This window comes from Grampus griseus, assembly GCF_964374135.1.
Source record: "Grampus griseus genome assembly, chromosome: 7".
Lineage (NCBI taxonomy): Eukaryota > Metazoa > Chordata > Mammalia > Artiodactyla > Delphinidae > Grampus > Grampus griseus.
The window spans coordinates 7,033,271-7,448,861 of record NC_139001.1 but is presented as its reverse complement, the minus strand read 5'-3'; the positions used below and the strand labels follow the sequence as shown (position 1 = coordinate 7,448,861).

Sequence of the window (415,591 nt, the reverse complement as noted above, 5' to 3'; positions counted from 1 at the left end):
TTATCCCCAACTAGGCAAGGTCCTACCCCTCCAGGCCTGGGCCTCCCTTCCCTTTTACAAGTTCCCTGCAGGCTCCTAAAGGAGGGAAGTCAAGAGAGAAGTGAAGCGTAGCAGCCAATGCTCTAGCGAAAGAAGGGGAGCAGAGCCCACTCCAGCTGGCATCTTCCTACTTTCTTGGGGCTGTACGCACCCAATACTCATGTGCACCAGTGACCTTTCTATTCAGATGCATTTTTTTGCCATCGATCACCAAACATTTTATGAGTTTTATTATCTGTTTTTATTATTAAGAGCTCCTCACAGCATTATGGATAAGCAAGAATCACTATTCCCCCATGTTTAGGATGGGCAAATTGGGGCCTAGAGTAAGAGGGGCGTCCCAGAACAATGATGGCTAAATAAGGGTTGGAGTCCACAATTCCCAACACTGACCCAATCTTAGACACTCTAAGAACGTTCTATGGCCTGGAAAACGGATGCCTCTTCCTTCTCTTCTCAAAGGCCAGGGAATTTGCACTGGTTTCAAGGAAGAGCGAGGCAGGGAGGCAGGGAGGCTGGGAGGAGACCCTGACCAGGCTCCCTTTGCCCCACTTAGGAGACGAGGGCCAGGGTCTTTCAGGGGTGGGGGTGGGGCGGGGAGTAAGGCCATGCTTTGAGAGTGTAACTGGGGCCTGAGTTTTGTTGGTGACAAGACAACTTGGGCAAGTCATTTGTGCTCCCTGAGCCTGTTTCCTCATCTGTAAGTATGGGCACAGATATCAGTACCTACCTCCCCTCATCACAGGATCAAAGGTGCGGGTGAAAGTGATTAAAAAATGTTAAAGTGTCACATAAAGACCTGACAATGGGACATTGTTGGGGGGGAGAGGACCTCCCCCAAGTACAGGGTTGCTGGCTTTGGGGATCAGTCACCAGCAGGTTCATTTCATTTATTCCACTGTGTGTGTGTGTGTGTGTGTGTGTGTGTGTGTGTGTGGCGCCCGCGCTGCTGTGTATTTGGAGTGTCAGGCAATTTAATGACGGTGGGATCATCTCTGGTTCCTGTAAGCCTCTCGACTAGCTTAGTCACCTGGAGTGAGTCTCTCAATCTGACTGCCTTAGAAGGCGGAGATCAGCTCTGTAGCTCCTGGCACAAGTAAGCAAAGATTAACAATAGCCACCACTTATGAAGGGTTACTGTGTATAGCGCCTGAAACTGATTATCTCGTTCAATCCCCACGGCAACCTGAAGAGGCGGGTGCTACAGTATAGTATGGCCAGTACCAAAGAAGAAAGAGCCTCAGGGAGCTTAAGAGAGAGTCCAGGACCGTGCAGCCCCACCGGGGTCGGAGTCGGGAGCCGTGAATCCAGAGTCTGCGCCGTCAGCTACTCGGAGCTGTCTTTCTCGGAGCCAGCCGCGGGAGGGGGTCAGCACGCGCTCCCCTGGGCAGGGCGGGCGGGCGGCGGGCAAGAACAGGGACAGAGCCGAGGCCCGCAGCCCGCGTGGCCACCGAACCTGAGCAGCTCAGCGCAACCGCCCGACTACTGCGTCCTGGCGTACCCGCCCCCTTCCCGGGCAGCTCGCCGACGTTCCGCTGCGCCCCGCGCAACCGGAAGTGGTCGGACCCTAGGCGGAAGGACCTGGCGGAGCGGAAGTCACTCCGTGAGGCAGTGGTGACGGCGGCGGCGAGAGGATGAACAACAAGTTCGACGCGTGAGTGGCGCGTGGCCGCCTCCCGAGGCCCCTTCCCCCAACCGTTCCTCGCGTCCGCCCCCGCCGGGACCGCCGGCGGCGCAAACTGCGGCACCGGCCTTCCTTCCTGGTTAGGGCTGCGGGCCGGCCGGGCCTGGGCGGCCAGCGGGAAGGAGGGGTTTGGGGAGGAGGGATGCAGGGGTCTCAGGGACCCCAGGGTCATATGGACCCAAAGCGAAGTGCGGGGTCCGGGCGGGAGGAGGTGGCCGTGCCGCCTGGAAGGAGATTTTCGGACACCCTGCCGGGCGGGTGCGGGTTGCCAGCTGCGTGGAGTGGCGGAGACCGGAGGTTTAGGTGTTTCCGCAGCCTGGCTGCTCTGCTTCTGCGCCCAGCTTTTCTCACACACTCCCTCTGGCCTAGGCAGGTCATCTCTCCAGAGTCTCAGTTTTCTCATTCGCAAGGTGCGGACGGTAACAGAGCCCATGTCGTAGAGTTGCGAAGATGCAATGAGGTAACGTGGCTGCAGCGCTCAGCGCAGTGGCTGTTCAGTTACGGAATTCTCATCTTCCCGAGACTCCTTCCTGCTTCCGTTCTCTTCCCCCTCCTTTTCCCTTCTTCCAACACACTCTCCAAGAGCTGCTCAGTTTCTTGCCCAACGGGTATACTTGTTATTGCCTCCTCCTGCAGTTCTGTATGTACCCTATCTGTTTGATTTCTAGTTCCAGCATCCAACAATCGGGAGGTGCAGAAAGGAAATGCAAAGTATTTTTGCATATTTCCCTGCAGCGATTGTATCTCGAGGTAGATTATGTTTTGGCTTTCTTCTGGTAGTCCAGTAAATCTGTCTTCTTTTCCGAAGACCTAGATTTCCAGTCTCAGACCCACCAGTTACCAGTTATTTGACATTAGAAAAGTTACCCAGTCTCTGAGCCTCTGTTACCCAAACCGCATTAGTTGTTAGTGCTCTGCTGCCTTAGTGCGTGTGATAAGGATCAAATCACATTCGGCGATGCTTAAAGGTACTTTAAGATATAAAATATCTTTTTAAGATATAAAGTACTACATTTAAGACATAAATGTAAAGTGGAATTACTATTAGTTTAGGTTGTGACCCACTGTTGCCCATGGGAAATTGGAGTTTTTTCCAGTACCTTGAGTGCTGGTATGCAAATTCCAAGGTCCTGGACTCCCGCACTCCTGGCAGCTCCTCAGGAATGCTTCCTGGTTGCTGAGAGGGCTCTGCTACTTGAAAAAAGTCTTTGGGAGTTTGCTCCCGCCCCCCACCCCCCGCCCAGTCGTAAGCCCTGCAACTCCTAACTTAAGATCTAAGTCCTGCCTCAGAGGAGCTTTCTGCCAACCCTGTACCTCCTTCTCCGCCGAACTGAAGAAATCAAAATTTCACTTTAAGGAGGTACTTCATGCGTAATCTGGCCCAGCCCTACCCAGATCATTTGGAGGTTCGCAGTAGCTAATTTAAACGTGGCAGTAATGGCTTCCACGGGCATTTCGCTATTTTTCACATATTATTTCTACTAATTCTAACAACCCTGTAAGGGGGTCATGTTACCTCCTTTTACAGATAAGGAAAATGAGACTCTGAGATTAAATAACTTGCCCACAGCAATGGGAAGGGCCATATGGTGAGATTCGAACCCGGGTTTGTTGTTTAACATTTGTTCAAGCACATCTTGACGAAAATTAACCTGGGCCATTTTTAATTAGTTCTAATTGTTAACTATTCATTATACTGAACATCTGTCTTCTAGCTATGCAGGAAAAAAACAAAGCTGTCTTTCATTCGAAATTAGCAATTGAAGACAGCACTCCAGCCCTTCGTTTTGTTTTTGTTGCCTTTGTTTTTCATGCAAAAAAGTGTGCAGTGTTTAGACCACGGCTGCATATTTGGTCTCTGCGTTCTTCACCACATGGCTTCTAAGGACATGTTCCAGTTTGCCAGAGTCCTAAAAGTCCAGTGCCTGGAGTTGAGTACTGTAGTCTAGGGCTCAGATTGAAGAGGAACTCTAGTCTCCTTTTCTGTGTGGCCTTCTATGGACCTAAACTAATAGCCGCCACCCCACCCCCCCATCAAGTCATTAGCTACCATTGCCATTGATCCTATTCATATGTAAAAGCCTAAGATGCTTTCACTATACTTCAGTCCCTACAGTGTTGAGCTTGGTTTTCAAATCTAGATGCCATATTTGATTTTGTCCCTATTCTTTTTTCTTAGCCTTGGCCCATTCTTAATGATTGTCCGAACCACTTATTCGACATTCATCCTAGTCTGCCTCGTATTGCTTTGATCTTAGAAATCCATTCATTAAACGTGTTTGCTTTCTGCCACTGCCTGATGCTGGACATGTAAGGATGAATTAGACCAAGTTCCTACCTGCAGTGAATCATCTAGTTAGAGTATGAGGACATACCTGGGCAGAAGCTTGGTGAGCTAATTAGGTGCCACTCAGCCTGGACAGCTTCAGATGCTAATTGCCTGCCTAAGTGTATTGAGCACTGATTTTTCTGTCTGGATTGTATCTTTGCTTCACATCCAGCTTCAGGCTGGTAAGAGTAGCCTCCAGAAGACAGGGTGCAAATGCCTTGCCTTAAGTGTAGGCTCAGAGAGCAGAGTGGTTGCTTAGCTCCACCCTCAGGAAATGACAGCATAAGATGAAGGTCCATTAGGGTTTCCATTTACTATCTTAGAAGGGAGTCGGGAGGTGGGGTCCAGGGATCACAGTAGCATTGTTTCTTCTCTGGCATAATTATTTTTGTTATTTTTCTGTTTCCTAGTGGTTAGCAGCAAAAGCACTAAAAAGAAAGGCATTTATATGCTTCGCTTGGGGCTGGAAAAATGTAAGATGCTGAGGTGACTGTGCCCCTCTTTAACCAAGATTGAAGGGAAAGGACCCCAAAGGATATAGTGGGGAGTTGGGAACTGAGAAGAGAGAAATGATGTGAGTCCCTGTGGTATGCCCTAAAGAAGAGAATTAGGAGCTCTCTTGGGCCTGAGCAATTTTTTAAAAACTCATGAAATGTTCCTAATCAGGAGACAAAAAACCGGCCATGACAGTACAGCTGGGACAAGTACAAACGTTTATATGGGGATGTTCAGAAGAGGGAATCCCAACTCAGCCTAGAGAGAGATCAGAAAATATTTTCAAGAGAAAGTGGTCCTGGACTTCCCTGGTGGCTCAGTGGTTAAGAATCTGCCTGCCAATGCAGGGGACACAGGTTTGAGCCCTGGTCCCGGAAGGTCCCACATGCCACGGAGCAACTAAGCCCATGCCCCACAACTACTGAGCCTGCGCTCTAGAGCCTGTGAGCCACAGCTACTGAGCCCGTGTGCCACAACTACTGAAGCCCGTGCGCCTAGAGCTCGTGCTCCGCAACGAGAGAAGCCACTGCAATGAGAAGCCCACGCACCGCAACGAAGAGTAGCCCCCGCTCGCTGCAACTAGAGAAAGCCTGTGGGTAGCAACGGAGACCAAATGCAGCCAAAATATAAATAAATAAATATTTTTAAAAAAGAGAGAAAGTGTCCTTAGTCTGAATCCTGAAGGACAAGTTAAGTAGGGGAAGAGGAGCTCTCTGAGCAGAGACCAGGTGATGAACACAACAGAGGACTGAGGTTGGGGACTGCAAGTAGGCTGACCACTGGAGGGAAAGGAGTTGGTTGCACCATGCTGAGGTCAGACTGCGTGTCAGGTATTCCATAGGTGTTCTTATTTTTTGTTTTATTTTATTTTTGGCTGTGTTGGATCTTCATTGCTGAGCGTGGGCCTTCTCTAGTTGCAGGGAGCGGGGGCCACTTCCTGTTGCGGTGCGCAGGCACCCCATGGCGGCGGCTTCTCTTGCTGCAGAGCACGGGCTCCAGGCATGCAGGCTCAGTAGTTGTGGCACACGGGCTCAGTAGTTGTGACCCGCGGGCTCTAGAGCGCAGGCTCAGTAGTTGTGGCGCACGGGCCCAGCTGCTCCGCGGCATGTGGGATCCCCCAGGACCAGGGCTCAAACCCGTGTCGCCAGCATGGGCAGGCGGACTCTTAACCACTGCACCACCAGGGAAGCCCTCCATAGGTATTGTTAAACACACAGTATGCTTGTAAATGTTGTGGGACTTGCATGCTAGATAGGTTCCTCTTGAAAAGGAAACCAGACCAGCTCAAGTTTAATGAAGGGGAAGGGGCATTGTAAGCACCATTAGGTCTCCCAGGAATCCAGGGAGGGTGAACCAAGCCAAAGAGATGGCAGCATCACAGAACCATTCTCCTTTCCACTCTCTGCTCGTCTGCTCATTCCCTTTGCCCCTCCTGACTTTCTGTGCTCTTGCTTGTTGTCTTTATTCCCTCATGGCTTTTCTTGTATGAGACTCATATGACTCCCTAGTTCCTGAATCCATATGATCTTTCATCTCCTGGATGAAAAGCCGAGGGAGGAATTGGCTCATAATTTTGAGCGAGCCCCTGAGGCATCGTTTATTGGCCAGGCTGGGCTACCCTTTAGTCTGGTGCCCTTCCTTCACAGTCATGTCTTGGCCAGGGTGAGATTGGGGACGGTCGTGGCACCATGCACGAGCTCGGGAGTATATCCTACAGCTAGGGCTATGAAGTGGGCAGAGCAGGCACCCCAGCCCATGCCTAGCCCATCCATTTTAACATTTGAGCACTTTTTATGTGGTAGGCACTGGGGATTCATGGGCAAAAAGAAAAACAGTGCAAAAAACTTGGCAGCATGTTTCTGCATCTATAAGGTAATACAGGCATACCTCTCATTTTACTGTAGTTTGCAAATACCGCTTATTTTCTTTTTCTTTTTTTTTTTTTTTAACAAATGGAAGGTTTATTGCAACCCTGTGTAATTAGTGATGGTTAGCATTTTTTCACAATAAAGTATTTTTAAATTAAGATACATACTTTTTGAAGACATAATGCTATTGCCCTCTTAATAGACTACAGTACAGTGAAAACATAACTTTTATATGCACTGAGAAACCAAATAATTTGCATGACTCAATTTATTGTGATATTTGCTTTATTGCGGAACCAAACCCACAATATCTCTGAGGTATTCCTGTATCTGAGTTACAATTTGACCACTTCTAGTACCTTCCCTGAGAATTGCCAGATTCCATTTGACTGGATACGGCCGGAAAAGTGATTTCAGAAAAGATCTGGAAGTTAATGGTCCAGCTCTAGACTAAACAGCATTCTTACTATCTTTGTGAATTCACCTTCCATTTATCTTTTTGTCTGGATCTAGTGAACTTTAGGTTCACTGAAAGCCTTAGTATTGTGTTTTGGGGGCTGGCAAATTATGCTCAGAGACAGGTTTTCTTTGCCAATAGTTTATTTACAGATTCATTGTGGGAATTACAGTAATTTCATAAGCCAGTAGCATGCAGATGCCCCTTATTAAGCTAATAAAGAAATAACATACCATACTCCAGACCAATGATAGGTTAATCACACTGTTGTTCCACGCAAGGGAAGATGAATAAAGTCCAGATTTAGTTCAGTTGTACCTTTATATGAATTGGTACTGGATGAGATGGCTTTGCCAACCAGCAGCTGAAGTCCAGCTGCCAGCTCAAAAATAAAAGTCACTTGTTGCTGGAGCACATCGCTAGGAAACTACAGCACTGGTGTTGACGGGCAGGCTGATCTCTATGGGGCCGCTACATGGTTTGTCACCACTGCTAAAGGAGTCACCTCGACCACAGGAGGAACTAATGTCCCTTCTTTTCCTGAGACTGCTGCAGGGTTTAACATCACTGCCAACCAGGAGTGAGTGGCTTGAGATCTTCAGAGAGCAGGATCAGCAAAGGATAGCTTTGCCCGGACAGAGACGCTTGGATATTCCTCACACAACTCTCAGTATTTATAGTCTAAGTGTCCCCTCACTGTAGTTCCTTCTTTATTTGTTCCTATTGATAAGGCCCCAGCGGTGCCACTCGGCAAGTGAGCTGCTAGTGCTTAACAATGACAGCAGATGAGATGACATCCTAACACACTTCATTCTTTTATTAAAACAACTTTACTTCTAAAAACAACTTTTTTTTTGTCTTTGTCATAAGCAGGTGGATTAAAATATCTTCATTTAAGTCATAAATAAGTGGATTTGAAATCATAGCAAACCACTACACAACACTTAGGGTGGTTTCACTGCTTCTGAAAGGGTGGCACCTAAAGTACATTTGACTTAAAAGGCAAGAAGACGTTCCTTTCTTTTCTTTTTCTTTTCATTTAACATCAATTCAGCATCTTCTGGTGCTACATGTTAGGGCAGCATCTTCTTGTCCTAGATGCTGAAGATACAAAGATTAATAAGACACTTCTAAGGGCCCCCTCTAGTAGGAAAAACAGATGTGGGAGGAATGGTACCTTAGGCTGAGGGGGTAGTGTTTGCAAATAACACAGATGTGGGAATATAGGTTGCTTGGGGAGGTGGGAGGAGGGAAGGAGGATGCCAGTTGACGGGAGTCAGATTCTAGAGGATCTTATATTTCATTGTACTTTATCCTGCATGGTGGACATCAAAGGGCAAGGGACAGTTGAGAGTTTTAGGCATGGAAGTTAAATGATTAGATTTGCATTTAGAAGGAACATGCTGGTGGCAATGTAATTGAGATGACAGGGGAAGACGGCCTAAACTAAAGCAGTAGCAATGGGGAGGGGTAGGAAAGATGGTTAGAAGGAGTGGCAAGAAAGAAAAGTAAGTTTTTTAACTTCATTTGAAATGCCAAAGCAGTTATTTAATCCAGAAATTCTTCTCATTATTGACTATTTTTGGCAAAGAAAACAATCCCTTTCACCGTTTACCTCTCGCTTCTTTGCACAGCCTTTTAGAAAACTAGAATGTGGAGCTTTCTGGAATTCACAAGTTAGCTGATGGGCAGTTTCATTTTTGTTTAATCCTCCTAATTGCCACTCTGCATTCTTTGCCGTCTCTCATCTCATGTGCACCTCATTGCCTGTATCTTTAAGTGACTTGGGGTTGGTTTCCTGGTAGTTCATTTGACCTGGTGGCTTTGTTAGATAAGCAGGAATCAGCTCAGTCATGGAGTAACGTTGTTTTGCCTTTCCATTTAGATTGAAAGATGACGACAGTGGGGACCACGATCAGAATGAAGAAAACAGCACACAGAAAGATGGTGAGAAGGAAAAAACGGAACGAGACAGGAGTCAGAGCAGCAGCAAGAGGAAGGTGAGTTTTGTGCTGCATAGATGTGGTTGCCTTTGGACTTGAGACTTGGTTATCTTGGGAAATCTGGAAGATGCAGATTAACTTGATGGCATCCTGTTTTGTAATATCTGATTTTGTTCTCAAAAAAGGTTGTTGAATCACTGGAGTTCATTTTGGGACTTAGAACTTTTCCCTTGCCACACGATCTTGAGATGCTGCCTTGCTTTCCAACATTCTCCTAGCCTGAGGTAGGGGAGATAAACCCTGGAGTTTAACAAGGATGTTAATTGCTTCAGAAGCTGCTGCTCAGTATTTCAAATCCTGCACATCACTTAGATTTTTTGACTGTTTAGTTAGTAATAGTGTGAGCTGATTTATCCCACAATATTGAGTACCTTCCAGATGCAGGCATTTTAGGTGCTAAGAGGACACAAAGGTGAATGAGACTGTGGATGAAGGAGTTTACACTTAACAGTACCAGTAATACTAGTAGCTGTCATTTATTGAGTACTTACTCTGTGCCAGGCATGGTGCTAAGCACTTTACATCTGTTAATTAATTTGATCCTCTCAGCAGCCCCATGAGGAGGTGGTTATTATTTTCCCCACTTTGCAGATAAGCAGCTGAGGCACAGACTGGTTAAGCAACTTGCCCAGCGTCATTAGCCAGTAAGTGATAGGGTGTCATAGAGGAGGCCGACTTGGCCTGGGAATATGTTGAGATAAGATACAAACATAAATATCTATGATAGGAATTAGAGAGTTAGGAAAGCATTAAGACCAGAGAAAATGTTAACAGGAACTTAGAATCAGTTAACCACTAACTTAACTGTGTCAGCAGAATCTTGAGCCCACTGTAGGTAATTGAGGATGTATCCTTTTTAAGTGTGGAGGTGGTAAGGGGTGACACTGTAAAATGCTTTCTCAGTCTCAGAGCATGTGAAAAATGCCCAGATTAACACACCTTCTTTAATTCACAGGCTGTTGTCCCTGGGCCAGCAGAGCACCCCCTGCAGTATAACTACACTTTCTGGTACTCCAGGAGAACCCCTGGCCGTCCCACCAGCTCACAGAGCTACGAACAGAATATCAAACAGATTGGCACCTTTGCGTCTGTGAGTACTGGGTGGTTTAATGTAGCGAGCCTTGGTAGTACATTCATGCCTGTGTTTACATCGTTGTGTATATATACCCTCCTGGTAACATACTTAGGATTCTGGTTTCCTTAGTTGACTGACCTGAGTCTCTGAAGTCAAATTGGCTCGTTCGTAGATTTCTCATTACACGTCCATAGGTGACATACGTCAGTATCAGTAAGTATGTGAATTGTGGAACTAGTCAGAAGGGGACAATACAGAAATACAGGCTTGTTTAAGTAGATATTTATTGAGTCCTTACTGTGCACAAAGTGTCATGAGGGATACAAAATTTTATAGTACGTGGTGTCTGTTCTCATGAAGCTTGACAATAAAGTTGAGAATAAAATTAGAGTTTTTGTGTTTAATAATCTCCCATTAGGGTTCCGGATATGTTAGTGATTATGCATAAAGTAGCATCTTTTTTCTGTGTTCAGAAAGAAAAGGAAGTCTATTTTTTGTGGGTACTGTCAGTACAGAGAGCCCACACTCTGTCTTATCTCCCTCACAGGTGGCTAGAGTTGTGTACCCTGAGAAGCTGTCTGCAACTAAAACTAGTCTTGTTCAGTGAAGATTATTATATATTTTGTAGGTGCAGTACAGTCAATCTCTGGGCCGAATCAAATGCAGGATTTGTTATTTTCTTGAAATTATTGAGGTATTTGTCCTGTTTAAAATGCAGACACTGGAAAAGAAAACTATAATAGAAAATAAATTTTACAATAAATTAGTAAAGAGGAAGGACACAATAATAGGCACTTTGTGTGATTTCCTTCGATCGTTATGATAGCCCTATGAGGTCAGTGATGTTATCCATATTTTACAAATAAGAAAAATGAGGCTTGGTTAAGTATCTGATCTGAAGTCTCAAGTCTGTGATAATTTACTTAAGTGAAGGAACCAGTATTGAAACTCAAGTTGGGTAGGCTGTAAAAACCACCTTCCAAAGCCTATACTCTTTTACTCTTCCATATACCAAAATGCATGCCAAGAGGCTCCAGTTTTTTAAAATGTTTGTTTACTAGAAGCAGCTATATTTATCTGTTTATTATTAATCAGATATGCATATATAACTGATAATCGGATCATCTGATTACTATGCTGAGTTGATATAATTTCAGTCAAAAGCAAAGATCTTGTTTTAGTTGGCCTGTGCTCTCTTACCACCAGTAAATTTAGGCTTTTGAATGATTAAAAATAGCTTGCGCACTGGTACATATTTGGTTCAAGAAATGTTGAATGAATTCAAGTTACTAATAGGGTTCTAAAATGAATAAAAAACCTTGCCCTTAGGGAAATAAGACATGCCCAGGAATTTCCAGTACAGGGAGGCAGTGGGAAGTGCTGTAAGAAAGGCATGGCTAGAGTGCACTTGGAGTGCAGAGGGAAGGAATTAATTTCAGCTTGGAGAAAGCCTCTTTGGGAGGAGATGGGTTTGAGATTGAATTTAAAGAATTTGAACGTGTGATAAGAAGAGGAAGGAATTCTTGGCAGAGAAAACAGTAGAATTAAACTTAAAAATATCCATGTAGTCCTTAACATTCCTGAATCCACAGAAATTTTGATGGCTTGCTAGACATTACAGGTTAAATGGCAGCCATTATGTTGTAAACAACTGGTTAAGCACTCAGAGGATCAGAGAAGAAACTGAACTGGGGAGGAAGTTTTCGTTCAGGAATTTGTTCAGTTATTTTAGCATAATTATAACTATTCTAGCATTTTTCTTTCCCTCTTAAGAAAGGTATATATGAATTTACCCAACTTGCTCAAGGAGGGTTTTTGTTTTCTTTTCTTCGGGCGTGTACGCTGAGTTGAACAGTTTGTCATCAGCATCATCTTGGGTTAATGCTTCTTTATACTCACCAATGTCATGTAATTCAAGGCATTGGGAAATGCCTCACAATATTAAATTCCTCACAAAGAAATAATTACATTGTAAAACCAGTGATGCCAAAGCAGTATTTCCCATTTGTCCTCAATCCTAGTGTTTGACAACATTTAAAAAGTTCTTGAAGTTCAGGTAACTAAGAAAGCCGTGTCTTGAAATGGAAAGAGCATTGGACATGGGGATCACAAGTGCCATCTGTTCTACTGCTTGACTTTGTGGGCTAGGGCGAGTTCTGAAACGGTTTCCTCAATTATAAAATGAAGAAGGTAGTTGAGATGATTTCTGAGGTCTTTTCTGCACTTCATATTCTGAGTCTAAATGTTTATTTTTTGGTTTCAGTTGGGAGTTCCAAAAATGAAAATTGCCTTAAGAGAAGGAAAAAAGATAAAAATTTAATGCTATTTCTCGATCTGCTTACTATTTCATCTCTCTTATGGTTTGGATATAGGATTCTGGCTATGAGATTATATAGGATGGCTTTAAGATTTGTGGAGACCAAACGGTTAATAAAGCAGTGCTCAATTGGAGGATTGAGAATGGTTGGTGTACTTTGTCCCCACCACCCCCTCAAGTCCTGATTCACAATGAGCCATCGTTTCTAGTAGGCGTACTTCATTTCTTTGCACTGCCTTAGGGTGGGAAAAGATTATTGCTCATTGTATGCATATGACCACTCACTGTCCCAAATCACTGTGTGTAATTAAGCATGGCAGTGGCTGAGATGAAACACTGCATTGAAGTCCTACAGATGGCATTCATTCCTAATTTCTTTGTAACCTGAGACATTTCCCGTGTTCCTGCTCTCTAGAGGAATGGAAGGCACAGCCATTTCACACAGCCTGAGGTCTGTTTCTCCTCAGTTGCTATCCATATCTGGGAGTATGACCTGAGTCTCTGTCTGCTTGGTACCCATTTTCAGCTGCGCATTATGGAGTCTTGCTTCATGTTTAATTTAGAGCCAGCAGTGTCTTGGCAAATACCAACTGTTTCTTCAGACTGTTCCACATTTTCTCTTTCCTCCTAAAGTGTGCACTTCACTGGCCAGTACTTTGTAGCTATTCTCCATGAATTGCAGAGGAATAGGGAAGTAATCTCTCCTATCAAATCACTAGTGAGAGAAACAGAAATGGCATGCTGAATATAAATAAGCATACATTTTATAGAGAAATATGTCTGATTTTCTAACAGGACTGTGAAGGAGGAGCAAAGAGAAAATCTCTAGCTAAGAAAAGGGACTTAAACCCTAAGTGAGAGGCTAAGTCCTGCTTGGTTTTTGGACCGTCCTGGCCTTAGCAAGGGCACCATGGTATGGAGTAGTGCATGTGGTTGATTCTGTCACTTAATGCTCAGTAACTAAACAAATAAAATGTATTTCATTGTAGCTAATGCTATATTTGATGGTAAACATCTTCGATCAAGAAGTGCAGTTTGGGCTTCCCTGGTGGCGCAGTGGTTGAGAGTCCGCCTGCCGATGCAGGGGACACGGGTTCGTGCCCCGGTCCGGGAGGATCCCACATGCGCTGGACCCGTGGGCCTTGGCCGCTGAGCCTGCGTGCCTAGAGCCCGTGCTCCGCAGCGGGAGAGGCCACAACAGTGAGAGGCCCACATAACGCAAAAAAAAAAAAAAAAAAAAAGAAGTGCAGTTACAGGGCTTCCCTGGTGGCACAGTGGTTGAGAGTCCGCCTGTCGATGCAGGGGACGCGGGTTCATGCCCCGGTCCGGGAAGATCCCACATGCCGCGGAGCGGCTGGGCCCGTGAGCCGTGGCCGCTGAGCCTGCGCGTCCGGAGCCTGTGCTCCACAACGGGAGAGGCCACAGCAGTGAGAGGCCCTCGTACCGCAAAAAAAAAAAAAAAGTGCAGTTATAAATATAAGTCATGAGCATGTAATGTACAGCACAATGACTAGTTAACTCACACAGTTAATAATACTGTTTTTTTTTTTAAGTGATTTGGTTCTAAAGAAATACATTCAGGCTGAGGTTATGTGGCATTTAATCTGTCTCAAGACTTAAGTGGTTTTTATTGTGTAAAAACAAGGTCCTCTTACACCATGTGATGATTATCCTGTGATTTCTGCAGGAGAGTATGTATTGACATTGACCAACTAAGGCTCCTAGCTGAGGCTGGCATTTCTCACCTAAAGAGTTTATTCTTGTATCAACAATATTACATTATTCTTTTATCAAAATATACAGTATGCTTTCCTCTAACATGCCTTCCTTCCCACACAGTCCCCCAAATGAAAACCTAACCTCCAGAAATTAGAGCCTCTAGCAGAGTGTCTTCCATGTTTATGCTCTTCTCTTAAATAAATCTCACATTCATTCAAAGAAGCACAAGAAACATCTTTTCACTCTGCTGTCTTCTCACTGCAGGTGGAGCAGTTCTGGAGGTTTTACAGCCACATGGTACGTCCCGGGGACCTGACAGGCCACAGTGACTTCCATCTCTTCAAAGAAGGAATTAAACCCATGTGGGAGGTGAGGACTGAAAGCCTCAGACTGCTTTTCTGAGCAAGTTTTTTATTTTAGGGGTTTTTTGTTTGGTTTGTTTTTTTTTTAATTTTTAAATTTTTTTTTAAAGCCATGTCAAAATTAAAAGTAGTTTATAGATTTCTCGGGACTTCCCTGGCAGTCCAGTGGTTAAGACTGTGCTCTTCCACTGCAGGGGGTGCAGGTTCGATCCCTGGTCGGGCAACAAAGATCCTGCATGCCTTACGGTGCTGCCAAAAAATTTTAAAAAATTTATTTTAATTCTAAAGAAGTATTTTAAAGTCTTCTCTGAAAGCTGTGTCACTATTTGGTCCGTTGGAAATGGGACCTCTAGGAAAAGGCACTAATTCCATTGTTTGTCTGTGTGGATGGTTTTCAAAGATTGTTTTATCACTAAAATGGTATTATAACAACATTAAAGGATTTTTAAAAATTACTCTTCCCATAGAACTGGTTTTGTGTGTGTGTAATATGTTACCATAGGGTACATATGATTGAAGTGAGTAAAAATAAGCTTATGGGCAGCAACTGGAGACCCAGAGCTGAGCTCTATGATCTCTTTGCTGTAACCCATCTTCTCTATTCCGATGCCAGAGTGTTTTTCTAGAAGACAAACGGGATCACCCACACATACCCCAGTTAAAAATCTTATGCAGCTCTCCATCGCACACACGATCTTGCACCTAATTACCTTTCAGGACTTGTCACCCATCATCTCTAAGTCCTCCCTTCACTGTAGCTAGACCTTCCTCTTTGCGTCTCTGTCTCACAATCAGAGTTTGCACACTGCCGTGTTCTTCCCAATGCCGGCAGAGCCCTTCACCTGCTTTACCTGGCTAACTCCGGTGTCCCTCAAGACCCGGCTTAAATGGTTTCCTCTTCTTGGGTGTTTCTGTCATGTTCTTTCTGAACTTCCTATGCATATCTCTGTTACAGCAGTACTTGTCAAACTGTACTGCTGGAATTAATTTTCTTGTCTATCTTCTTCACTAGACTGGATCTAGGTAGAGACTGTGGCTTCATGTCTGTATTTGGGACATGGTAACTCTTGATAAACTTCTAGCGAATGAAGTAAGGAAATCTGTTTGAAATCTGACATTTCATTTTGATGTAGTTCCGAAAAAGGATGATGATGATTATTATTATCATTTTGGCGTATATTATCATTTTGGCTACGCCGCGGCTTGCGGGATCTTAGTTCCCCCACCAGGGATCAAACCTGGGGCCCCGGCAGTGAAAGTTCCAAGCCCTAACCACTGGACCGCCAGGGAATTCCCAAGAGAGGATTATTTTTAAAGGGTCCGTTTGGCCATTTTTTCCTATAGAGTTGAGTAATTGGGAAGCAACAAGACTTCTTAGTGATCAAGGGATCGTTGGCCCTAAAGCAAAAGAGCTGTGAAACCATATTTTAACTTTAAATGCTTTCTCTCTTTTCACAGGATGATGCAAATAAAAATGGTGGCAAGTGGATTATTCGGCTGCGGAAGGGCTTGGCATCCCGTTGCTGGGAGAATCTCATCCTGGCCATGTTGGGGGAACAGTTCATGGTTGGGGAGGAGATCTGTGGGGCTGTGGTCTCTGTCCGGTTTCAGGTAAGCCACCCCACGGGCAGGTCTGCTCCTCATGTTGCCTTTACTCTTCTCACTGCCTCCGATTTGCTTTGATGATTCCTTCTGTCGTTCCTCCTGTAGGAGGACATTATTTCAATATGGAATAAGACTGCCAGCGACCAAGCCACCACAGCCCGCATCCGGGATACGCTTCGGCGAGTGCTTAACCTACCTCCCAACACCATTATGGAGTACAAAACCCACACCGACAGCATCAAGTATGTGTTGTGGGGGCTTGCGGGGGGCGTGTCCCTAAGTTTAGCAAATGTAGGTCCTTAGTTGGGCCCAGAGGAATGTGGTCGTACAGAGACTGACTTCAGGAGAAGGGACAGACCAGTCTTCCCCTAGTGCTTCTGGCCACCTGTAGCAGTTCTTTGCTGGCAAGGTTCCCTGTCCACCTACACTGTGGGGTGCTTTTTATGAGAGAGAGCCCTTCTGCAGAATCTCAGTTGCACTGCCTGGGCTTGCTTTATTCACACAGGCTGTCTTGTCTTTCATGCACTAACCACTGTCGTAGAATGAAAGACAAAGTGCTCTTCTTTTTCTTGCTGATTTTTAAGATAATTTCACTGAACAGTAAGGCCCTCCTCCCTGTCTGCCCCTCACTCCACTTTTGCATGTCTTTTTAACCTGTTAGCTTCAGTCTGTTTTCTTTGTCCTGGGAAATCGACTTCGTATCAGGAGTGATGACTCCATTTCCTTGTGTGTAGAGCTGAACTCGTAGAGGAAGCAGAGTAGCGTGTTTGTGGGAGTAGAATCTAAGGGGAGCATGGATGCCAAAGAGGAAATTACCTTTGCAGTCTACCTAAGACTCAAGGAAGTGGAGCTGGACGTCCACAAGTGAGAATCACTGGCTAGGGTTGCTCCTTCAGTGATTGAATGTCATAAATAAATCCAGGTTATTATGAAAACGTTGTGGGGAGTGGCTGTTAGATTTTCCTCACAACTGGAGGGAGAGCGAGCCAACTAGGAGTCAGGACTTGGAGGTTTAGTTCTCTCCTTTGACTCTAATATCAGTGTGTGCCTTTGAAAAGTCTCTCTGCCACTCTGCTTCAGTTTCCCCATCGGTAAAATGGATAATAACGCTTTACCCAACAGGGTTGTTCGAGGCTGATTTAATCTTTGTAATTGAAGGTCCTCAGATGGAGAATGCTCTTACAGGGCCAAGTATTATTACTCTCATCATCATCATTAGTAATAATATCATCATCCTGCTTATTAAAAACATTACTAGTAATGAGCCCAGCCATGGTGTTCAGCAGGCAGACCATTTGGGAATCTTTTTCCCCTGAATTTACAGATCGTATTGTGGGTGGAACTGGCTTAAACTAGCTAAGCGCCAGTTTTTAATTGGGAATGCTGCCATAGGAGGTGGTCTGTATCGCATGGCTGGGTGTGGCTCATTGTCGCCACCAACAGTTATTAGCTAGCCATGACCCTGATTGCTTGCCTCCAGTCCCCGGGTCAGCATTGTTTTTCTCTAGGCAGATTTTTCCTATTCTTTGTTCTGGAATACAGGTAGTTTCTGCCCTCCAGCCAGACTCAGTCTAGGCTGGAGAGACCCACACCTACCTTTTCTAGGACTCTTACATTCAAGGTTCCCAAATGCTCCCCACCCCCATCCCCCCCAGAAGCAACCTTTTCACCTGGATAGGAAAGGGAAAGAGGTATTTTTCAGCTCTCCCCTCTCCACTGTTCTCCCGCTCTAATACCCTGAAGCAGTTCTTCCTGACTTTTGTAGAAACACGTACAAGTCCTTAGAGTCTAGGAGAGCCTTGGGGCTTATTGCCTTAGCCTGCTGCTTGCTGCCTTATCCAGAGGCCTGCCTAGTACTCCAGCCCTGCAGCTGCAGGGACCAGAAAGCCCTCCTTGATACCTAGATGCTACTTTTCCTCGCGTCTCCCTCTCTTTCTCTCCCAATGTGCCAACATTTTGCACTTTCACTAGAATGCCAGGCAGGCTGGGCCCCCAAAGGCTCCTTTTTCAAAACCTCTGGAAGCCGCGGTTGAATGTGCCGTGACCCTCTCCCTCTCTGGATGGCACCGTCACTGAAGCTGGCATCGTCGGAGTCTCTTGCTCTGTTGGCGCGCTACCTGGAAGACCCTTCTGTCCCGGACAAGAGGAACCGGAAGAGCATTTTATGTTTTAAGAACAGGCTGACACGCAGCAGCTACAACAACAGCTGAGATCACTTAATAAATGGTGCTAAACTAGCTTGTCTCATGCTCTTGCTCTTTATGGTGCATCAAAGAAGTGGCCTTTCAGACTGACTGTCACCATATTAAGGAATGGCACAGACTTCTCCGCGGAGGGCCATCCGGGGAACGCAGCCTCATTTCCATAAGCCCATTGTATAACGTCACATGGTATTTTGTTCCAGTTCTGCTGAGGTCCGACATAATGAGGTGATATGATATCTAGCTCTCAAAATGAGACCCCATTTTTTTGGTATTTGAATTTTAGTTTCCATCTAGTCATGCCGATGACCAGAACAGAGTGATTTCTGACTTAGAATTCAGCTTGAAAGTCCGTACGGTTGGAAAGGGGGATCCTTGGCCTTTGCTTTGCTGACTTTGTATGTCTTACTTCAAAGAAATCTCTTGCTTGGAGGTAAAGCCCTGCTTCCGTCTGTGTGCGGCTGTACGTATAGAGCTTCCTTGCTTTGTGTTAATGAGGTTTACTCACTGTGCTAAAGCCGCCCAAGCCACAAGCTCTTTGCCAGCCTTCTCCCTTCTGCTGTCACCTTAGAGCCAGATCATCTTCCTCTTTGAGCTCGCCCTGCTTGCACGGTCTCAAGGTTCTAGCCCTTCCCTTCCTCCCAGTCCCCAGGGTTGTTGTGCATCAGGACCTGGGGTGGGGAGATGTCTTTGTCCTGCTTGAGTGTGCTCCTTAGGGCATCTGACCACACATAGCACATACCAGCCCCTCATGTGCTTTGTGGCTTGGCATGTATGTGCTACAGCTTGGCCTTCAGGCCCCTAACCTGCATGTAGAATTTCAGCAAGCCTTACGTTACTTTAGGCTTTCTGAGGAGCTACCACCAAAACCAGAAGTGAAACACTTGCCCGCACTAGGCCAGGTTGCCTGATCGCGCCTGTGAAGGTGGCTGTGGGCGTAACGTGGAGTTTGCCAGAGTGGCTGTGCGCTTCCATTATGGCAGCAGCGCCCTGAGCTATACCATCCTCACTGACCATCGGGCTCCACGTGACCTGGGATCCCACAGAACACACACTGGGACTAGAGCGCCTTGGGCTCAGCATCCTGGAGGTGTTCGTATCGTTGCTTTTTTCTGTTATGTACCCCAAACTGGGTGCAGGACCTAGAAGATGGAGACTTGCTGATGTGTGGAAATGCCTGTTCTCTCCGTTTTCAGCGTTTGTCAAAGCATTACCTTCTATGGCCCTTTCCCTCTTGCCTTCCACTGTAATGTTACATGTATTGACCTTAATTTCAGCTAATGTAACTGGTCCAGGGGATGAGCTTGATGTCACCTTCCAAAGTAAGAGTTGATGAGAAAGCACCAAACTGACCGTGAGACCCCTGTGATCCTTGCCACATCTGAGCAGAAACCGGAACTGTTCTGCTTTGCTCTGCTCCTTGTGGCTCTCCCACAGGTGTGGCTCTGTTTGAGCCAAGGAACTGGAACTGCTTGGACTTGAGAATTCCGGGGAAATGAGGAGGAAAGAGCCGCAGTTCTCTCCCAGCTGCTCTGGAGATTAGGGCTCCTGGAAATGGTGAGGGGAATTTTTTAGGGGTGGCTTAGATTTCTCAGTCAAGCGTACCTCCACCTTGCTCTGTTTCAGTCCAGTCTCCGGTGTCCTTTTTCAACTATCTGGTTTTCCCAGGCTTCCCCTGATCACACTGCTTGTGGCCTTTTCCTGCTGCACTCCCGAGAGGCTGATGCTGCGCACAGGGCGTGACGAGCTGCTTTGCTGCAGAGGGGATGCTGCCTGCTGCCTCGTACCCTTGCTTATTGCCAACAGTTAGCCCCTTAAGGGTGCGTGGGTCCCACTGTGAAACTGGTTCAGTTGAGTGTTAGCTCAGGGGTGTGGCTCTTTCTAATGAGGCCAGTCATAGCTGAGATTACAGAGATTTGGGTCCTTGCGGGCATCAAGTGATTCACTGTATCTGCCACTTTGAGGACAATCTCATAACACAGCCAGACTTGCAACCCAGAATCACGGGACCACAGGATAAGACTTGGGGCGCAGAGCCATATAGAGCAGCAGTGCCTCTTGTGAGGAAATTCCTCTTTGGAGTAGTCTCTTGAGTCCCTTCGTGCCTCTGGCCTGGAATGGGAGAGGGAAGACAGGGCCAGCTGCACTCCGTGGGCCACAGTGTTGGGAAGACTGACCAGGCCCCTCTGCAGAGAGAGCTGAGGGTAGGTGACTTCTCTTTATTCATCTATTCTAGAGGAGAAATGGGTCGAATCACGGGGACTTCACCACATCTAGATTTCATTGTATTTAAACATTGAACTTCGTAGGCAAGAACCAACCATCCCTTCTCTTGCCATGGCTAAATCATAGCCAGGTGGCACTGGGTCATACCAGCATAATTGCTGGACTTTGCATTTGTGAAATGTTCCCCCATGCTGATGTTCAAGGTAAAGCCCAGACTAGCAGGAGGCCAAGTTCGTCCATGAGTATGAGGGCCAGCTGAGTGCAAGGCTGTGAACTGAGATTTGGGCCAGAGTAGGGGCAAGTACAGAGTTACACAGAAATGAGATCTCTGCTCTCAGAGTTTGCTTTCTGGTAAGTGAGCTGGCAAAAGGTGGTCTTTAAAGGACTCATGGTTATCCTGTCATTTGAATCTGTTTAGAATGCCCTGTAGGCTATATTAATCTCATGGTAATTTTAAAAAGAATATTTTTTTAAGAAATTCAATTTACATGACAGTTTTAACATTTAACTTGTTCTTTCTTTACCTTTAAAAGAAACAAGTTTTAATATTACTAATATGCCTGATGGAAAATAGCTAGAACATTCGCACCTAGTTTTAGGCGTTTGATTTGCCTCTTAGTCAAGCATTGGCCTGTGAGAACCAGCGATTGTACCAGTGACTCTGACCAGCTATCTTATCTCCACTGAATCCATATGAGGAAACTTCTTTGCCCACATTCTTCATGTTGAAGTTTTTACATATGAAGAAAATACTGCTGAAGAAAATGGGAGGGCAGTTTAATACTAAACTGGATTAGAGGGGACTCTGACATCCACATTTCTGAAGGTTCTTGACACAGAACTTCTGTTTGGACTAGTGTAGGGCTTTCTGGAAACAAAAGGATAAATGAGGTGAAGCTTCAACACAGCCTTGTAATTTCTTGTTGACACCTAAATTGCTTAAATAGAATTTAAGTCTCACCTTTAGAGCAAGAGAGGGGTTTCCTGGGTCGTTGCCCAAGCGTCAGAGTTTGCTTTCTCCTTATCTCCATTTGTGAAGAGTGAAATGACCTTCTGACATCACTCGTGGACTCTCAGAGTTCATCACGTTACCATCTCTCCAGAAGGAGCTGTGAAGCAGATGTCTTTCTGTGGAAACTGAGTTTGTGAATTGATAAAGACTGGCATGCTTATTGGGTGCTCTTCCATTTTCCTTCAGTTAACGTACCTGTATCAGTATTTTGGCAGTACTCTCTCTGAAGAAACCATTAACTTCAGATCAATCTCTTATTCTGAGAGATACATCATTAACTTATAAATGCTGCTGTTTACAAGAGGGAAATACTAATGAAACTGATGTGAATATTGCCTGGAAGAATGAATTTGTTGTGCCAGGTCTCTGTATTTAATCCCTTCCTACTTAAAAAAAGAAAAGCTATCTGTAGGAGACCTACTGATAAAATATATTTTAGTGGTCATAATATTAAACCTGCAGTGAGCTAATAATTTAGCACATTAAACCCTATATGTTGTCACCATGGGTATATCACCCCTTTAAACCAAGAATGGAATAATTGACAGTAAGGAGTTTTAGATTTAAAGGCACCAAATTACCCATTTTATATCTAATTCCCAGGGAAGTTACCTGACACTTTGTCCCTAAGTGGCTGAAAAATGGTTAAGGCAAACAGGAAGGACATAAGCTCCTCTCAGAAAACTTGAGGTGCGTTAGGGCTTCCAGATACACAGGGCATCTAGCTTTCTCCTGGTTTTTGGCCAGCAGTCACCAAGGCCCTGGTCTTTGTGGAGCATCATTCCAAGAGACTCTACCCTCAGTCACATTTCTTATCCCTTTCTAACTCCAATTTCTAAATTAAGTTAATAAGCATTAAAGTTGTGTTGAGCATTGGCCCTTGGAAATTTTGAGCTGCTGTGACATAATACAACTTAATTTTAAGATAATAGTTACTTGGGTATTATCAGAAACACGTAACCTGATAAGAATTTGGGTCTGAGTTTAGAAGGGTCAGAAGGTTGGAAATACGAAAGCAGATGAAGTGGTGTAATTTCCTCATTGCGTCTTTGGACACTGTAATGCTGTTGGGTACCTGCCTTTACCGTCAGGGTGAGGCCTGATGAAGAAAGATAGTTTCTGCCACCTGTCCTCACGTCCCCAAGGCAGAAAGCACGGCTGCCCTTCGCCTCAGTGAATTGGAGGTGTCTCCCATGGTGGGTGAGCTTAGCTCTGACCTCACTGGTCTCCCCTGTAGACTTGTTGAAGGAGTGGCTAGAAGAACGTGCAAATCTTCTAGGGAGTAGTAAGGGCCAGACTTAGCCAGGAGACGAGCCAGCTGCCCCTGAAAGGTGCCGGCCACCCCGCTAAGCTAAGAGGAAACTCTAGGAGGGGAACCTCACTGCTGTGCTTCCAGGTATCGGTGGGCTCCACTTGACCTTGAGGGTATCTGAAATGGGGTGTGGGTTTATCTTGTCTGTTCTCTCTTTGTTAAAAAGCCTTTGATCTGAATGTACTATTGTGTTTTTTGTCTCTGGTTTGCCAGGGCCTGGGAGGAGTTTCATGGCCTGGTGAACAGCAGCGGCCGCTGATCGGACGCTCCCCCTCTGTCTCTCACACTCAGGGTAGGGCCTTGTCTACCTTTTCTGTAACCTTGTGACATACCTCTCAACCGTAGGACCCTCTTCCCAAGGGAATGCCCTCTCCCCACTTGTCCCCAGGCTTGCCTCTGCCAGCATTGAGCCTGCTTCAGCTCCTCCTCATGGACTGATGCCACAGTCTCAGAGGAAACCGCTGAGTCCAAAGCCACTGACTTATCCTGCCTGGGTCACATGTCTCCTGGTGAAGCCCTGGGCAGGTCGATGAGCCTCGCTACACTTCTGTTTTCTGATTTGGAAAATGAGTTTCCACGGACTGACATGTCTCTGGTGTCTTTGGATGCCAACATTCCATGATTAGAAATGGCCCAGAGATCCATTTTCTTTTGCCTGGACGTGGCCATTTTTAAGCCGTCTGACAGTGTCCTGTGACTAATAGGACAGTTCCACAGGCCACAGTATGGGTTAGGTGAGAGGTATGTCTCGTTTGCTGGTGGTATTTGTCAGTTGTGAGGAAACAAGTGATGGAACTTCTGAGTTTCAGCGGTTAAAGTGAACTGGGGGTAGATGTCAGGGCTGTGTAGGAGGCACGGTTCCAGGTTGTATTGTGGCTAGACCACCACGTGTTTGCTGGCAGAGAGAGACCCTGGGATATCGAAGGCTGGGTCAACTGAAGCATTCACTTTAAGAATATTTGTATTTCAGTTAAGGGAGTTCCAAGTCCATGTGTGTATCTTTAGCAGAAGGAGTTGAATTGGGTAAATTTACTCTGGATGAGAGGAATGGATAAAAGGACGGTATCTCCACGTGCCCGACCCGAGAGCACATTCCTGGACAGTAACTGTCCCCGCCCCAAACCCATCCCTAAGAAATGGAGAATTTCTAAAATGGAAAAGAACATGTCAGCTGTAGTAGCTGCTTCAGAACTCCCCTCTCCCGGGAAGGAAGGGAGGCTTTTTAAGGAATAGGAGACCTACATTCCTCAAATGAGCTAAAGAGATGGCATGACACTGTGAGGGACAGAAGCGGGTGGCCAGGGGTCTGAGTAATAAACAGTCCCAGAATTCCTATACACTCATGCCACTCATATCTGTTTTTTCAATAGTTTAATTCCTTTATTATAAATTCAGCTTCTAGATGATAACATTAGATTTTCAAAATTGCAATTTAAAGAGTTTCTCTGTATAGTCAATATAGAATTCTGAGATGGATGAAAACCATGTATCAGCTCTAATACTGATACATTGATGTGTAGGCTGGAAAGCAGCAGATACTCAAAATAAACCAGTTACATTCCCAGAGGCCTCTGGTGCTATAGTGGACATGTTGTAACAGCACTACCATAGTTAATTCTAAGGTTCCTTTTCTTTTGCTTTTAATGTCCCTAAAATTGGGGTGCTTACAGTGAATGTGATAAGAAAGGTTTTTGTCGTAGTTTAATTGGCAGCATTTACCTCTTAATGGTGGTGCCTTTAAAATTCAACAGCATCTTAGGTTCCATAAAAAAAAAAGCTTTAAAATGAAACTGGAATAGACAGAATGGAAGACGTAAAATTATTCCCTCTCCTCTCAGCTAACACTAAACTCCCCAGGAAAAGATCTTTGAATTGCTTTGAAAAGTCACATAGTTGCGTAAGTTGCATAATTGCTGTTTTGTAGTCTCTTTGTTCTTTTTGTTGCCCCCCGCCCAATATCTTTTTTATAGGGCAGATTGAAGGGAGCGTTCATGGGTTAGGTGTTCTCCTTGAAGCACGGACTTGGGAGGATGAGGGGAGTATTAGAGTCTAAACAAAACCCAGCTCACTTCATTGCGCTGACAGACTTGAGAAAGACTTCATACTTCACCGTTATCGCTTTAACCTTGTAAGCGGTAAGAGGGCTGTTCCAAGGAGATGCGCATACCCAGCTTGTGGGGCTTTGAGCTGCCGTTTTAGAGGCCCCAAACTTTAGCCTTCTTGTCCTCCCTCCCTCTCCTCCCTTCCAAGTAGATCACTGTCTATGAAGAAATTAAAAACTGCTATTTAAATCATTCTTGAACCACAAATACTTTTCCTCAATTTATCTGATGTTCTGTGACGTTACATGTGGCTGCTAATATTTTAGGAGTATGTCATTTGACCTCTATTACCATTACAAATAAACATTGCCCTTTTAACCATGGCTTCGGTAGAAGTCCCAGTTAGCTGCTGGTTTGGGGCGGTTGGGGAGAGGGGTAGATTCTGGGTCCCTGCATGTCTAGGCTGACATGCACAGAAGCAGTGATCTCTCTTGATGGAGAATGAACTTGGTGTGGTCACTCGGTAGAGATGAGAGATTGAAGTTTGCCCTAGTAAACCTAGGGGGTTTGCAATTTTGTTTGCTTTGCAGGGAGGGAGAGAGGAGGAAGCCAGAGCTGGCCTGGGCCGGACAGCTGGATAGCCAGAGAATGATTCCCTGAAGACCGTGATGTAAAGATGTTATCATTTCCTTCTAAACAATCTGTTATATCATTGAAAGCCATTGAGCAAACCCAAACCCAAAAACCTTCCCAATAGTCTGCACATTGCTAGGTGCTTGGAGGGTCTAGCTTTCCGGAGCTCAGTCTAGATTGTCTAAATTTTAGTTTGCTTTTAAAAGAAGAGAAGCCCATCTTTTAAAAAGAAAAAAAAAAAAAAGAAAAATTGATTGTGGCCTCTGCCACTTCCTGTCTACCTTCTCTCTTTCTCCTAATCTCTCTGTGCCCTGCAGCCTGGGGTGAGGGACATAACTGAGGATTAGTTCCCAGCTGGCTTGAGGTGAACACATTCCTCAGACTAAATTTGGCACCAAGCTCTTCTCAACCCACTTTTTTTTTTTTTAGAAAGGCTGGACCTGAGCCGCCAGCTGCCACCCGCCTGCTTCAGCCTGTCATTGTCAGGAGCCTGTTGCCCACCCTCATTGCTCTTTGTTTTTCTTTATATCAGACTCTTTTTGGAAAAACTCAGCTGGATTCTCCTGGCTCTGTTCCTCTGTCACTCCCCATTTCCATTTTACAAATAAACCTTAGAATGATTCTGACTTCTTAGAGATTTCTGACTATGAAGAGATCTGTGGCAACAGAATTAGAATCAATATTACGTATCTTAGTGGGAAGGTGCTATAGAGCCCTTCAGCTTACCTGCCACCGGGAGGGTTTGTTCTGGCCCAGCCCCAGCACAGTGCAGGAGTTCTCCAGAACGTAGGTGGCCTGCGTATGGTGATGATTAATCCTAAAGATTCTCTTCTTTACATCACTAAACAGCAGAAAGGGCTGAGTCCAGATATTTGCCTGCCATCTCTCTTACTCCAGATAAGACAGACAATTCTCCCACAGTCAGAAGATTCTCTGACTCTACCTTCCCGCACACCTGGCTTTCTAGTCTCCCTTCTGGTTGACTTTTGTGATCCAATTGATCTGTAGGGACAGAGATGGCATCAAAGGGGAAGAAGGAAGCAGCAAATCCTTCTTCCTGACCACTCTTTGTTATTAGAGGTGTCCTCCATTGTGCAGACTGTCACAGCACAGCGTCCCTAAGGGGACTCAAATAGCACACCTCAGTTAACGCCTGCTTTTCTCTGTCTTATGATCAGATGCATTCTTATTCTTTGTTAGCTTCTTGCGGCCCCTCAGTGGGGTCTGCCCTTTTGAAAGGCCCTTTAAAAAGATGATTACCCCACTAAGTCCTCTTTGTGTTCAGTCTTCAACTCCTTAGATGGAAATCATTGAAATTCTCAATAGCATTGATCATTGAGCTGCATGGTCATGTATGTCAGTTACAAAAAATACCAGTGGGCTTTTGAGATAACATCAGTTTCTTCCCAGCCAGAGTTCACCCACGCCAGCTCCATCCAGTTTCCCTCTCAGTGTGCTTGTCTGCAGTTATTGTCTGTGTAGTGAGGGCTGTGAGTTACTGTCAGCCTGCCACCATCGTGGAGGAGAATCTGTTAGCCAGCAGCAGGAGAAAACTGCTGTTTGGCTGGGCTGAGCATATTCCTTCGTCAGTATTAATTCATTCTGGACCAATTGCCAGATACCCAATCAATTGTAGCAATTTTAAGACAGGTCAGTTAAAACCAAAGCTTCTAGAATGTTCCATTAAAATTAAATGGAAGAAATCATTCCAAAATCAGGTTAATGAGAATTTTTCTGTCTCAAAATTTCAGACGAGTTTAAGTCTGAAGCGCTGGGCCAGAGCAGTAGATGCAGTGACCTCTAAAGCCCCTTCCAGCCCTGAGATCTGGGGATTAAAGTGGCGACGCGAACTGCCAAGGTGTTGTTGGATTACTAGGCTGCAACAGGAGAGGTACTAGTGGGCGGCCAAACCTGTCTGCATCCAGTAGGAGGCAACTAAGAAGACATCACAAGATCTGTTACACACACACACACGCACACGCACGCGTGTGTGCACGTGCTAAGTTTCTAAAGTAAAGTGTACTCAGGTTTCACCTCTTAAGAATATCCTTTCATAAGCAGCTATAAGTTTTGAACCAAGGGATTTTTGGTTGGTTGGTTGATTTTTTTGAATATGTAATACAATCTGTCGTTCAATTTTTTTTAAAAAATGCATGTGCGTGAGTGTGTGTGTGTGTGTAAGAGAGAAAAAGGTTTGCGTCCCACTCTTTCTCCATCTGCCCAGCTTCCAGTGTCCCTTCCCCTGCCACCACACTGCCCCAGGTAACAGCGTTTTATTACGTATGACTTCCTTGAGGCAGATATGAGCCTTATTTCCTCACTCACACAGGAGGCAGCATATCAAGTCCACACACTGTTCTGCACCTTAACGTTTTCAGTTTCTCTTGGCGATCTTTCTGTATTAGTAGAGAGTTTCTTTTCCTTTCATTTTTTTTAAGCTGCACAGTATCCCTTTAATATTTAGTCCCCTATTAATTTTTAGTCCCCTGTTCACACGCGTTTGGGTTGTTTCTGACCTCTTGTAATTGCAACCAGTTGAGTCCAAGTGGCTGAAGGGACTCGGGAGGCAGGTTGCTGTGTTGCCATTAGATGAGCAAGGAAGGAAGGTCCTGGGGTGTCAGGAGGGCCCGAGAGCTGCCGAGGCCAGGTTTCCGTGTGTGTGTGTGTGTGTGTGTGTGTGTGTGTGTGTGTGTGTGTGTGTGTGTGTGTGTGTGTGTGTGTGTTGCCTAGAGATGACCTGTGTATTGAATGCTCTCTTTTCTCCCATTTTTTTTCTTTCAGGGACAATTCAAGCTTTCGAAATACAAAAATCACATTGTGAAAGTACACAAGCTGGCAATAATCCTTTTCTGTATGTGTGTGTTTGTCTGAAACGGATGGGAGGTCTCCGGCTGGCCCTTCCATCTGCTCACTGAGGGGACGTCCCTGAGCCTCGTGCTCCCCTTTTGCACTCATTCCTGGAGGACGGATTCCGCTAGACACCCTCCAGCATCGCTGACTTTATAAAGCGGAAAAAATGGAAAACGTGACTTTGTAATAGACAAACTTTTTTTTTAATGGGGTTCTGTTGGGGGAGTTCAGCCTTTCCTTTTTCTGTGTGCTGTCCAGATGCCTCCCGGGCACCCTGTCGTGCTCTCCTCTGCTGTACAAAGGGCGTCGTGACCACGTGTACAAGCCAGAGCTGTCAACTGAGCGTGATCAGTATTATGAATGTCTGTGCATCCAGGAAAAGCTTTTTGTTGGAGAGTCCCGGAATAGCTATAAATGCTGTCTTTTAGACCTGCCATTAAATTATTGGGACGTTTTGTTTATTTCACGCCCCTCTTCCCCCAAGCCCACCACTTTCGGAAAATGTGTTACTGATTTTGTATTGTCTCCTGCCTTATGCCCTCCAGTCTTCCCTCCTGTGGGACTCTTTCCTTTTAGGCACTGCTGCACTTAGAAGTTTAATCCAGTGGGCTACACTGGTTTCACTGAGGCGACTTAGAAGGTATGACTTCATAAATTAAACCAGAGCAGAATCCAGTTTAATGAGGAGCTAGGTTATAATAGAGCTTCCAAGTACAGGATGAGGAGCTGAGGGCAGTTTCTGAAACCGTTTTCCCACATATGAGCGGGGCCTGTGTGTCCATCCTGTTTCTGTGGGTTCTTGCATGCCTCTGACTGAGGAAGGGAAGCAAAAGCTGGTTGTTGCCAGGTGTTAACACAATATGGTGAATTCTATGATCTGGAAACTGGGACATCTGAAGAAAAGTTGACCATGATGGATGGCTTTCTTTGCACGGCTCTACCTGTCTGCAGTGGTTGGAGAAACCTACTTTCAGTCCTCATCACCTGGTGTACGTGTTAGCAGATGCGTGCTGATCCAGGATGCCCGGACAGAAACCTTGCAGCTGCTGCCGCCAGGCTCTGAAAATGACCAGGCACACATCAGAGAAGCTGGGTGATCTGACTCCAGAAGGACTGAAATCAGAGAGGTCAAAGAGCACCTAGGGTTGAAATAAGTACCGAGGACCAGTCCTACGGCAGCCTCCAAGGATCACTGGCTTACTTGGCTCTTGTGAGCAGAGATCGCAGTACCTTAAATTAAGGCCTCTCCTAAAACCTGTCCTTGCAGGCCAGGGGGCCTTAGCCACCTGGTCTCAGAGAAATCATATGAGAGTAACAGGCATTTCCTTATTGTATTTATATTACTGTCTTCCTACTTTCCAACTCCTGAACACCCTGGAATTACCACTGTCTTGGGATGTTTTTTCCTGAAAGAACAGGGGAGTGTAGAGCCAAAAGGGAGGTGCTTCCATTACAGGTGAAGTTAGATAGGATCTAGCAGTGACTTAAACTCCAGGAATATGAAGAATAAATTCTAGTGCCCGGACAGTTGTGAAGGGCTCAGACAAATATAGGAGCAACATTGGCTACAATGGGGAGCAAAGGCGGCCTTCTGAGTTTAGACCCAGAGAGGTCTTCACTTTTGCCTAAACTCAGATTTGCCATAAAAATTCCAAAGAGAGCAGATGATTGGATTTGCCCTCCTTTGGGCATCTGCCTGACTATTATTAGTGTGTGAGTGTGGGTGCATATGTGTATAACGTGTTCGTGAGTGAGGGTTTCGTCAGGCCGAGTGCTATGGTATATTGTCCATATTTGTGTTGACTTTTTTTTTTTTTGATCTCATTTGTTCAGATGTTTTAATCACTTGTGTTTCCTAGAGCTGCACATGCCTCCCCCACCAACTTTTTCTTTGCAGTATTCAAAAGTTATTTTTTTCCCATCAAACACATACTGGCTAGAACAAGAGTTATTTCTGCTAGGCAGCATCTTACCCCTAGAGCTCTCCAGGTCTGCCTAACAGCTTTAAATCGGGGATTGAAGAGTCAGTTTTTCCAAACCACCTGTTTTCCACGTTAGCTTGCGAGGTCTTTTCAATTCTTTTTGACTCCATGCGCCTCTGCTACACTGAGATAGGACACGGTTACGGTATCACCAGTTGTAAAGACGAAGGCAAAAAGGTGCGCCAGAGCCAACCTAGCAGACGTATCAGGTTGCTGCTGGGAGGTGGGGCGTCACAGTCCCCTTTGCACAGGCAGGCTGTTTCCAGGACCCCTCAGAAACTGGTCCCCACTCCTCTCCAGGGCTCTTCTCATCTTATCCCTCTATTCACATCCCTGTATTCACATCTTATCCCTCTTATCCCTGTGTGTGTTTCCCTGTGATGTTGGCAGTGACAATAATTTCCCACCCAGAGAGAAGCTTGTGGTCCACGATACTCCAAGAATGAATTTCCAGGTATTAGCCAGTGGAGGCACAGAAGCTGTGACAGGAGTGAGTCAGTGCTGCACTTTCAGAGCAGTTGTGTACTGCAGTAATAAATGGAGAACATGAAGAACCTGGTTGTGGACTCTTGAATGCAGTGGAAATGGGGACACGGGTAGTTTGTTACTACTGCTTCTGCCCTTTGGTGCGTGGGTCTTCATTTTAAACGCGTTCCAGAACAAAATAATGTGGGATAGTCCGGACGCTGCAGTATCATTGACATAAGTGTATCATAAAACTGTCCTCTAATTGACATTAATCGTTGCCATAGCAATTTACATTTTTAATATCAAAATAGTTGTTAATTCTAATTCTTCTAAATTCGGGATGAGGAATATTGGAGTGGAAGGGGGTTCAAAGGAAGGTTTAGATTTGGAAGTAAGAAATCACCCCAGGCCTTAGCTTGGAATGTTTTATTTAGCCCAAGAATGGACATGTGGGGCATTCCAATGACCAGTGCCCATGTGAAACACCACGGGAGAATGAAACTTAATGCAGAGCCTCAGTGACTGTTGATGGAAGATTTAAAACTGTAGTTTTGAGACTTCATTTCAATATATAGAAATTTCCTTTCCGTGTATATCAGTCACAGTCCAAGTGGAGACAGAAAACATGCACGTTATTTTAACAATATGGTAGAATTGTTGACTCAGTCGTTAAAAAGACCTAAAGGAGACACTAAAAAACCAAGGCAGTAGCGACTCCAGGAGGAGGTGCCTCTGAGGATGGAAGCTGCTCACCTGGTGCTGGTGTCTGAGGGCGGAGGGAAGCTGGGCTGAGCTTGCTGGGAGCGGCAGCTGGCTTCAGCTGTGGGAACACGCTGCTGTTGCAGAGCTCCACGAGGCTGGAGCTCGTCCCTTTTCCTTCCTCCAGCGCTGAAGTGCACCCTGTTGGGGGAATCCAATGGTCTGCCAGCTGGCAAAGTAGAATTGTGTCCAGTTCTATACCCAGTATCACAAAAACAGTTAAAAACAGTGAGTGTGAAACAGAGGTAAGGGCTTAATCATTGGTACGGTCCTCCCCTTTAGCCACTCAGCATCCATCCATACCCTTCTACACATATTTGGACTTCAGTAGTATTACAAAAGCAACTCGGTTTCTGCCCAACTTACAGCTAACTAATTGTAAGACGGTCTTAGCCGCTCCCCAAACAGGAAATGTAATGCTTAGCAGTGAGCGTGGGTCTCTGGGCTACGCTGATTCCTCCAGTTCAGTCACAAGCTCGTCTGAATAGAACCTAGAACAATGAAACTAAAGGGGAAAAACTTCCCCCAAACTTGCATGAAATAACGAGGAAAGAGGAAAATTATGTGTGTGTTTACGCATAGCAAGCCAGACTATGTATAGAGTCTGTAACTATCACGAGGCTGGAGCCGATACTTGTTTACAACTTCCTTTGCCACTGCGGAGTCTATTCCCTTCGCTCTCAGCGAGGATCTCAGCTGGTCAGGATTCTTGATTTGGTATGGTTGATCCAAACCTTTATTCCTGAAAGATCTGAGTTAATCATGCAGCCTTTATTTACTACAGTTTTCCATTCGTTTTTGCTATTTCTAAAAGAGGCCCTAGAGGCCTCTCTGGCTTCCGGCCAGTCCTCCCTACCCCTTCTGTGTAGCAGCGCCCAGGTTTCCCTTTGAGGACGCTCCCCAGGCAGTAGAATAATCCCCTTATTCGCTTGTTGGTTCAGTGTCCTGAACAGCCCAAAATAGCCAGGTGAGCGGCAACTTGCAGTCCAATGGAGCCATTTCTGTGTCCCCTGGTAGGCGCAGACCTCCTTGTTGAGGGGACTGGTGAGAGGAACCCCTCCCACCTCTATTCCTTGATTCCTGGGCACGTGGATTCTGGTTATGGGAGAGACTCGTGCAAGCACATACTGCAACCTCTAAGACACCTCTGTCCTTTCAGGACACATGGCGCCGTAACTGAGTCTTCCACGGGCCATTCCAAACCTGTTTACCCAGCTGCTTCTGCCACTGGGTAGTGAAGGATGTAAAGGTAGTGAAGGAGGTAAACCTGTGGGTCATAGGGTCACAAGTCCACTGCCTCACCTCATTTGCTGTGAAATGAGTTTCTCGATTAAAAGTAACATGTGGAATACCATGCTGGTGAATAAGGCATTCCATTAGTCCACAGATGGTCACGATGGGAAAAGCATTATGGGCAGGGAATGCAAATCCACATCCCGAGTATGCATCGACTTTCATGGTTTGCCAAAGGGCAATGGAACGAATCCAGGCCTGTTTCTTTTCTTTGAGCTTTGGCCACCTGGATTTCCCCAATGTTGGTATTTCTCATCTCATATCTCTGCGCATGGGGTCCACTTTCCCTTGGCTACAGTCCTGTTTGGTGTTAAGTGTCACATCCCCCCAAGCTTAGTTCCATGTGACCGTTACACTGAGCTCACCTCCAAGATCATTTTGACTCAAGCTCAAATATCTTGGACACGTAACCCATCTCCGTTCCAACAATTCATAGAAGTACAGCTAGCTGATGTGTCAGCTCCAAGAGAACAGAGCCCACAGGAGGCTTCTGCTGTCCTCAGAATATTCATCCAACAAACACTAACCTCCCGGGGCGGGGGTGGGGGGCAGTGGTTGGGCAGTGTTGCGGCTATGGTGATAGATGAATAGGCAGTCTGGGGCTGTACCCGTGAGGAGCTCAGGCTGGAGGGGAGAAGCTCCAGAACACAGCAAGTGAGGTGTGCAGAGTGTGGTGGGAGAACTGAATGGAGCTCTAGCGTCCTGGGGGGCCAGGGAGGAAGGAAGGCCTCCCGGAGGATCTGCGGTTCAAATGTAGTCAGTGTGGGCCCAGTCCAGTGGGGCTGGTAACCTTCGTGCACCCAGACTTTGAAAATGCAGACGTGAGACGACCGGTGGGCTTTATGCTGGAGGTGTTCCCTCTGGGTGAGATCGGTATCACATGTAGAAAATTGTACCAGTTATTAAACGCTCTCAGTGCCAGGTGCTGTGATAGCTTTATGTGTATAGTTAACTTAGTCTCACAGCAGCCCTATGGGTAGGTTATTATGGTCCCCATTTTACAGATGAAGAAACAGGCAGAAAGACAGTAAGCAACTTGCAGAAAGTCACGCATGTCATGCAAGGGCAGAGATGGGGTTTGCCCTTGGGTCAGTTGAGTCCCGAGCTCCTAAACCTTCTAGGGCAGGGGAGGGAGGGCTCGCCCAGTCTGCAGTTACTTGGATGGATAAGAATGATGGTCTCCAGAGCGCACCCGGGCCCTTTGGCTATCAAATGACCCCTGCTGCTGCAGGGTGGTCCCGAGGGGTGAGAGGCCCCACCCAGCTGGTCAAAGAGACTCAAGAATAAGTGTGCAGGGTAGTTTCCCCTGCGGTCCCTGTGGGGGCAGGAGGGCACAGTGGTTTACTTGTCAGGTGACACTTTATATCCTTTCCTCATCCTGCACCACCCTTCTGACATCAAGAAAGCCTGAGTGGGGCTTCCCTGGCGGCCCAGTGGTTAAGACTCCACGTTTCCAATGCAGGGGGCACGGGTTGGATTCCTGCTTGGGAAACTAAGATCCCACATGCCATAGGGTGCGGCCAAGAAAAAAAAAAGCCCGAGTGCTGGCCTCGCACCAGACCACACCATGTAGGTCCTCAGCATCTCCATTCCCTGTTTCCACAGTCATGAATATTCCTGCAAAGTCACTCTGCCCAAATCATTCTCTCCATGTTAGTCCGCCAGGCCCATTGTCTCATCAGAGCCCCTCCACTAGCCGCCTGGGAAGCAATACTCCCACCCTGAGAGCAAACACCCAATGTTCTACCTAATCCGCCCCCACCCTTCTGCCCCATAAACACAGACAGTGAGGTTTTGTGTCCTGGGACTTGATCTCCACCCTGACCGCCATCTGTGTGGCTGGGGGCTCAGGACACCCCTCACCTGCCACGCACTCAATCAGGAAAGTGAAAGCACAGAGAAACGCGGATTGAACTTGGGCTCTTCTCACGAGTCCCAGAAGGCAGGTGGGTCAATCAGATGTCCCTTGGCCAGTCCATCTTCCCCTGTCACTGACAAGAGGACCCGGAGGCCCATCTCCGCCTTGGCCTCATTCTGCACTCCCTGGGCCCCGCTCACTTCCTGGAAGGTGGTGAGAGTCCTACAAAGGCTGAGCACGTCTGTGGCTGGGCTAGCCTGGCACCACCGAGCACGGGGCTCCTGGGGGTTCTTTCTCAGGTCTGTTCTCCCTGCTCTCGGGCTCGCAGTGCCCCCTCTGGCCATCCGGGCTGCAGGGCCGGCCAGCTCATCCATCGCCAGGCTCCCTGCTCACTAATCCCGCCGCCTATTTGCGTGTGCCCATTCCCCACCCTGCACACGCCCTCTGCCTCCTGACGGCTCCCGCTTTGTCCCTTTGGCCTCCAAGACCCTTCACATAGAGCAGGTAACTGGTCCTTCTTCCTTCCTGCCTGCCTCCTGGTATGCCCTGGCCTCTGGTGACCTGATATCTCGCCTCACCCCACAGCATCTTCCCCTCATCTAATCAGTGTGTTCCTCCCACCTCCCCCTATAACACCCTCTGCTATCCACCCGTGTAGTAGCTCACTCTACTAAGCCTGGTACTGTTGAAGACCTAACTGTATTTCTTTCTTTAATACCCTCCCTGGTAGTATTTTGGCCAGACTGAGTTCCTGGGGTGCCCCGGATATGCCCTTTTTCTTCCTTCTATGCGGCCCCTACACATCTCTCCACACTTTGCCCACCTCTATCACCCTTTGGATGCTACTTCCTCCAGGGAGCCCTCCAGACCCCCTTCTGTCTGAATTACAGGCACTTCCTGTGTTCCCACAGCCCTGGGTCTATGCCAGTGCCCTTGTCCGTCTCTCCTGCTGGGTGTGGGTTCCGTGACAGCAGGAGCCACTCCTTCATCTCTGAACAGGGCTGGCTTGGAGCAGGCATCCAGATGCTGGCTGCCCGGAAAACTTCTGCTGAAAGCAAAGTTACAGAATGCCTTAGTCATTGTGTGGTATCCCACACAGCACTGCTTCTGACAGTACACAGAAAGCATTTTACAGCAAATGCAAGGCAGCAAAGGGCTCGTGCTCCTCGGGTTCTCTGGTCTTGCCGGCAGCCATCATCTTGAAGCAGTGGGTGAGACTGCTGACTACTGCGTTTGAATTTTGTTCGCTGGGAATTAATAAATTGTTGCTCTAGTTTTGCAGATGATTCAAAGGGTGCTGGCAACCAGTAACTGCAATGATTGGCCAACGGGCCTAAGGCCTGCAGGGAAGAAAGTAAATCACGGCAGAGTAACAGGGAGGGCTGGAGGCCTCGGTGAGGCCAAACAGCAGGTGGGGTAGGAGTCAAAGAAGATCAGAAGGGAAGGGCTGCAGGTACAGGATTCCAGAAAGAGAGCGATCCAGATGACGGCAAAGAGAGAGGGGCAGGGAGGTCAAGGAACCACGAAGGAGGGGAGATGCGCATGGGCTTTGATGTCAGAGGAAGATCAAAGCTGGTAGTGAAGCTCGCCCACGTCATCTCTCTTTTCTTTTTTTTAATGCAGTACGCAGGCCTGTCACCGTTGTGGCCTCTCCCGCTGCGGAGCACAGGCTCCGGACGCGCAGGCTCAGCGGCCATGGCTCACGGGCCCAGCCGCTCCGCAGCATGTGAGATCCTCCCGGACCGGGGCACGAACCCGCGTCCCCTGCATCAGCAGGGAGACTCTCAACCACTGCGCCACCAGGGAAGCCCCCACGTCATCTCTTAACTCCGCTCATCTCAGCCCCAATGCTGCACTATACTCACCAGTGTCGCGGCTCAGGCATCAAAGATTCTAACGAATCACCGTCCTAACTTAAGTCCCTATTAATTTACTTTATACTGAAATGGGGGAGCATGAATTAAACAAGACCGAGAGGACCAAGAGACCCTGTCGGGTCATCTTAGGCCTAACCTCATGGGTTTCCCAAACTTTGCCTGATGCCTCAACTATCACAATGCTAACAGGCCCCAGAGCAGGGCCAAACCTAACTCCCTAGTCCTTAGCTGCCAGTATGTGCAGCCTCAGGGTGGATCCAGGCATAAGCTGGGGCTCAAAAGTGTCATTCTGTCAGCATGTCGACTCATCTTGGTGGGTGAGACCAATGTCAGGTAGCTAAGTGTCTGGCAGGTAAAGGGCATGTCGAGATGAAAGACTAAGATGAAGTGACTGGGGTAACTGCAGTTTACTGCAGCCTTCCTGCAGCATCCAGCGTGTATCACTGCCATAAAAATAAAACCTGTGAAAATCAGATGAGATGCTGGAAGGAACCCTGTAGTGCTGGATTAGAGTAGGAAATATCAGGAGGAAATCATGTTTACTGTAATATACACACATACATAGATACAGAACTAAAAATAGATATGTGTCAATATATACATATATATTCCCTGGCTTTATCCTCTGAGAGGGACCAGAAGCAATGACACACCAGTAGCAGCAAACACACCTTGCAGCCAGATCTTAGCATCTAAATACGTGATTCAGTACAGAGAGCCACAATCCTGGGAGGAATAGCCGATTCTAGGGCTGGGGCAGGAAAAATGCGAGATGAATCTGGAGCATTTTGAAGTGCCTGAAAGAAGGAAAGTAGTTTTAAAAAACCACGCAAAACCTCCTATTAATGGAGGTATGTCAAAAGGACAAAGGAGCCGAGTGAAAGAGCTCCCAATGGCCAAAGATGAAACAATTTGAACAACAAAGAAGTCCTACTGGATTATAACCCAAAGTATAAAATAAATATCCATGAATCCATACTGATAGAAATAAATTATTTAATAAATAAATAGATGGAGGACAATAGATAAATCCCCTGTGGAGAAGAATTCCAATTAATTTATGGAATAACTCCTTTCTTCTTAAGTGTAGGCTGTGCATAGTGACTTCCTTCCAAAGAGTACAGTATGGAAAGGGGATAAAAAGAGTACCTTTACAGGAGAGAAGCGTGATAAACATGACGTCAGCCAGGTGATCCAGGTCAACATCGACAGGTATGTCACGTTATAGTGTGTACCCTTGATACGATAGGATGAAAATGGCATTTTCTCCCTGTGGTCTTCCTCCCAAAGACCCAGAACCGCAGTCTAACCCTAAGGAAAAAAATCAGACAAATTCCACTACAGAGGTATCCTGCAATATACCTGACAAGTACTCCTCAAAACTGTCAAGGTCGTCAAAAACAAGGAGAGTCTAGAAACTGCCACAGTCAAGTGGAGCCTAAGGAGACAAGATGACTGACCCTGGTTGGATCCTGGGATAAAAAAAGGAGCATTGACTAGAAATCCAAATACACTGTGAACTGTAGTTAATAACAATGTGTCAATATCGGCTCATTGATTGTAACAAATGTACCACAGGAATGTAAGATGTTAATAATATGGAAAACTGGGGGACTCCCCTGGCTGTCCAGTGGTTAAGACTCTGTGCTTCTCAGGCAGGGGGTGTGGGTTTGATCCCTGGTCAGGGAACTGAGATCCCACATGCTGCATGGTGTGGCCAAAAAAGAAAGGGGGGGAAAAAAAAAAAGAAGGAAAACGAAGTGTAGAGAATATGGGAATTCTCTCTACTATCTTCTCAATTTTTTAATACATCTAAAACTGTTCTAAAAAACATGGTCTATTAAAACAAACAAAAAGGACATACGAGCCAACCTGAAAGAGTTCCTACTAGCCAAAGCTGGAAAAATGGAAGCAACAAAATAAGGTAATATTGCACTATAATGCAAAGAATAAAAGAAGTATTCATGGAGCCATACCAACACAAATAAATGATTGAATTAATAAATAAATGAGGGAGAAGGGACATCCTCCTTATAGAACAATTCCTAATAATGAACATAGAAGGAATGGGGGGAATAGAAGTCACCATTATTTCGCCATAGTGATTCATAGTGATGAATGCTAAAAACTGTGAGCAATTTTAAGGAGAAACAGGATATCACCCCCCCCAAATATTTATTAATTACAGCAGTGGTTTTAACATATGTTCACAAATATTTGATACCTGCTCTCCAGGAGGTAGAGCTTAATTCACCTTCCCATGAGTGTGGATTGAATTTAGTCACTCCCAGGAATTCCCAGCGGTCCAGTGGTTAGGACTCAGCGCTTTCACTGCCAGGGCCTGGGTTCGATCCCTGGTCAGGGAACTAAGACCCCACAAGCCATGAGGTGCAGAAGAAAGAAAGGAAGGAAGGAAGGAAGGAAGGAAGGAAGGAAGGAAGGAAGGGAGGGAGGAAGGAAGACTCCCTTCTAACTAGGGAGTGTGGAAAAGAAAAAACAGTAACTTTGTCGTGGAGAAATCTGGCAGAGACCCTCTTAAGCCAGATGATCAAGGTTAATAGAATCATTGGGTCATGTTGGCATCATGTACCCTGATATGTGATGAGGACACTTCACCTCTGATGTCTTCTTCCCCCAAATCCATAACATATCTACTCATGAGAAAACATCAGACAAACCCACACTGAGGGCTATTCTACAAAATACCAAAATACTTGACCAGTACTATTCAAAAGTGTCAGCATCATGAAAGACAAGGAAAGATCCTGAAACTGTCAGACTGGAAGAAATGAAGGAGACATGATGACCAAATGTAATGTGGGATCCTGGACCAGAAAAAAGGGCACCAGTGGAAAACCTGGGAAAATCTGAAGAAAGCTTGAAGTTTAGTTAAGAGTAATGTACCAATGCTCACTTCTTAGTTCTGATCAATGTACCATGGTTATGTAAGATGCTAATATTAGGCGAAGCCAGGTGAAGGGTATATGGGAACTTTGTGTACTATATTTGCAAGTCTTACCTAAATCTAAAATTATTTCAAAATAAAAAGCCCAAGAACTTGCCCAAGGCGTGATGCTTGATTTCAATGCCCAGATCTCGCTCTAAGGTGGGTCCCGGGTTCCTGCTCTCCAGAGCAGGTTCCGGCAGCTCCATCAGTGGCAGCACCAGGGAGAACGCCCGCAGGCCTGTTACTCAGGTATACCTTGCCTGTTTTCCATGCACAAAGCTCCACCTTCCCCAATGCTAGTCCTATGTCACCACACAGACTGTAAGTGCTTTAGGTTCCCAGACTGACAATAAATGAACGTGAGCCCCGCTTGACACGAGGGAAATATTTCCATGAGCTCAGGTCAGAAAAGGTCGTGCTGGGACTTCCCTGGTGGTGCAGTGGTTAAGAATCCGCCTGCCGATGCAGGGGACACGGGTTTGTGCCCCGGTCCAGGAAGATCCCACATGCCGCGGAGCAACTGGGTCCATGCACCACAACTACTGAGCCTGCGCTCTAGAGCCCGTGAGCCACAACTACTGAAGCCCACGTGCCACAACTACTGAAGCCTGCGCGCCTAGAGTCCGTGCTCTGCAACAAGAGAAGCCACCGCAACGAGAAGCCCGCGCACTGCAATGAAGAGTAGTCCCCACTCTCCACAACTAGAGAAAGCCCACGCACAGCAACAAAGACCCAACACAGCCAACAAAAATAAAATGTCGTGCTTATGAAGATGAATGGGACCCCCTGTCACCAGTAGCAACAGGAGCAGTAAGACCCAGTGTAGCAGGTGGTAAAGAAAGGGGCCCCAGAGAGCAGGTGTGGCTCCTGAAGGACCGGCAGGAAGGGGACAAGGTGGGAGCCCCAGGACGGCATAGCCCACTTTGCCCATCAAGGAGCCCCACCTGACCCCCCCCTTCCTAAGTGGGCTCTGGGTGGTCCACACAAGACAGGGGGCTGGAGTCCAAAATGAAGGGGGCATCCCACCAGCTGGCGGGCCAGTGGTAAGACTGTCTCCTCCCAAGTTAAGGCTTGGTAAGGTGGTCACAGGTCAACCATATCGGGGGGAAAAGGCAGGAAAAGGGCACTATACCAAGACTGGATCTCTAGAACAACCTTTGGTAAGATGGAAGTCCCAAATGAGCGGACGCTTGCCAAAATGACCATGGGCAATAGAAAGGATCTTTTAATTGATGATCAGAGCATAAAAGGAACATGGCGAAACTAGTGTGAGATCAATAGAGGAAGATTGAATTGTCCCCAGCATGGAAACGGTGGGTCCAGCAGCATGGGTGCAGACAAGAGCCCAGGAAATCATGGATCCCCTGGCACTAACCCAGGCAGGAAACAGGAGGTGTGCTCACAACCGAGACAGGGAAACCTAAACTCGATTCCCTGGAAGGAGAGAGGCTTCAGCTGCCTATACACAGGGCTAATCAGTGCAGATGGAGAGTCTGAGGTCGAGGAGGATGGCCACGGAAGTCCTCTAGTCTGGAGAAAGGATCAGTGACAGTTGAATAGCTTCAAATGTCTCATTGACTGTGGAAAATGGCCTTGTGCCATGAAACCAGGGCCTCTGGGTAGACAGAGAGAGATGGTTTACTGTGGAGATCCCAGTGGCACACCCAAGGGTAGACCAGATGGCCTTTAAGGCCACAGTCACCCCTGGATATGAGAGTCTCGGAACTGAGGGGACAGCTACTCTGCCACCTCCCGCAGCTACCCTGGTTCTGGGGATGCAGTGGCATCAGGCTTTCAGGCTGTTGTTGGCTGGTGAATTACACCCTAGCACCAGCGACAACCAACAGCCTGCCAGTCTGGCCACGAAGGTGCTAATGTCCAGGCTGAGCCCCTGGCCTCCTGGGAAATTCTTGCAGCATATTTATAAAACGATGGCTCGGTGATGAGCTTTCCAGAACGCAGCTGCCAGGAAGGGGTGGACAAGTGGTTTGAAAACCACCATGAGCTAGGCAGGAAATTCCTCAATACACAGGTCAACATGCAGCAACATGAGATCCAACCGCTCCTGCACCTGTCATGCCTCCGCCTTCTCTCCCGGGACCCAGAGGCCCAGGGCTCCCGCTGAGTACCTCCTACTGGTGCCCTCCCTTCCGCAGGCCCCTTTCCAGTCCAGGCAACCTGATGCCTGTGCCCTGACATGCCCGCTGTGCTCCGTCCTCACCAGTGCACAGCACTGTCATATGGTGCCTCTCTGAACACACCTTTTTGTTCTCCCTCATCGCCCTCAAATGTGCTTTATACCCCTTTCTAAGGGAAGGGTTTTCTTTCCCCCTTTATTTTAACAAATGCTCATTAGATAAACAAACTGGTACATCTATACAATGGGATGTTATTCAGTGATAAAAAGAAATGAACTATCAAGCTGTGAAAAGACATGAAGGAACCTTAAATGCATATCACTAAGTGGAAGAAGACAAGCTGAAAAGGCCACATACCGTGTGATTCCATGACATTCTGGAAAAGGTAAAACGATGGAGACAGTAAAAAATCATTGGTTGCGGAGGGGATAGGAGGATAAGAGGAGGGGCACGTAGGATTTTTAGGGCAGTGAAACTGCTATTCTGTACGATACTGTAATAGTGGATACACTTATTATACAGTTGTCAAAACCCATAGAATGTACAATGCCAAGAGGCTTTTGTTTAATAATAATGTATCAATATTGGCTTGTCAATTGTAACAAGTGTACTACACTAAATAAGATGTTAAAATATAAGGAAAATTGGGGAGGGTGATAGAGGGGATCTGTCAATTCTCTATAATTTTTGTTCAATTTTTCCTGTAAACCTAAACCTGCTCCATTACAGAAAGTACAAAGAGATGGGGGAAAAAGAAAAAAGGTTCTAGAAAAATCCATCATCTCACTTATTCAGAAAAAGTCTTACTACCAAGGTGTGAAACTTTTACCATATACATGTTAGAGATCTCTAACAAATGGGATTATTCTGTAGGTCCTCTTTTTCTTGTTTTCACATTTTCTTTTGAAATAATTGTAGACTCACAGGGAGTTGCAGAAATAGCACAGAGAGGTGGGGAGCACCCTTCCCCCAGCTTCCCCCGGTGGTAATATTTTATACAAAGATCGCACAGTATCAAAACCAGGAAACTGACATTGGCACAATTGTACTTTTTGTCTTGTAATCGCCTCTGTTTATTTAACAATGTATCATGAACATCTTTCTGTCAATGGTTACATTTCTGCAGTGTTGTGGGCTTTTTGATGGCCATGTAATAATTTGTTGTGTAGTACTCAATAGTCCCTGTGGTTGGATGTTAGTTTATTTCCAACTTTTTGCTGTCACCGAAGGCATTAATTTTATTTTATTCTTTGCATTAATTTTAAAAACAGTTACGTTTAAGTGTATTTACTCGATGTGCCTCCCTGAAGTGGCTTCATAAAACACACTTCCCTCCTCTGTCTCACTTCCAGACTCTCCTACTGGTGTTGCCTTGCACTGAATCCTTGCTCTAGGCCTGCTTCTAGGGAAACCCAAACCAAACAATAGAGGGGATTTATTGACACACAAAGCCAGAAGGTCCAGAGGTAGAGCAGGCTTCAGGGTTGCTGTGATTCACTGGTCCCACAATACCATCATGGACCCAATCCTCTTTTCTCCACTCTGCCTCCCTCAGGACAGCTTCATTCTTGACACCATCCCTCATGGTGGCAAAATGGCTGCAGCACTTCCAGGGTTCTCATTCCATTGGAATGAGAATGCATTCCATTCCTTACAGAAAAGGATGGAGAGCAGAAGTCTAGGAGCTCTTGCTAAAGAACAAGGAATCTTCCATCCCAGTAGCCCCAGCAAATCTTCCTTGAGTCTCTTTGGCATGATTAGGGTAAAGTGGCCAAACCTAAACCAGTTTGGGTTACCTGGCCAATTGCTGTGGCAAGAGGGTGAGATTATCCCAGTTGGATTAAAAAGGATTTCTTCACAGTACAGGGCAGGGATGTCAGGGATATTGGGAATCACAACATGCTCTACATGCCTTTGAATGGTTTTTGACATGCACTGGCAAACTGTGCCCCAGAAAATACCTGTTTTCTTACACACTCCTCTACTCTAGGTCTTACAATTATTTTAAAAAACATTTGCCAATTTAATAAGCAAGAAATGATATTATCCTATTTTGGACATTGCATTTGTTGGGTATTCATATATTTTTTTCTTTTGTAAATTGCCTACTTATGCCCAGAGACAGTTTTTCTACTAAAATATACATTTTTAATTGATTTCTGAAGAGCTCTTTAGAGATTAAAAATACTAACCTCTTTTCATAGGTGTTGCAAATATTTTCCCCAGGCTGTCATTTGCTTTTGAATTTCATTTATGGTAATTTTTACCTGTTAAGTTTATCAGTTTTTTTCTTTACGATGTTAGCTTTTGCTTAGTTCTATTGTAAAGTTATGTAAACTTTAACCTATAATATATTTTCTTCCAGTAAAACTGGTGCTTTTTGTTTTGTTTTGCGTTTAAATTCTTAATAGATCTGACTTCAGATATAAGATAGGCATTTAGCTTTATTTTCAGTCTATGATGTTAGACAGGTTTTTTTTGTTTGTTTGTTTGTTTGTTTTTGCGGTACGTGGGCCTCTCACTGTTGTGGCCTCTCCCGTTGCGGAGCATACGCTCCGGACATGCAGGCTCAGCGGCCATGGCTCATGGGCCCAGCTGCTCCGCGGCACGCGGGATCCTCCCGGACTTGGGCACGAACCCACGTCCCCTTCATCGGCAGGTGGACTCTCAACCACTGCGCCACCAGGGAAGCCCTAGCCAGGTTTTGTAAAACACCATTTGTTAAGCATTCTCCCCAAGAACTTGAAATGCTTCCCTTATCACATATTAAATTATCATATTAGTGTGGGTCCACTTATGGATTTTCTGTTCAGTTCCTTGGATCTGAATGGCTATTTCTATGCCTATAACACACGGTTTTAATAACCATAGTTTAAAAATATGTTTTAGTAACAGTAAGAAAGCCTTCTATCATAAATCTTCTTTTTCAAATATTTCTTGACTATTTTCATACATGTATTGGAATTTATTTTTGTGTAGTGATTAAACGGAGCATGGAATTAAAATCTGAATATTTTAATAACATCATATATTATTTTCAAGGCCATGCTCTGTACTTCTCTCTAATCAAGTCTGTTCTGTCTCTCTGCAAAGTTTTATTGTTTACTTCTATTTTTGTTTACCTTTAAATCTAGGTCCTATACATGTTTGTTAAATTCATTCCAAGGAACTTTATATCTTGTTGTTATTGAGAGTAGATTTTTTTTCATTATATTTTAAACTGATATTATAGTGGAGGGCATGGGTATTGTTTTTGTAAATTTCTCCTTTATAACCACCTTTTACTGAAAACCAGCTTATTAGTTCTAATGTTTTTTGAGTTTGTAAGGCATGTGTGTATGTAGAAGGTGGTTGATTCTTTGGGCTTTTCCAGATAGATAACTGTATCATTTTCATCTCCAGTCTCCCATTTCCCACAGTCCCCAAGACAGAGAAACCCCCTCTCAGCCTGCATGAATTGGACTCAGAAACCTTGGTCCCCCTCTTGGACATGTTGGTTTCCTTGGGCATGTTTCTCACAGCTGCCCTTTCCCCTTGGTGCCCATACATTCTCTTACCAGCACTGACACCAATGTGTAGTTATGCCTTTAATACATAATCTCATTCTATCCTTCCAAACTCTCATAGCCAGACAATTGTGATCCCATTTTACAGATAAGGAAGCTGAGGCTCCAGGAAAGGAAGCAATTTACCAGACTGGGCATCTATTAATTGCAGAGCCTAGGAAGAGGTGGGGACGCACCAGGCACCCCAATGTCCTCAGCAGACCCCTCCCTTCTGGTGTGTCCCAGCTCCCTGGATGTCTCACTGTCCTGCTATTTTTCTCTTGCCCCATTTTCTTACTCAGTTGGTGATGAAGTCAGACACCCAAACACTAAGCTGCAGCCCCCGCCCCCCGCCCAGTCTTGGGGGCATGTTAAAGAATTAGGGACCAAATCCTCAAGACTGTGACGCCCACCCTCGTTTACCACAGGGACGTGACTTTTTTGTCTATGACTCCTGAGTATCTAGAAAAACACCTTCAACACGGAAGTTTAATCCCTGGAAGCGCTTGTGCAGGACAGGTGCGGAGGGTACAACCTGTGGGGTCAGGCCAGCTTTTCTGCTTGCTAGCTGTGTGAACTCAGGCAAGTCACTAGACCGCTCTGAGCCTCGGGTCCTCGTCTGGAAAGGTAACGATTTCCTACGGAGTGAGGTTCCCTTAGCATCAAATAAACTATAAGTCCCGAACAAAGGTTGACGCCAGCGGAAGATCTTCGCTCGAGTCTCGGGCAACCCTCAAGGCGGAATGTAAGGGGCGTGGCAGCGCCCTCTGGCGGTCGCTTTCTGCTTTGCTGCATTTCAGCCCACACCCGGCGCAGGAACAGAATCAGAGCCGGTTGAGGACCAAAGAGACCCCAGCGACGCTTTATCCAGCGGCGCCGGACTCTGCGGGGAGGCTGAGAGGGGACCAGCTGGGCGTGGGCTACATGGGTGTCACCTGGGGTATCCAGGCTCTCGTCTCCTCTTCCCACCTTCTCACTAGACACAGATTTCACTGTCACCCACAATTCAACAGGCTTAGAAGGAGCTCACCCGCTTCCCGCTTTTGCTCTGGACCTCTGGCTCCCACATCCGTGACTCCTCTTCAGCGGAGGAGACATCAATTGACTAACTGCACGATAATTTCTTTCACTTTTCAATGATTCTTCAAGTAGCAACCCCCCCCCCCCACAGACGACCTTAAGGTACCTATTAAAATCTAGTGTACGAGGGCTTCCCTGGTGGTGCAGTGGTTGAGAATCTGCCTGCTAATGCAGGAGACACGGGTTCGAGCCCTGGTCTGGGAAGATCCCACATGTTGCGGAGCAACTAGGCCCGTGCGCCACAACTACTGAGCCTGCGCGTTTGGAGCCTGTGCTCCACAACAAGAGAGGCCGTGATAGTGAGAGGCCCGCGCACCGCGATGAAGAATGGCCTCTGCTTACCACAACTAGAGAAAGCCCTCGCACAGAAACGATAGACCCAACACAGCAAAAATAAATAAATTAATTAATAAACTCCTACCCCCAACATCTAAAAAAAAAAAACTAGTGTATGACATGGCGGGGATAGAAGCAGTGCAGACATGAGAACATCACGGTCTGGCAGCCACCATAGAAGAAGTAATTCCAGCAAGAAACACTCAAGCGTGCTGAGTGGGTGAAAGGGAGTGAGGGTCAGGGTTTTACATGGTCCCAAAGTATCTCCCCACAAAACATTTATTAAATACAAAAGGAAGAAAAGAAACTTTACATTGGAAAAGCCCGGCACATATTGTTTTCATCAAGTGGATTAAGTTATTGCCACCAGCTGTGCAACCAGGCAACCTCAGGCGTCACCCACCAGGTTACAAGAGAGAGAACACAGTGCATGTGATACGCGTTACCTGGGTCCAACCACGAGGAAACATTGGACAGATCCAAAATGAGGTCCGTTCTGCAAAATGACTGGCCTAGACTCTTAAAAATGTAAAGTCCTGGGGCTTCCCTGGTGGCGCAGTGGTTGAGAGTCTGCCTGCCGGTGCAGGGGACGCGGGTTCGTGCCCCGGTCCGGGAGGATCCCACATGCCGCGGAGCGGCTGGGCCCGTGAGCCACGGCAGCTGAGCCTGCGCGTCCGGAGCCTGTGCTACGCAACGGGAGAGGCCACAAGAGTGAGAGGCCCGCGTACCACAAAAAAGTAAAAAAAAAAAAAAAAAAAAAAAAAAAAATGTAAAGTCCTGAAAGTCAAAGAAAGACTGAGGGGCTGACTCAGTTGGAAAGTGACTGCGGAGGCAAGACAGCTGGCTGCCACGTGTGATCCTTTGCTCTAAACGATGCTACTGGGGCAACTGGTGACACGTGAATAGGGTCTCCAGCTGGAGGACATACAGGAGTTCTTTGTCCTGTTCTTGCAACGTTTCTGTAACTTTAAAGCTGTTTTACATTAAAATGTTGAAACAACTAGAGGACAGAACTGCCGGTTCCGGCTCCAGTGAAGAATAGAATCTTCTGCTTCCTGCCTTGAGAGCATCGGACCGTCCTCCCACGCACTCCTGTCAGAAACAACTGGATAACTAGACAAAATGCTCAGTTGGCCTCGAGAAGCAGGCAGCTCAGGAGAAGAGGAAGTAAATGAGGTGAGTCCTACCCTGTCTCAGGCTTTCTGCCTGGAGGTAAAATCCAGATTGGCACAAAGAAGGGAAACCCAAGCAGAGCTCAGTAATCTCTCTGAGTTGAAGAGCCAGAGATGGAAATCTGGGGAGGTCAAGACAGCTAGAACTGACAGGATACAGCAGGCAGGAGGAGGGAGAGCTCTGGAAACCTTCATAGGGTCCCCCGAGTTTTTGGGGGAGCCAGACAATAACACCATCCAGGGAAAGAACAGTTACTGCAGAGCCATAAGCTGAACAATTCCCCAAGCTCATAAGCACTAAGAATTGAGTTCCCATCAGCCAAAGTGAAGAGACTTCATTGAATGCATAGGGTGTTGGGTAGAGAGCCCAGAAGTGCCACACGTTAAAAGCGGGTTAAATTGGCGGTAAAGGAGAGAGTCTTGAAAGAGCTTAAAAACAAGTCTTAAAAGACCAAAGTGATCTGCAAATAAATGAACTGCTTGCCACAAAAACTCCAACACTCTTTAAAGGGACATGACAACACCCATCACCCCAAAACAAAAACCTCACAATGTCTGACATCCAGTAAAAAAATTACTTGACATAAGAATAAGAAGTAAAGGACTTCCATGGTGGCGCAGTGCTTAAGAATCCACCTGCCAGTGCACAGGACACAGTTCGATCCGTGGTCTGGGAAGATCCTACATGCTGCGGAGGAGCTAAGCCCGTGCACCACAACTACTGAGCCTGCACTCTAGAACTTGCGAGCCACAGCTACTGAGCCCGCGTGCCACAACTACTGAAGCCCGCACGCCTAGAGCCCATGCTCTGCAACAAGAGAAGCCACGGCAATGAGAAGCCCGTGCACTGCAACGAAGAGTAGCCCCTGCTCGCCACAACTAGAGAAAGCCTGTGTGCAGCAACGAAGACCCAACGCAGCCATAAATAAATAAATAAATAAATAATAGACTTAATGATTAAAAAAAAAGAATAAGAAGTAAAAGTTTGCCTTTAGCCTGAGGAAAAATCAGATTATATTAACTGACCCAGAAATGACAAAAGATGATAGAACTTTTCAAATTCCCATTCTAAAATGAGCTCCTATTAACAGTCCTTGATGAAACTTGGAAACGGGGTCCTGCTTCTTATCCCTCTTGGGAAACTGTTTCCACCTAACAGTGCACTGAGGTCAGCTTCCCCTGTAGTGACCTTAGCACCAGGCTGGATGGGAGCTCAGTCATTCCACATCAGGCCCTGTTGCCTGACATTTTGTTTAACTCCAAACTTCCACTTCAGGAGTAATGTCACCTTCTACGGGAAGCCCTCCCTAACCTCCCAGGTCAGGTCCCCTGTAATACGTTGTCACCTCCCTGTTCTTTCATCCTGGCTATTTATCACAGCTGGTGTGAATTTATCTGAATTAGTATCTGTCTCCTCCATTAATGCCCTGAGCACAAGAACTGAGGTCGTGTGTTCCTTGAATCTCCAGCACGAAGCACAGTGTCTGCATAGGGTGTCATGATAAACATTTGCTCAATGAATGAACAAATGCTATGGCCATAATGAATTTTATTTGGTCTTCGAAGCAAATTTTAAGAGTGTCGTTGACAAACCATTGGTACCCAGAAGAGGGCGCTTTAAACTCCTGATGAACCGGAACTCGCCGGGTTCAGCCTTAGGTGTGCTTCAGGAAAGCATACCCAGGGCAGGTAAATACTATTCGGGCCCCTGTCTGGCTTCCTTTTGATGATTTAGTCTTAACAGAGGCCTTTCTCCGAAGTGTTATCACTCACTTTCTTCAGGACGACCATGAGAGCATCGTCCTTACAAGTGAGACAGTCCCCAGACAGAAAATGGGCGGGTTGTAGCTGGTGCTCTTTAAAACCCCTTTCAGTTTTGAAAGTCTGTAATTTTCGACGTTAACCAGACAATCTTTTTCTTTTTTAATTTTAGCTTTATTGAGGTATAATTGACATATAAAATAGTAAGACATTTAAAGTGTACATTGTGGTGATCTGATAAATGTGTACATTGTGAAAGCATCCCCCATTTAGTTAATTAACACATCCATCACCTCACATAATTTTCTTTTTTCTTTTCTTTTTTTTTAAGGTCTACTCTCAGCAAATTTCTTGTAGCTTTGTAGGGACGCGGTAATTCCTCGCTTCCGCCACTAGGTGGCACTTTCCGTTTTAAATCCCCTGCCTGGCGAGATTTGAAATCCTCTTCACTTTTAAACGCATACTCGAGTTTATCCTGTAGACGAGAAAATTGGTAACTAAAAGCTTATAAGATCGCGCAGCCCCCTACAACTCTAGCAGGCGGGTGGAGGTGGAGAAGCCCGCAGTCGGACTCACCTGGAACATTAGTGAGAGGGGGACCCACCCTCTCCCTCCTCCTCTGCTCCTGACTCTCTAGCGGTCTCTCCTGAGGGGCGGGTGGAGTGCGGAGACCCACAGGGCTGGAGACGCCCTGAGCAAGTTCTGCACCGCACAGACCCTCATCTTTAAAGTTAGGGTGCACAGGATCCGCCTCCTTGGTAACCCCACGCTGGGGACACCTCAGGAAATAAAATAGAGATTCCCAGTCTCCATCTCCAGAGATTCTGATTCTGGTTAGGGTGAGGGTACTTAGCAGGCTGCTGGGAAGATTAAATAAGATGTATCCTAGCCTGCAGGACTTTTAGGAAATCAAGTGAGGCCATACATGTAAAGATCCTAGTACCATATGCAGCAGGCAGCACAGAGTAAGTGTTGGTTGAACGGAAGCTTTTATTATTAATTAATTAATTTTTTTGCAGCACGCGGGCCTCTCACTGTCGTGGCCTCTCCCGTTGCGGCGCACAGGCTCCGGAGCGCAGGCTCAGCGGCCATGACTCACGGGCCCAGCCGCTCCGCGGTATATGGGATCTTCCCGGACCGGGGCACAAACCCGTGTCCTCTGCATCGGCAGGCGGACTCTCAACCACTGCGCCACCAGGGAAGCCCGCTTTTATTATTTTTACCACTAGCAGTAAGCAGCCCAGGTGCCTATGACTATCTGTGCGTAGTAGATGCCCAGTAAATATTGTCAAATGAATCAACAACCTCCCAGTCAGACCCGGGGGCGGAGGCTCTAGACCCCATCTGTAGGGACAAGGGAACTAGTATGATCAGGACACCCACCCTGTTCACTGGGTTTCCAGGGGCCCCTTGATCCCACATGCATCCTGGAAGTGCAGGGGGGTCCATCCAGAGAAGACAGCTGCCTCGGTGAGCCTGTCCGGAGCCCTAAAGCCAGATGGGGACACCGGCTCTGCAACCTGGCCCACAGTGGCATCTCGGGAGGGCATCTCAGGAGGGCGCCGTCCACTGCCCCCGGACCCACCTCCTCTACCCCCGCATCACACGTATGACCTTCGTGGCAAGATCTTCCATAGCTAGCGGGCTCCAGTCACCTGGGGAATGAAGAAATGGTTGTCAAGGCTAGGCCCCAGCAGCAGACACCCTGTGCCGTCGGGTGGAATGCAGTGGCAAAGAACTGAGGGAGGCGGGTGGGCCAGCCGTGCTCCCAGCTACTCACCGGCTGGTTGGAGCCACTTCTGCATCTGAATCTCCCTTCCTTGGGCAGAGCAGTTCTGTTTGCCCTCCTAAACCTCAGACATTCCAAGAACTAAACCTGAAACCCCTGAGGCAAGAACTGTCCTAGCGACGTACTGCCATCAGGAAGCCTCTGCTGGCATCCGGAGAAGGGGCAGGTAGGAGGCCTCCATGCCCAGGGGGTTCCCACCAACCAGCCAGGTGACTCAGGGAACCATCTGCCATGTGGTTCCCCATGACCTCCAGCAGGGGGCAGCCTGTCTGGGAAATTGGGGGCCGTGCTCTCCCAACCGGGTGCAGGCTTCCTCAGGCCAGCTCCCAGGTGTCCCGAAGAGCAGACGGCAGCGGTCAGTGTCCAGTAAAAAAACAGCCTGCCTGGCCCTTTACCTGCTAGGGCTCCAAATGAGGAAACATTAACACCAGACATGAGTTAGGATGTCAGAGTCCGTGTCATTTCAGCTTTGCTTTATTCTCATTTCTGAGTAATGCCCAAATCAGCTGAGCTTGGAGCGCCACCCCTGCACTGAATTTCTCCCTCTTTTGGACATTTTTTTCTTCCAGTTTTATTGACATATAATTGACGTACAGCACTGTATACGTTTAAAGTGTACAGCATAATGATTTGACTTCCATACCTCGTGAAATGATTACCACAATAAGTTTAGTGAACATCCAGCATCTCATATAGATACAGAATAAAAGAAAAAGAAAAAACCCTTTTCCCTTATGATGAGAACTCTTAGGATTTACTCTTAACAACTTTCATATATAACATACAGCAATGTTAATTATATTTATCACGTTGTACATTACATCCCTAGTACTTATCTTAGAGCTGGTAGTTTGTACCTTTTGACCACCTTCATCCAATTCCCTCGCCCCACGCCTCACCTCGGGTAACCAGAAATCTGATCTCTTTTTCTATGACTTTGTTTGTTTCTTTGTTTGTTTTTGAAGTATAATTGACCAACAATACAATGTTAGTTCCTGGTGGACAACATAGTGATTGGATATTTCTATACATCACAAAATGATCACCACTGGATGTTTTATTGATATAAAAACAAGCATGAGGGACTTCCCTGGTGGCGCAGTGGTTAAGAATCCGCCTGCCAGTGCAGGGGACACAGATTCAAACCCTGGTCCGGGAAGATCCCACATGCCGCGGAGCAACTAAGCCCCTGTGCCACACCTACTGAGCCTGCGCTCTAGAGCCCGCGAGCCAGAACTACTGAGCCCACGTGACACAACTACTGAAACCCACACACCTAGAACCCGTGCTCTGCAACAAGAGAAGCTACCACAGTGAGAAACCCACACACCTCAACGAAGAGTAGCCCCCGCTGGCTGCAACTAGAGAAAGCCCACACACAGCACCAAAGACCCAACGCAGCCAAAAGTAAATAAATAAATAAATTTATTAAAACAACAAACAAACAAGCATGAGCTTCAAAAGACACCAATAAGGAAGTTAAAACGCAAGCCACAGACTGGCAGAAAATATTCACAATACATATATTTGGCAAGGGACTTGTATCCAGAATACATAAATACCCTCAAATACCATCACATTAGGGTCAAGTTTCAACATATGAATTTTGGGGGGACACAGACGTTCAGTCTATAGCATTCATCATGACTGATGCGTACATTGTGGTGTATGCATACAACACACTGCCGCTCAGCAGTAAGAAGAAACCCAGGCTTATTACACACACGAATCTCGAAATCAGTTTGAATGGAAAAAGCCAGACACGAAAAAGTACACACTACACAGCTCCATTTATATAAAATTCTAGAACAGGCAGATGAATGGAAAGTGGCAGAAAACGGGTCCGGATTACCAGGGGCAGGGGTAACTTCCCACCCACCATGAGGGTCTCACTTCTCTGCCTCGTCTGTGCCCTCCTTTGTGGGCACGCCCTCCCATCCTTGCCAAGCTATCAGCTCCAGTGTCTCTCCTCCCTCCGGAGGTCTCCCTGAGCCCCGAGGTGTCAGCACTTCCTTGGGCTGTCTCCATCACAGCACTTTGCCCCGTTGTGACCCAGCGCCTGGCACAGAGGATGCCCTCAATTGTTGTTATTGATGACTGAAAAGCAAAGGATCGTTCTTTCTATCTTAGAGATGAAGCTGAAGCTAGAAGGCCATTTTCGCATGTTCTCCCAAATTAGCAGCTGACTCAGCCCGCTAAGACCTAGCCCTGGACATTCTCCCTGCTCCAGAAGAAGAGAGGGCTTTCCAAGGCTGGGGAAGGGGCTGCCCAGCCTGCAGGGATGGAGTTGGAGGGTTGGAGTCGGGAACAGGCATGAGACACCCTGCGTTTGGGCCCCTCCCGCTGCCAGCTGTGCACCTTCGGGCAGGCACTTACCTTCTCTGAACCTCAGTAAAGTGAGCAAATACCACTAACCTCAGGGTGGTGTGGGCTTGAAGACAGTGCTGTACAGAAAGCCCCTTCCAAACAAATCACCTCTTCTTTGTTGTTGTTGTTGTGTTTGTAATTATTAAAAACAAAACAAACCCAAACCCTGTGTAGTTTGGTAGTAGATACAATGGATTGATCTTCTGATATTTAGAGGAAGAAATTAGCTCTGTCCCAATCCCACCTTCTTCATGTATATATATGTATAACTATATATAAGGTTACATCTGTAATTATATGGCTATAAATAATATGATTATTTACATAATTTTTCTTAAAACCTCCAGGTTTATATCGTACATATTCAACCAAATAACCATGATTCCCCCTCTTCTTTAGTTTCTAGAATAGAGTAGACTTGGTGCTCTCCACCAGACCTTCCTCTATAGCTTTTCCATGCCTAGCCTTGTTTATTTGGATGTATCTCGGGGATGGTGCTGTCCAGCACGGAAGGGTTTTGTTTTTTTCAAGAAGTCACAGGGCTGCATTCCCTGAGCGTCTGCATGTTGCCTAATCCTTGTAAGAATGCTCTGCTGGGTAATACATTTTTAAGTGTAGTCATCTTTAATTATCTTTTTTTTTTAAATACACTTTTATGGAGGCGCAGTGTTGTTGCAGCTCTTTGCTATGGTGTAGCAAACCACCTCAAAACTTAATGGCGGTCATGGCAGCATTATTATTCACAAGAGCCAAAAGGTGGAAGCAACCGGAGTGTCCACTGATGGACGAATGGGTCAGCAAAATGTGGTCTCTACATACAACGGAATACTATTTAGTCTTAATAAGGAAGGAAATTCTGGAACATGCTCCAACATGGGTGAAACTTGAAGATATTGTATTAAGTGAAATAAATCAGTCACAAAAAAACAAATACTGTGTGATTCCACTTAGATGAGGTTTCTGGAGTCATCAGATTCATTGAGACAGAAGGTAGAATGCTGGTTGACAGGAACAGGGGTGAGGGGGAAAGGGGAGTTGTTTAATGGGTGCAGAGTTTCAGTTTCTCAAGATGAAATATTTTGGGATCTGTTGCACATATACTTAACACTGCTGGACCATACACTTAACAATGATTAAGATGATAAATTTTATGTTGTGTGCTTTGTTGGTTTTTTTAACCACAATTTAAAAAAACACAGTGATGTAAAAAAGCCCCCATCATTGTATTATGTTCATGGGCTCTCTGCATCAGGAGTTTGGGCACAGGGAAGGTGGTTCTTCTCTGCTCCAGGATATCTGGGACCTCAGCTGGGGTGACCCCAATGGCTGGGGCTGGAAGAGCTGGGCCAGAGAGTCTGCTTCCAAGATGATTCTTTACTCATATGTGTGGCACATGGGATGGACAAGCTCCTCTGGGCCTGCAGACTATAGCCCTACAGGTGGCACCTCCAGTCTGGCAGCCTCAAAGTAACCAGGCTTCTTGCACAGGGGCTTAGGGTTGCAAGAATGAGTGTTCCCAGCAGGTGAGGTGAAAGCAGCATGGCCTTTCTTGACCTAGTCTCAGAAGCGATGTTGTATCACTTCTACCATATTCTTTTGGTCCACCAGTAACATGAGCCCATCCAAGTTCAAGGGGTAGGGACACAGACCCTCTCAATGGGAGGTGTGTCAAATCATTTGTGGCCACGTTTTTAAACCAACACAGACATAAATACAAAAAATTACAACACATAAATACAAATCATGAGGGTATTGCTTGAGGCAATTTTCCAACATGAACCACTCATATATTATAGTAACCCACAAGATCAGGAAATAGAACAATACCAGAACAATACCCTCTTAGGCTCCCTCCCAGTCACTCCCCCTACCCTCATCCCCAACTTCTGACACTAAAGGTTACTTTTGCTTGATTTGAACTGAACTGAACACTTCAAAATGGTCAGTTGTGTGTTTTGTGAATTTTACCTTAATTTTAAAAAAAGAACAGTCCAGATATACCAGCCAACACGATATCAGAAGGATCTCACTCTAGATGTGGCTAATACAAGTCTTCCTGTTACCCATATCTTGGATCAATAACTGAAGCTTGACTTGCTAATTAGCTAACAACATCAGAAATACTTTTTAAAAAACATTGGTGTGAGAAGCAAGAAGAACTACAATTCTGCAGCCTGTGAAAGGAAAACCACATTCACAGAAAGATAGACAAAATGAAAAGGCAGAGGACTTTGTACCAGATGAAGGGACAAGATAAAACCCCAGAAAAACAACTAAATGAAGTGGAGATAGGCAACCTTCCAGAAAAAGAATTCAGAATAATGACAGTGAAGATGATCCAGGACCTCGGAAAAAGAATGGAGGCAAAGATCGGGAAGATGCAAGAAATGTTTAACAAAGACCTAGAAGAATTAAAGAACAAACACCTAGAAGAATTAAAAACCAAACAAACAGAGATGAACAATACAATAACTGAAATGAAAAATACCTTAGAAGGAATCAATAGCAGAATAACTGAGGCAGAAGAAGGGATAAGCAACCTGGAAGACAGAATGGTGGAATTCATTGCTGCAGAACAGAATAAAGAAAAGAGAATGAAAAGAAATGAAGATAGCCTAAGAGACCTCTGGGACAACATTAAACACAACAGCATTTGCATTATAGGAGTCCCAGAAGGAGAAGAGAGAGAGAAAGGAACTGAGAAAATAAGAGAAGAGAGAGAGAAAGGAACTGAGAAAATATTTGAAGAGATTATAGTCGAAAACTTCCCTAACATGGGAAAGGAAATAGCCACTCAAGTCCAGGAAGTGCAGAGAGTTCCAGGTAGGATAAACCCAAGGAGAAACATTCCAAGACACATAGTAATCAAATTGACAAAAATTAAAGACAAAGAAAAGTTATAGAAAGCAACAAGGGAAAAACGACAAATAACATACAAGGGAACTCCTATAAGGTTAACAGCTGATTTCTCAGCAGAAACTCTACAAGCCAGAAGGGAGTGGCACAATATATTTAAAATGATGAAAGGGAAGAACCTAAAACCAAGATTACTCTACCTGGCAAGGATCTCATTCAGATTCGATGGAGAAATCAAAAGCTTTACAGAGAAGCAAAAGCTAAGAGAATTCAGTACCACCAAACCAGCTCTACAGCAAATGCTAAAAGAACTTCTTTAAGTGGGAAACACAAGAGAAGAAAAGGACCTACAAAACAAACCCATAACAATCAAGAAAATGGTAATAGGAACATACATATTGATAATTACCTTAAACGTGAATGAATTAAATGCTCCAACCAAAAGACACAGGCTCACTGAATGGATACAAAAACAAGACCCGTATATATGCTGTCTACAAGAGACCCACTTCAGACCTACGGACACATACAGACTGAAAGTGAGGGCATGGAAAAAGATATTCCATGCAAATGGAAATCAAAAGAAAGCTGGAGTAGTAATACTTATATCAGATAAAATAGATATTAAAATAAAAAATGTTACAAGAGACAAGGGAGGACACTACATAATGATCAAGAGATCAATCCAAGAAAAAGATATAACAATTATAAATATATATGCAACCAACATAGGAGCACCTCAATACATAAGGCAACTGCAAACAGCTATAAAAGAGGAAATCAACAGTAACACAATAATAGTGGGGGACTTTAACACTTCACTTACATCGATGGACAGATCATCCAAACAGAAAATTAAAAAGGAAACACAAGCTTTAAATGACACAATAGACCAGATAGATTTAATTGATATTTATAGGACATTCCATCCAAAAACAGCAGATTACGCTTCCTTCTCAAGTGCACATGGAACATTATCCAGGACAGATCACATTTTGGGTCACAAATCAAGACTCAGTAAATTTAAGAAAATTGAAATCATATCAAGCATCTTTTCTGACCACAATGATATGAGATTAGAAATCAATTACAGGGGGAAAAAACGTATAAAACACAAACACATGGAGGCTAAACAGTACATTACTAAATAACCAAGAGATCACTGAAGAAATCAAAGAGGAAATCAAAAAATACCTAGAGACAAATTACAACGAAAACACGATGATCCAAAACCTATGGGATGCAGCAAAAGCAGTTCTAAGAGGGAAGTTTATAGCCATACAAGCCTACTTCAAGAAACAAGAAAAATCTCAAATAAACAATCTAACCTTACACCTAAAAAACTAGAGAAAGAAGAACAAACAAAACCCAAAGTTAGTAAAAGGAAAGAAATCATAAAGATCAGAACAGAAATAAATGAAATAGAAACAAAGAAAACAATAGCAAAGATCAATAAAATTAAAAGCTGGTTCTTTGCGAAGATAAACAAAATTGACAAACCTTTAGCCAGACTCATCAAGAAAAAAAGGGAGAGGACTCAAATCAATAAAATTAGAAATGATAAAGGAGAAGTTCCAACGGACACCACAGAAAGACTAAGAGACTACTACAAGCAACTCTATGCCAATAAAATGGACAACCTGAAAGAAATGAACAAACTCTTAGAAAAGCATAACCTTCCCAGACTTAACCAGGAAGAAATAGGAAATATGAACAGGCCAATCACAAGTAATGAAATTGAAACTGTGATTAAAAATCTTTCAACAAACAGAAGTCCAAGACCACATGGCTTCATAGGTGAATCCTATCAAACATTTAGAGAAGAGCTAACACCCATCCTTCTCAAACTCTTCCAAAAAATTGCAGAGGAAGGAACACTCCCAAACTCATTCTATGAGGCCACCATCACCCTGATACCAAAACCAGACAAACATATTACAAAAAAAGAAAATTACAGACCAATGTCACTGACGAATATAGATGCAAAAATCCTCAACAAAATACTAGCAAACAGAATCCAACAACACATTAAAAGAATCATACACCATGATCAAGTGGGATTTATCTCAGGGATGCAAGGATTCTTCAATATATGTAAATCAATCAGTGTGATACACCATATTAACAAACTGAAGAATAAAAACCATATGATCATCTCAATAGATGCAGAAAATGCTTTTGATAAAATTCAACACTCATTTATGATAAAAAGTCTCCAGAAAGTGGGCATAGAGGGAACCTACCTCAACATAATAAAGGCCATATACAACAAACCCACAGCAAACATCATTCTCAATGATGAAAAACTGAAAGCATTTCCTCTAAGATCAAGAACAAGACAAGGATGTCCACTCTCGGAAGTCCTAGCCACAAAAATCAGAGAAGAAAAGGAAATAAAAGGAATACAAACTGGAAAAGAAGTAAAACTGTCACTGTTTGCAGATGACATGATACTATACATAGAGAATCCTAAAGATGCCACCAAAAAGCTACTAGAGCTAATCAATGAATTTGGTAAGGTTGCAGGATACAAAATTAATGCACAGAAATCTGTTGTATCCCTATTCACTAACAACGAAAGGTCAGAAAGAGAAATTAAGGAAACAATCCCATTTACCATTGCAACAAAAAGAATAAAATACCTAGGAATAAACTTACCTAAGGAGGTAAAAGACCTGTACTCAGAAAACTATAAGACACTGATGAAAGAAATCAAAGATGACACAAACAGATGGAGAGATATACCATGTTCTTGGATTGGAAGAATCAATATTGTGAAAATGACTATACTACCAAAAGCAATCTACAAGTTCAGTGCAATCCCTATCAAATTACCAGTGGCATTTTTTACAGAACTAAAACAAGAAATCTTAAAATTTGTGTGGAGACACAAAAGACCCGAAATAGCCAAAGCAGTCTTGCGGGAAAAAAATGGAGCTGGAGGAATCAGACTCCCTGACTTCAGACTATACTACAAAGCTACAGTAATCAAGACAATATGGTACTGTCACAAAAACAGAAATATAGATCAATGGAACAGGATAGAAAGCCCAGAGATAAACCCACGCACCTATGGTCAACTAATCTATGACCAAGGACACAAGGATATACAATGGAGCAAAGACAGTCTCTTCAATAAGTGGTGCTGGGAAAACTGGACAGCTACTTGTAAAAGAATGAAATTAGAACACTCTCTAACACCATACACAAAAATAAACTCAAAATGGATTAGAGACCTAAATGTAAGACTGGACAGTATAAAACTCTTAGAGGAAAACTCAGGAAGAACACTCTTCGACATAAATCACAGCAAGATCTTTTTTGATCCACCTCCTAAAGTAATGGAAATAAAAACAAAAATAAACAAATGGGACCTAATGAAATTTAAAAGCTTTTGCAAAGCAAAGAAAACTACAAACAAGACAAAAAGCCAATCCTCAGAATGGGAGAAAATATTTGCAGATGAATCAATGGACAAAGGATTGATCTCCAAGATATATAAACAGCTCAAGCAGCTCAATATTAAGAAAACAAACAACCCAATCGAAAAATGGACAGAAGACCTAAATAGACATTTCTCCAAAGAAGATATACAGATGACCAAGAAGCACATGAAAAGCTGCTCAACATCGCTAATTATTAGAGAAATGCAAATCAAAACTACAATGAGGTATCACCTCACACCAGTCAGAATGGGCATCACCAGAAAACCTACAAACAACAAATGCTGGAGAGGGTGTGGAGAAAAGGGAACCCTCTTGCACTGTTGGTAGGAATGTAAATTGATACAGCCACTATGGAGAACAGTATGGAGGTTCCTTAAAAAACTAAAAATAGAATTACCATATGACCCAGCAATCCCACTACTGGGCATATACCCTGAGAAAACCATAATTCAAAAAGACACATGCACCCCAATGTTCATTGCAGCACTACTTACAATAGCCAGGTCATGGAAGCAACCTAAATGCCCATCGACAGATGAATGGATAAAGAAGATGGGGTACATATATACAATGGAATATTACTCAGCCATAAAAAGGAATGAAATTGGGTCATTTGTAGAGACGTGGCTGGATCTAGAGACTGTCATACAGAGTGAAGTAAGTCAGAAAGAGAAAAACAAATATAGTATATTAACGCGTATATGTGGAACCTAGAAAAATGGTACAGATGAACCGGTTTGCAGGGCAGAAACAGAGACACAGATGTAGAGAACAAACATATGGACACCAAGGAGGGAAAGTGGCAAGGCGGAGGGGTGGCAGGATGAACTGGTAGATTGGGATTTACATATATACATTAATATGTATAAAATAGATAACTAATAAGAACCTGCTGTATAAAAAAATTAACTAAATTAAAAAAAACACAAACAAAAAACCAAAACAGACTCATAAAAAAAATTGGTGAATATAGGGGCTAATTGACTAAATTGATGAATGTTCAAAACTGGCTCTCACTGGTGAAATGAAAAGTATTGTTTTCAAGATATGTGGATTGCCTTAAAATAGTTTAAAATCCGTCCCCTCCTCCCACCATACTGCATAGGACATAGGAATCCACCAAAATTTGTAACCTGTCCTAAGGCTTGATTTTTTAATTAGCCAGTTTTCAGGCATTGAATTAGGAGGATTTCTGGTTGTTTGATGCTGATTATAAATAAGACAAGGAATCTGGTCTCTAGGATGTGTCTGGTGAAGGGTGTGGCTCGATTTCCTAAAAGGGCCAAGAGCCGGGACTTGAGACTTCAACCAATTTACAGAATAGGTTGTCTGAGCTATTCTATCTATGTCTGCTTGCTGGGAATGTTAGCTTAATAAATATCTTTATGTTTAGCAGAATTTGGTCTAAGGCTGGCTTACCTCACAAAGTGATAACAAGATGTGGGGAGTAGTTAACACCCACCCCAAACTTCTTTGACCAATACGCTAACCCACCAAGTAAAGTCTGAGTTGTACTGGGTCAAACCAGTTTAGGTAAATTTGCTCATACCCATTGCCCAATTTTTCATTGGTTTGTTTTTCTTTTTATTACTACTCTGTAGGAGCTCCCCAGGAGATTCTGGATACTTGGTTGCATTTGTTGATGATATCTTTTTCCAGGTGTTAAATCTTTGAATACTTTTCCTTGCAATGGACCACTCTTAAACTGAAGATATAAATAGGTGATGTTTGTTATGCCAGTGATTCTGGAAGATCAAACCCTCCCTGCTCATCTCAAGATGCACAGGGCCTTTGTCAAAGCCACAGTTCTCAAGCACCAGCCAAATCCTTTGAGATGCAAAGAGAGACTCAGACCCAAATTTGAGGGAGAGGCTGGAGGGGCAGACTTGAAATGCACAAGAATACAGGAGGAGTCTGCAGCCAGGGCAGTGGGGGTTATCTGAGAGAGAGGCAGGAAGCGCTGAGCTGCACGGCTAGCTTGCAGTGGGCAAAGGAGCTGCTAAGAGCAAGGTTTTCAAAAAATCAAAGTAGAAGTCATTGGTGTGGAAGTGATGTGATTCCCTGGTGTCTCCAAATCACGCTGGCCAGTGTAGTCTTTTGAAATCAGGAAGGGCCGAGCTGCTTGTCTGCGTAGCCGGAATGTGGGTGAGGGCTGCAAGATGCTCCCCCGGCCCGCCCCCCCACAAAAACAGGCTTAGTTGGTGCCCTGGTGAAAGCTGGAGGGCCTGGGCCTGCCCTGTGGCTCGGGCTCTTTTCCTTCAACCCCACCGTCAGGCACCACCTGTGCTGCACCTGTAGCAAAAGGGTGACATTAATTCAACACCTGCTAGGTGCTTTACATGCAATCAGTCATCACAACTGCCTTGGATGTCTTGTGGGTAGTATTATAAGCACAACTTGTTTTACTGCGCTTCGCAGATACTGCGTTTTTTACAGATTGAAGGTTTGTGGTAACCCTGCCTTGAACAAGTCTATTCGCACCATTTTTCGAGCAGCATTCCCTCACTTCATGTCTCTGTGTCACATTCTGGCAATTCTCGCGATATGTCAAACCTTTTCATTATTGTTATATTTGTTATGGGGATCTGTGGTCAGTGATCTCGCTGATGGCTCAGATGACGGTTAGCATTTTTTAGCAATAAAGTTTTTGGGGGTTATTTTTGGCCGCGCTGCATGGCTTGCGAGATTTTAGTTCCCCGACCAGGGATTGAACCCGGGCCCTCAGCAGTGAGAGCGTGGAGTCCTAACCACTGGACCGCCAGGGAATTCCCACGATAAAGTATTTTTAAATTAAGGTGTGTACATTGTTTTTTTAGATATAATGCTATTGCACACTTAATAGACTACAGTCTAGTGTAAGTATAACTTTTATATGCTCTGGGAAACCAAAAAATCCATGTGACTCACTTTATTGCAGTGATCTGGAACCAAACCTGCAATATCTCTGACGACGGCTGTATCTTTGTTGTATATATGATAAAACAGAAGTTCAGAGAAGTTAAGTAACTAACTCAAAGTCACACAGCTGCTGAGTGACAGAGCCAGCATTTACACAACTGCTCTCCTCCTTCCACCTCTGCCCCCATGACTGAGGGCTCCTGGTTCTGTGTCTAAACGGAAGAGCCAGAATAGTTTATTATTATTAGATAAGATATAGCCAAAAGCCTATCTTACCCTGTGCTACATGTAAAGACTGTCAGAGAACTTGGGGGAATCAAATGAAGTGTCATATCCCTAAACTCTTTAAGAAATGCTCTTATCATCAGGTGCCTGGCAACCAAGCACACCTTTGAACCTCAGAGGTGTCCCCTCTGCAGGGGGAGGGCAGCCCCACCCACTACCACCAGCTTCCTGCAGCCACTGACAGGGCGCCAGACTGGAACAAATAAGGAGACCGGGAACTGGGACCAGTGGCACAGTTTGGTCTTTAGTTTAGGATATTATTCTCAGGTCCAACATCCATGGAGCACTGGGTCAGATCTGGGTGGATCTGAGTACCTTGTGTTAGGGACAAGTTGAGTGTGTGGGGGGGGTGGGTGTTGGGGGTGTTATTTCAAATCAGAGGGAATAGAGGCCAGAGGTGAGGCCAGACAGGAACTTCTCAGTAGCAGAACTTCTTCACCAGCTGAGGGTCAGAGCCAGGGAGCAGGGACCCCTCTGATTCGCCTTAGTCCTGAGTTATCCGAGATGGTAGCCACCAACCGCAAGTGGCTCTCAACCACTTGAAATATGGCTAGTTTGAATTGAGATGACCTGTAAGTGTAAAATACACCTCAAATTTCAAAGCCTTGGTAGGAAATAATGTAAAATATCTCATTAACATTTTTTACATTGATTACCTGTCGAGATGATAATATTTGGCATATATTGGGTAAAAGAAAATATATTATGAAAATGAATTTCACCTGTTTTCTTTTAGTTTTACCTTTTAAAATGTTGCTACTAGAAAATTTAAAATACCAAATACACATTCTAAAATTAAAGTATGCATTCTATTTCTATTGGACAGCACTGTTTTAGACCAGTTCCTCCTGCCTGGGTGAGCGAATGGAGGACAGATGGGCAGAGGGCAAGTCGGCTTCAGAGGATGGCATTGTTCCCTATCGCCCTTCCAGAGAGAGGAGCTCTGGCTGGATTCAAGGAAGAAGGGGAGAGATCTGAATGGCTTCAGGGGGTGGAACCAAGACTTGATTGACGAGGTGAGCAGGGGGAGGGAAGGCCAGCCCTGATGGGTGTGGTGGGGAGAAGAGAGGGCAGGGTGGGTGATCTGACAGTCACAGCCAGGGGTCCCTAGAGCCATGGGAGGGTCTGGCTTGCCTCTCCTCCAACCCTGTAGAATTCATTTTCGCCCACTCATAGGTCTTTGCTGCTCCATCAGGTGAGAAATAGGAAAATGAATTATTTTCGCTTTCAGCAGCGTCTACTACAGCCCAGTGTCTCTGCTTTCTGAGCAGACAGGGAGCTGAGGCCACCCAGGGAACTTGGGTCTGAGCTCATCGACACCCCTGGGAGCTCCCTGGCCAGTCTTCAAGGCCACAGACGTGGATGCCTGGAGCCACAGGGGCCTGGGGACCAGGCCTCCCCTGAGGGTCGGAGCCTCTAGGTCCACTCAGGGGCCTGAAGTCTGAGGTTTAAAATACTGCCCAGCTTTTCTGCCTGATTCTCTGCCAGGAGTTTCTCCGGCAGCTGTGCAGGGCAAGGAGTGGTTAGGGATTCTTTTTGTACTGCCTGGGCTAGAGAGAAAGGTGAGAAACCCCATTTAGGTAGTGCCTGTGGGCTTTCCCTTGCGGAAGATGCAGCCAGCCTGGGGACAGATAGGTGAGTCACTTTAAGGGTTTCCCAAATAAAAATAAAGACCTGAAACTTGCCCTCAAGGAGACATCCCTGGAGAAAAAGAAGAAGTAATTGAGGGCCTTCTGGAAACAATTGGTAGTATTTGCTATCAATAATAACACTTGAGGGCTTCCCTGGTGGCGCAGTAGTTGAGAGTCCGCCTGCCGATGCAGGGGACGCGGGTTCGTGTCCCGGTCCGGGAAGATCCCACATGTCGCGGAGCGGCTGGGCCTGTGAGCCATGGCCGCTGGCCCTGCGCGGCCGGAGCCTGTGCTCTGCAACAGGAGAGGCCACAACAGTGAGAGGCCCGCGTACCGCAAAAAAAAAAAACAAAACAAAAAAAAAAAGAGGAAAAACAAAACACTTGAGTTCCAAGCAAAAGTTAGAATTTTGGACTTTATCATACAAGTGAAATGTGTCAACATGACCAATGCATAAAGGTACAAAGTTATGCCTAACTCAAGGCCCCATTAAACGTGCAAGGTGGAGTGATGGATTCCAGTGTAACAGAGTCTGGAGAGTCTGGTTTGGATGCTTCCACTTTCCATGTTGCATTTAAACTTCAGGAAACTATCACTTCGCAGTTTTGGTGTAGTAACAAAGAAAAATGATAACCAATTATCTGAAAAGACTGAACAAATACTCCTCCCTTTTCCAATTATATATCCAACTAAATTCCCAGACATCTGCGGAAGCCTGGATTTTCGTCACATACTGCAAACAAAGCAACAAATTGCAGCAAATCAAATGTAGAAGCAGATGTGATATCCAAGTGTCTTCTACTGAGGCAGAGAGTAAAGACATGCAAAAATGGGGCTTCCCTGGTGGCGCAGTGGTTGAGAGTCCACCTGCCGATGCAGGGAACACGGGTTCGTTCCCCGCTCCGGGAAGATCCCACATGCCGCGGAGCGGCTGGGCCCGTGAGCCATGGCCGCTGAGCCTGCGCGTCTGGAGCCTGTGCTCCGCAACGGGAGAGGCTGCAGCAGTGAGAGGCCCGCGTACCGCAAAAAATAAATAAATAAATAAATAATGACATGTAAAACAATGTTTTTCTTCTCAATTATATTATTCATGTTAATAAGTAATGGCTTATTGTCATCATTTAAAAAATAACAGATTTATTTAGATACAAGTCACATGTCATAAAATTCATCTTTATGAAGTGCACAATTTAATGGTTTTTAGTATATTCATGGAGTTGTAAAACCATCATCACTCTCTAATTTTATTTATATTTATTTATTTATTTATTTTTAATAGATCTTTATTGGAGTATAATTACTTCACAATACTGTTAGTTTCTGTTGCACAACAAAGTGAATCAGTCACATGCATACGCATGTCCCCATATCCCCTCCCTCTTGAGCCTCCCTCCCACCCTCCCTATCCCACCCCTCTAGGTCATGGCAAAGCACTGAGCTGATCTCCCTGTTCTACGCTGCTTCTTCCTACCAGCCAACTATTTTACATTTGGTAGTGTATATATGTCGATGCTACTCTCACTTTGCCCCAGCTTCCCCCTCCCACCCCACGTCCTCAAGTCCATTCTCTATGTCTATCTCTTTATTCCAGCCCTGCAACTAGGTTCATCAATACCTTTTTTTTTTTTTTTTAGATTCCATATCTATGTGTTAGCATACAGTATTTGTCTCTCTCTTTCTGACTTACTTCACTCTGTATGACAGACTCTAGGTCCATCCACTTCACTACAAATATCTCAATTTCGTTTCTTTTTATGGCTGAGTAATATTCCACTGTATATATGTGCCACATCTTCTTTATCCATTCATCTGTCGATGGACATTTAGGTTGGTTCCATGTCCTGGTTATTGTAAATAGGGCTGCAATGAACATTGTGGTACATGTCTCTTTTTGAATTACGGTTTTCTCAGGGTATATGCCCAGTAGTGGGATTGCTGGGTCATATGATGGTTGTATTTGTAGTTTTTTAAGGAACCTCCATATTGTTTTCCATAGTGGTTGTATCAGTTTACATTCCCACCAATAGTGCAAGAGGGTTCCCTTTTCTCCACACCCTCTCCAGCATTTATTGTTTCTAGATTTTTTGATAATGGCCATTCTGATCAGCATGAGGTGATACCTCATTGTAATTTTGATTTGCATTTCTCTAGTGATTAGTGATGTTGAGCATCTTTTCATGTGCCTCTTGGCCATCTGTATGTCTTCCTTGGGGAAATGTCTATTTAGGTCTTCCGCCCATTTTTTACCTAGATTGTTTGTTTTTTTGATATTGACTTCCATGAGCTGTTTGTATATTTTGGAGATTAATCCTTTGTCTGTTGTTTTATTTGCAAATATTTTCTCCCATTCTGAGGGTTGTCTTCTTGCCTTGTTTATGGTTTCCTTTGCTGTGCAAAAGCTTTAAAGTTTAATTAAGTCCCATTTGTTTTTTTTGTTTTTATTTCCGTTACTCTAGGAGGTGGGTCAAAAAAGATCTTGCCATGGTTTATGTCAAAGAGTGTTTTTCCTATGTTTTCCTCTACGAGTTTTATAGTGTCTGCTCTTCCATTTAAGTCTTTAATCCATTTGGAGTTTATTTTTGTGTGTGGTGTTATGTAGTGTTCTAATTTCATTAATTTGTGTCTTGTGTTTTTCCTAGGGTTTATCCTGTATGGGACTCTCTGTGCTTCCTGGACTTGGGTGACTATTTCCTTTCCCATGTTAGGGAAGTTTTCAACTACAATCTCTTCAAATATTTTCTCAGACCCTTTCTTTTTCTCTTCTTCTGGGACCCCTATTTGAATGTTGGTGCGTTTAGTGTAGTCCCAGTGTTGTCTCTGAAATTGTCTTTGATTCTTTCTTTCTTTTTTCTTTATTCTGCTCCTCAGCAGTTATTTCCACCATTTTGTCTTCTAGCTCACTTATTCATTCTTCTGCCTCAGTTATTCTGTTATTGATTCCTTCTAGTGTATTTTTCGTTTCAGTTATTATGTTCTTCATCTCTGTTTTTTTTTCTTTAGTTCTTCTAGATCTTTGTTAAACGTTTCTTATATTTTCTCAATCCGTGCCTCCATTCTATTTCCGAGATTCTGGATCATCTTTACTATCATTACTCTGGATTCTTTTTCAGGTAGATTGCCTATTTCCTCTTCATTTATTTGGTCTTGTCGGTGTTTACCTTGCTCCCTCATCTGTGACATATTTTTTTGCCGTCTCATTTTTTATTTATTTTTTTATGAGTGAGATTGTGTTCCTGTCTTATTGGTTATTTGGCCTGAGGCTTCCCACACTGGGGTTTGTAGGCTACTGGGTAGAGCTGGATCTTGGTGCTGAGATGAGGACCTTCGTGAGACCTCACTCCAGTGAATACTCCCTGGGGTCTGAGGTTCTCTGTTAGTCCAGTGGTTTGGACTCAGAGCTCCCACCGCAGGAGCTTTGGCCTGACCCCGGGCTCCTGAACCAAGATCCTGCAAGCTGCCTGGGGTGGCAAAACAACAACAACAACAACAAAATAACAAAGTAAAAAATGAAATTAGACTAGGAAACTAACAGGTATGTTAGGAAGAATATAAAAATAAAAATATAGCTGAATCAACAACCAGAAGGTGCAACAGTACCACAATAGTAAAGAAGAGGAGGAGGGGGAAAAAAAAAAAGGGAAAAAAATAAGAAAAAAAAAGGAGGAGGAAAAGGCCTTGGCTGTGGAGGTCGGGGCCTAAGCAAGGGTGAGGTTTGGGTGGTGGGCGGGGCCAATGCTCAGGACCCACAGGACTTGAAAAGGCCCTGGGGGCCTGGGGGGGTGGGGCTTAGGCTCAAGGAACAGAAGGGGCCCAGGCATGCCCCCCAGCCCTGGTCTCAGAGGGCAGGGGACCTCACCTGGGAGCCCAGCAAGCTTTCTGGGCTCGAGTGGGCGGGGCAATTGCCCTCCACGCCTCTCCCGCTCTGCTCCTCCCGGAGGCCCCCTCCCACCTGCTGGTCTCCCCAGCCTCAGGGATGCCGATCCTGTCTGGCCTCCACTTCTCCTCCCGCCTCAGTCCCTCTACATCCTACCCCTACGTGCACTGTGGGGTTTCTTCCATCTCCTTGGGCGTCAGAGTCCCCCAACAGCGGCCGGCAGGTGCCCTAGTTGTGGGGAGACGCTAACTCCACGTCTTCCCACACCGCCATCTTGATTCTGCCTCCACTCTCTAATTTTAGAATATTCTCAATTCAGTGAGCTAGGGCGTGAAGAGACTTAGAAAGAGCGCCTGGCACTAACATTTACCTCATTTGTAAGGGACAAAACCATTTCCTCTAAAACATATCAAAGCCCTGAGATTTTGCCTCATTAAAGAAGTTGATAATGTGAAGATAAGACTGAATGCCTCCAGAGATGGCCGCAGCCCCAGGTTTCTGCCCTCTTGGAAGGGCTTTTCCCTTTCTGGACTTCATTTCATTCCGACTTCTTTGCGACTTGCAGGTCCGCACTTCTGGAGGGCCCAGAGAATTGTGCCAACACATCCGGGCTGAAGGACATACCTGTTCTTGTCTGGATGCCACAGAACCACAATAGACTCAAGCCTTTAGGGATTTTCAGAGGGAGGACTGGCAAACTGTATTTTCCAAAGATGGCCACAATGGTACACATCCCATCTCACACGCTATTCTTCGATGACGTTGTCACTCCTCCACTGAGAGGTGGAGAATTGTGTTCTCTCCCCTTCACGACTGCTCTGACCAGTAAAGTTGAGCTAAGGGATGTCTGAGCCTACTTCATAAAAGGTGATACGGCTTCTACCTGACTCTCCCTCTTTGCAAGCCCACCCTAGGAACCCAGTGACCATGCTGTGAGGAAGCGCATGACGTATCAAGAGGCCACGTGTAGGTGTTCTAGCCAACAGCTCCAAGCAAGGGCCAAGCATCTGCCAGCATTAATCCCATACCTGGGAGGGAATGAATCTCCAGATGGTTCTCGACCCCAGCCTCAGAGCTGCCCTTGCCTACGCCAAGTGGATCAGAGAAGAGAGTGTCTGCCCAAGTTGCAGATTCACGAGCAAAGTAGATTTGTTGCTTGGGCCATAGGTTTGGGGATGGTTTGTTACACAGCAATAGAGAACTGAAAAAGAAGTCTTGCAGGTAAAACACGTTTGATTTTCCCTATGAAATGCAAAAACTCTTATAGCCATCCCAGAGGAATGTTAGTGAAATAAACATGCTCATGGGCTGACACGGGCAAAAATATTGGGTTGGCCAAAAAGTTCGTTCGGATTTTCTGTACCATCTTATGGAGAAGCCTGAACGAACTTTGTGGCCAACCCGATACTTTCGCCTGCTCTACAGCTAAAATATCCATCCTCTCATACTTCACCATTGCAAGCAATAACATTTGTTTTCTGGTATAATAGTTTTACATAGTCATTGTAGAAAAGTCAGGGAACTGAGAACTAAAATAGTTGATGAAAATTGTTTGACTCCTAGCATTTACAACTGTTAATAATTTAGTCTCTTTCCCTTTAGTTTTTTTTTCTACACATAGAAATGTATTTTATAAAACATGGGTCATATTTGCACAGTAGTACTGATCTTGGCCCATCATTCAGTAATCTTGTTTTGAGCTCTTTGTCAGGCACCCAGCTGAACACTGGAAAAAGGGAGATGGGAAGCAGGGTTTCCAATCTTGGCGTGACTGTACCTCACTTTGGGTCACTAGTGAGATACTGAAATTTTCTCCCTAGGGGTGGCCAGGTGTGGCCTGGTGAGCGTTCTGAGTACCTGCTGCTTTGGTGCCAGGGGTTAGGAGGCATTCCCTCCTCCACTCTTACCTCAGGGAAGAAAGGCTTGGGGATGCCTGGTGGGCACAGCCCCCAAACTCTGCCCCTTGTAGGTGATGTGCCTTTTGAGTGGTGCCTGGGGGATAGCTCGTATTCCACATGTATGTTACTCCAAAGTGCTTCCTTAGAGATCCACTGTGCAACACAGAGCCTGTAGTTAACAATATGGTTTTGTGTCCTTGAAAATTTGTTAAGAGGGTAAACCTTATGTGCAGTGTTCTCATCAAAAAAATCGCCAAAACAAAAACCAAAGGGACACAAGGAAACCTTTGGAGGTGATGGAAATGTTTATTACCTTGATTGTGGTGATAGTATCATGGGTGTTTGCACATGTCCAAGTGCATCAAATTGTGTACATTAAATCTGTGCAGTTTTTTGTATATCAATTGTACCTCAATAAAGCTGTTTTTTTTTTTAAAAAAAAAAGCTCTTTCTCATTTGGAGGCACTTAAATGAAAAAGTCGAATTGCATTCAAAATCCATTCTCATGAACATGAGAATTTTCAACATTATGCTTGAAACATAAATGAAAGAAAAGGAAGAGCTATTAGAGTCTTTAAATTTAATGTGAACTGTGGTCAATTTTAGCATGTAAAACGGTTGCTGACATTTTTTAATACCTATTCATGTAAAGTGTCTTGTTGATGTAGAGTGTTAAGAATTTTAAATCTCTTTTTTTGGTGTATGTGTGTGAAATAATGTCACATAAAGTGCTCACAAATGACAAAAAAAGCAAATCTAGTCACCATCACCAGGTCAGGAAGGGTAGCGTCCTGTGGTGTATTTGAAGGGGTCCATCAGTTGCCATTTCAAGCATTAAATCTGATGTAAAAAGGGCCATTTATAAAACCGAATAAAACTGTTTAGTAGCGATGTTAAAAAGATTCTATTTGATCACTTTATTTAAAAACATAATATTTTCCCTAATTAAAAAAAAAAATATATATATATATATATTTTTTCCACTAGGCCTCTACACATGCTCAGAACCCCTGGCAGGACCTCTGCGGGCCCTACATGCCTGCATGCCAAGGGCTGGTCCTGGGTTTCAGGCACCCACAGCCAGGTGGTGCAGACCTGCCCTGGGTCAGCAGTCCCTGAGGCAGTCAGAACAGAGTGCGTCCCAGTAGGGGCAGATCAGTGTTTATAAGATTCTTCTCAAGGCTTGGCTGACGTAACAGCCATCCTTAGGGCAGTGACGGCTGTACTTGTTTTTACCCTCTTGTTAAAAAGGCTGATTTATTTCTTTATTTTCAAGCTTCTTTTTCTTTTCTTTCTTGTGCTTAACAGAAAAAGCCAGAGCCCCCGAAGTGGCGCTGGTATCTTACCACCAGGAGAGCCACGAGTTTGTCTCCCTTGATTGTTCTTTTTTCGGTTTGCTTATTTGTTTTTAGTATGTTTTGGAAACATTTCTTTTCAGTGAGTGAAATTCAGCTTCCCCTTCCCCGCGCTCCCTGCGGGCGCCTCCCTCACCCAGCCCTTTGCGACCACTGGGTGCCACCCGCAGCCTTGGGGACGCGTAGGTGTCATCCGGAGGCGCTCGGCTCCCCCCACCCCCAGTCTGTCCCCCGCCGCGAGCGGCTCCAGTCTGGGCACTTCTGGGGGACGAGAAAGGAACCGCCAGACGGTACTGAAACTTTTCCCGGTGCCGTTCCCTCGGGGACCACAAGGTCCCTGGGCTCCCTGGGAGCGGGCGGCAAAGTCAGAGTTGATCCGAGGGTCCACTCCTCGTCCCGGGAGGCGCTCAGCTCCCGGTCTTGGAGCCTCGGGTAGTGGAGAGCGGGTCGACGTCCCCGGGACGCACCGACACCTGTGGCCTCTGGCCGGGCGGGCGGTCCCCAAGCCCCAGCGCCTCCTTAAAGCCGCGACTCCGCCCCGCCCGCCGCCCTCCCCCGCCCCCGCCCACGGTTCCACCCAACCTCCGGGTCCCCGCCGTCTTGGCGAAGTGTCGCAGAGTCGCGAGTCGGCGAGCAACGCGCTGTCAGCCCACTCCCCGCGTCCCCGGATCCACCGCGGCCATGGCCAGCGAGAAGCTGGCGAGCAAACTGCAGCAGCGACTGCATTGGGAGGAGGTGGACGGAGGGCTCCAGCCTGCGCCCCGAGCCGCCCCAGTCCCCGAGCCCCAGCCGCAGCCATCCGCCTGGGCGCCCACCACCAGAGCCGACGCCGAGCTGAGCGCGCAGCTGAACCGACGGCTGGTTATCAACGAGGGCGCGGCGCGACCCCGCCGCTGCAAGGTCTTCCATCCCTACTCCGAGTTCCCGGAGTTCAGCCGCCGTCTCATCAAGGACCTGGAGAGCATGTTCAAACTGTAAGCTCTCCGCCGCGTCCTGCGCCGTGCGCCCCCGGGGACCCTGAGCCCGGGAGGGAGGGGGAGGTGGCGGTGGGTTGGTCTTTCTGGCTGGGAGTCCCGGACCCCGCTTGTGGGGGGGGGCACAGGATGGGATAGTGCAGGGATTCCAGGAGTGTCTTTAGCATTTAACCCCACGCCCCCCAGATCCAGCGCGCCCCGACCGATCCCGGCGCGGTGCGGGGGATCCAGCGGGGCTGGGACACCGAGAGCAGGAGCCGCCGTTCTCCGTGACCGAGGTCAGAAGCTCCCCTCGGGCAGCCGAGCCCGAGTCCGGGGCTCCCGGGTCCGGACGGCGGGTCCCGCCCCCTCTGCGGGCCCGCTCCGAGATTTGCCCAGGGCGCAACTTCTAGGAAACGGAGACGCGCCGCGCCTCACCTGCCAACTTTAACTTTATCTCCCGAGGGAGAAATTAGCCTCGTTGTCCTTTATCTTTTAAAACAAAGGAGGAAACTTATCCTTGGCTGCCGCGCGGGGTTGGATGTACCAACAGAGCCTGAGAACTGGGAGTTTGTTAAACTCTTCACGAAAGATCAGTACGTTCCTGGAGCGAGCACGTTCAGGGAGCCTCTTGGGAGCGTCGCCTTGGCTGTTGTCCCCCTTCTTGCCTCTTGGGCAGGAGGCGCCCTTCCGGAACCGGACAAGGCAGGTGGCAGCTGGTCCGGCGGGGGCTCATTCCGGTCCTGCCGTGTCAGCCCCCTCGGGCGGTGGAGGCAGCGTAGAGAGACCCCCGGTAGTCGACCTTGTAGCTTGGCAGCTCCCTGGGCCTCAGTTTCTTCATCTAGAGAGTGGGGGAAGTAATCGTCCCTGCCTTTTAAGGCCATAAAGTATTTTGCACACCGTAAGCTCCTAACTGAGCTATTAATATTAGTTCCAGAATTGGGCCAAGACCGGAAAAATGCCTGGGGGAGCGGAGGCCGCCGGCCAGGTCATGCTTGGGGCGGTTTAAAATGCGCTTGGAATGTGTTTGTCCTCCCGCGTGGAGGTTCTATTTAAAGGCGCTCTGGCCGGCGCTGTGTGGCGGGAGCCTGGGCCCCTTCCTGAGGCTGGGCTGTTGTCCAGCCCCAGCCCCTGCGCGGAGGTCAGCAGAGGCTGGTGCCCGGAGCCTCCGCATCCTCTCCGCTTCCCTGACACCCTGATTTCCGCGTCCCTGGCTTCCAGGCACTGACCTCTGGTGTTAACACCCGATAGGTATAATTTGGGCCATTAAGGAAGGCTGAGTTGAAGCAAAAGAATGCACTGGGGCAGAGACAGAAAAGTGAATGGTGCGTCACAGCCCCTTTGATTTATTTGGGGTTATGCCTTTCCTGGCGTACTGCTCCCCCTCTGGCTGCTCCCAGGTCCCAGCACTTCCTCCCAGTCCAGCTGGCTTCCGAGAGGGCATCTTGGGGACCTTCTTCTTCCAATCACTTCGGGGTGATTCAGGTTTCTTTCATTTATTTTTATTACTATTATTTTTTTCTGCAGAACAATCGTTGAAAGGATGTTTGTTTGTTTGTTTGTTGGCTGCCTAAGAGTAATAAAGGGAGTCCACACAATCAGAGGGCCTTGGGAGACCAAGCAAGGTGGCGTTGGCGAGGAAACAGATACCGGAAGAGGGTCAAGCTAAAGGGAAGGCAGTGTGTGGTCTGGGGTCCCACAGAGCTGGCAGCCCAGCCTGAGCACGAGACTTCTTCCTCCAGAGCTACTGTGTCAGTCACAAGTCTAGGTTGGGTTTTCGGTCACTTGCAACCAAAATTGGCATAAACAAAAAAGGGATTAATGGGTTCATAAAACTAAAAAAGGACTGGTGTCAGGTATGGCTGGATCAGGGAGCTCAAATGATGCCATCAGAGCTTAATTTCTTTTTCTTAAGCCAGCTTCCTCCCTGTGTTGTCCCCATTCTCAGGTGGCTTATCCCTGGTGGTGGCAGTGTGGCCACAGTAGCTCCAGCAAGTCCAGTGGGAAGAGTAACCACAGCAAAGACCTTACTGTGTGTGTCTTTTGTAGCTTTACTATTGCTTCTTATTGGCTCTGAACCAACTGCTGTGGCCAGGGCAGCCCGCTGCTCTGGTTGGCCAGGCCTGAGCCACGTGCCCTACCCCTGCAGAGACTAGCAGGGGGACTGGCAGTGGGGCTCTTGCTGAAGAGGGGGGATCTGTGCTGCTCAATGTGAAGGACCTTCACAGCTCCATCCCGGACCTGACTGTGGGCAGACTCAGGCCTTCAGCCTCCAGTGTCCTGAGGCAGGACTGGCAGCTCCGGTCATCAGGCAGTGGCATCTGAGGCATGAGTAATTGCAAAGAATCCTTCCTGGGGATTTCCCCCCATGTCCTAGAAGGCAGGGGAGGCAAGACTGATCCAGTTACAGTCGGCCAAGTGGTGGCTGGAGACACCAGTGTGGCAGGAGGAGCCTCACAGGCGTAGGGTCAGACAGGGCCTAGGACCTGTGACCCTGGGCAGGCTACATGGTCCCTCGAAGCCTTAGTTTCTTGCTGGTAGGAGTACCACCTTCCCATGAGGGGCAGGTAGCTGCTGTGGCTGCCAGGGGCAGGGGCCACTCGGGGAATGATATTTCCCCCAACAGTGGTTTGGAAAGGCCCCCCCACCCCTTAAACCTAGTATCAAGACCCAATTATTTTGGGACTTCCCTGGTGGGCCAGTGGTTGAGATGCTACGCTTCCACTGCAGGGGACACAGGTTCCATCCGTGGTCAGGGAACTAAGGTCCCACATGCTATACAATGCAGCCAAAAAAAAAAAAAAAAAAAAGAGACCCAATTATCCATCATGAGTTTGAGGAAGGTGGGGCTATAGCCCCCTCATTCCAGGGTCATTAGCTGTGATCAAGGGCAAGTTGCTTAACCACTTCTGTCTTTTCATCTGTAAAACGGGGGCAACCCTTTCTTTCAAGGGTTTGGTGAGAACTGAGTGAGAGGAGGGGGTGGCCAGTGCCAAGTCAGCATGTGACGTGGAACAGGGGCCTTTTGCTGAAGGCTGTCCCCCCCCCCCTTAGCTCCAGGCCCCATGTCCATGTGTAGAACCCTTCCCGCCCTGCCGAGTCTGCAGGCTGCCATGCTACCCACACCCGGTCCCCCCCTGAGCTTCCAGACTCAGCCTCCTCCAGCTGAGCCCGATGGGGTTCCCCTCAGGTGCTTCCACACAGTTTCCTCACCTGGGAGGCAGCTGAAACTTTGCTCTCCCCACCCCACCAGGGTCAGGGACTCCCCAGTCCGGGAGATTTTGTCACTTGGGCATCTCTGACACAACTCTGCTTTTAGTCCTCATCCATCCTTGTTGCCTGGCACGTGGCCGTGACTCTCATCTCATCTCATCTCATGGAGGGCCCCCTATGGTCGCTAAGTCAGACCAGCCCCCCTGCCACCCCCTGGTCTCTCTGCCGTCCTGCTACCCTGAGCTCCCTCCAGGCGGCCAGCTGGCTCCAGGATCCTCTCTGCCGATCTCGCCAGCCCTGGGGGCTGCCTGCACCCACTGCCCTTGCCCAGGCTGCGGTAGGCTGTGGGCCCCCTCCTACCCGGGAAGGCTGCTGTGGGGCTTGGCATTTGGGGATTTGCCACCCGTTGACCTGGCAGTACCACCTGTCCTGTAGCTGGTCCTCCACAGCTGATGAGCTGATGAGGTCCCAGCTTTGCTCACAGCCCAGCCCAGCTTTTCTGCTGGCCCTCTTTCATATTTTCCTCTTCCTGCTGTCCTACTTGACTTTTAAAAAATACGGCATGACTTAAACAAAATTTAAAAAAAAAACCAAAACTACATCTGGGCAGGTCCTCTTGAAAACCTAATTTTTGCTCACATCCCCCTCCCCACGCACACTCTTGCATCGAAACTTTTCTGAGCACGCTTTGGCCACTCTCTGAAGGCTGGGCAAGCGGATCCCTTTGTGGTGCCTCTTCTTCCTGGAGAAGCCCTGGGCATGCCCACCCCTCCCCGACTCGTCTCCCTGCCCTGTGGGTGTGTCACTCTGCCCTCACCCTGTCCGGTCAGCAGCTGCTCGTTGCCACACATCTGCCCCCAACTGAAATGTGTCTTTTTCTTTTTCCTTTGTTTTTTATGCATAAATTTAAAAAAATCATGTGAAAAACCTCAACTTGTTTTTCATGCTTTCCACATTCTATCCATTGCAGAAGCAGTGTGTGAGTCTGTTAAGAGCATGAACTTGGACCCAGGCTTCCTGGGTTCAGACCCCAACTCTACCACTTGCTACTTGGAAGGTTACTTTGGGAAGGTTACTACTGAAAAGCTCTGTGCCTCGGTTTCCCCTTATGTCAAGTGGGGATAGAAAAGTACCTGCCTTGTGAGTTTATTGTGGGGATTAAATAAATTCAGTATATGAAGCAGTTAGCGCAATGCTTGGCCCGTGCGTGGTGAAACCAGTAAGTTTCAGGCACTAATTTTCACAGCCATAATTTTGGTGGATGTGCAAATTGTATGTTGTCCTTTTTGTTAAATAATTTACAAACACTTTGCAATGTCTGGTTTCTCCTTTGAAGCTGATTTCACCTGCAGCTTGAGCTGTGGAGTGGGGATGTGGCCGCTTGGTGGGTAATTGGTCCCCCTGGGACTGCCCCCAGGGCTCTGTTGAGGGGACTTACTCGTTCTACTTCTGGGTGAGTGGATGAGTGTCCTAGGGCTGCTGTAACAAGGAGCACAAGCTGGTGGTTTAAAACAAGAGAGATGTATTCTCTTACCGTTCTGGAGGCTGGACTCTGAAATCAAGGTATCAGAAGGGCCATGCTTGCTCCAAAGCCTCTAGGGAAGAACCCTTCCATGCCTCTTCTAGCTTCTGATGGTTGCCAGCAATTCTCGGCATCCCTGGCTTGCAAACGCGTCACTCTAGTCCCTGTCTTGATAGTCACATGGTGTTCTCCCTGTGTGTGTGTGTGTGTGTTCACATAGCCTTCTTGTAAAGACACTAGTCCTTGGATTTAGGGCCCACCCTAATCCAGTATGACTTCTTTTTTTTGGCCATGCTGCGTGGCTTGCAGGATCTTAGTTCCCTGACGAGGGATTGAACCTGGGCCACGGCAGTGAAAATGCTGAGTCCTGACCACCAGACCGCCAGGGAATTCCACAGAATGACATTTTAATTCAATTTATTATATCTGCAAAGATCCTATTTCCAAATAGGTCACATTCTGAAGTTCTAGATGGCTATGAATTTTTGGGGTGGGGGACCCTCTTCAACCCCCATTCCTGCCCCTGGGCAGAGGTGCTCTGTCTATGTGCATCATGACATGTCAGAATCTTAACCACTTTAGATTGTTTAGGTGATTTAGGAGGTCTGAGATGTAACCAAAGCCAGAATGATTCCTACCCTCAACAGAAGGGGGATCAGTCTTCTCAAAGCCTAACCCTATTTCAAATGGAGTTGCCATCTAACTACAAAAAACAATACCAATAGAAAGCCCCCAGCTTGTGCCAGGAGTGCACTTACTTTCAGCAAGAATTTCACTTTTAATCTGTTTCTAGATCCAGATTCTGATGTCGCCTTAGAGTTCACTCAGAACCTGACTTGACCAGAACAAAGTACGCCTGTTCTTTTTGCCCCGGGGCTATATAGATTTATGCAGACACTGCAAAACGTGCTTTGATCTTTGCAGTTTGATTTTCCTATTTAAAAGTATTTCACTTAGGGATCTCTTACATTTTCAAGGTTTAAAAAACCCTGGATCCTTTCCAGCCTGTGAACACATCAGCTTCTTGGAGCGGGGGGGGGGGGGGGGGGGGGGGGGGGGGTGGGGGGGGTGGGGTGGGGGGGGGGTGGGGGGGGGTGGGGGGGGTCATTTATTTGCCTTTGTATTGTTGGGACCTACTACAAATGAGCCTGGTGTGTTGTAGAAGAGAGAGAATTTTCTAATGAGTGTGGGAAGCCAGAGGCGTCACCAGAGAAAGTTCCCTCTCCGTTTCCAAGAGTGTTACTGGATAGGCTGGGCCAAGAGAATAGTGGCCTGATTTTAAACGAAGAGTGAGAAGGCCCCAGAGAAACTGACTCTACCGTGTGTGTCCAGGGCTGTAATACGAGCTGGTGGAGCGGTGAAGGTTAGACAGGAAATTTTAATTACCTTGGGCTTATCCAGAGGCCCCTTTCAAAGGGAGGTAATGAGGGCAGCCACTTAAGGGTGGACCCAAATACAGCATCTTAAAATGCAGCTGTGATGTTCTTGCAGCATAGTAAAAGCTTGTGTTTCAATGCCCCAGAGAGAGGGTGGGGAGAGGAGCCTTTGGCTGTGGGAAAGTTGTCTTTTTATCAGAATCGGAAATGATGACATCATGGATGCCCTGCCAGGACTTGACTCCCCATCACTGCTGAACCCCGAAAAGGCAGGGCTGCCCTGGAACTCTTCATTTCTCATCTCCCCCACCCCCAGTTTCTTCTTCTCCTCCCTAGACTTTTCTCTGAGGGAGGGAGGAAGGGGTGTGGACTTGGAGGGCTGGGAATTTGCCAAAGGGGTGAAGGGAGCCCCGTTAAGGAGGTTTACTGGGGAGGTGGATCTGTATCTGTATCTTTTGAGTGAATTGCCTTATACACAGGGAAAGGTGGATGGAAGTAACTGGAAGTTAGTTCAGTGATTTTTTCCCCCTTAGAGAAAGGCGAGGGCTTCTGACTCTCCTGATTGTGTCTTTAGTGCACGGTGACCCACCTTAGAGTTGAAATTCCCTCACCTGCACTGGATTTTGCACCTTTGACTGTTCTGCTTGAAGGTGGGGCAGGAGAACCCAGGGCTTGTCTGAATTCCTGGCGGGCAGTCAGCCAGAACCCAGGCCGGCTTCTGTTTGGGGCCTTGGTCTCCGGCAGAAAGACGCTGTAACTGGGAACTATTTCTTAGAGAGGTTTAAGCACTGGTTTTCTTTGCCCAGAGTGTGATGTCGGGGTGGCTGGAAGCAGGTGCCACTGTTTCTGGCAGTTTTATCTTGGCAGACAGTTTCCTTTCTCCTCATTCCTTGTTCCTTACCTCCTTTCTCTGGGAAGCCTCCTCCACTCTCCTTATTACAGAGCATCACATTTTGTGAGAATTCGAGTGACTTATTAAAATCTTACATAACGCAAAAAAAAAAAAAAGTCCTTTTTCCTTTCTCTCTTGCAAAATTAGTTAAGTGCCTAGTTTCAAAGCGTTAAGGTCCAGGGGACTCTAACTTTATTTATACTCTTAGCCCTGTGATACCTCCCCACCCCCCAGACTAACTAGTAAATAGAAATACCATCTTCCATTGAATTTGGGGGGCTTGGTGGACACAGGCTACATCATGTGTGGTTTCACGGCGTGGCTGAACCAGTGATCTCTAAGGATGTATCGAATGAATCAGGTCTCAGGCTCTGGAGCTAGTGGCCGCCAGGCCTGTCCGTGACTTGGGGAAAGAGATACTCCGTGTAGGATCCCAGCACACACGCTAGGTTTTACACAGCTTGCTATTATTAGCTTCCTGCTTCATGAATATCTGTGTATCAGGTGCACTCCTGCAGGCTCACACTCTGCAGCCTCCCCCTGCTTCTGTGTCCCTTCAGTGTTGGTGATTGAAGGGCTCCCCTGATCCTAAATGCTAGATGGTCCTTGGAAGGCCTACATACAGGGATATCTGAGTTGCTGGAGCGTGGACTGTGCCATCCTGCAGGATGAAACTCTACCTGTGCTCAGTGGCCTGCCAAGACGCAGACCCAAGTCCCGCACTGAATCCTTCCTTGGTTCCGAGGCCTCACGGACCTTCTGTGACCCCTTTCCCGGGGCTCCCGCCCCTGGGCTCCCGTGGCCAGCGCGGTGTGCACATTCGCTAATGTCTGCTCCTGGGATTCCATGATGATGAGAAGGATGAGCCTCTTTCTCACCTGCTGTCTATGAGCTGTTCATTCATCAGTTTTTTCATTCATTCGGTGAAGCACATGCCAGGTGCTGGTATTATACAGATTGCTCTGGAGGGGTTTCTGCCCTCGAGAAGCTCTATGAACTCTGAACAATGGGCTGGATTTAACATGATGCTGCTTGACAGGGAAGGATGCAAATCCTGGAAAAGCCGTCCACCACCCATGTATAAGAAACCCCGGGTAGCCTAGCAGACACTGTGAAGATGCTGCATTCAGGGCAGGGGATCGTGGTCTTTCTGGACAAAGCCAGGGAGGAGCAGCCAGCCAGGACTGGGAAGGGGTTCAGGCCCTCGATGGATCAAAGGCCTTGGGGCCGAGGCTCCTGGAGCCAGAGGATGGGGGCTGAGAGTTTGAAGTCTGGTGGGGATCTGCTCGACCTCAGGGGGCAGAAGGTGGGTAATGAGGGTTCAGTGAAAGGAAGCCACAGCCTTGGTTCAGCGTAGAGAAGAAAGAACTTTCTCATGGTTGGAATTGTTGAGAGATAAAAAGAATGGTCTCAAAGGTGGTAAGCCCCTTTCTCTGGAATTCCATTGGAAGGTGTGGTCTGTCTTCGTGGAGTGAGAGTTTTGCAGCAAGGAAGGGTTGGGAGGCTCTTGGAAGGCTGGGGGTTAGGCTGTATGACGGTCAAAGTTCCTTCTGGGCCGGGGTTGGGCCAGCTTGGTCCGTAAAGGGCCAGGTAGTAAATCTATTTTGGCCTTGTGGGCCCTAGGTTCTCTGTTGCCACTGCTCAACTCTGCCACTGTGACCGAAAGTAGCTGCAGACAATACGTCAAGGAACCTAAACTAACTGGCGACTGTGTCCGGGTAAGGCCTGGTGAGCAGGATCTGCCCGCAGGCCATAGTTTGCCGGCCCCTGTTCCAGGCAACTGCTTTGGAATCTTCTGAATCCTGAGCCCTGTGAGTCGTCGGTGGTCTTGCTCACCCCTTTCCTCACTTCTCGGCCTTTCTCCCTGTCAGTGGCCTGTGGCTTCACTGGCTGGGACAGACCTGGAGCCCCCAGGGGAAGAAGAGGCAGAAGCAGAAGTGGATGGCAGAGGGATCCCAGAGCTCTAGGACCCCAGAGTTGCTTCTGGAAGATTATTGCTTAAGTAGGAGCAACATATGTATCTGCTTCTCCTGCCACCTAAGAGGGCCGGGCAGCTGGTGCCCTGCAGCTGGGATCCCTGGGTGACACTCTGCACCCTGGAAGGGCTGCCTTGGTGTTACTTCCTCTGAGAGTTGGTCCAAGGTGTGTTTGAGCCGGGCTGTGGTCAGGAAGGGCTTAGGGACTTCCCTGGCGGTCCAGCGGTTAGGACTCTGTGCTTCCACTGCAGAGGGCACGGGTTTGATCCTTGGTCTGGGAACTAAGATCCCACAAGCTGCGTGGTGAGGCCAAAAACAAAAAACAAAGAACAAAAGCCCTCCAGATGTAAAGGAAAACGAAAACTAACTTGGTTGCACAGAGACCTTGGCCTTGGGTGTCTGCCTCCTTGAGCCCCGTGGCTAAAGCAGGTGTTCTTCATCTCAAGTCTTTGGACCCTCCCCCTTCTCCCTAGCCCCCCTTCCAAACTCCCTTATTCCCTTTATCATCATAAGTCAAGTGCCTCTGATTTCCTCTCCTTTTAGAAGGGTCTCCAGGTGGAGAGGCGGGAGTGCATGTGGCCAGCGCCATCTTTGGTGCACGTCACCTGCACTGATGACTCTCGTTCCTTTCAGTGCCTGCCTGATATTCTGCTGCTAATGGCCCTTCTCTCAGTGTGGAGGCCTTTGTACAAGTCGTGGGTGGGTAGGTGTGTGTGTTGGGGGGTGTCCAGGCCTGGTTTTATTTTCTTTCAGTCTCCGCCTAGTTGCCCCCCGTTTTGCTGAATGAAGGTAAATTCTTTGATTTTGGAGGCGAGGACTGCGTGGTCTGTCTCCACACAAGGCTGCCTCTGGCTGACACTATGTCCTTAGCACTCTGCCAGCTCAGATCAGGTTTGCAGGAAGTAGAAGGATGTCGTTCAGGACTTATAAACTGTCACATGCCTAAGGCCGGCCCTGCTGCCCCTTCCTGGTCAGAATGGCAAGGGACCCCAGGGCTGATTGGGGGTTGATCCTAGCCTTGGGATTAGGCAACTCCCGGGGCCCCCCAGCCCCACCTGGCAATTCTCACTGAACACTGTGCCTGGGACCATGGTCCCCGGTCATCAACCCTCTACCAGCAAGATCTGGCTGCTGACAGGCTCAGCTCTGCGCCCTCAGGGACATGGTGAGCTCTGTCTCAGCCTTGGAGAGGTGCTGGCCCCTGATCCTGTGCAGCTCTGTCCATCTTGGTCTCAGTGACAGGGTCTCTGTCCCCTCCCTAAATGGTTCATACTCCCCCCACCCTTTCCTACAAGGGCCAACTTTATTGAGCACAGCCACTGCTAAGAGCCACTGCGTATAGAGCACCTACTGTGTGCAGGCACCGTTCTTGGCATTTACACATCGTAAGCACTGTGAGATGGTGCTTTCATCATCCCTCATTTTACTGATGGGGACCGTGGGACGAAGTTCAGACTCTTCACGCTGACCCTCAAGGCCGGTCACAGCTGGCTACTGCATTCTTCTCTCTCGCTGGCTGCCCCAGCCCGACCCCATTCTCGCTGGGCTGTTGGCGCTCCACAGTCTCTCTCCCATAACCCCCAATTTCCAGTCTGTCCATTATTGTTGATTCTTAGGAGGTTCCCCTCCCCCTCCTCCCAGGTGTTTGCCCTGGGAAAGCAGGGTCCGCTCTTTAAGGTTGAGTGTGGCTGACTTCTTTCTTCCTTCAGTCCCCAGAGCTGGACCCAGGGCCACAGGCAGGGCAGGGGATCCTTGACCTCTGTAGAGGGGCCTGAGCTTTGCTTCTGGAGCTGCCCTGAGTCCCTAATTACGGCCCCAGTGGAGCTTCCCAGCTCCCAGGGCTGTCAGGAATAGGAGCCTTCGGTGGGGTTGTGCAGTCCCCTCCAGCAGTGCCACCAACCGCGTGACACAGGGCACATGCCTGTAAGTGAGATGCGGAAAAAGGAAAGTGACCACCTTCTCAGGTTGTCCCCAAGATCGCGTGACCACTTGGTGTGCAGTCACAGCCTTAATTAGGTCACTCCAGTTCCAGCCCCAGGTTCTTTCCACTGAGGGAGCTGCAGGTCCAGGCCCCTAGCAGGGCTGCTGGATTTAAGGTGGTACCAGCCCAGAGGAAGGACACTGGAAAAGGGCCACCGGCAGGGAAGCTGTGGGCGGAGGCTCTGAAGACCCAGAGGCTGGCAGCCCAGGTGCTTTTCCTTTCTATGTGGAGGGACGGCTGAGTCCCCTCGACAGTCCACTTCCACTGGGCCTGTAGGCCCTGACCTCCCCCTCCCTCAGGGCCTCCCCCTGGCCATTTCCTTCCCTGGCTTCTGGGCTTGGGAGTCGAGGGAGAATGGGTCACTACCGGGGCTGCACCAGGACTGACTGGGTCTGGGGGTGGAAACCCCGGGTTGTTTGGGGGCACCCGTCCCCCGAGATCCACAGGGTTCCTGGGGATTCCCAGGCAAACTAGGTTTCCAGAGGCACCTCTGGCCCAGTTTCCCAGCCCATCAGGCCTTTTATAGGAGGTGTTGGGAGCCAAGGGGAGACACCCCATTACCACAGCAAAGAACCACCCTTGCTCATTTCGACACCCCTGATCAGAAGAGCCCTATGGCCTCCCCATTGCCTCCATCAGGGTGTGCTCAGGGCGGGCGTCCCCTGGGATGCCCTTCTCCCCCTCCTTCCTGGATGGATAGCCGGTAACTCTAAATTCCCAGATCCACTTGCTCCATCCCCTGTTCCCAAGTGAGTCCCCAGCCGCCTGTACTTATCCAAACCCAGCAAAGGTGCCCCGACTTCAAAAGGACCAAGGGGAGACCCCAGGATTAGGGTCCTTCTCTTAATGAGCCAAAACTAAAAAAGTGAACCCTTACCCATGCGCTTAAGGATAAGCTGAGAGTTTATCTGTCTTCCTGTCATCTTGGCAGCACCTGGACAAAGCCCAGAGAGTAACTCGCCCAAGGACACACAGCACAGGATGTCACCGGGGCCTTGAACCAGGGCAGTCTGACCCCAGGAGCTCACTGCCAGCCCCTGCTGCCCTCCACCTTCCTCAGGAGGAGCCCAGCAAGGCTCCAGTAGACCGAATTGTTCCCTGCTGCATTTGCCAGGGCAGAAGCTTTCCAAGGCTTGTCCCTCTCTACCTGGTCACTCGTGGGCTCTTGGCATCTGTGCCCTCAGTGTGGCTGAAGCCCTTAGCACTCCCGGCCTAGTAACTGGTTGCCACTGGCACGTTCCTTTGGAGGGCGGTCACGGGGCCTGGCTTGCTTTGTTTCCACATTGGGTTCCTGGCATCAGTGGGAGAGTTTGCGTGGAGCTGAAACCTCCCGATCTGAGGTCTTTTCCACTACTGGGCTACGGCAGCCAGTCTGAGAGCGCGAGGCTGGGGGAGCTTGGTGCACCGTCTGCTCTCTCTCCTTCTGAATCCGCGTGGGAGTCCCTGGCAGGTGCAGTGCACTCCCACTGCAGGCATTTGGGACAAAGAGGATTTCCCTGCTCGTCTCAAAAGCCTGGGTAGCAGCTGCCTGACTCTGCATCCCCTCTGCTGTCTTGCGGGACCCTGAGCACACAGTGGGTGCTCTGTAGGGGTGGGGATGGCCCCTCAGCTCTGCCCTGCCGCCTTCCCTTTCTTTATGAACTTCCAGACGCCATGTACAGAACTATTGGAGGTTGTGGTTGGGGAGACCCAACTGGTCTCCTGCAGCCTGTAAAGATGTTGGCCTCTTACCAGAAAAAGAAGGATATTTCCCAGGAGTGAGTCCCCGCAGCACTGGCTGTGCACAGGACAGGTGAAGCTGGCGCTCACCTGCCCCCAGGGCCACTCCCAGCTCACCTTCTCTCTCCCTGCATCTCTCCACAGTGAGGACTGCTGCATGCCCCCCACTGCTCACTCCACTCTCCCCCGCTACTGCCCCCCTAAATCCATCCTGCACATCAAGCCGAGGGGTCTTTCTGAGACAGCCATCTGATGTCACTTCTCTGCTTCACACTCTTTTTGTTTGTTTGTTTGTTTTTGTTTTTGTTTTTGCGGTACGTGGGCCTCTCACTGTTGTGGCCTCTCCCGTTGCGGAGCACAGGCTCCGGACGCGCAGGCTCAGCGGCCACGGCTCACGGGCCCAGCCGCTCCGCGGCATGTGGGATCTTCCCGGACCAGGGCACGAACCCATGTCCCCTGCATCGGCAGGCGGACTCTCAACCACTGCGCCACCAGGGAAGCCCTCTGCTTCACACTCTTTGAGGGTTGCCCCTCTTACCCGTAAGAAGACACAGCTCTCCCAGAATGCCTTGTGGGAGCTGGCCCCCTCCCCCCTTCTGGGACATCCCGGCACCTCTGGACTGCACTGGTGACAGGGGCTCCCTCCCACGGCTCTGCACACTCACTCCTGTTAGAGCCAGCTCTGCCCATGCTCCGGCCTTATCACAGCTCAACTGTCTGTACATCTGCCTCCCCGCTGGGACTGGTCTTTGTGCTTTTCTTCTGCTCTGGAGAGGCCCCAGGTAGATGTGAGCCAGGTGACTCGAAGAGCTAGGCGTTCATCCCACAAAGGCGGCTGGGAGCAGCCTGATTGGAAATCAGACTCTGGGCTCAAAAGCTTTTGTACTTAATTCCTCAGGGTCCCCCTTCCTCGCACCCTGCTTTCTTTTACTTTGCATGTAGTTGTAACACACTTGGAGATGTGGTTTCTCAGTCTGCAGCAAATCAGAAGGAAGGGAGGGAGGGAGGGAGGAGGGGAGGGAGGGAGAAAGAGAGGGAGAAAGGGAGGGAGAGAGGGAGGGAGAGAGAGAGGAAAGAAAGGGCAGATAATTGGACAGCTAAGGGGGACCTACACAAAAGAGGGGAAACCAGGACCTCAGAGAAGGGGCAGGCAGCGAAGCACGGAGGAACGGCAGTCCTATGGGCTCGGGGGCCCTGAGGCTCATCTGGATGGGCACAGCCAGGGTCACCCACGGGAGAAGCAGGAAAGCCCCAGGAAGGGCTGCCTGCTCTGGGGACAGTCTGGCACAGTGCCCTTCTCCTACTTGAAAGAGCCTGGGCCACACGGGGCATCTTGTGAAAATGCAGGTTCTGATTCAGCAGGTCTGGGAGGGGACCTGAAATTCTGCCTTTCGAATAATCCTGGATGACCGTGATGCTGCTGGTCCGGGGACCACACTTTGAGTGGCTGCCAGAGCCAGCCTGTCTGAAAAGGCAGTGCATGTTTCCCATACAAGACCTTTCTGGAGACAAGCCGGTGTGTTCCCATGTTCTGGGTCTCTGGGGTGCAGGCAGTTCCCCCCAGCACTAAGAGTAAGGCATTTTCTGGGGCAATCCTCCTGAGAACCCCCGTACCCCCTGGGGATCCCTGGGGAGTTTCTGATGGCTGAGTTTCAGGCAGACAAAGGCTGCCCTGCTTCTTTCTTCCTTGATAGCAGGATTATTCTGGGCAGGTGAAAACCAAGAAAACCCAGGGGCTCTGCACAGTGGAGCTGAGAGAGCAAGCCATTCACGGACCAGCACGAGGCGGACATTGGAAACCAGCCCCTGAGCCCTTGCTGCTGTCTCCTTACTGGCAGGCCTTCGGTGGGGTGAGGATTTAGGGTCACCTGGGCCCCTCTGGCCAGGCCACGGGCTTTCCCAGGTCATAGACACTCAGGGTGGTGGGCCCAGTGTTCAGGGATCTCAGCCCATCCTGCCTCAATCCACCCCATTCCCCTGACCAGTGATGACCCCAATCAGTTGAGTTGGGAAGCCTTTTCAAGTGAGCCCTTGGAGGACAGATGTGATGCTCTCATACAGGACAGGCGGGGCGATGAGAGTCACTCATCAAGGGCTTCCTGGAAATTCAGCCGAAGGGGTCGCAGCAGCCTGTGGATTCGGGTTTCCCCCAGAATGCTAAAGATGGTAGAGGCTGTTTGAGGCCAGTGGGTGTGGGCAGCTCATCAGAGCAGCAGCCCTGGAAGTTGTCTGCTTCCTCTTCACAGCTGCAGACAGGTCCTACTTTTAAATATAGCTCCCTCCCATTGCTTGCTTACTGGGTGCCGGGGGCCGGTGCTGGCGTGTTATCTCCTGTTGGCCCGTCTACAGCTCTGCAAGGCACAGGCAGCTCAGTTAGAGTCAGCCTGCAGTGGGCTCGGCAGCCCGTCTCTCCCAAATGAATGGCAGGGCTGGCTTTGCACCCAGGCCTGTGTCTGCGGGGCCACGTGCAGTGCCGATGGAACTGGAATCTCCCCCTAACAGATCCTGGAGATTAGGAAGATGAAGGGAATGAGGACATTTTAAAGCAAAAACATGGAAAAAGCTCACCAATTCAGAGGAGGGCTAGAAAGAAGCCCCAGGAAACAAACAAGGATGCGGGGTCTCGGAGTTATGAGTGCGGTTTCTTGTTTTTTGTTTTTTTAATATCCTGAACTGCCTTTAATAAGAAAAATCTTGGTTAAAATTTAAATTATAGAAAAAAACTGGTACAGGGAGCTAAGATGTTGGTAGAGGGAGGAGCCAGGGGCTTAAGGGAGCCCCAGTGAGCCTGCAAGCATTTGAAAGATATAAAGTACTGGGAGGCGGGGAGAGGAAATATTTTGATGGTTTGAAACAGGGGGAGAGTGATGCAGCTTAGGCCGGCTTTGTAGGGAGAAGGAGAGCCCCAGATGAGCCTAGGTCTGGGGCTCCCTCCCCGACTCCCCTGGGTGTGGGTGGCTCTGCCAGCTGAGCAGTGCAGGTGGGCCCGACCTGGGCAGGTTCTTCTAGGTGTTGCTCCCTTTCCATGGGGCTGGATTCCCAGCTGCAAGGAATGTGATGGAATTTTCGTGGAGGGACTGGAAGCAAAGCAGGTTTCCAGAATGAGGAAAACAAATCCGCCTGCATTCATCTCTCCCACAGGCCCAGAAGTTTGGCGTAAGGTCACCTGTTTGCAGATGGCCTTGTCTCAGGGGGTCCTCACACAGCAGTTACTTGAGGAGAGGGGCTCTGAGCAGGTTGAGGGTGAGTGCTTTGCGCCCAGTCCAGCCTTGGGGGCCTCTGCGAGGGGTCCTCGCCTCCGGCTTCCTTCAAGCGCACCCACGGTGGAATGCGTTGCTGAGTTGTCCCACAGCTTTCAGAAGGGCCTTTATCCATTTAACACCTTGCTTCCCCAGGACGCCTCTCTGCCTTAGCTTTGGCTGGCTTGTCTCTGTCAACTGTCACTGGAGGGGCCACGTTGGCATCCTGTAAGGACTGACCTGCTATCAAACCTACATCTGGTGGCGGTGTTGCCCAGCCCTGCGGTCGGGCCGTGGGCTGCGGGCATCAAGTGGCGATAACCGGGGCTAACCTCGCTGGGCCTAGTGACCTTCGGTTGGTTGGTTGACCTAGGTGGGCTTGGTTTCTTCGTCAGCCTGACAGTGTGACGTTCCTTAAAGGAGTGTTGGAGGGTTAAAGCCGATCAAATCTATTTGAAGGGCTGTGTTGGTGAGACTGTTTCTTCAAATGTTTGTGAGACATCGGTATTCTCTCGGGCAAAAATGAATAATTTTGCGTATGTGGGCAGCTGGCGATACCGCACTCCGAGACCAGAATCAGAATCTACACACGTATGGGACTCAGCAACGTGACTCCTATTACTTCTGCCAAAGTCATCAGATATAAATTGTAAAATGTGTGAATCGCACAGTTGACTAGCGGTCTGTTTGTTGGGACATAGTGTGTGCACTCTATCCATCCCCTGGCTCCCCACTGAGTTAAGGGGCACATGGTATAAGCTTAGTTCATGGTCATTCCTGCCTCGCCTGTTCCCACGTGAAGCCAGGCACCCGCCTGAAAGCCCCAGGTTAGTTCTGATCCACAGCAATTGGCTTCACTGCACCCCTCAGCTTTCACGACCTGTCACATGGGGTGACTCGTGACCACCTCACAGCACTGCTGAACTAACTCAGGTGCTTCAGCACAGCACCGGGCACTTAGTGAGCACTCAATAAACAGTAAACAGGCGGCCATTATGAATTCTTCATAGGACTGTCATAAAGATGAAAGGGTTAGTGTATGGGACAATGTGCTGTGAACTGCAAAGCAGGCTAGTTGTAGTTATTAGGGGCTTTGAATCCCATCGTGTGCGCGGAACGCATATGGTAGTCGGATGCTATGAGAGGAGCAGATGAAACAGTAAGTTGATGAGGGGGACCTGGGAGGTTTTTCCTGCCTGTCTGGCATATGCAGGCCCTGAAGGAAGTGGCTGTGGACCAACCCTCGGAGATGGTCACTTTAAAGAGGGAAAGATGCACTTCTGGATTACAAATCCCAGTTCCGTGGGGAGGGGCGAGGACACCACTAATGTGGTCAATTTATGGTCCTCCCAGGACTTAACTATGGGCTTGGCTGGTGCTTCGGGCAGGAACAAAGGGACGCAGTCTTTGCTGAGTCCCTGGGAGTCGAGGCAGCGGCTGAGTGACCCCTTTCTTTCCTGCCCCTCTTGCCTTGGAGACATCCCCTCTCAGTCCACACACTGGCTTTATTCCTGTGCCAAACTGGTGCTCCCGGCAGGATGCCTGGCCCTTTCTTTCTTTTTTTTCTTTTTAAAATTTATTTATTTATTTTTGGCTGCGTTGGGTCTTCGTTGCTGCGAGCGGGCTTTCTCTAGTTGAGGAGAGCGGGGGCTACTCTTTTTTTTTTTTAATAAATTTATTTATTGATTGATTGATTGGCTGTGTTGGGTCTTTGCTGCTGCGCGTGGGCTTTCTCTAGTTGCGGCAAGCAGGGGCTACTCTTCCTTGCCGTGCGCAGGCTTTTCATTGCGGTGGCCTCTCCTGTTGCGGAGCACGGTCTCTAGGTGCACGGGCCTGAGCAGTTGCGGCACACAGACTCAGTAGTTGTGGCTCGTGGGCTCTAAAGCGCAGACTCAGCAGCTGTGGCACACGGGCTTAGCTGCTCCGCGGCACGTGGGATCTTCCCGGACCAGGGCTCGAACCCATGTCCCCTGCATCGGCAGGCGGATTCTTAACCACTGCGCCACCAGGGAAGCCCAGGGGCTACTCTTGGTTGCAGTGCGTGGCCTTATTGCGGTGGCTTCTCTTGTTGCGGAGCATGAGCTCTAGGCACACGGGCTTCAGTAGTTGTGGCTCGTGGGCTCAGTAGTTGTGGCTCGCGGGCTCTAGAGCGCAGGCTCAGTAGTTGGGGTGCACGGGCTTAGTTGCTCCACGGCATGTGGGATCTTCCTGGACCAGGGCTCAAACCCGTGTCCCCTGCGTTGGCAGGCGGATTCTTAACCAGTGTGCCACCATGGAAGTCCCCCGACCCTTTCTTCTGTCTGGGATTTGCCCACCGAGGTGGTGTGCTTTTGCTCCCAGGCACATTACTCACCAAAGTGGTCAAACCAAAATTTCCTGCCTATTGAAAGAAATTGGAATTCCTTTAACCTGTCCCCCAGACTTTGCCAAGGCCCTTTCTCACATATTTGTCCTCTTTCTTAGGCCTGGAGAATGTTTCCGGCTTGAGGGCCTAAAAGAGGTTTTCCAACCCTTCTTGACTCTTCTCAGTTAGAACCCCAGAGAAATGCCAGGGATAAGGTCTCCGAGCCCCTCTCTGCCATGGCCCCATCTCGACTGCCGGTTGTGCTGCGGAGGCTGAGCTAGCTGTGTTCCTGCCCCTGCTGGGTGAGGACGAATTCCTGCCTTGTTCCCTGACCTTTCCTTATCTTGCCCCAATTCACCTCCTGTTCCTGGGGCCCCCTCCCCTCTCTTTACCCCTGAGCTTTTCAGCTGCTCTTGTCCTCCCTTCACTTTCCTTCCTTTCTTCTCTGCGTTCAGACCCCGAACCTCTGCGTTTGCTCGAAAGATCCACATCTTAAATTCATCCCCCTTCGTGGCTTCAGTCTCCTCTGCAGACTTCGCAGGAGCATGCGCTGTGCGCTGAGCAGCAGGCAGAGGACATTCATTCACAATCTCGGCCTGGAGGGGAACATAGGGGCCGTTTAACGACGGGCTGCCTTCCTGAGGTAGAATTGCCTGAGGAGCGCTTCCCAAAGTGTTTTCCTTGGAACACTCGATTGCTTAGACGTGCCTCCTCCAGTGGAAAATCCCTGAACACAGAGGATTGTGTGGTCTGATGAGTCTGGGTGCTGTTTCCCTCCGGTAAGTTTCGGACACGTGACCATATGGAAGGCTCTGGAAAGTTCCACACTAAAGAAGCCTGTTTACTTTGACTAGGACTCCCTGTAACAGAGTCCGTCCCTCCGGCCTGTTTGTAAGAGCTCTTCTCACCTCAGGTCTTGTGTTAGCTGTTTTTGCCAGAAAGGTCTTCCTTGTGCTTGGCTAATACCCGTCTCTGTCATGCCCACACACAGAGCCCAGTCCTGGCCGTCACCAGCTTGCTGAGATCCTTTGGGCCTAGATTCTGTCACAGCTTTGTGTCACCAGCAAATTTGATAGTCAGCACTCTTCCTAGGTGGCCCTACACCTGACAGGCAAGCCGCTGAATTGTATGGGCCTCTACTCCTGCCTGTCGTTCCCCCAGAAGCCTAATAGAGGGGGCTTGCTGATTCGGTAGAGATAATAGGTCAGTCATCACAGTTTTCTGTTGGACCAGCTTGACAACCCTGTTTCAAAAGCCAGTGAGCATATGACCTAGCAATTCCACTCTTGGTTATATGCCCAAGGGGAATGAAAACAAATGTCCACATAAAAACTTGTATCTGAGTATTCATAGCAGCATTATTCATCACAGCCGTAAGTGGAAACAACACAAACATCTATCAGCAGGTGAATGGATAAACAAAATATGGTATATTTATACAATAGAATATTATTCAGCAATGAATAAGAAGAATAAAGTACTGATTGACATGTGCTACAAGCTGGGTGAACTTTGAAAACATTATGCTGAGTGAAAGAAGCCAGACACAGGAGGTCGCATATCGTATGATGCCGTTTATATCAAGTGTCCAGAGTAGGCAAAACCATAGAGACAGAAAGCAAACTGGTAGTTGCTATGGGCCGGGGAGAGGGGCATGAGGAACGACTGCTACAGGGCATGGATTTCTTTTCGGGGTGATGAACATGTTGAGGAGTTAGATAGCGATGATGGCTGCACAACCTTGCAAATATGCTAAAAATCACTGAGTTGTGCAATTTTAAAAGAGTGAATTTTATGGTATTTAAATTATATCTCAATAAAGCTGTTACTTTAAAAAGAAGTGGGGACTTGTCTGACGGTCCACACTTCTACTGCAGGGGGCATGGGTTCGATCCCTGGTCGGGGAACTAAGATCCCTCATGCTGTGCGGCACGGCCAAAAACAAAAAAACCCAAAAAAACCTGTAAAAAGAAGTTAAAAACCAAGTAAATGAGGCCAATCCTCTAATCACTTTTAGGGGGCCCCTGGCAATCATTCCTTTAAGTACCATCCCTTGATGATACTAGAGCCTGGGCTGGTCCATCTGTGATTCATACACTCTGCCCGCTTCCTGGAAACCACACTGGAGCACCTGTCTTGTCCTTCAGCGTCCTCAGAGCTCACCAACAGGACTCCAGGGGTATTGTCTGTGTCCTTTAGCATCTCATCTCCCAGCGTGATCCTTCCAGGCAGGGAGGGAGTGGGAGCCCAGCGGGAGCGCAGACCTGCTTGAAGGAGGTGGCCTCTGCTGAGGCAGAGGGCAGACTGGTGCTGCCAGCGATGAGAGGGAGAAGGGGCGGTTCCCCAGCTCCAGGGGACAGAAAAGGCCACCGAGGAGGGTGGGTGGAGGTACGTTCTGGGTGGGAGGAATGGCATGAGTCGGCCACTGTGGCTGGAGCAGGGCACACTGGGAAGTACTGGGCCTCATCTCCAGCATGACCACATGGGCTTCAAAATACCACCAGCCCACAGGGTTAGATTTCTGGCTGCCCACAGGCTACATTTCTTGGCGGCTGGTACGGTGGTTCCTAACAATGGTGGTTTCTTTTGTGGAGCTGGGGCTGGGGGGGATAGACAGTGAGGAAGCCTGTTTTGTTTGTTTGTTTTTACATTTTACCGTCTTAACCGTGTAAGTGTTGAGATCAGTGTACGTTCACATTTTTGTGTAGCCCTCGCCACCGCCCGTCTCCAAGACCTTTTCCTCATCCCAAACTGAAACTCGAACCCGTGAAATAATAACCCCCTCCACCCCCCGCTTCCCCTGGTCCCTGGTAACTACCTTCTGTCTCTATGAACTCTAGATACCTCATATAAGTGGAATTAGGCAGCGTTTGTCCTTTTGTGTCTGGCCTATTTCAACCTTAGCATAATGTTGACATGTTCATCCACGTTGTAGCATGTATTAGAATTTCATTTTTTAAATGGCGAATAATATTCTATTGTGTAAATATATCATATCCCACTGTATGGATAGATCTCATTTTGTTTATCTGTTCATCTGTCAGTGGACACTCGGGTTGTTTCTGCCTTCGGGCTATTATGAACGGATTTGTTTCTTAAAGCATGATGTTCATACCTGAGCAGCAAGTGATCTCTGGGGAGCAGAAAAGGGGATGGACTTGACGGGAGAAGAGCCAGCGAGTCTGTGAGGAAACTCCACAATAGCCCGAGTGTATAGAGAAGGGCGGGGGTGGTGGAGTGACCGGGGCAGAAGGACAGAAGGCTGAAGAGGGCTCCACGGGACTGACCAGGCACTCGGGAGTAGAGGGCAGGGCCAGGACCCCTGCCATGGGGAGGCTGGGATCGTTTCCTGCAGGTGGCTCGGGGGTGGGGGGACAGCCAGCAGAGGTGCTGGCTCTGTGTCCAAACTTGGCCAGGAGGGCAGAGCCACCACCCCGCTCATCTGTGACACACAGGTGTGACCGGTCAGACCTGGAGACTAGATTGTGAGATGGAGGGCAAAGCGTGAAACCGCAGTGCTGGGGCCAGGCCTGACTCACAGCCCAGCACCAGGGCGGGAAGCAGTTTCCAGAGACAGGAGACCAGAGGACGAGCGGAGGGGTTGGTGGAACTGGGGACGGCGGAGACCCAGGGGCTGGTGACCAAGGGGAGGCTTCCAGAACTGTCAGTTGCTCTACGTAATAGAGTGGGTGCATGGGGCGCCCTGCAGCAGCTATTCTATCGTCTAGCGTCTGGAGGTTCAGTTGATGTTCGTTGACCCAAACTGGGAAAAATCAAGGTAGACGAGCATGTTTTTCATCCTCAAGAAACTTATGGCCTAATTAAGGAGTTGAAAGACATGAAAACACTCCTGCAGTACAGGACCCACTTTGAGTCATATCCCACAGAGCCCCAGAGGTGTTGGAAGAGAGAGAGGGGACCCTTGCAATGCAGTGACCCTGGTGGGCACTGCAAGGCAGGAGTCTTTTGAGTCATTTTTCAGTAAATAAGGCCAAAAGCATTACACATTTGGTAGATTAACAAGTGTCCTTTGGTCCTGGCCATGGCCATCCTTCACCAGCGCCCTGCCTTTGACCTACAGGTATGATGCCGGAAGGGATGGCTTCATTGACCTGATGGAGCTGAAGCTGATGATGGAGAAGCTGGGGGCCCCCCAGACCCACCTGGGCCTGAAGAGCATGATCAAGGAGGTGGACGAGGACTTTGATGGCAAACTCAGCTTCCGTGAGGTACCTGTGTCCTGCTGACCCTGAGCCCCTGGAGGAGGGGGGTGGCCCTGAGAGGACTCGCAGATTTACCATTCCCTGGAGTGCAAATGGCTTTGGCCTCTCTTGAGTGCTGCTTGGATATTTAACCTACAGTTCTGCTTTTTAAAATAAATTTAAGGATCTAGTGAACCGCAGTGCTGGCATGAAAAAATGCTGAGCAAGCAGATTGAAAGTCAGTGTGGGTAGGATAACCTCATTTGGGTAAAATGGTAAGTACTGAGAAATCTGGAGGAATGTTCACCAAAATATTCATTGTGGATGTTTGTGGGTGCAAAGTGTTGGTGGTTTTATAATTTTATACTTAAAAATATATATTTAAACTGTTAATTTTATAACAAGCATTTAAAAATAGTAAAAAAAAGAAAGAAAGAAAGAAAAAAAATTATACAAAGGGTCTTACTCTGTGCCCATGGACTTTCCCCTCCAAACAGGTCCAAGGATGGGTTTTTTTGGTCTTTGAAACCCTGAAATTGTGTTCGTACAGATATCTTCCTGGAAAAGCACATGGAGTCACCTGATCCCCCAATGGATGAAAACCTCAGCCATTTTTATTTTGGGAAATAAATCTCAAGGCCATTGGGTTTCTTCCATGGCAAGGGTGCAGCTCCACAAGGAAGGGAATTCCATGTTTTGTGTGTTTGAGTCTTGCGGAAAGGTGTTTAGATATGTCAGTGACCTGTTATTAGAATAACTTTATAGATATTTGATTTTTATAGATCAAAAGGCTTGGATATTAGCCCAGCTGCTGTGGTCTCATTTTCAGTCGTGTCTCTTCGGGGGCCCTTGGGAGTTGAGAGAAGAGAGGACTGTTCTTGTCTCCTGGTGTTTAACCTTGGTTATTCCAGGAAGAGTGGAGTGCAGGCATTCTGGTTTCTGAGAGTGAGAACTTTAGCCGAATACTGGTCATCTTTCCAGGCTAGATAGGGCCTTTGGATGCTCTTGCTAGGAGTCTCTGCAGCTGACCTAGCAGCCATGAGTCCCTTCCCCAGCTGGCCTTGCCTCTCACTGCCCACAGATCAACTCCAGAATCTCCCATCTCTTCCTTTCCTAAACTGGCACATATGGAGATGGATCACGAAAACCTGTGCTGGACACAGCCCTCAAGATAATCTGGTACCAGACTTCTCATTTCAAGGCTAAGGAGCTAGAAAACCAAAAGGGTCAACACTTGCCTGAAATCAGGTCCCAGCTCAGGGCTGGGCCTGGGTTACAGCCTCCCCCCATCATTCACCACATTCAACTTCCCAGCTGCCTCTCTGTCTCCCTCGCCTCTCATTTGGTTCCTTTGTATCGTTCATACATCATGCTGGGCATTGGCTCTTTCCAATCTGGGTACCCCTGGAGTGTAGAACGTAAAGGATCATGCCTTGGCGAAGCTTTGGAGGCAAGGTTGGGGCAAGAGCTTCTACGGCAAAGTCGTGACCTCTGGAGAACAGAAACTGAGGGTGCTTAGAAAGTCTGTGCAAGTCAGCAACTGAGCTAAGACACAGTCCCTCCCCCTCTTTTACCCAGGAGCCACCCAAATGTGCCCCTCTCTGCGTCCAAGATGCTCAGTTAGCTTTTGGTTAGCTGCTGGCTTGGCCATTTCGCCCAGATGGTGGACATCAGAGGCTTAGACATCTCCAAAGGGTTTTGTTGTGGGTCCTCAACCTGCCTACAGGCCTTCAGTGACATTCACATTATGTCTTTTGTCAGTTCAGAGCCCCACTGTGGTCCCAGCTCTAGGAGTTGTACCCAGAGGTACAGGATTTGGACGTATAGACGCAGTTGCCATTAATACTCCACAGTCTAACCTCCTGCTCTTAGTATTTCACTCTGCTGGTTTCTGCACATGTTGTAAGCCACTAGTGGGCCGATGCTGTGTTTGTGTAACGAAAAGAGGCTTATAGCCCAAACTCCATCTTCCACACAGAGCTGCATAACTGGAGCAAGTTATTTTACTTCTCAACTTCAGTTTTTCTGTCCTTAAAATAGGGCTGTTGGGCTTCCCTGGTGGCGCAGTGGTTGAGAGTACCCCTGCCGATGCAGGGGACATGGGTTCGTGCCCCGGTCCGGGAAGATCCCACATGCCCTGGAGCGGCTGGGCCCATGAGCCATGGCCGCTGAGCCTGCGCGTCCGGAGCCTGTGCTCCGCAACGGGAGAGGCCACAGCAGTGAGAGGCCCGTGTACCGCAAAAAAAAAAAAAAAAAAAAAATAGGGCTGTTAATAGCTTTTGCTCAGGACTCTTTTGAGAACCAAGTTCTCTTTCTATGCCTCCATCAGTTAGAACTCTTGACTGCAAGTGAGGGAAAGAGAATGCTCGCTAATTTAAATAAGAAAAGAACAAACAGCTATTGGCTTACATACCTGGGAGATGAAGAAGTGGAAGTGTTTTAGTCACAAGTAATCCAGGGTCTTCCTCTTGCCGTATCTTGAATGTGTTTTTTCTGTGTCTACCTCATCTTTTCTTTCCAAATAAGGTGTTGTCCCTGGCATATGACAAGATGGCTGCTGGCAGCTCCAGGCTACATTGTCCCAGGGGATAGAGGGCTTCTTTATCCCGGAGTCCCTACCAGTCTCAGGAGAAGGCTTCTGATTGGCCCTAATAAGGATACATGCCCACCTCCTGGACCAGTCATTGCATCCAGGGTACTGTGATTGGCTAGATCCAGGTCATGTGCCACAAGGCACCATAGTCAACAGCTCCACCATCATCACAGGTGTCCTCATGACCTGGCACTTAGTAGGTGCTTGGTGAGTTTGTATTCCCTTTCTTTTTCTTTGGATTAACTCAACTGAAGTGAGTTATATCTAAATAAAAGCTACTTTCCCCCAACATACAAGGAAATCGATCTTTCTTTTAAACCATTTCTCTTCCAATTATGAAAATAATATATGCACACAAGGGGCATTTTAGAAGATGGCATATATGGAACCATTAAAAATGATGATGTATTCAATAGCACAGTGTTTGATGACCAGAGAACACATGATGACAATGTAAAAAGCAGGGAAAAAAGCAGATTTCCAAACTGTATATAAAATATAATTGTTTAGGGCTTCCCTGGTGGCGCGGTGGTTAAGAATCCGCCTGCCAATTCAGGGGACACAGGTTCGAGCCCTGGTCCGGGAAGATCCCACATACCGTGGAGCAACTAAGCCCGTGCACCACAACTACTGAGCCTGCGCTCTAGAGCCCACGAGCCACAACTACTGAAGCCCAATGCCTAGAGTCCGTGGCTCTGCAACAAGAGAAGCCACCACAATGAGAAGCCTGTGCACCGCAACAAAGAGTAGCCTCCGCTCTCTGCAACTAGAGAAGGGTTGCACGCAGCAACGAAGGCCCAATGCAGCCAAAAATAAATAAATAAATACTTTAAAAAAGAAGTAATCATTAAGATAAATAAATTAATTTAAAAAATAAAATATAATTGTTTGCATTTATGGTTTATGTACGTGTACAGACATGTAGAAGAAGTCATAAGGATGGACCAGAGTTAGGAGTTCTACGTCCATAACTGTAGGCATCTAGAATCCTATTCCAGGCACTCACCACCTCATTCTCCTTTGGAGGCAGACAGCGAGGACTTAATATCCTCCCCTCTTTTTTTGTAGTCCTTACTAATTCCATTACACCTGTCTCAAAGCGAATTGCTCCAAGGCCAGATGTGTGGTAGTTTTGTACAAAGGCTGGATAAGGGGTTTACTAGATTCCATGTTAGTACTGAGAACTGTAGGTCCTTTTTTCTCCTCCCACCTTACCCTCTCTGGGGGGGGGGTCCCTGGCAGCCCTGGCTGTAGTGGGTTGCACCCCTGCCTGTTCATGGTTGATAGGACCATGGATGGACCTCTGGCTAGACTAGGTCAGTCGGATTCCCTATCTGGGATTTTGAAACTGGGGCTGAAGTACTGCACGTTGGCTGTGCAGGTGCCTCTTCCCATAAGAGTAACTCAATGTGGGGCAGCCATTTTCTCCCATGTGGTCCAGACACAAGAGCTCAAGAGGGAATGTTGCCTCCAATCCTGAGAACATTGCCTCTCCCTGTTCCAGTCCTCTTCCAGGTCACTGTATTTTACCCTTGGGTTTTTGAGACATCCTTTCTGTATAATGAATACCTCCTTTTTACTTAAGCCAACAAGTGTGTTTCTGTCACTTGCCATCTAAGAGCTCTAACTAATGTGGGGAAGTGTTTGCATCATCAATCAGAGTCATGAAATTTAAAATTTCCTTAAATTTGGGACTTCCCTGGCGGTCCAGTGGTTAAGACTTCGCCTTGCAGTGCAAGGGGTGCAGGTTCGATACCTGGTCGGGGAGCTAAGATCCCACATGACTTGCGGCCCCAAAACACCAAACCATAAAACAGAAGCAATATTGTAACAGATTCAATAAAGACATTAAAAATGGTCCACATCAAAAAAATCTTTAAAAAAATTCAATCAAAAAAAATTTCCTTAAATTTATCAGAAGCATTTGACAGCTTGCGTCTGAAACTGCTTTTTAGTTTTGTTGTTTCTCTCTGTTTCTTTGTTTTCTGCCTCTCCTTCCCTCCCCCCTCTTTGCTCAGAGTCACAGCTAGGACACTTTCCAATTCTCTACAACATACCAGTCTTTGTGGACTATAAATAGGAAGACAAACAAGGCTGGGCAGTTGGAGAAATTGTCATTCAGGGGTTGGGGATTGTAATACACTAAATGGGAAAGTCTGGCGTGCTTTAGGGAAGGCTGAACATTTTCAGGTTGAGCTGGATTTTTTTTTTTTTTTTCTTTAACTGGCTGGGGCTGGGAGGGACCCCTGAGTTAGGACAGAGCTGCTGGCGGTCATCCGCTGAGCTGGCAGAGTGAGAGTGAGCCCACGTGGCCAGGACCCTTGAGGAATACTTTGAGTCCTTCTGTAAACACCAACATTGTCATCTCTGCTGCAGATGTGAGAAAAATGAGTTTCAGAGATGAAGAGACACCCCCTCCCCGTCGGGTCACTTGGACTGCTGCTAGGCTGGGGGCAGTGTTCCATCTTTCCTAAGCTGCCTCCCTGGTATGGAGGGGGTATCTGTTTTGTGTTTACCGTATGGAGCATTGGGGAGGGGGGTGGCTTCTGTAACTAAGTGCTTTAAGGATGGGCAGGGTACTGAGGGATGGATGGGTGTTTTACTCCTTCTCTCTGCCCGAGGCTCACGTTTGCAGTGCTGAAGTCTTGGCTGCTTCAGGCTCTTCCATGAGAGCCTGGCCACCACCGTCCCCCTGCCCCCTTGTCCCCCATCCTACTCTTGGGGGGGGCCTCACCTCCTTCAGTAGGCTTGATTTCCAAGGCTTCTTTGGAGCCAGTGTTCTGGCTCGGTTAGTCTGCAGCAAACTGAGTCTCTGCCGGCCTCTAGTGAGAGAGTTTGAAGCTGCAGGTGGGTGAAAGTGACGTTTCTGTAGAGTGAAGCGGACCATGGTGGCCTTCGTGCAGCTGAAAGTCCTGGAACATCTTGCTTCACCGCTTGCTTTGTATTTGGCGATGTCCACAGTGAAGTTAGGACCCCTGAAGCAAGAATTACAAAGAAGGGCTTGCCGGCAAGGCATTTTGGGGTGGTGGTAGTGGAAGCCAAGACTTTCACTTAATGAAACACGCTTCCCTCTAGGGATTAAGAGCGTTGGCAGTAAAAGACACAAGTTGGAATTTGGAAAAAGCGTGCTGAAGTTGTCTTACCTCTCACTGTGCTTTAGCTAATGTTTCCTCTTGGGGAAGACAATCTTTAGAGGAGACGGTCATGAAAAAACCCCCTGAAAACTGACATTTCACACATATTTTAGGCACTTGAAAACCTGGAGGAGCCTCTTTCTGGGATGAATTGGAATACATCAATTTTTATTCTTTCTAGATGGAAAAATAAATTATGGAAGTTGGACAGATGTCTGATAGACAAATTCATGAAAATTTTTTAAAGAAGAGAAGTAAAAAGCCATAAAACTTCCTTGGGGGTGATGGAAGGACGTGCAGGTGGGGGCGGGGCGGGGCAGGGACAGCTCTTTCAGGTTGGCCTATTTATTTATTTAAAAATTTATTTTGCAGAGGTCTTAGTACAAGTTGGCTTTAAAGACAAATTCATTCAGGTCACATTTTGAATCTGGAGGAAGGGGGTGGATTATTCAATAAATGATGTGGAGATTACTAGCTAACCATTTGGAAGAAAATAAGGTTAATGATAAACTTCACATGACAAATCAGAATAAATTTGAGATTAAATATTTACGCTTTTGAAAAAGTCATAAATGCAGTAGACAAGAACACAGGCAATTGTTTATGTAACCTTGGTGGCAAGGAAGGATTTTCTAAGCATAACATTGGTGAGAGAAAAGGAAAGCTTGATAATTTTTGAAAAAATTTTGCTGTAAACAAAATTGAAAGGGAAGTGACAGAGCTAATGTATTTGAAACATAAAGTATTTGGAACAAGGTTCTATAAAGATGTCTTAGAAAACACCAAAAATGGTAAATAGTCTAATGCCCAAAATGGGACACAAATGGAAAATGGAAATGGTTCAAAACTGTCCGAAATATTGAATTATTTCATTTTAAAAAAATAGTACATACGGGTCTACTGGATTTTTTCTTTCATGACTGTTAACTAGGATGTTGCCAATTTTTTGCTTTTACAGACAATGCTTCTTAAACTATTGTGTAAATGGTTCTAAAGGACAGATTCCCAGCAGTGGAATTAATGATTGGTAGGGTGAAAACATTTTATCTTTTGTAAATATTTCCAAAGTGCCCTCCAAAAATTTTGATTCAAGTTACACTCCCATCAACTCGATAGAAGGGTGCCCATTCCCCTACATCCTTGTGGAAAAATAGGCAGCTTTGGTTTCTGTCTTTCTTTCTTTTTTTTTTATTTTTGGCACGGGTCACGTGGGATCTTAGCTCCCCGAACAGGGATCGAACCCAAGCCCCCCCACAGTGGAAGGGCAGAGTCTTAACCTCTGGACCATCAGGGAATTCCCCATGTTTTCAGCTTTGACAAAATAATTTGTCACACGGACATGTATACACCCCTTTTAATAGGCTTGGCTATAATGACCCTAGCTCAGGCCAGAGGGGAGTGCTGCGAATCTCTCGGTGATGCTGACTTTGACCCGAATCAACCTTCCCCTGTAGTTCCTGCTAATATTCCACAAGGCCGCAGCGGGGGAACTACAGGAGGACAGTGGGCTGATGGCGCTGGCGAAGCTTTCTGAGATCGATGTTGCCCTGGAGGGCGTCAAAGGTGCCAAGGACTTCTTTGAAGCCAAGGTAGGTGCCTCCTTCCTGTGCGGGGCAATCCCTCCCTCTGCGCACCCTGCCCAGCAGGAGCTCCCAGCCAGCGACCAGCTCATCAACTCCCTCAGGACAAGGGAAACAGCAAGCGCTTAATCGTGTGAGCTTGTAGGGAAATGAGAGCGCGTTTGTGTGCCGTCTGAAAATTAAAAGCAAAACAGGAAAACTGCCAGACGGCAAATGCATTCGATCCTGGTTTCAGATTCAAACAGGTTTGCTGGTACAATGCTGCCAGATTGACTCTGAATCCAGACTTTCCTAAAGAATTCCTCCTTACCCCAAACCACACTTGAGTTACTGGAACAGCTACCTGCACGTTTGCATCTTAGACACCTGTGTGTAAACAAGTGAATAATGGGGCCCAAGGAGGGTGCCTTGGTGGCTTGCCCTGAATCAGAAAAAGTATTTGCATCATTGACAATGGCTGGGAGCTGGGAAGGAATCTCCAGTGCCTGGTCGTGGAGCCCTTCTGGGTGCTTCCATTCATTCACGAGTTCATACGGTCGTTGAACGTTTGTGGAGATTTTGCCCCTGCTGGGTGCTGTCGTTTTCCTCTCCGCAGGGCACATCTGCAAAAAGGGCGATCAGGAGAGCCCTCCGAATCCCCCTCCACAGCAGTGGAGTGCAGTGGATAAGGCTACCTGGGTTCAGATTCTGCCTCCTCCCTTACCTGTCACCTGTCTGTGCCTTAGTTTCCTCATCTGTATAATGGGGTTGATAATGGGATGGCCATGAGGATTAAATGCATTCATGTGTATGAAGCGTTTAGCAAGCTCCTGGCTCACCGAGAGCACTCTGTATGTGATATGAGCTGTTGGGACGCCCTTCCACTCCAGGCAGGAGGCAGCCAGCCTCTTGTGGAGTTTTGGCTTATTCCAGGAGTTTGCCCAGAGACAAAGTGTCCTTGGTGATACAGCCCAGCCTGCTCAGGCCCCTAAGCAGCACTCTCTCTTCACTTCTCTGTGACGTTGCCTTGGAGACAAGAGTCCATCATCTTTCTGCCAGTATGTAAACTGTGAATCGTGGTGGCCTCCTTATGCCTGAATCCCCTACTGCTGTCACCTGGCAGTTTCAGGGACAGGCGGACCACTCAGTGCACCTTCAACACCAGCATCGTATATCCAATCTTGAAAGTGGTTTGGCCCTTCCTTCATGACTTAACATTGGTTCAACTCAGTTCCAGAAATGCCAGGCACCAAATCAAGCTCTGGAGAAACTCGCATTGATAATGATGAGTAGAGAGGAGGGATGGTGGGAAGAGTCCTCTCTATTCATTGACTGAATCACCACTTGCAGATCTCCCGAGATGCCTTGGGCAGGGGCCTGGGGTTGAAACCCAAAGTTAACAGGACTCTTGTTTTCAGCACACTGCTGTAGCTCGATATGCCGAGCGCTCAAGTCTGTATGGAGTCTCTGAGAATGTCTTATCTGGGCATTCCCAACCTTTTATAATCTGGCTGTGATCCCAGCTCCACCCTTCTTCACCCCTATGCACAGTTCTTCAAGTACTGCCACGTCTTTTCACAACGGGGCCTCGATACCTGCTGTCTCCTCTGCCTGCAATGTCCCACCCGCATGCCTCTTCCGTGAGAACTCTACTCACTCTATCAAACCCGCCTTAAAGAGCTGCCTCTTCTTGGCGGCTTTTCTGACTCTTGGGGCTGAGACTGTCCGTGCTCTTCCGGGTGCCTCTATTATGCATGGAAGCAGTATTATAATTTATCTGTTCAAGGCATTCTTGGACGCTCTTGGTAAGAGTATAAATTGACCCAACTCTTTGGAGAGCAGCTTGGGGCCAGCTGTTAACATTTCATATCCTTCACCTCTGGAAATCTGCCTCGAGGATTTTATCCTTCAGAGATACTCATGAAAATGCACCTAGATGTATAGACAAGGATTTTCATACAGTGTTGTTATAACAGAGGAAAATTGGAAACAACCAAAACTTCCACTACCGGGTAGTTGAGTCCCCTGTGGCACACCCACACATTTGTACACCCTGCAGCTCTGGAAGAATGAGATGCAGCTGCATTCATGTGTGGACAGATGTCCCGAATGAACTAGGCAAAACAGTATATTTGAAACCCAATTTCATTAAATAGTTAAGTACAACCTGGATAATTATATACTAAAGTATTAGTAATAGTGATGTCAGAGGAACTTATTTTCTATAATTTTGTAAGGTTTTATAATGTGTGTGCATTATTTTTACAACAAGGAGAAAAGATGAAAAGAATAACAATAAAAATTTTTGTGTTTATACGTCTGCCTCCTCGCCCACAGATTCAAAGGCAGGTGTGTTATGTTTGTAATTACAGTGCCTGACTAATAATGGCTCTCAGGAAATGTTTGCATGAATGACGAATGGAAGGAATTATTGCCCAAGTTTGGGAGAAGGCCATAAAGGAGCTGACATTTGCTACAGATGTTCAGAGATGAATGGGGATTCACCTTGTAATCAGGGAAGGGAAGGCGTTCCTGGCGGAAACAGCAAGAGCAAAGGCTCCAAGGCATGGCGGGGGGGTGGGGGGAGGAGTGTCTGGAGGTTGGCCTCTGTCCACACTGGATGCAGTTGGACAGGAGGCTCTGGGCTCCCCTGAGGGCCAGGCCTTCCCCAGACTGCTGATCACCAGAATTATCTGCCAACCGGCTTCCCAGACCTCACCCAACTCTACCTGGGCTCTGCAGGTGGGTCCAGTGCATAGCCAGGCTTGGAGGGCAGGGCCTTGATGTGATCAGCAGTGGGCACGATGGGGACAGACTTGCCCCGGGGGAGGCTGGACTCAGGGAGGCCTCCGTAGATGGCTGGAGAAGAATTGCAGGTCCGATGAAGAGCATGACAAAGGGGCTGGGAAGGAGGTAAGGATGAATTCCCAACTCCCTAGAACTCTCAGTATTTATGACCACTTGATTGGAGGTGGAAATTATAATGTCACGAGGTTATTGGAGTTGTGTGGCCAGGGGTTGATGTTTAAAAAATTCAAGACAGGACCCATGCCTGTGAATGTGAATGGTTTATGGAGGAAAAGTGATAAGCTGGGTTTTACTAAGTCCAAGGTGACTTCAGGCAAGGGAAGGTCTGCCCCTTCGTCGGAAGGGTACCCTGTTGGTTTTTTTTAGCAACCCTCCTACCCAAGCCTCTTTAGATTGGGTATTTTTCTTTCTAGTATTTCTCACTACCTGGCATATATTTATTGATTGTCTGCAAACCCAGTAAAAAAGAAAGACCTTGTGCCTTTTGTGTGCTAATAGTTTCTGCTCATGTTCTGTTGGACAGAATTTGGCCACACCCAGCTAAATGGGAGGCTACAAAATACCTTTTTTTTTTTCTGGGGATCCATGTGCCCAGTTGTAATTCTGCTACTAAGGAAGATGAGCATACTAGATACTGAGAGTCATGGAATAATCTCTTCCACACTTGTCCACACCTGAACCAACCGCTGGCAAGGGCTGGAGTATCTACCCTGATTGGATTTGCTCCTCGAGCCCAGGGGTGAGGTCAGTCTCCCCTAGACCCTTGGGCCATGTGCCAGGGGAGCATCTCATAGAAAGAAAGAAGGAGGAAATGGATGTTTCATGGACACTCAGCCACACAGACCACAGGATCTATCTATCTTCGCAAGATACAAGCTGAAACCCGAGAACTAGAGGGAATTGACCGAGGGCAGAACGTAATGGTGACTGGACTGTGGGAAAGGAAGTAACCAGAGATACAAGGAAACCCTGGAGAAAATGGTATTTTGGAGGCCAGGAGCAGTTTCAAGAAGAGATTGAATCAGATGAGGCCAGAGCAGAGGTCTTGGGTCCAGCAAATGGGTCAGTGGAGATTTTTGAGAGATGAGGTTCACTGTGGAGGGCAGATTGTAGCAGGGTAAGAGGCGGGTGGGAACTGGGGGGAAAGAGCCCTGATGGCTGCTTTTCTGTCTAGAAGGTTGGCAGAGGGGCCTGGACAAAGTGCGGATGGTAGCTTAGGATCAGGAAAGAACTTCTGATTTTTGGGGTTTCTTTTTAAAGCCTAGGGAAGATAGATGTTGGTGTGTTTTTATGTCACAGGGAAGTGATCCAGGGAGAAGAAAACATGAAGATAAAAAAAGGAAAGGGGTGATTTGATGGGACAAGGACTTGGAGATCACGGAATCAAGAGATGAGGCAGACTTTTAATGTGGAGAAGAAGGAGCCCAAGTAAAGTAATTGCAAAGGGCCCCCAACCCTCCTCTGACCTGGCCAGGAATGGACAGGTGGGGTGACTGACAAACACCTGAGTGCTGATGATGATTGGCCAGACCCTCTGCTGAGCGCTTCAGATTCATGTGTTATCTAATGCTCACACAATCACTCTGGAGGTAGGTGTTACTGACCCACTTTGCAGATGAGGAAATTGAAGCTTAGACAGTGGTTTGTTGATAAATGTTAAGCAAATGGCTGTCTGGACAAACTGTATATATATATGCCAAGTTTATTATAAATATATTTTGCAGATATAAAAGATATGCAGCACACATTTTGCAAATAATAAAATATATACTATTTTAATTGTAGATTCCATATAGCCTATTGATTCTTTTTTTAAAAATAAATTTATTTATTTTTGGCTGCTTTGGTTCTTCGTTGCTGTGCGCTGCTCTCTCTAGTTGCAGCGAGCGGGGGCTAGTTCCCCGATAAGGGATCTAACCTGTGCCCCCTGCAGTGGAAGTGCGGAGGAGTCCTAACCACTGGACATAGCAGGAATCCCCCTTTGCTGGACTCTTGCATCTGTAGGCAGCCTATGATTGCAACTGACAAAAGAATGTAGTTCCGGGGACTTCCCTGGCGGTCCAGTGGTTAAGACTCTGTGCTTCCAATGCAGGGGCAACAGGCTCGATCCCTGGTTGGGGAACTAACACATCCCACATGCTGTGTGGTGCAGCCAAAAAAAAAAAAAAAAAAAAAAAATGTAATTCCAACATGAATGTTGGTTGGTATTTTGTTTAAAATTAATTTCTAAGAAAAAAGTGAAAGGACATATATCAGAACTTCATTCAGTCATCAATGACGTGAGCAACATCTTCGCTGAATTTGATAATAGTTTTCAAATATTGGAAGAACATTCTCTCCATCTTGGAGCTATTCACAATGTAAAGGGTACAAACACTACACATGTTTAAGTTTAAACTTAAAACTTAAAAACATTTTTAACATTTTTCCATCACTTTCTTAAGAAAAGATTGTCTAGACAGTCAATGAAACAATAATCAAAACCCTTGTTTGTAGCATAGTTGTTCCAAGATGTAAATACTCCCACTGGGGTTGCTTTCAAGCTACCAACAGGATACTGTTGAACGCAGAGTTGGGAAGATTCAAGGTAGCATGTCATCATATAGGATTTCCACCTTAGAGGTATAACAGACATAGGTAACCTCAAGAACACAAATAATAGTAAAATGTAGTAAAATAATCAGGAAGTGATGACTTTTAAGTATGTATTACTTTTGTTTGTAATATAATTTATTTAATTGTGAAAGTATATAAATCTAATTTTAACAGCAGCTATATATATATATATATATTTTTAGCAGCTATATATTTCTTAAGAATTTTTTGTTATAAACTTTTTTTTTTTTTTTGGCTGCGTTGGGTCTTTCATTGCTGTGAGCGGGCTTTCTCTCACTGCGGTGAGCCGGGGCTACTCTTGGTTGCAGTGCGCAGGGTTCTCACTGCGGTGGCTTCTCTTGTTGCGGAGCACGGGCTCTAGGCGCGCGGGCTTCAGTAGTTGTGGCACACGGGCTCAGTAGTTGTGGCTCACGGGCTCCAGAGCGCAGGCTCAGTAATTGTGGTGCATGGGCTCAGTTGCTTCACAGCATGTGGGATCTTCCCAGACCAGGGTTCGAACCCGTGCCCCCCCTGCATTGGCAGGTGGATTCTTAACCACTGTGCCACCAGGGAAGTCCCTTAAGGTTTTTTTGATATGGACGATTTTTAAAGTCTTTACTGAATTTGTTACAATATTGCTTCTGTTTGTTATGTTTTGGTGTTTTGGCTGTGAGGCATGTGGGATCTTAGCTCCCCAACCAGGGATCAAACCCGCACCCACTGCATTGGAAGCCAAAGTCTTAACCACTGGACCACGGGGGAAGTCCCTAACAATGGCTATATTTAACAACCAGTTCATAAAATTCCTGAAAATCAAACAACTGGCTTGCAAGCAGGCACCAGCCAGTACACCTCTGAGCCTAGAGATGTTCGATGAAGCGCCCAGGGTCTCACTTCCAGAAGCACAGGGAAAGGGGGAAGGATAAAATGGGCGGGAGAGGAGTCCAGAGTGGACGGACTGCGTTCGTCTGTGTTTTCTAAATGAGGGAGGAGGTGGGCTGCTGAGAGTGGCAGGACCCTTAAAGGCTGTGGCTGATCTTCGGATGACCGCTGTGGGGAAAGAGATGGGAGGAGGAGGGCTTTACTGAAGGCCCAGCCCAAACTGGACATCCTCACCTCCCAGTGGGTCCAGACACCGTCCTTGTGAGACTTCTAAGAAAAACACGTTCTCAGCCTGCAAGCAGGAACAAAGTCCTTGGTCCAAGGGCAGCACTTGGCAGACTGGGGGGGGAGAGGTGAAGTGTGTCAGGCAGAAGTTCAGGTCCTAAAAAAAAGAAGTGCAGGTCCTGGGAGTTGGAGGTACTGTGACAGGTGTGTTGCAAAGATTGGTCAGGCATCCTTTTCGGGTTAGAAAGTAAACTAGGGCGAGGCCAACACACTAGAGAATGGGAGTGTGAACCCAGGTTGTAGGGTTCCATGGATGCTTGAGGAGGCTGGGTAGATAGTAAACTCCAACCTGGACTTCTCGCCAGAGTCAAGAAAGAGCAGTCTCTGTTGAAATTTTTGATGACATCAAAATTTAAATATTTGTATGACCCGAGATACCTTGAAGTTAAAAGACAAACAAAAGACTAGAGGAAAGTAACTGAAGAAAAATATATAATGGGGGACTAGACCTAAATTATGTAAAGAATTGCAAATTAAAGGAAAAAACAAAAAACCAACTGAATAGAAAAATGGGCAAAGCATACAAATGGGTAATTCACCAAAGAGGAAATAAAAGAAGGTGCCAATTTTTTTGCCTATCAGATTGGCAAACAGGAAAAAGGTTAATGATAAGCGTTGGTCAGGTTGGGAAATGAGCGCTTGCATTCCGTGATGGTGGGGTGCAAACTGGAGCAGCTGTTTGGAGAGCAGTTTAGCAGTCTTTATTAAAAATAATGTACATGCCCAACATGTTTGCAAATTCTACCAAATTGATGAGACACACAGAGAGGGGAAAAAAAAAAAAGAATCAGTCCTAGAATAGAGGATAAAGATGGATTTATCTGATACTGTATTATTGAAGATGGATTCATATCCCATTCACAATGCCAACAAAAAACATTCAGTATTTGGAAGTAAATTTAGAAGGATTGATTCAGAGAAAGCTGAAAATTTTAGTTGGTAACATTAAAAAAACCCAAAACAACCAGTACTGAATGAAAACTGAGTCATTCAGGGAAAACTGTACATTATAAAGATATCCCTTTGCCGCAGGCAGATTGATGCAATCCTATTCGAGATGCCTGCAGGAAGCTCATTTGGCTTTTGTTTTCCCCTAGAACTAAAGAATATTATTGTGAAATTAAAGGTGGAAAGTAGAAGTGGGCAATAGGCGTGGATGTTAGGGGTATCCTGAAAAAGAAGCTGAGGTGGAAAAGCCAACCCCAGCAGATAGGAAGGGGCATGTGTAACACAGCAGCAAATAAAGTGACGGTGTCCTCGCTGTTAGAAAGCAAACACTGGAAGACCAAGGGGAGGGAGTGTTGGGCGGGGGTCAGGCCCCCAGCAGGACCAGGATCCCAGGTCACGTGGCTGGAAACAAGCGAATTCTGTCTGATGGGCTGCTCCCTCTGCAGGTTTCTCTTTCCTCTCTCACTCTGTTGGTCTGTCCTCACTGTTTCTCTGCAGGTCCAAGCCTTGAACTCTGCCAGTAAGTTTGAAGCGGAGATAAAAGCAGAGCAAGATGAACGGAAGCAGGCGGAAGAGAAGAGGAGGCTCCGCCAGGCAGCCTTCCGGGAACTCAAGGCCGCTTTCAGTACATAGTTGGGCTGACCTTGACCTCTGGCCACAGCTGTGCCTCACAGATGCCCCGGGGAGACCTGGCCGGGCATCCTCACCCCAGCTGACCCTTTGCCCCAACAAGCCTTCACAACCACCACCCAGCGCAAACTCCTTAACCTCATACGGGTGGCAGGGGGCGGCTCTCATCCCCATTTGGGAGCCCCTCCCAGAGGTTCCAGCTGTCCCCCACAAGTCCCTCTCCTGCTTGCCTTCCTCTGCCCTTCTCCGTAGCCGGAATGTGCCTCTACTTGGCAACCTTTACTTTTTCCTTGTCTCTTTCCCACTCCACAGAGTGGTCTGCTGTGTTAATTTGTACAGATACTTCTTTCTTTGATGGTCCTCAGAGGAGATAGTCCCTGGAGGCCTATGATGCTAATGTTGCCCATTTTCTTGGGTAATCCTTTTTCTGTGCCTCTTCCCGTCACGCCCCTCTCTCCTTTGTTTCTCCTCCAACTTCCCTGTTCTCATTCTTAGCCTGATCCTGCCGGGTGCTTTTGCATCTTCTGTCCTCTGATGATGGTGAGGTTTAAGGCAGGCCAGGCTGGACCACTCCCTAACCCCTCTCCAATAGGGGGCACGGCATGCTGCTGAGATGACACAAAATAGTGAAAGGATAGGAGATTCTGTTCCTTCCCATCACCTTTCTCCTGTCCTCTTAGCATCCCCCCATATCTATCCTTTTCATTACGCTTCCCACTTCAGCCTTTTTTTTCCTACCCCTAAATACTGTGCTACTTAACTGTAAGAATGAAAGAATGATTATAAGTAATATTAATGAGTAGAAGAATTCCTGTTAACTCTGACTTTATGCAAATTATAGTACAGTAGACCCCTGACATTCCCAAGTGACAAATCCAGAGCCTTTCCAAATCCCCAAAGTCATGACCATCCTCACCATCTAGCTGGCTTCCAACCTCTGCTCTAAGGTGCTGAGGTGAAGCTGTTCTTCAGCATAATTTTTTATATGTTATGAGTTCTTGGGATTGCTCACAAATATCAGGGGTTTTTTGTATTTTATAAAAGAATTTCTAACATCATATTTATTTCTTCTCTTTTTTACCTGCTGTCTCTACAAAAAAGAAAACATCTGCATTTTTACCTTACCGCTGTTCTTTTTAAATAAACAGTGCAAATGGACTTTGCCATCACATCAATGTGCTTCTAGTCTTCTGGGAATTGGAGGGGAGAGAAGGGTGTTTTCTGTGGGGGCCACATCCAGCCTAGGCTCCTGTTTCACACCAAGTCTCCGAAGTAGAGTTAGAAGTGGTGCTTAGAGGTTTGGCTTTCACTCCGGGGCATTCTGAGTACTGAGGTTGCCTGTCAGCTACTCTTCCCCTTCCCAGCACTGAGGATTCTTTCACCTGCAGGTAAAATCCGCAGCTTAATTTCTCGTGCTTCCTGGATCCCTTGAAACTCTGATGAGGACCAGTGACCCTTCCCTCCCATGTATAATTCCAGGGTATTGAGGGGACCTAGGTAAAGACCCCTGGCCTAAAAGAACACCCTTAGCTCCCCAGGGAGAATAATTTCTGTTTCTGCACAAACCCAAGACCTACAATTCTCAGGCATCCTTCTTCCATGTAGGGTCACCCTAACCTCCCCACCAGAGGAAGTGGATATGAAAAAGGCATGGAGAGGCCCTTGCATATAATCCAGCAATCGTGCTTCTTGGTATTTATCCAAGTGAGCTGAGGTACTTTGTCCGCACAAAAACCTGCACACGAATGTTGACAGCGGCTTCATTCTTAGTTCAAAACTTAGAAGCAACCAAGGTATGCTTCAACAGGTGAATGGATAAACAAACTGTGGTCGATCCATACAGTGGAATATTAATTCAGTGATGAAAAGAAATATTATTCACTGTTGAAAAGAAATGAGCTATCAAGTCACAAAATGACATGGAGGAGACTTAAGTGCATATCGCTAAGTGAAAGAAGCCAATCTGGAAAGGTTGCGTTGTATATGATTCCAACTATATGAAATTCTCGAAAAGGCAAAACTGTGAAGGGAGTGAAAAGATTAGGGTTATCAGGGGTTAGGGCAGGGAGGGAGGGATGAACAGGGGATTTTTAGAGCAGTGAAACATTCCGTATGATGCTATAATGGTCATTATACATTTGTCAAAATCCATATAGAATGTATAACACAAAGAGTGGACCCTAATGGTACTATGGACTTCAGTTAATAAAAATGTGTCAATATGAGCACACCGGTTGTAAGAAATGTACCAACACTAATGCAAGATATTAATAATAGGTGAAACTGGAGGGGGAGGGAGGAGAGGCGTATATGAAACTCTGAACTTTCTGCTGAGTTTTTCTATAACCTAAAACTGCTCCAAAAAATAAAATCTATTAATTAAAAAAAAAAAGAAAAGAAAAAAGAAGGAAGGAAGGAATGGAGACAGCAGTATAATTACTTCAAATGTCCATTTCCCTCTGTGGACAACTAGAGCCATGTAAGAGCTGAAACCTCGTGATTGCAAATGGTAGAAAATGTAACACAAAAGAACTTAAGGGAAAAAAACGGACAAATATTGGGTTATGGAACTACAAAGACGAGAGGCAGCACTTCTTTGCCCCCTCTTGGTCATGAAGTCCTATAGATCGTGTTCCCTTCACACTTCTTACCCACAGTTGCCATCCTCCATCTCCATGGCCATGGCCTTCATTGGTTCTTTCCTGGGTCTCTACAGTGGCCTCCGAACTGGTTTCCCTGCCATCATTTGGCCCTGACTGTCCAAACTGCCGTTAGAATAACCTTAATAAACTGTGGACCATAGCTAACATCTCTCCTTCAGTTTTTGGTTCCCCACCTTCAGGATCTGGGCCCTGCTCACCGCCTGCTGCTTCATCTCTTGGCCTTCCCCCTCCCTTCCAAATGGTACACTCCCGGAATATGCAATACCTAGCAGTTCCTAGAAAGTGCCACTCCTCCAGACTTTTGCACATGCTGTTCCCTGTGCCTGGCACTCCCTCCCTTCCCCTGGCAAACTATTTCTCATTGTTTGTGACTCAGCTAAGAGATTATCTTCAGGAAGCTTTCTTAATGCTTGCAGCCTAGGTGCCCCTTCTCGGGGTTCCCATTTCACCCTAAGTTTTTCTCTATTGTAATCCTTATGACATTATGCAGTATCCTTCTCTTTTCTTCTTTTCTTCCTTCTTTGGACTACGGACTCTTTGAAGGGCAGAAACTGCCTTACTGCTGTAGACCTAGTATGCTGCCTCACATGTGACAAACTCCCACCGCACGTGCATGTTTGTTTCACAAGGACGTACCAAGTTTGTTGGAGCAGACAGAGATGGGCAAGGGAAGACCACTGCCACTGACTCAGGGGCCTTCTAAGCACCTGACATGGGAGCCTAGCCTGAGAGGACAGCTCTGAAAGTGAGGACAGCAGAGATTGCGTGGACATCTGTCTCACTGGAAAGGTGATGAGTCTACTCCCCAAAGGCCCTCCTTTGACTGAGAAATAGGGAACACCAACAAACAAATCAGTTCTGCCTCTGCCCTGGAGACTGTGTGATGTAATAGGACTTGCAATCAGTTACTAGGCTAGTAATGTAGCCTCACTGAGCCTCCGTTTCCTCTTCTGTAAAGTGGGAATGGTGATTGTCTACCTGGCAGATTCCATCCCTGGCATATATTTAGTGCTCAGGACATACGGGTCCCCTCTCTGTCTTCTACCTTGCACTGCTACAATTCTGTCTCCTTCTGAGTCCTGGGTCTTTAAAGTCACATGCGAGGGACTCCAGGCCAGGGTGGCCCAGAAACGCTCAGTCCTGGCTGCTGCCTTAGCCCCAAGCCCAGATGCCCACTCACCTAGCTCCTCTGTTTTTTTTTTTTTTTCGGTACGCAGGCCTCGCACCACTGTGGCCTCTCCCGTTGTGGAGCACAGGCTCTGGACGCACAGGCTCCGGACGCGCAGGCTCAGCGGCCATGGCTCACGGGCCCAGCCGCTCCATGGCATGTGGGATCTTCCCGGACGGGGGCACGAACCCGCGTTCCCTGCATCGGCAGGCGGACTCTCAACCACTGTGCCACCAGGGAAGCCCCTCCTCTGTTTTTTTGAGTCTCCTTTCCCAACCAGCCTGGAGAGATTTCTGCCAATCTGCCCGTTCACCTGCCACGCCCCTGCAGCTGACACTTGCTGAGCCCTCCTGGCCTGGTCGTGTGACCTGACACCTGTGGCCTTGTCCCTGCTCAGATTTCTCCTCGATGACCCTGCTTGTACACCAGGCCAGATTCTGGCCACATCCCTACCCACCAGCCTGACTGGTTGCGGGGGAGGCCAACTGGTTCTAGGGGGCCAACTTACAATTCTACAACTTAGGGAGGCGCTGAAGATGGGACCTTATCGGGGGTCAGTTTCCCCGCTCCCTTCCTCTCCTTTCCAAAACCAGTCGCTTTTGGCACACTACCACTTGGTATTGGTGGGAGTGTACATTGCTGTTGTCCTTTGGAAGGGCAATCTGGTAGACTGTTAAAATTTTAAATTGTATTTGTATTAGTCATTTATTTCTGCTTTAACAAATCATCCCATAACTTAGTGGCTTAAAACAATAATTAACATTTATTATCTTACACAGTTTCTGTGGGTCAGGAATTCAGAAGTGGTTTCGCTGGGTTCTAGCTCAGGGTCTCTCATGAGAAGTCAAAACGCCAATTGGGGCTGCTGCCATCTAAAAGCTTGACTGGGGCTGGAAGATTTCATCCACCACTCATGTGGTTCACAAGTTGGTGTTGCCTGTTGGCCAGAAGCCTCGGTTACTTGCCACGTGGACCTCTCCACTGGACTGCTAGAGTGTCCTCACAGCATAGCAGTTGGTTTCCCTCAAAGTAAGTGATACAAGAAAGGGGTAAGCTGCAATGTCTTTTAAGACCAAGTTTCAGAAATCACTGTCTATTGGGACGTCCCTGGTGGTCCATTGGTTAAGACTCTGCACTCCCAATGCAGGCGGCCTGGGTTCGATCCCTGGTCGGGGAACTAAGATCCTACATACTGCAGCTAGAGAAGTCCGCACGCCGTGACGAAGAGCCTGTGCAGCCAAAATAAATAAATAAGTAAATAAAGCACGTTCCATCATTTCCATAATATCCTACTGGTTATACAGGTCAGTCCGACTGGTCAGAATTATTGGGAGCCATCGTGGAGGCTGGCTACTGCAGAATCAGTCAGGGTTCTTAATTACAAGTAACAGAAGCTAAGCGGACTGATTTCAGCAGGAGAATTGATTGAAAAGACAAGGAGGAACTCGCAGAATCACTAGCAGGGTTGGGGGACCACGCTAAGAAAACAGGCAGGAGGCCAGGTGGCTGGGCACTACAGCCGAAAGCACGCCATGGGAACAAGCCAGGCCTGGTGCCCCTGCCCTGGCTGATAAGAACTTTGGGGTGTCCTGCTTCTTCAGGTGCTTACTCCAGATTCAGAGTCTGAGGCTGAGCCCAGTCACTCGCCCACGTGTTGGAGATGGGAAGGGTTAGGATCTGGACCATTTGTCTTCTGTAAGGGGAGGTGAGCTCTGTCTCCCACCAAGATGCTTATTTCCCCCAAACATGGGAACATACTTCAGATGCAGAACAGTTGTGAAAGAATGGCAGATGTCTGCTGCAGAGATACTCATGAGCTTTGACCCAGGGATTCTTACCTCTGGGAATTTATCCTATAGGTAAATAGAAACATGAACAAGTGTATGTTTAAAGGGATACTTGTTATTGCATTGTTTGTTTTAGCAAAAATAATGGAAACGATCAGGATGTCTATCAGCAGGGGGGCAGTTAAGTGCATTATGATACATCCATGTAAATAATCACTGCTAGGCAGCCAATGAAAAGTATGTGGAGGGCCCCATGACGTATTCTTGAAAAAGGCCAGCAGCAGAGCAGCATGCGCAGTACTGCTCAGGTGTTTTGTTTTGTTTTACATGAGAGATAGAAAGCCATGTCTCTGCGCATGTCAGCTAAGCTGCATGAGGTCAGTGGCCAAGTAGATTTTGGGTCAAACTGCTTGTATCCTCAGCTCTTGGTGGTGCTGAGAACTAAGAAGTACATCATGCTTGTTATTTATACAACATTTTGGAGAAAGCCATACAAGAAACTGTCACCGGTGGGTTACTTGAAAGAGGAGAGAACCTAAGGGTCCTGGGTAGGTCGGGGGGGGATTTAAATTTTTTCCTTTATATGTTTTTGAACTCTAAAAAAATTTCAAACTGTAAACATGCACTGCTTCACCATTGTAAAGCAATTATACTCCAATAAAGATGTTAAAAAAATAAAACAAACAAAAAAAAAACATGCACTGCTTTACTACTGCAGCTGTTAATAACAGTTACTAAAAAAGAGAGGAGACTCTCTGACCAGAAAGAAAGTGAGAAGAGCAGTTGAACACACATGTGGAAACTCTTTAGGACAGTGAAAGTATGAAATCCTAAATATGCAAGACTCAGGAGAAAACGAATAACATTTTGGGACACATCGTGGGGCAGTCACCTGTATTCCAAGATAGTTTTTATGATTTAATTTTCTTGGTATACATCTGGAGGTTGGAAATTAAAAAAAATAATTTAAAATATGCAAGTACTTTTATAATAAAAATGTTTTCAAACACAAAAATGGATCTGTTTCCATAGTTATCATCTGAGCAGCTTTTCCTTGATGTTTGCTGTGCTCTCTGGCTCGCTCTCTTCCCACACTCTCTTCCTTGTGTTTTCTCTTTGCTTTTCAGCTGTGTACCCAACACTATTATTTTGGGTACCAATCTGAGCGGTACTGCCCTCTCCACTGATGAATCCATCCACCTTTTTTATCCACTTTCAAATTTCTGCGTCCTCCCTTCTTCATCACCTACTCTTTCCTAATCTTCTGTTCTCCCTGCTCCATAGACACCTCTGATCCCCAGCCCCAGACTCCTTGATAACTGCAGATTTGGCATTGCCAATCAATCTCTTCCTCCCTCTGTTCTGAGACTGGTTCCTGCTTCTACCGGGTCCTACCTGTAACTTCTCTCTGTCCACCAGCTACACCTTTTCTTCCCAAGAGCCTGCCTTAACTCCATACTTTTCCTCTCTGCAGTTGCTGGTAATCACTGCAGTTGCAGTGATTCCCCAGGATTTCAAAAATCTCCTCTCTATGGGTGACTCTCAGATTTTTAGCTCTGACCCCCTCTAATCTCCTTCATTTCAAACTGCCTCTTTAAATTTTTGGATGACTGTATTAGTTTTCTAGGTCTGCTGTAACAAAGTACCGCCAACGGGGTGGCTTAACAGACATTCATTGTCTCACAGTTCTGGATGATAGAAGCCCAAGATCAAGGTGTTGGCCAGGTTGGTTCCTTCAGAGGGCTGTGAGGAAGAATCTGTTCTATGCCTCTCTCCCAGCCGCTGGTGGTTTGCTGGCACTCTTTGGTGTTCCTTGGGGTGTAGAAATATCACCTGGTTTCCTATCTTCATCTTCACGTGGAGTTCTCTATGCATGTATGTCTGTGTATAAGTATACTCTTTTTATAAGGACATCTGTCATATTGAATTTTGGCCCACGCTAATGACTTCATTTTAGCTTAACTACCTCAAAACCCTATCTACAAATAAGGTCACATCCTGGGGTACATTCTGAGGTTAGCAGGCCAGCATATCTTTTGGGGGGACACAATTCAATCTATAACGATGATGTTCCAGTCACTATTGCTGTGTAACAAATTATCCCAATATTTAGTGGCTTAAAACAACTATTTTATTATACTCATGGATTTGGTGGATCAGGAATTCAGACAAAGCACAGTGAGGATGCTTGTCTCTGCTTCATGATGTCTTGGGCTTGGATGCCTGGGTGTGACTCGACAGCTGGGGCTGGCATCATCTGGTGGCAATTTTCACTCAAGTGTACGACTGTTGATGCTGGGGCTTTAGTTGGGGCTATTGATGGGGCTAGTTACTTGGGCCTCTCCTTGTTGTTTGGGTTTCCTTGCAGGATGGCACCCTCAGGGCATTTGGACTTAACCATACATCAGTTCTTGCTTCAAAAGAGGCTGTGAGCAAACAAGCTCTATAGCCTTTACGGTCTAGCATTGGAGTCATCTCATTTCACTTCCACCACGGTCTATTGGTTATAAGGGCTTGAGGGGAGGGGAATTAGACTACCTCTAGAGAGGGTAGTGGCAAGGTTCTATAGGAGTATGTTGAACAGATGTTGTTGAACAGATGTTGTTGTATTTTCTTTAGAAAAATACATCTGTCACAGTCGATCAACCGGTGTTCCTTACAAATTAAATTTATTTTGAGCTAAACTCTTACTCCTCCCTCCCCGTAATGATCTATTATTTTCAACTTCTCTGCTTCTATCAATGTTACAATAAAGCTGAAACTTTGTTATTATCCCTGACTAGGGCAGGCAGAGTCTACTGCTGTAATTTTACAACTACTATTTGATGAAACATAGGAGAGTCAGAGTGAATAAAAGAAGAAAAGCGCCCTTCCTGAGGAGTAGGTAATCAAGAATTTATTTGATTTTATAGGTATTTTTTGAGTATCTACTGTGTACCTGGAGGATGCCAGCTGCTGAGGATGCAAAGTTGAGTAATGCAGTATGTGTAATGGTTAAAAGCATGGGATTCCGTTAGCTTTTATCATCACCATCATCATCATGCCTTAAATTTGTTTCCTGCTCTCTGAAAGCTTATACTTTAGGGCTAAAATTATGGCTAAGGCACTCTGGAAAATGGTTTGGCACTTTCTGACAAAGTTAAACAAACATTTGCCACATAACCATCCATTTCATTCCTAGGTATTTACCCAAGTGAAATAAAAACCTTTGTTCACACAAATACCAGCATGTGAACATAGCAGCTTTATTCATAATCTCCCCAAATGGAAACAATCCAAATGTTCCTTAACTGGGGAATGGATGAACAAATATAGTGCATACATACAAGGAAATACTACTCAGCAATAAAAAAGAAGAAAGTACTGAAACATGCAACAGTGTGGCTGAATCTCAAATGTATGATGCTAAGTGAAAGCAGCCAGTCTCAACAGGCTATATGCTCTATGGTTTTATCTATATGACATCATGAAGCGAAATTATAAGGAGAGAAAACAGAACAATGTTTTCAGGGGCTGGAAGTAGGTGTAAGGGCTGACTACAAAGGATCGTTGGGGGAACTTTTGTGGGCAATAGGACTATTCTGTACCTTGATTTTAGTAGTAGTTATACACACCTGTATAAATGTGTCAAAAGTTGCAAAGCTGCACACTAAAAATACTAAATTTACTATAGGTAAATTATACCATATATATAATTTTGTATATGTGTATTTTATACATATATAAAATTACCAGCACAGGTGGCATAGCATCAGAGATGTGGCATGTTAAGCCACATCAATAACACATGATTTAGGCTTCTAAAGATGAGCGGGAGTCATGCAGGTTGGTGAGAAATGGCGTAAGTGTTGGGAATGGCATCATGACAAGAGGGAACAGCATGTGCAAAGGCTAAAACAAATTAGCATATTTGAGGACCTTCATACATGGGCATATCCGGAGCATTAAATTAAGGGGACAGAGGAAGGGGAGGGGAGCAATGTGGGTGATTCTAGAGTTCAGGAGAATGGGACTGTGAAGGATCTGTTCAAGATTCTGTGTTTATAAGAAGCTTCCAAGTGAGGCTGATACTGCTGGTCCGTTGATCACTTTGAGCAGCAAGAGACAGCATAAAGGTCAAGGGAGAATGTATTTCTGAAAGTAGGGAGTGGTCAATCACAATGAAGACAGGAAAACACTAAGTCAAGATGAGGACTGAAAAATTCCAGTTATCTACCTGTAGGTTGATGTGTCCTTAGAGCAAGCAATTGGTGGATGGGTCAGTATAGAAGCCACATTAGAACGGTCGATGATTGCTTGCCCGGTGTGGGAATCAGGAAAGTGCTTATACACACCTCTTTTGCGCTGTTTGGCTTTGAAAGGGAACAGAGAGGTAGGGAGGTTGTTGGAGGGGGAATTGGAGTTTTTAACATTAACTTTTAAGATGAAAGACATTTGAGTATTTTTAAAAGCTAATGGGAAGGATCCCATAAATAAGAAAGAGGTTGGAGGCACAAGGAAAGAACGGGATGACCTGAGAAGAGTAGAGCTGCCAGATGTACCAAATAAAAATACAGGGTACCCGGACTTCCCTGGTGGCGCAGTGGTTAAGAATCCATCTGCCAATGTAGGGGACACAGGTTCGAGGCCTGGTCCAGGCAGATCCCACATGCCGCGGAGCAGCTAAACCCGTGCGCCACAACTACTGAAGCCCAGGCGCCTAGAGCCTGTGCTCCACAACAAGAGAAGCCACCGCAGTGAGAAGCCCACGCACCGCAATGAAGAGTAGCCCCTGCTCGCCACAACCAGAGAAAGCCCGCGCGCAGCAACGAAGACCAAACGCAGCCAAAAATAAAGTTAAATAAATAAATAAATTAATATAGAAAAAAAATACAGGGCGCTCACTTAAATTTGAATTTCAGGAAAACGATGAATAATCTTTTAGTGTAAGTTATGTCCCTGATATCGCTGGTGGCCTGTATTTCATTTGGCAACCCCCAATTGGGAGATTTTTAGGTCAAAGAATTATAGTCCCGGATGCACTAGGACGGAGCTGGAGCTCTAAAGTCCTCCCCTGCTGTCACATTCCAAGAATCTAGAATGAATTCTCAGTTTTTCCGGAACCGTTAACAAGCAGACAAACTGCTTTGAACCTCAGCTTTTGTCACTTCCCTATTTTCTCTAGGATGGCAAACGGGCAGGAGAATGCTGGATGAAAACCTGTTTAAAAGTTTTGGTGTGGAAAATCAGCTCCTAAATGATGCAGAGCTTTTTGAACTGCCAATGGGCTCTGGATTGGGCGCAGAAGACGGTGAGTCACACGGCGCTTGGCCCAGCTCCAGCTCTGGACACCAACTCTACTCAACTCAAGGGCAGGCAGGGAGCGCCGGCCAAAGGACTCGTAGGCGCTTGCGCCCTGCCGCGGCCCCGCCCTCCTCCAGCCTGACATCCGGGGCTCGGGCAGGGGCGTGCCCGGGAAAGAAGGGAGGGAGGCTGCGGAAAGGAAGGATGTCGTGGGAGGCTGGAGAAAATGGGAGGGAGGGGAGGCGGGGCGAGGGCAGAGCAGGGGGCGTGGCGGAACGAGCACGCTGTCACGTGACGTGCGTGGGGACGTGTCGGCCATCTTGTGTTGTTGAGGCTGAGGACTGACTTGGGTTCTGAGAGACTCCCTGTCCCGGACCGCAGGTAACCAGAGACTCGGTCTCGCTCCCCAGCCCGGCTCCGCTCCGCGCCCCGGCTCCGCCGTTCCGCCTGGGTCTCCCGGGCCTGCCGCCCGCGCTCGCCTCCCCGCCGCTCTGGCCTGACCCGGCCCAGCCGCATGGACACCCCCAGGCCGCCCGGCAGTCGCCGCGGCCGGCTCGGGCGTCAGGCGAAGGGACAGTTCAGGTGCGGGGTCGGAGTGACTCCCCGGCCGGGGGCAAGCCGGGCCCGGGCGCGTCTCGGCTGCCGAGCTGGAGAGCCCCTTCTTCCGGGGCCCGTTGGCATCGCAGTGGGAGCCGAGGAGGGGAAGAGGGTGGTGGGATGGCCAGTGTCAGGCCGGCTTGCTTAGGGCCAGAGGGCTCGCCTTCTACTACCTGGTCCTCGGGGCCAGCCACCCGCCCAGCCTCGGGGTGCCCGGGGTAACAGCTGCTGCGGCCAGACAGCTGTTCCTGCCCGCGCTCCTCCCCACACCTGGCCTCTGGGAGATGCGCCCTTGCCTTCCTCGCCGAGCATCTGCACTGGGGAGATTCCTTCCGTGGCGAGAGGACTGGGTCTGGACCAGGCCTGAAGCCAGGTGGATCCATGATCGGAACCTGGGACGGAGGTTGGGAAGGTAGAACCCATGGCAGCTTTGGGACCCGAACATTCACATTAGGTTGAAATGGGCATTAGCCTTAAGTGACAGTATTTCCCCACGAAGCACTCAGAATATTTCAGTTTTGTGGCTGAAACATAAACCAAGCGACCAGAGAAGGGGGGGTGTCAAGAAAGCAGGTTGTGTGACTGTGTTTGGGAAGCAGTAACGTTGCTTTGCATTTATCTAGCACTGTTGTTTTTGTTTAAATTTTTTCTTTCCTTGAAAGAGCACTTAAGCACACCTAATTTCTCTGTAAGAAAGGTAAGTATTTCAGTTTAACTTGCAAGAAATTGAGGAAGGGGCCAGAACCTGTGAGCAGATTCTTATCCAGTGTTGTATACCTTGGATTATACTTAGTCAATGTTAAATACCTTGGATTATAGGCAGTTTTGATTCCCAGTTTGTATGCATGGAAGATATCCTTTCCTTACATAGTATTTCCTTTTTAGAATCTAGTGATTTTCTAGATTAAAAAAAAATTGTCATCCTTTCTGAACATTAACTTTCATCTTTCTAATATTTGCAGCTCTGGCCTTTCAGAGTTTGTCTGTTTTGGTTAGAACACAAAGCGTTGTCTCATTTGTTGGTGTTTTTATGTGTTTTAACTAGTGTAGCAGCTTTCAGAGTGCTCAAATTGGAATATGTACTTTCCTGTTACATCAAATGTTACCTCAGTAGAAGACACTAGAAAAAAAAAGTAAAAGTGGTATGTATCTGGAGAAATGTCACACAGTCTTTTTGACATTTACTACTGGGGAATACAATGGTGATGGTGGTGATTCACTAGAAAAGAAAGGACTTTGAACCTTTTCTATACCGGACAAAGCATTTTTGGATTTTGAGACTGAAGAGGGAGAAGGGACTATATGCTTCCATTCATTTATTCTTTCATTTGTGCATTTGTTTGAAGAATATCGAGATCCTACTACACTGGTGGGTGCTGGAAGCAAAACAGACCAAAAATTCCTGTTTCCATGAAGCTCATTCCTAGACAGATAAATACATACTTAGGTAAGATATATAGTGTAGTGATAAGTGATGTGGGAAAAAAATGAGACAGGGTAATAGGATAATAGGGAGCTGGGGGAGGGTTAATTTTAGGAGGAGTGCCCTGGGGACGCCATAGGGAGAAGCTAATATTTGAGGGAAGACCTGACACAGGTAAAGGATCTATTCCTGTGGCTCTCTGGAGGAGAAATGCTCCAGGCTAGGGAAGCGAGGGCAAAGACCCTGAGGCAGAAACTGAAGTGGGAGCAGATCGTGTGTGGCTGGGAAGAGTATGGAGGCTAAGCCTAGCCAGAGAGGCATGATCACTAGGGAACCTAGTAGGAAGTGTGTACCCAGCTCACTGGTTCTAAGATGAGTGGGGTTATTCAGTTGCCCTGGAGTCTTCTTCCACACCTCTTTCCTCCAACATGACACCCTTCCCCTCCCCCAATTTGGAAAATTCAGGATGCTCATATAATGTATTTCAGGAAATTGTCATGAAATAGCTTTCTCAAAAGTAAAAGTTTTTAAATGAGATTGATGATAAAAGGATTTTTCAAAAGAAATTGCTTTCTAAGAAGAGGATCTTTGAATTACTTCAGAATATTTGAAAATGTAGGGAAATGAATTTCCTTTGAAATTTAGACACAGGTCATTAAGGAATATAACCTGGAAGAAGTGTATTAACTCACGTTGTTTTTAATGGTAAAGAATTCCTCTTAATGATTTCTGTGTTGTCCAGCCTAGTTTTAAGTTCCTCAGGGACTGTTCAACTAACTTGTTTGTATATCTTTTATATCATTTTACACGTGTAGAACTTTCTGTGCTGAGTTTTTTATTCCTCAGCTTTGACCTTTCAGACTAGTTCTTCAATTAATTTTATACTAGTAGACTTTTTCTTGGAAAAAATTTTTTTATGATTTTCTTTCAACTTATCTCCATATTCTTATTACTGAGCTTTCATAAATGTCCTCTTTCATTTTAATTCATCTGAGGAATTTAATATTTTGACTTTGAAATGCTTTTGTTGGTGAGTTGCATATATGAAAAAGAATTTGTCTTGGCTTGCCTGAAAATCATGAGAAGTTAGGAATTGCGACTTCAGGGTGTGAGTGGAGCTCCTTGGCCAAGAGGAGGCATAGTGATGCTAGTGAGGAGATAGTGTTTTAACGAATTGCATTTCTCTCTCTTGTTCCTTTGGTGAGTTTTTGAAATCACAGTTCCAAATTATAATGTGTTTGATGTCATATCAGCTCATTTGTTCTCATGACTCTGCGTTTTAGTATTCCATATGTCTATATTTTTGTTGACCTTCACACTGGAAGATGACACTATTGATAGTGATTGCTATCTGGGAGAACCATTTTGGGTGACCAGATTATTACTGTCCTGTTTATCCTTGCCCTTCTAAAGGATCTTTGATTTGTTCCATTTTTTAAGACTGACTTCATTTGCCATTCTCTGTTAGCCCCTGACGACTAAATTTTCAGTACTGTTTTATTCTATTTCTTATAGATTATAGTGGGACCAGTCTCATTAGGTTGAATCTACAGCTTATGTTGGTGTTAATCCAGGTATATTAGAGGCAAGTTCAATGTCTGTTTTCTTCAGCAGTTCTAATAGACTTAACATTATTTGGTGATTGTTGTAAAACTCTGAACCCAAGTTTTTTTTTCGTCCTTAACCCCCACTAGGATTTTATGGTGATTAAGTCCTAATATTTCCATTCATTTTTAATGCCCTGAAGAATTGCATGTCTTTAAAAATATAAGTAGATTTTTATTCCACAGTCAAGTACTTATAGTTAGACTCCTAATATTTCTTGACCAGGATAGCATTTTATCATTTTTTATGCTCTCAGATAACTGAGAAATATATTAGATTAATTATATAGGAATACAGAATGATACCTTTGTTGGATTGACCATAATTTTATTTGAGGTTGATGGAGAAGAGGGGAGAGGTTTGAAAAACAAAAGGATATTCTCTTTTTTAAAAATAAATTTATTTATTTTATTTATTTATTTTTGGCTGAGTTGGGTCTTCGTTGCTGCGCTCATTGTGGTGGCGTTCTCATTGTGTGCGTTCTCTTCGCTGCTGCGTTCTCATTGTGGTGGCTTCTCTTGTTGCGGAGTACGGGCTCTAGGCGCGCGGGCTCTAGGCACGTGGGCTTCAGTGTTTGTGGCACGCAGGCTCGGTAGTTGTGGCTTACGGTCTCTAGAGTGCAGGCTTAGTAGTTGTGGTGTACGGGCTTAGTTGCTCCGCGGCATGTGGGATCTTCCCGGACCAGGGATCCAACCCGTGTCCCCTGCATTGGCAGGCGGATTCACAACCACTGCACCACCAGGGAAGCCCCAAGAATATTCTCTTAAGTGGCCAAAATTAATTTTATAAAAATAGTTTCAAAGTATGACACACTTCCTTACCTCAAGTAATTAAGGAACACAATTTTATATTTTCTTGGTAACTACAGAGTTTCATTGAAATTGAACTTTATTTATAGTTATAATAATAGGAGATACCCTAGAGCTTATTCTCTTGAGTTAGGCCCAGAGAAGAGTTTTTATTACCTAGTTCTCCCCTCTTTTGCTTCTGCTTGCTCTTATAAAAAGTAGAGTGCAGGACTTCCCTGGTGGCATAGTGGTTAGGAATCCGCCTGCCAATGCTTGGGGACGTGGGTTCAAGCCCTGGTCCGGGAAGAGCCCATCTGCTGCAGAGCAGCTAAGCCCACGTGCCACAAGTACTGAGCCTGCGCTCTAGAGCCCACGAGCCTAGAGCCTGTGCTCGCTGCAACTAGAGAAAGCCCACGAGCAACAACGAAGACCCAACGCAGCCAAAAAATAAAAAGTAGAGTGCAGTGGATAAAGTTGGATGACCTTTTGGACATTGTAACATGGCTCCTTTTTTGAAAAATTAAATCAGAGGTGGAAGTGGCTTTTTCAAGTTGCTTTCTTGCTGTTAGTAAAATTGTCAACTTTAATTTTTAGTTACTGTTTTTTGACTTTTTAGTAGCAGCCTTCAAAGCATCATTTGATTTTAGCTGAGAAATCACTTAGAGCTGTTGTTTCAGTCCACTCCTTGTCACTTGAAATGTCACCATCTTGTGGATTTTTAAGATATTGTCTCATCAGAGCATTAAAAGAAGGTTGTGATTTTGCAGCTGAAAGCACATCTGGAGCTTTGCTCCTTGGACGTTTTGGCACTGGTCACACCTTGGGGCTCATTGATTATTTGCATAAGATACATGCTGTATTGCCGTCTTGCTAGCTGTCATTTTTCTATCAGATATGTTAAAAAAGTTAATACCAAATCCCTGTAATGTAGTTTTGGATGAAAACCCTAAATAATCATTTCCTGAAACCCTACGGTGGTGCTCATTTTTTAGTTTCATCAGAATCACTTAGAACTTCGGTTAAAAATATATATTTTTCAGTCCCATTCCAGAGCTACTGAGAGAGACGCTTTAGATGTTAGGACAGGGTATATAGATTATAAGTATATCAGGTGATTCTAATATTTTAACCAGGTTTGGAATCCATTTCTTGTAAAGCATATTCATGATAAAAATTACGTTTCTAACGTTTCCTAAGAGATTGCTGAGTTATTTACTTTAATACTTTTATTATTTGCAGTGTTAAAAGGACCTGAATAAAGTCTGCTCAAACCTCCTGCTGTGAACCAGCAGAACTTTTGAACCAGGTGAGTTTTGAAGGGAAGCACAAAGCCTGAGGGCTTATGCAAACAGATAATTTTTGCTTTTAAGGCTCCGGTTATTTTTGTCCTATTATTTCTCCTGAAGTTATAGATAGAAACAACTTCTCTGGTACCACTCAGATCCCTTATGAACCGTGAGAATAATCATACCCTTTCTGCATTGATCCTGGTGTGAATTTGTGTCTTAAATTGTCATAATGATTTTTTGATGGTATGAAACAGGAAGAGGAGTGCTTTGAGGGGAAGGGTAAGGAGGTACCTGAAGGCACCCAAGAGCAGCTGGCTTCATGAAGGACATGAACCAGAAACCCCATGGGAAGCATTCAGGAGACACGGTGGTCCAGAGAGCACTTTTCTCCTTGCTGGCTAGTAGGTGTCATCTCTTGTCTCTTTATATCTTGCTTTAGTTGTCTTTCCACACTCTGGTCTTTTCTGCTTTAACAAAAACAGAAGAAAATTGCTACTTCATTCTTGGAGCCACATAGAAACTCAAGCTCTAGTGCCACTAGCCAACTGGTTATTAGCTCAGTGTCCCCACTTCAGATTCCTGGGAGGGAAAATTTGATTGGTTGAACTTGGTCCAAATTTCCATTATTGGTCCAATTAGTGTGGCCATGGGGTTGGGGTCTTGAAAGGTCCCACTCCTAAGAGTGGGGGCAGGTCTCAGAGGAGGTGGAATGTAGCCTTTTTGAGGCAGAATCCCACAGAAGCTTCTAGATGTTTTTCCTTTTCCTAGAAAAATGCCTGTATTCTTGTCAGTTTCAATTTCCATGTCCTGAAGAGTTAAAATATATGCGTATCTTTTCGGTGAATGAGGCCTAGTAGGTCTCACCAAGCATTCTTGGAACTTCCTAGTGCAGTGTTTAACAAACCTTCTCGATTTGGGGGTTCAGAGGACCATCTAGGGTAAAGGCTTAGTAAATGAACATAAGCAAATAAGACACTTAGTTTGTGGAAAAATTCATTGTTTATTTATTTTTCATTGATTGCTGTTAAAATTTTAATTTCTGTGTACTTTTTACAGTATTAAGTAACACTTGATTATGAGGAAGCCATAGAGAATTTGAAGGGTAGGACTTCTATATATGAATCTATATTCACATTATTTGAATGGTAGCAGGGACTTTCACTTTTGGGAAAGGATCAGGGAGACAGTATAAACTTTTGTATTACATGTTTTTGTATGCTAGAATTATTAGGTAATATTGAGGCAAACTTTTAAAAAAATTATTTATTTTTGGCTGTGTTGGATCTTCCTTGCTGGGTGCGTGCTTTCTCTAGTGGCGGCCAGCTCCTCATTGCGTTGGCTTTTCTTGTAGCGGAGCATGGGCTCTAGGCACACGGGCTTCTGTAGTTGTGGCTCGCGGGCTCTAGAGCTCAGGCTCAGTAGTTGTGGTGCACAGGCTTTGTTGCTCCACGGCATGTGGGAACTTCCCAGATCAGGGCTTGAACCCTTGTATCCTGCATTGGCAGGCAGATTCTTAACCACTGCGCCACCAGGGAAGCCCTGCAAACTTTTTTTTTTAATGGAGCATTTTGAAGTTCTCTTTATTTTTGTTTGTAGCTTGTATGTACTTGGTAGCATCTAATTGCTTAAGTCATTTTTTATAACTCACATCTTGTTATGTTAGTATATCAGTGTATCCAGATTTTGACGCAAAGCATAGGAATTATTAATCAAAGTGATCTATTATAGAATGATGTGGGGAATGACAGACCACAGATGTGACCTCCTGTGATTTTTTTTTTCCAGCCAAGGTTTCTTTAGCAGATTGCAGCTAAATTGATTTATAAGGTGGAAGAGTCCTTTCTCATGTTGTACGTATTCTTTAATCTGGATGTTGAGGTAAAGCATATGTAGGGCTTTGTGAGGCTTAAAAAGATTTCCACACCATCAGTGTAAAACTTTCACAGGCTCTGGGCATCCCTCTCTGGAAAAGATTGGCTTGTGGTGAGATTATCAAATGATATGGTAATGTTTATGGCATTGTAATTTTTCCTTGAATAGTTAAGTGGTTGCTAATTTTATTCTCCTTTCACCAAAAGGGGGGAAAAAAGAGAAACATTTATATATTGTTCAGAAGCAGTGGGGAGAATGGCAGTAACAGTAATAGCTTTTTCTTGTAGTGATATTGTGGCCAGTATGTTCTTTGGGAACAAAGCTCCTTTTATTCTAGTTGTCCTGAACCTGGAGGAAGTCTTGGGAGCTCTGGCCACTTCAGTATTGGTCCTTTGCTTGCAGAGACTGACAAAGAATTGGCAGAGGTACTGTCTTGGTACTTAATAATTGGCAAATCATGGCTCAGTCCTTGAAGAGATGGTTACATCCAGATTTCATGATTAGCCCCTTGGGAATTGAGATGTTGTTACCCAAATCGTGGCCAGTTGAGTAACTGGATGAAGCCATCTTGCAAGATCAGTGGGTCAGAGAGCCTTAATTCATGTTCTGGAATCTGACACTCTTTATGTAATCTTTCATATTACTTCTGTCATTGTTAATGAAGTTTCTGATAGTGTGTTATGAGAAGATATACTCTTCCTCAACTAGAGAGCTCACTGTATTGCTTAAGTGAGTGATGCAGAGGGGTAGAAGTTGGAGGATAGTGGAAAAGAGAAGGAGATTGGAAAAAGGAGAAAAAGGACTTCCACAAAATGAATTCCCCTGAAAATTGCAAGGAAATGGGGCAAAAAAAAAAAGGTAACCATGCAGTTTTGAGCACTATGTCAGTATGTAGAGAAAAAGCTTGTGGCTATTAAGCAGAGAAATGTAGGTTTAATTTTCTGTCATTTACTACCTGTAACTTTAGATAAATAAGTTAACCTCTTGGAGGCTTATTTTCCTTACTGTAAAGTATATCCCATGGTGATTTGGGAATTAAAAGTAAAATGCCCAATACAATGCCTGGCACATAGTAAATAAATGGTAGCGGTTACGATTGTTATTGCTATGTAAATAGATACATTTTGATTGTAAAGTGTCATCTTTATAATTTGAATAGAGGCCTTGGTGGGTTCTGTTTTTAAGTCTTCTGTCTTTTTTTTTGTTTTCAATCCAGCAAATATTTGAATACCTTCTTCGTTCCAGGTGCTGGGCTAGCCATAGTGGTGAGCAAAACACCTATCTTCATGGGACTTACATCCTAGTGGTAGAGGCAGTCAGAAGTCATATAAGTAAATTTCAAAATGTGGAAAGTTTCTCTGTCCTTGGAAAAGATACATTTTTAAAACCCTAGATATTCTTTGAATAAGTGTCCTATTTGGATCTTGGTGTTCTTGTTGTTAGGGATATTTTATGCCTCTTGATATGCCTTCCAGGGTATGTGTGTTCGTTTTATGTTAATTTATGTATTTCTTTTATTTGTCATTTTTTCCTCTTTCTCTGAGATAGATGTTCGCAACTTTTTATCTTAGGACTCCTTTACCTTCTTAAGAGTTAGAGGACCCCAAAGAGCTTTTGATTTTTCAGTTATATCTATCTTTATGAGATTGAGAAATTTAAAATGGTTTATTAATTTATTTAAAAATAGCAATAGTTTCTTTACATGTTAACATAAATATATTTTTAATGAAAAATACCTATTTTCTAAAACATTTCTAAAAAAATTTGCTGAGAAGAGTGACACTGTTTTACCTTTTCACAAATTGCTTTTTATGACTTGCTTTGTAGAAGGCAGCTGGATTCTCACAGCTGCTTCTGCATTCAACCCGTTGCTGTTTATTGTATTAGTTGAAGTCTGTGCAGGAGATTTATCCTCACAGAGATGTGTATGTAGTTGGAAAAGGGAGGAATATTTTAAGAGCTTTTTCAGATTATTGCAGATTTTCTTTGATATTACACTAAAATTAGACAAGTAGTAGTTTATAAAGGTTAGTTGCAATGTGAAATTTGAATTATATCAGTGCACTTTTATATTACATTACATTAAAATCTGTTGGTTTATCTTGTGCATTAAATGGATATTTTATATTATGCAGTATCAAAAAAACACATTCATTAATATCAACATCCATCAGAAAAGCCGTTACTTATTGGAAAGTATAAGTACTAGAAAAACTCGTCAAGCTCATGGTAATGAATAGAAGTTTTCTAAAATTTTAACTTTTGCTTGAAAGCTCAAGTTTTATAATTGGCAACAAGTACTATCAATTGTTTTCCTTAAAGTGACAGTCTTGTTTCATTCATTTTTGAAAAAAAGGTCTGCTATATACCCAGGTCTGGATAATTTAATTTGTGTGTCAGCTCTTTCAAATCAATATGATGTTTCATGAGCAGAAGCAGTTAGCTGTCACATAAATGCTTTTCTTTGAGACTTTGGTGTGCAGCTGAAGTGCTTTATGTGTACTTCTCATTTCATCACGTTAAGAATATTAGAAAGCTGTGTACACAGGGACCAGGATTAATAAAAATTAATAGTTTTTACTGCTTTATAAAGGGCATTGTTAAGTAAACCTGGCTTTTTTTCCTCTCTTGTGAATATATGGCACATGGCAGTGAAGACTACTGTAGTTTGGTGCCATTAATTTGAATGGTGCTAAGGTGCCAGCAGTTTTACCCGTGATTAGTGCAGTGCCAACATAGTGAAAAATGCGAAGAATATCTTAGTATTAACAGTTTTGCCATCTTGGATATCTTGAAAGTGTTTTGGGGAATTGCTGCTCTGGGGAGTGGAACATTTTTCAGTATTACATTTATATATATTGATATTACGTTGACTTTTTAAAAAGAGTTTTCAAAAAAAAAGGAGTTGTTTGAAATAGAAACTGGAATAAACATATCATTGAGGATTTTTAGATTTCAGTGAGGGTTTTTAATTCTGGGTAGATACAAATTTATTCATAAGTTGCAATCAGTTATAAAATACTCTTCTAAAATGGTCCCATAAAAATAGTCTTCTGCACCAGCGCTGTCCCACAGAATTTTCTGCTGTGATGGAAATGTTCTATAAATCTGCACTGTCAAATACTGCAGCCACTAGCCACACGTGACTGTGGAGCACTTGACGTGTGGTTAGTGTGACTGAGGGAATCGCATTTTTTAAAATGTAAAAAACCTTTACTTTTTTATTACAACTCAAGTCCTCTTATTTTTACAGGTTTTATTTTTAAGAACAGTTTTAGATTCACAGAGAAATTGAGAAGATAGTACAGAGAGCTCCCATGTATACCACACCCAGGTTTTGTATTGTTAACGTCCTATGTTACTGTTGTCCATTTGTTACAATTAGTTAGCCAGTATTGCTTATTAACTAAGTCCATAGTTTATTCAGATTTCCTTAGTTTTCCTGAGTTTATTTTTCTATGTCAGGATCCCATCCAGGACATCCCATTACATTTAGTCAGTTATCCATAGGCTCCTCTTGGCTGTGATAGTTTCTCAGACTTCCCTGTTTTTAACAATCTTGACAGTTTTGAGGAGTATTGATTAAGCGTTCTGTAGAATGCCTCCCTGTTGGAATTTGTGTGATTTTTTTCTCCTGGTTATGGGTCATGGGTTTTTGGGAGGAAGACCACAGAGGCAAAGTGCCATTTTCATCACATCATATCAAGAGCATATACTGATTTATAACTGTTAATATTGATTGATTATCACTGTTAACATTAACTTTGATACTTGGTTGACTTTCATACTTTGTCAGGTTTGTCCACTGTAAAGTTACTCTCTTCCCTCCCCCACAAGGAACTAGATTTTAAATTTTAATTAATTTAACTTGATATAGACCCATACGGTTAATGGGTACTATGTAAGATGGCACAGTTCTAGAGAGTGTTTCTCAGTTTTAAATATTATCCAAAACTTTATTTAACATCAATTTTAATAGATTTAAAGAAAGGCAGTTTAACATAAAAGAAATATAAAATGTTAGTCTTGAAATGCATTGCTTTTTGAGGAAGGCAGTCTGCTTTTAGTAAGCTTAGTCTTTTTAAAAATTAACTTTCTGAGGTTTAATTTATATACAATAAAATACCTTCATTTTAAGTATACTTGTATTAAGTGTACATCTTGATGAGTTTTGACAAGTGTATATACTTATGGGACCAAAACCACAGTCAAGATAGGTAACATTTTCATCACTCCCAGAACTTTCCTCCTTCTTTTTTGCAGTCATTTCCCCTCTCCCACCACTGATTTGTTTTCTGTGACTATAGATAATTTTGCCTCTTCTACAATTTTATATAAATGGAATTATTCAGTATGTATTCTTTTTGGGTCTGGCTTCTTTTGCTCAGCGTAATATTTGTGATACATCCATGTTGCGGCATGTATCAGTAATTAGGTGTGTTTATTGATGAGGATATTCCAAGGTATGGTCATTATAATGGTGTTTATCCATTTATCTTGCTTTGTGGCTGTTAGGAATAAAGTTGACCTTAGTTTCATGGCAATGGGTAGTGATTCAGACTGTTTTGGATTGCAGTGTTTATTTCAACACTGTAAATTAGGAATTTAAATTCTTTTTAGGATGAGGAGAAAAGCCAACAGAGCATCTATAATTTTTTTGAAGATATTCCATGAAAAGGATAATTAACATAGAAATAAATAGTATTTTGCAAAGTTTCACATAAAAATGTGCGATCCAGAGAGATGTAGACAATTCTAGCTTCCTGGGGTGTGAGGGGAGTTCTTTGTCAGTTCTTTTTTTTTTTTTTTTTTTTTTGGCGGTACGTGGGCCTCTCACTGTTGTGACCTCTCCTGTTGCGGAGCACAGGCTCCAGACGCACAGGCCCAGCGGCCATGGCTCACAGGCCCAGCCACTCCGTGGCATGTGGGATCTTCCCAGACCAGGGCACGAACCCATGTCCCCTGCATCGGCAGGTGGACTCTCAACCACTGCGCCACCAGGGAAGTCCTGTCAGTTCTTTAAGATAAATGTTTAGTAATAAAGTGAATAATGGAAGCCTGATTTTGTTCCATGAAGTTTTATCATTAGTAGATATGTTAACAGATCGTATTTTAAAAATTATTTTTAAAAGTTTGCATGTTTAAAAATGAAGACATCTGGTATTGTCATACAGATGGGTGCAGAAGGAAAATGTGTTTTCTGCTATAATAGATGGGAGGAGAATTTCCTTTTATTTTTGTACCTTAAAATTGTTTTTTTAAACCGGGTTAACGTTCCAAAGAAGTTAACTTTCTTTGACATTTATGTTTGGGCTGTAAAAATATTTCAAACGGGAGGTCTTGTGGATGTTAAGATACACATTGTTGTTAAAGTAATTGAAGAATATTACTGCAAATTATGGAAATAGAAAAAAATCATTAATCCCACCTCATGAACATTTCTTTATTTTTATGTTCTCTTTGTCTATTTATGACATAGTTGGCCCTCTGTATCCACGGGTTCCATATTCTTGGATGTGGAAGGCTGAGTGTAAAGGATTTGAGCATCCCTGGATTTTGGTATCCACAGAGGGTCTTGGAACCAGTCTCCCTCGGGTACCAAGGGTTGACTGTATGTATAATTATACTTTTGTGTGCAGACATTATTGTACCTGTAGTCTGTTGAGTGAATGTGCTGTTTTTACAAGATTGCTTACTGTCTTATACAATTATAAGTGATATGCTATATGTGGTTCCCCTCTCATGGTTGGACCTTTTCTTTTCATTGTTTCACTTAGCCTTTTTCTGAAGTTTGAAAAAAATGCATCTGAGACCTACATATTTTAGCCTAGTGACTGAGTCTTGGTTCATTTGAATGTGGACTTGTTTATGGTCTTAAAAGAGTCGACAGATATACAGATTATTTTATCAAGATAGTGGTACAAAAATTTTTTAACGACAGAAATTTAAGTAGGGAGTGAATTTAATATTTATCAGAAGATTTGCATTTAAAATAGTTTTGTTTCATGTCTATTAAAATATTTTTAATCGTACTTGGTTTTTTTCCCTCTAGCTAAATCATTTATGGTTTATTTTAACCTTTTTAAAATTGAGGTATAAGATGTAGTAAATATGTGCACAAATCTGAAGTGTATAGTTGGAAATTTCTTTTTAAAAGATTTATTATTTATTTATTTAATTTATTTTTGGCTGCATCAGATCTTAGTTGTGGTGTGCGGGATCTTCGTTGTGACACGCGGGCTTCTCTCTAGTTGTGGCGTGCGGGTTTTCTCTTCTCTAGTTGTAGTGAGTGGGTTCCAGGGCACGTGGGCTCTGTAGTTTGCAGTGTGCGAGCTCAGTAGTTGTGGCATGTGGGCTTGGTTGCCCTGCAGCACGTGGGATCTTAGTTCCCTGACCAGGGATCAGACCCGCGTCCCTGCATTGTAAGGCACATTCTTTACCACTGGACCACCAGGTAAGTCCTTGGAAAATTTTTTACATGTGCATATAGTTCTGTAGTCACCACCTAAATCAAGATAGTGAGCATTTCTAGCACCCCAAAAGATTCCGTTGTCTTCTTCCCAGTAAGTAGTCCCTACTTCCATGGTGAGCAGTGTTCTGACATATGTCAAAATTCATTATTTTGCCTGTTGAACATTATAGGAATCATATAGTATATATTCTTTGGTGACTGGCTTCTTTTGCTGGATACAGTGTCTGAGATTCATGTAATATTGTTGCAGTTATCAGTAGTTGGTTCTTTTCTTTTTTGTTGGTGAGTATTTTGTTGTGTAAATATACTACAATTAAAAAAATTTATTTTGAGATAATTTCAAACTTACAGAAAAGTTGCAAAAAATTACTTAGACTTTCCATATGCCCTTCACCCAGTTTGGTCACCAGTTCTTTTTTTTGTTTGTTTTTTGTCTTTTTGTGGTATGCGGGCCTCTCACTGCTGTGGCTTCTCCCGCCGTGGAGCACAGGCTCCGGATGTGCAGGCCCAGCAGCCATGGCCCACGGGCCCAGCCGCTCCGCGGCATGTGGGATCCTCCCGGACCGGGGCACGAACCCCCGTCCCCTGCATCGGCAGGCAGACTCTCAACCACTGTGCCACCAGGGAAGCCCACTAGTTTTTTTTTTTTTTTTTTTTGGTTGCGCAGCATGCTGGGTCTTAGTTCCCCGTCCAGGGATTGAACCTGTGCCCCCTAAAGTGGAAGCACAGAGTCCTAACCACTGGGCCGCCAGGGAATTCCCTGGTCACCAGTTTTTAACATTTCCTTTTATTTACTTTATCTTTCATTTTCTTTTTTCTTTCTCCTTATATGCAATATGTATGTATATAATTTTTGATACAATTTTAAATTTATGTAATTTTTTTCTGTTCCATTTGAGAGTTCATTACAGACCTCATGCTCCTTTTCCTCTAAATATTTTAGTGTTACCTTGTAAGAATAAGAACATTCTTGTACATAATCACAGTAAAAATTTCAGAATCATAAAAAAGTAACATTGATACAATACCATTGTCTAATCCATAGCTCCTATTCAAATTATTCTATTTGTCTCTTTAATGTGTCTTATAGCATATTTTTTGCTGGTTCAGGATGGAGTTAAGCATCATACTTGCACTTAGTTTTTATATCTCTGTAGTCTCCCTTAATCTGGGATGGTTCTTCAGCGTTTGTCTTTTATGACATTGGTATTTTTGGTGACTGTGGTTGATTGATTTTATGTCTGTCCATTTGGGCTTACCTGATTTTTTTTCAAGATTAATTTCAGTTTATGCATTATTGTTAGGAATATAACATAAGTGATGCCGTGTTCTCCTTAGTGTATTACATCAGGAAACACATGGTGTCAGTTTGTCTCATTATTAATGATGTTACCTAACTCAGTAGTAGCCAGATGGAAGAGATGCATAGGGCAAGGTATGTGGGAAGGGATGCAGAGCTTCACAGCTCTTTGGTGTGCCATCGTTTCCACACCTTCACCAACCTTGAAGCTCTCCCGTATTTGTTTATTCATTCATCTGTTGATGGACATTTGTGTTGATAAACATAATAGACAAATGTCAGGTTTTGGTAGTTATGAATAAAACTACTATGAATATCTTATACTCTTCTCTTAGTAGAAATTTTCCTTGCATGTATGTCTAGCAGTGGATTGTGCAATCGCTGGATAGGTGTATGTTTAGATGTAATAGATATTACCAAAGTGGTTGAACTAATTTGCAGGAGTGGAGTTATTAATTTTGTGTTATCTTTTTGTTGTTGTTGCGGGGCTGTGCTGCACCCCACGGCTTGTGGGATCTTAGTTCCCCAACCAGGGATTGAACCCTCGTCCTCAACAGTGAAAGAGCAGGGTCCTGACCCCTGGACCGCCAGGGAATTCCCCAGTTTTGTGTTACCTTAATCCAGATTTGGCTAAGATAAAAATGGCTGTTTGTTGGAATGGGCACAGAACTATTTATTTGGTACATGTGAAGAGTGCTAGAGGAGTAGCTCTTTTTTCCGCTTTTGGGAAAATAGAGGTTGGGAAGGTGGAGGCAGATTCAGGTTCCTTGGTGTTCATTCTGTGTTAGTCTTTTTTTTTTTTTTTTTTTGCGGTACGCGGGCCTCTCACTGCTGTGGCCTCTCCCGCCGCGGAGCACAGGCTCCGGACGCACAGGCCCAGCGGCCATGGCTCACGGGCCCAGCGCGCCATGGCTCACGGGCCCAGCGCTTCACGGCATGTGGGATCCTCCCGGACTGGGGCACGAACCCGTGTCCCCTGCATCGGCAGGCGGACCCTCAACCACTGCGCCATTAGGGAAGCCCTCTGTGGTAGTCTTTTGACAGACCACATGCATGGTACCGGTTGGACTTCATTCCAGGTTTGCCATAGTTTTTTTCTGGGTAATTTTTACATACCCATGTAAGGGAGATTTGCAGTAGTAGAGATACTGTTTGTAAGAAAGATTCAGGGGGTTTTCAAAGGAGTATGTGTTTTGAATTGTTAGTATAATAGTGGTAGCTAATCAGTATATCAAGACTTCTCCTGGGAAGCAATATCGGGAACACTTTCAGAGTAAAACTTTCATAATTAGCCATTATGCCGGATTTTGATTCTGCTTTGGCTTCTCCTGGCTCTCTTTGTCCAGACAGAACTTACTACGTAGATCCATAGCTTGCTCATGTTGATAGTGATTGCGTGTGCCCAGAAGACATCTGACTCCTCAACACAGTGCCAGGTTGTGTGAGGCCAGGGTCTCCCTTTTCTTTGTTGCAAACCCAGCAGTAAGAAAAGGCTAGGTTGGTTTCTTCTCTTTCTTCACCCTTGAACATGTACTCATGTACACACAGAGTGATAGATGAGGTCCCAAAGAGGAGCTGAGGATGTCAGGAAAACTAGAAAAATATACAGAAAAAAAGAAAAATACTTATATACTAGTAATCAGAGGTAAAATAATTGCTAGTGAGGAGTGATTTAGCTTAGTTTTTAAAAAGTTGACAAAAAGGCCAGATTAAATAAAGTTCATTGTCAGGCACAGGATGCAGTTTATTGAAGAAGACCAACTTTCTGGTATTAACTGCAGAAGAAATATATTACTTGAATTCACTTATAAGGAATTTTGAATAGTGGACAAGGTCTGAAATAGCAGGTATGTAGAAATATTCTCTCAGCTGTTTTTAAGTCAACTCTATTTAAAATTTGAGGGTAGACCTTTCTCTGAGGTCCTTATCCTTAGAATTGGAGTAGCCAAAGGAGAATAGAGGCCAAAATAGGGAGGTTGAGAGTGTTATTACCTCTCCATGTGTTAAACTATTCAAAGTATGTTTTTCAGTGATGTTAAGGTAACTGAAGCCCATCTTGCCCTGATAATTTTACCTTCCCTTTATCCCTCTTAGGTTATCAGTACTGTTTTCCTGCACAGTGGTAGGTGAATCAGCAGACAGCATCAGGATCTTCATCCTCTTCCATTCACATGCCTGTTCTGTTTCTTTACTCAGATGACCATTCAGCCTGAAATGCTCCTGTTGTCTCTATGTAATTATTAATATCTCTTTCACACATTTTCTAGCTTAGATGATAGATTAGGTATAGTCACTTTAGCCATTGTTTCTCCTCCTTTTTGCAAAATCTCTTTTCCTCTGAAGTTCATGCTGTCTGACAATACAACTATCTGTTCCCCTCGTTATCAGATATAGACCCTGGGGCATCATCCTTCATTTTCTTCTTTATTCTCTCTGCCATTATCTGGAAGTTACTTCAGAGTCCATAGGATGACTGATCCAATCTTCCCAGGCTCCTGGTTCCTTGACTTACCTCCATCTCTAATTTGTCTAGTGCTTTCATTTTTATTCCTGCTATACTTGCTTTTTGACATTACCAACATCTCAAATTTGTAAACTATCTTCTGTTTTTACTTCCTTCCTCACTGTGCTTCAATCACACTTTTGCCAGCATCCTCCACTTTGCCCTCTTTTTCTTCTGTTTACTGTGTTGACAAAATCCTAACCCAGGTTCAGTACTGTTGTCAGCTCTCTCTGCCCTCTACTCAGGCTGCTGAGTTGGAGAAAGAAGCCCACAACCATGCAGATAGGTGCCATCTCCATCTTGATTGGGCCTTCAGAACTAGTGTAGCTAGCTGTAGTGTGGTGTCCTGGATTAGATCCTGGAACAGAACAAGGACATTGTTGGAAAAACTGGTTAAATCCGAGTTTAGTTACTAGTGGTGTACCAATGTTGGTGTCTTAGTTTTGACAAATGTACTGTGGTAATGTAAGTTGTTTATATTAGGGGAAACTGAGGGAACTTTCTGTAATGTCTTTGTAACATTTCTATAAATCCATAATTATTCCTAAATAAAGTTTATTTTTTTAAAAAACAATACTATTGTAGATCACAGCAGCTAACTTTTCTTCATTCTTCTCAAACCTTACCCTGTCATCTGCTCTGTCATTTGCCTACTGCTTTGAGAAAATTGAGGCCATCAATGTGAATTCCCCACAGCTTACTCTTCCTCCCCACCTCCCCAAAGAAAACCCCACAAAAATAAATTTGCACGTATCTTAAGTCATTTGGACATACTTTGCTCTTGTCACAAGTGGATAGGGATAGTTTTTTTCTCCATTTGTTCTCTGAAGCCCCATCCACCCTGCCTTCTCAGAGCTTCATTTCTATCATATTTTTATTAAATTGTTTCTTTACTTTTTAATTCTATTAGTACTTTTCCATTAGGATATTTTCATCTAAAATAAAAGGGGAAATTTTCTTTCTACTCTGCTTCATTTCTCTTCACCTTTTCGCAGCTAAGATTCTAGAAGAAGTTGACTGCATTTGTAGTCTGCCTTTCCTCACCTCCCAACCACTGAAGTCTGGCTCTGTCCCTCACCACACTTCTATAACTGTACTCTTAAGTCAACAATGACTTCACTGTGGGAGTTAATGAAGATTTTTCAGTCTTTCTCTTTTTTGACTTCAATATTTGAAACTTCTGAATTTGTCCATTTTTTTTCTTTGCCAGTGCTATCTTTGTTAACACAAATTAGTAACTTACTAGGAAAAGAATTACTCATAATTCCACCATTCAGAATATGAACATCTGTGGGCATATCTATATGTACCCACTAAGAATGTATTTTAAAATGTGTTTAATATAATTATATTCTCTGTATTCTATAACCTGTCTTGAACACTTAACATATTGTTGACATTTTTTCATGTTAGTGAATATACTTATTAATCATTACTGCTCTCTCTTCTCTACTGGTATGTAGATACATACAATCTGTTGGATTTATAACGCCCCTCCTTTCTCTTTAGCTCTTACTGATTCATTCTCTTCCTGATTCATTCATTCATTCCTGATGCCATTCTCTTCCTGGCATCCTGAATGATCTTTCTACAGTGCACATTTCATCCTGGACACTTTCTTGCATAAATCTTTTCATAGCCTTTCATTGCTCTTGAGATATAAAATACAAAGACTTCTGTGATATGACCATTGCTTTACCAAACTTCACTTTAGTTTTTAGCCTTATTGAGCAAATGGATAATCTCCCCAAAAAGAACCTAGCTTTTTCTGCTTTCTGCTTCAGGTAAGGTGAATGTGGAGAAAGCTAGAGTCAGTGAATTTGATTTTAGGTGAAAGGTTAGGGCTAGAGATACCTAACTACATGGTCTTTTTTTTCCTTCCCGTATCCTCCTGCACAGTGTTTGCAGAGGCTTTGTTCTTGTCTCTTGAGCTTGTCCCTTCTTGATTCCTACTTTGGGATAGTTTCATTGAATTTTTGATTTCAATTCTGTAGATTTACTTCCAAATCTATGTCTCTTATCCTGACTCTACAGTGGAGTTTCAGGTGTATGTATATTATGGTCTTTTGGATGGCTCCTCAGGCACCTCACATTCATTTTGTCCAAAACGGTGTGTCCTTCCTCCCAAATTTGATTCTTTTCCGTCTTCTCTTTCCTTTAAAGCTTTTCTATACAGATTCAAAAAGCACCCCACTGCCAGTATTGCATGCTATAGATTCCATTCCATTTCTGCACCCTTTGTTTAGATTTTCCTTCTTCTACTTTGGGAAATATTTTATGGAGTGTTTATTTGAATGGATCCTTGGTTTTGTATAAGCCACTGTAAAGGAGGGAGGGTGAGCCTTCTGGGGTAAGGGAATGGCATGAGCCAGAACCACAGAAGAAGAATGCAGTAGAGAAGTAGAAAGTTATCATCTGGCTTTGAGTTTGGAGGTGAAACAGTGGGAGATTGAGTTGAGAAGGTGCAGATTGTTAGATTGATGGGAAGCTGAAAATATGAGGATTTTTGACCATACACAGTAGGTTTAGTGACTGTTATAAAGAAGGGTAGGCATGACCAGAGCAGTGCTTTAGAAAGATTGATCTTATTGGATGTAATCAGAGGCTGAGTCAGGGAAGCAGATTAGAATTTAATTGTAATAATCCAGACATGAGTTAACAGATGTTTGGCTATAATGAAAGCAGAATGCAGAAGGAATCTTGAAGGAGGAATTGACCAAATTTCAGGCAAAATGATTGGATATGAGGGATAGAGAAGAGGAATGAATTTCTGATGACTAGCCTTTTGAACCTGGCTGATCAGTGGATGGTGAAAACAGTGGTACCTTGATCAGTTGTTGTTAGATGGATATCTGGGAGGAGCAGGCTGCTGGAAAGCCACGTAGGTCATGGGAGAAAAAAGTCAAATATGTAATTCACAGCAGGGATGGGGGGCAGTTCAGAAATTTGTGGAAGAATTTTTGGTTGCTCTTGCTATGACAGCACCTCCACTGCATGTTCTATGTTAGATCCCCCATGATTCAGCAGGCAGAGTTCTACCCGAAGTGTCGGTAGAGAACGCCATTGTAAGTAAGACTCAAGACAGTATCTACACAGAATTTATAGTTAAATAAACAATGGGTACGCTGAGGGAAGTTAGAAAAGGAGAGAAGCTTTTGGGGAATGGTGACTAAATAGGAAGGAAGTGAAGATAGGAAAAATATATCAGTATATTGCTGGTCGTGGAGGAAAAGGAAGGAAATTGTTTCAAGAAAATGCAGTCTAAAGAGGCAGAAGAGCATGGTGGGAGCACAGCCTCCAGAGTCTGGCTCAAATCCTGATTTGCTATAAAAATTCAGACCTGTTTTCTAATTGGTCACAAGTCTGCGGGGGGTTTGAATTGACAACATTTAGCTTGGTGGGGTTTAAGTGACGGCAAAGCCTATGCTAATTTTGATACCTCACTGCATCCTTAGAAAGGGCAATTGAGAAATAAGTCCCACTTTCCATTCCAAATAATTTATAATTCAAAGACATCGTGTAAGACAATCCCTCCAGTACATATAAATAAATACATTAGAACTGGGCTCATTTAAATTGATTTGGAAGGAGCAATCTGGGGTGGGGAATTCAGGATTAGAAGTTACAGTACTTCAAATGTTTAGATTTCTTCAGTCATAGCTTTTAGATTTCCTGCTTTAATTCATAAAGGAGAATGAGCAGAACACCATTCTGAGTAACGTAGGTCTCTTTAGTTGATAATTAAATTGCTTGGATTATTATTCTAGGTTCTTAAAAGTTCTCCAGAAAACTCTTACCATAGGAAGTAGTAAATGGTGGTTAGGCTCTCAGCTCAAGGCATTAAAACTTCTGAGCTTTTAATGTTTTTGCTGTATGGTATTTTGTCTCTACCTAAAGGTTTATAGGTGGAATGAGTGATAAAGGTTTCCTTGCTCTATGTTCTTTAGGTGCTGCCTGCATCCAGGGCTTCTGTAACACAGAAGCACAACACAACTCTAGGGGCCTGCACAACACAACTCTAGGGGCTCCATTTGCATCCTTTGTGGTAATGGCGCCCCTGGAGTTTGTATTTCCATGACCTGTGTAGCCTTGTAGTAATTAAAAGGGGAAAAGAATATTAAATCTCTAAGAATGATTTTAGTATTTTCACAAATATCACAAATAATTCAGTTTTTAATTGAGACTCACTTGCTTTATAAATGCAGTCTGGTTCAAATCTGGACCTGCTTTATTAATTCAGAGCTGTTTTCCAGTGGTCAAAGTCCAAAGTCCATAGGGGTTTGAATATAAAACATTTGGCTATGTGGAGTTTAAAATGGTGGTTAAAAACACTCCTTCAGGATGTTTTGTGTTACAATAAAATCTTATAGTTGTAGTCTCTACAGGTCTGCTTGTTAGCCAAGTAGGTCCACGTACTTTTTTAAAGCACACTGAATTGATTTATGCTAAATAAGTTTACACAGCTGATTTTTAAGCAGGATACTTGTCCTAATCTACAGTGGGCACCTTACCTGACTTATCACTACTTTGACAAGTGATTTCATTTGGGATGTACCATAATTTAATTGAATCTAACATGCATCAGTTGTGAGCTTCTTCGTTTTATATATTACTTAGAAAGAAATCATACCGCCAAGTAAACGCTGGCACAGTTTTTTAATTACTTAGACTTTTTATTTTACATTTTGAAAAAGAATTCTTTTAAACTTATTTAGCAAATAAGGCTAATAGATTTTTATTATATAGTATATATTTTGTGCATATATAAAAAGGAAAATAAAAGTGAAATAAATTGGTTAAGATATTCTTCAGCTTTCTACACATTAAGTCTGACTCTTCTAAATTGTGAAAAACTTAGGACTGTAGAAGTCTCCTTCTTCTTCCCTCTCCCCACCCGTGTAGTGTCCTGTCATTAAGGGTGTTGGCGATGAAGCATTTCTTAAGAGAGTGCTCCATTATTCTCTCATTGATTTAAAATTCAGTGATTTGGTGCTTGTGAAGTTCTTAAAAGCAGTCTGAACTGTTTAATTTTTCCTCTAAATACTTCAGGGCTGCTGCATGTGGCCACATGGATTGTGCAGTGTCAAGTCTCACTAGCAAACCACAACAAGCTTATCTTCATGTGGTTTTTTTTCCTTTCTCAGGTTCTGCAAAGCACTTGCAATCATTCCTCCAGTGATGAAGAGTTACTTCACTAATATCCTATTGCTGTATTTGCTTTCTTTTCTGTTACACAGTACGTTTCAATTTAGAATCATAGCATGATCTTTTTGAAGGTGTTTTAAGCAGCACTTAAAATCGGGTACAAGGATGACGATAAGGAGCGGCTCTGACCATGTTTCACCCTTGTGCGGACAATGATGGCTGTGACCCAGCTTCCCTTGTGGGCCGGTAGCAGTTGTAGCATGGCACTGATGAAGATGCATTCCAGTTCCAGAGAGTTTAAAGTGTGAAAACCATATGCCTTATGTTTTTTTGGAATCATCAGTATGAGGTGGGGAGGGCACTAGGTTGATCTCAGCTTGGGTCTGGTGTGCACGCTTGTCTGGCCAGGCAAAAGGTAATCAGGGTTAAGTAAGAACATGGGAATCTCCTTGGAACCCACATGGTTGACACGGGGCCAGAAATACTTTCCAGGAAGAGGGCAGATAAATAGCTGATTCTGGACGTTAGCACATTTTTACTTTGCCGTTTCTGTGTTTTAGACCAATTTCTAGTTTATTGTTTTTAGATCTTTTAAACAGCAACAATCAGGGCGATGTGATACATCTTGGACATATTAACAGTATGTTACAATGTTTACAGTATTTTCTGTTTTCTAAACTCTCATGTCATTTTTTTTCAGCTTTATTGAGATATAATTGACATAACATTGTGTTGGTTTAAGGTGTCAGATGTGTTGATTTGCTACATTTATATATTGCAAAATGATTACCACCATAGCATTAGCTAACACCTCCATCCTATCACATAATTACCATTTCGTTTTTTGTGAAAAAGAAACTCTTTTTAGCAACTTAGCAACTTTCAGGTATATAATACAGTATTATTAGCAACTTTCAGGTATACAATACAGTATTATTAGCTATAATCACCACACTGTACATTAATTCCCCAGAACTTGTTAATCTTATAACTGGAGTTTGTACCTTTGACCAATATCTCCCCATTTCCCCCACCCCCCGCCCCTGGTAACCACCACTCTGCTCTCTGTTTCTATGAGTTTGGCTTTTTAAAGATTCCACTTATAAGTAATAAACAGTATTTATCTTTCCCTTTCTGACTTACTTCACTTAAAGATTTGATATCTTGAAATTGCTCTTGATGGATCACTCATGAAATTGGTTAGCTTATTATTTTAACTTGATGGTCCAAGGTAACTTTTAAAGAATCACTAGAGTGTAAAGGGCTAAGCAGACAGTGGGGAGAGGAGAGTTGTGGCGGAAGCTGTGAGATAGGTAAGGAGAATCTTTCATACACCTCATGGTGATGGGAGAGCCATTGCAAGGGAGTAACACAAATTAAAATGTAAATCTGTTACCCTTCATTCCCTCCCCATTGCTCGAAGGCTAAAAAAAGAAATCCTTAATTTGGTCCCCAGTGCCCTGCATGGTCTTCTACCACCTATCTCACCAGCATCATCTCGTACCATGCCTCCTTTCCCCACGTAAACATAAAAAGATGGTGAATTGGGATGTAAAGGTGGATTTATTCATTTTTACTTTGCCTGCTATATTGTTATAAATAGGGATTAAGAGACCTCATTCTGGTGACTGGTTGAGAGGAGCCACAAGCAGAACACACTCCCTAACTATACTTTCTGGGCTGGAATTCTGCATTTAGTCTTGACCAACTGTATGGAGATATTTTTCTCTTTAACAGGTTTCTCCTCAAATAAAAATCTATTGTAAACATACGGAAAAGAATGGCAGCGGAAACGCAGACGCTGAACTTCGGGCCCGAATGGTGAGTTTTCAGAATCTCATCCTGTTCGATATTGGATGACTAGCACAGTAGTAGGTGTTTGTGCCCGTGTTGGGGGGTTTATAAAATGTGCATGTTTTTGAGACTTTGCTTTATGTGCCTGCTTGGAAACAGTATAGCTAGTCTCGGAATAAGTTATGTTTGCTTAGTGACCGCATTTATACTTTATTAAAAAATCTTCCTGTTTTGATTGTGTAATGATAATGGATTTAAAACTCCCCCGAGTCCCACCACCCTAGTAAATTATTTGTGCTTGAGCCCTTATCTAGGTGCATATATAACTTTATATAATTGTAACATTTTTATGTGTGTATGCTTTCTGCTACAATGTTTGTTTGTGAGGGCTATTCATAGACTCATTTGACAAAATAGTTTTTATTAAATTATTATTTGAGTTTTATTTTATTGATGGGCTAGGCAGGTGATCCAGAATTACACTGGCTATTAACATCCCATTTAGGATCGGGTTAGCATTTCCATAATAATTAATTGACCTTTGAGTCTCTTACAGATATGTTTGGACCCCGAATATGGAATTCTCATGGAATTTTGAGATCCATCACCTTGTAGTGTGACTTTTTCCCCCCTTCTTCCTTTCCCCCCAAAGTTGGTGATTGAAGATCCTCTCATCAGTGGAGTGAATAATGATAGTTGCTTTTTCCATTCAAACGTTGAACCAGAGGCAGTATATAAAATAGATAAATTGGAATAGTCTCTTAAATATTCTTGATTGTTTAGGTGGTGGTGGTTTGATAAATGATCCAGACTTCCTGTAGTGACTCCCTATTTGAGGACTCTTATTAACTTACCTTATTATATGCATTTCTTTTTATGTGTATTTCCTAAGTTTTCTTGGCCCTTATAGCTAGCATTTGGAGACTGAGGAGAAATCACTATTTGAAATTCTAAGAACTGATGCAACTTATGTACTTTGGGAGTTTATTTTGGAAATGTTGCCCTAAGTAATTCTGCACCTTTTTTAGTTCTTATTACCAAATCAGTATATACTTCTAGAAAAATTAGAAATTACAAGTAATCCAGAAGAAGATATAATCACCATAATTTCACTGTCCATGGTAACCACTGTAAATAGGTTGGTGTATCTTTCTAGGTAGTTTTGTGTATGCTTATTTGTGTAAATGTACATTTATTTTCACAAAAATGGGATCATACCGTACATTCCGTTTTGTAACCTGCATTTAAAAAAGAACCACATCAGCAATATCTTTTTTTATCAATAAATATTTCCTGTTACTTTAAATGGTTGCATCATTTATTCAACTAGTCTTCTAGATGCAGCACATACAGGCTGCTCTCAGTTCTTCATTATTATAAAAATATTGTTGATGAACATTCTTATAGCTAAAACTTTATTCACATCTTACCAGGTGGCTTTAAATTCGTATAGCCCACTTTGTAAAGCATTTTGTATGCAGCTTCTCTGCCTTCATCTAGAATTTGTAACTGCTGCTCTTTTGTATTTACACACTCTCTTGTCTCTTTCTTTGTAAAAACATGATTAAAATTGTCAGCTAATTTAAGGTAGTTTTTTTTTTTTCTTCCAGTATCCCTCTATTAAGAAATAACAATGAGAGACAGTACCAGGAATTTAGCTAAAACAAAAGGAAAAAAATGCACTCCTGGTGATGTTTTAGAATCATTACACATTTAACTTCATGCTGAATGGGTTGACAAACTACGGCCACGGGACTGTAAAGTTTTGTTGAAACACAGCCACGCTCATTTGTTTCCATAGTATCTGGCTGTTTTCACACTGGTGGCAAGGTTGAGTAGTTACGACAGAGGCCATCTGGCTCAAAAAGCTTAAATATTTACTCTCTGGCCGTTTACAAAAAAAAGTTTGCTGGCCCCTGTCCTAAACCATGGGTTCCCAAAGTCATTTCAGTGAGTCATTGACCCAGTCTATCAGTAGCGTCTTACACATCCTTTTCATCGGTACTCTGAAGTTTTGTTTGATCAGCCCAGTGTTTTACACAAAATTTGAATTGACGTAGCTTTAGCAGAGGAAAGTTACCAGTCCCATGCTTAAGCAGTAGCTTTACCTAACTGTTACCTCTGTTACCCTGCAGGCATTAGAATTTAGGAGGCTTCCCTTAGTCATCTGAAATGCTGATAAACTGAGGAGCAAAGGTCTAAGTAGGCACACTGCCTTCTTTGCACCATCTTTCAAAATTTCTTCTGGCAAAGGGAATATATGAGACCTTGAAGTAACTCAGGTAACCCTGATCTAGAAGTATGAATGGAGACTGCCGCTGTGTTTTTTCTGCATGTAACATTACATTCATTGTGAAACTTGAGGTAAGGAGCTGTGTCCAGAATAACTTGAGAATCAAAGTTTAGAGTGATTACACTGAGTCTGTGTGTAACTGAACCATACAGAAACATTTAGTGATACTATATTCTTTCTACTAAGGTCATCATTTTTATAATGGTGTAAAACATAATGTTCAGTAAGTGATGTATAAAAGGAAGAGATTTATTTGACAGTAGTGAAGATGGGAGAGCATTGAAAATTGTGCTAGGGACAGACCATGAATGACCATAAGCATGGACTTTTTAAGGTAGGTCAGGAAGAATCATTAGGTCTTAGCATATCTTTATATTTAGGATAAAGAAATGTATTACATAATTACCAAAGCAGTTTTTAAAAGAGTGAGATAGATTTAATGGAGGAGTAAATCATTTTTTAGGTATAAAACGAGTCACTTTAAAACTTTACTCAAATATTACCACCTTAGATGTTTTCTGACCACCTGTATAACAACTCCCCTTACTCCCTACCTCCCTTTTCCTGTTTAATTTTTTTCTTCATGGTCTATATCAAAATATAACATGCCAAATATTTTACTTATTTTCTTTATTATTTATATTCCATCCTCCAGCCCCCACTAGACTGTGCGCTCCTTCGAGGGCAAGTACTTTGGTCTCGATTTTGTACTGTTTGTTCATTGCTGTATCTCCAGTGCCTGGCACATAGTAGGTGCTCAATAAATATTTGTTAAATGAATGAGTGAATTGTTGGAAAGGAAAGTTGTTTTTAATATTTTGCTATTGTCAGTATGTATACACATCCTTGAACAGTTCTTTTTGTGTTGCTGATTACTTCCTTTGGAGTAATATCTTAGAAATGGAATTATTAAATCAAAAGTTTAATTGTTAAGGCTTTGGATGATATATGGACAGACTGACCACAAGAAGGATTGTATGAATTTAATTCCCATTCCCTGTCTGTTTACTTCACCCTTGACAGAACACAGAGTACCACCTTGAAGAAAAAATTTTTTTAGTTGTAAATCTAGTAGATTTAGGATTTTAAAGAATTTTTTTGTTGTTAGTCCCAGTAGTAAAATAATTCACGCTCATTCCATAAAACCTTGGAGGAAGCAGTAGTACAAAAGGAGAAAGAAAAGATCTAAATTACCCTTAATCATGCCACCCAAAGGACCATTGTTAATATTTTGGTTTGTATCCTCATATTCTTTCTTGTTTGCAAATAATTGTATACTTCAAGACATTTTTAAAAAGCAAGACAAATTCATTGTAACTTGCTTTATTTTGGGATTTTTACTTATTTATTATTTTTATTTTGAGCATTCAAAATCTACTTCGATAAGTCTGGATAATAAAGGAATTTATTATAGCGGAATGAATAATTGCAGACAGTTACCTGGCTTTATGGGGAAGGAGCCAAGGAACCTCATTTGGTGTCTTTCTGTCTCATCTCCATGGCCTTAAGGAAGTATCCCCAGGTCTTTCCTTGCAAAAATGAATGAGGCACTTTTGTTTTTCCCAAAGCACTTTGTTTAGACCTATGTTAAAGTAGTTATGACCTTGTACTGTGTCTCTTTATATGTGTTTACCTTACTCAGAAAAGAACTAATTCCATTAAGAAAGGCACTGTATTTCTCAATTTTGGTAAACCCATTGTTTAGCTAGTGTAGGTACTTAGTAAATAAATATTGAATGATTCAAGTCTTAGGGTGGGGGATATGGGGGCAAGAGAATTCAAACCTGAGATTGCTAGGTTACTATTCATGATCTTTGTGGAATTGTGGAGAAAATGAGAGATGTTCTAGGGGATGGAATGCATTAATAGTCCCAGTTTGCAAAAAGAGTAAAAGATAACTGCCATCTGAAGGAATGGTAAATTAGATGTTATCCTAGGGTGTATTTTAGAAGAGAATATTAAAAGTTGTTTAGAAAACATTTTATCAAGTGCCTCATATGTTTTATGTCTTGGGTTAGGTGCTGAGGCAACAAGGATAAAGGACATGGTACCTACTTTTGAATTATTTAGTGGGGAAGCTGACACTAAATAATTTCACAGTAATGTCAGTGCTGTAAAGGGAGTATAACGCCAGTACAGGATATTCAGCTGCTCATTTGATGCCTGTAGGCATCTCATCCTTCATAGTTTTCCAAAACTGAGCTTATGAATTTTGCTCTTTTAAATTTCTTCTTTTATTTCATCTTAATACCACAGTGTGCCCCTTTCCTCAAGCCAGAAGTCTTGGAGTTATCCTGGATATTTTCTTTTACTTCTGTATCCCTATGTCTATTCCACCACAATGTTGGGTCAGTTCTACCTCTAAAATATCTCTTGAATCCATTCATTTCTTTCCATCTTCATTGCCTCTACCCTAGTGTAAGCCAGCATCATCTCTGACATAAACTATAAGGAGTGGCCTTCTGATGTTTCCCGACTTCCATTCTTTCTTCTAATTGCTCTCCCCACTGCAGCCAGAGTAATCTTAAAATGTAAATTGGATCAAGTTTTCTCCAGAATCCTTCACTAGCTCTCTATTTGTATGACTGTTTATTAGCTTTTTTTGCCACTAGACAATTAGTTCCATGAACATTGGGCAGATACTTGTGTGTAGATTTCTCTCCTTTCCCTCCTACTGCTCTCTTTCCAACCCCCATCCTCCTCATTGTCTCTGTTGTTTTCCTTTCCTCCTTCCACTTAATCTGTCTGCTTCCAGGCAGTCCCCTCCACACCCCAGGTGAAAAAATACTAGATTAGAAAAAATATTCCAGATAGAAAAGGCATGTGTAAAGACAAGGGGACAGGAAAGTGTAGGTTTAAGAGGGGAATTGCAAGACATTTGCCTTTACTGTAATGTGAAGTGTGGGAGAGAAGAGCTTACAGGTAGCCCTTTCATGTTAAGAAGCTTTGGATTTTATTTGATCATTGTGTACCAGTGAAGAATTGTTGAGCAGGGAGTGTTATTCAGATTTGCATTTGAAATAAATAACTGGTAGTAGTGTGGAGGATGGACTATGACTAATTAAGTTTAGGGTGCCGCTGCAGCAGTCGAGGTAAGAAATGAAAGTGTGAACAATAATAGGTTACTTGATCAGGGGATGGTTTGAGAGATACAGGATTTAAAACTGGTGGGATGTTGTAATTGGTTATGGGAAATGGATAGAAGGTGAGGAGTAAAGGATGATTTCCAGACTCTTAATCCAGTGGCTGAGTAGATGGTGGTATCCTTACTTGCCTTTGGGAATACAGGTGTTGAAGGAGGTTGGGATGAATAAACTGATAAGTAGGGTTTTGGATATGATAAACTTTAAGGGCTGTGAGTGGTTGAATAAGAAAACCCTACTCTAGTGAAGAGTCAGAGCTGGAATTGAGAATTGTGAACTTAAACAGAAGTGCTTTTTGATTCGTGTGTCTTCACACATCTACATTGAAATTCTGAATTACTTTTTTAAGCTGAAGTTTGGATTTTGGACAACAGTTAACAAGTGAGGACTGTGGAGTACCGGGGGGCTTTTAGACAGCCCTGCTGCTGCTACCTATCAGTTACTACTAGTACTACTAGGAGTAGCACTGGGCCTCCTGTGTTAAACAGATCTCCATATGGCTATAGGAAGATGAAGATGGTAAGGGTAGAGAAATTTCACTTGGGCCTGGTGTTGAGGTTACTGAACTTTCTAGAGCAGTAGAGTGGTAGGGGAGAAGCCAGGTTGTGCTGGGTTTTGAAGTGATTGGGAAGTGAGAATGTGGAGATGTCTCTGAAATGAAGAGGAAAGATGACCAGTGCTGCATAGGTAGAGGGGGATCCTACATTAGAGGAGTTTTAAACAAATCACTATTAGATATATTTAGAGATGAGGGGAAAGCCAATAGGGAAGGGATGAATTTCTAAGAGAGCGTTGTATGGCGCAAGATCCTAGGAGAGTTAAAGGTCACTGGTGGATTTTTAGGGAGAGACATTATCCACATATGTTTTAGCTTTTCCAGATATCTGTAGGTGAAGGAAGACTTGGGATAGGGTTTGTTAATTATTTAGTATAGCACAGCCATTACCCTGATTCAGGCTACCATCTTCTCCAAGTTTGAATTACTCTCAGCCTGCCTTGGTCTGTTCTCTTCACAGTAGCTAGAGGAATCTCTTGAGTATGCATTCTGGTCGTGTTACTTTTTAGGTCTGGTGCCTATAAGAAGTGTTCAGTTCACAGGCATGGAAAGCTGGTGGGGTTTGTGGGTGGATTTGAAACCTTGTGAGGAGCAGATGAAATTAGGGATGTTGGGGAGTGAGAGGGAAAGTCTCTGGTGAGATGAAATAACTGCAAATACTGGGATGATTTTCACTTGGAAGAGCGCTTAGATGTGCCCTCTAGTGGTAGAAACTCTTGGGGAGCATATTTATTGACTCAGTATAAGAAAGATATTTTAAAATTTTATATTAATTATATATATGTATATATATTTAAAAATTAATTTTTGGCAGAATAAACCGTGGCTATTTTAAATAAAAATTTGGAAAGATTTTGGTCTTTTTAGTCATAAAAACCTAGTTTTGGACTCTGTTCTGCTGGTGGTGATTGTGGGCAAATTGCTTAACTCCTTGGCTTCATTTTTCTCATCTGTTCTATTGGGGTTGTTGTGGAACTTAAATGGGGTAATGTATGTGTAACGTTCCCAGCTTCAGTTCTTAGTGGATATTAATTCCACTTTCTCAGGAAAGAGCTCAAATGTACATGAATTTGATGCAAACCACTGTACCGGAAGGTCCTTCAGCAGTGGTTGGATCACTCCTTCGTGGGCATGTTGTTTTCTTACTGGTTTGTTTAACCTGTCTTGTAGGAGTTAGACTCAGTGACCTCTGAGTCCAAGAATAATTGGAAAGAAAATTGAAAGACCAACCCAGTAGCAGTGAACACTGCTAGCACCCAGATTGTGCCTTAATATATATATTACTAAAGAGGATCAGACTCTCTGGTGAAATGGTGATTCTAAGTCTGAGGCAAGAAATAAGCTGATTTTGGAACATTTGACATACCAGATAGAAAAGAAGCTGTTAAAGACTACTAGGGTTGGGTCAGAAGGACTTGGGAGCCAACCTGAAGCCTCTCCCACTGGGCAAATATGAGATAGTTTGAGTATTGCTAAGAATAATTGCCGTGAACTGAAATACATTAATAAAAAATAATTTGTTACTACTGGAGGATGTTAGTGAACCAAGTCATTATTTTGAAAATTAATAAGTGAAAAGGAAGAATGAAGGCTTTTTCCTTCCTTTCTTATATGAGCTGTATATCCTCTTAGGTAATACCAAATAGTGTAAGAGGGAAATTTCTCTTTGTAGAACTGTTCAAGCTAGCAAATAAAGAAGAAATGATAAAGTCACTTTGCAACCTTAGTGAACATAAGGATCTAAGCTTTGGTCGTCAGGGACTGCTTAGCCTCGCAGAACCAACCAGGCAGTATGTGTCTCCTGATGGAATAACACACCACCACGTGGAAGTAGTCTTGCCAGGTCTGATCAGGACTCTGCATCCAGTCACCAATTTACATGAAACGCAGAGAACAGAGAAACATGTTAAACTATATCACAGGGATAAAATCAGCAAAATCGAGACTTAAAAGAAAAATCCTTATCTTTTAGAGAGAACATTCTGAAATATTTACAGATGAGATAACTTTTCTTCAAAAGATTTTCTCAAAACTTGAAAATAATTTGCCTCAAAAATCTTGAAAGCCAAAGATTTCCTTCAAAATAGTATTAAAGGATGGTTAGATGGTGCTGCAGAAGGAGCAGTATGGATTGGGGACTGGGCGACGGGTACATGGCAGTTTGCTATATTCTTCTTGGTACTTTTATGTATGTTCAAAATTGTCCATAGTAAAACATTAAAAAATAAGTGGAAAGAGAAGACAGAAACATTGAAATAAAAAACAAAACCCTAGAGTCTCACTTTACTAATGCATACTCCTTTTTTTTTTTTTGGTATTGCTTTCTGCATGTAAGCACATTTTATATATTAACTATGTACATACTGTTTTTTCCTGCCATTTTTGAATAATGTGCAAGTATTTACTATGCTTGGCCTTCACACCTTTTAATGTATAATTTGTAGACCATTCTCCCCTCCCCTTTTTTGTCAATAAAGCTTAGCAGTTTGGGGGATATATTTTAATGCTTCTGTTGAATTTTCCTTTGTGCTAAACTACTGCATTGCAGTACCGTGGTCCCTTTTACCCTTGTTATCTATTACTTTATAGAACTTTGGGCCACTCCCAGATAATCAGCTACTCCTGATGGTAGTTTTCCCACTTGCTAGTTGATGCAGTGCTGCAGTACGATCATACTCTTGCCATTTTTTTGCTGAGGTTCTCCCCCGCACCCCGCTCCTTTTTAAAATAAAAGCATCTTATTATAAAATTAAAATGTTTCTCTTTTCCCAGTTCCATTCCTTAGAGGCAGCTGCTATTATCAGCTCGAAGTATATTTTTACTTTTTTTTCTTAGTAAATATGGCTTTTATATTTTTTCTCCTTGTACTGCACTTTTTTCACTGCATTTTTAAATTCTCTATACTGATCACTAATTGCTTTCATTAAAAGTGAATTATGAAATATTGTGGGCATATATAAAAGTATTATCTTTTTTATAAGCTTCTGTATTTTGCTTTTTCTTTTGTGTAGCATACTTTGTTAAATATTAGCAAATCATTCTTTGAAGTGGCTGTTCTAGTTTATAATCCCACAAATACTACTTGAGAATTTGCATTGTTTTTCATCCTTACCAACAACTGGTATTGTCAGATTTATTAATTTTTATTAATCTAGTGGGTGTAAGGTGATACATGACTTTTGTTTTAATTATATGTTATTTTTATAGTTTGGAAAAAGGTGTCCCCATCTCACCCCCTAAGCTTCTCACAGACATGCCACAATACTTTCTAGTTAAGGAATTTTCAAATGGTTGTCTAGTTATTTCTCAATGAGCTGTTTTCTTAGTGAGCTATTATAGCAGGTTGTATTAGAGCTAAAATCTTGGATACTTTGAGATAATAGGGGTTTTTTTGTTCTTTTTTATTTTATAAAACTTTTATAGTATATGAAAATAAAAAGTCCTTACTGCCAGAATATTTGACACTTCATTTTATATTCTGTCTACTACTTTAGGCTCCGAGCTCTGTCCAGTGGTGGGAGTATTACATCCCCTCCTCTTTCTCCAGCATTGCCGAAGTATAAATTAGCAGACTATCGTTATGGCAGAGAAGAAATGTTAGCACTTTTCCTTAAAGACAACAAGGTAAGAAAGTAGGAAAGAGTTCAGAATTATGAATAAGATTTCAGGTTATGTACAGTTATGTGCTGATATATGAAACAGCCATGGTTTTTCTCTCTACCTTTTTTTTTTCCTGCTTTGAAACCTGCAATAGTTTACAGAGGCTCTTCTAAATGTTACATACTCTATTTTTTTAGAGAAGACCTAACATTTCATTACAGGAGTAGAAAGCTTCATGAAAACAGGAGAGTAGTCAGGACTTAATGCTTTGTCTAACTAGTTTCCTCTGAACCTCTGTTTCTATCCCAGTATGATGGCTGAGAAAGGAAGAATTTTTCTCTTCTCTCTTTATTGCATCTCTTATTCTTCTTTCCAGTTAGAAGTTAGGAGTGAGAAGGGCAGATGCTTCTCTTGTTCTTTTCTTTTGAGTTAAATATAAAATTTTCAGTGGGGACAAAATCTTAAAATGTGACACCACATTTGTGTTACTTATAAATGATCAAAACTCAAACAGTATAAGATACACTTCTTTTTTTTTAAACGTCTTTATTGGAGTATAATTGCTTTACAATGGTGCATTAGTTTCTACTTTATATAAAATACACTTTCATTACCTGACTAGTGAGAAATAACATTTTCTATTTTTTAAGTATACTTTGTTTTTAATTTTATGGATTAAGAATCAAATTTTAATGATGGTTGCTTAGGATAGATACAGTTGCTTGTAAAACTCTCCTTACCACCTTGTGCTTTGAGTTAAATGTGCACTCTGGAATACCAGAGTCAGTGCTGTGTATCAAATCTGAGAGTGGTCGTCTGATGGGAGGACAGGGAGAGTGACTGGGGTTTTTAATGTTTGACCCTTTCAGAATATTAATTGTGTCTGAATAAGCTTTAATCCATATTTTTAATAATCAGCAACAGGTGAATCAAAGAATATTTTGTTTTATCTTCTTGTAATTGGAGGGATAGCATTAATCTCTTGGTCATGTGTTTGGTCAAACAGATACCTTCAGACCTTCTGGATAAAGAATTTCTGCCTATCCTACAGGAGGAACCCCTGCCGCCGTTGGCTCTTGTACCCTTTACAGAAGAAGAACAGGTTTGTGTCTACCTTTGAGCTTCAGTCAAACCCTTGTTCCTTCCCACCGAGGCATGAAAATGTGAAGTTCCTACTGAGGCGCTAAGGAGTGTCCTCCATTCCCCCCAGATCTGCTTCCTTCTTACTCTTTTCTTGGTGTTTGGATGCCTCTCTTAGTTGACTAGATTCTGCTTTAGATCTGAAGCTGTTGAGTGTAAGGAGATGGATTTGAGTAGAGAGAAAGAGTTATTTTTTGAGGGAGAGGGCCGCCTTTTCAGAAACATGTAGTTTTTCAGTTCTGCAAAACATTAATTCTCACCAATGGTTTTACCAGTTCTTACCATTAAAGGAAAATGTAGATCTTCAGCTTACAATGTGCTTAAAAATGTGCTCTTCTGGCACCAATTTTTTCTTTTTTAATAAATTTATTTATTTATTTTTGGCTGCGTTGGGTCTTCATTGCTGCACATGGGCTTTCTCTCGTTGCGGCGAGCAGGGGCTACTCTTCGTTGTGGTGCACAGGCTTCTCTTTGCGGTGGCTTCTCTTTGTTGTGGAGCATGGGCTCTAGGCATGCGGGCTGCAGTAGTTGTGGCCCTGTCACCAATTTTTTAAATGATACTGTGAGAAAGTTAGAGTTTAGGGCTAGAAAGTAGCACATTTTGTGTTTGTCCTTTTATAGTGTACTAAGTGAATACAGCACAGTTGTATGCTACAGAATCAGTACACAAAAGTCAGTTGTATTTCTGTACACTAGCAATGGACAGTTCACAAAGGAAATTAAGAAAACAATTCCATTTACAGTAGTATTAAAAACAAAATACTTGGTTGGACTTCCCTTGGTGGTGCAGTGGTTAAGAATTCACCTGCTGTGCAGGGGATACGGGTTTGATCTCTGGTCAGGGAAGATCCCACAGGCTGCAGGGCACCTAAGCCCTCGAGCCACAACTGCTGAGCCCATGCACCACAACTGCTGAAGCCCGTGCGCCCTAGAGCCCAAGCGCCACAACTAATGAATCCAAATGCCGCAACTACTGAAGCCCGCGTGCTCTAGGGCCTGTGACCCGCAACAAGAGAAGCCACCGCAATGAGAAGCCTGTGCACTGCAACGAAGAGTAGCCTCCGCTGGCCGCAACTAGAGAAAGCCCACGTGCAGCAACGAAGATCCAACGCAGCCAAAAATAAAAATAAAACAAAATACTTAAGAATAAGGAGGTATAAAACTTTCACATAAAAAGTATAAAACACTGTTGAAAGAAATTAAAGCCTAGATAAGTGGAAAGGCATCAGCATTTATTAAGCCATGGAAGACTTAATATTGTTAATCGATCTACTGTCAGTACAATCCCCGTCAAAATCCCAGTGGCTTTTTGGGTAGAAACTGACAAGCTGATCTTAAAATTCGTGTGGAATTGCAAGGGACCCTAAGTAGTTAAAACAATTTTGAAAAAGAAGAACAAAGCTGGGGACCTATACTTCCAGTTTCAGAACTTACTACAAAGCTACAGTAATCAAAACTGTGGCTTAAGGCTAGACATATAGATCAGCTGATTAGAATTGAAAGTTTGGAAATAAAAGCAAATCACTCCATACTGCTAAATTGTTTTCAAGAAACTTTGTATGAGGATATTTGTTTTGTTTCACTGCTGCCATACCAGTAGCATTTTACCATTACTTTTGCCACGTTCAGTATTTTTATTTATTAATTAATTATTTTGAATAAACAGTAAATCATATGGTTTAAAAATCAAAATTTACAGAACAGTAAATAATAATCAGCAACAGGTGAATCTCTCCCATCCTTTCCCCCAGCCACCTGTCTCCTTTTCCGAAAGGCAGCCAGTGTTAGCAGCTTCTTGTGTGTTTTTCCAAGTAAATATGTTTTCCCCCTTTTTGTGCAGGTGATGGTGTATGCTAAGCTTTGTTCTATACTTCAAACATTCTTTTTATTGAAAAAATTCTCTGCGGATTTGGATAAAATATTCTTCCATTGTTTTACTTTGCATTTCTTTCCCTAGTGCAGAGTTTCTCATGTTTGCATTTATATTTCTTTTAATTTTTTGTTCTTGTCTTTGCCAGTTTTTCTTTTGGATAGAAATCTTTTTCTTGAGCTAGCCCTAACCCTAACCTGTTAAATTTTCTAAATTTTTAATTGCATTTGATTTCATTTATGATTTTTTTAATGTAGAAGCTAATTTTTTTTTTTTTTAAGAAGATGTTGGGGGTAGGCGTTTATTAATTAATTATTTTTGCTGTGTTGGCTCTTCGTTTCTGTGCGAGGGCTTTCTCTAGTTGTGGCAAGCGGGGGCCACTCTTCATCGCAGTGCGTGGGCCTCTCACTATCGCGGCCTCTCTTGTTGCGGAGCACACGCTCCAGACGCGCAGGCTCAGTAATTGTGGCTCACGGGCCTACTTGCTCCGTGGCATGTGGGATCCTCCCAGACCAGGGCTCGAACCCATGTCCCCTGCATTAGCAGGCAGATTCTCAGCCACTGCGCCACCAGGGAAGCCCGAGAAGCTAATTTTTATATAGTTCAGTATACCAGTTTCAATCTTTTGTGATTATTTTTCCAACTGTTTATGAATATTTTTAATAATTTCTTTTTATTTTTCCTTAAATGACTGCCTGGATTTCTTAGAGACTACATGGGCCAGAAAAGCTTTTTAATAAGTAGGGAGGAGGACTTGCTACTAGTTACCAAAACGTGATAGACTTTTAATTAAAAAAAAAAAAAGTAATTGAATCATTTAGAAAAATCCTGTTAACATTTGTAAGAAATTGTATTTACTAAGGGCTACACAAATCATTTGAAAAATCAAAAATTATTCAACAAATGCAGCTGGGAACTGTTGGTTAACAATTGAAAAGGAATAAAGTTAGGTATGCAGTACACCTACACACCAAAATTAGTTCTAGCATGACTAAAGGAGTAACTCTTCATTTTGTTTTTATAATGGAAAAGTTTATCTTAAGGTGTTAAGGTCTGGATGCTGTAAACACAGGGGCTTAATGTAAGGATTGGGAAGTTTTCATGGTAATCACAGAAGACCATCGGGGTGCATTTTTGGAAGCATTTAAAAAGGCATCATTGGGCTTTCCTGGTGGCGCAGTGGTTGGGAGTCCGCCTGCTGATGCAGGGGACACGGGTTCGTGCCCCGGTCTGGGAAGATCCCACATGCCGCGGAGCGGCTGGGCCTGTGAGCCGTGGCCGCTGAGCCTGCGCGTCCGGAGCCTGTGCTCCGCAACGGGAGAGGCCGCAGCGGTGAGAAGCCCGCGTACCGCACCAAAAAAAAAAAAAAAGAAAGCATCATTTAGGAATTCCTGACACTTGGTAGCCTTTTTTGTAAAATATGTTGGAGTAGGACAGTACTTAAAGCTGGCAAAAGGTTCATTAACATTTTGAAGTGTATACTTTGGATGGTCAGGTACCTGTTCAGGAATTGCTTAGATCTTCCTAGACTAGAGTTTTGTATACTTATTCACCCTATTACTCTGATTGGGGAGGTAAATAATTCTAATAACCTAAAATAGCTTCTTGCTGCATATCTTGGTTCCTGAAGTTACCTGAAGGGAATATTTTATCTTTAAACTGCAAGGTAATTTTCTGCTTGCGCACATTCCCTCACTGCCCACGCCCCCCCCCACGCCCCAGTACACTCACACACATATATATACACACATATATATACGTGCATGCATGTATAAAATATAACTAGGTAAAAGGTTTTCTTAGAACAAAATTAACACTTAAATAAGATCTCCCAGTTGCTCTTTGTTTTGACATTTCCCTGTATGTCTATCACAGTTTGAAAAGCATGACTCTACACATTACACTTGTAATTTAGGTAGCTGCTACCAGATTGGTGTGTTTTATTTATTTGACATCAAAGAAAATCACTTATGCATCGTTGAATAGATAATACATGTGTATACAAAATTCACAAAGTGCATAGAGCGAAAAGCAAGTTTGTGAGTAAACCAGACTCTCGCTAGCTATTATTCGTCCTCAGGAATAACCACTGTTTGCATTTTCTTGTGTTCCCTTCCTAGGGTATTTAATACATCTGCAACTGTCTATGCATCTATTCCTTTAAACACACATACACATAAATGGTAGCATACTATGCATATAGTTCTACACTTTACTGTTTTCACCGGAGCATCTATTTGGGAAATAATAACAGATACTTATTTAGCTTTTAATATGTATCAGACACTGTTCTAAATACTTGTTGCTTAATGTGTTAAGTGCTTGCAACAACCCACGAAGTAGATTCCTATTCACATTATATAGATGAGGAAAATGAGGCACAGAGAAGTTGAGTAAAGGAGCCAAAATTCACTCTCAGGCAGTCTAGCCTCTCCATGCTCTTAACTCCAGCTATGCTTTATATCTTTGTATTGATATTTTAGGCTGACTGTATGAAATTGTAGCTTTCTGGATCAGAAATGGTTGAATATTAGCCATTTTATGTGGTCCACCCTAATAAATAGAGTTGCCTCATTTTTTTTTTTAACATGATTACCCATTTTATTTATTTATTTATTTATTTATTTAATTTTTATGTTTTGGCTGCGCCGCTTGGCATGTGGGATCTTAATTCCCCAACCGGGGATTGAACCCCTGCCCCCTGTAGTGGAAGCTTGGAGTCTTAACCACTGGACCGCCAGGGAAGTTCCAGCCTCATTTTTTTAAACAGCTGCACAGAATTCCCTGTATAGATGGCCATGATTTTTAAATTAGCTCCTTTTGGTTGATACTTAGCTGGTTGCCATTTTTGCTTTTACAAATAGCACTGCAGTTAAAATCTTTCTGCTTATGTTATTTTTCACATGTGTAAGAAGAGGAATTGTTGTGTCAAAGGGTATGGACATTTAAATATACTTTGAGAAATTGCCTTCCAGAGATTATACCAGTTTGCACTTTCAGCTGCGATGTGTGAGGATGTATGAAAGCGTATGAGAGTTTCCCTGAACGCCGTAGATGGGTGCATTTGAGTTTCATACATGTAATACTTTGGTAATGAGGTGTTCGACAGTGTCAGATCCTGGTATACATAATACAGCTAGCTCTGACCTCTGTTTTTTTAATTTTAGAATATATTAATCTAGATTTTGGGACTTCATAGTCTTGCTTAATTGTGATCCCAGAGGCATTATTCAGTAACTCCACTGGTTACTCTGTGTTAAAAGGTAAATTAATGCATTTGTTTCAACCAGCATTTTTTTTTTTAAGTTTTATTAAAAAATAGTTTGAAATAAGTACTAATCAAGTTTGGTATCTGCCTCTAGTTTTTAGTTATCAGTTACATTTTAAGTCTTCAGTGTTGAAGTTACTTGATTATATGATTATATACCTTTAAAAGTCAAAGGAAAAAACTTCCATTGATAAGTTTCTAAAATTTATCTGAACAAATTGTATTGAATGCAGTTCTGAAAAAGACAAGTAATGACAGGTAATGAGGAGAAAATGAGCCATATATTAAAACAAGAAATTCAGAAATGAAAGTAGAAGTTTTAAAAACCAATTACATATTGATTTCTTCAAAAGAGGTGTAGACATCACATTTCAATTGATCTTGAATCAGAACAGCAAATCAGGACTTCACAGTGGAGAACAATTTGGACTTAAAATATTAGTTGAATTGCAGGATTCTATTTCCCTGTGATTTAGGTAGCTGCTACCAGATTGGTGTGCTCTTAAGCCTCACTTCTTGCCCCTTTGCCAGGAGGGCCCTTGGCTACAGCCATGCTGAAGTTGGATTTGCCACACTGTAACCACACCTGCATTTTTGCACAGATGTCTGTTAGGTTCTAAGTTTATAGAAAGTATTCAGGTAAGGATATATTCCAACATTTTCTGAGTTTAGAACTCTCTTACGAAATTCTCCTTCAAATGCCCAGGATTTTGATATCTTACAGATCATTTTTCAATATTTTTATAATTGCTTCTTGCTTTACCTTTTCCTAAGCTCTGTATATTCCATTTATCCAGAAGTATCAACTAAACATATTTTTGAATCCCAGACCTCCTGTCTTCCTGTATCCCTCTTCATGTTTGAAGGATGCCCACCCGCTGCTGTTGTTGTATTTGACCCTTTTCCAGATTGACTGTGGGCGCAAGTGCAGGCTAAAGACCAAGCGATTGGGATTTTGTTTATTTTTTTCAAGCATTCTCTCCCCCTACCCGTTTAGATGGTTGACCTTATGTAGGTTCTTACTTTGCCCTTCCCCATTCACCCCGATACCTGTCATTCTATTAAATACTAGTTGGAGTTGCTAATTCACAGTGGTGAGCAGAATGAGGCAAAATGATCATTTTTTTCTTTATCATACTGTTGATTCAGACCTTTTGCGACTCCCTGTCATTTCCACCTTTCTGTAGTTAAGGGACCCTTTCAAACCAGATCTCTTTTACCGAGTATTCTGTATGTATTATGATGCATAAATATCCTGTCTGCTTCCGGATACATACAGCATTTAGAGTTTGTCTGCTTAATATTTCCTCACAGAACCTAACATAGTGTAAGGCATTGGTTGTTAATGTTTGTTGATCTGAAATGTTCATTTGAAATTTTCAGCTAAAATCAGGTTTTGGAGCATCTTAGTGGGTCGTGTAGTGATTGTTTCCCATTTCTAGTAGTCATTAAGTGCCATTTTATAGATGCAGTGGGAGATGGCCAGGAACAACATGCAGTTTTATTTGTTTTATTCATTTTTTTCTTTCTCTCTTTTTTGGCAGAGAAACTTTTCCATGTCTGTAAACAGTGCTGCTGTCCTGCGACTGACAGGACGAGGAGGAGGAGGCACAGTGGTGGGGGCTCCTAGAGGTCGGAGTTCTTCAAGAGGGCGAGGTGAGCTTTCACGTGAAGCAAGTAATGGTGGAGATGGTGGAGAGAGAGGATAGGGAGATCGCTTTAAAAATATTTTGATATTTGGTTTTTAAAAGACTGCTCTTTGACATTAATTGCCTAATAAATGTCCTGAACATTTGTTTTCTGAACTGTTTCTCAGCGTATCTATTCCACAACCTCTGATTTGGAGTAGAGGAGGGTAATTCTAGCTTAAGAGATTTGAGTGTGAATGATTCTAGATGGTCCTAGTTATCTTTGGTAAATATCCATTATCCTCATCCCCAGGGGACCTTACACTTTGAGAGCCAGAGCTCCCTGAAGTGCCTTGGCTGCTGGAATGGCACCCAAGTCCCTGCCAGGCCTCTGTGACACAGGGTCTGTGCCATATAAGGCTGTGTGCCAGGAGTGTCCCCAGCCAGAGAGAGGCATTTGTAAAAGCTGTCTCATCAATACTAGACCTATTTTAGGGTGTAGAATAACAACAAAAAAATTATGCAGTAATCCTTTATTTAACCTGTAGTTTCATATTGTGTAGATTTGTGTCTTTTCTTGGAAGAATAATTCTTATTTTGATATACTTGTTCTTTGATATCTGCTCCCTATTTGGGGTTCGTTGATCTTCTGCTACTTAAGGGCATTCTTTTTTTGTTTGTTTGTTTTTAAATAAATTTATTTTGTTTTTGGCTGCATTGGGTCTTTGTTGCTGTGCACAGGCTTTCTCTGGTTGTGGCGCGCGGGGGCTACTCTTCGTTGTGGCGCGCGGGCTTCTCATTGCAGTGGTTTCTCTTGTGGAGCACGGGCTCTAGGGCTTCAGTAGTTGTGGCACTCGGGCTCAGTAGTTGTGGCGCGCAGGCTCTAGAGCGCAGGCTCAGTAGTTATGGTGCACAGGCTTAGTTGCTCCGCGGCATGTGGGATCTTCCTGGACCAGGGCTCGAACCCATGTCCCCTACATTGGCAAGCGGATTCTTAACCACTGCGCCACCAGGGAAGTCCCCTTAAGGGCATTCTTAATGTTTGTAATATAAATATTTACTTGAGCTTTTACTTCTAAGTTGGTTAAATCATAGCAGAAGTGTAAACATACCTTGTAATTTTAAGAGGTGCTTTAGGAAGAATTGGTTGTTGGCAAATACGGAGATTTAAGCATGTGTGTGTTGTGTTTCAGAAGGTCCGCAGGCCGTTTAGACTCCCATATGCATGTGGTTAGGTTCCGTTGGTCCAGAATTCATCTGAGATCTGTGCTTCTCGGTGGTGTGATGATGGTGTTCTGAGGATGGCTGTGGCCTGCTCCTTCTGTGTTTCCTGTGTTTTTCTGCAGTGAGCTGGCAGCGAGGAGAGGTTGCACTTACGCAGCTTTGCCGCTAATGCTTTTCAGGGCATGGCATTGAGAGATCTTATATTAATTAAGAAGTATGGCCCACAAGCAGCTGTTTTTTGTTCCTCAAGCGACCACCAATGTTGTGTATTGCAAATACCAACCAATCTCTAAATAGGCTTTAAAATTATTCCATATCAAGAAACTAATGAAGGGTTGATAAATTTCTTGCTGCCTTCTGGTTTCTTTGAAGTGTGTAGGGTTATCCCCATAGGATAGAACTCTTATATTCAGAATTTAAACGGGGCATGTATAAAAGATACTGTGATAAAAGCAGTGACTTAATCAACATTGATGTGAGTGAATGATGTGAAACTAGTCAAATGAATGAACTGACTTGGTGAAAAATACTTCTAACACACCACTGTCCCAACTGTGATTCTTTTTAATGGTTTCATAAGACCTTTAATCTGTGGTTTTGTTTTCTTCACTTGTTTGCTTTCTTCACTTATTACTTAATTTTAACTTATGGGTTAAATAAATAGTGATTAATGTGGCTTTTTTTTGCACGGGCAGCACTAACATCAGATGATTATCCTGGGCCTTTCCAACTTGAGAAAACTTTGATGTGAAAATCGACTGACTTCCAGACTTCGGAATATCATGAGAACTAGTAAAATTTAAATAAACAAACAGGAAAACAGCATGAATTTGTCATCTTTTTATTTATCTGGTTAAGATGTTCAACAGTAAAGCATATCTACACAACTGTCAGCTACTGTCTTCATCATTATTAAAGGAAGTATATTTTAATCCTCCCAAAGAATAGGGTGAAAACTCAGACAAGAGGACAGTCATTTAAATTTAACTTTATGAAAGATTTACAGTGTTGTATTTACTTGCTCCTCTTCATATGGGGACTACATTTATAGATGATTATGGGCCTTGTACTTTGAAGATTGTTCCTTACATTTTACAAGCTGGAAAGCTCTAGAATCTGATTCTTTTTTTGTGCCCATTTATAAAGCTTTAGGCTCATAAGGAGGACCGGTGCCAGTGCTAGGCGTAACTGGCAGAAAATATTTTGTCTGTGGTTTGCTTATTTTTCTGGCAACTTTGGAAGGCTGTTTTTCGTATTCATCTGTTTCCAGAATAAAACACTTTTCCAGGGTGCTATGTACTTAATGGTTTTCTTGAGAAAATTGTTCTCTAAAAGGACAGGGGACTTTTTTTCTTTCACCCTAAAAATCTCGTTGTAGGGAATCACCCCAGTGTAATATAACAGTTTGTATTACACTGTTTTAGGATCTTAAATAAAATGTATGTATTTCCTGAGGATAGAGGTACGAAACTGGACATTGACTTTAAAATGACTTGAAGTTAAGTTGGTACAACTGGAAGGTAACTGGAAGGTAAGATTATTGTAGTTCAACCCTAGTCCCCACTTCCATTTTACAGATGAAGAAATTGATACTTGGACTAGTTGAGAGGGTATTTATGTACATAAAATTCTATGCATTATTTTTGTATTCCATAATGTCATATAGAAATACAATTGTATTGAGTCAATTCTTGATGAATTATAACCAAGAAGTAGAAATACTGCATGGATATTTGAAACAATTATTTAACTCAATTGTATTTAGCTTTGGAATGCATTCATGCTTTTATTCAAGATTCATCATCATTTTTCTTTGGGTGGTTTTATACCGTGGGAGAAGTTGAGCTAGGGATAATGGCTAAGATTTCATCTAGGTATAAATACATCCCTAGGCACCTCGCTGCCCTCCAGTTTCCTAACCTGTGTGTTGGATGCAAATGGTGTATCCAACACACAGGTTAGTTGGGAAATCCTCACACTATACAGAAAGTATAAAGCTGAAAGTGCATACTGCCTTCTGGCCCCAGATGCAACATTTGGATTTATATCGTTCCTGACCCTAACTATGCAGCCATATCATTTATATGCATGGAATCTTTTTTATATATATTGTTTTGGGGCATACTTCTGTCATTCAGCAGAATAATGTAGATTTCTTTTAATGTCAGTACTTTATCTTCTGTGGCTTCCTGGTGTTCTGCTGAATTGTTTTATCAATTTATTTAGCCAATCCTTTACTGATTAAGTTCTGTTTTTTTAAAAATTGCAGTGAACATCTTCGTATATATGTATTTGCATATTTGTGCGAGTATTTCTATTAGGATAAATTCTAGTTAGAATTGTTGAGTCAAATTTTGATAGATTAATCAAATTGCTTTCAGTAAAGGCCAGTGTACACTTGAGCCACTGGAGCCTCTAAATTCCTACATCCACACATTCTTACTGGCTCTGCAGTTCGAATATTTAGTGCTGCCTGATATTTTTCTTCAAGATTTGAGCAAATGGGAAAGAGTGCCTTTGGTCGCTGTGGAATATCCTTTAAGGAGTTAGTTCACAAAATTGTTAGTTTAGAGTTGACCCAATTAAATTATCCTTTCTCCGGAGTTAAAGAAATTAATTTGACATTTGTGCTTGCCTTTTGTACTTTATCTGCTCTCTTCTCAAACTCTCCACATCTTCCATTTTTGTTGAAAATAATACAATAAAAGGTTTGATTTGTAGTATTGATTTACTGATCTTAGAATTTCACAATTGAATTTTTTATTAAGGAGCTTAATGTTGATACTATTTCTTGTTCAGGACTGGAACTGGGACGCTTACACAGTTTTCTAACTTGTTTTTTTATCCTCCTGTGGTCTAGCTACTTCAGTGCTGTCATTGGTCTCACTGGTAAAGATTCAGTGGCCCTTGCTAAATATTTAAATGTAGACATCCTACTTGGTATATAGACAGAACTTCAGAGATTAATGTTTGATGTTGAACTTGTGCCAGATGTTGACATCTGACTATTATTTTTTTCTGTTTTCTTATTTTCAGGCAGAGGCAGAGGTGAATGTGGTTTCTACCAAAGAAGCTTTGATGAAGTAGAGGGTGTGTTTGGTCGAGGAGGTGGCAGGGAAATGCATAGGTCGCAGAGCTGGGAGGAAAGGTAACTAAAAGGATCCACATCTTGGTATAAAGGTTTCTTGGTGTAAAAAACATTTCTTTTCCGCTTTCTGCAGAGGAGAAGGCTCTTTGTAGAGTTACAAGGTTTCCCTTTTCAAAAAATGCTGTTAATTGAATATCAATTATGTTAGAAATGTTTAAATGATCCTTATTTAAAGGAAGAAGCATTCTAGATAAATACATTCATATTTTTGTCCCAGCATGGATATTTAATAATTAGATTTGCTATTTGATTAGTGCTCAGTGGGAAGCATCTTCATTTTACTGTTCGTTGCTGTTAATCAAAGCATCTTCTCTATACTGTTTGTGACTTTATATGAAGTCTTTCAAGATGAGCAAAGGCAGTTGCACAGAGATACATGTACAAAGATGTCCACTGTGATAATATTTATAATATAAAATAATGCGAAATAAACCAAACAGCTTAATATCAGTGTGGTTTCTTATATAATAGTGTATCCACACAGTAGAATAGTATATAACCATTAAAGTTAGGATAATTTTGAAAATATCTAGTGATATGTAAAAACACATTCTAAAAGCAGTATATAAAGCTCTGTACAGCAGATACCTAAAATAAAACATGTATCTAATTAAAAAATAACATTTCCGGGTCTATAGAAGCTAGCTTTTGGTAGGTGAGATGGTGGATATTTTTGTTTTCATCTTTGTGCTTTTCTGTATTTTCCAAAGGTTAGGCAGTAACAGTGTATTTGTTTTATAATTTGAAAAAGAAAGAAATGCTATTAAGAAAGATAGGAAAATGGGTGTCATAAATGGGAAATCTATGTATTACTCTCAAGATTTGTTTGAAACTTATTTTTACCTTTTCTAGGGGTGATAGACGTTTTGAAAAACCAGGGCGAAAAGATGTAGGTAAGACTTTCTTACTGTTTCGAAGTATTTTTATCTGGATTTCCATGACACTGGTTCTTAACAAGGCTCACACATAAGGATACATTTATTAAAAATTAGTTGCGTCTCTCCAGTAGATGGGGTTGTAGCATTGCTTGCATTTGGAGTTCCATGGTTATTTGAGGGCTTTATTGCATGAAACCAGGGATGATAAATATAACCATTAGGATTTACTTGATTTAACTTTTTAGGTCTGTGTGTTCTCTGCAAGACATGTATTTTTTATTAAGGCTATCTTACGAATTGAAATTTCAAGTTAGGAAGCAGGCTATTAACTCCTTTTCCAGTGCAGGTAGTATGTCACAGGTGAGAAGAAATAGAGAAAATACTAGAATGATCGCTTTTGTATTAGAGAGCGAAGGCTAAAACTGTGAATGTTCTTACTGTGAATGTCGTTTATTCATCTGGTCTTTTTGATGTATATTCTTTCTTTTTTTCAGGGCAGTGTCCACATAGATCTATAAAAATATTTTGTAGTGGCTTTTATTGAATGCTTTTTTAAATAAGATGCTCACTTCAGGTTATTAAATAAACTGTGTTAATGATTCTGAGCTTCTCTTTTTATAAGTAATCCACTTTTGTTGAAAATACTGTAGATTAAAAAAAATTGCTCATACTGTATCTTACTTTCTCCAAGAACAGCAGTACTTAACTAGTTTGTTGGGACACACTGACATATTGATCAATTGTGAGACGTCCTATGACATCAAATTAAGATAATTTGAGTACTGAAGGTTCCAGAATGATTTGTTCTTTTTAAAGTTAGAGATGGTTCTTACCATATATTTGCTTCTTATGTGTAGAGAAATGGGTGGAATTAGAGGCATCTGGGTTAGAATTGTGCATGACCCTTGTGAATACCCGTGGGAGAATGTGGAGGTGGAAAAAGGCCTGTAATATTCAAATTATAATTCCTATTCAATAGAAATTGATTGCTGCATAGGGGGAGGTCAGTTCTGGTGATCATCTTACGGTATGGTTCTGTGAGGATGGAATTAAAGGATCATTAAAAAAAATCCAGGTGATACCGAAAGGTTCAGCTCAGTGCATTTTGGTGTGAAATGCTTTGAAGCAGACATAGCAATTTTGGGTTATTAGGCTGCTGCTGGCAGTTGGTAATATGGGCTTGTACATATATAAAAGTAGGCCTTATGATTTTTAGTATCTCCTTGTCTTCAGTTTGTTGGGACTGTCATGCTATCTGGATTGGGTTCCACAAGCATTTTTTAACTTAGTTCCAACGTGGTCTCCCTGATCATGTGTCCGAGATATCGTCACTGATTTCTCAGGTGGCCCAGGTAAGTGAGCTGTAAAGCCAGGAGTTAGAGCTGCTCTTCCCACTTTCCAGTAAATTTCCCCCTCTTTCAGTCTGTACTCTATTCACCTGAAAGGATAATGGGGCCTTTGCAGAAAACTTAATCCTTAACATAGAAGATGTGATTCTTTAAAGTAAAAGAATCATGAACAGTTCTTTCAGAAGCTTTCAGCCTCCTAGACAAAAGTATTTGATTGCATTTCTTAGTTGTCTATTTATTAAATAGCACTAGTATACCAACGGAGTTCTTTTTGGGGGTGTGTGTGTAGGGAAAGTTATATCTAATTTTCAGGTGCAGAGTTTATGTATAAATAGTACAGTAAGAGACTTCTATGACTTGAATGGAGAATATACTGCATCTATATTGAGACTCAGATCCTAGACAGGTCTTGCTCACTTCCAAATTGCGTGACTTTAGGCAGCCTCTCTGAACTGTTGGAATTGATCTGTGTAAGTGATGTAGAGCTCTTAGGAAAAAATATACCATGTAAATCTTCAGTACTTGTTTTCATCAGGTTAGGTGAATCTTGTTAACTTTATTATAGAAATAAGAATTCTTGCTGATTATATGTGTTACAACAATCTTGGGTTGGAGGAAAACCTGTTGGTCTAGCTAGTACTTAAGAATGCCTAAGGTTTTCAAACAGCAAAAGTTCGCAGTGATTAAGTTTCTGTGTCCTTGATACACTTTGCTATAATTAGTCTTAGACCACTCCAAAGTTCTTTATTTTCTCTTCCTTTTGGTCTAGGAGTAGAAAAATGTGACTTGCTGCTGTTCCCTGCTTTTCACAACTGCTTCCCTTTACTAGCTAGTATTTATTTTAAGAGATGATTCCTGTGTGGGTCATCACCAGTAGGGAGGGTTAATCTTTCACTTTTTTCACATAAACCTGGATAAGGGAAATTTCAGAAAAGAATAACAGCAACAAATCTATTTGAAATCTGATAGGGTGACTTTTTTGGTTCCTGTTTGAGGACAGTTCGATTTTTTTATTGAAATGGCAGATTTACAGAGGATAGTCTTAAGTTAAACTGGAGGTAAGGGAAAGTGTTCATCCTAGTATATGCAAAATTAAAAAAGCAGAGAAAGCATAATTTTCATGGAGTATTAGATTTGGAAAGAAATAATAGAGTTCATCTCGTCCAACCTCCTGCTGGTGAATAAACACTCATTTTGTGTTTATAGAAAAAACTATCTGAAGTTTGAAACAGGAATTTGGGTTTGAAAATACTTCATTGCCTAATTATTTTTTGCTTTTTCTGTTGGAGATTTTTTCCCCTAGTTGAATTATATCTAAACCTTTATACCTACAAAAACGTAAATATATTTGCATCTACGAGGTTCTTATACCATTGAATGGACCCTAAGTAGAAAGGGAATGTTTTTACTTAGGTCGGAAGTTATTCAGATGAATGGTTGGTTATAATTTTTAAATCACTATTTGATTAGTATGCCTGGTAGCTTTAAAGTAGATATAATTTTGCGTCTTATCTTAACTTGCTCTGATCACTTTCTGCCACAAATGTATGAATATGTGCATGTGTTTGGGTGTCATGCTCAAATGCTTTTAGAGTTATGTATAAATCTGTTCTTCGCTGTTTTCTTGTGAGTTTTTGTTCTTAGCTGTTAAAAATTAAGGGGGTAATATTTACCCTAGTTTTGTTTTATAAAGAACCAAAGGACTGATCTTTGTTGCCTTGAAGAAATAACAGTTTTAAAAGAGTGTTCACTAAATATTGTGAAATCATCATTCTACCCAGGGAGCTAGGTTTGAAACTAGGCTGCTGCTTCAACTTGCAGATGAAAATGAGAAATTTATGGCTGATTTTCTTAGAGTTCAGCTGTGTTAAACTTCACTGTCAATTTTACCTTCGTTACTGGTATCATACCACATCCATACAAACTCACCAACAGCATTTCTGTTGTTGTAAATATCTGTTACATTCAGATGCATTGATTTCAGCAGATAACCACAGATACAAACTTTGTATAATGTTATATTTCCACAATGTGTATTGCTAGCCATTTTTTTTTATGGGCGGAGGCTTGATCACCATGATGTAATCAGAAAGATGTAATCAGCATTGGAAAAAAGAAAACATGAGATATGATGAAGGAAAAATAGGTGCATAACTGGCTGAGTATATTTAATACATTAAAAAATAGGGCGCTATGGATATTTCTTACTCTGTCAGTCCTGTTTCAGAGATCTGAAAATTGTCAATGCTTTGTCCATTGATATGGATGTCCAGGTCAGTCCTGTTTGGGCTCTTGGAGACCAGAGGTGTTGGAAGTTCAGGAATAGTCTCATCAAAATTCTCCATCTTGATTTGATATTCACCTTTGGAACCTCGGGTCAGCAGAGATGCAAAACAGTGATGTAACATGATCTCAGAGGGCAGGTAGGATGTCCTCCTTTGGCATATTTCTCCAGTGCCTTCCTGCATTGCTGAAAGGAACACAACTAATTCAAAGTGGGGAGGATTTTCATGCTGGAGCAGAGTAGCCAGGGGACTCGATGGTATAATGGAGTGATAGTAGGTTAGTGGAAAGATAAAGAATGGACATTCCTCAGAACTGATGCCATCAAGGTGGAAGTCCACACTGGTCTGGTAGAGTTCGCCGTTTTCTCTTTCCTGATAGAGTATAGCTGAGACCCGAACACTGGTTAGAGGGCTGGGTCGAGTGTTGGCCACTTGGAAAATAAGATTAGGTTTACCATCTACGTGAGCTACTACTGCTAAGTCAGTAAAGCGAATTGAGAAAGCTCGATTTTTTGGCCGGGCGATCTTCGCCACAAAGGCACCTAAATTAGAAACCATTGAATTTTTTTTAGAATGAACAGATTAAATATCAGTACCTTTTCTGAATGAGAAGGATCTAGCAAATTTTTATACATTTCTTGGTGCCATGCCTTCGAAATGAGTCAGGAATTGAACTTGTTAATTTCTCATTAGCCTGAAGGATTTTGCAAAACGGTACATACATTCTTTATTTTAAACCTGCGATTTCAAAATGGGTAAGCACAATTCATTTTGTTACATAGAAATGTAAAACTTTAGTTTGTTATGAAGTGGAGGAGTGGTCATTTCCTGTATTCCTGTCCCTGCTTTAAAAATAACAGAAAATAAATGCAATTTACTTGCAACCAGATTACTTCAAGTTTAAATAGAGATTAGATTCATAGTAGAATGATTTGGGGTAGGGAGGGGACCTGTAGAACAAGTGACATTGAAGAATTTTTAACTTTGAAATTTATACAAACCTTTTTTCTTTTAAGAATGCTCTGTCTCTAAGGTGGTTTTCAGTGTACCCTTCAAGTGCATCCTCCATGTGCCCCCCAGCAGGTAGATCATGGTTTCTTAACTACTTTTGTGCCACAGATGTTGGCAGGCTGGTGAGGTCTATGAACCTCTTATTAGAATTACACTTTAAATGCATTAAAATAAAGTATATAAACAGGAAACCAAATACACTGAAATCCAGTTGAACATTTAAAAAATTACAATGTGTACCATATGTGCTTTTTTAATGCATTAAATAAAAAAATACAGTGGAGGTTTAGTACTGTAATTTTGAAGTATTATAGTATGATATGAAAATATCTGGGATTTCTGTTTGTAACAAAGTTATGGGTATTGCCAGTGCTTTTGTTTTTTGTTGCCTACATTTATAATCAAAGGAAATACCAAATTTCAGTTGGAGGTTAGTGTAAAAGAAAAAAAAGATGTAAGTTTTTCCTGTCTAAGTTCACATATCCTCTAAATTTTATCGAGTGGCCCAGTGTAAGAACTCTTCTTGTAAAGATTAAGTGATTTGCTACGGGTTGTAAAAGCCAGTTGGTTGCACACTGGGACTTTATTCCATACCACTGTTAATATCGCCCATAGTGTGTTAAAACAAGGTTTTCTCTTTGTTTTGTTTTTTATTTTTTAATTGTATATATCACTAGCCCTACTTTATTAGAGCAAAGAGTGTCATGTGTTGCCAGGTTTATACGCAAAATTTCACAATCATTGTGGCCTATTTCCAGTACATGCTCAGGATATGTATACTTGTTCTCTAATCTGCAGTGCTGACTGGTGTTTTGGGCTCATTAATATTGAGTAAATGTTGAAAAGATGAACTCAGAGGAGAAAATTCTAGCCCAGTAAAGGTTAAAAAAAAAAAATCAAATTCCTCTGTTAGGTAAAATGACTGTCAAAATATGCATTGAACATATTTATTCACTTATTTAACAAAATATTTAGCTTCTCTGAAAAACTCCTTTTAGATTTTTTGTTAATATCTTTTTGGCTGGTAGCATAATGATCCCTTTTTTCTTAAGAAATTTCAGTATGTAAAATTTAAGTATAGAGAGAGGTTTCTTAAAATTTCTCCTATTGTTTGACCCTAGGCTCTTCCTTTCAGTCTCAGGCATTACCTGCCAATGATGCAAATAAATTATTCTGTAATACCGTTGCTTATAACTGACTATACCCATTCCAAAACATTCATACATTTTTTTTTTTTAAGAACAAAAACAATTACCTGTGGGGACTTCCCTGGTGACGCAGTGGTTAAGAATCGGCCTGCCAATGCAGGGGACATGGGATTGATCCCTGTACCGGGAAGGTCCCACATGCAGCGGAACAACTAAGCCCGTGTGCCACAACTACTGAGTCTGCACTCTAGAGCCTGCGTGCCACAACTACTGAAGCCTGCGTGCCGCAACTGCTGAAGCCTGTGCACTCTAGGGCCCACGTGCTGCAACTACTGATGCCCGTGTGCCTAGACCCTGTGCTCCGCGACAAGAGAAGCCACCTCAATGAGAAGCCCGTGCACTGCAATGAAGAGTAGCCCCCACTCGCTGCAACTACAGAAAGCCCGCGCGCAGCAACGAAGACCCACCGCAGCCAAAAATAAAACAAACAAAATACAAAAAACAATTACCTGTGATGAAGGCCTCTAGCATGAGGCCTAGGAGCATTTGTATGGCAAGTAGGGCGATTGCACTAGGACAGTCACCACTGGGGAACATGGTACCGTAACCAATTGTGAGTTGTGTCTCCAGGGAGAAGGAGAATGCAGCTGTGAAACTGGTGATGTACTTGACACAGATAGTGTGGTTTTCAGGTGGGGCATCATGATCTAGTTCCAGATCACCATTCATCTCAGCTAGAACATACCAGAGCACTGCAAAGACAAGCCAGTGGATAACAAAAGAAGCAGAAAAAACCAACATCATCCAGCGCCAGCGCATGTCCATTAGGATTCCCCAAGCGTCTCGAAGATATGCAAGACCTCTTTGAGCGCCATCCATTTGAAGTGTGCTATGGCCATCCTTGGTGACCATCCTCCGGTATCTCTGAGTTAGGAGAGGAGCAATAACTTTGCAATTACTGCCATCCATCTCAGGCTGTAATTCTCTGAAATCAAGAGTAAATTAGTAAACCCTTAACTGTTTTTCAGGTAATATTAATAAATTCTGAGACTTTGTTTTTGGAATTTTTTTGGAATGCTTCCCTGACTGCTGGGCAGGCTTTCCCAGTCTGATAGCTCTTTCTCTTTACATAAGGGAGCATTTACTGACTAAGTCATTCATTTGATAGCTAATCATGGATTGCCTTAGGATATCTATTATTGGTTCCTTTAATGACTGTTAAAATATTGTTTGGCATATTAACGAATCCCCAAGGGTTGGGATTACGATTCATGTCTCTTTTTGATACTCCTGTATCTTTCTTGCACAAGTCGAGGCTTCAAGTATGTATTGATTTGACTAAACATTATGTGTAACAACTTTCCATAATTAATTAATAATTTATAACTATGAATAATTCATAATGAAAAGGAACATTAAATATGTGTTCCTCTGTTTAAATAAATAGAAATCATTTAGAAGTGTAGTGTTGAACTGTCTGAAAATGTTTTGAAGCCACACTTATTGCTAGGATAAGAGTAAGCTTTTAGAGATCCATAGTTCCATTGTATGCTTTATAATTAGCCTGTTGAAAGTTCTATGATTAGGTTTTATTTGTTTTTGTTACTTTGTGGTCATTTTCATGGAGTCTTTCCTTCTATGGCTCATGGATTGCCGCCCTTCTGAATATTCTAGATGCTGATTAGATTGTGGGGTAGACAGAAAATTATTTTCTTGGCAAAATTAAGAAATTCCAGGTAAAGATTCCAAGGTAATATTAATTGTGAAAGTAAATGAACCGGGTACTTCCCTGGTGGTCCAGTGGCTAAGATTCCAGTGGCTGCCAATGCAGGGGGCCAGACCCCACATGCCACAACTGAAAGAGTTCACTTGCTGCAACTAAAGAGTCCACGTGTCGCAACTAAAGATCCTGCATGCCACAACTAAGACCTGATGTAGCCAAATAAGTAAATAAATAATTTTTTTAAAAAAAGGCAATGCCTTAAAAAAGAAAAAAGAGAAGTAAATGAACCAGAAGAAAAAGCTTCGAGTTTAATGAACTAAAATAATCATTAAGACATTAAAGGTCAATTTTAGAAACATTAGTAAAGTTAGTTTTTAGCTATAAACGGTTTTCATCTGTGTTTCTTCTTTTCTCTGTGTGGTGAGTCGAAATCTAATGTGCACTTTCCATGTGACCATCCTTGAATATGACAAAGGTGTCAAAGACTTACGCAGAGGCAAGCAGAAACAGAATGGGAAATGCAACTTTGCTTCCCTTGAATCTGCCTTTCTTCTTTGCCACAATCCAGTACTAGGTGTTTATACATGACTCTTTTCGATGCTTCCTCCTTCAGAAGTAGATGCCCTTGGAAGTGTTGCATATCACCTTCCTACCTTTTGAATGACAATGATGCTTTGCTTGAGTTTGCTGGATGGACCCTCCTATGTCTAGGGACTTTGGGGCTTTGGAGACTGGCTTCCTGTGTTGTTGGAATTGGGCATTGGCCAGCTGGGTATATGCTTTCCCTTTTGTCCTAAGGCTGATTTAACATTTATTGGTGATATTAGAGACATTCTCGTATATTTTCTTCACATATGAGTTGCTGATGGAACACTGGGTTGATTGTTAACTTTATTTAGATTAGATGGTCATTTCTGTTTCATGTTATAAATTTTTAAAAAATCTTAGGGCATTAATGTTTTATAATTTATTATCCTAACAAGTTGTCATTATCATTTTATTTAGTTTTTTTTTCTTGGCACAGTTATTTAGTGATTCATTTTGCTAGACTTTTTGATGTTTTAGAAGACCTGATCTCTGCCCTTTTGGAAATTATTATAATAACAAAATATTCATAGGCATTGTGCTAGGTGCTTTCATTACTGCATTGTCTCTAATTCTTTGGTATCTCAGCAAGATAGACATTCTTTTTTTTTTTTTAAGATAGACATTCTTATCCCATTTTTCAGATGAGATCACTGAGGATCAGGCAGATAAAAGAAGTTTTCACAAGGCGTATGGATTATTTTGCAAGTCCGACTAACTTAACAGTTGGCTATTTTTTTATTTTTATTTTTTTTTAACTACAAGAAGCTATCTATTTAGAGTTTGGTGAGATAAAAGTCTGTCCCAAGATGATTGGTACTGCATTCACAAAATAGTCTTTGACAGCCTGATTTTTAGCACCTTAGAACTCTCCTGTCCCCAGAAGTGTCTCAAATATCCATTTTAAATCATTGTTAATTTTATGCATGATTTTTATGTCAGTAATGATTAATAATATTGGCTAATATATATTATTTATTATGTGCCAGGAATCATACCAAGCACTTCACATGTATTGACTCATGTGAAGCCAATAGCAGTGCCTGGCACAGAGTAACCTCTTGGGCTATTAGTTGCCTTACTGGTATTAATAATGTTTCTTAACTTTCCTAGTAATAAGTACCATTATTAATGCCCATTTTATAGATAATGAAACTGAGCCACAGTGAGTTTCCTAAGATCACAAAGGTAGTAAGTGGTGGTCAGTTCCTGCTTAGTCCGTAGTCCAGAGTCAGTGCTATATTGCCTCAAAAATAGACATTTTGACCCTAGTTAGCTTTTGTGAATAACACGTTACATTTGACTAGTTTTGTCCAAGAGCTCCTACAGAATATTTGTTCTTCAGAAATGCTTAGGCTAAGACCTAGATTTGTAGGCAAGAAGGATATTTTCAGTTAAGGAAGACATCTTGTAAGGTTTGAAGATTAGTACAATCAGAATTATTGTACATAGTCTAGTCTTAGATCCTATAGACCAGCAGAGTTAAAACAAAATGTGGAGAGGAGGGTTCTTATAAAGCATTGCCAAATTTGTATTTTGCCAGGTGAGAAAATAATTTTAAAAATATACTTTCATCATAATTTTATAAAAGAAAAGACATTTTGACACTTGAAGAAGGGTATAGCAATAAAGGGTAGTTGGCTGCCTCCAGTAAGTTTGTGAACCACTGTGTGGTTTTGCATTGTCCATGGCTTTGACCTGTATTGTTTCTTGCTTCCTGCCTATGTGAAAATGCCCATGATGAAGCTGTACACTAGTGCTGTTCCACTTATGGAACCACTGATTGCTAATTGTATCATAGTAATTCGGGGGCGGAAAGGTCCATGATTCTTCTTGATTTTCAGCTTGCTTCATTAAGTTCTAAAATTCATTACCTGAGGAGACAGCCTTTGTATACATACTATAGCTAACAAAATCAGTTATTTTCATTTGGGCCTTTTCAGGATTGTAACTTCTTACCTATAGCTTTTGTAGCACTCTTGCTCTAGGCTTTTACAGTTTTTTTTTTCTCTTGCGACTAAGTAAATACATAAAAAAACCTGTGAACAGGGCAGTCAGAAGGCTAATATCAAAACAGTGAAGCATTATCCTTTTTATATATAAAACTTTCCTAAATCTGGTTTAGATGGTGCTGGAAAGTGGAGTATTTGAGAGAGGTAAGATTTCAGTCCCCACTTAACAGATTACCCTGAATAACTCCATTCTTTGCACTCATGTAGTCAGTGTGGTTTAGCATAACGAAGACGGGGTGGGAAATCTAGCTGACTGGGTTCTGGCTCTGTTGGTTACATAGCTGTGCCAGTTTGGGCGAGCTACCCAATCCCCTTGGCCAGGCTTCCTTATATTAAAAAGAGAAAGAAAGAAAAGAGGGAATTAAATAACATGATCCTTGTAAATCCTACATGTTTGCAAACTTACTACCATTTCCCTCCACTGATAGAGGTTTCCTGTGTGATTTTTTACTATATAATTTTATATATGCTTGTATGGCATTTAAAACATTATTGTTGCCCAATGTATGTAGATTTTCTTTCCATCAAATTTAAAAGTGTCTGATGGACAGACATTATGTTTATACTATTATATTTCCAGGTTATTTTCATATCTACAGGTACACAAGTGCTTTTTGAATGTGTTTTTCCTAGTCTGTATTTATATGATTCTTGTAAATTGATCCCAGTAGAAAGTAGAATTGGGGTGGTTTGCTTGTGTCTCTCTGTGTGGGCTATAAAATATTTGCCCATTTATAAACTGTTTGATGGAAAAAATAGTACTTTATAAAAATGATAGTTTGGATGCTTCATTGGTCATCAAAATAATGGATTCATTTTACTCATTAGGTTGTAGCACTCAAAATTATGTCTTTTATTGTCATGTTGTAATGTAGTAGTATAGTTCATATTAAACAGTTAAGATATAAGTCATAATAACTACAAATGTTAAATGATTGCAGTATTACTGTGTATTTGTTCACTTCTGGTGTAAACAGTTTAAGACTGGAGAGAGTCATAATCATCTCTCCTGCCCTCCATAATTAGGGCAAATAGTGTGAGTTCTAATTCTATTATATAAGCTCAGAGATTCTTTTATGTTTTAATTTCTTATTTGTAGAAGCACCTAATTTCAGCAATAATTTCATGCTTAAGAAATTAGGACACTCATCATTTTTCCTATGGCTTAAAAAAGTAAAAACAAAATGATTTTTTTTTGGGGGGGGTCATTTGTTTTTCTTTGCTCGTTTTGGATTTCTTTAATCCCTTCCAAATGAAAAAGATACATTTTTTAAAAACCCACTGAATTTTTTCCAGGGTCTTTCTCTTCCCATTTCTATATTATAATGGAGAATTAGTATACATTTAGTAAAACAATTAAGAAGAAAATTTCCAATAATGCTTTCAAGAGAACTATTATTCTATTTCCAAAATTTAAGGAAAAAGAATAAAGAACCTTAATGTATGATCCTGTATGTAATGTCTTTGTTTTAAAACTCTATTGGCAATATCAAGCTCCATCCCTATTTGTCAGTCAGTTTTTTTCTCTGTTCTCCTTAAGGAAAGAAATAAGATTGAATATTTTCTCATGTACTCACCAGTTCTTTTGCTGGGCCAGCTTTATACACGGGTAGGTCTGGAGGAAGCTTTCAGAGACTGTCTTTTTGGTGAGGTAATTTTAATCTACAAGTCCAGCTTGTAGGTTCTCTTCTTGGACTGGGTTTACGGTTCACATTGCTCTGTTTATAATGTCGTGGGGGCTGCTTTCAGCTGAAGCTGATGTGATTGGTCACTTAGTCTGCGGGGGGCCAGTTAGCTCTGATCCTGTGGAAAAGAATGCTGGTTTGTTAGGAGGTCTTTCTTTACCCATCACAGACCTTAACAACTCTGGAGAAAGCCTCCAGAACTGACTTGGAGAAGGGGTGCATTTTTTCTCTCTAATCAGGACCGGTCTTTTAGTGAGTTTGCATAATCTCACTTAAGAGTTTATTTACAAGTTCAAAGGGATAAAATTCCCTGCAAGATTTCCTTTCAGCCGTCTTTCCTTATATAGCATGTTTAAGTGTGAGATATTTCCTTTACTAATCTTTTTTTCCTCCATTTCTTTTGGGAATATTTCCTTGGATAAGGACTTTTAGGTAGAAATTAATGAATTGATTTTACTAGTTTTCTTTTCATATCCCATCTCATCAGAATGACTACCACTAATTCTAGAACTAGTAATAGAGGTAATTTAGTTACCTGAAATCTTTTTTTGGGGGGCAAGGAGGCAGACTTTTTTATTTTATTTTTTTAAGGCTATGTACAGAAACCTTGAATAAGAAAACATTTAATTGTTTGGTTCCTTACACCTATCTCTAAAAAACACACCTGTGTGAAAGAACTGAAGAATTTTCTTAAATCATGCTTTAGTGATGTTTAGGGGATGTTTCCCTGAGGAGAAGTATGATGACATGCAATAAATATAGTGTTCAGGGTACAGAAACTTAAACATCTAAATAATGTCTAGCTGGAAAACGTCTGTGATCCAGCGTGTAGCAACCTCAAAATGAGCTGTGGGATAGCTTTGTATAATGCCTTACTGAGCAGGACTTTTCTCCACCTCCATTAGCTGCTGATTTTAAAACTTTGATCAAATGTCACATGTAAGGGGATCTGAGATACAAAGGCTGCGATTGTTCATAGTAAAATCATGGAAGGCCTGCTGGGAAAATTATTAATCTAGACCAATATAATGCTGCTTAGAAAGTGAAATCCGCCTTTGTAGATTCCTTCTCCTCCCCCCACAATTAAAAAATATATTAATTCCTTCTTTGTTTTTATTAATGCCAAACATTTCAATACAAGTTCAGACACAGCACTGCAAACTTTGACCTTCAGAACTAGAGAAGGTAAAAGCATAAAGGAGAGACTTGTGATGTGATGCACCTTCCCTGCATGTTCTGGTAGGAACTGTACTTTATATCAATTGCTAGTTTACTGATTGGGGGCGGAAGAGGGAAGACAGTAAATATAGTGTAACACTGCCTTTCAGAAAGCAGTACTGAAGGTGTACCTGCCATGTGTCTTGAATAGACATTATAGTAAGCAAGATAGTAAAGGATTTTACCAACATTAGAAGCCCCTTTCCATAATACATTCAGACAGAAATCATTTACAAGATGATTGTCAAGAAAGAAATGTCTCAAGTGAAGAAGTATTCTGGTTTCTGGATTTCACAGTTTGAAAGTCTGCTGTGGTCTCTAAACAGTGATTCCTAATTGCTAACTGAATGGATGTCGTAGACCAGTTCTAGAGTGTCTCCTTAGGAGCATAGCACTCCCATTATAATAGCCGGAGCACATAAACTCATTTCTGTTTGAAGTTGCCCGGTTAGCTGAGATGAAACTGATATCGGCACAGATGATAAACCAACTTCACCCTAAAATACATGGGCCCTCCCGTCTAAACAGAATTAATGATTTCAGTTGGAGATGGCTCTAAAACATTCTTCTATAAATGAACATACATGCTGCTAGATATCTGTTCATTGATTGATTTATTTTTTATTCCAAATTATAATGATTAAACAAGATGCCAAGAATCAGGCACATTATTCTTTATTAAATTCAATTCTGTATCCCTAAATTGTTTACTTTTCTTTCTGGCTAAAGCACTCCAGTATAATCCATAATTGTACCACATGGTACCTGAAAACAACAAAACCTTTAGTTGGCGTGCAGTGTCTTGCCTATGTATATACATAATCTCACAATTTTTAACCTTTAGCCCTGGTCTCCAATGCTCTTTCTTACACAGTGTAGTTAGCTTTCTTTAGAAGATGCCTAGTCTCTTTCCAGTTCTGCGTTGAAGCCCACTACTGATCACCTTCCCCCGAGATTTCAGGCAGTGTCTGGGTATATACCAGCAGATGACTGAGCATAAAGGTTATAGGAATATGGGGCATATTTAGACCACATGAGGTGCTTTTTCAGAGTCTGATATACAGCAGCCCCTCCAGTCTCTCCCAGCCAGGAGCTGCTGTGTTTTCGGGACCATATTAACCAGTGGAGCAGATGTGTTACCTCCTCAGGGGTTAGGATGGGAGAAAAGTTGCAAATCTCTGGATATAGAATTTAAACTACTCCATCCTAGTTACCCTGAGTTTTGTTTACAACTGGGGGGAAAAGTAAATATCAATACCTGGATGGGATTCCCTTTCACTGTTTTCTCTGGTATTAGAAAATATTTTTAGTGTTAATCAGAGAATATATATCTGAATAGAGAAATACAAAGTTACTTGCTAGAAAAATTTGCACATAAACAAGCTTCAAAGTCTGTCCCATAATTCCACTTTTGCTTTTGGAGTTTGGGCGCTTCTAAGTTCCAAGTTTCACAGCTGTAGATTTTGTTGGCTGAGTGCCTTTTTGCTCCATCTGAAGTTTTCCATAAACACCATTTCTGGCTGTAAGTCAAACATGCACACAGGTGCCCTTTTACTGCTCTTTCTCCTTAGGAAGTCCACTCAATTACACCAGACTAAAACCAATACTGCATTTTAATTTAATTTTATTTTTAGAAGAGTCCTATTTAGACAATACGTTCAGGCAGAAACAATCAAGTATTTATTGCCGTTGGGGAAAGTATTTATATATGTAGTGCAGTTGTATTTTAGCACCTTTTATACATCTTGAGGGATTGTTGATGTAAGAATATAAAATGTGTTATACAGGTAGTATAGTTTGCTCATAAGACTGCCGCGTTTGCCATATTGAATAGAAAAAAAATATATTTTAAATTTATATTTCTTTACCTTTTAGAGGTCAGAGACACCTTTAAGACCCTGGCAAAAACCTTAGACCCTTTTCCCTGAAAAAAGATAAAAGCATGCCAGCGTGATAGGTGCTTCTAGTTTAAGGATTCATAGCCCCAAGCTCATTTGTTGACTATAGGTTAGAAATATTTAGTTCAGGCATTAATTTGTAAATTATTTAGTTATGTTTACCTTTAAATCATCTTGTTTACATATTAATCTGTTAAGGTTTTTTAAAAAGTCAACTAAAATATTTGGCTACTCAACTTTGTCATATTGCTAATGTTACAGAAAGAGGAAGACTTTGATTTTAAGTGCTGAGAAAGGCCATGTGGGTGTGGGTATCCCTCGTTCATTTTAGCCCTGGTCACTTTGGAGTCATGTAATTTTTAGACATTAAAGGAGCTTTAGATATTATCTTCTGAGTTGCCCATGAACAACTTTATCATTTATTTTAAGTTGTATCAATAATACACAAATATATTTATTTTTTTAACCCTGTAATGAGTTAACTCATTATAAAGTTTTTTGGCACCCTCAATCCCCACCCAAATTTATATACATACAAATCTACTCTAATCATTTAGGTTATAAAGGATTTATTTTAATGTTTTAGAGCAATTCTTGCATACAGTATAATTTATATTGTAAGTTATATTAGTAGTAATTGGAAATGTATACTCTATTAGATTGTACTTGAAGTCATTTTTTTACCCTTCAAAATAATTGTGAGTAAAATTTTTATATTGTTATATAATAAGTTGATCTTAACATTTTTTTCAGGGGTACACATTTTGTTATCGTTTATCTGCTGGAAGCTTAACAAATTTAGTTCCATTTAGACATCTTGGCAGTCTCTATCCCCAAGCTTGTCTATGCATGATATGTCTATTGCTTTTTTAGAGCCCCTTAGAATTAGATCCCGGAACTTCCTTTTTCTACTTTATTTTTGTAGAATTTCTGGCTGCTTCTGATGGGTTTAATTTGTGAGTAAACTCTGGATTAGGAGTTTGAACATCTATGTTCTATTTTTGATTTGGTCACTACTCAGCTGTGTGACCGTGGGAGATCCCCCTACAGGTATCCCTTTCCTCACAGGAACAATAAAGATGGTAAGGTTGAAGGTAAATGAGCTCCCTGCTCCAGTCCAGTCCAGTGGCTGGTCCCAGCACAGAGTGAAGCCCAGGGACCCTGTGAAGTCCTTGGTTCTCACAGTCACTACCCAGGATTAGTTTATATCTAAGATTTTTTCTGCCCTAAAATTCTTTCATGTTATTATTTGTAAGAAGTTATGTGAATGTAATTTTATCATTCTGACCCCTGACTTCAAAGTTCTTAAAGAAGCTCCTAATTTCTTCAATAAATCTTTATCAGGTATCTAACCGTGCCTTGCATCTTGGTCTGATGGCTCTCCCAGCCTTCCCTGGCTTCTTCCCTCCTTCCTTTCATGCAGGCATTTCCCATAATAAAATCTTTGGATGTTTAAAAAAAAAAAAAAAAAAGATGGTAAGGTTGACTCAACCCTTGTGGTTATTATGAGGATCGGATGAGATATATCAATGCATTTTGTCAACTGTAATGTATCAAGTCATTTGTTTACATGTGTGTCCCTCGACTGTGGACCTGGAGGGCAGGTGCTATGTCTAAGTCTCTTCTTTATTTTCAGTCATATGTCTTTAACTGTATTTGTTCATGGAGAAAGCACTCATCTTAATGTGTGCGAGAGGTATGAGTAAACAAACAAAACAAAAAATGGTAAAGTAGTACTGTTTCTCTGGGAAAATATTTGGTAGTACTTACTGAAGTTGAATATACCTTATGGCCCAGCAGTTTCACTCCTAGGTAAATATCAACAGAATTGGAAACATACGCTCACCAAATTTCACATCCAGGAATGTTTATAGCAGCACAGTTTATAATAGCAAAAAACTAGAAACAACCTAAATCAGTAGTAGAGTAATACATTGTGGTCTGTTCATACAATGAGATCCCATACCACAGTGCAAAAGAACAAGCTTCTGTTCTCTGTAACAACGTGGATGAATTTCCCGTAATGTTCAATGGAAGAAGCCACACATACTACAGAATGGGAGAAAATATTTGCAAACAAAGCGACTGACGAGGGCTTAATTTCCAAAATACACAAACAGCTCATACAACTCAATAACAAAAAAACAAACAACTCAATTGAAAAATGGGCAGAAGACCTAAATAGACATTTCTCTAAAGAAGAAATATGAGTGGTCAATAGTACATGAAAAGATGCTTGATGTCTCTTAATTATTAGAGAAATGCAAGTCAAAACTACAACGAGGTACCACCTCACACCAGTCAGAATGGCCATCAATAAAAACTGTACAGGGGCTTCCCTGGTGGCACAGTGATTGAGAATCTGTCTGCCAATGAAGGGGACACGAGTTCGAGACCTGGTCTGGGAAGATCCCACATGCCGCGGGGCAACTGGGCCCATGAGCCGCAACTACTGAGCCTGCGCGTCTGGAGCCTGTGCTCCGCAACAAGAGAGGCCGCAACAGTGAGAGGCCCACGCACCACGATGAAGAGTGGCCCCCACTCTCCACAGCTAGAGAAAGCCCTTGCACAGAAACGAAGACCTAACACAGCCAAAAATAAAAAAACTAAAATAAATAAAATTTATGAAAAAAAATACTGTACAAATAACAGGGAATTCCCTGGTGGTCCAGTGGTTAGGATTCCCAGCGTTCACTGCTGAGGGCCTGGGTTCAGTCCCTGGTTGGGGAACTAAGATCCCGCTAACCATGAGGTGCCGCCAGAAAAAAACAAAACCAAAAAAATCTCTACAAATAACAAATGCTGGAGAGGATGTATGAGAAAAGGAAACCCTCCTACACTGTTGGTGGGAATGTAAGTTGGTACAGCCACTATGGAAAACAATAGGGAGGTTCCTCAGAAGACTAAAAATAGAATTATCATATGATCTAGCGATTCTACTCCTGGGCATATACCCAGACAAAACTCTAGTTCAAAAAGATACATGCACCCCTGTGTTCATAGCAGCACTGTTCACAATAGCAAGACATGGAAGCAACAGATGAATGGATAAAAAAGGTATGGTACATATATACAATGGAATACTACTCAGCCATAAAAAGGAATGAAATAATGCCATTTGCAGCAACACGGATGCAACTAGAGATTATTGAACTAAGTGAAGTAAGAAAGAGACAAATACCATATGATATCACTTATATGTGGAATCTAAAATATGACACAAATGAACCTTTCTATGAAACAGAATCATGGACATAGAGAACAGACTTGTGGTTACCAAGGGAGAGGGGGTTGGGGGAGGGGTGGAGTGGGAGGTTGGGATTAGCAGATGTAAGCTTTTATATATAGAATGGGTAAACAATAGGTCCTACTGTACGACACAGAGAACTATATTCAATACTCTGTGATAAACCATAATGGAAAAGAATATTTAAAAAAGGGTATGTATGTATGTATGTATAACTGAATCACTTTGATGTACAGCAGAAATTAACACAACATTGTTAATTAAACAACTATACTTCAATAAAAAAAAGCCAGACGTAAACTGACATTCCATTTATATAAAAAAGGTCAAAAATAGGCAAAACTAATCTTTGGAGATAGAAGGCAGGATAGCGTTTACCTTGGTAAGGGCCGATTGGGAGGACATGAAGACTTTTGAGAGGTCCTGATAAATTTTTTTTTTAAATCTTAGTAGTTAGGTGGATATATATTGCTTTGTGAAAACTCTGAATTGTACATTTATGATTTGTGTACTTCTTGATATGAATGTTATACTTCAATAATAAGTTTTCATTCATTCATTCTTTTATTTTTGGCTGCATTGGGTCTTCGTTGCTGCATGCGAGCTTTCTCTTGTGGCGAGCTGGTGCTACTCTGTTGCTGTGCGCGGACTTCTCATTGCAGTGGCTTCTCTTGTTGCGGAGCACGGGCTCCAGGCGCGGACTTCAGTAGTTGTGGCTCATGAGCTCTAGAGCGCAGGCTCAGTAGTTGTGGTGCACGGGCTTAGTTGCTCTGTGGCATGTGGGGTCTTCCTGGACCAGGGCTCGAACCCGTGTCCCCTGCATTGACAGGCGGATTCTTACCACTGCACCACCAGGGAAGTCCAATACTGTTTTCTTAAAGGTAGGAGGAGGAGATGAGTATGGTACATTTAAAAGTTCTTGAATCCTTTTCATCCTTCTCTTATGAAAATGACAATGATGCCTGAACGCAAAACTTTCTTTACCTTGCACTTACATGTGGGATATGTTTGGCATGTCAGAATTACATTATTCTGGTTTTCCTTGGTTTACTGGAGAAGTTGTCACCCAGATCTTTCTGTTTCAGTTATTCGTTATGCAACATTTGATATATCAAGAAATATATGGCAGTTTTTAGGAATTATTTTGTAGAAACAAGCACTTGGTAACAAGATCTGAACTCCTTTGTTATAGAATTTTTGAACTGGAATTGGCTAGTGTTTGTGTAAATTCAGATGGCTACCTCAGTAATACACACACACACACACACACACACACACACACACACACACACACACACACACACACACACACACACACACACACACACACACACACACACACACACACACACACACACCCTCTTTCATATTAGGAATGGGATCTTTAGTCAAGGTGTACAGATCAGAATTGGAGACAATTTAAAATCAGGTCTATGACTCCACGATCTTCATTCTTTCTTTAGTACTGTGCTCCTCTATATCTTCAAAATTTCTGTCACAAATCCTTTTTGGAACAAAGAATGGCATAAATAGTCATTTAAACTTTATGAGGTACAGATTTTCCAACAGGTTGAGAATTATGAGATTGCAGTAAGCAGAAAAGCAAGATTTTTTTCTTCCTTTAGTTTCCCTATTTTACCCTATCCTGTCCTTTATATTTTTCTTATTCCTAGGTACCAATATGAAAAGTATACGTAGGACTTGACAGTTATGAAGGTTATAGAAGCTGCTAGTTTAGAAAACAATGCAGACAAATTATTCACATAAAGGGAAATAAAGTCAGCAAACAATCTGAAAAATCTTTGATGTGAAAAATTCATATTCGAGCCACATTAGTATACCATTTTACAACCATTAAAGTAGAAAAGCTTCAAAAGGCTAGCAGCACTTAGTTTTGGTAATCTAAAATGGTCTGGTGGTCTTACCTACCCTTTTTTTGAGGAGGAGAGAAAGGTATGCCAACGTATGAAGTCTGTCATTTGACCTAGTAATTTTACTCTTTGAAGTTTTTTTTCAGAAGTAGTAGTTCAGAAAAACAAAACACATATGCACACAGATATTTCTTCCTTGTTATCTAGTTCTCAAAAAGTTAGTTACGATGCAAATGTCCACTGGGGAATAATCTACTAGATAGTGCAACAGCTGCAAGGTATACCTGCTGTGTATCCATTTATATTATCAGTAAGATGTATAATCACAGAGAATTATTTGCTATTTAGATTACAAAATAGTGGGTACACTGATTGAAACTACATTTTAAAGATGTTATGTAAAAACTAACCACAGATATGTAGAGTTCTATTTCTATGGTTGAGGAATTACTGGTATTTTTATTTTTAATATCTTTAATTTTTTGCATCTTATCATCTGTTAGAAAAAACTGTAATGACCAGTTTTTGATGCGTTAAGCATTTTGCCATTAATGGGTTTCCTTTGCTTATTTTGGTACATTCATTACTTCTCAAAGACGTAGTGTAAAAGTAGATGAAAAAAAATAAAATTAAAAAAAAAAAAAGTAGATGAAAATCAGTGTTTTGACCAGCTCATCCATCAGGTGATTGTATTCTCAATATGCCTGGCACATATTGCTTGTGACTGAATGATTTACATATGTTAAAAGTCATTTGCCATCACTTATCAATTTATATGCATTAGGGATTTCTTTGTTTTAAATTTTTCTTCTGTGAGTATAGCTGTATTTTTCATCAAGTCATATAATGGATGTGGGCTTTGTAAAATGTCTCATCCCTTCTTATTCTGAGCAAGAGAACCTGGAATGTCTTCTGACCCTTCTAACCCAAGGGCAGACATGGAATATATCTATACTTGAATTCATAAAACTTGGCACTTAGTGCAATATGCAGTAAATATTTGTTAAATGAGTCAGAAGGTTAAGATTTGAATCCTGTGTCATGTAAATAGTGGTGTGTGATTTTGGACAATTCTCCTGGGTTGTCTTTTTGAGCCTCAATATTCTCAGCTGTAAAATGGGAAAAATAATTTCTAATACTGAGTATTGTTATGAAGATTAAATCAGTTAAGTGAGTGTTTTTATTAACTGTGGCCATGTAACAAGTTACCCCAAAACTTAGTGGCCGAAAGCAGCAAACATTTATTTTCTCAGTTTCTGTGGGCCAGGATGGAGCAGCCTAAGCTAGGTGGTTCTGGCCTGTGTCTCTCATGAGGCTGCAGTCATCTCAGGGCTCATCTGGGGTTGGATCCGCTTCCAAGCTCACTCACGAGGCTGTTGGCAAGCCTCAGTTCTTTGCCATGTGGGCTTCTCCACAGGGCTGCCTCACAACAGGGCCGCTGGATTCCCTCAGAGAGAGCGTCCAAGATGGAAGTTTTTAACTTAGTATCAGAAGTGACATCTCATCACTTCTGCTGGATTCTGTTAGGAGCAAGCCAGCCCACACTTAAGGTGAGGGAATTACACAGAGGCCAGAAGTCAGGGATTGTTGAGGGCTGTCTTAGAGGCTGCCTGTCATAATAAGGGTATTTTGCCCAGCAAATAATTGTACCCCCCCATTCCAAGATTATTCTGTAATAGAATAATATCTTGTAACAACCTAATAACTGTTTGGGTGAACAGGATATGGAATCTTAATACATGTGAAATTGAATATAAGAGGATGACCAGAAATTAGAATTTCCTCATTTTCAAATGTACAATTTTTTTTTACTTTTAATATGGTTTAATGAAAAGAATTGAGGTTGTTACTGTGAGAATTTGTATATTTTATTGTTATAAACTGAAGGTATCAATGTATGTTTTGGATATTCAGCTACATACTTTAATGTGAGATTTTGGGTAATTTGTTGTGAATTGTAAGTGGCAGCACATGTGGTATGGTGACTGAAGAATTTGCACAGTTCAGAATTATCTTGTCCTTTGAAACCAGTTTAGTTTACTTGGCATAACAGGCTCTCTTTCACTGTTAATGTAGCTCTTGAGTTGCATCAGGTTAGATATAGCTTAGCTTTGAATTCTGTTCCAGAGCAATTTGTTGTACGCCTGTAGTGTACTAGGTGCTAGAGTAAAGGAAAAGTAGAGTGCCTCCACACTCTGGTTTTGAGCTTACAGTCTGTTTTGGAATAAAAGAGAGGTTGAAGTTTACAGATATCCTATTTGGACAGAATCACCAGTAGAAGTTGATTAAATAAATTAAGTTGATTTAGTAAATCATGTAGTTAAAAATATTGTATGACTTAAAAACGGAAAAAAAGAAGTATATGCTGGTAAGGAAGGACTGCCAAGTGAAAACAGCGAGGGTACAAAACAACATATATAACAGCCTGAGGGTAGTGCTATGTGAGTGTGAATGAGAGATCTGTATATATATGCATAAGTATAGCCATGGTCAGTGTTTGGAAGGCTTTATAAGAAACTGTTGATGGTGGTTACTTCTGGGGAGCAAGACTCTGGGAGGCTCTTGTGTAGCGGGAAGGTTGATTCAGTTTTCATTTCATGGCCTTTTAAAAAATGCGCATATTATTTTGTTTAAAAAAATAATTTCCCAGTCTTAGAACATTCAGCTTTGAGAAATGTGTCTAATAATATACACATATATCCACGGTTATTTATACTGCCTGAACGTTGAAATGGACACCTTTGCAGAAAAGCTTGATTTGAGCAATCAAGTCTGTTCAGAATCCTTGCTGGCTGAGGCTTATGTTGACTCATTTTCTTTACAGGGAGACCGAATTTTGAGGAAGGTGGGCCAACATCAGTGGGAAGAAAGCATGAATTTATACGATCAGAAAGTGAAAATTGGCGTATTTTTAGAGAGGAACAGAATGGAGAAGATGAAGATGGAGGTTGGCGACTAGCTGGATCAAGGAGGGATGGAGAGAGGTGGCGACCTCACAGTCCTGGTAAGAATTCTGCTGAGTAAAAGCACACAGGGGCCGAAATAGTGAGGATTTGGTGGGAATTGTTAGGGATAAAGTGGAAAACATAAACCAGCAAAGAAAAACAAGAGGGGTCATGTTTATGTTGTCACACTCAGTCTTGCTCCCACAAAAATTTTTAACGTAAAATATTCCCCACAGCTATTTAATTGATTAAAGTCACTTTTATTTTTCTGGGGCAGTGTGGTTTAATGGGAAGCACCTGCCCTTAACTGCAAAAATGAGAGAGGGTTTCATTCAGTTTTCCTAAATTTTTGAATCTTTTTTCAGTGTGCGTTTTTCTTAGGTGATAATTATATGCTTACTTAGGAATATGGGCTCCCCCTGAAGTGAGTTTTTTTCCTGCATAAGAGAGGATTTATTCTTTTTTTCTCTTTTTGTCCTAAAAATGTGATTTCTGCTCATTTGAAGAATAAACTTTAAACCCAGGTCAAAAACATAATCACAAGTTTATTCTTTTGTCCCTCTAACTTTAGAAAAAGGAGAGAGAATAGTCGTGATTAGTGGTTTTATAAGTTCTTCTGTTTGACTCTTAAGAATGCTTCAAACTGTTCTTCCCCGACATTAGATATGTTGGTAATTGAAGACACTGGTGCTTTGTGTCAAAGAACGTTCCCTACCCAAGTGTTGATTCTATGCCTCATGATCATCAGATGCCACTGTAGTTTAAATCTTGGGGTCATGCAGAACTGAAGCATACAAAGAGTGTGTACATGTCTTTTGAATTTCACATGCGTAACATTGTTTTATCTATTGCCTATATGCCAAGGAAGCTTACTTTAATAGAGGAAGTTATAATAATAATGTAAACTTTTTATTTATTTTTTAAAATTAAGTTATTAACAAACCATTAGTCTCCGTCTGAGTTAACATTATAACAGGCATTCAGGGTGCTTTGTGGCGCTCTGGGTAGGTGGAAACTTAGTGAAGTTAATCTTTGGATAGAGTTATAATGCTTTTACCCCAACTCCTCATTGGCTGCCTCTTGGGTGAGTTTTCTGTTGTTAGTGGGCATTGTTTGCATCACAGTTATTTAGGCAGTTCTCATCAGTCTGTGTCATGGGCAACCGTCTGTTATAGTTCTCTTCAAGGCATCACGGCATTTTGTGCTGAGCTTGCCTGTAAGCAGAAGGGTTTGTAGACTATGTTCCTAACAAGCATTCACTGAAACAATGGACGGGATCTGGGCTGAGCAAGAAGAAAAATTCCAGCTGATCAAAAACAAACAAGGTGAATGTTTTGGAAGATGAACAGTGTTTCTGAGCCCAAACGTCTGATGTTGATTCTGTTAAAGCGAGTTAAAAGTAAAACTTTAGTGTTATATTCTACCACTTACCCTCCTCACCCAAGAGCTTAGATTTTGGATATATATAGTAGTCCTTTTTTTTTTTCCCCATCTTTTCTAAATCTTTCTTTCCAGTATTTGACTTTTCATGTCAGTTTTGTCATCAACTTGACAATTTTCCAAAATTTTTATCCATATATTTTAAAAAGACAGTTTGGGGGACATAAAGATGCATGGGGGCTGAAAAAACACTGTAAATAGGCATTAAAAAAATACCATCTACTTTTTCAACCCAGCATATTAAAAATAAGTCTGATTATATCAGTTGTTATCAGTTACCCTTAACATTTTAGTTAATCCTTTATTAGGCTTTGATTAAAATTTTAAATATCATGATTTTGACTTATGAAAATAGTATCAAACTTTAGTTCTGATACAAGGTCTATAAAGCAGTGGTCTCAGTCTTAATAAACTAGAGATGTGCCTTATCTGCTAAATTTAGTTTCGTGAATAAAATTTTATTAACTATTTATGACAACAAAAATATTATGGTATATAGTTTTATTAAAGTATGGCTCACAGTTGGATATGTATGGAGTTGGGAGCATTAAGGACAGCTAAGCACCCACTCTGGGAGGTGAACTTAGGAAACTTAGTTAAGAGAGAAGAATGAGCCACATGCCTAGAAGGATAGATTTCTATCACAGTGCATACTTAGAAGTGAGAGTAGCAGACAGAGTACTCTGGAATTCAGCTTTTGATCATGAGTACTTCTTTGGGATAATGACTCTAGGTTAACATTTAGGCAGTCTGGGTATAAAATTCCTTCATTTTCATAGAAGATAGTAAATTGTGTTTTGTTGTTGTAAGTAAAGTGTGGGAAGTGGGAGAATAATGTTTTCTTACCTTTTGTAAGTGGCTTATAAGATGCTACCTGTATTTGGTGTTTTAACATTTTGCCCTTCGGATTGCTGGTTTTAGCAAATTGGGCCTCAGTAGTATAGTAACATTTAACTGTGACCTCATTTCTTTTGCTGTCTCCCACAGAGAAAGCAAAGATACAGGTTAAGACATGTGTCTCCTCTTAAGACTCTCTTAGGCTCAGGTTTGTCAGATTTTAACAAGAACCACCCCCCCCCCTTTTTTTTAGAGAGAGAAAATACCTTAACTTGTAGCTTTTGGTCTTAGGCATTCGTTTTTTGTTGGAAAGTAGATGTGCTACATAATATGCAAGGGTGGATTTAGGAATGTCCCTGGGGGTGTTAAATTAAAACTCCCTAGGGAGAGTTAAGAGATGAGAGAAAAGGAAAAGGAGAGTAAGCATGTTATTGTGGAAAAAGCAGTAGAGGATGCAGAATTGGATTCTAGTTCTACTTTTCATTATGCACGTTACTTCTGCTGTCAGAGGTTTTGCTTCTTAAACTATAAAACTAGGATAGTGGGCCAAATATGACATGTCAGTGCTATAATTCCATGACTTTTTTTGGGAATCAGAATTACAAATGGGATCCTAGCGCTGTTAAGTGGACATGATGAGTTTGATATTATGAATTGACATAATATCATAGTATCCTGGATATTATTATATATTATCAAGGGAGCTGGTCTTATCCATAAAGAATGATATTTTCATCAGAAGAAAGAAAATGCTTTAAGACTTGCCAAAGGGAAGGCATGGACCTCAGTATGGAAAGATATCCAGTGCCGTAAGTCTGGGCTAGGAGTGGGCCACGTGAGTGGCCTAGCAGCATTTCAGTCAGATATCTAGAGCTTATTAAAAGTATGTACTTTGCAGAGAACTGTGTTTTAAAAGTGATTTGTTTTAAATTTATCTTTAAAAGCTTTAGAGTATGTTGTGTGACTCAGTAGTTAATGATAACTACTGTTGTCACTTAGTGATGGCGTATCATATATAATACTGAGCTTTGAGCTTCGTTTCATTTGCCTTATTTTCTCTTTAGTAGATTGATCCATTTGAATTTGCCGTCAGTTGTAGTTTTCTCCTTTGTTTCCTATCTATGGTTTTCTTTCTCAAATACTGTCGTAAAACTTTTCTAAGGTTTGTGTCCTCCTCTTCATCCCAGATGGCCCTCGTTCTGCAGGCTGGCGGGAACACATGGAACGACGGCGAAGGTTTGAGTTTGACTTTCGAGATCGGGATGATGAACGGGGTTACCGAAGGGTGCGCTCTGGCAGTGGAAGCATAGATGATGACAGGGATAGCTTGCCTGAATGGTGCTTAGAGGATGCTGAAGAAGAAATGGGCACATTTGACTCATCTGGAGCATTCCTGTCTCTAAAGGTAAGAAATTTGTTTCAAATATTATGACAGGTACTGACCTTCTTCCAAATCCAAATATGCTGTTAATCTTTGGCTTAATTTTCTTGCTACAGAAAGTACAGAAAGAGCCTATCCCAGAAGAGCAGGAGATGGACTTCCGGCCTGTAGAAGAAGGGGAGGAATGCTCTGACTCTGAAGGTAGCCATAATGAAGAAGCCAAAGAACCCGATAAGACAAATAAGAAGGAAGGAGAAAAGACAGACAGAGTAGGAGTTGGTAAGGCTCATTTTTGTCCTTCACTTTAAAAAAAAAAAAAAAATCAAACTAAAAGTTTCCTAAGTTGTTAATTTAAGATTATGTCATGTTACAGAAGCTAGTGAGGAAACCCCCCAAACCTCCACCTCATCTGCTAGACCAGGCACTCCTTCAGACCATCAGCCTCAGGAGGCACCACAGTTTGAGAGGAAAGAGGAACCCAAAACTGAGCAAATGGAAAAAGCTGAAGAAGAGAGTCGGACAGAAAATAGTCTATCAACCAAAGTACCCAGCAGGGGGGACGGTATGTATTTATGAGAGGCAACAAGACAAACTTGGATTTTGCTGGGGCCAGTGATCACCGATAAGAGAGGCTTCTGTTTATGCCTCTCTGAACTGCTTCTAGTGGTAAATTATTGGAATAGATTATTTTACCAGTAAACCTTCTCAAACACTGCTTCCCCTGTGTATCTATCTCAGAATTCATCAAAACAGAGTTAGAAGCAGAAGTATCATTTCCTAGGGTGCTATGATATAGCCACCCTGGTATCAGTCAAACAAACTGAGTTTGGGATCCTCTGTGGTAGTTTGATTCCCATATCAGATTCCTTTTATGTAATGGCTATATGTGCATCCAGATGACACACCAGAATGCCATTGTTTCGAAAGAGGCCAAGATGAATCTGTGCAAGTCCATCACCTTTACTGGAGAATAAGCTTAAAGTGTATCTCCTTCTCCAATGTCATTATATTGATTTTAAGTTGCTCATATACCTTAGTAGGTAATATTAATGTTCATTCCCATGTTTCTTCTTGGACATAAAATGACAGTATAATGCCTGATATTGAAAGGTGAATTGATTTATTCATCATAAAAATTCACCCCCTTTAACATGGCCTAAGAGACCTTGCATGACCTGGCATCTGCCTCCCTCTGTACAGTTTCAGCACCATCTCTCTCTACTTTGTACTCTATTCACCAGCTTCACAGCCTGTTAGGTCCTGAAATGTGCCTTGTTCTCTTGCCTTTGTGCCTTAGCATATGCTTTTCTCTGTGCCTAAAACTCTCCCACCCCAAGTTCCCAAGTTGGTTAGGTGTCTTCTCTTTCTTCTTAAACAACCAGCACTGTTTCTAACATAGCAATACAATATTATAAAGATCTGTTTATTCTCTTTTTTGCCCAATAAATACTATTTTGATAGCTTGAACCAAGGATTTTTTGTTTTTCAGTTTTTTATGTCTATCATAAAGCTGAATGAATGAATTCAAGTATTTGAATCTCTACTGTATATACAAGGCACCATGGGACTTGTATGTTTTGAGACCTCTTTCATTTTTCAATTATGATGTGTCCCCCCACCCCCGCCCCAAATTACTTGTGGTTCATACTGTTAAATGTACATGCCTGGGGCCTTACTCCAGGAGATTTTAGGGTGGGGTCTAGACATGTATATTTTGGGAAAGCTGCATAGGTGGCATTAAAGATGGAAATTCTGGATTTATAGTCTCTGGGGGAAATAAAGCATGTGTATATCAGTAACCTAGGACGAAAAGTAATGATAGGAATTTATGATTGGCAGACTCCTGGAATGCTTCAGGAATCAGGTGTCTTTGAGCTTGTCTTGGAATAGTAAGTAGAATTTGGAGGTAGGTGTAGCTGGATGAATTAGGAGAGGGCATTCCAGTACTAGGTAGCAGTGAAAGCTACAGTGAGGAAGTAGGACTGATCCAGGTATGGGCAGGGAATCAGCTCCTGTTTTTATTTACATGAATTATGAGGTGTGAAAAGGAGGCTGGTGGGAAACACGGTTGGAACATATACTTGACAGCTCTCTGTGTAGGGTAGGTTGTGATGACAGATGGGCTGCTCTGTGACCTGTTGGTGCCCTGAGCAGTCACTGTGGTGTAGGCAGTGCACTTGTAAAGGGAGGTAGTGGCAGATGAGATTTCAAAGTAGAAATTGGCAGGACATGGTTACTGTTGTATATCAGGGCAAAGAAGACGGAAGAGTCAAAGATGAGTGAGGTGCCTGAGAGGATTATGGTATCCTTAGCAGAAAAAGAGTGGAAGTTGAGGAGCACATTTGGGAGAGGAGAGAACAAATTCAGTTATGAACATTGAGTCTGAGGTGTTGATGAGAAATTAGATAGCGATGGCCAGAGAGCATTTCTGAGTGAGGGGACTGTAGCTCAATGGGAAGAGTTTAGGGCCAGAGAGAATGAAAATTTAAAAGATTACACTTGTTAGGGGTGAGACAAATTGGACTGAGAATAGAACATGGATATTTCCTACTTTCAGAGGGTAGGTAGAGAAGCCAGAGAAAAATCTTCAGAGGCAAGAATAGAGTGCAGGAAAATGAAGGAAGGAGAATGTTCCAGTTTAGAATTGGGAAGATAATGTCAGACTAAGGCTAGGTGACGGGGACTAGGAGGAGCTGTTGGATTTGGGGACTTTGGGTCACTGCTTATCTTTGGGAGAGAAGCTTTTCTGGGGGCTTGGGAGTGCAAGTCACGTTGTAGCGTGTGGTTGGTGGTGAGGTAGAGACAGGTTGTATAGGCTGTCCTGTTAAGTTTGGCAAAGAAAGGATAGAGTGAGAGGAACAGGAATTTGCAGAAGCTATCTGTAATTGAACAAACAAGGTTTCAAAGGGGAAACTGCAACTGTATCTAATTACTTCCATCCCCCTTTCCTTCTTAAGAACCTGCATGCTGAGAGGTTAGAAATAGGAAGCAAGACACAACCTCTTTTGCAGTCTTTATTCTTATTGCAGAGAACCTCCTGCACTGTATGGGTAGACTCCGAGAGCTTTTTGTTATCCTACAAAAGGTGTTGCATTGAATTATGTTAATAATAACTTGAAATAGGTACTTAGTCAAAATAATTGCAGATATTTTTAACAAAGGGTTTTATGCTGAGATGTGGCATCTTCGAGGAGATTTGCAGTGCTGTTTAAATTGTCTTTCCTATTCAGAGACATGATGTAAGGAAGGGATTGGACTGATTCTGTTTGTTTTCAGGAGGTAGACCTATAACTATTGGGTAGATGCTCTAGTGATACAGGTTGGCACTGTAAAAGGCCTTTCTGGATACCTTTTAATCTTATTTGTTGTCATCCTATGCAGGTACTTCTGTCATTCTAGGGAAAAATACTACACTTCTCCATAAGAAGTAGCAGCAGTGTTCATGACACGGTTCACGTATCTGTTGAGCCCATTTAGTAAGCTGCCCGACTTGATAGTTATTTTTCATAAGAGTCTCTATATTTTAAAGGATTTTTATCTGTCTACATTTTTTTCCTCTAGAAATGGTTCCTGGTGTCCAGCAGCCCCTGTCACAGATTCCTTCAGATACAGCCTCTCCTCTTCTCATCCTTCCACCTCCTGTTCCCAATCCTAGTCCTGCCCTCCGTCCAGTTGAAACACCGGTCGTAGGTGCTCCTGGTATGGGCAGTGTTTCCACAGAGCCAGATGATGAAGAGGGTCTCAAACATTTGGAGCAGGTACAAATCACGTAATCCTTTTTTTTTCCCTCTCGAACTGCCATAAACATTGAAAAGCATTAAATGAATATTCAGAAATGGAATTTTTGTGCACTAGGTTTTGTGTACTGAAAATGTTGTTTTTATGTCTAGTATTTATTTTTATGAGTAATTGTCTTTCAGATCATTTAATGCTTTTAAGTTTCTGCTGTGTAGAGTCATTATATCAGGTTATTTTTTGCTCTTCTGAGGTTGCCCTTAGCTGTTTGCTTTTCTTTTTTCTTTTTGGAAATTAATGGAATGCCAAAAATGGCGAATACAAGGCAGCTGTGGATAGGCACTGTGTCTTCTATTTTTTGCCTGAAGTGTAACAGGGAAAATAGTTAAACTCTCAGGATATTACCATCGTATTCATGTCTCTAGAGTTCCCTAAGATTTTATATACTATTGTTTATATGTAAAGTAAATGATAACTTGCTTTCTACAAAAGAAATTCTTTTTTCTTCAGGGTGGAGTGGTTGGTGGCAGGAAATGTTGAAGAAAGGAAGAAAGGGAACAGTGTCTTAGTAAAACTTGTAAAAGATTTTATTTGTAATTGTTTTAATTGAACCTTTTGATCTGTTAATGCTCATGTTTTTTATAGGTTTAGTTTGTATAACTTAGGATTGTTTATTTGTCTAAATGGCACTCTTAAAGTGTGTTGATTAGAAGCTTGGGCTTTGATCCATACCAGCTTGTGTTTCAGTCTCATTTGGGTTTGCTCAATAATTTTGAGACCTTGAGCAGGACTTGACACCCTCTGAGCCTTAGTTTCCCCCTCTGTAAAATGGGGATAGTACCTATTTCATGGCATGTTGGACGAATTAAATTGTTGCCTGCTGCGTTATTTGTACAATGCCTCTCACAGATCAGGTAGTCCAAAAAAGGCAGACAATTTTTATATGTACAGGTATTAATTTAGCATCATTTGTTTCCACAATTCATTTTTTAATTTTTCCCTTAGCAAGCTGAGAAGATGGTGGCTTATCTACAAGACAGTGCACTAGATGATGAGAGACTGGCATCAAAACTGCAAGAGCACAGAGCTAAGGGAGTCTCAATTCCATTGATGCATGAAGCAATGCAGAAGTGGTATTACAAAGATCCTCAGGGAGAAATTCAAGGTAGGTTGTTCCATTCTACTTTATGTACAGAAGTATGCCATTACCTCCAGATTCTGTAGGATGGTAATTATTTAACGTTAATTTGTATACTAGTAGAACAAAAGTCAGTGCTACCGGCTTTCTTCATATATAGAAGGCTTGTTTATAGGTTCCCTCCATCGTACTTTACAGTTTCAGTGATGGGAGGGAGTCTAGTGAAAACAATTTGAATACAAGGCAGAATGTGATGACTAATATGATAGGGTTGTAAACAGTATGCTTAAGACATCCTCATTTCTGGCATGTCAGGTATTAACTAGGCAGTTGAGTTTCGTACATTCACTGTATTTCAGTCTCCCAACCATAAAAAAAGATGATGGCAGCCATCTTGGAAAACATTGGTTGAATGTTTCACTGAAGTGGAGTTGATATCATAAATGATGAAGAACTATGTAAAATATCTGAAAAAAGAGTACCATATTATAAACTGATTGCTTAAAATATGTGTATGGTGCATGTTAGATTAGAATGGAGAGAGAATGCTGTGAAGGACATTTGGTTGATTTTTCATTTCTGCTTTTGAAGTTTTTGCTTATAACCTGAAATTCGTTGTTCACTCTGTTAGTGTCAGTTTCATGATAATGTTTTACCAAGTACAGCCTGTGACCTCTCTCTAACATCATTATTCTCTTTCTATCCTCGGTCCCCCTACCCTGCTTTATTCTTCTTCATAGCATCTGTCACTACCTGGCACTGTATATATTTGTTCATGATCTCTTCACATGCCTGTAGAATCTGTTGTAATTAAAACATATACAGGTGTGTGTTTTAATTTAATTTACTCTGAGATAATTATAGCTTCACAAGCAGTTGTAAGAAATAATAGAGATTCCATGTACCCTTTACCCAGTTTCCTCCAGTGGTAACCTCTGACAAAACTGTAACACAATACTACATCCAGGATATTTTGGTTTTTTTTAAATTTTATTTATTTTTGGCTGTGTTGGGTCCCCATTGCTGCACGCGGGCCCTCTCCAGTTGTGGCAAGCGGGGGCCACTGCTTGTCATGGTGCCTGGGCCTCTTATTGCAGTGACCTCTCTCATTGTGGAGCACGGGCTCCAGGCACGCGGGCCTCAGCAGTTGTGGCACACAGGCTCAGTAGTTGTGGCTCATGGGCTCAGTAGTTGTGGCTCACGGGCTCTAGAGCGCAGGCTCAGCAGTTGTGGCGCACAGGCCCAGCTGCTCTGCGGTATGTGGGATCCTCCCGGACCAGGGCTTGAACCCGTGTCCCCTGCATTGGCAGGCAGTTTCCCAACCACTGCACCACCAGGGAAGCCCTAGGATATTGACATATTGATACAGTCAAGATTCAGAACAGACTCTGAACAGTCTTTAACAGAGCAAAAGTTTTAAATTTTGATGAAATGCAATTGATCAGTTTTTTTCTTTTATGGATTGTGCTTTGGGTGTTAAGAACTCTTTGCTGAGCTTCACATCCCAAAGGTTTTTTTCCCCAAAAAATGTATAGCTTTATGTTTTACACTTAAGTTGGTGTTCCATTTTGAGTTAATTTTTATATAAGGTATGGCACTTAGGTCAAGGTTTATTTTTTTTGCCTATGGATGTCCAGTTGTTCTGGGACCTTTTGTTGAAAAGTCTGTCTTTCCTCTCCTGAATTGTTTTTATACTTTTGTCAAAGTTTAGTTGAGCATATTTGTGTTGGTCGATTTCTGGGTTCGTTATTCTTTTTTTTTTTTTTATTTGTGGCCATGCTGCACGGCTTATGGGATCTTAGTTCTCTGACCAGGGATTGCACCCATGCCCCACTGCAGTGGAAGCGCAGAGCCCTAACCACTGGACTGCCAGGAAATTCCCTGGGTTCTTTATTTGATCGTTGTGTCTGTCCCCCCAGCCAATACTATGTAGTCTTGGTTACTGTAGCTATAGAGTAAGTCCTGAAATTGGGTAGACTGGTTCCTCTTATCAAAAGAGCATTTAGTTTTTCTAATTTGCTTTTCCATATAAATTTTTGAATAATCCTGTCTATATTTACCAAAAATCTTGCAGAAATTTTAATAGGGATTATGTTAAACCTCTATATCATTTTGTTTTAATGTATTTTATTTTTGGCTGCGTTGGGTCTTTGTTGGTGCGTGCAGGCTTTTTTCTAGTTGTGGTGAGTGTGGGCTACTCTTTGTTGCAGTGCACAGGCTTCTCATTGCGGTGGCTTCTTGTGTTGCGGAGCATGGGCTCTCGGCGCGCAGGCTCAGTAGTGTGGCACACGGGCTTAGTTGCTCTGTGGCATGTGGGATCTTCCCGGACTAGGGCTCGAACCCGTGTTGCCTGCATTGGCAGGTGGATTCTTAACCACTGCGCCACCAGGGAAGGAAGCCCCCTCTATATAATTTTGAAGAGAATTGACATCTTTACCATGTTGAATCTTCCCATCCATGAACATAGTATGTCTCTCAGTTTATTTAGATCTTTGATTTCTTTCATTAGCACTGTGTGGTTTTCAGCATAGATTCTGTACATGTTTTGATGAATGTATACCTAAGTATATGATTTTTTTGAGCAATAGTATATATTATATTTCAGTATCTGTTCACTGCTACTATATAGAATTGAGTTTTAGATGTTTGTCTATTCTGACATTGCTGAGCTCACTTATTAGTTCTAGGAGTTGTTTCATTAGAGTCCATAGGCTTTTCTGTGTAGACATTATTATTGTCATCTGCAAATAGGGACAGTTTTCTTTTTTCATTTCCAATATGTATGCCTCTTATTTCCTTTTGTTGCCTTACTGTGTGTTCCAACACTGTGTTGAATAAGAGGGGTGAGAGCTGACATACTTGCTTTGTTTATCCTACTTTCCTATCTTAGGGGAAACTTTAATAATAATTAAGTGGTAATGTTAGCTGTTGAGTTTTTGTAGGTACTGTTTATCAAGTTAAGGAAGTAACCTTTATTTTGAGAGCTTTTACCATGATCTGATATTGGATTTTGTCAAATGCCTTTTCAGCCTCTGTTGATATGATCATGTGATTTTTCTTTAACCAGTTAAATATGGTAGATTACATTGACTAGTTTTTGAATTTTGAACCAGTTGCATCCTTGGAATAAACTCCATTTGGTCATGCTGTGTAATTCTTTTTATATATTGCTGAATCTTAGTACTATATTGTTAAGGATTTTTGTGTCTCTGTTCCTAAAGGATATTTTGTAGTTTTTGGGGGTTTTTTTTTTTTGGTATTCTCATTGTCTGGTTTTGGTATCAGGGTAATATTAGTTTCATAAAATGAACTGTCACTTATTTCCTCCCCTTCTATTTTATGGAAAAGATTGTTTAGAATTGGTGTTAATTCTCTGTGTGTGTGTATGTGTGTGTGTGTGGTTCTTTTAAATAGTTTGTACCTCTTACTTACCCCTATATTGCCCCCTCCCCTTCCTTCTTCCCACTGGTAACCACTAATTTGTTCTTTATGTCTGTGAGTCTGTTTCTTTGTGGTTATATTTACTAGTTGTATTTTTTAGATTCCACATGTAAGTGATATCACACAGTATTTGTCTTTCTTTAATTTATTTCACCAGTCCATCCACGTTGTTGCAAATGGCAAAATTTCATTCTTTTTTTTATGGCTGAGTAGCATTCCATTATATATGTATATACCACATTGTCTTTATCCGTTTATTCTAAGTGTTGATGGACACTTAGGTTGCTTCTATATCTTGGCGATTGTACATAATGCTTCTGTAAACATAGAGGAGTGTGTTTCGAATTAGTGTTTTTGTTTTGTTTTGTTTTTTTGATGTATATACCCAGAAATGGAATTGCTAGGTTACATGGTACTTCTGTTTTTAGTTTTTTGAGAAACATCCATACTTTTGTCACAATATGTTAATTCTTTAAATGTTTGGTATAATTCTCCAGGTATTTTGCTATCTTTGGAGTGTTCTGTAAATGTCAGTTAGATCTTATTGGTTGATGTGGTGTTGAATTCTGTAGTCTTTCTGATTATGTCTAGTTGTTCTATCAGTTGTTCTCGTTGAATTCTTCAACTTGTGGATCTGTTCTGTGTCTCTTTTCAGCTATCAGATTTTGCTTCACATATTTTGCAGTTTTGTTGTTTGGTGCATGCATTTTGGTGGATTGACCCTTTATTATTATATAATGTCCCTCTCTGTCTCTGGTAATTTTCTTTGCTCTGAAGCCTACTTTATTAAATACTAATATAACCACTTCAGCTTTCTTTTGATTAATGTTTGTTGGATATATCTTTTTCTATCCTTTCATTTTATACCTGCCTATATTGTTATATTTTAAGTGACTTTCTTGTAGATAGCCTGTAATTGGGTCATGTTTTCAATTGTATTTATTGGGCCATGTTTCTTGTTGCTCACTTCTTCAGCTCCAAATTTGGGAAGTGTGAGGTAAAATGAAAACCCAGGGAATTCACCACCAGCTGGTTCCTCAGGCTCCAAGGCCTCTAGTCAGTCTGCTGCCTTCTCTCTACCTTTAGGAGTCTTTTTGTTTGTTTGTTTTGTATGTAATGTCCAGGGTTTTTAGTTGTATTTGGCAGGAGGAGCAGGGAGAAGTACATCTACTCCACCTTCCCAGAGGTGGAAGTTCCAGGGCTTGGTTTTGTTTACTGCTGTATCTTCCTGCCTGGACCTGTGTGACTGGTGTTCAGTAAATAGCTGCTGAATCAATGGTTATTGATAGTGAGTTTGTTAATTTTATGTATAAAATACTCGGTTATTTCTTATTGTAAAACATCTAGAGATTGTTAGGTTTTTTTTTTCCCTTACCAAGGCCAGATTTAGTCTTACCTAGATAAATAAGTTATGATTTTTCTTAATTTAATTCATTATTGTTTATATTTTGCCTAACCTCCAGTAGACTCTAACAGAAAATGAAAATTAGAGAAGAGGATATTCAACCCTTCATATTTATTTCTCTGTGCTACAAAGTCTAACAAACACTAACTCTTTTTAGTGTTATGCTTTTCTGACAAAAGAACTTCAGAGATTGAGTGAGTTGGAGACAATTATGCTCCTTAAAATAATTAAAACACTGCTGAGAAATTGGGATGTGTAGACATAGGCTTATTTCTAAATTGTTTCTATAGTATTTTATTAGTTTGAGTCCTGTTCACCACATTTTGTGATAAATTAAGATGTTATACAAGATATTTGATAGGTGCCACCTGAAACAGATCGTTACCTCTGGGTGAGGAGCAGACCCCGGAAATATATTTTTCCTCTTGAGCTAGAAAGGATTCTTACTGCCTTTCTGTTTAATTAATGCTGTTGTAGGTCCCTTCAATAATCAGGAGATGGCGGAATGGTTTCAGGCGGGCTATTTCACTATGTCTTTGTTGGTGAAGAGAGCATGTGATGAAAGCTTCCAACCTCTTGGTGATATCATGAAAATGTGGGGAAGGGTTCCTTTCTCTCCTGGACCAGCTCCCCCTCCTCATATGGTAAGTACCTTATGCTTCACCCAGAACACATAGTGGACACAGAAGCACTTGCTCCTCTTTGTAAACAGATGTTACATCTAATGAAGAAACGAGTTCCTTGAAAGTAATTAACTGAAATGGCAATGGGAAGTCTGAGTCAGAGACTACATACCTAGCTATAATGATCTTTTCAAAACTCAAATACCTGTGTACCTGTGTCTGTCCTTCTCTCTCTCTCTCTCTCTCTCTCTCTCTCTCTCTCTCTCTCTCTGTCTCGCGCGCATGCGCGCACACACACACAAACACTCTCCCTCCCTCCCTCCCTCCCTCCCTCTCTCTCTCTCTCTTTCTCTCTTTCTCTCTCTCTTTCTCTCTCAAGAAACAGAATCCTGCAGTAGCTTTCCATCAGGTGTTGAAAGGAGAACATCTTATCCTAGCCTCCCTACCAGGTCATGCATGTTCTGGCTCCTTACCTTTCTAAGTTCATTCCAGAGCTTTGACCTTTATCTGCTGTGCTTCAACACAATTGACTTAGAGTTTCTTGTTGCCTCTAGTTAGAATGCACATTCTCCTCTCCATTTATTTGCCTCTTGCTTTCTGACTTCCGGAGTTCTTAAATTTGAGTTTTGCCTTAAAGCAAATGTTGCTAATATAAAATTCCATTGCTTCAGAATATTTTGAAGACTTTTATTTTTTTAACATTCGTTACTGATATTTTAACTAAAAATTAGATCATAACGTAACCCTCCTAGTATGCTGACCCTGGAGTGCTTTTGAAGGGGAAGTCTTTTTCTGCAGCTGCTCCTGGGCCTCTCCCTGTTTAGTTCCTTTGGGGGGCTTTGGATCTGTGCCTCTCTTTTGCTTCTCCAGGTTGGAGTGTCTGGTTGCTGGCCATAGTCAAAAGTGGCCATAGTCAAAAGTGGCCATAGTCAAAAACCTTTAGTGTGAACACTGGATTTCTACAGTAATATCCATTGATTTACTCACCAATTATATATTGAAGATCTGTGCCAGGGCTGTGTTAGGTTCTTATGTGATGAAGATGAATAAGTCAGTCACAACATCTGTAGCCAAGAGTGTTCGTAAGTGAGAACAATGGCTATCAAACTTCTGATCACAGCCCATAGGGAAAAAAAAAAAAGATTTTTATGTCACTACTCTGTACACTTATTAATGTGCAGGTATATCTGAAACACGTTTCACAAAACATTTGGTGCCATGTACATATTTTCTTTCCGTTTCTTTTCTTTTTTCCCAATATGTAAATGTTGATCTTGACCTAGTAATTGATTTCACAATCCAGTAATTGATTTTACAATCCACTGATGAGTTGAGACCTCCTATAGTTTGGAGAGCAATGAAAATTCCTAGGTGAGGGGAATTATTCCTGGCATTTCTGTTGTAAATCCAAAGAAAAATTGTATTGTGTATTACTGTATATAAATTGTATTTTTACCACCTACTCAGAAATTGGGATGGGTTTTTATCTTGCATGTTTCAGCGCTGAAAGCTCATCACTTGGAGCTTGGCATGCTTGCTCTAATCCATTTCTTGACTTCCAATTATAGGGGCTGAGCCTCAGTCAGACCCACTTAAGGGGAAAATCCATGGGAAGCTCTGCTTCCTGTCAGGTATTGCCTTTGCCCTTAAGTTAATTTTAGACTAACCTAGTGTAGCTTCTATCCATGAATATTTAATAAGAAAGAAAAAGTCCTTTAATTTCAGATGTACCTCACCCCAAGTAAATCATATATCAAATGTTTTTTTCCAAACTATAATCAGTGTGTAATAAGGATATAAACTGTTAACTAATGATTTGTCTAAATTTAGTCTATGTCATCCTTATGCTTTTATTTTTACTATCTTTACTTCACTTTTCATTTTTTTTCCACTATTAGCTTTCCAAAATTTAAATTCCAGCCGTGTTATTTGACATATAAGCTAAAAAACAGGGTTTTACTGCAGCTTACTTAAAATTTTTTTTTTTTTTGGGCTGTGTTGGGTCTCAGCTGCAGTGTGCGGGACTGCAGTGAAGCACGTGGGCTTCTGTCTAGTTGTTGCGGGCTCCAGGGCACGTGGGCTCTGTAGTTTGTGGAACGCGGGCTCTCTCGTTGAGGCGCGTGAGCTCAGTAGTTGTGGCGTGCGGGCTTAGTTGCTCCGCGGCATGTGGGATCTTCCCCGACCAGGGATCGAACCCACGTCCCCTGCATTGGAAGGGAGATTCTTTACCACTGGACCACCAGGGGAGTCCCAACTACAGCTTATTTTTAAACTCATCGTGTATTAATAGCAATAGAAACACCTAATTTTTGGATAGAGTGTTAAAACAGTTTTCAGAGCTCTTTTATGTTCCATTTAATTTTACATTTCTCATCCCCTTTAAGAAGACATACTAAGAAGACATACTTATACACTACCTCCCTGTAATTGTTATGTGTCATTATAAAATCCTACCATAAGATTTAAGTTTACTCCTTTCTGTTTTGTCCTACTTCTCTAATTTCTCCATAATCTCCAAATTTATAAATCACTTTTAAGATTGGGAGAATTATACATTTATTTAGTTACAGTAATAACTCTGGAGTACAGTACAACATTCAGCTTCAAGGGCAGGAGGGGAGAACAGCAGCTAAATAAGGAACCTTTCTCACCTTAGGGAATCTCTTATAATGCTGACACCACCTTCTTCCACTAGATGGCACTAGTTTCTAAAGATGCCTGATTTTTTTTTTTTAAATGAATTTATTTATTTATTTATTTATTTATGGCTGAGCTGGGTCCCCGTTGCTGTGTGCGGGCCCTCTCCAGTTGCGGCGAGTGGGGGCCACGCCCCGTTGCGGTGCGCAGGCCTCTCACTGCGGTGGCCCCTCTTGATGCGGAGCACGGCTCCAGGCACGCAGGCTTCAGCAGTTGTGGCACATGGGCTCAGTAGTTGTGGCTCTCAGGCTCTAGAGCTCAGGCTCAGCAGTTGTGACGCACAGACCCAGTTGCTCTGCGGCATGCGGGATCCTCTCAGACCAGGGCTCGAACCTGCGTCCCCTGCATTGGCAGGCAGATCCTCAACCACTGTGCCTCCAGGGAAGCCCTGATTTGTTTTTTTAATAGGTGTTTTGGGTTTGGGGTGTAAAGGTGGGGCGGGATGTGAAGGTCTAGGATTCATTTTCCTTTCAGATATAAGTACTAAATTGCTTTTAGGCTCTTTCAGTTTATTCAGTGGTATTTCTTTCCTTCACCCCTTTACTCCCAGGGAGAGTTGGACCAGGAACGACTGACCAGGCAGCAGGAACTCACAGCCTTATACCAGATGCAGCACCTCCAGTATCAGCAGTTCTTAATACAGTAAGAGCAGTAATGCGGTTGGGTGCACTGCAGCACCAAAAGGGCCTTTAGATATAATCTGCTCCCAAATTTCACCGTTTACAGCAGAAAACTTAATAGGATACTTCAGTCTTCAAATCCAGCTAGTGGCATGTTACCATTATACATTCTAAGTTTGGTCTTACCTTGTTTCTTAAATACCAGAAGTTTGTAGAAGATGACACATAACTATAATTTTGCAAGATCTTTAGCTCCTAAAGCAACAATCAACAAACATTTTAAGAACTAAGTCTTCTAAATGGCTCAGCTTTGAATGCTGCAGAGAAAAGACAGATGAGGGGGCAGGAAAGAAGTAAAAGTTTATACTATTAGTAGTGGTATGGAATGATGGTAGTCACTTAGGTGTGGGTCCCTTTCATAGAAGAAGTAAGATTTGGTATCATCTGGTGCAGAGGTTGGCAAACTGGCTGGCTACCTGTTTTCATAAGCAGAGTTTTATTGGAACAGAGTCATACCCATTTGTTTGTGTATTATCTATGGCCACTTTTGCACTACAGAGGCAGAATTGAGTAGTTGTGAATGTCCTGCAAAGCCCAAAATATTTACTGTCTGGCTCTTTACAGAAAAAAAATTGTCCACCTCTGATCTAGTGAAAAAAAATCTTACCTAAAATTTTCCAAGCTGAAACGTATAAATTTGAGGATTTTTATACAAGTGATTTTATTTTTGCAAAGAGTTCTTCATGTGGAAATAGCTGTTAGTTTGAATCTGTTTTATTTCTCACTTGTTTTCTAATAAAAGGTTACTGTCATCTTAAGGGAACTTTCCAGTTTTGGGCATTTCATTAATTTTTTTTTTCCTGTTCTCTTTCCACTCAGAAGCATGCCATCTATTAGTTCAGTTCTTTCTAGAATAAAGTACAGAACTGTTTGTGTGGCTGTTATGAAGAATTGTAAAAATATATTTGATAGCTATTTCTAATGGTGTTTTTGTTGGGGGGGCCTGAACTTTGCTTTTAATGTCTCAGTAAAGTGAACTAAATGTGGATAGACAGGTTATACTGTGTTTTACTTTTTGAAGACAACAATATGCACAAGTTCTGGCTCAACAACAGAAAGCAGCACTGTCTTCCCAGCAGCAGCAACAGTTGGCACTTCTTCTCCAACAGTTCCAGGCACTAAAGATGAGGTTGGTGGTCGTTTCCATGATGTGTCACATTGTGTGTGTATGTTTTAAAGAAAGAGAGGAAAGGAAATTTTTTGTGTGTTGTGTGTAAAAATAGAATATAGGTTTTAAAAATAATAATAAGTAAAGCATTTATTTGGTCTTTTTACTCAGAGGATAAATTTTGAATAATAACCAAAGAATACTAAGAGCGCTTGAAAAGCAGTGTAGGCTCATGGAATCAGCAACAACAAAAAAATGTAGTCGAGAAGGTTAATCTCATTTTTACCTGTGATGTCTCAAGAAAGATATTAATGCCACACAGGGTTATAATTTTCCAGACCCAAAAGCCATTAAGGTAGGTCTAAGGAAAAGGAAATTATGCTAAAAGTCTTAAACTCCTGCTGTTTCAAGTTAACATTCAGGGTAGTATGTGTTGTGTCTCCTACAAGGAGATGGGCGAGGTGGTAGGTCTCCTGCACGCCTCCTGCAGCGGTGTCCGTCACTGCTGTTAAAAACTTTACTGTCCACTTTAACCAGAACCTTTTATATTTCTCTTTTGAGCCATAACCCATTCTGCAAGTAGGCAGGTTAGGTGTTCAGGTCTCCATTTTAAAGATGGGCAAACTGGGACTCAGAGTGGCTTGGTTGGACATAATACACAGAACACTTCAGAGACAGAATTAAAATGCAGACCTTTTGACTTAAGGTCTGTGAGTTTTTTCATGATAACATGATGCCTCTGTGACTCTCGTTGAGATATTCTGGATTTTTTAAAGACAGTACGCATATCCATTATTTGGAAATCAAAATTAGCTAATACCTCGAGGGTCCAGAGGTGTGATTACCTTGCCTCTATCCTTTTTCCTTTCCTAAATGTTTTGGTAGTGTTATGTTTTAGTTAAAACAATGAAGTTTTCTGGCCAAATAACCTCAGAAACCTACAAATAATCTGGAAATACCTCTTTATTTTCGTGGATGACAAGAACAAGTTAATTTTCTAATTTCCCTTTTGCAGAATATCTGATCAGAACGTCATTCCCTCAGTAACTAGGTCTGTGTCAGTGCCAGATACTGGTTCTATCTGGGAACTCCAGCCAACAGCCTCACAGCCTACAGGTAAAACCTTAGATTGGCCTTTAGTATAGCTTCAAGGATTTAGACTCGTATAACTTATAATTCCGTTTTTTTAAAAGCATATCAGTTTTTCGACGTGTTTTGTATTGGATATTAATAAAAAGTGAGTTTTTTGTTTTGTTTTGAAAATAGCTGTTAAGGAGTTGCTAGAAATTACTTAGTAGGTAGATTTCTTGAACTTGAGTCAGCCTCTCTTTCTTTATGTTGTTCTAACCACTGTAGAAAAGTCTTTTGAATTGTTTTTATTCTCTTCACCAGAGTGAGAAAAAGAGTAAGTTAAAAACATAAGTAACGATGATCTATTCTTTTGAGTCGAGGGCTGATGAGTAGTTTTAACACTGCAGGTACCCAGGAATTTTGGGAATAGAAAAGTCTACCCTTACCTCATTCGCTCATCTTTTTGCATCAAATGGGAAAATTTAGGGCTGGGATTTTTGAAACATTTTGATATTGGTGCAACGCTTCTGTTTCTTAAGGTGTGATCCATGCAGAGGTGTGGGTAGTTTGAACCATAGATAGTCCTTACAAGAGGTAAGGACCATGGGCTCTGATGGGATTTTCTTTGAACCATTGAGCCATTCATATCATAGTTCTCTTGCTAACATTGACCCTGGGGATTATGGCAGGAGAAGGACTGATTATTATCTCTTATCAGCTCAACTTCCCATGCTGTATGTACCTTATTTTTTCTTGGGAGTCATTTATAGTTGTTAGGATGTTAAAATAGTCTTCACTTTTTAAAAAGCTATAAATACCTTATTAAACGTTTTCTCTCTTCAGGTATGATCAATTAAGGTCCTTTACAAACAGTCCATTGGTTTTATGCAGACAATAATTTATAGTCCATAAATAGACTATAATAGGAATGTAGGAAATAGAGAATGCTGAAAAGTGGTGTCAGCAAACCTTACAGGCAATAGGAAAACAGGCTCAGAAGCCTTTATCTGTTCATTTACTTTGATATCAGACCCTGTGCTGCCTTTCAGGTCAGCAGGACCCAGTGTCATTTGTGAGACCTGCCTAGCCTTTCCAGAGTACTCCCAGCTCCAGCTGTACTTCTCTCTCTCTCTCTCTCTCTCTCTCTCTCTCTCTCATTGAAATGCAATTCATGTAACATAAAATTAACCATTTTAAGATGAACAATTTAGTGGCATTTAATACATTCACAATATTGTGCAACCACTGAGTTCTCTCTAGTTCTACAGCCATACCTCTCTTAACCCTTCTCTCCACTTCATATGCAGTAAGACGTTGTGTGGCTACTGGAAATACCGTTGGCTTTGGGATCTATATACACTGGGATTTAAATCCTGGCATGGCCATATGCTTGCCATGTGTCCTTGGGAATGTTACAAAACTACCTCTGACCCTTATTAGCTTGTTCATCTGTAAAAATGGGGATATGAACAGATATGGGTTGTTTTGAGGATGCAATTAGTTCCCAGTAAATGCCTGGTACTTTCTTCTAGATGTGTTGGAGGGTATTGATATAAACGAGAGCCCACTGGTAGTTCAGTCTCCTTAGAGCAGAACAGATACAGGTGATGGAGCTCATTCAGGGACAAGGAAACAGCTTTTTTCATTATGCTTCTGGATATTTAGCCATGTATGTAAGCTCTGACATGCCTCACTCTTTTCCCCTCCTGTCTTACAGTTTGGGAAGGTGGTAGCGTATGGGATCTTCCCCTGGACACCACCACTCCGGGACCTGCCCTTGAACAGCTTCAGCAGATGGAGAAGGCCAAGGCTGCAAAGGTCTGAAACTCATTCTTCCATAGCAGTGCATGCTTTCCAACCGCAGCTCGTAGACGTTTGTTTATTGATGTCTCTATTTCTCTAGCTACTTATACATGTTTCCTTTTAGTTCACGGCTACGTAGCTGGTTTAAGCACACTCATACTCTGTCATTATTGTGCCGCCTTCTCCCCAAAAAGACCTCACAACAATTTAAAGTAACAAGTTTAAATTAAATCAATTAAAATTGGTTTGTCGACACATTAATGATCATGGTGGTATGTTACGTTATTCATGGTATAAATTCTTGTAAGATCATAAGAAAATATCCACTACATAGCTTATTATAAGACCCTTGGTCTGAGGCTTGAGTTCCCACATTGAATCTTTATGGTGGTGTTTGTTTACGCCTCTTAGTGCCTAAGACATGCAGCTGAAAAGCTCAACATTAATACTACATTCTGTGTTCTATTCACATCTTCTGGAGGAGCTAGGAATCTTGAATTTTGGTTTTAGTACTTGTCAGAAGACGTTGTCTGTGAACCCTTAGTGTTATTGAAATGATTTCTGGGTTCTCATGCCTCCGAGAAAATCTTATTCCTATTTTATGTTTAGTGCATTCTTATCCCGAGGTAGTGACAGTATCCTTAGAGTGCCCAGAATATGAAATGAGTTCAGAGTCAGGATTTGTCTCCATATGAGTGACAGACCATAATTCAAACAATTCTTGAGTTTGTTCTTGTTCCATAGCACTTTGTGCTGGGAACACATAGATGATGAAAGTGTGCATTCTTGTCTGGTGTGTGTGTGTGTTGGGGGCGTTGGGAAGATGATGACACAGGCAAGCAACACAAGGAAGCACATGGGCCAGCTACCTAGCAGGAGAGGTGGGGATCAGGAATCGGGTGACACTTTGGATGGGTGGTAATACCTGAGCCCGTTTCACTTGAAGGGTAGTAGGATTTAGCTCAGTTGAAGGGTTTTGGGTTGACAGAGTAGAAGGAGGTGAAAATTAAACTGCAGTTGGAGGAAACAAGACCTGTAAAGGCTAGAAGTGTATGAGAACATCCTGGCACAGCAAACAGTTAAATAATTTGGTCCAGTCTAGAGCTAGTGTGGCTGAGGAATAAATGATGAGAGAGATTAAAGAAGATGAGGCAGGCCAATCAGGAGGATCCTTACCCGTGTCACGTTAAAGACTTAGGATTTATTTTCAAGGTGAAGGATGGTATTAAATGTAAGCCTGGGAGTGATTTTTTTTGGTGGAGGTTGGATGTTGAACTGGGGACTCTGGGCAAAATAGGATGCTGGGAAACCACGTAAGAGACTGTTAGGAATGTGGATGAGAAAGTAAAGGCCTGAATTATATGTGTGGCAATAGGACTGGAGATTAGGGGCTGGATTTGACTAGTATTGGGGAATTATACATGATAGAGTTTGTTAAGTGGTTGATCTTCAGATTTTAAAGAACTTCTGTAATTTTTCAACAAGGTTGCGGTTGAAACCTTGTTAGACACATTGTTAGATCTTCAATCAGAAAATCCTTTGTAGGGATGAGCAAAGAAACGCCATCCCAAGAGAATTCTGATGTTACTCTCAACACAGGCCACTCTCCCACATATAGGAGATGTGCAGTAGTAGTATGGAGCGAAGAGACAGGTAAAAAGTAGGGGTGAGTGCATCCAGCTTAGAAGAGCATAAAACTTTCTGGTTACTATGACATAGCAGAGCTTAGAGCTCTCACAGAGTTGCTTTCATCAGCCACTTGCGCTACACATTAACTGAGTGAATGGTGGTGTCTCCACCTTCCAGTGTCTGCACTGACCAGCTCCTAACAGTACTGGTCAGTGATGTTGGAGTGTTCTGTGCTTGGCCTCAAGTTTCTAAGAGCACCCTTGTGTAACCACAGCTAGAGCAGGAGAGAAGAGAGGCAGAAATGAGGGCAAAACGGGAAGAGGAGGATCGAAAGAGGCAAGAAGAACTCCGGAGACAACAGGAGGAAATTCTTCGGAGACAGCAGGAGGAAGAAAGGAAAAGGCGCGAGGAAGAAGAGCTTGCCCGAAGGAAACAGGTATGTCTGAGAACTCTGCTTGTACGATTAGCACTGAAGGAGGGCCTGCGGGACATCTTGCTCACTCCCGTCATTTCACAGGTCATAGTTCTCCTGGAGAAGGCTCCCCTAAGGCATCAGGGAGTTAGCAGGATTGGGATTAGAATTTTAGGAGACTCACTTCCCTTTAGGAAAAATGTCTGTCACCCACTAACACCCACTGGAGGGATATTCTTCAGTCCTAGTGACTCATTGGGGTTGATTGCTTCTACATATTTCCTGGGGTTTTATAAACCAGTTAGATTTCAGAAGTAATTAAGTCCTGAAGTATTTATAACCAGTGACACTGAATGTTTTTCATGTTTTGTGGCCACTTGTATTTCTTTTTTGGGAGTTCTTTATTATGTGCTTGGACCTTTTTCTACGGGGATTTTTAACGACCCATCTGAAAGAACCCACTCGGAAACAGCCCCAGTGTCTAGCCTTTGCTTCACATTTCCTTCTTGGTTTTGCCCTGAGAGGAACTCTGCAAAAAGGCGTCCACGTCCATGCTGAGGTTAGCTTAGACCTAGTAGTGTTTCGTAGAGTCACACTCCACATTAGCAATGTAAGGACTTCAAGAAGCATTGCAGTAAAGAGATCTGTTTAATTCTGTGTTGCTAATTATTTCTTCCTAAGTTATTTTGACAGTGAGACCCTTTTCTGTATATTTAATATCCGTGAGACTTTAGTTCTAGCAACGTGTTCTGAGACACGTGGCTTTATTCAATACTTTTGACTGGAAAACTTCTCTACCTCACCAGGCATTTTTGGTGGCTATGTTGGTTTGACTTCTCTATGCCTTAGGTTCTCATTTGATTAAAAAAATAGGGACTAATGGTAGCAACAGAGAAACCGAAGCCTGCGTCCTTTTTAGTGTTAATCAGGAAGTGATGTAGCTAATGTAGAAACCAGGATGGACTTTGCACGTAGTGCTGTTCAACTATTAATATTTTAAATACAAATTATTTTAACTCTTAATATACCTACTCCCCAGCTCACATATATACTTTTTGCCCTAGATCCTGGTTAGATACTTTTTATATATACTGTTAACAGGATCTTAGCAGCACATAGCCTGTTTCTTTCCAGATTATGATGTAATATATTAATTGAGATGCACGCACACGTGCGCACACACACTTGCTTTTTTTTTTAATTTAGGAGGAGGCTCTGCGACGCCAGAGGGAGCAGGAAATTGCATTACGGCGACAACGAGAAGAGGAAGAAAGACAGCAGCAAGAAGAAGCTCTTAGAAGACTGGAGGAAAGGAGAAGAGAAGAGGAAGAAAGGCGGAAGCAGGAAGAATTGTTACGCAAGCAGGTGATCAGATGGTTTGCTCTTCTCATTGCTTCTTTGAAGCTAGGAATTAGTGATTAAGAAAGTATTAGGATATTAGGAGAGCCTGTCTAAAACTTTTTCAGGTTGCTGCAAATTACCAAAAGAGATCTAACTGACTCTTAGTACTTTTGTGATAACCATCCCACATGTAATTATAAAAGCTGAACGAAATGTCAAGGAATCAAAACAAACAAAAAACGAGGGCACCAGAGAAAAATTGAAGGCCTGCTCTTAAAAAACCAAACGTGAGATCTGGAGGTTGACAACTTTTTGCCTTAGGGTACTCCCCAGTTCACACTTTTAGAGTGCACAGTTCCTTGCTGCTTAGTAAATCCATAAGTTGATGGCAGCGATGACCATTATCTGATTCTGCTGTAACCATGCCATTCTGCTGTTACGGGCAGCCAGAATCCCTAAAGCCTTTCATTTTAATGTTTAAGAACAGAGGTAGATTTTTTTTATTAGTAGATTTTCTTTTTAGATCAGTTGGAGATTTTCAGAAAAATTGGGATGATAGTGCAGTTTCCCCTATTATTATTTTACATTAGTATGGCACATTTGTTATAATAAACCAATATTGACACATTAATAAATCAATATTGATGGATTATTATTAACTGAAGACCATAGTTTATTAACGTTTCTTCAGCTTTCCCCCAGTGTCCCTTTTCTGTTCCAGGATCTTATCCAGAATATTTCATTTAGTTGTCATGTCTCCTTAGCTTGTTCTTGGCTGTGACAGTTTCTCAGACTTCCCTTGTTTTTGATGACTTTGGCAGTTTTAAGGAATACTGGTCAGTGGATTGTAGGGTAACACTCTATCGGAGTTTGTTTGAAGATTTTCTCACAATCAGACTGGAGTTATGGGTGTTTCAGAAGAAGATCACAGAAGTTAAGTACCATTTTCATCACATACCAAGGGTACATATTACTAACATGACTTATGGTTATTGATGTTGACATTGATCACCTGGCTGCAGTAGTGCTTGTCAGGTATCTCCACTGTAAAGTTACTCTTTTTCCCCCTTACTGTACTCTTTGGAAGGAAGTCACCATGTACAGCAGTCCACACTTAGGGGTGTAGTAGGTTTTTGTTTGTTGGTTGGATTGACACGAAGCTGGAGATTACCTGCTTTTGCTTAAGTTCTTGATTGAAACTCTTTGAGAAATCTAAATTCTTTAGAGGTAGATAGATAAGTTCCAGGTTAGATTCTTTGGTTTATTCATTTAACAGTTAATAGATTTTGTTAATATACTATATGCCAGTTGTTATGATTGTTTGCTGATAGAGTCCAAAACTTTTAAAGAAATTGTTTCTGTACTCAAGAAGCTCACAGACTATGTAGGTAATGATTTTACAAGAAATAAATGCCACATTTTGGATGCTTTCAGCTGAAAAATCAAAATATTCACCTAAAAATGGCTTAAACATTAGATAACGGTACTGCCTCACACATCAAGGTGTTCTTTGGAAATAAGGCAGTTAAACATGCATTTCAGTGACTCAGTGATATCATTAAGGATCCAGGTCCTTGGCATGCTTCTCCTCTGTCATCTCCTGGTGTGTTGACTTTTCCACCTGATGGTGCACACTCTGCTCTACCATTTCTTGGTATGTTGACCTTTTTTTTTGGCTGCAATGGGTCTTAGTTGTGGCACATGGGATCTTCATTGCAGTGCGTGGGCTCTTTGTTCCGGCACGCGGGCTTCTCTCTAGTTGTGGTGCGTTGGCTCAGTAGTTGCAGCTCGCAGGCTTAGTTGCCGGTGGCACGTGGGATCTTAGGTCCCCGACCAGGGATCAAAACCATGTCCCCTGCATTGGAAGGTGGATTCTTAACCACTGGACCACCAGGGAAATCCCGGTGTATTGACTTTTGAGTTCATATTTTTTGCCTAATGGTTAGGAGTTTTGGATATGATACCATACCCTGTACCCAAAAAGGGAGTGACTCTTCTCTCATGCTTCTTTCCTTTTGTCTGGGAAGAATATCTTTTCTGGAAGCATCCCTTTGGCCTAAATCACATCACATGGCTGTCCCTGTTTACACTGGAAGCTTAAAAAGCAAAATCTGGCATTTTAAACCTCTGATGTGACAGGAGGGTCTGTCTGCAAAGAAGCAACCTGGAAGGAATTTTTGCTGGATAGGTAGTAACAGTTGCTGCCACAGATGGGCTAAGAGCAGACAGAGAGAGGAGGACAAGGTATACTTGGGCATAATCAAAAGGCAGAGGGGAAGTCTACCTCCTGAAGGCTAGGGAAGTACTCGTAGAGTGGCTGGTGTCTGCCCTGAGTTCTGGAGAATGGAGGGGAATGTGCTGTCTGGATAAGCTAGGCAGGGGTCCCCAACCCCCGGGATCTAATGCCTGATGCTCTGAGGTGGAGTGGATATAATAATAACAGAAATAAAGTGCACAATAAATGCAATGAGCTTGAATCATCCCGAAGCCACCTCACCGCCACCCCCAGTCCTTGGAAAAATTATCTTCCACGAAAACGGTCCCTGGTGCCAAAAAGGTTGGGGACCGCTGAGCTCTAGAGCACTGCAGGTGCAGTAATCAGACTGCACGGAGGAAGGCCAAGAAAATTCCACGGGGCACATGGAATGGTTTTGAGGGAGGGAAGCAGAAGGAAAATGAGCCAGGGTACTGCAGAAAGTAGTAGAGGGGTAGAGGATGGGTCAAAGAGAGACCTTCCAAGGGGCCTGTGAGCCATAACGGGTGAGAACCTGGCATGGAATTAAGTGGTTTTGTAAAGTTGCTTTGGGTCCGGAACTGGCTGAGGCTTGCCTGGTAATCTGTATTCTTGCAGGTCCTGACAGCTCTTTGCACTCAGCACCCTGAAAAGCTATCTCTGCCTCAATGTTGGAACAGTTTCCAAGAGACTTGCCTGCAGTTTGTGGTGATCTCTAAGAGATCAGTACTTACACAGATGTTCAAAGTGACATTCCTTTTATGTAGAAATTAGCAAATAAATTAAACATGATAATTATCCTGTAAGCATGCCTCTGACTGAAGCCTTGAAAAGTGATTCAGATTTTTTTTTTAAAACACAGTTAAATTTTATTATCATTTACTTTTCCTTCTGGGAAGGAAGAGGAGGCTGCGAAATGGGCCCGGGAAGAAGAAGAAGCCCAGCGTCGATTAGAGGAGAACCGGCTGCGAATGGAAGAGGAGGCAGCCAGACTCCGGCACGAGGAGGAGGAACGGAAGAGGAAAGAGCTGGAGCTCCAGCGGCAGAAGGAGTTAATGCGCCAGAGGCAGCAGCAGCAAGAGGCTCTCCGGAGGTTGCAGCAGCAACAGCAGCAGCAACAGCTGGCGCAGATGAAGGTAGAGCCTAGACACCAGCTAGACCACGCCAGACCATCCGTAGGAGCTACTTGTTAGCGTTTTTTTTAGTTAAGTAGGTGCTGGCAGTGCAGTAGCAGTGAAACAGTGTACATTTTTTATGTTAAATATTGCTTGCTACCTTCGTTTTTTGATCAAGGAAACAATACGATGCATTGTACTTTGTGTTAGGCATTTTAAACAAGGGAAGAATAAATAAAAGAGGGTAGGACACGAGCAGTGATGCAGGCACAACCAAGTAAGTCTGTATGGTTCATAAATTTAAACATTGGAGTGCCTACTCTGTATCATTTCAGCACTGCTAAGACAAAGATAAATGAGACAAGGCAACTGTCCTCAGAGAGCTCATAGACTTAGGAGGGCAAGAAACATAAACATTTGGATGTGTAAGCGGGAACCATCATACAGGGCTTGAAACATAGCTGACTGTGGGGGTTTATTGAAAGTTGGATTGAGGTGATGTGTGCAAAATGTTGTTTTAGGAGGATTCAAAGCATTATTTGAAATAAGTAGAAAGTGAGACTGGGAGACCAGTAAAGAGAGTGTGATGGTGGTGGTAAGAATGAGTAGGGCCAGAGGATGAGAATTGGCATAATAGCAATCAGCAAGACTTAGTGGTTCTCTGGATCTGAGGGACAAGGGCAGAAGTTGGAATGGCTCTTAGATGGTAAGCCTCCAATGACTGGGAAAGCAGTGGGACTGTTGGTGAACTCTGAGTAATTGGAGAGGGAGAAGCAGGTTTATGGTAGAGTCTGCATAACTTCTCGTGGGGTGTATGGCTAGCCATAAGGCTTAGTGTCTGTCCCCTGTCTTCAGGGAGCTCATGGGATAAAGACATAAACAGAAAATTAGAATACAGGGGGGTGGGTGTAGTAAGAGAGGGGGCATGAAGCAGTAATTCTCAGGGTGTGATCACCTGGGAATTGGTTAGGAATGCGCATTCTTGGGCCCTACCCCAGACCTACTGAATCAGAACCTCTTAGGACTGGGACCCAGCAATCTTGTTTGAATAAGCCCTCCAGGGATTCTGCTGCTCACTAATATGTGAGAACCACTGTCCACCTGAGAAGTTAGGGAAGGCTTCCTGAAAGAAGATAACTTCTAAACCTGAGTCATTAAGGGAGGGAAAAATTAAATTTAAAGAAAAAAAAAAAAGTCAGACAGTTTGGGGAATAGAGGGTGTTTGTGAGAGCAGACTGAAGTTGCTGGAGAGTGAGGTATGAGATAAGTGTGGGCAGGGTTCGTATCACCATGGGCTGTATATACTCTATTAAGAAATTAGGACCTAGAGTGGTAAAAAGAATTTTCAGCTAGGAAATAACACTGCTAGATTTACAGGAGGGAATAAGTCACTTTGAGAGCTAAATAGGAGATGGACTTGAACAAAACTGGAGGTCAGTAGACCAGTTGAGAGGGGGTGATGGAGTTGTCTAGGCAAGGAATAGAAAAGTTTGATCTAAGCCTAGGGGTGGCAAGATTGGAAAGGAGGAGTTGGAGAAGCTGCTAATAACTGAGTGCTTGCTTTGTGTCAGGCACGTACTGACAGTTTTCCATTTTTTTTTCACAACCACCCTTATAAAGCTTAGGTATTAATACCTGGTGTTTTACCAAAGAGGAGAAATGTTAAGAAGCTAAGTCGCTTGCCTTGGGTCCAGCTGAGAGTTGATAGCACTGCCCTGTATTAGAACCCATGAGTCTATGGCTCCAGGGCCTCGAAAAGGCTGTCAAAAGACTTTCTTAAGAGGCCCTACATCCCAGGATGTGGTGACTGATCAGAATATGAGGGTGAGAGAGAAGACAAAGGCAGGGGTAACTTCCAGATCTCTAACTTTTCTGTGTCTTTTGTTTGTCTGGTTTTGCCCTCCTATTCTCCCGTGAAGACTGTAGAGCTACTTTATGGATAAGCATTCTGATTGAAGATAAAGAGCTCAAGATGGTTATGAGGAATTGCTGAAGGCTCTCGTGAGAAAAAAGCTTTTTAAAACGGCTTTGTTTAGATATAATTCACATACCATGCAAGTCAATCAGTTAAAGTATACAATTCAGTGGTTTTTAGCATATTTATAGATAGGTGCAGCCATCAACACAATAGATTTTAGAACATTTTCATTACCACCCCCCAAACCCTCTAACTGTCACACCCCAGCCCCTATTTTCCCCTAACTTAGGGCTAAGTAACCCCTCATCTACTTTCTGTCTTTATTCTGTCTTGCCTATTTCTAGACATCTCAGATCAATGGAATCATATAATATGTGGTCTTTTGTGACTGGCTTCTTTCATTTAGCATAATGTTTTAAGGTTCTTGTAACATATATCAGTACTTTTCCCCCTTTTTTATAGTTGAATAATATTCCATTATGTGGATATGCCAGATTCTGTGTATTCATTCATCAGTTGATGGACATTTGAGCTGTTTCTACCTTTTGGCTTTTATGACTACTGCTGCGTTAAATATTCATGTACAAGTTTTATGTGGATATATACACACACACACATATATATATATATATATTTAGAAGTGTAATTCCTGGGTCATATAATAACAGTGTGTTTACTGGTTTGAGGAACTGCCAGACTGTTTTCCAAAGTGGCTGCACCATTTTACGTTGAGTGTATGAGGGTTCAAGTTTCTCCACATCCTCATCAACCCATATTATCTGACTTTTTGATTATAGCCATCCTAGTAGGTGTGAAGTGAGAACTTGTGATTTTGGTTTGCATTTCCCTGGTGACTTGTGATGTTGAGCATGTTTTTATGTATTTATCGACCATTTGTATATCTTCTTTGAAGAAATGTCTATTTAAATCCTTTGCCTATTTTTTTAAATTAATTAATTAATTTTATTTATTTATTTTTGGCTGCGTTGGGTCTTCCTTGCTGCGTGCATGCTTTCTGTAGTTGGGGTGAGCGGGGGCTACTCTTCGTTGCAGTGCGTGGGCTTCTCATTGCATTGGCTTCTCTTGTGAGGAGCACGGGCTCTAGGCACACGGGCTTCCGTAGTTGTGGCTCACGGGCTCTAGAGCGCAGGCTCAGTAGTTGCAGTGCACGGGCTTAGTTGCTCCGCGGCATGTGGGAACTTCCCGGACCAGGGCTTGAACCCTTGTCCCCTGCTGCATTGGCAGGCGGATTCTTAACCACTGCGCCACCAGGGAAGCCCTCCTTTGCCTATTTTTAAACTGGGTTGTCTTTTTCTTACTGAGTTTTTTAAGAGTTCTTTATATGTTCAATATTTAAGTTCTGTATCAAATGATTTAAAAATACTTTCTATTATTTGTTTTTTTTCACCTCCATATCTATAGTGTCCTTTGATGCACAAAAGTTTTAATTTTTTTTTTTTTTTTTCCGTACGCGGGCCTCTCACTGTTGTGGCCTCTCCCGTTGCGGAGCACAGGCTCCGGACGCGCAGGCTCAGTGGCCATGGCTCACGGGCCCAGCCGCTCCGCGGCATGTGGGATCTTCCTGGACCTGGGCACGAACCCGTGTCCCCTGCATCAGCAGGCGGACTCTCAACCACTGCGCCACCAGGGAAGCCCAAAAGTTTTAAATTTTGATGAAGTCCAAATTACTTACTTTTGTTGTTGTTGCTTGTGCTTTCGTTGTCATATCTAAGAATTGCTAAATCTGAGGTCATAAAGTTTACAGAATCCCATGTTTTCTTCTAAGACTTTGTAGTTTTAGCTCTTTGATCCATTTTGAGTTAATTTTTGTAAATTATGTGAGGTAAGGGTTTGACTTCATTCTTTTGCATGTGATTTATTTGGTTGTCCTAGCACCATTTGTTGAAAAAACTGTTCTTTGTCCACTGAATGGCTGTGGTGCTCGTCTTAAAAATTAGGCATGTGGGTTCATTTCTGCACTCTGAATTCTAGTCAGGTGATCTGTATGATCGCTATGCTAGTAACACACTGCTTTGACATTACTATTGCTTTGTAGTTAAGTTTGAAATCAGTGTGAGTCCTCCAAATTTGTTCTTTTTTTTCCATATTGTTTTGGCTCTCCTGTGTTTCAATTCCATATGAATTTTAGAATGAGTTTGTCAGTTTTCACAAAGAAGCCAACTGGGATTCTGATAGGGATTGCATTAACTCTGTAAGATCAGTTTGGGGAGTTTTGACATCTTAACAATATTAAGTCTTCTAATCCATAAACATGGGATGTTTTTATATTTATTTAGATCTTCTTGAATTTCTTTTCAGTATTTTATAGTTTTTAGAGTATAACTTTTCTACTTCTTTTGTTAAATTTATTCTTAAGTATTTTGCCTTTCTGATGGTATTATAAATGGAATTTTCAAAATTTCATTTTCAGATTGTTCTTTGCAAGTGTATAGATGTACAGTTGATTTTTGTATATTGAGCTTGTATTCTGAAATCTTGCTGGACTGGTTAATTAATAGTGTCTTAGTGGATTCATTAGGATTTTCTGTACACAAGATCATGTTATCTGCAAATAGAGGTAGTTTTACTACTTTTTCCCCCAGTCTTTTATTTCTTTTTCTTGCCTGATTGCCCTGGCTAGAACCCCAGTACAGTGTTTAATAGAAATGGCAAGTGTGAATGTTCTTGTCTTATTTCCGATCTTGGGTTGATGTGGGGGAACACATCCAGTCTCTCACCATTAAATTTAATGTTAGCTGTGTGTTTTTTGTAGATGCCCTTCGTTAGGCTGAAGGAGGTGAGGATTTTTATGTCCATGTTCATAAGAGGTATTTGTCTGTAGTGTGTGTTTGTTTTCCCCTTGTGATTTCTTTGGTTTTGGTGTCAGGGTAATGCTGGCCTTGAAGAATGAGTCAGGAAATGTTCCCTCCAATTTTTTGGAAGTGTTTGTGAAGAATTTGTATTAATTCTTTAAATGCTTGGTAGAGTTCAGTGGTGATGAAACCATTTGTGCTTGGGCTTTTATTTGTGGATAGTTTTTTGATTACTAATTCCATGTCTTTACTTCTAATAGGTCTATTTGGATCATCTGTTTCTTCTTGAGTTAGTTTTGGTTAGTTTATATCTTTATAGAAATCTGTCTTTTTCATCTAGATTATCTAATTGATTGGCAAGCACTTGTTCATAGTATTCCTTTGTATTTCTTTTTGTTCCTGTAAGATCAGTAGTGATGTGCTTCTTTTATTTCTGATTGTAGTAATTTGAGTCTGTTGGGGTTTTTTCCTCATGGACAATCAGGTTAAGTCGGTTTTGTTGATATTTTTAGAGAACTGGTTTTTGGTTTCATTGATTTTTTTCTCTTATCTAGTTCACTAATTTCTTCTTTCATCTTTATTATTTCTTGCCTTCTGCTTGCTGTAAGTTTAGTTTGCTCTTTTTCTCTAGTATCTCAGGGTAGAAGGTTAGTTTTTTATTCATTTGATATCTTTCTTCTTTCTCAATTAGGCATTTGCAGTTATAAATTGCTTTAGCTGCTACCCATAAGTTTTGATTTCTTCTTTGATCCATTGGTTATTTAGGAGTGTTTTAGTTTCACTTATTTGAGAGTTTCCAAAATTTGTTTCTTACTCATTTCTAATTTTGTTCCATTGTGATCAGAGAACATACTTTGTATATTTCTATTCTTTTAAATGAATTATTGAAGTTTAGTTTTATGTCTTAGAATAAAGTTTTATTTCTGGCATAAAGTTTTACCTTCTTTAGGTCTATCCTGAAGAATGTTCCATGTTCACTTGAGAAGAACGTATAGTCTACTCTTGTTGAGTGGAGTGTTCAATAGATGTTTACTAGGTCTAGTCAGTTTATAGCGTTGTTCAAGTCTTCTAGTTCCTCATTGATCTTGTAGTTGTTTTGCCTCTTACTGAACGTGGAGTATTGAAGTCTCGAAGTATTACTGTTGAATTGTATATCTCCTTCTATTTCTGCCATTTCTTGCTTCATGTATTTTGGTGCTCTCTTGTTAGGTGCATATATGTTTATAATTGTTATATATGTTCCTGCTGGATTGACCCTTTTATTATCATAAAATGTTCCTCTTTATCTCTATTAACATTTTTTTTGTTTTAAAGTATGTTTTGTCTGATAATGGTATAGTGATTCCAGCTCTCTTCTGGTTGCTGTTTGCCTGATAAATCTTTGTTTATTCTTTTACTTTTGATCTGTTTATACCTTTGAATATAAATTACGTCTTTTTTAGACAGTATAGTTCAATCTTATTTTCTTATCCAGTCTGATAATCTCTGCCTTTTTATTGGATTCTTTAACCTGTTCACATTTAATGATATTATTGATATAGTTGGATTTATATCTGCCATTTAACTTTCTGTTTTTTACATCCTTTCTGTTTCTCTGTTCTTCTTTTACTGCTTCTTTTTGCGTTAAGTAAATTATTTTCTAATGTAGCATTTTAATATCCTTAATGATTTTCATCACTGTATTTTCCAGTTTGACACAGATATGCTACTCTCTTAAAGCTCTGTTCCTTTTTTCTCCTTTTTGTAGTATTTTTGTTGTATCACATCTTGTAAATGTTACAAATGCAATGATAAAATGTTATATTTATTCCTTTATATTGTCTCTTAAAGACGCTGAGAGAAGGGAAGCAAGTATGTATGTATAGCTTTCATTATATAACCTTATTTATCATTTCTGCTTCTCTTAAATTGTACCTGTGGATTCAAGTTACCATATGGAGTCATTAGCTTACTACAGCTTTGTTTTCACTTAACTCCTTTGTGCCATTTTTGACATATTAGATTTTTGTATGTTATAGGTCCAACTATATATATATACATTGTTTTATACGGTTGCTTTTAAAATCAGTTAAAAGAGGAAGAAATGTACATGTACTACTGTTTTTTATAATTATATAATTAATTTTATTGGTGCTCTTCGCTTTCTCATGCGGATTCAGACTATTTTCTAGGGTCACTTGCTTTTAGCCTGAAGAACTTCCTTTAGTATTTCTTGTAAGGTGAGTCTGCTGGCAACAGATTTTCTAATTTTATCTGGGAATGTCTTTATTTCTCCTTCATTTTTGAAAAGTAGCTTTACTGAATATAGAAATCTTGGTTGACAGTTTTTGTTCATTTGAAGACTTTGAATATCTTATCCCACTGCCTTCTGGCCTTCATTGTTTCTGATGAGAAGTCAGATGTTGATTTTATTGGGATTCCCTAGTAAGTGATAATTTGTTTTTCCTCCTTATTGCTGCTTTCAAGATTTTCTCCTTGTTTTTGGCTTTCAGCGTTTTTACCATGATAATGTCTATTTGTGGATCTCTTTGGGTTTATCCTATTGGGAGTTTGTTCAGCTTCTTGGATATGTAGATTAATGTTTTTTCTATAAATTTGAGATTTAGGTCACAATTTTTCTGCTCCTCTTTCCTCTTCTTCTGATACTTGCATTGTGCACATGTTGGTGCACTCAGTGGTATCTCACATTTCTCTAAGGCTCTCCATTTTTCTTTATTCTTTTTTTCTCTGTTCTTTGGATTGCATAATCTCTGTTGCTCTCTCTTCAAGTTCACTAAATTCTTTTGCCAGTTCAGATATACTTTTGAGCTCCTGCAGTGATTTTTCATTTCAGTTATTACGTTTTTGAACTCCAGAATTTCCTTTTGGTTCTTTTTTTTTTTTTTATGTGGTACGCGGGCCTCACTGTTGTGGCCTCTCCCGTTGCGGAGCACAGGCTCCGGACGCGCAGGCTCAGCGGCCATGGCTCACGGGCCCAGCCGCTCCGCGTCATGTGGGATCCTCCTGGACCGGGGCACGAACCCGTGTCCCCTGCATCGGCAGGCGGACTCTCAACTACTGCGCCACCAGGGAAGCCCTAGTTATCCATTTTATACATATTAGTGTATATATGTCAATCCCAATCTCCCAATTCATCACACCACCACCCCACCCTCCTGCCGCGTACCCCCCCCTTGGTGTCCATACATTTGTTCTCTACATCTGTGTCTCAATTTCAACCCTGCAGATTGGTTCATCTGTACCATTCTAGGTTCCACATATATGTGTTAATATATAATATCTGTTTTTCTCTTTCTGACTTACTTCACTCTGTATGACAGTCTCTAGATTCATCCACATCTCTACAAGTGACCCAGTATCGTTCCTTTTTATGGCTGAATAATATTCCATTGTATATATGTACCCCGTCTTCTTTATCCATTCGTCTGTCGATGGGCATTTAGGTTGCTTCCATGACCTGGCTATTGTAAATAGTGCTGCAGTAAACATTGGGGTGCATGTGTCTTTTTGAATTATGGTTTTCTCAGGGTATATGCCCAGTAGTGGGATTGCTGGGTCATATGGTAATTCTATTTTTCATTTTTTAAGGAACCTCCATACCGTTCTCCATAGTGGCTGTATCAATTTACATTCCCATCAACAGTGCAAGAGGGTTCCCTTTTCTCCACACCCTCTCCAGCATTTGTTGTTTGTAGATTTTCTGATGATGCGCATTCTAACTGGTGTGAGGTGATACCTCATTGTAGTTTTGATTTGCATTTCTCTAATAATTAGCGATGTTGAGCAGCTTTTCATGTGCTTCTTGGCCATCTGTATGTCTTCTTTGGAGAAATGTTTATTTAGGTCTTCTGCCCATTTTTGGATTGGGCTGTTTGTTTTTTTAATATTGAGCTGCATGAGCTGTTTATATATTTTGGACATTAATCCTTTGTCCATTGATTCGTTTGCAAATATTTTCTCCCATTCTGAGGGTTGTCTTTTTGTCTTGTTTCCTTTGCTTTGCAAAAGCTTTTAAGTTTCATTAGGTCCCATTTGTTTATTTTTGTTTTTGTTTCCATTACTCTCGGAGGTGGATCAAAAAAGATCTTGCTGTGATTTATGTCAAAGAGTGTTCCTCCTGTGTTTTCCTCTAATAAGAGTTTTATACTGTCCGGTCTTACATTTAGGTCTCTAATCCATTTTGAGTTTATTTTTGTGTATGGTGTTAGGGAGTGTTCTAATTTCATTCTTTTACAAGTAGCTGTCCAGTTTTCCCAGCACCACTTATTGAAGAGACTGTCTTTTCTCCATTGTATATCCTTGCTTCCTTTGTCATAGGTTAGTTCACCACAGGTGCGTGGGTTTATCTCTGGGCTTTCTATTCTGTTCCATTGATCTATATTTCTGTTTTTGTGACAGTACCATATTGTCTTGATTACTGTAGCCTTGTAGTATAGTCTGAAGTCAGGGAGTCTGATTCCTCCAGCATCATTTTTTTCCCCTCAAGACTGCTTTGGCTATTTGGGGTCTTCTGTGTCTCCATACAAATTTTAAGATTTTTTTTGTTCTAGTTCTGTAAAAAATGCCATTGGTAGTTTGATAGGGATTGCACTGGATCTATAGATTGCTTTGGGTAGTTAGTCATTTTCACAATATTGATTCTTCCAATCCAAGAACATGGTGTATCTCTCCATCTGTTTGTGTCATCTTTAATTTCTTTCATCAGTGTCTTATAGTTTTCTGCATACAGGTCTTTTGTCTCCCTAGGTAGGTTTATTCCTGGGTATTTTATTCTTTTTGTTGCAATGGTAAATGGGAGTGTTTCCTTAATTTCTCTTTCAGATTTTTCGTCATTAGTATATAGGAATACAACAGATTTCTGTGCATTAATTTTGTATCCTGCTAGTCTACCAAATTCATTGATTAGCTCTAGTAGTTTTCTGGTAACATCTTTAGGATTCTCTATGTATAGCATCATGTCATCTACAAACAGTGACAGTTTTACTTCTTCTTTTCTGATTTGGATTCTTTTTATTTCTTTTTATTCTCTGATTGCCATGGCTAAGACTTCCAAAACTATGTTGAATAATAGTGGTGGGAGTAGACATCCTTGTCTTGTTTCTGATCTTAGAGGAAATGCTTTCAGTTTTTCACCGTTGAGAATGATGCTTGCTGTGGGTTTGTTGTATATGTTCTTTATTATGTTGAGGTAGGTTCCCTCTCTGCCCACTTTCTGGAGAGTTTTTATCGTAAGTGGGTGTTGAATTTTGTCAAAAGCGTTTTCTGCATCTATTGAGATGATCATAGGGTTTTTATTCTTCAGTTTGTTAATATGGTGTATCACATTGATTGATTTGCATATATTGAAGAATCCTTGCATCTCTGGGATAAATCCCACTTGATCATGGTGTATGATCCTTTTAATGTGTTGTTGGATTCTGTTTGCTAGTATTTTGTTGAGCATTTTTGCATGTATATTCATGAGTGATATTGGTCTGTGATTTTCTTTTTTTGTAATATCTTTGTCTGGCTTTGGTATCAGGGTGGCCTCATAGAATGAGTTTGGGAGTGTTCCTTCCTCCGCAATTTTTTGGAAGAGTTTGAGAAGGACGGGTGTTAGCTCTTCTCTAAATGTTTGATAGAATTCACCTGTGAACTCATCCAGTCCTGGACTTTTGTTTGTTGGAAGATTTTTTTTTTTTAAATAAATTTATTTTTATTTATTTATTTTTGGCTGTGTTGGGTCTTCGTTGCTGCGCCCGGGCTTTCTCTACTTGTGGCGAGCGGGGGCTGCTCTCCGTTGCGGTGTGCGGGCTTCTCATTGCAATGGCTTCTCTTGTTGTGGAGCACGGGCTCTAGGCGTGCAGGCTTCAGTAGTTGTGGCGCACAGGCTTAGTTGCTCCGCGGCATGTGGGATCTTCCCAGACCAGGGCTCGAACCCGTGTCCTCTGCACTGGCAGACAGATTCTTAACCACTGAGTCACCAGGGAAGCCCTGTCAGAAGATTTTTAATCAGAGTTTCAATTTCCTTACTTGTGATTGGTCTGTTCATATTTTCTGTTTCTTCCTGGTTCAGTCTGGGAAGCTTATACCTTTCTAAGAATTTGTCCATTTCTTCCAGGTTGTCCATTTTATTGGCATAGAGTTGCTTGTAGTAGTCTCTTAGGTTGCTTTGTATTTCTGTGGTGTCTGTTGTAACTTCTCCTGTTTCATTTCTAATTTTATTGATTTGAGTCCTCTCCCTCTTTTTCTTGATGAGTTTGGCTAATGGTTTATCAATTTTGTTTATCTTCTCAAAAGAACCAGCTTTTAGTTTTATTGATCTTTGCTATTGTTTTCTTTGTTTCTGTTTCATTTATTTCTGCTCTGATATTTATGATTTCTTTCCTTCTGCTAACTTTGGGTTTTGTTTGCTCTTCTTTCTCTAGTTCCTTTAGGTGTAAGGTTAGATTGTTTATTTGAGATTTTTCTTGTTTCTTGAGGTAAGCTTGTATTGCTACAAACTTCCCTCTTAGAACTGCTTTTGCTGCATCCCATAGGTTTTGGATCATCGTGTTTTTGTTGTAATTTGTCTCTAGGTATTTTTTGATTTCCTCTTTGATTTCTTCAGTGATCTCTTGGTTATTTAGTAATGTATCGTTTAGCCTCTCTGTGTTTGTGTTTTTTACGTTTTTTCCCCTGTAATTCATTTCTAATCTCATAGATTATTTAAAAAATAGTCTCTGTATCTTTTTTATTATTATTATTATTTTTTTTTTTGCGGTACACGGGTCTCTCACTGTTGTGGCCTATCCCGTTGCGGAGCACAGGCTCCGGACGTGCAGGCTCAGCAGCCACGGCTCACGGGCCCAGCCGCTCCGCGGCATGTGGGATCTTCCCGGACCGGGGCACGAACCCGTGTCCCCTGCATCAGCAGGCGGACTCTCAACCACTGCGCCACCAGGGAAACCCTCTGTATCTTTATTGATATTGTTTATTTGATGTGATATTGTTAACATGTCTACTTTTACTCCTTTAATCATGGTTTCCTTCTCTGAACATATTTATAAGACTTTGATGTCTTTGTTAAATCTGACATCTGATCGTTCACTATCACAGTCAGTTTCTATTGCCAGCTTTTTTCCTGGTATATAGATATACTTTCTTGCTAATGCACTGTAGCAGTTCTGGGTTCTGGTCCTCCCTCCACCCCCACTCATTATTATTATTTGTTTTGTGGCTAGCTAGATTAATTTAGTGAACTTCCCCGCCTCTCCCCCAATAGTGTGAAGCCTCTGCTGGGGCTTCTCTGGGGATGCAGCATTGGGTATGCTCACAGTCACTCTGGGCTGACAGTGGTTTGGGCTGGGCTCTCCTTGACTGTCTTGTTCCACATTTAGGCTGTTAAACTCCACTAGTTGCTAACTGGATTATTCTCTTCTCAGAAGAACCCTTGGGCATAAAATGTTCCAAAAGCCTGATCCAATCAAACTCAAGCTCTTTTGAAGAGGTACTTCCTGAGGTTTATATCTGAGATTTGTTCTGACCCTAGGCAGACTCCTTCTAGCTTGGTTCTCTGAGACAAAGAAGCAGAGTACAGTTTAGCCTGTATCTCCAGTGAATCTACCAGTTAACCCCTTGCCTTTCACTGCAACATCCACTGTTTTTGAAAGTGCCCTTAGGGTTGAACTCCTCACTCTCCACACTCTGTTGCAAATGAAGTCAGTTCCTTTGGGAAGAGGTCTGCAGCTCTCTCTATTCCAATCTGTTCCACCCACCTCTGCTTCAAGACAGAAGTCCCAGAGTCACAGCTCTGGAGCTGGGAACAATGGCGCCTGCTTTATGAATTGAGCCCTTGGGGGAGGGGCAGTAGCCTCAGGTCTTCTTGGCTTGCCTCTCCTGGTGGGGTGGAACCTCTGCCTTTCAAAGTGGCAGCCAGGGCCCTAGTAGTCTCTGTAGCACTGTGTAGTTTCCATCCCAGAAGTCGGGGCTAGGCATAAGAAGGGAGCCACCTCTCCTCTCAGCTGTGTTTGTCCGTAGCTTAGCCTTTGCAACAGGTAGCTGGAGCCAGGATGAGAATTGTTGATATCGTGCACTTCCCGGGAAGGCAGCCCACTGACTGTCAGCTAACGGGGAGAGAGGGAGGCCTGTGTTCTTTGCTGCCTTCATCTGAAGTAGTGTTTCTGTCTGGCTGAGCTAGGAGTTGGGAGAGAGTGGGTCATGGTACTGCAGACTCTCTGTTCTTACTGAGTTTTAGCAGATTTTCTTAAAGAAATGTTATCAAAAATAGTGTTGAAAAAGTAAGGTAGCAATGTCAGGGCAGGAAAAAAAAAAGTAATGTTTTTTAAATCAGCAAAGTATAATTAGACATTCAGGGGGCAGAAAATGTACCAAATTCCCAACTGTTTGCTTCTGACTTGGGAAAGAGTTGTTATGAAAAGCGTGATTGACAAACTTCAGTTCTCTGAGTGGGCAGTACAGGATGTTGGTTGAACTGGAAAATGCCCTGAGGCAATGTTGATGGAGTGATGGGGTATTATTTCTTATGTACAAATAAGATTTAAGGGAAATTGATAGCTATCTGCAGACGTTTGTCTGTCATGTGAAAAAGACTTAGATTTGTTCTGCATTACTCCAGAGAGCAGACTCATGAATCATGAGCAAAAAGTACAGTGAAGTATACTTTGGCACAAAATATAGGAGGATTTCAGAGGTTCTTGAAAGAGGAATAGGCCATTTCAGGAGGCAGTGAATCTGTCCTTGATGCTGGCTGAGTTTCTGCTGAAGAGGACTGGCGATTGGTTTCTGGGTACCGCGGGGTGATACAGCCACTGAGATTTTCGACAGCATCAGTGGTTGCTGGTTCTGACTGCATCAGAATTACAAAAATATGCGAATTGGTTGGCTTTACCTTTGCGTCTTTTGATTCCTTGAGTGTGGGGCTGGGGCATCTACATTTTTACGGGTCCTCCAGGTGATGCCACCAGGTTTGAGATCTGCTGCCAGGTTTGATCTTGATAGTGCTTTCCAAAACGTGTCATTTCCTGTGGAGAAAAAGAGTTCATTTGTGCTCAACTTTGCCTACTTAGTCCCCCATCTTTCTCTCTTAGCTGCCTCCTGTACCCCTCTCCTACCCTAGCACAGGTGCATTTTGAGAGAAATGCCGGTACTACCCATCATTGGGCAAAAAATGTTAAAGGATCTATTATGTTCGGTAGTGTTGAGGGTACTCATTTGGAGAGCTGTCTGGTAACATCAGTGACAGTTTAAACTGTTTTTACTCGTATCGCATCAGTTCCAGTTTTAGAGATTCCTACTGAAGAGCCATTCTTTTTTGGGACTGTTTGGCATTTTGTTTGTTTTGATCCATCCATGCTCATGTATTGTTTCTATTAAACATATTTTAAGTCTGGTTAGATTTGGTTTTTGTTTGCTTTTAAGAGCCTTAAGATGTCTCAAAATTAGAGTGTATCTTTCTTCTGGCCCAGAAAGGCCAAGGGATTCCCCTAGAAATAATCAAGCTTTTGAGAACACTAAAGTATTCAGGACTCATATATTTACACTTTATTTTAGTTGATAATTTTAGGGCATAGGAAAAATAGAATTATTGATTAAAACCAGCTTAGTGCTCACTACTAGAAGGCACAGCCTGGTTAACTCCCTTTCAGGAAAGACTGATAGAAAACTGTGCCTGGCATCTTTCCTCAGCTGCCCACCTCAGCTCTCCCTTCACAAATCTTGCCCTTGCTACTTTCATTGGAAAGTAGCATATCTTGTCCTTTATTACCTCCTTGGATTAAAAACTTAGTGATTCTTTTGTTTACTTCTTTCTCTTTATGGTTGTATATTGGTGTATATGTCAATGCCAGGTGTAACAAATTTGCAGTTTCGTAATGGTAGATCAAATAAAAGTGTATTGATGTACTTAAGTTGTTTTAAAATAATCTTGTGACAAAAAAATTACGTAAAAGCAGACTGACTGGGAGAGTAGTACGTAAAAGGATTGAAGAAGGAAATTTGAATTGAGTGTTATAAATGGAGTTGAAAGAAACATGAATGTTCTGGCTGTACTTCATGCATTATTGCCCCTTTGTTTCCTGTACATGTTTCCTCATGAACTCGTTTGCCTTCCTTTTTTGTTAGCTTCCCTCTTCTTCAACATGGGGCCAGCAGTCCAATACGACAGCATGTCAGTCCCAGGCAACACTATCATTGGCTGAAATCCAAAAACTAGAAGAGGAACGAGAACGGCAACTTCGAGAGGAGGTAAGTTTTAAAAGTAACAGTGATCTAGACAGTCAGTGAATAGCTAGTGTGCATCATGGATGAGTGGCTACTAAAGATAACTATTATTGTCAGAGCTGCTGTGTGTCTGAATTGGATATGTGTTATTCACCTCTTTATCCTGTAATGTGGTCTCTAGCAAGTATGAAGGATCTCATAGGAATAACATTAAGATTGGATACATAAATGTTCAGTTACCTTAAACATTTTAACCATAGCTCTTGAGAGAATAGCTCGTAAATAAAAGTTACTTGGGTGTTTCAAAATTGGGGGTGGGTTTTATGCAGATATCCTTTTATAAATTTGATGCTTAGAATGTAGAATACTTTTTTCCCTAAAGGGTATTGGGTTTTCTGACTAACCTAGAAAAACTTAAAATACGACAGAAATAACGCCTCTCTGCCTGTAAGTCTGTATCCTACAGTTCCTCATTAGGATAGGAAGGATACAGAAGAGTGAAAGGGGTTGGGGAGGGGGCAGCAGAGCACAGTTCTTGATAGAAGAGAGAAAATAAGGAAAATGGTTTGGCTCAGCATGCCATTAGGTGCCATATTCACCCACCCATCCATCCATCTGTCCATCACATAGTTGCTACTCAGTTACAGTTTCAGTCTGGGGATATAGCTGAGTCTAAAACAGACAAAATTCTCTGCCTTCATAAAGCTTACCTTTGGTTGAGGGGACATGGACAATAAAAATTAAGTAAATCATGGAGTTCTAGAGGCAATATGTGTCAGAAAGAACAATAAAGTGAGGAGAGGCATAGAGAGAGGGTTGGGAGTTGGGGCTAGTATTGGTGGTAGTAGTGATTGTCTAGTTTTAGGTAGTGCTGTCTGGGAAGGCCTCTCTCAAAAGGTGGCATGAGGTAGCAGAGTCTTGAAGAAAGTGATTTATGTGGATATAATTTGAGGCAGAGCAGTCAAGTTGTTCGCGAATGCAAGCTGTCATTCTGGTCTCGGTGGTGTGGTTCACTGAAGGCCCCGGGAATTGTCTGTACAAGTTTACCATGTAGTGTGCATGCTGTCATCCAGTAGGTTAGAATGTTGCTTCACCTTAAAAAATTATCTTACTTCCCACCCTCTTAAAATAAAAAAATAGACTGAACTTTCTCTGAAATCATCTCTCTTTTCTAAAAGTTTAACAGCTGAATGCAGAGCAGACTATATCTTCCCCCTTCAAGGCTAGAAATTGTTCCAGTAATTTTGGTCTCTGCTTAAAAATAATAATAGTGGTCATCAGAGTTGAAATCACAGGTCTTTTCTTGTTCCTATTTTTGTCTGTTAGAAGTTAATAATTGCCTTGTGTTTTTATTTGATTAATTTTCTTTGAACTCTTAAGTCTTCCTACACTCTTCAAAAGGTATAAAATGCCACTCCATACATATTTCTCACATAGGGAAAACCTATGACAATTCTGTTTCATTCTTTCCCTGGAGGTGTCCTTTCCAGGACCCTGTAATCTGTTCAGATCTGAACGCACGCTTGGCTTGCTGCACAGGTGCTCTGTTTTTCTCGAATTCTTGTCATCTGCATGTTGCCCTCCTGGACTGATTCTGGTTTTCTCTCCTGCTTTCCATCTCTTGTCTTTTCTGATGGGGTATTTCTTCAGTCCTATCTTTCAGTCCTTCTATTGAACTTCTAATGTATGTTCTCTTATTTTGAAGTTCTGAGTCCATATGTTGTTACTCTAAGTGTTTCTTTTTATAGCCTCTTATTCTTGTTTTACTGACTGCACTACCTTACCTCTAAAGATATTACTTACTGATAGCATTTTAAAAAGCTAGCTCCTATTTTCCCTTGTCTTGTTTCTGTTTCCACAGAATTTTGTTTGATTTGGTCTTTGGCTTTCATCTTAGAAGCTCTGTCAAGTGTTTGTTGATCCTGGGCTATTCATTCATATTTAGGAATAAGGCACAGAAAAGCTGTTTGGAGGTTCTGGTATATACAGCACCTTGCCGGGCTTTTCCGTAGTGGTCTCTGTAATGGTCTGTTCTGTTGGAGTCCCACCATCTGTTGGTATCTGTAGGTGTATTCTCTTGTCCTGGGTCAGCTTTCCTATAGACTAATCCGCTAATCTGGTTCAGCCTCTTTAAAATGGAAAGTTTTAATTTTCTTCTGGGGAGAGAGGGATAGCTGTTAACTGCTTTGGGTTGGGGAGGTAGTCAGGGTCTCCGTGCTGCTTTTTACAGACCTTCAGCCTGTCTTCTTCTATGTGAGATACCCCTACCTCTAATTCCTGAGCTTTTTCTGTGAATTGGCCTGTTTCTGAGCTTCCTTTACTTAGGTTTCAACTTACTGGGTCTGTTATATTGGCTGTCTTTATCTGCCTGCTTTCCAGCTTTTAAAGTCTATTTTATTCTCTTTGTCCTTAAGATTTATGCTTTAGAAAAAAAATTTTTTCTGTCATTTTGGTAGGGCTTTGGAAGTAAACATATATTTTGCCTTTATGCTTAACCAAAAGCCCTACTTAATTTTTAAGAAGTAATTCTTGATTTCTTTTTATTCTCCTGTTAGTACTTCTGGCAGTTTACATCTTTATTTGCAGTAGAGGAGTTAACTCTGTCATGGTGTATAATTTCATATAGCTGCTATGTATTTACATTCCATTTAGTATACTGGACATTTGTAACTATTTTTTTAAACAACGGAATCCTGAGTTGCCTTCTGTTTCTGTGCCTGCAGCAGAGGCGCCAGCAGAGGGAATTGATGAAAGCTCTCCAGCAGCAGCAACAGCAGCAACAGCAGAAACTCTCAGGGTGGGGGAATGTCAGCAAACCCGCAGGTACTGCAAAGTCCCTTCTGGAGATACAACAGGAAGAAGCCAGGCAAATGCAGAAGCAGCAGCAGCAGCAGCAGCAGCACCAGCAACCCAGCAGAGCCCGGAATAATCCGGTGGGTTCATTTTCCTAAGCAGTCACTCTGTGGACTGGTGTTATAAGTTAAGTTATCTTTCCTAACTTTCGTGGACTCCCTTTTTATCTTTTTAATATTGTTAACTGTAATTATTTGTCTCCTTTTCTTTAACAGCATTCCAACCTGCACACCAGCCTTGGGAATTCTGTCTGGGGCTCTATAAATGCTGGTCCCCCTAACCAGTGGGCATCTGACCTAGTCAGTAGTATCTGGAGTAATGCTGACACTAAAAATTCCAACATGGGATTCTGGGATGATGCAGTGAAAGAGGTGGGACCCAGGAATTCAACAAACAAAAATAAAAACGCCAGTCTCAGGTAGGGCTCAAAATGATCAACCTATGCTCTTTGGTGGGTTGGGGGAGGCGGCGTGTGAGGAGTAGGATATGGGGTGGCCAGAGAAAGGTAGTTATTTAGTTTTTACTTATTTTCACCTGTATCCTACCATGTGAGGTCATAGTTTGATGATTGCTTTTCTTCCCTGTGGAAACACATCTATATTATACTAGGAGCTCCTTTGGTTGCTGGACACTTAGTCCATTGCCTGTCACATGGTAACCACTTAATATTTTTGTTATTGCTGTGGAATATTTCACCAAGGTATTCTCTAGATTTTAGCGTTTTTCTCTAAATTTATATTTTTAAGTTACACATACTATGAGTATCATAAACACTAAAACCATTTTATTTTTATGATAAATTAGTTACATTTTACATTCATCTTTCTTTCCTTAGTATACAGTTTTATTGAACGAACATGGGTTTTAATGTTAAATACATCAACTCAAATCCCAGCACTACCACTTATTAGCTGTGTGACCTTGGGCAAGAGGGAACCTCTTTGAGCCTCAGTTCCCTCATCTATAAAATGAAGATAATAACTTCATGGGTATGGTTCTAAAGGTTAAATGAATACATGTGAAGTAGTTAGTAAAGTGCCTGGCACATAGTAACTACTTAATAAATGGTAGTGTTGTCAGAGTATTTCTTCTTGATTGAGGGCTTAATGTGTTATGAATAGGACACTAAATGTCAGTTTATTGAGCATTTTTGCCAGGCACTATGCTCTAGGCCTTTGCATATAGTATCATTATTCCTTTTGATAACCCAAAGAAGTATTAGTACCATTTTACAGATGAGGAAACTGAGGCTTAGCAAAATTTAAAGTCTTACTGAAGGACACATAGGGGAACATTTAATAATTTCTCTGAAAAGAAGCCCTGTATTCACAAACTAGAATGTATTAACTGAGGCTAGATTTTAAGGGGTATTGAGTAACCCACCCCCCCACCCCCAGTATTTCAGTTTTTTTATTTCGGGTTTGTTGTTGTTTGTTTGTTTGTTTTCATTTTTGGAGCCAAGAATTGGATTGCTGGACAGCCATCCGGTGTTGCCAAGACATTGTCTATTTATGGGGTTAGAGTATAATCATATAGTAACAGTTTCTGGGAATATAATATCGCCCTATTGTTTTGCTTTAGTAAATCTGTAGGTGTGTCTAACCGGCAGAATAAGAAAGTAGAAGAAGAAGAAAAATTGCTGAAGCTCTTTCAGGGAGTAAATAAAGCCCAAGATGGATTTACCCAGTGGTGTGAACAGATGCTTCATGCCCTTAATACGGCAAATAACTTGGATGGTAAGAATTGGGGAGGGAAACCCAGCATGTGGAATGGCAGAGCAGGACCCACAAAGAGTTAGAAAATTGGAATGATGATGGGCCAACACTCAGGAGGTGAAATCTGATGGAGGTCAAGTCCTGCACCTACCATAGGAACTTGACTCTTTAATAGTATTATAGAAAAGTTCTATAATACTATGCTGAAATAGGTTATCAGTGGTTACCAAAAAGTAGATGCTATCTTAGGCTGTCTTATAATGTACAGGGAAGAAGAGGTCATAGTTCCATACTGCTCATTTTATGGGGGGCATTGCCAGATGGACAAAGGAGAGTAACTGTTATAGTGGGGACAGAGGTCAGCCTGGGCAAGAGAAGTCTGAGGTGATGTGAGGTTTTTCCCTTCCTGCCTTTGGGGGCAGGGGTGGGAATCATGTGACAGAGCAAGTAGACTTATTTTGTGTAGGATAAAGCTAAGACCCATAATGTATGCAAGTGAAAAGATTTCAGCTCAGTTTGAAGAAAACCTTGCTAATTGTTAGTTGTTCACAAAGAAGAATTATCAGCCTTAGATGGAAGTGAGTCTTTCCCTGACCCTCCAGCTTGGTGTGGAAGGGATTCCCATAACTCATGGGCTTTGTTGAACTAGTCCACCTCTGGTGTCTTTTCTAAAACCAAGAATCTTTTAAAAACAGAGCAGTAAAGGAATTGAAGGGTTCCTTTGTAGCATTGTAACAATAACCAATGGTCCGCTCGAGCCAGAGAAAAGAGTAGTGAAAAATAGCAATGGCTACCATCCATTAAGCACCTACCATGTACTAGGCACTTTATAGGGGTTAACATGTGTTATCCTAGGTATCTAATTTTTGCAGTAATTTTATGACATACGTTTACAATGTAGGTGATGTTATCCCCATTTTATAAATTAGGAAACAGAGGCTCAGAATGGTTAAGTAACTCATCAAGGTCACACAGTCAGCAAATTTCAGAATCAGGTTTTAAACCCATGTCTGTCTAACTCTGATACTTGTGCTTTTCTTCTGCACCACACTGCTTCATGTTCCGTTTTTCTTGTAAACTTAGGATATCTCAGTTAAGTGAAAGGAGGCTATGCCTATATCTTCAGTATCTGTTGTGGTGCCTGCCCACATTATCACACTTAATAAATACTGATTGAATTTAAGGGAAAAAGAAATGAATCCCCAGATGACTTTAGCCTTAGACAAACAGTTGTTTCGATCAACATGATTTAGTTTCTACCAAAATAACGTTTAGTGAAACTAAACATGCATGGTATCTTTGTCTCTGTGCTATTTCACATGATTTGGGGCATTGCAGTGACAGTGGGTCCCCCCCACTACTACTCCAGAGGAGACTGAAGAATATTTAACGTAATAGCTACATGCCTTTCAAGTCTCCATCATTAATGTCTGTATTGGGTGTTAAAATATATTAAAAACTGAAACTGAGCTCTTCTGTGTGATATTTCATTGTTACTCTTCATGTCTTGTTTCCTCTCATATTACAGTTCCCACATTTGTTTCTTTCCTGAAAGAAGTAGAATCTCCTTATGAGGTCCATGATTACATTAGGGCCTATTTAGGAGATACCTCTGAGGCCAAGGAGTTTGCCAAGCAGTTCCTGGAGCGCCGCGCCAAACAGAAAGCCAGCCAGCGGCAGCCGCAGCAGCAACAGCCGCCGCCGCAGCAGCAGGTATGAGGCAGCAGAGTGAGTGCAGTGCCCTTGTGAGTGTTAATGTCTTGAAATGTTGAGCAGCCAGAGAAATGAAAATTAGAACAGTGTTCCCATTTTTGTATATCACGTGACTGGAACCTTTTAAAACATGGTGGACTTGATATTTTCAAATTCAGTGTCCAGAGACCTTTGTGAATTTCCCAATTAGCAAATATAGCCATTCATTCTCTGTTAGGCATATCAGCCCCATTGTTCTTGGTTCATATAAATGCCTCTGTCAAATTGCAAATTCCAACTTGTCATAGACCATAAATTTGGTTTTAAATAGTTAAAACTTACAAATGTTAGCTCTCTGCTGCTCAGGATCCACTGGTACCCAGTACTGACAGTACTATAACCTGTCAGACATTTCACACGTTGTTGATGGGCCCCAGAGAACAAAGGAACCTTCCACTTTGAGTAGGTGAGAGGTGTGGATTACCAAAGAGCCAATTCCGAGTGGATGATACAGAGTCCATGTATATCTGGAGAGGTTTTGACAGCTGTGCTGTCACAGCAGTGTGGACACCTGGAGTTACCAGGACGGGCCTTGTGGAGACAGAGCTCAAGTGGGATGTCTGAATCTAAATGAAGGGAAAGCATGCCTCAGTGGACTGTTCTTAGTTTCGTTATTACCAGAATCCACGGTAGGCTTTCTGTTTTTAAACTCATCCTTGGTAAGGTGAGACCCAGGTCAACCATTTCCTCGGAGTGGGCCAAGCCTGTATCCACCATGTAACCTCAGTTGTGCTATCTCGTTTTACAGGACTCTGTGTGGGGGATGAACCACAGTGCACTCCATTCAGTATTTCAGACCAATCAAAGCAACAACCAACAGTCTAATTTTGAAGCTGTACAAAGTGGCAAGAAGAAGAAAAAGCAGAAGATGGTCCGAGCAGATCCCAGTTTATTAGGTGAGCACAGGCCTAATGTCTTAGCTGGGTGTCGGTGGGAGATTATATGTGAGTCCCATGGTGGAATGTTTTTCATGAAGGGAAATACTTCTTATAAAAAATAAATGTTTTTGACCAGTTCAAAGTTAGTAGTCAGTATTTACTGGGCATCTCAGTGCAGGAGCTATGCCTCATGTGCTACAGGGAGTAAGAAAAGTAATACATTGTGCGGTGCCTTCAGTTTTAAAGTCTTTTTTTCATATCTAACATGAATTTCTTTAAAAAAAACTTTCAGTTTAGTTGGAAAATAATACTAATGGACAACAGAAAAAGTTATTTAAAATGTTGATTTGTGTGGAAGCAGACCATAAATCCAGTCACATGTTCACAGAGAAGAACCAGTATTTGTTGACGTTCACTGTGTGTATAATACAATTCTCATAATTATCCTGCATTATGAGGTGATGTTCCAGCTTTACCAATGAGTAAACCAAGGCCTAGAGGATTTAAGACATTTCCCAGAGTCACACAGCATTTAGCAGTGCAGCTGGGGTTTCAGAGCAGGCCTGTTTTCACTCTTCTGTGTTACCCATGGCTACTCTTATCTAACACTGAGGACCAGTGTCTTCATACAGAGCAGCCTTTTCCTTGGGGAAAAGGTGACACCTGAATTGGGGCTTTGAAAGACAGGAAGGATAGGGAATGGTGTTTCTGGAATAATAAACAGCATAGGCAAAGCTGATGGGCCACCTGTGTTTCTTAAGTTGGCCCTAACAACCTCACAGGCAATGATGAAATTAATATTATTCTCTATTTATGAATGTAGAATAGGCTATTATAAAACTGTGTTGTCTGGAATAGAATGGTTATATTGGCCAAGGTGGCAGATTGGGAAATCAGGCAGAAAAGTTAGGAGGCTGCAGTATAGACCAGATGAAAGGTACTGGTGGCCTGGAATAGGGTTTTGGCAGTGGAGATGGAGAGGAGTTAGATGGATTTTAGAAATTCAGGGGATGGACAAGGAGAATGGAAAGGTGTGGGCAGCCGGATGAAAAGAGTTGCCCTTTTGCTAAAATGATGAGCCCTGGAAAGTGGAGCAGGCTTACGGGGGAATGATGCAGTGTTTAAGTGTTGGGTAGATTGAGTGTGAAGTGACTAGGAGGCATGATACAGAGATGAAAGAGCTGATAGCACAGCAAGAGGTAGATTGCTCTGCCCTTGGTAGTATCCATACTTCAGAGGTTTCCTGCGCTGGAGAAATCAAAATATCAGTAACAGAAACCCAGCTTTGAGGATTGCCCTCGGGAACTGGTGCTCTGCAAGCTGGCTTCGGAAACCTAGAGATCTGGCGAAATTTTGTTTTCTTCTGCATGTCTTGGAAGTTTATGTTAAGGATGGATGGAACAGTCCAAAATTTATCCAGTTTTGACAGAGATAGGTGAATGTAGATTTAAGAGTGTTCCTTCAGTTCTGGTTTTGAGCTCTAGCTAAGAATCCCCCGCTATTTAGCTGTGGTACTTGGTGGGGGGAGGGGGGAAAAGGTTCTCAGGGAAAAGGTTCCTCTGAAAATGAGGTAAAGGTTTTTGGATTAAATATCTGATCTGACCCCATCTCCTCTTATAGACCTAAGAAAGAAAGGGACTTAAAATCCCCCTTCAAGGGAATGAGACATAGGTCATTCTAGGAATAGAGTTTTAAGGAATATGTATCTTGAAAGGGAAGAAAAAAAAATTAAATATAAGGGAAGTAAAACTGTTCAACAAAATACTGAAGAAGCTCACTTGGGTGGGCTCTTGCTTGCACCATTTAATGAGAATTTCTGCTCAACTAAACTTTCCTCTGGAAATTCATCTGATAATTTCTGCCCCTTACCTACTCATATCCATTTATTATTGTTTTTAATTGATATATGCCTTATTGACTTATAGATTAAGAAAAATTAACAAACATCCATCAGTCACAAGTTCCCCATGCACATAATGGGAAAACAGCTTCAAATTTGACCCCAAAGTATCCATTAATTTGACCCCAAAGTATCCATTGAGAAAGTGGTCGTTGATCAAAAGAGAATTTTGCTTCTAAAACAAACCTTCAGAGAGATTCCAGCTTCATTTTAATGATCATGTCCTCCATTGTACTCTTGTGTTTTCTTCTAGTTTTTAGAGCTACCAAGTGCCATTGTGAGCCAGCATCCTGTACTTGGATATGAGAAATACACACACACAATACCATTTTTTCACCAGTCATACTTTCCTTATAGAAACAGTCTCCCAAACCTTACAGAAATTATGTGAGTGGGAGTCTGTTGTTCTGAACCTAATATAGTCTTTAGAGCTGGGCATATTGGGCTTACATCCTCATTTGTATTGCATGGGGTCTCATTATATCCCAGAGCTCCCCCTTCTGTCCAGTGGGGAGGAGACGTGCCCTCCTTACTGGTTTTTTGGACAGGTAAATGAGACCATGTCTGCTAAAAGCCCAGCCCGGTAATCGTCATATTATAGCAGCGAATACTTAACTTTGTTTGGCCCCAGGCTTCTTTTCCCTTCCTGTGTTTGTATGACTAAAATTGATTTAGTTTGTGTTTTTGTTACATTCCCACTTTTATTTCATGTGGCTCATTATTGTTTTTATCACATTTCATTTGTTCTTGAGATATATGTGAAGTCAAAGAAAAACCTGCTTCAGAATAGAGTAATAGTTCATTTCATAAACTGTTTGGTCTTTAGGTTTTTGCACTTACCTAATTAACTGTTATTTTCAAATATGAACACTAAGCCTTTCATTATTTTCAAGGGAAAAAATCTTGCAGGTTATGGGAACACAGTTGAGGGGTAGAACTCAGGTTGGGATTTGGAATCCTAGCCTCTCCCAGTAGGAGGCCTTGTAAGCAGCTTGTACCACAGCTTCCTTGGTTAATAAATAGGCGTGTTTATTTTTTCAAGTCATGATATTTTGGAATCAAGAATGTAATGTAATTAAGCTATTTTTATTATGTAAGGCATTTTTTTGTTTATTATTGGTACATTTAAAATGTGTATTTGAAAACTTGAACATTAAAGAACAAAAAGGAGGGGGCAGAAAACTCAATATTAACAGAACTGCCTTTAGACTGGAGAGCATCGCCTGTTTACTTTTTGATATTCAAATAGCAGCTGAAACAGTTTGGGATTTCATTTAGGGTGGATGAACTGAAAGCTTTCTGAGAATCACTCATTTCAAAGAGGCCTTGTTAATAGTACTTTTTATCAATCTCTGATCATGGAGTTCATTGAAAAATTACACGTGCTGCTGGCATTAGGTTTCCAAACCTCAGTAGTGTTTGTAAGTGCTGCCTGTCGCCTTCAGTGGCTGTGCTAGTACTGCTTTTTCTAAACCAGATTGCATTTCAGTCAGTTAATATTGCTAAATGAAATCCTTCCCTTTGCTGGTCTACTTAGAGTAGATTGAGTCGAATAAAGTAGTTTAATGTTTCTGTGCTGTCTGCTCTGTGATCGGAAGAACATCTGAGGGCTCTAAGGATCTTGTAGTGGGTCTTCCCTGGAGCCTCCTACCACTGAAAGCAAAATCTCTTGACCAGAACTTTGACAAAGTTTTGGACCCAAAGTATTCCCGATAGCGAATGGGGCTGAAGTATTGGGTTGGCCAAAAAGTTCATTTGGGTTTTTCTATAACATCTTATGGAAAAACCCAAACGAAATTTTTGGCCAACCCAATAGTGTTATTCCCACTCACATTTCACAGTCATTTGGTCGAGTGGTTACGAAGTACTTAGTGTGTTACTCCTGCCCTCCCCCTGCCCCATTCTTTTAAGGTACACCTTCTGAATGAACTTCCCCCCTAGCCAACCTGGCCCTTAAAACACACTTAAAACCCAGGCTCTACTCAGGACTCTCAAAGGCAGTGGTTTGCAGTTCTTTTTAAGCAGTGGTGCTGGGTTTATGTGTGTGTGTGTGTTTCCTCCCTAATTAAATTATATCAGAACCTTAAGATAAAACATATAAAAATAGAATGTCTAATTGGAAGGGCAAAAAAACCATTACATTGACTTTTATCCTTTCTTCTCCCTCCTTTTAGTATCCCTATTTGTGTGCTCAAAAACAGGAGACTAAAATTCCAGCTGCCTGCCTAGAATTTGAGCCACATGGTTGTCTGGGTGTGGTCAGTCACTCGTTGCCAATTTTTCCCTGCAGGGTTTTCAGTCAATGCTTCATCGGAGCGACTCAATATGGGTGAAATCGAGACTTTGGATGACTACTGAGCACCTGCCAGAGCGGACTGGCCTTCCCTCTTTCCTCTGCTGACCATGGATTCTGCACCTTTGGACACGACACTTACTCACCATATACTCTTTATCACTGCAACAAATCACAGAACCGATCATCTCAGGCTTTTTCTTCCAGCCCTTTGTGTCCAAGATTCTTTAAACCATTTTTGTTGGTGAGCATCTCAGACTGTGGATAAGTGGACCAGACCCTGTGTCTTGGGGGTGGCAGTTGGGATTACTCCCCAACAAGGCTGATTTTGGGCAGACGTGTTTACTGTGCCGTGATTTCACCTACTGTCTCCCAGAAAGTGTGTTGGGATCTGCCAATAGCAATTTACTTTCTCTTGTCACTTTTTTCCTTCTATTTTGTTTTTCTTCTCCTTCTCCCCTCCCCCCCCCAAAAAAAATGGGCATGGGGTCTGACTGGTGCAATCATGAAGAGAGTTAATGGTAACAGACATTGGCCAGCAACAAAAACGCCCATGGACTGTGATTTGAGTGTCCGACAGAGACACAGTGAGAGCTCTTCCAGTCTGAAGGTTGCATTGCCGCTGCTAACTCTGGGATTGCATCAAAGAGGCCCTGAGTGGGATGGAGTTTAGATTGATTGGTTTGATGTTGCACACCCCTCGCCTCTTCTTTCTGAGCATCCTTTCAGAGAAAGGATTCATGTTTTTTCTTCATTAGATAGTGACTTCCAAGCAAGCTGACTTCTCCCCTGGCATACTCCAACCTGATTGGACAAAGGAAGCCCTGTGGCCTGGGAGAGGGACTTATTTTTAATTTTTCTTTCTTACAAAAACGGATTTTTTCCCATAAATATTTTTACTTCAGAGGACTAGGACCAGTTTGTTTTGGGCCTTTCTGCTGAAAATTTGTCTCGTTTAAGAGGCAGTTAGGATCTTTACCATATGTATGAATATGTGTAATTTCATTTTGGATAGGGATAAACTTCTGCTTCTGATAAAAGCCCGGAATTTCATCTGCTTCCTCAGAGCATTGCGTGTGTGTCTTGCTGTGGCCCCGAAAGGTTTTGTTTAAAGATTCTGGAATGGCAAGTTGCTTGCCTTTTCTGAAAAAAGAACATACAAAACCTGACCATCTTTAAGACCTTCATCCATGGAAACCACTATACAGGAGATTGCAGTGGGCTGGAGGGGATGGGAGAGAACAGGAGAGAGAAGCCTGGTTCTGGTTTCTGGTTGTGGCCTCATAATACCCCTTCACTTCAGATATAAAATGTATTCAAGCCCTATTTATAAACAATACTCTTCCTGCCTCTGCCAACCCCCCACAGAACATCACCTGGAATTGCCAATCACACTTTGGTCTGGAGCCTTTGGACCGTCCGCCCCTGTGCAAGAAGTGCTGTGGTTCGGGTGGCTCCTGGCAGAGCGCCTTTTCTTTCTGTCATCATTGCCCGAAGAAGGCTGGAGTTGCTCTGAGAGCAGTTTGGTTTTGGATGATTATATTTGGGTTTCTGTTTTTATTCTTTTGGATCACCATTCTCCCTGTCCCTTTTTGCCTCCCTCCCTCTTAAACATGTACAATAACTATACAGAGACTGCTACAGACTTGTACATAGTTTTTGGATCAAATAGCATGAGGAGATGGGGAACCATTAAAAATTGGGGCTCCTGCTCTCCTTTGCTTTGTAAATTCAAAAGTGGGGGGTGGGGAAGAGGGATAGTTAAAATGTTTACAAAACTTTAAGCTCCCTCGGAACTTTTGCCAGTGTGGAGGAAAATAAAAAGGAACTTAAATAAAACCTGGTGGTATTTTATCTGAGTACACTTCTTGTACTCACCCTTGTCAAGGCTGAGTTTTCCACCAAACCATCTTCTTGGCACCATGGAAAAGCTCCAGACAAGTGAGCACCCAAGACATGGACGCAGCTGTGGCTTTCTCTGGCAGGCTATGGAACGCTGACTTGGTTCTGTATTTGAGAATGTAGAGGTCAAGGTAAACGTGGGTAAGTTGATTAAATGTCTTTCCTCCTCTGCCCCTTTCTGCTGACGTGCAGATCGTCTCCTGTCCTCACAACACAGACACACACCCCTGAAGGTGCCCCCTCCAGAGCCTGACCACACCTTCCAAGCTAGATTCTATTGTATGCTTGTTCAGGGGAAATTTTAAAATAAAACACAAACATTTGGGGGAGGGGTAGGCAGACTTCAGGGAGCAACGTCGTTTTAGTCATGGAACATTCCATTAGCTTAACCAGGAGCATTGCTTCTACCTGAGGAATTTCCCAGATGGTGGAAAGAAACCACTCTTTCCTAAGAATGTTTGTTTCTGTCTCAGTTCTACCAATTTTCACATTCTCATTTGCTCACTCTTTCACTTCGAGCAACCACGTTCTTAGCTCTTTCTGTGAACTTACTTGCAGATTATCTAAACTCTTCCTGAGTTTTAAAGTATTTGTTTTGTACACTGTTTGCTTCCAGTTGTTTTAAGTCAGAGATTTAAAAAACATACCCAGACAAGGTAGTTTGATTATGGATACTTTCCCTAAGGTAGTCGGTGTTCTGGATACTGTTGCTACATAACAAATTACCCGCAAACTGGCTTACAAGCAACCCTTGCATTTTATTGGTAATTTTATGAGTCAGGACTCTGTGGGGAGGGCTCAGCTGGGCGGTTCTTCCATGGTGTCTCCTCTGGTTATGGTCAGAGGTCAGCTGGGGCTGCGATCTTAGGAAGGTTTGATAGGTTGGGCGGCACGAGGGCTCACTCGTGTGAATGGCAGTTGACGCTGGCTAGTGCCGGGGAGCTCAGCTGGGTTGGTGGCTGGAGGAACTACGTGTGCCCTCTCCAGCATGGCAGCTTCAGGGTAGGTGGACTTCTTTGGCAGTTGGCTTCCCCCAGAGAACCGGGCAGAGGCTGCATCACCTCTTCTGACCTGGACTCAGGAGTCACATAGTGTCACTCCTGTGACACTGTGTGAAAGTAGTCACAAGCTCTTTCAGATTCAGGGGGTTGGGGAACATGGTCACCTCCAACATCTCCCTTGATGGAATGAGTGGTAAGGTCACTTTATAGAAGAGCATGTGGGATGAGAGGTACTGTTGTTGCTGTTGGGGAAATAGCTGCATAGAATTAGTTGATGCATATATATCAAGGAACTTCAGTTCTTCGTTGGCTCTAAATTGAGGGGTTATTTTTTTCTTTTTAATTTCAGGATAATGGGACTTCAGGCTTTATTTTAAATAATACATATATACAAATATATACACATAAATAGTGTGTGTGCCATTTTCTACACCCTATTTTAAATTGATCAGGTGAAGAAATTGAAGTTTGTTTTATACAAAATGTCCTCTTCATATTATTAATGAAAAAGTCTGTGTATGATTCTGATGTGAAATGAACCTAGTTGTCTCCTTTGCTTCCAGTGTGGGAAGTGCAACAGGCATACACGTTCTAAATAGAGTAAGGTGCAGCTGAGAGCACGTTCCAAATGGAAGTTGGCCTCATAGTTAATGGGTTATTTGGGAACAAAAAGAAAAAAGCCCAGCTCTAGAGGATGGCTGTGAGCGCAGGCAATTCCTGATGAAGCCACAGTGCTTGCTGGGACCGTGGAGAGCCTGGGAACCTTGAGGCAGCCAGATGTGTGATCATTTTACAGACATTGTCAGATGCCCTGAGTATGACGGACCCGCATAGCTTTTGGTAGTGTTGGTTCTGGAAGGGCACCTGGAGCCCCTGAGAGAAGAGTTTCCCTCCAGGGATTTGTCAGTGGGAATGTTTTGCAGCTAAAGTAGCAAACACTGCTATGGTTCAGTGTATGGGAGAAACAGCACATAGATGTTGGGAAGCAGGAGAAGAGAACTGGGCTCTTCCCTAATTGCAGCAACTGCCCTGCAGCCTAAAAGCTGCAGTTGCCTCCCCTTTCGTTGCTGGCAAAGTGATGACATCATGGGGATGGAACTCACTGTAGCTTCAACACTCAGTTCAGTCCAGCTGGTCTTAAGCAGAGACATCATTTCTTAAAGATTGTTTACTTGTCCCCCCAAATCTAGGAGTGGGGGATTATTTTCCCTTGGTAGTCAGTTGTTTTCTCCTTTGAATGCCTCCTTTAGCATGAGAAGTAGTCCTGAGGGTCAGTGGGTCATTGTTAGGTTTGGCTGCATATAATAAGATACAAAGTAACAGTGACTTAAACAAGATAGTTTATTTCTCAAGTGAAATCTGGAGGTCATCAGTCCAAGGCTGGTGTGGCTCAGGGACCCAGGTTCTTTCTGTTTTACCCTCCTGGTTGCGGCTTCCATTCTCAAGGTCACTCATGGTCCAAGGTGACTGCTAGAGCACCAACCATCATGCCTGTATTCCAGGCAGGAGGAAGGATTGGGGTGAGGCTCAGGGAGCACACCTCCCTGTTCAGTCAGCCTTCCTTGAGGAGCTCTTTTGGGAGCTCTACCAAACATCCTTAGTCTTTTAAACTGGAACGTGGATACGTAACTATAGTTAGTTCAAGAAAGGCTGGAGAACTTCCCTGGTGGTGCAGTGGTTGAGTGTCCGCCTGCCGATGCAGGGGACACGGGTTCGTGCCCCGGTCCGGGAAGATCCCACATGCCGCGGAGCGGCTGGGCCCGTGAGCCATGGCCGCTGAGCCTGCGCATCCGGAGCCTGTGCTCCGCAACGGGAGAGGCCACAACAGTGAGAGGCCCGCGTGCCGCAAAAAAAAAAAAAAAAGCTGGAAATGGGGGTTTTAGTTGAGTGGTTTGCCACCCCAAATACCATTGGGATTCTGTTTCTAAGAAACACAGGGAATGGATGTTACATCGGCAGCAGCTTCTACCACTGTCATTCTCTTTAGCCTGCTTTGAAGTTGGAAGAGTTTGGGATGGTTGAGTCTGTGCACATCCACCATGGGAAAGGAATCCTAGTGGTTACCCTGACGAGGGGGCTCGGCACAGGCCCTGTTCCATTCTTGTGCAGAGCTGGGAAACGAGTGATTTCCAAGGGCTCAACCTTGCTGTGTCTAGCAACCCCCAATTCTATTCAGAATCTAGGTTTTTGGTGTGTGTGTGAGCGTGTGTGTTTTTAAAGGTACCCTGTGGCATGAACCTATGAGTGGTTTTGTGGATGGGGGCACTAGAGTCAAGCTGTCGGATTTGAAAGTTGATCCTGCTATCTCCTTTAGGCAAGTATTTATTTCCCCATCTGTGAAATGGGAACTGTGAGGTAGCTGTGATCAGTAACTTAAAATGTAGTTGCATAGTGCAATGCCCAGCACATAAATGCTTGATAAATATTTGTAGGCCATTTTGCAAGAGAGAAGGGAGTTTGTGGGCTCACGTGTAGGTGCAATGGGACGTATTAAAAATGGGCAGCCTCCCTCTTAGACATCTGAAAATCAGTGTAAAGAAGTACCCCTCAGGAAGGTAATGTGGCATGAGTTCCAGGAGACTGGATATTAGTACCAGCTTCGTTATTAACCTGTCCTTCCTGTCCTGTCTCTGGGTCTCAGTTTCCTTGCCTGTCAGATGAGGAGGTCGGCCCAGATCAAATGATGAGCTTGAAACAAAAATCAGTCTCTGAGCCCCATGTCCCATGGTTTCTTATTTAGGGTGGGGCCCAGCACTGGAAATTATTTTTTAGGTGCCCTAAGTGATCCTAAACGGACAGCTTGAGTGGGGAACTACTGGCCTAGCTGATCTGTGAGGTTTCCTTCAGCTCTCACCTCCTGAGTGCATATGTGCAAGTGTGATCTGTGTGTGCATCTGTACATCTTTGCAGCATATTGCTGACACTTGGTGTTTGCAGATTTAGCACTTGTGTTTTAGTGTGAGTCTTTGACAAATACCCGTTGTGGTTTTACTAAACCAGACCCAGGTCAAAATGTAAGGCATGGTGAGCCTCAGTTAAGGGAATGAGTCACTGACTTGGATTTTCTGACTTCTTTTGATAACGTCAAGTTAAGCCCTAAGCAGGTCAGGGTCCCATCATGAATCAGAAACCGTCCTAAATATTCAGTCAAAAGAAATGCGGGCGGAGGGCAGGGGAGAAAAAAGAATTGGCGTTGGAAGAGTAGGAAGGTAAGATTACTGAAGGATTAGTAACTAGGGAAATCACTAATACCTTATCTAATGGTCAGTCATCATATCCTTTTCTAGGTGATACTAATATCTCTTCGATTCACTTACAGTCTCACCTGGATAATTAGTATCTTAACGACTAAATTTTATTTTATATATATATATATACACACACACACACACACATATATGAAAAATTGGTGTATATATATATATGTATATATACAGCAAGGAATAAAATATACATCAGTTTTTGTTTCTGTTCTTTGTCATGAGGCTGTGGGTGATATTTGTACAACTTCCTCATTTCCCATTTCATGTTCTTTTTGCCTTCCACCAGCCCTTGAGCTGGTGGGTGACGTAAACCTTCATTCCCAAGGGATTTGAGTCCTTAACAGTACTGAGGTTACTGCAGCTTTCGTCTTTAATTAGCTTTTGCCTGAGTTCAGTTTTTTTCTTATTAATTGAAAAAACTTCAGCATACATTGAAGTAGACTACTGTCTTTAGTCTGGGCTGGGAAGTCCCACGATCTAGGTGCTGACAGATCAAGTGTCTGGTGAGAGTCATCCTGGTTTGCACATGGCCATCTTCTTGTTATGTCCTCACATGGCAGAGAAGGAGATCTCAGGTCTCTTTCTATCCCATCTTTTTATCTCTTAAAAATCGTCTTTTTATCCCATTACAAGGAGGACCCCACCCTCATGACCTAATCTAACCCTAACCACCTCCCCAAGGCCCCACCTCTGAATACCATCCCATTGGGACTAGGGCTTCCAACATAAAAATCTTGGGGGACACAACTTTCAGTCACAGCAGCTAATGTAACGAACTCCTACCGTTTTACCAATTTTGTGTTTTTAATCTCACCTTTTTTCCCTTAGAATATTTTAAAACAAATCCTAGATATCGAGTCACTCGTAAATATTTTAATGTGCATGGTAACAAAGATACCTTTAAAAAAAGAACATGTCAGTACCACATTAAGAATATTAATAATTTCTTAGTATCTAAACCCAGTCTGTATGATTTTTTCAGGTTATCTTAAAAATGTCTTTTTACAAAAGTTTGAATCAGAATCAAAATGAGGTTCACGGATCGCATTTGGTTGCTATGTTTAAGTCTCTTTTAGTCTAACCAGTTTCCCCTCAAAAAAAAAAAAAAATTGAAAAACAAGATCATTTACCCACAGAACATCCCATAATGTGGACTCAGCAAGGAGCGTCCTTACAGTGTCAATTTGTTACTCTCCCCCACATCTGTGAATGAGTAGTCAGGTCTAGAAACTTAATTGGATTCAGATTCTCCCCTCCCCCTCCAAGAATACGTAACTTGCTGTACGTCCTGTTGCATCACAGGCAGCATTGTCTGGTTGTCCCATTTTCACTATGTCAATTCATCAGTCCTGTTGCTATCAGGTTGATTCATCCATTATAAAAGTTCTGTTGATCTTTCATGTAGCAGTTTTAACATTCATTGATGATCATTGCCTAGGTCTATTATTTCATTAGTCACTGAAATACAGTGATTCTTTTTGGGGAGAAGGGGGATTTTAAAAATTTTGAATAATTTCAGACTTAAAACTTGCAAGAACAGTAGAAAAAACTCCCACATATCTTTCATCCAGATTCTCCAATTGCTAACATTTTACCACACCTGCATTATTTTTTTTTTACTCTATAACTACACTCACAATGATGACTCTCAGTAACTATTTTTTATGAATCACTTGAAAGCAAATTGAAGACATTCATGACATTCATGTCCCTTATCCCTAAACATTTCAGGGCGTGTTTCCTTGAGACAAGGACATTTACATAACCACAGTACAATTATTAAAGTTAGGAAATAAAGTATATGATGCTATTAGTTAATATCCAGGCTTCATTCATATTTCACCAATTGTTCCACTAATGTCTTTTATAAGAAAAAACAAAAAGGTGCAGGATGCCATCATGATTGCTTTTTGTATTTGGATGTCATGTTTCTTTGAGTCTTCCCTAATCTGGAACAGTTCCTCTCTTTCATACCTTGAGATTTTTAAAGGACAATTATTTTGTAGAATGCACTCAGTTTGCATTTGTCTGGTATTTTTCTCATGATTTAATTGAGATTATGCAATTGGGCAGGAATACTACAGAAGTGATGTTGTGTCCTTGATGCATCATAGCAGGAGGTTATGATGTCAGTCAGGAGGTACATGATGTCAGTTTGAACCATTACTGGTGATGTTAACTTTAATTACTTAAAGATAGTATCTGCCAGGTTTTTCCACTGTAATGATTTTTCTCTTTATGGGAGATACTTTGAGACTATGTAAATATCCAGCTCTCATCAAACTTTTATCCACTAGTTTTAGCAGTCATTGATGATTCTTGCTTGAACTATTAATGGTTGTCAAGCTTTCCTGTAATTTATTAGTCAGCATTCTACTATAAGGAAGAGCTTTACACACACACACACGCACACACACACACGCATGCATGCACACACTGTAGGTTATAATCAGATACTGTTGTGCACAATTTGTCCATTTGGAGCCCCTCCAAGTTGACATTTGTGTCCTTTTGCCATATCTCTATCGTCCTTTGAGCACTTTCTTAATTTGTCATGAGATATTCTAGGTTCATCATTTACTTTTACTTCTCCAGATTTGGAATTAGCCATTTCTCTAAGGAGCCTGCTGCTTCTGCAAGGGAGGCCTGAGGATTTGTGAGTGGAAGATTCTCAGATTTGTTTGAGTCTGCCCAAATCCCCCCATTCCACATCTCAAGGTCTCACTCCTTCCCATTCAGTGCCATAAATTTCACCTGAAAGAACTGACACAGCTGTGAATTCAGTTTGACTGTAATTTTGCAAGCCACACTTATTCGTTACTGAAGTTGGTGTGGCCAGTGCCGCTGCCGCTGCCAGAGACATTGTCAGAAATCTGAATCAGAAAGAGAGGCACTTCTCTCCCGCCTTTCATCTCCCCCCAGTGCCTCCACTGCAGATGCCAACACGGAGTCAGCTGGCAAGACTCTCTCAGGAGTATGATCTGGGAGGCTGACTCTACATTACATTGAGGGCACAGGAAGGTGAGGACGAGAGAGAGAGCAAACCAGCACCAACAAATGAGTGAACAAGTGAGAAGATGCTCGATGGTAATTCTATCCCAGAAATCCCAACTGATTGAATTCCAGTATTAAGTTCCTATCATGTGCTAGCTTCTAGAAATACATTGGTGAACTAAACACAGCCCCAGCTATCTGGGACTTAGCCACAGAGTAGAGACAGACAACCAATGGACACTTCATTTAAAGGCACCATATCATATATCTGACAAAGAATTTTTATCTGGGTACACACACCGAAAAAATCCTAAAAATAAATTCAATGTGATAGACCACCCTAATATATCAGCAAAAAAATCTGAGCAGACCCTTCACATAGGAGGATATTCCTGTGGTCAATAAATATGAAAAGGTGTTCAACTTTATTAGTCATGGAAGTACAACCACGATGAGACACCACTACATACCTATCAGAACGGCTAGAAATAAAAAAGACTGCCAATGCCAGGTATTGGTGAGGATGTGGAGCAATTGGAACTCTCATACTGCTGACGAGTGTAAACGAGAACAAACACTGTGGAAAGCTGCTCACCAGCATCTACAGAATCTGAACACTGTACTCTGACCTAGCAAGCCTATCTTTAGATGTATAACCAAGAGAACCTAGTGTATATGTTCACCAAAGGCAGGTACAAGAATACCCACAGGAGCTATATTCATAAAAGTTCAGACCTGGAAATAACCCAAATGGACATAAATAAATGGATAAAAGAATGGATAAATTGTGGCATAGTCATACAATTGAATACTATTCAGCAATAGAAAAGAGCCACTGCTACATGCAACAATGTGGATGACTCTCACAGAATGTTGAGCAGAAGCCAGACACGAGAGTTCATGTCATATGATTCAGTTTATTTGACGCTCAAGACTAGAGGAAGCTAATCTATGGTGACAGAAGACGGCTTGGCACCTTGGGGGTACTGACTAGGGAGGGGCAGGAAGAATCCTGCTGGTGTGCTGGAAAAGTTCTATATTGATTTGGGTGGTGTTTACAAATGTATGAAAGTTCATCAAGCGGTAAACGTAAGATTTGTGTACTTCACCATATATAGGTCATCCCTCAAAAAATTAACCACAAAAAAAAAAAGGAAATGAGAGTTTCCTACAAATATAAATGCTAAGAAGAAATTTAAAGCTATGTGATGGGTGAATGGGGGATTGAATGATCAGAGCTGAGACCTGAATGGTGATTAGGAGGTAGCCATGTAATGAGCTGGGAGACTGCTTTCTGGGAGAGGGGACAGCGAGTGAAAAGGCCCTGAGGCAGGATTAAGTTTGGTGTATTGGAGGAACCTCGTCAAGGCCAGCAGACTGAACATAGTGAGCAGGACCAGGGCAAGTCCTTAGTCTGGCTTTTTATTCGAAGAGCAGTGGGAAACCATGAAGGGTTTGAAGTAGGGGGGTGTACTTTCTGAGAGCTTAGACAAGGGAAAGAGAGAGACCTCTGATGAACTTTAATTATGTGGCCACGACATCTGGGAGGTGGGGGACTGGGATTTAACTACTGTGCAGGGCTGGAGAGGCAGTGCAGTCAAGGTTTGTTTTGGACACGTTAAGTTGGAGATGCTCATTAGGTACCCTTGGGGCTGTCCGGGAGGCAGTGGGCGATGGGGCTGAAGTTCTGGGCCGGAACTGGGTTGGAAATGTGTGTCATGAACACACAGGTGGTATTTCAAGTCCCAGGTACCTAGGAGAACAGAGAGCAAGAAGAAGGGACACAGGGCGTTTTATGACATGAGTTTTTCTGCAGAGACTAGAGCTGCCAGAAGGTTTGGATGGAAACTGCTTTAAAAGTGCTGCTTTAGGGCTTCCCTGGTGGCGCAGTGGTTGAGAGTCCGCCTGCTGATGCAGGGGACACGGGTTCGTGCCCCGGTCCGGGAAGATCCCACATGCCGCGGAGCGGCTGGGCCCGTGAGCCGTGGCCGCTGAGCCTGCGCGTCCGGAGCCTGTGCTCCGCAACGGGAGAGGCCACAACAGTGAGAGGCCCGCGTACCGCAAAAAACAAACAAGAAAAATGCTGCTTTAACAAGGGTTGTTGTGTGCCCACTCCCTGCCAGGCATCGAGAGCCCAAACGTGAGCAGAACCTGGCCCTCATCAGTGCTGCCAGCCTAAGGTTGGAGTCTCCCAAGCCTGGGCCTTGAGCACTAAAATGCAGATTCCTGGGCCCATCCACGACCCACTGAAACAAAGTGCCAGGACCATCTGCATTTATCAAGCTCCCTGGGTGAGTCTTGCACATGGAGGTTGAGATTCTCTCACTTTCAGTGGCCCAGGTGTGTGTGTGTGTGTGTGTGTGTGAGAGAGAGAGAGAGAGAGAGAGGAGAGCGGGAAAGAGCAATTTCCTCTTTCCCTCTCTGAGGGTGGGGCTGCTGCAGAGTTCAGGAAAGCAGTCAGTTCTGTAAGCTGTGCTGTGTGTGTGTGTGTGTGTGTGTGTGTGTGTGTGTGTGTGTGTGTGTGTGTGTGTGTTTTCATGTGTGGGGGGCGGGCACGGTGTCCCAGGAGGACAGAGTTTGCATTGATGAAACCCTTCCCAGCCCTTTGATGCCTCTTTCCCTCTGCCCTGAAGTTAACCAGCTCAATCCTCCGTGCATCCCGCTCGCCGGCCGTGCTCACTCACGGGCCAGGATGGCGCTCTGTCTGGCCCTGCGCATGGCACTGCTGCTTCTCTCCGGGGTCCTGGCCCCTGCGGTGCTCACAGGTAAGGGTGCCCCCTGGGCTCTGCTACCACCAGCCTCCCAAGGCTAAGAAGTACCTTAGGCCAGAATCTCTAATGCCCACCGGCAAGGCCATTCACAGGAGATGGGGTGGCAGTTTGGGGGTGATTCTGTGAAGGGCTCCCCCAGGACAGGCTGGCAGCAGCTGCGTCCGAGGCCTCAGGGAATCGTTAGCCATAGAGATGGTGACCTCTGAAGCAGGAGGGTGACTTGGGGAGCAGGGCCAGGGACGTTAGCTGCCTGGGGTATGTGGGGATTACTCCAGCACCCTAAAATCTGAAGGCCTTCAGATCTGGGAGTCAGGAGGGGGCACCAGGCAAGCAGCTGAAGGCCCCTAGATGTAAGAACACAGCCCTACCATTTATTTGTCAAGCCCTGCAAACCCTTCTCTGCTGGTTTTCTGAAATGTCCTCTGAGAGTGAAGACCCAGGTACTGTTTCCATCTTGGGAAAAATTCCAGAGGGAGCACAGGGCCAGAGACCCCTCTGTAAAACCGTGAGGATGCTGGACTGAGGCACTGCACTGAGGCTGAAAATGGCTGGGGCTGGGGTCTGGCGAGAAGGGTCCCACCAGGTTTGGCTTGGCAGGCTCCTGGGACCTGAGCCCCTGTCCTGGGCACAGCTGTGGGGCTTCAAAGCCTGAGCGAGAAAAGGCACAGACGGGTCATGGGTGGTCTTTCTCCTGGAAGAAAGCCATCTCTGATGGCCGTGAGGTGGGCCAAAGGGAGGTGTTTCGGGGCTCCTGAGGGCAGTCCTGGGGCTGGAGAAATGTGCGGGTGGGGGGGCCCCTTGGAGACCCTCCATGGCATGGGTTTCGGGGGAGTGTCTGTGGATCTGAGGGAGGCTGTGACACCATCGTGTGGATGTGGTGCTGGGAGAGCTGCTGGGGGATGCGAGGCCTGGGGGGACCCTTATGGTCACACTCAGGCACGAACACGGGAGGAAACGGGGTGGGGTGGCGAGGAGCCTGTGGGCCTGCCGGCCTCCCTCTAGACGCCCTAGGAAGAAGCTTGCAGGCTGGCTTCGTTTCTGGCCCTGTCCTCCTCGCTGTTTCTCAGCCTCTCTGTGCCTCTCCTCTGCTGTACCATGGCGATAACCAGAGCGCCTCTGCCTCTCTCGCAGGAGCCTGTAGGTCTGCCATGTTCACACACGTGAGCTTTCAGGACGGGCCAGGCAGCTGGTAGCGCTCAGCGCACGTTAGGAGGAAAACATCCCCAGCCGCTCTGCTGGGTGCAGGGTAGTCTCAGGCAGAAGCACCTCCTCATGCGGCTAGGAAAGCATCCAGCCTCCCTTTTGGTGGGAGAGGGGACAGCTGGGCAAGCCAGGGGGCTGGTGTGGTGCCCAGGGAATCGGGGAAGTGATCTAAAGTGGGGTGGCGTCTCCCGTGGCTCCCTTATACCCCACCCACCCCAGTGAAAAGCTTTTCCCGCCTGGTGGTCAAAGTGGGCGGAGGTGAAGGTGCTGGCGTCCGTCTGCCCGGGGTCTGGGGCCGTGTGGGCAGCTTCTGTCGTTCCTTGGTCCCCATGCAGCCAGCCCTCCCAGCCAGGCTGCCGGCCAGAGGCGCTGGACCAGACTGTGCACACACAGCCCGGGTGGGTGGGCTGCGTCTGCCGCCGCAGGAATGCCTGGGGACAGCCTCGTGTCTGGCGGCAGCGGGACCTCACCTGGCCTCACCTCCCGAGTCCCCTCCATGTGTCCTACCAAGGGCAGGCAGGCCAGCCCCACCCCGGAGTCTTTGGGGTTCCAGCTGGCTGTGGTCCGCCCTGCCGCTCTGGGAGGGAGCGGGTTCGGGAGGCTCCTGGCCGCCCCACCCCCGGCTGGAGGCTCAGAGCAGGTGTGCAGCAGGCCCCACAGGCCCCTGGCCCGCTGCTCCTGGGCTGGGGTCCTGAGCAGGCAGGCGGGAAGGGAGCGGCCTGCTGCCCTCCCTGCGGGTCGCCCGTGGCCACAGCTACCGAGGTGGGGGGAGCAGGCCAGGCTGAGCGGGCGGGAGGCCAGGGCAGGGATGAAAAGGCCCTTCACGGCCACACAAAGGCTGTCTGTGAGCTTGGGCGCCTGGCCTCCGGGCCCAGTGGTCAGACTGAGCGTTAAACAAGTTTATTTACCGAAAGGCGGTGGGGCTGGAGGAGAGCCCACGGTGCCCAGGCCCGTGGCAGGGTCACGAGGCGCCCACTTCTCCGGGCCTCTCAGCGCGCGGAGTTGCCGGTTGCTGCTCACTCCGGTCCTTGTCCTCCCTTCTCCGTCCTCGCTTAACGTCTCTGCTCGCCGTCCACGCCTGCCCGCATACCAGTCCCTCTGCCTGGCATTTCTTTCCCCCATCTTTCCCCCTCCTCAGATGGGGCCTCCTGTGGGGAAGCTCCCTGACAACGGCTTCTGCTCATGGCTCCCCGGAAGGATAGATCTGGGGGACAGACTGGCTTCCCCCTCTGACTACAGCAAATTGAGAGAGTACGGAGGCACGTAGACGAGGACAAGAAAATACCTGGCCCTCCTCAGCAGCTGCACCTCCTCTGCCGGAGGGCTGGTGACTGAGCGCAGGCTGTGGCTCTGGCCCACGTGTGCCACTGGGGCACCCGCCTGGGCTGGCAGGGAGCTGCTGGGCCCTGGGCCCTGGCTGCGTGGGTGCAGATGAATCCCTGAAGCCCGGATCCGCCTCTGGGGGTCTCCCGGCGATGGTCAGCTACAGCAGGCGCAAAGCCCGCAGAGGGGCAAGGGCCACGGTGCCCAGGCCAGAAAGGCCCTAGGGCAGAGGCAGCAGCTGACGGTGGCCGTGACAGCACAGTCACCACCTTGTGAGGGCTGTGAGAGGCACGGTCCACCCCCCATTCCACAGGTCGGGAAGTGAAGGCCGGCGGCGAAGGCAGTCCGCGGTGGTCCCAGGGTGAGGCTGTGGTGGAGCCGGGATCTGGACCCAGCCCTCCTGATTGGAAGCCAATCGATTCAGCCCATCAAGCTTCAGAGACTGGCAGAGTCTTGAAGGGGCGGGAGGGGATGCGCACAGCAGGGATGAGGGGGCCTGGGCTGGTGTGTCTGGCAGGGAGGGTCCAGGCTTCTGTGGGAAGGAACAGGGTGAGGCTGGGTCACTGGGGGCAGACAGGGAGAAGGTCTGGGTGGGTCTCCAAGTACCCTGCTCAGAGGGCCCTTCTCCCCGAGAGATGGCTCCCGGGCTCTGGCAAAGGGCAGAGGGTGACCACTAGTTCCTGGGAGTGAGCCCCTGCCCTCCAGGGGGTGTGGAGCCCGGCACTCCTCTTCCTGAGCTTGGGGCTGACTCCTTGGACGCCACCAGGTTGGCTGGCCCTGATACCCAGTAGCCCTGTGCTGCCCTCTCTGGCCAGAGGCCTGGCAGTTGGAGGTGAGCTTTGGCTGGTGGTGGTAGGACAGGGAGGTGCTGGCTGCCACTCTGTCTTGGGCGTGTGGCGAGCAAGTGGGGACCAGTGGTTTGTTCATTTATCTGGAAGACCGGCAGTCTGTGAGCCCTAGACCTCAGGGCCTGCCAAGCGGTGGGTAGACCCAGGCCTTTTTTCTGCTCAGCCCCAGAGAGCCCGAGGCAGGCATGCCTAGGGCCTGGAGCCTTCCATGGCAGCTGCAGGCTGCAGACCCCAGCCCTCCCAGGCAGCGACAAGGGAGGCCTGACCGAGTCGCTTTCCCCTTCCTCACAGGGGGTGGCCCCCACACACCAGCACTGCTTCAGCCTGGGCCCTGGGAGAGGGAGGCTTCCACACAGCGGGTGCAGGGGCCTCCTGCCCCTGAGAGGCCTCCTGCCCCTGAGAGGCCTCCTTGCCAGCGCTGTTTCTGAAAAGGGGCACAGGCCCGGGCAAGCCCTGGGAATATGACAGCGGTCCCTGCCTGTAAGCTGAGCCTCAGAACTGATCCAGCGGAGGTCTGGGAGAGGCACCAGGGGCAGGGCCTGGGAGCTGGGGACCTTGTAAAGTTTTCTCATGAAACGATCTGAAGTTTACACAAAAGTGTAAGGATCATCCAGTGAACTCCAGGAGGCTCTTCGGTTGGATGCGCCGGCCGCCAACATCTTGCCATAGTTGCTCTTCTCACCGTCTTCCTGTCTCTATTTACTCACTTACCTATCTGATTGCTGAACCTTTGACAGTTAAGTTGCAGGCATCATGCCCCTTTGTCCCTAAATACTTCCTAAGGACAAGGACATTCTCTTACATAAGCAGAGTCAGTTATCCAAACCAGGAAGTGAAAACTGACGCAGCACTGTCACCTGAACTACAGTCTTATTCATAGCTCACCAGTGGACTCCATAATGTTCCACCCAGGAACGCACGGTGCGTCGTGTTGTCACAGCCCCTTAGTCCCCAACCTGGAACAACTCCTCACCCTTTCTTTGTCTCTCGTGACCTTAACGTTTGTGAAAGCCTCGTTATTTTAAGGCTGCCCTGGAATTTGGGTTTGGCTGCTTACTCATGATTTGCCTCGGGTGGACACGTTGGCAGAAGAACCCCGGAAGTACCTTTGTGCCTTCCCAGAGCAGGCCCCTCTCCAGGAGCTGGTGAGCCTGGAAGCAGGGTGTGGGTCTGGCTTGTCTGTGCTCTGGGGGAGCTCTCAGGGGTGGAGCCCCCAAGTGTGCAATGTGCCCCAGGGACCGCAGGTGGGCTGGCCAGGGTTGTATTGACGGAACCACAACTTCCCAGGAAGTTTCTCGGGAAGCACGACCTCTTCCGGGGCTTCAATCCCCAGCAGCACCTACCAGCACAGCGCCCACCTCAGCTTAACCTGAGCCTTGGTCTTCTTGGCCGACCACAGAGCGGCTGGTATCAATGAGACGGTGCGCTGTGATGCCCGGCAAGCCCATTCTAGCATCCCTGGCTCACAAGGGAGATCACTCAGGGCTGGGGTGCTGCTGTGAGGCTCCTCAGGCTAGGATCCTTGACGGGGGGGCAAAGTTGGTGTGGGCTGCCTGGGGTTACCACGCAGGCCTCTCAGCCTGTCCCTCTCGTTCTCTGGGGCCCCTGGGTACCCTAAATCCTGCTAACCCCCAACCCATGAGCAGAGAAAGGCTCCTGCAGAAAACGCTGCCCGGAGACTGATGTGCTGACGGAGCCCCAGCTAGTGCCGGGCTGAGGGCTTACCCTTTCCTGGGGCTTCCCTTAACACTGACCACAGACACCCCTGCCCACTCCTCTGGCCCTGTTCTGTCTGGAGGCAGCAACGTGCTGGCATCACAGTTTCTTAGGCTAGAGAGGCCCCTGCGCTCTAAGCCTCAGACACTCGGGGGGCGCGTGGAGGCATGTGCAGGCGCTAGACCCCAGGCCCTGCGGGCTGCTCCACTCTGCCCAGGTTAGGGCCGAGAAGCAGCAGGGCCGGCTGCCCCTGGGGTGTGGGGCCGGCTGCCCCTGGGGTGTGGGGCAGGCCTCTCCTCTCCACCTCCTGCAGCAGTGGGCCATATTTGCTCACCGACCGCGCTGAGCAGGAACCCTGGTTCCTGGAGAAGGCAATGCCTCACCCTCCCGGCGCCTTCTCCAGGGTGAAGGCTGCCCTGGGGCTGCCCTGTGCGGGTGCGGGGAAAGGACCCTTTACAAGTGTCACTTCCCCAGGACCTACAGAGCCCAGAAGTTCAGATGGGGGGCCCCAGGCTCTGCTGGGTGTCGAAGTGCCCTGCCTCCCCCCGCCCCCCTGCCCTGAAGCTCGCTGCCAGCCCGAAGTTCTTCCAGCTTCCTCCCGAGTGGGCCTGTTGGTCCCTCAGTGCCCTCCTCCCCCATCAACCTGTCCTCTCATGGCAGGGGTGGCCTGACCCCAGCGGAGGCTCTGGGGCCACACGTGGGCCACTCGGCCTCCGTTGCCTCACCTGTGAAGCGGCAAGCACCGCGCTGTGCCCCAGAGCCCGGCACTCAGCGCCCCTTCCCAGCCGGTCAACGGCGGGGGCGACGTCCCCGTCGGCCCTGCCGCCCAGGCCCCCACACCTGTCCTTGGCTTTGCAGCCGAGGGCCCGCAGGAGCCCGTGCCCACCCTGTGGAACGAGCCCGCCGAGCTGCCGTCGGGAGAAGGCCCCGTGGAGAGCACCAGCCCCGCCCAGGAGCCGGCGGTCAGCGGCCCGCCCGCGCCCACCGCCGCGCCGAGCCCCGAGGACAGCACCGCGCGGGAGCATCTGGACCAGGGCGGCGGTACGGGCTGGGGCGCGGGGTCCGGGCGGGCCGGAGGAAGGGGTGGGAGGGGGGCCGGGCCTCGGGGCTAACGCGGCCCTCCGTCCTCCGCAGGCTCGCTGGGACCCGGCGCCATCGCGGCCATCGTCATCGCCGCCCTGCTGGCCACTTGCGTGGTGCTGGCGCTCGTGGTCGTCGCGCTGAGAAAGTTTTCCGCCTCCTGAAGCGAATAAAGGGGCCGCGCCGCGGCGCGACTCGGCGCCACCCCCGGTGCGCGCCCCCGTGTCTCCATGTGTCCGCGCGTGAGTGTGTGGGCGAGCGGGGTGGGGGTGTGGGGTCAGGCGACGTGCACTTGCTCGGGGCTCGAGGCGCGCATACGCGCGCACACGCGCGCGTGCGTGAGCGCACGTGCACCGGGGCCCCGCAGGAGCGCGCGTGCGTGCGCGATGCGCGTGCGCCGGAGGCCGCCGGTGTGCGTGAGCGGGGCGTGCGGAGTTCTCTGGCCAGAGTTCTCGGCGAGGCCTTGGGAGCGCGGAGTCGCCGTGCCGCAGCCCCCTGCTCGTCCCGCAAACTGCCCAGGGCCTGACCTCTGCAGACCCCTCAGCTCCGGCCCTGGAGCGCTGCGAGCGCGGACCGGCGTGAGGCCCCGAGGGCAGGAGAGGCAGCGGCCTGCCCTGGGCCCGCCGTCCTGCTTTCTGCGCCTCGCTGGGTGATGGTGGGGTCCGCGGGACCCTGGGCTGTCCCGGCTCCCCAACCAGAGGCCAGTGACTTTGGGGGTGGGGGGCGTCTTCTGACTCTGGCAGCCAGCGCGCTATTTGCAGGCTCTGAGCCACAGACCTGCACCCTCAGGACTCCTGGGGGCCCCTCTTCCTCGGGGAGCCCAAGGCGCGAATGAGCAGAGAGGTGAATCCCGGATGCTGTGGGCCCCTGTCCTGGCTCCCCAACCCACAGCCCCAGACCGCCTCCCTCCCCTGGCTTGTGTAAGCTTGTGCAGGGGGCTTCGCGGAGCCTCGGGCAGAGCGGGCAACCCCACGCAGGACGGCTGTTTGTTTAGAGAAAGAAAACAAAAAGGCTTTTCACGCTCATCTGTTTTCACTTCAACCCTGAAATTATGGCAGCTGAATGAGGGGTGAGGAACCACCCAGCCGTGCCACGCCCCAGCTTGGCCCTGGCACTGAGTCCTTGGTGGTGCCCTCTGTCTTCCATACTTCCCAGGAAGCCTTTTATCATTTAGAGAGAGGGATTTAAATTAGTGGCTTACCTGCTCTGGGTGCAGCAGGAAAGAAGCCAGAACTGCGTCCTGTCCCCATCCTCCAAGGACCCTTGGAGTGAGGACCCTGAGGCCTAGAGGGGGCACTGTCTGCAAACCCCAGTGATGATTTAACACCTGGGCCACAAGAGGATCCTTTTGAGTGAGTGCTGGTGCAGTGAGCTGTTCCTCTTTTTTTTTTCACCGTTGTCTCTAGCAATTGTTTTGGCCTCCTTGGTTTCTCTGAGCTCCTGACTACCTGTTCTGGCTAAGACCAGTTTTCTCCTGGATACGCCAGGTGGCCACACGTGGTACCCACTCACACTCCCCAAAACACATCATGGCTTAAGTTTCTGCTTATAAAAGACTTATGAAACTGACTGGTTTTCATGAAACTGTTTACATTATTACATGTAACCTGCAGTAGCCGAAGCCCTCCTTAGAGCAGGTGACCCAAGTCAGTATGCTGTTTCCCAGCTCCAAAAAGAAAAGCGGGATACGTTGGCCAGGACCGACGGCTCCCCTCCCCAGCCCCACCCTGCCAGGAGCAGTACGGGACTCCGAAATGGTCCCCCTCCCCATCCCCTCACTCCTGGGAAACTCAGGTGCAGGTGCTTCCCCTGGGGTTGCAGCAAGGAGGCCCCAAGAGCATCAGCCCCTCACTGGGACCAGGGGGGTCCCTCTCCAGTTGGACCAGCATGTTGCGTACGTATGCATCTTCCAGGGAGTCATCCAGTTCTCAAAGGGTCTGAGGTCTCAAGAACGCCAAGGGCTGTGCTGTGGCCTGTGGGAAGATGCTACAACGTCCCACTTGATCTAAATCCTGGGCTTCTAAGTGTGTCCTGGCAGGCAGGGCTGGGCGGGGTGGGATTCAAGGCCCTCCACATTCCAGGACAGAGCCGGGTGTCGGGTGGCTCTGAGGGCCAGCTGCAGCCTCCGGTAACTGGCTGCTGCCTCTGGAGGTGGGAAGAAGTGTCCCAGGCCAGTGACTGGCCAGGTGGGAAGCCGCAGTCCCAAACCTGGTGGTCAGATCCCTTATGGGACCACCACCCACTGACATCTCTGTCCCACAGTGTTCAAACCTGCCTTCTCAACCTGCAGAAGGGTGTCCCCCACTGCCTCAGACAGCTTATCCGGTTTCTGGAGTCCCTCCACAAGCAGAGGTCCAAAGCCACTCCCGTCCTGAGGCCCCACCCCCGGCTGTTTCTTCCTCCACCGAAAGCCTCCTTAGCCCTTTCCCTGGGACACACCTCCTCCACTGGGCTTGAAGGGGGCTCTTCTCTCCCTGCCAGACCGAAACACCTCATTCTTGTGTGCACAGGGGTAATAAAAAGTAGACCTTCCTCTTTTATTTTATACATGATGCTTCTTTTAATGCAGCCAAAAATGCCATTTGCTTTTCTCGGAACCATAACCCATACAGGATGCAGTGACCATTTCTTTATAACACCAGGGCTCCGCAAGGGGCCAGAAGATGCGAGTTACATCCAGCCCATCAGGGAGCCAAAGGCGGTGTGGGCCCTCAGCCAAGCTCTGGTGGCTGTGAGGCAGGTCTGGCCGTGCAGCCAGAGACTGGCAGAGGCTTGGGGCGGAGGTGGACAGAGGCGGTTGGGCTCTCAGTCCTTTGAGTCGGAGACCAAAGGACACTCGTCAAGTTCATCAGGCAAGGGTGGTCCATCTGTGCACCTGGCCGATTCTAACAGCTTCCAGGGGAGAGGACACGTGCAGGGGTCATAACATCGTCACCTTTGCACCTGCCCTTGGCCAGGGACACCCTGGGTCTGGGGCCTCTCAGTGCCTGGGAAGGGCCCTGGAGCATGCCCGTCCTCTGTCTGCCCCTCCCAAGAGACAAGAAGAAGAGGTGGTGTAACACTGTTTAAAATACACTTTTTCGTTTACAAATGCAGCAGAGGAGAGACGTGGGCCCCTTTTCTGCAGTTTGTGAGCAAGGGGCCAAGACACATGAGCACTAACCACGTAGCAGGGGTGAGGGGTGGGGGCGACTCCTGCCAAGGCACCCCGGGTCACACCCTGCTGCCTGCGGCAGCGTCCGCCCTTCCCGCTGAGCCCCTCTGCTGTCCGCTGGGGGCTGCCCGCCACGACCTGCTCCCGCCCACCCACATCCCTTGGCCAGGCCGGGGTCAGGGGTCACTGCCGATTTCGGCTGCCCAGCTTCCTGCGGTCCTTATTCTGGCTGCGCTGAGGGTCATCCATCTTGTGGACACGGAAACACTCCTTGAGGTTCTGGGACCGAATCTTCGGATTCAAGATCTCCTCAGTCATGCTGCTGGGGAACCAGCCTCTCTCCTGGTCATGCAGACGCTCGCCAAAGATCCACCCTGCGTAGGGAGGGGAAGGGGAGGGTCAGAAGCTCTCCAAGTGGCGCAGGCTGGGCCTCGCCCTGTCCTGTGTGGGGAGCAGAGGAAAGGGAGACGCAGGGGTCCAGCCGGCCTTTCCAGAGGTCCCCTGCCCTCAGACGCATTGCTGGAAATGCCCAGACCTGGTTAATCCCCGTGAGCTGGGCGCGTGCTGCCCTCCCAGGGGGCGTGGTGTGTGCACAGGGCGGGGGCAGAACCACTGTGTGTCCCGGATGTATTGACTTTGGAACCCATTCCCAAACTCTCAAACCATCCTAGGCTGCCCCAAGTGAGGCCAGGAGACCCCAGGGGCCACCCCCAAAAGCAGGAGGCATTGAGGAGCCGGTGGGGTGGTAGCTGACCGCGTGGTTCCCTGGCCGTGAATGCTACCGTCACCCTCTGGTTGGGCAGCCCCTCCCTGAGCCTCAGCCTCCCGGGAGCTGGGTGGTCAGCCGAGGGTGGCTGTCACGAACTGGCCGAGTGCCCTAGCTCTCTACCCCCCACCCCCCGTTATCACAGTGTCTCTGCTGGGGGCCTGGGACCCGAACCGCAGGTCCTGCTGGCAGGTCCTGGGGCAGGGCTAAGACCTGGGGCCCGAGGGCCAGGGGCACGCCTTCTGCAGGCCATGTGGGAGGGGTGTCAGGCTGTTTATATTTTGCAGGGGGAGGGGGAGGGCAGGAACTACTGTTCTCTCAATGCTGGGTGAGCCCCTAGGATTTGGGAAGGGTGGAAATGGCCTCCTCTGGAGGTCACCAGCCTGAGACTTTCCAGCCAGGGTCTTGAAAAAGAGGAGGAAATGGGGTTGGGTGGAGATGCTTTGTGTATTTTGGGGGATTTAGGTTAGGAACAATTGATGTAGAAATAAGGGATCAATTTTTCAGGGGAGGGGAGTGAACCTCTGGCACTGATGCCAACAGCAGGAGTGGGCGGAAGCCCCGGCGGGCGGCTCTCTGGCCCACGTGGGGCTACAAGCCTGGTGGTCACAGGCTCATCTGGAAGCTTGTTGCAAATACAGGGTCAGGGTCAGGGTGCTCCTGGCCATCACCCCTCCCACTGTGATGGGGGCTGATGCCAGGGCCGGATGAGGGGAAGGGACATAGAGCCAGGCACTCAGCTGGGCCTCATGCTAAGTGGGGGAAGGCGGACCTCACAGCTCCGGGGAAGGAGAGCGGAGGCACTGGGAGAGATGCCTGCTCTTTGCTGAGAAAAGGCCAGCAGAAGCCATGAGGGGCAGAATGGTCTACGGGAGCAGACAGGCAGCACGGCCCTGGGCTCTGCCTGCTCTCAGCCGGCTCTTCTGTCTGCTTCTCCACTGCATCCCGCAGGCTGGGGCAGAGCCCCAGGAGGGGCGGGCAGGGAGCCTCGAGTGCGAGAGGCACCCAGCCCCCGGGCCTCACCATCCTCTGTCTTGTCCAGGATGTTCAGGATGTCGGCCAGATCCAGTGTCAGCTCGTCCGGCTGCTGGGCCATGTACGGGTGCACACATTGGACCTGGGGGCAGTCTGAAGGGAGGAGAGAGGGGGGCGGCATGTCCTTATCACCACGGCACCCGCCCTGGCCCCCCACTTCTGCTCAGCAGTTAGCAGGGGCACGCTGCCTGTCCAAGAGACAACGCAAACTCCCACAGCAACTGAAAGAGGGCTCATTCGAGGGAGGGGTGTGTGGCTCCAAAGAAAAGGCCGTTAAAGCACCAGGAGTTCTGAACAAAAAGTATGTGGATACAGGGATGAACAGGCTTGAGGGGCTCTTATTGAGACTTCAGAAGGAGCTGCTTGGTCCTGGGCTGGGCCCTGGGAGCAGTTTGGGGACAGTCAGGACTCGGTGAGCTCGGTCAGGATGGCAGCGTCTCTATCAGGCAGCTGGACTTGTGCCCTTTTAAATTCTGTAATTTTCAGACAACTGGCCACCCCAGAGAACACTGGCGTTTGCCTTGTGGGCCCGAATTCCTCTTGGTTTCCTTGTGGCATCTGTCACTTATGACCCAGTGGCTTTTATTTCTTCATTAACCATCAAAACGTTTGCAAAGCTCAGGCACACCCGTGTCCTCCGCGGGGTACTAAGCTTGCACTGGGGTGCTAGGGACCCCCGGGCAGGCGAAGCAGTCTTTCCAGCGGCCCCGCAGGCCCTTCAGGCGGAGTGCAGAGGCCCCTGAGGCTGACGCAGCTGTGACAGGCAGGGCCGCCACGAGGCTCCCCGGACCCTCCCCTGCCCCACCCGGCGGGTGCCCCCTCCCCAGTGGGCCACCTACCCAGCAGCCGGGACGTGAAGGAAACAAACTTGGTTCTTCGGTTGGGGGCCAGCGAGGTCATCCAACGCTTCATCTCGCTCCTGGGACAGGGAGGAGGACAAATGCCCCAACCGCAGAGCAACGGACCCCATGTGAGGGGAACCGCTGCACCAGGCATCCAGCAAGCTGGCCACTGGGTCCCGGGCCTGGCACAGAGCAGCGGCAGGACGGCGTGGACAGGGCCGGGAATCCAGTGGCAGGACTGGGGCGGAGCGCTATAGAACCTCCCTGGTACATCTTTAAAGTCAGTGGGTGAGGGTGAGCCCACGACACCCCAAAATTAACCCAGAGGCGAGCCCTCAGCTGCCAGCTGCCCTGAGCCATGTTCCGTGGAATTGGGAGAGGCTGACGCCACCCCTGCCCCAGGCAGTCAGAACTGGACCGCGATGTGCAGGGCGACACCTCTGAGTCCTGGGCTGGGGGTTGCTGGGCACCGCACAGGGGCTGCAGGGCGGCTGGCCTGGCAGCTCAGAAGTGCAGGTGGGCCTGAGGCCACCTTGACAGTGGTTCACTGGTCGGTCGGGCCCAAGGGCTCTACAACAACTCATCCGAACAGAGGGGCCCGCCCAGAGTCTGACGCCCAAGGGAACATGAACACACACACCCAGCAACGTGCTCGCCCCTGCACAGAAACCCTCCCGGCAGAGCCTGGGGGGAGGAAGGACAGGAACAGGGCGGCGGTGTGCTAAGCCTGGAGCCTCGCTCCCCCCGGGCAGGCGACAGGCGCTGGGCACTCACTGAGAGGACGCCTTCAGCATGTAGGTGGCCTCCCGGTCATCCGCATTCTCCAGCAGCCGCAGGATGAAGACGTTGGCCAGCGTCTGGCCCTGGTCCTCCAGCTCCTCCACTCGCAGCAGGCCCCGCGGGGCGGAGTCGAAAACCTGGTACTTGTCTCTGGGGACCGAGGGTGGCAGCAGAGGCACGTCAGTCCCGAGGCGGCGGCGGCTCGGATTTCCAGGAAACGCTCTACCCTGGCCAGCGAGGCCGGCCCCTCTGCTGCCACTCCTCACCTCCTTCTGGAAGCCCCCCACCTGACCGCCTGTCGCCCTCACCCCCAGCCCCCGCCCTCCACGGTGTGGACGGCGGACGAGGGGTCGGCACCCACGACACGGCAGGGGCCGCTCGGCCGAGCCCTCCCCAGGCGTCAGGCACAGAGCTGGACTCTCCACGTCCTTAGGGGTACAGCCCCCGCTAGACGGAGGGGAAACGGAAGCTCAGGGCGTTGAAATACACCTGCCCGAAGGCCCAAGGCTGGACCAGAACGGAGCAGGCCTTCAAAGCGGATCCAGCGCCTGGGCAACATCCCAGCACCACGCCCGCCGCCCCCAGGCCATGGTGACTCCCCATCCCTCCTGCCTGCCGCTCACCCCGGAATCTGCCGGCAGATCACCAGCAGGTCATTGAAGAGGAAGAGGTAAATTTCCCGGAAGAGCTTCTTGGTCCGCAGGGTCCGGGATGTCTTGGGGCCTGACATCTGCTGCAGCTCGCCCTGCTTCAGCAGCCAGCGGGAGTGGGAGATGATGGGCACCGACTGCGTGAGGGGGGACGGCATCAGAAGGGCTGTGCCCCTCCGCGCCCCCCGCTCCAGGCTCCCCTCGCGCTCTGACTGGAGTGATGACCGCGAGCAATGGTGTGTGAGGCCCGCACTGGGCCCAGGACACGCGTGGCGCTGGTGGGAGGGAGGGACGGACGGGTGCTGGGCAAACACGGAAGGGCGTGTGTGTGTGCATGCGCACGTGTGCCTGAGTGGGCATGTGTGTGTCTGTCTGTTGTCTGTGTATCTGCGTGTGCTTTTACGTATGTGTGCTCACGTCTAAATGTGTCCACGTGTCCTGTATGTGTCTGTACTCACGTGTGAGTGTGTACCTGTGGTGCCTCTGTGTGTGTGTGTCATTCTCCTACTACTGTGTGATGCAGGATCAGAGGAGAGGCCAAGTTCACAGGAGAGAGGGGAGAACTGGCTCCCACAGGGTGAGGAGACTGGGCCGGCCGGTCTCCACACTGTGGCTCCGGGGTAGGCACCCAGCACCCAGCACCCCGCATGCGGCCCACAGGTGGAGCTACATGGGGGGCCCGGAGGTCTGCGTCCTCAGCTGGGGCTCAGCTCCCAAACCTAGCATGACCTCAGGGACCCTCGGTAGGTACCGTGTGCTCATGTGCCCAGAACCCCAGAAACCCAAGCCCTCGGGGCCCTTAGGGTCACTAATGCCTGCAGCTTTACACAAAGTTGGGGGAAAGGTCGGTAACTTCCGTCGAATTTTCGAATCGCCCACATTTAAGAATCCCTGGAGCAGTCCATGTCATACTCTTCATGTGAGCTGACTGTACAAGGTCACACAGCCAGTAAGTGAGAGCAGGCAGCTCCTGACTCCCTGTAGGAGACAGTCTAGGCCAGCGGCCCCCAACCGTTTTGGCACCAGGGGCTGGTTCTGTGGAAGACAACTTTTATACAGACAGGGGTGGGGGATGGGGGGATGGTTCAGGCGGTAGTGCGAGCGATGGGGGGCGATGGGGAGCCATGGGGGGCGATGGGGGGTGATGGGGAGCGATGGGGAGCCATGGGGGGCGATGGGGACCCATGGGGGTCGATGGGGGGCGAAGGGGAGTGATGGGGACCCATGGGGAGAGATGCGGGCAATGGGGACCCATGGGGACCCATGGGGAGCGATGGGGAGCGATGGGGGGCGATGGGGAGCGATGGGGAGCGACGGGGGGCGATGGGGAGCGATGAGGGGCGATGGGGGGCGATGGGGGGCGATGGGGAGCGATGGGGAGCGATGGGGGGCGATGGGGGGCGATGGGGGGCGATGGGGGGCGGCTGTAAATACAGATGAAGCTTCGCTCGCTCACACACCGCTCACCTCCTGCTGTGCCGCCCGGTTCCTAACAGACTGCAGACCTTACCGGTCCGCGGCCTGGGGGTTGGGGACCCCTGGTCTAGGCCAATGTGACGGCCCGGTGACTGGGGGCAGGTGGGGCCTTCAGCTAAGGGGTCAGGGAAGGCCTCGGTGGAGGTGGTGCTGTGCTGGGACCCAAGGGCAGCCATTCAGCGAGCCCGGCCAGCGCCCAGTGCTCCAGGACAGCGGGGCTGGGGCGGGGACGCGTGGCTGGGCGCGGGCTCACCTTGATCTTAAACTCCATCTTCTTCTGAATGCTAATCATTTGCTCCGTGCGGCTCATCTTCCTGACGCCCTCGTTGCATGCTTTCACCACCTGGGACGAGAAGGAGGACACATCAGGCCACCCACAGCCAGCTGTCTCTGACCACTTCCTTCGGCCCACTCAGGCCACAGCTGGTCAGTCTCAACTGGGTCTCAGTTCCAGTGTAGAAAATCAGGGCCTTGTCTTTGCTGGGACGTGAACTCCAGAGAACTCATAAATCGATGCCGACCCCTCATGTCACCTAAGAGAGCAAATTTCGACCAGAAGACATCCCTTCTCATCCGTCAGACTGGAAATGCCCCAGGTCTGGGGATCAGGTTCCGTCACACACTGTGGGGGGAGCACAGAGTCCCCCCACCTTCCTGGGAGGCAACCCAGGTACCAAGGGGCCGAATGAAACCACATTTTCTGGGACTTCTGGGGACTCATTCCGAGAGATGATATCTGCACAGGATCCAGAACAGGGGCCGGCACCCAGCAGGCGCGCAGCGTTTAGGAACGAGCCCAAAGACGTGCGTACTAGGATGTCCCCCGCAGTGGCGTTCAGAGCAAGAAAAACTGTCCTCAACCTAAATGTCCATCCACAGGGGTTGAGTAGCGCTCATGAATCCACAGAACCCTGTACTCTGAAACCACGAAGAAGTGCAATAATTTTACAGGCACTAAATGGAGGGAAAAGCCAACTCGTAAAGCACAAGCCCACCTGCAAAGAATACAGCTGTGTGCGCAGGCGTCTGTCTGGAAAGGGCCTGGAGGGGCCGGCACCAGCGTGCCGGCAGTGGGGTGCGGGAGAACTGCTCACCTTTACCGTCTTCTTTCTGCCTATGAACAGTTTGTGGACTTGTTTGTATTCAGCATCATTTTTATAAATTAAGGGAAAAAAACCACCTTTATTAAAAAAGGTAAATAATGAGAAGCAAGTGTATACCTGGGAAATGAAAAGGAGATGAAAGCAGAAAAGAACTTGAAAACAGAAGACACTTGCCGGTGCCCCGAGACCCCCTGGGGCCCAGTGTGGCCGGCTGCCCGGTGGGGGCCGGCATGAAGCCCCCACCTGATCAGGTGTGTGCGTTCCAGGGGTGGGCAGAGGGTCCCGAGAGATGCAGCCTGGCTGGCAGGTCCCTGACCCTCCCTGACCAGCCTGCTCGAGGCTCCAGCCTTTCCCCAGCTAGGCTGGGAGGGGAGTGCTGTGTTTCCCAGGATCCAAAGGGTATAATCGCCAGAAGGATTTTGGAGGCCAACTGGCCTGATTGAGGGATGCGAGGAGAGGCCCCTGGGGGGAAAAGACTGCATTAAGCTACAAAGTCCTCATGGCTCCGTGTGGCTCCATGTGGCTTAGAACCACCACCTGGGGCTATAGTCCTTTTACTAAGCTGCTGCCACTGGTACACTAAGTGGAAAGGACTTCCCAACACCAGGCTCTCGTCCGTTTCAGGGTCACCAGCGCGACAGAGTGGCCCCTGCACGGCTGTCAGGAGTGGGCTCGCAGCTCCAGCGGACACACTGGAGCCAAACATACGGGACAGCGCTGCTTTCAGACAAATACGTGGGAACAGACACATTCACTGACCCCTCCCGCACGGCCCCTGCTCTGCCGGCAGCTTCCAGGAGGATCCTCTTCTCTCCGAGGATCAGGAGAGGAGATGCTTTCTCCATTCCTGGGCAGGAAGAGCCCAGGCTTGGCAGGGCCGGGCAGTCCTCTCGCGGGGATAGGAGGTGCAGCTCGAGGGCCGGGAGAGGCGGGATCGGGGGGCGGGAGAGGCGCACAGGGCAGAGCTGCATCAGGGCCCAAGAAGGGCCAGAGCCGGCCTCAGAGCGCGGCAAGGGAGGCAAGAGCCATGGCTTTTGACACTGGAAACAGGTCAGGACAAGCGTGGGGCCTCCGAGGGCTGCGGAGGGGAGCGCCTGGGCCTGCGAGTGGCCACAGAGCAGGGGCTGGCGGGAGGGTCCATGAACATGTCTGCAGGTCAAGTGCCCGGCCGGCCTGGTCCACCCCGCAAGTCAGCAGCCTTGGGTGAGAAGCAAGCCCACCCGACTTATTCTTTGGACCCAGTGACCTCTCTGGATTGCCAACTACTAAAATGAATTTGCATCTTCCAGAGACGCACAGGCACAGGAGGGGGCAGGACAGGAAGGTGGGTCTAGAGGAGGAAGACAGCTGACCGGGAAATGTGGAAAGAGGAAAGCACAACTCACCAGCTCCAGTTCCTTGTGCGCACCCAAGGCAGTGCCTTCCCGCTCAGACCTCTCCTCCACCCTCTTCAGGATGTTCTGAGCACAGGCAAAGTCTGCATTTAGTTTCCGCACGTATAGCCATTCCTCCCCTCTCCGCCCGCTTTGGCAGTGGCAGCCTCCCTGCCGCACTGGTGCAAACAGCCTCGTGTTGCTGCAACACCCGGAGCAAAGAGCCCCACCAGTTACGGACTGAGGGCAGGAGAACCTTCCACCAGCTGAGGGCCGAGCATCGCACACCAGCCTTGCTCGGCTCTAAGATGATAACCACGAGTCAAGGTCGGCACGAGGACTAACTACGAGGGCCAACCCCGAGCCCCAGTCTCCTTACAGCGAAGACCGAAGCAAAGGAGGCAACCAAGTGCGGTGGGGAAGGGGGCGGGCGAGGCCCGACAGTGAGGGAAGGGTCGCTCAGGGCTGGCTGTCCCCGAGGTGAGCTCGATGTCTGCAGCAGCATCAGTGGGACTGCCGTTTGAAGCCAAGTAGCAACGACCCTGAGGCTTCGTTAAGTCTGGTCTTATTGATAAAATCCGGTAGTTGGATTTTCTTGCGTTTCGCCTATAAATTACAACATTGCATTGGTTTCTGCCTCACAGTTCTCCCCGTGCCCGTATTTCTGATCTGCTCTCATTCCATGAAGAGGTTTGGGTGCGTCTGAGCACAGCTCACCTCCCCCCCAGCTGCCCCATGTGGTGGCACAAACGTCCCCAGCCACCTGCTGCCACCCAGACAGCAGGATGCTGGCATCCTTTCCACTCTCTCCTGAGCCCCAGATCAGACCCAAATCCCTCCCACCTCTGGATGTCCCTCAGCTGCAGGCCCCCAGCCTCCCCTGTGCGGTCACCTGCCCCGCCTCTGCCTGCCAGCCAAGCCAGACACACGCAGTCAGCTCCGATGCCTCCTTACCCTCCCCCCCACCAACGTGGGGTCACCAACCCTGCCTGTAACCATCCCCCGACTCCCAAATCCATCTCCCAGCGAACAGGATGGCTCAGGCTCCACCTTTTCTCATTGGGATAAAACCCCATCTGACCAGGTCCTGCTCCTGGCCTCAGGCAGAGGGTGGTGTGGCTTCTTCAGCCTGGGCACAAGCCCTCCACGCTGGCCTCCTCTCTGGTGGGCCCCTCCCTACCTCCTGCGGTAACTGGCGGGCGTACCCGGAGCACGCCGCCTACATTCACCCCTTGGACGCGCTGCCTCTGAACCTCAGTCCCATTTCCACTCTTGCCCTCCTGCCTGATACCCTCCACACGGCAGCTGCTTTGAGCTCTTACCAGCGTCAACTAGATGGAATGACTCCCCATCACATTGAGGAGAGAACCCAATGTCTTACCCGGCTCCTTAGGCCCCTGATCAGCCTCTGCCCACATTTGCACACCCATTCCCATCATGTTCCCCCAGCTCACCGCTGGCCGCCCCGTCTGTGTACCTTGCTGCCCCAGGGCCTTTGCATAAGCAGCTCCCTGTCAGATGAATGGCTCCTCCCTGTCGGCCAAGTCTTAGCTTAAATGTCACTCATCCGAGTCTTTCCTGATCCCCCAACTGGCAGTGGGCAGGCAGTCACCACCATCATGTCACTCTGTTTCACTGTCCTCAGCCATGACCACTTCCTGGTTGTGTGTGTGTGTGTGTGTGTGTGTGTGTGTGTGTGTGTGTGTGTGTGTGTGTGTGTGTGTGTGTGTGTATCTCCCCACCCTCCCCCAGAATGTGGCTCTGTGGCAGCAGGGGCTGAGTCCCCCACTGCTTGGCACACGGTAGGAGCTTAATTAGGATTTGTGGAACAAATGGACTTCTGGAAACAGAAAGCCAGCCTGGAATGACCAAAGCAAACAGCCCGCAGCAGGAGAAGTGTGTGTCAGGGGAGAGAGGCTGGTACCTGGACCAAAAGCTTGAGGCGCGTGATCCTCTGGAAAGGCAGGATGAGGAAGGAGGAGAGGGGCAGCCCCCTGCACTTGGGGTCCAGCTCCAGCTGCGTGATCAGCTCCCGAAAGGCTGCCTTCTCCTGGCTGGGGACACAGACAAGAGAGTAGGTCTCTGGCTCGTGGGAGGCGCAAATTGGAGGGGGTTCTTCCCCGTCCTCAGACCCCTAAGAACCAGACAGCCCACAAGCACAGAAAACGCGTCGATTTCTTCTCTCCTCTCTCTTTTTTTTTTAATGGAAAATAAACTGTTCGTGTACAAGTCAAATAACAATAGTGACTTCACACGCCAGGCCCATGAAGTCTTAGCAAAATATGCTGTGTGTGGGAGGGCAAGAATTCCTTGCGTGGCCAAGACTATGAATCAGATGCAGAATTCGATGATTTACCCAGCAGGAAACGGTGGCAAGGTAAACCCACGTAATGACAGGAGCAGGCAGCAGGCTGGAGACAGCTGCAGGGAGAACCTGTGCTACTCCTGCCAGGTGGGGATGTCTCGTCTGCAGACGGGCTGGGCAGTGGGAACCACTGCTGGAGATCAGACGCGGGCCCTGGACTGCCCGTCATTAGGGACACGGCGCTCATGCCCAGGGAGTCTGCTCTCACGGGCCACACCAGTGGACCCCTGGGCACTGCAACATCTAGAATCCTATTCTCCTGTGTGATTGTCTTCTCAACGTTCGTCCTCAAAACTGGCATCCCGATTCCCTCAAATCCCAGTTTCAAACCCCAAATGTAAAACACCCAAACCCCTGAATACTCAAACTTTAAAACATCCCCAGTGAACTACACGGCTTGATGGAAAGACCCAACGGAGCATAACGTCCAGAGGTCACTACTCAGAGAGTCCTCTGGTGCCCACGAGTGTGCTAAGAACATAGCACTGGTTAAACTGTGGTTGAAACGTGGTACGGACATGTGAAGAATTCAAAAGAGGCAAGTTAATGAAAAAACTCTCTCATCAACGGAAACCCCAAGAAAGTTTACAAAATGGGCAGATTAGTAAATTCAAGGGCTTTGCTGGAGAACCACCAGAAAGACTCCCTCCCCCTAATCCTTGCCTTGTCTCTAGTTCAAACCACTTTCCTGCCGTCTTGGGCCTCGAGTTGTCCTCTTGGCCTCAAGCTCCCTTTTCTAAAACTCACAGAGCTCTGCACGGCCATCTGGACACGGGTCCGGTGGGCGCCATGGCTGACTGTCCCGGGGTCAACATTTCCCTAGTGACACCGAAAGCCCCAGAACGTGCCGGAGTTGGATGCTGTCCTGGGAAAGCAGAGACCCAGGGACCACAGCTCAGTGTCAGCACAAGAGGAGGGGGCCACCGGGGCCACGCCTGCGTGATGGCCCCGCTGCCCAGCCATACTCACAGCAGCTGCTTGTAGGTCCTCTCCTGGTAGGTCTGGTTGCTGACGTAGGTGATGTAGACGGAGAAGTGGTCGGCGGCGTAGAGGTACACGATGTCGCACACGTCTGAGATGACGATGTTCTCCTCCATCCTGCGCTCCAGCTCCAAGAGAAACCTGCAGCGGGCAGCGGCTGGGTTAGGGGTGGCTGGCTGTGGAGACTTGGGACATGTCTCCACCAAACCAACCAACACGACAGGAGGAGGTCCCAGCGAGGGGGGCACGTTCTGTCACATCACGGAATTACTTGTTCAGTCTTATAGGTGGGTAGTGACATTAGGAGCATTTTTTTTTTTTTTTTGCGGTACGCGGGCCTCTCACTGCTGTGGCCTCTCCCGTTGCAGAGCACAGGCTCCGGACGCGCAGGCTCAGCGGCCATGGCTCACAGGCCCAGCCGCTCCGCGGCATGTGGGATCTTCCCGGGCCGGGGCACGAACCCGTGTCCCCTGCATCGGCAGGCGGACTCTCAACCACTACGCCACCGGGGAAGCCCTAGGAGCATTTTTAAAAGGGAGAGACCTCATCTTTTACGTCTATACTGATGCGTTTACAGTTGAAGTGAGATGACGATGGTGATCTGCTTCAGAACAATCCCGTGGGTGAACCTAATGCTGGAGCGTGGGCTTGCTACACTGGTGTCTCTACTTCTGCATGCTTGGGATTTTCCATAATAAAATATAAATAAATACAAAAATAAATAGATACCCCTCCCCCAGTGGGCGTGAGCAGCAGAGACCGAGGCGTCTCCGAGGCTGCTCTGGTCTCAGTCAGCTCTCGCCTTCCTGAGCCTCCCAGGTGGGGGGCTGCCACGAGGATCTGGGGGCTGCAAATGGAAAGGTGGGGTGTCCATGTGGAGGGGGACCGACTCAGGAGGGTCCATGGAGAGCCACACACGGGTGTGGGTTTGCTGCTGCCTGCATGCTACTTCACATCTGAACGGGCGGGGACGGACCAGCTCATAAAAACTGAGTTCTGCACTTTTAGCTGCAAACCTCCCCAGGCTACAGTGAAAAGGGTAAATGGGTCTTTTATCCTAACGGAATGACGGGAGTTCATTTCTTCTTTGCAATAATCAGTCAATAGATGTCCATTCCTCCTCCACTTAAGCTCATCCCATCCTTCTTTAGGCAAAAGAAGTACAGTCCCAATCGCCACCTCCACACACCCTTGCTAACACCACGCAACCGGAGAAGAGAAAGTGTCAATCCAGGACCGCGCTCCGCGTTGGCCCTTAGAGGGTCTCGGGCCCCACACACACCAAGCCAGGGCCTTGTGAGGTCAGGATAAAGAGCAGCTCGCATGGACACCCCCGGACCAGGTCGTGACGCCCGCCACTGATGTGCCTTATTGTGTGAGACACACGGAGCACCTGCGTGGCCGGGGGGGACCTGCAGGCAGCCATCCTGTCCAGGGGGACGCGACGGGCCTCGTTGCTGGGAGATCTTTGGATTTATGTATTTAGTTACATCTTATTACAGAAAATTCCAAACCTACAAAAGCAGAGAAGCCAGAGTAACAGGCAGTGCCGCCAGCCCCGGACGTGCCCCAGGCGAGGAGGAGGGACAGGAAGGGGCCCCACGAGGACCGGGGCGGAGGCTCACCGCTCACTGACGGCCATGACGTCCAGCACGTTGGAGAAGAGGATGTGTGCCTCGGACGGGTGCAGGATCTTCTTCAGGCGCTCGTTCTCCATGAAGTGGGACACGAGCAGGTTCAGGCTTTTGTAGTAGGAGGCCTCGGAAGTCACCAGCTCGAACATGGCCTGGGACGTGAGGAGGGCCAGCGGTCAGCACCTAGGACTCGTCTCCCCCCGCTCTCAGGTGCAAAGGTTTTATTTTAGTTTCGTTTTTTGGCTGCCATGCACGGCTTGCGGGATCTTAGTTCCCCGACCAGGAATCAAACCTGTGGCCCCTGCAGTGAAAGCACCGAGTCCTAACCCCTGGACCACAAGGGAAAGTCCCCAGATGCAAAGGTTTTAAAAGTGAAGGAAGACTGCTGTCGGGGTCTGCGTTGGCAAGGGCACTGCCATCCGCGGCCAAGACCGCTTGCCCCGCTCACGAGAGTGAAGCCGGAGATAGCCTCGTGTCCGAGTACGGAACAAGGTAAACACGAGGGGCCAGCCATCCGCTGGGTTCCCGACAGCTGCTGAGGGTGACTCAGGACTGTTTCCTGGTGCGGAATGGGTGAGAGAGTCAGCAGTAGAAGGACCCCACTTCTACACGCCCAGAAAAATGTCCGGAAGGAAACAGGCCGTAATGTCAACCACAGGTGTCAGTAGGGGGTGGAGTTTGGGGGTGACTTTTACTCTTTTCTTTTTACCCTTTCAATTGTCTAAAAATTGAAGAATGAGCGTATATTGTTTCTTTCATGGTCTTGTTTTATAATGTAATTGATAAAGCAATTTTCATTTTGAAAAAAGAAAGAGAGAAAGAAGACAGAGAAAGAAATCCATAATCTGATAAGCTTTCTGGAGGCGCCTTCATTCTCTATCACGCTTATCACCTGATTATTGAGTCTATGAAACAGCAAACTCACCGGACCTCTGTTCCCTTACGTGTCATCTGTGAAGCGAGGGCAGTAGTTGCTGGTTCACCCTCCTTCCTTACTCTCAAGCAAACCCATGACCCTTCCTGAGACCACCCTGGGACCACCCTCACCTTCCTCTCCCCCATCTCTCTCTGCTGTTCCTCAGCTCAGGGTGGGTTCAGGTCTGGGCCCACGGTGGCTGCCCAGAAGGGACAGTGTAGTGGGAAGAATTGTGCACCCACCCAGAGCTGTGTCCACATGCCAAGCTCCAGCACCTGTGAACGTGAACCTGTTTGGCAAAAGGGTCTTTGCGGATGTAAGTGAAGGATGTCAAGGTGAGGAGACCATCCTGGATTGAGGGTCTAAATCCAATGACAGGTGTCCTTACAGGAGAGATGCAGAGGGAGATCTGGCAGACACACAGGGAAGAAGGCCATGTGAGGACACAGGAAGAGACTGGAGTGATGCTGCTTCAAGCCAGGGAACGGGAGCCACCGGAAGCGGAAAGAGGCAGAACTGCCAACACGCTGATTTCAGGCTTCTGGCCTCTACAACTGGGGGAGAATAATTACCACCCAGTTTGTGCTAATTTCTTACTGCAGCCCCAGGAAAAAACACAGACAGACAGAGGAGCGCCGGGAGATGGGACAGCGATGAGTGTAGGGGGCCCTGGTCCCTTCCCAGCATCCCGACCACCCCACATTTCACCTCCCTTTGGGGTCCTCCATCCTCCCACTGACCAGAACCCTGACCCAGGCAGGGCTCAAGGCTCTGGCCACGAAAGCTAGTGCTGCCGGGGCTAGGAAGGATGGTGGAAGGAAGGGAGACAGGGAAGGGAAGAGGGAGGGAGGACCAGCATGTGTTCCAGACACACAAGGCGCCTTCTCGTTCCATCCTCACTGGTCCCCCAGGAAGGACGTACAGAAGTTCGCATTTCGCTAAAAGGAAACAGATGCAGAGGTTAAGCAATGCCCCAGAGTTACTGCTGGAGGGTGTGGAAGATTCAACCCAAGGTTCTTCCAAGTTCTGGGCTCTGCCCACCAGTACCCACCCCTGCTGACTTAAGCGCAGGCAGAGCGGGGATTCAATGGCGTCTGCAGGAGGCCTGGCCTGCTGCTTCCCCGCAAAGCTCGGACCCACAGCCAACCTGGCAGAGCACTTTAAAATGAGCGACATATTTGTAAGTTGGGAGCTCACTCCAGGGTGGCCCACAAATGACAGACCGTGGGCCACCATCAGAGGAGAGCCCACCGGTCCCCTAGTGTCTGTGCCTCACTCAAGACAGTGAGAGGAGGCACTGAAATGAGCTGGCGGCCTCTCTAACTGTCCCCGAGTCACAGATGCTTGGTCCGCTTAAAGATACGAAACACACAAAGCACATCCCGCTGGCCTCACTCACGCCAGAGCTGAGGCCTCCGCACGGAAGGCCCCACCCTCTGTTCTGCCAACGCCCAGCCAAGCCCTGCCGGGCAAGGCTGAGACTGCGCTGGGCAGGAAGTTCCTGGAATCATCTCTGTTACAGATGCTGACAACAAAAATCACTTTCCTGCTGCTAAATTTAAGTTTCTTAAGACAACGTCAGGCCATTACAGCTTGCAAGTTCTAAGCAAATGTAACTAAAAGAAGCAAAACAGAACAGCCCAAACCGAGACAGATGAGTGTTGCAGACACCGAGAGAGGAAACCACCACCATGCCCAGGACGCAGCCCCGCAGACAAACGTCTCCCTGAGCGACGCCTGTGACGCACAGCTGTGGGATCACACGTGGGAAAGGTGCCCAGAGCCCTGAGAGCGTCACCATCCTGACCCCCGGGAGGACGAGGGGTCGGGGGCCACCGGGCAGTGCCAGGCGGCCTCTTAGCCGCTGACACGCAGCGGGCATTGGGCCTGAATCACTGCTCCTTGATCCCGGCTGTGCCCATCCGCCACAACCTCACCCCCTCTTTCTCCGTTTATAGGCAACTAGTCACCCGTGGATTTTTGTTTTCCAGGGTGTTTGTCTTTATTTTATATGCCAAACTATTTGCCACATCAATATGGTCGTCCTTTCCTCATCAATATTATTTTTACCCTCAGTCATTCAAGCTTTTGCATGGTGTGTGGAGCTGACAGGGTCCAGGCCCTGCTCACTCGTTCATTCATTCGTTCATTCATTCGTCCGCAAACGCTGACGAGCACTGGTCCGGGCACCTGGGACTCCTCCTCCGTGAACACGGCAAACTCCCTGCTTCCGTCCCAGGGCAGTGAAGGCAGAGCAGACAGGAGTAAAGTGCATCCCGCTGGGTGTGAGGGATGCTACGAGCAGACGGGAAGAGGTGTGTGTGAGCACATGAGAGTGTGTATATACGTGACTGTGTGTGCGTGAGTGCGTGACTGCGTATATGTCAGTGTGTGTGTGTGAGTTACTTACTGCAGAGAATCCCTCCTTGGTGAAAGCAGCCGCGGCCGGGCTGGCTGAGGCCCCACGCTGCCCGCCGTCGGGGTGCAGGGCTCACACAGGACCGTCATCCTCGGGAGCTCGGCTGGACTGACCCGAAGTTTCTGAATCACAGCTTGATCTCCCATCGGTGCTTAGTGCTGGATTATTCCGCTTGGTATCCGCCAACAGTCATGTTACGCTTCCTGGGTTTTTCACAACCCCGCTACTACTAAGCCCAACTCCCTCCTGGGTTCTTTGCCAAGGGTAAGAGCCGGGCAGCTCTGGACCTTTCTTCGAGGGGCCAGTCCAGGTGGTTTTGCAGCTAGTGAGGGCCGTGCTGGGCCTGGTGTCCACCACAGGCCGCCGAGGAGCAGAGCTGTCAAGGCTTCGGCCTTGGAGTTAGCCAGAGAATTGCTTCATCCCACTAAGCCTCAGTTCCCACGTGTGCAGAACGAGGACCACAGTCCCCAGAGGAAAGGCCCAGCTGGGGCCGGCCTGTCTCAAAGCACCTGGCAGATGTCCAGAGTCGTAATCCAGCCGGCATCCGTGTGTCGTCTTCACAGGACCTCAAGTGCTTCACGGATGGAGCTCCAGCCAGAGGGGTCAAGGAGGGCCTGTACCAGGAGGTGCCACTGGGTGTGAGTGCCAAAGTATGACCCGTTCAGAGCAGGGGTGTGGACACCAGGTGGAGGGGGGAGACGGGTGGTGGAGAGGGAGCTGGGGGAGGGGCCTGGCGGCCAGGCCAGTAGAGGAGTCACGTGGGGGCAGAGCAGGCTTCTGCGCACAGTCTTAAGTCCACCCTGCTGGCCGCCGTGTGGGCCAGAACCACACAGCCTTGCGTTCCGGAGTCCCGGGGCTGCTCGACGCTCCTGGGCTCCGCACGTGCTCTTGCCGCTTCCCCCGCCGGCCTGTGGATGAGAAGCCATGCCTGTCTCCCCACAGGCTTTGGAAGAAATGGATTAGATTTTTCTCAGTAAACTTAGACTTTTCTCCAAAAGAAGGAAACAATGTATCAGAGAAATCACCGGAGTTCCAGCTGAGACCATCGCCACAGTCTCATGAGCTGAGAGGGTTCAGCTTTGGTCGGTGAGCATCTCCCCTTCCCCGGGGGAGTCCAGAAACTTCCGAGCCTGCAGACCCCAGGCCAGCCCTGCACCCCACGGAACAGAAGATGCCCCACAGGTGCACAGAACCAGGACCCCTCTTCCGAGGCAGCCCAGGCCTCGGTGCTGTTTGGGTTCAGGGCCCTCAGCAGCCTTGGGACTGGAGTGGCCCTGGGTCAGGCCCACCTGGACCACCCTAGTCAAGCAGTGCATCTGAAGAAACAGGGGAGGCCCCTGACCCATCAGCAAGGGGATGAAAGAGGAAGCCAGGACACCAAGCAAAGGCTGCTTCCGATCAAAAAAGTGAAAAAACCAGCCCCTAACACACAAAGAGCGCTGTCCGTTAAGAACTCAGTTTACCGACCCACAATTTCCTGTGATCTAAGACAGTTCAGCCTGTGGTATCTCATTTTCTGACGCGGGTCCTCACGGTCCGGGCAGGCAGCTCACGTCATCGGCCTCCACGCTCCACCCTGATGTTCCCCTTGGTATGCGGGTCCTTCCTTCCTGCAGCATCAGCGACGCTCAAGGCTGAACAGTCCTTTGCCTTCTTTACCTGCACCGTCTCCACCTTACAATTCAGATTCTCTGTGGACCCCGTGTGTGGTCATTCTATCCCGATTAGGATTGGTTTCGGCTTCCTGGCCTTGGTGTCAATGCTTCACAGCGGTCTTTGACGCCATAACCTTTATTATGATGCTGTGGTGTGGCCTGAGTCACCAGGGGTCAGAGACAAAAGCGGGCTGACCGAGGACAGACGCTACCCACCACCTCCCTTCACTACTGTTGTTGTCTGGTGTGTCACTGGCAGAGCCGGGAAGCAAAAGCATCCCCTTACCCCTAAGGGTCCCAGGAGGCACCTTCACCTCTTCCTGCATCTCAGGTTCCTTCCAGGACAGACTGTCGGCAGTGGCCGGGACTAAGCTCTTGTCTGAGCAGATGTACAGAAAGGATCTTCTCAGGTAGCCTGCGTTTTCCCACCTGTTATGGACTGAATTGTGTCCCCCAAAATTCACATGTTGAAGTCCTAACCCCCAATGTGACTGCATTTGGAGACGGGGCCTTTGAAGAGGTAATTACAGTTAATGCGCTCATGAGGGTGAGCCCCTAATCCAATATGACTGGTGAACTTACAGGAAGAGGGACAGACACCTCACACCTCTGTGTAAGGGATGCACCTATACAGAGGAAAGACCATGTGAGGACACAGTGAGAAGGTGGCCACCTGCAAACCAAGGAGGGAGGCCTCACCAGAAACCAACCCTGCCAGCACCTTGATCTTGGACTTCCAGCCCCCAGAACTATGAGAATAACTGTCTGTGGGTTAGCCACCCAGTCTGAGGTATTCTGTTATGGCAGCCCAGATCATGGGACTGGAGGGTGAGGGCGGGGGGCCCCTCCTGACACAGGACACACATCCCTCAAGGAACAAGGCAACGTTAGACATTATTCCAAACTGCTGTAAATGAGGCCTGGGACCAGAGTCCAGAGAAAGGAGACGTTCTCTGCAGTTGGCTCCCAGGTGACTGGGGAGGGGACCAGGATGATGACTGTTCATCAGTATTCTGTGAAACAGCATGTACTGCTTCCAGAAAATCACACTGGGGAGAAAAAGGCTGTTTTGCAAGATCTGCTGAGCACTCCCCGATGCCCCTTTGCCAGCTTGGGCACCACTCTCTCTCCAAATCGAGGAAACTCTTGGCTCCATTTCTCTCTTAGTCAGTACCTTCCCGTCTGAGACACACTGATGGGTGGGACACTTCATTGGTAAACAGTGGCCGTAAATGTCCCTGTTCTCTCTCTTGTCTACGCAGGGTTATCGGAGATAAATGGCACCAGCGGGCAAGTAATAGTGACAGCTGCCATTTGTCCAGCTCCTAACCCGTGCCTGGTGTGATGCTGAGTACTTCCAACGCGTCACCTCCCTCCGTCCTCGCTGCAATCCTGGAGGTCCCCCAACCGTCCCCACCGTGCGGATGAGAGTGCCGAGGCCACACAGCGAGTGAGTGGCACCCCATCCTTTTGACCTCAGGGCTCTGTGTCTTGACCGCCCTGCTAGAGACGCCCTTCCACAGAAATGCCCAGGCTTTCCCGTGAGCCTGCAGGCCTGCGGTGGCGCCAGGCTGGCAGCCCCTCTCCTTGCAGGTCGGTCTCGGTCTGCTGTTATTTATGCAGAAGCCACTTCCTTCCCACCCTAGGTTCTTTCCAGGTTCTTGATCATCTTTTTAGCTTTACATGGTGCTTGATAATAAGTTTGTTAAGCGAAAACCTAACCCAGTGCTCAAATGCGAACCAGGCCTGGCGTCGGGTCGATGAGTCGTGCCCACGACTCACAACTTCCACCCAAAGGCTCGGCTCCCAGACCCGTCCTCCTCGGGGCCGTCTGTGTCTCTTTACAAGGACACCGTTGGCTGTGCCCGTCGTTCGTCCTCCTTTCCTGGCTCCTGCTGGCCTGAATGTCCGATGCCCCATCTCCTTTACCAGGTGGCTTCCTGAAAGGCCTGGCCTGGGTGCAGCACCCAGGAAACTCCAAATGTTTACTGAGCACCTCCCAAGAGCTGGGGGCTGGGGGCTGCGGGCACTGGGGATTCCCGAGATGACCAAGAGCTGCTCCCTGCCCCTGGGAGGTCGCCGGCTCAGGAGACCGCAGCTGCTGGGGGGCTGGGGTCCGCGATGCTGTCCTGCCCTCCCCATCTCACTCATTCCACAGACATGTGCCCAGAGCCATCTCCAGGTAGTGGCTCAGCTTGATGCTGGGGACACAGACGGACACAGACACACCAGGGAGGAGGCGGCTTGGGCACAGCCAATGACAGCTCTGCAGTGATGCCCACGGTGGAGTGGGAGGGGGCTTTGCCATGGCAGGGGGAGATGGGGAGGCAGGCAGCCAGAGAAGGCTTCCGGAAGGGGCTGTCAGAGTCAAAGAGCCAATAAGACTTAGCCAGGCAAAAAGGAAAAAAATAAAAAACCCCAGTATTTCTCAGCCTGGTCCTGCGACCACAGGTGTCTGCGAAAATGCAGATTCCCAGGAACCTCCCCAGCGCCCAGCATAACTCGTCCTTTAACAAGATCCCCAGGTCGTCCTGAGGCATGGCAGAGTCTGAGGACCCCTGGTGCCAGGGCTGGGGGCCCCCAGCCCCAAAGCCTCCCCGGGTACCTTTCTTTTGCACTTATCACCTTGAGTGCTAAGCGTTAGGGCACCTGCCCGCTGCCAGACTTCGCCATTAGTGCCTGGAGGGTGGGAGGAGATGGACAGAAAGCTGGGTCAGAATGCCAAGGGGTTTGGCGGGGGGTCCCTCCTCGGGCTCAGGCTGCCTTAGAGGCCATGGGACGTCACAGTCCAGGCTCTGTGCCCTTGTGCTGGTGGGAGTTAGGACCACTTTGGTTGGCTGTAGGCTGAGCCCTGCGCTCGAGATGCTCAGCCCCTGTGTAGACCACAGACCCCAAAGGCAAACCCGCGGCCCCCGAGGGCCTGAGGCTGCCCCAGCCACTGAGGCGAGCTGCCTCCCGCTCCTCTGGGGGTGTCAGCTGGAGCCGGGGAGCGGTGTCCTCCGTCAGAGGCTGCGTCTGCTCTCTGCTTTGGGCCTTGAGCCCTTGGGCTGCCAGCAGCGGCCACCCTGGGTGGACCTCTAGTCAGTGCGGGAAATGCAAGAAGTGACAAGACCAGGGGCCTCCGCGGGGGCCACGGGGCCTCAGCGTCACCCAGGGTGACGACAACTAGTCCCGGGGCTGCTGTGAAACTAGGGGTCACACATTAAATGCGAGTTGGCATGCAGGCCCCGGGGGCCCAATGTGCCTCCACACCACCAGCTGCCCAAACCCAAGCCTTGGCCAAGCTCACACACACCACGAGCCAATTGTTACGTTTTCTCAAGATGACCTGGTTAATGAGATAACTTACAAAGAAGTACGCACTAACGTAGACATAAAGTTTAAAAGACACATGCTTGAAAAGATGCCCAGCCGCATTCACAACAGGAGAAATGCAGAGCAAAACCACAACGCAGCATCATTTATGATCTTGCACACGGGTCCAGATAAACTCGCTGGATGCTGTACCACATTGGTGACAGGGAACCAGCACCCTCTCATACGGCTGAAGTGTGAAGACAACTTGGCAATATCTTCTCAAAATTTAAAAAGTATGTAATCTTTAACCCGACAGTTCCACTTAGCAATTCCCATAGTATTCCACTGCACAGATCTGTCTTTTATTACTATAAATAATGCTGCAATGAACATCCTTGATACACAACATTTCTAGTTGCAGTCCATCAACAGGAGACTGGTTAAATAAATTATGGAACATCATAAACGATGGAGGTCCATAAAGCTAGAAAAAAAAAAAAGTAGGAAAAGAAAAGAAAAACAAGAACGGGGAACTCTGTTTGGGCTGATCTGGAAATACTGTCAAAACATTTTGCTAAGTAAAAGAAAAAAAAGCAAGGCACACGGCAGTGTACATAGAGTTTACCACTTGTGTAACACACACAAACACGCACGCACAAGCACACACACACTGGCCCTCAGGGCCAGGGGTTGGTGGGGGGAACTATTTTCGCTGTAATTCTGTTTGCTCTGTTTCAAGTTTATATCAGGTGCATAAATTATTTATCCAAAAGATTTACTTTAAAAATGATAAATGGTAACACTGTCACTTTGCTAAATTAGGTATAGGTGCTTGCTTTCTAAATCAAATAGAAGAGGGGCTATCTGATATTTTGGGTGACGGTTCCTGTCCACCTTAAAGCATGGGGCAAAGATCCCTGCCCCCTCTGAATTTGGCATTAATTTGCTGAATTGTTAGGGTTTATCCTACAGAGAGAAATATATGATTCAATGAAGGTTGGTAAATAAAATAATCACGATTCAATTTTCTGATAGAAGTATATCATGTTAAAAACCGTAAGTAATTTCCTTCTAAAATGGACTGCTTTCTTTTGGAAAAAAAATATAAGTATATTTCAGTTCTAAGTTGTGAAAACAAGTTGAAAAACAACAAAAATACAACTCTGATTTCAGAGGCTGAGCACACTCAGACTGTGAGTTATATCCAAACTTGCTAGCTCCCTGGGAAGTCACTCCCTCCTCGTTCCCAGGGGGATGAGGCTGGAAGTCTAGTTCGGGCACGTAGGGGCGGTGCCACCTCAAGTGCCAGCCTGGGTGGACCGCCCCTCAGGAGTTACATGTAGCCCTGTTTCCATGGAGATGCTCAAAATATCATTCCCGGCTCATTTTTCGAACTGTGCACAGCCAGCCCCCCAAGATCGGGGACCATGTGGAGTCCGTCTTTATCTGATCTGGGGACACCACCCAGGCCAGCGGCAGGAGCGACTGCTCCAGGGACGGTGCTGGGTCAGCACCTCCAGCTTCCCCTTCGTTTCTCACGGTGTCAGCTGTGGCGAGAGTCAAGCGCTGCCTCATGGTTTGTCGGTTTGTCGCAGTGACTGTCCCCACCTCCCCCATTTGAACGCCTGACCCTTCCCCAGCTGCCCCCTTCCTAACTTCGTAATTTGAATATCTGTCTACTTATTTTCTCAAACCATTGTGTCCTGAAACAGTAATTGAGAAACCATTCCAAATAGGAGGGAACCAAGCGCTTCAGAAAAAGTTAAAAAACAAAAAGTAAACCAAGAAAATCCTACACAACATCTAAGACAACGCTTTCCAATTTCAGCTGTCTAATTTTTACTTTAAAAAGGAGGTGGAAAACATACAATTTTATTCTTTTTTTTTTTTTTGCGGTACGCGAGCCTCTCTGTTGTGGCCTCTCCCGTTGCGGAGCACAGGCTCAGCGGCCATGGTTCACGGGCCCAGCTGCTCCACGGCATGTGGGAGCTTCCCGAACCGGGTCACGAACCCGTGTCCCCTGCACTGGCAGGCGGACTCTCAACCACTGCGCCACCAGGGAAGCCCCACAATTTTATTCTTAAATCCTGATTCTTCAGTGACTGATTAAGACTCAGGCCCACCAAAAGGCCATCATTTGGGGGTCTTTTCCTTGTGTGAAAGGTAGTTCATTAGGACCTGCTGCTTTTGTAGCTAAAGAAAGAGGTGTTCCAACAACAGATTGAGCTGCCAGTACAAGCTGCCCGACTTGCTCTGATAAATGAAAAGATGATCTGATGCAGAAGTCACTGATTTGGAACATAAAGTCTGAAGTTCTCAGTGTTGTGTTCATTGCCAGTTATGAACAAAATAGAAAACAGAAACTCACATTAAGCTCTTTAAAATAAATGTGAAAAGTCAGTCTATAAAGACTCAGAGAGAGATGCATTGAAGCCCGTGTGCCCTGTGCTGTTCACTACTGCCTGTGATCGCGGTTATTCTTAGGTCATCCTAACTTACTTACATATCTTGATCTCATCCACTGGAAACGACAAAAATATAATTTATTAAATATCTTTAGTTTCTATGCCCACTCTTCTATACGTGTAATGTTCTATCCTGCATTTTAAAAACAATATGTTATTCTTTCATTCTTTGAAATGAAAAACATTTCATTTCATTCTTTGAAAACACGCTTTTTAACGTTTGTGTCTTTGTATAGTTGTACACTGTCTTACTAAATAAATAATCCCCTATCATTGGGCATTTAGGGCTCTTCCTCCATTCTTCCCCTACTTTTTGCTTGAATGGACAGCCTACTAAGTATTCGTGTACACGTCTGATTATTTTTCAAGCTAAATTTCTAGAAACAGAAACACTAGTCGGTAAATAAACATATTCTTGTAAGGGGGTTAATACAAGCATTGTTATGCTCTTTCCATCAGCTGTGTTCAAGAGAAGTCATTTAAAAATCCCCCCAACGCTAGGTTTTAAATATATTTATATTTAAGAGTCTGCCATTTTGAAATGCCGGTGCCTCAATGTTGTTTTAATTTGTACCTCCTTCATTACCAGTGAGCTTGATTTCTTTCCTTTCTTCATTTAATCACCAGCGACTTTTTCTATGAGAATTGTTTTGCCCATTTTTCTTTAGGGTGCTTATCTTTTTCTTATCCATAGAGCTTTCTAACTGATGGAAACCTGGGTTTTGCTGATGTATACAAAAACAACTAATTCTTGCAGGTTTATTTTATAATCCACCACCTCCCTGCTCTGCCTTATGAGATCCAGTATTTTTTACTCCCCTCAGGATTTTTAAGTAGGCAGCTGTCACTGGCAGGTAAGGGTGGTTTTGATCTTCCTTCTTTATGGGTTTGTCTCTTGTGCCTTTCCTCATTGTTCTGCCCTGGCCATGGCTTCCAGAGCAACCGCAGAGTTACCAAGCACTATCCTCTCACCTTTATTGTCACCAAAGATTCTTGATTAAGTAGGATGCTGGTTATAGAGCTGAGATACTCTCTGTAAATTTCAGAGAGTATCCTTCTGAGTTTTGTTTAGAAATTGATGTTCTACTCCCCTTTTGAACCTCTTTGAAGATCAGGGTATTTTTCTCCTCTGGCCTATTAATATGATAAATTTTGGTTTCAAACATTATACCATCTTTGCAGTAATTTCTGTGCTCAATGTTATTCTTTTAGTGTATCTCCAGATTTGATTTACTTACGTTTTGTGTAAATTTTTGCCTTAATTCAGAGTGAGGCAGATCTATGTTTTATTTTGGGGGAGAGGCCAGGAGAGTACTTAACAAAATGAAGACATCTAACTCTTTTTACAATGCTTTAGTTTTTAAATGAATGTACAGTAAAATTGACTTTTGGGGGCTGTACAGTTCTATGAATTTTGACCCATGTATAGATTCTTGCAACCAGCGCTATAACCAAGACACACAACAGTTCCATCACTCCAAAACACCCCTTGTGCTTTCCCACTCTCGTCACAGCCTACCCCTACCCCTCACCCCTGGCAACCACTGATCTGTTCTCTGTCCCTATAGCTTTGTCATGTTCACAATGTCATATACATGGAATCACGTACTGTGTAACCTTTCTGACCTCTTTCACTCAGCAAAGTGCCTCTGAGATTCATCTGAGCTGTGCGCATCAATAGTTCATTTCTTTTTCTTACTGAGTAGTGCGCCATTGTACAAATGTTCCAGAGTTTGTTTATCTATCTATCTGTTAAAGGACATTTGGGTTGTTACCAGTTTTGGGCAATTATGAACAGACCTACTATAAACATTCATGTACAGGCTTCTGTGGGAACATAGGTTTTTGTTTCCTTGGGGCAGTGGTTCTCAACCACGAACTATTTTTGCTACCTGGGTGATATTCAGCGAGGTCTAGAGACATTTTTGGTTGTCACGACTGGGAGTAGGGGTGCTACAGGCATCTGGTAGCAGAGGCCAAGGATGCTGCTAAACCTATAATGCACAGGAGAGCATCCCCCAACAAAGGATGATCCAGCCCAAATGTCAGCAGTGGTGCCGTGGAGACACTGCTCTAGGTAAGTACCCAGGACTGGGCTTGCTGGGCTGCAGGTAAGTGTACGTTTCACTTTATGAGAAACTGCCAGCAGTTCTCCAGAGCAGCTGTGCCATTTCGTAATCCCACCCGCAACGCATGGGAGCTCCAGTTACTCCACATCCACACCAGCACTTGGTATTGTTTTAAGTTATTTTTAGCCAGTGTGTATTATCATTATTAGTAGTAGTTCTAAGAATTTTTGTAGATTCCTTGAGATTGTCTATGTGCACAGTCATCCATGAAGAGGGGCAGTTTATTTCCAACTTCCCTGGAGACTTTCTCTTTGACTCAGGGATTCCACAGAAATGTGCTGCTTGATTTCCAAGTGCTTGGAGGTTTTCCTGTTATCTTTTTTTTTTTTTTTTTTTTGCGGTACGCGGGCCTCTCACTGCTGTGGCCTCTCCTGTTGCGGGGCACAGGCTCCGGACGCGCAGGCTCAGCGGCCATGGCTCACGGGCCCAGCTGCTCCGCGGCATGTGGGATCTTCCCGGACCGGGGCACGAACCCGTGTCCCCTGCATCGGCAGGCGGACCCTCAACCACTGCGCCACCAGGGAAGCCCTCACATACAGTTTTAAATTTTCTAGTAACCACATTAAAGAAAGGTAAAAAGAAATGGGGAAATCTTAATATATCTTATTTAATCCAATATATCCAGAATATTATGTCAACGTATAATATAAAAATTATTAATAAGATAGTTTACTTTCTTTTTCCTTGTACTAAATCTGCAAAACTTGGTGTGTATTTTACACACACAGTGCACCTCAATTAGGACTAGCCACGTGTCAAGCACTCGAGAGCCACGTGTGGCAGGGGGCTACCAAAGTGGGCAGTGCAGCTTTAGAGTACAAAGATCAGTGAAAAGATTTTAAGTCAACCGCATCATTGTTTTCAGATTCCTTATATCCCTGTTATGTCCCATCCTACAGAAACAGTACAGCGTGTGCCACAGCTTCTGCTCACGTCTCTGACAGACTGTTCTGCTTGGCTTCCGTATCAAGATACTTCATCATAGTTATCTTTTCATTGCAAAGTGCACCTCTTGGGAACGGCCTTCCTAATCGTACAACACAACATCCAGAAGATCAGGTTTAAATAAGTAAAGAGACTGACAGATTTTCTATAAAAATGAGAAAAGATTTTTAGGTGGAAAAAGATACAACTTTCTGTTGAAGACTGTCAGCCTGTTGCCAGCTCTTTATCTGTACTAACTCATTTGATCTTCACAACCCTGTGTATGAGCTCAATTTTACAGATAAGGAAGCAGAGGCACAGAGAAGTCAAGTGACTTGCCCAAAGGCACTCAGCTAAGAAGTAGCAGAACTGGGATTCAAACCCAGGGGGTTGGGCTCCTGTGCCTGTGTGCATAAATTCTGTGCTATATCACCTCCCTATGTTTTTACTGTGGGAGAAAACATTTGAAACATATAAACAAATCATATCCGTAATATGTAAGAAGATGCTATCAAGCAAGAAGACAAACGTAAATAACCTCATAGAAAAATGGGCAAAGGCTAAGAACAGGCAATTCATAGAAAAAGAAATGGAAACAGCCAATAAGCATAGGAAAAGATGCTCAATTTATGTCATCAAGGACAGGCAGGTTAAAACAAGATGTGATTTTTCATCCAACAGATTAGAGCAAAAATCAAGAAGTTTGCCAACGGGGTTAGGAGGGTGTGTGAAAATGGCCTCTCTGGCACTGCCGTAGTGTGAAATTTGAACTGCCTTTTTTTTTTTTTTTTTTTTTTTGCGGTACGCGGGCCTCTCCCGTTGCAGAGCACAGGCTCCAGACACACAGGCTCAGCGGCCATAGCTCACAGGCCCAGCCGCTTCGCGGCATGTGGGATCCTCCCAGACCGGGGCACGAACCCGCGTCCCCTGCATCGGCAGGCGGACTCTCAACCACTGCGCCACCAGGGAAGCCCTGAACTGCCTTTTTGAATGGCGATCTGGTGGTATCCACCACCATTGAAAACGCGCTTCACTCTTCACCGACAATTCCACTTCCGGGCATCTATCCTACGGCTGTGGTCTCCCACGGGCGTGAAGATGCAGGCACACAGAAGCTCTCCTAACCCAGCGCCACATGACCCATGTGCCTGGGGTCACGTGCACTGCTTCCCCGCAAAGCCCTGCAAAGACCTGCTGAGAGCCGGGCACAGGCTGCCCGCCACCTACCACCTGCACCCTTCTCTCCCCACCGGTGAGCCCCGTGTTTGTCCTTAAACTTACGCGAGCCAGTCGTACTTGCTCTGCAATTACGTCCATACTTGATAAAAACTAAAGAATTTTCAGTGCAAAGAGAGTTGTTTTTATGAAAAGTAAGCTGAAAGCTCTAAGAGGTCAGTTAAAGGCAAGTTGCTAAAAACCAAAAGCAATATCAAACTGCTCTTGAATAAACAAGTGTAAAATATGGGGGAAAACATCATAAAGATCTACAAGGATTTTGCACTTGAGTCTTCACAAGCGTCTAAAGTCCAAAATCACACCAGGCTTTATGACTGTAATTCACCAGGAGAGAGAAAGTGAACACAGCCGGTCCGCCAGTGAGACCCCAGGAGCCAAGAAAAGGCCTGCAAACGTGTGCGCTGTTTGCATTTTTTTAAATAATGAAAATGTATTAATGAGTAGCTTATTTAATTTTAAAACTTTAAAAAATAAAGTGATAAACTTAACAATACAAAATGACTCATTGTTCCCTTTGGTAACTTTTCTTGCCCTGAATTGTAATCTGTATGATAATATCATGGGTTTAGTTTTCTAATCAGTTGGATAATTTCTGCCTTTCAGTGGAGGATTTAAGCAATTTACATTTGTGGTTATAACAGATACATTTGCTATGAACTCTGCCACCTTATTTTATTTTTAATATTTATTTATTTAATTTATTTATTTAGCTGCACCGGCTCTTGGTTGTGGCATTTGGGATCTAGTTCCCTGACCAGGGATCAAACCCGGGCCCCCGGCATTGAGAGCTTGGAGTCTTAGCCACTGGACCACCACGGAAGTCCCTGCCACCTTATTTTATGCTATTTGTTTTTTGTGCTTTTTACTGTTTGCTTTCCTTTTATTACAAGATCCCTGCTTTCTCTGCTTTTGGCTTGCTGTTGGAGAAGGTTTATACCATGTTTTAAGTTCTACTGGGGTTTATCTCTAAGCTTTCCAAATTATTTATTTCTCTAATTATCAAGGTAAAAAAATAAACAAGTATTCCTCCAGAAACCAGACACTTCTCCTTATTTTGAGGACTATAAAAAAAGGCCCCATGGTGGAAATATTGCGTGAAAAAAGCCAAGTGCGAAATAGCATTGTATAATCCCTTTTATATGAAAGTCAAAGTTAGGGATAGTACGAGGGAAACAAAAGCAAAAGTAAACAAATGGGACTATATCAAACTAAAAAGCTTTTGCACAAAGAAGGAAGCTATCAACGACATGAAAAGGCCACCTACCGAAAGGGAGAAGATATGTGCAAATGATGTATCTGGTAAGGGGTTAATATCTAAAATATACAAAGAACTCATACAAGTCAATATCAAAAAACGAACTCGATTAAAAAATGGGCAGAGGATCTGAATAGACATTTGTCCAAAGAAGACATACAGCTGACCAACAACACATGAAAAGATGCTCAACATCACTAATCATCAGGGAAATGCAAACCAAAGCCACAATGAGATATCACCTCTCACCTGTCAGAATGGTTACTATCAAAAAGACAACAAATAATAAGTGCTGGTGAGGGCGTGGAGCAAAGGGAACCCTCATGCACTCTTGGTGGGATTGTAAGTTGGTGCAGCCAATATGGAAAACAGTATAGAGATTCCTCAAAAATTAATAATAGAAGTATCATATGATCCAGAAATTCCACTCCTGGGTATTTATCTGAAGAGAATGAAAACACTAAGTCAAAAGATATTTGCGGGCTTCCCTGGTGGCGCAGTGGTTGAGAGTCCGCCTGCCGATGCAGGGGACACGGGCTCGTGCCCTGGTCTGGGAAGATCCCACATGCCACGGAGCGGCTGGGCCCGTGAGCCATGGCCGCTGAGCCTGCGCGTCCGGAGCCTGTGCTCCGCAACGGGAAAGACCACAGCAGTGAGAGGCCCGTGTACCACAAAAAAAAAAAAAAAAAAAAAAAGATATTTGCACCTCTATGTTCACTGCAGCATTATTTACAATAGCCAAGATATGGAAACAACTTACGTGCCCATCAATAGATGAATGGATAAAGAAGATATGGTGTATATATATATACTATGGAATATTACTCATTCATAAAAAAGAATAAAATCTTGCCATTTGAGACAACATGGATGGACCTAGAGGGTATTATGCTAAGTGAAAAAAGTCAGAGAAAGACAAATATTATATTTGCAGGTATAAAAGATTCACTTATATGTGGAATCTAAAAAACAAAACGAACAAACAGAACAGAAATAGATACAGAAAACAAATAGGTGGTTGCTAGAGGGGAGGAGGGGAGGGAAGGAAAGAAATAGGTGAAGGGTCTTAAGAGGCAGAAATTTCCAGTTGCAAAATAACTGAGTCACAGGTATGAAATGCACAGTGTGGGGGTACAGTCAATACCTACGCAATACCTTTGTGTGGTGGCATACTGCAACTAGACTTAATCAAAACGTTTAGGTGACCATTTTGAAATGTACAGAAATACCAAATCACTACGTTGTATGACAGGAACTAACATAGTGCTGTAGGTCAATTATACTTTAAAAACGAAAAGCAAACTCAGAAGAGATCAGGCTGTGGGGCGCAGTGGGGTGGGGAATGGGGAGGGGGAATTAAATGAGGGCAGTTAGAAGGTACAAACTTCCAGTTATAAGATGTAATGTACAACACGATAAATATAATTTAAGATTGCTGGTATACGTATGTGACATATGGAAGAGAGTAAATCCTGAGTTCTCATCATAAGGAAAAAAAAATTCTCCATTTCTTTAATGTTGTATCTATACAAGATGGTGGACATTCACTACACTTCCTGTGGTCATTGCATGATGCATGGAAGTCAAGTCATTACGCTGTACACCTGAAACTTATACAGTGCTGTGTGTCAGTTATATCTTAATAAAACTGGAAGGAAAAAGAGTTAGGGATGATAAAAAAAAAGCAAAAAGTTAGGGGTGATGGCTCTGTCAGTGGCTGGTGGACAGCCACCTGAGGGGGGATTTCTCTGTGGCTTCCGGCACCTTCCACATGGTTGCGTTCAGTGGCATTCCTCAGTCCAGTTCCACCTGCCTCTTGGAGATCCCCCCGACCACGCATCTTCACTTCTGGTGGGGTGCGTGGTTCTTTACCTCCCCTCACCAGTATCTTTGTGAGAAGCTGGGATAAGCCCCATCAGGATGACTAGACACTACTGATACCAGAAGTTTCATAAAAAAACTGTGGCATCCTTTACAAATCACCACTTGCAAGTCACATGTGATGTCAGAGGTTAAACCCATCCCTCCTGAGTCTGCGGGGCAGGACACAGTGAACCTCGGTGGCCCTTCAAAAGTCGAGTGCTATCAAGCCTTCTAGAAGAGCAAAGGTATCGTACCAACCGAGTCAGCGTTAGGTAACCCTCGTCGGGAACTAGTCTCAGTCTTGGTCATTACCTGTGCACACCATCTGCAGTTTTGCCTTTCTATAGAATCTCGTGCAGGAGAACCAAGAGTTAAAGAAGGACAGGACATCTGGAGTCAGGACTGCATAGGAACAAGTTCAAGCATGGCTTGAAGGAACACGTGAGTGGAGGGGAGTGGGGGTTGAGGGCGAGAGGGAGCGTGAGAGGATAGAGAGGATGGAATTGGACTGAACAAGTTAAAAAAAAAAACATCTCTTCACTTTTCCCCTCTGCATCCACCTTTTAACTTTCACAATGACACACATCTGCAGGGTCGCCATTTCTCGCCCCCAGTCTCTCCCCTTGCTATTGACCAACTTGTCTCTCTGTACACAGATTTCCCCTCTATACCCAAACAATCTTGGTTCAACTAAAATGAACACTTAGCTAGACTTCTTAGCTACTCATTTCTATTGCCATTCATGTTTCATTTCTCCTCTCTAGCAACAAACTATTAGGTGACTCCGTGATCTTGCCTCAGCCTAACTGACGGGCAGTCTACCTGGACCATCGGATGAAGTGGGAGAGACACAAGTCCCAGATTCCCACACCGTTTCAGGAGGGGGCCGAGGGCTTTCTTTCAGAGCCCCAGCCAAGCTTCAAGCGACTACAAAATGAAGATGTGGGATAAGACGGTGCGTGAAAAGTAAAGCACAGATGACTAGTTAGTTCACCGTCACAGTGAGTTCAGCATCCCCTACTGCATCAGCGTTCACGCGTACCATGGCAATGCTCCCACGATAACAACTAAAGGTTTAGAGAACGCAATCTTACTATCTGACGCAACAGCAATGTGGAGAACACTAAGTACTGGCGTTGAGCTATCCTAGAAGGTAACTGGGTACTTTTTGTTGCCTGTGAATTTTCCTGCATGTTCTGGATGGATGTACCCTGCAAGTAATTCCTCTGGTGAACCAGCCAGGGAGTCTCACCCCGCAGAAGAAGGCTCTCCCACATTGGTTAAAACCCCTGTACGTTCTGATCGGACGCTCCCACCCTAGGGCAGCCCATTACCTCCTGCAGCCTGATCTCCTCCGGCTGGAGGATGTCCAGCACCCCACTGCTCCGAATCTCCGGGAGATCCTGCCAGAGGTTGAATCTCGAGTGCGGGTTACTGAGCAGGCATATCTGGGGCACAGCCTTCCTCTCTGGTGGGCTTGCAGGCTCCTCCTCTTCCCCTTCATCCTCCTCCGGGGTCTCCGCACTGGCCGGGGACCCATCAGCATTGTCTTGGATTTCTGCGTCCTGTTGCCTCCTGGTTTCAATTTCCTGGAGAGTTGATTTATCTCGGTATTCCTGATACAGGAGCCCTGAAATCAAATGGAATTGTATTGACATGAAAAAGATTTCAGAGGAAGATCTTTTGGAATCACTAAGTCAAAGCTTTGGACTCCTATCAAGGGCTGATGCTCTGCCTGTGAAAATACAAAGAAAGCCAGAACCGCACAGGTCTCAGAAAAGGCTCTATCACTGAACAAACTGTCACTGTCTTCATTTCTTGGGAAGGATCAGCGTGCATGAGTTTGTTTGTTTTTTTTTTCAACAAAGAATAAAGAAATCCCTGAACAGATTCAAAATCCAGTCACAAAAATATATGCTTTTCACACACATACTTAGCAAACAACAAGAATCCCGAATTTGACGTGTTAATAACCAATGTGTGCAGAGTCAGTGGAAATGTCCCAGTTATGTTTCAGTATCCCAACAGGATGCTTCTCAAAGCCTAAATGCTTCAATATTAAAACTCAAGTATATTCATTGGTGAAATGGGAATAGCTGTAAATTCTCATTTTGAAGGAAAAAGCCAATATTTCATCAACCTTATGATTCAAAAGGGAAGCATTCCTTTTTTGCTTTCACACTTTCAGACTTACTTCCCTGACCTGAAATAAATGCAGTCTAAGTCTCCAAGGAGATTTGGGGGTACAGAGGAATCAGCAAAAACGTAGCAACTCCACAGGGAAAAATTCATTTTGGATGTCCTGGCTGCAGGGCAGAGGGTTGGTCTCTCCACACAGGAGCAGCAGAAAAGCTTCAGTGGCAAGGGGGCTCCCAGCCCAGGGAGAGGGGAAGCAGGGCTGGGTGGGGAGAGGAAGGGGGGGTCCTGCTGGCGATGAGGCTGGGAGGAGAGGAGGGTCACCCCAAGGGTTCTGTCTATCCTGTGGGCAAAAGGGAAGCCCCTCAGGCAAACAGCTCTGGTCTTCATCTTAGGAGGCCCGCGGATGGGAAGAAAGAGGCCATGCCAGTTCTCTAAGGGAGTGATGATGGAGGCCTGAACTGCAGTGGTGGTGGAGGGATGGGGCCATGTGCATGATTCAGGGACAGTTATAAGGTAGAAGACAGGTCCTGGCGATTGGCTGGTGCTGGGTCATGAACGATATCTGGGTGACCAGTTGGCAGGGGTGTCCGGTGGCCCTGTTCAAGGAGATGAGGAATATGGGAGGAGGCTCCGACTGGGGAATGGGGTGGTGGTGAGATCCAGGTGCACCTGAAGGGAATGCAGGTGGAGAGAACCAGTGGGCAGCTGGACGGGTCTGGAGCCTGGGAAAGCTGTTGGGCCCCTTGATATATCTGTCTATAAAACAAAGATGACTTTCCCGGGAAAGTTCTAACAGGGATAAGTGTACCACTTGTAAAGCACTTTCTCATGCAATGCAGTACAAACATTAGCTATTATTCCTTCTTTAATTGTTAAATATATCTAAACAGTACAAAAAAGGAAGGAAAAAAGCAGACGATCTTCAAAATTCTGAAAAATGGCTGGATAAATTATATTCACAAATAACAGGAACTCAGGAAATCACCCTGTGGATTAAATTAATTGGCTTCCTTTGTTCCATAACGCTAGATCATAAAGGCTTTATGCTAAGCATAATATTTACTTCAAAAAAAAAAAGATCCTGTGATTTTACGTTACAATCCAGCAGATGACAACACTGAGTTAACCTGACAAAGGAATGAAAAAGAAAATCTAAATCTATGCTAAATGCAACCCAGATCGAAGATCTATAAAGACAGAGGTTTAAAGTCACTACATAAACCGGTTCAGTCATGAGCATAAGATATGATTACTATTGCCAACATCGAACCAATTAATCTCCTGTGATTCCGATACTGTTTTCACGGAGGTTTAAAGAAACCAGGATTCCACGAGTTGACTTGGATTCACTTTTCAAAGCTTAGCACAGTGTCTCCCACAGAGTAGGTACTCACATATTCGTTGAGTTGAACACCTTTAAAAATGCAGTTTCCAAGCTTCTCAAAAATATCTAACCAATTTGGCATCTTTTTGAAAGTTCAAAAATATGGCTTATGCATGCTACACGGCACATCGTGTGTACCATGGGTCAGCATGATGGGTAAATCATGGGTAAATGCTATCTCCAACATCTCACATGATGATGTGATACATATGCTGAAATGAGACAAAAACATCAGCATTGTGGGTAGTTGGGTTGAAAGTAATATTTCTGAAATCACATTGTGGCAGACACTGTGGCTGCCTCTCCTCTATCCCCTCACAGCCCTTCTTCCCAGCTGGCAGGGAGGGCTTTTGTCTGGGTGCTGACCTAGTCTGTGCTCAGGGAAGTGGATGAATGCTGACTGATCAAAGCCTACCATGATGGTTCCCTTCCCCTTGCCACTGCTGGGTTTAGACATGAGCATGTGACATGACCTGGCCAAGGAGACTAAGGGGACATCTTACATCTTTACGAAGGGCTTCTCAAAAAGATGTCCCTCCCCAGGAGACACCTGAAGACAAACTGCTCTTTTTTTTTTTTTTTTGGTTTTTATACATGGTTGCTTGAGGATGTGATGCATGGACCTCTGGCAGCCATCTTGTGATATGAAGCCCAAATGCTGAGAATGGTAGAGGGAAAGGAACTAGGTGGTTGCTTGACTTAATGAACCAAATGCAGAATTTCCTACCTCATTCCTGGAGTCAACTGAGATAGAATACTTTCATTCTTTAAGGTCATTTTTTTGGGAGGGGCGGTGCTGGATATTCTATTACACTCAGCCAAAGACTCCCAATACAAGTAATCTTAGCATTTTCTTAAAACTTCATACTTCTTTCTGAAGTCTTCAGAATATGAATTTAAACACGCATTTTCCTGGAGTTACTATGATTACAAAGAGTTATCTGACACACTGTGTAACCATTTTCATGACCTGTTTATTTGTTTATTTTTTTTTTGGTGGTACGCGGGCCTCTCACTGCTGTGGCCTCTCCCATTGCAGAGCACGGGCTCCGGGCATGCAGGCTCAGCGGCCATGGCTCACAGGCCCAGCCGCTCTGCGGAATGTGGGATCTTCCCGGACCGGGGCACGAACCTGCGTCCCCTGCATCGGCAGGCGGACTCTCAACCACTGCGCCACCAGGAAAGCCCACCTGTTTATTTTTATTAACCTTACCTGAGGAGCTATGTTATCTGATTAAATTTTTGTGGTAGAGATATACCGTTGATATATCATGTTTTTCTATTTTCTCTTTTGTACATTCAGTAAGCAAAATTGATTTTACCTGTAAAAGCTGGCACCTGGTATTATATTCATGCAGAATTAGAAGGCTCAGTTCCCATCTCTCCTAATTAAAATGATCTATATCAGGTTGGCTGAGCTACCCTGCAGAAGGAGGATAAGCTCCTGGAGTCCTTCAAAATCTCACCTTCTGAAGGGAATAATTTTTTTCTTTGAATCCTTCAGATAGAACTTCTAAAGGGCAGAGAATTCATTTATTTTTAGTGAGCACCTTCTATGCACCAAGCAGTTGTTAGGTGCCAGAGACAACCACAGCACACACACACACGTGTGCACACACACACACACACACAATCACAGGGTCTCAGGGTCTATGATCTTCAGGGCCACCACCAACTACAATGACAGCTGTATACCACATCATGCATAGTCCTGGCATCATTTTGTTCTTGCCTGGGTGGGAGCCACTGCAAAATTCAACACAGTGGTCTACAAGATGCCCATATAGCCTTCCCACTTTCCTTCCCCCTTAATGCCACTGTGTCTTTAGGAACGTGTTGTCCTTTCCTGATACCTGGCAAAGAATTCACTTCATTCGGTGAGCTAAAAGCAGCTGGCCTCCTGTAGCAACCTGCTTGGCATAAGCCTCGAGTCTATGATGAAGGATGTGAGAAGAAGGCAGCCTCGGTCCTGTGCTGTCATTCAGCACATCTGTTGAGCACCGACCATGGATCCAGCCCAGGGGCCAGAAACACATAGTCACCATTACACCAGGAGATAGTGGGAGAAAAGCCTCAGAATGTCAGTCTCTACTGTTTACCAAATGAGGAAACCGAGGGCCAGGATGAGCAGGTACCAGAGCTCAGGGCTCCCGACTCCCAGCTTTGAGCTTATGCCACGGGCTCTCCAGGAAGGAGGTCTCCACACGCCCACACTGCAGAAGGGAGCCTCTCTCTCCGTGAGAGGAGGCACGGATCTCCCCACTCCCACCTCGATTTCCTTCCTGGTCCTGACATTGATCTCAGCCAGAGGATCCCTTTCTAGAGGGTGGAATTCGAGGCTTCCAGCACATGCCAAGGCCGAGGTGGCCCTCCTCGCCATAAAGGGCAATGTGGTAGAGGTGGAAGAAAGGGATTTTCGGGTGTGTTTGTCCTCAGATCAGCCCCTCTCCATTTCCGCCAGCAAACAAAGGGAAAAGCCGCCACCACCATCACCACCCAGCCCACACGCAGGGGGCCCACTAGGAACAATACCCCTGGAGTCAGCACTGCTTAACAGAATGCAGTGTGCGCTCCACCCTCAGCTTTGCAAGGGCTCAGCTCCTCCCAGGGTTCAGTCCAGAATAAACCCCAGCCAGGGGAAAGGGAACCTGCCCAAAAAGTCTCCTAAGCATGGGTCTCCTGGGGCAATGGAAGCTCCACTTCCACTGGAGACACTTCATGTCCGTCTGAGTGTTTGGGATGGAGAACAATAATGATGAATTTAGGAAAGAAAATTTTCAAGCCAAAATTTTAATTTAACGAATAAACTTCTGCTCTGACAACCCTGAAGAACAGAAAGATTTCTATGCCGGACCATTCCCGAAGAACCCATGTCACCCACTTGTGGCCACCTCTGGTGATGAAGATGAGAGCTAGTTTGATGTCATCAGCAATCTTTGACTCTTAAATGCGAGCGCTCGGGTTTTGGGGATGCCTTCTCCATCCACTTTCTGCTTTCACAGAGCTTCAACTGCAGCTGTGCAGGAGCTGGACACGCGGGCTATGCCCTGCACTTCTGGCCATGCTCTGGACAGGCAGGTGGAGCCAGGCTTCCCTTCCTAACCCAGGGGCCTCTGGGGCTCCCAGCTTCTCTCTACTTACCTTTCCTTCCCCTGTGCCAAGTCTGCCACTGCCACCCCTTTCTGAATTGCCCCAGTCAGCCTGACTCTCTCCACAAGTCCCCTCTGCAGGGTCCCCTCCCTTTACAGGTCTTCCCCAGGCCCCCGGGTGGGGATGGCGGGGGGACGCATGGAGCGTCCCCTCCTGCATGGCCCATAAGCACCTAACCCCTGGACTTTCTGGCAGAAGACACAAGAGGACAGAGAGCCCTCCCCAGGAAAGAGCTGGGCAAGCACACCTCTCCAAGAGAGCAGGAAAGAAATGCATTTGCTAAAGCCCAATTATACAGCCACTATTAAAACGCGGCAGTTTTGCCTCTGGAACCATTTAGAACCAAATATGTCAGTAACCTTCCTTGTCAGAAACATCTGTCCAGGGGAAATGCAAGGGCATCCCACAAGCAGGGGAGCTCTCAGAGTCCGCCAGGAACCAACGTTTCCCCCAGTGACGCCCCGTCGCCGCTGGGGACACCCACCTATTTGTTCGATGAGGTTCCTCCAGGAGTCGGAGGGAATGGGGTGGATCATCTGCAGGGCCTCGGTGAGCGTGGTGGGGCTGTCGAGGGCCGGGCACTCCTCGGGTGTGGCCTCATTTCCCAGGGTGGAGGACGACTCGCTGCCAGAGAGAGAGGAGAGGCAGGAGCCGGTTATTTTTAAGCAACGACACACCTCTGCCAGCTCGCGAGAGGCGTCCGCACAGGCGGCCCTGGCCAGATGGACCCTGACCAGGATGTCCAGGCCGAGCGGCCGCCGCCGCTCCCTGCCACGCAGGCCCCACAGGCCCTTTTTGTCACCGCATCAGGGCGCGACCGGGTAATTCATTCCCACACCAGCCCACCCAAACCTTCATGTTTTCGGAGCTCGCGGGCAGGCGTCGGAAACTTGGCGCGTCCTGCCCGCTTCGCGGCGCCGCCCCGCCGCCCGGACGGGTCCAGCGGCCAGGGGCCCTGCGCTCGCTGCGCACCCCGCGCCGCTCGCTGTCACACGGCCCCCGGCCCCCTTTGGGTAGCGATCCTCCAGTCCCAGGGCCACGCGGCGCGGAGAGGGGCCACCGAACGGGACGCGTGCGCCCAGGGCGCCCGAGAGAGGGCGCGAGAGGCGGTCCGGGGCAGGGACAGGGGTGTCGGCGGTCCGGCTGGGGAGCATCCCCCGACCTCAGGCGGCGTGCGGGCACGATGGGGGCCGCGGGAGGAGTGAGGGGCTGCGGGGCCCGCAGGGCGGGGGGCGCGGGACAGGCAGTTCGGGTAGGCGTCCCCGACCAGGGACGCAAGCTGGGGCCACAGGCGCGCAGTGGTGGCGCGCAGGGGTCGGGACGGCCGCTCGTCCTCACCTGCCAGGGAGGTGTCCCGCCGCTGAGTCGCGCGCATCGCTCTCCGAGGTGGAGCTGTCGTGGTCCACGGCGCAGGCGGCGCTGAAGGCTGCGGCCAGCAGCTCCATGGGGGCCGGCAGCCAGCCAGGCTCTGGGGCCGGGTCGGGGACCGCGCTGGGGGCCCGGAGCCGGGCGGGGGGCGACGAGCGGGCTCCGGAGCAGGGTCGCAGCGCGCTTAGCTGGAGCCGGAGCTGCCGCTGCCGCCGCCGCTGCCAAGAGCTCCAGTAGGCGCCCCGGCGCGCGCCTGGAGGCTCCCGGGGTTGCCACGGCAACGGGGGAGGCGGGTGGGGCGCGCGCGGCGGGGGCGAGGCCCGGCGGCAGCCGGGCGGGGGAGCCTGGCCTTGGGCGCGACCCAGGGCCCGTGGACGCCGACTGCTGCCCGGGACCGCCGACCAGGTCCGCGCCTCCCTCCTCTGCCGCGGCTCTGCCCCGGCAGGGGAGACGAGGAGGGCAGGATGGGTGGGGGCCGGCGAGCTGCGCCTTCGTCTTCCCGCCCCCTCCTCGCCGTCTGGCCACATCCCGCCAGCTCACGGGGCGAACTTGGAAGGTAGGGGCGAGGTGACCCTCTGCCCGGCGCGCCCTCGAACTTCCGTCTTGCCCACCCCGCGCATCCTATGAGGTCCTTCACAGGGACCCGCCCGGAGACCCCCGCCTCTGTCGCTCCGGGCCCAGCCTCGAGGGACCCTCGAGGATATCCGCTCCTGATCTGACTATGGAGAGGGGGCCAGCGCGGAAGCCTCTCCCGGACGAGTCTGGCTGACCCCGGCTACCCCGAGGCCCTAGCAGCACGGAGTGGGTATAGGGGAGGGAGTGGAGGAGAAACAAAGTGCCCCCAAGCCTCCACTCGGTTTCCCTGCCCGGTCACAATGACGTTCGGAATCTGCACCTTTGTGTTAGCTAGTTCAACTCGCTTCCGGATACAGAGAGCAAGCAAAAATGGGAAACTGGAGTCGAGGGGAGTGTGAGTGGTCCCGTGTGACTTGGAAATCTAGACGGACAACTCCAAAATCCGACTCCAAGTCCAGTAAGAGAACTGGAGCCCTGCCCGGTGGCCTTCTCTGAGGGCAGCCCCTCCGCTCCCTGCTCCCCTGGGCGGTGCCGGGTGCCGGGTGCCGGGACGGCGGCCTGTCTCTGCGGGCCAGAGCCAGTTCCCGCTCTTCGGAGGGTACCTGGCGGGGTGGGTTGTGCAGACCAAAGTCGAAAATCTTCTCGGCACCTTCCCCTGCACAGTCTACCCACGGGGCATTTGTTTAAATTAACAAATTCCTCGTTTTTCGATGCAAATACTCCTGCTGCGAGGGGTTCACTTACTAGTTAGTAGGTTGGCTTTAATGCGTTCCTTAGCCAGTCGTCTAGAGCGCGGCAATTGTAAAGGGAGAGTTGGAGTGGAAAAGGAGAGAAAGCAGCTTAGAAAGGGGCCTTTTTGCCAAGAGGGGAACTCCCTTTACCAGACTTCAGCTGGCGACGCCGGCGGTCCTACGCATTCCATCGGTGCTCAGGTTGACGCAAACCAGTTCCTAAAGCTGCCTCTTAGCCCTCGTTCCCCTCGAGCGGCCAGAACGGACAGGTCTGATCTCCTCTTGCCCTTAAGGCCTCATATTATTTGTGTGACAACCGTCAGGTCTTCTGTCTTTCCAACCCAAGCCACTCCTTTCTTGACTCATTCTGCGTATCTCCGGACAGCCCTCTCTTGAGCCCTACATTTTCATCTGTTCACTGGCAGTCTTCACCTGGATGTCTGCTAAACACTCACATCCCCACCACCACCAGCAGCCAACCAGGAGGCCAGGCAGAACGTGAGGGACAGCCGCTCCTGTACCTCCTGTCACCCCACATGTCAATGCCTCACTGAGCCCCCGGGATCCCCAAAAGCTTTCAAAGCTGTCCCCTCCTTGGTATTTAGACCTCTCCTTCCCTCTGTCCATCCTTCCCTCTGTCCATCCTTCCCTCTGTCCATCCTTCTCTCTGTCTCCTTTTTAACCTATGGGTCGGCTTTTGTCCCTCCCCTGCTTGAAAACCTCTGTTGGAGTCCCATCCCCTGTGGGCGAAGGCCACCTTCTGCCTCTGTAATGGGCTCTTTACCAGGTGTCCCACTCCTTGCCATCTTCCTTGGCTAGAACTGCCCACCTTACCCCCCAAATCCTCACCGTTACTGGTTGAGGCTCCTGGAGCATCCCCACCAGGCCCTTAACCCTGTATAACCAGCGGCATTGCCTGGCACTGTAATTCCCTGTGAAGAGGGCCATCCTTACACTAAGACATGGGCTCCTCTAGGGTGGGCACCCTGGTGTCCCACTCATCTTTCATCGGGGTCCAAGGAGGTGCACTGGCTGGGCAGTCACTAGGACCTGCTGCTCTGCATGGTTTCACCGCCCTTGAAATTCGACGTAACACTAAGTGGAAGCTGTCACTTTCACACTTGGTTGCACTGAGGAGAAAAGACTCATTTTTTTAAAAAATCAGAAGATATTCAAGTGAATTACATGTATTAAGATGAGTATAATAAAACCTTCCAATTGAAAAATAAGCTAAAAATACCCTTCTAATTATGAAATCAGTTTAGAAAGTCACTGCGTTCTGAAGGCATATAACCCTAAGCTAAATTCCCCATGTTCTATTTTCAATCCTACTTAGTGCTTACTGGGCAGGCTATGATTAAAATCTCCATTTAACTGACATTTTGCCCTAAATCTTTCACAAAATAAAGTAGAGGGAAATATTTCAAATATTTATACTTGATTAGTCCATCGTTGGTGCTCTGTAAGCATTTGTTAAGGAATTAATGATATGTTTTAAAAAACATATAGTTATTTTATATATTTTATCTAAAAAAATATTTAGTTATTTTATATATTTTATCTAAAGATTTTCAAATATTTATACTTGATTAGTCCATCGTGCTCTGTAAGCATTTGTTAAGGAATTAATGATATGTTTTAAAAAATATTTAGTTATTTTATATATTTTATCTAAAAAAATTTAGTTATTTTATATATTTTATCTAAAGATTCTTTATTTCTTCCTTTGGGTTATAAAAGGTAAATATTGGAAACAAAGTGGATTCTTATTTATGTAGCAATCTCAGCCTTCAGGTGTTCTCATTTATGTTTATAAAATGTTACTTTATTCTGAGGGAGAATTGCTAGAAGCAGAAGGAAGCTTAGAAATGATCTGGTCCAACTCTTCTTTTACAGAAAAAGAAGCAGAACCAGAGGGTTAAAATGACAAGCCCAAGATAACAAAACTGGCTAATGGCAAATTTTGGAAGCATGTGCTAGTAAGTCAAGACTACCTTGTGTGGATTAAGGAACTGCAAGTTTCTGTTTTCTTATTCTAAATATTTTTAGGGTCATATGGTATGCCACCAGATTATTACAGGTTAAAACACATCTGTATTCTTAAATCTAGTAGGAAAATGACTTTGTAGTGAGACGGTAATCCTCAAATATACATTTTAAAACTTCTAGAAACAGGTGCTTGATAACTTTTAATTAACTATAGCTTTTAAATCCATAAACACAGTTTATTTTTGTCACTCTTAAGAGACTTTTTCAGTTGCTTTGAAAATCAACACATTTAAACCAGAGGGGCAGCACCAACAGTCAGTCCCCAGAAGGCTACAGGCTTGAGGCTAAATGGACCCCCCAGATCCAGGTGAAAGTTAGGAAAAGGACAAGATGTAGCCTCTCTCACTGCAGCTCCAAGAGAAACCATACTCAGTGGATAAAAAGACTTCCCCACGAGGAGACTCTCCGAATTTAGATTCTTCTGTTGTGTGGTTAGAAGTATTTTACTGGTGAGGTGGAGGGGGAGGTCTTTCCTTACTTATTCTCAGAAGGATAATTTGTAAATGTGGGATTGTAACACGTTACAGAAATAAGTTTAAAACACAATCAATTTATCCCTGTTGAGTAAAGAATTAATCTTACCCAAAGAGAGGTCTGACCTTTTCCTTGGGCTGCCGGGAGGTGACCTCTAAGCCATTGGAATGTCTGATAAGAGTGTCTTTGCTTACCTGGGGGCTGGGGCCACATCAGATAAGGTGGAGACTTTGGGCCACGTGACAGTAGCTCAACCTCCAGAGGGGCTAAAGACTGAGGTCAGCCATCTGGGTGGCCAACCAGTTTACCTGATGGAGCCCCAATAAAAACTCTGAGCACCCAGGCTCAGATGAGCTTCCTGGTTGGCAATATTGTCATACGTTGTTACCCGGGAATGTTAGCTCTGTCCACAGTTTCATAGGGACAAGGCAACTGGAAGTTCCGAGTGGAGCCTTTCTGGATTCTGTCCTATGCATCTCTACCCTTGTCTGATTTAAAACTGTAGCCTTTCACTGTAATAAGCCATAACCATCAGTAACAGCTCTGAATCCTTCTCATGAATCTTTGAACTGAGGGTGGTCTTGGGGGTTGTACCCTAACTTTGCAAGCCTTGAATCTGGTTTAGAGTACAGTGACCACGTTCCTCTTACAGCCTTCCTTTCCTTGGTCTCTTTTTCTCTCTGTCAGTCTGCCCCGTACGCCGCTGCCAGGTTAGTTTCTCTCAAGCACATCTGTTTCCGCACGTCTGTTGTTTTCAGTGACTCCCCAGTACCTTGCTGGTACTTCATTGCTAATGGAGTTAATGTGCAGCCTGGACTCGGGCTGCCCGGTTGGGAGCTGGGTCACCCTGAGAGCTCCCATGGCCCTGCCTTTGCTCTGTTAGCTCTGCCCTGTTATCACCCACTTGCATGGTTTCTCTTCCCAGTGACCTGAGATTTGGGGGTGGGGCAGCTCTGAAGATGTCATTTATTTCTGCTTCCCCAGCATCCAGCCCAGCCAGGAGGCATCGGGAAATAGTCAGTGAATAAGTAAATACGGGGAAGTTGGTAGGTGTTACGTGGACATGTCCTTGGTTTCATTCTTTCTTCTACAGTTACTGAGTCTAGCACTAGCCCTCCCTTGGTGTTACATCTTGGCCTTCTTGGGTTAGAAGGTAATTCTTTCATTGCCCTCTTTGGGAACTAGCAGGTTTCTGGGGTTGGTGCCTTAAGCGTGGGGGAGGTAACTGACCTGCTGTGGTGAGTCAAAAAGCCCATTAAAACTGGATTCGTTGTTTTGGTGAAGTGAGGAGCGTTTTGTTTTTGTTTTGTTCTTTTTAGACGTGGTCGCTATGGTGGACAGTTGTTATAGTTTTGGTTAAATAGGGAAAAGCCCAGAGGGATGAAGAGATGCGTACAAATCTTTGTCTGATTTAAGAAGATATGTGAGTGTTGGACAGGTGTCAGTGATCATGGGAAGTAGGCATCGCGGTCCGAGGGCTTAGCTGCCCAAGCTTCGATAGTGCTCCGCTGAATACATTTTCAGAATCAAAAATAGGCAGCCAAGCTTTGCTCCACTTCCAGGCGTGAGAGGCAGCCTGGATGATGTTGTTTGGCTAGTGAAATGTCGGAATTTCCAAAGCAATTTGATGGTTCATGTGTCCTTAGTACTGTCCTTAAAAGGTTGAGACAAATGGTGGCCGTATCGTCAATTATGACATGCAGACAGTTGTATGGCCTGGATAGAAATGTATTTCTCAAAACAGGCTCCCCAAAATAACTCATGGATAAAACACTATCATGTTGTGTGTTTGTCTGAAACTGCGGAAAATGAGAGCGGGCCTGGGATGTGGGTTTCTCTGGAACGTTCCTAACCAAGGAGCTGGGGGCACATACAGCCTGAGGATGTTGGCTATGGGTGATGTCATATACTTTTGACCAATAGGAGCATTTCTGAAATAAGGGGGACCTAAGAGAAAATACTGCTATTTCCAAAATATGTTGAGGATGAAATTTGGAGAAAATGAGATTAGGAGTTGCCTTGGTACATTCCTAATCTAATAATTTACATTTTAAGTTGTGGCCATTAGGGTTTATACACTCTTAGTTGGAACTCAAACTGTAAAGGCATTGATAGCCCTCTTGCTTCCACTCAAACATTTATTCATTTTAAATCACCTTACAAACTATATAGCTAGATCTAATTTAGTGCTATATTAATTAGAGCATTTTGTAAACTATAGTATACTATACAAATAGAAAGTGATATTATTATTATTTAGGAAGCCTACATTAAACGCTAAAATACATTCGCTATTGTAATGGAGAATGCATTGCCTTAACTATTAACCAAATGTAGCAAAACTATTTAAGATATGAAACAAGAAAGAAAAATATGTCCATTCATAAATAAAATATACTTGAAGGAAAAGCATGCAGTTAACAAAATTAATAACTAGACGTTGTTCACACATTGTTCTTTGAAAATTGCGAACAGTTGGATTTTAGAGAAATATTTTCCTTAACAAGAAGTACGTAGCATGACAACTTTTCATTTCCTACCGAAGCAAACCACCTCGCCCTTAACATCCAGTAGAAAGAATGTTTTGTGTTGAGTCACCAGGACTAAATGTTCAGGGATTTAGAGTCTCATAAAAAGACCCATATGTCTTTGGTAGAGACTGGTCACTTTATGACAAGAGCTGTTAGGAGCACAAAGGAGGTGTCCCACCAGACAAAGTGCCTGGTTCCAGGTCCTTGACTGCCTGTCATCATGTTGATGAAAATGCCTTTCTTCCCAGGAATTCAAAGCTTTTGACTACTGTTGGGTATTTTGGAAGGCTCTAAAATAAGGGAACTGGTGACCACAGTGTACAACAAACAAATGAGTGTTATAATAAAGAGAAAGCACGATATTTCAAAAGCACAGCAGATACACGGCAATCAAAGAGTTTAAAAAATGATCAGCCAGTGTTAGCCAAGGCTTGGAAGCTGTCGTTTGCCTCTGGAGGTGGGAGTGTGAATTGGTGCCACCTTTCTAGAGGGCACTCTGACACCCTTATCATAAATCTGCACATGTTCATACTCTTTGGCAAAGAGATTCTAATTCTAGGAATGTATCCTAATGAACTGTAAGAATCCATGTGAAAAATTAGCTACAAAAATATTTATTACAGTGTTATTTATAACAGTGAAATATTCGGAGTAGCCTAAAAGTCCAATAATAGGAAATTGACTGTTTAAATTATGACATGTCTCTAAAATGGAATATCACTAAAATGATTTAGAAAATCTTTAATAATCTGGAAAGATGCCCATAATATATTGACTAGAAAAGCAGATTCCCAAACTGGATGGTAGCACGATCTTATTTTGTTTGTAAATAGAGTTATATATATGGACTTCCAAGCATACAGATGTATTTGAAAAGGACTGGAAGAATGATCACCAAAAACATTTCACAGTACTTGTGGTTGATTGGTCAGATTCTGAGGGAATTTTCATCTCTTTACTCATATGTGTTTAACAAAAAAAATTTTTTTTTGCAATAAATGTGTCACTTATGTAATAAGGGGAAAAAAGTTACTTAAAAAAAATCAATCCCTTAATGCGCATACATCTAGAACATGAGTTTAAAGTGTTCACATAGCCATAGGGAATCCTGATGAATTTGAACAAGGGGGCTTATCTATTTTGTGTTCTCTGGATTTACTTGGGGGAAAACACCTCAATTCATTACATAAACCTAACTTTTAAAAAGCTCTTCAGTTTCCAAAGAAGCACAAATTCAAATTTTGCAGTAGATTACTTCCTGACAATCTCTAAAATTAAAGCACTTACCTGATATTCTAATCTGCCTGGTTGTAAAAATAGTCCCTTTTCCAGAAATTCCCCTTTTCCTTCCATAAACCCACGTGAACAACTCCTAACCAGAATGCTCTTTCCTTTTCCGTTGAAGTCCTTGTCCCATGGAAGGAGTCATCAAAGAAATGACTGCCTCCCATCAAAGGCAGGTCTCCTAACACCACAAGCCTTTACCTGCCCTCCTGCATGGCTATATCTCACCTGGGCTGGCTCAAATGCCACCTCCTCCATGAAGCCCACCCTGCATCCTATCTCATGGCAGGCTGTATTCGCTCACTTAGGGTCTCCTGTAGCACTTCACCAAGGTTGTGTTTAAGGCGTGATCATATTCTTGGAGAATGAATTCTCTGTCCTCCTGGACTGTTCATGGAGAGAGGACTCAGCCTGATTGATGTCCACCCCCTCACTGTGCCTGCAGAGACCTTGTACATCCTGGAAGACATAGTCACCAAATGGAGGTGGAGTGGAGGAGGCTTGAAAGCACAGTCGTTCTTTTGGTCTCATCCCAGCGCTCGGTAAATTACAGTCATAGAAACATTTACAAACCCTTTCCTTTCACCCACTAAATACAAACTTCCTCTCCTTGCTACTGCCTTAACAGGTGAGTGCACTGTTAGTTGAAGTACCATCCCTTCCCCGGGGGAAATGTCAGTTTACCAGCAAAGAAGTGAAATTTCACTTTTGCTTCTTTACCTATTTACTGTTCACCCCTCCCCTGAGCTGACCGGTTGATGCTTCTTTTCCTAATTTTAAACCCATGTCTCATTTTTTCCACGCAGTGAAGGCTGCATGCTAAATTATTGCTATTTCTAAAGTGTTGCTCAGCCCTTGGAGTAGCTTTTATTTGTCACAGTGTCAGTGGGATCTCGAGGCTTGTTTCTCTGTTAGGCTCAGGGTAAAGAGAAGGTCCTTATTAGTCTCCCTTTTCTTCCTAACCATGAGGGTCTTTTCTAAGGGGTCTCAGAGGAGGGTCTTAAGCTCGCCAGAAATACATTCTTCCCTTTGAAATTAGCATTTGTTCTTTAAAAAGAAAGAGGCTCTAACCTGTCATCAGTTGAGTGTTTTCTGTAAGAAGTGAAGGATTTTTACCAGGAGACAGGAAAGCCTCCTAGACACAGTGAGTCAGGGAAACAATAGAACTGAACTGGAAAATTCCTTCCTGTTGGGAGCATCTGAGAATACATGGTGTCCCTTCCATAACCTAAGGCCTTCGTTTCAGCACTTCACATGTTGTGAATCTCCACCAGCTGCGTGCGGGTCTTAAAGATGGAGTGCTCTAAATTTTCTGTGATGACCGAATTGAAAATCTTCAGGACAAACAGGCACTTATGCATTGCTGATGAGAGAGCAGAACTGTCCAACCTCATATGGAAGGGAATTTGACCCTAACTCACAGAACCACATGTGTGCAATGGACTGTTTGTGTCCCCCGCAAATTCGTATGCTGAAATCCTAACCCCCCAAGGTGCCGGAAGTGGGGCTTTTGGAAGATGATTAGGTCAGGAGGGTGGAGTCCTCATCAATGAGATTAGTGCCCTTATAAAAGAGACCCCAGAGAGATCCCTCGTCTTGGTCTTGGCTTTCCCAGCCTCCAGAACTGTGAGAAATAAGTGTTTGCTGTTCACAAGCCACCCAGTCTATGCTATTTTGTTAGAGTGGCCCCGTCGGACTGAAACAACACGCGTTTCCCCTTTGACCCAGCATTTCCATTTCTCAGAATTACCCAGAAGACACGCCCTGAAATACAAAATAAGATGTGCAGAAGGTCATTCTTCATGACATTATGTTTTAGAGCAAAATATTGGAAACAACCTACATAGCCATCCAAAGAAGATTGGTTGACCACACCATGGTATAGTCACCCCGACGAAGTCCTACGTAGCAGAATCGAGAATGAGGAAGGCGTTTCTGAACCGGTAGGGAGTGATTTCCAGTGCTGCGTGAAAGAAGCAAGGTGTGGAAGAGCACATGCAGTCTGTGAACTAAAGAAGAGGAAGTCATACAATTACACACCCCACCCCACCCCATCCCAAACGAGATACACGGGAAGGAAAGAAGAGAAACCAGTAAAGATGGTTATTTCCAGAGCTGGGGTAGAGAGTAAGACCTTTCTGAGTGTACTTTTTATATAGTTTTGAATATATAACCATGTAGATGTTTTACATATTCAAATAATTTTTAAAAATATAAAAGTATGGGGGGGAAATCAAACCCTAGAATTGAAAATAAACTGAAACAAATGAACTTAAGTAATTATCAAGTTGGTAATATAACAACACAAAAAAATTCAAGTAACTTTTTAATGTAGTGCTCTGTCTTTGTGCCATTACTGAGATCTATTCTAGGACTAAAAAAAGCAAAGACATTTTAAATTTTACTTTGTAGGTGTGGCGGGTTGAATTGTGTCCCCTGAAAAGATATGTTGAGGTCCTAATGCCTCGTACCTTGAATGTGACTTGATTTGGAAATAGGGTCTTTGCAGATGTAATGGCGTTAAGATGATATCATACTGATTAGCCCTAATCCAATAACTGGTGTCTTTATAAGAAGAGGGAAATTTGGACACAGAGACACAGACATACAGACAGGAGAACACTGTGTGAAGACGTTGGCAGAGATTGGAGTGATGCATCTACAAGCTAAGGAACGCCAAGTGTTGCCAACAACCACCAGAATCTAGGAGGGAGGCATGGGACAGGTTCTCCCCTGCAGCTTTCAGAGAGAGCGTGGCCCTGCCTTGATTTTGGACTTCTGGCCTCCAAGACTGTGAGAGAACAAAGTTCTGTTATTCTTAAGCCACCCAGTTTGTGGTAGTTTGTCGCAGTGCTTTAGGAAACTAATATAGTAGATTCGTTATTGGTTATGGTATAGGTAGATTAATTGTGAAATTCTTCTTTGAGTATTTGTAGAATAGAGCATTATCCTATAATACATTGATGTTGAGACCCAAGGGCCTCACTGCTAGAAAAAGGAGATGAAAATATGGAATAGGGAGAGAGAGGAGAAATGCTGTATGTCAGGTTGGAATTGAAGGTGTCCCTATGAACACACATGCATGCACACACACATAAGCACAGACACGTTTCCTCGCTCTGTCCACTGAAAAGTCCTAGAAGCGATGGCCTTCCAGTAGGAAGGAGCACATACAGCCTGAAGATCTTGGTTTCTGAGCACATACAGCCTGAATATCTTGGTTTCTAAGTATCATTCTGCACTAAAACTAGGGCTCCTTGGAGAAATGGTTGACTTCAGGTCTGGGATGTAGAAATTATATAAAGTATCTTCCTGTGTCAGAAAGTAAGGAAATACTCAAGGATATGAAGGAATGTGTCAAAGGGACATAATAGCCATCTTAAAGGGGCTCTTACTGGCCAAATTAGTGACAGTAATGGATTCACCCGACACGTTGAATTCAACAACAACCATCAACCACCATGAATCCGTAGTGAAACTCAGAAACAAAGTAGAACAAAAACAAAGGCGAGTCTTCATCACAGAAGAACATCGACTAATACAAGTGGAGGAGTAACAGAACATTCTCGTTTTACAGTTTCCAGTGTCATGGTTGATACAGGAAGGATCATTAATGGACGTTAAAAGCCACTGAGTGAAAGATTAATAGGAAAGAGGATATTTACATGTTCTCAAACTATCACTTTCCAGATAACCTATTAGTTGCGAAAGGAAAAATGGTACCTTTACTTCGGAGCAGTCTGGCAGCTCCTGAATTAACCTAATGATCAAACTTAGCCTCAGGAATAGCAGGCCAGCTGACATTAGTGCCTCTTGATGGGGTGCAGTTTGAAGTACACACCACCTAGATGCATTCTTGCTAAAAATGTTTAACCTGTTTAACCTGAATGTAACCAAGTGTCTAGCCCTAACTTTCAGTTTAAAGAAACTATAGGGGGTAAAGGAACAGGTTAAAAGTCTGCACAAGGAAGCAGTCAGACACACAAGGGGGGCCATCCTGCCATTGATAAGCCTGGATTTTCACAAAGTCAGTCATGGAAAAAAATGGGGAGACTGTTGAGGTTATAGGAGTCTGAAGAGAGCCTCTGACAAATGCAGTGCTCAGGATTTAATTAGACCTTCATTCACAAATCCCAGCTGTAAAAGACATTTTGTGGGGAATTCCCTGGTGGTCCAGTGGTTAGGACTTGGAGCTTTCACTGCCGTGGCCCAGGGTTCAATCCCTGGTCAGGGAACTGAGATCTCGTAAGCCACTCAGCAGAGCCACCAAAAAAGAAAAAAAGAAAAGAAAAGAAAACAGACATATTGGGGACAGTTGCAAGAAAGTTGAATATAGACTGGCTAGTAGGTAGATTATGGAATGATTGTGAATCTTTTTAGGTGTGATGATGGCATTGTGATCATGTCAAAGAATACTGATTCCTAGAAGCTTTGCACTGGATATTTAGGGGTGAAGTGTTTGATGCCTGCAATTTACTTTCCTATGGTTTAGTGGAAACAGAAGAGGGAGAAAGAGAATACACATATGCAAGGTGTTAATCATTTAGGAGGTCTAGGTTGAGGGTATATCTGTAGGTTAAATTTCTTTCTTTATAAGAAGTTGGGGGAAAGGAAAAGAAGTATTTAGAGAAAGGGCACATTTGGTTTAAAAAACTGTATTAACAATCAATTTTAAATGCAGTCGGATGTAAAGTATAGAATATTGAGTTAGGGATGGTATAAAGGCTGAGGGAATGAGGTGGCCTTTGCCAGTCACCTTGCCAAGCGTGGGAGACCCTCCCGGAATGGGAGCCCCAGGAAGGCAGAGCTTTTGGTCTCCTGTGTCCACTACTGACCCCCTGGTACCCAGAGCAAAGCCTGGACCATCGTACGTGCTCAACAGGCATCTGACACAATGAAGTGTAAGTAGCTCAGTGATAAATACCTTTATCTGATTTCTGATCATTTTTTTAGGATAGACTCTTGGTCAAGATTAAGAAGATTTTTATTGCTTTTCACATATTTCATGAAATTACAAAAGGTCATGCCAGTTTACACCCAACCAGTGTTTCTCTCTGTACCCTTTCCGGTATTCAATATTTGAATTTTAAGCAATGTGTCAATTTGGTACATGAAAAATGAAACCTTGTTCTGTTTCGCATTTTTTTCTTTACTAGTGAAGTTGGTTTTTTGTGTGTGTTTATGATGGTTTTGTATTTTTCTTTTGTGAATAATCTTTTTGAAACTGAGTAATTATTAGTCAAATCCATTTCACCTGCCTTCAGTAATTAAGGTCATTTTAAGACTTGCATGTCTTCCAAATGGCACTTAGCCTAAACAGTGAGATGTTTGCCTGAGTTGTTTTCGAGGAACTTGGAGTCAGCTGCCTCTAGTTTGAGCTGAGCTGAAAGTCAGCCGCATCTGGTTAGAGCTGGGCTGGTTAAGACTGGATAGGACCACTGAACCTCCAACTGGGCACGAGCAAGTGGGTGACCCTTTGACGTCAGAGGACTGAAACCCCCCCCCTCAGATCGTGCTAAGAGCCTCCATTGTTGAACGTGTAGAGGCCTGTAGCTTAGTTACACCTGAGCAGGGTGATGACTGCACCTTTTCCCAATTTCCTTTCCCCACTCTCCCACACTCCCCGTGCTTCCCCTGCTCCCCACATGTGTCGGCCCATGATTCTTCTTTATAAACCCTCTCCTTGCTGCAAACCTCGGAGCCTCAGCGTTTTGGCTTGCTGTGTGTGGGGCGAACCCAGCCTGGTTCAGTAATGCTTTTCTTTTGCTTGTTTTTTTTTTTTAATTAATTAATTTAATTTATTTATTTTTGGCTGCATTGTGTCTTTGTTGCTACGCGTGGGCTTTCTCTAGTTGCGGCCAGCAGGGGCTACTCTTCAGTGCTGTGCGGGGGCTCCTCATTGCGGTGGCCTCTCTTGTTGCAGAGCACGGGCTCTAGGTGCACGGGCTTCAGTAGTTGTGGCTCGCGGGCTCTAGAGCGCAGGCTCAGTAGTTGTGGCTCACGGGATTAGTTGCTCTGCGGCATGTGGGATCTTCCCGGACCAGGGTTCAAACCTGTGTCCCCTGCATTGGCAGGTGGATTCTTAATCACTGCGCCACCAGGGAAGCCCTCTTTTGCTTGTCTTAATTTTAGGGTTTCTATGGTTTTCCAATGGATTTGTAAATTCAGTGAGCTGTGTTGTTTGTATACGTTTTTTAAAAAACGTAGCCTGGGAATTCCCTGTCGGTCCAGTGGTTAGGACTCTTGAGCTCTCAGTGCTGAGGGCCCGGGTTCAATCCCTGGTTGGGGAAATAAGATCCCGCAAGCTGCACAGCACGGCCCCAAAAATTAAACAAACAAATTCATTAATTTAAAAAACGTGGCCCATTCTGTAGGAAAAGAACATTTCTATGATACGTGTGAGTGGAAGTATCAGCGGGGCTGCCGGGGCTGCCGAGGGACGGGCAGTGGGGTTGGCCCTGCAGCCACTCTCCCCTGACACGCCACCCCGGGATTCCTGGCTCCACTTTCCTACTGGGGTGTGGGGCAGGGTGTAAGGAGATGAGGGTCTGGGGGAGCAGAGGAAGGCCTGGCTAGAAGAGCTGTATTCCGATTTTGCAGAAAGGACAACCAAGGGGGCAGGACCTCTCTCCATGGACGCGTGCTGTTCCACGGCCAGCAGGGCAAGGAGAGGGTCAGGGGAGGCTCTTAGTCCTGACAGTTGCTGTGACCTCAGGTTACTTCCAGGAGGTCCCCTCACCACTGCCTATCCCCCTGCCCTCCTCTGAGACAGTTTGTTCTGAAACTGTCACCATCAAAACCAGACTTGCCTTGTCTGCTGGTTCAGTCAGTTTCACCAACAGATGATTGATTTCACCACGTGCTTCAGAAAAAAAGGAGGAACAGCTGACAAACGTGTATCCGCTGCCAAGTGTCCAGTAATTGATTCCACGAGTGAGTACTGAGCATCCACACTCTACGCCCCTGCAGAGACCAGGCCGCCACACCCGCCGGAGCGTCCAACACGCAGCTGCTCGTTATTGACTTCATTTTTATTTATTTATTTATTTATTTTTACAAATTACTTGCTATTTATTTCTTTGCAGAGTTAGGCCAAAATACATTGATTTTAAAAATTGTTATCTATATTCTTTCTGTAGAATAGATGGAGCATTAAATATATTTGTTTTTATTTTTACATCTTTATTGGAGTATAATTGCTTTACAATGGTGTGTTAGTTTCTGCTTTATAACAAAGTGAATCAGTTATACATATACTTATGTTCCCATATCTCTTCCCTCTGTGTCTCCCTCCCTCCCACCCTCCCTATCCCACCCCTCTAGGTGGTCACAAAGCACCGAGCTGATCTCCCTCTGCTATGCGGCTGCTTCCCACTAGCTAGCTATTTTACGTTTGGTAGTGTATATATGTCCATGCCTCTCTCTCACTTTGTCACAGCTTACCCTTCCCCATCCCTGTATCCTCAAGTCCATTCTCTATTAGGTCTGTGTCTTTATTCCTGTCTTACCCCTAGGTTCTTCATGACATTTTTTTTCTTAGATTCCATGTATATGTGTTAGCAACAAGACCAAAAGACAACCCTCAGAATGGGGGAAAATATTTGCAAATGAAGCAACTGACAAAGGATTAATCTCCAAAATCTACAAGCAGCTCATGCAGCTCAATAACAAAAAACAAACAACCCAATCCAAAAATGGGCAGAAGACCTAAAGAGACATTTCTCCAAAGAAGATATACAGACTGCCAACAAACACATGAAAGAATGCCCAACATCATTAATCATTAGAGAAATGCAAATCAAAACTACAATGAGATATCATCTCACACCAGTCAGAATGGTCAGCATCAAAAACTCTACAAACAATAAATGCTGGAGAGGATATGGAGAAAAGGGAACACTCTTGCACTGCTGGTGGGAATGTAAATTGATACAGCCACTGTGGAGAACAGTATGGAGATTCCTTAAAAAACTACAAATAGAACTACCATACGACCTAGCAATGCCACTACTGGGCATATACCCTGAGAAAACCATAATTCAAAAAGAGTCATGTACCAAAATGTTCATTGCAGCTCTATTTACAATAGCCAGTACATGGAAGCAACCTAAGTGTCCACTGACAGATGAATGGATAAAGAAGATGTGGCACATATATACAATGGAATATTACTCAGCCATAAAAAGAAACGAAATTGAGTTATTTGTAGTGAGGTGGATGGACCTAGAGTCTGTCATACAGAGTGAAGTAAGTCAGAAAGAGAAAAACAAATACTGTATGTTATTGACTTTAAATGGTCATTATGTGCAAGCCCCAAAACGACAGACAACACCATGCTGATAATATTACACTGATGGTTTCCAAAAAGATGCTCGTTGAGGGCCCATTATTTCATCTATAGTTGCTGAAGGATTTATTTTATTGACTTACCCATCATAGAGGCCTAGTAAATACTTCTTGAAAACTTACTGGATAAATGGTACACTTAAAGTTGTAAACAGATTTTCTTTGTTTAAAAGTTATCTTAATTATGGGAATGGAAGAATTTCTTTAAGAATCTGATAACTTTAAGGGGAAATTTCAATTAAGACTTGGCATCTTTATTTTTCTTTTTTCAAGGAGGCCGGGTTTTAATATGGGGTATCCTAGGTCAGATTCCCTTGAGATAAAGATTCAAGTGCACATGACTCCTTAAGGAGGAGCTCCCAGGAGAAACGAGTGAGGGAGTGGAGAAGCAGGACAGGGAGAAGAAATGCCAAGCAGAGGGTTTCAGGCAGAGTCCCAGTCTCAGCTGCCCCCACAGGGGTGTGGGACGTTAACTGCCCCTCGGTCACAAGGAAGCTGGAATTTTATACTGTGGTGTCAGTCATTGCCTGAGGGCTGTGAGGGCCCTGTGTGTGTGTGTGTGTGTGTGTGTGTGTGTGTGTGTGTGTGTGTAGTGTCCCATGTGGCAGGGGAACAGGAGGAAGGCAGATGGGGTCAGAGGGATATGATGCCAAGCATTCTGCCCAGCATATTGTATATATGGGTAGACTTTACCTTCTAGCGCAGTTTATAGAATGTTCCCAATGTATTAGTTATCTATTGCCGTGTAACAAATGGCCCCATGACTTTGCAGCTTACAGCAACATTTATTCTCTCCTGGGCCAGGAAGCACATATTTCTTTCACGGGGATGCGGTCCAGCTGCTGCCATGTGGGCCTTTCTTGGGCTACCCAGTGTCCTCATGACATGGAAGCTGGTTTCCCCAGAGTGAGTGATCCACAAGAGGGAGAGACTAATGCCTGCTGCCTTTTATGACCTTGACTCTAATTCACATGCCTTTAAGCCTTCCTATCAGTTAGAAGTGGTCATGAAGTCCAGCCCACACTCAATAGGAGGCCATGAATACTGGGCAGTGGGGTCACTGGGTGTCTTGGAGGAGGAATACCCCACATTCCTTCAGCTTTTTGCCAGAAAATTCTGAGGACAACCAGTGTCGCTGTCCCATTGTGTGTTTGACACTCGCCAAAGCAAAGACTGCAAAGTGAACAAAGACACTGGGTCCTTTCTGCCGAAGCTGCTGTCCCTTTAGCCCTCTCTGGTTGACCAGGAGTTACCCTCCGGCAGCACGGGGTTTTCCACGCGTGCATCATCCCAGGCACTTCCTGTGGCCCTCTTTAGATGTAGCAGACTCTGTAAAATGAATTACCTGTGATTTGCTGTTCCGCCTTGAACCCAAATCCAGCATCTCATCTCCTTGGCTCACACACAGGTTCTTACATGTCTCCCCAGGCCAGGTGTGATGGCCTTGTCTTGGCTGGCATGTGACTTTGCAACCTGGAAAGACCTGACTCCCGGCATAGTAATTAAACTTGGCCGAAATAGAGCATGTGATTATCCTACAGTGTGGAGTCAAGATCTTAATCTGGAGGTTTTATAGTTGCATGGCTGGCAGTGTCAGGATTTAGGAGACAGGCAGTGCCAGTTACCCACATCAGAGAGGAGAAAAGCAAAGGGGGAGTTCTGACACTCCCTTCCAGGGCGCTGCGTGCTGCCTGCCCTTGGTGCCACCAGGGTGCCGAGGGCCACATCACTTGCTCTTTTCTCTCTCTAGCCGGCGCACCCCGCCCGTCACCCCCCAATTCCCTTACGTGCAGTGGAAATCCCCATACATTGTTTATAGGCGAAAGAAGTCATTTCTCCCATGGATTCTTTTTTTTTTTTTTTTTTTTTTTTGCGGTACGCGGACCTCTCACTGTTGTGGCCTCTCCCGTTGCGGAGCACAGGCTCCGGACGCGCAGGCTCAGTGGCCATGGCTCACGGGCACAGTCACTCCGCGGCATGTGGGATCTTCCCAGACCAGAACACGAACCCGTGTCCCCTGCATCGGCAGGCGGACTCTCAACCACTGCGCCACCAGGGAAGCCCACTCCCATGGATTCTTGTGTGAAAGATGACTTGCTCAATGGTATTGCTGTAGTCAGTGTGACGGGAAGTTTTGAGTGGCAGTGTTTTATGGTATCTCCTTTTTTAAACTTCAAGTGTAGTTGATTTACAATACTAGTTTCAGGTGTACAACATAGTACTTCAATATTTTTACAGATTATGCTCCATTAAACTCCATTAAAGTTGTTATAAAATATTGGCTATATTCTCTGTGCTGTGCATTACATCCTTGTATCTTATTTATTTTATATCCAGTGGTTTGTGTCTCTTAATCCCTTTCCCCCATCTTGTCCCTCCCCCTCTCCCCACTGGCAACCACTACTTTGCTCTCTGTATCTGTGAGTCTGTTTCTGTTTTGTCCATTTGTTTATTTTTTAGATGTCGCATGAGTGAAAACATACAGTATTTGTCTGTCTGTGGCTGACTTATACCGTAAGCCAGAGGCAGGACATTGAAGTGAGGCTTAGTAGAGGCTTTGCTGCTAGAGCTGAAAGGTGGAGGGAAAGCACAGAGCCCTGTGAGGGCCTGGTGCCATCCAGGGACAAAATCCAGGTTACCAAAGGGTAAAAGGGCCGCAAAACCTTCAGCTGCCACCAGGAGGGTTCTGTTGGTGACAGGCTGGGGCTCACACCTCAGGCAAGGACCTGGAACCTGTGTGTTCTGCATGGTGATTAAGGCAACTCTTTAAAAATAAAGCCAGCGGGACTTCCCTGGTGGCACAGTGGTTAAGAATCCGCCTGCCAATGCAGCGGACACGGGTTCGAGCCCTGGTCTGGGAAGATCCCACATGCCGCAGAGCAACTAAGTCCATGCACCACGACTACTGAGCCTGCGCTCTAGAGCCCACAAGCCACAACTACTGAGCCCACGTGCCACAACTACTGAAGCCTGCACGCCTAGATCCTGTGCTCTGCAATAAGACAAGCCACCAAAATGAGAAGCCTGCGCACCGCAACGAAGAGCAGCCCCTGCTCGCTGCAACTAGAGAAAGCCCACGTGCAGCAACGAAGACCCAACACAGCCAAAAATAAATAAATAAAATAAATAAATTTAAAAGTAAAATAAAATAAAAAATAAAGCCAGAGTAATGCTAATGGAAACTGGAAATATGAATATAAATCCAAGGACAACACCTAAGAACCAAGTAATATAAGAAATGTTAATACGTATAAGAATTGCAGAGGAAATTCAAGCTATTCAAATTCCAGCAGACATTTATCAAGCACCTCCTATGTGGCAAGTACTGTTTTAAATGTTTTCCATACGTTCTTCCATTGATTTAATTGATTCCTCATGAGTCTGTGGAGCAGGGTGATACTTATTACATTTCAGAACCTTTTCTGCTGCTTGGCATTTGCTTCTTTCTTGTACACTGCTTTATCTACTAGCCAACCTAAGAGTTCCAGGATTTCTGGGAGATGATCTATCATTGCATCTAGTACCGTTTTATTGATTATTCTCACAGTGATTACTATGTTTTTCCAATAGTAGATTAGTTAACTTCATGGGTCACTTTCTACAAGGAAATAGTATTATTTGCCAAACAACATGTTGGGGGTTTGTATTTTCTGACTTTGCCATCTTTTTGCTGGAAAACCTTGGCAACGTAATCAATTGCCTTGATCAATCTCCCTTTGAAAAGGGATTGGTGTATCCACCTCTTGGTATTGATGGTTTAAATCTGAGACTGCTACTCCTACGTGACCAATGTGCTCAAAATGAATGAATGAGAAACAAACAGTGATAAATCAGGCCAGAGGATAGTTGACATACATCCTCTTATGAAAATGAAGTGGCACAAACTTCTCAGCGATCTGCCCAGAGCCAGAATCTTCCTTGGAAGAGCCGTTCTGTGGATGCTCCAGGACACGTAGTCAAGGTCACAGTTCTTTCCATGGAGCATGAGTTGAAGTGATTGGGGCCTGGAAACCTTTCCAAGAAGGAATGCGCCAGAACCACACAACTAAAGCCCAACAATAGGCTTCTGGACCATAGGCTTTAGGGCACTGAGGCTTTCTGGGAAGTTTTCAGGGAAGTGGTTGCTAAATGTTTCCCTGAGTCACCAAATAAGGAGTTTTCTGATAGAAATCAGCACTCAGAACAGTGGAGGTGCTCAGTAAATATTCATTAAATGACAGAACACATAAATCAATGGATTCCTCTGGTTTGCAGGGTGAAGCATCTGCCAAAGTAATGATTTCTGTTTTAGAGCAGCTAACCATAAAATGATTCATTCTTCCTACTGGTATATGGGTAACAGAACAGATCATCTATGAAGGCAACTGTTGATTTGTCCTCAGGGCTGCCATGTACAGCAGCTCAGGCTGTGCACTGCCCAACTCCAGGGGTCCCTTTTACATAGATGACAGTGTGAATGGTGCCCTCCAGACTTGGGGCCTGGAATCACATCCTCAAACAAAGGATGCTTCATTCTCAAATCTATGACAGGGGAGGCGTGCAACCAGATCATTCATTCATTCATTCATTAACTATCTTAGGCCTGAGGATATGACCATGAACAAAGATGCCTTGAGCTAAGTATCATCTGATAGAAAAGATAAGTCATCAGGAAATTATAAATTAATACCTATGATGGGGATAGTACACGGTACTATGGGAGCTTGAGAGAGGAGTTTCTAATGCAGCCTGAGGCAGGAAGTGGGACGGAGGGATGGAGGGTCAGGGAGGGCTTTCTGGAAGAAGCTAAGTGAGACCTGAAGGATGAATAGAAAGTATCCAGGCAACAGTGGTTGATGTGGGAGCAGCAGGTGCAAAGGCCTTGAAGTGAGAGCACTTTTAAATCCTTGAGATAAACAGGAAACGCATGTTCGCTATTGATCATTGTTCTCAGCACTTTATAGATATTAACTTAGTTTTCTTCATCATGCCTCCAGTGAGTTAAGCATTGCTATCATCCCCAATTTAAAGATGCGTAAATTGAGGCAAAGCAAGCCTGAGTAACTTGCTTTCACACCTAGTAAACAATGGAGCCAGAGTCAAACTTGCGAATCTATATCAAGAGCCTGCGGCCTTTATTTTCCAAGGCTCAAGATATTTCAAAATTTTTCTTACATTTTGAAAGAATCTCAAAAGTTGTAAGTACAGTACAGTACAAAGTACAGTACAAAGAACGTTTTTCTCTTTTTAACTTTTACTGAACTATTGGAGGGTCAGTTGTTGACTGATGTCCCATCACCCCCAAATACTGTTTAGTCTGTATTTTCTACAACCAAGGACCAGCTCCTATATAACCAAAATATCACCAAAATCAGAAAGTTAACTTGGATACACTATTGCCAACTAATGTTCAGACTCCATTCAGATTTCATCTGTTGTCCCAATAATGTCCTTCACGGCAGAAAGATCCAATCCAGACTCATCCAGTGTGTCTAGCTGTCTAGCTGCTTTGGTTTCCTTCAGGCTGGAATGGTTCCTCAGTCTTTGCCATTTGTAACCTTGACAATGATTTCAGGCCAATTATTCTGTAGACTCTTTCTTGATTTGGGTTTTCTGAGGTTTTCTATGATTAGATTCAGACTTTGCCCACCTTGTTTAGTTTGGCAGGTTTTTGAATTGTACCAAAATGAAATCACACTGTATGTATTCTCTGATCCCTCCCGAAGACAGATGCAGTTTACTGTTTGCTTGTATGTGCTCCACCCTGTCCGCGTGTTTTCTGGTTTCAGACTCGGCTCTTTTCCTCTATAGTATGAGGTGGCTGAGGTTTGGGAGGAGTGAGGATTTATTTACCCCAAACCACATGCTGGTATGAGGACAACCCAGGACTCAAGCCCCGCTCTGAACTTCTCTGATCTCTTGCCTGTATGAGGATCCTTCTGGGCCTCCTAAGGTCAGAGCAGGGCGGGTCTTGAAGGTGAGAGAAACAGGTTTCCTGGATCCCCTGCCCCAGCTTCCACATCCTCCCCAGGGCCAGTCCAGGAGGTAAAATTTTTGAAATTAAGAATCCAAAAGAGGAACTTCCCTGGTGGTCCAGTGGCTAAGACTCCTTGCTCCCAGTGCAGGGAGCCCGGGTTCAATCTCTGGTCAGGGAACTAGATCTCACATGCTGCAACTGAGAGTCCTCATGCTGCGACTAAAGATCCCGCGTGCTGCAACTAAGACCCGAAGCAGCCAAATCAATTAATTCAAAAAAAGAAAAAAGAAAAGAATTCAAGGGCTTCCCTGGTGGTGCAGTGGTTAAGAATCCACCTGCCAATGCAGGGGACGTGAGTTCGAGCCCTGGTCCGGGAAGATCCCACATGCCGAGGAGCAGCTAGACCCGTGTGCCACAACTACCGAGCCTGCACTCTAGAGCCCGCGAGCCACAACTACTGAAGCCCGCACGCCTAGAGCCCGTGCTCCACAACAAGAGAGGCCACCGAAATGGGAGGCCCGTGAACCGCCACGAAGAGGTAGCCCCCGCTGGCCGAAACTAGAGAAAAAGCCCGTGCACAGCAACAAAGACCCAACGCAGCCAAAAATAAATAAATTTTATAAATAAACAAATAAAAGAATTCTAAAGAATTCGAGAAAAATACAACCAATAAGATACAGATTTATGACAAACAAAAGAAACAGAAAAATTAACATTATGCCTAAGGGGTAGAACCAATAAAATAATAATTTAAGAACAAAATTAAGTTATTGAAAAGTTATGGTTGTGAACAGTCAAGCAAACAAAACAAAAGGACATATAAAACATTATAGCTTAAAAAGAAATAAGAAATAAAGCAATAAGTTAAGACCTACAACCCCCCAGAAGCTTAGGGAGTTAAACAGTTAAGTTAAAAACAAAATAAAGTGGCGGGGTTCAGGGGAGGATTTGATACTAGAGCAAAGCCAGAAGCGCTGGATTTTATTAGTGGAAGTAATTATAAAGGTAAAATCTAAAGGAAAACATTTAAAAGGTGATTTAAATAGAGGGAGAATAAGAAGGAAGGTGAAGCCTAAAAATTAAAAGAATGATAGGTAAAATAAACTAGAATAACCCAATTAAGGCAAAAGTAACCTAAAAGGACAACTTAACAAGTCAGAAGATGTCAACAGCTTAAAACACCAAAGGTATAATTACGTAGGTAAAACCCATGCATCAGGGGCTTCACTGGCAGTCCAGTGGTTAAGACTCTGCACTTCCACTGCAGGGGGTGCAGGTTCAATTCCTGGTCAGGGAAATAAGATCCCGAAAGCAGCATGCCATGCAGGCAAGAAAAACAAACAAACACCTACGTGTCAAGCTCTGCCCCATGCCTATTATTATTACTATTATTGTTGTTTCAAATGTTAAAGGAGTTAGCAAGTCCAAGAGACTGTCCACTTAATCCCTTAAGATCTGAGTCGTTTGCAAGTTCCTGAGCCTTTGTCTGGTCACCTCTGGGCAGAACAGGAGGAGGGAGAGCTGGGCGTCATGCCCATCCCAAGGTCACCCTGAAAGAGCCACTTGCCCTGCAGCCCGTGTCAAGGCCTGGTGGGGAGGTGGGGAACACAGTCCTTCAACTTCCCAAAGGGAAGAAAAGTTTAGCACTGCTGAAAGTAAGATAGAGCTGTCAAAAATATATGAAATTAGCTGCATAGTCACAGTTATATTTGTTCTGAGACAGTCTAAGAATAGAAACAATTTCAGAGACAGAACATCTAAACCTCTTCAGTCACCATGTCCAAGTGGCCTGAGATCCTTTGAGCGTGGCAGTGTCCTTAGTTCACGTTGCACAGAAGGGGTGGGCACTCCCGGGCTTAGCCAGTGCCCAGGTAGAGGGATTGCCGGAGAGGAAGTTAACTGATGATGCTCCGTTTGCATTTTTATTGTTGAGGGTACTGGGTCTCCTGTCTCACTGGAGGAGCTGGAGAAGTGGGTTATTTCCAGAAGGCAGCTGGGGCAGGCAAACCCTTCCGCATTAGAGCTGCTGCATTCCTGCCAGGACTGCAGTATTTACCTATCCCGGTGCCACTGTGACCTGGCTTTGTGAGAGCCTTGGTCTGAGCAGTCCTGGGCCACGACTGGACTAGTTTGCACAGGTGTGCCTTCAAAGGGTCGTCAAGTTCCCAGGCTGCAACCTCTGCCCAGGGAGCCTCCCTGCCTCTGCAAATACTGAGCACTCCTGGTGAGTCAGGCGTGTGCTAAGTGCTCAGGGGGAACAAAACTTGGCCTGGTCCTGCCTTCAGGGAGCCTGCAGTCGACGTCCCCTAGACCACCATGATCAGTGGTAGGGGTTGATGATTCTGCCCAACCTCCTGGAAAAGAGGACACAGGCAGGGGGATTGGGGTGGGGCCTGAAGGGCCTCTCTACTTCCACTCCTGCCTGTTTATTTTTGAAAAAATAAGCTCTCAAAAGATATAATAAGTCAACTTTTTATTATGGAAAATTTCAAACATACACTAAAGTAGACAGAAAAGTATAATGAACTACCCAAATACCTATCAGCAGCTCAACAGTTAAAGACTCATGGCTTATCTTCTTTTTTTTTTAATAAATTTATTTATTGATTATTTACTTTTGGCTGGGTTGGCTCTTTGTTGCTGCAAGCAGGCTTTCTCTAGTTGCGGCGAGCGGGGTCTACTCTTTTTTTTTTTTTTAGGGGGCCTACTCTTTGTTGCGGTGCGCGGGCTTCTCGTTGCGGTGGCCTCTCTTGTTGTGGAGCACGGGCTGTAGGCGCTCGGGCTTCAGTAGCTGTGGCACACGGGCTCAGCAGTTGTGGCACTCAGGCTCAGTAGTTGTGGCTCGTGGGGTCCAGAGCACAGGCTCAGTAGTTGTGGCGCACGGGCTTAGTTGCTCTGCGGCATGTGGGATCTTCACGGACCAGGGCTCGAACCCACGTCCCCTGCATTGGCAGGTGGATTCCCAACCACTGCACCACCAGGGAAGTCCCTTTAACTTTTAAAATTTATTTATTTATTTTTGGCTGCGTTGGGTCTTCATTGCTGTGTGTGGGCTTTCTCTAGTTGCAGCAAGCGGGAGCTACTTTTCATTGCAGTGCGCGGGCTTCTCATTGTGGTGGCTTCTCTTTGTCGTGGAGCACAGGCTCTAGGCACACGGGCTTCAGTAGTTATGGCTCACAGGCTCTAGAGCGCAGACTCAGAAGTTGTGGTGCACGGGCTTAGTTGCTCTGCGGCATGTGGGTTCTTCCTGGACCAGAGCTTGAACCCGTGTCCCCTGCATTGGCAGGTGGATTCCTAACCACCTCATGGCTTATCTTCTTTCATCCCTACTCCTACCCACGCCTTCCTGGGCCTGCATTATTTTGAAGCGAATCCCAGACATCATATCCGTTTCATCCAAAATATTTCAGAATGTATCTCTAAAAGAAAAGGACTTTAAAATAGCATAATACCTTTAACATGCCTTAAAAAATTAATAATTTCTTAGTATCATCAAACATCTGATCCATGTTCAAATTTCCCTGATCGTCTTTGAAACGTTCCATTCCAGAAAAGGGACACAGTGTTTGTTTGAATCAGGATTCAAGTAAGGTCTATGTGTTGCAGTGGGTCGATGTTGCTTGAGAACCTTCGAATCGCTCCCTCACTTCCTTGTTTTTTCCTTGAGAACCTTTGAATTGCTACTTCGCTTTCTCGTTTTCTCCTTGTACTATGTTGAGAAATTGCGTCACCGGTCTTGTCTGGATTTTGTTGATTGCGACTGCAGTGTGTTTTACTGGTTCCTCTCGCTCCTGTGTGTCTTATAAACTGGTAGCTCTAGAGGCTGATTAGAGTCAGGCTGCACTTCTTCAGCTCGTGTATTGCCCCAAATGACTGACTAATGGCAAAACCCAAAGCAGCTTCCTTGAATCAAAGAGGCAGCCGCCAATCTGCAGTGACTCACATTTGTTTCTTGTGTTTACGGATTGTAAAGACTGTGAGGCTCTCCTAGTGACAACCCAAACTAGCATTTATGAACATCTGACAAGCTGCCCCCAGGGTTACAATACATGGAACTTGTATATTTCCATGGAAACATATACACTTTCCAATATGGAAACCGGTCCCTCCCTCGTATCAGCCTTCAAAGACTCACAGTGCCATGCACGAGCCTTTAATGGCAGTGAGGGATTTCATGGCAATGATCATTTTGGAGATGGATCCAGGGATAATAGTCACAATAGTTAATAATGAGGAAGGTTTGGCTGGAGCAAGTAGAGCAGAGCTGTTAACACGGAGTGAGGCTGCCCCTGGCTGCCCTGCGAGTGTTAACCCTGGGGTGACTCTAATGCTTAATACAGGCTGACAATCCTTGGAACAATTAGAAACTCCTGCGATTCCCTCAGGGCACTGCCAGGAAAAGACAAAGGCATTTTCAGTCGGAAGATCAGGGGACAAATATTTTAAGAAGCATCAGCCTGCTCATTTCATGCAGAAAAATTGCCCCATGTGAAAATTTATAATGTAGTTTAATTTTATATAGAAATGTCAATTCATCAAAGCACATGTTTGAGTTCTTTTCTCATATGTGTGTATCTATATTTATCAATTTGGTACTTTTATGATATGAAATGATTTCTGGGACATTACATCTATAGTAAAGACCTAACTTATAACATCTTGACTTGAGAGGACCCTTAAGGGACCAATCTGGTGACGGACTGGGAGTGCCTCTGGGCTTTGCCCACTGTGGGCAGCTTAACAGTAACACCCTCCTTCTCACAGCCAGGTTTACCCTGGCAATACCTCCATCCAGGGCAGCCTGGGAAGTGGGAGATGATGGGGTGTGGAGTCTAAGCCTCTGGGTTCCTGGTCTGGCTCTCTTACTGGCTGTGCCACCTCAGGCTACTTACTAACTTTGAGCCTTAGTTTTCCAATCTGTGAGATGGGAATAATGTAAGAGAATTTAAAGCGGTCGTACACATAAAGACCCTCAACAGACGTTAGTTCCCTTCCTGTGCTCCTCTTGCTAGCACATCTGTCTATAGTAATCGTGTTCCCCTCCTGCTGCACTGCCCAGCAGCACCATGAACCCCCTGCTTGTGGGCATATGGAAGAGGACTTGCAGGACACCCTTGGGTGAGCTGCAGACAATCCTAGAACCTCTGGGGATAGGCACTGACCACTAAGAAGAACATCACGTGCTTCATATCAGCACCACCCAAACTTCTAGAAAATGGAGGACTGGTTCCTTGGCCATCTGGGTCTCAGAAGACATTAATCCTCTAATCTAGCCTCCAGCCCCTACTGCTCTAACTTCCATTCTGCTGCTTCTCACCTCAGCCAAGACCCCTTTGGCATTCCCTCATGTGGGAAGCCCGGACTCTAATTACATGAGATACATTTTGGGTGCCTGGCTCTCCTTCACATACTTCTCAAAGATTCTCCCCAACACAGTTTCCTCTGAAGTGGGAATGACCTCATTAATCCTGCCTCCTGTTCTTTTAGCTGATTGGTCCAGAGCTAAACACCTGACCCAAGAATGGCCAACCAGAATTTTTTTCCTTAGAAATTCTGTCTTAGAGACACAAAAATCCACAATGGCTGTGGAGAGCCAAGCTGAAAGGTCATATCGGCTATGGCTGCCATTTTGGGTCATGTGCAATGTGACAAACAGGAGAAGCTGGTCTGAGAAGAGAGCAGGAGAATAAAGCAGTCCACAGAGCAGAGAGGAGTGGGCCCCATGGCCCCTGAGAAAAGGAGAAAGTGGCTCTCCTGATGGCTTTTCCCTTCCTATAGAGTTGAGCTTCATCTCTTTTATTTGGTTTCTTTGGGATTCCAGCATCCTTACCACATGCCTCTTTTACTTGAACAAATTTGAGTAGGCTCTGATCTTTGCAATCAAAGCAACTGTGACCAGGGAATGAGATAAGGATTCCTACTCTCACTACTTCTTTCAATATCATAATGGAAGTCCTCACCAGTGCAATAAGACAAGAAAAAACAAATAGAAGGCATGATGATTGGAAAGAAAGAATTAAAACTATCTTTATTGACAGAAGACAGGATTGTGTGTGTGGAGAATCCAAAGGAATATACAAGCAGAACTACAGTTGAACTCATCAAGGTCACAGGATACTGGGCGAACATGCAGAAATTAATTGTATTTATACATACTACCAATAAACAATTGAAAAATGAAATTACAAAACACAGACATTTAAAACAGGATGAAAACCATTCAATGCATAGGAACAAATATAATGTGTAAATCTTCTATAGTATACTATAAAATTATTGCTGGATTAATTTAAGGAGTATCTAAATAAATGGAAAATTAGGACATGTTCATAGATTGGTCCCTTAAATTGTTCAATCTTCAGGTGTCAATAATCTCCAAATTTGTCTATAGAGATAATGCAATCTTAACCAAAATCCTAGCAGACTTTTTTTCAGAATATAAATTGACAAACTGATTCTAAAATTTATATGGAAATGCAAAGGACTTAAAATAGCCAAGACAGTCTTAAAAAAGAACAAAGTAGGAGGGTTTACGCTACCAGATTTTAAAACTTAGCATAAAGCTACAGTATTTAAGCAGTGTAATATTGGCATAAGGAAAGACAATTAGATCAATGAAACGGAATAGAAGTCCAGAAAAGACCCGTGTGTCTGCAGTCAGTGGATTTTCGGAAAAACAAAATCAAAACCAAACAAAACACCAATGCAGTTCATCGGGGGAAACAGAAGGTCTTTTTAATAAATGATTGCAGAGCAACTGGATATCCATATGGACCATAGACCTACATGTGAAAGCTAAAAGTATAAAACATCCATACAAAAAGCATAGGACACTATCTTTGAAGTAGTCAAATCTTTCTTAGAATGGAAAAGGGCAAACAATAAAAGAAAAAAAAATTGATGTTAGTCTTTGTCAAAATTTCTGCTCTTTAAAAAACAGGAAAATTAAAAGACAAGGCACAGACTGGTAGAACATATTTGCAATTCATTTATCTGACCAAGGATTTGTGGTCAAGATACATAAGGAATCCTACAAATTAAAAAAATAATAATAAATGGGCAAAAGAGTTGAATAAGAACTTCACAGAAGAAGATACATGAATGGCCAACAAACATATGAAAAGGTACTCAACATCATGAGTCATTGGGGAAATGCAGATTAAAATCACAGTGAGAAACCACAATATATTAGAGTGGATACAGTTACAAAGATTGACAATTCCAAGCATTGGTGAGGATCTAGAGCAACCAGAACTTTGATATCTTGCTGATAGGAGTGTAAAGTAGCAGTGTAAAATAGTCAATCATTTTGAGAAATCACTTGACTGTTTCTAATAACATTAAATAAACACCTATCCTAAGACCCAACACTTCCACTCCTGAGTACACACTCTGGAGAAATGAGTACATACATCCACAAAAAGACTTGTCTAAGAACATTCGTAGCAACTTTATATTAGTTGAAACTAGAAATAATCCAAATAGTCATCAACAGAAGGATGGATAAGCAAATTGTGGTCATACTTCTCAGCAATAAAAAGAACAATCTGATAGACACACATTGATGAATCTCAAATATCATGTTGAGCAAAGAGAGACACTATAGATGACACACTGTGTGATCCCATTGTTATGAAGTTCATGAGAGCAAAATTAATCTAACGGTGATAGAAATCAGAAGATAGTTCTGTCTGAGAGGGATGGGTATTAATAGGAAAAGGGTCTTAGCTTCATGGCTAATGTTCTAGATATTGGTCTGGTTGATGGTCAAGTGGGTGTATATGTATGTAAACGTTCATGTCTGTGGAGTGAATTGTATCCACCCACCCCGACCCAAATTCATATGTTGAAGCCCTAACCCCCAGTGTGATGGTATTTGGAGATGGGGTCTTTGGGAGGGTGGGGCCCCACGAAGAGGAAAAGACCAGAGCTCACTTTCCCTCTCCACTGTGTGAAGACACAGCAAGAAGTGGCTGTCTGCGAGCCAGAACCCAACCATGCTGGTACCTTGATCTAGGACTTCTGGCCTCCAGAACTGTGAGAAACAAATTTCTGTTGTCTAAACATCAGTCTATGGTATTTTGTTATGACAGCCCAAGCTGACTAACGCATTCATCAAGCTATATATCCAAGATTTATACATCTTGTTGTAATGTAAAATTTCCTTTAATAAGTACTATTAAAATTGCCTTTATGAAAACATTTACTATAGTGACAATTGCAAAAAAGAGGGGTAAAATATTTGGGGCCCAGCATAACACTCTAGTCCTTCTTCAATTGCTTCCAGTCTTTGTACAATGTAGGGTTCTCTTTTTTTCCTTTTTTTGTGGGGGGTGTGTCAAATTTAGATCAAAATCTTGCATTTATACACACAAATCAGCAAGGAGGTAGAGAATTATTTTCCTGGCTTAGAGCAAAGGGGATTTCAACAGGAATGGATGGCTAACACCATTGGGAAAGTGACCATGGAAACTGAACAAGAGATGCTCAGAGTCAACCGTGGCACTTTACATGAGGCACACAGTATATAAAGATAGGGACACAAGAGATGTGGGCAAGAGCAGAGATTGAATTACTTTATACAAATAAAGATGTGAGCCTCTGCGTGCCACGGTGCTGGTGAAATGAGGAGTAGTGAGTGGAAGGGGATGGATGGCACTCACCAACAGTACCGCAGGTGTCTCATGTCAAGCAAATATGGATGTGGTGGTTCATTAACTGTCGAATGGTAACGTTTCCCAGGAGAAACTCATATTTGGAACTTTACCTATAAAAGCAGTAACTCAAAGCTGTGGGAGCCTGACAGCCCAGCAGGAGGTTTTGACTAGAAAGCTTTTCCATAAGTATGTTGTGACCTGCCTGACCATAGAAATCCAGGTCAGAAAACATAATAGAAACAAGTGTCACATTGGGACTCCTGAGACTGACCTAGATATGCTCCCCCAAACCTCTGTCCTCTCTAAGCCCAAGACGGAAGGAAGCACAGGCGACTTCTGTGAGCCAGACTGACTCAGTGGGGAGCAGACAGAAAGGGCTCTCATCTTCCCCTCGACTCCCCACTTCAGCCTGCTCTGTGAGTTGGTACTGCCTGCCCAGCCTTGGGTGAAATCTCACATGCAAAGTTTTTCCAGTCACTCTTAGCTTATAAACAAATGGCCACTTTTGCTGGGTATAAAAAGTGCACCTGAAAGCTATTTCAAAACTCCAACTCCTTCCCATCCAGGCCTCCCACAGCTGGGAAGCCTCTGCTTCATGCACTGTCTTCTCCCTGTCCCCTTCGCTGCACTTTGGGCCCTCAGAGTGGGGCAATTGTAGGGGCTCCTCGGAGATACCTTGCCAGGGGTCTCTGACTGCAGTTTGGGGCATGTGCAAAGCTCTCAAGCTGGCCACTTATGACGCCCCACGTTTCTGCAGCCACTTTCTGGTCCACCTGGCCCCTAGCAGGAAGTCTTTTGGGTGGAGTTCTTTTTTTCTTTTTTTTTGCGGTACGCAGGCCTCTCACTGTTGTGGCCTCTCCCGTTGCAGAGCACAGGCTCCAGACACGCAGGCTCAGCGGCCGTGGCTCACGGGCCCAGCCGCCCTGCGGCACGTGGGATCTTCCCAGACCGGGGCACGAACCCGTGTCCCCTGCATCAGCAGGCTGACTCTCAACCGCTGCGCCACCAGGGAAGCCCAAACATAACTTTTGTATGCACTGGGAAACCAAAAAATTCATGCTACTTGCTCTGCTGCAAGATTCACTTTACTGTGATGATCTGGAACCAAACCCTCAACATCTCTGAAGTCTGCCTGTATTGTTAAGTAGGTTTCAAGATGGCATGTATATAAGATCCCATTTTATGAAAAGAAAATATGCATAAAACATATAGAAAAAAAGACAAAACATTTACAACACATAAAAACCTCTGGGTGGTGGTGATGCAGTGATTTTTCTTTTCTACTTCTTCATGTGTTTAGTATCTAAAGTTTCCTAGTTTTGTGACAGGAGAGTAAAAGTGGAGCTATTTATTTTTTTTAAGGAAATTGTGGAGTTTTTTTTTTTTTTTTTTTTTTTTAACTGACGCACTACTCAGAGCTTTGAGGGCGATTTATTTATTTATTTTTAATAGATCTTTACTGGAGTATAATTGCTTCACAATACTTGTTAGTTTCTGTTGTACAACAAAGTGAATCAGCCATACGCATACATATATCCCCATATCCCCACCCTCTTGAGCCTCCCTCCCACCCTCCCTATCCCACCTCTCTAGGTCATGTATGCAATGGAATATTAAAAGCCATAAAAAGAAATGAAATAGTTATTTGTAGTGAGGTGGATGGACCTAGAGTCTGTCATACAGAGTGAAGTAGGTCAGAAAGAGAAAAACAAATACCTTATGCTAACGCATATATATGGAATCTAAAAAAAAAAATGGAGTTTTTTAAAACATGAACAACTGAAAATTATTATTATTTTTTAAACACAAGACACCCTTGTAGCCCCGTTAAGACTCTGCAGAACGACCCTTGTGACATTGTTTCATGAACCAACCCCTCATGATTTGTTGTCTCTCACCTTGCTCTCTTGGCTCCTAGGTCTGTCCGTGTCGGTATTCTCCAGGGTCGAGTTCTGCTCTGGGGGAGATTCAAGTTCAGGGGCTCATTTACAGAGTTCCCATTTTCCAGTGAATCTGTGACATGTGAGAAATGTAGGGAGTTAGGAATGTGCATCTCATCTCCCCTTTTCAGGCAATTCTCTCTATGAGACTAGGTCAGTAGCAACTGTCACCCTGAGAGGAGAAGGAAGTGGAGTGAAGAGGGGTGTCCTTCCTCTCATGCCCCCGAAGGGGAATTTGCCACTTTTTGTGCTGTATTCAGTGACCTGCAATGCCATCACAATGAAAATCGTAATTATGGTACAAGAAACTTCATAGCCACACATATATCCGTACACACATCCATCCATACGTGCATGTATAGCGGAAAAAAGAAAATCAGAAACGAGCTTGAAAACTTGGATACAAACCTGGTTGATGTCTTAGAGGACAATAGAACCATAACCACTGGTGTTGTCATTTCTACTGGACGAAAATCATTTGCAACTTATCAGTCTTTTAACATCTAACTTTACAATTTCTGAGTCCTAATAGATATTAAATAATAAGTCACCTGCCCTAGAGTGTCAGATCAACCGTAGGTGGCGTTGTTAGTTAATGTTCTCGTATGACTTTGAAAGGACACCCCTTAGCAGATGAGATGGGGACTGTCCTCACTTTCCAGACCCAGATCACAAACCGTGAACCCAGAGCGCCAGCCTTCTTTCCTTGTGAGGGGTGGACGGGAGAAGCCCGGTGCTGGGTGGCCTCCTCAGCAGAACAGTGTTTTCTCCTTGGACCCTGGATCAGGGGATGCTGGGCTGTCCTGAGAGTTAACTCCAGGGAGCTAAAATAAGGAAGTCACTTTACAAATAAAACTGCGAGTCTGATGAGAGTATTTATGGTCTGAACATAAATGGCATCTTGATAAATGGCTGTGGCAGGACATGCTGTGGCCGTGTGTCTACACTGGCGTCAGCAGCCTCCACTCATCTCGGAGGCAACAAACTTGAGGCTGTCTCCCCATCAACCCCGTTTCTCTCTCCAGCCTCATCTCAGACAGAGCCCCACACCCACCTTTTCTCCTGCTCAGAAAGTCCCCCACCCCGGCTTTGGGCAGCTGATTCTGCTCTTCTCTCTGCTTTCAACGCTGTAACCCTGCAAGGTCCGATGGGGTAGCCGCTAGCCACGTGGGGCTATCACACACTTGAAATGTGGCTCATGTGACTAGAGTGAATTCTTCATTTTTTTAAAACTTAAGTTAATTTAAATGTAAAAACTGATAGTGTCATTATTAGAAATCTTTTGAGGTTATTTGGAGTAATCTGGGGATTGTTTCTACTTTGATTAACTTTTCTGGCTGTACATTCAATAACTTCTTTGGCTGTAAACTACTTCTTTGCACATTTTATGAAGTCTAAATCCAGATCAAGAATTGCCCCTGAAAATTGAGTGTGCAAATTGAGAGAGACTACAAATGTAAAATACCGAACAGATTTCGAAAACAGTACCACAAAAAGACTGTAAAATGTCTTATTAGTAATTTTTATATCGATTACTGACGATAGGATAAAATTATAATATTTTGGATGTATTGGGTTAAATAGAATGCATTGTTAAAATTAAGTTTACTCATTTCTGTTTACTTTTTAATTTAAAAAGTTTTAAACGACGTATGTGGCTTGCATTACATTTCTGCTGGACAGAGCTGCTCTGACCCCCTTCTCCATCAGCACAGGTTCTGGGACTAGAAGAATCTGAACTCTAGATCAAGCCATACCACTCACTAGCTGTGCGATTTGGGGTAAGTGACTCTGTTTCTCAGGGCCTTCGTTATTTTTTTTAATCTGTAAAATGGGTATGGTAAGAACTGCCTTGAAATGCCTGCCTATCTTAGCCAATAAGTACCCACAAGCGCTCAGCCAAGTTAGCTGCTGCTCTTTCTGGCCACGTCCTAATGCATCCTTCAGGGCTCACCTAACATATCATCTTCTTTGGGGGAGTCACTCCTAACCCTTCCAGAGGGTCTAGTTTAAAGCCTTTGCCTCTCTTATAAACCTTGCCGCATTGCTTGCAGTAAAATGACATCATTACAATATTTGGGGTTTCTTAAGGGCAGAGAGTCCCACTTATTCACGTGTGTGTGCTTTTAACTCTTATGGAAAATTTCAAACATACACAGAAGTTGAGAGAGTAATATACTGTACCAACCACCCTGCTCCCATGACTATAGTATTCCCATTGTTGTATTTCTCTGGCTTCGCACGGTACTCAACCCAAAATTCTATGTTTGTGGTAGGTGGCAGACAACCACGCTTTCTTTGCTGCTCCTCGCATCAAGCAGTGGAGTTGATTTCTCCATCTGCTTTTATCTGGACTGGACCTGTGAGCTGCTTGGACAGAGAGAATGTGGTAGAAGTGACTGTGCAGGCTCTGACCCCGGGTCTCAAGACCTGGAGGCTTCTGTTCCTGCTTTCTGGGAGCCCTGCTGCCATGTGAACAAGCCCGAGCTAGCCTCCTGGAGAATGGGCCACACGTGGAGCAGAGACAGACAGTCCAGGTGAGGCCCTCGTGGACCAACCAGCTCACTAGCGGCCAGAGAGGCCGTCCTTGACCTTCCAACCCCAGATCAGCCACCAACTCACTGCAGAGGTCAGACAAAGTGGCCCAGACAGAGGAGCCACCCAATCAACCCCCAGAATCAAGAGAAATAACAAATATTGTTGTCCCGTCTCTATGTTTTAAGGGTGGTTTAACATGTGGCAAAAGACTACTAGATAGAGTTTAATGAAAGTTTTTGAACCAGTTAATGTCTCCCCAGCACACACGGGGCAGCGTGCTATCTGTCCAGTGACAGCTGCCGTACCCCAGGGGCTAAGAAACTGTCACACGGTCCACAACCCCGGCCTGCTGCCCGCTCAGCCATGTGGGCAAGTCACAGGGGAAGGAGACTCAGCTCTGACAACCCCCGTTTGTAAACGTTTCTGGTCCTACTCTGCTCAACAGATGTGCTTTGAGCAGATGAAATGTGCTAGGAACTGGTTTAAAAGATTAAGGGATCCTGCTGCAAAGCTATTGCCACGGTATTAATCTCTCATATTTTCAGGACAACAGAAACTCTAGCTATCATGGTGATGGTGAGAGAACAGGATAGAACCTCATGTTAGGAGAGAAACTCGTGTTCCCAGATATCCTTACACATAGACAACTGCAAGTCTCCCTTCTAGAATGCATGGAATCTGGGGGGTTTGCTGAGCCCTGGAACAAGACGGCTCTTTTAATAGAAGCCAGTCTTACTGTATCACTTGGGTCAACACTTTCTCCTGAAGTATCCACATCATCTTATTGGGGGAATTTGAATTCTTTGGATAAGGGCTTCAAAATGTTCCACCTTATTGAACCTGTCCTTGTTCATTTTCAGTGCCTTTTATTCTCCTTTCATTTAAGTGGGCCTTTCAGCCCCAGTGACTCCAACTGGATGTCAAGGAGCAGCTGTGACAGTCGTCCCCGGTACTGACCTGCCAGGTGTCCGCAGTTCTGTTCGGGAGTGCCTCTGGCTTTGCCTTTGCTTCTGTGTCTCATGGTGCGATTGAAGATGGAGTTTCTCTGGATAGGGATGTAGTAATGGGGTGCTTTGTCTTGCATCTCCTGGTCGTCATGGGGCGTCCCCTCTTCTGAGAGGACCTCAGGTCTCACACTGGCCAGCTCACCAATCTCCCACGAACCACTCACTGATTTCTTCTGGGGCTTTCCCAAATCCGCAGAGTCCCTGGTCTCCATGGAAATAAGTCCAATTGTTTCTCAGCAGAATGACTGGAGAACAATAACCCCTCTCAATCGTCCCTGGTTTTGAGTGCTCTAGAATCGAAAGAGAACAGTTTTCAGTCACTGTCATCAGGCTAAAGATGCCATTCAGAGTATGGAATTCCACTCGCATTCAGATTTGAGGAAATTTGAAATAATCTCTGCATCCTGGCGACCACATCTTTGTCAATGAAAATTAACCACTGCAATTTGGATGCATTCGTGTATCATTTTATAATTGAGGTTTGTTAATTCTATTCAGAGGCAACACTTGTGGGGAAGATGCTGAAAGTGGCTTGTGTAACTAACTTTCAAGTACTGTAAACATTTGCTGAATTAATCAAGAGAGGGTAGCAAAACTGGCGAGGGGAACAGGAAACCAAAGCAAGGGAAAGGAAGGTGTATGGCGACAAAAAGAAGGAGTCGTGGGAAGAATAGGAAGGGCCGTCACAGAGTGACAGGTCCCAGGACAGTAAATTTAGAGACGGGAAGTCTTTTCTTAAGTTATTTATTTTTTAATTGAAGTACAGTTGATTTACAATGTTGTGTTAATTTCTGCTGCACAGAAAGGTGATTCAGTTATACATATATACCTTCTTTTTTTAAATATTCTTTTCCATTCGGTTCATCATAGGATATTGAATATAGTTCCCTGTGGTATACAGCAGGACCTTGTCGTTTATCCATTCCATGTACAATAACTTACATCTGCTGACCCCAACCTCCCACTGCATCCCTCCCCCAACCGCCTCCCCCTTGGCAAACACAAGTCTGTTCTCTGTGACAGTTAAGTCTGTTTCATAGGTAGGTTCATTTGTGTCATATTTTAGATTCCACATATAAGTGACACCATATGGTATTTGTCTTTCTCTTTCTGACTTACTTCACTTAGTATGATAATCTCTAGCTGCATCCATGTTGCTGCAAATGGCATTATTTTGTTCTTTTTTATGGCTGAGTAGTATTCCATTGTGTATATGTACCACATCTTCTTTATCCATTCATCTGTTGGTGGGCATTTAGGTTGTTTCCACGTCTTGGTTATGGTGAATTGTGCTGCTATGAACATACGGGCACATGTATCTTTTTGGATTAGGGTTTTGTCTGCATATATGCCCAGGAGTGGGATTGCTGGATCATATGGTAATGAGGACTGTTTCCATAGTGGCTATACCAACTTGCATTCCCACCAACAGTGTAGGAGGGTTCCCTTTTTAGAAATGGGAGGTCTTAAACCCTGCGAGGACAAACCTCTTGCCGTCCACTGGGGGTCCAGTCTGGTTGGTGGCTGTCCACTGGGGGGTCCAGTCTGGCTGGTGGCTCAGTGGCCTCTCTGATAGGATGGCAGCTGCAGGAAGGACGAGCCCTCCCGCATCCCACAGCTATCCCAGGGACTGGAGTAACAGAATGGTCATCTCCCTCTGGGGTGACCATAGAAGATATAGCATCTGAACCCACGTTTCATAGGAAAAAGGGGTGTATTAGGAACACACCAGGACTGCCAGGCAAATCCCTTTTTCCTCCCAACACAGGCCTTATTCTAGGGTAGGGGTCTTAGAGTGGAGTGAACCATGTGCGTCCTTCGAACGAGGTATAAGCTGGTAGGGGGCTGCCAGACAGGGGAGCCAAGCTAGGAATTCTTTGTGGCTCCCCACCCACTTAGAACCTGGGGTCCCGTGGGTTCTGTGGAGGCTTAGGGGGGATGCAGACTGTGTGCAGAGGCTGTGTGTGTATACGTTTTTCTTGATTACGGGTCCAGAACCGCTATCATGTTCTCAAAGGGCTTAGAGACTCAGGAAAGAGACACATGAAGAACCACGTCTTCTGTCTCTGCTTTCTTGCGCAAAACAGAAAGAATGGGGCCTGGACTTGACAGTACACCCCCCTTTTCCACTGCGCCCCTCTACTTACAGCCAGGTGCCCTGGCTACCCCAAGCCCCGCCTGTGGAGTTCCCCATGGGTGAGTGCTCAAACCCTCCCCTTCCCCCCGACCCCAGGCCCAACACACACCAGGATTTCAGGGCAGTTGGTTAGGTGATCTTAGAATATTCAGGAGGGACGTGGGCTACCCCCACCCCCAGACAGAGAACATCCTTGTTTATCTAAGGCAGGAATTCAGACTTTCTGGTCAGGAGACATTTGAGCCTCCAAGACCATTCTGGTTCCTAGAACCAGCTACGTAAGGACGCAGAGCAGAAGGTTCACCCTGGGACGTTGCCTCCTGTCCTCCCTGCCTGAAGGTCTGGTGACATTCGATTAATGACCTGCCCAAGAATAATCAGCCTAGAGAACCGAGCATTAAGGTGTTAGAGATTGAGAAGCATTAAGACAGGGTCCTGCCCTGAGGCAGCTTGGTTGGGGGCAGGGGCACGGCCAGGCTTCTGGGGGCCTGGGAAGCTCCTTCACTGTCAAGGTCAGTGGTGTGACCCCAGCAAACTCCTGTAGTCCCAGCATCCAGCATCCATGTCCTGACCCATAAATGCTGGGTATGCACTATGGGATCTGTTGGACAGGTCCCATCCCGCTAGCTAAACCAGACTTCCCTTGGAGAGTCAGCCTGCAATTTCTGGTGGCCAGAAAGGAGAGCGCAGTGAATGAGAAGGTCACGTTTAGGTTGCCGGACAATTTAATAGGACGCCCCTCCCAGGAGCACCTGGGAGGACATTGCGTGTTACAAACACGACGAGGAACCCACAGCTAGTGGGCAGGGTGGGCGATTTTCATTGAAAGCAGGTTTAACCTGAGTCAATGAGGAGATGTAACTACAAAAAAAGCTAAACTGTTTTCGGATCACGTTGTGAGACGAGAGAGATTGGGAGGATGCTGTCCTGGCCAGATGAGTGGGGGACCCCTGCTCTATGCTCTGGTGAGAACCTGCCCATCCAAAAGGGGGCTGGGTGGACGGGCAGAGAAGACCCAGGAGTGACGAGGGCAAGGTCGTCACACATACACCCTCTCGGGCACGGGACAGGAGAGTGTGGAATTAGGACCATGGGCGAGGACAGACTTTAGCTTTGGATTCCAGAGCTGTCCGAAGGTAGCGGTGAATTCCCCGTCCCTGGAGATGTCCAGACAGAGACTGTTGGGATTTTAGGATTCAGTGACTCTGACATCTTCTCTTTTCCCTTGCCCTCTGGGTCTCCAAGCTGTGTTCAGACTCTGATACTGAGGCTGCTCTCAGCTTAGAATTGATCTGGGGGCAGTACGTGGGGAGGGATCCCGTGGGCAGGTAATGCAGGAGTTAATTATGTGTTGGGACCAGTCTGAGGAGGTCTCTGAACTGGGTTGGGGAGTTCCTACCGCATCCTTGACGACTGTGAGTGAGGAGGTAGTGGGATCCCGGAAGCTCCAGGCAAGCAGGGCTGGGAGGCGTCACACAGGTGTATCACCCAGGTGTAGCAGATGGGGGTGGGGATGTGGAAGACGTGTGAGAGGAAGGACAGAATCGTTGACTCAAGGTGGTTTGGGGACGAGCAAGGAGGCGGCCGTCCCAGTGGCAGTGGTGGGCCAGGGTGACTGGGTAGGCCGGTGTTGGGTGGGAGTGAAGCCAGCCTGGGATTGGAGCACACTGGTTTCAGGGACGTGCGGTTGGAAAACCTTCCAGGAGGAAAGTCTGCAGTTGGAAATCCTTGACTGTTACAAACAGGGCATCCCCTGCTCTGACCGCGGGGTATCTCGAAGGCCCTACCATGTTGCGGCCCTGAACACGTACTATTTTTTGGCATTCAAGGTTATTATTATGATCATTATCATCACCGTTATTATTTTAGGGTGCTTTAAAGAATTAAGGTGTAATTTACATACAGTAGAACGTGCCTTTGTTAAGTGTATGGTTCTGAGTTTTGATGAAAGCGTACAGATCATGTCACCACAGTTGAGATACAGGACATTCAGTCACCCCAGAGTTCCCTTGTGCCCCACTGTGGTCAGCCCCTCCCCTGCCCCCAGCCCCCGACGACCACCGATCTGTATCTGTCCCTCCAGTTTGCCTTTTCATGACTGTTGTGTAGGTGGAACTACAGCCTTTGGCATCTGGCTTCCTTTGGTTGGCATGAAGAATTTGCCACCCAGCCTGGCTGCAACAGTAATGATCGCCAGTGTTATGAATTCATGGAAGCCAACACAATATATTGTGAAGGGCACTCGTCTGGGAGTCAGGGGACTTGGGTGCAAATCTCCTTTTCCTGCTGCCTGTAATCACCTACTTACACTGGGCAAGGCAGGGCCTCAGTTTCCTGTCCAGGAAACATGGTTTTGGGTGGGTGTTCTTGGGGGCTCCTTCGCGAACTCTCAAATTCTGTGATCTGGGGAGACTCAGAGAGCCCAGAGGGAAGCTCTGAGTGGTGACAAGAACCCTGGGGATTGCTCTGAAATGTCCCTATCATTTTCTTTAACTGAGGCGGCTCTGAAACCTTGAGAAAATGTATTCCATCCTTAAGACACCACACACACACACACACGCACACGCACACGCACATACAATTTGTGAAACCTGGAAAAACAACTCTGATTGCACCTCAATTACTGCCTATTCCAGGCAAATGTGTTCTGCATCTGCAATATGTTTACAATCGCTACAATTCTTCTATATCCATTCATTGCTGGAAAGGCTGACAGCCCTCCCCCACCTTCTAATGTTTTTCTGAAACTCCCAGTAGCTTTAAGCCCCATGTCTTACTGTTTCAGGTGGCTTCAGGGTGGAAGTGCACGGGAGTGGCTTTGTGATTGGAAGGGGGGCTTATGGCAGAACTGCACTTGCACAGTATTCATTCATTCGTTCGTTCATTCACTCATCATCAAGCGTTGCCGCCATGCTGTCCATGTCTGGCACCTGCTGGCACGGTGTACACAGCTTCATTTCCATGCTGCCCACATTCCCCTGTTAGGAAGCTCCAGAGGACAGGAATCGGTCTGTTTTGTTCACTGCTGTTCCTGGTGCAGAGGGCACACAACAGCATTCTGTAGACATGTGCTGCTTACAACAGTGAACGTGCATGAATTACCTCCGTGAGGTCGATGGGGTCATTAGCACCATTCATAGATAAGGAAGCTTCGGTAACTTGTGCAGGATCGCACGGCTGGTATATGGTGCAGCAAATGTCACACCGCATGTGTCTGGCTTGTTTGCTGGGCCAACCTGTGATGTGGTCAAAAGATGCTGTTGTAAAGACCGGCTGAAGGCTGGCCTGGGTGAATGAAGGCAGGAGCTGGGCTCGTAGTCCTCCCTGTCCGTGCTAGCTATGTGGCTTCCGGCACATGAGTCAAGAGCCGCTGTTAGACTTCGCAGCACTGGGCTGAGGGCCAGGGGCCTCCCTGCATGAGTCAGTTGCCTGTGGGAGGTCAGGATCCATGGGAGTAGCTGGTGGGGGAGGGGAGTGGGGAGCTGACTGCAAGCCCGGCTGTGAGCACGCCAGCCAGATGCTGGGGGAGGGGGCGGAGGACAGCATGGTGGGCAGGAGGAAACGCATCCTCTGGACCAGGGCTTCACAGGCACTCATGTGCAGGGGCTCTTAGAATGCAGCTCCTGACTCAGGGGGTCCAGGGTAGGGCCCAGGATTCAGGGCTGTGAGTCCAAGGACCAGCCTTGAGCAAGGTCCTAGTGCAGCAAAACCACTGCACCCGTGACAAGTGTGGGAGGGGGCCCCGGGGCGCTCAGCCCTGTTCTGCTCTTCGCTTTGGCCCGGTCCGCACGGCATCGCCACAGGTCAGAGGCAGACAGAAGTCTGGATGGAGAGCAGGGCTGGGGCAGGAAGAGGGGAGGGGGCCTGAAGCAGGTGCTGTCCTTCCCCTGTCCCCTTCTGGCTCTTACAAGGGAAAGAAGTGGGGGGAGGGAGGGATGGTGGAAAACAAGAGGATGTGAAGGAAGAGCCCTCCCCAGGGACCAGGGGATGAAGCACATCTAGGCTCTAGACGGGAGAGCTGGGCCCCTACTCTGAAGGGTCTCTCTGGGCGCTGGGATGGCCCAGTAAGACCTGGTCCTGCCTTGCTGCAGCGAAAGGTGCTACAGAAGGGAACAAATACTACAGGGCAGAGAGGCAGTGAGCAAGGAGGCCAGTGGAAGGCCCTTTGCGGGGAGGGTTGTGGTGAGCAGCTCACAGGGAACCCTGGGAGGGGGAGCTTCGTTCTCAGGCCAGTCAGAACCTCCTGAAGGGCTGCGCGAGCTCGTGCCTGGAGCCGGGGCTTATGCTTGAGCTTGGGCTCGGCCGAGCAGGGCGTAAGCAGGGGGAGACCCTGGCAGCTCCAGGCAGCAACACTTGGGAAGAAGTCTCAGCAGGACCACACTGAAGACCACCTTCATCTCCAGGGAGGAGCCAGGGCACTGGGACGCTGGTCTGTGCTAGCCGTCCACGCAGGGGGCCGGGGGAATGTGGTTGGCAAATGTGGCCTGAAAGGGGTGGGAGAATGAAGACCCCTTAGCTGTGACGTAACAACAGGAAGGGCCTCAATGCACTGACCCAGGGCCAGGTGAGATGGGGCCCCTAAGAGGGAGGCAGGCCTGGCTCATCCCAGCTCACCTGCGTCATTTCAGTCCTGTCCTGGCATTGGTACTTAGACTCCTCCCTGGTCAATGGCAGTGTCTGCCTTGAGCTATAGACGACAAAGGCTTTTTTTCCCCCTTTCCTTTCCTCCCTCCCTCCCTCCTTTCTTTCCTTCCTTCCTCCCTCCCTCCCTCTCTCCCTCTGTCTCTCTTTCTTTCCCTCTCCTTTCCCTTCCCTTCCCTTCCTTTCCTTTTCTTCCTTTCCCCAGAGCAAAGAAAGAAAGCTAGTGAGGAAGATCTTAGGCAGCAGAGGAACCACATGAAATTTCTGCTTTGGTAGAAAAGCCGTGGCGAGGAAAGGAGCTAGGAAATCTGCCCCAGGAGCTGCTCTGCTGTCAGGACGACTTTCGCTGTGAGAAGCCCAAATGTAACACTTGACGGTCATAGAAAATGTGGAAAACGCTGCCAACCGCGAGGAAGACAGCTGTGGCCCTGCCCCTGGAGATGCCGCTGGGAACGTTTCGGCGTTCTCTGCAGGAACAGAGGAGAGGAAGGGAATGGGAGGCACAAGGAGAGCAGGAGCCTGGGAGAATCTGAAGTGGAAATTCAGAAATTGGGGAACAATGGTGGGGGAGAGGCCAGATCAGAAAGGCAGCAGGAGAAGGGGAGTTGGGAGCAAGTTCCAGCTGTGTGGTGGCCACACTGGGGGGGGGGGGGCTGGCCTTAGGAGATTGCGGGGGGGCAGTCCTTCCAAGACCCAGACCAGGGCGAATGGGGAAGGCGAGTGTATAGCAATAACGGCGGGGGAGGGGACGGGCAGGGCGGGGCAGCAGTGGTTAGGTTCGGTCGGGTGGCCTCTCGGTGGTCGCTGCACGTTTGGGCAGAGGCCTGAGGGAAGCCAGGGAGCGAGCCCGGGGCAATGACGGGATGCAGAGCTTCCGAAGTGGATTTGTTGACTCTCTTTTGGCTCAAGAGGGAGAAAGGCCAAAATGAACCCTGGTTTTCCTTGAAGGCTGTTGAACTGATACACTGGGAAAGGAAGCAGGAGTTCGAGGGAGACATTGGACCTGAGATCAGAGAGAGGGCACACGTGGCAGGAAGCTGGACTTGAAAATGGTCCTTCGTGACAGAGGCTGAGCCAACCAGAAGTTACCTGGAAGGATAAGTACGAATTACAGTAACACCTCACGGAGCACTGACTTAACAATAACAGTTTCTAATCCAAACAACCATCTCTTTAGAGGCAAGAACACTGGAACACCGTGAAATAAAGAGTGTTCTCAAAGCTGCCAGGCTGCTGCATCCCTCTGGGGCCACCCGCTTCCCACTGCGCCACCATCAGCGCTGCTTCCTAGCAGCCCGGGCCACACACACAAGATGGGAAGTGGGTTAGACACAGCGACAAAACTCATGTGCAGGATGAAACGGATAGTGATAGATCAAATGTGAACAGCACTCCTTTTCCCGATGATGCAACAGAAATCAGTGAAATTAAGTTTAAACCTGGGAACTGGACAGTGGTATAGAGAGGGTGAGTGCATTTCTTTTTTACACGGTGGTACTTAAATGTCTGAGAGTAGTGGGGCATGAACACGCATGCAACTCTCTATCTGTCCATCTACCTATTTATTTATCTATTATCTATCTATCTATCTATCATCTATCTACCCATCTATCTAGCCATCCATCCATCTATCTCTCTATCTATCCATCCATCCACCTATCTATCTATCCATCCACCTATCTATCTATCCATCTATCCATCCACCTATCTATCTATCCATCCATCCATCCACACACACACATAAGCTGCAACATGAGGGAGGAAGAAAGAGGCTAAAAAAACAAACTAGGTATCCCTGCTGGCAAAAAGCAGTTAGCAACAAGCATAAGGGAGCAGAGATCTGAGCACAACTGAGCAGCATCCCTGTGGGCAATGGAAGAAAGAATGGGTCAGCTGAAAGGACACCAGGTGGCACCTACAGGTGGTGGAAGGCACAAGGGAAGGCAGAAAAACTTCAGATAATGAAACTTAAAAAAAAAAAAAAACTTTTACTTTAGTTTTACAGAAAAGTTGCTGACAATGGCATTTTAAACTTAGCTCTTCAAGGAACCAAAGAGCTCTGAGTACAGTAGGAAGTAGTTCATTCTTTGGCGGTCCTCACCCCTTCAGTGGGTGTTCCGTGTAAGCGAGCAGCAAGAAATCGGGAAGTGAGAGTCAGGGAGAGCGGATGGCGGAGGCTGAGAAACCCCAGCCGTATCACCACGTGCTGGAGGGGCCCTTGTCGGGGTCTCGGAGCTGGAACAGCCTGGCCTAGAACCTTCCCCCATTGCTTGATGTCTGTTCCACATGCTCTTTCCCACTCTCTTTCCGGCACGTGTTGCGGGGGGGGCGGGGGTTGGGAATTTGTCCTTCATCCTCAGAAGACCGGAACGAACTCTTGGGTAAGATGACAGCTCAAGCTAACCCCAGCTCCCTGCTTCTCACCGGATACCAGTGCAACCCTACAACAGGAAGACAGCCACCCCGCTAGGGAAGCTAAAATGAAGCATTGAGTTTATGCGGGGACTATAGCCGGCTCCTCCGCTAAAGATTCTCAGTAAGATTCTAAGTAAGATTAAGAAGCATCACTGATGGCCGGCTTGAGCTTTACCAGTTTATAAGTCAAAAGGTAAAATTGGGAGGGAAATACGTAGAGGAGAAACATCAAACAAGGTGATGGAAGCAGCACAGGGTGTAGAGCAGGATTTTTCCCGTCACTCTGGAATTGCTGCTAAGGCCAAACAGAGCTTAGTTCTCTTCAAATTTCTGCTGCAGCTTGGGTCAGCCAGCAAACCACCCCGAGGGATTACTGAAGGAGGTACGCCTCCTCCCAGCACCCCACCTTGATAAAGCAAGAAGAGGAAGAGGGGAAGAGTCTGGCCTTTTGGAGCACCACATGCCGTGCAAAGAGGAAAGTGGTTCCCAGGGAGCCTTGGAAAAACCCAGGAAGGGGAGACTCCCAGCCAGGAGTCGCAGAGCTGTGGAACCCATGGGCCTGCTCCAGAGTCTCCTGGAAGAGGGTTCCAAGCGCCTAGGGTGACGACGCCTTGTCTTTTTGTCACCGCAACTGTGCTTCCTGAGGTTTGGGGATACACTGAACACGGGACTGGAGGTAGCTTTGGGCTGGAGGATTTCTGAGGACAGGGGCCTCACACTGTAGGGCTTGAAGGGACCATGACCTGGTGTGTCCTAGAAGGAGACAAAGCATGCCCACTTCGTCCTTGTTCTCCATGGTGTTCGGTGAAGCCCACGCAGAAGATCCCAGAGTTCCCTAAAGTTCCTTAGAGCCCAGAGGTTGGCAAGAGGTAGGGGTAGGGGCTGCCCAGGTGGCCACTTGGCCAAGCAATGAGATGCCCAAGCTGGAGAAAAGGTTGGGAGCATACATGTACCTATAGGATCAGAGGGAGATATGGTGGCCTCTCTGGGAGGGATGGTCTCCAGTAGGGCAGGAAGGGAAAGCGGAAGAGGTACAGCTGAACACTAGCCCCAGACCACCTCGAATACTGCATCAGCAGAGGCATCAGAGCCAGGCTGAACCGGAGGGATGCCTGCTACCATGGACAGGCAGCCAGCCAAAGAAGGAGCCCTCGACTTGCTGATCACTGCTCGCTGCCCAACCCCTGAGGAGGGGAGAAGCGTGTGGAGGTGTCTCCAGGCCAGGTCTCCTACCCACCACGCCCCAAACAGTCTAGCCTGTGCTATAGGGAGGGGAGAGAAACTTTGAATAGCGTGAGGTTGAACTTTGGAAAATTTGAACACGGCTGAAAAGGGCAAAGGATGTGAACAGATAGTTCACAGAAAATACAAATCCCTCTTAAGAACCTGTGAAAGATTTTTCAAACCCATGTCTGTAGGAAGAGAAGAACTCCAAAACATACTGAGATCTTTTTTTTCACTTATTATTTTAGCAAAAAAAAAGAAATCAAAACTTTGAAAAGTGATTGGCAAAGCCTAGGGGCAACAGGCATCCCCTCCCCCCATCACTGCTGGTGGAATTTTACGTTGATTCCGTATCCATGGGGACAGTTTGGCAACCTCTGTCACAGTAAAAAGCAAGTGTGCTTTAGCCCAGCAATCCCACCTGCAGGAATCTGGCCCATGGATCTGCCTGCAGATGCAGGGAGTGGCCCGTGTACAGGTGACCCCCTGCAGCATTGTCTTGGAGAAAGAGATTAAAGATGCTATGGTTTCTTTCAATCAGGAACTGATCACACCAATTAGAAAAGTCTAAACATTTCCATCAGTGGAATAAGATGCAGTTGTACTGATCAAGAAAGAATCCTAAGCTATCTCAAGAAAGCAAAAGGGCACAAGAGTATTATGTTTCCACCAGTGTAAAAAGGGAAAGTATATTCAAATTTATTTGGATGTGCCTAAAAATTTCTGGAAGGAGTTACAAAAAATTAGTGTCAATAGTTACATGTATACATATTTTTATTAGAGGTGGGAGCTTGGGCAGATGGGAAATAGAATTGGGAGGGAGACAGACTTTAAAATACATGCCTTTTAATATATATATATTTTTAATAAATTTATTTATGTACTTATTTTTGGCTACATTGGGTCTTTGTTGCTGCACACGGACTTTCTCTATTTGCGGCAAGCAGGGGCTACTCTTTGTTGTGGTGCACGTGCTCTCATTGCGGTGGCTTCTCTTATTGTGGAGCATGGGCTCTAGTAGTAGTCGTGAGCTTCAGTAGTTGCAGCATGTGGGCTCAGTAGCTGTGGCACACGGGGTCAGTAGTTGTGGCTTGCGGCTCTAGAGCGCAGCCTCGGTAGTTGTGGCACACGGGCTTAGTTGCTTCGCGGCATGTGGGATCTTCCCAGACCAGGGCTCGAACCCATGTCCCCTGCACTGACAGGCAGATTCTTAACCACTGCACCACCAGGGAAGTTCCCTTTTAATATTTTTTGATTTTTAAAGGTTATGTCAATGTATTAACCTATTTGAAAATTAAATAGATAAATCTTTTGAGGAAAAATGAGTAGGACAGACTCTTAAATACAGAAAAAAAAAAAAAAAAAAAAAAAACACTTCTAAAAACTGAAGGAGACAGGGAAGTTACGGGATCTGACCAAGAAGCCACCAAGAGCCCTGCTAGGCAGCAGGGTAGTGAGTGTGGTCAGAAGAAAACTGCTAGCCATAACAGGGAAAAATAAAGCTGTTTTATGTTTATACCTTAAAAAACTGAGATTTCCCCAAAAATCAGATACAGAATAAGAATGAACTGTTAAATGGAATGTTTTAATTAACATTCTCAGAGTAATTTAATAACAGAGGCAATTTCATAATCATTAGGCAGTCTTAATACAATATAGCATATCAGTGCATTAGTGACGCAATTAAACGTGAATCTCCAGGAAAGACCTTTAAAAATGAAACTAGAAGGAAAATTCATCATGAGAAAAAATACTGTGCACGTCTCAAATGCAGCAATGCTGAAAAGTCAGTGCAGGATGCTACTCTCATTGTTAGTAACTTGTTTCTTGGGGGTTTAGCCAAAGTAATGAGACATAAAACAAATGTTGTCGGAAAGGAAGATGAAATAAGTATTATTTGCAGTGATTTGTATGCCTAGAAAGCCCAAAGAACCAATTAAACTATCGGAATTACAAATAATTCAGCCCAGGGCCAGAATAGGATAGATTTACTACATGTCAACAATAACAAGAAAATAGAGAGCTTCCAATCATAGTAGAAACAAAACCAGAAAATGTGGGATAATTGTATATGTAAATACAATCTATATAAAGGAAAAACTTGGGAGATGGAAGGAGCTTACATCTTTAGAGAAGCGCTAAAGCTATGGGTTTTTCTTGGATGGGAAAATGGAAAATTAAAAATACGTGAATTCTCACCGAGTTAATATAGAGTTTTAGTGCCATTCCACTAAAAAATTCCAATTAAAAAAACCCTCATTGGAATGTTTCAATAAAATGATTATGAAGTTCATAGGCAAGATTGGCAGATAGGCAAGATTAGCTCAAACTTTTTGAGAAACATGGGTAATAAAGAGTCTACTTCTCCTAAATATCATAAGATGCTACAATAATAAAAGGAATGTGGCACTGGCACAAGGTAGTCAATCAGTAAAACAGAGTGGCCTCACAAACATAAAAAATGGAGGGTTTACAAAACCGGACAAAAGTGTCACAAGAAAAGAAAAATATAGACCAATGTCTCTTATTAGTATAGATGAAAAAGACCTCAAGACAAGGCTAGCAAACTGATACATAAAGAAGATTATACACCATAACCAAGTAGAATTTATCCCTGGAATGCACAGTTGGTTTAACACACAAAAATCATTTAATGTAATGCACCATACCAATGAAATAAAGGACAAAACAACATGATCATCTCAATAATTTGGCATCAATTAGGACTTGACAAAAATCCGACAATCCTTCATGATAAAAGTATTCAACAAACCGTATAAAGAAGAAAACTTCCTCAACTTGTTAAAGGGCATCTATGAAAACCCCACAGCTAATACTGTACTTAGTTGTGAAAGACTGGATGTTTTCTAATAAATCAGGAGGAAGATAAGGATGCCCACTCTCATCACTACTGTTCACCATGGCAGTGGAGGTTCTAGCCAGGAAAATTAGGCAAGAAAAATAAATAAAAGATACTCAGATCGGAAAGGAAGGAGTAAAACTCTATTTGCAGATGACATGATCTTATATTTAGAAAATCCTAAGGAATTCCTTAAAAAAACTGTTGGAAATAAGTTCAGCAAAGTTTTATGATATAAGATCAATATTATTTTTTTACACGAGGAATGAACACACCAGAAATGAAATTAAGAAAAGAATTCCATTTATAATATCATCAAAAATATTTAGGAATATAAATTTAACAAAACATATATGCTGAAAACTATAAAATATTATTGAAAGAAATTAAGGAAGACTTAAATAAATGGAAAGACATTCCGTTTTCATGGATCAGAAGAATTAATATTGTTAAAGTGGTATTGCTCCCCCAAACTGATCTACATATTCAACACAATCCGAATCAAAATCCCAGCTGGCTTCTCTGCAGACATTAATAAACTGATCATAAAATTCATATGGAAAATTCAAGGACCCATGCCAAAACAATCTTGAAAAAGAATAAAGTTGGACTTACATTTCCTGACTTCAAAACTTACTACAAAGCAACAGTAAAGATGTGGTACATATATACAATGGAACAAAATTGGGTCATTTGTAGAGACGTGGATGGACCTAGAAACTGTCATACAGAGTGAAGTAAGTCAGAAAGAGAAAAACAAATATTGTATATCAACACATATATGTGGAATCTAGAAAAATGGTACAGATGAACCAGTTTGCAAGGCAGAAATAGAGACACAGACGTAGAGAACAAACGTATGGACACCAAGGGGGGAAAGTGGCGGGGGGTGGGGGTGGGATGAATTGTATGTATAAAATAGATAACTAAATAAGAATGTGTGGTATACAATAAAATAAAATAAAATTCAAAAAAAAAGACAGTGTGGTACTGACACAAGGATAAACATATAGATCAATAGAATGGAACTAAGAAGCCATAAATAAACCTATCCATCCATCCATCCATGAACAACTGATTTTTAAAATTTTATTTATTTATTTATTTATTATTTTTGGCTGCTAGGGTCTTCATCGTGGTGTGCGGGCTTCTCATTACAGTGGCTTCTCTTCTCTTGGGCTCTAGGTGCACCGACTTCAGTAGTTGTGGCTTGCAGACCCTAGAGCGCAGGTTCAGTAGTTGTGGCGCAGGGGCTTAGTTGCTCCGTGGCAGGTGGGATCTTCCTGGAGCAGGGCTTGAACCTGCGCCCCCTGCATTGGCAGGCGGATTCTTATCCACCACACGACCAGGGAAGTCCAAGATCAACTGATTTTTGACAAGAGTGCCAAGACCATTCAATGGGCAAACAAGTCTTTTCAACAAATGGTGCTGGGACAACTGAGTATCTACAAGCAAAAGAATGCATTTGTGTCTCTACCTCATGCCATATAAAAAAGTTAACTCAAAATGGGTCAAAGGCCTAAATGTAAAAGCTAAAACTATAAAATTATCAGCAGAAAACATAGGTGTAAATCTTCTTGACATTGGATTAGGCAATGGTTGCTTAGATATGACACCAAAAGCACAAGCAACAAAAGAAAAAAGAAATTAGACATCATTAAAATTAAAAACTTTTGTGCTTCAAAGAACATCATCACGAAAGTGGAAATATAGCTCAAAATAGAAGAAAATTTTTGCAAATCGTATGTCTGATAAGGGTCTTATATCTAGACTATACAACTCAATAATAAAAATAAATAACCCAATTAAAATATGCCAAGGGAATCTAAATAGACATTTCTGCAAAGAAGTTGTACAAATGGCCCATAAGCACATGAAAACTTGCTCAACGTCACTAGTCATCTGGGAAATGCAAATCAAAACCACAACGAGATACTATGTCATAGGATGGCTGTAATGAAAAAACAGGTAATAGCAAGTGTTGGTGAGGGTGTAGAGAACCTGGAACCCTATACACTGCTGAGGGGAATATAAAATGGTGTGGGCATTTTGAAAAATAGTCTGGCAATTCTTCAAAAGATTAAATGTAGAATTACCTAGCAATTGACCTAGCAATTCCATTCCTAAGAATATTCTCAAAAGAAATGCAAACGTATGTCCACACAAAAAGTTGTACATGAATGTTCACAGCAGCATTATTCGTAACAGGCAAAAAGCGGTAACAGCCCAAATGTCTATCAACTGATAAATGGATAAACACAGTGTGGTAATCTATTTAATGGAATAATAGTCAGCTATAAAAAGAAATAGTATTGATATATGCTACAACATGAATGAACTTTGAAAGCCTTTTGCTAAGTGGAAGAAGTCAGTAACACAGGACCACATATTGTCTGATTTCATTTATATGAACCACCCAGTAAAGGCAAATCCATAGAGAAAGTAGATTAGTGGCTGTCAAGGGCTGAAAGGGTTGTAGGGAGTGGGGAGTGAGTGACTGTCAGTGGGGATGGGATTTCTTTGGGGAAGATAATGACAATGTTCTAAAATTGATTGTGGTGATAGTTGAATGACTGCAAACACACTAAAGACCATTGAATTGTATATTCTAAAAGAGTGACTTGTGTGGAATGTGAATTATAGTTCAATAAAATTGTTTTTCAGAAAAGGAGCCTGTCGACAAAGTTTGGAATATTGATTAGCCATTTGGGAAAAGTATCAGTTTAGATCTAAAAACAAATCCCTCAAATAAACTCCAAAGGAACTAAAGCATTAAATATCTTCTTCAAACTATAGAATATTTTTTAAAATTACACATGACATCTTATTACGTTTGCCTCCCATTAACAATGTGTCTAGAGAATATTTTAGCTCAGTGAACTAAGTATATATACATACCCTTTTAACAGTTGCATAATATTCTATGTCATTTATATTTACATCACTTTATTATTGTTTAATTTGTTTCAATTGTCTCTTTTAATATATGTTTAAATTAGGTTCTTTTTTGTAAAAATGAAACAACGCATTCAAGTTACTTGAAGAAAAAGGAGGCTGGGAAAAAATGAACACAAGGCCTAGACGGGGCCGAGGTGTGGTAGGGACTGGCCCCTCCACATCTGTCCGGGGTCAAAAAGTAGAATATTTTGAGAAGGAATTAAATGGTTCCCAAACGGAGGCAGTATAGGTGTTGAGAGCCTCCGTTGAGTGGAGCCGACACAGCATAGCTGTCAATCCTGTTCAGCCCCTCACTGGTTGAACTGGGCGTGTGACTTCCCCTTGGGGCCTCCTGTTCCTTGACTGTCATGTAGGGAGGACGGATGTCACCTAAGTCCTGAGACTAATGCGGGGATGCACAGTGCTGGCAGTCAGTGTGTGGTAGCTGTTTGCTTTATGTGTTATTATGCAAATTAACAGAGATAGTATTTCCCTCTATAAATATAATACATATTTATACCTATGTCTCACTTATCCAACACAGCATAAATTAAAAAGAGGACAAAAGAAAGAAGAATAAAAGGCTAGGGACATAAAACAACGAGGGATAAGGTTAAAAAATTCCTATTACAAAGACTCTTGCTCCGAATGGGCCCAAATTATCCCTAAGCTTCCCAGCAACCGTCATGGAGAAGGAAAATGTGTCAGTGACTCATTCGACCGCATTCAGGGATAAAAACTGACCAGTTGCTCAGAAAAAAGTTGTTAGTACTGAGGGATTTCTCTCAAGGGCTTTTATGGAACAGGGTGATGTAGGATAGTGATTTTCAAACTTTGAAGAGCCTGTTTAACGTAAGAATTCCTGGGGCCCAAGCCCAGATTTTGGACTGACTCGGGCCGAAGTGGGTCTCAGGGATGTGCATGGCATAGACTGTCCTGGCTGATGCATGGGTTTCAGTCCGTTCATTCCAGTAGGTGGGCTTTCTCCTGGGCCCACAAGGTCACACATGCAAACAGCATTCATCAGACACTTCTTCCTCTGTGCCTCCTTCCGTGTAGGCTGATGGCTTCACACAAAACACAACCAAGCAGAAGTGATTCTTCAGGTGACACAGGGCAGGCTTCTGCCTGATTGGAGGATGCACTTGCCATCTTCCCCTTGGAGTTTCGATAAACATTTGGAGGGATCACCCCGAGCTGGAGCTCCTGGGTAAGTGCCTAGACGTGGCACGTCTGGTTGCCTGTTAGCTTCCCGCACAGGATAGACGAGGGGTGGAGGGGACGACACACTTCCCTGGTGGCGCAGTGGTTAGGAATCGCCTGCCAATGCAGGGGACACGGGTTCGAGCCCCGGTCCAGGAAGATCCCACATGCCGCGGAGCAGCTAAGCCCGTGCGCCACAACTACTGAGCCTGCACTCTAGAGCCCGCAAGCCACAACTACTGAGCCCACGTGCCACAACTACTGAGCCCGCCTGCCTAGAGCCCGTACACCACAACAAGAGAAGCCACTGCAAAGAGAAGCTCGTGCACCGCAATGAAGAGTATCCCCTGCTCACCGCAACTAGAGAAAGCCCGCGTGCAGCAGTGAAGACCCAACACAGCCATAAATAAATAAATGTATTTTTTAAAAAAAAAAAGAATAGACAAGAGGGCTGGGGAGAGCTGACATCCTTAAGGAAAACGAGGGGATAGTATCCCTCCAGGAGGGCCAAGAGTATCCTCATAAGGAACACTGTTTTGAATCTACTCTAGCCCACAGGCAGAAGGCCATGGAGCCACAAAGCCGCATTCTGTGGTTGTCAAGGTCCTGAAATGTCTCGCCTGGAAAATTCCTTGGCAGGTGAGGCAAGCTTCTTCTTTCGGCCTCCAACCCCACCCCCCAGAGTCAAGCATCCACAGAATGTCTTTCCTTGTGCAACACTATTTCCTGGTATCTCCTCCAAGATAAACGCATTGTGAAGGTAACTGAATGAGGCAGCTTGTTCTCTGGAAATATTACCTATAAACCAGGGGAAAATGGGAGCAGCAGTGTTGACCGAAGATGGCAGCATTAGTTTGGGACGTTTTGATCTACAGCCCCTTTCTGGTTTTAATTAGCCAGCTTGTCCTGTTGTCTATTGAGGCCACTTTCAGGTTAAATTCATAAAACCTATTGGCCAAGGATAAAAGAATGCCCAGCTTTTTATTTTCTGGAGCCAGGAGAGGACCCCCAGATCATCCCGAAGTGACTTCAGTCAATATTTAGGCTGTACATTGAAGAGGGAGGTGACACTTCTATTTCACCCTGTCGTATAGTTAAAACAAATTTTTAGATCTAAATATATAGTAGAATACAGACAGTGCCCATATTCTAAGTATAGATACCGATTGTTTACACACTGTAACCACACCCAGAGCCAGAAAGAGAACCTCATCACCACTCCTGAAAGCCTGTCTGCCCCTTCCGGCCCAGCCCCCAAGGGTAACCTCTGACTTCTAACACCATGGACTAGCTTTGTCTGTTTTGGTCCTTTGTGTAAATGGAATGGTTCAGAATGTTCTCTCTTGTAAGAACATGTGACATTAGGCCTGGAGACCCATCCACGCTGTTCCATTGACATTAGGCCCAGGAGACCCATCCTATGACATCAGGCCCAGGAGACCCTGTGACATTAGGCCCAGGAGACCCTGTGACATTAGGCCCAGGAGACCCAACCATGCTGTTCCATTGACATTAGGCCCAGGAGACCCTGTGACATTAGGCCCAGGAGACCCTGTGACATTAGGCCCAGGAGACCCATCCACGCTGTTCCACGTTGTGTGGACAGTTTGGCCTCTTGGCTCTGTGGTTCTCATGACGCAGCAGTCTCATGAGCGGAGAGTTAAATGCAGATTCCTGGGTCCCACCCTGGAGTTTCTGATGCAGGAGGCCCGGGGCCAAGAATCTGTGTTTCCAACAAGTTCTCAGCTGCTGCGGCTGCTGGTGTGGGGACCACACCCTGAGAACCACCCCTTTAATCTGGCAAGTCCCCTTTCCCCTGGAAAAGGACATTATTGCTGCCTCCGGAAGTCGTTGAGGGGCGACACGGACCCGCAGGCCTGGGGGCGGGACAGGGTGGAGGCCGGAGCTGGCGTCCTGAGCTGTTGCCAGTGGTCATCCGGGGCGGGAGAGAAGATCCAGCTCCTCCGCTGCCCTGTTCCTGACAGGGGCTGCTGTGGTTGATGACTCTTGGTCTATGAGCTGGACACGCCTGAGCCAGGGCCTCCTGGCTCCTTCAGGAGTGGGTGGAATGCAGTGGAGATCTCCAGACCATAAGCTGGTCCCACACTGGCCAGAGGCCCCAGCATCCGGCCGCACACAGCACCAATCAGCGCCTTCCCTGCCACACTCGTGCTACTGTCGCGGACTGGACACCAGGCCTCCCCAGGCCTCAGAGGGGCCTTAGGTGTGGGCTCCCCTTCCTCCAATGTCTGGCATCCTCCCCGCTGGAGATGCGAGTGGACGAGGGTCCTAGGGCCCTGCCTCCCTCCCTCTTAACTGGTCACATGCACTCCTGTTTCAGCATCCTCCCTGACCTTCTCTTCTCCTGCTGACCCCTCTCTTGGGATCTCAGCCTCCTCCGGGGCCTTAACCGCTGTTCCTCCCAGAGGCAGCCGTGTCTGATGGCCCAAGGCTTTGCCTAGAATCACTGTGGGGCCACCCACACGTGGACGCCACGCAGTCAACACGCGGACCCACACACGGACGCCATGCAGACCCCACGTGGACCCCACGCGGAGCAACACGCGGACCCACACTGCGGACCCCACGTGGACCCCACATGGAGCAAAACGCGGACCCACACTCAGACCACACGCGGACCCCATGCGGACGCCACGCAGACCCAACACAGGCCGCAAGTCCTCCCCTCTGTTCGGGAGCGGCTGTGCTAACAGGAAAGAAAGAGACTCCTGGTCACCCGCAGCCGCCGCCCCACCCAGGTCTCCGACGAGGACAGGACTCAGGCTTGAAGTGCTGAGGAGGACAGCGGCGACCTGGGCCGGGAGGTGGTGACTGAGACAAAGCCCCTGGAGGGGAAATGCCCTGGGCTGCAGACGCCGTGCCGTTGCTTCCCAGAGCGGGTCAAGCACTTTCCCTTTAACTCATTTGATCCTCACACAACCCTGGGGAGGGAAGGTACTATTATCAGTCACATGTTAGAGACTCATGTTAGGATTCTGAAGCTCAGAGAAACTTAGTAACTTGCCCAAGGTCACACAGCTGGTAAGTGGCTGAGGCAGGATTTGAACTCTGGTCTTGCAGGTCCCAGAACCCTGCCACTCCTGAGAGGAGAGGAATGAGCACAGGGGTGGGTGGAGAGACTGCCTTGGGAGGTGCAGCATGGAAGCAAGGAAGAAAGCAAAGACCAGGGGCAGAGAACACAGCAGGGGACAGAACCAGGAGCCAGGACAGACAAGCCCTGTTCTGTCTGAGGGTCAGGCCAGCAGGCTCCCTGGGGACTCACATCTGTTCAGCACCCTCTCCAGCCATGCTGTGTGGAGCCTTCATGGGGAGCCCTGGGCAGTCTGGGGGCAGAGGCTCAAACCAGTTACAGGGCTGTCCTCCCCTAAGTGGGTGGCCCACAGTTACCCATTTGCAGGCTTCTCAGTGAGTGGTGAGAGGGCGGGGTGGGTAGCCCCCACCAGCTCACTTCTTGTGCACCCCAGCTAGTGATGGGTGGTCTCCTTCCTTCCTCCAATGTCTAAGGCTGAAGCTGCAGGGCCCCCGGGTGAAGAGCATGTCCAGGCAGGGCTCCAGGGATGGGTCTCCCTGGGCCCTCGACACACCCTCGACCCTCAGCTCCCCATCTGGAGGATGATGGAACACATCAGGCTCACATGGGCTTGAACTGGTCAGTCGTGTCCTGGGTGGGTTCTGTCAACTCACATGCCAAGCCCCCACCCTGTGCTGGGCTCCAGGTCATGAGACAGAGGTGGCCCCCTCTCGCTCAGGGCCCCAGAGAGCTGGCAGGAGGGAATTTCCTAACATTCTCCCTTCATCCCAAGCATGAGCGTGCCCCTCCTCTGGCTTCTCTTTCCTTCTGGAAGCGTCTCTCATTTGTGCAATGAGAGTGCAAAAGTTAAATTGGATTATGGTCCCTGGCCTCACATCAACACCCACAAACGATACTCCCAGGCATCACATCAACACCCACAAACGATACGCCCAGGCAGCTCTTTTTACTCTTTGCCACGAGATGAATGACCCACTTGTTTAAATTGTTTTTACATTTTGGTGTTAAAAAGACTTCAAGATTATAAAACGTATATAATGTTCAAACTTAAAAACCGGTATAGAGTTTGAAAAAACCAGATCTACAGTCCACGAGAGCCTTGGTTCTGTCCTGGTGAGTGGAATCTATGCCTTGCCTCCGGGAACTGGCTGGTGGCAGCTCCGGAGTGTCCTGTCCCCTTTGGGCACCACAGTGACAGCGGCTGCTCTCAGCTGGGTTGGGGAGGAGAGGGCTCAACCTACTTTCTCCAGGTGAAATGAGAGCCAGCCGCTGCAGTGTTGTCCCGTTGTTAAGAGAACTTTCACCCAATTCATGGACGCTGGCCCTCTGTCACACGCCCCTGTCACCAGACAGGCTGTGAGCAATCGGAGAGAGTGACAAGGGCCATTCCTCCTGGGGTGAGCGGCCTCGGTCGGCCACCACCCTTGGCAAGCTCCCGCCCACCTGTGGGCCAAGGTCTGTGGACCAGCCAGAGGGAGGCGGGCCAGGGCACCCGAGCTCAGTGCAAAACAGACACTGCATAAAAGCGGGCGGTGTCCTCTCTGCAGCCAGACAGGGATCTTTATGTGTGGGAAGCTGCACTCTCTACACTGGGTCTTTGTTGAGTTCTAGCAGTAGGGCCGTTTGCACAGTGGAGCTGCCATGAACTCATCTATCGACCCAAATTCTGCAGGATTTATAAAAAGGCCTGCTAAAAATGACAAGACCAATACTGGTGTCTTAGTCAGCTAGGGCTGCCTTAACAAAATACCACAGTCTCAGGGCTTAAACAACAGAAATTTGTTTTCTGCCAGTTCTGGAAGCTGGAAGTCCAACGTCAAGCATGGTCAGGTTCTGGGGTTCTGATGAGAGCCCTTTTCTTGGCCTGCAGATGGCCACCTTCCTGATATGTCCTCACATGGCCTTTCCTGGGCTGTGTATCAGGAAAAAGAGAGAGAGGAAGGAAGAGGGGGAGAAAGAAAACTGTGTTCTTCCTCTTCTTAGAAAGCTACTAATCCCATCAGAAGGGCCCCACCCTCATGACCTTATTAACCCTACTACCTCCCAAAGGCCTCATCTCCAAATGCCATTACCTTGCAGGTTTGGGCTTTAACGTATGAATTTTGGAGGGACATGAATATTCAGTTCATAACAATTGGCAAAAGAATGAAGAGGGTACTTGCATCTCTGATTGGGAAAATCTCAGTCCCACCCTGATTTCTCAGAATGGTTCTGGGGAACAGGTATTTGTACAGAAGGCAGCCATCCTCCCCTTCTCCTGCTCCAGAACCCCTTCCTATGGTGTTTGCTCCATCCTCAGCCCTGGAGGGGGAGGACCCTGAGTACCACTGACCCCAGCCTCCTGGCCATAGCTGACCAGAACAGAGTGGACCTTTGACCCTGGAGGAGTCAAGCCAGAGGCTGGGCTGACCCAGTCAGATTCCCTCTGCCAGAGATGAGAATCGAGATGGAGATCAGGCCAGTTAGCAGGGGCTCTGGGCTGGATGGCCATGGGGGTGGGGCAGGTATTTTGAATTGGCCACAACAGGCCATGTATATGTGTAGCAGGGGCAGCTGGTGTGGAGACACAGACAGACAGACACAGAGGGAGGGAGAAATAGCTTTCCCACTTCCCATTCCTGGTTAGTCCTCAGCAAGCTGGGGTCTTTGTCTTATTCTACAGTTCCTTGTATTTTTCCAATAAAATCTCTTAAAATTTTTTTCTTGTCGTAGATTGAAGGGGTTCTTGTGCACTTCTCCCCAGTCGTCCAAAGCTGGACTTCCCTATTTGTGTAGATTTAGGTTTTTACACTGATTTAGGACATGAGGTTGAACTGGGCAGCTGTGTCCTTGTGGGTAGCATCCACTCACAAGCTGAGCATGCCTGTGTTCCCCCTGTGCTTGGCTCCCGATCTTGAGACAGACGTAGTCTCCTTGCAGACTTGGGCCCCAAAGGGCCAAGAGGAGGGAATTTCCCGACATCCCTCATCAACCTAAAAGTGCCCTTCCTCTGGCTTCTCTTTCCCTATGGTACCCTCTGTCGTCTATGTAGTGCTAGAAGCATTCCAATGGCCTCTGCCCACCTCCTGGCGAGATCCTGTGATTTCCCACAGCCCTGTAGGTAGCAGGGAGGCGATGAAGGCCCTGAGGAAGTTTTACCCAGGAGGTTAGGTAAACTGAGGCGCACGGAGGCCTGGGCTGTCAGGACCTGTTCTGATCAGGACCCGAAGAGTGTGCCTGAGCCTTCAAGGTGGGCAGAGAAGGGCGTAGGAATAGCCAAAGAGAGCAGAGGGCCGAAGGAGGTGGAAGGCGACAGAGCTGTGGTGGCAGCCGGGGCAGAGGGGCTGAGATTTCTGTGTCCATTTGGGTGAGTGAGTAATTCGAGAAGGAGATATTTTAAAATACAAACAACAGTGACAGAGTCCTTGAGGGACTGTGATTTCTTTGAATTCTCTCTCATCCGAAATAGTCACGGGATTTGGATAAAGCTAGACAGTCTCCTCTGCTCCTTCCAGGTGCGTGGGATTTAAACCAGGGGCTGGTTTTAGGAGGTGCAGCGGTCAAACAAGCACAAAATGTATGGTTCTGTGTTTTACGTGTTTTAGAAGAAATCCAATTAGCACATCAAAGCTGAGATTTCATAGGTATTAATGCTTAGGATGAAATAAACAGAATTTAATGCAAAGCCAATCTAGACGATATTAATAGCACAGGTGGTACATGGATACGTTAAGAATTGTAAATGTGGAAAGTAAATGACTGACATTCCGGAGACACTGAGTTGAAATGACTTGGACGAACCAGACAACACAGTTCATTTCTCTCTGAACTGAAGCTTTCTTGCCTCCCTCTGTGCCCACGGTTCCTAAAATGAGGTCCACTCTGAATAGCAGCAGCAGCATCTGGGAGCTTCTCAGAAATGCAGATTCTTGGCCCCATCACACACCTACCAGAAGCCCCGGCGGGGGAGGGAGGTGCAGCGGGGGAGGAGGCAGTCAGGCTGTAACGAGCCCCCCAGGGGTTGATGAAGCCCTGCTCCACCTCAGGGAGTCTGGCAATCTGGAATCGTGTGCAGGAGTGTGTCTGCAGGGTCCGAGGCTTTCCTCAAGCCCACTGCTCTCGGCCATCCCATTTCTCTGGTACTTACTTGCCGTGTTCACGAATCCATGCATTTCAATCATAAATTACCCAAAGCTTGTCAGGTGGCCGGCAGGGCATACCCAGTGTGTACAGGACAGCTCCGGTGGGTGTTTGGGGCCTCCCCACACCCGGGAGACCTCCCCACACACTGGAGGTCCCAGCTGGGGGCTGCCCCCGACCACAGCAGCACTCTCTCCTATAGCCTGTATCCCTGTGTGTTTCTGGTCCTTCCTGAATCCATGCTCTCTCTCCTGTCGGCCTCTCCTTTCATCTCCTGAATGGGCTCCGGCCACAGCTTTCAGTGTAGCCTGATCCACAGGCTCCTGCCATCAGCCCTGCCTCGTACCAGCCCTGCCTCGCCTGCCTGGTCCTCCGAGCTCTATCCTCTAAGGCTCCTCCCTGGAGGGCTCAGCCCTGTTCGTTCCTGGGGGCCCGAGAAGCCCGTCCACACACAGCCCACCCCCACTGGAGTCCACAGAGACTTCCGTGCATGCGTTGACCCCTCCTCTGTCAGCAAATGCTCACTGAGCACCCACGTCGCACTCCCGGCCCTGGGGATGCAAAGATGCAGGGCTTGGCCCAGGGAGATGGATGGCCACCAGAGTACAATGTGCGCATGACAAGTTGAGGTCTCTCTGGGCTGCAGTGGGCCAGCCCCACCCCAAGCCCCAGCTGTGGGCTTCTTTGACCCCCCAGAACTTGGTACACACCATAGATGCTCAAGTCACGTTTACCGAATATCGGAGGTGAGGCCCCAGGCCGGCTGTACTGCTCCAACTTGGCCACCGCTGTGTTTCTACACCCCACTTCCAACCTGCCCAAGTTTCCTTTTGTTCCAACAGACCCAGGACTTAATATGTGTTGGCGTTTTCTGACTTCACCTGGGCCAGGGCAGACAGATGTCACCATCCATTTCACGGTCACCGTGCAAGACAGGCCAGCGAGCCAACTTGATTTCTCCAGCAGTAGCCCCTTTACTCTCTGCAGTGACAACGTCTACCTTCTCGGGACCTCCAACCTCCCACCTCCCTCTGCCTCTCCCGGCCGTTGTCTCAAACATCAGAGAGGAACTCCCTACCATGCCCCGCTGCAGTCCTGCCTGCCCGGCCTTCTCCTCCTCTTTCTTCCTCGGACTCTGCATCCCCCCAATTTCACCTTGCCGAGGACCGTCCCCTCCTACCCCCTTTCTGCCTGCACTTCCTCATCTCTCCTGGCACCTTCACATCTGAGCATCCGTGTGCAAACCCCCAACTTTCTCCTGTGCCTGCTTCCCTCCATCCTCCTCGAGTCTTGACTCAAGGCTGATCTAGGCAGGGATGTGCCCTTCAGCCCCTGGAAGCGCCCTGTCCTCCAGCGACCAGGGCCCCCTTCTCCTTCTAGATGCTAGTGAAGGGTGCTCACCGGGATCACTAGGGCAGAAAAATGAGGTAATTTCCAGAAAGCCCAGGAAATGCCCAAACCTGGTCCTCTGAAATAAAACTAATTGCATCCCCCTGCTTACAACCCTTAAAGGGCTTTGGATAAAACCTGATTTCTTACCCCAGGCTCATCTCCCCTCCATCTCCCCTTCCCCCTCCCTCTCCCCTCACTGCTATGCTGTTCATGAGGCTGGACTCCACCGTGGTTTCCCTTCCTCAATTCGCTTGGGCGTCTTTCTTTAGGGCTACACGGACCTTTGGCTGAAGCAAAGGCTTTCTCCCAGCCCCTTTCCCAGAGCCTGGAGTCACTCATTAAATGATTTTTATTGACCCCGCCCCCAGGGACCTGGACCTTTATCCAAGCCGCAGTAGCTCTGCCTCTCCCCTGCCACCTTCTCCTGGGACTGGAGCTGCTGCTGCCTCTCACACGCAGCATCTCTCTGGCCAGCTCGCTTGCCTCTAGCTCCAGCTCCCACACCCAAGTGGACGGTCTCCTCCGGGCAGACCAGGGCCCATGAGGGTGAGGATGCAGGCTCAGGACGACACCAGGTGGAAGAACTCCCAGACCCTCTCACCAAGATGGGAGTCATGGGCCAAGGATTGTCTTAGGGCCAGGTCACTCAGACCTCTGCCCCCAAATGAAGGGCTGGGCAATTTGTGACAGGTGACACCCTTCCCATTTGCTGCCCCAACATCCTCTCAGGGAGCTGGAAAGGGCTTCATTGGTTTCTCTCATTTTAAAGATGAGGAAGCCAAGAATCCACCAACAGACGTGCTCAGGGGCATACAGATAAGGCATAGCTTTCCCCCTGGGTTCCCAAGCAGCTATCTGCACGCAAAGCCTTCCTTCCTACTGGAAATGGCAGGTCAGGTGCACACGGGTCACCTTTTCCTGTTCCTTTGCCATGGCATACATTGCTAATCAATCACAGAACTTTCCCTCTGTAAGCCTAGATTTGGCCTTGTCCTCAGTAGATTCCTTGGGCAGCTGATAGCATGGATCAGAGCCAACAAGTGATGGGTCCTGCCTGCCATTTCTGGAATACCAACCTGTAAGCTGGTCAGCTCTTCGACTGCCAGAGCCTCCCCCTGGACTTCCTCATCCTCTCCTGAGGCTGATGGGTAAACCCTGTCAGTCTGGCCTGAACCTTCAAGCTTCCCCTCCCTCATCCCCATGCTGCTCCCTGAAGCGGTCGGTCCTGGGGCTCAGAGTATCCTGTGCTTATAGCAGGACAGCTCCTCTGATGTGTCCCCACGTGGGGGGTGGAGTAAGGCAGCAGTGCCTATGAGGCTATCCCTACGCACCGTAGGCACAGCCCTGAGCACCAGCAGGAAGCAGGCACTCTGCCACGCACTTCCGTCCAGGTTTTTAGTTGCAAGGAAGTCTTTCCTGACCCCCTGGATTTTTCCTCCGAGGTTGGAATAACCATGTGCTTGCACCACAACCCCTTCTCTGAAAGAACTAAACCCTAGAGGTATCACAGAAAGACCTCTTTGGGCCTCAGCCTGCTTGGTATTGGGTAAAAACATGCTCTGGGCATGTTCAGATGTTCAGGGGACAAAGGGTCTCAGACAGAAACACTGGAATTGCCAGAGGGTTTCAACAAAACACAGACAACGGTGATCCTGCATTTGTCAGCCAGTTAAAAAATACAGATCTGTGTAAACATGAACATTATATGAAGTTCACTGCAAACAATCTATATTACATATTATACTTTACTTTTGATAACATGGCTTTAGCAATTAAAAATTTTTCTAAAAGTCATCCATTGTTTCCAAACATGTCAAAGATATATTTAAGAAAACTCCAGTATCTCTTGGTGGTTTGATGAATAATGCCCACTTGCCCACTCCACACCAGAATGTTCATGTTCCAATACCTGAGACCTGTGAATCTGTTACCTTATATAGCAAAAGGGTCTTTGCAGATGTGGTTAAGAAAGTTGAGATGAGGAGATTGTCCTGTATTATTGAGGTGGGTCCAGTGTAATCACAAGGGTCTTTATAAGAGGGGTCAGAGAGATTTGAAGGTGCTGGCTTTGAAGAAGGAGGAAGAGGCCACAAGGCAAGGAATGTGGGCAGCCTCTAAAGATGGAAAAGGCTCCCCTGGAGCTCCCGGAAGGAAAGCAGCCCAGCCCACACCCTGATTTTAGCCCAGTGAGACCCATTTTGGTTTTCTGTCTTCCAGAGCTGTAAGATGATAACACTTGTGTTGTTTTAAGCCACTAAGAGTATGGTCATTTGTTATAGCAGCAGTAGAAAGCTAATATACTCTTCTTACAGATGGTTCATCCACTATTGATTTCCTCAAATTCCTTTCACACCAGCATCTACTAAACCAGTTTTTAAAACTTTTGGAGCATAGGAACATCATACTAAATGGAGAAAAGCTGAAAGCCTTTCCCCTAAGTTCAGGAACAAGACGAGGATGCCTACTCTCACCACTTTTATTCAATATAGTATTGAAACAGCATAAAGAACGTTGACCATCTTAAACTGGTTTTGCTCCCTTGAAACAGGTTGCATAACCCCTGGAGTTATTTTACAGAGACAGGGTTCCTTGCACATGTGCAAGACAGGAACCCATGTCTCCAGGATGACCCCAGAAACAAGAATCTTCGGTCTACAGAAAACAAAGAATAGAAATATTGCCACCAGAACTCTTTACGAAACGAGAAGTCCTTCAATAAGGAAAATCTGGCTTCCAGCAGCATGAGTAGCTTATATGGACTGAGTTAAGACTAGTCAATTAGCTTCCAAATTTGAAATCCCCTAACTTAAATTTTACCCCAAACCCTGGACTGGGGAGAGAGATTTGAGACCTGCCTCCTGTCTCCTTACAGGGACACCTCGCAATAAAGCTCTTTTCTCAAACGCTGGTCCCATAGCATTGGCTTCTGTGTGCGTGGGGCAGCGAGCCCTTGCTTGACAACAGTATTGGAAGTCCCAGCCACAGGAATCAGACGAGAAAAAGAAATAAAAGGAATCCAAATTGGAAAGGAAGAAGTAAAACTATCACTGTTTGCAGATGACATGATACTATACACAGAAAATCCTAAAGACACCACCAAAAAAACCCTACTAGAACTCATCAATGAATTTGGTTAAGTTGCAGGATTCAAAATTAATATACAGAAATCTACTGCCTTTGTATACACAGCAAACTATCAGAGAAATTAAGAAGACAATCCCATTTACAATTGCATCAAAGAGAATAAAGTTCTTAGGGATAAATCTAACTAAGGAGGTAAAAGACCTGTACTTAGAAAACTATAAGACATTGGTGAAAGAAATTGAAGATGACACAAACAGATGCAAAGATAATACTGTGTTCATGGACTGGAAGAATTAATATTGTTAAAATGACCATGCTACCCAAGGCAAGCTACAGATTCAATGCAATCTCTATCAGAATACCAGCTGCATTTTTCACAGAACTAAAACAAATAATTCTAAAATTTGCATGGAAACACAAAACACCCTGAATAGCCAAAACAATCTTGATAAGGAAAAACAAAGCTGGAGGTATCACACTCCCTGATTTCAAACTATAATAAAAGCTGCAGTAGTGAAAACAGTATAGTACTGGCAAAAAAAACAGACATAAATCAATGGAACAGAATGGAGAACCCAGAAATGAACCCACGTGTGTATGGGCAATTAATCTACAACAAAGGAGGCAAGAATATACAATGGGGAAAAGAAAGCCTCTTCAATAAGTGGTTTTGGAAAAACTGGACAACTACATGCAAAAGAATCAAATTGGACTACTCTCTCATACCACACACAAAAATAAATTCCAAATGGATTAAAGACTTAAATCTAAGACCTGAAACCATAAAACTTCTAGAAGAAATCATAGGCAGTAAGTCCTTTGACATTGGTCTTAATTATATATATATAGGATATGTCTCCTCAGGCAAGAGAAACAAAAGCAAAAATAAACAAATGGGACTACGTCAAACTAAAAAGGTTTTGCACAGTGAAGGAAACTATCGACAACATGAAAAGGCCACCTACTGAATGGGAGAAAATATTTGCAAAAAATATATCCTATAAGGGGTTAATATACAAAATATACAAAGAATTCATACAACTCAACATCAAAAAAACAAACAACCTGATTAAAAAATGGGCAGATGATCTGAACAGACATTTGTCCAAAGAAGACATACAGATGGCCAACGACACATGAAAAGATGCTCAACATCACTAACCATTAGGGAAAGGCAAATCAAAACCACAGTGAGGGCTTCCCTGGCGGTGCAGTGGTTGAGAGTCTGCCTGCCGATGCAGGGGACACGGGTTCGCGCCCTGGTCTGGGAAGATCCCACGCACCGCGGAGCGGCTGGGCCCGTGAGCCATGGCCGCTGAGCCTGCGCGTCCGGAGCCTGTGCTCCGCAACGGAAGAGGCCACAACAGTGAGAGGCCCGCGTACCGCAAGAAACAAAAAAAACAAAACAAACAAACAAACAAAAAAAACCACAATGAGACACCACCTGTCAGAATAGCTATCATCAAAAAGACAACAAATAATAAGTGATGGCAAGGATGTGGAGAAAAGGGAACACTTGTGCACTGTTGGTGGGATTTTAAATGGGTGTGACCACTATGGAAGACAGTATGGTGGTTCCTCAAAAAATCAAAAATAGAACTCCGTACAATCCAGCAATTCCACTCCTGGGTATTTATCTGAAGAAAATGAAAACACTAATCCTAATATGCACCCCTATGTTCATGGAAGCAACATAAGTGCCCATCAACAGACGAATGGATAAAGAATATGTGGTATAAATAGATATACATATATATAAATACACACACACACACACACACACACACACACACACACACACAAATGGAATATTACTCAGCCATAAAAAAGAATGAAATCTTGCCATTTGCGACAACATGGATGGGCCTAGAGGTTTTTATTATGCTAAGTGAAATAAGTCAAACAGAGAAAGAACAGTAATTCATGATTTCGCTTATACATGGAATCTATGAAACAAAACAAATGAACAAACATAACAAAACAGAAATGGGGTTATAGATACAGAGAACAAACAGGTGGTTGCCAGAGTGTAGGAGGGTAGGGAAGGAAAGAAATAGGCCAGGGAGATCAAGAGGTCCAAACTTCCAGCTGCAAAATAAATGAGTCATGGGTGTGAAATGTACAGTATGGGGAACACAGCCAGTAACTATAATACCTTTGTATGATGGCGTATTGTAATTAGACTTACCATGGCCATCATGTGGAAATGTAGAGAAACGCCACATTATGTTGCGTGACAGGAAGTAACACAGTATTGTAGCCCAATTATACTTCAAAAACAAACGAACTCATAGAAAAAGAGATCAGATTTGTGGTTACCAGAAGCGGGGGATACGGAAAGGGGGAATTGGACGAGGGCACTGAAAAGGCACAAACTTCCAGTTATGTTATAAGGTGTAACGTACAACATGATAAATATGACACTGCTGCGTGTTATCTATGAAAGTTGCTAAAAGCATAAACCCTAAGAGTCCTCATCACAAAGGAAACTATTTTTTATTCTATTTCTTTAATTCTGTATCTATATGAGGTGATGGGTGATCACTAAACTTATTGTGGTAAACGTTTCACGATCTATGTAAGTCAAATCACTATGCTGTCCACCTTAAGGTTACAGCGTGCTGCCTGTCAGTTACATCTCAATGAAACTGGAAGGAAACAATGTTGGAGCATTAGGTTTTTGCCAGAAACAATGCCTTCGCTTACCAGGAAATATTTACTGAAGGAAAATAATCATCGAATCCAATGTGCTGACTCCTCGAGGGAAACATTGCTGGGTGTGTGGTCTTCTCAGCTGACCACAGGCAGACGTGAGTGGTGCCGCGGAGGAATGGGGCTCCTCAGAGATGGACAAGCTCAGAGCCCTTGAGGCAGATTGGGCCAACTCTTCAAAGGATGCCTGCTCTCTTTACGTTTGAGGGTCCTTGTGTACACACTAGTGTTTTGTGCTCAATTCTCTGACTGTGTGAACTAATAAATTCTCTCCCTGCTGCTTTTATTTATTTATTTTTGGCTGTACCGCATGGTTTGTGGAATCTTAGTTCCCTGACCAGGGATTGAATCTGGGCCCTCAGCAGTGAAAGTACCAAGTCCTAACCACTGGACTGCCACGGTACTCCCTCTCCCTGCTACTTAAAGTCCACTTCTATATTGGAAAAAAAAAAAAAAAAAGGTCCATTTTCTTCCTCAAGACCTATTGGGATAGTAGTAATGAGAACCACATTCTACTCATTGGGTAGTTCATCTTCAATTCATTCATCATCTCATTGAACACTCAGGGCGAGCCTATACGATCATTACTGTCCTTGTGCCATGTCCTCCATGTTCACAGTAGAGAACCTGGAGGTTCAGAGAGGTTAACTGACTCAGCCAAGGTCACACAGCCAGCAGGTGGTGGAGGCAGCCTGGCTCTGGCAAAGTGATAGACACTGACCCAGGCTGGGCCTCTGTTACACAAGTACCACCTTGGCCTCTACAGCCTGTGTCCACTGTTAAAAGGTGCTGCACACCCACCCAGGCTACTTTATTCTGACAATTTCTGTGATATTTCACCAATGGATACACAAATCAGCTATAATAATGTTTTTCCAAGCATAGCTTAGGTGGATCTGTTTACCTTTGATTGAGCAACAAGATGGCTTCATTTTGACCCCAAGCTGGAATCCCTCCCTGTCTTACCCTTGACCTGGAACCCACATTAGCCGACTGCGAGTGACTTTGATCTTGACTCTGAATCAGTGCCAAAGAAGGCAGAAAACTGCAGAAAGTTAGTTCTAGGTGACTGCTCTGATATTTCAGGCACCAGGAAAAACTGTCCATGTGCCAGAGGCCTTTTTAATCCAGAAACAAAGAACCTTAAAATCATTTTTTTTTTCTTGCGGTACGCGGGCCTCTCACTGTTGTGGCCTCTCCCGTTGCAGAGCACAGGCTCCGGATGCGCAGGCTCAGCGGCCATGGCTCATGGGCCCAGCCGCTCCGTGACATGTGGGATCTTCCCGGACTGGGGCACGAACCCACGTCCCCCGCATCGGCAGACAGACTCTCAACCACTGCACCACCAGGGAAGCCCCTAAAATCATTTTTAAGTTCAACGCTAACTTCCTAAAAAGGAACTTGGCGGAAAGGAGGGCTTTCCTCCAGTGTTCAAGAATCCACAAAGGAATGTCGTTGTCACTCAGATGAGAGCAAAAATATCTTTATAGATGTACTCACTTTCATGAACAGATTTACACCTAGAGAGCATCATGTAAAGCCCATTATGCCAAGGTTTTATAAATTTAAAATACTTGGAAGCTTTTTGTCCCATTAGTGGGGTTTAATGCGAATCTGTTTTGGCTCAAGAACGCCAAATGAATCAGCCTGTGAGTAGGAAATTGGGTTTTCTGAATCTACTTATTTGGACAGCAGTAAAGGGGCAGAGGCAGCTGAGGGGCTCGGAAGGAAGGTGGGGAGCTTGGGAGAGGGGCAGGGGCTCTGTCCATCTCATCACATCTTATCATGGTATTTGCGGCACCCTTGCCCTGCTGGTTCAAGGCAAGGGTGCCACAGATACCGACCGGCTGGATGAGGTGTTCTCTGAGGAGACCGTCTGCAAGGAGCACACTGCCGTGGTGGATAGAAACACGGAGATAAGCAGGTCATACAGACTAGCCCGTGGGGTTGCGCAATGCTCCCCGAGTCAGCCACCCGAGACCAACCCTTGCCACTTCCGGACAGAGCCTGGGGGTCAAGGTCCTTAGATCCAGCTTGCATGCCTTCCTCATCCCTGCTGGTCCCTGCCCCAGTGGCTCCCAAGCATCTCTGAGCCTTTTAAGGCATGGTCCAAGCTCTTGTCTATTGGAGAGTCTGTGTTTTGAAGGGTTTATTTCTGATAGGAAACATAGTCATTAAATAATAATGCATCAATGTCCCATTCTAAACTCCTCAAAGACCTGGATAATTGATGGTCAGAGCTCCTAACTGTAGGAGACACCATTGCTGGGGCACAAACCTCCTGCCAAAAGTGAAGGTGATGGAGGCAAAGCCAGCTGGTGCTGGAGTGTGGAAGTGAGGCATGGGTGCCCCTGAGGCATGCTGGCCATGTGGACCCCTGCTGTGATCTCTGGGGACCTTTGGGGTCCAGGCCACATGGGTTGGGGCCACCTCACCACCACCTTCCCTCTGCTCTAGCAAACCTGCTCCATCAGCATCCTTTAAACAGGCCTCCTGCTTCCCCAGGTCCTTGCCTCTGCTTCCGCCATCACCAGGTCCTGTGGGGCTCCTGTTTCACCTTGTTGAAACCCTGCTGTCCTTTCCCTGGGAATGTGCTCTCTGTAAAAGAGTGCTATTTAAAGAACTTGCAACATTCAATTGGGGTTAAGTGTGAAAAAATTAGTACCTTATTTTCCAAGTTAGGGAGACTTACTTCATAATACATAAAACTCTACTCATCAGCTCTTCTCCTCTTGTAAAATAATTAAGAAGTGATGTTAGGTTGTTTAGTGATGCTCAGTTCAAAGGCCACCTCCTCCATGCAGGCCTTCCTGATATCCCTCTGATGATCCTCATTTTTTTTCCATTCCAAAGGTGAGGCCAATTAAGGTAGACACCTTACCTGCCCCAGGTGCTCGGGGATTATTTGTTGAAAGAACAAAGGAAGGACTTTTGTCTTTCTCTGGGGATGCTTGGGTAAGCTTAGAGCAGCAGTGCTGACACCTACTTAGGGTGGCAGTGGGCTCACGGACACGGGGAAAGGACCCGTCCCGGCAGATGGGCTGTCTGATGCAGGACTGGCGGGCTCGCTAACTGCTGAGACAAACAGTGGCTATAGCGTCCACGGTGGAGCAAGCAGGGCGAGGCAGCTAGATCTGGCCTCCTCCTCTGAGCCTCTGGTCTGGTTCGTCCACTAGTGTAAGCTTCCTGGGCTACCCTTGCAGAGGTCAGAGAGGTCTATGGGCAAGTTCTTAAAGCAGTGGTCTTCCTCCATCTCTGGTCACTGTCATTAGCGTGACCCCCTGCCTTTCCCGTGGGGAGCCCTTCCAAGAGAGGGTTTTCAAGACAATTTGGACTCCAGGAAGGGGTGGAATTGAGGGTGGCATCAAGGAAGATGGTCTATTGTTTGTTTTCGTGGACCAGAAAGCTTGAGACATCCCTGGAGACCCCGATTTCTACTGCTGCAGGGTTAAACAATGCCAAGGGCAGCCAGGACAGGAGTGAAAAGGGAAAAGAAAATTTCAGTGCAAAAGCACTGAAGGAGAGGGAGAAGGGGAGGGGAGGACAAAGCTGTGATGGGGGGGGGCGGGGGCGTTGGGACATTCCCACCAGCCATCTTACTGTGTTAACATAAGCATTTTTCCAATTACCATTGTCAGAACTTGGCAGAACTGTCATAAGTATAGGAATCTGCAAGTCCCAGTGCTGTTTAGCCAGGGACTGTGTGAACATCCCAAATTTTATTTTATTTTATTAATTTTTTGTTTTGCTAGTGCAACTGATACAATAGATCTTTTCTAAAAATTGAAGTATAGTTGATTTACAATGTTGTGTTAGTTTCAGGTATACAGCAAAGTGATTCAGTTAAACATACATTTCTTTTTTCAGATTCTTTTCCCTTATAGGTTATTATAAAATATTGAGTATAGTTCCCTGTGCTATACAGTAGGTCCTTGTTGGTTATCGATTTTAAATATAGTAGTTATATATATAACTACTAATATATGTTAATCCCAAGCTCCTAATTTATCCCTCCCCCTCTTCCCCTTTGGTAATCATACGTTTGTTTCCTATGTCTGTGCATCTATTTCTGTTTTGTATATACGTTCATTTATATCATTTTTTTTAAGATTCCACATATAAGTGATATCATATGATAATTGTCTTTCTGTCTGGCTTACTTCGCAAGTATGATAATCTCATGATGCGTCCATATTGCTGCAAATGAACAAACTTTAAATCAAGGTCGAAAAGAACAACCTACCTTTGCCACATCCAAGAAAACTGTGTCCCCAGACATTTGTATCGCACCAGGCTTTGGCTTGAGGCCAGATGGCAGTGCAAGTCCAGAAGGTTGAGAGGGTGGCGCCCTCTGAGACGGGACCCAGAGCAGCAGTGCAGTGGGCTGTCACTTCACCACTGTGACTTCCGTTCCCCAGGGGTGCTTCCTGACCCTAAGATTTGAGCCACAGGCACCTAGTAATCTCAGTTTGTTCAGCACTTCACAGTTTACGTGTACATTTATTTTTTAGGGCTGGAGCCATAGGCATGTGACCTATGCAGTCACACAGGGCCCTGCCCTTAGAAGGACCCCTCACTTAGTTTAACGCTCTGTTGTTGCAGTTCTTAATCATTCTAAAATTCTTCATTCTTGAAATTCTTAATAATTTTTGAACAAGGGGCCTTATTCATTTTGCATGGGGCCCTGCCACTTCTGTAGCCAGTCCTGTTCATTATCTCACTTGCTCCTGGAGCCTTCACGGGAGAGGAGCCTGGAAGGAATCATTACCCCAATTCACAGATGGTGAAACTGAGTCCTGGAGGGGAGAGTGATGAAGCTAAGATGAGTGAGATCCAGGGCTGTTTCCTCTCCTGAATCTCTTTCTCAGTGAAGGGGGGAGTGGGGTTGCCTCTCCCTTCACACACCTGCCTGGGGTCTTCCCTACGCGGCCCGGGCCACACCTTGGACCATTATCTCATTTCATCTCATTTCATTAAAAAAATACTAAAACCATTTGCTCACCTGTCAGTGAAGAGCTCCTGGGGGTTGGAGACCCCTGGAGGGCTCTCGCTGTCCTGTCCTGTGTCCTGTCGGGGTCCTCAGAGCAGGCCGGTGTGCTTGGAAGCCCTCTTTTCCATTCCAGAGACCCGCAGCCAGAGGTTTCGTCCTCTCCTGGAAAAGGCTCCCTGGGAAACATTCCTGACCTTCAGACCCGCCTGGCTCAGCGCTGGCCCCGTGCCCGTGACAATCATTTCCTGGCTGGGTGTTTAGCTTCCTGGATCCCATGAGCCCAGCCAGGGTGGTGGCTGCACACCTGGCCCAGAGGCCATGCAGGAGGAAAAGCGCTGCTCAGAGCGAAGGTGCAGGGTAAGCCCGGCGGCCCCTTGAGACTTGGAAAGGGCTTGTGTCCTCTAGGGTTCCATTCACTTCTTGCACATGACATCGTGACTCAGCTCCATCCCTTCCAGGTATGGGACACTTGCTGCTTTGTGAGGGAACTTGCTCCATTACTACTACTGTTGTGGTTGTTGTTGTTGCTAATAGCTACCTTCTATTCAGTGACAGGTCCTGGGCTAAGTACTTTCCATAATCGTTTTATGTCATCCTTGTGCTATCTCTATGAGCAGAGAATCATGCCCATTTTAAAGACATAGAAACAGAGGCTCATAGGAGTTGATCATTTTGCCCAAAGCCACATAGCTAGTAAGTTGGGAATCCAGGATTCAAACCCTATCTAATCAGTACCAAAACCTGGGCTCTTAACCACTACCGTCGTTTGTCAAGTTTAATTGCCAGGATGTCCATTTTTATATTAAACTCATATCAGCCACTGTATTAGCTATCTGTTGCTGGCAACAAGCTAACCTAAGATGTAGTGGCTTGAAGCAACACACATTTGCTATCTCATAGTTTCTGTGGGTCAGGAATATGGGCTTAGATGAGTTCTCTGCTCAGGGTCCCTCGCAGGCTGCACTCCAGGTGCCAGTGGGATGGGGATCATTTCTCAAAGCTCCACTAGGGAAGGATCTCCCTCCACGTTCACGAGCTTGCTGGCAGCACTCACTTCCTTGTGGACTCTTGGACTGAGGCCCTCAGCTCCTCACTGACTGTTGACCTGAGGCCCCACAAAGGCCTCTTCACTGAGGTAGCTTGTCACCAAGGTGCGCAACAGAGATTCCGGGAAGGTGGAAGTCATCGGCTTTTGTGGTCTCCTCACAGAAGTAACATCCCTTCCCCTTTGCTCTATTCTACTCGTTGGCAGAAAGTCATCAGGTACAGCCTATACTCAGAGGTAGGGGATTACACAGAGGCATGAATCCTAGGACACAGGGATCGCTGAGGGCCAGCTTTGAAAGCTGTCTACCACAGCCCTCTGATGGCCATGAAAATATGGTTTCAGTTTTGCCTCTGAAAGCCAGATAGACTTGGTTTCTTATCCGTCCATCCATCCATCCATCCACCCACCCACCCATCCACTCACCCATCCACCCACCCGTCCTTCCATCCATCCACACACCCCTTCATTCATTCCACAAACATTTGAGCAGGACACTATAAACCAAAGCCCACAGTAGGCTCAGAAGTTACCGGAATAAATGCAATTGTTTCCTCTTCTCCCCACTGCCCCCCGCCTCCAAAGGCCCCCAGTGGAGCTTTCACACGTTCAGGGTTTGGGGGGACCCGCTGAATGCTCTGTTCCTCAGGAGGCTCAGTTCTCTTTGCTTCAACCGCTCCTCATACGCCACATCCCTGAGATTCCTTATCTCCCTGTTCATTCGCCTGCATCGTCTCACGCCTTTAGGAAACCTATTCTAAGCACCTGCGAAGTGCGCATGTTATGGTGGCAGGTGCATGCGTGAGTGTGTATGTGTGTGTAGGGTTATATCTGATTTTTTTGGGCTCACTTTCCCCCTTTCTCATCTGTAGTTTTCCTGTCTCCTCTCAGGTCCCGAGGGAGGCCAGGCCCACGGCTTTTTGGAGACACCACTTTGCTGCCATGTATGCACGGAGCTCAGCTCAGAGGCTGCCTACAGTGTGGCAGGCTGTTGGTGGGGGGGCCTGGTGGGGCGAGGGCGGTTGGGCAGGGCAGGAAGCCGTGCCACACTCCCGGGTGGGCAGGGCAAGAGGGGCACAGGGGACACATGGGCCCTGGCTTCACCTGCCTGTGGACCCCGTCTCCCGACCCTGCTTCCCAGGGCCCCGGGCTGGGTGAGCAAACTCTGAGGAGAGGGTCACGGCGTCTGTGGGATTGGTGTCTTGAGGTGCCCAGCAGATGCCTGTAGGAGCTGGAGTTCTAAGTCTTCTATACAGGAGACCATTCATTTTGTACATTTTGGAGCACCTAGCAGGTATAGGTACTGTGCTGGGCCCTGGGGGTACCACTGGAAGCACCTCAAAAGTGAATCTAATTTCTCTTTTCCTCCCCCACTGCATCTCACTGCTTTAGAACAGGCCCCCATCAATTCCCACCTGTACCATTGCCACGATGTCCTTTAAACAGGTCTCCTGGTTTCAGTCTCTCCCCATTACTTCCAGTCCTCCCCACCCCATCCCACTCAAGATGCCATGTGAGTCGGCTGACACAGTTCTGAACCTGTCACTTTCCTGCTCAGAAACATTTTACATAACCTCTGTTAATAGTTTCATGCGTATCCTTCCAGAAATGTTCTCTCTATGCATAATTTCTCTCTCTCTCTCTCTCTCTCTCTCTCTCTCTCACACACACACACACACACACACACACACACACACACCTATATCCTTTGTTTTACTTAGGCTGGACCACAGCACGTACACACTGTTCTGTATCTATTTCTTGGTAGTTTTCCAATTCAGCACACTTTAAATCCTTCACTCTTTTTAAAGATTGTCTACTATTCTGCTATGGGCATATTTTGGGATGAAACTGAGTGTCATAGACTGAACGTTTGTATCCCCATCCCTCCTGCCCAAATTCATAAGTTGAAAACGATCCCCCAATGTGGTGGTATAGAAGATGGGTCCTCTGGGAGGTGATGAGGTCATGAGGGCTCAGCCTATGAGGGACCTAAATGTCCTTATAAAAGAGACTCCAGAGAGCTCCCTTGCCATTTCCACTATGTAAGATACAGAGAGAAGACATCCATCTCTGAAGCAGGAAGAGGGTTCTCACCAGACACCAAACCTGCCAGCGCCTTGGTCTCGGACTTCCCAGCCTCCAGAACAGTGAGAAGTAAATTTCTGTTGTCTATAAGCCCCTCAGTCTATGGTACGTAGCAGCCTGAATGGACTGAGACACTGAGAAATCCCTTTCAAGAACTGGGATGCCCTTGACCAGAAGCTTTTGTGATATTTTCTGGGTGATAATTTTTGATAGCTCATTCATGGATTTAATAATCTAAGCCATTTATTTTACACTGATTATTATAATTGTGCATTGGCAGAAATTGAATCTTCAAGTGTAGTTAGTTTAATTCACTGTAAGTGAATTTCTTTTAAGATTATCTAATAATTTCCCGTGTTCAGTTTGCTGTTGGGAGTCGGGAGAGGAGAGGAATTTAAAAGCTTAAAGTTAAAAAAATTGTTGTGGTTATTTGAAAAATACATTTGAGGTATATAAAGGTGATGGACCAGGTCTGGTCAAGAAAAAGAACTGAGCAGAAGCAGGAATAATTATCATAACATTTATTGAGCACCTCTGGGCTAGGTTCCATTCTAAGCACTGTACATGAATTAACTTGTTTAATCATCGCTACAGTCTTATGATGAGGAAGCCCGACATACACAGGTTAAATAGCTTTCCCGAGATCACATGAAATTTCCTAAACACACAGAAGTGCTGGAAAAAATATAAAATCATATATATGTGTAGAAATATATATTTTATCTCAAGAGCAAGAAAGATAAATCCCCAGGTGCCATAAATAAATAGATTATTCTTAGGTCATTCTGTGTCTACCCTGGTGTTATCTTTCTTCAGGGACTGTTATGTGGCCAGGAGATGTGTTTATTTTAATTTAACGACTACGGGGGAATAAGAATCAAAGCCTTTAGACCTGAACACAGCAGGAAGTTTAGAGAGAAATTATGGCTCAGAAGTTGTGTGTATATGTCAATTCCAATCTCCCAGTTTACCCCTCCCCCCTTACCCCCTGGTAAACATAAGTGTGTTTTCTACATCTGTGACTCTATTTCTCTTTTGTAGATAAGTTCATTTGTACCCTTTTTTGAGATTCCACATATAAGCGATATCATATGGTATTTGTCTTTCTCTGTCCGAGTTACTTCTCTCAGTATGACAATCTCTAGGGCCATCCAGAAACGCTCTTGATTCAGGGTTGTAGTAGCAGATGAGGCATACGGTCTGCACTCGTGCAGCTTCGAGTCCACTGTGATTTTTTTTTTTTTTTTTTTGCGGTACGCGGGCCTCTCGCTGTTGTGGCCTCTCCCGTTGCGGAGCACGGGCTCCGGACGCGCAGGCTCAGCGGCCATGGCTCACGGGCCCAGCCGGTCCGCGGCATGTGGGATCTTCCCGGACCGCAGCACAAACCCGTGTCCCCTGCATCGGCAGGCGGACTCTCAAACACTGCGCCACCAGGGAAGCCCCACTGTGATATTTTTGCTCTAATTTTTCAGAAGAGGAAACTCAGGTCCCAAGCGGTCAAGAAGCTGCTCTGCTCACGCAGCTGACCCTGACACAGCCAGCGGAGGAGCTGAGTCCTGCGTGGTTCCAGCGCCTCCTCCTGTGTCCCTGCACTTCCAGACTCACCCAGGCCCTGGGAAGTCTACTTCCCTCTGTGCAGACATTTTGCTCGATGCATCCATTTAAGAGGTGAGCTTGACTCAGGCTGCGTGTGGCTCATTCTGATCCGGCATGACTGTGTAGAGAACTGGACGGATTTAATGAGAGGCAGCAACCTAACTGGGCCGAGGCTGGGTCTGTACACCGACGTCGCCTTGGAGCATGCCAGCAGGTGAGTGGGTGGCAGAGGTCAGGGCCTCCCTTAGGTGTTTATAGGCACAAGCCCAACAGAGGAGACCTCGAGGCTCCAGGTGAGGCTGGAGGAATACGGGGGCTGCATTGTTCTGGAAGCTGGGTTCCCACAGCCTCTGCTCACATCCCCGACTTCCAGCCCAGGCCCCAGGATCCAACCTGGAACACACGCCTTGAGGTACAGCTTCTCACTTCTCAGAGAGTTGACCTGCCTGTTTCTTTGTTGGCATGAACAAGAGTTCCGTACCAGGTGATTACGGAGGGATGGAGCGACGTTCGGGGATGCCTCGGACAATGGCAGTTTTCTGTCCCCTCAAGCCCCTGATGTGGCACCCGCTCTGTTCTTGGGGTGTCCAGAGGACGCATGTGGGGAGAAGGCTCAGCTCAGGAGAGCTCCTAATTCTGCCCTCAAGGTATTGCTGGTCTGAACTTCCAGAAGGATGCTCAGTGGCCTTGTGCTGGTGTGGGTGTCGAGAGAGCTCCCCTCAGCTTGGGGTGGGAAGCCCAGCTAGCTGGGCCCGAGCGGAGTTGTTGAACCTTCTGGAAACGGGGTTTTCTTGGGAAGAGGCTGCTTGCTCTGCTGGTACTGTTGGCAGACTAGATGCCCACAGCTGCCTGCTCTCTGGAGAGAGGCATGATTTCAGCGTGGTAGCCAACAGGCAAATGCTGTACCCCAAACTGACCCAAGGGCAAGGGTTTTCCTCTGGGAAGGCTGCAGTGTGCCTCTCTCCTGCTCCCCAGGTGTACTGGCTCGCGTGGTTGTGGGCTCCCAGAACAGGGCAGGGACCACCAGGGTTTATCTGTGTATCTGTCTTCTGGCACACACGAGGAGCTCAACACAGATTTGTAAGCTGCCAAAGCGTCTTCCTAACGTGGGCAGGTGAATGCTGACAACAGAGCCCCTCTGCTCCCAGCAGGAGACGGGCAAAAGCAGGGACCCTCCACTGCCTGCCTTTTTCGGAGGAAGTCTTTCAGCCCTCCGAGTCCCGGCTGCGGGTCTTGTGGCGTGTGGTCCCGGTGGTTACGGGCGCGGGTTCTGGAATCTGGCGGGTGCGGGCTCAGATCCACCCGTCTCCACCACCGACCCCAGGAAGCCATCCATCGCCTCCCTGACCCATTCCTCAGCTTCCCTGCTTCTGAGACGGCAGCGCTAAAGCCGGCCTCGTGGGCTGTGTGGAGATAAGGGAGCTTCCTTTGATGAGCTGCTTCACTCTGGACTCAGCACCCGCAAGACCACAAACCATGGCAGCCCTGGTAGCCTCAGGCAGGACTCGCTGAGACCGCTGCTGTTCAGCTACTTTTGACCTATGAGAAACAGCAGTGTCTTTCTTTCTTTTTCATTTTTTTTAACATCTTTATTGGAGTATAATTGCTTTACAATGGTGTGTTGGTTTCTGCTTTATCTCACTTGGAAAATTGCAACAGACTCACCTTCTGTCCCCTTGTACCCTGAAGCCAAAAGAAAGACTTCCTCAAAAGCTGATCAAGTGAGATCACCACTCCCTTGCCTAAAGGAGTTTGAAATCTTCCCATTACCTCCAGGCTAAAGTCCAGCTCCAATGGCCAATAAGCCCATGCAAAGATGCCCAACATCATTAGTCATCATTGCACCAAATGCCAATCAAAACCGTAGTCAGATACCACTTCACGCCTACTGGCATGGCTATTATCAAAAAAGACACAATAACCAGTGTTGATGAGAATGTGGGGGGATTAGAACCTTAATACATTGCTCGTAGGAATGTAAAACGGTGCAGCTGATGTGGAAACGGTCTGGTAGCGCCTCAAAAAGTTAAAAAAAAAAAAGTTAAATATCAAATTACCATATGACCCAGCATTTCTACTCCTAGGTAAATACCCAAGAGCTTAAACAAACCCTTGATGAATTTTCTAGAGGACACTGTTGAACGGCACCTTTCTCCCTGATTTTTATTTCTACTTTTATTATATCTTTCATAACAAAATGTCAACTTAGCCACTGCTATGTCTTCCAAGCCCTGTTTTCTTGGACTGCCCTTTGCCGGTCTAGATTTTATCATGAAGACTTAGTTCTTCCACCCGTGTTTAGGCAATCACATATTTTTACATTGTCCAAACAATAATATTCATAATGGATTGAGTAAAATACTGATAGATTACATTTCTTTCTCAAAAATGTTAAATTAAGTTTTAAACAGATAATATACGTACATGGTAGGGAAAAGGCAAGCAGTTGGAAAGGGTGTGCAGAGGAGAAGTTGTGTGACTCTTAGAGCTCACCTTGCTTTCTACTTTCCCTCCCCAAGCTCGCGTTGGAGGTGGGGCTCCCCAGGAAGCAGGCTCTGACGCAGCTGGTTTGTAGGGTCAGTGCTGTGCAAAGGAAGGGAGGGCTGTGGGAGGGGCAGATGGAGAAGCTGGGCTGCGGGCCCCAGGGAAGCCTCAGCTGAGCCCACAGGGATCCCTGGAGCTGGGACCCTTCAGAGCATCTGAGTTAGGACAAGGGGACCGGGTCTTTACATTCTGGGCAGGCCAGTCTTCAGATACAGTGCTTTCTGGGGTATGACCGGAGGAAGAAGTTCTTTTCAGCCCCCTGAAGGGGACCCGGGTGGCCCAGGACGGAGTCCACTGTCATGCACGGTCACCAAGTTACCTCCAGCCCTTGCCACCCTTTTTGGCCAAATGCTTGTTTTTCATTTTTATTTCCTTGTAGCTCTGGAGGATCCTCTGCGTCTGGGTGAGCCTGTCACCCAGGCCTCCCTGTTCCATTCCCCTCGCCCTGTCCCTGCCTCAGGGGTGGAGTCCACATGTGGGACACAACTGGGCCTTAGCCTCAGGCAGCCTGGGAGGAGAACCTTAAGAATCAAGGTTTCCCCCCACTACCCTTTAATTTTTTTTTTCTAAGACAAATTTCTAGCGCTCTGGAGTTATAAAAAGCTCCCATGTGTCATTTTCTGACAGTTGGACAGCTGCAGAACGTCACTCGGCAAGCCCTCCCACCCCACCCGGGGCTCGGTGTTTGGTTGATGGGTTTGCCAAAAACAGTTGCAGGTTATCACAAATCTGTTATAAGGAGGTTTGTCAACTTGTAAGAAAAATACAACACAAAACACTCTTTTCCAAATACCCGCTCCTAACGTCTCAGGGACAGAGGTGTTGTCAAACTCCGTGGGAGGCACGTGAGGGTCGGTAAACAGGGGCTTGGAGTGCAATAAAGAGGTATGAACCCTGTGTGGGAGGAGGACAGGCCACCCAGCGTCAGTCAGCTTACCTGTGAGGTGAGCTCCACCTGCCCCGGAGGGCGGCTCTGGCCCCATCTCAGGATGTGACTGCAGGGGACTCATCTCCTCTTCCCACGCCCTCCTTCAAGCCCCATGGCGTCCTGCCCCATCCTGCAGAGGGAGAGAGTGTTCCAGTTGGGAGCCCATGCCTACAGGATCCCCGCTCTGCTCTACCTGCCTCAGCAGAAGACCCTGCTGGCCTTTGCAGAAGAGCGGACAAGCGAGAAGGATGAGCACGCGAAGCTAATTGTCCTGCGCAAGGGAAGCTACAACGCGTCCACACACCAGGTCCGGGTAAGGCAGGAAGTGGCTGTGATTGCTCTGCTGGGAATACGGAGACCAGCTCATCCCTAGATGGCTGAGGTCTAGGGGACAGAGGGACCCAGGGAACCATCAAGGATGGGACAGAGAAGGTATCCCCAAGTGATCGCCCGGATCTCACATGGGTTCTCTCTGAACAAGTCCGGTTCGCCTGGCTGCATCTGTTTCATTACAAGTCAGTCAGGGAAACTGATTTTTGAAAGGTTTCCCTACATCCTTGAGAACCTGAGGGAGGACTAGTTCAGCATCACATAACTGGGAGGGAGTTGATCCTTTGAGTAAAATTAACCTGGGGTGGGTTGTTGGGGTGATGGCTTGCGTCCTGAAGTTCCAGCATGTAGATCGAGTAATTCTGATGAACACCCAAGGCTGGCTTTTCACATATGAAGGGTTTAATATCATTATTATCTTTACTTTGTGGTCATTATGTCCTTGTAGTTGTTTAGAGCATGGGTTTGAAGCAGATGGACCTGGGTTCAAAGTCCTGGTTCTACCGCTTACCAGAAGTACGGCCTTGGGCAGCTCATCTACCTTATCTAAGCCTCTCGCTCTATAGATGTAAGATGGAGATCGTAATACCTGTCCCCCAGGAGCTAGAGGTTAGGGTTAGATGAGACTATGGACATTAGACTCTTGGCACGGTGTCTGTCCTGAGAAACACTCACTGGGGGATAGCTATTAATGAATAGGGATAGACAGCCGAGCTGCAGCATCTATGACATACGCCCGGGGACTATGGAAGCTCACTGTGAGTCCTAGCATCATGGTGCTGCCCCCTCCTAGGCTACATTAATAGAGGTTGGTGTATAGAAGGTGGGAGGCGATTGTCATATTCTATCACACACAGGCAGAATATTGTAGTTATTACCAGGGCTTTACTTTTCAAGAATGGGAAACTGGACTGAGCTGGTAAGTTGAAGGAGCTGGGATGGAGCTGCGGACGGCTGGTGCCTGAATCCTCTTTGTACTTGAGATGTAGTACATCATAGGCGCCCTGGATGTATGTTGGTGGGATTGGGTAGGGTTGGGCTGTCTCGGAGGGAGTGAAGCGGAGCCCTGGGTCCCGCTCTGGGAGGTGTTGTGAGGGTGAATGAGCGCTGGACCAAGGGCTCTCCTCCATGACCCTTGATCCTAACCCCATGAGACACACCGCCCCCCAGAGTGCAGCCTCTGTCACTGTCACTGGCCGTTTCCAAGCTGTGCTTCTCCTTCTCTCCTCACTTGCAGTGGCATGCACAGGAGGTGGTGGCCCAAGCCCAGATGGAGGGCCACCGCTCCATGAACCCAAGCCCCCTGTACGACGAGAAGACAGGGACCGTTTTCCTCTTCTTCATTGCCGTCCTTGGGCAGGTGTCCGAGCACCACCAGCTCCACACCAGGGTCAACGTGACACGGCTGTGCCAGGTCACCAGCACCGACCACAGGAGGTCCTGGAGCCCCGTCAGGGACATCACGGACTCTGTCATTGGCCCGGCCCACAAGGACGGGGCCACTTTCGCGGTGGGCCCGGGACACTGTCTGCAGCTGCACAACCCGACGCAGAGCCTGGTCCTGCCAGCCTACGCTTACGGCACCCGTCCCTCCCTGCAGGCGCCTACCCCTTCCGCCTTCTGCCTGGTCAGCCACAACCACGGGAACACGTGGGCGAGAGGGAAATTCGTGGCCCGGGACACCCTGGAGTGCCAGGCGGCCCAAGTTGGGGATGCAAAACGGAGGCTTGTGTACCTGAACGCGAGAAGCCCCCTCCGAGCCAGGGTCCAGGTCCAGAGCGCCAACGACGGGCTCGATTTCGGGGAGACCCAGCCAGTGCAGAAGCTCGTGGAGCCTCCCCACGGCTGCCAAGGGAGCATCATTGGCTTCCCCAGCCCCCGTGCGGGATCAGAATCCCCAGACCGGTGACCGCTCTACACGCACCCGACTGACCCACGGGGGAGAGCCAACCTGGGCGTGTACCTCAACTGACAGCCCCCTGCACCCTAGGCCTGGTTGGAGCCCCCCCTGCAGACCCCGGGCAGCTGCGCTTACTCAGACGTCCAGAGAATGGGCGCCGGCCCCAATGGGTCACCCCAGTTTGGGTGTCTGTACGAATCGGATGATTACGAGGAGATCGTCTTCGTCATGTTCACCCTGAAACAGGTCTTCCCAGCTGAATTTTTGCTGCAGTGAGCCCGCTGTGTACTGCCCAAGAGGGCTCTCCCCACTGAGAGGCTGGCCGTTTCCTTCCTCCCAGTGCCCTCTGGACCTGGGAGGCTGCCTCTCTGTTCCCTTTGTCGAAGGTGTGCAAGTGCGAGTCTGTCTCTGGGCTCCTTTCCGCCTGCGCTGTCTCAGCCTTCCCAGAGGATTCTATTTGCAGCCCAGAAACTGAAGGAACCTGGCCTCCTGGAGCCCCTTGGTTCAGCCTGTCTGCTCCCCCCAGCCCAGGTTTTCTGCAGGTCTTGATAAGTTAACTAGTCCAGCCCGTTTCCTCTTAGCAAATGCTCATCGGGTTCCTGGGCAAAGGCTGGGACAAAGCTGTAAATTAGCAAAGATGTGTGTGTATGTTTGTGTGCGTGTGCGTATGTTTGTGTGTGAGTGCGTATGTTTGTGTGCATATGCGTATGTTTGTGTGTGTGCGTATGTTTGTGTGTGTGTGCGTGTGTGTGTGCGTATGTGTGTGTGTGCGTACGTTTGTGTGTGTGTGCGTGTGTGTGTGCATATGTGTGTGTGTGTGCGTGTGTGTGCGTGTGCGTATGTTTGTGTGCGTGTGCGTATGTTTGTGTGTATATGTTTGTAAGTGTGCGTACGTTTGTGTGTGTGCATATGTGTGTGCGTGTGCGTATGTCTGTGTGCATGTGCGTATGTTTGTGTGCGCGTGTGTCTGTCTGTCCACGTCTCTGTGCGTGTCCTCAACGCTTTAGAGCAGGTAGCATGGGCAACAGCACTGCAGGGGGGTAAGGCAGAGCCTAGGAAAAGTAAGCTGGCTTAGGTGGTTGTGTTCGTTTCCCAGGGCTGCTGTAACAAAGTGCCACCCATTTAGTGGCTTAAAACAACGGAAATTTACTCTCTCACAGTTCTGGAGGCTAGAAGTCCACAATCAAGGTGTTCAAAGGACTGTGCTCCCTCCCGAGGCTCTAGGGGAGAGTGCTTCCCGGCCTCTTCCAGATTCTGGTGGCCCCAGGCCTCCCCTGGCTCGTGGCTGCATCACTTTCATGTCTGCCTCCGTCTTCTCATGGCTTTCTCTTCCTCCCTCCCTGCTTTCTCTTCTGTATCTTTTAAGGACACTTGTCATTGGATTTAGTGCCCACCTGGATAATCCAGGGTGATCTAGGATAATCCTTCACTTAATTACAGCAGCAAAGACTCTTTTCCAAATTATGTCACATTCACAGGCTCTGGGGTTAGGACATGGATATATCTTTGGGGGCCGCCACTCTACCCACTACAGTCATCGTAAGTTATTCTTCTATAGGTGATGTGGCTAAAGGTAGGAACGAAATTCCAATGAATCAGGTAATTCAGAAGAATGGAGAGGGAGGGAGGGGGTGGGCTGTTGGATGTGTGCTTGGGGTGCAGAGCTGCTCTGGGGCACCCAGTCTTTGGGGGTGACATGTATGTCACCGTGTGGAGGCTAAGAGGGGAGGGTGTTCTGTGTTGTATAGTCCTTGCCGTGGAGAAAGAGCGGGAGAAGGCTACTTCCAGGTTGTCCTGAGGTGACAACCTGAGACAGGGCCCCTCCTGTGTGGAGGAGGCTGACTCTTGTCTGACCTCCGGGGTCTTCAGGGGCCTTTGTTGCTTGTCCTTGTGGTAGAGTGGACTTGCGCTCCGCCCGCACCAGAACTCTTCTAATCAGCTCTTTTACTGATGAGAGCAGTCTAACGGTTTGATGACGGGGGATCAGTGACAGCAGCTGTGGGTTCTTACGGCCGAGCCGTGTCTCCGTGAGGCCAGGCAGTGGTTAGATGGATTGTTCGCAGCGTGGGGAGCTGGAGATGTGGCTTTAGTTCTGGGTGTGGCTCCCGCACTGGCCTCCTAGTGCTGCCTCATTGTGTAGGATTTGAAGAAATCCAGCTGTAAGGATGAGGAATTAGGGCCTGGTCATTGCTGGGATGGAAAGTTAGGCCCCTCTGTTTGGGGGATGCCCTCCTGGTGGCTTCCAAACCCTAGAAAGGGAGCTGTTAAGTGGGGGGCTGAGGCCAAATTAGGAGAGTGAGGAGAGGGCTTGCAAACCAGGGGCAGGGCACCCTCAAGAAGTTTGGGGGGGGGGCAGCCACATAGTGTAGTATCCCAACTGGGACACTTTTGGGAGTGAAAGGATGATGCTATTAATAGTTATACCAAGACAATGGGCATTAACCAGGACTGTACCAGGCACACCAGAGGTTTAAGAGGGAAAGACCCACTAAAAATTGTGCCAGGGTTGACCTCTGTTGATTATCCTGGAAGAGCCAATCATCTGTTAAGGTCTTGAGATGAAGCAGGAATCAGATAAGGCATCTGGCTACTGCCAAGCGAAGCATCGCTCTCTTAAACTCTCTCCTTTCACAGAGGTCAGTGGGTCTCAAATCCAACTGCTTATTAGAACTCCCTGGGGAGGGACTTCCCTGGTGGTCCGGTGGGAAAGAATCTTCCTTCCAATGCAGGGGACGCGTGTTCGATCCCTGCAGGAAACTAAGATCCCACATGCTGGGGGGCAACTAAGCCTGCGCACCAGAACTATTGAGCTCGTGCGCCTCAACAAGAGAGCCCGCATGCCGCAACTACTGAGCCCATGCACTCAGGGACCCACGTGACACAACTAGAGAGAGAAAAACCTGCAGGCCACAACTAGAGAGAAGCCCACATGGCTCAGTGAAAGATCCCGTGTGCCACAACTAAGACCCAACGCACACAAAAACAACAAAAAAAGGGAAAATAAATAAAATATTTTAAGAAAAGAACAGAAATCAGTGATGTTGAAATTTTTTTTAAAAATTCCCTGGGGAGCTCTTAAATTATGCTGATGCCCAAACATAGGTATTTGTTCAAAAGCTCCTCAAGTTATTCCAATGAACATAAAGATCAAGAAGCATTGGCACATGCGGAGCAGCTAAGCCTGTGCACCACAACTACTGAGCCTGCACTCTAGAGTCCGTAGGCCACAACTACTGAGCCTGCGTGCCTCAACTACTGAAGCCCGCATGCCTAGAGTCCGTGCTCCGCACCAAGAGAAGCCACTGCAATGAGAAGCCCGTGCACCACAATGAAGAGTAGCCCCCGCTCACCACAACTAGAGAAAGCCCGCGCGCAGCAACGAAGACCCAACGCAGCCCAAAATAAATAAATAAAATAAATAAATTTATTTTTTAAAAAAAAGCACTGGCACAAATAATCTCTAAAGCTCCTTCTAGTTCTAAATGTACATGAATGCCAAAGTCTTCTGATTTGAATGAAAAAACAAAAAAAGCAACAGTTAATTAGGTTAAAGCTGAGCTGAACTACTCATCAGAAGACACTATCAAGAGAGTGAAAAGAAAAGCCATAAATGGGATGAAGATATTTAGAATACATATATCTGACAAAGGACTTGTATCCAGAATATATAAAGAGCTCCTACAAATCAATAAGAAAAAGACAAACCAGTAAAAATGGGCAAAAGGCTTAAACAGTCACTTCACAAAAGAGGATGTCCTCAAGGCAGCCAAACACATGTTCATCAGCAAAATGCAAATTAAAGCCCTGAGATACTTATCACTAGAATGACTAAAATTAAAAGGATTGACAACAGCAAGTATTGGCAAGGATGTGAAGCAACCAGAACACTCATACATTTCTGGAGGAAGTGTAACTGGTACAACCACTTTGGAGAGCTGTGTGGTAATACCTACTAAAACTGAATGTGAAATACTCCAGGACCCAGCAATTTCACTCTGAAGTATATTTCCAAGAGAAACGAATACATACAGCTGTGAAAGACACGTATACAAATGTTTTATAGCAGCATCATTCATGAAAGTGTCAAACTGAAAACAACCCAAATGTCAGTAAAAAGTAGAATGGAGAGCTAAATTGGGGAATATTACACAACAATAAAGGAATGAACTGCTACACACAATAGCATAGATGATTTTCAGCCATTATGTTGAGTGAAAGAAGACAGACTTAAAAGAGTACACACTTTATGATTTTATTTATGTGAAATTCAAGAACAGGCAAAACCAATCTATGCCGTATAAATCAGGAGTGGCCAGCTCTGTGGAGGAGAACTGTTCACTAAGAAGGGGCCAGGAGACTTCTGGGTGCTGGGGACATTCTCTTGTTTGATCTGGTGCTGGTTAGGTGGCTGATTCCGTATGTTACAAACTCAACGATCTGTGAACACAAGATTTGTGTACCTCACTCTACGTATGTTATACCTCAATACAAAAATAAGCTTTGAACTGAATAGTGGATTTGGTAGTTAAACCTCCAAATCAATATATTGTATTGGGTTGTAAAACTTTGGAACTGAATATTTTTAATAAACTTTTGGGGAGGAATAATTTTAGATTTATGGAAAAGTTGCAAAGGTAGTACGGAGTGTTCCCGAACACGTCACACCCAGTCTCCCCTGATGTTCACATCTTACATAACTGTGGTACAGTTGTCAAAACTGAGAGGTTAACATTGGTACATTACTATTAACTAAATTCTAGACTTTGTTCAGATTTCACCCGTTTTTCCACCAATGTCCTTTTTCTGTTCTGGGATCCAATCAAGGATACATTTAGTGAAACTGAATTTTTACTGTAATTTGTGTCCTTAGAGACACGCACGCGCGCGCGCACACACACACACACACACACACACACACACACACACACACACACACAGATTGATACACAGTTCCAGCAGGGCCCTCCCCTCCTAACTTCCCCTAAAAACCACTTGTCAAACAAATGAATAAACAAGCAAACACAAAGAATGTGTGCTTCAGGCCTGGACCGCTGGGGTGAAACTGTTGGAAATAGTTCAGACTCTGAAGGCTGGGGAAGATGGCCCCCAAATCAATTACACGGGTCCAGGCTGTGCCACATTGTGCGTGAGGGCCTTGGCCACTTTTCAGCCCAGTGACCCTGCCTGGGTCGTCTGGGGCTGGTGCAGTGTGTGTGTGTGTGTGTGTGTGTGTGTGTGTGTGTGTACCCTTGTGCATGGCCGTTGTACATCCACTGCCAGGCCCAAGCTGGAGGGAGGCTGGTGGAGCAGCCCTGTTCGGTGCTCTGCCTGGTGACCCCAGAAGCAGGGCACAGACACAGCAGGGAGCAGGGAAGCATGGCCTTGCCCGCACTCCCCTTAGCAAAGGCAGGGAGACCTGGGGCTCCAGGTTTGGAGAGCCCCCTTGGCCCCAGTTCTCACAGGTATTCATCTCAAAGCAGCTAGTGCCCACCTCAGATCTGTGCAGCTCCCCTGTGTGGCCCCTCTGTCTGCACGCCACCTTCAACTGCAGCCTCTGGTATGGCCTTTTCAACTGTGATGGTCACAGGAGCCTCTCCACATTGATTTCTTGGTCTTCCAGGAACAGCGACTGTGGCCTGGACTCCTGGGGCCTGGGGGACCGGCTCTGGGAAGCCACTGAGGAAGGGATTCTGAGGCTGGGGAGCTGGTATGCTGCTGACATACCTGCCACTGGGGAGGAGGCGCCAAGGCCCTGACGAGGCCTGTTTGGCGGGCTGAGTAATGACCCCTAAAGTTGTCCATGTCCTGATGCTTAGAATCTGTGACTGTGGCTAAAGTTCCTTCTAGTTCTAAATGTACACGAATGCCAAAGGCTTCTGATTTGAATGAAAATACAAAAAAAGCAACAGTTAATTAGGTTAAAGCTGAGCTGACCTACTCATCAGAAGACACTATCAAGAGAGTGAAAAGAAAAGGGACTTTGCAGACGGGATTAAGTTGGGGATCTTGAGGTGGGGAGACCATCCTGAGTGAGCCGGGTGGGACATAGACGTGATCACACGTCCATAGCACAGGGAGGCAGGGGGAGAGTTGACTGCAGACAGTGAGGACGTGACACTGAAACAAAGCGCTACACTGCTGGCTTCGAAGATGGAAGAAGCCACAAGCCAAGGAACACAGCAATGCAGCTCTGGGGGCTGGAAAAGCAAGGAAGGACTCTGGAGGGGACGTGGCCCTGCTCATAACTTGACGTTAGCCCAGGGAAACTGATTTTAGACTTGTGGCCTTCAGAACTAGAGGAGAATGAGTGTGGTTTTAAGCCACCAAGTGGGGGGCGGGTTTTGTTACAGTGACAATAAAAAACCAGTACAACCCTGCTCTTCTTGCCTCAGCAACTGAGAAGGGGGTGCTTCTGTGCTCAGCTCTGAGAGACAACACATCCCAGGACACCTCGAGGTTGCAGTGGCCAAAAAACATACAGCAAAAGAGAAGCTAGAAAAGGGATCATTTCTGTCATGTCTCCATTTAATTCCTCTCTTTGGTCAATCCTGACATCTGATGGCTCAAGGGAAGAGACAGAGGAGTTTTGACATCTATCACCCCTGTTGTCACAGCCTTTCCCGAGATTGCAGAATCCCCCATCCATCCCAGGATCTTCATGATCTGGCAAGGACTCCATCCTCCAAACCTCCAAGAGAGGGTAGATAGACTATGTCACCATGGCAACCTTCCACTCCGGCCAGTCAGCCCACAGCAACCTGGGCCACGTCCCAAGAGTTACTCTCTGTGGGCAGGAGGGTGGCGCCCAGGCCTTCATGGCCTCTTGAAAGCAAGGCCAAGCTCACCAGAATCCTAAGAATCTTCTGCCTGAACTAGCAGCCATCCTCCAACAACCAGCCCCACGTGAAGGATCCGTGGAGTCTGACTACATCTTGGGCCGTCTCTGCAGCCCCTGCCTCTCTAACAGGGGCAGGATTCCTGAGGACCAGGGACCTCCTCAAAGGGGGAGGAGGCCACCAGATACCTTGCTGTCCAGAGACCAGAGCTCAGAAACACGATCAGCGCCAAGGAGTCAGAGCTCTTGTCACTATTAAGAAGCCCCAGGACAGGGTCATCATTTCCATCATGTCCCCATTTATTTGCCTCTTTGTACTGTCCAGACGCCTGAAGGCTCATGGGAAATGACAGTGGAGAATTGAGAGCTACATGCTACGGCCTCTTCTATGGCCACACACATTGCTGAGACTTTGCAGAACCCGTCCACTAAGGACCCAGGGGCAGAGCAGGGTCAGCGACATGGCCAAGGCCACCTTTCCCATACCACCCGCTCCAGGTGCCAAGAGTTCAGTTTGCTTCCCTGGGATGGCTAAGGCCACCGATACACAATGGGGTATTGTGTCAGCCATGGGCCAGATGTTGTTCTGGGAGCTGGGGATTCAATGGTGACAAGACAGAGTCACTGTCCCCAAGAAACTTGGATGTCGTGGGATAAAGTGGATGACAGACACATAAGCAACTTAGAGGGAAATGCAACTCTGTACAGGTTAGTGATACAGAGAATGTAAACGTGGTCAGGAATGACAGGAGGTGACACTTGAGGGGAAGCCCAGGAGAAACAACAACACACTTCAAGGAGCCACAGCTGTGGACCCAGGACCTCACCAGCGTCCAGCTGGCTGCCAGCCCCCGGGAACTTAGTCTCTGGCCTTTCCCTGGGGTTGCCTTTGGGGTCCACTTCATGGGTTTCCTGCTACCCCACAGAGCAGAGGCTCCCACAGCATGGGCCCCAGAGCAGTAACATCACCTGTGGAGTTGTGAGAAATGCAAACTCTTAGGTCCTACTGAATCCGCCAGACCTTCTGAATCTGAAACCCTGGGGGCAGGGCCCAGCAAGCTGGGTTTTAACAAGCCCTCTGATGATTCCGATGTGTGCAAAAGTTTGAGAACTTGGAGGAACCCTGGTGTAGAGCCCAGACTGCTCAGTACTTTATTTAAGATGCAGGAAGCTCCTCTCAGCTCTGCAAGACCTTCTTTGCTACCCTGGTGGTCTCACTGACACAGGTGGCGCTGGTGGGATTTAAGGCCTGGACCCCAGATGACGGTGGTGAAGTGAGAGGTTGGCAAAGTTCCTCGTTGCCCAGGCTTTCTCTCTGCCTGCAGAGGAGCAGGTACGGCTGGGCGCACCTGTCTAATTTGGTCAAAACAATGAGAAGAGGATGTTCTTTGGGCCTGGAATAAAGTCCACGGGGTCTCAGTGAACCTTCTCTTCGTGCCAGTGGGTGGCCGCCCACTCGTTTTCTGCTGATCTCTTACAGCTGTGCCCTCCCCTGTTAGCCGTGGTCCACCCCTGACCCTGGCTCAACAAACCCCCTTCCGTAGCTTAAATATACGTTTCTAATTAGTATAACCTAACAGAAAGGCTGCCAGTGAATTTTTACAAGATTCTAAAGTCACGAAGCTGCAGAGTTTCTGCAGCCTGTGTGTGCACGGGCCCTCCATCCGGAGGCCGCCGCCCTCTGCTCTTGGCAAGTCCAACACCTGCTTTTGTCCTTTTTACAAATGTACGTGCCAAGTGCAGGAAGATCATAGGACAGGTCAACCACTGGACAGCCTGTCTCATGACAGCGGACACTGTCTGAAATTTGTCAAGACCCAAAGTGAAAAAGCCACAAGAGTTGTCTTTGGTGTGGTCCATCACAGTCACGGCAGAGTCTGCCTCTCCCCCAAGAGTTTTAATCATGCCAAAGCCACACACACATGCACACACACATGTGCACACACACGTGCACTCATATGCAGACACTGACTCAGAGTTTCTCTCCTCTCCTCTCCTCCCCCAGGGACCAGCTCTTCATGTTGACTTCCTCAAGACCACACAGCCGCTTAGAAGCCAGGCCAGCAGAGCAACTGGGTTTTCTGAGCCCAGACCAATGTTCCCACATCTGTTCTGAATTGTCTCCTTCATCTCTTCCTGAACATCCAAGAAGTTCAAAGGGGTTTGTGCGTGCGGGTTCTGGGGCGTGGAGTTCTGTTTGGCCTGTCTCCGGAGCCTGTGTCCTCAGCACCTGGGCACTATGCCGCCTTCCCCCGCATTCCCTCATCGTCTCACCAGAGCAGGCGGGAGGTGGAGCTGGGATGCAGCCCCGGTCTGCGGACTTGCCAGCCTGAGAAAGCAGCGATTCGTGCAGAGCCAGGAGGAGCTGGAGAGCTCAGCGCTCAAAGGCCCCTGGGCTGCATCGTGAGAATTCAGTGCTTGGGGCCACACTGCCACCTGTGTCTCATCCCCACCGCGAGAAGAAGAAAGGAAGGAATCCAGCATTTAAATGTGATACTTAAATCACACTGCTCCAAGAAGAGGTGAGAAAGCTGACTGTACTTTTGGCAAGGTGTTATTTTTCAAATTCCATTTTTGGACTGTTTTTAGGGGAGGGTTTCAAAGTAATAGATGTCAAACATTTGGAAGTACAAAGAAGCAAGAAAAAACCACCCATAATCCCACTAACCAGAAGCACGTTTTCTTCTGGTCTTTTATCTGTGAACTTTTCTTTTTTTCCCCAAACTGAGATTTATGCTGAAAAATCTGTCATGCTTTTTATCCCCACTTGACGTTATACCATACTCATTTCCTCCATATCATTTTCTCTCAAAAGATAATACATCAGAGAGACAGACCACAAATTATTTAACCATTCCTTGAATATAAGAAATTGAAGTTACATTTTTCCTGTTTTAAATACACTGAGATGAATACCTTTGTGAGTACACCTTAGTCCTCATCTGTGGTTATTTCTGTAAACTGTATCCCCTGAAAGGAATTACGGAGTCAAAGATGAACAGTTGAATCCTCTTGAAACGTGTAGTTTGTCAATGGAAAGCACAACTCCCCGCTGTGAGCTTAAAATGCCCTGAAATGGCTTTCTTCTTTTATACGTTTACACAGCTGAGCTCCCAGAAAAAATGATTAAGTCATGCATTTGTTCTTTAATTCATAAATCACGGTCCTTGTTTTCTCCCTGGTGTGGTTTATAATCTGGTTCAAGACCAGAGGTAGACACACATACAGAAAGTTCTAGAATCGCAGAGTTCAGAAGGGCCTTGAATATTACCTGTTTGAACTTTGTTCATCTGACGAGATCAGAACAGAGGCCTGAGGAGGCGGGTGACTGGCTCAGATTCACACAGTCCTCACCTGGACTGTATCAGGCCCCTGTGGGTATCCCCACCATGACCCCTGTCTTGGACTAGAAGTTCAAGGGTCCCAGCAAAAGAAGGTGGCAACCTGACCACTGTCGCCTCCTTTCCTTTTCCCTCACTCCTTAAGGGCCATTGGTTGAGCCATCAAGCCCTCCCTTCTGCCCAAGGAAGCTCTGGGTCGGAGGGCGCTCAGCTAGCCTTTGTCACCTGAATCACATTCCTCCCACGTGGGAAGCATCTTTCTTCTTTCTAGATCTTTCAGTGACATTCTGAGTGTGGTTTTGTAACATCAGGGCCACTGGTTTTCAGTGAGAACCTAACTTTCAATGTGCTAAATATATGTTTTTCTTCTTTAATCCAACAAGAAAGTGTGTATTACGTACTCACTGTGTGTCAGGCACAGAGCTGAGGGTATAAAACAAAAGTGAATGTCTGTTGAGGCCTGACTGTGCAGCAGGCCTTATTCCAAGCCCTTTGCAGGCATTCCCTCATTTAATCCTGTGAGGCAGGTCACTGTTATCACCCCCATTTGACAGAGGAAGAAACTGAGGCAGAGAGGAATTAAGCCACTTAACCGTGATTGTACAAGCTGGTAAGTGGCCTAGCCAGGAGGTCAGGTTCCTGAGTCTGTCGTTTTCCTGCCTGGATGGGAAGGAGTTAGACTGTGGATGTGTCACAGCACCAGGCAAGTCCCAACGTAGGGTATAAACTCCAAGATGGCAGAGGGTTTGTGCCCTGGGGTCTGGGGCAGTGTCTGGGCACATGACAGGCTCTCAGTCAATATCTGTTAAGTGAATGAGTGAAGGAATGAATCGACACACCAGAGGTCCCGATGTGGTCACAGCAGAGCTGGAGTGAGTGCGGGAGAAGATGAAAAAGACCAGGAAAGGTGGGCGAGCCGGAGACCTTGAAGGACTTGGTGTGACCAGCCAGGGAGCTTGCATTTCATCCAACATTAGAGGAAAGGTATCGGGGGATTTCACCTGGAGGAATGGCAGACTCAGATTTGCATTTTAGAGAGAGAGCCCTGGTAGAAAGGCAGAGGACAGAACGACAGGTATGGGTGGGTGGGAAGGAACCTGAGGGAGGACGGGTTGGTGAAGGCTCTCTTAAAAAGTCCAGGGGACAAATCGTGCAAGAGTGGAATGAAACCAGCACAGGTGGGGCTGCATCGAAGGGAGTGGATTCCAGAGGGTTCTATGGCTCAGTGATCCATCAGATGTGGGTGGGGATGAAGATGCCACTTGGATTCTGGCTTGGGAGACTGGGCGGTTTGGTGACAGTAATCTACATAGATAAGCGATGCATGTGGAAGAACAGGTTTTTGGTGTAAAGATGGAAAATCCAGATGAGGTGGGGCTTACGTGTCCATTGGATATGCACGGAGGCAGCAGGAAGTGTGGACAGGAGCTCAGGAAGGAGGTCAGTGTGGGAAATGCAGTTTTGGAAGCCGTAAGTGGGGAAAATGTCCTAAGAGCGTGGGATAGACACAGAGAAGTTCGAGAACACAAGCCGGGGAAATGCCAGTATATTAGAGCGTGGGAATGAGACGGGACGGTCAGAGAGGAAGATGGAAAACTGGACGAGCAACGGGAAGAATTGTAGGGAGGCGGGAGAGGCCTGCGGGGTCACATGCCGTGGTGAGGACTTGAGAGAAGGAAGTCCTTGAAGATCCGGATGAGAAGGTTTCAATGGGAGGTGATGACAATGTGCCAGTGAGTGAGGACAGTTTATTCCAAAAAATCATCAGTTAAGGCAAAGAGACAGGGTGATACGCAGGCAAGGAGGAGGCGGGCGGGTGCCTGGTTCTCAGTCTTAGCTGCCCGTGGGAGTAGGGGATGTCTGCACCCCAGCACAGAGATTTCTATTTAATTGGCCTGGGGTGGGCCAATTTCAAATACACAGTCAAGGCTGAGAGCCGTTGGCAGGGAAGACTGTGGTTTTTTTAAGATGGAAGAATGTTAAGCTTGCTTATAGAGGCAAGGGGAGGCATGAGACAAGGGGAGAGAAGAAAATCCAGGAGGGTCAGGGTGGCTTTGGGAGCTGTCCCAGCGGGTGACAAGGGCACCCTGGAGAAGTACAGGAGGATGTTGGGGCTAGAGGCAGACATGGATACATTCGAAGGTGGCCTGGGAGACCCATCTACTGTTTGGGGTCAGAAAAACGAGGGTTTTTTAATGAGCTGCTCTGAAGAGTGTGGAGAGGTGAGGTAGGAAAGCAAGGTCAGCTGGAAAAATGCAGCCTTTGGGAGGGCAGCCAACAGAAAAGGCAGAAGCCATGTCTGGAAGGCCCTGGCTGCCATGCTGAGTGGGAGCTGTGGGTTGGTCCTGGAGGGGGAATTCTCTGCTGAGGGTCGACAGACCCATCAAGAGGGGGTCTGGCTGGAGGTTTTCAGGGAGGTGTGGCAGGAGGAGAGAGGTGATGGGGAGACTGAAAGCCCCGAGGAGAGGAGTCTAGGATGTGATAGAGGCTAACTGTGTGGACGTGGGGAGGGTAAAAGGCGGGGTCGGGGCAAGGACTGGGGCTTATGAGAGATGGAAGGGAAGGAGATCTTGGTCTGAAGGGTGGAGCTAGGTCCAGAGGTCAAGGTTCAGGTTACATACGTTTCAAGCTCTGCAGCTATAATATGCAGATGTGGGAGTAGTTGCCCATCCATACATGGAGTAAGGAGGACTCTTGCCAGGTCCCCAGGAGCGGGATGGGGAATAAGGAGAGAAGGAGGTAGTGGCCAGATGAGAGAGTCTTTGAAAGAAAAGGATTTTGGACTTTGTCCTAGAGGCAGTAAGAGCTGTTCGAAGATTCTCAGTAGGGGGGTGGTGAGACCAAAGTGAGGTTTTAGGAAGAGGCACCTGGAAATCCTTTGCAAACCAGGACTTGGAACTGTAGATCTGGGACATCAAAGAGGTCTCAGTTACAATGAGAACGAGTACCTTCCGGTGGGAAGGGATTTGCAGTTTGATGGTTTGATGACCAGCCGAGGCCCCCTCTACCACACCTCTACCAGGTGGTCAGCAGGTGACATGTGAGTTCACAAAAAAAGCCTAGTGGATTGGGTGAGACTACTCCACCAGGTTCTATTCTACCAGGAACCTGTTCTGATTCTACAGTCCACACACGTCTCCAAGGACCCTTAAAATGGTCATCTGAAACTTTATGCGGGGGACCATCACCCCAGTCCTGGAACCCAGCTACTCCGGCATCTGTGCTTCTTCCAACAGTGGTCTGGGTAACTGTTGCGATGAGGGCCCAGAGGGTTTCCAGAGAGGATGCTGGGGAGGATTTAGGTGAATGGAGCAAAGGCTCTGTCCTAAGACTTTCAGAGTCCAGCACAGAATTCTGGGCTCACCTAAACCAAAGTGTGGAGCATGCACAGTGGTTATGAGATTAAGCAAACGTGAGATAGCATCTCCGATCTGCCACTAACTTGCAGATGGATTACTTCACCTCTCTTGTTCTCAGTTTCTCTATGAGTAAAACAGCGATAATGATAGCACCTCCCTTATGGGGTATCACAAGGAATGAATGAGGCAGTTCATGCGGAGAGCTTAGCACAGTGTCTTACACGTGGTCGCTGGTAGAAAGACATTCACTGACTACTGTTATAATTCAGCAAATATTTAGTGGGCACTGCTATGGGCTGAATCGTTTCCCCTCCAAATTCATATGTTGAAACCCTGACCCCCAATGTGACTGCATTTCAAAATGGGGGTTTTAGGAGGTGATTAAGATTAAATGAGTTTGCAATTCCACCCCTGGGTATATATCCAAAAACCCCCACTAATTCGAAAAGATACATGCACCCCAATGTTCATAGTAGCATTATTTACAATTACCAAGATATGGAAGCAGCCTAAGTGTCCACCAACAGATGAATGGATAAAGAAGATGTAGTATATATGTATACAATGGAATACTACTCAACCATAAAAAAAGAATGAAATTTTGCTTTTTGCAACAATATGGATAGATTTGGAGGGTATTATGCTTAGTGAAATAAGTCAGACAGAGAAAGACAAATACCGTATGATATCGCCTATATGTGGAATCTAATAAATCCAACAAACTAGTGAATAAAACAAAAAAGAAGCAGACTCACAGATATAGAGAACAAGCTAGTGGTTACCAGTGGGGAGAGGGAAGGGGGAAGGGGCAAGATAGGGGTAGAGGATTAAAAGGTATAAACTACTGTGTATAAAATAAATAAGCTACAATGATATATTGTACAGCACAGGAAATAGAGCCAATATTTTATAATAACTATAAATGGAGTAGAACCTTTAAAAATTGTGAGTCACTATGTTGTAACACCTGAAACTTACATAACATTGTACATCAAGTATACCTCAATTAACAAAAAAAAGATTAAATGAGTTCATAAGGATGGGGTCGGTTCTAATCCTGTTGGCTTGTTGGCCTTATAAGAGGAAGAGAGATACTGCTCTCTATCTCTGTCTTCTCTCCATATACAGGTACCGAAGAAAAGCCATGTGAGGATACAGAGAGAAGGCAGCCAACCTGGGCTTCCTGAGCTTGGGCTTCCAGCCTCCAGAGCTGTGAGAAAATAAATGTCTAGTGTTGAAGCCCCGCAGTCTGTGCTATTTTGTTATGGCAGCTCATTCTGAGTAAGACATCTACTACCTGGCAGTGTGGGCCGGATGCGGCAGCCCTGAGGGATGAATAAGACAAATGTGGATTCTTGAGGAGGTGATAATTAAGGAGGGGATAAGAGAGGTACCTGCAAACAATGCAAGTGTGATGGGAACTGCTCTGCCCAAGAGCAGGCAAAGTTGTGCAGGTTCCGGGCTTGGGATCCAACGGGAGGGATGCTATGCAGCAGGAGTGACAGAAAAAGCCCGTGCTTCCGGCAGCCTGGAAGTCTGGAGCAGTCAGGGAAGGGGGTGCAGTGTGGGGTGGCGGAAGGGGGAGCGGGGCGGACGGGTGGTTCAGAGATGACTTTCATGCAGTTTTACGAGCTGATCGATGGGCAAGGATATAGTCAGGAACACCCAGGGTTTCCTGAGACCAGGGACAGCCACGCAGGGGGAGGAAGCTCACATGAGGACACGGGGCAGAAGATCCTGATGGGAATAAAGCTGGAACCAACAGGGTGGTTTTGGTTTTAGTTTGGGTGCATCAGCTAAGAGAACTGCTGGCTATCGAAGCAGAGAGGAAGAGGAACAGAACAGGAAGCTGGGAAGGAGCTGACACGTAATCACCACGGAAAGCAAGTGGCCGTGGGCAGAACACGTTCAGGAAACACGGTAACAGTCCCTGCCGAGGGAGGGTTGTCATGATTCAGGCTTGGGAAGTGCCTGGGGCCAGAACAGAGGTTGAGGTGGCACAGGGGCCTGGGTGGCGCTGGTGCCCCAGGACGTGTCAGTGGCAGCTGGGTGGCCGGGGCAGGTGTACCTGAGTCCGAGGGCTGGAGTTGCTGTCTCCAGTGGTTGGCAAATCTGACCCCGGGGACAGAGAGCCTGGGGGCGGGGTGGCAGTTGCTCTGGCACCTTTGTTACTTTGGTTACTGGCTGTCTGGCTTTACACACGAGGTGTAGGCTTGGTACGGGGAAGATGCAAAGCTGATGGGGCCTCTGAGGTCTGTAAAGGAAGATAAAAATGGAGTCAGTATTGCTCAGAGAGCTGTCTAAAATGGAGCCGGGAGAGTTCCCTGGTGGCCTAGTGGTTAGTATTCCAGGCTTTCACTGCCGTGGCCTGGGTTCAGTCCCTGGTTGGGGAATTGAGATCCTGCAAGCGGTGTGGCCAAAAAAGAAAAATAAAATAAAATAAATAAATAAAATGGAGTTCAGAACTCTAACGGAAAACTGATGAATTCATAAAAGTGCTAACAAAAGATCAAGATGAAAAAAAATTAATCACATGGGACTGAGTGAACTGATGAGGAGGATTATAATTTTTGTTACTTTCTGTTTGAATAAAAAAAGAAAATCCCACAAGGACTCAGAGGCAAAAAATATACAAATCAATTTTCACTGCAAAGTAAAGGAGCTGTTACAGTGGAGGATTGCTGGACTGAATGTCAATATTATGACATAGTATATAGTGTGTTTCGTGTTTGGTAATTGCAATCATTGTTGCTTTTGTTGTGGTCACCCATTTATAATGCTTGGTGTCAGTTTATTTATCTCTTATAAAAATAAAATACAGTGTGTGTGTGTGAAAAAAAAAAAAAATGGAGCCAGGAGGCCATTATGGAGGTATGATTTAGGCACGTCTCAGCCTGGATGGAATCTGACCTTTTGACCTGATGAAGTCACGCAGAACACCTACCAGAAACTCAAGATACTTACCAGACACTTACCCTAAAGTTGCTCTTAATTTTAGGGTATGTATCTTGCAGATACCTGACTGCACAGAGCCCAAAGATGAATGGCCAGTGTGCAGGTTGTCACAAGGTTTGTGACAGCAAATATTGTTAACAATCTAAGTGTCCGTCAACAGGTGACTGGTACAATGCACTGTGCTGGGTATAGGAATAGTATGCTGGCTTTAAACAGGATGTGGTAGATACAAAAAAAGCTCCATGAAATGTTCATGAAGCATTAAGTGAAAAAAGCAAGGTGTACAACAGGGTAAAAAGAAAAGAGATCTTGCAAAAATATGCTTGCATATGTGTAGAAAGTTTTGCAAGAATTCACAAGATGCTGTCCCTGGGGCAATGGGCAGGGGGAGGGGGCTCTGGGCTGGCAGGAAAACTTATTTTGCATTGTGCTGGTTGACCTTTTACTCTGTTCATGTGTTACTTTTCAATTAAGGAAAAGAAGTCAGTCTCTTCCTCAGGAATCCCAAGGGAGGTGTGTTGGGGGAGGTGCCACCAGGAATGCGACCAGCCGCCCACATAAAGCCAAGCTGCCCCACGGAATTTCACACACACCGTCGGGAACCAGAGTTGTCTTTTTATTTATTTAATTTTTATTATTATAAAAGTAGTATGTGGTCCTAAAGGATAAAGTAGAAGGAAGATATGACACCTCATTCTGTATTCTTCATATTCAGTGATTCCCAAGATAAAGCTTTTTCCATAGTTGGACTCAATACCTCCAATCAGTTTCCTGAGTTTTTTTTTTTCTTTTTCTTCTTTTACTTACCATTGTTTTACGAATATTTTCTGGCAAAAGACCCAAGTTGTTTTTGTGGCTGTGACTGTCCATCACCCCATTCTTCCCAAGGTTAAGCCTCATTCTCCTAGTTGCAGTTCAGGCCCATTGGGTTTTCTGGCATCTTCAGTGGAAGGGGAGGGCGGCTCATTGCCAGGTCTTTGGTACTCAAGGGACGTCCTGGAGCAGAGCTCATGGACTCCGTGGGCCCCTGGACCCCTTGAAAAATTGCTTCCATCCCTGCTGGCATGGTTACTATGGGAACATGTGAGTTGGGGCTCTCAGAAAGTGACAGCCCAAGCAGCAGGTCACACATGAACTCATGGGTAGAGGGCAGAGTTTGAGGCTCCCCCTGGTGACGGGGAATCACAAGCCTTGACCCATTTAGGTTATTTTTAGTCTCCGGTAAAAAGCACTTTTATAGAATCCTGTCCTCCTTCAAACCAGGCGCCACTGATGTCACCTACCAATTGGAGCCCACCGAGGCTCTGCCCACCACCCCCCAGGCACCTCAGAGACCTGCCGGGTTGACATCACCCACCTCACCAGGCACATTACCTCACTCCACAGGCACCCTTCAGATGCTAGATATTTGTGGCAGAGTGAGATTCAGGCCCTGGCCTTTCTCCCACGAGTGTAACTCAGGGCCTGATTTACACTCTGAAACAGAGGTATCAGAGATGTGGGGAAAAGAGGGTGGACAGTGCTGTGAATTGAGGTGTCACCTTCCTACTCTTCAGGAGGCCTGAGGCGTAAGGGCCTGTGAGAAGCCCAGCCAAGCATTCGGAGGACTGTTGAACTAAAATGTGAACCAAACCGGTGTCTGCAGGGGCCCGGGGAGAGGATCTGGAAAGGTCATCTCAAAGATGCCAGTAGCAGAAGTGGAAGACAAAGGTAGGAGGGGGGAGCCGGGCGTCCTGACAGACCCCAGAGCCACTGGGGAGGGAGGCTAGGAGAGAGAGGGCTGAAGGGTGAGCAATCCTTCCTTCCCAGCAGAGGGTCAGGGGAGATGACCCCTCAATAACAATAGTCCTTGGCCTTTGATTTGGGAGGGGCCAATGGGGGGAGGTCAGTTCTCAAGACAGAGGAGGGTGTCAGTCCTTCCAGGTGGGGGTCTGACCCACTTGCCCTGGGCCGCTGGTACTGGGAGGGATGGTGCCTGATCACCGGAGGCTCAGGCCTCCTGGTCCTACCGGGTGCTCTGTGAGTGGCCACTCCATCCCCTTCTCCAGCCCAAGATGCCATTTTTTTCAGGTCTGGGGTGAGGGAAGTTCACTCCTGATTGCACTGGCCAAGTGAGCAGCTTTCAAACTTCATAGTTAAGTATTCCCTTCTGTATTAGGGTTCTCCAGGGGAAGGAACAACGCCAGTGGAATGAGGAGATATAAAGAGATTTATTTTAAGGAATTGGCTCACATCGTTGCGGAGGCCAGGCAAGTCCAGCATCTGCAGGGTGGACCTGCAGCCTGGGGACCAGAGCTGAGCTGAGGCTGCAGTTTGAGTCTGACGGCAGTCAGTCTGCTGACTGAATTCCCTCTCCTTTGGGGAACCTCCGCCTTTTTCTATTGGGGCCTTCGATGGATTGCGTGAGTCCCACCCACGATATGGAGAGTCACCTGCTCTACTCAGAGTCTACTGAGTTCAATGCTAATCGCACTGATGAATATCTTCACTGAGGCATCTAGAACACTGTTTGACCACATATCTGGGCACTGTGGCCCAGCCACGTTGACACATAAAACTGACTATCACCCCTCCCTTTGCTTTTAGTGAGTAGCTACTTTCACTCGCTGACTTCTTTCCCGTAGGAATCAAGGGCTGACACCTACTTGGCCCAGGCTGGTGGGGACTCAGGTGCCCTGGGGTACAGTAAAGAGCTTCGATGAACACAGGAGGGAAAGGGAAGTATGGTGATTAATACTTAGAAATATTGTCCCACAATATTTGTGTGAAGTGACCCTGCATCTCTTCTTCATCCCTACTGCTGGGACTCCATGGTCCCTCTTCTTGTCTGACCCCTTCTCAGACTTTGAAACCCACTCTGCTTCCTGTCCAGGGTGGAAGGACACCTGACAAGCAGCTTGGTGGTGCAATGGGATCATTGCACCTCTCTCGGTCCTGTGCCTGTCACCTGCCTCCACCTGAGTTTTCAGAAGCAGAATCCTTCCTATGTCTTGGCACCTGCCATGTAAGTTCATTTCTTCAACACTGAGGGGGGTTTTTTGGGGTTTTTTTTTTGCAGTACACGGGCCTCTCACTGTTGGGGCCTCTCCCGTTGCGGAGCACAGGCTCCGGACGCGCAGGCTCAGCGGCCATGGCTCACGGGCCCAGTCGCTCCGCGGCATGTGGGATCTTCCCGGACCGGGGCACGGACCCGTGTCCCCTGCATCGGCAGACAGACTCTCAACCACTGCGCCACCAGGGAAGCCCAACACTGAGGTTTTGTCTGTCCTTCCCAGAGCTTCTAGAGGTGCTCTATTCAGACCCTCTGCCCATTTTTAAATTGGGTTGTTTGGTTTTTTGACATTGAGTTGTGTGAATTTTTGTATATTTTGGATATTAACCCCTTGTAGGGTATATTGTGTGCAAATATCTTCTTCCATTCAGTAGGTGGCCTTTTCATGTTGTTGATAGTTTCCTTCACTGTGCAAAAGCTTCTTAGTTTGATGTAGTCTCATTTGTTTGTTTTTGTTTACCTTGCCTGAGGAGACAGCACCAAAACAAATATTACCAATACCGACGTTAGAGAGCATACTGCTTACGTTTTCTTCTAGAAGTTTCATGGTTTCAGGTCTTACATTTAAGTCTTCAATCCATTTTGAATTTATTTTTGTGTGTGGTGTGAGAGAGTAGTCCAGTTTGAGTCTCTTGCATGTAGCTGTCCAGTTTGCCCAAAACCATTTACTGAAGAGGCTATCTTTTCCCCATTGTATATTCTTGCCTCCTCTGTCATAGATTAATTGCCCATGTACGTGTGGGTTCATTTCTGGGCCCTCTATTCTGTTCCATTAATCTATGTGTCTGTTTTGTGTCAGTACCATACTGTTATTATTACTGCAACTTTGTAGTATAGTTTGAAATCAGGGAGCATCATATCTCTAGTTTTGTTTTTCTTTTTCAAGATTGTTTTGGCTATTTGAGATCTTCTGTGTTTCCATACAAATTATAGAATTATTTGTTATTGTTCTGTGAAAAATGCCATTGGTATTTTGATAGAGATTGCATTGAGTCTGTAGATTGCCTTGGGTAGTATGGTCATTTTAACAATATTAATTCTTCCAATCTATATACACAATGTATCTTGCCATCTTGTTTGTGACATCTTCAATTTCTTTCATCAGTGTCTTTTGGTTTTCCAAGTACAGATCTTTTACCTCCTTAGTTAGATTTATTCATAGGTATTTTATTCTTTTTGATGTGATTGTAAATGGGATTGCTTTCTTAATTTCTCTTTCTGATAGCTTGCTGATAGTGTATAGAAATGCAAAAGAGTTCTGAATATTAATTTTGTATCCTGCAACTTTACTGAATTCGTTGATGAGTTCTGGTAGTTTTTTGGTGGTGTCTTTAGGATTTCCTATGTACAGTATCATGTCATCTGCAAACAATGACAGTTTTACTTCTTCCTTTACACTTTAGATTCCTTTTCTTTTTCTCTTCTGATTCCTGTAGCTAAGAATTCCAATACTATGTTGAATAAAAGTGGCAAGAGTTGGCATTCTTGTCTTGTTTCTGATCTTAGAGGAAATGCTTTCAGCTTTTCACCATTGAATATGATGTTGGCTGTGGGCTTGTCATATATGGCCTTTATTATGTTGAGGTGTGTCCCTTATATACCCACTTTGTTGAGAGTTTTAATCATAAATGGATGTTGAATTTTGTCCAAAGCTTTTCCTGCATCTATTGAGATGATCATATGATTTTTATTCCTCACTTTGTTAATGCTTACATTAACAACGTATCACACCGATTGATTTGCAGGTATTGTACTATCCTTGCATCACTGGGATAAATCGCACTTGATCATGGTATGTGATCCTTTAATTGTATTGTTGAATTCAACTTGCTAATATTTTGTGGAGGATTTTTGCATCTATGTTCATGAGTAATATTTGTCTGTAAGTTTCTTTTTAGTAATATCTTTGCCTGATTTTGGTGTCAGGGTGATGAAGATTTCATAGAATGAGTTCAGAAGCATTCCTTCCTCTGCAATTTCTTGGAATAGTTTGAGAAGGCTAGGTAAGTATTTTCTAAATTTTTGGCAGAATTCAGCTGTGAAGCCAACTGGTCCTGGACTTCTGGGTTTGGGGAGTTTGGTTTTTTTTTTTTTTTTTTTACTAGTAATTGGTCTGTTCATGTTTTCTATTTCTTCCTGGTTCAGTCTTTGGAGATTGTACATTTCTAGAAATTTGTCCATTTCTCCTATGTTGCCCATTTTATTGGTGTATAATTGTTCACAGTAATCTCATGATCCTTTGTATTTCTGTGGTGTCCATTGTAACTTCTCCTTTTCATTTCTGATTTTATTTGTGTGGGTCCTCTCTTTTTTTTTCCTCAATGAGTGGCTATAGGTATATCAATTTTGTTTATCTTTTTGAAGAACCAGCTCTTAGTTTCATTGAACTTTCCTATTTTATTTTTTTAGTCTCTATTTCATTTATTTCTGCTCTGATTTTTATGATTTCTTTCCTTCTCCTAACTTTGGGTTCTATTTATTGTTCTTTTCCTAGTTCCTCTAGGTGTAAGGGTAGGTTGTTTATTTGAGATTTTTCTTTTGTCTTGTGTCTTTTAACACTCCTACTAGCTTTATAAGTGGTTGACCTACTGGCTTTACTGCATGTTTGTCTTTACCGATGAGATTTTCCCTTTCACAATTTTTCATATTTCTAGTTGTGGCCTTTTCTTCCTGCTTAGAAAAGTCCCCTTAACATTTCTTGTAAAACTAGTTTAGTGGTGCTGGGCTCTTCTAGCTTCTGCTTGTCAAAACTCTTGCTCTCTCCTTCTAATTTGAAAGATAATCTTGGGTAGAGTATTCTTGGCTGTAAGTTTTTTGTTTCATCACTTTGAATACATTGTTCCACTCGCTTCTGGCCTACAAAGTTTCTGCTGAAAAGTCAGTTGATTGTCTTATGGGAGTTCCCTGGTATGTAACTAGTTGCTTTTCTCTTGCTGCTTTTAAGATTCTCTCTTTATCTTTAATTTTTGCCATTTTAATTATAATGTATCTTAGCATGGACCTCTTTGGGTCCATCTTACTAGGGACTCTCTGTGCTTCCTGAACCTGGGTGTCTGTTTCCTTCCCCAGGTTAGGGCTGTTTTCAGTTGTTATTTCTTCAGATATGTCCCCTGACCCTTTCTCTCTCTCTTCTCCTTCTGGGACCCCTATAGTGTAAATGTTAGTATGCTTGATATAGTCCTAGAGGTCTCTTAAACTATCCTCATTTTTAAAAATTCTTTTTCTTTCTTCTGTTCAGCTTGGGTCATTTCCACTACTCTGTCTTCCAGATCACTGATCTGTTCTTCTGTATAATTTACTCTACTGCTGATTCCTTTTAGTGTGTTTTCTTTCAATTATTGTATTCTTCAGTTCTTTGGGGTTCTTTTTTATACTTTGTAACTCGTTATTGAAATTCTGTGTTCATCCTTTCTTCTCCTGAGTTTGGTAAGTATCTTTATGATTGTTACCTCAAACCCATTATGGGGTAGATTGTTGATCTCCACTTCGTTTAGTTCTTTTTCTAAGGTTATGTGTTGTTCCTTCATTTGGCACATATTCCTCTGTTGCCTCATTTTTTCCCCAATATTCTGTGTTTATTTCTGTGTGTTAGGTAGGTCGGTTACATTTCCAAATCTTGGAAAAGTGGCCTTATGTAGGAGATGTCCTATAGGGCCCAGCAGTAAGCTCCCCTTTGGTCACCAGAGCTGCATGCTCTAGGAGTGCTCCCTGTATGGGCTGCATGTGCCCTTCTGTTGTGGTGAGGCTAACTATTGTGGGCGCGCTGGTGGGTGGGGCTGGCCCCTGGCCCAGTTGCCTGCAAGACCATGCCTTATGTGATGGCTGTGGGGCCCCTGGAGGACAGGGTAGGCTTCTTGCATGGTTGGCTGTGTAGCCCAGAGGGGTGTGGATCTGCTGCTGGCCCAGTCGTGGGTCTCTGCATGACTGTCTGTCTGCCCAGAGGGTGGGGTGGCCTGGGGCCTGGTGCCAGCCTACTGGTGGGCAGGGCTGTGTCCCCAACACTAATATGCTAGAGGGAGGATTCCAGAATGGTGCTTGCCAGTGCCAGTGTTATTGGGGTAGAACAAGCTCCCCAAAATGGCTGCTGTCAGCATCTCCGTCCCCAGGGGGAGTCCCAGTTGCGTGCTGCCTCTCTGGGAGGCTCTCCAAGATCAGCAAGTATGTCTGACACAGGCTCCTTTCAAACTACCACCTCTGCACTGGTCTCAGAATATGTAAGATTTTGTGCGCATCCTTTAAAAGCAGAGTCTCTGTTTCCTACGGCCCTCTGGCTGTCCTGAATGTAAACCCTGCTGGTTTTCAAAACCAGACATTTTGGGGGCTTTTCATCCCTGTGCAGGACCCCTGGGCTGGGGAACCCAATGTAAGGCTCATACGCCTCGTTCCTCGAGGAGAATCTCTATGATTGTGATATTCACCTCATTTGTGGGTTGCCAACCTGGGGGTGTGGGTCTTGACTCTACTGCATCTGTACCCTTCCTACTCATCTCATTGTGATTCTTTCTTTATGTCTTTAGTTGTGGAAAAATCTGTTCTGCTAGTCTTCAGGTCATTCTGATAGTTTGTTGCTCTGTAAGAAAGTGTAATTTTGGTGTGTCTGTAAAAGCAGGTGGGTTCAGGGTCTTCCTACTCCACCATCTTGCCACCTCTCTCGTTAACATTTTCTGGCATGCTCTGGGTAAGATATGCACTTGTGGATATCAACGAAGCAAAGGAACAACCTCAGAGGGAATCGTTGGAAGCCAGTATTCACAGGCGGCACAATGGATGAAGCAGTGTCACGAGTAATGACATGACCATCAATAAATGAATGGGGTTAGGAAACGCAGAGGCAAGAAGATCTATGCTGTCTTGAAATGAACAGGTTGTGAAATGCCACCGCATTGTGAATAAGAGCAGCACTGCTACCCTCATCTTGCTGTACGAGATACAAAATCAGCCAGGAATGGTGCATTTGACAATAAAAAGCAGGACCTGAACAAGAAGAGAGGACCTGGACATCACAAAGACTCTTCAGGTGCGCTGATTGGACACTGAACATACACATAATTACCTCTTCTCTGTCCATTATTCTAAATCTTCATTGATAAATCACTACCTTACGTGGGTCCCTGAATTTTAAAATACAAGTTTTAATGAAATTGTGTATATAGACAGGGACCCTGCAAAAAATATCTACTGGGGCCCCATTCACCATAAGGGCAACCCTGATCTAGAAGTTGGGGTTTTCTGAGTGTCAGGGGCAGAAGGGCAAGGGGATAAGGAAGCTGACCATGTCAGATGGCTTAGGTAATTGGGTTGGGAAGGACGTGAAGGTGGAATGGACCTTAAAAATTAGGGAAACATGTATGACATGTATGTGTCTTGTATGTGTTGTGTGTGTGTCAAAGGGAAATAACACTGGATCAAATAGCAAGGACAGTCTCACTGGCCTCCCCAACCCTGCTGAAATGTGGGACTCAGGGGGAATAGAGGTGTGGAAGGGAAGGTGGGAAGCTGGAGAGTGCTGGGGGGAGGTAGCTATAAGTGGAAGTGTCTTGGATGTGATAGAGGGTCTCTGGGGATGAGCTGGTCGAGGTGCTGTGGGGCAAGGATTGTGGGTGGATCCTCCTGATGGACCCTGGAGTGACCCGGGGGCTTTGAGGCAGACAGCAGGGAAACAGGAGAAACCTGAGAAGTATATGGTGGGAGCAGGTCTCTTAAGGAGAGGGTTGACTTGGTGTGGGGCTGAGTTGGGAGTCAGGGAAGGAGAGCTCTCCACCAGGGGTTGCTTGCTTGGGGGC

At 45.2% G+C, this 415,591-nt stretch overlaps 7 protein-coding genes across 13 annotated transcripts; 5 read left to right on the top strand and 2 right to left on the bottom strand.

The window, feature by feature from the left end:
• The first annotated feature begins 1,619 nt into the window (after positions 1 to 1,619).
• On the top strand, positions 1,620 to 30,748 carry EIF4E2 (eukaryotic translation initiation factor 4E family member 2). Of its 3 annotated transcripts, XM_082658807.1 has the most exons (8): positions 1,620 to 1,693; positions 8,758 to 8,872; positions 9,831 to 9,965; positions 14,251 to 14,355; positions 15,807 to 15,959; positions 16,059 to 16,195; positions 22,918 to 22,996; positions 28,161 to 28,299. In XM_082658807.1, exons 1-7 carry the CDS (start codon positions 1,674 to 1,676, stop codon positions 22,961 to 22,963), a joined length of 711 nt encoding a protein of 236 aa, XP_082514933.1. In that variant the 5' UTR covers positions 1,620 to 1,673; the 3' UTR covers positions 22,964 to 22,996; positions 28,161 to 28,299. The 3 variants fall into 3 exon arrangements, with proteins under 3 accessions (XP_082514933.1, XP_082514934.1, XP_082514932.1); XM_082658808.1 differs by lacking the exon at positions 22,918 to 22,996 and having other exon boundaries at positions 28,161 to 30,748; XM_082658806.1 differs by lacking the exons at positions 22,918 to 22,996; positions 28,161 to 28,299 and adding an exon at positions 17,925 to 18,184.
• A 41,730-nt stretch (positions 30,749 to 72,478) lies between these two features.
• On the top strand, positions 72,479 to 111,818 carry EFHD1 (EF-hand domain family member D1). Of its 2 annotated transcripts, XM_082658977.1 has the most exons (4): positions 72,479 to 72,818; positions 95,141 to 95,288; positions 102,443 to 102,577; positions 110,564 to 111,818. In XM_082658977.1, the coding sequence occupies exons 1-4, from the start codon at positions 72,526 to 72,528 to the stop codon at positions 110,696 to 110,698; spliced, it is 711 nt and encodes a 236-aa protein (XP_082515103.1). In that variant the 5' UTR covers positions 72,479 to 72,525; the 3' UTR covers positions 110,699 to 111,818. The 2 variants fall into 2 exon arrangements, with proteins under 2 accessions (XP_082515103.1, XP_082515104.1); XM_082658978.1 differs by lacking the exon at positions 102,443 to 102,577.
• A 10,081-nt stretch (positions 111,819 to 121,899) lies between these two features.
• Positions 121,900 to 247,560, top strand: GIGYF2 (GRB10 interacting GYF protein 2). Its single transcript, XM_082658051.1, has 29 exons — positions 121,900 to 121,977; positions 127,249 to 127,315; positions 146,328 to 146,411; positions 155,871 to 156,000; positions 156,983 to 157,078; positions 163,799 to 163,910; positions 168,143 to 168,254; positions 169,107 to 169,147; positions 191,989 to 192,168; positions 195,574 to 195,791; positions 195,884 to 196,046; positions 196,141 to 196,329; positions 199,329 to 199,525; positions 200,508 to 200,667; positions 205,964 to 206,130; positions 209,357 to 209,448; positions 210,508 to 210,615; positions 211,610 to 211,710; positions 213,383 to 213,483; positions 215,372 to 215,533; positions 216,716 to 216,874; positions 219,983 to 220,219; positions 235,031 to 235,153; positions 237,853 to 238,062; positions 238,198 to 238,400; positions 239,564 to 239,718; positions 241,226 to 241,410; positions 242,198 to 242,345; positions 246,518 to 247,560. Exons 3-29 carry the CDS (start codon positions 146,371 to 146,373, stop codon positions 246,583 to 246,585), a joined length of 3,858 nt encoding a protein of 1,285 aa, XP_082514177.1. The 5' UTR covers positions 121,900 to 121,977; positions 127,249 to 127,315; positions 146,328 to 146,370; the 3' UTR covers positions 246,586 to 247,560.
• KCNJ13 (potassium inwardly rectifying channel subfamily J member 13) lies at positions 172,686 to 175,894 on the bottom strand (the record flags this gene model as incomplete). Of its 2 annotated transcripts, none has more annotated exons than XM_082658052.1 (2): positions 172,686 to 173,308; positions 175,435 to 175,894. In XM_082658052.1, the coding sequence occupies 2 exons, from the start codon at positions 175,892 to 175,894 to the stop codon at positions 172,686 to 172,688; spliced, it is 1,083 nt and encodes a 360-aa protein (XP_082514178.1). The 2 variants fall into 2 exon arrangements, with proteins under 2 accessions (XP_082514178.1, XP_082514179.1); XM_082658053.1 differs by having other exon boundaries at positions 173,248 to 173,308; positions 175,671 to 175,894.
• A 10,671-nt stretch (positions 247,561 to 258,231) lies between the features above and the next one.
• SNORC (secondary ossification center associated regulator of chondrocyte maturation) lies at positions 258,232 to 264,800 on the top strand. Its single transcript, XM_082658790.1, has 3 exons — positions 258,232 to 258,445; positions 264,400 to 264,582; positions 264,676 to 264,800. Exons 1-3 carry the CDS (start codon positions 258,289 to 258,291, stop codon positions 264,783 to 264,785), a joined length of 450 nt encoding a protein of 149 aa, XP_082514916.1. The 5' UTR covers positions 258,232 to 258,288; the 3' UTR covers positions 264,786 to 264,800.
• Positions 264,801 to 267,180: 2,380 nt separating this feature from the next.
• NGEF (neuronal guanine nucleotide exchange factor) lies at positions 267,181 to 343,281 on the bottom strand (the record flags this gene model as incomplete). Of its 3 annotated transcripts, XM_082658369.1 has the most annotated exons (14): positions 267,181 to 268,149; positions 269,565 to 269,669; positions 270,416 to 270,495; positions 271,193 to 271,348; positions 271,822 to 271,985; positions 273,578 to 273,667; positions 275,813 to 275,887; positions 277,725 to 277,854; positions 279,135 to 279,287; positions 280,772 to 280,932; positions 300,274 to 300,569; positions 306,097 to 306,236; positions 339,483 to 339,597; positions 343,020 to 343,281. In XM_082658369.1, 14 exons carry the CDS (start codon positions 343,279 to 343,281, stop codon positions 267,959 to 267,961), a joined length of 2,118 nt encoding a protein of 705 aa, XP_082514495.1. In that variant the 3' UTR covers positions 267,181 to 267,958. The 3 variants fall into 3 exon arrangements, with proteins under 3 accessions (XP_082514495.1, XP_082514496.1, XP_082514497.1); XM_082658370.1 differs by lacking the exons at positions 339,483 to 339,597; positions 343,020 to 343,281 and adding an exon at positions 306,951 to 307,067; XM_082658371.1 differs by lacking the exons at positions 339,483 to 339,597; positions 343,020 to 343,281 and adding an exon at positions 306,465 to 306,582.
• A 44,867-nt stretch (positions 343,282 to 388,148) lies between these two features.
• On the top strand, positions 388,149 to 390,542 carry NEU2 (neuraminidase 2; the record flags this gene model as incomplete). The annotated part of the gene is given in 5 exon segments (XM_082657960.1): positions 388,149 to 388,349; positions 389,604 to 390,272; positions 390,276 to 390,335; positions 390,339 to 390,353; positions 390,357 to 390,542. Coding segments are annotated over 5 exon segments (1,131 nt in total).
• Between the last annotated feature and the right edge of the window lie 25,049 nt (positions 390,543 to 415,591).

Bases quoted from the DNA above. Each gene is read 5' to 3' on its own strand.
- EIF4E2 (XM_082658806.1), top strand. From the start codon at position 1,674: ATGAACAACAAGTTCGACGC. The intron at 8,873-9,830 runs GTGAGTTTTGTG...TTTAATTCACAG, and splicing joins AGAGCAGCAGCAAGAGGAAG to GCTGTTGTCCCTGGGCCAGC. The intron at 16,196-17,924 runs GTATGTGTTGTG...CACTTTCACTAG, and splicing joins ACCCACACCGACAGCATCAA to AATGCCAGGCAGGCTGGGCC.
- EFHD1 (XM_082658977.1), top strand. From the start codon at position 72,526: ATGGCCAGCGAGAAGCTGGCGAGCAAACTGCAGCAGCGACTGCATTGG. The intron at 72,819-95,140 runs GTAAGCTCTCCG...TTTGACCTACAG, and splicing joins CTGGAGAGCATGTTCAAACT to GTATGATGCCGGAAGGGATG. The intron at 102,578-110,563 runs GTAGGTGCCTCC...GTTTCTCTGCAG, and splicing joins AGGACTTCTTTGAAGCCAAG to GTCCAAGCCTTGAACTCTGC.
- GIGYF2 (XM_082658051.1), top strand. From the start codon at position 146,371: ATGGCAGCGGAAACGCAGACGCTGAACTTCGGGCCCGAATG. The intron at 157,079-163,798 runs GTTTGTGTCTAC...CTTTTTTGGCAG, and splicing joins CCTTTACAGAAGAAGAACAG to AGAAACTTTTCCATGTCTGT. The intron at 241,411-242,197 runs GTATGAGGCAGC...CTCGTTTTACAG, and splicing joins AGCCGCCGCCGCAGCAGCAG to GACTCTGTGTGGGGGATGAA.
- SNORC (XM_082658790.1), top strand. From the start codon at position 258,289: ATGCCTCTTTCCCTCTGCCCTGAAGTTAACCAGCTCAATCCTCCGTGC. The intron at 258,446-264,399 runs GTAAGGGTGCCC...TTGGCTTTGCAG, and splicing joins GGCCCCTGCGGTGCTCACAG to CCGAGGGCCCGCAGGAGCCC. The intron at 264,583-264,675 runs GTACGGGCTGGG...CGTCCTCCGCAG, and splicing joins GCATCTGGACCAGGGCGGCG to GCTCGCTGGGACCCGGCGCC.